Source organism: Papilio machaon, chromosome 3, assembly GCF_912999745.1.
Source record: "Papilio machaon chromosome 3, ilPapMach1.1, whole genome shotgun sequence".
Taxonomy (NCBI): Eukaryota; Metazoa; Arthropoda; class Insecta; order Lepidoptera; family Papilionidae; genus Papilio; species Papilio machaon.
The window spans coordinates 4,696,797-5,132,209 of NC_059988.1; the positions used below are offsets into that span (position 1 = coordinate 4,696,797).

The window sequence follows — 435,413 nt, forward strand, 5'->3', positions numbered from 1 at the left end:
CCTCGATATAGGAAAATCGCCGTCCTCGTCTGAAAACCAATAACACCAGTGACACGTTCTTAATAGGTTATTGTGATTTTTAGTTTATAACGAATCCTTTTTAGTCAATTTTAATATGTCTGTTCAATTATAGATATCGTGTGAGATTTTTAACTTATTAACTCTGACAAATTTTTGGTTCGTTTATTTGGATTGTAAAATCGGTTGTTTCCCCTTGGGCCGATCGGCCCACCGATCAATGGGAATGTTTGTTCCCATTGGATCGATGATTCCATGGATTCTTTCAGCGCAATGGAAGAAAATCTCATTGGGTCCATCGATTAGCCGATCGGCCCAAAAGGAAATACCCGTGAATCTTTCTGGCTGGTAACGTTAAAGAAACTACAAAACATTTAAAACTAAAAAAAAACTACAAAACATTGGCTGGCGAACCCTAAGGCTCCGCGCGAATCTCTTGCACCCCCGGGTTAATACAGCCTTGAGTGTATGTTCCACGGTCGAAACACCCTAGTGGCCCTTAAAAAATGAGAATTTGGTCTTTGTATGTGTTCCTTCAGATCAGATGATGATAACTAATTATTATATATTGACAAGACTAAATGTTGAATTTCACTTTCCGAAACTTAAATTAATAATAATAAAGTCATATTAATCCTAACTTAAAGTTAGAATTGTTATAACTTTACTTTTAATAAATAAAGTTAAAATAATTCTAACTGATTTTAAAGATTCAACAATTTATTATCATTTCTTACATTCATTGTTTTATTTCAGCTTGATATAAGAAAAAATATTAGTAAATTAACGATTATATTGGTTTTAGCTGCTGTGATGAATATAGTGGCATAACGGTAATAAAATGAAGACATTTTTGGAAAAAGTTTAAGGAATATGGAAAACATAAATGGTATCTTCAAGAACTCTAACCCGTTTCTTTACTTTGTTACGGGACTTCTTCTACTATTTTTTTACCTAAGAGGGATGAGCTGGAGCGGTATTATTAGTCCGGAAGAAGTTGATCTGGGATCAGTGAGAATTTTGAAAAGAACATGTCGCAACAAACGCAATGATACGAGTCATTAAAATTTAATTCAAACATTTTTTTTCTTGTATTTACTGTACATACATTACTTTACCTTAAAGTAGGTTCTATGTGGTGCAACATTTTTTGAAAAAAGAGTTAATAAATTTGACACACTTTCCCGTTTTGTAGAAAATTTTGATATTAATAAAAATCATAAATTTAAATTTAAGCTGTCATCCAACTCTTTCAGTTTTGTTTTAATTATACTGACGTTAGCGAAACAGACCACCTCATTGTTTGCACTGCGTTGTATACTGGTTGACGCTATACCATATAAACGTCCACCTTGCACCAATAGATCCCCAGCCCTCACCGGGCATCGGGAGAGGTACTTGACACATATCACGTTATTACGCCGAGAATTATCAATCAACTGTCCATTGTGCGTGTAGTTGTCGGGAACATCTAGAGAGACGAGCTGTCGGGAAAGGGATCTATCTCCCCGGAGCGGTCTGCCAATGACGAAAGCGTGCGAGTCCTTCTCCATATTGCCAGCAATACGTATAGGATTCCCACAAAGAGACATTTTCTTGTTTGTAGATAAAAGCACCAAGTTTTTCGATACGACGCCATCGTGTGGTATTAGTTCTGCAGCGTCTAACGAGAATCCTTTTTTGCAATATTGACTGTAATGGACAAATATAACAATGTAACGTAATATTTAAACACGGGAAAGAAAATAACTTAATATCAAGGAACGATACACTTAAACCAACAAAACCTTATTGAAAATCAAAAACAAATTAAACGTGATAAGGATGCAATAGATCAGAAATAACTTTTCAATCTTCAAATCACTCAAGCTTAAACTTTTAAACTTATTTCACATAACATCACACAATTTAGATCCTTGCTTTTTAAACCTCTGACATTGGTCGTACAAGAGTAGTCCTAGTGCCGGTATTTTACAATGCATGAATAATTACGAAGAGCGTCGGTGGCTCAGGGGTTAAGCACTTGACTTGCAATCTGCAGGTCCTGGGTTCGAATCCCGCCATGTACCAATGTGTTTTTCGATTTTCGATTTACATATGTACATTTATCCGACGTTCTTACGGTGAAGGAAAACATCGTGATGCAACCTGCACATATCTGAGAAGAGATTCAATGATATGTGTGAAGTCAACCAACCCGCACTTGGCCAGCGTGGTTGACTATGGCCTTGTCACTCCTAACTTGGGGTAGGCTCCGAGCCCCTCGGTGGGGACATATAGTGAGCTGATGATGATGATGATGATGAATAATTACTAATCGTGATTTATAAAATAACCGTACTCTGTTATACTTCCAACAAATAACCGCACAGTTCCAGATTTTAGACAAACTTCATTTGCTAGAACGGAGTTTTCGCTTATTACTGCGCCAACACATATCAACTGCTGCGACGTCAAAGACTGTATTCTAGCAGCATACGGGTACTCGTCCACCTTGACGAGGTTACAATTTATGTCGTCATTTTTATACGATTCGTTGTGCCTAAAGCTATTGTAATGCGCAACGAAGTTGTTGACGACCAAAGCCATTGTCGCAATAAATATAGACAGAAGTAGTAGAACAACTAATATTTTGCTTCTCTGTGTACGATCGTCCCATGGTATATCTATAAAATTATAACTAAACTCAGTTAAATCCGTATCTATGTTTTCTTCGATCAACTTATTGTTGTCGTCAACGATTTCTTCCATAGCAATTATATCTAAAACAAACGCTTTACAAAGATAAAACTTTTAATCAAATTAAAATTTGAAATCTACGCGGCTTCAACATTTTCTAAGCAACCATAAAACTGCGAATACAATAGAACGTTTTACTTAGATTACTGCATTGAACTAAGTTTTTTCATTTTTGTTTCGTGAAAACCTTCGTTTTTATTGCCAAGATTTGAAATTAATTTCGATTAAGTCTTCCAATTAAAACAAATTTTTTTAGCAAACACTACCCATGTAGCTTATCAATCCTCTTACTTAATTATCTAAATAGAATTGTTTGTACCAAGAACCTTTTATCATTGTGCCATCAGATCAAATATTAGTATGTATCTTGTATGAGAGCTATTATTAAAGTATAGCAACTTGTATATGATCTATATTCAAAGTTCATTTTGTTTACTAGCGTTTATGCCTAGAACAAGTTATTTGTACCGATAGCATGTCCAAAAAAACTTACGTATACGCCATACAGTATGCGATTGCATAAAGAGTGAATTTAAGTTAAAGAAAAACTTTCGATTACATTTTCTCTTTTTTTTAAATACTCGTTTCTAAACCCAACGACATAAGTCATTGCTTGTGTCATATTAAATTTGACATTTTGTTTTGAACTGACTTAAAAATAGGGAAAATACTTTTGTTTATTATTTTTGTTAAGTAGTAAAAGTGCTATGAAACTGTATTAAGTTAATTATGAAAAGAAAATTTTAAATATGCCTACAGCAATATTACTCGATGTATCATTATCCATGTCACGGCCGGTGCCTACATCGGACACAACAGAAAATATTACAAGACTTACAATAGCTTCAGCGGCAATAAATACATTTTTAGATTATTTAAGTATACACGCAAAATTAGAATATGTAGCTTTGATAACATTCTCTTCCACGTATGAAGGTAAACACGGTATTATAAACTTATACTTAACCTTTTAATTTAACGGGTATCTGTAGTTTCTTATTATCTGCCATATTTTATGTCGGGCTGATCTTTACAAGACTGTAGAGGATCAGTCTGTGGTATCTTTTCATGAATATTATATATTAATTTGAAATTAAAGTTGAACCTGGATAAGCGAGAGTCCAAGGGACCACAATATTTTTTTCGCTTATAGAAGTTTCTCTATTACCCAAGTTTCTCACTTCTGGTCACATGTCGGCAATAAACGATGTCTCTTTTACGAAGGTTTCTTGTTTATCCGGGTTCAACTATATTTTACACTAAAAATATTTTCTTAGACATACATGCAAGTCAAAGCATGTCACATGAATATATTTTTCAGTAACTGTCCCATTCACTCGTGACTATGATAGCATTAAGGCAAAATTGGGTCATCTGGAAGAAGGTGATAAAACATGCATAGAAACTGCATTGTCAGGTGTCAATCAACTTATACTTGGAGAATGGGGATACCAAACACTTGTGCAAACTATACTGGTATGTATTTTATTAAAAAAAAAAAGTTTTAAAAATGAAATATACTTCATTAAGTTTATTTGTTTCAAGATAACTGATGGAACTTGTGGTGTTGGTGCTATAGGAAGGAATCGTATAATACAAGCACTGCCTTTGCCGCCTTCGTTTCCTTCAAAAATACATATCCTACCAATTGTATCACCACATGACTCTTGTCTTCAACATGGTAATGAATAGTTTCAATTTATTTTCACTAATTTAAATATAAAATTCAAAATACAGCAAAATTTCAATTTTTTTTTTGTATCAAAAAAATTTTATAGTGAGTTTCAATCTTTATACCCTATGTTTAAAACATTATAAGCCTATACATTTTTCTGTGAATCAAATTGATTTTAGCTATGCCATTATACCAAAAAATTGTTGATTTGGCAAGCAGCACTGTGAACAACTCAACTGGCAACATTAATAGAGGTGCTATATATTGTCCTGATCAACTCTCTGCAGCTGCGGTAAGAAACAATTTTATAAACAAATATCAACATATTTAAATAACAGAGTAATTCATTTTGAACAAGGAATATTAGAAGCAGATAACAAATATTATTTGATCTTATACTTGTAATACAAAAATTTTTCTCCAAGGTTGTCACTGCAATGACAAAGTTATGCGAGCAACAATATCAAGAATTCTGGTGTACACTAAAGTGCGGTCAGTTGGAGACTAAAGTACAATTATTCCCGGCTCCGCAGCCCGCATCCCATGAGGGGCTTGCGGCTACATATACTATATCTAATCAAATACATATTGTTGGATTCTTACAACAACAAGATTTAGGTAAGAATATTTAATTATTGCTCTAGTAACTGCTGCAGTTATTTAAAGGTTTAAAACTAGCCTATTAGTGTAGTTTTTACATACGCTAACTGTATTACTCCAAAAATATGGTCAGGCACTGTTTAGTTGAATGCGCACTTTAACCCTTTGACTGATGTTGATTTATATTATGAATATGTATCACCAGAACTGCTTCCGGCATAAGTACTTTGATATTTATTTATTAAAATCGCATTTCGAAGGTATTATCACAATTCAATACTCATGATTTTATATTGTTTAATATCAGCTCAATATAAAAGGGTTGGGAAAAGGATATATGTTTAAGCTAAAATTGAATTGAAACACTTTAATGTTAGTCTTCTAGTTTTATTATTTTGTTGCATACTTCTTGATCAAAATTAAAATATCTGCCAAAATAAAATGTAGAAAAATATATTACTTTTTAGTTTTTGATTTTTTTTTTTGTTGATTTCTTGTAGGCACACCAATAGCTATCAGTAAACATCTTATAATACCACAACCTCAAACCAATAACAATAACAACAGAGAGAACTATGGCTCTAAAACACCTACAAAAGTAAGTAAAAGAGATTAATTAATTGTTTAACCAAGTATTCATGGTAAATCACATTTGCAATATAATTTTCAGGAAGGCTCAAGCAGTGAAACAACGACTACGGAAGAAGACAATACTGATCCAAGCAAAGTACCAAACTTTTGTGTACTACTTCACGGCGCACTTAAGGTAATTTTTTAAAAAGCCGAATGTTATATACAATCAAAAATAAATCTAATCTAAATGAATGAAAATATCAATAAATTTTCACAAAATAACTAGAACTGTTTTTTTATGTATGATGTGTGTGATAATCTTTCTTTATTTCAAAAAAAAAGTGAAATTACTCAGCAGCTGCCATGGAATTTAAGTTAATTGTTTGGTGGTAGGTGGAGGGCATGGCGGCCATAGTACAGCTAGGTCCGGAGTGGTGGGGCACGGTGTCGGCGTGGTGCGAGGCATCTCGCGCGCGCCGCTCCTGTCTGCTGCTGGCAGTACTGCGCCCCGGCGCCTCCGCCGCGCCCTGGCTCGGACCTCTCGACCAGTTGGGTCCTGCAGATGAATCTACCAACGCTGGTAACTGACACCTACCTTGTTAACGCCTACACTCAAGAAATAGCACGTTTTTCTCAAGATATGACTTTGTTTCTTTTTTTAATTTAATTTCAAAAAAATTATGTTATAATATCTCTAAATTAGCTTACAACAAATGTCCTTACTTAGAATTGTATACTTAAAAAATAATTCCGTAGATTGCATAAATCACAATTTTATTTAAAAACTAGCGGTCGCCCGCGACTTCGTCAGCGCGGAATTAAAAAAAATAAATAAAGTAGTCTATAATATGCCCGTATCAGCTACCTTCTCGTCAAAGTCCCTTCTAAATCTGTCCAGCCGTTCCGGAGATTACCCGGAATAAACGCGACCTCACGGACAGCATCCAAACATTTTTAAAATTGTTTTTTTGTTAGCAATGCAAACACATCAAGTCTACGAAATATTACTTTTTTTCTCAATCATTCACACACTCCAATTTTTATTAATATCTATGTATAGGTAAAGAGTACAAAGTAACGGCTAAGTATACACATTATAATGTCGTAACAGAGGCGTTCCCGGTGCGGTCATGGCGGTCGTACAGCGGCGGCGGGTCGGGCTGTGCGTGGGCGCGCCCGCACGCGCTACTCGCCGACGTACAGAAAGTGTTGCGACACGCTCGCAAGCTGCCCGACAAAACGCAGCATCTCTACAAGGTGAACTGTTCATGTTATTTACTTATTTATAGATTACAGAACTTTCAAATTACATCCTGATCCGTTTAATCGTTCTAAAGTTATGTGATATCAAACATCCGTCCATCAAAATTTTCTCGTTTGTAATATTCATAGGAAATAGGATAATATGGCTAAGGTTCTGGGTCCTAAAGTTTATATCCTCCGACACGGTTTAACAATAAAAGAATGATATCAGGAACTGAACCGACTCCGTCGCGCCGCCATTTCATTGGGTTTCTCCGAGCTGCTGACGAGCGTGGGCGGGGCTCTAGAGCGGGAGTGCGCGGCGCTGCCGAGCTCTGCACCGCCGGAGTGCGCGCTGCAGCTGGCGCACGCGGCGGCCGCGCTGCGCGACCCACGTACCGCGCTCGACATCAAGCACACCCTTCAGCCGCTCGCCACCAATTTCACTGTTACCTCAATGTCACACTGAAACACTCTATGAGTAATTCTCAATATTTAAATGTTTGATAATAAACAAGCTATTGTGGACTGAAATACTTTTATTCCTCAATTTTAGAATAGAGCATTATAATATAATAGACATATTATGTCTAATAATACTTTATTTTTATTCCTTCACATCTCCTGAAATATACATGTAAAGAAAATGTCCTGAGAAGACTTCCTTTTCCACAAGACTTGTTTTTTTACACAGCTTTGAATTTATGATTGTCCCCCTACATTTAAAAAAGAATTAATTTATTTTTTCAATACATATCCATTGTAAGGAATTTTCATATAGACCGACAAATAAAATAGAATTTTCCGATAAAAAAAATAGAATTTTCAGATGGGGAATACTTGGATATCTATTACCCCTTGGGGTTATAGATGGATTATATATTTCAGGGGGAATAGATGGAATAATCTGCAAAAATTATTAATCTGTGGTAAAAATTGATTTGTTTTGACTTTGCTTTGACATTGACAGTTTGTAGTTCGCTTTCGCCGGTCGCCGAGTTTGTTATTGTTTTGTCGTTAACTTAAGTGATATTTAATTTAAAATGTCCATTTAAACCAACGTTATGTTTCAAAAATATATTCTGGTTTTTTGGTTGTCTTTTGTTCCTTTTTATTTTAGTTTAAGAGGTGACTTTGTATTTGACGATTCCGAAGCAATAATCAATAACAAAGATGTAACTTCGAAAGTATGGTCAAATACATTTTACAACGACTTTTGGGGTACGAATATAAAGAATAATTTCAGTCATAAGTCCTACCGACCTCTAACGACATTATCCTTTAGGTAAACAAAAATATCTTAAATATTAACGGGCCTTAAAAGTTTATTAATGCTTAGAAAGATAATAGTTTTATGTTTTCTGTTACAGACTTAATTATATCATAAGTGGTGAAAATCTGGTTGCATCATATTTCAAAGCAACCAATTTAATATGTCATGGTTTGTGTTCTGTTGTACTATTATTTGTTTATCAAATAATAGTGGAAAGAGTTCAAAAATGTAATAGCAGAATGTACTTAGATATAAGTTTTTTAGCTGCAGTATTATTTGCTGTACATCCAATCCATGTAGAAGCAGTTGCAGGTATTGTGGGAAGAGCTGATATACTAGCAACTATGACTTTTCTTATATCATTTTTATTATATGATCAATCAATGAAGTACAATAAATGTACTTACATATATTTATTTACTTCAGTAATTCTAGCTGGTGTTGCTATGTTATTTAAGGAAAATGGCATTACAGTATTGGTAAGTATATAAGATTATTTGTTTATATTTAATAACAGTTTGTTTTTACAATTATCTTAGTAATGTTTTATGCAATAAGAATTGATAATTTCAAATGATACTAATAAATAAATTAAAAATATATATATATAATTAAAACAAGCGGTCACCCGCAACTTTGTCAGTGTAGAATTTAAAAATAATGTAGCCAATAAATTATATGCCCACATTCATTAGCCATTATGGACATTAACTGAAACAAACATGGCCTTGTGGATAGAGATACATACAAAAAAAACTTGATTTTCAATATCAGCAATGCATTGTGTGTATAAAATATGACTTTTTTTGTTTGAGATTACAGACATTACAATTTTATCAATATGTAAAGATAACTTGTTTGTTTTTAGGGTTTTTGTATAGTTTATAACATAGTTATAAACTGTGGTAATTCAAAAAGGAGTAAAACAAATAATTTTAAAGCAACTTTAATAAGGATAATTATAGTATTCTTGGCTGGAGTTTTACTTGTATATGCTAGATGGATAATAATGGGAGGAATGAAACCAGAATTTAAGCCAGGTGACAATCCAGCTGCTTTTGCAAATAATACATTCACTAAGGTTACTAAATCTTTATATATAGCTTATTTAATATGAAAACTAAAACTCTGAACATATTGGCTAAATTTTTTGTATGACTTTGAATGATTCACAAGTCTAGTATAGACAGACTACTAACATTATACTGCACATATACATTACATTAAACTGACTCACTAGCGCCTCCCTGTCCTTGATCCTTGTACTGTTACTGTCATGTTATTTTTTCTTTTTGTCACTTTCTATGTAATTTCTTTGTATTAAGTATTTTTTTATATATTTAATCGACAGAGTCGACATACAGAAAGAGGATATATCCCCTCAATGCGTCCTCTTCTCCATCAAATCCACTTCCCCTGCCCGTCATTTTATGGAATGTGATCTAAAATTAAGCCTCTGGTACACTCATCAAACGAAACGGGAAACTGCTTCCAATGCATCTTCATTTAAACTTTGTTTCAGGTGGCAACATTCCACTATATTTATTTTTTAAACTTTCTCATTCTACTATGGCCCCAATGGCTGTGCTATGATTGGTCGATGGGATGTTTAAAACTAATAGAAAGTAAAATGGACTTCAGAATTATGTTTCTCATTTTATTGTACTTGTATGGAATATTATTAATCAGAACATTTTTACGTCCCAGCAAAAGAAAATCTACTAAAAGGTGAATATAAGGCTAATGATATTTTTCTTTAATTTCTATATACTTAAGATTCAATATATTTATTGTTTTAGGCTCATATTTTTGGCAATATCATTGCTAACAATTCCATTTCTTCCGGCTGCAAACATATTATTTCCAGTTGGTTTTGTGATTGCGGAAAGAATCTTATATTTACCTTCTGCTGGATACTGTTTACTTATAGCAATTGGTTTTCATAAAATTATCAACTACAACAAAAAATTCAAGGTTTGTATTGTTGGCTTACATGTGGAATATAACACATTAGGTGATTAATACAATTTTGAATTTCTTTTTAAAAAACTTTTACAATAAAGGTTTTTTTTAATTTTATTTTTTTTAATTATGAAAGAAATTTGCGCTGACCATCACCTGCTTATAAGTTGTGATATGGTCAAATTGGTATTTAGATTATTAAGTGCCAATTCACTAATCTCAAAAGGTACATGATGGTTGGATGGACCACTGACCAACTTGTTCCACCCCTTTGCAGCATTTAGGTAATGCAACATTTTTGCTATTAATATTATTATACGCAATTAAAACGTGTGAGAGAGCATTTGATTGGCAAAATGAATATAATTTATTCATCAGTGGTTTAAAAGTTTGTCCGCTGAATGCCAAAGTTCGGTACAACGTGGCAAAAGTTGTTGACGCCCGTCAGAATGCTTCATGGGCACTTTCGGAATATCAAGAAGCTATTAGGTAAATATTACAAATAATAAATAGGTGATGGCATTTTTTTATTGGAAACTTTTATATTAATTTGAATTACTTTGAACTGTAATTCATAACAAACCATTTTTTATAAATTTAGCTTGACTAGTAACTAGCTACCTTAAGTAAAATTGACCACTAAAACTGATTTTGCAATTTTAAAAAGATATAAAGCATTAGCAGTTTGTTCTATTTTACTTCTCAGTTTATTTTGTGTATCTACCGCATAAATTAATTCTCTTTGGTTTTGTTTTTTTTTTCTCAGATTATATCCTGAATATTATCAAGCGATGAATAATTTAGCTAATCTACTCAAAAACGAAAAGAAGTTTACTGAAGCGGAATTTTACTTCAAAAAAGCTATTAGCCTTAAGTGAGTAAAGAACTTATATCATTGTAATATCCATTTATATAACAATTGTAATGGCATGCAATTATTTATTTTTAATCTGTTATTTACAGACATGACTTTCCCGCGGCCTGGATGAATCTCGGCATTGTTCTCGCTAACCAGAAGCGTTATAATGAATCTCTAAAAGCTTACAAAACAGCGCTTCATTATCGACAACACTATTCAGATTGCTTATATAACATGGGAAATTTGGTAAAAATTTAATTTTCGACAACACACGCATTTAACACTGTATGATAGGCACTAGGCAGACTTTACAGATTTCAATTTGGCGCGATCCCAGCCCACGTTTATGACCTCATCCACATTCATACATCCATGTATAGATGCTTATGAGGTTAACTTGCATCCGTCAATTGTTAAATAAAATTTGGGCGGTGCCAGTTGGACGATGAGTTTATTAATGCGTGTTAACCTTAAACTGAAATCTGTAAATTCCGAAAATATTTCCTGTAAAACACCTTTCTAACAAAAGTAACATTAGCTTTATTTACACATTTATATCACTTAACTTTATCTCATAATTTTCAGAAAAGTACTGAAAAAGTGAAACCTCGTAAAGGCTACAAAATATGACGTACCTCTGTTTACTTTACATTGGCGTTAAATTTATTTAGTTTGAAATTTTTTAATATAAATTTAACTTAACTTAAAATATTATGTTTGTAAAATTTCGTATTAATTAATTAAGAATGGCTTAACGTGTGATCGTGCGGTGACGGCACCGACTAGTTTCGGACCCGTCGAGGGTCCATCTTCAGGGCGAGAGTTGTCCTCAGAATAAACACTCGCCCTGAAGATGGGTCCGAAACTAGTCGGTGCCGTCACCGCACGATCACACGTGAGTTAAGCCGTTCTTAATTAATTAATTATTATGTCTCACGAAAGTTTAAACAATTTAAATTTCGTATTATTTTTACAGTACTTGGAATTAAAAGACACAGAGTCAGCGAGAGACAGCTGGACGGCTGCTATTAGTTACAATCCAAAACACACATTCGCATGGACTAATTTAATTGCTATGCTGGATAACACGGGTAATAGAGCTATTTGTCTAAGTTTTTGTATTGCCATAAAAAAATCACTGGAAAACTACTTAACATACCTCATATCACTATGCCATTTTTTCTATTTGTATGGAGATTATAAATTAATGGGTGGATGGAATTTTAAATCATTCTCTGACATTTTAAAATATGCATAAGAAGGTTATCTGAAATAGCCAATTTTCTATACCTAACATCCCTGTTATGGATAGGCAATTCATATTATGAATTCCCTAAAATTAGGGTCCGATCACAGAACCGCGGCAGGAGAGCAGAGCAAGTTTAATCCCAAATGAAATTGATCTTTATATGATTAAAAGAATGTTTAATTTTACTCTTCCTTTTGATAAGAAAAGACGTGCTAAGTAACATTAAAACTTGTTTAGATCATATAAATTTCAATTTATTTTGCCATCAAAAATCTGCTCTGCTCTCTCTCATTAGAAATTCGGTCCAGGACGGACCCCGGTCGGTCTGAATGGAATATAATGAAATAATGGACCCTTACAGTTTCCAGTTCTATTGAATTCTTCGTATATTGCAAAATATTGAGATTTACTGACCAAGCGACTTGTCTAGTTATGTGACATAGCCAATAGTAGATTTATTAATACTTCATTGATTTTAGGACAAACTGAAAGAGCTCTACAAATAATACCAGAAGCACTCTCTCAGTTACCAAAGACTCCTTCACTACTATTTGCCGTTGCTAATATGTATGGTAAAATAAATCGATTTACGGAGGCGGAAGAACTTTTTAAAAATGCAATAGACCTATTTGGTGAACAAATTAAAGCCGTTCACTATAGCAACCTTGGTAAGACGAACTCACAGTGATTATTTGATTACTAAAGAAGATTAAATCTGACGAATTAATGGCTTTTAATTATTTTGCTTTTTAGGTGTTTTATATCATCGTTGGAAAAAATACGACTTAGCCAAAGAAATGTATCAACGAGCACTTCAAATTGATCCTGCATTTAAGAGCGCTAAAAAAAATCTTGCACTACTGCACACTTAATCATAAATTATGAATCTCTCGAGATATTTTATTCACGTAACAGCAATAACAGCGATTTAGTAATACAATTATCGTTTTATTAATAAACCATTGTTTGATCTATACTTTAATATAAGGCGGAAGTACATTATTCATAAAAAATATTTAGCACATAAGACTACATATATGAATTTTAAAAGCAATCTGGAACGCAAAAGTCTCAATTGTTGATATAAAAAATTTTGTTTTTGAATTTTCCGTTACTATTCTATCTTACAGATCAATTTTTCCAGTCACTTCCTTTAATAAGCCTACTTCAACCCTCTCCAAGCTAAAGTCTTGTGACAGAGAGAAACAATCATCAGGAACACACTACTCGTCAGTCACCCTCACAGGAGCTCGGTACCTACCATAAGTTAGGGGTGACTAGGCCATAGTCACCCCTACTACGATGAGCCAATGTGGGTTGGTTGACTTCACATTTATCTTTGTTTTCACAATGTTTTCCAATTGAAAAACACATTGGTACTTGGCCGGTGTAATTAATTTAGGGCCTGCCTGGTTTACATTATGCCAGTACTGTCTACAATTAGTAAACACTAATTGGGACCAGTGAACCAAAGCAGACCAGCACTACCGTTTTACTGTTCTAGCATGATATAAAACAGGCATTATGCCTACCGATTAGGTAGAAACCTAAAATGGGACTTTCGAGTTCTAGTGTCAATGGTAGTTTGATTGTGGTTTAGGGTTAAAAAAATAGATTTTTTTTTAATTTACTGTTACTGACGCTGTTGTCGATTCGACGAATAGATTTTTCGAACTATTCTAAATGCAAATGACTTTTTATGCTGATACAAATATGTTTGGCTAAATAGTTTGGTAGTCATGCCATAAAATTAAAAAAGTGTTTGGTCTTTGTTTGACAGAAACCAAATTGTCGAAATGTCAATGGACTTCTATTGTAATTTCAAAATATCTCAAACCGGCGTAACGCAATATATCTGTTAAAAATAGTAAATGATAAAAAGAAATTGAAATGAATTTTACTCCGGAACTAACTGCTCTACAAGGAGTTATGATATCGGCGGATAATATTAACTCATTTTCTAAATTGACTGCGAAAGGAGGTAAGATGACAAAATTTTTAAGAACTATAAATAAATTCACTTAATTTTAATACTAACTTAGCCTATATCATGCCAAACTTAATATCAATTTTAATTTTTAAAATATTCAATTATTCCAGGATATGAGGATGAAATTGAAGAAGTTATAACAACTATAAAGCATTTTTTATGGAAAGAAAAATATGCAGATCAGCATTCATTAGTAGAAAGTACTATTAGTATCACACGTAAATTTGCATTTTATATAATACTCAATTCTGATTTACGAATATTGGAGAGCATGGTAGAAATGGATGGTATAGATTTCCTCATTTGGACTATACCTACTGTGCCCAAGTGTTTAATGTGTGAGATGATCTGGAAACTGTATATGGATAGATTTGTTGGTGAAATTATTGCATTCTGCTGCCCTAAACTAAGTATAGAAGTGGCAGAAGCATTTACAAATCACATGAAATATCTTAATCCAACAGAAAGTGCTGATAAAGTTAAACTTGTAACAGCAGCATGCTACAAACTTATATGCAGGCTTAACTTTTTTAATATTGATGAAAGGTTATTAAATTCTCTTCTAATCATTTTCCAAAAGTGTGTGAAGTATTTTTCGAATCCTCCCAATGTAGGAAAACTAGAAGGACTAAGGCGAAATCAATTTTATAAATACTTGGGGGAAAGCCTCTATAAACTATTAATTCTGCTCCATGAGTGCTTGGAAGAATTTAATGGTGTCCAAAAATATAAATTAAGTGAAGAAGTTGATATTTACATGCTTACCTATAATGATGAAATAGTTGTAAATAAGCATGATGTTAGAACTGTTGAGAGTAATAACATGATATTAGAGTGCCTCCATAAGTGTCATGAGGCACTGATGGAGAGTCTGCAAGAGCTTGTAATGGGTGTCAGTGTTGATGTGTTTTGTACATGGAGTGAATTTGAAGAGAAAGGCAAAACAATGCAACAGATAATAGGAGAGCTTTCTTACAAATTGCGCCCCAAGCTAGAGAGAGTAGTAGAACATCCAGTGGTTCAAATGTTGGAACAGATTTCTTGTAAACCTGTGGAAGTTGAAGATGTTATTAACACAACCAGCTCTGAAGATATCATTGAAAATATTAACACTCATGATAGAGCTTTGTGGCTCCAAGCATTATTGAAAAAGGACAATCTATGTAAAGATTTATCTTTAGTACAAACTCTTATTTCAAACCTGGATATACTCAAGAAAGATGATTTTGATAAGTTGTACGAAACATGCATTGAGCACATCAATAATTCTACTGAAAATATAGAAGCAGTAAAGCTGCTAGCTATCAAAACATTTCAATATTGTGATATTAGTTCTAAATACAATATAATAGACAAAACTTTTATAGACAATTGTTTCACCAATAAAATGGAAACCACAGAATTTAACGAAATGACAGTAAAAATATTTAACAAACTTATATCAACACCAGATACAGATGTCACTGATATTTTAACAGTGTTTATCCAAAATCCGAAAAAGATATTTCATAAGATATTCATTTTGGCTACAGAAAATGCACAACAAAGTGAAATTATGGGCAGGATTTTGAAACATTTGGAAAAATATTCCAACTTTTATTACAATCAAGACACAGATGAATGTGTTATAACAATCTTAAAAGATATTATCGTGGGAGAGTTGGACAGTGAAGCAAAACAAAACAATTTTTTTAATTTTGTTAGTTGTGTGAAGGAAAATAATATTATATCTGGAGCCAAGCTTCTCCTTTTGGTTGTTATGCCAAATTTGCATGATGCATTATTGACTAGAAGACATGCTCAAATTTATGTTGCAGTAAAAATGCTCTCTATGGTCTACACTTTAGAAGAATTGTTAGAATACAGAGCACCAATGCTAGCAATTATTGCACAAGTATTAGATGTTGAGCGCTGGAAAATGCATACCTTTGATAATATTTGTCCATCATGTGTAGAATTGGCAATCAAATTGCAAACATCTTTAATGGAAACCTATCAAAATATAATACCTGGTAAGAATATAATTGTAATTTCATCACTGTTGTGTTAAGTTTTTAATCCTAATTTTTTTGTGTGTGCAAAATATGTATGTTCAAATATTTTACTGTTTTCAGAAAAAGAAAGTTTGTGGTTAAAAAATAAACTGAAAGATAAAAACCCAATGAACATGTACTATTATAGAAAATTATGGGCTACCTCTGGTGAAAATTACTTAGAAATATTAACAGGCATAAAAGTGCATGAAGCAGTAGATGTAGAAAACTTGACATTTTCTTTGTCTCAAGTAAGTTTTCATAATAGTACTTTACCAAATATTTGAAATTTGACTCTACACACATGTAAGAACTTGCATGTGGATGCAGAACATTGAATTAATAAGAATTTCGAAAATAAAAAAACTTTTTTTTAAATAATTCTTACCATGTACTATATGTGCATATTTTTTTGCAGATTCTTTGTTTTACAGTTGCCGATGAATGGTATCAGTTATGGGAAAGTTTTTCAACACTGAGCAATACAATAAAATTAGATATTTTCCATAAATCATTGTCTATGATTGCAACAGCTGAGAAAGATCATCGTACTGTATCAACTTGGGCGTGTTTATTACATTGTTTCAGAAATTTTCTTCTATTGGTTAGGGTATGTTATATTTATTTTTTATTTGAAAGATTTAACACAAAACATGTATTTAATCTTTGAAAATGGATAAAGATAAGAAAATAGTGTTATATCAACAAAAAAACTTTTGTCAAACGCGCTAAATTTAAAATCTGAAAGATACATGTTATATGTTGTAAATCTCTAGAATGATAATATTTGAAACGAAAGACGTCATATTGAAAAGCTAAGCTACTGCTATATCAAGCAGCCAGCTGGTTAAATTATAGACAGTGGTGACCCCACTCACTTAACACTTACAAATAGTTTGGTAGTTCCATATTAAATTATACAAATAACTCATAATAATGCTTTATCTTAAACACTATAATTATTATTTCAGTACAAATATATCCATGAACCAGTGGACGAAAATCAAGTAGTTACTATCGTCAACAAACTTGCAAGTTTTGCGAATTTATTATTAGAATCGGAAACAGAAGAATTCAATTCAATATCATTACCACTGTTGGCTTACATTGCGGAAGTGACTAAGGATCGTATACTTGATGTACCAACTGGTGACATTAAAAATGAAACATTTGCTGGCCTTGTACAAAAACTATTCTCAAAAGAAAATGTTTAAAAAGTTAAATGGAACATAAATAAAAATCTTAATAAAATATTAGTATATTTATTTCCAATTCTATACAGGCATACTATGTATTTGAAATACATAAACTTTAAGATGGAAAGTTCTGTGAACTAAAAAGGCACAATAAGCAAGAAAAACGAGGTTACGTGATTATCTTTCTTATTTTATTTGACAAATATTTGTCAGTGGATAAAAGAAATTCTGGCATTTGAAGTCAAAATGGCTTTAACATTGATTTGTAATTTATGTGGTTGTGACGAAGCAAAAGAAACATTTGGTGAAGATGAATTTCCTAGTTCCGAACAAATCTGGGGCATGTTGGGGGTCTTGTTAGCAACTGTTGGGTATTGGTTTGTGTTCGCTATGAGGTAAATAATACTATAAATAGGTAAAATACCAAACTGATCTAATCCAATTTAAACTAAATCAACTATACATATAGTTCAGTGGTTTGAAAATCATTTTAATTTGTTCTACCAGTTAATTTGGGGATTTAAATACTTTTTTTTTGCTGATATGTCATAGAAGTGCTACAAGAGTTTTTTTCCCACGGCGGAATTTTAATGCTAGCTGAATAAAACGCAGTTCTATAAAATAATTTCTTTAATTAAAATATATTTTTCTAATATGGCAATTTGTATAAAAATTAATAATTAAATTGATCCCATCCATGCACCCTCAAGTAAATATAAACGATTAATAAAATCAAGTAATTGATTTAACATTAAAAAATAAGTTTTAAAAATCAGTACAAAACTTAAAATGTATTATTTAAGAAACAAACTTTTTCTTCAGGTAAAAATTTTGCGGTATCCTGAAGCATGTACTTTTGTTGGTCCTCAACACGACCTTTCTTCAGTAGATAGACCAAAATAAATTGATATGGAAAAACAGGTACATTATGGTGGAAGAAAAAGCGAAGTTTTACTCTTTCTATTATTTTCATATCGACAAAACAGAAATCGGCGGAACAACAGCTGCCCGGGGTCCTGGAAAAAATATCTTTCATTTAGCAAAAATAATCAAAAAATCCAATAGTTAATTTTGTTTGTGTAAACTTAGTATTAAATTTAATTTTTTTTTAAGCCCAAGCAGTTCATTTCTAAGTATGAATGAATCTCGGAGAAAAAAGCTTTTTTTTATAGTGAAAGATTAATGTTAATAAAAATAAAATAATTTATTCAATTATTTCTTTTAAATAGATAATAAAATGTAATAACTAAGTTGTAGTTATTTAATTTTCCGAAACATGGCCAGAGCGTATTTTACATTTGGGTAAGGTTAATTCTATCCGTCAGTTCTCCAAAGAGCCCCTTAAACTTTTAAATGTCATTATGGGCCTTCAAGAGTAGGGTGAATAGGAATTTACAGAGGCCCTTACCAACATTAGACCATATCATCACTTCAAGCGGGATTGTGGTCAAGCGTTAGTTCATTCAATATAAAAAACTAGATGAAAGTAGTCTTAATTATTTAGGAAAATAAGTAAGTTGTTACCTTGGATCATACGTCAAGGTTTTCGCTTTTAGAGACTTGAAGATCATCTGGTAATATTGTCTATATTTTTTTCTCATTATTAAAACAATTTGTTTCCCTTCAAAAGGATACTTGGCGCCCAAAGCTTGTAACTCTAGATGCCAGTAAACCGCCGCCTTCGCAACTTCCACGTTTGTGGCGTCCAACTCAACTATTTTAGGATGTTTTAACCATTCATACATATCTTCCTGAAATTAAATATAATTTTCTCAATATATATAAGAAAAGGATCATACATTTGTTATTAATAAAATAATATATTTGTTCCGATTTTCGATAGGTAGCTTAGAATAGACCAGAATCCTTACTCTGCCTGTGTGTCTCGCTTTTATGTCAAAACTACTGCACCGATTAAAATGAAATTTGATACAGTCTAGACTAGAGCCATAGGCTACTTTTTACTTTTTTTTTACGAGAAGGTTGTAAGGGATTGAAAGTGAGGGTGGAAATTTCTATTATAGTATCGTCATTTTTCCAGATAGAAGCTTGAAATTTATTTTTTAGGCTGTTAATTTTATATAAATAAATATGTCATTCAAAGTTCGTAAAAGTTTTACAGACCAAAATGAATAAATCACATTTTGACATTTTTAATGATGCCAATTGGTTGTGAACGCACATAACATGTTTACATATTCTAAAAGAGGATAACAAAAGTTTGGTTACGATTCGTTCATTTCTATCATTTATATGTCTCAGAATATGGCAGAAAATAAATTGTATATAGGCATTTTTGGTTTCTGTTTTCTAAACGGCCGAAAATACCACGCAAGTGAAGAATAAGATATGCACTATTAATGGTGTTATCATTTTGACCAAAATAAATGTGCTCAAGTGGATTCACTTTCAGATTTCCACCGTTATGAATAATTACAAAAATTCCCATATTGGGAATAATTTAAACCCTTTGATCAAGATAAAAAATTATTTAGACAATTTTTTTACCGAAACATAAGACGTTTTTGTATAGAATGGTAATAATATAATTTAAAAAATGTATGCCAAAATTTAAGATAATAGCGTTTCAATTATCAACCTTATTATACAAATATTCATAAATTCTAATCAGATTTACTAATCTAAAGTATGTTTCTATTCTTCTTGGTAGAAGGTAGCTACTAATATAACAAGGTGAAAATATACACTTACACGTAAGAATTTCTTGCACCGGAAACTGTCGTATATGAAACTAACGTGAAGCAACCATTTGCCCGTGGCAAGGGAACACACCATCATACCCGTAAATGTATCATTGGGCAACATTGAAATAAAATGTGTTGCCATCATCTCCATTTTTGTATTCTCTGCTACTACTCCGCCTAATTCGTTGATCATCGCAACAATCCGGTCACGATCCTGTAAGCAAAAGTTTAACTTTATTATTTTGTTTCTTAAAGTTTAAAATAAAGTTTGTCAATTCATCTGTAAAGGTTAAGACTAACGACAGTAACAAGATACAATTGTTATAGAATCTTACTAGCTGTCGCCCGCGACTCCGTCCGCGCGTTAAAAAAAAAACTAAATGGGGGGGGGGGTTATTAAAAATAGATGTTGGCCGATTCTCAGACCTATTGAATATGCTCACAAAATTTCATGAGAATCGGTCAAGCCGTTTCGGAGGAGTTCAAGTTCGAAACCCGTGACACGAGAATTATATATATAAGATTACATTAATAAAAATACTTACATGAATAAGCTCAGATAACATAAACACTTTTTTGTCACAAGCACAAATCAAATTCTGTTTCATTTTCCATGAATCTTCAGAAGTACCACTTGGAGAATTATAGTCACTATCTGAAATTTTAAACAAATTTAATTTATCTTTACTGATGTAAGTGTTACCATTTCATGTCTAGCTTATTTATCCAGTTTACAAAGACTAGTTAAGAGATTTGCTACTACATAAAAATCAAACAACCTACATAGGTTGTAGAACAGTGGGTTTTCATTACACTACATTTATACAACACATTTTATGCTAATTTTTTTGAAAAGTCCTAGGGAATATTAATTAATGTAGTTATTTATTACTAGCAGTCGCCCGCGACTCCGTCCGCGCGCAGTTAAAAAAACTTAATAGGAGTATGAGAAATAGATGTTGGCTGATTCTCAAACCTACTCAATATGCTCACAAAATTTCATGAGAATCGGTCAAACAGTTTCAGAGGAGTACGGGAACGAACATTGTGACACGAGAATTTTATTTAATCTTATTTAATCTCAATTAAATATTTGTAGTTACTTTAAAATTGATGATATAAATATGAAAAAGAATTTACCAGAAGTTGCTTCAGGAAATGTGGCCCTTATTGTGCTTGTGACTGATTTAGAGTTTATAGGAGCATAGTTATTTGATTTCTTTTTAAGCCTATAATTCTCTATGTATTTACGAAATGGAAAATAGTTTGATGTTTTTGCTTTGCTTGTTTCAATCCAATTACGGAATGTGACCTTTTTTGGAGTGCTATGCTTGCTTGATGTTCTGAAACAAAAATGTCTGTGTTTCTGTACACTTCACTGACAAAGTTTGATCCTGTATTTTAAAGTTATTAGTAAATGCAGAAAGTAAATAGTCCCAGCGTAATAACAAAGATAGTTCAAATAAATACAACTAATGAAGCAATAATTAAGTACCTATAGCATTATTTTACATTTTGATATTTGTCTTGTTAGTATAAGCACCCCAAGAAGTGATAATGCAATCTTGACTCCGGTCATGCCAAAATTGTATTGAAACTCACTCGCTCCCTATTTTTGAAAGAAAAGATTTAAATGGACTGGATTTCGGTGTTTCTTTATCATCTACTCTTTTGCATTCAATCTCTTGATAGATATCTTCGATTGACCAACCGATTTGGCGACGCACGACTTTAGGCTTTCTTGTTTTTTCTAATATTGGAACAGAATCTACACAGTCCTCTCCACTGTCATACATTGATCTTACAACTTTAAAATGAGCATCTTTCAAATGTTCCAAATAAACCAACTTTTCTGTGTGAATTTCATGGCACAATGGGCATACGTAATGCTGTAATTTTACATTCGTTGTACATCTGTTAATATGAATAACATAATCATCGTAATTATCGTATTTCTCTTCACAGAGCACACATTGTACGTTAACACGTGTTGGCTGATTGTTGGAATTTGTACTTTTGATAGGTGTAAACGGTGGACTGCTATCAGTGGCAACAAGTGTCTCATCACTGCCTGATCCAATCTCGGAACCAGTGCCCGATTGCTGCAATTCATTTCGTTCAATTGTACAAGTCACATTGCAAGTGTGCGCTCCAAAATGGTTGTATGATTGGTTACAATACACACACTTAACTGAATCCACATCACTGTCAGTTTCATCACTGATTTCATCAATTGTCTTCAAGTGGGCATCAAAGTTATAATCTCCAACATTATTTTGATTGTTTCCTCCTTCAACTAATCCATTATCAGAATGGATGTGAAATTCTTGATTGTAAAACTCACCAAAGTTTGTAGAGATACGTTTTTCCATTTGTTCTTCTAAAACAAAAGCAAAGATAATTAAATTCTTCCCCTGAATATTTTTGTTCCTGAATATGAAGCAACTGCTGCCCATAGACACCCATAATTTCAGATGCAATGCCTACTTCTAATCAACAGAGGAGAGGATGCACATAGAGAACATTTCCCTTTCCTGTGCATTTACTTCTCTTGTTAAATCCACTTCCTCTTCTCATCCTTCCTTTACTAGAAAAGGATGGGAAAGAGGAATAAAGTTAGGCATAAGATAATAAAATTTCAAAATTAATTGAAGCATTTAAAATGTTTAAAAATATTTACCAGGACATTTATGAAGTAAAGTATTTGTTCTTTCACATTGTAGCTTAAACAAATAAGCAGTGCTTAAATTTTCCACACAACTTGTGCACACTCTGTCTGATAAACCATCACCTTCATGTATCTGAAACAAAATCTATTTTATATCCCTACAAAATCATATAGGACAAGTTTTAACAGCATGCTATTATAATATTTGTATAACTACATGTTATCTATAATGATGAATGTTAAAGGAATGGTAATGTATTTTAATTGAAGTATTTAAGGTAGAGGAAACTCACAGGCAAACAATGTACCTACTCATAATAGTGTCAATTGTCAAGTACAAAATTCAAAATTTCGATTGTTGACAAAATAAATTAGCGTACCTGTGTAACCACATACTGGACATTTACATTGACTCGTGAATTACGCGAGTCACAGCTATATTAGAGAAATAGAATAGATGACCTAGTTCTATGACTTAATCACATTTTATAATTGTGATGATTTATATTGGTTTTATGCCAATTCGTTTTTACATCAAATAACAAGGACAACGAACATACCTGAACATCAGCAAAAGCCATAACCATGTTTGACAATTTCATGGTACCATCATCATCAAAAATTGAGCAAAACTCCCCAAGTTTTAAGCACAGCCTACATTTCTGGAATGTTTTAGTCATTTTATCTTATCTAAGCAATAGTTGCAGCCTTACTTAATTATTTTCTTCGGTCCTATTTCTAATCATAAATATAATGAGAAATAACTTCTACATTTTTAAACCAACAACGATTATTTAATTGACATTGACGCTTAAAACTAAAATGACGCTCGACGCTATTGGCTAGATACCTATATTTTTGACAAAGGAAATGAGAGTCTATGGCTCTATGGTTTGAAACAGAAAAAAAAAACAATTTTTACACTTTGTTGCTCTCGGGGAAAGAACATATAGAGCTGTGCGTAGCATTAAAAAGTAAACAAGACACTTGTCCTGTACATTTGTAGTAAATTAATTTCCTTGCTCAGGTATAAAGTGGTCTAATTCTTAAATTACTTGTTTGTCTTGATTCTCTCAAGAATTTTTACTTTGAAATTGGTACTTTTGGATCTTCAAGTTCAGCTTGTACACTTTGAGTTGAGTAGAGTTACTTCATTTATTCCATTTGAAATACTTGATAATCTATAACCAGGAAGTTTATTCGCCTTGTGGAAAATGTAACATCTATGCAATATTAACATCGTCATCGGTATTAATATTATAAATACGAATATTTAAATGAATGGATGGATGGTTGTTTCTTAGGTTTCTTCGAAACGACTCAGCGGATCTTGATGAAATTTGAAACTGATGTAGAACATAGGATGGAAGAATACATAGGCTAATTATTACATTTTTTATTCAGCGAAGCTGTATATGTATATATATTATTATATGTATATATATTATTATTATTACTATTATTATTCATTTATTCTCTTATTATTTATATAATACATTTTATAGTAATTATCATTATTATTATTTATTTAATTATAATATTTAATATTTTATGCATATTACTTGCACACACACGATGTTTCACATCTGCCAGGCGTCCTATGACGGCTGACAAGTTTTTTTTTTATAATTTAAAACTTTTATTTAAATGGCAAAAGACTAGTCAAATTTTTTGTATGGTAACTGTTTTTTTTTATATTAACTAGATTCGAACCAAAAATATTTTTAAATTGCCTTTTTTTTTTAAATCCTCTTACAAGTTACGACCTCAAATTTTAGCAGAAATTTATTATTATTAACAAAAACCAAAAGTAGATTTTAGCAGAATTTAGACGAATAAATGGCAAAATGTTCGACGATTTCAATCTGGTCACACTTTGACAGACACGGCTAAAAGGCACCGATATCCAATGCCTTAATAAATTAAAAAAAAAAACTTTGACAGACATCATCAGACATCACAATATTTTTCTTGCACTATTAATTAAAATGTTTTTAATTTAATAAATTCAATGAAATGACCTGATATTATTGCTATTAAGCAGTGGATGATATACTTGGTGAATACAATTATCATAAATGAATAAATATATTATTAATAGTAATATAAAATGATTATTATATGATAAATAAACATATGAATTTGACGAATCTTTGAAAAGTACATTCATAGAGATGAGAACGATACCAGCTAAGTGAAGAGAAGGATAAGTATAATTTTGTTAAAAGATTAAATAAATATACAGAATACTTTTGTACATTAAAAAGTAGTACATACAGTACCACCGTAAGAAAAAGGTCAGGGAGATTACAATCTTTGACACTTGTTCAATGCAACATCCTCGTAATGTAATACGATCTTTACGATCATTAATAAAACTGTTACTATATTCTTATGTCAACAATGCAACCTGAACTTCAAACAAATTCAACATTGTATAAAAAATCTTTTCCATCATTTAAAGAACCCAAAATTATAGGATATGTTGGTTACGAAAATGTTTTGTTTGCTAAAACTGTAGAAAACAAAGAAGTCAAATTAGATTTGGATTTTTTAAGGAACAAAGCTGTGCTTAAGCCTCATTGTTTAGATGTTAAATTAAATGAGCTTTTAAAGTTTTTACTACAAAATGAAATACGGTTAAATCTATGCCTAAATGATGTGATAAATAAAGCGCAATTTTTATGCTATAGAGGTTTAATGACTTGTATTGCAAGTACTCCATATGAAAGAAAAGAGGGGTGGAGACTGTTTGCAATTCTTTTTAAAGGCAACATTTATTTATGTGCAAGAGAAACGGAAGAAAAGCAAAAAAAGAAACAGAATTTTACAGAACAGGAACAAAAGTTTACATCATGGGGATATAAATTTGAGCAATATATTTTATCAGGTAATGACAGTCATAAAGTGGAAGTAATTCCGTCTTATGGTATGCATGCTGGGGATCTAATTTTAGTCCTCTTCCCCTTCCCACCATTTTCTTATAAGGCAGGGATGGGATGGGTTTGGGGAAGTAGTTGACTCATAGGAGGTGGGAAATATCCTATTTCATGGTGTTTTACCACCTTTTACTTAAATAGAAAGACTTTATTACTTGAAGGATAAGAAATAGAATAAAATTGTCCTAAAACCCACCTTTATTTCAGAAAGTCCTCATGCTGAGCCCAACCCTAATTTACCTCTTGATGAAAATAAAGAATTTTCCTTGATTTTTAAAACACATTTAAATAAACATGATATAATATATGGTGCAGAAATGGATGGAATTCGATGTGATAAAACTAGTGTAGAATCACCTCCGGACATAGATGATGGAAAAGATGTTATTATAAACTATTTGTCAAAACAGAAGTTTATAGAATTGAAAACTAACAGACATATTGAATTTCCCCATCAGGAAAGAAACTTTAGGTAACCTTTTTTATATTATATACTAGCTTTTACCCGCGACTTCGTCCGCGCGGAATAAAAAAAAAGAAAACGGGGTAAAAATTATCCTATGTCCTATTCCTGGTTCTAAGCTACCTGCTCACCAATTTTCAGTCAAATCGATCCAGCCGTTCTTGAGTTATAAATGGTGTAACTAACACAACTTTCTTTTATATATATAGATATTTGTCTTTGTTTAAAAGAGTAAAAAGTTTTTACTTGTTTCGAATTTATACAGATTTTAATTGATTATTACAGATACATAATTTGATTGCTTTTGAAATCAATCTTAAATATTATTTTAATAAACATAATTAATTACATATTAAAGGACGCCTAGACAGATACGGCCCTCTTTACAGATTGTAACACAAAATTTCTAATTAATTATCTTTGCGGAACATACATTGAAATTAGTGACAGTATATTTATTTTTAAACCTAAAAGTATTATCTAACTAGCTGTAGCCTACGACTTTGTACGCGCGTAATTTAAAAAAACGTAATAAGTAGTCTATGTGTTCTTTCAGACTATGTTCTACATCTGTGCCAAATTTCATCAAGATCAGTTGAGCCTTTCCGGAGATACCTTAAACAAACATCCATGTATCCATCCATCCATCTATCTAAACTTTCGTATTTATAATATTAGTTAAAAAAAATAAGAAATAATAAATATGCAATTATTATAATTAAACATACGCCTTATTTTTACAACTATCTTATTTTATAGGTTTTTCAAAACAAAAAGATGGTGGTTGCAGTCATTTCTTGCTGGTGTCAATACAATTTTATGTGGATTTAGAAATGATGAGGGTATTGTTGAAGAATTAAAAGTATTTGAAGTAAATGATCTACCAAAAATGTCACAGGTGAGAAAAAAGGACTCGGTCACCGTTTTGAAATGCTATTTGAGATTGCATGATTGATGAAAAATTCAAGAAGAGCGATATTCAGAGCACCCGAAACAAACATGCATAAACGCTCATATACGCATACATGCAAGTGCATGTATATGTGTGTGTATGTATGCGTATATATACGAATTTAAAAGAAGCGAGGGAGGTTTGTCAGGACCGCTTCAAATGGATGTTCGTGGTTTCTGCCTACCCTTCTGGGCTATGGGTGGTTTTGTTGTTGATGCTGTCTTGAGACGGCACACATGTTCATACTTGCTCGAGCAAGTTCATATAGCATGTATGTGCGTGTGTTCCCTCCATTATTGTAAATAATTATATTGTCCTAATTTCTGAGATACTGGATATGAAACATTTAAAATGTGTTTTTTTTTTATTTTTGCAGAGATTCTGGAATCCAAATGTCTGTTTCAATTTCTTAGAAAACTTTTTGACATATGTTAAAGAATGTTTAACACGAGAAATACGACATAAATATGGAGAAAGGGCTTTACATAAAATACATGCACTTCCCTTGATAAGCTTGCATTTTGAATGGAACCCAGGTTCACCAGTTCGTGTGACAGACAATTACGTATATGAAGATGATCCGATATTGCCGAGTTGGTTTACCGAAAATTTTATGACCTTTAGATACGACGAATGATGAGCATTCGGTGAGCTTTGTTGTAAGAAATAATATAATTTAATAATTCAGTAAATGTTTTCATCTTTTTTATGTACGATTCATTTATGACAGAGTTGTTAAATTGATTAATATTGATAATTTTTTCGGAAAACAAATAAATTGTTGCAGCAATTAATGTGTAAAATTATTTATCAACACTTGAATATTTAAAATTTATCTCCTGTAAAGTTGTGGTTTAAAAATATCAAGTTGTTCTTGTAAAGAGGCGATATATTCTGAGAGACCCAACCGCGATAGCAGTGAATTTCTCAACGGTTCAGATATCCTTGTTTGACTATACACTGGTTTGACGTCTAACTCGGAGTTAATTTCCGAAATGTTTCCTCATAAAAGGCCTTTGGAACTCTTTTCACTTCACATTTGTTCTCCGGATTATTTATGTTTCAATTACTTTGAATATGTCAATTATTCTATAGTTGATGTAAATTATTTTACCATTTTATATTATTATTATTATTTTTACCAATTTATATCCATTGCTTAAATATTAGAATTTTTTTAATTTAGCATATAAGTGGTAATTATAACTTTTTTTTTATTTTCAAAGAAGTATTTTGATAACAGTGTTATGGTATTTTAGAATATAAATATACATCAAATATTTCAATAGTTGTGGTTTTATTCAGTTACCAGTTCTTTTGTAAAGTGCGTTTTAGTAACATGCGTTCTAAAAACCTAAGAAGATACACAATAAAACGGCAAAATTTCCGCCATTTTTGCAATTGACGAGCCGTAGTTAGTGGTGTTGTGATTCAGAATTATATAAATATCTAAATATACCTGTCATATCTTAATCTTATAAAAATAAATTGATAATTGTTATAAGATTAGTGTTATACCACCTGATAATTCAATTATACTAACCAGTTAGTCTAGACTAGGTATAATGAGGGCTGATTGCGATATTAATTTAATTCACTCCTGGGTCTCCATTTTAAATTATAGTTACCTAGCGCTCAAAAATCCGCTACTGTATTACGTGAAAATTGTTTTCAACGACATTTTTTTCTTTGATATTATGTTTTTTTTTTGGTATTCCGACTGGCTAAATTATTCTCGCACTATGGTTGCTCATTGGTGGAAAATCGACGATAGTTATTAATCAAAGATTTATTTATTTTTAATCAAAAATAGTTTATCCACATTTATTTTAACTGTTTCTTCACGTTCATCGGTTCGCACAATTTTCTCAACAAGTGTACAAAGATTTTGCTTCACGGATTAACCCTTTAATGCATGAATACTGAAGGAGGTGTGATGAAAATTATTTTTTTTCAAATATGTGTTTGTGTAGGTCTATTTCTTGAAGTTTTGATGTAAAAAAATCTTCAAAAAACAAACAGCGTTAAACAATTTTAAAACTGATGATTTTTAATGAACCGAATAAATAATGTATATTTAAAAACAAATGCTTATGATGTTTCATAATCTCACTAATTTTACTAATATTATAAATGCGAATGTTTGGATGGATGTTTTTTTGAAGGTATCTCCAGAACGGTACAACGGATCTCGATGAAATTTGGCACAGATGTAGACTATATTCTGGAAAAACACATTGGCATACATAAACCTATGTTTTTTTTTAATTCCGCACGGATGGAGTCGCGAGCGAAAACTATTAATTTAATAAAAACAAAGTAAGGAAACCATAAATGACTTCGTATTCAGTAAGAGATTAATATAATATGTATTAGATATAAATTGCGGCAGGGAAATCTAGGACAGAGAGATCGTTGGTTTAAATAATAAAATGATAAGACAATTACTATCGTACCATTTATTATCACTGCATAGCAAATGGTGTAAATCAACATCCATAAGACTAATCAACAACATGGATATTTTTACCTAAAATATAATCATTAACTCTATTTTTATTGTAATACATTTAAAAAAGAAAAAAAAAACAATAATATTAACGGAACAACATAATTGTTTTAAAAATGTACAATGTCATGAAATAATATATCTATCAAATTAAAAAATAATATTTACATAACAATTTATGTTTTTTTATAAATCTCCATCATATGACTGATTATTTGTATTTAATATGTATCGGTATCGGTTATAAAATCAAAACATTATCTGTGTATTGCATAAAAAATTATCTTTATTATTGATAGTAGTCAATGTCGGGACAAATCTGTACAAAATCAAACAAAACTGAAAAGTCTGCTTTTTTAAGTTAATGATTTCCTATCTAGTCCAGTTTAAAAACATTTATATACTTAATCTATTGATACCAGGCATCGTAACAATAAAATTCACTTACAAATAATAATTAATACAACAAAGACAATAACAAAGTACTGGTTTATTATTATTGATACGTAATATGGCTATTTCACAAAAACCGTTGTCTTTGAGACATATTAAAGTAAATATATATATGTATATATAATAAAAATGTTTCCACTGTTTAGTTTGACCAGTGAATAGAAACAAATTCAATAATGCACAATAATGAAAGCGTCGCTTTGCAAATTCAATAACCATATAAAATAATTATATATAAAAAAATAACGCGGAATATGTTTGATGAAGGGTCCCTACGCATTTAACAGATAAAAAGTTATAATGAAACTGTGTCAAAGCGTGATTCTGAAGTGGAAACCCACGGTTAACCTTTAGGTCTATTTTTCTTTTAAATGTACTCTAATTAGAAATAAATTGAAATAAGCTACAAGCTTAAATAACAACAATTCTTCCTCTGATCTAAATAATTCTCACATCTAATATGAACCTATATAGATACATCTATAATTTTCTCACCTTAATTACAAAACATTCACACAAAGAACATTTAAAGACGAAAGCATGCATTACTAAAATTGTATTTTAAGTGATTCCAAATTCAAAGACGATGCATTGTAACGTATAAATATTTATTACGTTGCGAAACACACATAAAAATGTGTTGATATAATTGTTTATTACAAAAATGAGTTTTGTGATAAAGAATATAAAAAAAGTAATGAAAAATCTATTTATTACTAGCGATCTAAATGTTTTATGTTGTTGATGGGAAATGGTGTGTAGGCCTAGTATTATTTTATTTGTGTGTGATATTTTTCGAATTAATTGATGGAATATTTTGTTATAATTGTACAAAATTAGACGTATGATGGATGTTACGATCATGATAATTTTATTATTTATTATGATATAATATGGAATACAAAAAAATATATAATATATTTACAATAAAAACTATAACAATGTACATTTACAATAATTAGGTACAAATGTTTTGGTTGGTTGCACCAAATAGCAAAAGATGTACCACTTTACGGATCGACTGCGTACCAACGTGACCGATATCTTTTTTTAAATTATATTAACATCGCGGTGAAAATATCTACAAACTTTAAAACAGTCTTCTGTTTCACTTATATAAATGTATGCAATATCCCTGTCAAGTCAATGTGTTTTGTACTAGTGCTTACAAAATTTATAACCGTTTAGGTATTACCGTATCTGAATATTTAGGCACATGAAATGATTACATAAAACATTCAACATTTAACAAAACGAAATAATATATCTAAGAAGCATTAGTAAAATAATACAATATTGTCATATATAGTAATTAAATTTAAAAAGAAGGCTATTTGGGACCATAAAATATAAGTATAGTAATATAAGAAAATAAAATTGGAATAATACAACAGAATTTATATATTATTTTGATGAAGTTAGATTATTCAATTAAAAAGTAGGGATTAAAATATAAATTCATTTTTAAAACATTTTTATACGCCGTTCGCAGTTATTTTGATATAAAAGGGAGGATCATACATAGAAGAGACTTCGAAAAAAAAAACATCGGACGCCGGATGCTTTCCAATCACCCATAATCGTGTTCCCTTGAGGGACGGCTATATTGGAATTATGTACTTTATTTTTAAAGAGGCAAAAGTGATTTCAAGTAAAAAAAAATGTTGCAGAAAATATAAAAACTAACAGACTTTGTTTCTAGCCTTTATTAAAAAACAGGGAGGGCAAATGAAAGATAGGAGGTAAACGAGATTATAAAGATTTGTCCTAATTGGCTGAAAATATCTGGCAGGCTAGTGAAATTGAAATATAGGCTTTGTTGTATTATAAAATATTGGTCATAATATCATTAAAAAAAATACAGTCGAATTGATAACCTCCTTTTTGAAGTCGGCTAATAAAATATATACTGAACTTAATTGAAATTCTAAATCTATAGACAATGTTATATGTATTTTGATACCTTCTTTTGGTCTGCACTGTACCGATTGCCTGAATACTTTCCTGTTCATTTTCAGAATTATTGAAATTTATTCCGAAGTGTAAATAAGTATAAATATTGTGTGGATTTATTCATTTTAAGAGCATTGACTGCATATTTTCGTTACAAGCAATTTTTTTAGTTCTATGAGAATTCAATTTAACAAAATGAACTTGAAAACTTTACGAAATATTAAATAATCAAACATAAATTGCACATCGAATCTTGAAAGAGACAATGCGCTATTTTCGGTTTCGTAGAGCGTTGTCTCTATCGCACAAAGCATGAACTGTTGCTTTGGTAGTATATGTGACAGAGATGACACTATGATACAAAGATGAAATTATCGGATTTCTTCCTAAACGTCGAAGTGGAAGATTATATTTTCATCGAGTACCGAAGTTGATTATTTAAAATTTAAAATATTGTAATCTCTTATTATTTTATCACCGTAACAAATTAATCACAAATGTGCGGTCGACAATATGTGTAATTTTAATATAGAAATTGTAATATTGAAATAAGTTGCAATATTCACTTGACATTTTGGGGAAATCATTATTATTGTTTTTCGCTTCTTTGGATTTCATTATAATGGCTTGAGTTTTTGATATAAAACATCATATCGTCTTAGGTCGGCCTGGCATTGGAATCTAAGATTTAATTCAAATGAATTAAATGGATAATTTAAATGGATTCCATCGTCAATTGATAAGCTCCCTGAAACCATTATAACGGCACATTTTAAAAATTCATACCACATTAAATGTAGTGATTGTAAATTTAGTATATAAGAGTAAAACTCCTATGCGATAATAAAATATATTAAATCTTTGTGCTAACTTACAATAAATTCATTTATAATAAACTATATACTATGTATACCTTAAAATCAATTACGATTACTGAGCGCGCTTGGCACGCCGGGTTGGTCTGTTACATACGAGTACAATATAGCTTCAGCTATATCAACTTGATGGAATTCGTTACTTATGTATTATTAGACAATTAAAATTGATTGCATCACCCTATATATAAAGTACATATCAAAATTTCGATGTCATTACATTTTTTGAATAGCTAATATTGTCATGAAGTACATATCGGCATTAGATAATTTTCACACAAATTCTATCATTCTCTAACATTTAAAAATACATAAAATTGACGAAGAAATTGAGTTAAACTAGACACAAGTCACAATATGTAAAATATATATGGCAACATCGTGAAATAAAATATTCCTCTAGAATGTTGAATGAAGACATCGACAATTTAATAGGTTTCATAGTAATCAGTTATCACAATAATATGGAGCTCGTATTGACTCGGATATTAGGGAGTGTGCGATCCATATTTTACTATTAAGCTATTATACACAAATTTACAAATAAATGTTCACCTTCACTGAAGGCATAAAAATAATATTGTACTTTGGAAAGATATCCAATACTTTATCAGTGATTTCTGTACAAATAGAAACATAATGTTAATAAATCTGTCCGCTATAGGTCAACGTATGGAGTTCCGTCCATTTTATCGAGGTCCGCTAACAAATCTGATGAAGTTAGTGGCGCTAATATATCTTCACGTAGCATATCCAAAGGCGATGAAAGACCTTGATCATTGTCTACCATATTTTGAATTTGAGTCGAGCCGCATACTTCGACGGAATTGCCATTGATAAGAAAATCTCTGTTGCTGTAACTAAATACACTTCTATCTTCTGCGAGCTGCGGAGTCGAAGGTACGGACTTTGATGATATGCCGTTCGATGCATTGGAATAATTGTCCGTTGCGAACAATTCCCTAGAGCGTCGCGAATCGATCTGCAGGTTGGGCGCAGTGCGTTTGTACGGCAATGGCGTACTCGGAACGGACCGTGACGTGTAGTACTTGCTCTTATCCGGTACGAGGTCTGATAGATCTAATTCTATACTATTGGTCCTTTTCAAAAACTCTTCGACATTATCCGTCCCAGCATCTTCGTTACCAAAAGAATGATTGAATTGGCCATTCCTGTCTAGTAATTCATTACCGGTAGGAATAAATGGATTTAATTGTTCATCGGTTAGAATTTGTTGTTCGGGCATTGTATCGCAACCATTGGTCAGAGCATCATTGGCATTCAAAAGATTCGGTGCGGCACCAGTATTAAGTACATCGTTACTACTATCTATTGCGTCATAAATCTTGTCTAGTGTTTCTGGATTAAGACCGGCCTTCGATATGTCGCACGTATCGGCAAGCGACCCGAAATCGCTAAATTCGTTTGGTACCGGTGTGGGGGGAACGGAACCCACCGGAGTGTTATTGTAGCTCAAAAGGCCGATGTTGTTCATACCGGGCTTTAGGGGTACTGATTGAGATCTATACGAAGTGTCCAGACCCAATCCATAGCTCACCGGCTCCTGAAAGAATTGACTCACTTCTCGTGATAACGGATCGGCAGACAACGGTTGAGCCAAATCTCCGTTAACATTTTCCCGAAATAGTGAGTTGGGAACAAAGTTTAAGCACACGTGGTTTGTACCGTTTTGCATAAAGGGCGTATTTTGAAGCATTTGATTTTTATACTGAGTAATTATATTTGGCGATGGCGGAGCTGACATAGGTTGGCAATATTTGATAGAATTGCAAATTGTTGATTTAGAGATAAACTTTTGTTCATTGGGCACCGCAAACTGTTTAGAACCCGCATCGTTCATGCCGAGAGATAATGGATTTCGCCTTTTTCTTCCGTTTAATTTAGGTGTTGGTCGAGAACAAAGTCGTGATCTAGGCACCGGCGTATTCCTAGGACTTACGAAAGGACTAGCGGCAGTACTGTGTGAAATAGGAGAGGTTTGAAGAGACCCGCCCATTATAACAGATTTGTTAATCTTTGTAGGACTGTGACTCCTGTCGTTAAATCCTAGTGGGGATTTACAATGAAAATTACCAGGAGAATGACATGCGTCCGATATAGGGACAAACTCATACTGTTGCGTCCTAGTCGTAGGACTCTGCGGTTCATGGCAGCTGCCGTTATACAGGTGAGTTCCACTAGCCATGTTTGTTACCAACTGATTTGGCGCGTCACCTCCTAAAGGAGTACAAGAACTATTTCCATTAGGGTTTGAATTACTATGTTTGTTATTACTACTTATTTCTCCCGGGTCTGATAAAGTTGTGCCGTTCATCAGATCCACTACGTTTGCACCTAAGACAGGTTTAAAAGCTCCTTCGGCTACAGATGCATTAGACTTATCCGCCATTTCCTGAGACGTTTCTAACGGCAAATGAACATCTTGATTTATTGCAACGCTTTGTGACCCATTTTGACTTTTTAAATTCTTAGCTAACAACTCACGTAACTGTGATAATTTTTCATTTTTTCCTTGGCTGTGTTCGTCTTGTGGGTCTTGGCTTGTTCCTAAAAAAGGCGGTGCATTAAGATTAGTGTTCCCTTGCGCCGGCGCTTCTTGGTCTGTCTCGCGGTGGTTGAAATACTGTAATAATTCCTCTTCGTGTTCTTGGCTGTTGCCTTCGTTAAGATAGTCATCTAGATCATGTTTATCTATATTACATATGCTAATTACTCGTTCTCTATTCAATATTTCCGAATGTTTCTCTTCGCATATCATGCCAGTTTTGATATTGATCTCGACTAAGCCGCAACAAGAGTCGGGCGTGGCGGTTCGCTCGGGTAAGTCTATTTTATCGGGGGAAGATGTCTTCGTTCGACAATATGGTTTGCGTAGTTTGGGGCGTTCGCACTTAGGCGTCAGAGCTTTCAGCGACCGTGTCGGACTCGCCGCCTCCTGTTCCTCCCGAGCCAGCGCCGCGGCGGTGCTTTTGGACCGGCTCGTTAAGTTTTTTGGATCCTCTAAAAAACCAACCTCGGAACGAGCAGATGTTTCAGTGATGACCGACGATGTAGACGTCTCGGCGGAAGACAAGGCCTGCCTGGCGGCGGCCAACTTGCCGCCCATTATTTCTGCGGCTCTCATCTTTTTCGGTAAGTATTCTGTTCTCGGAAACTCCTCGGTGACGTGATGCGCGGATCGCGTGTCTATTTGTGAGGAGCGGGGAGAGCCGGCCTGTGTCTCACTTTGATATGTTTCGAGGATGAGTTTTTTGCCGGGTAGCGGAAGGCGCGCCGGCGGAGGTTCCGGAGGTCGCCGTCGTTGCAATTCAGTACGTTCGGTAGATAGATCTAGAGAGGCGTCGCTGCTTAGGTTTATAGGTAAATTATGCGCCGTGTCAGCGGGTAAGGTTAAGTCGCGTGGAGCGTAGGGCGGCTCGAAGACATAAGGGTCTGGTCGATATTCGTGAACGGACATCGGATGGGGTGAGGGCGTCATGTGTGGGGGGTGGGCGCGCGGGGGGGCGCCGTAGGGGGGGAAGGGCGGCCGCACATCGTACACAGGCATGTAAGGTGGTTGGTATGCGTAGCCCGCTTCCGAAATAATTTCGCTTTCGTGTTTTACTGGAGCATGTTGACTTACATATGAAGTAGACGGCGGAGACTCTCCGCTAATCTCTTGACTTTTGTTCTTTTTTGGTCGACCTGGAGTGCCTTGCGTCTGTAATAAATTACTATAATATAGAATTTGTCAAAAATAAAACAACGTATTTTGTTCAAAATGTTACACTTACCTGTAATTTTCGCTTCAACTGTTTTATCAATTGTCGACCAGAGGGTTCTTCTGTAGGCACTATGACAGAAAAAATATTTTTTTTGAAATTGGTTTGAATAGTATAATGGATAAATATGTAATATTGCATTTCAAATATGTATATCATTAAAGCAAAAACATGGAATTAAAAAAATAACACATCTTTATGAATTAAATTTTTTTTTGCGAATTTTTACATATTGTGGTCTTTGAAGTTCACGTTATTTTTTCGGTGTAACGCGAAACGATGAAATGCCGTAAATGCCGTCTATGTAATTAATGAAATTGGAGTTTCTGTATGTAATATAAAAATCATGTTTCGTTATATTGTTGTATTTGCAATTCTTATATCTATAACTATTTTTTTTACTGTTTGTCCGCAAGTCCCAGTTTGTTTCAGGTAATCTCCGAAATTTTACTGTAAAGTAGCTGATGTATGCGGGATTATCATACACTACATATTCTTTTTTCGTTTTTTTTTTTAAAGTTAGTTTTAAAATAAATGTAATCATACCATGTCCTAATGGCGGAGGCGATGCACTCGCGGGCCCGGGCGGAGCTCTTTGACTCGTACCAACTGTCACCAAGTGACGCGACAGTTCTCCTATGCTTCCGAATTTTACACCTTAAGACAATGTAAAACAGTTCATATTTGCATCACAAAGACCGATACATTTGACCGGTATTTGATAGTTGTAGAAAATACGAAAAGAATTGTAATAATAATGTGTAACTTACCAAGCTTGCTTTCAGCCCAGTCACAAACGATTCTTTCAGTTTCTCTAGGAGCAACTGTTGATTCCTGTAAACCAAACGTTTTATATAAATTGATAGTTTACTATCTAGTTAATTGTGATTTTAAATGAGCCATGTGTATATTAAATAAAATTCGTTTTAATTTTTAATACATCTTTGTATTTTTATACGCTCAAGTTCAAACATACTCTTCAAACTTGTAGTCAATGACTGTTTTTTCTTACCATAGATGCATTATGAAAGGAGCGTCGGTGGCTCAAGGTATAAACACTTGACACACAATCTGCAGGTCCTGGGTTCGAATACTTCCATGGACCAATGTGTGGAACATGACCATTTTCGATTTACATCTGAGAAGAAATTCAAAGATATGTGTGAAGTCAACAAACCCGCACGGGGCCAATGGGGTTGACTATGGACCTAATTTATTGTAGGCTTCCAGCCCCGATGAAAAGGCAGTATAACACATCGAAGATACTAGCGTCGTTTACGTACAATTAATAAACACTATATTCTGCAACTACTCTCTCTAGTATTATATATTACTTTGAATTAAGCACAGTAAAAAAAAAACAAATATTATACATACTTTTGATGATTCCCCTAATACAGGTAACTGCGGCACCTCTAACTTGATCTTCTTACGAAGACCAGCATAGCAGTACCTATAATATATACACTTATTAAAAAAAAAATACAACATTAAACAAAAATTAATAAGAGACGCAAAAAATCCTTAAATCATACCTTGAGTTACCACGTGTTCCCAACCGACGAGGACGTACACTTGGATAAACTTGCTTCATAACCTTACCAAAATCAGCCGTTGATAATGGCTTCATATTGCTACTCATGCAATGAGCTCTGAACAAAGATATAAATAAATTAACAAGTGAATATATTGGCTATCATCTGTTGATCTAGTAAGATCAAAACTAGTAAGAGCTACTAAGGTCTTGTGCTCAAAGTAAGATCCCATCTTAGACAAAATAAAATATTTTTTTTTAATTTGAAAAATAACATGTACTAAAGTACCTACTTCTAAACCACATATTTAGACTATATAAAGGCTTATGTTATATTTTACATTAAATGGAATCTTTATAATCCACTACAATTTAAAAATATAATAATGAATTATTTTATAAGCTTTTTGTCAATAGCTAGTAGGTTCAGACTATTAATATTGTGTGAGAAACAATAATCAATAATATTAATATCATCAATGTATTTACAATGTTCAATCAAAAATCAAAAATCATAGTTTTAAAAATTACCATACACATTAATAAAAAAAAATACTCACATATATTCATCATAAACATCTTGCTTTGGTAATGATACATCTGGATCTACTTCCAAATGTGTCTGTATCCATGTTACAGTTTGTTGTAATTCCGCACTAAAATCATAAAAACATAATAATAAATGTATAGTTCAAACATAGTATATTACTTGAATAATATTGATTTACATACCGCGAACCTAATGGATTGATTGGTTGTTTCAAAGGATCGTGAGGTGGAACACCTGTTGGCAGACGTAGATAGAGTAAAAGTCTCTCAGCACCACTTAAAGCTTCTACCGCTTCTAACAATTGAGTTACTCTTTGCCGACCTTCTTGGCTGCAAGAAATGTAGTACACTCAAATTGATACAAGCAATCATAAAAAATATAGAAAACAGATTTTGACCAAGCTTCTGTCCGCACAGGATTAAAAAAAAATTATAAGTAACCTATGTGTCCTTACAGACTAGATCTTTGCCAAATTTAATCAAAATCCCTTGAGTTGTTCCAGAGATACCTTCAAACAAACATCCATCCATCCATCTAAACTTTTGCATTTAAAATATTAGTAAGAAGTAAGATTGCAAATACTGACAAATTACAGAAAAATAATAATGATTTTCTGTAATTTTGGACGGTAAAAATCTATCTATCAAATTTTTTCTCGATGGTACAATAATCTGTGTTTTTATTTTATTAAGATATGTTATTGTTGTATTCTATTTGGTTTAAAAACTTTCGAACCTCTTCTTATTTTAATTAAACATTTGAGCATTTAAAAAATACAAGAATATATATAACAAGTTTATACTTGTACAAGTATTTGTACAATACAGAAACAAGTAACATATTATTTAAATAGTTTACAAAAAGGATAAAAACTTCATTAGGTAGATAAAGATCTGAGTATTTAGTAAATCAAGTCATAGTTTCATTTGAACATAAAATAATTGTACAGATACTTTGGCAAGAACATTATGATCGTAGGTCAAAGGAGAAGGGTATCTGGTACAAAACCATCTAGAGTCGACCACCTCAAATCCCTTGGTTTGACAGGTGTCGTTTAGGCAGGTCATTGGTTGTTTTAACTCTTCGCCTTCGTTCTGGACATATACCGTGAGCCAAGTTTGCTTTTCTAATGAAAATAATTCAATCACCTAACTGGGAATCATGCGGCGTGATCCAAGATGTGCAACACGTACTTGCTGAGTGTTTCGTGAACGAGGAGGAGAGAAAAGAATTATTTAGAAAACACAATTTGTCGAGACTCAATGTTGGCGAACTTCTGTGTGCCTTGGCCCAACCATTGTCGGACCTAGCAGACGGAGTCCGCAGCATGGTGTTGAAGGCCTTATAAAATTGTAAATACTTTTTCTTGTTATCATTATTTGCTTTTATTTGTTGTTGTTATTTTCTTGTAAATGTATGTGTAGTGATATTGTAAGTTGTTTCCTATGGGACTGACATGTTCATATGAACCAAAGTCCCTATAAAAATAAAGAGAAAAAAAAAATTGTACAGATAAGTATTGTCTAGAGTATACCTTTTAATTTTTAAGAATATATTTAATTTTAAAATGATTTCATTTTTACATCATAATTGGTTGCAAAAGCAATTGGTAAGCTATACAGGCTAAACGTAAAATTGTGAAAACATTGTTAGTTGGTAAATCAGCGATACCTGAGAGTATTCTCGACGATTTGTTGCATAGAAGATATTTTGCTCGAGTCCATCATGGACTCTTTACTGGCACCCGGGGCACTATCAGTGCCTGGAATCGTTGATGGGCCAGGGATACTGATTGGAGCAACGACACTTTCTTTATCGTAAGACGCAGTTTGCCTATGTTTTGGATGATTGACATTTTCCCGATGAAGTTTCGCGTCATCCACTAATTCTCTATCGGCGTTATCATTTTTTGGATTATCATCACTGGCCCAAGGTTGAAATGGAGTCGAATGGTCCATTCTAACCCATGCAGGTCACAAAAGTTTTATTGTTAGACTTCATATTGGAACTTTTTATCATAATTTACTATGCGTAACAAAACTCCATTTTCTTGACAATTGACATTTGATCAGCTGTGAGGTGAGGCAGAGTGAAGGGGGGAAGGTAAACTTTCTATGGATACCAGTCTTTTGGCCAACATCGTCTCCCACCTTATAGCAATCATGTAGGGTCGGCGTACAAGATTTTAAAAATGTTTTTTGGCCAACAAAAAATCTATCAAATTGATACAAAAAAAGTAAGTAGCAAGAAACAAAGTACTTATTATAATAATAGTAGTACTCACATGACAAAATAACACATTAACACTGAGTGGAAATAAAGAAAGATATTAAAACAAGTTTGAATGTTGATTACTACTGATTTCTACAAATTACGAAGTGGATGTGAAGTTGTGAAGTTACATTACTAACTCTTTGTCTATTTACATTTGTCAATTTTTTCTTTGCACTCATTATCTTTTGAGAATTACCATATACCAATGCTTATTATAAATTTATTCAACGTTATTTAATAATTTCTATTTTTGTACATCGAATTTATATTACATTTATCTGATTTTAAAAACTTTTTGGAGTATTTATGACATGGTTATTTGCTACCAAAACTATCTGAAGTTGGCTTTCATGTTATGTCTTGGTCTTGTAATCTTTATAGCTTTTAACGTAATGTTTATTTCAATTAAAAGTGTTGTTTAAAAGTGTTTCATAAAATAGTTGAAATTAGATTATGTTGAAGTTTGATTATAAACGTGATACAAGTCTATATATATATATATATAAAAGAAAGTCGTGTTAGTTACACTATAACTCAAGATCGGTCGAACTGATTTAGCTGAAAATTAATGGGGAGGTAGCTTAGAACTAAGAGACGGACATAGGAACTTTTTTATCTTGTGTGCATTTTTTTTATTCCGCGCGGACGGAGTCGCGGGTAAAAGCTAGTTAATTATAAAAACCAACTATAGATTAAAAAAAAATTATAAGTAACCTATGTGTCCTTACAGACTAGATCTTTGCCAAATTTAATCAAAATCCCTTGAGTTGTTCCAGAGATACCTTCAAACAAACATCCATCCATCCATCTAAACTTTTGCATTTAAAATATTAGTAAGAAGTAAGATTGCAAATACTGACAAATTACAGAAAAGTAATAATGATTTTCTGTAATTTTGGACGGTAAAAATCTATCTATCAAATTTTTTCTCGATGGTACAATAATCTGTGTTTTTATTTTATTAAGATATGTTATTGTTGTATTCTATTTGGTTTAAAAACTTTCGAACCTCTTCTTATTTTAATTAAACATTTGAGCATTTAAAAAATACAAGAATATATATAACAAGTTTATACTTGTACAAGTATTTGTACAATACAGAAACAAGTAACATATTATTTAAATAGTTTACAAAAAGGATAAAAACTTCATTAGGTAGATAAAGATCTGAGTATTTAGTAAATCAAGTCATTGCTTCGTCAAGTCAGTCACAAGCTTGTTTTAGCTGAGATATTTGTTCTAAGGCACTCTTTGGTTTCGAAAAGGATAAATTTAATCTGTTTCCTTTTGGTTTTCAGGCAAAAATGGATGATGAAATTGACATTGAAGAACACGATGTACTGGACAATCCTGTAATAAAAAGTATATTTCCTGACTTGACGAAACTAAAACAAGAAGTTTTGGGTGACTACGATGAAAGTTAGTATATACAGTATGAATTGTTTTATAACTGAATAGTTAAAAATTTACCTTTTACACAACCATATGTATAACAAAGCTTATATGTTTAGGACTTTTTAAGAAAGTAATACACTTACACAAGTGAGCAGTACTTTACAGTATATGACACCATCTGTTTGTTTATATTATTCTTGATAACATATAGGGTGTAATGTTTTTTTAACCATTCAAGAGAAAGTCAAAAGTTTGTGAATCTGTTTTCTCTAATTAATGCTTATGTATATTTAACATAACCAACTTCAAAATGGAGGAGGTTCTCAATCCAATTGGCTGTGTTTTTATCATGATCTGACCTTATATTTATTATTTAATCAAAGAACTTATTTTAATCCATTACTTCATTGTGAATTTTAAGGAGATAACATGTTTCCTGTAATTCATGATTCATGTTTTGAACTATGTATATTCAATTAATATTTTCAGCGTCAATTGAAGAACAAAATGCTTCAAAAGATTATATTGATCCCAAATTGGAAGATTTAAGCGATAATACTTCTATGCCATTGGAAGAAAATATTGATGAAGACTTTAATGTATGTAATAGACCTGCAGCATTTATAGGAAACAAAATAATATTGGGATCAAAACCAAATAAAGACAGATCTAATTTATCTAAAAGAAATGTATCAAACAATACTGTAAGTTTACAAAATACAACAGTGCTATTGAAAAATATAAAACCTTTCTTGAACAACTGTAGAAGGTACTGTGAATTATGTTTAATTCTCTTTCCTACAGAAGAAGCTTATAAAATTCATGAAAATTCCTATCATTTGCATCCAATCACAAACACATCGGAAATTTATTCAGAAATTATAAAAACACAACCTAACAATGTTTCAGTTAATACATGTTACATATGTAATAACACATTTACAAGCATTTCCAACTTAAATGAACATGTAAGAAATAATCATTCCTCAAAAAGAATCCAAAATGTAAATGGTAAAATTTCGCCAAAGCCGGCTGGGTCTTGCTTTCATTGCAATGTAATATTTCCAAACGCACAATCTCTTATTGAGCATTTATATGATACACTCGGAACCAAGAAAACTAATGAAATTAGAAATAAAAATGCCTTAAATAACCGAAGTATATTCAAAGATGTTGAACATTCAATCTCAGAAAAAAAAGAAATGTTGCAAAAACAAAATAGTAAAAATTTTGGAAAAGTAATCAATGAAAATGATGTTATAAATTCAAAAGAATCAGAAACATTTGTTTACAGGTGCAGAGTATGTTCTTACTGTTTTGTAAATGTCAAGATATTTGCTAGGCATATGCTTACAAAACATAACATTAAAGACCCAGCTACACCTAAAAAAATATTATATGATAAAAAGTGCAAGTTTTGCTCATCTGTATTTCCAAAGGTTGTAAGGTGTAATGAACATATTCGAAAAATTCATAAAAATATGTTAGTGTCCAAGACCTCGGTAAAAATAATTAAACCACCAAGCCTTCCAAAACATAGTAAAAAGTCAGAGAAAGATGTATCTGTTAATACAAACCTAATTAACAAAGTAAATTATGAAGGTACCCCTGTCATTTTATACACTAAAGACAACCAAGAAATAGAAGACAATAAAAATGTTGATAAAATGATCAGTGAAAGTGATGCTTTATGTTCCAAAGAATCAGCATCTTTTGTATACAGGTGCAATATGTGTTCTTACTGGTTTAAAAATGTAATTTTTTTTAAAAGGCATATGCTTAAAAAACATAAAATTAAAGACCCCGCTTCACCTAAAAAAATGTCATATGACCCCAAGTGCAGGTTTTGCTCATCTGAATATTCAAATGTGTTAAGGTATAATGAACATATTCGAAAAATTCATAAAAAAATGTTATTGTGCAAAATTCCTAAAAATATAAAACCATCTAGCCTTCCAAAGATTGATAAAAATTCTGACATTGAAGCATCTGTTGAAATAAACTCATTTAACAAAATAAATGATAAAGACACCTTACCCATTTTAGAAACCAAAGAGAACCATGTTGAATATATTTTGAAGTCTGCCTTGTTCAGGTGTAATAAATGTGATATACATTTTTTAAATTCTCAAGTTGCCATAGATCATGTCAGTCACATGGAAATGTTGATTAATTGGAAATGCTCCATATGTAAACGTATTTTCAAGAAAAGTCATGAAAACGATCACATGGCGCAACATTCAGTTACAAATGATTTTACAGTTTATGGTATTTCTGAATCTACACCATCTTTAATCTTATACAATTGTCCAAAATGTAGTGTACACTTTGATGAAAATAAATATTTGCAACACTTTCCAGTGTGTGAGACGGTTTCTTTTTTTCATGTAAAATGTAAGTTTTGTGGTATTCTGATAGACAGTAGTCTCGAATGTTTACATAACAGTCACCATGGAAGGGGAAATATTCTATCATCTGGTTTCATTACTGTGAAAACGGATCTCATACAGAAAAATACCTTGAACCAGGATTCATTTGTAGATACATTGAAATCTAATGAAATTAGAAATAAAGATGCCCTATGCCAAAGTGTATTTAAAGATGTTGAACAATTTGTCTTGGAAAAAAATGAAAATTTGCAAAAAAAAGACATACAGGATTCGAATAAAATTAACAATATAGATATAATAGTAAACAAGAAAGAATTAAGAATTAGAAATGTAAGTGATGACACATCAATAGAGGAAAATAAATTTTTTAAAGTATACTATTGTAAAACTTGTAAATGTTTTGTTAATGAACACACTATTATAAAACATAAAAGCTCAAAATGTAGAGATAACGATGAGCCAATAGTATGTATATTGTGTGGCTTGATATATCCTCGAAAAAATACATCTTCGCACGCAAGACTACATACCAAGAAAATAGATTTAACACTCCAAGATTTCGAATTTTATGATTTGCAAAGTAAACGGTTAATAAATCCCCCATTACCTGAATTTCCACAATGCAGTGGTTGTGAAATATATTTTCCTCGAAGGAATTGTGTAATACGACATTGTTGTGGTGCTGAAGAATTCACTACATGTTCTACATGTAAATTGAAGTTTTCTGAATTAGGATATAAATTACATATGAATTACCATGATTTAACCTCCAGCCATTGCAAATCAGTGACCAATACAACTGAGATATCGAATAAATTAATAACAAATTCCGAACCAAACGATAATTTAATGATATATTCATGTAAACAGTGCCATATGTCTTTAAGCAATTATGATTTAGTCATAGAACATTGTCAAGAGCACCTAAATTCCGATAAAATAAAGGCACCAGAATACATGTGTAAAATCTGTAATCTAGTTTTGGATGCAAAATCATACAAGAATCATGAAGAAATTCATTTAAAAAACTTCGATAAGAACAAATTAAAAATTATCTCCTTTGATACACATGGTTTTAGGTCGGATTACAAAGCATGGATTAAAAAAACGTTCAATTCCTTTCCTGAAGCGCAAATGCAAAATATTGTAGAAAAGTCGATGTACAAAGATGAGAATAAAATTAAAATGCAAATTATTCAAGAAGGATCTTGTGATGTAACATTATATAAATGCGACATTTGTAATTGCTTTATTGATCCACAGACTCTGATCAAACATATTGGAACTGATTGTCGTACAATTCGGAACCACACTTGTAAAATATGTTCCATACCTTTTGTTTCACGAGCATTTAAGTCAAAGCACGAAGAAATTCATAAACGACCGTTTAAAGGGTTAAAATTATATAGGATCATACTGTTTAATAAAAAAGAGGACGAAAATTTAAGCAGTGCCCTTTATACAGAAAATTGTTTTACTTTATACAAATGTGCAAAATGTAATGGTATTGTTAACAAACATGAACAAGACGATCATTTATGTGATAAGAAAGATTTAAAAGTATGTATCCAATGCGGACTTTTAATATATTCTAAAGATTTTAATTCACATTTAGGTAAACATAAACAGATGGATACATTTGTTGCCAAAAATATGAAAGTTATAGTTTTTGGCCAAGGTAATGAAAATGATGATAGCAAACCACTCTCCAACAAAGATTGTCCGTCTAAAAGAAAAAAATATGATTATGAAATTTATAAATGTAAAAAGTGCCAAATATGCATAAGAGATGAACAAAGTTCTCGTAAACATGTTTGTTCCTCGGGTATTTCAAAGTCGAAATGTTCCATCTGCGGACTTTATTGGGAAAAAAATAAATTAAAAAACCATTACGCACTTCACAATTCCGATAGCAACTTCGTAATTGATAATATTACTTTGATAGACATCGACAATACAAAGACCGTAAATACAGTCTGTAATGTTGCTACAACCTCTATGAAAAACAATGTAATAGAAACCAATAAAACTACTACAAAGGTTCTACAAAATACAAATACAGTGCAGAAAAAAATAGTAACTACGAAACTATATAGATGTGTTTGTGGGATCCATTTTCTGGATCTTAGTTCTACTTCGACGCATCAAAGTACGTGGTGCGGTTTAAAACATAAAATTAATGTTCGGCAAGAGTGTTCGAAATGCGGCCTTTTATTCAATCCAAATGTATTATTTAAACATTTAGTGAAACATCATGGTAACCAAGACATTACTTATAAATTTGATATAATTGATGTAATAAAAAAGAATCGAAAATAATCTTGAACCTAATGAGTACCGATTGCACAATAATGCAAGGTTTGATATCTTAATAGGCTCGCTATCTGTCTCATTTGTGACCTAGCAAGCTCAGGTCAAAGCAAGGATTGTCTTCATTGTTATCATTAGTAAATAATTAACAGGCTATTGTTATCTTCGTGTTACAACTAAAATTCGGCAAGTTTTTATGAGTTTTGGAAGTGCATTGATTTATGTAGGTTTTTATTTAGATTTAGTTAACCAAATATCTATTTTATTCCAACTGTAATACAGTTAATAGGAATTAATACAAGGCATTACTATTTATTTACTAGTTTATCTCTTTTTTCTAAAAATGCTTTTAATTGTATGTTTGCCTTGAATTTCTCGTATAACTATACAGTTAAATATGTCTTTAGTTAATAAGATTCTTTGTTATTGATTTACCACCACAAATAATGTTAATATGTACTTATAGTAATTATTCACTTTATTTTTAAAGCAAAATGTTTGTTAAGAAATAAAAAAAATATTGCTTTTCTATCAAATACTTTTATTGTTGTACCCATTTATAAACAATACGAAAGTAGTTAGTAGTAGGAGTTATGGTTTACCACAACTCCACTACAAATACGATAGTAACGACCGTGTTTAATAGTTACTTAAGGAAACCCTTAGATTCATCTTCCTTAGGAACCATTCTTCGTTTTGATGTGCCTCTTCGACTAGCGAAGGTTGGCGATCAGTTCTCCATATTTTATTTTGTCTCTTGCGAGGCGAAACAGTTGGGTGGCACTCGTAACCCCTGTCCACTCTCGGATGTTGCGCAACACACACCTTTCTTTCTGTTCGTTTCTGCGACCAACACTCTTTTTACCGGGGACTTTTCCCATCAAGATGAGTTGGAGGAGTTCGTATCTGTCGTGCCTGAACACGTGGCCGAGGTAAGATACTTTTCTCATCTTGATGGTCTGCAAAAGTTCCCGTTTTTGATTAACCCGTCGCAGAACCTCTTCGTTTGATACTTTGTGAGTCCAGCTTATGGCCAACATCCGTCTATAGGCCCATATCTCGAACGCTTCAATACCTTTCCTGAGGTTTTCTTTTATAGTCCAAGCCTCGCATCCGTAGAGAAGGATGGACCAGATGTAACACTTTAGGAGTCGAATGCGCAAAGATATTTTAAGGCTGCGAGAGCAGAAAATTTTACGCAATTTTTCAAATGCATTGCGTGCTATTTCGATACGGGTCTTGACTTCTTGATCGCTGTCCCAAGTTTCGTTTAACCACGTACCCAAATATTTATATTTCCGCACCCTCTCCAGCTTTTGGCCCGCTATATATATGCAGTCGTCAATCACTTCTTTTCTCGATACAACCATGAGCTTCGTTTTCGCGACGTCCATTTAAAGACCCGTTTTTTCACTGCACACATTTACCCGGTCAACTATTTTCTGCAGATCTTGAAGGGAGGATGCTATAAGTACTGTGTCGTCGGCGTATCTCAGATTGTTAATGTTGCGTCCATTAATTTTTATTCCACAGTCCAAATTATGCAGTGCCTCTGACATTATTGCCTCCGAGTCCAAATTAAACAGCATTGGTGACAAAATGCAACCCTGTCGAACCAGCATTACCAGCACTTAAGGAACCATTAAGCAACCCTAAATGTGGCACTAGCCGTCAATTTCTGAGTCCTAAATCTCCGTTTAAAACATATTGCTATCTCTTTGTTGTCAAAGATAATGACGGGGATGACGATATGTTTTATACAGAGATTTAGGACTCAGAAACCCATGGTAAGTGATTGCGGTACTTGTACTTATTTTATTCGTTTTGTCAACTGTTGTTAACCAACATGTATTCAGAGTTGTTAATAGGTAATTAAGAGACTCCCGTAATTTTACTATGCAAAATCTACTACTCGCGTTCTACATCTACTCTATAACTTTGTTTTGGCTTTAACTAGCACCTCCGTGAAGTTGGCCCCCTCACTTTAATTTTACGCAAATCGTTTGAGAGGGTTTGAGAGAAAAGAAATATCGTTTGAGAGTTCCTACTTTCTCCGTAAAAACAATTTCAAATTCTAGTGTGAAGTTGGCCCCCTCACTTTACTTTTTTTTATTTTTTTCAATGCGAATCGTTAGAGAGTCGTTTGAGAGACATTAAGAGAAAAGAAATATCGTTTGAGAGTTTTTACTTTTTCTGTAATAAATATTTTAATTCTGGGCATCGAAAGTAACAAATCGATTTTCCTTTTTTTCCGAATTAAATATGGCAATCATGCACTTGGACGTTTCAAATTTATTGTGTAGGTAGAGAATGCTTAGAGAGTGATTGAGAGAAAAGAGAAATCGTTTGAGAGTTAATACTTTTTCTGAAATATATATTTCAATGTCGGAATCGTAAGTAACAAATCGATTTTTCTTTTTTCCGAATTAAATATAGCAATCATGTACTTAAACGATTCAAATTTATGGTGTAGGTAGAGAATGGTAATAGAAAGATTGAGAGAAAAGAGAAATCGTTTGAGAGTTAATACTTTTTCTTAAATATATATTTCAATTTTTGAGATTTGTAAGTTTTTGAAAATCGATTTGTTACTTACGATTCCGAAATTGAAATATTTATTTCAGGAAAAGTACCTACTCTCAAACGATTTCTCTTTTCTCTCAATCACTGCCTAATCATTATCTACTTATACAAAAAATTTGAAACGTCTAAGTGCATGATTGCCATAATTATTTCGGAAAAAAAGGAAAATCGATTAGTAATTTTCGATTCCGACATTGAAATATATATTTCAGAAAAAGTATTAACTCTCAAAGCTCTCAAACGATTTCTGTTTTCTCTCAATCAATCTATTACCATTCTCTGTCTACACCATAAATTTAAATCGTCTAAGTGCATGATTGCCATATTTAATTCGGAAAAAAGGAAAATCGATTTGTTACTTTCGATTCAGAAATTGAAATATTTATTTCAGGAAAAGAATTAACTCTCAAACGATTTCTCTTTTCTCTCAATCACTCTCTAAGCATTCTCTACCTACACAATAAATTTGAAACGTCTTAGTGCATGATTGCCATATTTAATTCGTAATAAAAGAAAAATCAATTTGTAACTTACGATTCCGAAATTGAAATATTTATTTCAGGAAAAGTATCTACTCTCAAACGATTTCTCTTTTCTCTCAATCACTGCCTAATCATTCTCTACCTATACAAAAAATTTGAAACGTCTAAGTGCATGATTGCCATAATTATTTCGGAAAAAAAGGAAAATCGATTAGTAATTTTCGATTCCGACATTGAAATATATATTTCAGAAAAAGTATTAACTCTCAAACGATTTATCTTTTCTCTCAATCACTCTCTAAGCATTCTCTACCTACACAATAAATTTGAAACGTCTTAGTGCATGATTGCCATATTTAATTCGTAATAAAAGGAAAATCGATTTGTAACTTTCGATTCCGACATTGAAATATTTATTTCAAAAAAAGTATTAACTTTCAAACGATTTCTGTTTTCTCTCAATCACTCTATTACCATTCTCTACCTACACAATAAATTTGAATCGTCTAAGTGCATGATTGCCATATTTTATTCGGAAAAAAGGAAAATCGATTTGTTACTTTCGATTCAGAAATTTAAATATTTATTTCAGGAAAAGTATTAACTCTCAAACGATTTCTCTTTTCTCTCAATCACTCTCTTACCATTCTCTTCCTACACAATAAATTTGAAACGTCCAAGTGCATGATTGCCATATTTAATTCGGAAAAAAAGGAAAATCGATTTGTAACTTTCGATGCCCAGAATTAAAATATTTATTACAGAAAAAGTAAAAACTCTCAAACGATATTTCTTTTCTCTTAATGTCTCTCAAACGACTCTCTAACGATTCGCATTGAAAAAAAGAAAAAAAAGTAAAGTGTGGGGGCCAACTTCACACTAGAATTTGAAATTGTTTTTACGGAGAAAGTAGGAACTCTCAAACGATATTTCTTTTCTCTCAAACCCTCTCAAACGATTCTCAAACGATTTGCGTAAAAAAAAAGTTAAAAAAATTAAAGTGAGGGGGCCAACTTCACGGAGGTTTAACTAGCTTGTATTATTTTTTATGCTCTTTGCTAGCTTGACGTAAATTTGACATTTGGATGACATTATGTCAAAGTAAAATGAATAAAATAAACATAAAAATTATATTTCGTTGCCGCTTCATAATTGAATAAAAGTAGTCCACTGTGAAAATGAGTTAATTTTGTTATTTGAAATATTAGATTTGATCAAGAAAAAAATAAAATGCTTCTTTACGAGCGTGCCTGCCTTTGGCTGGGTCATATAAAACTGTCTCGTGTTATTGTAATGGTTTCTGTTATTCTTTTCGTCGTGCCGCTTTTTACACATTATTATTTATCTAAGGTAATATTTCGTTATTTAATCATTAACCAAATTATTTTAAAAATTGTATTTTCCTTATAAACCACGAGGTAACATTGATCTCCATTCATGGATTAATGGATTATTTTCCACTGGGCTAGAAACAAGACTTGAGATTGTATTAATATGTATGTTTTGCTATAGTGAAGTCACAATTAATTTATATTCTGTATTAAAGTGTCATGGAGGTAGTATTATTCATGTTTGATTTTTTAAATACAAAAAAATTGATGTTAAAATTATAGTATAATCACGTGATATGTGCTGATTCTCTGTGATAGTTTTAAGAGCTGAAAAAAATTCAGTAGCTTATCTAGCTTCCATATAAGGATGATTAATATTGTTCAATATTTGAGCGTTGGTAGCTTAGAGGTTCAGCACTTGACTTGTAACCTGCAGGTCCTGTTATGTCCATGTATCAATGTATTTTTTGATTTTCTACTTACATATGTACCTTTATCTGATATTGTTACGGTGAATGAAAACATTGTGATGCAACCTACACATATCTGAGAAGAAATTCAAAGATATGGTGTGAAGTCAACCAACCCACACTGGGCCCGCGTGGTTGACTATTGTTATTAGTAAAATGATAAACACACTATTTTTAATATTTTTACATTTTTAAGTATTAATACAACATACAAATTCAAAATTTAATTATTTTCAGTATGAAACTGCATCTGTTGCTTTAGGAAGCAATTCAATGCGGCATACTTTAGAAGCTCTAGGAGATATATCAACAATGAATGTAGCTGATCTTAAATTAAGAATAGAAGAAATGCTTAGAATTAAGGTAAGTAGACATTATAATAATATGGACTTAGTATGATATCCAGACATTTGTCTGAATAGACAAATAATACATATTTTATATGAACTCATTAAATGTAAGAAATAATATTCAGAAACTTTAAAAATTCAATATAAACTTGTCTTTTTCTGAAATTTAAATATGAAATTAGTACTACATGACATTTCATATCCCACACATAACATATCCAATACCAAATGTACAAAACTTAATAAGATTACTTACTCTAGGCTTCAGTGTCTACCGAACTCCGAGAATTAGAAGAAAAGCGTGGGAGACTTCAACGTGAATCTGCAGCTGCAAGTACAAAAGCTGATAATGTCAAAGCTGAATATGCAAGGGCTACAGCAGAGTTGCAGCGATTACGGGTTTCCGCAGATCAAGCGCGACTCGCTCAGCTCGAGGCGATCCGGCGCGACACACCTGAGCTTGCACCTCCCGCTCTCATACTACCCTCACAACCTCCACCCATACTTCCACCAATAAGTCACTCTTCGGAGATAAACTGTCGAATGCATTCCTGCTTTGATCATTCCCGATGTTCGCTAACTTCAGGTTTTCCTGTCTATTTCTACGATCCCGATATCTTTTCACCGCTAGCAGGTGCCGAAGTAGATGGATTCCTTAAAACTACACTGCGGCAGACTCTCGGATATAACGCTCATCTTACACAGAATCCCAATGAGGCTTGTGTATATCTAGTTCTAGTCGGAGAATCGTTCCCATTCGAAAAAGCAGTTTCGTAAGTTTATGAAGCTTTTTATCTCGGTACTTAATATATTGTACTTGTTGTTCTTAAACTATTCATGGTGTTTCAGGTCGACACTAGAGCCATATAAATTATTAAATGAAACCGCAATCAAAAATTTACCTTATTGGGGGGGCGATGGTCGTAATCATGTCTTACTGAATTTAGCGAGACGGGAACTATCTGTAGGCTCGGGCGACGCTTTCTCCGGAGCATCCACAGGCAGGGCCATGATCGCTCAATCGACGTTCACGTTGAATCAGTTTCGAGCAGGATTCGACCTGGTGACCCCGCCGGCGCTCGGCCCACCTGGCGGCGATGTATGGTCCGACTGTGCGCCCATGGCCCCGGCAAGGAGAAAGTATCTTCTCAGGTATGTCTCCTATCACTTTCATAAGTCGTATTAGAGTATTTGTTTACATTGATAAGCGACATTTAGTTTTCAGGGTTCACAATCGCCCACTAATTCGATTCAAAAGGACAATGATACTTATTTAATAGAACACCTAAAGAAGATGGCAAGCATGGCTCCCGAATCTGATTTATTTTACTTGCAATTCGATTGCGATCCGCCTGTCGAGAAGCGCTCGTTGAAATCTATCGGCGATTGGGCGTTGTGTGGAACAGATAGATCGAGACGATCCGTTTTGCGGGATTCGACTTTCGTGTTGATATTAGCTCCAGGTGATAGTAGTTATACTACGACTGCGTTATTACAAGCAAGACTTTACGAAGCGCTACGTTCGGGCGCTATCCCGGCCATTCTAGGCGGAGATCGGACAAAGTTACCGTACGATGAGGTGCTCGATTGGCGTCGAGCTGTTTTATCATTGCCCAAAGCGCGTGTAACGGAACTGCATTTTCTTCTGCGAGCGTTGTCGGATTCTGATCTACTAGCATTCAGGAGGCAAGGCAGGGTTTTATGGGAACGTTATCTGAGTTCGGTACAAGCGAGTATGGATTCCTTACTGGCGACGATACGTACTCGACTAAACATACCGGCGCGGCCAGCAGCACCGATTATGGGTGCGCCCGCATTCAATGATTCCTTCTCTCCACCGAAGCTGGAACCACCAGCGGTAGACGCCGAACCCGAGGAAACATTAGGTCCTCTGGAAGCCCCTTATCCGAGTCCAGCGTACAGACGAAACTATTCTTTGGCCCTGCTGCACGGGTACGAGATGTGGAATGAATGGGGAGAGCCCTTCGCACTCTATCCACAATTACCTTGGGACCCTCCGGTGACGTCAGAGGCCAGGTACATGGGTTCAGCGGCGGGTTTCCGACCTATAGGCGCGGGGGCCGGTGGGTCCGGTAAAGAGTTCAGCGAGGCTCTGGGAGGAGACCGGCCGCGGGAGCAGTTTACGATCGTCATATTGACCTACGAGCGAGAAACGGTGCTAGCTGCGGCACTCGCACGTCTTCGTGGGTTACCCTATTTAAATAAGGTTAGTTATTTTTATTTGAACTTGTGTTTTATATCAGGTAATAATTTTTTTAATAAATACCTACTCACATTTGTCATGTTTACATGTGCAACATTAGTAAATTTTGTTACTGCAGATTTACCTAATTCTATAATGTGTTGTGTATTAAAAAAAATTAGAACAGTATGGTTACGTTTATTTGTAACTTTGTTACTTATACGTATCACGTTTAATGTTGGAATGTTTCATTCAAACGCTAAACTATTCTCTTGATTTCTCTTCATGTAAAATACAACGGAGTGAAAATGTCGATAGAAAGAATGTTGATAATTTGTGTCATCCTCGAGTAATTGTAACATTTACAACTTCACATGCAATTATTTGCTTTTAAAAGTTTTGAAACAGTAGTAGACTAATGTATAGGTTTGTAAAGTTATAAGTTGTAAGTGAAGAATTCTTAAAAAATGGTCATCTGTATTTTACATTAATAAATTAGAGATTAAAACAAAATGGAATAAACTAATAAAGGAATAACAGTCGCGGTGCAGGCCGTGCTGTTGATGTGATTGCATTCTACTGTATAAGTTTAGACTCTATTTCCACTATATTTCCGATAACCTATTAGGTTCAAAGACTCTGAGAAGGAATGAAAGTTGCCGGCGTTAGTGTTTCCGACCAATTATTAACTTGACTGGTTAAGCGCTTGTTTATTTATTACAAGAAACCGTTGTGGTAGGTGGTAGTGGTATGGAATGGTGTGACACCGCCGAGTGCCGCGGCGTGGCCGGACTGCGGTGCGCCCGTGGCTGTGGTGCGCGCGGCTCGAAACTCCCTCAACAACCGCTTCCTGCCCTACCACGTCATTGACACTGAGGCCGTGCTCTGCGTTGACGATGATGCACATCTCAGACATGATGAGATCATTTTTGCATTCAGGTAACCCGTTTCTAAAGTAAATATTTCTTAAGGAATAGTAATAAAGTATGGAGTATTTAAAAATAAATAACTGAACATTTTCTACAGAGTGTGGCGTGAACATCGCGACAGAATCGTCGGGTTTCCAGGCCGATATCACGCCTGGGATCTTAATTTCAATAATGGATTCCTTTACAATTCGAATTATAGGTAAAATTTGTATTACTTTCACGATTTAAAACGTCCTGACCTATATATAACGACTAGCATTTCCTCGCGACTTCGTCCGCGTGGAATTAAAATAATCTAGTAATTAATATAACCTATGTCACCTGCGGATAGTGGAGGTTCATGAGTTTCACAGTCCATTCAATGCAAACAAACAAACAAATCATTCCTCTGCGTAATATTAGTATAGATTTATCATCTAAATTTATATTATAAATGAAACTGAACATAGTTCAATTGTTTAAATGTAAATAAAAAAATATTTTTATCAGTTATTTTTGTGGACTGATTATGTCCGATTACAAGTGGTTACTGATATATAAATATAAGTGAGATTTGTGTAAGTTAATGGTATTGTTGCAGCTGCGAGCTGAGCATGGTGCTGACGGGAGCGGCGTTCGTACACCGCTACTACTTGTGGGCGTACTGGCGCGCGCTGCCCGCCGCAGTACGAGACTACGTGGACCATTACATGAACTGTGAGGACATCGCCATGAACTTCCTCGTCGCTCACATCACCAGGAAACCACCCGTTAAAGTAAGTTAAATCAGACTAGTGTTTGCCCACAACTTCCACATTTCAGGATTAAAAATACTACAACTACTTTCCTGTCAAAGTATCGTCAAAATCAGTCCAGTCGTTCCAGAGTTTTTCCCAAACAAACGCGGCCATGTGTACAGACATACAGACGGACAAAAATGTTAAAAATTGATTTTTCGTTTTCAGCAACGCAAATACATCACGTGTACGAAATATGTTTATTTTCTCAGTATTACATAAATTTTATTACTAGTACAAAAAATGGGTACATAACTGGAAATTGGTCCTTTTAGAAAGTATATTATACAAATATAATTGTACACCCTCTAATTGTTTGAATTTACGGTCTCATGTCAGCGATCCAGTGAACTTTACGTGTGTAGTAATTTTAATTTGATATAGGTGACATCACGTTGGACTTTCCGATGTCCTGGTTGTCCCGTCACCTTGTCAGCCGATGAGACGCACTTCCACGAGAGACACAAGTGCATACAGTTCTTCTCTCAGGTACAAACAACACTCTTTTATATCAGCTTGTAATAAATTTATAAATATTTCGTGCAAAAAGGAGAACTAACATTTACATTTTCAGAAAAATTTATTCAACTTTCAACTTTATTTCCATACTGCTAAGGGTCAACGTCGATGAAATCCTTATTGAAATGCTTTTATATTATTAAAATAAATTAAATTTTTACAGGTAATGGGCTACACGCCGTTGCTTTCGACGCAGTTTCGCGCTGACTCGGTTCTGTTTAAGACGCGGATACCTCACGACAAACAGAAGTGTTTCAAGTTCATATAAAACAGGTATCTGCTAAGCGATACATGGCGTAAGTTTAAAGATAATCGAAATTGTAAAGTACACCAGAAATTTTACTTGGCACGTCGGGTACAAGAGTACTTTACTGCAAGACGTGCCAACTCTCTGTTTATCAACAATCTTACAAATAAATATTGTAAATTGTCTTTTGAAAGTTTTTAATTGTAGTAGCAAATGATCCTAAAATATTATGATCTAGTGAAATGTTTTGATTGACCATAAATTGTTTCCGTGGTCGAGTATAAATTCATCTTGTCATCTCACTTTTTTTATTTGAAAAATGTAAGACAACAATATACATGTGTAAAGATAATGGAATTTCACGATATGACAGTTATATACGTTTGAACACAGATTAAAATAACTAAAAATGAAAATGGTGCAAAAATCTAAGCTTGTATATTGTTTCACATCTGTATATATTATAGCACAATACAAGAAACATTTGCATGATTATACCACGAGGTCTATTAATATAATAATATATTATGTGGTTTTGAATTATTTGATTTGTTAAATTATGTGATTAGTAGAAAATTTACCAAAGGAAATGATAAGATTGATATAGTTGAAGATATTATAAACCGATGAACAATTGCGATGCTGAAATAAAATCTGCGATGTAATGCATGATGTATAAAATATAAATGTTTGTTGTTTGCTTTTGTTACTCATCTAATTCTATGTATGTGGATAAAAACGTTTAAGGAATTGAATAGATATCGAAATATGTATATAGTTAATGCCATTTTTATGTGAAAATACACCGGTGTATTTATAGGTTTAAATCTGGAATCACTTTTTACCTGAGTGATCCAACTACACTAAGATCCTTTTTTCTCTATGTGCGACTGGCTATTTTTATGGCAGTAGCGGCCGCTCTATTGAAATAAGAGTTTAGTAGACGTGGCGTTAGTGGAAAAAGGGTTTAATGTTTTTCTCATTTTGACCTGTAGCCTAAACGATTCGAGTCTACTCATTGTAGATGTCAGCATGATCACAGTAGCATTAAATATAAATACTAGCTTAAATTTAAACACAGAGTACTATGGACTGTAGTCATAGTAACGACTTACCACAAATTTCACAAAAAAATAATAATTGAAAATAAGTATTTTTTTAAAGATATATCCTATTGTAAAATTGTTTTTTTTTAATTTAACACAGTCAATAAGGAATAGATATTTAATTTTTAATTATAAATGCGAGAATGATTTAAAAACTTTGACAGATGTCATATGACAGCGCACTCTTGACGGTGGTGTCACTGAGAGGTTTCAGTTTTCAGCTTTTCAGCTTGTGAAGCGCGAGTTTACATATTTTTGACTTGAATTTTATTTTTAATAACATATTTTTTGAGATTATTTTTCTTTAACATTAAACATATCTGCTTATAGGTATGTAAGGATACAGTCTGATCAGTTTGCTAATAGTTATTATGGAAACACAATATATTACTTCGTCTTTATAAGCTTTATTTAATTATTTAATTTTATTTTTATAATAATTTTGTAAATTATATTATGTATAAAATAACTTAAATAAATGAATATAAATAGTAATATTAACATTTCATAATACACACAAGTACATTATGGGCTTTGTAATATACTGACTTTTTTAGTTTTATCCGTTCATAAATTAATTAAGAACGGTAACTCATGTATGATCCGGTGACGGCACCGACTAGGACACGACGGGTCCGAAATTAGTCGGCGCCGTCACGGAGTTAAGCCGTTGTTAATTAATTTATTATTATATCACACGAAAGTTTAAACAATTTATCCGCTGAGATTATTTAATTAATCATATGTTTTTTTTTAACCAAATTATAAAAGACTGAGGGTGCGAGCACGAAATTATATAAATTAGCAAAAGTACTACTGCGTTTCCGCTAGTTTCGTGCGCGTCGCTGTATTGTGCTATATTTTTGATTACGTTGCTTATTTCGTCTAATTTTGTGCCCGTGGCTTCAAAATGTAAGTGTCGAATAAAATATCTAAAAAAAAACTACCGTCTTATTACTTTTACATGACCTGTTGGAAAATATGTAGATAATAAAAAAATGCGTTCTTAAATATGTTTATTAAAATTTATTCATACATGACAAATTTGAATAATATACTTTATTCACAGATAAAACATGCGTTTTTTACTTATTTTATTATACATTCTGATGTTATTTTAGTATAATTGGTACCTTATCTTAATATTGTGCTAACATAACATATAAAAGAAATCATATCTTAATACTAGAAAATAAACTTCACTCTGAGATTGCGAGAAAAACTGTAAGCTAATAATACATTCATAGAATAGTCCATAATTTATTTAATAAATAAGATTTTTTTTATTTATTAAGAAATTAAATAATTTTGTTCGAGAAATGAAATAAAGCTATTAATTTATATAGCGATTATTTGAATTGTAAAATTTGTATACAGATAAAAAATCTATATTACAATAAAAAATTTCTAGACTAAAATTGTTAAAGATAAGTTCGATAAATAGTACAAAATATATTTTTTTTGTTTATTAAGAAATTATTTACGTCGTAAATGTAGAATTTATACGCTTACATAAACTTTTTTTTATATATATTTTAAAGATTAATTCTTAACGGAAACAAATATTCTTTTTCTTTTGGACAGTATAATTATTAAATAAGTTAGTATTTGGATGGTTTCATTGGCAGTTTTTGATAATCACTGAACACAAATATTAACCATAACATTGTATAATATCGAGGTGGATAGATAATTCTACATATTTTTTTTTCGTTTTCTTGAATTATCATTTATCTTTATAAATGTAAATTTAAATTGTTCTGGTATACTGAAAATCAGAGATAGAATTGGTGAGACACAGAGTATAGTGCGTAATCAAAATTCATTTAGAAACATCGACCCGAGCTACGAAAACGATTACATGTTAAAAGTGTATTTATTTTGTTACATTTTTACAATATTACTTATTAGATTTGCTTAATTTCATTACAAATTTTTAAAGTAATAGACATAATCGATTAAAAAAATAAGGAAAAAAATTAAATCTAACAAATATGCAGATACAAAAATATATGATCTAAATGCAGATGTAATTGTTTTCGTCGCTTGGACCGTGCAGATTATAAATGTTTTAATATAGTCTGTTGCGAGTTGTCAGTGGAGGCACGCGCGGGCGCACGTCGCTGGGCACGGAGATCCCGCCGGGCGCGGGCGGCGCTAGTGTCGCTAGTCTCGCTCGCTCTCAGGCCATGTCCTCGCCTTTACCGTCCAACCTCTTCAGCTGAAATTTATTGGAACTCAATATGTATTACACTAACAATTTTAAATAGGTAATTATTTATGAATTAGTATAAAATATCGAAAAGTCAATATTTTATATTAAAATTTAATAATCCATAGATTCTAACAATACCATCGACTATTATGTTAGGTTAAAACTGTTTAATTCATATTTTGAGATGATTAACTTTTTGCAAATTTGAGAATAAAACTTGATATACTAAATATGTGAGCAGATGTAAAATAGGCTTACGCTTTGTTCAACTGTCCAGGCAGTAGGCGCTAGACGTCCAGTACGCTTGTAAAGTGAGATTTATATAACAATAACAAAACATTTATGTCATTTTAAGTAACTGCTATTTCTTAAAAACAACGTGGCGAAAGTAACAGATGCACAGGCCTATTGAAAAGATGAAGGAATAAATAAATAATAAATAAAACTAGTCTACTTAGAAAATGGCTTATCGTAGTTAGAAATTCAGTTTTTGGTAGAATTAGATATCGTTTTATTTGATTGATCACGCATCCGGTAAATTGCCTTATTTGATAATATTGTACAAATTATTATCATTTATAACTACGTATTAAAAAAGAAAAGTGATTTGAAACTAAAATCTGAAAATATAATCTTGCTTTGCTGAGATTTAGAGAGCAGATAAGGATGGTCAAGGAAAGCGCATTAAATGCAAAAGTAGTTTACTGTGCTGTACTGTAATTTAATAATGTTAACTATAAGTGAATCTTGTAGGGTGTAGTCGTGTACAATAGTTACCTCTTTTTCGTCTCCGGCGACGGGTCTGTAGCGGGGTGGGGTGATGTTGTCGGGGGGTGGGGCGGAGAAGCCGTGCACGTAGAGTAGTGCCGCTGCCACACCGCCGGCCACCGGGCCCGCCCAGTACACCTGGATACGTAACATTAGTAGACCTTGCTAGGTACAGCATACAATGGAAGAATTTGAAGGCAGTTTGATATTAAACGGTCAAATAAATTTATATTGTAACGACTTTCAAACGTCCGGAACAGCGAGATAAGAGTTTAGTTTGTATTTATGCAGTTTAAGGTGACGAGTTACATGGTGGTCATTTTTTATCTATTTCGACAATTTTAGCAGTTTATTATTACAACGCAAGGTAAGATTGATATTTTTAATGGGATATGAAGTCTAGACGTTACGTATTCGTATCCAGAAATAATTTACAGAAATACATCGCGTACGTAATTTACAGATCTACGACAATTTCGCTTTCGGCATATACTAACATACGTTTTTGGCACATTTCATTATATCAAAGAACAAAAGATAACAAATATAGAGGAAAAATAATAAAGATAGTGTTTGAATAACTTTATACGTTTTATTAATTATTAATAGTGCTTTCATTCCAATTAATTGGATTACTCAGAAAGACAGGATAGGAACATTAATAACGGGCCCTTGGGTATCTACGTAACTATTATGTAGTTATCAGATATTTGCATGTAGGTGGCGCTTTTACTGTTTGCGTCCTTGTGGTAATGCTATTTTAATGGTATTGTCCAACCGCACATTGATTAAATATTTGCAATGACACTGTGGTATCTACAATTTAAATTACCATTTACTATATGAAAAAAATGTATAAACTTCTACAATATAATATTGAATCACTAGAACCATAGTTTTCTTATTTAAAATATTTTATAGCTAAATTTTACGTAAGTAAATATATATAAAAGCGTTAATAGAAGTTACGGGTTTATACATCGGATTTGAGCCTTTGAAAATTGTTTCATGTTTCGCTGTCGTTGAATGACTTGTTAATTGTATGTTATAATTCAGTCTTTATATCCTATGTTACGTGTATTTATCTTTCTTTACTGGCAAAGAAATTCTACCTTTTTATCCATTAAAAGTAAAAAGTGAAAATTAGAATAATAATAAATATTTGTAACTATATTTGTGTATCAAGTCATCGCTGGGTAACGAAGTGAAGGGTATAACTATAAATGGTCGGTGTTACGCCATGTGTTACTAGAAAAAGCTATGATCCAATCCTAGCTGTAATGGATGACAGGTCGTTTAGGACCGGACCCGGCCGAGCGCGCGACCTACACGAGACCACATTAAGACTATAAATTGTCAAGATAATGCCATTGTCATGAGGAATATTTAACGGAGATTCCAATGATCAGTGGACCTAGCACGAATATTTGTGACAATTGTCTCATATCGTCAACGTCAATTACGGGGCATTCCACGCGAAGCGGACAGTCAAATAGGTCGATGTTTCTGATTGAAGAAATATTTGAGTATGTTCTACCTATACATGTCCTTTATACGTATATCAAATATTTTTTTAAATATAGTGCCTGGTTAAAGAATTATGGGACTTTGAAATTTTCACCAACTGGTGGCATGCAGTATGTCATTGAAAATTATCATGTTATTAAATTATAGATTTAAATAATTAATGGACTGTATTTATTATTTCATTTCATGAGGTTTTTAATTGCGTTTTGAATACCAAAAAAATGTATATTTTTCATGTATTTTTAATTTTAATTTTTTTAACGAAAATCCCTTATATTGTATTAAAACATCCTTGCTAAGTTTTATAATGGGCGTGGATCTGGATTACGAGCTAGTCTGCAAATACTGCGCAAGCGCGGCGTCCTGCGCCGCATCGCGCCTAACGCCCGTCATTTGTGTGAGCTTGCAGACTTGTTGACTTACCCAGTGGTCATTCCAAACATTGGCGACGATAGCGGATCCGAAGGAGCGGGCGGGGTTCATAGCGGAGCCTGTGTAGTCCACAGCCAGCAGATGTCCAAGGGTGACTGTTAGCCCTATCGCCAGAGGCGCAGTCGCTTTGCTGTCCGGTTTGTTGGGATCACATACCTAGAAATAGTACCTATGATTAATTCTAGTCTATGTTGTAGACTCCATACTAACTTCTTATCTTCATATATTTTACACTATATTATATCACCCTGTAAGTTAATGTAAGAAGACTTGGTTTTTTAGTCGCCAATGATCATCATTGTATCATTTTAAAAGCTTATAGAGATAAAGATTAAAAATCTTGATTGAAGTTCTAAGAACAGGAACTGTAACGGACCTAACGGTGAAATAATTTTGAATTTAAATTATTTTAAATATTCACTAGTGACGATCACCAAATACAATCTTGAACTTGAATTAGGTGCATTGATCTTTATTGCCATAGATGTTGTTGACCCTGACATTTCATATTTATCTTGATAAGATCATATCGGAAAATTTATAAAGATGCCGTCTGTGATTTTATCTAGTTCTAAAACTAATGCTCTTGATTACAATCTGAAGTTATTGATCTAGCCGCTTGTCAGCTCCTTTAGGTAGACAATCGATCCAGGATACTCATTCCTGTCTTATTCGTACAGAGTAGATGAACGACATATTTTGTTAGTTTTGTGGTCAGTTTGTTAACTTACCACAAGGTCTAGTCTCACTGTCAGAGTACCTGTGGACCTTGTGTTATGTGATATATTCGATAATATTCGTCATATTTATGACAATCGATTTCGTTTCATCAATTATCAAAATTAATCTGGGTATTTTGGTGTAATTTACGACCGATACGTTTTAAAAATTTTTTTTCGATGACGATATAACAGCGATTGTCACAAATATTCATGCTAGGCCCACTGACCTTGGTATTTTTAATATATACGTAGATATACAAAATATGAAAGATCGAATGTAAACACAATTATCCTGTGCTGTCGCCATGGCGTTTTATCTCTGACACTATATTAATAAATTGTCAGATAAAAGCTAATTACGATCTGCCGACTTTGTTGAAAAAAAAAACACCATAAAAATGTTATTATACATCTCAACATGCGGCAATTAAGTTGATATTTAAAAACCAACAGCTTTTAGTTTTGCAATAATTTTCTATTATTCAAGTACAGAATTATTTCAATTTGTGAATTTGCTTTAAAGTGCAATATTAAAATTATCATATTTACTTCACGGTACTATCGCAGTTGCCATTATTTAAATGGACTGTTAAGCTTGGCTTAGTGAATAATCCTTAACTACCTCAGGTCACGAAAACTGACGTTCTCTTCTATTAAATTTCGCATTATTTCTACTGGATTCATTGTAAAGTTTAGTATTCAAGAAAGACACAGAATTTCATCTTTTAGATTTAGATTTTGTAAGTTGGTTACATTTAGGACAGTCGCCTATTTTTTATTCTATGAGAAACAAGAGAAGAATTTACAATGAAACACATTTTAATGGGATGTTTTTCAGTAAAGCTTCAGTTCATGTAAGTTCAGATGAATTTGTTCCTTTCTGCTTCTTATAGACCGCTGGTGATAGCTTTTTAAAACTAACCTTGAAAGTATTAGGTTTTTGGCGTTCTATAAATATTTTATTAATTCTCTACTTACGCCACACACGACGAAGACGAGCACGAATCCGAGGAAGAATTCAATCCCGAATCCTTGTAACGCCGTAACCTCAGTGCCCAGTCCTGTGACGCCGAGTGAGCCCGCCGCCCGGTCCGGCGTGAAAGCCTTCAGCAGGCCGGAGCCGGCTGCCGCGCCCGCGCACTGCGCGATCACGTACAGTACCGCGCGCACGGGCTTTACACGACCGGCAGACGCGAGTCCCGCTGTCACAGCTGGGTTAACATGACCCCCTGATACGTGGCCGATTGCCTATAGATAAAAAAAATCACAGATGAAAACAAATATCGAATCTCGAAGATGATATAAAATTATATCAAAAAACACTTGCAAACTAGTCCACTATTTAGGTACCGATTTTTCCGCTTTTTGTGTAATTGTAGTTTTATCGTGAGCAATTAACCGTATAAAGTAACAATTGTACAATCTTCGTTATCGTCCACTAAAATCATTTTTATAGCTCAAAATAAATATCCAACAAAAGTGCAATACGTTAACTTTGTAAAACAATCGTCAAAAATAACGAGTTGTTAATGAAAAAATACTATTATTAGACGAAGAATATATTAATAGATTGTTAAACCTGTTATGTAATTAACATATAAAACTTAACTTTAATTGATGATGTTAAATGTATCAAACAGTTTATTAATTAAAATTTCAGACTAAGTTACAAGCTTTTATTACATTAAACAAGCTGCGACATGTGTTGCCACAACCTCTCAACATTAATAGCTATTTAAACAAATGAGTACTTACAGAAACAATAGCAAACACAGATAATCCAAACGCGAGTGCAATGAGCACAATATCAGGCGCTGCGCCTGAACCTTGCGCTATGTTCACGCACGCACCGCAACCGAACAAGTTGAGTAGCAAGTTACCTGAAAACATTAACTCAATTTAGTATTTTATATTCGTCCGCTACGTCCCCACTGAGGGGCTTCAGTACATTTAGGGTCTACTAGTCATCAGACAAACATGCTGGCTCATTGACGATTGGTTGACTACGCAACATCTTTGAATTTCTTCGCAGAGTATTTTTATTACAGTAAAAAAATATTTGCAGACATTTTAATAGGACCAATATATTTCATCAAATTGAATTGGTACACTTTTTATATGAGGTAAAATAATGAATATATGAATACCAATAAACTCGGCTAAAATTGCTTTGATGATGCCCGAGGTTCCTCCAGACAGCTCGTCCAGTCCAAGTTTCCTTCCAAGTTCACCCATTGTTCTGTGGAATAATTTTTAATTAGTTTTATCGTAGTATATCGTAGTCGTTATATATGGGAAGAAGAAGATGGATATACTTAAGAAAGTGATTACTTCTTATTAACAACAGGCTTCATACACTAGCAAGAAGTCTTCAACGAATTATATTTGTAAGTGATATTTTCTATTCATAGTTCAAATATTCTTTTGAAAATATTGAAAGTATAAACAGTACTATTTCGTTTACTTTGAAGTGGTATATTAGTAGTAGTTATATTGGTAGCTTACTTTCTTATTATATCTAACCGTTGGTTTCCACTTCCGAAACATTCAAACAAAATCAGTATTCTGTACTCAAATTTTTCAGCAAACTCTCCGAAAACGACAGTATGATTTTGTTCGAATATCTCGCCACTATCTGACAATAAAATACTATCTATTGGTTTTAGCCCCCTTTTTTTTAAACATCTTATAATGTGGACATACCTTACTCTTTTGTTATGAGATTCTATTCGCTTTGACAACTTTCGTAAGACTACCGCTTTATCAACAGTTACAACTATATATACGGTAAAATAACGGATGAAATCGAGTTCCTATCTGCTTTAATTCACCCGAACTGCATATCGAAACCGGTTTATCATTTCCGAGTAAATAATTCGTGATACCACAGCCTTGTTTGGCATCAAGTGACATGGAATTGGGAATACCGCTGTGACGTAGATATGACGTTAGAGGAAAAAATACTTATTTAAAAAAAGTCTTAAAATTGAAAAAAAAAAAAAACATATGCTACTTACTTTCACATAAGCAAACGTTTCCCTGAATATATTTTACTGTTAATTAAATTATACATATGTGACATATTTCTTGATTTAATTTGATCTGATGTTTCTATGTAATATGCTACTGGCTCTTTATATAACTTCTTTAACAAAATTTATTGTTTACAATACACATTTATTATACCATATTAAGTCCACGAAGTGTATTTAACCGCGAAATTTACCTTGAGTACAAATAAAGCACCTTCATCTTTCATTTCTCATATTTTTCCATACACGAAAGTAAAGTAATCGTGTAATTTTAAATTTGCCAAGATTTTATTTGTACCTTGACTTTATTTGCGATGAACTTTTGACCGTATGTTGTACAATGGTGTGCATTTTACATATTTTACGAGTACCCACATTAATTGTGTTGCGGGAATTTTTTATAGTGTACCGGACGTAGAATTAGGTAGATTAGACTAATTATACAGAAAGTATTCGGTTTGTTTGTTGTCCACGTTTTGGATGAGACAATTCATTGACAGGAAATTAGGGACTACTATTTCCGCTTATAACGAGTTTGTTAAGTTACTTTATAATTATAGTGAACTGCATTTGATGTGTGAATTAGTGCGGATAGTAAATTGCTTTCATTGTTTAGTATAGCTCTTTTTTCACAGAAATTCTCTAGCACATCAAAGTACAGGAATAAGGATTCAAACCTCATGATTTACGTATTTCTATCGATAATTCTATTGAATTTCAAGTACATTTTCATGTTCATCTATAGAATCTGAATCTATTATTATTGGTATTAGTAAACATTTTTATTTTTTTTAAATAATTTAGGTATCTTGCGAAAATCTTTTGTTTTACCGCTTACATTGGTGTACGACTATGTTTATTTTCCTGATTTAATAATAACCATAAATTGAACAGTTTATACAAATGTTAAAAGAGGTCGCTACAATACAAATAATATATTACCATGAGTTGATTACTGGCAGTTGCATAAACATTAACTGGCATTATTCCATGCACCTTATAGGAACAAGGCTTATGCGGTTCGCCGTGACCGGTACCAAAAAGAAAAATATGCATCACGATTTACTACGCCTTGAGTTGCTTATTCATATCCATTTACGCCATGAATTGATTGAAGCTGTTTCTTAAATATTCCAAGAATAACAAAAAAAAAAAAACAAAGCTTATGAAAATATCAACATGATCGGAAAGTTTTGATTACATATGATGAAACTGTGACTCAGAACACAAAAATGTAAAGTTCAGAATAATTTTAATATTAATACAGTAGTTAACATGTTGTGTGTACACTTAACTTTTTGAGTGTAGTCAAAAAACTGTAATGTTTATTTATTAAATTAAAGTAAGCTAAAGGTTCTAAATAGACTTTTGTCACTGGATAAATTTTTCTACGCCACTTTTCGCTTAGATTGTCCGTCATGTAACTTAAATTTTTTATTAGTTTGTAATCAATTCTCACTATTATGTGAATTAATCATGTGATACATATTCGTAAAGCTTAATATGATTATGTTGTATGTTGGTAAGTAGTAGCTTATGTAATATATTGTGTAAAGTTTGTCATAGTTGACATTCTTGTATATTTAACGCATATGCTAATAGATAGGGGCGACATAGGAAGGTATACGTATGACTCGGTCTATTTTGAATTCTAACACAGACTGACAGTACCTATATTTGACAATAATGTTAATACATAATAACTAAAAATATTCCGGAACGATCAGGAATAAACACATAAGGTAACATAAGGTACAACTGACTAGATAAAACTTCAATCATATATATAGGTATAATAAAAGAAAAGTGAAGTGAAGTTGTATTAATTGCCTATTGTAGAATGACTTATTGAAATAAAAAGCTTTCAATAGCGTAAGTAATGTGGTAAGATATTAAAAACTAGCTGTCTCCTGCGACTCCATCCTCGCAGAATTAAAAAAAAACTTACTAAATAACCTATGCATTCTTCCAGACTATGCTCTACCTCTATGCCAAATTCGTCGAGATACATGCAACCGATCTGGAAATACGTTCAAACAAACATCCATCCATCCATCCATTTAAACATTTGCATTTATAATATTATATACTAAGATACTAAGATGTGTGGACACGTTATTCATTTGTTTTTACAGGATCATCACAAGATGTTCGGAACTGGCGATGAAGCAAATATTAGTGCTACATGATCCAGTACTAAAATGTAAAATAATATTTTTTATCATTATTAAGTATTTAATTGATTATCTCCAATTACATAGAATAATATTCCAAATATTTAGATTCACATCAATTATTCAATTTAATTAAATATCGTGCGTATTTATTTAACTTTCATAGAAATAACAATTAAATAACACCGTACACATAGGGGAATTTCAAGTAAGTGTGTCAGTAATTTTAATAACGCGGCATTCTTTTCTAAGGTCAAGTTCACATATGAAAATAACGATTTTACTTCTTAAATCAATACGCACCCAATAATAATTACACTTTTATATTAATATTTATATTGTACTTAATTTGAAACAGAAAAGTATAACAAAATAAGAATAAATTGCTGTAATACACATTAACTGTGGCTCTATCTATCAATTTGATTATTGGAATGTTCTTGAAAGTGGTAATGAAGGATTTTTTCAACCAAATTTGTGGTGGGACTATTACTTGCACGTGACTAAAAGGGTCATTATGACAACTCTATGATTATAATGACATTTTGTCATGTTAATGTCGATATTTACTTGTGATTGATTCACGGAAAATGGATTTTTTTTTGAGAGTTCAAGGACATGGTCGTTAATAAGCCTTTTTGACAATGAAATATTTTTAAACAATTGGATAGCTTAAGAGCCATGCCACATTTTTTTAGTTTATTTTATTAACCACTAATTATGCAATTAATTAATGAGTCCCTTGGCATTAAGTTTACAAATACTAAAATTTAAATTTTCACTCTCTTACAATCGAGCGGTAAAAATATTTATGTTTCAGAAATATCTGATCAAAATTTGTTTTTAAGGATGTTTCTTATTCCTATTACTTAGGTTGTGTTCATTTCATGTTCAATTTATCTGTCGCCCGCGACTCCGTCCGTGCGGAATAAAAAAAAACCTAATAGGAAGCCTTTGTGTTCTTCCAGACTATGTTCTACATCTGTGCCAAATTTCATCAAAATCCGTTGAGCCGTTATGGAGATACCTTCATACAAATATCCATCCATCTAAACTTTGGCATTTATAATATTAAGTAAGATAGATACATTTAGAATTAGAATATGTGCGTGTGTATATAATGTGATAAAAAGAGCAATGAAAATGAAGAAAAAGAATTGAAAATCGTACTGACATTTCCTCCCGTGTATTCATATTTCGCGACTCAATTTACGCCTCATTTTGTCTACCTACCTCGCTCTAAGTATATAGTATTGTATAAGTATATAGTATAGATGGTAGATTACCTAGCAATTATAATGTATGAGTACTGTTTAATATTTTAATCAAGCAGGCATTAGCACACACGGACAATAATAGCTATTTCCCCTGAGTAAACTCCCGCGTGGTCAGAATATAATTTGCTTATAAGAATAACAATGTATTCTTTGACAATGCGCAACAGTTCGGATGTATTTGGAGTTCGTCCTTTAAGCCAGGGCTAAACTTTTTCCTTTGGGACTTTGCAACTCTTTTGTTTGATACGTTTACTAGGTGAGATATCGTTTTAAATTCACAAAGAAGTATTTACATTGACTATTTTAAATTTCGAAGGCACAAAAGATAAGCGTTTAGGTACCTACTTGAGTGATACATTACATCGATTGTCTGTGCTACGTGCTGGAATGAGTAAACATGACTTGATATACAATAATATGGGTAGGAACATACATAAGCAGTAAAATATTGGAAGTTAACCTTAGGAATTCATAGCAAGGAAGCTGTTTGAGGTTTTCAGATTATAGAGTATTGCTAAACTATTGTAATTTTGTATTGTTAACAATAACTGAAGGGATGGTTACAGCTTACAATATTAGAAATACCCTTTAAGTTTGTTCTTTTGGACAACTTTTAAAAGAAGCTCAACCGCTTAGCTTTTTTTAGGTGAATAGCTCATCGCCCTTGAGGTAACTTCTTAAATATAATATGTAATAACTCATAAGTAATTTCTTAATGAAGTGATAATAAAATCAAGGTGTAGAAAATAAACATTTCTAGCACAGTGAGAACATGTAACCTATTCAACTAGTGGAATACTTGGTACAGTTTCAAAGTATCAAATATAAAGAGAGCTTTTAGATGGTGTTTAGATTAAATTCTTCGCTAAAACAGTTACAAAACTGGCGTTAATAAGGTTACATTTTTTATCCTCAAAGGGGACAAAGACCTTCTTTTAGCAGTGGAAGTCATGATGCGTGATTCGCGTTACAATAAAATGGCGTCGAGTATAACTTAGAGTAAAATGTTTGTTGTGAACTGTCTTATGAAAAAAATATTATGATAAAAAATGTATCTCTGTTGCCTTCACAATAGTTTTTTTATACCTTTATGCTCTGAGGGAGCTTCAATCAGATTCTTTATTACTTTCTGCAATATGACCAGAGTTTTTATGACAGGCTATAATGCAGATACAAAATCAAACAATTATAGAATGTACATACATTTAGTCAAGACAGGTTAATCATGATATTTGTATTAATCAAGCTGGATTATTCCATTCATTTTACGATGAATACTTTTTCTAGTAAATCATGATACAGTTAGTGACTAATATCGATTTCCTGCGCAACAGGAAACTTTTTTTATACATAACGGTTTACAATATTAAAAGATTAACATTGGCCGAATATTTCAACTGGTCTAAAGAAAAAAATTGTATGTAACGAAATTACGAAATTAATTATTTATCCTTTATTACCTTATTTTGTTACAAGAAATGTAGCAAGAAACTGCGCAGAAACTATAAATACCACAGTTGTTCACTTTAGTACTTATTGTTGTTGCATTTTGACATACTTATTGTTATTGCGGTGGGTTATACATAACTGGAAATTTCAAACGTCACACGATGTTATTTTGTCGTTATCATTAGTGCTATATTGTTAAGATTATCTAATCCTTTAGATTATCTTTATCGATAATTGTCATTATTGATAATTGGAAAAAGAAATATGCCATAGACATGCATGAAAAAGAAGGGGGTACACTAGTCAGTGAGATCAGTAGGGAGCTACATTTGGCATAGTGATTTTCGAAGTACTCGAAGTTTCGAAGTCCAATGGTCCAGAAGGCCCGACCGGGGTTGAAATTGGTAATTCAAGAAAAATGTAGCAACAGGGAAGGGAGCATTCACACAGGCTACAGTGGGATCTCTATAACTCGACATTGTTAAGTCGAAAAAAAGTACCGTTCCCTTCTGCTAATCCCTTAAATCCTCGGTTTCTCGAATTATTAAGATTTCGTATCTGGAATAAAAATGTTTTTTTTTCTGCGTAGTCATTTTAGTACATATTTATACTCGATAACAAGTTAGTACGATACTTCATCCTGAATTCCTTGTTAAGTCGAATACTCAATAAGTCGATTTTTTTCCATATCCTTTGACAATCAAGATATCGAGAATCTACTGTGTTAAAATTTCGAAAAGGGGTCTACTAGAAAAAATATGAATCTCTGATTTAGTATGATAATGGTATATTCACATGCTACGTTAAAACTGTTTGTTCAAATGTTATCGATATGACAGTGCAATAAGAAAATGCATGTAAACTCTACATCGTTGCCGTCTGCTTCCTTTGTCTATATAAAAAGTTTACCCAGAAATGACGCAACGCCATTCATTATATAAATTACAGCACAATAATAAAAAAAACTATTTTTTTTGTTTTCTTAAATGGCTTACGACGTAATCAAAGACAAAAAACAAAAGGAATAATCCAATGTGGCGATGAGAGCCTTCTTAGGCACGCAATTACTAATTGAATGGAAAATACTTATATCTACATATGTCTACAGGCGTTTTGCCTAGATTTTATGCAAATAGCAAGATTAATTATGCCATTAATAGGTATTGCAGAAGTGAGTAATAAATACTCCGCTATAATTCTGCGAGATCCCTTAAGAGTTTTAACTAAGGAATAAATAATCCTTTATTATTGACATTTTTCCTTTAAAAATATTCAATCAATTTGATCAAGGGTTATTTTCTTTGTGCTGCTGTAACAAAAAAGTGTAAAGAAATAGCCAAAGCAATTTTACCGAGAGTTTCCCTCCGCCTAAATACACGTACAAAAATATTGTCATCTTTGTCATTCTGTTTGAAAGTAACCGAGATAGTTTTAAGTTTACTTCCTACGCACGAAAACATAAATGTTCAAAACATGTTTAGTGAATCAAAGATAATTGGATTAAGGCGAGTACATATCCTTTGAGTTCAGTATTCTAAAATAGAGCAATAACAATATGAATTACTACAACCAAACGAAATAGACCATCTTGATGGACATAGATTGTTGTAATTTTCAAGTTTAGTTGTCGTCCAGAAATAGATAACTGGCAATGAGGTAATGGACCGCTTCCCCAGAGGCCGCCCTCACTGGGGGCAAGTCATGTTCGCCTGGTACATTCCAACTTAGTAATCAAAATAATTTTTATTATCTATCTGTATTTAATAGTTAAGTTATTTTAAATAATTGAATTTTAATATTATTTCTGTTAACAATTAACATGCTTACTACTAATTAAATTTACAATTAAAAAGACCTACTTAATTAATAATGTTGTGTTTAGCTAAAATAATTATTACAATTACTATAAATTGAAATACCGAGGGTTCACAATTTTTTTTACATCATTTCAAAGTATATACCTACTCCAATGTCAATTATTTGTATTATTATTAAAATCATTTAAAGTTCGGCGGGCAACTGCGTCGAATTGGAATTAACCTTGTTGCTCGAAAAGGAAGGGAACCTGTTTCTACTGCGGTGTGGAGCAAAAAATTTGAGACAAGTCATTACACAGTCATGATTCACACTATCTGTCTACTAATAAAACAACCAACTAAAACATTTATATTATCTGTGGTTAGGTATTGTAAATATTAATTAAAGAATCTTAAAAGTATAGTTGACAATATATTTAGAACGGTTATAGATTTCTTGAAATTACATAGGATCTATAAATAAATTGTTAGTTATGTCAACTAGTGAACCATACAAAGTTTAGTTAGAATTATGGTGGAAGTACTACATCCAGATATAGATTGGACAAAGGACCTTTATACGTTCTGCACATTGACCATAGATAAAACTCCATTTTTTTTAAGAATGACGCAATGAAAGCTACGTTCATACTTGTAACAATGTAGTGTTTATGATACAATATATTATAAGTCTTTGACATAAAAAATAACCATAAGCGGCAAAATTTCCAAGCCATCGACCACGGGCCACGGACCTAGCCGCGCGTAACTAATTTGACAAGTTCGCTCAATAATAATAATAAAATTACTGTTTGTCTATTACCAACTTTATCATATCTCTTTTGTCACTAAATCTTTATTTCGTTAATTTCAGAAGCCTACGACGTTTTTCAAAACAAATTGCAATCTTTACTTAATTAATACTTTACCGGTCCGAATTTTGTGATATACAGTTTCTGAAAAGTCTATGAAACAAATTACAAAAACCAGAAGAGTTAGGGAAATCCGGGAGACTTTCAAAACTACTTACGTAAACTTTTTAGACAGCGTATGTTTTTACACTGGCCTATCATAGGTTTACAGAAAAAATTGTATAAGGTTCTCTTTTGTCGGTGTTGAAATAAGATGCTCACGTCGTTGCCGCGATCTGAGCAAACATTTGTGTCACGATAAAGCGCCGCCGTGATAATGAAAGTAATTATTTACACACTAAATGAATTTGCCATCGCATACCATGGACCTTCAAAATGCCACATGCTTTTATGATAATGTTTGAAAATGACATAAGATTAATCCCGTGAAAGAAAAGCAGATTTACTGTGTGTGTTTAGTTTTATTACTGTGTACGATAGCTTCACTTCTCGCATTAAAAAAATGAAGCGTATCGTAAGCGTAAACCTTTTTGCCCGAATGAAAGGGGCTAATAACGATTAATGACGGATTTTATTATTAAAATAAAATCGCGGTAACGGATATCAGTAGGACGGATTGTTATAACTCCATAAAAGCTGCAATTACCTGGCAATATTTAAGGAAACACTAGTAGTCAAACAATTATATTTACTAGTATGAAACACACAGATTGAAAAGTAATCAATAAAAATAAACTGTTAAAATTGGTCTCATAATTTTCGAAGATAGACTGATGGAAATAATAATATGTAGGTACTTATCTATGACGTACAAATTCGAATTTAAAGCAATTCAGTTAGTTGCAGATTTCAAAAGAATTAAATGCTTTAACCTGTAACCCTGGTTTTTCCATAAAAAGGTGTTTATTTAAAAGGTACCTATTTTCTAAAACTCGTTCAATTATCTATTTAGATGATTGTATCAAATATTTAATACTTATTCTTATGAGGTCATTGTTCGACTAAGATGAGTCGGCGGAGTAGGGCCTATCCATCACGCCTACGAAGTACCAGCTCAAAAACACTTTGTAAGACGTAATTTGTATTAAATAACCTGTCTCGTTGATTCAAGCGTCATTAGAAAGAGATGCAGAGTCATTTTTTATTTACATCTGACAAAATAATGAAGTCACGGGGCTCTGCGGAGCGTAACCCTATCTTTTTCCGGCACAATTCTCAGTATACAATCATGGTCGATTACCAGAGTGCGTGATGTAAGAACACCTTTGTAACTGGTGAACAGGACCCAAAAAACTACATGATTGCTCTACATTCGGAGAAGTGTTCGGATTGTTAAATTAAATTTGTCTAATTTGTAGCTAATCGTCTACATTATTGTTGCCGTATAAAATTGTCTATGGTTAGTGGGTAATCATAATTACATTTGACTTGTGATAGTAATAGATCTCAAAGGTTATACAGTCGTGTTAGTTATACTATTTATAACTCAAGAACGGCTGAATCGATTTGACTGAAAATTGGTGGGCAGGTAGCTTAGAACCAGGAAAAGGACATAGGATAATTTTTACCCCGTTTTCTATTTTTTATTCCGCGCAGACGGAGTCGCGGGTAAAAGCTAGAATGTAATAAAAGAGTTCCTTTTAAGTATTTTTAGAAGTACTTTTAAATGATTCCCAAGTAGAGTTGGCGACAGGCAGACGACCAGCCTTAAAAAAATTAAGCCAAAACTTTAAGGTTTATAAACCGTTGTGTGCCGACTGCATGTGAATGGGACAAGGCCAGGGACATGGATGGAATAAAATATTTTTTTTAGTAAATCTAAGTTGGAATACACATAATTTACCATGTAAAAACCTACAAGCATTTATTATACTATAGTCATTATAATCTCATTGCTATCTGAGTAATATAATATTAGTTCAATGCCGATGATATAGGCATTCAAGAAAACCACAAACATTAATAACATTTAAATATAATATCTTTATTGGTCTTGATTAATTCTATAATTCATATTTTTCCGATTTGCTTCATTTTGACTAATGATTTACCTAAATTCCATATTTCATTGGAATATGATGAAAAAATTGTAGTAAAGCGAGAAATAATATTTTCAACTTATTTTAATGTAAGCAAAATTGTCTTTGCAATTTACTGTCACCTTTTTTAACCATTTACAACTATGCTTTTGCTTATAAATAGTTGAATGGTGGAATAAAACTCTCTTTAATTCGCAGAGATAGGCTAATGGTATATCTTATGTAGATGAATAACTCAACATTAGAACATTTTATAATCTGTATTATGTAATACGAGAATATTCTCTGTGGTTATTTTTTTTTTAAAACAGTTAAAAGACTGTCTGTTACAAGGTTATTAGTGAAGCGTGAATTAATTTATTTTGTCGTCGCTCGTGGCCCGTATTTGTGTAGCCAGCCACCGTCATACAAACTGTTTTAAATGTATCAAACGTATTTATGTACCGTTAAGTAGCTTTAATTACAACGCCATAAAATTGACACGGACCTTAAAAAACTATTTGAATACAATGATATTTATATGTAATATAATATGTCTGTCGTCTCGTGGAATGCGGAAATTTTAAAATTTCAATTTGTTTTTTTTAAATTACTTTTTTTTTTTATTTATAAAAACTAATTTGATATTTTGGTACAAATCAATTTCGGTAACGGAAATACGGAATGGAATATACTTAAACTTTTTTACTTTTGACAATTATATGTTTTAAGTCTTTTTCAAAAGTAAATAATTACTTAATTAAACATTTCATCTCTAAATTACGACTTAAATACCATCAATGAATGTACATATTATAAAGCTTTATGATTTTTTTCCAAAACACTTGTAAACTTTTACACGTAACGAAAGTTGAAGAAGAGCCAAGAATATAAACTGTAACTATCACACACTGGTCTCAAATATTTTGTCAGCATAAAATCGTGAGCCACGTTTCTTAAGTTAAATTAATTCAAAAATTCCTGGTAACATACCAACACTTGGGTATAAATAAAGTACAAAGAAAACTTCCGAAGCTCAAACATGTGAAAAGTAATTATGCTCTGCAAAATAATTTACCTGACGGTATACTTTAAAAAAATGAACCTGACAGTCAAAAACTGTTAAATATCAAAAAAAGAAAAATAATCAATTTAATATGTTTTTTCTCTTAAACTTTACAATATCTCTCGTATAAAATATTCCTTAATTTTTGAGGTGCCAAACATAATATAGATGCAGTTATTTTTAACAGCATTAAGACTGGAAATTATTAAAGCCAATATTATTGTTACTCTGAATGTAATAAGTAATAACAGTTTAGGGAAGTGAGATGTGCGTGCTGCAGGGACAGGCAGGGCTCCGTGCCGTCCGTGCCAAGCCGTGCCAGAGACATCGCTCGGTGAATTCCACGCAACTAACCTACATCCTACAATGATGCCTATTAAATCTTTTCGCAAAAAAAATATTCGCGTTTTTTAGCTTATGTTATCTTTCGAGAGATCTAACCTTTTTGCTTAAAACCCGATTTAAAAACCAGTTTATTAGGCTAAAATTGCTTTTTTTTAATTCAGTTAGTTTTGAGAAAACACTAAGTTCGGGATTGGTTTCGTAATCGATTTCATAAAATTGAGGGTGAATTATGCAAACGATTTCTGACAGAATTTCTATTAGGAATTTATTTATTACATTAATTAATTATTAAGATAAATATCATAATAATAATAATAATAAAAATAATCGAACAATTTATTGCTATTTTTAGCATGGTGGATGTTACGTGGATATGAAACGATCATTATCATCACTTTGTATATCCTTTACTATATACCCAATACCCACTCAACGTCAGTACGTTTGTTGCAACTAGAAGCTAGTAGATAATTGTTGACAATCATTTCCACAGATTATCGGACAGCTGCAGTAATTGCACAGATTATAATCCACAAACGCATGATCATATAATTTTTTAATTACCTATTCAATACTGTTCGTTCAATTTGACTGCCGTGTCAAATTATTATTAGATTAATTGCAAATAGGAGATTAGCAACAAATATCTTCTACTAGCTATTACCCGCGACTCCATCCGCCTAAAAAAATTATCCTATGTCCGTTTCCTGGTTCTAAGCTACCTGCCTACCAATTTTCAGTCAAATCGATTCAGTCGTTCTTGATTTATAAATAGTGTAACTAACACGACTTTCTTTTATATATAGATAGATAGATGTTCATCAACGACCAGTGATCAATCGCAATTCAAAATTATTGATCTTTCCGAAACCGGTGATGTAATAACATTGTGGTAATACTTTTCGACACGTTTTGAGCTTAATAAGCTCGGTGACATGAAGATAACTTATCACCTCCTGTCGCCATTGCGATAAACATATGTATTAGGGTAAATTCATAAAATAAAAGTACAGGCTTATTTCTGGAAATGAGCAATATTTTATTTTAAAAAAAGGCCACGACCACGACTGACTACTCTAAACTGACTTTAAAACACTCCGACTAAGAATACAAATCAAAAGACCTATTATTTAAAATCGGTCGGTTTGAAAGATTAAGCAATTCTATTTACCATAATAGATTCTATTCTCGAAAAACTTTCCATTCTCCGCTACTATACTCCAGAAATAAATTTAACATTTACGGACAATTTTCTACATCTTTTGTATTAAAAAATTATAGAAATGAAGAACTATAGCATAATCATTATAATTATAGTGGCAGATGTATTAATGCGAAATCCCTTATTTGAATTTCAAATTTTTTTCAAAGCAGGCAGTTAGTGCCAAGGCCGCGTTTCGATGGAAAAGCTTACGGTACGGTGCCGGAAGTCCGGTCCGCGTTTTCATACATCTTTTTACGGCAGGCGGCCAGCGGGTGCGCCCTACCTAGCTATTTATTAACGCTAATTAATGCCTGACAGTATAATCAATACGCTGCGCTTTTATATTAATGCTAATTATATTCTATTTGTTATTTTAGTTCATCGGATTTAGTTTCACATTCTGAATATGTAACAGTAGTAGATTCGGTAACAACATTATTATTGGGTTCACGAATGGGTCGGATAGACCGGTAAAATACCACGACCGGCGAGAGTGCGTGCCGGAGGCCTTATATTAATCCACGTTCCTTTTCCACTTTGTTATTACGAAGAATATGATGAGAAAGGGAAGAGGATTACGCATAGGAAGGGGAAATATCCTCTTTCTTTTGTCCCTCTCCTCAGCTGAATACTGATAGTCAACACATCTGCAATTGCGGATGACTATGAGCAGTGATCGCTTCGCTATTTCGGCGAATTCAGGTGGCCGCTTGTTCGTTTGCCATCTTATAATATAAAAAAATAGTACTCTACATCCTCTTCAGAATGATATTAAATATAAATATGCCTAACATAATTAAAACAAATTATTTTGCATACATCAAAATGGTTATTTCGAGCAGAGATTAATTTAGTTTAATAAATAAATACAATACCGTACGAAAAAAGATAATAAGAAAATAAATAATGAGATTGAATGTGTATGGCTATAAAGGTAGAGGAAGACCAAAGAAAGTATGGATGGATTGTGTGAAAGAGGATATTTGTAAGAAGGGGGTAAATAGAGATAGGGGAAGGATGATGATGAACCCCGTATGACACAAAAAAGTTAAAACAAGGTCGTAATCTGTCCCATTTTTCTATTTACCGAGGCTGGTTGTACAACGGTAGCAATAATCGTTGCAAACTTATCTGCGATGATAACACGTTAAATATTTGCTCGTTCGTGCAAACGTTTTTGTTATATTTGCGAGAAGCAATACCAACATACTGGATAGTTTTTAAATTTTCTACGTAGATTATATAAGTCTTTAAATACTGGTATCAAAAAGAAAAAATTATAAGCGACGTCCGAAACCAATCTAGTATTTGATTGGTATTAATTGACAGAAGAGAGAAAATTTTGCCAGAATCATTCCAATAGGCGTGATATGTAAGTTTTAACTCAGCTCTATTACTTACATATCTAGTTGGAGTATGTAAAATGGTTGTCTTCGTGAACAGAGTAGATTCGCTACGGCTGTACGCGGACGACGGACGAATGCGTTATTCAATTGCTATCATTGTTCAGTCGTTGAGATTTCACGCTACGACAACAGGGCTGTCCATATCAAGAAAAACTGGGCCATTATTTAATTGAAATATTTGCTACAAGGACTTTCATATTTATTTATTGTTATGAAAAGATTGCACTTAAAATACAGAAGTTAACGAGTTTTATCAAACGCCTAGAGGTTACAATTTCAAAGCGTATTGAGATGGTCTAAAATCTAGTTGATCTTGAGCGTATTTTTAGTAGCACATTTAGAGCTATGCACATAAATATACCTTTGTGTAAAATAGAGAACAAATTTAAACACACGAATCAAATGAAGTAAAAAAGTAGTTCTGTTTAAGTTTAAAAAAATCTTCTAATAAAACTTTTTTTTTGTTTGTTTTGTTATGTATTGTGTAATATGGTCATATGGTTTCAGTGCACCTTCAAATATCAATGTATGATATGCATTGTTTGCGTTCAGATCATCAAACCAGTTAACTACAGGTGTTTGTAATATTCCCGAGCGATAAACATACAAATTGTTGCGACAGTAATTCATGTTCATTGATGATAGCCGATCAACACTAAACCACCGATTTATGATAGATTTAATAGCTTCAATATCTTTGACGTGAATAATCTAAATCAAATGCCGAAACGACATTATGAAAAAAAATTACTTGAATACTTGTGCTTTCTTACTTTAACGATTACTGAAAATCATGGACATTAAGCAATAAATCTTTAATCTGAGTTAACCATTTGAAAGTTATACTTTTCTTCATAGCCAACTCGAGTACCAATTTGTATTTCTACTACTTGAAATATATTGAATTCTCCGACCGCGACTCCGTCCGCGCGCAGTTATAAAAAACTTAATAGGGGTATGAAAAATAGATAGTAGCCGGTTTTCAGACCTATTGAATATGAATATAAAATTTCATAAAAATCGGTAAAGCCGTTTCGGAGGAGTACGGTAACTAACATTGTGACATGGAAATTTTATATATAAGATTTAAAGCACTTATTTTATCAAATACCAAATTCATAATAAAAATCATGCACATACTTTTTGACCTTTAATTTAAAAAATTTATAAGCGAATAAAAAATTTAAATTCTTAAAAGTGTCCACCCTAAAATAGATTGCCTTATCCGAAATTTCCGTCAATTTGTCACTTAGCATATTGTGAGACAAGTTTTTATCACGAGTGTGTGAAAATTATGTGACACTAAAAAAGAAGCAATAATTTGTTTATTTTATACGAGTATACGTGTAATAAATGACTGAGTAATTTTCAGGTTTCAATGCCATGAACGATTTGTGAATTTTTTATTATTATATTGTTCGTCGCATCCTAAATATTTGCGGTAAAACTGGTTGAAATTCATGAATTACCAAAGTTTTAATAATGTTTTTAATTAATAATTGAATAGTTTATTTAGTCATAGTTTATTTAAAATTGTCTTGCGTAGCTTAGATTTTCTTTTACGAGAAAAATAAGATTGTTTTCTATTTAATAGATTCTGTTATGATTTTTATATGCAGCTGTTTAACACTTACTTAATTTATTTAATAGTAAACAAGGACCAATAAACGAAAATGTTCTTATCTAATCTGATTTATCAAATAGAAAACAAAACATCTCCATGACCCCATTGTAATGCAACAGCAATTAAACAATAGAAAAATACGTCTGATATCTCAAATACTGATTTTTTGGGAGGTAAAATTTATTTGACTGGATCTGTTACATGTTAAAAGAAATTATTGAAATTCTGCGACGTTGCTAAAAGTAATTTTAAATTATAATAAATTATAATTAATTAATAAAGAATTGGTTGGTTGTTGAATACTTACAAAACTTCAAAATCACTCCAAACTTCAGTTCGACTTAAATTAAATCGTTATGTAAAATATCTGCACAATATTTACACTACTACTGTATTAATATAGTAGCAAAATATTTAAAAAAATATTAGTTGGTTCTCGTAATTATAATAAACCCGCGAGTGCGGCCACTACGGCTGATGTCGCGCGTTTTTGTCAGTGATATTGTTTGAATTCTTGATTTTGAACTGTCCGCCCCTATGGTAAGATTGATTTCCTGTTTCGGGTGTTGCAGCGACATCTATTGAAACTTGATGTAAGTCCTTATTTTATTGCCGTGCCATCTATCGTCGAATAGTGAGCAAATTTAATTTATACTAAGCATAATTATAACCTACATGTTCAAAACCATAGCAAAATCGAAAATTTCGTTAAACTTGATTCAAATCAGTTTTCGAAAAGAAAAGAACATTTTAATTGTAATAAGGGTGTAGTGCAATTTCACATTGAACTTTTCTGGAGAATTTAGATAATTCTTTGCCTTCTTACAAATTATGTGTTATCTGGGTCGGTAAGAATTGCGACCTAAAAATACTGTTTGACGCAAATTACCATAAGCTGCGGGTTAATAAAGAAATCTATTAAAATGAAGGTGTTGTTAACCTTTACTAGTTAGATACGGCTGGATATTTAGAGAGATTACCCCCTTCTAATTCCAAATTTTTTATCCTACTAATAGGGGAGGGGAATGGCGGGAGAAATTTGAAAACTTATTCAGGGTTTAATTAAATCACGAGTCTTCTATGTACTGTTTTATTTAATTTTGAACAACATGATTGTCTCACAAAATTTCATATTTTGTAAATATTTTACAGTTAGGTATATCGTAAATAATGTACTATTCACTTTTTCGTCTTATTTTATAAAATTAAATCATTATAACTAGATTTCATTCTATACCTAGAAGAAGAAAAAATCATATGAAATTATTAACTAACAGTTATTTTTTACTTAAAAAAGAAGTTTACGACTATCTCATAGATATATCAATAATTACATGCAATATTTTCTCTATGAGGATATATATTTGTATATAATGTAATACATAAATGTATTGTTTTAAGCTTCGTCGCTCAGATCGCATCTGCTCGGCGTCGACTTTTCTTTTTTCGCAGGAGATTCTTTTATGGCATCTGAAATGTAGGAGTATTAATAATATCTAAACGTCGGTTTCCACAAACCAAACATCTGTACAAAACAACATTTTTTGAACAGATGCAGTCGAAATTTTCGGTAAAAGACTAAAGCTAAAGCAAATTTAAGCTTCCATTTGTTATTATTGTTTAGCGCAAGCGTTAGAATACCTCTCTCACCAACTAGTGTAGATTTGATGACAGCAGGGTCGGAGGCTGTAGGCAGTTTTATGCCTTGCTTCAGAACCATTGTGCCGTCCTAAAAAAATAATTAAAAAAATAACTTAACATTTTAACATTATTATGATATTTAGAGAGTTTTATAATGCAATTATTTCTTGATATGAATTAAAATTAGGTAATTGGGTATATGTTTCATACCTTCATTTCCACGAGTCCTTTCTTCGCCATCGCCTCCACTTCAGCTTTGGTCATCACAATTTTCTGTACTTTCACCATTTTTTTGCCAATTTGCATTTCGCATAGTTCCCTTGCCGCCAATGCTAAAATTATAAAACCAATAGACTATTACAAAAATATACCATCACAAAAATAAACTAATTTCAATTGGTATATTATAATGACAGAATAAATCCATTAAAACATTGAAAGCATTGTTAATACCGTCACAATAACTGATAATTGTATTATTTATAAGGCTCGCTATTAATTTAGAGAGTTTTGTATTGTTTTGTCAATAAATAAATATATTATAAATATATTAATATATATATATATATATATATATATATAATATATATATATATTATATATATATTAATATATTTATTTATAGGTATATATAAATATTTAATAATATATAAATAAATATTTACGTCTAGCGTTTGCGGGTAGCGGGATTGGCTTTACACCCGGCGGCAAGGATTTCACCGGCACCTGGAAAATAATACTAAAGTCACTTCATGTTCAAACGACGGAGATTTATCATTGTAATATATTAAATAGCCAACATTTTTGGTATTTCTTGGGAAACTAGGAATTGAACACAGGTTACCTTTTTCAATGTCTGTCCCATTGGGTATACTAATAAATTAGCAGGAATTTGAGGTTGCTCGGTTGTCGTTTGTGGCTTTGTTTCATTCTGTAAGAAAATAAATCATCAGAAAAATGTTACAGACATGGACATCGTAAATGTGGATGGCTATAAAGGTAGAGGAAGACCAAAGAAAGTATGGATGGATTGTATGAAAGAGGATATGCGTAAGAGGGGGGTAATAAATTCAGATATGACGGCAGATAGAGATATATGGAGGAGTAGTACATACTGTGCCGACCCTCCATAGGGATATGGGCAGGTTGATGATGATGTTGATGGACATCGACAATGCACAAATTTTTTTTTTCCTTTACAATATAAAGTTAGATAAAAAGTTCACGATTTCAATGTATACTCACATTGGTATTTTCCTTTACATTATTGCTTTTAGTTTCTGTGCTGGCTTTTTCGTCTGCAGCTGTTGTATCTTTCGCGGCAGGTTCATCTGGTACCGCTTTCGCTGTGTTGTTTTCCTCAGTCGTATCCTTTTTCACTTTTGCTGGTCTATAATTTTGTACATGTATAAATATCAGTTGTGAAAGGTAAAAAAGCAAACAAAAAAATATAGTAAAATTAGGAAAATACATAAAAGTTACAAAGTCTATATCATTCAAAACCCTAAACCACCTTCAATTTGCGTTAAAACATATTTTTTCACATAACTATATAACATTAGCTTATTACCTTTACCTTATTTTACAATAGCTTTTGCCTGCGATTTCGTCTGCGTAAAATTAAAAAAAAAAGGTGAAAAGTATCTAATTTCTCTAGTCTATATTGTATATTTATGCCAAATTTAAATAAGACTTCACTTTATCACAAAATAACCACTTCCAGGTCTTATAATTTTTGTGCATACTTACATTTCCTTTTGTGCGTCCTTGCGTGGTCGTCCGCGTTTCCTGGGCATGGTCGCGACCACGGTGGGGGTCGCAGCGGAGCCGGCCTGTACGGTCGTCTGCACCACTTTGCCTTGCGGGGTCGTCGTTAAGGTCGTTTGTATCATTTTGGCCGGACCTTTCACAACAGTTTTGCGTTTTGGCGTCCTCTGAAAATTTAACAATTAAATAACGCTATTTTTTATTATCAAACCAGAAAAACCCAACTGACTGTACTCCTATAACTTTTAAGGGAAGTATACGAAACAAATCGAATGGAAAAAAAAATCTTTCAGTCATTTAATCTAAATGGTAATTACATACAAACTCACATACGCGAGTAAAACATGACTCTTGTCAGTAGGATAGAAATAGAGTAGAAAGCCGATAGTATCGTATGAAATATCTGGCAAGTAAAAATGTTATAATATGGTCGACAATAGATGGCGTATGAGTAAAACTCACCTCAGGAGTCTTCTCTCTGTACTCCTCTTCAATATCAGAGTCCTCAGTATCATCTTCATCGTCATCAAGTGACCTGTAATATTAACATACATACAAATTATAATATGATAATATATTTTTTAGTACTTTCTTATTTATAAAACTATACCTGTCACGTATCATTTTAGCATAGTCCTTGATTTTAGACGGTCTGGTTGATCGTCGTACCACTCCATCTTCCGTCTGGGCTTTTTCATTGTTTCCATTTTTGATAACACTCTGTAATTAATGTTCAATAATAAATCAGAATTTATGTATAAAGTTCTGAATAAAATTCATATTTTTTTTTTGCTTAACTCAAACTTATTAGAATAGTTAAATTATCACTAAAGGAACTGGAACTTCCTTTGTATATATTTCAGTGTATATACCATTTTACTACAATACATAGAAATGATGATAATATTACTAGATTCAAACTTTATATCGGCTCGTATCATGCGAAACTGTGAGCCAACATAAAGTTTGGATTTTTTTGTACCTTTGGCGTAGCTATAGTGTCTGTCTCTTCTTTAACGCTGGTATTAACGACCTTGACTTCTTTAACTTCCTTCGCCTCCTTCTCTTTGGGTTCCTTGTTCTCTTTGGTGATGAGTCTACGTTCCGGTACTTTCTTCTCTGTTGAAGGCATTTTTATAATCGCCGATACTCGTCTATCTTCTGACGGCCTGAAATATAGTAATGTACGATTTACTAGCTTTTACCCGTGATTTTGTCGGCATGGAATTTAAAAGTTTTTTTGTAGTTATTGAATAATGTAGAAAGCAAAAACAAATCTACACCAAAGGCACCATGCATTTTGCTTACATAAAATATGCCTATGCATATTGTAGATGTTTAATCCAAATCTATACAGAACAGTGTTAGTAATAATGATGCATCCATCCATACATTCACATTTCAATAATAATTATAATAACTAAGCATAATAAGGATTTACAAACACAGCTATGTATATACATAGCTGTGTTTGTACCAGACATTTGATTAGAACAGTGTTAATATCAACCAAGATACTATGAAAGTTTACCTGAATTTAGGTGTTGATGTGTGAATTACGGGGCGTTTGCCGCGAGTTGAGTCTAATAGTTTCATTGCTGGTTTGGTTTCATTTCTTGTATTATTTGTCTGTGAAATACAATTTATTAATATAATATTAAATTTTGTCTTTGTTATTTATTGGATAATATAAAAATGAAATATTACCCGTTTCAATTCTTGCAATTCCTTTTCCAATAACTGCAAGGATTTGTTAGTTGCACTCACTTTGACATTGTCAACTTTCGGTGGCTTGTCTTTTTTTTCTGAAAGTATAAATAATGGAATTAATTTTAGATATTTTTTAACCACCACAAGTGATAATTGTTTTATAAAATTAATAATCAATTTGATAATATTATGCAACAATATATTTTTAAAATATGTTTTAACAAGCATATTGTTATAAACATAGTCCATTTCTAACCTGTATCTGCAACTTGTGGTTGAACTTCTTTTCCTTTTTCTGAATTTTTTCTTACAACAGATGCAACCTATAACATTTTTATACAAAACAAATGTCATTATTTCTATCAAATATAATTCAAATTTGTAGACTAATTATATTTTTTAATTGTTTATTTATTATTTTTAAATACAGTACATCTAATTTTTTTAAGAATTACTAACTAGAGTGGCGCATCAAACCAAACCAAGTCTTGGCTTCCAACAAAAAAAAAAAAGGAAAAAAAAGTTTAAAATTCATGATTTATCAACAATCCAGTCACCAAAGCACAATGTCATCATATATAAAAGTATTACTTGTGTATTGTGCGTGTGTTCAGAGCGCGAGGCGGGCTCGCTACTAGATTCCCTCGTGATGGTGACACTAGCAGGTTGCTTCTCGCACACTTTAGGCATCAAATCCTTCTTTATAATAGCTAAAGTATCCACTGTTGACAACTCTGTATATGTTACCTCGGATTCGCTTTCTGGAACAAAAATTGTATATATATTAATCATTGCTAGAGATATTAATTGATTTGTAAAGTACTACATCTTCAATGAAGAATGTGTATTACTTTAAATTTGAAAAATCTTGTTATTTTTTTATTTTCGACATCAAACACACAAGCGGTACAGATGTGACCGCTGAACTTACCCTCTGAAATACTGTTTTCCCCCTTCTCCTCGGAATCAGCAGTAGTGTTGTGCAGCTAAAACATTACAATACAAATCAATTAACTCTGTATCTTAGAAAATTTTGTTATCTCCTATAATATAAAATCCATACCATGTATTCACTGGGTTTCTTAATTTCTATAAGCATATGGTCCCCTTCATCTTTAACTGGAAAATAATTTAATCGAATTAATAACAGAAATATCTTTATATTGTTTATAAAAACACTAAGTTACATAAGTTATTACCATTGATACTGTTATCATCATCCTCTTCTTCTGGGTCCATTTCCATTGAAGACTCGTCCTGTCCTAACTCCTAAAACCACAAACACTAAAATTGAAACAGGTGAAAACGATATATAACTTAAAACGACCATAACCAAAGGTACCTAGACTGTATATTAAAAAAAGAAAAGTTAAACTATATAAAAATCTTTTGAAACTTATTCTAGTTTGACAAGTACTCAAGTACTTACGTTATTGAATTCATCCTCATGTGCCGTCACCAGGTGACACTCCAACTTTTCTTTTGTAGTAAATACCAACTCGCAGAAGTCGCACATAAATTCAACACCTGAAATATAATTATTTAAACTTTAAAATTTGCATTCTGCTAGTAAGTGACGAGCCAGTGTTTTAATTTTAGTCCTCTATCCCTTCCCGTCTATTAAAATAAGGAAAATATGTATAACAAAATGACCCCTTATATGTTTTCCTTTGTCAAATAAACTCATTCAATACTTATCAGCTTGTTGCAGACACTTGAGTAGCTGTTAGTTAAAGTTAGTAGTTATTATAAGGTATATCACTTGCTTATCGTACTTTTACAAGTTTGAATCTATGTAATGGGTCGGCTCGTCCGATGCAATACCACAACCACACAGATGTTAGGATTCAAGTAGAATAAATTCCGCATTTTTTTTTAAATTTTAATCTCCTTTCACTTTTCACCCTTTTCTTATAAGCAAATGATTGGAAGAAAAAGTGGATTTGGCGGAGGGGAGGCATAGGAAGTGGATATATCAGGTCTCCGCACCGTCTTTGATTAAAGGTAATCTTGCCACCTTATGATATAATAAAAATATACAATATACATATAACGTACCATTGACGTGCGACTTGATATGTGCGGTAACTGCGTCTACGTTGTGGAACTTCTCCTGGCAGAGGGGGCAGATGAGGTTCTGCGTGGCGTGTATCGCCGAGTGGTAGATGAGGTCGTCCTGCGAGCTGAATGTGTCCTCGCACTGCTCACATCTGAACTGCTCCGTGGCGCCGAATGGCCCTCGTGACGAACGGATGTTCTCGCGGTGCTTTACACGAAGATGTCTGAAAGAGGATACATTGACTACATACTTCTTTTTTATATACCTTACCTACTCAGGATTGACAGAAGAGTAAATCCATAAATAAAATATAGTTATCCTAACTATTCTCATATCTGTACATTATTTCAAAAAATATCAAATGATCTTACATGTTAATGCGACGAGTTTTAAAACTGAAATGACAATGTTGACAAGTCACCAGAATTTTTAAACCCTCACCTCCTCGGTATTGGACAAAACAACAATGACAAAAACAATGATTATGGACAGATAACGGTCACATACTATATGCAGTTTCAACTTTGATTTGCATCCCTTATGCAAATCTGGTTCGGATCAGCAACGTGAATTCTGAATCTGATTTGGTTTGCATTGCAATTCTTATTCCCGTACCACATCCACGTAAGTGGAAAATTTTACGTTTTGTTTTTTTTTATTTTTATTCTCAAAATCAATCAAATAAGCTTCGTCATTGCCAATAAATACAATCTATATTAACATAAATAAGCAAATGTTAATAAAACCATTCATTATATTGTGATAAAACTCAATCATATTGTAAAGAACATGGTTTCTATAAAATTTTAAAATGGGTCTTTTGGCTAAGATCAAAGTGTGTCTGTTAAAGTTTAAAGATCACTGTACTTTGAGAAATCATTTGTTTAGATCTTCAAAATTTGAATTTATTTTATATGTCATTGTCATCAGCTCACTATACATCCCACCGAGTTATTCGGAGCCTACCCTAAGTTATGAGTGACATAGGCAATCACGCTGGCCTCTGGCAGTGCAGGTTGGTCGACTTCACTCATATACTCAAATTTCTTCATATTTGAATACAGATATGTGTAAGTTGCATTACAATGTTTTCCTTCACGGTAAGAACATTGGATAAAAGTACATATTAAAACCAAAAAATACATTTGTACATGGCCGGATCCGAACCCAGGACCTGCAGATTTCAAGTCAAGTGCTTAACCCCTGAGCTACGGACGCCGTACATTTTGCATGTTCACAGTTATAAATAAATTAAAGTCAGCACAGCTTATTGCAGGTATTACCTCCTGATCTTCAGAAGTGATCTTGGCATGTAGATATCTGACTCTATATGGGACAGCCAGACATGCAGACACTAAAGGATGGTGTTTACATACCTTGTGTAATGTTGGGACTTTGTAAAACTCTTGGAGCAATGTTTGCATGAATACAGTTTATTTTCTTCCTCCAAGGGTCTTGTAAATCCTGTTGAAAATTTAACATTTTAACTATGGCAGGGAAAATTTGCAAAGAAAATAAATGTTTTTATTACAGCAAAGTTTGGTAACCAATAACAAAAAGACACTTAAGGACTGATTTGAAAACTATTTATTACAAAATAAACATTTTGAGTTTAATTTAGATGAAACAAGATCATTATGAAATATATATAAAGATAAAACAGTTATTTGAGATAACTAGACATATTACGTTGTTATGTTCTTACAGTGTTTTTAACAGAATTATTAAATTATGACATCATACAATCTGACCAAAATAAAACTAATATTCCTAATTTACCACCATTAACCAAATAGGTCAGATTTAATATCAAAAGAGTATGTATAATCTGAGTTTACCAATCAACAACCACAGCAGCTATAAAAACAAATTTTTTATAGCAAGTTTTAATTTTAAAGGACACAAATGACATTTCTGTCTACCCTTAATGTATTTTTGAGTAACATTACACAACATTGTAGTAGTAATAACTCACCTTTAGTATTTCGTTTCATGACATTTTTTGGGCTATCTTCATTATTTTTATCGGTGATAAGTTTTATGCAGGCTGTATCTTCTTTAGATTCATCATCAGAACCATCACCACCAACCTGTTATAAAATAACTGCATATTAATGTAACTTTTAAATTAATATTAAACCCAAATTATTACATGTTTATATATTGAAAAGCCAAAAGTATTAGTAATGACACATTATCTGCTATTTACAATAAGTATATTTTTGTTGAATGGTTGACATTAAGGCATATAGAAATTTATATCACAAATATATTAATGTTATACCATTACATTAAAAACATTTTCATCCTCCTCTTCTTCATCACTCTCAGATATATTGTGTGTGCTGATTTGAACTGTAGCACCACCTTCCAACACAGTTTTTATTTCTTGCTCAGTGGAACTTTGGTAGGCCTAAAACATTAATTTTATAATTTAATAAAGCTATTTTCACAGACAATGCTATTTACTGTATCATTATCAATAAACATTACTTTGATAAGTGATGTTGGCCAAGGAACAGACTCCAATGGCATTCCATTCTGTGTGTACTTCAGAATTCTCTCATCAGCTTGGCGCACCATTTGTTTGTAAGTGTAAAAAAGGTTCATGAATACTTTGCACTGGTTACAAATATATCTTGGCATTCTATCTGAAGGGAAAACCTGTAATATATGAGCATATTTATTTTCACCTGTCTTAATATTAATATTATTTATTACACATACAAAAATATAAAAATTTCACATTGTACTGGTATTAAAGTCTTGGCTACTAGGTGGCGCTTTGTGTGAACACAGCAAATTTTATAAATTAAATTATAAAATGTAGAACAGGAGCCTATTTTTATTGAATGATATAACTTATTTTATTGTTTGTTACATGTACTGAAAATAAATAAATCCATGGAACAGCTATCACTGTCGGTTTACGTCTTTGTTTTATCAATAACATTCGGCGCCATTATGCCAAGTAGACAGAAATAGTCCTATTTATTTTGTGGCGTCAATACATACAATAAGTAATAAAGAAAATATTATAAACTATATACTTTTTTAATTTCTTTAGATATTAGAATTACCTCGATAGAGACGCATGATAGGATTTTTAAAGGAAGATCAACAGTTTTCTTAGATGGTGGATGCCTGCGATATAGACTCCCAAGCGAAGAATTTTTAGCTAAACAAAATCTGCACACTTTCATGGCACTTAGATGTTCTTTTCTTTTTTCCATTTTATATTAAATCACTCAAACTATGCTTTCACATAAAACATAACCTCGTCACGACAACAGAAATGTTTCACTTGCTATTAGCGGCAGCTACTAGCAGCGCCACTACATTTTGCGGACGCGGTATGAAAACTTTTTAACAGCGCTCCAAGTGGATGAAAGCAAAAACATTGTATTATTTTGCTAATAGGAATACAGTACAATAATATTTAAACGATATACGTGTATGTTACGTAGAATTGCAATGAATCGCTAATGAACTCTGCTTAGAAATTCCATATTCCAGATTACATTTTAATTTTACTAATATTTACAAGATAAGACATATTATACCATTTATTTTTTAAAGTGGACAACTTGTAGATTAATCAATTAGTTGCTAAATGGCTTAGGTGTACAAATAACCGCTGTATTTTAAAATCAAAGTCCTTTGACAAAATATCACTGACGTTATGGGTTACATTTTTAACATTTAAAAGTAAATAATTGTATGTTGGAAGAGACAGTATACTGTTAATTTAATTTTTGGATCTTTACCCGCCAAAAACATCCTCCATATTTTTATTTTACTTAATATACTTTTTGGACTCTCGCATGTTCTTAGTTCCTTATTAATGTTTTAACACAATAAAACAACACAAATAGATATCGGACAAACATGAATATATATATATATATATACATGTAATTCATTAATTCATTATTTCATTCATTTACTTATTTCATTTGGATGTTATTTTAAACGCCATCTAACAAAAATATGATATATCTGTGAGTTACAAATACGATCCGCAGAAGATGGCGCAAATTAATTATTTACATATCTCGCGTTCAAAGAGCATATAAAAATAAAAGCTCACGTGTAACAACTCGGAGAGGTAAGCTGGGGTAACGATTATCATATGGCGCGATCCTGTCACACATCTATCTCTTCTTACATCCTTACAACAACGCACACATGCTCATCGGTCGCCTAATCCCTGGAAGTTTTCCACCGTCTTTACAAGAACACAATACCGTAATGCCTTTCATTATTTTTTGAAAACAACAGAGATAACAACTAGTTTTTCCACAGATGTTTCGGCTGTGGAAACCCATGGTAACACACACTTTTGTAATTATAAGTTTTTAGTACATAACTACTCACAGTGGGAGTGAAAGAAGTTTGACTCATTATAATAATAAATATTAAATACGGTTTTTAGCAAAGGTATTAACGGTAGGTTTAGTAAAGGCAAGGTAAACAATATTCTTTTAATTGATCGTCAATGCAACATTATGTATATTTATCATGTGTTTAAAGATTAGATATATATGACGTAGATTACAAAGATTATAAAGAATTAAGTGGTGAAAACAACTTCTTTAAAACATTCGTAGCAAATGTGAAAAAAAGAGATAGTGGTGTAAAATGAGTGGTTTCTATGACTTTGTGCCCAATTTGCGGGATTCAATTGACAGAAATGACGACGGTATACCTCGTTCCCGAAATATACCAAAATCATTTAAAATGTAAGTTCATATAAGAACAGTGGTGTATTTAATTACGTTCTTTATGGTTATATGCGTTTGGAAACAGAATGTGCGTGTTAATAATAATCTTGATGTGTTAAAAATCTCCAAAAAAGTACGGATTTCAAAGAAGTATATATTTTTGTTTGGATAGATTTTTTTAACTCCGAAATTCAGATTGACAATTTGCTTGAAACAACATCTCAAGCATATTTAGACATGGTTAGGTATTTTAAATTAATACCCATTTTTTTTTTTGACTCACGTTTGATTTCGAATATGGTAGAATAAAATAGAATAATAATGTACAGATCATGGAACGAGACTTTTATGTTTTAAAAATCACTGCTATGTTTGTCGCAGGTGGCGATCGACCTCTATGAGTAATCTTGTCAGCAATTCAAATAAAATCAGAAGCCATGTGTATGAATCGGCTCCATCTGACAACAGTAAATACGCTAGCGCTGAGAGTTTGACTACATTGTCTAGTTATAAGGTAACATCATTGTACTTTCTGTCAGCGACAGCGACTGCGTCAGCGCGGAATAACTTTTAGTTGAAAAGTACCGTAAAGTGTCTGAGTACCTACAGCACTTGATGTGTGAAGAATTGTTTTAGTTGTTTGTTATTTAATTTTTCAGAGTAAGAAGTCACATTGGTTACTCAAAGATCTGGAAAATTTTTGGGACAGCTGGGATACGATCGTGACGATAATACTGATTGCTGCAAAGGATCTTCCAAAACCACCTAACGATGGTACTACCCATGAATTGTATGGTAAATTTAGGTAAATTCTTTTTTGTTCATAGAATTTATTTCGACTTTTTCTCGAAATTCTTTCATAAGGCAATAACGAATAAAGCAATGAACATACAAATAAATGATTAAAAATTATCTTCATGAATTAAGCAATTCGTTAAAAAAAAGTTAGCTATAAATATTGTTCCTTACATTTGACAAGCAATAGTGAAGCAACTAAATTTAAACGAGATTATACATTTCCTGTCTTTATGTAACGTAGGTTGGGGTCAGAGACATTTAGATCAAAGTCCGTCATCCATACCCGCCGGCCGGAGTGGCGCGAACGATTTAAACTGCATTTGCACAAGGACCATTCACTTAAACTTACATTATGGGATAGAGGACGACAGAAGATTTTTATGGGAAGGTATTACTTTTAATTATATTTGAATTTTGAATACAAGACAATTAGGGGTGCAGCAAGAAATCGGATACAATTGAGAAAATTATAATGAAAAATCTATTAAAACTAAGGGTTTTAATGTAAAGTGTGTTTAGCACTTCTTAATTATATCTTTAGCTACCTTTACCTTAAATTTTTTCGCAGTTGTGTATTAGATTTGTCTAAATTAGAAAAGGAACGAACTCATGATGTTTGGCAAGAATTGGACGATGGCTACGGTTCCGTACATTTGTCAGTGACAATGTGCGTTGTACGCTATTTGCACACCGCACCGAAAACTATCAAGACTGACTTCCAACATGAGCAAGTATGTTAAACACATTTTATTTTTCAACACATTTGTTTTATCCACATCGATTTGGTTAAAGCGATTTCTTCTTATCTTCTTTGTTGAGTAAAACAAATCGGTGTATCAATATAAAACGTTTTTGAAGAATGTTCCTGTTTTCATCCCCTGCTTTATAGGATTAGAGTAAATATTTCTACAGATAATAAACCACTGTATAGTGAGATGAACGATATGTTTTTATATATGTGTTCCACTAGATGTAATTTGATACTCTCGCTTGCATCATTAGGTATATACACATTACACAATATGCCAGTACCTACCTCCATATGCAAGAACGTTGAGGGCCAACGATCTAGACCTCGACTTGGCTAGTTTCATTTTTTTTTATTCAAAGGAAAATGCGTTCCAACATGTGTCAAGTTAGTTATAATGAAAAACAGACAAATAGTTTTTAATTTATCTACGTGGATTTGTAGGGGTTGTAAACATTTTCGGCGTTACCTATGTCTGTATATGTTATATAGTCTCTCACAGATTGGAATAACGACTGGAGACTGGTGGGATGTCTGAAGGTGAAAGTTATCAGAGCTAAAGGTCTCAGCGGGAAGCCCAGCGCGTACTGCACGCTAGAGCTCGACAATGAACGGCTGCAGACGCACAGCGCCAGCTCAGGACCAGATCCAGTCTGGGATAAGAGCTGCGTATTGTAAGGCGTAATGCAATATATTTTATTGACTAAGCAAAATAGTACCTGATAATTAGAACTGATTTGTATAAATTTGGCATGAGACTACAACACTTTTTCACTATTTCGGCCAGAATTCATGTGGCCGTTTGCTTGTTTGCCACCGTATAAAATAAAAAAAATTAAATAAAACTGTCACATGAGATCCACCCACTTTGGCCTAAGCATATTTGACTTCATCATCAACTCATATTATTAGGTCAACACCAAGGGGCTCGAATTCTATCCAAATTAAGGGTGTATTTGACTAGTAGGGTAATATTACTTGGATTTGTGCATATCCTTATTTGAAACGCACTTTAACTTCATTTTCTTTGTAACATTTTTAGATTGTAACATATTTTCAGTAATGTGTATGACGTGACTTCAGCCCTATCATTAAAAGTATACAGTAGTTCGTTGACGAATGCCTTCCTGACTGAACTCCTGGGCCAGGTATCGATTCCATTGCTCAATATCACGAATGGAGAGACTCGGTGGTACGCTTTGAAAAATCGAAACAATCGTAACGTAGCTAAAGGAAACTGTCCAAGAATTTTATTAACAATGACTGTTACATGGAATCCGGTAAGATTATTGTTAATAAAAACAATGAAAAAATATATACATATATATCTTATCCAATAATTCCAAAATATTTTCAGATCAAAGCAACACTACGACTATTCCAGCCAAAGGAAGTAAAGTATATAGAAGAAGCTCCGAAGTGGGATATTTCACTTCTGATGAGAAATCTGCCCATTTTTGTGGATCATTTTAATAATATTTTGTACTTTAACGAAATATTTAAGTAAGTTTAAACAATAGTAGCAAGAATATGTACAAAAAATATTGCTATGACTTCGTTTTTTTTCTTATTTTAGGAGGTTATTTGAATGGAATAACAGAGAGATGTCGGCGATTGCATTATTTTTTTGGTTAATGTTGTGTTACCATCTGACACCATCAACGATTCCGCTTATGTTATTGTTAGTTTTCATCTTCTTAAGAATTTATACATGGATACAAGGTAATATGTGTTAAATTAATTTAATTTAAAACAAAAGTATTATAAATATTTAAACTGATACATTTATAGGTAACAATTATTTTATCGATTCTGGAGCGGCGAACGATTCAAATAACAATCAAAAGGTAAGGTTTATTCATGTTAGAAGATGGGAAATTGCTCGCTGTCTATAAACAACTATATAAAAAAGGGGGAAGTCAACTATAAAATTTTAGGAAGTTTAGATATTTTTTATTTAATAATTGCTTTTTATTTCAAATTATTTTAATTTTTAGGAGAATAAAGGACTTACTTATAGAATAAATGATATGCCAGAAATTATTTTAACTGTATCAAATGTACTAGAACTAATTGTATCATTTTTGGAAAGATTAAAAAAGTAAGTTCGTAATAACCAGTTATATTTTTAATTATTGTAATTTGCTTTTTTTTTGGGAAAATAATAAATTTTCTTAATTATCTTTTCAGTTTATTTACATTTCAAGTACCATTCTTAAGTTACGTTGTGATGTCAATACTGGCTTTACTATCTCTGGTGTTGTATTTTGTACCTTTCAATTATTTACTTATGTTATTTGGTAAGTTATTTCTTTTTATTGACATATTTTTAATTTATAGTTTACGTTTTGTGTTTTATAAAACAATTAAGCCAGTGAATACTCCTAAATGTATATTATATAAGGGTAGTAAAACACAAAAATTCTTGTTTTAGGTATTTATAAATTCATGAGGAAGTACTTGAACCCAGATAGAATATTAAACAACGATTTCATTGATTTTATATCAAGGATACCCGATGACAGAATATTGGTAATGTACACAAATATTTTTATTATCACATGATTTCCGCTACAAGTATGCAGCTCTTACATATAATTAATTCTAATCTATTCCCATTACTTTATCACAATTTGTCGAGGACATGTCATATGGCCAATGACCTCTGGTCCATAGACAATACTATTTATAGATTATACCATTGCAGCAAATAGACAAGTCATGTTCCATTTTCAAAATAAAAATAGAACAGATTGAGATTTATTTTGATTTACTACTGAGGTAGTTTCTGTAGATAGATTTTTAGCCGCTAGATAGATTTAGAATGCTAGAATATTCTATAACCATCGACAATAGCAACTAAATAGTAGTACTATGCTGCCATTTGAGTTAAGCTTACAACTAACTAACCATCGTACCTACTAAATTTTTTTTTTGTTTTACAGAAAGACTGGAAGGAATTGAACGTCCCCGAACCAGTGATGTGAGAGGAAGATGGCAAGATCCGGCGATGCTAACACTTGGCTAGTTTTTAATAATTTATTTCTGTTTTTTTATTATTTAGGATCATAGCCAAGAGAGCTATTGTATATGAATATTTGCTTTCATGTTAATAGAAAATTGTTTTCTTAATTTATTAATATCCTTTCTTAGTTAATTCGTTTTAAAAATTTGTAACAATCTTAATTTTTTTTTCTTTGCTATAACCCGAATATTTATATAAAACTGTTGATATATTTAGTCAATAGTTGAATTGTCTTTCAGTTACTAATACTAATTGCATAATTATTCTATTCTACGTCTAAAAATGCATTGTGCGTTCCTGTCAGGTACACTTCTTTACCATGATGTGTTTCATAAACGGCAAACACTTAGCCTAAGTTTCTAACTACTCAGACATTTGAAGTTAATAATAATCAAAGAAAACGAGAAGGAAAGAGAGTTGTGTCCAACTGTTTTGCCAGTGAAAACTCACGTTAACACGGCATAAATAAAAAAGTGTTTCATTGACAGCTATGTAACTTGATTAAGTTTTTCATTATGTACATAAAATGTAGCGCAAAGAAGTATAACTGATTTCAATTGACAGGTTTTATGATTACATATTCTTATATTTAATACAACTGTACATGGAACATTAATAAATAATTATGTACTAGAACCATCACAATCTTCATTTACCCTACGCGGTATACGTAGGGTAGTAAGAAATTCTACTCGAAATATGGCACTACAGTCTAAAGAGATTCCTAGATATCATTGCACTACCGTCTCTTCATCGAGTCAGACCTGCTGATACTCGATTCTGTCACTTTTAGCTCCCGCCATTGTTTCTGTAATACAAATAACAATATTATTAAGTTTTATAAAATGGATGGATGGATGTTTGAAGGTAAGTATCTCCGGAACGACTCAACGGATCTTGATGAAATTTGGCACAGATGTAAAATATAGTCTGGAAGAACACATAGGCTACTAATTAAGATTTTTTCCCGCGGACGAAGTCGCGGACGACAGCTAGTTTTATGATTTTTTTTTTCATTCTAAGTCCCTTTTGCGAACTTTAGAAAATTATGAGAAAAGTCGCTTACCAAGATCTCATTGTCTGGGACACGCGATATGAAGTCTAGTATGTCATTGTTAGGAACTCTGTTAGGATTCATAGCCTTCCTTGTAAACTTGTATATACCTGAAATAAAACACATTTTACTCTTAACAATATTAGGTAATACTTTTCTTATCTAATCGTTAATTTACACAATAACATACAAATGTTTATAAATTTGTAGCCGGAATAAGATTATTAAGAATTCAAAGATCACTCAGGTCAAAGTTAATTGTGTAATTATATCAATAAATTATACTGTTGTGAAGAGATCACTGATATGCTGGATTGTTCGCAACTTGGTAATGACAGCTTTTGTTTCGTTGCGACTTAAAAGTGCCAATTAAAGTTAGTGTTAGCTAATTCCATCTCTATTAGAGTTTTCAACAACGGTACCAATCGCTACAGTTAGCACAAAAATTTCGAAAATCAAATAGGCCCAAGTACCAAGGCTTATTGTCTGACCAGTGAAATATAGTCAGTAGAAGAGAGGTAGTGAGTTATTTATAGTTATGAATACTCCTTAGCGGTATTCCAGTAAACGAAAAATTGTCTTGCACATTGCGACAAATGTAACTATCAAACACATTTCAAAGTAGATTCCTGTTTGTTTATTTCCTTTTTCGTTTGAAGATATAAAACAATTGTCGCTTAAAAGTAGAATACCGCCATCAAAGGCCAGTGCACTTTAAAATAAAGACCTTGAGTAATGACTTTTAGGAAGTAATTTGTCAGAATGGCACAGCCTTAACGTGTACAACAAAATGGTGACCCAAAGTCAACGAACAACTTGCTTTGTTGGTACGAAGTTCGAAATTAGCATTTAGAGATAAGCAGTGTATTAATGTTTTTGTTTATGTTGTTTGAAAAACTGTCAGACACGATAACCATCAATTTTAAATAAATTATTGTTTGTATTATATATTTATATGTATTTTCATTGTTATTATACCTGAAGACATTAATTAAAGACAAAAGGGTCACGAGTCATGACTTTGAAAATAAGTTAGTTAATAAATTACTTACCTAATGCCATGAATAGATAGTTAACAGGGATCAGATAAAACGCAATTGATGCAACTATTAAACCAATAATGGCTAAATAACTCAAATACGGCACGCTGAAGTTAATCAAACTGAAACAAAAGATAATTTAAATATACACAATACAAATATACTAATATAAAATGTCAAGTGACATTGTGCAAACAAAAAGCAGAAAATCACTTCAGTGGTTTTTGAGTTTACCCATTCAGGGTAAGCAATTAATATTTTCTCATTATAATTAGTGATGCAACGGAAGTGTCTTAGCGGAACCAGAAACGGAAACAGATGTCAAAAGTAATTTTTAGCAGAAACGAAAACGGAAACGGATGCAGAAACAGAAGTGTAAATAATATGAAAAAAAAATACTAATGTATTTTTTATTAAGTATCAAATACACCAAATGTAGATTAGAAATAGATATAATTATTAGGCGTTGGTGGCTCAGGCGTTAGGCACTTGACTTACAATCTGCAGGTCCTGGGTTCGAATCTAAAATATTACGCGCTTAAATTTACGAAAAAGTACATAAAGCCGTCGTAAACTTCCGTTTTTATCTCCGTTATAAAAGTAGCGGAAACAGAAGCAGAAACGGATGTCGAAAAGCAAGCGGAACTTCCGCACTTGCGGAAATAGAAACAGACATCCGTTGCATCACTAATTATAATACTAGTGTACAATAAAAAAAACAATAATACAATACGTAATATTCATAGAACATTTTAAAATATGAATGTTATAACGTTAAATAATAACAAAATTACAAATATTACAAGGAACTATAAAAACTTTAAGGTAAATGTTTTAATTTTATTTCAAGTTTTTGAAGAAGTTTCGAGAAAGGATTCATAAACATGTAACACGAATTTTAGTTGTTGATTTTAGTAATACATAATTTAAGCGACTTACTTTTTTAATCTTTCTATTATCGATACTATGTAGTCGATACCATTTTTAATAGTAAACGTTAAATCCTGTAGTTCGTACAAACGTGTCGATATAGTTTTGTCATCCTGCACAAAAAATGTTAAAAATCATATAAATACCAAAATAATAGTAATGAATTGTCTGCAAATACATTATGTTGTTAATATAGACCTGAGATTATTAAAGCTTATCACAATGCTCTTGACCTCGTTACAATGACAGAATCAGAAAAAGATATAATAAAAATGAAAAACCCAAAATGATATCACTCGGTAACATGTACCGCAACAATGTATTCAAGAGCGTGCGCAAACGCAAAAGAAAGATCCTTACTCATTTAAATATTTACATATTTATTCGCGATGTTAGTCATAACCGTACATTTTAAATTTCAAAAAAATTCCACTACCTTTTGTATTTCACTATCCTCTTCTGAAGTGTCTTCGTCAGTTAGAATCGGAAGAAGTTGACTGCAATTGTTTCCTGCTTTATAAAGATTACATATGTTAAAAAATAGCAAAAAATATTGCCATTAAGGAAAGGTAAGTAGTCATGAAATTCACCTCGATACATCGCCCAATATGGAAGGAATGGTACAATCAAAAGGAGTGGCATCATCCACATCCGAAAGAAATACCAGAATAAAAGCCATGCTCCCAAAGCCAACGCCGATTTTTCTCTGTTTTCCCATTCAAATGTATTTCTGTAAAGGAAACGATTAAGTAATCATACATCATGAAGCTCATGAATTTTTGTAACGCAAATATGACAAAAAATAATTAATAATATGTTTTATAAACACTGTTGTTTGTAACTATGTTTTGTTAGATTTTCAAGAACCGTATTGTACTATGTACATAACAATGAAATTACTTTAGTAAAAAAAACGTTATTTCCTGCGTTCTATTGGATGGCTCCTAATTGCGACGGTAATCAGTCGACTAGTTTTTTACATCATTAACCGGCGAGACGAAGAGACATTCCATCCATCAACGTATACAAATTGAACACTGCGTTACGCTCGGTAATTTTGTTGACCGAAGTATTATAATTTCAAGTGACATGGTAAATTCTTCATAATAGACAGATAGTGATTAAAGAGCAAACTGCCAAATGATGTCGCTAAATAGCGAAGTAACCGCTGCCTATAGACACTGTTTTGAATTCTACTATTGTTAGTAACAAAATTTGCGATAGTGTTAATGGAAGGTCGATTCAAATATTTAAATACTAATGATAAAGCAAGTAATGCGTAACAGTTGATTTCCGAGACTAAAATCTCTGTATAAAAAAATTCGTCATCCCTGTCATTATCTTTGACAAAACAGTGATAATATGTTTTAAACGGAAATTTTGGAGTCAGAAGCCCACGGTTAGCCTCGTTCATTACAAAATTCAACCTATTGTGCCAACCGCACATAGGGGAACAGGACACAGATAACAATTTTTATGCTTATTCTGTAGATTAACAGAATGTTTTTTTTATTTAGTTATAACGACAGATCATTAGACACTTTCGATACTTCGTAGTACGTCATTAATAACGATAAGTTAATAATCAAGTAGATATAAAATGAACTCGTTTTGAATATGTCATTAGGTGTCATCTATCAAGTGTGTGGTAAGGTCATGGTATTAAAAATCATAAATATTTATTAGAAAACTTGTGCATAATGGACAAATGTGTTTTTGAACAAGCTATCACAACCTGTTAAACTACGATCAAGGAATTTTTTATACCAAGCCGCGTTAAATCCGGTGATAATGCGTGGAACCAAAAAAAGCTCATTAGCCAAAACTGGCAAAAAAGATGAACACACATTTACGCCTCTGTACAATAAACTATCTTTTTATTAAAAAAATTGGTATAATGGTGCAAAACAGCAATTCATTACATATTACATACATTTATAATTGTGTGAAGCCGGGCCTGATTTCTTAAATATATGTGTCATATGCCAATGAGCTGAGTTATAAATCTTTTTTAAACTAGTAGAGATTTGGATCCTTAAGGTGTTGTGGTATTTTTTGTACCATTTCAATACAATAATGTTTGCACAGTGTCAATAATCTGGCGTTGTGACAAAAGATAAAAATGTTTGTCAGGAAACGTGTGGGCAAACAAACTTTTATGACATTTACGAATACATAAAATTGGATATTTTAATGGAAAAGTTATTTACTTTAAGTTATGCATTACTTAGTGGAATCGTGATACCTGTTCCGACAGCAGCACGAATTTTAGTTATTTTATTATAAATTGGTCTTTATTATAAATTTTAATCATATATTTTTAGAAATTATACCATTATAACACTAGCTGGCGCTCGCGGCTGCGGTTCCGCGGAATTAAAAAAAAGTTAATTTGTAACCTGTGGTCTTCAATACTACGTTTTACATCTATGTCAAATTTCAGCGAGAAACGTTTAGCTGTTCTGGAGATACCTAATAAAAACACCCGTCCATCCATCCATCTCAACTTTCGCATTTATAATATTAATATGATTTAATAAGAACTTATTTATATCAAAAGTAAAGGAAGCCCTTTCTTGTCGAAGTAAATTATGACGACGTGCTGTCATTGTTGACATTAAGCTAATTTAATATTATTTAATCGTTGCAATTTACTAAATATGATCACTCACTTGAAATAGACATTTCCCAAGTATATGTAGTCGAATACAACTTTGATAAATTTCAAATTATTGTATATCAGAGGGATGCTGAATTTCGGCGGTTTCTCGACGTATTTAGTTGGCTTCGGACTTAGTACTCTGAACGATGCCTTTATCTAGAAGAAAAACAAATAGATAGCTTAGTTAAACAGGCATGGGTTATTTACAAATCAATGAAGACGACCGACAACAACACTAACAATTCCATGTCACGACAAGGAAGAATATGAATTGAATAACAACTGAAACTTAAAAATTGGTCAAGCCGATTAGGCTCCAAAAGCTTAAAATGGAACGGACGTAGGAAAAACATAAACTCCTATCATCGTCCACCCAAAAACGATACTATTTAGTAAATGAAAAATTATTTCCTCAATATAAACAGGTTTCTTGCTTACGAACTTTTAGTTAATTGTTGTTTTGTTGCGGAATCTTTTATATATCTCATTAAAATATAAAAATTACCGGATTCCATTCCAAAGACATTTCCAACAGAATTCTGGGACAATTTCCTTTAGCGCTGTGCTTTTTCGATCGATCCTTCAATGCGTACCATTTCTTCTCGTTGTTATTTATCCTCAACAAAGGTATCGATATTTTTCCGAGTGTTTCCCCTTTCATTGACTGAATTATTGATTCGTCATAAATTGTAATGTCCAACGTCGACGTCACGTCATTGATATTGCTGCAAAACGAAATTTTACAAAATAACAAATCTTTTTCTAATTCTTCAGTTTATAAATTGCCTCATAAGATTTATAAAGAAAGTTTAGACTCTATTCCCATATCACAAATTCTGATGAAATTATAGTATGTTGTGAGGAGGCCAGAGAATGTGCCCTAAAATCTTCAAACAACATGAAGATTTTTGTTTTCAATGTAAGTCTGAGCTTGCAGTACCTAGGTACATCCAGAATAGACTTAATATTTCGGATAATACTTACAATATGAAGTTCTTGTTCCAGGTAGGATCGCTGGAGTTGCGGACGGCGTGGGTCTGAACCCTAGCGTTGTCCACCTCCAGCACGCAGTAGGCGTCGATGTTACCGTTGAGCCCGAGCGAGCTCAGGCCCCTGGCGCCGTGAACAGTCACCGACAGCTGGCCCACCTCGTTCCAGTTGTTTTCCAAACGATACCATGTCTGTATACAAAGACGAAGTAAAATGTTAGTTTTGATAGGAGAATTACAACCCCTAGAATCTACAGAAGACCCGGCGGATTGTATGTTGGTGGGAAATAAAGACGTGTGTGCATTAGTTAAAAAAATAAATAAAACACAAAAGTAATTGTATGTAAGTATGTGAAAAACATAGAACCTCTGCTAAAGCAGAGACGTTTAAATTAGACGTTCACAAAAATCGTTCACATCATACATTATAACATGGTATATGAAATGTGTGATAACACTTATCATTAACATTTATTAAAAAATATATATACATATATAACGATGAGAATACGAATATTTTTTGTACCTAAATACTCAGAGTATGTTCAAGTGCAAAAACTTACAATAGTGTGTTTATATTGTCATGGTAACTAATTGGTTGATTCATTTACCATGGGTTTCTGAGACCAAAATATCCGTTTAAAACATTGTTATCTCTGTTTTGTCAAAGATAATGATTGTCAAAAATAACACGAAAATGATTTGTTTTGAACAAAGATTTTGGTCTCGAAAACTCTCGATTAAAGTGCACTATAACAATCTTGTATTAATTACGCAATCATGTGTATGTCTTGAACAAAAAATGCGAATCAATAGTCTGTGCAAAAAGGTTGATATATCTTGACAGTATTGACGTCATACAAGCAAGAAGTGCGGTGCGGGCAAACACGACGACCTCAAAATACGTCAGAGATGTAGGAGGCTTGCGCATTTCATATTCATGATTTCATCTTATAAAGAACATATAACTCCTAATACAACGTTATACGATAAATAGGTTTTAATTAAAAATTTATTATGCACCTAGGAATACGTTATAAACAGATACAAAAAACTCTGACGTAATCTCCACTCAATCCATAAAAACAACTATACATTTGGCATCCGTTTTGTCTGATTTTTTTGACATGTAGATTAAAAATTACATTTGTAGCGTTACAACTGTACGTACATGTACAGGTTTTATTCAATTTTATTTTCGTGACTAACGCACTTGTTTTGATTTCTGAATAAACTATATTTTTTTAATATTATCTTAGAATTCAATTCATTCATCATTGACCCTTAGCTTCTAATCACATAGAAAAACACATATCCTTTCTTTAATATTTATAAGTACAAGTGTGGCAAATAAATAGAAAAAATCCGGATGACTATAATATTCTGGGAAGAATATAAATTTAATGACATATCCTACATCCGAAAGTAATTATTATTAGCATGTATTACCTGACTGAGAGGAGGGTAAAAAGGTAAGTAAAATGGAACAATACTTACGTATTTCTCCTCTGTTATTGTCGGCTGATGTGTAACACCGTTGGCTAAAGTCAGATTGTCTGTAGAGACGCATCGCTCTGAGCCGCCCAGTGTGACCAGCATGTGGATACTCCCGTAGCCATACTCGAGTTCTTGCCACAGCTCGTGAGTCCGCTCTCTTTCCAGCTGCGATAGATCGATGACGCATCTATGGTTGAACAATTAAACTATGATAGAAATAGCATTAGTAGAAAAAATAGACATTAAAAACAGATACTACGATATGTATTACAATCCGATGCAAAACAAAGGAGAACTGAAAGGCTTCGTTAAAGTGTTAAAATATATTCCCGATACCCACAGATGTCTAGGCGGGTAGCCATTTTATCATAGGCCGATACTTTGAGCTCTTCAAAAATTCTATCATATTTTATTGAGTCGCTCAAGCAAGCATTATAATTACAAAATAAAACGGTTAAGTCAGTAAGTATTAATGTCGTTTCGTATCGATAAAGTTAAACGCATACGTTAATTAGGTAACTACTATTTACTGTTGATGAGCTAATTTAATTAATTAAAATAATGTTATTATGACACAGTTTGATTACATTTTGAGGGAATATTTATTTTGTTATGATTGGAATTTTTATAACATAGGGTTATTATTATTAAAATTTCACTATACCGTTGTGTTTCGGCAGTGGAACCTCACTGTAAAATGCACACACGAAGACGACGGTAAATTAAATAATATGTAGAGGTTTTTGAATAGGCAGTTAGAATAATTATCACAAACGACATTATGAGTATATAAATATTAATTTTTTATGTTATTTGAATGCACGAAGCAAAAGATATTTTTCTTTATCATTTCAAAAGGTATTTTACATAACATCACAATAGCTTACCTGCCTACAAATGTCTTTTGTTTTCCTTTGTGCCACACTTTGACTTCCAAATTACTGTCCTCATACATGTAAATATTGAATCTTTCCCGCCATTCTGGTTTTGATTTCGTGACTTGTTTTGACTTGTGTGATTCATTACCTAACCTAGGAAAAAAACACTAAATTAAAAACACATCGATCCAAACAAAGATTTATTTTATTTTATATCTATTGTATTGTCTTCAGAACTATGTGTTCCAAATCAATTTATCAATATAAATTGGTGGGCTTATTAGATTAAATCCAAATAAACAGGGTAAGTTAAAGAAAACAGTTTATTTACTTCAGTTTCAGAAGATCTATCATCTACAATGAATTCGAAAAGTAGATTTTTGCAACAGAATCAAAGATTATTACGACAAAGAGATTTAACTCTTTAAAGTCTAATTATAAAACTGAATTTGTATCTATGTACATTGTACATATTTGTTACTGACTAGTAAATAGATATTTAATCATACTTAATTGAAACAATAAAAACAGTCAGTAACCGTGGGTTTCTGAGACCAAAAACTCTGTATAAAACATATCGTTATCCCTGTCATTAACTTTGTCAAATCAGAGATAACAATATCATAAACGAATATTTCGGTCTTAAAAACCCACGGAAATATTACTGCGGCGACACGACAATTTGCATTAACCTACGTTGAGTTCAGTCAAGTTCAAGTAAATTATGAAAACTTAATTTTATGAATATTATTCATGGAAGTGAAAATTTTTGTATTGTCTTGGTTTATAACTATACATCTTCTTAACTAATATTTATTTACATATTCTTTCTTTATATTCCTACGGATATACTAACAAGTAATACAAAAATAAATTAAAGTTAAGTTTGTGTCACATTATGTTCGTGAAATATTGAAAATATTTTGTGATAATAAGACAACGTTGTTTTTATATGGTTATTAGATGATATCAAGTTTATTGAAAGTTGAATACTTTGTGATGTGTACTGCAGTCCTTTTTTACACTAAAGCCAGTTGTTATGTATGAATGTCTGAGTAACTTAAAATGTATAAATAATGACTCACCTAAATTTGCAGTAAAGGCCATTTGTATTGGATGAAATTTCATCTGGCAAGTCCCTGGCATCCACGAGAACAATATTCACTTGCGTTTTTAATGATTTCTTGGTAACTTCAAGTTTTTTGCTCTTCCATAAATACTGAAGAAAAAACTTTACGTTTATAAAATACGGACGGTTATAAAAGGCTAAGTGGTGATGAACCTTGGTTTAATTTTATACAAAACTATTTAAGATTTTACACCATAAAGACATTCGAACAATTGGGCGTAAAAATAAAATACCTTTTGTACTTTTTTCCCGTGGTCTCTCAAGAGGGTCAATCCACTACCGATTCGGTCCATGAAGTCAGAGGAAACCGCGAGCGCAGTGGGCGCTAGGGGATCCATCGCTAAACTGTCCGGAATTGGAATTGACCTGCCGCAAACAGAACAAATGAACAATATTTTACACAGGTAATTAAAAAAAAAAGAAACCGGTACGCGAACTGTGCGCCCAGTTTTACACTCCGAGGAAGAATACGAATTGAATGCCTCCCATCCTTTAAAGTCGGACGGACATAACTACAAACACGAAAAACGATGTTAGTAAAGGTTCTTGAACCATCAACGGCCTTTAAACGGACCAAAAAAGGTCTATTTGGATAATATGAGTATATGATAAAATATGAATTCAGGAAAAAACACATGATTTTATTAAAGTTAAAGTTAAGTAATTATGAGTATTATCTAATAGAAACAAAATTATCACTTCAAATTATGTATCGTATATCTTACTAACACAGACTTTAATCTAAGTTTTTGCTCCATTATAGAACATACAACTTCAAACAATGATTTACATATTAAACAAGAGTACTTATGCTTGTATTATTTGCTATGCTCTTTGGTATTTTTTTTTTACCTTTTATACGTGGTCAATATTATAATCGTCATATAGTTAAGTTTACTTTAACAAATGTGCCGGTATTTTAATATTAAATATGTAGGCATGTTCATATAAAATTCTGTTTTTGTCTTGGAATGTAAACGCAAAGTAACGTGAAGAAGTTTCTTTCAAAAGCAATATTTAATTACTGGAAAAACCCAGCTACGCTTCGCCGTGTAGATGAATACATCTACTCAAAACTTAATTTTGTGTATAATGTATATGGAATATACGTATAAAGCAGTTGGATTTCAAGGTTAAATTGAAACTTTTTTGTTCATATTGTACGTTGTTGTAACTGTTTAAATTAATCTGACGAAATTATCTTAAGTTAAATCTTTCCCTACAAAGAATTGTAGTAAGTGTTTGATTGGTCTATAAATATTTCTATTAGTAAATTAGATAGCTGTAAATCTTCCTTGTCTACATAAATAAATTTAAAAAAAAGTTTTAACATATTATTTATAGTTTTTAAATAAAGCTGTAATTCCTTTTTTTTTTATTATTATTTATTTATATTAAACAGGGTACAAAATACAAAGTTATATTAAAAGTGTCTATAAACCCATCGTGGGTTTGTCCAGACACTTTAAATTAAAATGTTGTCAATAAAAAAATATGAAAATGATAAAATCAGTAAAACGATAAAAAAAAATTGAAAATACACCTACAAGAAAAAGTCTTACTTATTTTCAACACGTGTATGACTTAGTGTGATATTATCTTTCTTAATAATTTCAACGTTCGTCCATAGTAACTAATCTGTTTATTTATAGCAAGTTGAAGTAAGGATACAATATTTTACGTATGCAATGCCTACAACTATTTCTATATACGTCAAGTTTCACAGATACCATATTGTATTAATTTTTTTAATTCTCAATTTTTGTGAGATAGTTATAATTTATCTACATTCTACAATAACATGATACAGGGTTATATTGCAGGGTTATTTTCTGAACTACGAATTCTTTTATTAATTATTTTAAATTGTTCATTTTAAAACAACCATGACATTTAAAACACACTTACATGTGCTGTTGATCGTAAAGTTTAAACTTCCTATTAATAATTAAAAAATAATAAAATACGCAATAATATGTATTATTGTAGTTCGGCAGAATTACATTCTTATAAAACACGTTTAACTTCTCAAGTATACTTTCAAACTTGAAGAACCTTGGATAATGTTAATTTATTTGGTTTATTAATTTAAAGGTCTTCAATCCATTTTTTATAATTCCACATTTGATATACGCGATTGGGAACACTGCACAAAATAAAAAAAATATGGCTTTTTAACTTTTTTTTAGTATTCGTGCAAATTATTAACTTCAATTTATCATCTTCACTGTTTAAATTTTATAAAATATAAGCATGACGTGCACAGATTTTAGCCTTGACCATGACTACATTGATAAAACGAAAAACTTTACATCTCCAAACACTGCAAAACCCGCCTCCAAACAGGTCATTGAACTTTTACAACATTTAAGGTGGAATGACTGAGCGTTTTATTATTAAACAAGAACACTTAATAAGAGTAACTGTTCACAAAGAAATAAAATCATATGGGGTCCTAATACGTCCAATATATTTTTTATATCATAAGTTGGCAAATGAGCAAGCGATTGACCGAAGCGACTGCTGCCCATAGATATCAGTAATTGCAGATGCGATGCGTCCTACCTTTAATCGATAAAAAGAGAATGTTCCCCATATGCTACCCCTCTTCTGACAAATCCTCATCCCATTCTCTTCTTTATAAGAAAATGGTGGGAAGGGGAAGACGACTAAAATTGACCCTCCGACACTACGCTAATCAGACGAAACGCGGATTTGCTGCCAGTTCACGCCTGTCTTTTATGTGGTCGTGGTAATGCACCGAGCGAGCCGACCCATTTGTGCAACAGATGTCGTTGCTGGCGTCTGCAACTGTTAAAAGTGGTATTGACCCTAACAAGATTTCGCTTTAAAAAAGTCATTTGAAAGAAACCTTGTTGTTCAAATTCTAACACGGATACACAACTCACCATAACTGTGAATGGAAAAAAACACTCGAGATAATCATTTGCGCACTTTTTGTATTGTATCGTTTTTTGTAGGAAATAGTATATTTTTCAATGTTTGTTAGCTAAAAGCAATACAAGTGTGATACGTTCTGAATAGACAAATAATAATTAAAGAAATGAATTTGATAAATTACCTTCAGATTTATTAACTTCGGTAACCTTTAATCAAACTGGCCATATTTAAAACAATTCGTCATAATTGTGAAATTATCTTTTTTATTTTTATAATTGCGGCTACGTTGCATAATGAGAATATTTGCCCTTCCTATGCGTTCCCTGATCCATCAAATCAATTTTCACTTTTCTAGCTTTTTATTGTGTATTTCTAGATTTTATTGTGTATCTCCAGAACTGCTAAACGGATGTCTCTTAAATTTGGCGTAGATGTAGAACATAGCCATCATTTCAAATCATCAACACTTTTCAAGTTAGAGCAAACGGAGTCACGAGTCATAGCTAGTTATTTTATAGAGGTGAGCAAATCTTCGTTTCCAATTGTACAATCACAATAATTATGAATATGATAAAGTTTTTCGTTATTTGGTTCAATTACTTAACGTTTATTTATAACAAACAATAAATTTCACTGATAACATTGTCTTGGTTGCTTATTGGTTTATGAATTTGGTTTATTAATATTCTTATTTTTTCATTGTTTGGTAAGCGTGCGAATTTGTAATGTTGATAATAAAACATATTTTATGAGTTACTACAACATTATTTATTGTTTGATAGATATTATACATGGAAACTAGATATTTCTGTTTTTTCCTACCAGAATTTACATTTTATTTAACCTTTTTATGATTCTATAAAAAGTATGTCAAATCACCTGCAAATCGTAGTAACTTCTTAATGTTAGATGAACCTTATCTTCGTTCTACGATAAAAGTATTAATAAAGTATATTTCCACTGTATGTAGTAGTTGAAAAAACTGTAAATTATTACAAGAAAATCATTGTCTGATTCATAACTCTTTATGAAAAACACGACCATAATGTATAAAAAGTATTATAAAAACACTTCGAAATTCATAAACAAAGCACCTCAGGTATTGCAAAATGTTATATCATTTTTAACATCAGATCACGGAAGTTATAATAAAAATAAATATTTACTATAGGTTTCCACTGCCAAACACCTGTACAAAAACATGATACTATCTCCTTTTTTTCAAAGAAAACGAAAGGGACAACATAAAGTTTTTGTTCAGTTGTTTCGTGTGTGGAAATTTACAAGTGGACTAACATTGACTACTTTGTGTAACCTTACGGATTAATTTATTGTTGTAGTTTTTATCATGTTTCTTTATTATGAAACTATAGCATGCTATCAATTGATTCAAATGTCGCATTGCGTTTAAAACATTGCATATATTATTACATTAACGTAACTTGGGACATCATGTATTCTATATTTTTTGCGATGTTACAGGTTTTGTCTAATAATGTCGTATATTAGACAAAACCTGTAACATTGCAAAAACTATACAATACATGAATATTTAAATTACAAAAAAATGAGGAAGTTTCTTTATTATTGCAGCGGTATATTTATAGATAATGGTATATCTCGTATAATATGTTAATCGTCACCTCAAATTGCATCTCCACTGGTATATTTCGTAGAAAATGAATTTTATCATTTTAAACACACTGTAGAGTAGAAGTATTGTATTGTATAATCGGTGATAGAAATTAAAGTTATCATGAACGTAAGAATTCCCAATGTATTTTAAAAATATTTAAGTTAACGATATTGTTAAAGGACTATGATAATTATTATTAAGAGAAATTTGTCGATGAGTTGATAAAATACTCGTAACACGAGATAATAGTATAGAGTATAAGAGCACAATTTAAGCAATTAAAAGAACCTATAAATGGTTTTATGTTTGTTCTTCATTCTAATTCAAACCCGAATAATTTTCAGCCTAACAGTACATTTTTCGCTAAATGAACCTTCGTATCTCCATAACGGGTCTACGGATCTCGATAAAATTTGGCATAAATATAGAACATAGTCTGGAAGAACATATAAGCTACTTTTTAATTTTTTTTTTTTCATTTCGCGCGAATGGAGTTGCAGGCGACAGCTAGTTCCAAAATAATTCTGACGAACAACCTTTTTCTAACAACTACATAACATTATCTACCCTTACTTTACAATATCACTTCACTATATCTCACAATTTAAATTTGAAAAAGTGAAATATTGTAATGGCCGCAATGTGTGGAATTTGATATTCCTTTGTTTACTTAACTTTGGTTTTGGATAATAACGATTATATTCAGATTATTGACACTCACATGTGCTGTTTTTCAAGCTGAGATTGTGATAGTTTAACAGGTTGTATCTATGTAATTTTTGTCGAATAATAAAATATGTAGTTAAAAATGTTTTTACTGAGATAAATTAATAATTGCGTATCGTTTTCTTAGGCACATAATTATACAGATAAAGCACGTTTATTTTGATTTGAAATAAACTATTATCTTTCCAAGGCTTGAGTAATACATAGTTATGAAAATTTTTGACTGAGATAAGAATATAAGATTATGTGAAATAATAAGACTATTTATATAAAATTTACTAATTGTATGAAACTCCGGGAGAAAAATACGATGCAAATGACAACTTACTTTTTTAAAATTGATCATGTTGTTTAGTTTTTAGTAGGTCATGATATAACGGACCAATGTGTGTGCTACATACATAATAATACAAACAAAATATTAGCACTGCTGATCCTCGTTCAAAAATATATCTGATATTAACATTATATCATAAAGTTAAGAATTCAGTTACAATCAATGATTTTTTGCGCTTATATTAATTAATATATAACAAATTAACTCTTATATGTATTATTTTCAAAGTAAACAATTTAAAAAATATGTATTTCTAACTATTTCGATTAGCATATAGGTAGAAGCCCCGAAAACTTAATGACCGTTACAAGTTTTCGCAAATTAGTAATGTATGGGAATACTTAAAATATAGCATAGTAACATTACTAACTAATACTGATCATTATGATTAAAATTATCTTTCCTTACTTATCAATTTAAATGTGGGATAATCATAAATAATACGATATATTGTAATAAAAACACAACAAATTGTCTATTACATTTTCGAATCTAGTCGAAGTTAATTTTGTCAGTTATCGAGTTTTGTCAAATACATTGTCAGTCGGCATAAAAAAAAGTTATGTAATCTATAGATTTTTATCGACATATTACTAACAAATGGTGTGATCTTTAAATAAACATGAAACAAAACGTAAAATATTTGTTTATGTTCCAAATATGGTAAAAGATATGATTCAGAATACTTACGGTCGTTCTTCCAAATTAGTTTGTGGTTGGCCTTTGAAAACAGACGCGTCTACGTTGGGATTTACCTCAATATCACAGACTTTATTCATTAATTCATTATCTCTATCGAAAGAAGTAGTTTTAAAATTGATACTATCATTTAGAATAACATCTTCGCTAACTTTATTATACAGGACATCCGCCTGCATAGATTTACCTGAAGAAGGCACACTCTTTTGTTTACAAACATTGCCATTTGTCAATGAAAACTCACTTTGTGTCTCGGTCTCGTGATATTCTAATACAGATTTTGTCCTAAAAAATCTATTCCTTCTAAACGACATCACGAATAGTAACGCACTTTAATACACCGTCAAGTTTATAATTCTTGGTATTTGTTTATTTACCTTCATCATTTAAACGGTAAAAAAGATTGGCGATAAAATTCAATTAAAATTATCGTATACAGACGTGTCAATCGAACAACAGCTCACTGTTTAACTGATAATATACTATATTAAGACACACAACAAGATTATTAAATTAATATCGAACAATTAAACATTATCACTGACAAGTCAAGCTTATCACTGAAAATATAAAAAGTGACCTCAAAATTAAGGTCTAATCGGTTTCGACATTGGAATTTAACGATAGTTTAATTAACAATAATATTCCATTTGTCGTTAAAATACGATTAAAAGCGAATAATTTTGTGTAACACATACCTCTCTGTCAGTCGGACGCGTACGACTCGAAGGTGCACAATTGACTGAGCCAACGACGCTGAGAATCATTCGCCGATGAGCCGAGGAAATTACACTTAGCGGTCTCCTTACATCGTCATACCACCACGGAAATAAATATTTATGAATGGCTTACACCCGCGTCGCGATTGATGCTTTTAAACGAGATGAAAAATTATTTAAATTAAAATAAAAAATAGCGGAAACGTCCCCTTCGGTCGACGGTAACGTGGCGTTTACTAACATGGCCATTGAAATTGTATCGAACTGTAACCGTATAAATTACCATTAATGCGTCACGAATGTTGTTTCCTTATTTAAAAAATAATATAATGGCACTTTTATACGTAACTTATTAATTGCATATTACGCCGACTCGTGGTCGAGATTTATTTAAAAATACTTACATTTATTAACCCGAAGTGTACGAAACGGATTTTTTTATTTTATGTGCTTCGGCAGTGGAATCCTACGGTTATATTTATAACATGAAGTCCTCTGTGACAAAAGTAACCAATAATAAGCCAGCGTGCATCAGCTACCTTTCAGTCAAAATCGGTCCAGCCGTTCCGGAGAATACCCGAAACAAACGCGGCTTTGCGGATAAACACACGGACAGACGAAACATTTTTTTTTCGTTATCATTAAGGCATATACATGACGTGTACGAAATATGATTTTTTTCTCGGACAGTCACTCCAACTTTAATAATATATAGATTTAAAGTTATTTAACAATAAAAAATTATGATACGGTAAAAGGATTTGATAATTGAAAAATATAATATTATACATGTATTGCTGTCACATAAGACAACATATTTTTCTAACTGTAAAAAAAGTATTTTTAGACTGACATACTTTTGGATGTAAATAAAAGGAAGTAGGTAGTTATTTGTTTAACAAAGATTTAAGCAAGTATTGTCTGAAGACAATTGTTTGGCATGCAGGCAGGAGGGCAAAGTGCATTCTGTACAACGCACCTTCTATTCAGGTCACATTGTTGTTCGGGACTCATTAATCGCTAAAATGTTAATTACTGTTGGTCAGATACGTGTTAGTAGTGTTATGGTGTGTCCCTCTCATTTTCCTTGAAAAATAACAAAGATAGCAATATATTTGAATAGGTCTTTCCGTAGTGGTATTTCACTGTAAGCTTAGTGGTATAACTTGTTTTAGAACGGCGTATGATGATTCCAAAACATACAAGATTTCATTTTAATTTTAAAATATTTCCACAAAGATAAGTAAACGTTAAAAATCAAGTATTAATCAGATGATTTGTATTATTATTAAATCTGTTTTATTTCGTACTGTCATGGTGATATCATCTTTAAGTTTATCAACATAAGTTTAGCTTTAAACTTTGAAAACTTTGATTATGAATCATGGGCGAATTATGATCAATGGGTGACCAGTAGTAAAAATTATTACGTCGTTTTGCATTTATATTACTTTACTTAACTTCCATCATATTTTTGGGAATTAAAAACCGATTTCCTTTTTCTTTACTATTCAATAAATATTATACAAGCCATAAAGTGAAATCAATCTTATCTATTTTTTCGGACAATTGATACAACCTTTGTTTGATTTTCGCGTATCTGAATATGATATCCGTCTCCTATTTCCTTATTAAGACCATGAGATTTCTTTTGACCTCTATCAAGATAGTACAATCATTTTTCCGTTCTACTGGGAAATTAGAATGAGGCCGGACACGTACGGTCACACCGTGTGCGCCCTGGACAGAACAATAAAACCGTCTTGCTTATTTAACATAATATGATGGCCTTTTACAAATTTAAGGCCAAAATACACGTGTTCAGTACGTTACTCTATACTTACTACATTTTTACCATACTTTTTGCATTCCTTATTTTTTGAGGTGATAATTATGCAGATATTTTTCGCCGCGCAGTGCAGCAGACATCGTAAACTGGAGCTGTGAACGACCACTTATGGTAGAAGAGACGTCAATTGCTATAAACTATATTTTGGCTTAATATATACCTATCACATAATGTTACCGTTGATTTTTACTTCGAAATCACTCATTATCTTCTAAACATTTAAAAAGATACGTGGAGGTTTTATTTTTCAATTTTTGTTTGGTCAGTCAGTCATTGTTATACGAGTTACATATTTTGGTAAATGTTAACTTGTTTTGTGAACTTGACTTATGATTAATGGTGTTAATAATGCTATAACACGATTGCGTCACTCTCAAGTGTGCAGATTTACATATAGATTCAAACTAAAGTAGTAAATCATTCGTATGGGTGACTCGTCGTCTTATTTTCTAATCTCTTTGCAAATTATTAACAACTTAAATCAATATTGTATTCGGTGTGATACTCCCATCAGTGAAGTCGCCATTTTAAAACAATAACAATTTTAAACGATCTTTTCCTACCAAATGTTTAAAGAAATGAACGTAAGAAGTATGTAATACAATGTAAGGCAATAAATCAATGCTTCTTTGAAGAATTATACGTAGCGTATGAATAATGTTCAATGTACTTTGGTCGCAGCAGGACAATAGCAAATATTTACAGGTTAAACTTGTTTAAACTGCACTAGTAATTATTACAGGCTGAGAAATACTTATGCTATATTTTAAATCAGTGTTAACTGCTGATAAAACTCTTTTTTCCATTACATTAAATCGGTTGATTTCAAGATATAATCGATATTGATCATGAAGGTTTTCATCGAAAGGATCTCGCGAGCAATGACACATATTAATATGCACAGACCTTGATATTTGTAGCTATCTTTGTGGCGACTTGTTGACATATATAACAGCAAGTAATTGGAAACCCCGGGGGACCGGTTGCAAATAGATTCCTCGAATATTTAACACAAGAACATTAGTGCAAACAGACCGTTTTTTTATTCGGTTATTTTCCATAATCATATTTATTAACAAAATATATTAACGTTACGAAAATACTTTCATGTAAACTTATTGGACATTTATAAGTAAACACTTAAGTAAGATTAAGTTATAAACCGTAAATGACAAAAAATTCGCCAAACTTACACGCGTTCCAGAATAACTTAATAATTGTGATAACTTACTCTGCGCACTTATACGGATAGATGGATAACTACAAAAATATAATTATAAACCAAACTTGTATCTAGACTTCCGGTACTTCATTTCAATATAAATTCTAGTCAGATTCAGTCAAAAAGTTGCAGTCTAGCTTCTAGACACACGGTATAAAAGGTAGGTACCCGAATATACTTCAAACTAATTACTTTCGTGTTGATTGAATCTTGTCTGTTACAATCGGTTTCAAAGTTCTTTATCGCGTTTTTATTAACAACCTTTTATTATTACAAAATCTCAACATTATTTATATGTCATATTGATTCCTAATGCGAGTAACGAAAAAATAAAGTTGCATTTAAAAACCAACCAAATAAACTTCGAATACACACTCTCTTAACAAAACTTTAAGCATCGAATATCACCGACCAGGAAGTATAGAGTAAAATATGGCCAGGTCATTGGCATGCCTTCATAATGTGAATTGGGGACACCGAACCACCTCGAGCGCAACCTTCGCCTTAGCCATGGTCAACAGATCGTGGAAAGTTCTTACGACTCATCGCTGACCGTAGAATTTCTTAATGAAATATAACCTTCAAATAAAGTTTAAATTATGTTTTTAACACCCAATGCAACATTCATTTCCTCTGTTTTTAAACTTTTTCATCATAGGCATAGGGATAATAGGCATTTTAAAGTTAAATCAAATATTTCTGTTACAATTTGGTTTTAAATTAAAAAATATACTTGAATTCATTTGAGAGCTACGAATTCAGGTTTTAATTTTTATTTAAGGTCGCAGTGTGGGCAGGTTCTTTTTGGTATTCGATAGACTTTTAAACTATTAGCGTTTTCCTTTTAGACAAGGTTACGTTCCATTTATTAAGTAGAAGTTAAACAAAGAAGCGACTTTAAAAAATCTTTTTACATACTTATATTGCGCAAGTGTTTTTCATTTTTATAGAAAAAACAGCTTTATCTTACTAAAATCCAACGAAATAGTTATCGAATAAATACAACCATATTAAATGTTTAACTGACCTTTTCGTGCAGTTCCCAGGTAAGACAACCTCGTATTATAATTTTAAGCTTTTGATTAAATCCTTATTTATATTTTAGTGTTTTCCGTAAATAAATGTGTCACCGTAACTTATGGAAACGAAAAAACACTGATGGAATGTCTTTACGTGGTTTATTTGAAGCGTAATGTATTCTTTTTTTCAAAATTAACAGTTTTTTATCCGGTTTTGTAGTTCCTGTCATGTTCAGGTCCGGCGCCGTTAAAACTGTATGTTCATTGGCTAGCACCCACAATGGCCGGCCGCCTGGGCACGAGGGATGGGCGTTGATTCAACAAACTAGTTGAATTCCACGTTAAATTAACATAGCAATCACTGGTTGTCATTCCAGTTTTCGGGTTGTTTATTTAATGTATTATTAATTATTTGGCAAAATCAACTAGTTTTTCGACTAGTTGAAAAAAGCTAATTTACAGTTCCGTTTCGTTGACGCCAAAACCGTCAACTACACATCCCTAGTGGGCAGACCGCAACTGTTACACCCCCAGGTTAAAAAAAGTCGCACAAGTAGCACTTTAAACGAGAAGAAAGAAAATTAATAATTGTTTGCATATTGTTCCCTCAGCTTATAACTACAAAGAGACCGCTATCGCTACTGAAATGGTGGTGTATCAGATAAATGAATTCGGAATTTAGTTATATAGAACGTAAATAAAATAAAACCTCCGTCCAGATCGTCTCTGAAAAAAGTGACTTTCAAAGAGACGAAACAAACAAGTAAAAAAAGTGACTATCCAATAAATTTAGGTGTTTTTATGTATGTATGTAGGTAATTTTACTTTGTTTTACGTTTCCGCATTATATAGTAATCAATGTATCTCTTTCCTCAATTAAAATATGTTTGTAGCATATGAACATTATTGTAAATGTAAAAATAATAATGATTTAAAAATATCAGGGTACGAACGTTAAAATTTGTTTTTTATAATAGTCAATGTATAGTTGTATAGTGTATATATTCCGTGAGTTATACGTCAAGGTAAATCATTTTAAAAATAAAATATGTATAAACAAATATTTAAGTTAAATAAGTAAGCTAGTTTATATAAGTTAGGTATACTCGATCGACTCGAAGTCTAGACTTGAATAAAATTTTCAGAGTCTAGAACATCTACATCCCAAATTATTGTCATCTTCACATCATAACCTAGAGTGAAAAGGTGTAGACGTTTTAATGGTACCTATAGACGTAATAAAGAAACCTTTACGTGCATTATAAATTCATAGTTGTGGGTACTTTAAAGTGATTCATTTTCTTGTATTAAAATAATTGATGTAGACAATAAAATGAGTGCACTTAAATAATTGATTGGGAAACACCATTGTTTCTTACTTCGTAACAAAGGAAAATGATGTTATACATCAATTTATTGCAATAATAATAGTACGTACATCTATACTTCGATGCGTCGTTACTTATCACTGAGGATTTGATAGCAATGAATTTAAATTATCTTCATTTGATTTATACTTACATGGAATAATGTTAATCATTGAATATACAGAAATATGATTTTGTAGAAATGTTACAGAAGTGGTAATTCACGGTAAGTATCATGGTCTCAGCTTCACAAAAAACGTACGCTGATCAAAAGCTTGGTTTTTGATACTACCGCCATCTAGTAACAAATTGGAAAAAATAAGAAAAATCGTTACAAATTGCCACTAGATGGCGATTCAACAATTTTAATAATAAAAACCGTCGACACTAGATGGCGGTGAACAATTAGTTTTAGTGATCGTTACAAATGCGAAATTTTTAGGGACTGTTAGTTCTTTTAAAATATCTCGACGTCATTGACGTGTTGCGAAGTGCACTAACTCCCGCATCTTCCTACACCTAAAATTCTGTTCTGCGCACTGCGCAAGGTTAAGAGTTAGTAATATATCTGAAAAGTACTGTTTTCCAATTAATATTACTATGACGAAAAAGTAGATTCAGCAGATATTAAAGGTTGACACAAAAAAAATGTTATAAAATAATCAAAATTTATTGTATATAATAAATCTTATTCTATAATAATTCAGTTCAAAAAGCTAAGCATAATTTTTCTAAAATCTGCATGTTTCAAGCACTTCAATTATAATTAACTGGGGTTGAGTTTTGATGGTGGCAGATTTTTTAAAAAACTATCTTATTGTCATTACATTGTCTACAAATAACACTATAGAACCATACTCCTTTCTGCTTTGAACTTTAACACCATTATGATATGGCTTAATTGACTTAACATCTAATAGATGAACCATCCATTTCTTTTTTAATGCTTTAAACCCTTTTTCTTGTTTTAGTTTAATATTTTCAATTACTATGTGCTATTACTGTGAAAACTGTTAATGCTATAAAATGTAGTAATACATTGGTGTACATATACTAATATGTCAAATCCTTAACATTAAAAACATTATTTCAAAAAGAATTAAAAAAGGTTAATGTTAGATTGTGTATCATTCTTAAATCTTTAAAACATGCTCTATACTAGAACCATTGTACTTTACATTGAATAAAATATTTACGATTTAGTCTACATCAATTAATTCTATCTTATTACTAAATATAATAAAAAATCTTACTCTACTGGTAAGGATATTAAATTTAAATAACATAATAAATATAATAATCATATTTCGAATACAAAAAAAAATGTGGATAAAATCACAAAATAATATGTTCATACACTTTGTGTTTGAAACATTGAATTGAATTGTACACTTTCAAAGTTGTTGATTTATCAAACAACATTAATATCCAAATAGAAATAGTTACTAAATTACTAGCAGCTGTGAAAGGTTACAATAATGAGTTGGTCATAGAAAGATATTCTGGTTATCAAATATCTGAGAGTTGACAGTGAATTGGAAGTTCCGCTCAAATGTTTTGCCTTATAAGATATAGAATATCTTTGCTAGTCGGTACCTCAAGAAGAATGCTTAAATATATATTAAAGGTTCTTTTAAATGTGTGCTAATAGTGAAAAACAAATATTGTAACAGTAATAATACAGGTGTTGAGACATGTTTCATAACCTATGACCTAAATTATTTCACAATTAATGTAAATGTACTACTATGTTACTTGTAACCATTTTTACTTGAAAAGAACAATTGATTGAGGTCTATAGAACATTGGTCTATTGTTGTGTCGCTGTAACATTTTGTTGATTTCCTTTAAAATAAATTAGGGGCAGCTTCTAATGTTCAGTTTGTTAGCAATATTTATTATTGGATATTATGTGTTTTAACATATGTTTTAAATTTGTTTCAATTAAACCTTAACTACAAGGATATAAAAAATATGTAAAATGTAACAATTCCTTGAGCTTATGTATCAAAATAGATATAAAAGATAAAAAGAACCACTTAATTAGGTTGAAATAATTCTTATGTACTATTAAATTATATACTGGAATGTCAAAAAGCTTATCAATATTAAATACATCTAAATACAATAATTAATAAAAAATGGGACAAACAAATAACAATTTTTCATAAAATTCAGATATGTAAAAAAATGTTGTTGATTTGTGGACTAACACTTGATCATTTCTAGCTCAGTCTTTTTTTTTTTATTTTCAGTGAACACAAAAAGTTGTCTAATTACATTTAGTTTATTAAAACTGTCACATTTTAGTGGAAGCTTCAAGGGAGCGCAGCAGCGGTGCGCGGGCCATATACTAGAAACGATCCTTTGAGGCATGCAGGTCCGGGTTTGTTAGATACTGCAGTTCTTGCAATTCCTGGAATTTCTCATGGTCCCTGATATGTGCGTAATTAGCCGACAAGCACATCAGATAATGAACCAAACTTAAAATAACAAGAATGCATGAAACCATGGCGAGAATAAACATAAACTCTGCTTTCTCAACATAATCTTTGCAAAATAACTTCATTTTGTATGCTTCACATATCTTCATGTGATCTTGTTTAACAGAAGATGGGAACATAAAGTCAAATTGAGTGAAGTCAATGCAGGTTGTTAGCGCAATATTTTCGGGTTTGGAACACAATTTCCAAAATATAGTGAACAAGAATGTTGTGATTACTAGAAAACCTAGCAATACAATCCATATGAAAGTTAAAATGTAGGTGATTATCATAAAGACTGCACAGGATATTCTGCCTCCGACGCGGGCTCTCCAAGCGCGGTAAACCTTTTGTCTGGTAGCACCGGTTGTAAGGCATCCCAGGCATAGAAGCATTAACCCGAGTGCAGCCATGCAAGCACTGCCAACTATGAAAATCATTTGCAACGCTTCTATCCAAATGAGACGAAAATGAAATACTTCATCGAACATAAGAATCGAAAGAGCGGATCCACGGTACATAGTCCCGCAAAACACCCCCACGCCCAGACAACACATAATAGTTGCGATGAGTGTTGCATGGGGAATTCTTGTTAGACAAGCTTGACAAGCGTCACCCATTATGATAAACTTTCACGTTCACTTCACTAATCAAATGTAATAGTTTATTTTAACGTTCGTAACTTGATATTCAAAACATTTATTTTAATATGACTCAGTCAACAAAATTACTGAATAAAATAATAAACCAATAAGAGAACCGATAACTGAAGACAACAGACAACCATCAACCACCTCAGATGAAGAATTATATAGATATGGCATGCGCGTTCACCCGTAAGGGACAGATAGAGAGTACTATAGACTATACCTATATATAAGTGAGAGGATTGGGGTTACCAGTTATTTGTTTTGTCCCGAAAATGAATAATTACGATATAATTTAATATATACCAATTTATACATTCCCAATTATATTTTAATTAATAAATGTAATAAATATAAAAACAATGCGTAATTTTTGTTTATGTGACTAAGATTAGGTAAACAGATTTTTTAGTAATACTTAGTCAGGTCATAAATTCTGTCACATGTTTAATATAAAATAATTGAAACAAGTTTATTCATTATGTGACCATTTATATACCAAAATGAACTTAACAAAACATAGATTCTTATGACACTAAAGTTTATTCAAAATGACCTCCGTGATTTTGAACACAGGCCTTCAATCTGCGCAGCCAGTTGTCTATCGCAGCACGAACGAGGTCCATGTCAATATCGGCGGCTGCCTTAATCTAGGATGTCTTGAGTGACTCCAAAAAAAGAATTTCCCGATATTTTTTTCCCGCGTACCGCTTCAACAAAGCGCGGCATCTCTTCAGTCTTAGGTCCATTAGACCAGCATTCAAACGATGTCCTGTTTTTCTTCGATATGCACGAAGCCCTAAGTCTTCTTAAAAAGCTACAAAAAACATACCAATATTAAAGTCATATAATTTTAAATTATTCTGTATATCATTACAGTGAACACTATATGTAAAACTACTTAATATTTAACTATTTTGATTGTACTTTCTAAGAAATTAAGTAACCGATTTCGATAAAATTTACATGGGACAAATTAAAAAATACTCTTTAAAATCAACGGGATAAGAAAGTATCAATAAAAAACACAGCATATACCAGAATTAAAAACTACTCATTTTGAAATCTGTTGAAAATAGTATAAAAAATGTGAATTGTTTCATTTATATACATTACAAATACTATACTTTATTTCCCCTAAATTCAGGGTAATTTTTACAACAAGATGGTGGTATTATTTTTACGGGTAATAACCAACCAATTTGAAAAGAAGTTTAATATGGCCGCTTGTTTCCCACATCCACAGTATATTATTTGACACAAATGACATCTGCGTTTGGGCGCATAATGTTCGAAAAATACTATTTTATTTTAGCTGATTTTACCCGTATTTTAACATATTAGTTATTACAAAGACTGTAAAGAACAACTAGTTTGTATTTTCTTCCTTATTTTGTATGAATACATGTGAATAGGTGCGTAGTTTCAGTACTTACGAGTGAAAGGTTATGTTTTTCTCTTTTCGCTCACTACGGCTTTTACAACCGACAATACAGCAGTATACCATGTTTTATAAACTTTACCTTACTAAAACTGTAATATCAAAATATTTTTGCACAATTACAGCCACTAAGTACTCACAATTTTCGAAAAATAGCACGAATGTCAAACTTTGTCAGGGACAACCTAGGTTGTTTGTAGGGGACAACCTTTGTTCCAAACAAACCCCAAACCCTGGTACGCAGAAAGGGACAGAAGATAGTTATCCCTGTCTTTGTCACGTCACAGGAATTGGGTATAACTGTATCTCTCTCACTCACGGTATTATTATTACCGTGTCATAGACTTGTCAACCACCTCATGTATAGAGTATATAAAGTTTTTCTCTATACGTTGCTCCATATCTCTATGGTAAAGAATAAAAAAATATCGACTGAGTATTTACCAGATTTCCCTTGGTCGTGTAAAATATCATTACCCCATAAAAACAATCTTTTAATGTAGCTATATATTTACCAAAACTGCTGAAAAAAGCGGAAAAATGGCATACATTGCTAGCTTGCCACCTGCCACGTCAAATTGACGTTTCATAATAGATGTCAACGTCAGTAAATAAGGCCGACTGGTTATAAGTTATAAGGAATCTTTTAAGATTAAAAGTAAAACTTCGTGTTGATATAATTATACCAGTAACTTTAAGTTAAAGAAATTAACTAAAAAACGTAATTAAATTCGTCTATTTCGATTTGCACATATATTATGCTGCTTTTACAGTTATAACAATGGAACAACTTTACCTTCAAACAACTCAATTAATACAAGAAACTACAGATTTGTTTTATAAACTAGAGAGGGATCCTTCTGAAAATATAGAAAATGCTATTCAATCAAAAATTAATGCCATTAATGCGTAAGTATATTAAAATTTTGTTTAACTCGCTTAACTTTGACAACTATTTGTTTGGATAAAACTGTGTTGACTTAGTAACAAATAAATACTATCTTTAAATGATCATAACTCTATAAAGTAATTTGTTACTTTTACTTTAAAAGGAATTTGTTTTTATGAATTGATATACTGAAGTATAAAGGAGTTTTAATATATTTAATTGCAGAAATTGTGAAAAGCTGGACATACTGGTGTTCAAAACACCAATCAATCAAAGGCCTACAGCAAAAATGAGAGTTGACCAACTAAAATATGACAATAAGCATATACAGGTAATAATCACACAATATAACAGTGGAGACAGATCTTTAATTGACTAGAACGGAATGCATGGGAAGAGGTTATTTCTACTTCATATGCATCCCAACCTTTGTCATATCCATATAACCCTCTCATCTTTTCCTAAGAAAAGTGTGGGAAGGGGAAGAGAACTTACATTTTGTCTTCATAATGAATATTATATGATCTGGAGAATTGAGGCAACTTAAGTAGTAATTTCATTTAACGGTTAAGGACTGTAACTCTTTAAATTGCATAGAGATTTTGTCATTACACCAACAATTTGGCTCCATCTTGTCATATCTCATAAACTTCTACATTTAAACTTCCATGCTTGTTCCATGCTTTGCACTATTTTATTCATACTTGTATCATGTTTCTTAATAGAACAACACTTTGTTCATATCAATCCATCCAGCTCAGATAGAGGTCCGATTTGATATGTAACTTTTCGTTGGATGGGGCAACACTGATTATGCTCGTATTTTCATTTCAATATTGCAGTCTGCATTAATTAATTCCAGAGAGAAGCTGAGCATTATTAAAGCCCCCATATTTCTAACACAGCCATAAGGTGACTTCTAAAATTAGTAAATCATGTGTGACTGAATTTTTTGAATCAAAATTAATTTTACTGAAATGAAATATATTTACTTCAACAGGCATCTTTACTAAATGCTCAAAACAAAAGGCGTAGACGACAGCAAGAACAAGAAGACAGAGAGCAGTTGCTGAGCAGGAGGTTTGGTCATGACCACACTGCTATTAATGTCGATTTCTTAGGACAAGAACGAAACTCTTTGCAGAGTTCACATCAACATGTGGACGAAATGCTTCATACTGGTGTGTATAATTATTTATCATTTACATTACAATCAAAATGATAAAAAAATAATTCCAGTTTATTTATTTTTCTCCATATTATATTGTATTTTCATCAGAATTAAAGTTCCAAAGAAATCTATTAAAAGGAAGTGGATAATTAAATTTTAAACAAATAAACAGAGCAAGATTATTTGGTATTTTTATACCCCAATAAACTAGGCTGAATCATTGTTGTGTATGTATTTAAAGTAGTGTTTCTCAAAGCGGGCGATGATGCCCCCTTGGGGGCGTTTGAAACCTAGATGGGGGCGTTAAGGGTTCCAGAAAAAATGGGGGCATTGATGTGGGTTAGGGGGCGATGTATAATTTGTAATTTCATGTACTTTATATAGTATTTTAAATTTCACTAAAATTAAAACTCACCTACTACACAGTAACAAATAATTAGTTATATTTCTACCCTGTATGATATTATAAAAACTTAAAATACTTAACAAAGATTTCGTAGGATAGCCCGTATACCATACACAATCAAGTTGTAACAATTTTCTGTGGATAAAGGAACATGATCGATGATAGTTAAAAAATTAGAGCAATTTTACCACCAGAAATTATTATAACTGACTGGTAAAAAATTCTAGTTTAGAATGTAAGTTTAAACATCACAACCGACTAATATAACTAGATTAATAAAAGTAATGAAATTGTAGTTTTTAACTTTTAGGGGTAAAAAAAATGGGGGGCGCTGAAAAATAATTGATTTTCAAAGCAGGCGGTGAAAGAAATAAGTTTAATAATCACTGATTTAAAGTGATGATAATAATCATTATAAAAATAAGGTGATCTTACTAATAATATGAATGCCAATGTTTAGATGGATGGATGAATGGACGTTTGTTTGTTATCTCTGGAATGGCTCAACAGATCTTGATGAAATTTGTCACAGATGTAGAACATAGTCTGGAAGAACACATAGTCTACTTATTACCATATTTTTTAAATTCCGAGCGGACGGAGTCGCAAGCAACAGCTAGTAATAAATAATTTTAACTATGAATTTATTTTTTGCTTTATAGTCATGTAATTAGTTTTGGTATGTGATCTTATAAAAACAAAGATCTTGTTTAACAAGTAGACAGAAAAAATTTTAGTAGTTAACAAAAGAAGTAATAAATTTTCTCACATTAAAAAGAACATTTGCTATCTAATTCCATGTATTATATATATAATCTGACATTAGCTAGTTTCCTCAACTTTACTTGTGAACAATAATTAATTTAAGTAGCAATGACTCTTCCAAGGTTCCCCGTATCTTTGGATTCTCCTTCCCCTGAGCTCACCACATTACCATCTCCATATCTTTTGTATAACCTAGTCTCAACACAATACATTGATGTTAACATATTCCTATGTTCATTCAAATTTTTATTCCGAATTATTCCACTGATACTGCACATCGATCGAATGTATATTCCTAGGAATGTATAATCCTATATAGGAGGTAGTAAAATATTTTTTTTTTATTCCAAAGGAAATCTGATTAGTAGTTTGAGTTTCTATGTGGTGCTATAACGATTGTATGTATAATTATTATTATTATTATTTGTTTACACACTGGCAGCTAAGCTAAGCTGATGCGTGTGTCGAATAGTTTGGAGATATCTTGTTTATCAAGTCTGTTTTTGAAAGAGTTTATTGATGGGGCCATTACTACATTCTCTGGGAGTTTGTTCCAAGCCACAACTACTCTGTTGGGCAAGAAATGCTTCATTGGGTTTGTTTTGGCTGAAGTTTACCAAAGTTTCAAGGGATGACCACGTAAGCGTTCGTTGTCGTTTGGGATATAAATGTCTTTGAGGCTGGACACATCGTAATAGTCAGTAAGGATTTTATAGGTTTCAATTAACATGCCCAAATGCCATGCTATGTAAGTAGTTCATGTCTATTTTATATTTCTTCGGTTCCCTTAGCAGTTGCCCCTTCTTGCGACACCCCTTGGACACCCCTTGGCGACGTCCATGTTCGTAGGTATAACACAAAACTGACCACTTATCTTACTAATTGTATGGATGTTAGTTGCAACATAACTTGAGAACGGCGGAACGGATCTGAATTTGGGATATGAATCTAATTTTGGAATACAGGTAGGTTTTTTTAGTTCCACATGGAATAAGTCGTGGACGACAGTTAGTTTTTAATACTTTATTATTTAAAAAAACTTTAATAACAATAAAGTGTTTATGTTTTTTATCAATGATTAGGTAGTTCAATTCTTCTTGATAGATATAATTGTTCGTAACACTGTCGCATAATGGCTAATTACAGTACAATATTACCATCGTTCAAAGCATAATGTTTTCACGATTATAACGATCCGGTTTCTTCTATTAATCTATTACACTAAGGGACAAGACACACGGTACAAAAATATTTTTTATACGTTCTAAACAATCTTATTTGAACTATTTTTAAACTTGTAATAATTTTACAAGGATAAAACCAATTCATGTTCTACAGTAACGCATATAAATAACCGATCGCATATTTAAATATCTAATCCCATTTATTGATTCCCGAATCCGAATCTTCCCGGTTTCTGAGACCAAAATCCCCGTAAACATTTTGTTATCCTTGTTTTGTCAAATTTAATGAAAGGGATTACGATATAAGTTATACAGGGATTTTGGTCTCAGAAACCAACGATAAATATCATCCATACCAATACCATTTTACTCCTTGCCTAAGTTAGAAACATTGAGCTGCGGTATTTTGACGGAGCGGCGTCATTTTGCCGCGCTGTGTGACTTTATTTGTAACGTAAAAGCATATTGCAACACCGCACCGTGTGGCTTAGCTGTAATTGCTTACCCGGTTGTCTTGTTATGGATTCTATATTACTATAATTATTTGCATGCAATAACATTTAAGTAGTCAAAGAATTATTTCCTGAATCGGTCGATCGGATTTTACGGTTTTCATGTTCGAATAACATTCCAGTAAATTGTCATTAAAAGTATTGTTTAGCACGAATGTATGTAGGTATGATAAAATTTTGACCTTATTGTATGTATATTGAGCATCAAGTGACATTTCATAGAAATGTGTAGGAAATAAATGAAATATTGGGAGCTAAAACAGCGTATCGTGGTCATATAATCATGTTACTTGCGAACAGTATATTAGGAAATAAACAAACTTTACATGTACCTAAATTTAAAAAAGTAAACTTTATTTCAACACAGAAATATAATTAAATATAAAAAACATATCAATTACGAGAAAAAAATTACATTATTAAATATAATATTCCATAATTAAGTATAACATACGTTTAAGTAATCTAAACATTAAATCCATTGGTTATTAAAGCTAGAGAGAGACGAGAACTGATGTGCTATCTTTTTCAGTTATTTTAATACTAGCTGTCACCCACGACACCATCCGCGCGCAATTAAAAAAAAGTTAATAAGTAGCCTATGAGTTCTTCCAGAGTATGCTCTACATCTGTGCCAAATTTCATCAAGATCTGTTGAGCCGTTTCCGAGATACCTTCCAACAGACATCCATCCATCTATCTAAACTTTCACATTTATAATATTAGTAAGATATTATTTGTCGTATACCGCAGCAATACGCCAAAAACGTGAAATATATAAAAATAACTAGCTGATTCCCGCGACACTGTGCGTGCGGAATTAAACAAAACCTTAATAAGTAGCCTATGTGTTCTTCCAGATTATGTTCTACATTTGTGCTAAATTTCATCAAGATCCGTTGACCCGTTCCGGAGATATCCTCAAACAAACATCAATCCATCTGAACTTTCGCGTTTACAATATCCTTACTAATATTATAAATGCGAAAGTAACTCTGTCTGTCTGTCTGTCTGTCTGTCTGTCTGTCTCGCTTTCACGCAAAAACTACTGGACCGATTTAAATGAAATTTTGTACACAGATAGTCTAGAGCCTGAGGATGGACATAGGCTACATTTTAACGCGAAAAAAGGGTTGTAAGGGGTTGAAAGTGGGGGTGAAAGTTTGTATGGAATTATCGTCATTTTTACAGGTAGAAGGTTGAAACTTATTTTCAAGGCTAATTTGATAAAGATAAATATGAAATTAAATTTTTGGAAAAATTTACCCCCAAGGGTGCTAAATAACAATAGGGGATGAAATTTTGTTTGGCAATATATTCGGTTTTGGTGAATGTTTTGTTTAATATGCTTTGCTGTAACCCTTACCAATATTTAGTCTAGAGCCTGAGGAAAGACGTAGGCTACATTTTAACGCGAAAAAAGGGTTTGAAGGGGTTGAAAGTGGGGGTGAAAGTTTGTATGAAATTATCGTCATTTTTACAGGTAGAAGGTTGAAACTTATTTTCAAGGCTGCTAATTTGATAAAGATAAATATGAAATTAAATTTTTGTAAATTTTTACCCCTAAGGGTGCTAAATAACAATAGGGGATGAAATTTTGTTTGGCAATATGTGAGGTTTTGTTGAATGTTTTCTTTAATATGTTTTGCTATTACCCTTACCAATATTTAGTCTAGAGCCTGAGGAAGGACATAGGGCACATTTTAACGCGAAAAAGGGTTTGCAAGGGGTTGAACGTGGGGGTGTAAGTTTGTATGGAATTATCGACATTTTTACAGTTGGAAGCTTGAAACTTATTTTTGAGGTTGCTAATTCTATATAAATAAATATGAAATTAAATTTTGTAAAAAATTTACGCCCAAGGGTGCTAAATAACAATAGGGGATGAAATTTTGTTTGGCAATATGTGAGGTTTTGTTGAATGTTTTCTTTAATATGTTTTGCTATTACCCTTACCAATATTTAGTCTAGAGCCTGAGGAAGGACATAGGGCACATTTTAACGCGAAAAAGGGTTTGCAAGGGGTTGAACGTGGGGGTGTAAGTTTGTATGGAATTATCGTCATTTTTACAGTTGGAAGCTTGAAACTTATTTTTGAGGTTGCTAATTCTATATAAATAATATGAAATTAAATTTTTGTAAAAAATTTACCCCCAAGGCTGCTAAATAACAATAGGGGATGAAATTTTGATTGGCAATATGCTCGGTTTTGGTGTATGTTTTATTTAATATGTTTTGCTGTTATCCTTGCCAATATTTAGTCTAGAGCCTGAGGAAAGACGTAGGCTACATTTTAATGCGAAAAGGGGGTTGTAAGGGGTTGAGAGAGGGGGTGGAAAATTGTATGGAAGTATCGTCTTTTTTTACAGTTAGAAGCTTGAAACTTATTTTTGAGGCTGCTAATTTGATATAAAGAAATTAATATTCAATATTTGAAAAAAGTTTACTCTTAAGGGTGCTAAATAACAATTAGGGATGAAATTTTGTTTGGGAATATTTTAGATTTTGTTGAATGTTTTGTTCGATATGTTTTGCTGTTACCGTTACAAATATTTAGTTTAAAGCCCGAGAAAGGATAAAGACTACTTTACAACGCGAAAAAGGGTTTGTAAGGGGTTGAAAGTTAGGGTGGAAATTTGTATGAAAGTATCGTCATTTTTACAGTTAGAAGCTTGAAACTTATTTTTGAGGTTACTAATTCTATATAAATAAATAGGAAATTAAATTTTTGTAAAAATTTTGCCCCCAAGAGTGCTAAATAACAATAGGGGATGAAATTTCGTTAGGCAACATGTAAGGTTTTGGTGAATGTTTTGTTTAATATGTTTTGATGTTACCCTTACCAATATTTAGTCTAGAGCCTGAGGAAGTACAAAGCCTACTTTTTAACGCGAAAAAAGGGTTATAAGAGGCTGAAAGTGAGGGTGGAAATTTGTATGGAAGTATCGTCATTTTTACAGTTAGAAGCTTTAAACTTATTTTTTAGGCTGCTGATTTGATATAAATAAATATGACATTTTAAATTTGTAAAACTTTTACCCTCAAGGTTACAATGTAACAAAACGGAATAGTGGATGAATGTTTGTATGGGAAGATGTTTATGTGAATATTTTGTAAGTTTCATATTTTTTGGCATTTTTTATAAGTTTAAGTAAAAACCACAACAACAACATAATTCACGACCCGTAACCCAGAGGGGTAGGCAGAGACCCAGGACCTACATTTGGCGCGGTCCGGCCACACCTCTTTCTATGTTCTTCTACATACATCAAAGCATAGCACGTTGGTTAAATAAAATAATTAGCCCAAAAAAAATGCTACCCAAAATAGTATTTCACGCGGACGAAGTCGCGGGCACAGCTAGTTTGTAATATATGTTACATGCATCAAAACTGCAAGTTCAATATAAAATGCAGTTTTCCGTAGATTTTTTAAAAGAATTATATTGATGCTATAATGTTATTTCAAATTTAGTAATAATAAAAATAACTCACCACATATTTGCTATTTAGTTGTCGAAGAAAACACGTAAGTTCCAAAATTCACAGGAAGTCACTGCATTTAAAACAAACAAAATTAACCAGAGCCCGCCATTGTCTAAATCGTATTCAAATTGTATGCAGTATATAAAAAAATTAAAATATAAAATTTAGTACTACAGATAAAATATAAAACTTATATTATTCAGTGATCTTGACACAAACAGGTTTTAGATTAAGACACAAACACACAATGATGTTTTCTTAGCACCACCAGTTCTGAACGAGGACTGTGGCATAAATGCGTAATTATAAACCATGCTTCACCTTCAAATTATCGTAAGCCGAGTTGTAATTCATTATTTTTATGTTTTTTTTTTGTTGTAAGAAACAAAATTTAGAAAACGTGAGTTGATTGGAAGACTTAAATTTGTTTTGTTTAGAATACTGAGAAGCTTAGACCTCTTAAAATTTATTTAATAGGTTTCAGTCATGGTGTTCAGGGTTAATAGAGGCAACAAAGAAATATGACATATATTAGATATTAGCGAATAGAACTAAACCTTGTTCCTTATAGCTATGGAGAAATTTTTTATGTTAGCACTTATTTATATTTTTCAGGAAAATTTTGAGAATGGCACTAGTTATTTAGATATTTTATCTGTAGATATATTACGCAATTATGCCCCTAACCCTATTGAAAATGTAAGTAGAATGTAATGACATTTAATGACAATGTGGATGCGAAGTGGAATCGCTTGTACTATTTCCACTGGCGCTTCCGCGATCACTCATAACATGAGCGTCTCCAGACGATGATCGCGGCTCGGTCTACTATCGATATGGTCTTATTCGAAGTAGTTTTTATATCTATTTAAAATGACACCTATGCATGCGTCGTGCGGCTTACTTCTAAGTGGAAACAGGCACTTATGCAACAGATGGTGCTTAAGAATACACTGGCATATTTGATTTTTGTTTCCAGGTTCCAACATTTTGCAGACTCTAAGGTACAACAGGGACACGTTGAAAGGTGCGCATAGAAGACTAATAGACCTGGCCAACACTCTCGGCCTCTCCAACGCAACGATATCCTTGATAGAAAGAAGAGTGTCTCAGGACAAATACATTTTGTTTGGAGGCATGTTTGTTACCCTGACTGTGATCGTACTAGTTGTATTCTTCTTGGTATAGGGTGTACAGGATGTTATAAAATTAAGCGTGTAATTTCATATTTTCCATGAGTTAAGAATGAATATTTTTTAAATGATGTAAAGTATTATTGCTTTGATGTTTTTATTTTGTATATTATTCATGTATATTTTGTAGAAAAATCTTTATTGCGCTTTTAAAAAAACCTACAACCTAATAACACAAAATAACCCCTAGATTTTTTTTTATATTAAAATGAAAAAATGTATCACAAAATGTTGGTTAAGAAATAGAATGATGTAGGTATGTCTTACATTGAGCCTAGCACGAATATTTGTAAAAATCGCCTTCGTATCGTCATCGTCAATTATGTCAAAATTAGTAGATTTTGTCGTTGACGATACGATGGCAATTGTACGCTTTTCAGTAACAGTTAGCTAGTTATATATTTTTTTAAATACGCAATTGGTATGTATATTTACGCTACTGCAGTGAATAAAATATTTTTGCTGGTAATCTTTTGATAATTGTTTTGAATAGAATATTAAAGGCCATTAGAAATATTATATTGCTCTGTGGACCATTGTTAGCTAAATAAATAAATTGTATTGTTTAAATAAATATGTTTTTTATGGACCTTGCACGAAACGAAGAAGAGAAAATTTATCACAAAGTAGGTATTTATTCTGAGGTAATTTTCTTAAAAAAAGACGATTTTTGCAGAAGTAAATATTACTGGTCCTTTCTCCGCGATCTGAAAACCAAAAAAGAAAAACAAGATACTGTGTAAGAAGGATACGAACATCTTCTTTACAATCGGTTATGTTGTTTAGCTGAAGGAGGTATTAAACATGCAACGGATAGGTACGTGTATATAAAGATATTACTTCTTTTAACAACAACAACTTCTAACAAAACAGATTAAATCTCATTACGGATTTTTGTCTCAGTACTTTTTTATTTTAGAATAAATTAGCAACGACGATTGGACAAAGACCTATAAATGTATAAATGTGCAAACATGTGCAATACGCTTGGAATTTCAAATACCCTGTAGCCTTGTGTGCGACTTGCAGTGTAGAAATATATTATTATGTCTAGATCTTATCTATATTAATAAATCGTTTGTATGTCCCATATTATGCGTTTTTAAACCACGACACATTATTAATTTTATTTTTCACTTTGGCATTGCACCGTATGCCAGGGTAAAGAATATCTAATATTATAAATGCAAAAGTTTAGATGGACGGATGGATGGATGTTTGTTAGAAGGTAAATCCGTGACGGATCTTGATTAAATTTGGCACAGATGTAGAACATAGTCTGGAGAAACACATAGGCTACATATTAAGTTTTTTTTTTTAATTCCGCGAGGATGGAGTCGCGGTCGGCAGCTAGTATTTAATATAAAAACAAGTTATCAAGGTCGGTTTAGTCGATTTATAGATTAACTTTATATCTTTGTGAATATAAAAATAAACATCTATTTCAAAGTATATTATGCATTTTTAAAAACTAAGTATTCACAAACAAAATAAAAAACGGCTACTATATGCTGACACCGAATTACGTATACGAGTGTACCTACATGAGTGTAGGCTTTTTTTTGTTTAAAATGTCTTACTAAAGTGTAAACAATTGAACAAAGTACATACATATGTTTTGTATAAGAGCGTCGGTGGCTCAGGGGTTAAGCACTTGACTTGCAATCTGCAGGTTCTGGGTTCGAATCCCGCCGTGTACCAATGTGTTTTTCGAATTACATATGTACATTTATCCGACGTTCTTACGGTGAAGGAAAACATCGTGATGCAACCTGCACATATCTGAGAAGAAATTCAATGATATGTGTAAAGTCAACCAACCCGCACTTGGCCAGCGTGGTTGGCTATGGCCTAATCACCCCTAACTTGGCGTAGGCTCCGAGCCCCTCGGTGGGGACGTATAGTGAGCTGATGATGACATCCATATGTTACGTTTAAATCATAGAATGTTATAACAAAATATTACATAAGATGTTTTAAAGAATGCACACTCTCATCTATGAAAATAATGTAAAAGTATACAATAAATATATAATTTAAATTGCGAGAGCGAACTACATATTGCAATGTATATAGCGACCTAATATCAAACAGTGTTGTGGCTTTTTATTGGCTTTGAAATGGAGCTTGTTTCGCTCTAATTTGCGACTCAATAAATATTCATTGGTTTTGATTTTCAACAGTTCGCTGTTTCGAGTTGGTTTAAAAGTTAATAACGATATTAAAAACTCGTAAAATTTTTAACAACATTAAACTAACGAAGCATACATTTTATTTATAGGATACCCTACCTATTTCTTAACAATATACTCTTCATTTTAGCCCACTAACTAACGTGTTAAATGTATAAAAGTTAATTGTCCATTTACAAATTGGAAGTAGTTAAATCTTTGCGAAGCGAAGACAATAACGCAGTGTCTGTGACAGGATCTAGACAGTTTTGTTTACGATACAGTAAATGTGAATAAATATTTAGTTTTTCTGGTCTTGGTCAATACCTAGTCGTATAAAATACTCGTGTGTTATAATATTGCAGAGATATGTGCGGAAGACTTTAACAATGTCCCTATTATAAATACTTTTGTTTATATTTCAGTAAACAAAGGCCTTCTGTTATACGAAGCGTGAAATAACAGCGTCGAGTATCTTCCCGAAAATTTCCTATCGAGCAAAGATTATAACGAAGTTAGACTGTCAACGTGTACACGCTTCGCTAATTTATACGGTAATATTCAATTACCTGATAATATAATAGATTCTTGACAACTGTACGAAATATTCTTTATTAAAGAAATTGTAATACTAATGAGAGTATGCTGTTTTGTGGAGACCTCTTTTTCTTGTGGACCAAGAATCAATTAATTAATATTTTAGAAGGTTCTATGACTACCTACATTCACTTGGTCTTCGAATAACTTATCATAAGTCTCCTCCGATGAGAATGACCATCTCGAGTACAACGTGGATTTCGAGAGAACATGTAACTGACCTTGTATTTGAATCCTACATCGAATAAAAAAATAAAATTTTATTGTTAAAATATTACGTTAAGCGTTTCGTAATATTTTTGCATATTTCATTAAAGTATTTCTTCATTCACATATTTCGTACATTCTTTTGTAAGGTTATATTGTGTACGTCATGACACGAGAGGCAAAATAAAGATTGCCTCGCAAACCCTCTTTCCTCATACAACACGAAATACGTTACTGCATTATGCAACGCAGAGCTATTTTCGTTATTACGTTCCCTAATTTGACGTGTAACTTGACTTCTTCATACTTTGGGGACTGACAGTTCATTCGTGTTAACTTAATAAAAGCAATTTAACTGTTTCATTTGAATATAACTGGAGTTGTACAGTCAGCTTCATAAATATAGTGGCAGTCAAGATATCCAAATATATAGGAACACCTAAAGTGATCAATTATATAAGTACAACCAAAGTTATCAAATTAATTGAAGCATCCACTCTGCTCAAAAAGATCGAAGCGTTCACATCGTCATATATATGAGTACATTCAAAGTGCCCATAATTATAGTAACAGACATAGCGTCAATAGTAACGAAGCATCGAAAGTATGCAAAAATATCGGAACATTTGACAAAATTGAACTCTATCTCTATTTACTTAAGATACACTTTGATATATACTACATCTGTTAAATTTATTTGACGCTTTGTATTAAGATAACAGGTTGTCCAGTAAGTTCGTTCCGATTTTCAATAGGTATTTTAGAATAGACTCGAATATTATATTACAATTATTGAAAACGTATGACATGTTTACATAACACATACATACTAAAAGAGGATAACTTCAGCCATATTTTGACAAATGGTAGGACACGATTCGTTCTTTTCTATTAGTTTTATAAAAACTGATTGACTTAATTTTTGTCGAAATAAATAAGACGTTTTGCTATAAAATCGAACAAATATAATTTAAAAGACGTATGCCAAAACTTAAGGGCCTTTAAAATTTCCCTTAAAAATGGGCACGAACTTATCGGACAACCCAACATTTTTCTTCTTATTATTATAATAACGCTTAAAATTTATAAATTTACGATACATGACAGATACCTAATCTATACATATAAAAGAAAGTCGTGTTAGTTACACTGTTTATAACTCAAGTTCGGTCGAACTGATTTAGCTGAAAATTGATGGGGGGGTGGTAGCTTAGAACTAGGAGACGGACATAGGAACTTTTTATCTTGTGAGCATTTTTTTTATTCCGCGCGGACGAAGTCGCGGGTAAAAGCTAGTAAGTAATATCAAATTTTACTCTGTCACAGTATGTGCTAGTTTCAGTGTTTTACTATTTTCGCCGCAGTACGTAAGTTTAATGGTTCGAATCCCAGGCTTACAAGGTTTTTATTTTTCAATATTATCGATCACATATAGAGCTTGATTTTTTTAATGAAAAGGAAAAATCTGGTAATGTACTTAGAATATGTTTTTTTTTCTTAACAAAAACAATTTTAAATTTTTATTTTTGGGGTATTAAATATTTAAATAAAATTAATAACGGTTAGGTTCGGCCATCTCGAGATAAAGCGAGTGGGCGGAGAGTGTTTTCACTTGTCATTGCGGTCATTGAAATTGAATTCTACTCGTATATCCATATCCTTGAAATACACTTTGAAAGTATACAACTTCTGTTAAATTAATTGATAATTTGTATCAAAATATTTTTCTCTTCCTGTTAGGTATCTTCAGTCCGGTTGCAGTAGAATTTTCCAAGCATAGATTTATTACACGTATTAGATGTCGCCTGTGACTTAGTCCGCGCGGAATTTAATGACGAAACTTACAATAATAAACGTGAACAATAAAAAAACATGCTAATGACGTCTCGGTTAAAAAAAGGGACAAGGAATATTGTGGTTCCTTAATTTTTAAAGATATCGAATAGTAATCAATAATTGTTGCGATAAAGTTCAATTTTATATAACGCTTTGATAATAAAATTAAAAACCTTAAAAAAAAAGGAAAAAATTAACAAAGTTTGGGATTCGAATCGCCATAACTGCGTATTACAGCGAACAGTTAAGCCGTAAGGACAAACTGGCATATATGGTGACAAATTAAAATTTGATATTGCTTATCTATCTAGTATCTGTCATGCGGGACGTAAACTTGTAGTAAATAGCAAAAAAATGTTTTGATATAAAATGTCAAATTAATTTAACAGATGTAGTAAATTTCAAAGTGTATCTTAAGTAAATAGAGATAGAGTTCAATTTTGTCAAATGTTCCGATATTTTTGCATACTTTCGATGCTTCGTTACTATTGACGCTATGTCTGTTACTATAATTATGGGCACTTTGAATGTACTCATATATATGACGATGTGAACGCTTCGATCTTTTTGAGCAGAGTGGATGCTTCAATTAATTTGATAACTTTGGTTGTACTTATATAATTGATCACTTTAGGTGTTCCTATATATTTGGATATCTTGACTGCCACTATATTTATGAAGCTGACTGTATAATAATGTGGTTGAATAATGGTAATCGTTTAAACATAATTATGACGACAAATCTTGACAGTGGTAGAGCAACAGCTGTTTCATGATTGAAAAGTGGTCATGAAAGGATGAAATCTGTTTATTTACGTTCTGTAAGGCTTAAAGAAGTAGTGAAAATTTTTCGCCTTGTTACGAAAGGCAAGCACTTTTGTCTACATTCTATGACCTCGCCGAAATCATCGATTATTATTCTTATTCCTGAGACCTGTTTTACCAGATCATATAATTAACATCTTTGTCGTAGAATAGCGCGTTAGGGTTTCTATTTTTACTTATTATCACTATGTAATGTACAACTTTAACATAACATAAAAAGTTACTACCGTAACACATAGCTTTATTTTGATCCAACACGCAACATGCACAATAAATATAATATAGTATGAGGTTAGCCTAATAAATGATGAATGAAAGAATTTACTGTAAATTTTAGGGCACATAACAATTGGTTTAATACAACATATATCATTTTTTTAGAAACATTTTATAGCATTTATTTAGCATTATATCTTTACATTATGCTGATGTGAAAAGATAAAAAAAAACTTTTTAACTTAACGTCTTATCGCTTGGACATACTGCGTTTGTCTCCATGTACTATTTTTGGTAACGGAGTTGAAAACATCGAGAGAAATACAACTTTTATGGAAAAGAGAGATTTTTTGCAAACCTCGTTTAATGCGAGAAAAACGACTGTTTTATTTATCTGAAAAAATTACCTTCCCTCTGATACAGTTACGCCTGTCCAAGGGAGAGTGGCACGTTATGCACCCTTTTTTAGGTCACTGAGGTGGCAACGGTCAAGGCGATGCCTAGCCGAGCCTAACAATACTTTTTTTCGTAATCCACTTAGTGTATCAATGTCCTTACGCACGCAATTTCAGTGAAAAAGCAACGTTGTTTGGACTGACACACAGAAGTAAAAATGCGTGTTTTATTTTATATTATATTTATACTGTCGAAACCTTAGTTTTAGCTCTCTATAATTTTTAGCAACCACAATTCACCATTATGATTCTGTCATAATAGTCTTTTTGGGAGACATTTTGATTAAGAAACTAAAATCTTCTTGACGTGTGTCACAAAAAACTTTTTGTTAGTGAAAAACATTTTATGTCTTTATGGAACTTGAACACTGGTGCGTTACCTAGAAACAATTTTGTTTCCTGTCATTCTCTGTTTTCATGGCAACAAGATAAAAATAAATTTTATATTTGGTGCACGAACAACTGTAGTTATTTCTATTGATTTTATTTTAATTTTACTTTATTTACGTAAGTATGACTTAATTGATATCTATAAAGTTTTTAGTAAACATGTAGTGTTAAATGTAGATTTTCTTGCAAACAAAAGTCCATATTAATCACGAAAACCGAAAATGCCGTGTATTTGAGTACTGTAGACAAAATTAGTAAAGTAATATGTTTTGAAATATTTTCAATAATATACATTGCCATACAGACTATATCGACCATGGCGTGGGGTCTACCGAAACTTCCCGGATTGACGTTTTCGGATCCGACGAAGACCAAACATCACATGCGCAGCTCTCTACGGTTCTATCAGGGATACAGGTTTCCTGACACGATCATAGTAGGGCCTGGGGGCAGTGCCACGGATGTCGACAGTAACGCGTTTGCCTTGCCAGAAGACTCCGTTAAGTATGGATGCAATATTATTATCCTGTTATTAATAATTTGTCAAACACTAGACTGTGACAGAGACATAGATAGAGATCTTCATCTCTAAGAAGAGAGAAAGAAAAGAGGAAGAAGAGAGAGGGAAAAATAGACCGAGTATGTGTAAAGAATGACCAATTTGTAAACTAGAATCTAATTGATTTGTTGAAATTAAGTTAAGAACACTATAAGTTGTTCGGATAGAGTTAAGTTACTCTATAAGTTAGTTTACAAATAATACAGTTTAGGCTTCTTTTCATAAACTTTTAAAGATAAAATATTGCTTGAAAATAAGTTGATATCGAGTGAAGCTAGCTAAGTAAAGTACAGTCACACTACAAATTTTGGTATCCTCGGTTAACCGAGCGGGCTGGTATTTGTTTTGTACATTCGAACTAACATTGAAGAAAGACAAGTTAAATTAAATGCATATTTGTTTCACGTATTTATTTTTCAGCTACGATCCATCACTGACGTACGGCCGCGTGAAGCAGCCCGCTCTGCCGGCCGTCATCCCGCACTGGGCGCACTACGACAAGCGCTGCCTCAACTTCACTGCCTTCTTTAAGCAGCCCGTCTTTGAAAGCACCGATGAGAACTACAGAGTTCGAATTGTCAACATCATCTATTTCCTAGAGGACGACACACTGACTGTCATTGAACCAAAAACGAGGGTACGTTCAAATTACTTTTTTCTCTGATTGTCCCTTAATTTGTTCCTAACTATAAATTATTTTAATCACTACAAATATATAAGAGCACATTTCCGTTGATGAGTAGAGCTGTAACACAGCTATAAACCTAATTTAATTTTAATTTTCATTCCATTTGCCTTGATGCACTTTTGGGAAATGCTTAAAGTGGTCATACGAAAAATTTATGTTATAATTGCGTTGAAGGTTTGTATATTATTGGTAATTCAATGTAAGTACATTTGAGTAGTTAATTCGCAAGCTTAATTGGGGTTAAATGGCAATGCTTACAACAGCCTGTTATCCTCAGAAAATAAAAAGGCTTTTTGTACCTCTTATGACATTATGTTAGAGACACTACGGTAAAATAAATTCATCACAATCATCATTATAATTATAATTTTAGTATTACACGCAGATGAAAATATTAACATCAGTATATTAAACGGTCTGTTCGCAAAACTAAAAATGCTCAATGTCCATGAATTATTACAGAATTCCGGTTTGTGGCAGGGCAAGCTGGTAAAGCGTGGTAAAATACCGAAAAACGACATCGGTGAATTTTGGCACTGGAAGGATTTAGACAATGGCAAAGATATTTGTATCTTTGGTAAAGTTTATCATACGGTGTCGTGTGATCTTTTTACAAAGGTATGTGGTTTTTAATTCTATAAAGCAATTTATAACCAACTAAAGAAAGGTTCAAGCTCCTTGGTGAGGACGTAAGTATAAATTCTAAATGTTCCCAGAAGATATTGCCACAAGCTGTCGAACTGTGTTCATAAATTGATGCTCTTTGAGGCATCAGTGATCCAGTCAACATTACCATGTTCTTATATTGCACCACGTTTACTTATATTAAATATATAAATGTTACTGTAATAAGATGTCAAACGCGAAAACCTAAAGGACTTTTTAACTTTTTTATACAAAACATATGATGTTGATGTATCAAGTTAATGCAGTCTTTTTGCTAATTAAATAGATGGTCATAAGTAAATCGTTCCCTAGTCTAACCAAGAAACCAATTAGCCTAACCTCTTTAGTATCTAAGCTCGATATCTCCCTTGGGAACCTCAACTCAAGTGGTTACTTTGTTAGTGTTACAGGATTACTACTTTGTTGAAGCTATTGTGGTCACAAATCGCTATTATCCTTTTCCTCCTAGCCGTTTAACTCTGACAGTTCAGAACTGCGCATAGTTTATGAGCAATGTATGTATTGTAACATTTTACCTTTGTGCAAATTTTTACAAGGAGCGAGTTAAAATAATTGCTATTGCACAAGAAATTGGTTTAAACACATTGATTATTATTATCTATTTATTTTCGGTAACGAGGTCGTCAGGTTTTATCAGAAATAAAAAATATATTTGTAATTTCAATATTCCGTTAGGCCTTCGATTGCTTAGATGTTTAAAATACTGCATATTTAAGAAGGTTTGTCGGTTACTACTAATTAGTTTAATACCACTATCGGTACTACCTCTAGTTTATTTGTTATTTTCTTTTTTATTTTATACAAACAAAAAAGGGAACATTTTTGTAATGGATACATTTCAAAGATCATAAAAACCTTTCCGTGGTTATGAATAGCCGTTGTTATCTAGTGGCCCTGTCCCGTTCTATTGTTTATATGAACTTTGGAATTCATGTGAAGCCGGAACCTTTTCAAATTTCGACATCAGAACAAAGATTATGCTATGTTCTTAGGTTCCCACACGTACTAAGTCAAGCGAGTACAATAAAAAAATATACAGGGCTTGCTCATTTCTCTTCATTAATGTTTGAAGAGAACTTGTAGTTGAAATCGCCAGAGATTCAATCATAACTTTTTCATCATATTGGTATCTGACTGTTAACGGATTTTTGTTTTATATCAATATTTAATTCTTTAATGATCTTGATACATACGAAGGCCACTTACGTGATGATCTTTCACGTGTATCATAAACCGGTAATCCGGATTGTGATGTCTCGGGTGTAAATCCCGAGGAGTAGGATGATTTGTATCCAAATTATTCGACTGTCTGATGTCGAAGAACGTCTCCTCTCGATTTCAATAGTTTCATAGCTGTGCTGACAATAACATCTTCAGTACAGTTTATTATTATCATCCCAATTCACAGTTGGAAGACATTACCTAGTTTAATTGTGAAAAAAATGATAGTATCTTCAGGTCCTGGGTTCGAATCCCACCATGTACCAATGAGTTTTTCGATTTTTGATTTACATATGTACATTAATCCGACGTTCTTACGGTGAAGGAGAACATCTTGATGCAACCTGCACATATCTGAGAAGAAATTCAATGGTATGGGTGAAGTAAACCAACCCGCACTGGGCCAGTGTGGTTGAATATGGCCTAATCACCCCTAAATACGAATAAAACGAAACGACGAATAGTGAGCTGATGTTTTTTGAACATTCATACACAGTGATACACAGTGATTATTCTACACAGACTTTGGAACAATAGAAGTTTCCGAGGCCGTAGCATATGGTATAGGATAAACTTTCTAATGATTTGTTGAATTACCTAGTCGCAGTGTTTGACGTCTTTTTGTTCAAATCAATCAATCAGTAGTCAGCGCCAGATGCCACCGTATGACGAATTAGAGTTCCGATTCCGTTCCATTCGTGCATAAGAAAAGTGTTTCACTGTTTGGAAAAGTTAAATAGCCGTTTTTGATCAAATTGCGTTTAATGTTCACAATACGTCATGATAGAACACCATAATGAGTTTTATTGTTCGTATTTCTGTATTCCTGTAAGTATATTCGTACATGGGACTGTGGCTTCTACTATTAAACCTCCGAATTGAAATGTAACATATCCGTGATTTAATACAACATTTTCAAAGATTTTATGATGTCACCTACAAGTATTCTATCTATCATGACGTTAACTTTATTCATTTGTAATTACTAATTGGCAGTCAGTCATCATGATACATATAGAACTGCATATTTTTATATCATATGAATATACATATCTTTGTCTTGTACAATAAATTAAACTAATTTAAAAAATAATTTATTAAAAATGACGTACATACATTACTCGTTACAAATTGTTACAAATTCATCCATAACAAAAATAATGCAAACGCCTAATAAAATTACAGAGCACTTATGTAATTTGACACGATTGCAATACCCATGTACCATTTTACAAACATGGGGATCAAGAAGGCAATGGCGCGCGCCGGTTGCGGCAATGGCTTCACGGCGTACACGATGGTGTGGATAATTCTGCTGACGGTGTACACCCTGAAGAGAAGCGCTGCCCAAGCGGCCTCCGGCGACGTAGTTAGGTACAATGCCCCCAAAATCCAGAACGCGGGAATGTTTTCAAGGTCATTCAGATGTGCCCGTCTCACTCTTTCGACGTCCGGATCGTCCAGTTTTACTTTTCCTTTTGTTGGTTTTGCGTCCTCTTCGTTTGCGAACACTTTCTTGGCAAAACGAACTCTACTGGTCAAAAATGCCATCACAAGCACTTTGAGTGCCAGGATAGCGGAGTACAAAATGTACGATTGTACGGCGGGATCACTTAGAGACACCATTGTTTATTTTTTTACAAAAATGGTGGGATAAAATTAACACAACCGACGTGCGCTTCTTTCGACTTTCAGTTTTCAAATGACCAAGTGTCGACCACACAGATAAGTACTGATTACTGTGAGAATGTGTGTTTGTGTTGCGTACAGTCAGATACTGTTGTATTTTGTATCAGCATACACACACACACACACACACGTGTAGTTTGTTGTTTATTCAAACACGTATATAAAATTTATTGCAAGTCATCCCGTTAGTCACTGAGTGACAACAGAAGTTGCCTAATCATTCAAACAAGACAATATTTTCTAGGAAGATATAATTTCAGTGTGTTCTAGAATTTTATCCATTGGAAAATAATTTTAAATAACAGCATATTACTCATTTTATCAATTTGTAAGACGATTTTGGTATGATACCTACGCATTAAAATAATCAATAAATTATCACGAGCGAGCAGCCACCTGAATTCGCCGAAATACTAATTATCACAGGTGGGCACAGTTAATTGAAAAGTTAACTTCGTTAATCGTTAATTCGTTAATTAAAAAATTAACTTCGTTAATAGTTAAAGCGTTAAATTCTCGAAAATTTAACGCAAGTTAAAGTTAAAGTTAACGTTAACAGTTAACCATACTAAAATTATACATTCTAATTTCACACTTATTGTGGCCTCACTTGTTTAAAATATTATTTTGACTATACATTCTATAACACATTAGTATTAGAGACAAGTATGAATGCATTATAGTATATTTCATTACGAGTGTGGTAAGCCTGTCATTGCAAAGAGTTCCGACAAATGTCTACCCGAGCCGAGGCGCAGCCAAAGGTGAGGGTTGACAGTAAGAACAATTTGTAATGACAATTCCGCACGTGTATTAAACAACTATTTTTAATACAGTTGCGAAAAAATGAAGTAACTTAATATAATAATAAAAACACAATAAACTCAACCAACTAAAATGTTTGGAAAATGGCGCCAACTGTAAAATAACACAAACAGTTTTTTTTTTGTTTTCTTCACCCATTCTGGGTTGGCCAAGGGAACTATGCCCAAACAGCCTTGATGCCCAGCCAGCCGAGTAGATTTTTATTGATATGAAATGAAAATGAAATTTAATGGGATGAAATAAACCTAACCTAATTCATTGAATCAAATCATTAAATCTGATATTGTAACAAACTAGGAGCTTCTTTTTAGAAATATTTGCATGAATCATAATAACTTCAATGATTTTTTTTTTGTAAAAACTACGTGGTTGATTTTTTTTTTTTAATAGACATTATTTTGACAGTTGGGAAAGAGAACGCACGACTTTGGAAAAGCTAAAGAAAAAGCATGAGTAAAAAAGTGTTTTTACTCATGCATTTTACAGTTGCTCAAAAAGTGGCGTATTGCAGGGGCGAAGAGCGTTCGGAATGTGGGCTATTACATACACGTGCTTTTATATACTCGTAATGAAATATACTATTTCGAACCTTCTTTTGATTTTGTCCTGTTGTTCACGTCTTTCCCGGACGCTCTGATGCATACACTTGCACGCGAACTTCACATTTCACAATTATTATCAACTCGTTCGTTCACCATTCGAGTCGCCGACAGTCGCCCAACATAGCTGAACTTACGAGCGTGGCGTGGCGCGTAATTTAAACAAAATGACAGCACGTCTCCAAGTTTCTAATTTAACGATTAACGGACTTAATTAACGGAAGTTGAGTTTAACGGAAGTTAACAAAAGCGTTAACACTCTTTGAAGTTAACTTAAAAGTTAATCCGTTAAGCAAAATGTTAACTTCGTTAATTAACGATTAACGGATTAACGAGTTAATGCCCAGCTCTGCTAATTATGTATGTTCATTTTTCAAATCGTAACTACATTTTAAATAGACTCGTGTCGTAAATAATAATATTCGTTTATTGATTGCTTCCTACCACCTGTCACCAATATGTCTACCAAAAGGTAATAATACTTTTTAAACTGTGGTTGAGACTGCGGCAGCATTAGCTGAATAGCATAGATTAGCGTGAATGGCCCACTCACACGACTACACAGAAGGCAGGCGTGAAGTCGGCGTTGGGAAAGGGCGTGACCGCCCAGGCCGCTGGACTGAACGGCGTGCCACAGGTCTGCGAATTACACAGTCTCACATAAACCTTTTAAACCACACACCGACATGGTAAAAAAGAAGGCGCTGTAGATATCTGGCCCAGGGCGCTAGTAGACTTATAATTGTTACTGCCCGCGTTCTCACTGATGTAGGTATAGCTACTGCTGAGAATTTTATTCTATTATATCCTTGTCGCATTCTTTCGATTATCGGATTGCCTAATTTCGTCACTGCTCTAAAGTTCTTTCCATCTTCTGGATTAGCGAATACGTATCGTCTAGCAAATCCTGTCCTTGAACCTACTCTTGGCAGTTTTGAACGTTAAAATAATGCCGAATGAGCTATGTAATTTTGTATTAAAGGATTTGTCATTGTCAAAGCCGTGACAACTTCTTCAAAAGGTTCTTCGATTTACTGCCTATTCAAAGTCCAATGGCCCTTTGAATACAATATTTATTCACATTTATCGTACGGAATGAAAGAATATTTTGTCAAGTCATGTTTAAATACCGATTTATAAAATGCTGATAACATGGAACATTCTACAAGTTATGCTATTATAAGTATCGTTTTAAAAACGATTGATAATTTTTATTAGCAGCAAGTTACCGTTTGCTTCCATTATCTAAGTAGGTACTCGTATTGATTTCTTGTTCAAACACAATAAGATTCTCATTATGACTGAAGACAATATGGTTTTGCAATGGAAATCTAGCGTAAGCCATGTTATAAATTTTTGTTACTGGCTATAATATGATGAATGTTATGTAAATACTTTTTTTGTTATAAAATTTTCTTTTGTGTGGTTACCAAAACTGAGCTAACAATTAAGAAATTTATTGCTAAAACGCAATTATAGCAATCCACCAACGCGATTACAAAAAAACATATACCTATATAAATATTAAGCAAGCAACGTTAAGTAAAATGAAAACTTTTTTGTAATACATATAGATATTTATTAACAAAAAACATACATACCATTAAAACATTTCTTTGTCAAAATTTTACAAGTTATTTATATAATATGAAACAACTTGAATACCCATATACCAATTGATAATATAAGGTATGCCATATGCGATCGCTCGGCTCGGTTGTGGCACTACTGGCAGAACGTAAATAACTGTGTGAATAATTCTACATGCTGTAAATATTCTGAATAGTAGCGTCGTCCAACCAAGACCAGGTCCTGTGGTTACATATAACGCGCCCAAGATCCAAAAAGCCGGTATATTTTCCAAATCATTCATATGTGCACGTCGGGTTCTTTCCACGACGGGGTCGTCTAATTTAACCACTCCTCTGAAATTCTTCACGTCTTCTGGATTTGCAAACACACGTCGTGTGAGCCTTGTGTATCCTGTCATTGAACTGACAGCGATTAATTTTAATGCCAATATAGCTGAATGAACTATATATACTTGTAATAAAGGGTTCATTACAGTTAACACAGCCATCTTTTAATGATTAATTTTAAATTTTCGAAATGAATAGTTTGATCGTGTGTTCTGTTCAACAGACCGCAAAGGAATTATTTTAAAAGCCAAGTAATCATGTTTATTAAGTAAAGTAAATGTAACTTTTTTGGGTAAGTGCAGATAAAATTAAATTAGCAAGTAAAATTACTTTACATATTTTAATCATATCGTCTTTTTTCGTTATAAAAACAGGAGCAAGTTATCAGTACATTATGTATTTGTAATTATAATTTTATTTTCAAAAGATAAAATGAAACAAATATAACAGTTTGAGTATTTTTAATCGAATCAAAAAAACACCTTAATACCTCTATATCTTAAAACGAATTAAAAGGTTACAGAGCACTTATATAATACAAGGCAACTTGGAAGCCCATGTACCATTTGATGAGGTAGGGTACTCCAAATGCGATACCGCGCGCCGGCTGCGGCAAGGGTATCAATGCATACACAATAGTATGGACAATTCTGCTTACTGCGTATACACGGAAAAGAAGTGTCGCCCAAGCAGCCACCGGTCCAGTTGTCAGATACAACGCACCTAATACCCAGAAGGCGGGAATGTTTTCCAAATCGTTCAAATGCGCGCGACGAATCCTCTCCACGACAGGGTCATCGTACTTAACTTTACCCTTCAATGTCTTCGCATCTTCGGGATTCGCAAAAACGCCTCGTGTCATACGAGCGATGGCCGTCATAGTACTCACAGATATCAATTTCAGTGCCAAAATTGCTGAATAAACGATGTACGATTGTACAACAGGACTTGACAAAGCTAATACAGCCATGATTTTAGTGTTTCACTCTACAAAGTACAAAACCACTCTCAACGAACGACTTCTACCGACTGAATGATGAAACAGATTAACTTTGTGTGCGTGTGGCCATGACCTGCATGAAATCACTGTGTTGTGTGTATTTTATTAATTTAACAAGTCCAAGTAGTAGGTACATTAATGGTATAACCATATTTATGAATAAATTTGGTTGTAACCTATTTACACGTTTTATTTGTTTTAATGTTTTTTTTTAAAGAGAAATGTATGTTGCCATGAATCTGTGGCGCATGTATGAGAACATAATTGCTATCTCTATTTTTTCTAAAATAGAAGATTAGTAATGACAATAATGTTGTAATACTCATTACTCACACATTTTAAAAAGAAATGCAAATTAGAGATAAAACCTTTCTGATCTATAAAAGAATCAGACAGTACAATAAAGAGAATACAAAAATTTTCGTGCGTCTGTATATCCAATATATAAAATTCTCGTGTCGCGGTGTTTGTGGGTAAACTCCTCCGAAACGGCTTGACCGATTCTCATGAAATTTTGTGAGCATATTGAGTAGGTCTGAGAATCGGCCAACATCTATTTTTCATACACCCCCATTTAGTTTTTTTTAAATGCGCGGGGACGGAGTCGCGGGCGACAGCTAGTAATATTATAAAACTATAGGTCGTTCAACAACAACTAACTTATTAATTTACACATCACATCTTTTTGATAATTTAGATGTAAATAAGTAAACAGATAGTATATATGAGCCGTTTATTTTATAGTTACTAACTACTAGAGATTAGAGAGTTTTCATGACATTATTTTGTTTCTTTTTAGTGAATTTTGTTTGAAATTGTTTTTTTATGTTACTTTTGATTTTCAAAGGATAAAATGAAACAAAAATAACAGTGAGTATTTTTAATCAAAATAAAAAAACACCATAATACCTCTATATCTTAAAAAGCATTAAAAGATTACAGAGCACTGATATAATACAAGGCAACTTGGAAGCCCATGTACCATTTGATGAGGCAGGGTACTAAAAATGCGATACTGCGCGCCGGCTGCGGCAAGGGTATCAGTGCATACACAATAGTATGGACAATTCTGCTTACTGCGTATACACGGAAAAGAAGCATCGCCCAAGCAGCCACCGGTCCAGTTGTCAGATACAACGCACCTAATACCCAGAAGGCGGGAATGTTTTCCAAATCGTTCAAATGCGCGCGACGAAATCTCTCCACGACAGGGTCATCGTACTTAACTTTACCCTTCAATGGCTTCGCGTCTTCGGGATTCGCAAAAACGCCTCGTGTCATACGAGCGATGGCCGTCATAGTACTCACAGATATCAATTTCAGTGCCAAAATTGCTGAATAAACGATGTACGATTGTACAACAGGATTTGACAAAGCTAATACAGCCATGATTTTAGTGTTTCACTCTACAAAGTACAAAACCACTCTCAACGAACGACTTCTACCGACTGAATCATGAAACAGATTATCTTTGTTGCGTGTGGCCATACCTGCAAATCACTGTGTTGTGTGTATTTTATAAATTTATCAAGTTCAAAGTCCAAGTAGTACGTGCATACGTTGTAACGTGCATAGGTTGTAACCTATTTACACGTTTTATTTGTTTTAATGTTTTTTTTTTAAAGAGAAATGTATGTTGCCATGAATCTGTGGCGCATGTATGAGAACATAATTGCTATCTCTATTTTTTCTAAAATAGAAGATTAGTAATGACAATATGCCATGAGACAAGCCGCGGACAGAGCGGTGTGGAAGCAGCTCGTTGACACATCAGTGAAGGCACTTCAAGATGAGCACGACCTTCAGTAATGGAGAGCACGAAGAAGAAGAATGACAATATTGTTGTAATACTCATTACTCACATATTTTAAAAAGAAATGAAAATTAGAGATAAAACCTTTCCGATCTATAAAATAATCAGACAGTACAATAAAGAGAATACATAAAAAGAAAACCTTTTTCGTTCGTCTGCAAACAATATTATAAAACTCCCGAAGTAATGATTCTCTCTTTAACAACTTTGATGTTTGATTTACCTTGCTTGAATAATAAATTCAATCCCTTTAATCTTTACTTCGACGGGTAGTGTATTTTTATGTTCTTTCTCGAATCTACTATTTCCTAAGGTTATTTATTAGCTTAAGAAGATATTTCAAATATATACCTAGTCAGGCCATAAATTCTGTCACATGTTTAATATATAATAATTGAAACAAGTTTATTCATTATGTGACCATTTATATACCAAAATGAACTTAACAAAACATAGATTCTTATGACACTAAAGTTTATTCAAAATGACCTCCGTGATTTTGAATACAGGCCTTCAATCTGCGCGGCCAGTCGTCTATCGCAACACGAACGAGGTCCATATCAATATCGGCGGCTGCCTTAATCAAGGATGTCTTGACTTGACTCCAAATTGGGATGAGGCTTTGAGCACGCCTTTTCCTCCAAGTGTTGCCATATCTTGTAATCTAACGGATTCACTCACTGGACTGGAGGAGGGCCAGTCTTCGTGCCGGATGAAGTCGATTTCACGCGCCGCCAGCCAGTCTTGTGTGCTCTTCGCTCTATGAGCTGGCGCCGAATCTTGTTGGAATACCCAGTGCCTGTTATTGAACATGGCATGAGAAACAGGCTTCACAAGATTCGTCAGGACTGTATTTTGATACACAACTGCATTCGTTTTTACACCTTTCTCACAAAAATGTACCTCTGTTAAGCCCCAATAAGAAACTCCCAACCATACCATGAGCAAGGATGGAAAATGACCGCGTTAGACACGCGGAATACGGTTGCTCGCTTCTTCACTACTGTGTGCGTACACCTTATCATTTTGTTTGTTGTAGCTCTCTTCTACGGTAAAATTTTTTTCATCCGAAAAAAGAATTTCCCGATATTTTTTTTCCGCGTACCGCTTCAACAAAGCGCGGCATCTCTTCAGTCTCAGGTCCATTAGACGAGCATTCAAACGATGTCCTGTTTTTCTTCGATATGCACGAAGCCCTAAGTCTTCATTTAATACCCTTTTCACCGTGGTTCTGCTTAACCCCATCTGAATGGCCAACAGTTTCTGCTTACGTTTGGGATTTCTTTGAATTCGCGCCTTCACAGCTTTTATCACTGCTGGAGTCCTAACAGACCGAGGGCGACCACTTCTTGACCTGTCATCTACACTAGAGTCTTCATTGTATCGTTTGATGGTACGATAAACGAATCTTTTGGTTATATTCAAATTTTTCAGTATGTCAAAAATTTGAATTGGCGCGTAACCGCAACGATGCAACGCAATAACGCAATAACTGCAACACGGTCTTGTTTAAGCGTCCACTCCATATTTAAAAATGAGTAAAATTCTAAAAAGTATACAGTTTTATTTTCATGAACAATTCAAAATTCGAATTCAATAAACTTTTTTGTGGCCAGCATTCTAAAAGAAAAGATTTTACCGTGTGACAATACTTATGACCTGACTGTGTATATAGACATCAAAGTCTAAGCAACACATACAAATTTCAATTGTACAAAGTGTTTTCGCATTAAATCTTTAGTATACTTTTATTATTTATTAATGCTTTTTCGACATTTAACAACAATTGTCTTTTTTTATTTACTTTTTAATTAACAATAATTACGAGTAAGGAATGTTTGTACGTAGTACAAAGTAAGGTGCCTAATCAACTAAATTTAAAGTAAAATTAAATGGTTGTACAAAAATTGCATAAATTAATACAAAGTGTGGCCTCCTCTGTTATGGAGAACTTGCTGGCACCGATTATTCATAGAATCGATGAGACCCCAATGAAATTTTGGTAAGTCCATCAGTTGTTGGGTTGTTGTCACTCTATCCAAGTCCTTTAAAACACGTCTCTGGAGCGTGTCCCGTGCATGCTCGATGGGGCTGAGGTCTGGCGAATGTGCAGGTCAAGGCAATACCAGGAAATTTTCCCTTGCCAAGTACTCCCGTGTGTGCAAAGCTGTATGCGAACGCGAATTGTCATGCATCAAGGTGAAATCGAAGCCAATCGCTTGTGCGAATGGACGGACATAAGGTCTTAGAACATCCCCAACGTAATTTATAGCGTTCATGTTATCATTTACAAAAACGAGCTCAGTTAGTCTGCTCTTCATAATACCCGCCCATACCATAACTGTTGAGTCGTTGTATGGATGCACTTCCTGAAGTCACCTCAGTCTTTCAGTATTTCCAGGACAACGGTACACTCTTACCCTTCTAGTATCAGGCTGGAACCCAAATCGAGACTAATCGGAAAATAATTTTTTATCTCATTGTTCCCGGGTACATGTAATGTGTTTCCCTACACCATTCACTTCGACGATCGTGATTTCCGTGACGTGACGGTGGGCACCTAATTGGCCGCCGTGTTCATAGGCCATACCCATGTAGTCGATTTCGACTTTCAAACGACGTCGCTCCATAACGTAAAAAATGTCTCGAAATCCAAATTTGTTCAAAACTTTTTCAAATTATTGTTTAAATCATAAAATTGATACCGAATACTAAATTTTAATAAGCTATGAAAACGATATAAAATTCGAACAAATGCATTCGCTTTTGAATTTGTGAAAAAAAAAAAATTATACTCGATTTTTTTTACAAGCAGCCAGTATGTCCTCTAGATCAAAAAAGTTTACGTAGGTATTATTACCTACTTGGTAAAAATGATATAATAATTGATTAATAACTGAAAATAGTACGTGTTGCTTAAACTTTTTTGATATGTGTATATTTATTTATTTATTATTATTACATAAAAAACCAAACCTTAACCTAGGATTACATGGTTCTAATTCTGTAATAACTTAAGGTAGGTATGTAATTTATATTAACTAATCATACATAAAATGAAACAATGATGTAGGCAAATTTGTTCTTTGTTGTTTGTTTGTATTTTTTTTCTATGTGTGTTACCGCGAAACTCCGCCCCTGGTGGTCCGATTTTGATAAAAATTATTTTAATCGAAAGGAGGTGCTTGCAGATGGGCCCCATTTTTTTGTTTTTTTTTAAATAAATAGAAGACAAGTAGATTTTGAATTTAGCTTCAAAATGTGTTGCGAAAGTTAGGGACATTTTTGATTTCAGCGCTTACGTAGGCTAAACTATAAGACCTACATAAAAATGAAAGAAGAATTGTAGCTCTTTAAATGTGTTAAATAAAAGTCCGAATATACGAGTATCTATATTTTATAGTTTTCGCACAATAACCATTTTTTTCTTTAGAAACATCAATTAAATTCATGCCCTATTTCCGACGCTATTATTCGAGTTCAGTATAAACCCTTATGTAAATATTATATGTTCATTATCAAGAGAATTTAATATAGATTATATTTGCCCTTCAAACTATATCATTCTGTCTAACAGTTTAGGAGATATCGTAAGAATAAAATTGAAATTTGCTACATCGCGTTACAGTGAAAAGCACAATTTTGCTTTCTGGGCTTACGTAGGTCATATAGTTTGTACATATAGTAAAATAATGTATGGAGTAATTATAGGTCCTTAAATATGCTAAATAAAAGACCTTGGTGGCATATATCTATCATTCATGGATATCTCATTATTGTGAACAAAAGTCGATTAAAATGCACACGAAAAACAGCGTCGTAAGCTTACGGCGCTATTATATTATATTCAATATGAATCCTTATCCAAATAAATATTTTTTAAGGCTAGAGTATTAAATGCAGATTACATTAGCGTTTCAAACTATGTAATTCTGATCAATAGTTTGGAAGATATCAAATGATAAAAAAATAAGAGGTTATCTGCTGCATTCCAAATTAGTCTTTGAATTGAAGTACACACATACTACATAGGAAAGTCCTTTTCTTTATTTATTTGTCTTATTTCCGTCCTCATACGTATTAAGGAAATTTATAATCAAAAAACATGTTACAAGAAAGAAGAGAACTTTCTTTAGAGTTTAAAGGGTTTTCATGACATTATTTTGATACTTTTTAGTGCATTTTGTTTGAGTTTGTTTTTTTATGAAGTCGGCTATTTTTTTTTCTTAAAATTTTTATTTTTTAGTAATTCGGTTTTGCTTGCACCACCCCAAAATATTATAGCATAAGAAGTAATAGATTGGCACAATGCAAAATATATTGTTCTGATAGTTTTAGGATTTTTTTATGTGTCTAAGATTTTTGAATACAGTTATAAGTTTTCCTATACGTGTAGAGATGTTTCTGATGTGCGGTTTCCAGTTCAGATTTTGGTCTATTAAAATACCTAAGTATCGAATTGTAGAGGTGGAGGATAAAGCGTAGCAATTGCAGTTAATTGTTAGTTTTACACGTATGGGCTTTTACATTGAAAGTGCATTCAGAAGGTCGGTCATTGTTTTTTATTGAAAAAGCTACGTATTTAGTTTTAGTTAAGTTAAGGGTTAGGAAATTTGTTTCAAGACATTTCATAATAGAACATAGGCCTTCTTCAGCAGTACTTTTAGTTTCATCCCAAGTTCAACCGCGAAAAATAACTGCAGTGTCGTCAGCGTAACTTTTAACTTCTGCTTGCTTCTGTTTTGGAATAAAAACATTATCAAACACTTTAGCCATATTATCTAAGAATACACCTAAAAATTTGTATTTTTTGTCTAAATATTCACTAACATGAGCCACTAGGTGTTCAGTGGCGTCGCTTGTTGATTTTTTTTTCTCTAAAGCCGTATTGACTGGGGGAAAGAAATCTTTTCCAGTGTAAATAATTAAGCAGGCGAGAATTAATTACTTTTTCTAAAATTTTCGATAAGCAAGGCAAAAGTGCTATGGGTCGGTAATTAGAGACATTTCCTCTGTCACCCTCTTTAAACACGTGTATTACAATAGTGTTTTTAATGCTTTTGGAAATACACCGTTTACAAGACATAAATTGCAAATATGAGCTATAGGATAATCTAGCTTATCGATGGCTTGTTTAAAAAAACTAGAGGGGATACCATCCCATCCTGTTGAGGCGGAGTTTTTTAAGGAAAGTACAATTTTACGTATTTCTTGAGGAGAAGTTGGTTTGAACATAAAATAATTCGGAGACATATTAATACTTTCATAATTGTTATCTGAAGAGAGAAGAGGCCTGTTGGAACTACAGTATGATACATTTGGTATAGTAGTATTTTTATCAATTATATGTTTACAAAGTCTTAAATGCAATTTATCTCTAAATTTGATACACCTCATAAGCCCCGGGGTGATCCATGGTTTGATATTGCGTTGTCGATTGGAAACTTTAATCGTATTGGTGTGTTTATCTATTTTAGCCATAATATTAGATAGGAATTCATTTGTACCTAAATTAGGATCGTTATTATTAGTTATTCTATTCCAGTCAATATCATTTAGTTCCAATATTGCTTTACCAAAATCAGTACGTTTTATGTATTTTGAACGTTGTTTACAAGTATCATTTGATTTGTAAGCTGTTATAATAAGAGAATTATAATATGTAACTGTTGTATGACATACGAGGCATGCCTTTTAAGTTTTGTCGTTTGAAGAAAAAAACACAACTAGAATCTTATAGTAAATTTCATTGTTTTTCAAAGTATTCTCCACGTAGCTTAATACACTTTTCCATTCGCTCAAACCAGTTATTATAACATTTATTCCACTCTAAAGTGGGGGTTTTCAAAATGGCTGACTTGAAAGCGTCGACTGCTTCTTCACCGGGCTGGAACCGTTGACCACGAAGACTTTTCTTAATTTTAGGAAATGTAAAGAAATCGTTAGGGCTTAGGTCAGGACTGTATGGAGGATGGTCAAGAATTTCTACTTTTTCCTGCTTCAAATACTCAATCGTTTGACGAGCGCTGTGTGAGCTTGCGTTGGCGTGGTGCAGGATAATGCGTCGCTTTGAGTTAGATTTTCGCATTTCGGCGATGACTTGTGGTAAACAAACTATGGTATACCACTCTGCATTCACCGTTCTACGATCTTCAAGTGCAGTAGTCGCAACATGGCCTTTTTTTCCAATGAAGGTGGCCACCATCTTCTTTAAAGTGCTTCGCGAACGAACAACTTTAGTCGGCTTTGGCTCGTCTTGAAAGACCCAGATTGTAGATTGTTGTTTGGAATCAGGATCGTAGGCATAGATCGTCCTCGGTCCAACCTTTGCAGAGTTTTCTTACACCATCTGACGCGGGCTGCCTTGTGATCGTCTGAAAGCAGATGCGGTATCCAACGGCAAACTAGCTTTCTCACACCAAGCGCTTCATGCAAGATCTTCTGAATGGTTGTCCCTGAGATGCCTAATAGAACCTCTATCTCTCGATACGTCACATGACGATCTTCGAGAATTAGTTGTCTCACAGCAATGATGTTATCTTCGGTGAAGGCGGATTTTGGACGTCCTTCGCGAGATTTGTCACTAACACTAGTATGTCCACGCTGGAATTCTAAATACCAGCGTTCGACAGTCCGCAGACATGGTGCTACATCACTGAACACAGATGTTAGCTCTTCAAAACACTGAAGCCATGTCAGGCCTCTTTTAAAGTTGTAGAAAATTATTGCACGAACATTTTCCTTAGAAAGATTCATTTTCGTACGTAACCTGGCAGATTCAAATCGACGCTGTGACTAAACAATAGCATTAATCTTAATACTTTCAACTGTTTTAAGATTCAAAATTTAAACACATTCGAATATAGAACAGTTCCAAATTCAAAATTGCCGGGAAATATTGAAACGACAGAACTTAAAAGGCATGCCTTGTATAATGCAATGAGTTTTTAAGTTTGATTTAGTGAAGAAATGATCCAGGCAATTATCTTCGCGGGTGGAAAAAGCATGGCCAGGTAACAGTCCATGCATAGCTAATAGATTAAGATAAGCATGAGATTTCGCATCGCTATTATTATTTTTAATATCCATATTGATATCCCCAGTTAAGCTAATGTGTTTAAACAATCGAAGAGTAAAAAGTAAATTATCGAGAGAAGTACTGAAATTGTCAATTGATGCTTAAGAGGGCGAACGATCACTAGACATCCTGGCCGACAAGGATCAGAGAGTTTACCATCGCATTAAGGTCCTTCGCCAAGAACACAGGGACATTCGAGATAAAGCACTCGAGATGGTTAAGAGGCAGGAACATCAAAGGGCCTTGTCAACCTGGCGTAGCCGACTGCTTGATGAACGATATGTTCATAAGCGCGTAATCGAAGCGACTCTGCCGGTTTTCGGGTCGTGGATGCAGCGCCGAGAAGGTAGCTTAACGTATCGCCTTACACAGATATTCACCGGGCATGGGTGTTTCGGAGATTATCTGTGTAGGATCGGACGAAAGCCATCGGCTTGCTGCTTCCACTGTGGTGGAAACGAGGACTCTGCGTCACACACCCTGGCGATATGTTCGGCTTGGCAGCCAGAACGGCGGGTTTTACAACAACATGTTGGTTCGGATCTGTCTCTGCCTGCTCTTATTACAGCAATGCTAAGCAGGACTGCAGCTTGGAGAGCAGTGGCCTCCTTTTGCGAAGCCGTTATGCAGAAAAAAGAGGCGTCTGAGAGAGCTCGAGAGAGGGCAAATCCCGTCCGGGGACGTCGCAGACGACCTCGAAATGGTCCGCGTTGATGGGATTGCTGATAGCATGATTGGCTCTTGGGGTCTCCGGTACATAGGGTAGGGGCACTATGCACCAACAGAGGGGCTCCGAGGAGGTAGAAGATTGTTAGGGAAGGGTTACTTTCGTAGCAAAGCGCTGGGGGGCCGCGGTTGCGTTCCTATTTGGAGATCCCGTGACTCCTCGTTAGTGCTGTGGGCGACCACCGTGGGGTTTTAGTCGGTGCAAGCCCGACATAACTTATCTTTACCCCTATAAAGATAAGTATGCGTAAGGCATTTCCCCACGTTAAAAAAAAAATGACGAACGATAGATACATATTAATGAATGTTCATCATTAATGTTTACAGCAAGACAATCCGATTCCATCATCTCTGGCTCTTATACAGCTACCTTTAAAGAATTCTTGATATAAATAACTATTCCTCCATTTTGGTAAGTATGATTGTGTGTTCGATAGGTAGTGTAATCAAACAAAATTGGGTGATTGGCAGCGTATTGTACCCAGGATTCACTTAAAATAATCAAATCAAATTATACTGTTAACCTATTTCAAAGTATTACAAAATCGTCAAAGTTTTTATTAATACTACGTATGTTCTGAACTATTATTTTAATGCCCATAGGAAATTTCGAAAGGGTGTTAGCACATTGAACGGGATTATCAACTAAGGAAGAGGTGCCGACGTTGATACTATTATCAACGTCAACGATAATATTTTTTAAATTATCATCCATTATCAACTTTAATATGGAGACCAAAATTAAGCTGTTTCCTTAGTTGATAGAGAATTTATAATAACATGGAATGCCAGTTCCTCAATTCGAATATAATCGATTTAGTTCATTTGCCCTTAATAAAAATTTCAATTGCTACTGGTGTTATAATGAACATTAATATTGATAGAATGTTATAATATAATCCTAATTTACTAAGTTTGTGGATTAAGTTTAAAAAATTAAAAGTAAAAATTAAAAGTCATCTTGGTTTAACTTTTGAAGGTTACTAATTTCAATTACATTAAAACTTTTGCTTCTTTTAAATTCCTCTAACTCGTTTTCCAATGTATTAATTCTGTTTAAGGCAGTTGTGTGGTTGATGATTAAAGTTTCTTGTTGAGATTTTAGTTCGGTTATTTCTTTATTTTTTCTTGCAAAATCTTTTTAATTTCTTCATTTTGTTTCTTTGATTCTAGAATAGTCTTAATAAATTCTTTGTGTTTAGCATCCTGCTGTTCAGACCATACCTTAAACATTTCCGTTAAATCATTTCGTAAATCTGCATAGTCGTCTGTCTGTTTACGTTTTCGTTTTGTGATGCTAACGCCGGACTCCGTGAGATTTGGTTGTGAGGAATATTGTTCTCCACTCGGTGACCGAAGCATTATGTTTACTCTTATAATTTTACTTATACTGTGCTTTATTATTGTAAAATATTAGACGAAGACCGAAGAAAATATGCAGGAATTTTGTGTGAAATAGAATATGTGTAAGAAGGGAGTAAATTCAGATATGACGGCTGTTAGAGATGTATTGAAAAGTAGCAAATGTAGTGTCGGTCCTCCGTAGGCAAAAGAACAAGCTGATGATGATTTTAATAATAAAAAAGATTTTGTATAAATACTAGGGTGTCAGTCAAGATATCCAAATATATAGAAACACCTAAAGTAATCAATTATATATAAGTATAACCAAAGTTGTCAAATTAATTGAAGCATCCACTCTGCGCAAAAACATCGGAGAGTACACATCGTCAAATATATGAGCACATTCAAAGTGCCCATAATTATAGTAACAGACATAGCGTCAATAGTAACTAAGCTTCCAAAGTATGCAAAAATATAGTAACATTAGACGAAATTGAACTCTATCCCTATTTCCTTGAGATACACTTTGAAATATACTACTTCTGTTAAATTCCTTTGACACTTTGTATCAAAACATTTTTCTGCTATTTACTACAAGTTTACGTCCCGCATGACAGATACTAGATAGATAAGCAATATCAAATTTTAGTTTGTCACCATATATGCCAGTTTGGCCTTACGGCTTAACTGCTCGCTGTAATACGCAGTTTTGGCGATTCGAATCCTAAACTTTATTTATTTTTACATTTTTTAAGGTTTATTATCGAAGCGTTATATAAAATTGAACTTTATCGCAACAAGAAACCGAAATATAAAACAATATTCCGTCTTTATTAAAATAAATATTAAGCAAGCAACGTTAAGTAAAAAAAAAATGAAAACAATTTTTTTATTACATATATATATACTTATATAGATCTTTTAACAAAAATATACATACCATTAATAAAATGAAAACATTTCTATGTCAAAATATTAAAAGTTATTTATATAATATGAAACAACTTGTATACCCATATACCAATTGATAATATAAGGTATGCCATATGCGATCGCACGTGACGGTTGTGGCACTACTGGCAGAACGTAAACAACTGTGTGAATAATTCTACATACTGTAAATATTCTGAATAGTAGCGTCGTCCAACCAAGACCAGGTCCTGTGGTTACGTATAACGCGCCCAAGATCCAAAAAGCGGGTATATTTTCCAAATCATTCATATGTGCACGTCGGGTTCTTTCCACGACGGGGTCGTCTAATTTAACCACTCCTCTGAAATTCTTCACGTCTTCTGGATTTGCAAACACACGTCGTGTGAGCCGTGTGTATCCTGTCATTGAACTGACAGCGATTAATTTTAACGCCAAAACAGCTGAATGAATTATATATACTTGTATTAAAGGGTTTGTTACAGTTAACACAGCCATCTTTTAATGAATTACTTAAAATTTTCGAAATTAATAGTTTGATCGTGTGTTCTGTTCAACAGTTCGAAAAGGAATTATTTTAAAAGCCAAGTAATCATGTTGAATATGTAAAGTAAATGTACCTTTTTTGGGTAAGTGCAGATAAAATTAAATTAGCAAGTAAAATTACTTTACATATTTTAATTATATCGTCTTTTTTTTTCGTTTTAAAAAAAGGAGCACATAAATTATAATTTTATTTTCAAAGGATAAAATGAAACAAAAAAACAGTTTGAGTATTTTTAATCAAAACAAAAAAAAACACCATAATACCTCTATATCTTAAAAAGCATTAAAAGATTACAGAGCAATGATATAATACAAGGCAACTTGGAAGCCCATGTACCATTTGATGAGGCAGGGTACTAAAAATGCGATACTGCGCGCCGGCTGCGGCAAGGGTATCAATGCATACACAATAGTATGGACAATTCTGCTTACTGCGTATACACGGAAAAGAAGTGTCGCCCAAGCAGCCACCGGTCCAGTTGTCAGATACAACGCACCTAATACCCAGAAGGCGGGAATGTTTTCCAAATCGTTCAAATGCGCGCGACGAATCCTCTCCACGACAGGGTCATCGTACTTAACTTTACCCTTCAATGGCTTCGCGTCTTCGGGATTCGCAAAAACGCCTCGTGTCATACGAGCGATGGCCGTCATAGTACTCACAGATATCAATTTCAGTGCCAAAATTGCTGAATAAACGATGTACGATTGTACAACAGGATTTGACAAAGCTAATACAGCCATGATTTTAGTGTTTCACTCTACAAAGTACAAAACCACTCTCAACGAACGACTTCTACCGACTGAATCATGAAACAGATTATCTTTGTTGCGTGTGGCCATACCTGCAAATCACTGTGTTGTGTGTATTTTATAAATTTATCAAGTTCAAAGTCCAAGTAGTACGTGCATTAATGGTACGAGTATAACCATATTTATGAATAAATTCGGTTGTAACCTATTTACACGTTTTATTTGTTTTAATGTTTTTTCTTAAAGAGAAATGTATGTTGCCATGAATCTGTGGCGCATGTATGAGAACATAATTGCTATCTCTATTTTTTCTAAAATAGAAGATTAGTAATGACAATATGCCATGAGACAAGCCGCGGACAGAGCGGTGTGGAAGCAGCTCGTCGACATATCAGTGAAGGCACTTCAAGATGAGCACGACCTTCAGTAATGAAGAGCACGAAGAAGAAGAATGACAATATTTTTGTAATACTCATTACTCACATATTTTAAAAAGAAATGCAAATTAGAGATAAAACATTTCCGATCTATAAAATAATCAGACAGTACAATAAAGAGAATACATAAAAAGAAAACCTTTTTCGTGCGTCTGCAAACAATATTATAAAACTCCCGAAGTAACGATTCTCTCTTTAACAACTTTAATGTTTGATTTACCTTGCTTGAATAATAAATTCAATCCCTTTAATCTTTACTTCGACGGGTAGTGTATTTTTATGTTCTTTCTCGAATGTACTATTACCTAAGGTTTTAGCTTAAGAAGATATTTGCTTGAGATGTATAGAAAAGTAGCAAATGTAGTGCCGGCCCTTAGTAGACAAAAGAACAAGCTGATGATGATTTTTAATAATAAAATAAAAAACTTGAGAGGTGTCAAGGGACACCCGGATGAAACGAAGTTACTTTCGATTAATTAGTGAAGGAACCAATGTTTATTCTATGAATTAAAAACTTAAGTCTTCACAAGAAGTACATTTTATTTCTATGAATTTTCGTTATATATTGTCACGTCGTTGCCATGGTGAAGTAGCGCTCATTCGTCTATAGCAAAAAGTGTCGTGACAACTTTTCCTTATCGCGCGTTGTGAAAGGGGGCTAGACGGAAAAAAATTCTTACGAAAAGTTGTCACGACACTTTTTGCTATAGTAAGTATGTTAAAGACGAATGAGCGCTACTTCACCATGGCAACGACGTGACAATATATAACGAAAATTCATAGAAATAAAATTTACTTCTTGTGAAGACTTAAGTTTTTTATCCCTTAACTAATTAATTGAAAGGAACTTCGTTCCATCCGGGTGTCCCTTGACACCTCTCAAGTTTTTTTATAAATTGTATTGTTTCTAAATTGGTTTTGTACTATAAATTAAAAAAAAATGTAAATACTAAGGGTCAATCGCGAATTCGTCAGGGCCGAAAAAAGGTAGTTCCCGTCAAAATCCGCACAAGTGTTTCTGAGATTACCCGGAATAAATGCAGTCTTGCAGACACATAAATAGGATTATCGTTATCAGTTACGAAAATTCATCATGTGTATGAAATACGATCTTTTTCCTTATTTTTAGAATTCTTACATCTCAATTTGAACATTCTTAAAAAATAAATACAATATATGACGGCTGTTAAAGAATGTATTGAACGTAAAATTTCTTTACAATCAGTAACAAAACAATTTATGTGAGTGCGAAGTCCTAAAGATTAGGTTATCAGTTTCATTAATTTTGCATCAGTCTTAAAACCATATTTGAAATTAATTAAGTTCTCAATAGAAACAAATAGAACGTTAAAAATAGATTTTCGCCTTACCAACCTTTTGCTTAAGAGCTGATAGCGCTAACCGATTCGGCTGCGGAGCCTAAGATTGGTTTATGTCAACCAACTATCAAAATATTGTAAGTAATTCAAAATCTTAGCAAGGTGTCTTTGTGATGGCGCTACATAAAATACATTGCAAATCTCTTGACCAATATAAAAATGAGTTTCGCCCTCAGCTGGGCTCGAACCACCAACCTTTCGGTTAACAGCCGAACGCGCTAGCCTATTGCGCCACGGAGGCTACGACTGGCTTACGGGATCCAAGGATTAAGATTTCCAAAGTAATTTAAAGTGCGTGAAATAAAAAGTGACTTTGTTATGGTTGTGTATAAGATACATTTTAAGTCTGTTGGCACATATAAAAATGAGTTTCGCCCCCGGGTGGGCTCGAACCACCAACCTTTCGGTTAACAGCCGAACGCGCTAGCCTATTGCGCCACGGAGGCTATGACTGGCTTACGGGATCCAAAGATTAAGATTTCCAAAGTAATTTAAAGTGTGTGAAATAAAAAGTGACTTTGTTATGGTTGTGTATAAATTACATTTTAAGTCTGTTGACACATATAAAAATGAGTTTCGCCCCCGGGTGGGCTCGAACCACCAACCTTTCGGTTAACAGCCGAACGCGCTAGCCTATTGCGCCACGGAGGCTACGACTGGCTTACGGGATCCAAAGATTAAGATTTCCAAAGTAATTTAAAGTGTGTGAAATAAAAAGTGACTTTGTTATGGTTGTGTATAAATTACATTTTAAGTCTGTTGACACATATAAAAATGAGTTTCGCCCCCGGGTGGGCTCGAACCACCAACCTTTCGGTTAACGGCCGAACGTGCTAGCCACAGAGGTCACGTTTAGCCAAATAAGGAATTAGGATATGTTTATTTAATTATATACGATATACCAGAGGAATTTCACCAATAAGTAGATATCTAAAATGATAAAATTTTCACATATGTAGCGTATCGCATCAACTTCCAAATACAGAGATGTCTTACAGAGTGGCATATTGATAAATCTTATTAAGCTAATCGCTGGGCTTGTAAATGTAATGTAATGTAAATCAGCGGGCTTGTATTTTTTGGGTTTTAGTTTCATACTATCGTTAAAGTATCGTGGATTTTCCTATTTCTCTCTTGACAACAATAAAAGTGTAAATAAAAATTGTTTTATATTTAAAAAAATTGCTGTATTTTCTAGGAGTGGCTAGAGTCGCAAGGTATAGAAATTTCGAAAGCAGAAGACGTACCAGTGGACCCTTATGTAGAAAAAGAACATTGGAAGAAAATACAACCACCAAGAAGACAGAAAGTGCGCGAAGATCCACTTCGACGGTTCCTGGAATACGATGGAAAAGTTCTGGCGTAAGTAAAACAACTAAGTACATGTTAAAATGTACCTAATAAAAGCTACTCTATGTAAATTTATTTTATGTCTACATCCGAAAAAATTAACTAGGGAAAAAATCGCTCGCTACATCAATTAACAACTAGGATGGCTAATTTGTAGCTCGCTATATGGGTCGCTGGCTGCGCACCGCTAACCGCACACCTGCCACCCTTCCACCCCTTTCAAACTCCCACCCCTGCATACCTCACAACCTCCATACGTTTATTGCGAATCAATCCTCTACTTACTACGAGTAGATCGCTATATCCAGTTAATCTGTATAGTCATTAAATATCTAGAGATTAACGATATTAAATTTTTATATTAGATGTTAGTAACTACTTACTAGCTTTTGTCCACGAATTTCGTATCAATTTATATGGTCAATATGTAGTAAGCGTGAAAAAACAAATAAATCCCATTGGGACCACACGTATTTCTGGGATAAGTAGATTATGCGCTATTCCAGTCTGTAACTTATTAGAAATTTAAATCAGAATAAGATTCCACAAGTTATGTATATCAAATGAAGATTCCAATTAAAATGAGAGGTATTTTATGATCTCAGCGTAACGCTTAAGTAGCTATCATTTATTTAACTGTCGTAGCCTCCTCTGCCATGATAATAAACAGGGCCGGAACTACCAGAGTTTGTTCATAAATCAAAGCAAAATGGCTCCTTAACCTTGCTCAAGGGAGTCGTTCTATTTATTTCTTTTCGATATCTTTTTTTTTACTTTATTTTATATTCTAGAGCTTATATATGTATATATAGTATACAGTTTACAAGGATATGGAATAAACATTAATGGTGTAATATTCTTCAAAATTCGTCTAAAGTATAGTATTTTTTCGCCACAGTGACATCGGTCTTTCGAAACTTTTGCAAACATTGACTAGGTACTTTGCAGTAGTAGAAAATGGTAGGACATATCACAAAGTTAAGTTACATACGACTATATTGGATAAGTTGTAAAAGGTAACATGTTATATATACCAAACAATGGAGTAGTTAATTGGAAGTACGATTATATGCATGTATATTTACTGTTTTTAGATTCAATGTGGTGTGGGATAATCGGGAGGCCGAGAATGGCGAACTTGGAGAATATAAACTTTTTTACTTCCTTCAAGATGACACCATCTCTGTTAAGGTAATAAAAAGTAAATTTCAAATAAAATAACAAGTTATGTTACAACATAAATAACACTAGTAGACGAGAGCAACAACAATGTTGCACGAATGGAACGGATCGCACAATGATGCGACCACACAGAAGACTTGTGTCAAGTGGAAGTAATTCCCGTTCTCTTCTTATAAGGAAATGATAGGAACGGGAAGTGGATTTGATGAATAAGGGGACGTATAAGAAGGAGAAATATTTTCTTCTCCGTCGATTAAAGGTAGACAAAGAGCGTGTAATTGTGGATGCCTATGTACAGTGGTCGCTTAGCCATTTCGGCGGATTCAGGTGCTTCATTACTTGTTTGCTATCTTAAGATATATATTTTTTTGTGTAGATATTAATAGTGGCATATTTAATTATTCCGTAGAGATATATAGCCTCCGTGGCGCAATTGGTTAGCGCGTTCGGCTGTTAACCGAAAGGTTGGTGGTTCGAGCCCACCCGGGGGCGGAATATTGTTTTTTTTTATTTAATAGTAAAATATCATTATCTAGTATACAAACATTAAATAATAATTTCTTTAGGAACTTCATGATGCTAGAGGAGGAAAAGATCCCTTTCCCATGTTATTGAAGAAAATTAAAATACCCAAGAAGTGGAAGGAAAAGCCTGGTGGGTAATAAATTAGCCCTCAGTATTATTTCACATTTCGTATCTGTACGGAACAGATTAGTAAATTTTTTTCGATTGTATCGTCACTTTATAATTAGGATAAATGGAGTGAAAATCAAGATTTTTTTTAATTTATTTTTTTGGTTCGCTCAAAATTTAACGTATTTCTTTTAATTTAACTTTCGATTAATAGTGTTAATTTTTTTGCTTTAAAATGTCTTATATATTGTATTTAAAATAATTTGTTAAAAAATCTTTGAGATTGCCAAAGTACTTTTATGCATACCTGATCGCTTCTCTGAAGGCGGGTATAAAGATTGCTAGCAATAACGTAGAAGCAATCACGCGATGTGGAAGGATTTATATTGCTCGTCTTGTTATTCTAGCCCTAGTAATAAGTTCTTCGACGATCTCGGGAGGAGGATTAATTCGTTTTCCAATACAGAGCTACAAAGTTAAACATGAACTCTGTGCAATTTTGCACCTCTAGCAGTTCAGTTTCTTCAATGTTATTCAAATTGCACAATAGACTAACTTTTGTGCAATATATTCGTGATTCAAATATAAGTTGGCCAATAATAAGGAATAATTAAATAAGAGAGAGAAGACAGTTACAAGACAATAGTCTAGAAAGACATAGATTGTTTTATACAGTTATACATAAATTGTGTCAACAGTGACATTCCCGTCAATTGTGATGGAGATGACAGAGGAGGAGGTGACGGAGTACTACGCGCCGCGTGATTTCATTGTGGGCGAAACGGTCTTCCTGCTCGGCCGTCGCTTCTTGATCTTTGACTGTGATGAATTCACAAGAAAATATTACAAGTAACTCAATCCAATTAAACTAAAACAACATCTAGAGATTATCATTTTTCCTTATGCATAGGTTATTTTTTGTGCTGTAATTATGAAAAAATTAATACATTATAACAAATGAATCAAAATTTTCACAGAATAATGTTGAACATCGATCAACCTCCAAAGGTAGAAATACCTCAAAAGAAGATGAAAGAGTTTCCGAAGGTGAGACCTTTTTAAATGAGTATAATATATACATATAAGCGCTATTTTACTAACCTTAATTACTTTTATAACAGTTTTTCGAAGGTAGAGTATTTTATTAAGTCTATTAACTGCAATTAAAATAACATACGTAGATTACGTTAAGTACATCAACTATCTGTTCTATGAGAATGTACGATTTGATTCGTCAGGTGTTCCCACCCCACATTGGCATCGGTACTCCAGAGGATTCGCTGGGCTCCTGCTTCGGCCTGATGCCCAAGCCTCCACATAAGGATGTCATCAAATACAACCTCAATGCTAATAAGGTAATTCAAGGAATTAATCTTCCTTCTCAAAATGGATACGACTTACTATTTCTAATTATAATCAGTGAATTTAAATAAATAATTCACATAAATTTACAAGAAATTCGAGCCAAGCCGAGGTGGTAACATATGATGGTAAAGTTTTGTAAACATAAATGTGGGAAAGGTTTGTTTCATTTGCGAGTATTAACTTAGTTATCGCGGCGTTGTTCAACTTAACAACTTCTTACACTAACTTAATCAAAGTTGCAACTCTTGACGAGCAGTTGTGTGTTGTATAATTGAAATCTTTTACATACTTTTATAAATTACACTATAAGAACTTTTCGTGCTTTTAGTAGAATTCTTTTGTACTAAAATTGCTTTGTTTACCCGTCTCCTACGTTATCCCGTTGGTTAATTTCATTTTTTGAGAGTTCAATATAATTAGAAGGTTGTCTAGAAATTAATTGTATAACTAAAGAAAACAAATTATTTGAGGAAAAACTACGTACTGTGTACAAAGTTTTCTCACGTCATTTTTTTTGGGACACCTTCTATAACAAAATTCATCAAAATTGCTACAGAATGTTACTTGTGAAAACTTATGTAAAACATGTGAGCTATTTTACATTTACAATATTAGTACAAGGTTATGATGACCTTCCGACGTACGTGATATGTTTGTTTATATAATGAGACGTATTGTTATAGAATCGCTAGGTATTTGGTGTAAGAAATGTCAAGATATTTGGTGCAATTTATCTTTTAAACAGAAACTTATAAATAATTTTATTTAACAATACCTATGTTATTTGATTTATTAATATTTCTGCTATATTATAAATACATAATACTATATTATAAATCTGTGATATATATTAATATATCACAGAAAGAATAAGTATTTTCATTTTTTTTAAATAAAACTTTACATCTGACCCTCTCTCCGTACACTTTAATTTATCTCTTACTGTTCTCATCTATGTTGAAGGTAGAAACGCATTGTTAGATCCTTTGAAGTTTAAAAGGGGCGGACGGAATTTTCATAGGGACAGTGTTAATTAGAAAAGACTGTCGCGCGGTGTCGTGCATTCGCTTTTTTATTCTACACATTGCGGGTATTGTTGTTTATGTTTTCTCAAAGACAATGTGAAAGATAATATGTGTCAATGCAGTCGAAACCCACATGTTGTCTTGTATACTTGCTTGTTACAAAGTCATATATCATTCTAGTGTTCTATTGCATAATACAACCCGCAGCAAGATTAAGCTATGCTGTAAGTTAAGTCCATTTTTCTTTTTCTATCCCGAGTTTGTTATGTTTTGAATCATACATCATTTCGAATGACACCTTCTCTGCATAGAATCGCCAAAAACGTCTTAATTCATAACTTATGACTTGCCCATGGCATATAGACACATGCACGGATAAACTTTCAAATGTTTTTCTTTTACTTTCTTTATCAAGCGGATGGGACTGTTGATTTGATTAGGCCGTATAGAGTTGAAGTGTTAATGATGCCGCTATTGCTAGCTGCTGCTGATAACTCTACTATCGTAATAATTAATAGTGTGCTTAGTATCTTCCTTCTTGCAGTATCTTCGGTATCTGTGCGAATTGGACTGGATTCATCCCGAGGACAAGGGCAGGAAATTCGTACTATCCTACAGCCTTGCGGATGGCACCATCAAGATAGACGAGATCCCGCAGCGCAACTCCGGGATAAGGGAGGGAAGATTTCTCAAGTCAATGCTCCTTCAGACACCTGATTCCGACCCGAATTTCCCAACTTATTTTACGCCAGATAAGTTTTACGTAGGTAAGGTTGCGTTCATCAGTATATTTTATTTAAATACTTCTTTTAGAGAAGCGGTCAGAAATAAAATTTTAGAAAATTTATTTATTACGAATGTTTGAAGCCAAGTTATTGTTGCCACAATAGCATTATTTATCGTTTTGATTTTTACATTCTTGTGATTGAAAGCCAGATAAATAAATAGGTAATTGTAGGTTGTATTGTGCCCGTGTTCAAACACCGTTTCAAGATAACCGGGTGCGACCTGTTCGTGTACCGCTACATGAGCGCCAACCCGGAGAAGTTCCCGCAGGAAGTGATCGACAACGTGCGCAACTATCACATGAGAGAAGGCAATCTTAAAGACGAACTTGACGTAAGAAATGAATATAATGTTATTAATATAATGTTTGTACGAAATTCAAGTCTTGGATACCAATGTCATAGTGATATGACGAAGAATATGGTACTGTAATTTTTCTTGATGAAGTGATGTTTCAATATTCTTTTATTCCTTCATTCTACGTTTATGTGTTGTTCATGCTCAAAACACTGTCGTAAGAATACAATACAAACGTTGCAATGATTTTGTTTGATCGCAGGAAGCAGTGCGGGACCTGCAGGCGCGGGAGACGCGCGCGCAGTTGGCTAAGATCGGACAGGCGGCAGTTGCGGAACCTGACGCGATGGAGCGCTGCCTCGGTCAGCTCGGCGTGGTGGAAGGCAGCGCCGCGCCCCCGCGTCCACCCACACCGCCCATGACTACAGACCATATATCCTATGATGATGCCCTACGCATCACGAGACAGAGGTATGGCTCACTTTACGACGATTTATTAATTAAATTCTAAAGATGTGCAGAATTTTATTGAATTAATTTGTAAATAATTCCAGCAAACCGACTTGCGAAAGCATAATGCCATTAAAAGGTATTCTAAAATCTGGTGAGGCGCGCGATGATCATCAGAAGGTGGTGTGCTTCAGTGCGCCAGCGACCGAAGAGCATCGTGACGCACGACCTGAACAGACGTATCCCACGGGTCATCCGCAGTTTGACGAAGATCCAGACTTTTGCAAAAAACAACAAGAACCTGTAAGAAACCGTAGCTCGTATGCCCCTAAAGAAAAGAAAAATTGCACTACTTCAATGCTAAAGATCACTTCAAAGGAAAGTTTGGCAACAAAAGTTACTAATACTTTTTTATTTATAATAGGACGCGGCAGAAAGAGCCGCACGTCGAGCGCGGGATGAATGTCCCTACGAAATGATTCCAAGCGCTCAGATGTTAGCCAGTACCAGAGAGGATGCCACTAAAACTGCTCCTCCGGGGTATCTTGGAAAGTTTGGTGTACAATGTAAAGAGGTATAACTTCAATTTAAAGCTAAAGAATAACACTGCAAAGTCACAGAACAAATATTTGTATATCGGGGATACTTTATTACGAAAATTAATAACTGTTTAATTTATTACTCTTTGAAAACGGTGTCTTGTAAAGTTTAAATTATAGCGGCAATTGAAATTTAATATTTTATTGAAAATTTATAATTAGTTGGTTAAATGTTGACCGTTTCTATATTGCTAAACGCTTGTCGAATTTTCTGCAACTAGTTTGTGGTTCACACCAGCGTCCAAACAATTTGTGGCTTTGTCACGCTACGCATTGTGTCACTCTGTTTATCATTTAACCGGGCGAATATGATGTCAATAGTGTCCAATTTTTTTTGTCACATAACATAGTCTGATTATGATGAAAATACGTACGAATACTATAATAGTAAACTAAATTCTATACTATTGTAGAGGGGCTTCTCAAAATTAAGAAGGAGACAAACTTGTTGAGACGAAGATATGTAACAAGAACGTGTGATTTTACACAGCAGTGTTAAAAATCCGCTGTCGCATTTGACGTCATAATATAGCATTGATATACATTTTTGGTATCGCGGTTACTGTGGTCAGGCCATGTTTCGAAATTTGTTGATGAAAGATGCACTTTAAAAAGCAGAATTGGCGGTGACATTAAAATGAATTATTCAAATAGGTTTGAAATTGTATTCGCAACATATTTAAACCAATGAAACATCGTTTTGATTGGGTTAAGAAATCTATAATAAAAGTTTTTTTTTATTTCAAAAATAAATTAACGTTATACCGACGATCGTACTAAAATTGAATGACAATCAAATAAATAAAATCTGGTTTATAATTCCCAGGTGCCGGACTACATGCGTTTACCTCATGACGCATACGAAAAAGTAAAGAAGCTTCGTCAAGACGTGCCCAAGATATCTCCGCAGGCTGAAAGGCTGGCGGCGTACCCTCGGGAGGAGTTCCCGCCAGTTGGCACGTGTAAGGAGGTGATAGCCGAGGAGGGGCCGTGCAGTAAACAGACGAAGGAGGACGTAGCGTTCAGCTGTCCCCGGGTGGAACCGGAACTACCGTGTTGTGATCCCGACAAAAGAGATGCAAATGATAATCACTGAATAAAAGGTTTTTAATTCTTGAAAATGTTTTGTTTAATGTCTACATCATAGTGAAATACGAAACTAAATTTAGAGTAAAGCTTGGATAACATAAGATTTTTATTACAAATTTAAAAATGTGTTAATAGTTTGTTCTAGTATAAAACAAACTTTTTAAAACAAATACAAGCTTAGAAGCAATATGTGTTTCAACTCGTAGAAAAATGACCGAGTACACTTTTGTAAGGTCGATGTTTTGTTGTTCTTTTGAGCGGATTAGAAATATGTTGGCAGTTAGCCTCCGTTAGTGTGGCTGACGTTAAGTTTGCGATTCCACTTGCGTTCAACAACACTCCCTTAATGTTCTTCTTTCTGTTAAGAAAGTTAAACAAAAAATAAGAAAATGTACTTAAATGTTTTATAACCACTAATTGCAAATCTTTAATACTTCTCTAACAAAATACATGCGCGATATTGTGTCCATATATGTATGGCCCTAATTTATACTGAGGAAGAGTTTACGATCAAAATTGTAATTAACCATCTTGTTATTTATATTAAAAAGAAAATACACTGTCATAAACATTGTCATAATAGATTGTAGGCTTCATTTAGAAGAGTACGATGCGTTCTAAATTAGAATTTACGGTGATGGGTAATTTTATGTCTTTAGAACATTAGAAATAACTCCATGTGTATATCTACGTTAGCAGCTCCTGTCTTTATGATTACCAAGACTAAGATGAGAAGCAGTCGTAAATTTAAGTAGCAATTTATATGGTAATTTATAGCTGTGCCTGCGAGATTTAGGTTATAACGTTATACCGCATTCTTTGCTTAATATTTCATATTTTATGCCCTATTTTAGGTTATTCAGTCTTGATGTATTTTATGTTGTAGTAAACTTAAGCTATAAATCGAATAATTAACGATAAGATGGACTGAGTAATAAAGTAAGAGGAAAGTCAACGAGAATGGGACTGATTGGTTACTTAACGTTCAAAGTAACGTCTGGCTGGCTCAGTTGTAGATGTTGATGGGTCGGTGGGCACTTTTCCTCAGGTTAGCGACTTCCTCGCTAGTCAAGTCATAACGTAAAAGAAATAAACAAACAATAAGTAAAATTTTACAAAAATTGAGACATAGATATGGTCTAACATTTGAAGCCTCCGTGGCGCAATTGGTTAGCGCGTTCGGCTGTTAACCGAAAGGTTGGTGGTTCGAGCCCACCCGGGGGCGAATTAGTTTTTTGTATCCGTCGATACCTCCAAATCCACTTGACGCATCCCACTGTTTATTTAATACATTGTAAGTTAGTTTAGTATTCTTGATACTAGGTTCACTTAAAACAATCGTAGCCTCCGTGGCGCAATTGGTTAGCGCGTTCGGCTGTTAACCGAAAGGTTGGTGGTTCGAGCCCACCCGGGGGCGATTTTTTTATATAGGCCGAAAAACTCCGTATCCACTTAATGCATCTCACTGTTCATTTAATACATTGTAAGTTAGTTTAGTATTCTTGATACTAGGTTCACTTAAAACAATCGTAGCCTCTGTGGCGCAATTGGCTAGCGCGTTCGGCTGTTAACCGAAAGGTTGGTGGTTCGAGCCCACCCGGGGGCGTATTCATTTTTTATATCGGTCGAAACCTCCAAATCCACTTAACGCATCCCACTTTATATTAATACAATGTAAGTTAGTTTAGTATTCTTGATACTAGGTTCACTTAAAACAATCGTAGCCTCCGTGGCGCAATTGGCTAGCGCGTTCGGCTGTTAACCGAAAGGTTGGTGGTTCGAGCCCACCCGGGGGCGAATTCATTTTTTATATCGGTCGAAACCTCCAAATCCACTTAACGCATCCCACTGTTTATTTAATACATTGTAAGTTAGTTTAGTATTCTTGATACTAGGTTCACTTAAAACAATCGTAGCCTCCGTGGCGCAATCGGCTAGCGCGTTCGGCTGTTAACCGAAAGGTTGGTGGTTCGAGCCCACCCGGGGGCGAATTAGTTTTTTGTATTCGTCGAGACCTCCAAATCCACTTAACGCATCCCACTGTTTATTTAATACTTTGTGCCACCAGTTTAGTGATCTTGATACTAGGTTCATTTAAATCAAAAAAATGTGGCGCAATTGGCTGTTCATAAGTTTCATAGTAAGTTACTTTACTAATCTTTATACTTGTTGAAAGGTTGGTGGTTCGAGTGCACTCGGGGGCCGAGATATATTTTTACTTATTACATATACAGATAAACGAGCTAGTTTTTCATATTTATTAAAAGACAAAATATCTCCAATGAAAGCCTCATCAGAAAAAAACCATTAAAGAAATTAAAAAAATCTTTAGTAAGTAGTTTGTTGATGCTTTAAAAATCTAATGAATTGAAAAAGCAAATTTTTGCGTTAGATTAAATAATTTTTTTATTAAAGAAAAGTAATTTATTCTGTTTTATTATAAAAATTATTTTCTTGTTACTGTGAAATATAACTGACCAATCGCCAGATATTATACCGAGTTTCTTTAGCTTCATGTAAATATGTTTAATTAATTTCCAAAACCCTCTTGTAATTTAATAAAACACGAATTATGGAAAAAACTACCAATAGCAAGTTTATATGTTACATAATTTAGTATGCGAATTGACTTTAATTAATTATTGATGTAATCCTGAACAATTTCATTAAAAGATGACAGTGGGCTATGGGAAATATGTAGAAAATAATATACAGATTGTAAATAGGTGAACGAATTTATCAAGAAAGCTATTTCAGGAACGATAGACGTTTAAACGCTTTCGCGTAGTCGTGACTGGAATATAAATTAAGCCGACAGCAAAGACGAAGTTTAACTTGATATTTAGAAAACTCGTTTAGAACATTACTTACTTATGATTTGTGCTGTTAACTTTACCTGTATTAACTCTTCGATCAAATTACTTGGATGAGTCTATCTACAAGTATGTGAGGTATAACTTCAATGTTCCCATAAAGATACGTATTCTTTCTTATTTTATATAATAATCAGTAATTTAACTGTTTCTTATCTATACAGAATTATACATAAAAGAGTAACAAACGAAGCAAAATTTTCAATGATAAAACTAGTTAGGGTTAACTATAGTCGAATTCAATAGCAATGATAAATTATACCAAACCCATCCAAACAATTTTACCTTTATAAGGCTACACACAGTTATTAAACATAGACATGTTGTGTCATCAATTTAAACACAGATTTTTTTAAATAAATCCATACACAATTAATGACATTGTCAGCCAATGACATGTGTAAATATAATTTCTTATTTCTATTGAATTCGAATATAAATAAAACATTGAAAGTCTTACTACTACTTCTGACGATGACTACAACTCTTCGCTGTTAAGTGTAAAGACTTACTAACCAATTGTGACTACGAATAATTAATTGCTACTGGGAGCAAAACTGGATTCAATTTCCACAGATCTTGTATAAGATGCAGTAGAGCTGTTGCCGACAAGACAAAAACTCTCGTTAACATTTCAAACTAGCATTCTTTCTTTGTAGACTCCAGTTAATGTTCTTTTTCAATTGAAATAAAACATGAAGCTTCATTAAATACTTTGATCTACTTACAGATTATTACTTTCTGTAACAGTTACTAGTTCAATTACAATTACAATTTTATTGGTAATATTTAATAAAAGTTATAAAATCTATCTTATTATAAAAAAACCTCGATATAAATTAAGAAATTATTTACACGAAATAATTTGATTAAATTTTTTTTTAGTCAAAAAATTTCTTCATAGCTATACAGAGCTTTCTGGATAAGCCATGATTTTAAACTATTTTTAAATGACTCGAGGCTGTTAGCCGCTGTGACGTAGCCATTCAATAGTGAAATAATATTCATCATCTATTGCTGATCGTATGCCTCTTCACCATTCCTTGAGGTTCTGCGCCGCTCTGACCCACTTTTTTCCTTGTCATTGTAAGTTTGGATAATGACAATATACTAATACGCGAGTGTAGCCGTTTTAATTTCATTATCTTCAGGTCATATACCACGTCCTCCTCAAGGGCAACGAGCCTATCCAAAGTTGGGGGTGACTTTTGTAATAAGTTTATGACAATGTCCCACGTAAGTTGGAACAATTTACTCTATAGATTTGCATTGTAACTATTACAGTTACAGGCCGTATCGATTATGTGCGGTGTGCAGCGGCCACGGCAAATGATGGAACGTGTCGAGAGCACGATGTCCCGGGTTAAATTCAAACTTAATTTATTAGCTCGGGACCCGACCCTCCGCCTCCGGTCACTTTCAAAATTGAATTATCGACTAAAGCAAAATAAGCAAAAATAAAAAATAATTTTACTTTTTTTTACATGGACTGTGATAGAGTAAAAATGTTTTCACAACAAAAATACAGAAAGAGGACAAAAAATATTTCCCTTTTATAACGATACTAGCTGTCGCCCGCAACTCCGTCCGCGCGGAATTAAAAAAACTTAATTAGTAGCCTATGTGTTCTTCTAGGTTATGTTTTACATCTGTGCCAAATTTCAGCGATATCCTTGCAGCTGTTCTGGAGATACCTTCTAACAAACATCCATCCATGCATCCACACATTCACATTTATAATATTAGTAAGATAAGATAAATAAGTATGGGTTAACCGTTAATGTATAGTTAACTTAAATAGACATATAATAAAACATTATATATACTGGCACTCAGGGAAGTGCTGGCAGTGATGTACATAAATTTATTATTAGTGACCCGTAAAACCAAGCGCTGGTTTTAATATCTACGATTAACGACAGTCCCCGAATCAAATCATTAAACGTCATTTTCTTGAACCTTCATAATTATTACACGTCTCTCGATTTCATTACTACATACAATGTAAATATAAACATTACCTTATTCCGTAACATTCATTCGCAGATTATCGGTTATCGGTTTAAACCGCTTTTAGTTTAGTCTAGTTTATATAGTCTATGTATGATAGTTATTGTCTAACCTTATATTTAAGTTACCGATATAAATAACATTGCTTTTAAAATTTAATTTATTTAAGTTAAATTGAAATAAGCAGTAACAATTTTGAACATTTAATTATAAAAAAAATATTAAAATTAATGTTAAGATATTTTAAAGATAAAATTAAATATTACGTTTGCTATTGCCGTCTTTTTATATTGAATACATTTTATCGATTACTTGTGTTTATTCATTTTCCAACGTTGCATTGAGTCTATTGGTCTGTTGGATTCATTTGTTAAAGAAAAGCATTGCATCGATTGGCAAGCATAGTTGTCGGCGGCTGGCATCGTGCCAGATATCTCTATAGCGCTAAAGTGTTGTCTAATGAATCTCTTCTCTAAACAATCAACATTTCTACGTCACTGTATTGATATTGTGCTCGTATCTTGTGTTTCATTTGCATTGTAAATTTTATTCAAGGGCGCTTTAAATAGTATTAACACCAAATCAATGTAACTGCTGGTGTCCACTGCTGGGATACCAGTACAAAGATTAGATTCTTCTCACTGAAAAAAATATCAGAGATGACAATGTCTTCTCGTGTAGTTGCATAGTTCGCGAAAACCCAATGGAAGTGTTGAACACGAAATATGGAGACTTTTATGTCATTCCACTAGTTTTGAAAAAAAAATCTATTTATATTTAAAATACAGAAATCTATATCAACAACAATAATATAGCGAATATTAACATGAATGAGTTTTAGTTCAGATATATTACTTAAAGTTCTTTAACTTTCAATTCCGGAAAGAATACGGTAATTAAGCGTGTACTCTTTTGCTTTGGTGTACAGGCAGCAGAGTGTAGCTGTCAGTGCTTGTTTTGAATCCGAACATATTCCGGGCTTTGAGAGAATTTCCGCTACATATCGTCTTTGTGTACAGTCCGTTGGAATTACGAAGCGTGCATTTTGGAATTTTTCAATGTATTGAAAATGTTATTTTTAATAAAAAATACATTGATTTCGCTACACTACTTATATGTTTCTAAAATTTAGTTTATAAATTAACTATAAACTAAATGAAGAACAATTGAACATCTGGAAACGGTATCCAAATAACTCCTTTGTTTGGAATAAAATTAATCAAAGGATGAACAATCTACATAGAAGATAGAGACGCTGAAAGTACAAACTTCAGTTACCTTTGATCTCTCGACTGTTATCTTTTAATTAAAACTAGTTCTCGCTGTATCATTAACGTCTAAATAGTTGGCAATTCTGTTTGATTTTTTCCCTACTAACTGTGATATTTTTTGGGGGTCAAGCAGAGTATCAAAAAAAAAAAAAAAGAAATACAGATACATGTTTTTTGATAATAGAAAATACGAGTCATATGACGCGTATCTCTATAAGGTATTAAGATTATAGAAGACAGTCTGAAAGAACACATAATCTACTTTTATACCCGGAAATTTGTACGGTTCCCGTGGTATACATTTGGTTCCAATACTTATACGATAACTCGGTAACGGTTCGACATACATCCTATTGAAATTTGGCACAAATATAAATACAATCTAGAATTACACATGAGATACTTCCACCTTTTTTAGTTTTGCGCATACGAAGCAGGCGCGGCTAAAGCTATTTCGCTTATAAAGTTTAATAAATGTTATTATAGGTTGCAAGCGTTAATTATTGGAGATGAAGGAAAAAACAGAAAACTTATGATACAGTTTGCTCAAGTTTGCAGTTTCTTTTCCCCAAGTCAATTACTGCAGCCCTCCTGGAGTGTCGACTGTGACCTAAGTTATATCTATCCTTGCTCCACTTAGTTCCTGTCAGCACTAGTAGTCCAGTCATTTAAGCTTAAATTAGGTAAGAATCTCGGAATTCGAGATACCCAGCTGTAAGTCTGTAAATACTTGTATGTTGACACCCTAAAAGTTGTCTCAAAACCTACATATGGTAGGGTGTAAGCAACTATTAAATTTCAAGGTCAAAGGTCACAAAAATCGGTTTTTCGCCCTTTTTTTGGAAATATCTCATTTTCTATGGGTTTTTCGCTATTTGTATTTCTTATCAATATTGTAGAATACAAAATTCTCTACAAATTTTGTTTAAAAATTTTTTTTATACGGTGAACCGTTTTCGAGATAGAAGGCGGAGAGCGCGCGGTCACAGCATCACTTCAGCCTCCGATCGAAAACGCGCCATGTAGTTGATGAACTATCAATAAATCAATTATTATAAATATTTGTCAAACTAATTAATTACTGACAAATTTGGATGAACTAGCTGCAGCATTTGAGGAAGAAAATTGTTCGGCCCAGAAATTATTAGAGAGTGGAACTCAAACCTTATTGGCAGTCTGTAATGCTCCGAAATCTGTGAAAAGTCTCGATCATCTTCGTTACATGCATTACGTCAAGTCTACAAAACTTAATAAACCTGTGCAGTTTTCAAATATTCCACCAACAAGTGCAGCTGCTCATCAACATTTCAACCGTGTATATTATCAAGTTCAAACTTGGTTAGGACATGATTTGGAACCCAGGTATGGGGTTGGGCAATGCGAAACGATTTTCTGGAGTCTATCATGACAATTTTACCACCTGCTCCAGAAGATTTGCTAAATACCATTTTCTACAACTTCAAGAGTGGCTGTGATTCGCGAATTCGCGATGCGGATGCAGGAAAGCGGGCATGCAATGCTCTTTAACTTGTGGCCAATGTAATGGGCAATCTTGTCTCAATGCTCTACCATATCAGAGCGACATTAACGAATATGGAACCTTTGACCCAGAAATCATGGAAGAACTTGAGACAAATGTCGTTGAAGACGATAATGAAGACCAGTTTGAAATTTACCAGCAGCCAGAAGAGGACGATGAAGAGGAAGAAGATGATTAAAATTATAAATTGTAGTTTTTGTACCCTTTATTCCATTTTTTTACTTTCAATAAAAATTAATGTATTCAATGATATTTTTTAATAAAAAGATTAATTCACAATTTGTTTGTTTTTTTTTCATCATGTAAGAAATTATTAATATTAATTAGGTTAAAATTCAAACATAATTCCTATATTTTCAATAACAATTCTGCAATTATATCCGCACGCTCTCCGCCCTCTATCTCGAAAACGGTTCACCGTATAAAAAAATTTTTTAAACAAAATTTGTAGAGAATGTTGTATTCTACAATATTGAGAAAAATACGAATAGCAAAAAACCCATAGGAAATGAGATATTTCCAAAAAAAGCGCAAAAAACCGATTTTTGTGACCTTTGACCTTGAAATTTAATAGTTGCTTACACCCTACCATATGTAGGTTTTGAGACAACTTTTAGGGTGTCAACATACAAGTATTTACAGACTTACAGCTGGGTATCTCGAATTCCGAGGTGAACTTACTAAAATGACTGGACTATAGAACAAACTTGCCACTCGCGGAATTGTATACCTATCATAATGTCTTTTAAGAAATACTCTTAGTTCTAATGTTTAAAGATAGTTTATTAATTTTTATTTCTATAATATTTATTTATTACTTTGGTCAAGGTATATACATAAGTATAATAATAAAGATAAGCTATGTATTATGTATGTATAAGGAATAGAAGTGTAGTTAAATTTAAATTTAAAACACTTTTAAGGGATGTTGCAACTCCCATGAATTGATTAAAAATCTCGGGGCCTCTCCAATAAACAGAGCAACGAATTGTCTGAGCGCAGTCGCATGACTATCTGACACCCAAGAGTTTATATTTTATTCCAGCTCTGTACACTATGGCCTGATTAAATTAAAAAAAATGAGGTGTATCAGAATTTAAAACACTATAACGATTGAGATAATATTTTATCAACCTACTTGCGAATAATTTGTCACTCACGTATCGAATTATTATTTTTAATTATAAATTTTAATAATTATTAATAAAACAGAAAGAACTGTATTATTGTACTCGTTGTATAAAAAACGATTCTTTATTTTCCACGTCATAGTTTTAAGTTCACCACATAAAATCTCATCGTGAAAATTAAATGATTGAATGAAAATACATAATATGTTGAATACAAAATCACTTAAAATGAAAATTTAAAGGTACTTAGTTATATTGATCAAACAAGTTTACATTAACAAAATCTTACGAGCCCTAGTAAAATAGGTGTTATTTTAAAATTGTAACAAGTTATAAATTAGCTGCTACAACCTTTATTAAGGGCGTCGAGACGAGGCTAAAGTTAAATAAATTTCAAGACGACTAATTTTACTTTCCTTAATAAACCTACACATATTACCGTTTAATTAAAGGTCCCTTAAGATTAATGTTTGAGTCAAAACGAAAGTAAGAGGCATGAAATTACACAGTGTACAGAACAACAGCAGTGAACAACTGGACGACTCGTAACTGCATCCAGATCTTGTGATCATCTGATTTCAACGTGTTACAGCCTAATTAACAAAATTTCTGTTTTCTCGTCTCTGTTGCGCAAGCTATTATGACGAAACGAAAGACATATAACAATTTATTAACATAACATAGAACAGACTATAATGAATCTACGCTTAGTGACACAGATTTTACGTAGATAGAAATAGCAAGTGTTCAGTTTAATTTTACAAGCAAGAGCCCTCGTAATACTGTACAATTAGTCGGTTAAAAGCCGCCCACACTTGACATTTCGAAACAATCAACAAGCAAACAACGACGTTTTGTAGCAACTTAGTCACGGAAAATTACAATGATCCAGCCTAATGGCCCTTGCTTGTGATAATGATCCATACTATTATTCAAAATTGACCAGAGAATTTAGGCAATAAAATTGAATGTTATCACGGTAATTGGTTTAAGAAAACTTATCAAATTATAGACTGACAATTAAACTAGAATACTATATTTACATTACTATTAATTGGATTAAGTAAATAATTTTGCGGTGTTTTTTTTTAAAGCCTCATTTTTAGAAATCTATAACAAGACATGATGAATCAGAATCATGATTTGAGATATTCTATTCTATAAAATACTTGGTTTTTGAAGTTATTATACTGAAAATGTTAGAAAATTTTCTTGAAAGAATTTTCTCTACATTTGTAGCATTAATAATCATTATTAAACTGTCAGCGCCTTCGGATAGAAATGAAATTTATGCATATAGCACGTCATAACATTTTTGAAACACCACATTTAGGTTAAACGTAAATTTAATGGAAACGAAATTGAGGGTTTTATTTATTTTGCCAAATATTCGTAATCAAGAATATATACACATATTTGCAAATGATATTGTCTTAGTCTGATGATAGGCAGAATAGTTAAATCAATGTCTCTTTTCTTTTATCCGAAAGAGAAAAGCATCTGCAACTTATTTGGTTTTAAATACTGCCGTCGACTCATGTCAGAAGTGCTATTTTTATAGTATATTTTGGTCTTATTTTTTTTTATAAAATGTATTACATAGAAAATATATAAATATATGAATACACGAAAAAATTAACATATTGCATTAATTAACGTGCAACGTAAAAATTACAACGCGTTCCAGGTTCAGTTACACTTAATAATGTGTAAGTCTTGGCTTACGTAAATGAAATGTTACTAGTTGACACGTCAGGGTGACCGGCTTAGCTCCACGTGTGTGCGAAATTGGAACACCTAGCCCACGACTTATTACTCCCCTAGTACCTACGGACTGACCTTTGTGTAACTTTATATGTAAAGTGTAGCAGCGTAATATGTAAAGATTACGTTGTCTCTTTTATAACGTTGATGACCAAAAGTTAACTGTCTTTTGAGAAGCCCTTTTTAGTTAAAAAATGCAACTAAGATGTGATAAAATAAAGTGTTCCGGTGCGTTCCTCGGAGATCCCGGAATCCTCTACTGTAGCACCGATATGGTGGGTCAAAGCTCTCATAACCCTGTCTTACCCCCAAAAGTCAGGGTATCACTCGCATATTAAACCCCACCCCCCCGCCCCGATACAAAAAAACAACAATTATTATAGACAACAGGCTCAGTTACCAATCAGTCGTAGTTCCTAGATTTTGTTATTAGTATTAATAATGATATGTGCAAAAGAATTAAAAATGGTAATAACTCGTTATAATTCTACATATTTTTTGCAATTGCTAATAAATTATGCAAATCTTGATGGAGTTGTTGTAAAATAAATTTTAAAACCTAATTTCGTTTCAAACGTCTTATTTAAAGCAATATGGCAGTTTTAGAATACATTATTATGAAATAATCAACCTCTCGATAAAAGTAGAGCAGCCGACAAAAGGATTTACCAAGATCTTTAATATTAAAGGCGAAACTACAGATTATTTAAAATTAAAATTATCAAAATAAGATTAATTGTATAACAAATCACTGTCGGAATTTTTAATATCAATTTGAAAAATAAACGTCGAAATTTTACTTTGAAAATTTTGTACAAATATGAAATTATAGTACAAAAGCCATATGTGCTGCATAGAAATCAATAGTAGGATAATATCTCTCTAAATTATCTTATTGTAGCTGATAACTATAGCATTGTCTGTAACCGCGAGGTGGGCATTGTGGTTGCTTGAGTTTGCGGATTCATGTATCCCTACAATAATGTCTTAGGTACAAGCTATAAGTGCCTTAAGACTTATTAACGAACCACTTAGACATCGTCTCGACAATCGAAAAATTATTATTCATCTGTCTTATGATATTACAAAAAAAAATCAAATTTAAATTATTGAAAGTATGAAAAATCAAATTTCCATTTACATTTTATACAGTTTACTGCTTCAATAAAATCACACCCAGCGTGCTCTTTTCTCTTTTTCATTTATTTACGAGTAATATTACCAAAGAAGTATTCCGCATATGTACCCCTGTTGAGAAAAGCAATTTCTTTCAAATATTCATCCGAAGATATTACGTTGCAGCAGATACAGTGCTTTTAAATGGAAAAGAAAGGAAATGTTTGATATTAAACGTGTTATTACATACGAAGTTTAGAAGTATAAAGAATTCTCTGATTCTGTAATTATATTTGAAAAAATTTCGTAAAAGCTCTTAAATTTAATGGAATAAGCGGGAACGTAAGTTTCTATGAAACATTGAACCATATATTAATTTGAGCACAGTTGTAGGAGTCAAGTATCAAGATAGTGAAATCTTGCATCTGCGCACAGTTTAGACACAGTAAGTTACAGAACAAACTTCCCGCAAACAATTACCACAGATGCTTATTTCTTCCACTATACCAAGTCATTAGTATAAGGTCTTAAATTAATATATTTTATAGGGCAACTTGGAAAAAAACAGCGGGTCGCCTAATGTTTTAACGAAAGAAGTGTATTTGTACTTTTTATAAATATTTCAATATCCTTTACCTACATATAGTTACTGCACTGAATTTTTTAAGAATATTATGATTCAATAATAAAAAAAAAAACATACTGATCTAACTTAAATTTTTTGCTTCAGTGAGCAGCTTGAAAATGAAAATGGAATCTAAACAGAGGGTGAAGGTGTTTGTAAAAGAAGTTTTTATCTCAATTGCTCATTTTTCTAATAAATACTGAAAATAGAGCTCCTATTGAACATCAATATGGTAGCTGATCGCGCAGTAAATTGCAATTTTAAGACCTAATTTAACACGTGCTCTTCAGCGAATTGAGGATCTTACCGTTAAATAATTTTATAAGAAATATATAGTCGAAAGAAAAAACCAAGGAAAAGTATAAGTTCAGTTTATATAGAAATTTGTTGATAACGATTTTATCAGTATGGTAATTATGCTGTAATTATGATGATCATATAGTGCACACAAATATTAAAAAGTATCCACCATAAAAACACACATCAGGTTAGATTTATGTACTAAAGGTACTCGTCTTCACGAACATAATCTTATCGTATTTTTACACGTGATTAACACAAGTTAAGGCGCGTCACTTCGAGAAATAAAAATAATATACAGAAATATTTTTTTTTTTATTGTTATTCAGAATTTTCAGTTTGTTAGTAGAATTTATTTAAAAATAAAGCCTAATCAAGTCAGTCCCTTTTTAATCATGTTTCTATATATTTATACATAGATAGTATGATTACAAAAAATATATATATTTTTCGTTTTCGCTTAATCTTTTTTCAGTTGGAAATGTGCAGCTTTACACGAGCGAGTTCAGTGAGCCACAAAAATATCTGAGTGATAGGATTTCATTCGTGTCATATGTGGTCTCTGTCCGTTTTGTTAACATTTTTTCTACGTATTCATTTTTTTTCGTTTTCGTTTTAAAAAATAAATATTCAGCCAGTGACCATATTTCTCACTCTAAAACAAATAAAAAGAAAACAGAGACATAACATGAAGACATTATATGCTCGTCTTTCATTACACATTTCCTGCATATACAAAACAAATTATAGATAATAAAATCGTTTATTATTGAAGAATACTGTATACTTCGAAAGTCATTTAGTCAGTTCAAATAGCGTTGACCCTCTTCACATCGTAATATAATGTGATATAGTTCTTATTTTGTAGAGAAAAAAACGTAACCAAATAAACACAACGGCATTATATTATAAGTGTTGCCACCCCGGTAAGGTAGAGCTGGGTTTAATGTCATGTCACTTTACATATATGAAAGTGAAACAAGCGTTTTGCATAATATTCATTATGAAATTTAGAGGGTTTTGCTGAACCATTAAATTGGCTTTGGTGGTTTATTCAAAAGTATTTTCAGGCAGCCGCTTTGGTATAGCATTATATATTTTATATTTCAATAATTATGTCTTTATGTGTATTTCTTTGTTCATTGTTTTAACATAATGGTTCCTAAAAAATCGTCGGTGTATTTTTCTGTTATTGAACGATTTAGACTTTAAACCACCCAAGCTAGGGTTGTTGACTTCACACACATTTTGAACGATATTAAGATGTTTCTTTACCGTTAGAACGTGGGATAAATGTACATGTGAAATTTAAAAATCGATAAGCTCATGGTGGGGATCGAACCTGAATGTGTAGATTTTGATCCGGTCCAGTCAAGCACTTAGCAACTACGCCGCTGACGCGTTTTATTGTTCTTATAAGTACTTAATTATTAAAATTGAGATCAACCCTTTTTTCTACTTAAACTTTAATATGAAAAAAATGTTTAAAAGTGTTAATACATTTTTTGTCTATAGAAATAATTCTATAGATTTACAAGTAAAAAATGTAGAACTCTTTTTAATATCGAACTAACAAAAAGCAAGTTTTTCTTTCACCTTTCAATTAAACTTTATTCCCTTTGAATTCAAAGTAAAATGGCGCTTGCGAATAAATTGAATTTTGTCTGAATGCAGACATTTTGGTCGTGTTAACGTAAATAAATTCTCACCTCCGAGTTTTTGCATTAATTGGATACTGCTTCAACTTTGAATTTTATTACACAATAACTTTAGCTTTAGTCGGTTTTAACGTTACAAAGTCAAATATCAAATCGGTCTGATTTTAAAAGTTTTGGAGGAAATTGCATTTGTAAATATTTTTACCTTTTTTGTATCGGGCTGCCTTCTAGAGGGAAAAACTGGTTTTAGATGAGATTTGATTCACGAAGGAAATACTGGGCTTCTGTACGATACAGAGAAAACAGGAGGTCCTCTCTTTCCTACGGAATCTCAAGACTACCATTACAGTCTTCCCAAAATCGTTTTTAGTTACTGACCTCTAATTAAATTTAATTATAAGCTTAAATTGATCGAGGAATATAGGGGTTGATGTTTACAGTTGCGGTATGAGCCCATTACGTTTTATGTCAATTGAATACGCTGCGTTCAATAAATAACACCGATTTGGTTTGAGCTCGCAGTTCGGCCTAATGAGAAATTCCATATTCTAGTCTCGGGATAAATTGAAATTTTGCTGTTCGAAATGTTGCGTCGTCGGAAAATTTCATTGATCACTTAATTTTATGACTAAACCTAGTCTATTGAACTTTTGTTTACCACGTTGGTGTTTTTAAAATTACAAAATTTATCTAAGCGTCTTAATTGTCTTAACCACACACCACACCAAATCATAGAATTTGGTACTAAAGTTGCGGCAGAGTAAACAAAACATTTTATACTTTGGTGTATGGGAAAGTGATCATAGACCATTAATGTATCCTTCTTAACTGAAATGTAGTTCGTAAGGTAAACAACAAGAGTCCTGATCTAATAAATCAAACTCCGTGTATAAGCCGGGTCACGAGGTTCTCCGCACGTTCACCGCAACCATTACTTAAACGGGTTCAATAAATCAAATGCATTTTAGGTGTTTATTCTGCAATAAATTACCGTCAGATATTGAAGCCTAAAGCCACTGTTAAATATGAGACGACATTCAATGCATAAGGAAGGTACTGAAATGTAGTAATACTTGAAGAAAACGTTTGTTAATTAAAATGCAGCAATCAACCGCATTTCCTTGCTTTAATTACCAAACGTTTCAATCGTAATAGGTTTTTCTTTCGATCACCTTCGCTTAAGATTATTATTCCTGATTTTATTCGCCATTATGAACAATTATTTGCATATAAACAATACATTTATGTCTCCCGTAAAGTAAGAAGTTGCGATCACAATCCTAAGCTATCTTCGTTCGCAGAAGTCGTTGGCGACATTCAGATGTAGAGCGAACTCATTTGCGGGTTCATCCCAGCTTGTATAGCTATCTTCCTTACGATTTACGCATACTATAATAAAGTTCATGTCGTCAACTGTTCGTGCAAACTTAGACGAAATATACTTTAGTAAAATGTAAAGTTCTATTTGCAGAATAGCTGAATGATTTTTCTTCTTCTGAGAGTTCTATCTCTTATATTTGACTATAAACAGTTGGTGATCAAATTTACACTCCTATTGTAAAAAAATGATAATAAAAATCTCGCAGCAAATAGTTACTATGTAAGAGATATTTAACTTTAGCAATATTTTGTTGCAGTTACTATAACATTAAAATTTTATAGAGAGAAACAGTGATCTAGCCACTAGCTAGCGTAAGGAAGAAAACAATGTTGCATTTTTGTCGATCCCGTTAACAACTATTGGCAACTTGCCAAATGTCTACCATTCTATTGCTCTTCGTGAATAACTATTCATTCACAAACATCCTATTAGCATAATTATAACGTGATTTATTCAAAAACTTTTAAGCCATCTTCGAGTTTTCTCACCGTTCTATTGAATGTTAAGGCTTTAAGACGCCTGTCGAATAAGATTATGTCAAAAGTGTAAATTAAATTACTACCCTAAAACCCCTTTAGAATTTCCGCTCTACCGAGGACATGCTGATGTAAACCAAAGCTAGATATAAAATAATTTTTGTTTTATTATTTACTTTATATGTGTATTTTTTGTGTATCTTTATTAGCTTAAAATTAATTTGTTGGGGATAGAGTTGGATATGTTTGAGAAAAATAGAATGATAAGGTAATAATGACTGGTGATATCTTACTTAATTTTAAATCGCTTCTTAGTATATTTTTTCTGGTTTAGGCAAGTCTCAGATACTTTTTGTATACAATTTTAGTATTGACCTGTGTATTCTGAAGTACCGAGAACATTTTGTATCAGTTAAAAAATAAAATCATTATTACTTTTACAGTTATTGTAATTGCATTTGTAGTACAAGACACGACGAAAATGTTATAGTTAAGTACACATACTGAGAACGATAATAATATATCGTTGAAATTTAGATTGGTCTCAGTACTATTCTACTTTCTAAGTAGAAACTCCTTACATCGATCAATGTCAGGAACTGAATAAACCGATTGTTTAAGATCAAAATCGTAGATTTAGGTTAGAATTTGTAATAGTCTGAAGTGAGCCATTTATTAAGTTGACTTATATCAAGCTTTGTGATTTATCATCGAATGTGGTTCAAAATAACAATACATTAAATAAACACAAAAGTAATAATAGTTTTATAGTTTGTTACTGATATCTATTCACTTCGCTATTTCAGCGAAATCGCCATCGTTTGCCACCTTCTATTAAAACAAAAGTTCGAACGATGTTAACGAACGACTCATGTATTAATAGTTTTAGTAATTTTAAAACATTGTTTTAATTCTGTTGTTTCATAATATATTTCATAGACATTTCTACGAAATATGAAGCGAGCTATCATTCAAAAGAACAGCGCGACAGGTGACCTTTAATGCATTGTTGTGTTGCTTGTAATTAATAACTCTTTTGTATAAACATTTTAATATTTAATAATACACCTGTGTATTGAAGTGCTACGAAGAAATAAATTTATTTAGTACTAACAGAACACGGCGTTGCAACCAAAGTCAAAATAACGTCGAACTGGAAGAATAGAAAGATTTCTTTATCTCTCAATCAATTATCGGAAAATAATTAAACCGATATAAAGCAATATTTAATTTCTTGTAAATTATAGTAATGTCATTCGAATTTATTCCTCAACAAAATCAGATCAAGTTTCTTATAACTTGATCTGATTTTGTTGAGGTATTTGCCGAAGCGAGAACTGCGAGTGTACTTCAAATACCGATAAATGTTTAAAATCAGAGTACAAAATTGTGTACTACATTTAACTGAAAATATCTCCATGTTTTTACTCAAAGCAAACTCGTTCATTCGTAACCGTGTATGAGCAAAAGAATCAAATATATTTTATTAAAATTACTTTATACGTCAATTAAAATTATTATTTTATTTATACACTCTTATTTACGTAGGTACTTACTTTGTTGAGATATAAAAATTCATAGTAAAAGAAGCAATAAAAAAGATATTTAATATCAATGCAAGCAGAAAACCTTTAAATACTGATTTAAAATATGAAAATGTGCTTAATTTGTTACTAATCATGAATGGATTTTATTTAAACTTTTAAGGAACATTTTTCGTGCTTTGTGCCCACGTCATCGATAATTTTCAAAAATGTCTGCCCCAGATTGTTTAGATACCTTATCGTGCTTGTATTTTTTTATTGCATTTACCAACGAACTAAAAAAGTTGATCTATTTTATTGCTAAGATTTTATCGGTACGTAAAATAGTTGTTTTAGGTGACAAAATGTTAGATTCCACGACTTTTTTGTTTTGATTATGTTTTCAGAAGTATGCAAAAACTATATTTACTTTTATAGATTGATGATAGTAGTAGGTACTAAGGCGGTAAGACGTTTTTATGGTTGTACACGTCTTACCGCCATCCAAAATAATAGTTTTCTATTTGAAACCCTTATTGCAATGAGAGTAAGGATGGTTTATCATTATAACTATGAGAATTTTCCGTGAGCTACCTACAATTAATTTCACGTTTAACAAAAAACTTTTAGGCGCGGCGCGGCGTAATGACGGCGGTAAATGCAGCCAGTATGAGCACAAAACTTTATACTTCCGTATGAGAGATGCATATTTAAGCGGGCTTGACATGGAAAAGTACTTACTAACTTCAACTGTGAACTCTTGAATGTATGACATAACACAGCCTCCTTTATAACAAGTTGCGATCCAGGTTTATAGAAAAGAAACAAGGAAGAATTCATATTTTCTATTGTATTATTATATTTCATATTTTTTCGTAAATATCAAAATCAATCCTACTAAACTCAGTAAAATTACGCTCCTTTGCGGACGAATAAACGCCGAATGACACCATAATCGCCAATATCTTCAAAAACATTTATTTATAATTTAAATTACAAATAAATACGATCGGAAAAAAGACCAAGTGGTAAGAAAAACATTTTAATCAGAGTTTCCACAAAAATACAACATCAGAAATTCAAACTATGAGCTTCGTTGATCTTGAGGAAAATTGCGCACTTCAGAATAAAGTGTACTTTAAAACAAAAAAGAGTGAAAGGAAAACCAAATATAAACGACAGAATATAAACAACAGTTACTTAAATGCACTCCGATGCATTATTTTAACTTCCTTTATTTAAAAAACAATTGAGGTATTCAACACGCATTTGCATTGTAAGCTTTACTGTTTTAAAACTGTTTTCGTCTACATTGCAATATTCACGTTTCGAAACGTTAAAAATGCTTTTAACGTAATGAGAAAAAACTGTCCCTCGAAAGGTCGGAATATATTGTATATTGCACACCCGCTACGCTTGAATAAGTATCGACAAACTAGATGAGTTTGGTGAAAAAATTATTTACAGTAAATATTTTTCACCAGAATCATGGTTTTTGTTGCATCAACGAAGTTCTACTTTTAATTTCTCAATATTTGAGGAACGTAAAGGATTATTGTTTCTATTTGAACAATCACCAATATGAGATTTTGAATTCATTTTATTCTTATTACTTCTAAAATGTGAAGGAAAATGAAAAGCTAAACGCACCTTTTCAGTTTCAAGAAAAATACTGATAAAAGACATAAATAAAAAATTACAATAATCCCTTAAACAATTTCACAATTTAGCTCAATTAAGCATTTGCGTACAACATAAAACATTTGAGGTTCCGAATAATTCCATGAACTTTAACTCGACTCACGAAATATTTGTGCGGTATCGTGAACTGTAAATCGGATATTTTGAATATTATGAAATTTCTCCCACCCCACGCTGGCGTAGGATGTCATTATAATTTCATACCTCATTCAACATCGTCCTCGACTTAAAATGCACTCAATTCAAAATTGCGCTAAATTCTATTTGTGCTCACAAGTAGGTAAATCACATAACGCACAATCGTAAAAGACTAAATAACAATTGCAATATAATTATTTTTAACTATGTAGTGATTTGAAGTGCTTAACTATTTATTTGCAGAAATATTTTCTTTATGTTGTTTCCTTATTTATTTATACCACCGAAAAGAAAAAATCAATTCCGAACTGAAGGTAAATACAATTACATGTATATTAGCTGTCGCCCGCGACTTCGTCCGCGCGGAATAAAAAAAACGTAATATTTGTTCTTTCAGTCTGGAATTTTTTTTCTACATCTGTGCCAAATTTCATCAAGATTCGTTGAGTCGTTCCGGAGATACCTTCAAACAAACATCCATCCGTCTAAACATTCGCATTTATAATAATAGTAAGATTTATAACACTTCGCAAGTATTTAATCGAGTGCGTACGTGCAAAATATCGTAACCAAATCTCTATTCAATCGTGAGTTTAACAGCAACGCAATAAATTTTTATTTTCCATACCATTTGTCAAGAGCGTCAGTAAAAATGCATCGTTTAGCCTCAAAAATACGAGACGAACAATAGTCCCATCGGGAATTTAATTCAACTATGCTCACGTCATTTAAATAAACCTCATTCGGAAGTGCTCTAGATACAATGGTTATGACGATAATTAAGTTTTTCATATTTTTTGAGTGTTAAAAAAGATTATTGTGATGGAAATGTCAAGTCAAAATTAATTCACAATAAAGAATTATAAAATATATTTATGCAAAACCTCCATACCTTGTTATAATTTTAAACTCAAATTTGATCCGGAAAGCCCATTTTGATATGTATGTAGTCAGGTGTTCGTGTGACCTGAAAATAATCTTTGTTTCGGAGATGGCTCATAACATCAAACCTGAAAAAAATTCTTAAATCTCTTTTATGTAATTGCGATTTACATTAGTTAGAGGAAAATCGGCAAAGACACGTCATGTCAATACACATGTTTGGGTAGGACTTTAAAAACTTAGGATTTCATCAATGGTATCTTTCTCTGAATAATCAATAAAAGAATTCACTTAATACACGGTTATTTGTTAATTTATAGAAAATTAAGGTACAGGTAATTTACTCGACAATAGTTAAGTTTAATTTTTAATCATTCGCCAGATATAGTTAATTAAAACGACAAATACCTTATAAACTGCCAAAAAGTGCAATTTAAACACCAAAATTTAATTTCTGTTTAGTAAGAAACAATAAAAAAATGCTACTTAGGTAAAATCGCTATCAAAATAACCGTGCATAGAGATTGTGCTTGAATTCTGCTTCTTCTTTACTGATATATATGTACTTAGTTTTAGCAAGATTAAGAGAATGTATTCTTCTGTAACATTGTGTTAATAAAACAGTCTAGTTTTAGTTTTCATTTGTACACTAAAGGACGCATAATTTAATATTTCTCTAACCTGAATTATGATTTAATTACACCATAGTTCTTCAAACGATTATAACTTTTAGTTAAGCCCAAGTAAACTTAATTACAAACACTTCTAATTGATAATTGTTTACACAACAGATTCATTCGAAGTCGCTCCTGTACGGGAGTTGGAGATTTCTGGCGCACAGCCAACAATTGCTAACTGTTCCAACAAATTGCTCCAACGATGTTTCTACAACAAAACGATAGATAGCTTAGTACAATTTATCTAGGTCCCAAAGTAAAATCAAAAGGAAAACGTCCAAGATCTAATATTGATATTTACCTAGCGAAATTTTGATTTCTGATTTTAATAAATTCAAAAATTGAAATGTTTATTAAATACAGCTACACAAAGTATCTCTTTTAAATGCAATGTTACAATTTTCTAGAAAAATCACCTTTACTCAATAGCTATACTATTTTGTTTTTCACTGTGTCGAAACTTCAATTTTTAAATACTCTGTCAAAAAAAATCACGACGTTGTAGTTTAAAATAATTAAAATTTACTTGAAATTTAATTTAATTTTTAAACCAAAAATTCTACATTAGTAAAGATTTGCTTTTGAAAGTTCATTAAATTAGAAAATCGCTTTAAAAATTTGACGAACATTTTTAAGGTTACTCTATGATGAAGAAAGGTATCGTCCTCGAAAAATTAGAAAATATTCAAAGGTTTAAATTACCTCGAAAATAATTGGATATTACAAAATATTTTAGCAAGAAGAATATTTCAAGAATATCCATATTTAATGAGGCTGAACTTAATTTATAAATTACGTTTTTAAAAAACATAAAATTTATTCGAGATTCCTAAAAAAAAATAATTTGTTAACTTCTTTCTTAATATCTATATTTCTTTGCACCATCCCTTTCTTCTATGAATCAAAGTGTGCTCAGGCGTAACGCAGCCTTGAAACTGAATTTTATTATTTCTTTCAAGTCTCGTCTGACTATTTATAGAACCGTCGCGCCGCCAAAGTAACTAAATTCAATATCAATTATTTTATTTATCTATATTTCTCTTATATGTAGTCTCATATATTTATATAGTTACCTATTAGAAAAACCCTTTTATATACAATGGTGTCGTCTAACTTATACCCTTTTATACCGTCTTCCAATCTGATAGTGGTTCTACCTACGCATAACCTCGCCTTCTGAACCCATGTCATATCATTTGTCATCTTTTCACAATTGACAACAATTGAAGACGAATGAATGAGTTTTAGCCAGAACTTACAGTGACTAGACGGAGTTATATTTTACATGATTCTAATCGATTCCTTTCTGATGATTACAACCACAATCATAACGACATGTAACGTTGTCAATTGCAAAGCTTGTACTTAAATATCTATATAATTCTTCTCTTACCTACATCCTACCTTCTTCTATTAAATTACAACTTAACCTGATAATTCCTCTTGTGGGATTTCTACCTTTTTTTTTCATGGTGAAAATTTTCATAAGACACCTTACCATCCTACACTACCTATTCAAATGATACAGAGAATTTCAAAGATTTAAAAAGCAAATTAACAAATGCTTTCGGCTTGTGGGAGGACATAATTATGTCGTATAAGGTTACAGGGTGCCCTCGGGAGCGATAAATCCGGAGCAATTTATTCGAATTCTGCACACGTGTGGGGTCAATGCGCTGCTCCCTCCGCCCTGGACCCACCTATATTTAGAACATGCGAATGAATACTTTGTTAAGCACACTAGGATATATTTTAATTATTTATATTTTAATTATGCCAAAGCATTAAGGTTGTATAACACCAAGTCAAAGAACCTATATGGAAACAATATACTAACAATTATTCAAAGTAAAGACATAGTATGATAAATAGATGTAGCTTCTCGCCTGCAAGACATTGTTAATCATATTTATTGAATCCAGGTGTTCCTCTTACTCGCTAACAACAAAATTATTCAGTTCATTCGACGCGGCTACGATATTTCATATTCATAGGACAAAGGCCACGGCGCCACTTCACTCGTTACACGGTGACAACTCTATACAAGACAAATTACTACCAATTGTTATGCGATTTTCCTTTTACGAATGTTATAATTGTAATACATTTTATATGATAAATTTAATGGTACTGTCTAACCAACATTGGCTGTAGGCTGCTGTCGTCTTAAACTAGTAATTGAATCCATCAAAGAATAAACTATAATTTTGTATATTAAGTAGATTATAATTCAACTTTAAAAGTATATGAAATACGTCATTGATAGCAAGGTAATAAATAGGCGTGCTAAAGAAAAATTAAAAGCAACACCCTTCAGTATGAAGTATTTTTATTATACAAGTAGATTATACGCTTGCATGCGTGCTAGTGAAGCGTGACCACTGTGCGACTAAACACTTCAATAATTCTAACTCTTCTACGTTTAGAAATTATGCTAACTAAATGCTAAAAGTCATGGAGCTAGTAAATACCAGCTTTAAATACCAGTTTTTATACTGCACACATATATCGTACAGATTTTTTTTAATCGTTATTTTATTTCTATCTTGTTAGATTCCATTTAAAAACAAGATTAGAATGTCATCGCCATTTTCTCAACACATATTACGACGGTATAATGATAAAATTAAGGAGAAAATAAAAAATACGAAGTTTACTAATTGTCACCACAAAACCAACTAAGTAAAATATAAAAAAGATACCTTGTATAGGATAAAAAATGAATGTAGACGAGGCTAGAAAATTCAAATAAATTATTCAACAAACGTATCCATAGAAGACCGTTCCGGGATTTTCGATAATGTTATCTCTCACAACTCGTTTTCAGGCGAGAGATTTTGATGTTTCGTCTCCTGAATAACATATAGTCTCTTTATACAGTACCGTTAAGTAAAAATATCATTCAGATTTTATTCACACGTAAACACTTCTCAGCCAGCCTTTTTTTTTCAGAGAGGAATGCTTTATGCATACTCAGCGCCCCGGGGAGGACGCGGTAGTAATGTGGGATACTCTTCCATACCCACTAAACCCCTTTGTTGCTTCAACGCATCGGGACGGGATCACGTGCAAGCTTTCGCTTTCGTCCGCGGTCCCGTCTGCGTCAGCTGCCGAGGCAGCTCATCCTCGGGGGGAGGGGGGAGGGGGAGGCCGCCCTCAGAGGCGAGCAATGCACTCCCTGCCTGCAAAAACGGATGGATTCGAAGTTCTTTATTTCCCCCATTTATCTTCTAATCATTATTCGTTCGTAACTCTTTCTGCAAGGCCAGCAACACCGGGTGCCTATGATCACTTCGTTGTTCTCGAAGGTCGTTTGCTTTCATTAAAAACATTAGGATTTTTTATTGATCTTAAATAGGTCACTACTAATACAAACGACTTTTATAATTGTATTTTACACCACTGTTTTGCAGCTAACAACAAAATACCGTGTAATAACCGTGGAATTTCTTTCAGTAATCGCGTGTTCGCATTTAATTAAGTTTTTCTTCAAATTCGTTTTGTATTAATTAACGTATCATAAAAGTATACTGACAGACTAATTAAACAATGTTTTCGCGTCATAGTTTGGGGAACACAGGTTGACTCCTAATTTTATAATGCCTTACCTTGGAAAGGAATGTAAAATATTATAGCGTAACTTACTCCTTGTCTCGCTGATTAAATTACTTAAATATACTAAGCGTAACTTCTAACGCCATGTATGTAAATTAAATGAATACAAAGGCCGACTAATCGAGGATCAATCACCAATGATGATTGACTAAACTAAATAATTCTTCTAAAGAAATATTGTAGTACATTTGTAATAACTCATGTACTTACTTATCTTTAGACAAGCTTGAAAATCATGTAAAAATATAGCATTTAGAAAGATGTAATGTCAATAAAACTAAATAACCCAATTTTTTACATTTAAAGTGACCCCATGACACATTTAAAAATTTTGTAAGCAATAAAATATTGCGATCGCGTGCAACATAAACTGGGTGTCATAAAAAAACGTAAAATCTTATTTTGCTCTTTATTATCTGTATCATTTTTTAATGTTAAATGTGAAATAGATCACGTATGAATCCGTCACATAAAATACAATTTAAAAATTTGTTAATAAACAAAATAATATTTACACTAGTACTATTAATACAAAACATTGTAACCAGGTTGGGTAAGATGAATCCCCAGAGGCTATAAACATTGATTGCAGGTATTAAAATCTAAACTGTGGCAGAAAACTTAACAACTGTGAGTGCGACTGTAAGTAACGTTACTGACTTTCATAATTCTGTTATTAAATGTTCTTAGCACCATTTATCTAATTAAAGTAATTGCTACTTACAATTTCAAAGGCGCAAATAATATTCAAATAACTACTCAGATATTTAACTTAACATTGAATAAATTAAAAATAAAGAATAACATAAATCTACGGGTTCTTAATAGTGACAGGAATGTATTTTTAATGCTATAACAAGTACTTACATATATAAACTTAACCTCACATTTGAATGTTAAGGTAATTAAAGTAACATATTTTTAATAAGTATAAAGATACTTTTTACGATAAACTATAATATTCTATAACTATATATTATATTAACTTACATCTAACTACAAGTAAATTTTTCATCAATTTATTTTACTCGCAACCCATACAAATTACAATTTAATTATTGTTAACATTTCAATGTCACTACCAATCGTTGCCAGAAGCGTGTGTCAATTTCGAACATCTGAGTGTGACAGTGGTTAATTGTTGCTTTTAAAACTAGACAAAGCTAAAATACCGTGAGTAATTAAAATAAATTTAACTTTTTAATTCTGCTGTACAACTATTATATTCTGCTTTCAAAAAATTTCACTTTCACTTTTAGAATCAGTTTTTTTGAGGTTAAGATGCAAGTATTCATAAAAGTACTAAACAATGTCCTTGAATGAACAGCATATTGGTATTTTCGTATTACATCTTAAATGTTTATTAAAACGTCGAGAACATATGGACAAACCATTTTAGAGTTAACATGATATGAATGCCGCAACCACAAGCGCATACAATCCAGTACAAGATTAAGAAGTAAACAGATGGCACAGATAATACACCACATGCGATTCCGATTCAATATCGAGAAATCGAATCGATTGGTAACAATTAAATAAAAAAAAACTATGAATGTGGTATTTTAAAATACTTGTGGTTTTTTTTACATACATTTGTTTTCAATATCAAAAGTAGTAAATTAAAAAAGTTGTGAGGTTTACCAGATCCACATACTGTTCGTCTTTAGAAGCATTAAAATTCATTTTACAATGAAAATCTAAATGAATACTGTTTTGGTAATATAATTAAATTCGAACTGGTCGGATCTATTTCATATTTGCGATTGTAATAAAGTGGTAACACTGCTACGGATACACTTTGTGATGTATGTCTATGGTGAAAATATGTGAACCGCGCCCGCTTAAATTAACTCTAACTCTGATGCCGTTATCATTATCAATAACCGATCACGTTTTTTACACAATCTGGACAGTAAATCTTTAGTAGACGCAAGCAGATGTACTATGGGTTGCTCGCAACAACATCTGTTGCAGAATGGGCCGTTAAAATACCACGACCACACAGAAGACAGGCATGAAGTAAAAGCAATTCCTCCTTTCCTACGGCGAGTGTGCGTGCTTGTTGCCTAATTTCAGTCCTCATTCCCTATTCTTATAAAGAAAGGATGGCAAAGGGAAGTGAATGTGATGAAGGAGGAGACGCTTAGGTAGGGGAAATGTTCTCTTTCTGTGCGTACACTCCTCCGACGATCAAAGATACGCAAGGCATCTGTAAATGTGGATGTCATTGGGCAGCGGTCGCTTGCGATTTCGGTGAATTCAAGTGGCCGCTTGCTCGTTTACTACTCAATAATATAAAAAAATATAATCGGCTTTCATGGAAAAGTCTCGTTATAGTAAGGATACATTTTAATTAATACTCCCTTCCAACTGAAGCTTTTACGTATACAAAGGCCTTTGAGAATAATTTCCGCCAAAACAAGAGAAAAAATGTTTAATTCTACGTAAAAGTTACTTTGAACTGACAATACAAGCAAACGAAAAATATTTTAGGAAACAAATTCTTTCGTACTTTATAATACAGGTGGATTTTTTTAATATAACTGACTTTATAAGTGTAAATATCGAGTTGATCACTATCTAACTTCATAATATATAATTGTACTATGTGAACGAGATACAAACTAGAAATATAACTATTACAACTATATTATTACTATTATTATGGGAGCCACTTCGAATTCTTTATTCTTTGCGTCGAGTTCAATGCCTGAATTCATCAAAACACCACAAACGAATTTTAAACTTCATGAATTTTAAAGTTGCTCTTGGCAATGTTTAAGCACAGCGTTAAATTTAAATTCAAATTAATGTAATACCCGAAATTAATTTAAATGTTGTGAAATTTATAATCTTTACGAGATCGTTCCAAACAGTATTAACATTTGAACTGAATTTTTAACTTTTTAATTCGAAATATTTTTTTATCAAACAACTTAGTTTTTTTAATAATTGCACGAATTTTGCATGATTCTTTGAAGAATGGTTTGCATGGGTTTTAATAAAGTAAAAATAGTTTTAAATTCTATAGTATTTTTAGTTTATCCAGCCTTTTAAGTCTTTGTCTTTCTCTATCCGTAATTCTTCACAAAAAAGAACAACGTTATGGAATATTTTTAATTATTCTTAGTGCTTTCATTTTAAAATGCAGGTAGACATGAAATATTTTTTTTTTATAATATAAAACACTTACGTTGAAAGCGTATATCGCGACATCGTTATGACTGTGCGAACTCCATGCGTTGCTTCCTACCCCGACCTCAACGTTTGCTTCTATAAATAAAAAATAAACCGCATTTTTACATAATGCAAAGAGCCGTTTAAAAGAGTTTATCTTTTTGCGTGCGGCTTTTAAACGGTTTTACTGTATATACGTGCTTTAAAATGAATAGTTTTTTTCAGTTTAACAGCGTTAAAAGACCAATTGCAAACTTCTAATTCTATTTTCGAGTATAAATTCGGTTTAACCAGAACACAACTGTATCGAGAAATTTTAAATAAATCGTAGTGGTATAAATAGGTATATTTTACGAGTAATTTTTCAAGATGTGTATTTTATTTCCAAAATTATATTTCATTTCACACAATATTATTAATTTTTGTTTAGGAAATGTCGTTTCTACTAGCGTCCACTCTAACAAAATGTCTCCATTCTATATTTCGACGAAGATATTCAAGTATAACAACTTTAAACCCACCGCTCGTATTCTCTGAAGAAGTCCTTCAAGCGAAGTCTGAAGGAAAGCCCATCGTAGCTCTGGAATCTACAATTATAACGCACGGAATGCCTTACCCGCAAAATTTACAAACAGCTCAAGAAGTGGAAAACATAATAAGGAGAGTTGTAAGTAGCAAATATTCTTAAAAGTTTAAGTTGCCTTCACATTCACTGTTGCCAGTTTTCAAAACTTTGTTATAATGTTAGGTGCATTGTAACAAACTTGAAGTTTTAACAAATTCAAACAGACAACGAAAATATAGCTAATATCCGATTACACTTTGATGATTCACAATTTTTTTTAATGTTAAATTGTTTGCTATGTTTAATCAGGGTGCAACGCCTGCTACTATAGCGATCCTCAAAGGACAACTAACAGTAGGTCTGACACAACAGCAGCTGCAGTACCTAGCACAAGCTAAGGGCGTAGTGAAAACTTCACGGAGAGATCTCGCGCCAGTGATGGCCGGCTGTCAGGATGGCGCTACTACCGTCGCAGGAACCATCATAGCTTCAGAGCTGGCAGATATCGACGTCTTTGTTACTGGCGGTATAGGTAAATGAATTTAGAAGGTCTACTTTAAAACGAGGTATACTTGAAAAAGATCCTTATTGAAGATGCCACACGTTTGTTATTGGACTTTTGTAAATTTAATACTAGATTTTCGTTAAAGGTATAATAACAAAAGTTATTACAAATTATAATTTAAACTGCACTCTTCACTTTCGAACCGCTACAAACGAATAAAATTTAAATGGCAATATTCTCGGCGTTTATTAAATGTTGTTCCCACGACACGACTCGGCCTTTGTTGGGCCGGGACAGATACGATCTACTCTATACAGCGACACTGGCCACTGATGAAAATTCATATTGCCTTTGCAGTAAATTAATTAACACTCTCACTGTAACCAACAAATACAGAACAGTTATAAATGAAACGGTTGAAATTGAATACTGGTCATATTCCCTTTTATTTTACATACGCATTTTGTAAGAATATTCAAAGTTATTTTTATTTGCATTATATATATTGATTCCTTATATTAATAAATAAACAAAAAGAGTTAAGAAGTCGTAAGTCGTGCTAAAAATTATTTAACATCTAAATATTCATCAAGTTAACAATTTAACACTTTGAGATAACAATTTTAATATTTTAATATAATTACAAAGTAAGATTAAACAAGTTGAGGATGTTGTTATAACGTAATTTGGGGTTAAATGATGAGGAGGGCAGTGTTTTGGTAAGAACCCTCATTTATCATGGATATAGTCAGGTGCGGGCCCGTGGCACGCCACCGATCAAATTATTCATTACCGCAGTAACAAGTGTCTGTTATACATTATATTTCTTGTACCTAATAATTCACATTCGTGGCTTAAAGGTCTCATCCTTAACCTAACCTTTACATATTCAATGAGCTGATATTACTCAAGTATACTATGTATTTTTTTCTCGGCAGAGAGAAGGGTAATAAATCCGTAGTCATGATTTTTTTCGGTAGTTACGTTACCTTTGCTAATAGTATAAATAGCTTGAACAATTTTGAAGTGCAAGGTGGTTATTTGACTTGTATTATACCTTAAAGTGTCATTTTGGTGTCAGATGAGTTATTTTTTTCCTTAATTAATAAAATATTACGGAATTTTCACGGAAAAATATATACATATGGTTTTCAGTCATAACTTTTCACTTTTATTCTTTTCTTTTTGTTTGATTTGTATTATTTTGTTTTTTATATAGAATAATAATAATATACCAACAGGCGGAGTACACCGGGAAGGTGAACTAACAATGGATGTCTCAGCAGACTTAACCGAATTGGGTCGCAGCCGCACTTTAGTTGTTTGCAGCGGAGTGAAGTCCATTTTAGACATCGGGAGGACACTAGAATACTTGGTAATTCAAAACCTCTTTAAATAGCCTTCATTATTTCGTATTATCATCGTTGTAGTAGAGTTAATGAGTCTTTTAAACCAAATCTACTTAGACATAGTAAGCAGCATATTAGATAGTGATAATTTTTTATAAACACAAGAAGGAAAATAAAAATCTTTAAAATGGAAATATCTGTATGCACTTTTATCTCTCGCAGTCATGGTATTGTTCACTTTAATAATTAATTTTTGCATTAAATACAATTATAAATTAAAAAGTAACACCAAACCATATTAAATACAACGCTTATTTTTTTTACTCAAAACCATTATTACAATTATGCGCAGCTCCGTAAGCTCTGTATCAGAATCCGCAGAGCCATTTGCTTTAAAATATTGCATCAGCTTTTATTCCAACTTATTTCAATATCATATTTAATGTTGAACTCCGCGTCCGAAAATTATATTCTATTCATTGTGGTCTTGTCTACGATAATATATTGCAAATGCGAAAACTGCTCTAAACAATCATTTTATTACATAAGAAATATGCTTCTAGTAATGTCGAAAACCACTTCTATGTTTTTTTTCCCTGTAACTGTGTCTTTTTTAAATAATCTAGCAAAGAAATTCTGACCTCTTTCTATATGTTCTTAATATTATAAACCTTATCAATCGGATTCTAACATGATAATTACTATCTCGTACTTTTTGTTGCATTATGCCTGGATTGTCTTAGGAAACTCATGGTGTGACAGTCTGTGCCTTTGGTGCCACTGACGACTTTCCGGCGTTCTATACAACACGGTCGGGCCACCGCGCGCCGCACCGCGCCGCAGATGCGCCGCACGCCGCCCGCATCCTACACGCTGCGAGACAATTGCGGCTACAATCAGGCATCGTTGTTGCTGTGCCCGTGCCCCAGGAACATGCTATGGAAGGTAAAAAATGGTTTCAGATTAACCTTTTTATAAGGCGGCTTTATGGCGCAGTAGAAATAAACAAGTTAGCGGATCTTTTATGAACTTTTTATCTATTATATTGCTCCCCATCTATTTTTTGTTAATTATAATCGACGTATCACTTAGTTATTTTAGTTTATTCAAACTAATTCAAAATTGATCAAATTTCTTTTCTCGTGTTCTCAGAAAATGTTATAGAGGACTCAATAGAACAGGCTTTGAAGAATGCTAAGAGAGCAGGAATCCAGGGGAAGGAAGTTACACCGTACATACTCGCCGCCGTTGCCAAAGCCACCGGAGGTGCTTCCCTCAGCACAAGTATCCTTTTTTATTGTCGACGATGAAACTTCAATGATAAAATATCAACGTTAAAAGTAATGTCAAATCTTGTGAATACAAACCTAAGTTGAATCTCCACCCTTGAAATTAAAAAGTTAAATTCAAAAATTCCTCAACTTTGACACAGACATTGCTCTAATAAAAAACAACGCAAAAGTGGGCGCCGATATAGCCGTCGAATTTCAGAAACTGAAAAATGTGAACAACGCACGAAATTCCTTTAATAGCGGATCCTCCGGGAATTTGGGGACGAGACAATTTCATACTGCATGCAATTTACGCGTTGAAAAGTCCGTTCGTGGCGAGAAAGTCGGCTCCTTTATCAAAAACGAGAATTCGACAAATCCAGTGCTGGTGATTGGTGGAGCAAACGTCGACAGAACTTACAGAGTTACTGAAGATCTTGTACAGGTAAGTAAGTAGTTTAAAAAAAGATAGAGCCGCAAGAATTTCAACGTAGTATATATTCATTTGCCATTCGTATTCATACCTAAATTATACTGCAAATGTTATTTTTATTTATTGACGCTTAAAGAAAACATTTCTTTTTTGTTTTTACAATAAAAAGTCATTATTCGTTCCTTTTTCCTTGAAAGGTCATTTATTTTTACCACATTTTACGATACAATTCTGTGATACAATGCCGTTAATTAGTTACACTATTATCAGATTTTGATACATATCTCGCAACGCCAATTAATATTTGTTTAGTTACGGCTTTGAGTAGGGCGTGCGTGTTTTGTTTTGTAATACGCCGAAAGGACCCATTTGTTATCCTCTTGTTGTGATTAAGTTATTATGAAAACAATCGAAGGAGAGTAGGATTATAAAAGGTCTTTAAAATATACATTGTAAACATATACCTAAGCAAATTATAGGTCAAAACTTTATGGTGATTTTCATCGTAACTTCGTAGATTCGATTCAATCATAAATAAATTCGACCTTACTATCAACAACTTCAATAAGTTATATATTTTTATAGTTAAATTTAAAATGTATAAATGGTAATGTCACTATGAAAAAGGAATTGTAGGTAAGTACTTACTGATAAATAAAGCATACAGGATGTTTCGTATAAGGTATCGTTATCAAATAAAAAAATAGAACATTTAACAAACTCTTTATTTGATGCATTTATGATATATATTAGCTCTCAGTCGCCTAGTGCGTACCTTCGGAAAGTTGTATCAACTCCTCTACAAATATTGAATACAATTATGAAACACTCATTACATATATAAACATTGAACACATATAATAAACTTTACAGCAAGAAATTATTGAAAGCTCCATCTATTTATTGACATATAATGTATTTCATTCTGTAAGATAATACTTTTAACACGATTTCAAAAACATTCTGATTTCTTTAACATTTCTAAACTTCATAACATACTCAGATGTTGAGTTTGACTTATCTAATATTAAATGATGATATGATTGAAAATGACTCACACTGACCTTGACAAACACAGTCACTTTGGGACTCCGGGGTTTTAATTGTGACATACCTAAAGGTCACATAGATCTAACTATTATTTTACTGTTTTTATACATTTTTTTTATCTTTGCTAGCAGTATAAGGGTGGCCTCTAATAAAGAATTAATAATTTACGGTAAAAGGTTTTAAAAAAAATTTCCATCGGCAGGGTCAATCATTAAACAACAAATAAAATTAAAATTATGTAACGGGAGACATTTCTCGAATATTTTTATTAAAAAGATTTTTTTATAATATTAAATTTTATGACATAACGTATGTATTTTTCGTAAGCCAAGGCACATATAATATATAAATCTTTTTTTTGAGAGATGCAGGAGTAGATTGGATCCTAACTACAAATTATCCAACTTTCCGAACATAGGTACAAAATTTTTATAAGATTGGTACTTTCATGTGACAACAATATTAAAAAACTAATCTTTTGCGTAATTCCACGTATTGTACCTACTCTAAGCGAACGTTGTAATTATTTCATACTCATTATTATATTATCTAGTAAAAAGTACATTATAAGTACAAATATGTAGATAGGTATAATTTTGGATTTTAATTTACTTAGAGAAATTAACGACACTCCGTGATACAACTATTGTTGACGTGGTCGTTGTTTTTGCCGATTATTAAAATTATTTATTTCTTTTAATAACTAAACAAAGTGTTCAGTTTGATAATTGCATGTACTTTTTCGATTGACACTGTTTTTATATTCATTCCCTTAAATCGTCCGTACGTTTTCCTGTTTTTACATATCCGAAATGACGTCAAAATCTTTTTTACAATCGTTACAATAATAAATATAGATTTATAAGTGACAAATCTCAAAGACATTAAAAAGGTTTCGAACCCTATTTGGACACAGCCATAAAAATTTAAACGTCCCGCTTACCATGACAAATGAAGTTATCACTTTTGGAGCGTAACTGTTATAATGTTGATAAATGTCGAATGAAAATCTTCACCCAGAAATGAGTAAAGAATTATCATTAAATGTAGTTAATCGCTTTATACTGTATTAAGCATATATTCGTAGGCACTACATCATTTAAGCTCATATCAGTACTATTTTGTCTGTCCATGCACATTTACTCGCCCACTACTCGTGTATGTACACAAACTATTTCTTTAATTTTATATTTACATACAAATATAACTGGAATCAGTGAAGATTAAAACCAATTTCGATAGTAAATGTTGTCATCTATACATTTATAAATATTCATATTGTTTAAATCCTATTCTACTAGATTAGAGTCAATCAAAAAAAAACTAACTATAAAAAAATCTTCACTGGTCCGTACACGAAGGTAATGAATGATAAATAATTCTAACAAAGGACATTTACATTTATTTTATTGAAACATTAATATATTATATCTAAATAGTTGCAGTTGTCAGTCGCTAGGAAAGCAGAGAGAAACTATTGAACTCTAGAAATTAATAACGTAATAATTTTAAGTAAAAAAAATGAGACCACTTCTGTAATACCATTTTATTCTAAATATAAAATTTTCGTACTCGTATAATTTGTATCAAGTAAAATTACAGTTATATTATTATATAAATGTTGATCGATTTCCTTGTATAGTATTGTTATTAATATTATTCTTTAGTCGAATATAAAAGTACTTTTTGATTCTATTCGTGTTATCTATATCGTATTTGGTACAAAGCCAACTGTACGAATGCTTCGTAAACTTTTCGTAGCAATACTGCGGCCCTCTTTTAATACTTTACGATCTTTTGCAATATAATTCGGTCATATTGGTCGAGGTGCAAACCAAAAACAATTTTAAAGTTTTTATTTGTACGAAAACTAAATATTACATGTTAAAATTATCGGAATCGATGTGGATCAATGCAATCCACTGTGCCTAGGAGAAATTTATATTTTATCGAAATTGATGCTACCCTTATAAATAAAAATGACTACTACAGAACCACTGGCAATATTATACTTCTTCCTAAACCATACTAAGACTGCATCTAAATAATAATAGTCCTTGTACAAAACAAACTAATTTCCCACAGCATAACTGTTAACGCCACATAAAACGCCTACTACATTTAATAAAAATCATCATAAATGTTATTGCGTTAAGATATAAATGTACTAAAATGTATACCTGCCAAGCATAGGAACTAAACACAAGCTTTGCTCGTGGGATCATGTTCACTTCAACTAAGTTACACCTTTACACTTGTTGGTTTTCACTTAGAATGTACTGCTATTGTATTATTATTATTGACTAAGTTAAGTACGGCACACATAGTTTATGTTACCACTAAACAACACGCACTACTAGTAGGGTTCAAACATTAATCATTGACTGTCCTAGAGTTCGAATTCGGAGCGCGTGTGTCGGCGGTGGTCGAGGCGCACACGGGCGCCGGCGCGCCGCGTGCACGCCGGCCCCAGCGGGGGCTCCGTCTCGAAGCCGGCGGCGGGGAACGAGCGCCACCGCCGTCCGAACAGGCGCTCCAAGTAACATCTTAGTCAGATCCGAGTCGCCGCGCTGTCCGCTGCCAGGGGACGGTAGTCTCCACGCGCCAGCTCCCTCATCTCGCAGTTGTTGTTGCCATTGATAGTCTTGAGGCCCAGCGGCTCGTCGTGAATACTTCGCCGAGCACACGGCTCTGACGTCCGTCCCAACAGAGCTTCCCTCTCTCCCGCTCTCTCCGGGCTGCCCCCGTGGGCGCGAACACCACCGTTTGCGTTAACGGCGTTCACGACGACCGTCTGAGACAAGGGTCCACCGTGCATGGGACTTCCGTCTAGAAGTTCCCCAGCACCAAGTTCGCTGCGTAATATTCTAATTTTCTGAATCATCTCCTTTATTTCGTATCGAAGTATACCGAGGAAACATAGTTTTAAAAATGCAATGACGCAGTATCCGAGAACAAATAGCGCATCCGCCGTTCGACGCAGCCAAGACAGCAATCTCTCCGCACAGGCCGCCGTGTGAGGTGCGCAATGGACCGGCGTGAAGGGCACCGCCGACGTGGCGGACATAGCGGCAAGCGAAGCTGGTGTGACGGCCGGGGTGTGCGCCGGGATGCGGCAGCAGCTGGGAGGCAGCGCGGAGCGGTTGAAAACGGCGAAGTCCGAGGGGCCGGTGACGCCGCAGCACCGTTGTTCCCGCTGAAGCCGATCCCAAGCCTCTGAGAAGTCCACGTCCGAATCGTAATCTTTAGCCAAGCGCAAACGCAGCTGGGGTCGCAATTCCCTGCAGACACGCTCGAAGCGGAACGCCCAATAGACACCTATGGCGGCGTCGCCGACGAGCAGCGCTAGCAGGGCGAGCCAGTAGGCGTTGAGCATGCGCTCGGAGAGGCGCAGTGCGGCGAAGCAGCCGAGCAACTGCAGCAGACCGGCCTGTGCGGGCAGCGCGGCGTACCCGTACAGAAACCCGGGCTGGGCGGCGCCGAGACCGGGTACGAGCGCGCGCCGGTAGTCGGCTAGCGCGCGGCCCGCCGCCGCGCAGAAGGCGAGCGCGGCCAGCAACAAGGCGCCGTTGCACGCGTAGATCCAGATGCGGTAGTAGCGCATGGCGCGGTGCGCGGCGGCGGCAGGCGGGCAGTGCGCGGGCGGCGGCAGCGTCATGGTGGCGGGCGCCGCGTCATGGCGCCGCCCGCGCACGCGCCGCCGCCACGCGCCGCGCCCTGCGCCTCTGCAACACCACATTACCTATTATTATTATTCAAATGTTAAAGTAAGCAAATAACATTTGCCATCGCACTCAGCGTCGTTTAACGAATAATAACTGATAAACAACCCCGTGCGTTACATCCTTTTGTATTAAAATAAGATAAAATGCAGACTTACAATCCGCCACCCGTTCCGCTAGTGCGAAACCTAGCTAGTCACAGGATCGGGCCCGCCAGTTGCAGCAGTGCTCCTACAACGCCGGTGCGGGGCCTGCCAACAATTACACACAACATACTAAATCGGTCTCATCTTGTCCAAAATCTATTACACTTACTTATATTTCTCTTAATTTCAAACCCCGTTCTCAGTCTTAACTTAACCTTAATGTGAAATCTCAAACTAGTTGCACTCTCAACTATTGTGCATGGTTTGTACTGTAAAAATAACAAAATATTTTATTCTATGAAGATATTGTGCCGTAAAGCCGACTTGACATTTAGGCTTAAAGATATAGTAAACTATAAGTCGTGGAACCATAGACGGAACTAAATCTTCTGCAAAATGTCAACCAATAACTTGATGCGAAAGTTGGAGGTTGGAATTTAAGAGATATTTTTTTACAATTTAGGTTAGCATTGGCCAGTACGTTATTTGGTCTACTAACCAGCAAAACAAAACATACTGATATTTGTAATGAGTTAATTAGACACTCTTCGTAGCTACAAAACTATTGTGGGTACTAATATCGATCATCCTTTTATTTTAGAGGAAACATAATATATTATATTTTTGAGAAAATAATCCAGTATTGATGTAAAATTACTTAGACTTAGAAATAAATACTTTCGGGAGGCATCTGACCCACAAAATGCTTATTACATTTAACTCTTGTATAGAATTAAATTCTTATCCTCGGATTTAGGTGAATTGCACGAGTTCTTACATTTTATTTATTTCTTATATTTCTTATCTTTACTTCTAGATAGTATGCTGGCTAAACAGAATTGCCAAATTGCGGAAATAAGTCTTGTCCTATTACTTCCTATTTCGCCATAGCGAAATTTTAAAAACTTGACCTTTTAAATCTTGCACAAACACATGTTTATTCATAAAGATTCTAAAATAGTGAACAAATTAAATATCGCATATTTATTACACAGACTAGATTAGATTTACATTGTAAAATTTATAATCATCATTATAAATGGTTACTTGACATCACGTATTGGATCTGTGTGCTTTTAAATGTCTTTGAAATTGTGTTATACTCAAGGATGGTGACATTTAGCACTCGAGTCAGTCTAAATAAATTATTCAAAAAGTAAGCCTTAGCACACATGTGTCGAAAAAGGTTGATATAAATTCTGCCATTCGGAATCGTCCCGTTTTCCTCGCCGAACCCAATTACGCAACGTAACGCAATCAAAGCTTACGTTTCGAGCACATTCAGATGGCAACATATGAAAAATGCTGTTATTATTCCGTACACGTGTGCGGCAACCCTTGACAATTTTAAGACTTACCAGCTTATTACGAAATTTAATTTATCAAGACGATAGCAAATTGAAGGCAATATTTTTTTAATTTAAATTTAGACACGCTGACAGTACATAATTTTTAAAATTAGATACCGTTATCTTAGGTAATTGAGAGGCAAAAACTATGTGAGTTTACAGACTAATTCCGAAGGCGCCAGTCAGACGTCCATTATTGGCAACACACACCTCAGCCTGCATTAAATAGAAGCCAGGATCGATTTTCGATTAAGGAGGATTTATAGTTCTGCTGATTTGTGGACAGTTGATTGTAGTGAATTAGTTTCGTACAGATAAGGTCAATTTTCGTTTAATACATTTGCAATAATAATTAAACAGCTTGCTGTGTTTCACTAATCTATGACTTTTAAGTAAGACACCTTAGTGGAACCCATTGTATTAACGAATTAAATTATGTTTCTTAGGGTTTAGGATAAAACAAAACGTAAAGAAATAAATCACAAGTACTGTGTTCACATTACTTTGTCGTGGGATAAAGAAATACTATCGAACATAGAATTTCGTCCTTTATTTTATAAGGAAACATAGTAGTAATCTTTTAGAGTAGGTCAATTGGCCACCCGCCAAAGGACCCGCGACCCTCGCCCCTCGTCCTTCACCCCGCAGCCCAAGACCCTGTCTCTAACATTCTTTATGCAATGCTTTTTCAAAGATTAGCGACTGTTTTAGTGATTATTAACTAATATATCTTCGCGAAATTTCGTCCTGCACATTATTAATAAATTCCATATAAAAATACAGAATCAAAAATTATCAAATACTTTATTTTTATTTCTATAGAAAATATCTAAAAAAAGACATTTGGTCCATACGTTTGTCAAGGGTAGATTGATTAGAGCTGATAATAAATTTCATCATAATTTTAATATTACATATTACTTTCCAGTGATACAATCTTCTCCTTTGCAATGTCGCTGATTTTTTAATCGGTTTTAAATTAATAAGATACGACACCAACGAATTTTGGAAATGAAAGATATGTTACGTTCCCTTTTAAATGCGCCTATTGAGGTTCCTGACAGTTAATTCTATCTCTAAGTTCAAATTTGCACCAACTTTACCAACCACCCCCCTCTTCGCCAAAATGGCAAAAAACAAAGAGGCACAAAATACCATAGTTTAAAGCCTGTCCATGTATTACAACGAATACGCTAGATCTTAAGAATCTTATGGTAAACTTTTTAATCATAATATGCTTTTAATTATATTATCAATTAAGTGACCATGTATTCATGTCTGTTTCTACCGTCAAAAAGAAAAATGTGACAAAATTCCACATTAAACTCACTGTCAATTATTTTTTATTTGTGTTTATGATATAATTGACGTAACACGACTACATATTTTTTTTTGTTTCATACTACTTCGCCACAACGTTCATTACGGGGCAGGCCCACGCTCAGTAGTGGGTGACTTAAAACTGTTGTTTTTTATATCAAAAACTGGCAAACGAGCAGCCCCTGGATTCGCCTAAATAGCGAGGCGACCGTTGCCCATAAACATCTACAAAAGCAGATGCGTTGCCTACCTTTAATCAACGCACAGAAAACATATTATATATAACTAGCTTTTACCCGCGACTCCGTCCGCGCGGAATAAAAAAAAAGAAAAAGAAAACGGGGTAAAAATTATCCTATGTCCGTTTCCTGGTTCTAAGCTACCTCCCCATCAATTATCAGCTAAATCAGTTCGACCGATCTTGAGTTATAAATAGTGTAACTAACACGACTTTCTTTTATATATATAGATATATAGGTATACAGAGGATATTTCTCCTTCCTATGCGTCCCCTCTTCCGCAAAATCCACTTCCTAATGAAAAAAGAGTGGGAAGGGAAAGAGGACTAAATTTAGGCCTCCGGCACAACACATATCAGACGAAATGCGGAATTGCTTCCACTTCACGCCTGTCTTGTGTGTGGTCGTGGTATTTCACCGGTCTACCCGGCCCATTCGTGCACCCAACAAATATTATTGTTGCGGTATCTACCGCTTTTAAAATATAAATGTAGTAGTATATTACTTCGCAGAAAATCACTTTAACGAATCTGCAAGATAAGCATTCCCGTGACTTAATAGCCTCTTATCGGCTATAACGCTACGAGCGCTGCAGGGAACTATCGAGTGTTGATCCACTTCAATACAGAGTTGTAAAGTGATCACGCTGGCATATCCTTAGGGCCTAACCATAAACAACCTAGTGTTTCCATTACATTTTAGCTTGTACATATGTCAACCCTTTTATCTCACGCTGATGTTAGACACTACCAAAATTTGTGAAATTTGATTATGCTATTGTTAGGTGTTAGGACTGTTGAGGGTAGTCTCACAAATGTTAGGTGTTAGGACTGTTGAGGGTAGTCTCACAAAAGGGTTTATAAGGAAGCGTGCGCTGCTGCTCGAGGCAGTCTCTTTCCATCCGTCATTGCGGAACGTCTGACATTTTTGTTTATTTACGTTCGGTCTAGTCTATCCTATTGCGAGGATTATTTAGAAGTAGAGTTAAATTCACTATTTCGCTGTTAATTTATTTCTTTTAAAATACTTTTGCATCAAATATCTAACACTATAATAAATAACAAAGTATTAACCAAAAGCAGTTTTATTGATACATTTTTAAGGGTAAAACATGGTCTTTTATAACCACGTTCACGTACATGATATCAAACCCTACTGATTAAAGAGTTAAAACACGTGTTTATCTAATCTAAATAGTGTCTAAGTATATTTTTTGGGGTAAGAAACTTCGTGTAGTTTGAAAAACCTACCAAAACTGACTATTTAAGTTAAGAATGCATCAAAATTACAAAATATAACCAAATTTACATAAATTTTATTTTACATTCCTTAAAATTAATGCAAAAGACAAAGTATACGTGTGAAAACTGTAAACACTTGATTGCTCTTTAAATCTAGAAATAGATTGAGATATAATTAATTAGAAGTCACGGCCACCTTCAGACTCTTGAACTGATAGCATTAATAGATAGTAGCACTTTAACGTGATACCATAGCCTTTTATTAACACCTAAGCTAATAATAATTAGAACTACAATAAACTTATAACTTTCAAATAGTCTTAAATAAATTTGATTTAAAACTACTTCGCTTTTATGTTTTTACATTTGACTAAGGCCTAAATGCAATCTAGCTAAATACCATTTATAATTTTTTGAAGTTAATCGTTTATTAGACAACAGCACTATTTAATTTTTTCTTCCAAGTTCAAATAAAAATGACCCGGATCGAATACGTGACGTTAAAACGTGATGTTAGAAACTAAAAATTCTATTCAGTTCTATGTATAGAGTGAGTGTATAGACATTGGATTGTAGTTGAAAACTAATTTCCTGCGGCACAAAGCAATCATCGGGATGTGTGCTATCTCCGATGGACACTGCGCCCCACCTACCATCGATTGATTCAACAAACTAACCTCGTAACGTTTTTGTCTCTCTAACATTGTTTGAAAAATAGATTCACTTTATGAAAAAGCACACTTAATTGAAAACTTCACTATGCAGCAAAATCGATAAGTTTCATTGTGATGAATGTTTCCTAACAAATTTCGCTAGCAACATACAGCTTTAAATTATTTTAAATAAGCACTGCATGTGTATTGTTCTGTATAGTTAGATTCAATATTGGTTTGAAAAACTTGGAAACCATATCTAAAATCATTTACGCCAAGCAAAAACAACAACTTACATCAAACAACTGTCATTTAGATTGAAAATTATTTCGTGCTTCTTCCAAATCGATTATCGCTACAAAATTGCAACAATCGCCACGAGTTCGCTTCTATTTGGCACGCAATGAAATAATTTAAAAGTTTTCCGTGCGGAGTTGATTTGTATATGCTAATGTGGAAATAATCGTGTTTATAAAATAGAGACGTATTTAATTATAAACAAGCTATATGTTTGTATATTTGCATGAACTTATATATTTATAAAACCGTAGGAAATAATGTTTAATTTCACTTATTAACAACTTCTTTGTGCACTCATACATAAGAATAATTAATCTACTAATTAGAGCGAAGATCGCTTACCCCAAGTATCAAGAATATGTTTGTGCATATAGCTAATCAAGTAAAGTTAATATCAAAGCTGCCCGTAACGTTATTTTTATTACCACACACTTTACTTAAGTGCTTTGGATTTTAACTCTATTGAATCGTAAAAGTGTTTTGCCATTAGTAAAGATATAAAAATCTTGAAAAATGTGTACACATCCCTTTATGTATCGATGTTTTCTGTTCTCTAGTTAAAACAATGTAGAATTATTTTTATCTACAGAAAACAATTGACAATATAACCTAATGTTGACTGATATTTTTATCTAGCTGATTACATGTAATTGGTTGGAAAAAAGTATTGTTAACTTTTAGTAGGTCACAGTATTTCACAAGTCCATAAAAATAAACAGGATTCTATGCCAATTTATTACTTCACTTACTTAGGTGGCATCCGGAAGATGATAAAGTGTCTCTCTGGTATATGCCTGAAAAAAAAAAAACAAAACACAAATAAACATATTTATCTGTATTCCATAGGTCAGTATTTGTAATTTGCGACGCTGATTTATTTGTATGTCTTACTAGCCGTCGTCCGCGACTCCGTCCGCAAAAATAAAAAAAAAACATAATGTGTTTATGTTTATGTTTAATGTGCCTGCGAATGTATTCTTCCAGAGAATGTTTTTTGTGCCAAATTTCATCAAAATCCGTTGAGATGTTGCGGAGATACCATCAAACAAACATCCATTGGATGGATCTATCTAAACTTTCGCATTTATAATATTAATAAGATTAGTAAGATATAGTTGCTATATAGGGTGACTAAGTTCAATATTAGCTTTCTTACATCGTATGTTTTACGATAGTGGTAATCCTACAACACGTTCATTGTAAATATAGTCTGGAAGACCTCGTAAAACGAAGCCTTGTAATTTTAACTAACCTATTTACTATGCTGTAAACTGGTAGTTAACGGGAAGGTAAACGCGACCTTTTAATATGTAGTTTGACTACATTGTATACTGTCAGATAAATTGTCTTTACATAAGTACCAGAACCTAAGATAAATTGATTAAAACCTGGTTTTTCGAACCCAGCATTAATGGTACCTTCACAATACCTAGTCTTCAAAAGTGTAGGGTTATGCGAAGCTACATAACTTCAAAGAACATGATATAAATATTAAATAGCTCTTGAATTGTTATAATGGTGCAAGAAAAGCGTCATAAATAAAGTATAAAAAAAATTAGGCATAACTGTTATAATAAAAAAATACACATATTTATCTAATTTCGCTTAACGATGCGTGCGTTTACTGTTTTCATCAACGCGATGTCAAACAAAACCAAATGTGACCACGAAATATACATATATGAAATTATTCATACAAGCAACATCAGTAGCAAATATTTACCAAAGACAAACTAATTATTTTCTTTGGGGCTGTGTTTGCTTTATACTCGTCTTGTACTTCTTTTAGCTTCCTCGAATTATCTCTAAATCACAAATCATGTAATAGTAAAACGTATTTTTTATTTGCTATTGACTAATTAGTCGTCTTGTTTTATCAATACATAGTATAAAACAAAGTCGCTTTCGCTGTATGTCCGTATGTATGCTTAGATCTTTAAAACTACGCAACGGATTTTGACGCGGTTTTTTTTAATAGATAGAGTGATTCTTAAGGAAGGTTTGTATGTATAATAAATGCATAATATAGTAGAGAAACACTGATAAATTTAAAGGTTTCTAATGTGAACGCTGTGAACGTTGTGTATAAGGACATTCTGTAGTAGGTATATTTTGCATTGCACCCGTGCGAAGCCGGGGCGGGTCGCTAGTTTTTAATAAAGAACCTACCAGCGTAGAAGATATGTATTGTGATAAAAGTGAGATGATTGTCATGTATGAGTATAGTAAAGCTACATGAATATCTGTGACTTGCTCATGCAAGACGTGTCACCCTTTGTGTTGGACACCCATTAAAAATACGTCTGTTTGCTTTTGTAATCACGCACTCGGCGACAAGGATGAAATAACAACTTACTTTAAAAAAAATATAGAATCATAATAAAAACAAAATAATGCTGAAATATATTTATGAAGTCATCTAAAACATAACGTACTTTTCTTTCCATTTTTATAAAGTTTAATTGGATATCGTGTTCCAAACTTTTTTGAAATGTCAAGTCACGTAAAAGATAAAAATTTTAATTTAACAAATTCAACGTGCTGTATAAAACCTTTTTTTTAATAATAATCTTTGTTTAAACTTATTTATATGGATTTATCGATTTTTTTTTTGTTCATTTTAAATATTTTACACTACTAAATGTTAGTTTAAACATACTTCGAAGGAAACGTCGGTTTGTAAAATGACTTAATAAATATTCACTTTGCTTGAACTGTTCGCTTTTTGAAGTAAGGTAAAACAAATCTAGTTTGAAATAAAAAAGTAAGTAGAACTACTTCCCGCTGTGTAATCAAATCCTGTTTGCGATTCATTCTCTTACCTACGTTTTCACTTTTCATTTTCATCAGCAGTTTTCATTGGAACGAAAAAATAAAACTTGAAACGAAGGAAATAAGATCATTTTCACTTAAAAATATAGAAACGTTTTAAACGAAAATGTTATGGTAACGAGGTTTATATTCAAATTTCTGACTGATATTGAATTTTACGAGATTCTTTTACATAAATTTAGTGTTATTCTCATTTATTGAACCTTACATAAAATAGTACATCAAGTAATATCATTAAAAAGCGAGAGACGAGTGTCAGGACCGCGCCATATTGAGGTCCATAGTCTCTACCTACCTCTCTGTTGCATGTATTATTGCATATATTTACTATTGCACGAATACATTCCATTTCATAACAAGAAAAATTATACCATTATATCAAGTCTTATACAAGATATCTCTATTTGTCACAAGAACGACAAAATAAGAGGGAGTAAGGAGTAAAGTTTGTAATCTTTAGTTTTGCTTTCAACGGATAAGAGCTGGCATAAATAAGGCGGAAGCGTGCATATCTGTGTTGTAATATACGACGACAATTTCGCGTGTGCTGCTGCTTAACGGCTCCAAGGAACTCGTAACTCGTCTATAAGCTTAGCTACAATAGATAAGCAATCTTGTGTCGTCTTGAGAGAACACTGAAGCTAACCAAGGTCGATGATAACCGTCGATTGTTTTCAATTTTTACAGCCGACTGTTCGTATCGTTAATTCCAAATAGTGTTTTTCTTCTGTTCTTTAATTCATTTATTTGCGAATCTTTTGAAACTTTTTCTTAAATAACTAAGCCTGACTTGGTAATCGTGAGTTTGTTAGGTTAAATATGAACGGTATAAAACATTAAAGTCTTTACCAAAAAGGTAAGCAACGCATTTGCAATCGCGGATATCTATAGGTAGTGGTCGCTTCGTTATTTCGGCGAATTTAGGTAGCCGCTTACTCGTTTACCACATTATAATATAAAAAATAGAACCCAATTATTGGTGCTATAACATATTACTCAATTTTTGAAACTAAGTTTCATAAAGTTAATAAGGATGAAAAGATTTACCAAAGAAGACGAGGTATGACAAAAGATTCGTCAACAAACTTGTTATAAAACTCTTCTGAAATAATGTCTGCTAGAGAAAGAATACACTCACTGAATATTATCTTACATATTCCATTCCTTAATTCTAACACAGCGTGTACAACAAGTTGAGAAGAAAAGGAAATTTAATATATTCTTCCAAGTTGTCGGGCGGATCTCGACTGCTGTACGACGTACATAAGTGCTTCCAATTATTTTAATAAATAAAAATACTATGAACATGTACATACTCTTAATAGTCTAGTGACGGAAAAAATACTCAATTATAGTTGAAAACACTTCTCGAAATAAACTATAAAATAATTTGTTTTAACGATCTTTGCCCACTATATAACTTATTTTAGTAATCGTAGGCTGTTATCTTTTCATCAGATCTTTAATAATGCAATCTTATCTTATCTTACTAATATTATAAATGCGAATGTTTGAATGTATGTATGGATGTTTTTTTAGAAGGTATCTCCAGAAAGCCTGCATGGATTTTGAAATTTGTTGTTTGAAATTTTTCATAGATAAAAAACGTAGACTCGAGAACCACATGAGATACTTCTTACCCTTTTTTAATTCTGCGAAGACGAAGTCGCGGGCAAAAGCTAGTACATTATAAGAATTAAGTTGTCCCATGAAGATAAAAATAGAAATCATCGTGAAAATGCCGAGGTGAGAAACCAACATATGCTTTTGTCAGTACTATCTATCTATGGGCCTATCACGAATATTTGTGATAATCGACTTCGTATCAGTATCGTCAGCTATGTCAAAATTTGTATTAGATTTTTGGTTTACTTTACCTCCTAGTATGCTGTACAAATATTAATAAAAATTCCATCGACAACGATACGATGGCGATTGTCACAAGTATTCGTGCTAGGCCCACTGCACTATGAACCTCTAATATCTGAAGATGTCTAAAATAATTTGTGATGAAGAAATTTTCAATAACATTTTAAAAAATCGTTCCTTTATTGGTTCAATTACTTAAAAGGCACGCGTAACCACTTTCAATGCTAAATTGTTACCGCGATACCCTTTTACTTAAAAGCATCCGAAATAACATAATCAAAGCAATTCCTTTATTGAAGATCGCTGTTAAGCCGCACTTTAGCCCTGATTAATATTTATTCTACCGAAAATGCGTGTACAAGTATTTAGGTTAAAAATAGATTAGGTCCGTTTGTCCGACCTCGCGACGCAACCTTCGGCGGCCGGGAAATTGAGGGGGTCGGGTCTCCCGTACGCTTACGCCCTCATAGACATAATTTATATCATCAGAGATAAGTCATTCGAAAGGAGCACGGTTTAATAAGGCCGCATGAATGAAGTGAAAGTGCTCACAGTAATTTACATGGGCCGTCTTAAGCACTCTTCGAATAAGCGTTTTTGAATAATGAATAATTTTATAAAGTAACAGAAACCTTCATAAATTTCAAGTGTAAATTATTCCAGACGTTGCTTGAAATAATGAGATGTAGCGTTAATTTCTACTTGTATTTTGAAACGAAGTGGTTATTGGATTCTAAATGTAATTATGCATTTTAATCAAATTTATATACTAAAGCTTTGTACTTTTTGTTACTTTTATATGACTACTTTGTTAAAAAATATTAACTATAGGCATTTAACATATAACTGGCCCGCAACAAAGTGTCGCATGCCGTGATCACTGAGTTGATTTACGCCGATGACCTGTGCTTCGTAGCAGAATCCCCAGGGGGCCTGCAACAGCTAATGACCGATTTCAACGATTCGTGCCAAAAATTTGGATTAAAAATCAGTGTCAAAAAGACGGAGGTGATGTCTTTGGACATTCATGGTCGCGCGTAACTGGATATTACCCTCGGATGGGATGAGATGAAGCAGGTGGACAAGTTTCGCTACCTGGGGAGCACAATACCATCTAAATGTGATTGATCATGAGGAAGAGATGTACAGTAGAATCGGCGCGGCTGCAACTGCCTTTGACAACTGGACTTAAAGGTCTTTAACTCGCACGACTTTAAGTTGGCAACGAAGATCCCTGCCTACATGGCAGTCGTGTTGCCCTACATCTTATAGTCTGCCGAAACGTGGACAGTGTATCGTCGTTACATCCGTATGCTAGACCGATTCCACCTCAAGTGCTTACGGAACTTGAGGAAGGCAAGCGGAATGGATGGATCTGGATGCCAGATGCGACGAGCTGAAAGCCCGACCATCTGCGGTTATCAGCTACAATTACGTGAACGGTGGCTACATAAGCCACATGCGAGCACATCAACGGCAAAACCGGAGTTGAAGACAGTCGCTGTGGCCGATATCGGCCGGGATTACATCAGACTCATACTCACATAACTACTAGAAATATTGGACCTCTTACCTAGATAAGTTATCTGTTAACTTTTGATAGAATTTGATTCACGACTATATAACATTGTCGGGGTACTAACCCACAACCGAAAGATAGGTACTACATTTTTACGCTTAAAAAGTTTCGCTGAACCCTTTGATCCAAATCATAAGATTAGCATATGAAAAATGGATCAACCTAAGAAACTAGATTAGTTTATATTTCTAAGGAAAATATAATCCGATTCGCATTTGATCCCTTCAAGTTCCAAAGTTTAATTGGTATATTACGAGGACGACAGAAGTTATCTCCTATCACGACCGCTACCACTTTAATAACTTCAGTTATAAATCCTGATCATGTAATCCCAAGTTATTACGCGATGTTACGTTTCAAAGCTCAATCTTTTAACTATATAGATAGACTTAAGTAAACTTTTCACATGACTTATTACTTTAAGATAATAAAACACCTAACATAGAGAACAGAAAAATTAATAAGTGGCAGTGGCAGTTATGATGATGCTAGGAAATACCTAACGCGATATTGACAACTAAATATAGGTACATATAAATAAACACAATAATCACGAAAAATACGCGCTAGTCGTGAAGAAGCAGAAACTAATTCTTCTCACTATCACTACAAACACTTGTCTCATTCTATCGAGATAAAATCCTTTATTATGTTTATATTCCACTGTTCCATCTTAAGAATTGTTAGTGTTGTCAAAATGTTACCGTTGAACTCAAGAGTTAAACTCCAGCTACAGGTTTGTAGGTGGAAATCTAAAAATAGTTTAAGCAATTACTGAACGCCTCCCAGTCTAGGAGCCTCGCCGCCTCGCTACCCCGACATGGCGGGAGTTTGCGAGCGCTCATTAAATATGCAATCGAAAACCCGCCCCACGCTCAGGTCACTACAAAGAGACCTCCACACAAATACATTATTTTTTTTACTGTTTAATAATTTATTTTATACGTTTATTTTATCGACCCGGAATATCTTATTTTTTAACTGTTTATACGGAGTATGAAAATAAAATTACTAGGTGTTGTGAAACTCATCTTATGAAGGAAGCTAATTCATGGTACTTGATTGATGGTTGACTCGTAACGTTATGTATTATTATACCAACATTACAACTTTTCCTTACCTCATCAGTTTTTGATAGTTAATTTTTAAATCTGTTTATATTCGTCTATTCCTTAACGATTCGAATGAATTAAAGGCAGAATGCTTATTATTATTTTTTATCCAACCATTTATATGTGTATAATTGATTACTTATCAACAAATAGGTAAAAAGAATCAACTAACTTTTTAACTATTTAAAAAAGCTTTTGTAATCTGTTTATTGATAATGAACTTAAAGAGTGAAGGAGAATGCAATATGTTTTTAATTAATGGCATAGAAGAAAGTAATACCAAGAACTAAATTATGACATAAAGAAAATAACAAATGAAATTAGTTTGAGAATTCACTTAAGAAATAATTGAATGCGGAGAATTAAATTAATGAATGTCGTATGACAGCCAGCAAGTAATAAAGTCAAAGAAGAAAATACAAGGCAAAGAACGTTATTAATGCCATAATATTCGTAGACCGTCTCAAATCTAATTGTTAGCAATTAAATTTAATACTAAATGCGTTTGATATTTTTTATTCAAATTTCATGGTACCCTGCGAAAGATAATATTTGGTGAAGCTCGTTCTTTATAAACAAAAGAAATACTTTATTCATTTTTATTACTTTATTTAACGTTTAATTAGCAGCTTAATTAATCTAATCTGTGTTCTGTATGGGTAATTTAATTTTTACTTCAATTCCTAGTTTCTTAAAAAATAAACATTGTCGACTATCTACTGGCTAGAACAGTGTTTCAGTGGGTAAATTTGAATTTAGAAGGGGGAAATTCGGATATTCAAAAACGTCATAGAGACAAAATTCCGTTCCATTTAAACTATTTATATGGGTTTTCGTGTCTAAAAATGTTATATGCAATTGATCTAGTCAGCCAAACGTAGTGTTTAATTATTTCTACCATTGCAAATGTAGGCCTCGCGAGAAATTTATTTCTAAACAAAAGTTATAAGGGGCAATAGCCATGTTCAAACTGAAAAATGGAACATGGATCCAAAAAGGTTGGGAAACACCGGGCTAGAATAACTTCTGCCATAGCGGACGGTATTTCCAAAGTCAGCCAATGCCGCCTTTAAAAACAATAGAATAAGTCACTAAAGAGAGTAAAGCTGGGACGCTGGGTCCTCAATTCCGCTACTATGGTGTAAAACCAAATCAAAAACTGTGAAATTATTTAATATGCAAGAATGTTTTACATTCTGCTTATTGAATTCGTCAAGTGTTTACGCTTTGGTAATGAAACAGCGTCGAAAGCCGTTGCGGCCTCAAAGCCGGCAACAGGTATTTTAATGAAGCCAGAGTGTCATCAGAGAGTATTACAGTTATTATCATTTAAGAGCCATGCACTGAAACGTAAAATGGCTACGTTGTACAAGTGTACATTTACTATTTTCTCTTGTGTTGTTTAATTATTCTATACATTTTTACTTTATGATGTTAAATAATTGAAGTTTATATTTGTGTTAATGGACAAATAATTCCCTTACTGCAAAAGTTAATTGTGAACGGTTTTGTTCAGTTATCACTTCAAAAATAATTGAATGTAATTATAAAGATTCTTGAGGATTTTATATTAATGTCACTGTCAAGTAACTAATTAAAAAAATCTCTTGCAAGTAAGTTTAAAACAGTTGGGGATAAAATTTTACAGAAGTACCTAATCTTCAGCAACATTATTTTATATTTAGTTGAGTAAAGTCTGTCTTTAAGTACATACTTCACTACTTTTAAGTGGTAGTTGACAATTTAAAGAAGGCTATTGTATAATTATAAATATGTTTATGCGAGTAAAATAATAATTCGACATAGATTTGAAAGAGGAGCAAGTGGCAGCAGTCCACCGAGTAAGCTTAGAGCTGCCTGAGCTGAGAGCCACTCTCACAGAAACAAATTAAATTTAGCCACCGAGTCTGCCTTGTTGACTTACATATTTTATTTTTATTCATTAAAATTTCTTTATTAGTGATACAGCGTCTGACTACTCAATACGGAAAAACAAGCACTGATTTTTAAATCAAAATTAAATTGATTTTTAAATACTAAATTTCATACATTGAAATTGCAGCCATTAATTTATATAGTTTAGTGATTGTATATTTTGATGTACCTTTCTTGTCTCAATTTTTTATTCTATACTAGCTTTTACCCGCGACTCCGTCCGCGCGGAATAAAAAAAATAGAAAACGGTGTAAAAATTATCCTATGTCCGTTTCCTGGTTCTAAGCTACCTGCCCACCAATTTTCAATCAAATCGATTCAGCTGTTCTTGTGTTATAAATGGTGTAACTAACACGACTTTCTTTTATATATATAGATAGTTATTAGCACAGGTGGGCACAGTTAATCGAAAAGTTAACTTCGTTAATCGTTAATTCGTTAATTAAAAAATTAACTTCGTTAATCGTTAAAGCGTTAAATTCTCGAAAATTTAACGCAAGTTAAAGTTAATCGTTAACAGTTAACCATAACAAAATCATACATACTAATTTCACAGTTATTGTGGCGACACTTGTTTAAAATAGTAATTTGACTATACATTCTATAACATATTAGTATTAGAAACAAGTATGAATGCATTTTAGTATATTTCATTATGAGTGCGGAAAGCCTGTCATTGCAGAGTTACGACAAATGTCTACCCGAGCCGAGGCGCAGCCGAAGGTGAGGGTTGACAGTTGGAACATGTTGTAATGACAGTTCCGCACGTGTATTTAAATTTAAATTATTACAACTATTTAAATACATTTGCGGAAAAATGAAGCAATTTAATAGAATAATAAAAACACAATAAACTCAACAAACTAAAATGTTTGAAAAATGGCGCCAACTGTAAAAGAATACAAACAGAGATTTTTTTTTGTTTTATTCACCCATTCTGTGTAGGCCAAGGGAACTATGACCAAACGGCCAAGTCTTCAGTAGATTATTTTTATTGATATGAAATGAAAATGAAATTTAATGAGATGAAATAAAATGAAACCTAACCTAATTCATTGAATCAAATCACTAAATCTGATATTGTAACAAATTAGGAACTTCTTTTTAGAAATAATTGCATGAATCATAAAAACTTCAATGATTTTTTTTTGTAAAAACTTCGTGGTTGGTTTTTTTCTTTTTAATACATTATTTTGACAGCTGGGAAAGAGAACGCACGAATTTGGAAAAGCTAAAGAAAAAGCACGTGGAGCATTGGAGGGTATTGCAGGGACGAAGAGCGTTCGGAATGTGGGCTAATACATACTCTTGTTTTATATACTCGTAATGAAATATACTATTTCGAACCTTCTTTTGATTTTGCCCTGTAGGTCGTGACCTAGAAAAGACGTCCGGGAAAGACACGTCTTTGCACGCTCTGATGCATCACACTTGCACGCGAACTTCACATATATCAATTATCAACTCGTTCGTTCACCATTCGAGTCGCCGACAGTTGCCCAACATAGTTGAACTTACGAGCGTGGCGTGGCACGTAATTTAAACAAAATGACAGCACGTCTCAAAGTTTCTAATTTAACGATTAACGGACTTTTTTTAACGGAAGTTGAATTTAACGGAAGTTAACAAAAGCGTTAACACTTTTTGAAGTTAACTTAAAAGTTAATCCGTTAAGCAAAATGTTAACTTCGTTAATTAACGATTAACGGATTAACGAGTTAATGCCCAGCTCTGGTTATTAGTAATGTTTTCATAAGAGTTGCTAACTATTTCTTTTTCAAAAATTCTTAACGGCGCTTTCGCTGTTGTTATTTTTATCATTACTGAAAAGGGACACTGATCGAACAAGATCACAAACTAAAAAACATATGTAACCTTTTTCATCAAGATATAATATCAATAATAAAAACCGTTCGATTTCAATTTAATTTACGTCGACATTTTAAGCGGGTATTTTTTCTTGATAGTAAATGCGACGGTATCAGCCTTGTTGTCTTTTTACTGAGCTCGCTAATGAATTGCGCGCAATAATGAGCTACTCGTATTACATCACATCAACTAAGTCAAGTAGCCCTCCGCTGCAGGCACATGCACAGCGTAAGTTATTTTAAATCATAATAAATTGTAAACAGCTTCACGTATTGTTAAAAGTATTAAAAGAATCGATTCGATGCACTCGATCTTAAAAAAAAATTGTTTTCAAATAAAAAGCTATTTATTCTATGCTCAGATTTAAGAGAAAGCTTTTTGTGCAGAGGCAAATATAAAAGTTCTTTATTATAATAACCTCATGTTGGTTTTGGTTGGTAAGGAATAGTGTTTTAATTATGAAAAATGAAAGATTTTTTATAATATCGATCAATAATATTCTAGGGAAAAGCTCTACGTAAGCCCGCCGCCATACTTCAGAGTAAGTAATCGTAAATTATAGTAACGAGGTTGTTTACCATCCGTTATACGAAACAGACACCGCTTTAATATTAAATGAGAATTTACTTCGTTGCCCTATTTCTTATAAATCCTGCGTAACATGTTCTAAGGATTGAACACACTGCCTTAATAATTTTTCATCATTTTGATTCATAGTTATCTTAACTCACTCATCCATGAGTCACCTTCATTCGTGTTTAAGGTATAGAAAAATACGCATCACAAAAAAATTAAACTCCGCTCATTCTTCCAAAATAATGAAAGATAGATACGATACGATAGAGATTAGATTTCAACAAGCACGCTTGTATACTATGTAATTTTAGTAGTAATACGACGTACGTGCACACGGCTGATGTAACCGAAAGAGCACACAAATTAAAAGATAATGATAAGCTCTAACTAACATTATATTTACGTTAATTTGTAATTTAATCCTTGGCATGTTTACACTCCGATTCGAGTAGTAATTATCTCATTAAATCCTCGTACATAGTTGTCGTAATTAATTTCTAGCTGATCATTGCGTTACGCTCGTTGGTTATATAGATTTACAACGATATTTTTTGTTATTTTCCCGCTTTACTAGTTATTTTGTATGTCTGATCAGTTTTGATTACGAACCAACTATCGCTAAATTTATAATGCAATTTATTATAACCAAAGTGTTCTGTGGGTTGGGTAGGTAATTAAAACAGTCACGTTACATCTAGGAATAGGTCACGTGTCCGATACTTAGTCTATTTATAACAATGAAACTAAATCGGATATAATACGATTATCTATTTACATGATGGCCGGTGAGAGCCAGCGGCCGTGTAATCCTCATATTCAGTGGGCGTAGACTTATTGAAACTATTACGTAAACAGCAAATGCATGAATAGAATAACATTTAAATTGAACATAATTTGTATTAAATTTATACGTTCTTGAATATCGCGAATTCTTCACTCATTTCATTAACAATCCAGGTTTTATTATTATTTTACTTCAATAAAAAAATAACGTTTTATAACCATAAAGCTTTCGAATTAGAATCATCACAATCATCAGTCCATGCCATTCTACTGCTCGCACTATGAGTTATTCTTCCTCAATTCCTTTATTTTTAATAATAGAATACAAATCATAACTAGTCCGTTACACAGCAATAAATACAGGTCGTAAATACTTTCGCATAGCAACGTTTATCATCTCTGCATATATGTACATACGTTAATCATGCACATATCAATAGTTAGCCGAGGGCAATCTATGATAAATATTACTTAGCTGGAGGAAAACAATTCCAATTTCATGTCGTTTCGGGAAGTAAAAGCTTTTTAAACAGCACCAACATTTTAATATAATGCAGCTTTTAGATCTGAACATAGCTTATGTAACATTGTAAAAGTTCCGAGGGCTTAAACGACATGAATATTTTGTGGTTTTGTGGAAATTTGCCACTTTAGACTGTAGTAACTACGTAATAAAATGAAAAAATTTGACTTTACTTACAATAAATCTTATTAAAAGCTTCAATAGTTTTAATATTCGCCCAAAACTTGAAAACGAAAAAACACCACATTAACCAAAATTAATTAATGCATTCATACTTTAATGGAATTTCTAAAACCAAAGCACAAGAATGCATGCATACCGCTGTATAAAATCATTAGTGAGGCTATTCACCCCGCTTAGCATATTTACGTTGGTTCATAGGCGAACTAACGTGCCGTGCAAATGCCGGAAGCACGATAGTGGAGTGACGTGCAAACTGAGTCGTGCCGGAAAAACTGGCGCTAGCGTCGCTGCAGTGCTTTGTGCAGTTCGCGTGCAGCTGATACTGACTATAGACACGCCACGAGTCCCGACACCACAATCGCCAACACTAGACATGCCACGAACCTAGCTACCGCAATCGCCAACCCTAACTTTCAACACGCGATTGAACATTTCGATTTAAACAACTTGTAAAACTAATATTGAACACTATTTCATGTAATGCTTTTCCAAATGTGTCTAAATTGCTTTCTGATTGGTTAACATTAATGCTGTTGACACAATGCCTGTGTTTGTCAAGTATGTGTTTGGACACGAATAACGTATTTGAACTAGTTAATCTGTTGTTTGAACAATTAAACCGTTAATTGTTTTCGAACAATGTAATTACGAAAGCTAAATTAGTAATATTTTGTCTAACTTATTTGTCATATTTATATTAAGTTGCAGCAATTTTTACTACAACATACGTATATATATATTTTGAAAGTAAACTAAACGAGAAATAATATATCGACATTAGTTTCCAAAACACTTTTTTTCTATTATTGAAATATATTGTACCAAACAACTCACGTGATTTAAAACGTTTTAGGTGGTTCAATCAGTTTGTTTTGCATTTTACCTACAACGAATAGATATTCGAAGTTTATGATAATAAACAAAAAGCAGCCACTTGAAGGCACTGGATTTGTGTTATGTATTTTTGTGCCGGTAAATTAAAAAAATAAAATCAGTAAGATAATGAGTAATTGTTATTAAACCCATTGAACGCTCGATGTTTAAAATTCGGATGCCATTTTGACTGTTTTCTTAATTTTAAATGATAAATTAATGTTAATACAAGACCCGTAAGATAACTCGTATTTCATATTTAATTTACTAACATTTCTGTAACGGTATTGCAATCGAAGTCGTTACGCTTAACAGCGTTTATAAATTTCGCGCCAATGCGCCATTACGTCGGCCATCTTGAAAAACAAATAATCAGTGACGTTAAGTTCCCTGCCGTCGTCGTAACGGAATTTTAGAGTTTATAAATTTAAAACATGGAAAGACTTCTCTTGAAAGTTCTGGTAGTAATGACCTGACAAAGTATGTTTACTGCAATAAATTAAAATATCGGAAGGAAATTCTCCCAATATGAATCAGCTATTCTAAGCCAAGCTAAGGGAAGTAAAAATAAGTAAAGAAATAATTAATGAACAAAGTATCAACCAACGCAAGCTACGGATTCTTTTTATAGATTTGCGGAAGGCCGTCATATGGTATGGAAATTGATTTTTTCGCTTGAATGTTCTACAAATGTTCATTTCTATGTTATTTGAAGAATGTTTTGATAAATACTATTTTATATTTTATTTTATGTTGGAATAATAACTTGCTAAACTCGATAAATACATAAAATATTCAAAAAGCTTTATTGAAATTTGGAAGTTGCCTACTAGTTCCGCGTCCGCATTAAAAATGAAAAATTGAATCGCGTCTGTTTGCTGTTGCCGCGCAAACCACTTCGCCGATTAACTTTTATTGCTGCTATCAACGTGAAATATTCCATTTATCGTATTTTAAGGGTGACGACCGAACAAGTGAAGCAGAAACCAACAACACGATATTCCTCACAGATTTATGTGCTTTTAGTTATAAAAAAAAATTAAATATAGTGACGAAATTCCTGATCATAATGATTTCTGTGACATATTTATCAGAATTACTACACAACTTTTTATGTTTTAGTTTATAATTTCTTTGATTAACGTGGGCAATAATGTTATTGTAATAATTATAATGCAAACTATATTATTTTGTAAGGAACGAAAACATCGATTTTTTTAAAGATAACATACGATAAACCGGGTAAAATAAAAGCTTTAATATAAATTTCTACAGAAAATAACGTGGAAGGAAACGGGAACATTGTTTCAATTGCATTAATAAATGGGACATCTTTGTCTGTAAATGCAAGGAATTATTAACAAGAACAGAAAAGATGGTAGATGTTGGCAGCTTTTCAGATTGTCTGGCTTAACGTTCTTTTTACGTTAGACCAGAAGATACTACAGTTTGTATTCACAATGTAGAATGTTCAAGGGAACTCTATATTATTCATTCATCATCAATTTAAACTGAAGGAAAAGGGTAGTGCTCTGCCAAGTTAGAACTCTTGTTCTCTTGCTCCTCTGTAAGGCTCTTGCCAAGAGTATGGAGACATGCCATGTAAATCGTTTTTTACAATTTTTTTCATTCAATTTGTCGGCTTTTAAGGCCTACGCAAAATAAAATTGATCGATAATAATGGGCAGGACTGAGCAGACTCCTACGCTTTGGCAAACTTCCAGAATCCTAACACTTTAACATATACCAATGTAAATACCAGCATGTAGTAGACTTATAATAGACTTTATTAAGGATTCTCGAAAAACTTTTAAACATTGATTCAAACATAATCATTGATCCAATAATATTGCGAGTTTTCACTGCCGATTAACCTGCGCAAGCAATTTTGTCATTCCTTTTCTTTTGGAAAAACAGCTGTAACAAAAAATTCCATATAATTTATTTATATCCACATCAAAGGTTGAACATCCGGGCTTAAACTGTCAGCAATTTTGAAAAATAAAATTTAAATGAAAGAAACGTTGAAGCTGAATTGAAACATTAATACTCGACTGGAAAGCACTTAATCCAATTTGCTTACGGCTTGGACATAACCGTAGTCGTCCATCAGCAGTTTATAGATGACGAGTGAAAGCCCTCGTTTCAACCGGACTAGCCTATTAAAAATACAAACGCTGCCAATTTGTTTGATCTGAATTCGCACAAGTTCATACAACACCATTAATTTGCTCGTTGGACAAATAATAAAATATCTACAACACGAATCAATAAACACAATGATGATAAGATATAACGTATTGAACCGATAAAATTTATTAATCTATTGCCTTTACCAAATTTTACACCTATCAAAATTCCTTTTATATCTTTGGTTCCATTCTTATTTAACAACCAAATAAATTTAAACAAAAAATATTTTAAATTTGGCTTTATGCCCGCACATTATAAAGAAGGAAAGAATTATTAGTCCTCTACAAAGAAAAAAGCGAAAGCCGTAATCACTATCTACGGAGAGATAGGCTTTGAAATAAATCCGTTTATTTTATTGTTATTGCAATAGAGATAATCACATTATACTGGTCATTTCTGCAAAAAAAATATATAATTCTGCTACCAAAACGTATTCCAAATTAATAAAAACTTTTAATATATATACTATCATATATTTTTATGCCTAAATAGCTTTGTGTTTATGAGCTGGGAAGCGTTGAAATATTTTTTAAACATTGTCGCCCATCTCAAACTCTCTGAATGAAACAAGATAAGAAAGTTTTAATGCAAGTGTTTGCGGCGGTGATATTTCTTGACAACATCGTCAGCTCTTTTATCTTATTATCACAAAAGACAAATATCAACACGACTACATATCATTAGAGTTTAGAGACGACGGATGAAGGTAAGTGCGCTCAGACGGCCGAGGCCGGGGTGAAAGCAATCTCCTGATAGCGGCAGCTCGTGCCTTATCGACATCGTAACCTGCGCTCAGCTACCACACCGCCACCTGCCGGGATAAACGGGCCTTTGTCATTCTAATAACAACGCCTTTACTACACCTTTAATGATTTTTTGTTGAAAAGGCTAAAAAAAATATACAAACATCTTGAACTGCTGCCAAGAGAAGAAGTATCGTTTGTATGAATATTGTTCGATATAAATTTCGATTGATAAAAACAACGTGTTTTTTTGGTATATCACACGTTTAACTCAGATTGTGTAGACAATTTCCGCATAAGCGTTCCGTACGTAGCAGATAATACGATTAGTAAAACGTAATACAAGGATCAATAACGATTGTAAGGACGAAGTGTGAAGGAAGAAGTGTTCTTGGGATTGTTTTTATACAAGGAATCGATTTTCCAACAGCAGATAAGTATTTCGTGCACTTTTCCATTATTATGCTTCGCAATAAAACAATATTTTGTTCGTAATTCTAGAGTGTATATGTGTGTAAATACCACATACAAAAATGATTTCTTTGTTGTTGCATAAAGATATTAATTTTCTATGCTGTATTATATAGAGAAGAATTTTTTTTAATACCGCGCGGACAAAGTCGTATGCAACTGCTAGTAATTAATAAAGTTGCTTTACCTATAGAAGTTTATACCCGTACATAAGATTTGTTTTTCCACACCTCAATAGCAACAGTCGTTAACCCAGAAACCCAAAGCACGGAAGCCGTATTAGGTACGAGGGCGCGAGTCGTAACGAATAAACTTATGACAGAATACGACGATTGTTATAAATCAGGGGATGCCAACATTTGGTACCTACTGAGTGTACTTACTTTTAATTCTGTACGTTTCTATGTTATGAAATCTTTGCTATATAAGATTTCAACGAGACGTGTTTGTCTACAAAAATTGATAAATATGTGACCGATAATAGTACAGTCTTATACTTTATTCAGGATAATCTAGATACAATTTTTTTTAATTAAATTATAACGCCAACTAAACTAAAATTATACAAAATAATGTCACTTTGTGCTTTGTAATGTAAATATGTTTCTTTCGGCTTTTTATCTAAAAACTAAAACACATATTTCAGTATACTAAATGCATGACCGTTAATTAACAACATAATTGCACAGTCGAGTTAATATTTAAGTAATCGATTTCTACTAATAAACTAATGAGATGATAATTTAATTACGAAACTTTATGTCACAGACTACCTGTAACTGTAATTACAAATACAGCACTGAATCGGTCACCCAGAAACTACTTATGTTACATAGTACTCGTATTTATTGTAACCAAATATGATCATCTTTTCAACAATATTCTATTCTTTATCTTATCACATAGTATCTAAGAAAGTACGCGTAAAGTGCTAAATAAGAAGTGGTTAAGATTAAGGATGAAATACTGTTTTACCTTATCCACAGAAATGAAGGAGATAATAAAACGGAATGCCATCTAACAATAAAAAATGCGAAAAAAGATAAGAAAAGGAACCGACCAAAAAAGTATCCCGATTTCTTTTTTTCTATACATTTCAATTAATAAACAGAGTGGTAAAGTGTAGATAAACATAACTACGTTTGAACTTAGTAAAAAGTACCTCGTAGTTGTGTGAGTGAGTTCTTTTGAAGTCTTAATATCTTCATTGTCGGCAAACGCAAGTTCGATGAGGACAGCTTTTATCTGAAAGGAAATTAAATAGTTATACAAAGAGGTTTTAAAAAAACCATTTTCGATGTGATATCAGAATTAATTGAGTTATTTATCACTCTGATTTTTATTGATATTTTATTTACTCTGAGAATGCCGAGGTAATAAAAATAAACACTAAGAATAATTATTAATTATGACATCTGTTAGAAACGTTCGATAAAATACCATTGTTTACGTAAAAGTTGACGATCGGATAATTACAAAATTAACTTATATTTACTAGGTTTACTGCCTACTTATCTACCACATATGTTAATGTTTCAAAATATAAATTTCTATTGAATAATTCAATCTTTCGTGAGCCCATCGGGGGCCTTCATCAGGGTGAGTGGGATTAGTATTATTTAGTAATCCTAGACTCGAAACTAGTCGGTGCCGATACCGGACAAATGTTCGTGAGTGTTTTAGCCGTTTTATATATTAGTTAAGGAGAAATTCTTTCTAAATAAATTCGTGTTACATTTTGCTACCTAAATTATCATAGCTAAATCGCTTGAGGAGTCCTTTGGGGGTTTTTAGCAAATATTTTATACCAATAAATGTAATATCACAGTTTATTCTGAACCGTTATAAAAACAAACATGAAAATCTGTAAGTACTTAACCTTAAAATATGTTTTATCCATTTCGTTTACATATTACAATTTTTCGGCAAACATTTGGGAGCATATTCCTAAAATAATATTGTCCTTGCGTAATTTACTTCAAGTCTAACAAAAATATATAAATTTCAGTCTAGTAAATATGTTTTTAAACAATATTAAACAATTTTCAACACAGCCAAATACCTAACCTAAATATCACTGTATAAAATGAAGCTTTCTAATGGAAAAATAAATTCGGAAATCTATCCAATAATTTTTAAATTTATTCGTTACAAACAAAAATACAAATCTTTAATTTGTATAATATCAGTGATTCAACTTATACTAGTTTATATTCTACGTATAATGTATTATTTTTGCTGACAAAATTTATCCATACTTAATTGATGGGAACCTACTAGTACTTGATTAGAAAAAAAAAACAAAATAAGTATGAAGTGTTATTTCCTATTTAAATAATTTTATGTTAAAATCAATTATTATAAAATGCTTACATCAAAGCGGACATTCATGAACACACAAACTGGTGAATGGGTCTTGATTATATTCGACCCAATTTTAGTATGAATAGCGGTATATATGTATCATAGAAATCAGTCATGGTAAACATACGAGTATGTACAAGTAGAATAATTATGAATGAAAACATGTTATAAATAATTCGGTTTTCTTTTCAGCTTATGGTTTTATCAACATGAAATGATAAGAACTAATGGAAGTTATTGTACATATTTTCGCATCACAAATTAATCCAACTAATTCATTATTATAATAACTTGAAATATTAACAGATAAAACAGATAAAAGATCAAAGAAACATTCACATCAACCCTTGACAAGTTTTGTGATAACACAAAATTAATAGAAAGAAAATCACAATGAGAATAATAAGAAATATGACATTACAAAGGCGATTGTATTAAACTGCAGGAAGTGGGGTACGCCTCTTCCGGAGCTCAATTCATAAAAAATAATAGAGTATTCGGACGTGAAATATGGACAACAATGGGTTACGTTTCCGTGAAAGAACGAATTGTTTCAACTTTATATTATGTTCTGACTCCAGACCGAGTACGGCTTTCAAACGAATCTCGTATATTTTATGTAAACATATCAGTCTGACATCATACGAGTTAGGACATGAAGTTTTCAAACTACCACAATCTCTACATAACTTGAACTAAAAAGAAAAATTTATTATGTTACCTTAAAATTGCGATCTACGAGATACATTTTATTTCAATGTAAGTATATTTATGGTCTGTTGTAAAATTCCTCACTCTAGTCTTTTGTTATACTTGTACGGAAAGAAATATATTTTTTGATATTAAGCATTTTATCTTACATGCTGGGTTTAGTTTCACCCGCAGCTTGCCGCAAGACAATACCCATTGAATATCGATACAAAAAATGTAGAAACATTCTTTATCCTTTTTGTCTGGTAGGCACATACATATTTTATATAGCCGAATCTACATCATTACATTTCAAGACGTGACATTTTCTCGTTATCTATGGGTACAAAAAACGATTTCGTGTCTTTTAATTTATATATCACACATAAATGATAGTTTTAAGTTGACTATAAAGCACTAAATTTATATATAAACAAACCGATGTTTATTTTGGGGTTTTAACTGGTAAAATTAAAAAAGCTTCAATTTCCAAGCACCATTCAACAATCTAGAGAACGTTTCACTTGAAACACTACCGACGAAAGCAAACTTCTGTTAGAGACAACTACACAATGGATTAAAAGTGGAAAACAAAATAACAACAGCCACTCCACAGTTTTGCGTAGCGTAACAAACTTTTTCCCACTATTTTTAAATTTCTCTCAGTTAAGATACAAAATTTATAAAACTCAACTAGATATTTATGGACTTTTAAATCTTATATTTTAATCGCAATTCTTACTAAAAAGAAATAACACATTCGTATTTACACAACAATACCCTTAGTTCGTGGTAGTTTTTGTCATTGTTACGTTATTTGAAGGAGTCAAAGTAACTCAAGCATAAAGTGGGGACAGCTGACTATTATTTAGACCGACAATGAGAAATACGGGGTTCACTTTCAGTAGATTGTCCACTTAATGAGCCTAATAAGTCCAAGAGAAAAATAATCTTGGTTTTCGTTACAACACGAAATACTTGTGGTTGCAGTCATTGAATAAAGTTAACTACATGAATTAATGAAAAGATTGTATATATTTGTACTTTTTACTTTTTATCGATATATAAGTCTTATTGATATGTGGTAAATATTATATGTTTCGGTAATTTTTTACCATCAATACATAATTTTCATATTACGTATCATAAAAATTGTGTTACCATTAAAATATATATAGCAAACAAAAGGAATATAGTATCTATAAAGAATACTAGCAACATTACATCGCGTCTATGTTGAACATTCTCAAGTATTGATTTAATTTCACCGTATTATCCAGAACGCAACTCGTCAGACAGGGTTTCATACTTAAACTTGAGCTGCAAATATCTTACTTAGATAAGTTAGTTAAACAACTTTAGCGATTCCGGCTATCGTCAACAAACGAGTAATATAACTTGCAAACTGGCATAAACATTCTCTCGCCCCTCACTACAAAATTTCACAGCAATATTACATGTAATAAAGCTTTCGTAAACTATGTATATAAAAAGACATGCCGCTTCTCTAAAAATATGATTTATGAATCTGTGTAACATCTGTTCTAATACCAGCTATAAGTATCTTAAGGAAGTTAAAAATTATTTAGCGATTTCCTTTACAAGGTCTGACTTTCATACAAGCTATTCATAGGTACGTGTGTTTGATATAGCGTTTCACAATATGTTTCCAACAATCGATATAATTTCGTTCAGTTTAACCGACATCGTCACTTTCTACTGCATTCTAAAATACCGAGGCAAATTATTGTTCATGTTAAAATACTTTAAACAACTAGTTATTGACCATGTTCTGTTTCGATCGATATTTCAGTTATTAATAACATAAATTACGTAACAGATATTATAAATTATTTACTTATTTTACATATTTCTCCCTTCTTTCTTCTAAGAATTTAAATATTTCTTGCTTGAAACGTTACTGCGCGAAATATGTTAAATGTCATATGAATTAAACATTTTGGTTTTTCGAGAATTTCATTCATATTCCATTGCGTTTCACAAAAAAAAAGCTTTGTGGTTTCGTGTAACACGTCTAGTAAACTGGAGCAACATTTTATGTTATGTTTGGGGAGTATTCTTATGTATTCTTTTCCCAAAACAATAAATCAGATCTTATGCTAAATCTTACTAGAAATTTCTTTAGACTTGTTACTTTGATGTCATGAAATTACTTTATACTATTTAATCATACTATAGGATGACTAATAAAAAAGTCAGTGTATCAATCAAAAGTTCGTAAGCAATGCAACATCAGAATTTACTTGTACGTTAAGAGTTATGACGTATATGATACAGACATGAAATTAATTAAAAGTCGGTCGACTCATTACTCGAGTAGTTAATTAGCGAGTAATTAATTGAATTGCGACGGCTTCCAATATTAACGAAAATATATTACATTGGAATTTATACTTACCAAAGTATAACAAATCAACAAAATTATAGTAACAGGAATGATGATGAGAATTCGTAACATTAAACATTTGTCCATTTTACGAATTTATTCATCCATTAACAGTTAGGCTTCAAAGTAACAAGTCATAACGAAACTTAACTCGAAGATATATCAAATTACGAGATTCGTGTCGAGTATACTGCCGCTAACAAAGTGGCTGCCATTTTTAAATGTCAGTGCCTGAATTTATTGATAAGAAGAAAAAAGTAAAGGAGCACCGGCGACCTGTAATTTATCATGTACTCCTAACTATGTCTTCGTAACTCGAAAGAACATCTAAGTGAGGGCACTTCGCCTTTACAAATTGCTGCTCCAAAAACTATTTGACATGATCAGTGTCATTGTAAGCTTATATAAGCTTATAGTCTTAAATATTATACTTAAAAAATGTGTGTTCGTTGTTGAAATGGTATGTCCCATAATAAGCCAAAGGTCTATGATTTGATTTACAAAAATCTAATACTTAATTCATATCTTTCGTAGTGATATTATGACGTCTCCATAAAGTCAACAAGCTCAAAGAAAATCCTGAGTAAACTATAATAGACTTTGGCTGGTGTATTTTCGGTCATAAGTCGATACAAAAAAAGGTTATATTTAGAACCTTTACGACGTTAGAAATAGCGTGCGGGAAACTATTTGTGGAAAAAAGATACGACTAAAAGCACTTACAATCACGTTTCTTTCAAAAGACATTTAAACACAAAATTTTATAGAAAAACTACTGTGTGTACATTAATTTAAAAAAAAACATCAAGATAGTAATCGTGATTAACGATTATTCATTTTGTTGTTCAGTCATGCAATCAGATAAATAATACGCTAGGTCTTTTATCTCCGGTCTATGTAAATTAAGGCCAATTATAAAACAGCCCCACCATAGTCATAAGTCTCAATGAGTCCTATTCCCCAAGTACTAAACGAGGCACCAGACTACCGTCAGTTCGTCAAGACTGGGGCTAAACCGCTCATTAGGCAGCGCTCGACCGGCCAATTTTCCTTTACGTGCCTTTGTTATATCTTTACTAACACTGATTTTTACACGACTGATTTATATACGAGATTTCGTCTAATATAAAACAAGGTAGAAACCATTTGCCTACTTGTTTGATCTAACGAAAAGGTTTTTGTCCATTAATTTGGTAATTTAAAAAAGAACGAAACGAAATACTAGAAAATAATAAATAAGCTTTAACGATGTTTAACCTAAATGAGATAGACATAGTAAATATAGCAAACAGCTTATTTTTATGTTAAGTGACAAGCGGTGCCAAATATGTAAAAACAATAAAAATAAACAAAGGAATTAATAGGTAAAGTAAATAGAAATAGTTATGATCTATTCAGTCATATTTTTTCCTAGTAACTTGATAATCAAATAAACTATTTAATCTAAAAAAAAAACATACATAATAAGTTAGGTAGGAGTAAGTAAGTAAGTTAACTAAATAGAACCTAAAAGTCACCTTCGAAAGACTGCAACTTAAGTGACATAAAATACTGAACTAAAATATATAAGTTAAAGTTTTAATAGACTCTTTAGATGGACACTTCTATTAAAGCTTTTTTCTTCTTCGAAGATAGTTTTGAGGCGTGCAGCATTGAGTTTCATAGTCAACAAAGTAATATGTAGAGTACAGATTGTCATTTACCGAAATATCGTTTGTAAAAAAAGTATTATTTCTAATTAATGCACTAGTTAAGAATTTACGAGTATTATTTTATCTAGCAATAATAGAGTTGAAATTAAATTGTATCTTCTACTTTCCTCTTCTTGCCTTACTAATCATTTAACACATTTAGTGCTACTTCGATTTTTATATACTAAACTGTACTCAAAACGCGTTTCGTTGCCACTGTACGTTGTAAGCAGAGCTGACAAGTCTCTAAATTACTTTTATTACATAACACACGTGCAATTATTATTTTAATAAATTTAACAATATTAAAAATCACTTTTTACTATGCAATTACTTAACACATTTTGTTTTATCCCCTAGTAACATAAAACCGTAAAAAGGTTGAAAAAAAATCTCAGTAAAATTTCACTCGCTCCAACATAAACATTTAGAGCTGGAATATCCTCATTCCAGATTTTGGGCGTTCTATTTTTATGCTTTCGCATAATCTGTGTTCTCGAGTTTTCATATTAAATCACACAGTTGTGTAAAACACTGTTTTAATGTGTAAATTTTAGTCGTCTCCAAATTGTGCTCTAAGCTATGTCGAAATCCGTTAATGCATCTGCGATTACGTATGTCTATGAGCGGCAGTCGCTTTGCTGTTGCTCGTTTGCCACCTTATGATAAAAAAAAAAACATGCAAAGTCAAGAAACTTTAATAGCATTCGAAACTGATAATTGTATGTATAATTAAGGTTAAGAATAAGACGTATATTTATTATGTGTAACAATTCAATGGCTTTTTTATCGACGTCTTAAAGCATTTCATTATGCGCATCATCACTATCAGAGGCACTGCAGCCGCGGGCGGGCCTCAGCCTAGTCCAGTAAATTGACGCCTATATATTTAAGATTTCCTTTTGCTTATGTACTAACTCATAATTTAAAATAGAATTAAACTTTCCAAATTAACAAATTAATAGAAGTTAAAAATTATTCATGGTTTATAAAGTTGTTCCAAAATTCAACAGAAACCTTCTCTATACGAATGTTTGCGTTATTATTAAACGCTATAAAGTTTCGCGCTCCTGCTGTTGAAGTACTTCATAGTTTCATCGTGTTTATTTTTAATTGTCGTATCAATGAATCAATTTTAAATTAACAAACTAAAAAACATTCGTTTTAATAATTGAAGAGCTTAATTATAAATTAATTACAATGTTATACTCAACATTTCAATTTACTTTCGTGGCAACGTCTGTCTGTCTCTCACACTGTCATATCACTTGAATGTACTTGTATTTATAGTTTACACAATAACATTGAGGTAAAAGGGCATTTCAACTATAGTTTTGTATACTACAGTTAACCTCTACCTTAACTAAAAACTGTAGTACACTGTAGTAAACTGTAGTAAATTCCAGCTGGTGTATAAAATATGAACAGTAGAATTCACGTCGCCAATATTGTTGCGCGAACGGTTTTCACAAAAATTTCAGCGAGAAACATGCGTACAACGAGTACCAGCGAATAAGTCGCTGGTTCTCGTTAAATTGATTTTTATATTACTGTTGCTATAAATTCCTGTATTTACAACAAGTAAATAGTTTAATATAACGTAGTCGTATAAGCAAAGCCATGTCAGTGCCCGTCTGTCGTCGCGTTTACATTCGACGCGCCCACACCCGCGTCACCAACGACCTGACGTCGATACTGTCGCGCCAAAATCTATACATACTCACATACACACATACTCACATACAACAAATGCAATTAAATGTACACATTGCATAAGTTTTCTATACTAGCATAAATGAGGATATGAGAATTTGGAACACACACTGTTGTACGAAATGTTCTACCAATAAAAATAAAGAATATGTTAAAGTAATTCTACGATTATTTTACCAGAAAATATTTACTGAATCACTTTGTAAAGTGTTCAGACGATATATTACTTCTACGATCTTTTGGACTATGAAGCAAAGAAAAAAACATCCTTATCAATCAATTGCGTAATCACTGTATACAGACATAATCGTTAGTACTGAGAATAAGAAACGCCTAAAATCTTACTTACTTAAGATTTACGATCAGCGTCATGTAATAACTCTATTGATTAGATATTTTTAATGTCTAGCCGAGATATATTACTGCGTCGTGGAACTATGTATCCACAAAACTTTGTGAAAAATTGTCAGTTATTTGTGTGGATTAGAGCAAAGTAAAACATGTAATTTCACTAATTTACGTCTAGTAGTAAGCTATTAAATTAATTATGTTAATCTTCACCAACAGAGAATAGAAACTCAAACAAATGTTTCGCAGAAAATTACTTTTCTCTAAATCTAAGTACACTTTTCTCCTGAGCTTACTGCAAATGACATAACTTTAACGTAAGTAGTTGTTGCATGTAACTTAAGCGAATCTTTGTTTTATTCATAAGTGAAACAAATATAAATTCCACTCTATTCCATGTTATTACCATTGAGTTCAAAAATTATACATTATATTCCTGACTAGCTTTTACCAGCGATTTGTCCGCACGGAATTTAAAAATTCTAATAATAAATATGGCCTTTGTTACTCCGTGTAAAAGTAGCTGTAGCGCCAGTGGCAAAAGAATTTTTGAAATTGGTTTAGTAGTTTTTAAGTCTATTCGTTCCATACAAAATTACAAAACTTTCCTATTCATAATATTTTAATCTCTCATTATGCCTGTCTCTTAAAAAAGGACAGCTGTTACACAATAAGGAGCCTAATTATTCACATAAAAATATGGTAAACTACTTGTTTGCACAAAAACAAAACAAGACGTTTTTGTGAATATTTTGTCAGTGCGAACTCATCATTGGAATTACTTATTATAACAAGATGAAGAACTCTTACTAAAGCTCCATTCTTTCATATTTAGAGAATATCTGTACGTATCCCACAATGACTAAAGCCCTATGCGTAAAGTTGACAAACATGTGACATTAAAACTAATTCGTATAAGCCACCAAAGATCAAAAACAACTATTAAGCTGTAAGGAATATTAACCTTGACCGACCTCACGTACCTAAGTACAAAAGAAGTAATACTTAAGCCTCGGTTACGGTGTCAAATGTAGGCATTAATTCGTAACATGAATAATAATTATAATTAAGACAATCCTTGAACCCCTGTCTTACAAGATAGTTAAGATAACAAATGATCTAGACAGATATGCGGTACCTTTGACTCTTTTACAGGAATATGTAAACGTAATTACTTTACAACGAACGCTTTGAATACACAATGATCTTTATTCGAGTGTGTACAATAAACTCCAGTACTTTAATGTATTAAGGCAATGAAACAATTACTGTCCCAGTTGTTTTAATCATTTAGAAATCTTATTCTACTCTCCTAAAGCGTAATCAAAGTATGCTATTTTTAGCAGACTTTTAATTCGATATTATAAATATTAGCTTTTGATAATGTCAAAGTGATCAAATAAACAAATCCTTGGCAGTCAATTTCAATTGGTAACAAGCAGGCGACATCGCCAAAAACGATATTGACTTCGATCACATTCTAGTATCAAAATGTTATGGAAATTTATTCTTACCGGAAAAAAACATTAATAATTCAAACAAAAACATTCGTGACTTAAATTCGAATATTTTGTATGATTTTTAAACTCAAATGTCATTAATTTGAATTCTCAATTGTAGTCACCTTTTTGTGTTCTAATTTAAAATAATATTGATTTTAAAGTTTTAATAAAAAAATTCAATTTGTACATCGCGTGCGGCAAGTCGTTAGTAACATACAAGTGTTAGTAAAAACAACAATGATTATAAATACGAGTACAACACACCTAATTTATGGGTCTTAATATATTCGTCACTTGTCACGATATCCTAGTCGGGTTCGGGTACGTAGTCTAATGTACTAAGGTAATACAGAAAGAGGTCGAAAACCTAACCCTTCTTGCTATATTTAATTGAATATGCTTTGTCTATGACAAGGTATTTCTACATTCAAATACAGTTCTGATTGAAAATCGTATCTCTGAGAAGATTAACAATTTACCGAGCATTGTTGCCACTTCAATAATAGTCTCGGAATCCAATTACCGATTGCTAAAGGTCTACGTACAAGAAAATTATGTAGACAACTAAACTTTAGCAATCACATCCACTGGGAACGTATAACTTTATACTGAAGTAACTGGTTCTGTTTGGAATAATGCTATCCATTGAAGTTCAGACTCGCAACAATGCAATATTGGCACAGAAGCTTCACGTATTTTACATAGATACTTGAGAATTTAAATCCTGTTTAAATTGAATACATTGTAGTTGTATAGCTGAACAATCTTGCAAAAGGATCGTTAACTTTTATATGTATTTTTTATTTTCCAATGGCACGTTCGAGAAATATTTGATGCGAAACTATTGATTAGATTAAAAATAAACGAAACTTAGCCAAGATGAATACAGCTAGCAAATACAAACACGCAAATGGTACTCAACAAAGCATAGTGTTTTGAAACCTTACCGTACATATTAAATGAAAATGTTCATTATGTTAATATTAAGAAAACAGTCGCAACTTAACTGTTGCATTGTTACTTTCGAACATCCAATGAACACGTAATTTCACAAAACGTGCGCCTATTTTAATTCACAATTACTTTAAATTGTTCGCCTCTGAAATATAGTCAAGTCTTTACTTACGAAGCAATTCGAGTAGCCATAAAAATACCATACCATCTTATTTATTCTAACAGCATATTAAATAAAGACAATGAATGCTTACCTCTACCTATGTTTTAAACTAACTTAGTTATTCTAGCAAAATTAGGTTGCCGCTTGCTTACTTATTGAATTCTACTATACAAATATCTTCATAACACAATTCCAAGAAATTACATATAACTTTCATATACGTAAGAAATAACATGTCACACTTCATATGAAATATTATTGTTAGAAATAGAACCATTCTACCCAGTGTAATATCTCATAAAATTGGTATTCGTCCTCAAACGTTCGTTATATATATATGTCGCAATCAGAAGAAGAAATCAACTTTAATAAATCGAAATTAGAACACGAGCTGTGTTCGAAGATACTTCTTGTACGATGCGCGTCTGACATTAGTCATTCTGGAAATATGGTTCGTAGCTAAAGCATTGTTCGTTGTACATGAGCCTGTGAATCAATTATAACGAGTTGAGAAGTGATAAGCAGTGCATTCCTTGAATCCGATATTACCCATAGCCGCCCACAAGTGATCTCAATCAATAATAATTCTGATAGCGAGCCACCCCGGCCGTTATCAGAAGTGGGATCAGTATCGGTTCAAGTCGTAATTGAGAAAATGGAGATGAGCGCAATTTTTTTCAGTTGGTATTTGTAGAATTCTCCGTGAAATATGACATTGAGAAAAGAAAAGAAATAACATGACGTTTCCGTCCGTCATTAAAGAAAATTATTCCGACTACGCAATTAATTTGGTAGAACGTAAATAAGAAACGTTGATGTGGAAGATTATGATAAATTTATTTGATTTTGTGTACGATCTAGAGGTTTCAGCAACTAAATACGCAAACGAACTATGCGTGAGTCGCTACGCAGCAGTACGAGGTATACGCATACCGATACAAGTGAGCCGCTAACATAATTTGGGAATCCTATTTCACACAATAATTTGAAGAAAACTATTTCGAAGATAAATTACGAGGAAAGAAAGAAAAATTCAACGCGCATGCGTGGATCCATGACATTATGCTTCTAGAAACCAAACGTCAAAAGAAAATAATTGAAAAAAATATGAAGTTGATATTGCAGAATGATTACGTAAAAATGTATTGCTACATTAATAATAACAAGCCACTTTAGGCATTGGTTCGGCATGGGCATTGAATCACTATTTGGAGCAGAGGTGAATAAAACCGGATAGCCGAAATCCACCTCAACCAATCTTAAGGACAAAATAATTCAATGCGGGTTAATACGGAAGTCCAAAATGATCATCAACAATTAAGAAACGATATTCTAGAACAGAATGAAACGAATTGAAATTGGAGAGAAAGAATGAAGGCTTTGAAAAGAGCAAGATAGACGCAAGGGGTCTAGAGGTCTCCCAAAAGCAATTGGGTCGTGCAACCTATTGAATGCTTTGAATGCATTCTGCGTGAATGTGTGTTCTTTCATATCAACAGTAGTTGGTTTCAACTTAATCATCCGGTGAGTTCGTTTCTGTACTATTTTGTGTGTTTTAGCTGTGATGCTATTGGTTTGAATGTCAACTGACAGTTTTAATGAAAATTATTTAAACAGAAATGAATTAAGTCGTGTAGCTGTTTCTTAAAAGCGAAAATGTGTTTAGACTTAACAGATAGTAATCTCTTCTCGGTCTTAAGTTCAATTAAATTCATTTTCTTGTTTATGGCTTTCCCGTAGCGGATTGGGCCTTCGGTCTTAAGTTGTAATAGTGCAAGTAAATAAATGGTTTGTTGACATTAACTAGTTGAAACGGTTTTGTGTCTAGGACTTAATGTGGGTGTCGCAAAGATGTTAGAATTAACGAGTACAATTCAGTAAAATCGATAAAAACGGGTTGGCATTGATATTAAATCTTTGGGATTTAACGTAATCATAAATACGCTTACGAGAATTTGAATCTGGTGCCTAGGAGCTATGCTTGCCAAGAAAAAAAAAAAGGACTTAGAGTTTGCTACTAACTGAATGAAAATATGGCATGTAATGACAGGATGTTTTCATTACCAATGTTATTGTTATTTCTTTACCGATTATTTTTCCTTTACTTAACGTCAAAAGTTTAAAATATGTAAATTGTGAATAAGGAAGTTTGACTTCTACTAAATTTATGAAGTAAATCTTTGAAATGATGTTGTCGACGTTATCGTACGAAATGACATTTGGTGCAGATGGTTTGATTGTTTGAGCCATGTTGCCATGAGTTAGTAACGGAGAGAATTTTGTATTGGAGATATTAATGTCCTTAAGGTAAACATTCTTACAGTTAATTGATATGATTGTTAACTATTCGTAAATCGTAATGATGCGTATGATGTCAGAATAAGACGAGCGGTGTGACACAGTAATCTCTGCGGTTTCGTTTTGTTTTTGCAGATGTACAATATGAAGGAAGTCTGTTATGAGGATAGCACGGGGACGTGCTAATGTCAGTATGGCCGAGACTGGCGGGTTTAAATCACTGCAGCAGCGTCTGCGTGGCAGCGGTTGGTGGATACCAGCGACGTTTGCAGGATTGCAAAGCTTGGTGCAAGATAAGTCGAGTTGATAATGAATTTGGTGATATTTAGTAAAGCTAATTTGTAACAGAAACTCGGGTAAAGATCTCTATCGGCCGTATTGTGTTCGACCGTACCAGTAGTTATTACGTCGTAACCGTAGCCCTGTGGAAATCGGTATCTCTTGGGGCAGCTCAAGTAGTCCGTGGGTGAGCGGTGCGCGTTCTACTCTGGCGGAGGTCGGGGTCAGGAGGACCGGTTTGTGGACTGTCATGTCACAGGGTGACAGGCAGGGGTCTCAAGGACCATGGTGTGGAGCTGTCACATCACAGGGTGACGGGCAGAGGTCTCGAGGACCGGATGTGGAACTGCCACGTCACAGGGTGACGGGCAGAGATCGAGGTCTGGAGGACCGCAGTGTGTGTGATGCACTGACCTCTATAAATGTACAGGCTGAAAGACGTGGTGTTTTGTGTATTTGATTTTTGATTTTCGCTATTTTGGCGTTGACTGTATTTTTCGTTGGTAGCGGTGGTGATGATTCAAACTAATAATAGAAATAATAAACGTGAACATGCACTTTTAGGGCAGAACTAAGCAAAAGCTATCATTTCCAAGCAAATAGCCTATCCATTTGTACAGATCGGTGGTGTGATATCACGGTAACACAGGTGTTTGGTCGGCCGGAGAGCCGTGGAGAGAGATTCGGCGGGAGAGCCGTGGTGAGAGATTCGGCTAGAGAGCCGTTGAGTGAAATTCGGTCGAGAGGCCGTGGCGTTAGAGATCTTACTCGGTGGGTTTCTGGGAGATTGGGAGTAACTAACGTTGTAGAGTATTTAAGTTGATTTTAACGGCGGTGTCCCGTTAGATAACAGAAGTTGGGCCAGGAGTGGCCGAGCGTAACAAAATATTTCCTTGAGTTAATGTTCACATGCTAAGAGCACACTGAGACCGGTGTTTGCAATCTAACATCACCCGAGGACGGGTGTTCGCAGGACGGCCGTGTCGCAATCAGAAGAAGAAATCAACTTTAATAAATCGAAATTAGAACACGAGCTGTGTTCGAAGATACTTCTTGTACGATGCGCGTCTGACATTAGTCATTCTGGAAATATGGTTCGTAGCTAAAGCATTGTTCGTTGTACATGAGCCTGTGAATCAATTATAACGAGTTGAGAAGTGATAAGCAGTGCATTCCTTGAATCCGATATTACCCATAGCCGCCCACAAGTGATCTCAATCAATAATAATTCTGATAGCGAGCCACCCCGGCCGTTATATATATATATATATATATATATATATTTAAATAGATTTCGGAGTAAATGAAACGAGGAAAGGCTAAGCTGAGCTTCCCCGGACGTCCGGCCACCCTAGTTACCAGATATCCTGTTCCAACTAACACCGTCCGATTGGTCATTAATATCGTTTTATGACTTCTTGTTCTTTTTTCTTTTCCTTATTTAAATGGATATGTATGAGTATATCTTACTCGAGGGCAGATTGCCAAATTTTTTCTCGTAGACCAAAATTTTACCAGTTTCAGTGTAACCATGTACCATTATTCTACATTTCTTCTACTTGTAAACCCACAATTTTATTTCCTGCCATCGTGTGGGTATTAATATAGCCTTAAGAGTTTTGTTCCAGAACGAATATATAAATATCATATGAAGTTAAATATATTCTTATACTGGTAAAATAATCATAAAACAAGAAATGGTAAGAGAGCACGAAGTTATATTGAACACATAAATATTATATTGAAAAATCGTCTCTATATAAGATTACATAAAGTAGCGGTTCCCACTCCTTTCGGTTTTGCGAATAAAGAAAAAAGTCAGGATTTACGGTAGTAATAATATTGCGCCTTTCGTCGTTACTTTTGTTGTCACGCTAATTTAAACACATTTTACATGCAAATATTGATAAATATATTAAGCGTATTCGCCTACAATGATATTTTTTATATTATATATTAACAACAATTATTACGAACATCCATACAGAATAATTTCTATGATGTAATTTTTGATAGAATCTAACCTGAATTCTCTGTTATGAATATTTTTTATTATGAAAAAGAATTAGTAAAATGTAGTTGATTTACAAAAAAACTAATTGAAGTTAAAAGTGACAAGGAAATGAAGACACATCGGTGAAAATATTATTCTCCGTCTAGGTTCATGAAAAATATCAAAATCTGTCGAAGCCTTCATTTTTCGTTCTTAACAATGGGCGAGCCAGGGAGAGATCGCTTCCGGTGACTTACAAGCTTGCGTTATCACTATTTTCATCGCACATAGTGGCTCTTTTATCTTTTATCTGTTTTTTGAAAGTAATAACTCTGTGATATTATAAAAAAATTGACGAAATTAGTGTTAAACAAATCTTTGTTTATGTTTTACTACATACAGACTAACGACGACTGAAGACAAATTGCATTGGAGGTGCGAAGACGGGGTTTGTCGCCATTTTGTAATTGTGTAAAATATCTTATAATTCTAATAATACTACAGTCAAAACCGTTTATGGCGACATCGTTTAGTACAACATACCGGTTAAATTGACCAAAATCAAAGGTCCTGGCTGAATGTTATATACATATCTTTCCTATTAATACCTATCACCGGTTGTTACAACTATCGGTTTTTACGACTCAATATGAGTAGTCCCTTCGATGTCGTTATAACAGATTTTGACTGTACTTGTATAGAATAATACTAAATGAAGGCTTTACCAAAAAGAAAACAAGAACAATAGAAGGGTGATGTGCAAAGGAATACCGCATTTGAAATTGCCGGAGGCGCGTCAAACGCTCTTGACTTAATTTCCCCCCTCATCTGACAGACAAAAGGAAACCGCTTCAGTCTATGCCAGTGTCATTTCAAACAAACATTCTGGAATCCCTTTAATATCACCACAAACATGAATGAACATAAAGGAATAAAATTAAGACATTTAAATTTATAAAAAAATAAGCCTTGCTTCACACACAAATTTTAAAAAAAATGCAAAGGCAAGCATGGTAGTATTATTCTAAAAAGAGTTTGATTTGTATTTTATTTAGCAGAATCTTTTATTATTTGTTGTAAAGAATATTAATTAGATACTTAATTAAAATAAACCCTTTTAGTTATATATGTATTTTCACATGACTTTAAATGTAGTATTAAATTTTAATTAATTAACTAAGTAATTAATAATTTTAATTTCATATATCGTTATATCGAATTAGAACTCTGATGTATTAGCTGACAGACTGTTAGGTCATTGTACTTTATTTTTACATTAATACCATACATGTATACATACATTTGTAGCTATTCGTAGCCCTAGGTAAGTAAAATTGTAGGTTGTAAATTTTAATGAAACAAAAAATGTAAGCAGAATATAAGCTACATTTATATTCATATACACACATTATTTGTCATTTTTTTAATCGATCTAATCATATTATAATATATTATATCATATATTAATATGATAAGACATATATTATATTATCTGACATCCGTTTCGCCACATATGTTAATAAATGCAATTTCGAATTGCCACTTTTATAACTCCCCAGGTTACACGTACTGCTTTATTTTACAAATGGAACATTCTCACACATTACCTTTAATAAAAATAAAAAACAAGGATGAATATTGTTAATGTGTACGTGAAAAATTTATTCACACTAGCTGTTTTATTAAAAAAAATCTGGAGAAGCATACAGAAAAATAAAGCTTTTAAGTGGAAATATTTATTAATTGATAAAATTTAAAAAAAAAAACACCTAAATTATCAAATTAGTATACAACTCTATGACTTCCCTGACTATCTTCGAAACATATTTTGGTTATCTACGTAAATAAAAATGTAACATAAAGTTAGTTGAGATTATTATAAAAGAACTTATTAACTTATTTTATTTAATATTTTTTCAAACTCATTTCAAAGTATGCAAACTCATACGGAGCTATACCTAACATCTATTTAGAACAGGAATTGTTTAGCGAGATTGCAAACATTGTTAGTTGATTCCGTAACCTACTTTCATCTAAACTCTGCGCTAATTAAATAATGATTATTAATAAAAAAGTGTACTTTCGCAAGCATCGCCTCCAACTTAGTATCTTAGATCTAAGTTTTGCTTTTACTAACTAACGGTTTAACTACAAACTTTGAGTAAATTTAATTTAAAATGAATACACGGATGTTACACTTACGATAACGAATACTACAGGTAGATGTGTATTTAGCTCGTCGTAGCACAATTCGTAGCATTACTACGACATTCGCTCGAACTCTGAACTCTGTCCTACAGAAAGATCAACTTTAAAAGGTCACATACGAGTCTTTTAATACACTCTTTGTTAATGAAATAACTTTTACTAAATTAATTAATTTTTATATTGTTTAAATAACTTTACAATAAATGTATGAAGATACTATACAAAGAGTATGTAACTACTTCGTTGATAAGATACTATATAATATCTAGACTATTTCGAGAACAGCGTTATTCACCCCTTTATAGAAATGGCAAGCCGTCAAATCTGACTTACGAAATATGTCATTGTAAAAATCTTCGCACCACTGTAGAATAATGTTTAATGGAAATTGAATAACGATGCCTTCATATATTAATTTATTTAAATAGTAAAATGGGTAATACTACAGTCTAACCCACTGTGTAGGTACTGTTTACGTTATATATTTCCGACACATATGTTATTGAAGAATTTTATTCGAAGTTTTTATAATGTTCTTTATATCGACAAAATTAATTATAAGTTTTATCATATTTCAGTACATCATAGAAATTCTTCGTAACTCAATATCTGTCATTAATATATTTAGCAATGAGTGCCGGAGAGCCACTCATTGGGATTGAAATGTTGGGTGAGCAGTGGAACAACTCAGATAAATCCATTCATCCAATAATCCATGATAAAATTGATCCAAAGCCAGACACAAATACATTAATAGAAGAAAAGTTTGATACTGCGTTAAAAACCCTTCTTAATGACAACAGGTAAATAAATTCTGACTTTTACATAATAATTTCAGTATTTTCAAGTGAATTTAAAGATAACATTTTATGTCTGAATATATTTGTATATGACAGATATCGAAAAAATATTGTAATGTTGCGTCAAATAATGTGCGAGCGGACGCAAAAGCCCCTTGACCGTGCTATATGGTGGATGGAGAGTGTTATACGTAATGGCGGAGCGCGCCATCTAGCGCCGTCCACCGCCAACATATTTGGCGCTCAATATCTACAATCACAACCTGTATTCGTATCACTTACTGTACTCTTCGCCCTCATTGTACTCTATGTAGTTTGTGCTGTAGTTAAATACCAAATGTGAGTGTTACAATAAATTTCTCAGTCTAACTTTTATAGTCTAATTGGTTAATGTCGTTTTCTTTGAATTAAGTTATGACTGTCATTGATTGTGTGCCAGCAATTATTTTTGTGTACTTTTTACAATTCACACAAATAATTTACTTGTTTATTGGCACTGGCTCAAAATGTAGCATGTTTATTAATTTCAAAAACTCAATTCAACTAGATTTTTGTAAGTATGCCTTCATTTTCTTCTCTTTTTTGTATTTACATTTTTTGTTTTCAACCGAAATATTGACCATCAAAAATAAAAAGGAGTTTAATTTTTCCTCCCCATAATAATGACATAATATGTCTGTCATTAAGTAGTCGTAGTCATAGCAGCAGTAGTCGCGGTATAATCAAGCTACATGTTTATTATATACTTCAATAACAAAACACTTATCACGTCCGATTATCTATTATAACCTTAATGGATTTCCGACCGCCCATCAACTACCGCTATTACCTACTTCGTATTTATATCTAAACGGTTTATTTATTCATTTAATCTATTTGAATTCAAGTTTATTAAAATAAAGTATATCGCGGTACAAAACCTTTATCATAAATTAACCATTGAAATAATCCAATCATAAAAAGTAACTTGTTTTCGCTTAACAAAACTATACATAGTCTATGGCTTATAATGCAAGCTTATATACTGGCAGTGTTGGCCGGTGGCCAGACCACGGTCATGTCGCGATGTGCCACTTTATTCGCCATAACTACACTGCACTACACCGTTATAATTGCTTCACGGAAATAGAAAAACAATTCTAACATACTTCGTTTTATTGTGTTATTAAATAAGTTGAAAAATTAATATTTTTATTACAAATGTAGTTACATCGAAGCAATTATAATTTAAAAAGGCAGTTTAGCTCCGTTTACTTCAAATCAAAACACACAAGGCGATAGTTCTGAACATTTTTTTTATATTCCAACATTTTATGTCACTTCATATTTTTAATTAAAATTATAAGATCTCGTTGAGTAAAAAACCTTTTATTCCTCGAAATGCATGAATAAATAAATATGCAATTTAAAAATGTCTGGATCCTCGGATTCTGGGATGCTGTATGGCGGGCAGCCAAAAACTTTGTCAAGACTTAATGCAGTGTGAAGTTTTACTGAGCTAAATGAACTAGAACGAACAACCGATGATTGAATCAATTGCCAAAAACTATTGAGCATACTTTACTTTATAAATTAATTATATAAATATAAGTATGTAAAAGAAGACCAGGAAGGAGAAGAACATCTTGGCTGAAAAATCTGCACCAATGGTACAACAAAAGTACGCGATCTATATTTCGAGCTGCCGTGCCGTGTCCAGAGTTCAAGTTACTATGATAATCGCCAACCTTCGTTAGGAGATGGCACCAAAAGAAGAAGAATATAATTACTATAATACTCTGACAACAAATTAATAACGAATGTGTTGATTGAAAAATTCAAGGCTTATCTTTAAACACGACCCTAGGCAATACATAAACTATAAACATCAACGTCTATACAAATAAAATTTAAAAAAAATACGTTAAGTTTATTTCTTTATTTCTCAATCTTACCCAATAGTCTTATCCAATACTTGAAAATATATAAGTAGCGATTTCTGATCAATAAAGCGGTGTGCGATTTTAATAAAAGAAAACAATAGCGTGCTGTTATACGAGTAGCAAGGAGGTTTGTTGCCATATTACCTCCGCGGTGCACACAATACCCGCATGAATAAAGGAACTGTCGCAAACGGCGCCTCCGCCATTCTATACACATATACAATTTACAGCGTTCATAAAATGATTCTCGAAGATCTTTTATATTTCTTTGCTTATTGTATATTTTACTACTGCAATAAGTCGAGAAGCAGAACTTACCATGAATTTTGATTGATACTGTTTAGTTTGTTGGACCCAGTAATAATTAAAAAAAAAGATACCAATTCGACCGCTGCTCATAGACATCAGCAATTGCAAATGCGTAGCTTTTAATCGACGGAAGAGAGGACGCACAGAATGAGAATATTTCCCCTTCCTATGAAACTCCTCCTTCGTAAATTGACTAACCCTTCCAATCCTTTCCTTATAAGAAAAGGGTGAGAAGGCGAAAAGAACTAAAATAAGACCTCCGATACGCACACTGATAGGATAAAACGTGGAATTGCTTCTACTTCACGACTGACTTCTGTGTAGTCGTGGTATTACACCGGTTGCGCCGACCCATTCTTGTAACAGATATTGTTGTTGCTGGCGTTTACCACTTTGAAAGTAAGTTCTATATAAGTTTGCAAGTTTGTAAAACCAGCGATGTATGTAAGGGCGCAAGGGTAATAAGATAAAATTGAATAAGTTTATATTCCAGTTGAAGTAATTAAAACATAGTAACATAATATATAAGAAAATATATATCAAAAGAAAATATATATGCAAAAACATCAATCTCAGATTCATAAAACTAAATTTATAAACGCCTTTAATAAAACTTTGTCTCCTACGTTATTTGCAAAGATTCAAATTCAAAGTGCATTCAAGCTTTGAAAGTGGATTGTGGTATGTTTAATCCCCTGTCGTCAGGTCAGACGTCAGACGACCGGTGGTACTGCAAGCGACGGACGTCTCGTATAGCCGCTCGCCACCCCGCAAAGCCATTTAAATTGACATAGCTGCAGCCATCACTTCAACCGCACATTCAATTCACGAGTCGAGATTAGAAAAGACACAAACTGATAGAAAAGCAACTTTATTACCTACAACCTTTAGTATCTAAAATGTTTTCGTTTAATCAACTTTTCATCTACGAGTGAAACTTTATTCTGTTACGAAGCTTTTTGAACAGTTTGATAGTTTGGAGTTATAAAAATAGTTTTATATATAAAAACTTTAAATCACGCAATAGTTTAAATTAGTAAAGTTTTCAAATTTTTAACAAATTGCCTGAATTAATATTGAAATTATTATATGAGAATAAATTGACGAGATGAATTATAGTTCATTTAGAAAAATAAGAACTCATTTGGAATATTCCCGTTATATTTATTAAAAATGAATCAAATTCAACTTCAAAAAGTTGCCAAGAGAAATGAATGTGATAATAAAACATTTAAAATGGTACGCTTAAGCCAAATGGCTACGAATGCAGCAAAATAACAAACTGCAAAGAAACAAAGAACTCTTGCAAGGTATTTTTATTCCCATAAAATCTTTTATACGACAGAAAAGATAAACTGCAAGTTCGGGACATCAGTTTCACTATCGTATGTTTTATATCTGCTAAATATATTGGAACTCGACAATGTTTACACAATGACGCAATGGACCACATCTTGCATCTATTTTTTTTAATAATAGTAGGTTATTTGCACAATTAGAAGTATGATTATTTATAACCAATACTTTAAAAGTTAAATTTAAATCACCTTTTAAAATAACATCTGCGCAATAGTTAATAAATCCACATAACTTCTTAGTTGGTTATACTCGTAAAACGGACACCTGTACAAAACATATTATGTTAAGTCATATGTGTGACGTAAGTTCCAAAGTCCATAAAGATTTGGTGCCTTCTATGTACAAAGATGCAGTGATCTGTTAAAGATGCAGCCAAGCTCATAATTCACACTACATAAACAACTGACTGCGGGATTCAGCTACACACTATGTACGTGACGCGACTCTAACAACTTATAGACGTATTTTTATACCTTCCCCGGTTTATTTTATAGTCTCATCAAAACAGGATGTTGCGTGAGTACGATAAAATATAAACATGTTTTATTATCATTCATTAAACCTCTCGTCACCATATATCACGAACCACCCAAAACAATTCGGTTTTCGGAATGCATTGATATATCACCTCGCGTCTATAGATAGAAGTCTTTGTCACTGTTTACGTTAAGTATGATATTGTAGTGTGTGATGTTCTTTCACAATTTCACATTAAGAGTCTCAAGGTCGCACAAAGCAATTGAGAAGATAATCTCGCCGTATGAAGCTCATGAATGTACCAGTTGGACGACGAACTTTGCTTATCACTACAGTATTTCCTCACAATTATTTTTTATTACAAAGTTACTAACTCAATAGGTAAAATATAAGTCTAACGATGTGTCATTTTATAACCAATAGCATTAGGTGCAGTACATCTTCCAATTCTGGCTTCCATTTTGCTGCCAAGCTTTGTTACGCATAGGAAAAACTTAAAATAGTATTTCGGTGAACAATATGTTTCCAAAAATAACTAACAAGCAGAAACTTCGCCGAATACTTGACTCCCACGCAAATATTCAAAACAAATTACGTAAAGTACTCGTATAATAGAAATTTACTCATCGAATTAAATCTATATTTGGAAAGGACAATGGACTCCTAAAGCATATACAATTACATATATGTAGTATAAATTAGACCTTATCTGAACACTGTCCAGAAAAAGAAAAGTTTGCAAACAATTCTTATATCGAATATTTTATCCGTACCAATAAGATTTAAATAATGAATCAGTGTAAACCAAAATGGCTAAAACGTCTATGACGTTGGGAATATTACCCGTACTAAGTATGTAGTAACGTTGTACAACTTCTCCAGTCAAGTCGACGCTATGACTCAATAACATTAAATTTGGCTTATTTATTAACTTGTGAATTGTGTATCGATTTGTTTAATTTAAATAAAGATATTTCTAAGGTGGTGATATCGCCTCATAGCTCTACATCTCCCTAGATTAATATTTTTTGCTCGCTGAGTGTATAAATACGGTCCAAAGTGAAGGAATAATTTTTATTAAACATTCTAAAAATGTTACTCATTTCCAAAAATAAAGGTGTGTACAATAAATTAAAAACTAATTTATAATAATATTCAACTAAAATTTCACGAAATAAACTACACGATTATGCAAAACTGTGCCATATCTAACCTGTAAAACTTATCTTTAAGCCCTACCTGCAGAAGTAAGAACATACAAGTAACATCTGCAGGCTCTCGACTTAAACGTAGCTGTCATTATCATGAGCTGACGAGCTGTCTCGAACGTTTGAAATCTCAGCTCTTTGACGTTTTAGCTGATTATGTAAATGGTTGTTACTGTACGCTGAAGCGACGTGATACGCCAAAATAGTGAAAATATTTATTACATGCTGTCAACCAACGCAACATCATTACTAATCCTTAGTAGTAATATAAATCTGAAAGTAAATCTATGTTTCATACCACAACTAGTTAACCGATTTAAATGAAATTTGGTAAACACATAGTTTAAAGACCTGAAACATAGGCTACTTTTTAATACGGAAAAATAACACACAGACGAATTAATAAACTCCTTCTTTTCGACGTTGGTAAAAAGGGTGTTAAGAGATTAAAGGGTGTGAATAGTTATAAGAAAATATCCTCAATTTAAGAGGTAGAAACTTAAAACTCATTGCTTGGGATATTGATTCAATATAAATATGACATTTAAAGTTTATAAAAGTTTTACCCTTAAGGATGTAAAATAACTATAGAGAAATGCTATCCAAAAACACTATTCCACGCGACCGAAGACACGGGCACAGCTAATAACGAGTAAATAAGATCGAAATATTTCGGTAGATTACCACTTCATTTTTCTAATTATCTTCAATTGAAATTGTTTATTGTCTTTGATATTGCTTTTCTATTTTAAACTATTTTATTTGCAAGTTTAGATAAATTTTATAATACTGTAAGAGAAACCAATGACGGCATTGCACTATAAAATACTTATGTGGATTCTAAAACTATAAAGCCTTTCAACAAAATGTCGGTTTGCTATGTATAACACCCTAGGGTTTATATAAATTATCTGAATACTTAGTAAGTATAATAGTATACATTTATAATATTTAAATACATTTAATTTTTACTAAAAACGTTTGCATGTCTTTCGCAACTACTGGGACACAAAGAGATAGGTTATATCTTTTTCTGAAGTGTTTGAATACCACATATACATAAGTTACCGAATATTTTGGAGTCATCAACAGTAATAAGTAATTTAAAGAAATACCGGTAAAATTTTATATTTATGTACGTATATTGAAATCATCATCATCTCCCGGGCCTTTTACCACTCACGTGGGGTCGGCACACAAGGTTTTATAAACCTTAAAATTTTAGCTTAAGTTTTTACGACCGGCCGCCTGCCTGTCACCAACCCTACTTGTAGGTTTATTGAAATATTAATTTTTAAATAATCCCGCGAAATTTTTCTTTCTTTAATCCACGCGGACGGGGTCGCGGGCGTCAGCTATATCTTAGTAAAGAGAATAACTGACGAGAGGAAATTAAAGCCATTGGATAAAAAAATACTTAGTTCACTTTATTACCTAACTGTCTTACATTAGTTAATAATATCTCTTTAATATGTAATTTACGACTGTATCCATTTGCTATTGCGAGGCCAGCATTGTGGCAAAGCACAATATAATTATGAACGCGACTGCTCAAAACTGAGAACAAAGAAAAGACTGCCTCGAGCACCTCTCTTAGCGAAACCAACCTTCAACACTAATTAAGTTATAACTATATATTAACAATATAAAAGATTTTATAACAGTGTTTTATAAACTGAGAAAAGATGGAATTTTTCGTTAACAATAGTCAATTTATTAAAAGGGAAGAAGAAATTACTTTGGGCTAATTATCTTATACATTATAATCTCGGCATCGTTTTAAAACTAAACGAATACTGTTTTTTTTATAATACAAATCATAAATTAACATACAAATCATTTATAAATAGCCTCTTATAATTTATTAACTTTAACGTTAATTTAATTCTGGTTATGTCCAGTGATTGCCGATTCGAGATCAATTCCAAAAATATTTTCGCGTCAAACGCCGCGCCGTGTTAAATACATGCTAATGGTTATATTACCATTTCTATCTTCTGAGTATCTGAATATCTATTCGATTTTATAACAATCAGTGCGTCGACCTTTTCACTTTTCCAAATTTTATATTAAAAAAAACTTATTACCCTTGGTTTCAACACCAAAATCTCCGTTTAAAACATATTGTTATCTCTGTTTTGTCAAAGATAATAAAAGGAATGACGATATGTTTTATACAGAGATTTTGGTGTCAGATACCAAAGTTAATAATTATAAAATCACTTATACTAACTATAATTCGCTTATCATATTCGTATTATATTCATAGTCTGTGACAGAACACAGATGACAATATATTTTAAACGGGGATTTTATTCTCAGAAACCCACAGATATCTTACCTTCTCATTTGTTTTTCTATATTCGAATTTTCAAATGTCATAGTTAACTTTTCTTAAAACAGGAATTCATTGTACAATTTTTCCGGGGAAAGTTAGTTCAACAAACACTAGTTTATTTGACGTGTTACAATATTGGCAAATAACTATATTGGGAAACAGTTTTCAGCGAACTAAACCAGTTTTTGCTCAAAAACAAAACATCGAACAAGAGTCTCGGAACAAGCAACAATACTGCTCTAAACACTGACTAATGCTTGCAAAAAGTGAAATCCAGTCTTAGACAAACATAATAAATGTGTATAACAATAACATTCAGTGCTATGAGGAAATTATTCGTATTAGTCAAATAAAGAAATCTGAACAAAAAACTAAGTTTTTTTGAACTTGCGAATGCATTGAATTGCATTCGAGTTTCTTAAGCTAACTAAATATATGCATATGAAATCCGGTAATTGCTATTATTGCAAAACATATCAACACGTAGGTATACATATACAATGCAGTTAACATAGATAATCCAACACAATCATATTGCTTGTATTCAATTCTCCGTGTTAATAAGATCAGTGGATTAAGCCCGGATTCAACAGTTACGTGACATTTGTATGTGTGCCAGGCACCAATTACAATTCCGACATAAAAGAAAATTATAAATAAACTTAAATATTACGTTTATGTCAAACTAGCTGTTGCCCGCGACCCCGTCCGCGCGTAATTTAAGTAGCGTATGTGTTCTTCCAGACTATGTTCTATATCGTTGCCAAATTTCATCAAGATCCGTTCAGCTATTTCGGAGATACCTTCTAAAAACATAATTAAATATTACGTTTATGTCAAATTGGCCTTTAGAAATATCTTACATCTTTACTATCATTTATTACATTCCAATCGTATCGCAAAAATGACATACTCGTACATAACCTCAAAATGTATTCTTACCAAATTCATTTTATTTGTTGATAAATTTGAAATTCATACTTTCGTCTATAGTTATAACAGTGTTTCTTACAAATACGTTCGTTTGCCAATAATATTTCTATTGCAGTCTAAGTCAGCTAAACACATAATTCTTAGCAGGCAACGTCGACTTGCCTAGACATACATACGGGACAATTGTCTCTTTGTTTGCGATCATAAAACTCTATTGTTGTCTCTGGTAATTTTTTTTTCCTCTTTCTATACCTACATATTATAAAAACAAAGTTGTCCTTGTACAAAACACACTAAATGACTTTTTACAAAAATAAAATTGAGGCGGATCATAAAGCACCCATAGAGCATAGCAGAATTATGTTACTACCATTCTTCAAAATAAGAGTAGTTCCCTCATCACAAATGTTATTTTATGAATATTAGTGAAATGTAAAATTAGCCAGACTAGCTCTTTCACCATACTATGTATTTATCGCAAAAATACGTTACATAGACTAATAAATAATTACAAACAGCTACTTGATAACCACAATTGTAGAGTCAACATGTTATTACTATCAAGGGTAGTCTTAATTGAGTTTTAATTAGTAAGCAAGTATATGCTGTGGAAAGATAAATAAAGTGGCTATTCATCTTTAAATTCAACTCTGGCAATCACATTGTATAAATAAAAATTGTAGTTTGTTGGGAATGAATTAAAAAATGTAAACGTGTTCGTGTTACATAATATTTGTAAGTTAACTCCCGGAAATAAAGTTATGCAGCGGCAGAGATTGGAACATGTTCTGTTGCTTGCGCGTGACAAGGGTGTTAACCGAAGGCTGAACATAATATGTATATTTATAGATTTATGGCCCTAAAAAGAATTTACTGTTGCTTATTTTGGTTATTTTCATATGTGTGCGTATTTTTATTCTTCTATAACGTTATGTCTATATATTTAGATGTTAAACTATGTATTAATAACTGAAAACTAATAATTGGTGGTAAATAGTTCTAAATGAGCTTAGAATTGTTATCAGAAAATATTTTACATACTTCACTGACAAAATACCTTGTCCTAAATTACCATTTTCCGTATGGTAATTAAAAAGTAAAGCTACTAAATATAACAGTGCTTTTATAATCAAATACAAAATCTTAATAATATTGTAAATGCGAAGGTTTGAATGTTTGATAGGAGGTATCTTTAGAGCGGCAGAACGGATCTCGCTGAAATTTGGCATAGATGTAGATAGGCTACTAATTTTTTTTTTTCAATTCTTTGCGGACGGAGTCGTCGGCAAAAGCTAGTCAGATATAAATTAATTATAATTCATTTAGAATCTAATATCATTTTCATTTGCAGTATGCTTTTATTAAGCACTGACATAGTCTAGGTATAATGATATAATTTGTCGTGTCATCAGGATCGTTGTAACATAATGATGAAGCTCGGAGGTACAACAATCGGCAACAATTCGTATTTCCCTGACGGTATATACCTTCGTACATTGATCGTAGTTCCGGACGAGCCCCGGGGGTAAAGTTAACTCCGCCGCTACAAAACAGACTTCGCAAGGTCGCTTGTTTCTTAATCTTACTACATTCCATGAATTATTCATTGTCTCGAAGATATAATCTATGTTACATTCACAAATATACATTGTATCTGTGTCTATAGAAACTACAATACTAGAGTTCTCTTTTTTAATGTCAGATGTTCTGAGGTTAAGATATTGATGCGATACTAGTCTTTTTCAGCGGAACTTTATTTTGGATTTTATATTTTAAAAAATTCTTAAAATAAACACTGATTTTCTCAATATTTCAAAGTAACTTTATGTGTTTCCATTTCAAAAATATCATAACAGATTCGAGAATCTTATTCAGAATTGGGAAAATGAACTTGACATTTTTCTTCAAAGAATTTTCACCGGGCGATTCCAGACATCAATTGCTTATATATATTTTAATTTATTATATATATTATATATATTTATTTATTATTATATATTTTAATGTACTTAACAGCAATATTGACTTCATAATAAAGTTGCTACAGCTTTTATTTGGAGGAACTAAAAAACTTAATTTCGTAGAATTCGATGTGTTTATTATTATTTTTGACTTTTTGAAAACTTCTTTAAAAAATAATAATTCTTTTGTTACTCAAAGTAAAATTGCAAGCAAAGGAGTTTAATATATAATGTCTGATACATAATCGACTAGAAACTTGCCATAATAATCTGCTGCATACGTATGCACAATAAAGTCTAAGAAACGTCTATTATCCCTTGATTGAAATGTCTGCTAAAAGAAAATAAAATATTTTTAAATATTTTAATAAATACATTAATCCGTTATCAACTCGTCGATTTGCCATCGGTATATTCTAAGAAGTCACATAGATTTGCGCCTCGTCTTATGATATAATGCAAAGAGAAAAATTTACATCTCATGTTTTATTGAATACATTACGAATAATATATGTACCACTGGTAGCTTCGAGTTTTATTGTAGTGCATATTTCATTATATTATTTCAAAATATTATTTTTACATTAAGATTCGGGTTTTTCCAAATCAAATTCGGACTTTTACATTTAAATTGAACTTTTTCAAACCAAATTCAGATATTTTCATGTCATTTTTAAAAGTAGAAGCCCGTAAATTACATAGTATGTGAAACAGCACAATTTTAGGAGTCTGAATTTGAAGTACAAATGTAAGTTAAATTAAAATTGATTTACAAAAGTCCGAATTTAAAATGAAAATCCAATAAATCGAAAATTAAATTAAAACATGTAATAAATCGTTATAAAAAGTTATGGCATTATGTAATTATGTTTAAATTAAGTCAAAACAATCAGTTATTACGATTTGAATACAATATACGCGAAAGTACTGATCTAAACGGCAAATTATACAACTATCATAATGTCAATTAGTAGCTAAACGGACGTGTAGCAATGAAAAAGGCTCTTAGATCGACTATTTGATTTAAAAATTCGAACATATATTTTGCTTCTGTCGGTAAATATATTACATTATTAACATGAATTCATTAAAGAAAATAATTAAAATCAATTCCGCTAAATATTTTAATTATCTCGTAGGCGCCGTAACAATACGATACCTCGTAGCATGATGTAGCCGCTGTGTCGCCGCCTACTCGTAGATTTATTCAATAAACACCACTCTACTGTCACTAATCATGTTAATTTTTAACGCACAAATAAATCTGTTTCTTGTGTTGCCAGTACCAAACTTTACAGGTCAACCTTTGTGTTTTGTGACCCTTTCACATGTATATGGATGGGTGTGATTCGAAATATGTATCGTACACTCAGATATATACCGGCATATGACGACTTTAGTACCGAAGAAGGGGTACGGGGTACGGAGTAAAGTTCGCGGTGCAGCGGGCGCGCGGTCTGTAGCGCTCGGCAGACTGGACTGTGTGGCTTCACGTCGCTGGGGCGGCGCGCCCACGCTCAATACCGCCGCCCCCTGGCCCTGGCGCCCTCCCACATTCCAATACCATTGAAAAAATTAACTGTTTACTCTCCAAATACTATTTGGCAATAATTAAGATAATTAAATCTCAAATCTAAATTTCTCCTCGACTACACTGGTTTTGTCATGCATAAAATGAATCAATATTGAATAATGTAATGGAGCGAATTTTCGGCAGACAGCGTTTGAAGATTTCGCGAACGTGTGCCGTTCTTGTTACGGCCCGAGCTTTCTTACTTGTGCTTTCAATACATCGTAAACGATTCCGATCACTGTAAAAGCGAGCTTTCACATGACTTGACTCTAGACAGGGACCATTTAAAATGCGCCGGTGTATTTTCAGACATATTTACATGTCTACATTGTGGATTTTGTATATTTAGAATTATTTGGACATTATTGACGATCGTGTTCATTCAGGGGTAAGCACATACGATATATTTCAACTATTTAGTCGTAGAACATTTAAATTATGAAATCCGTTATAAATACCTTTTTAAAAAGAAATGATTCTGATGATGATGATGATGAATTCTTTCTCGAACTGTTAAAAATAATTTAGCGTTATTAACTCCGTCTTATGATCGTGATTTTCAATCTTATGTAAACTTTAATACTAACATAATTAATTACACTTTATTAGCTCTCTTAGCTTACAGTTCCTTTTTAATAAGATGCTAAGTAAAAATGTATGAAAAATAACTGCAAAATAAAACAGGTTTTCATAGCACAGTTTGGTATTATTTGGGCGATTTTTTCAATAACAAAACTAGTTTGTTGTTTAGTATAAAACAAATGTAATCTGTAAGTTTTCGCGTTTCCAATATAAATGTGGTCTCAATCGGCCGAGGAAATTTCCCCAGTTACATTGTATTCATGTTAAATTGGATTGGGGAAAACTAATAAGTTGCTCTTTGTTTGCAGCAATGTTAAGAGCAAAAATACATTGATACACGTACATTTATATATTTTCGTTAAAGCAAAAAAAAATGTTATTATAGTATGCAAGAACTGAGGGTGTAGCACAAATACTCTTGATAACGTTTTCGTAACGATATCCACAAAATTTGTATTAAAATTTGTGCAGCGCCCCTACCGGATATAAAGTACACCAACACATCTCATACAAACTTTGAGATATTTTGGCGATGACGTTACGGTGGCGACTGTCACAAATATTCGTGCTAAGCTCACTGATCTATGCAGCAATTCTAACCTCGTTGTAAACAGTTCTACGTCACGAAGATTGCTACGAAGATAGGATTGCTACGAACCTAGTATAGCTACGAAGCAGATATGGAAATGTCACGCATGTAATATTTGAGCCGATAACTATGATGATATTTACAAAAGTAATTTTTTAAAATTTGTAAACGCTTTCTAAATATTGCATATTTCGTCTTTTTTCATTAAAGCTTTTCGATCAATAGGTTGTCAGGATTATGTGGATAAATTATTAAGTCGTCTATTCTTACTGCTAATCCAAGTTGATGCGGACAACAGACAACTTGCGTAGGAGTAACCTAAAACGTGACTCTCACTCAATAATCCTCCTAATTGTAACAAAGTACATAGTAAATAAATTATTCGTGCTGGTGCCCTAGTAATTAGCGAATGTATTGTAATCAAAAACAAATGTAAAATACATTTATCATTGTACAGATTGTGGCACAATTTAACTCGTATAATGGCATCGTTAAAATGTAACTTGATGCTTCAAAGTGTACACGACTACGTAAAGCATCAACAGCGCAAACTTCGTTCTAATTGCGTTAAACGTATTTTAATTATATATTGTTGTTAAAACTTGGTATAAATCAATATGGAACTATTTCTAATAGGATTTAACAAATTATTTATGCAATGACACTATTATTTTAATGTAATAATAAGTTTTTTTAAATCCTTTTAATCTTTGGATGTTCGGCAAAGATGCAGGATCTTGAATTTTTAACCACGCCCCGACATCGGACAAACTCATGACATTCACCTTGTTAACTGCGAATGTGATATCGATTGATACGTCACTACTTCGGTGAAATATTTCACTCCGTTAATGCTCAGAATCTGCAGTTCTCAGTATGCCCCTTCTCAGACCTTCCCACCCTTTTCTTATAAGGAAAGGATGGGAAGGGGAGGTGGATTTGATGGAGGAGGAGATGCATAGGAAGGTTAAATATTCTCTTTTTGTGCATCTTCTCCTTCGTCGATTGAGAGTAGGCAACGCATCTGCAATTGCAAATGTCTATGGGCAGTGGTCGCTTCACCATTTCGGGGAATTCATGTGGCCGCTTGCTCGTTTGCCACCTTGTAATATAAAAAAACATATATATTATTTTCAAATATTTCGAATTATTTAATCGTATTAACAATTCATAAAGTTGTAATTTATTTAAAATATACCCGAAAAAAAAAATACATTTAAAACGAGAATATTAAGTTTGCTAATAAAATTCCACAGTAAATGAATTACGTCAGAGTGAAGTCTACGGAAGCGGAAGCTTTTACCTATCAAAAAAATGTTTGGAGAGGGATTTTTAACAACAAGGTTATTAATAATTTCTAATATACTTACCTTAAACGCATCATAATTTTTATATTTCAGAAAAATGTTAAAAACTACCACTAAATACCATAAAGTCAATCGAAATAATCTGGTTTCGTGTCTACTTTTCTTCTTTAGTCTAACTCTATAGTGGTAGAAAAATCTACTTTATTTTATACGGAAGTACAAATTTGTTTGAATGTAACGACCTCATTTACAAAAGCAAACGTCTGCGTGTAGGCCATTTATTTCATTCAGTGGCACCAGCGATATATTCCGTCGTAGCCCACTTACATGAATTAAAGACTTCTGGCTTCAGCACAACATAAATTATATTTTTATTTACTATGGGTGCAAAAACGATACACAAGTTGCATAATTCAGTGTACGTTAGTTGTGGTTGCGTGCCGGACACCGATAGCATCGCATCGGCGAAGTCAATGGCTTGCAATGCTGTAATCCAACATGAAATATATCATATTAAATGTCTGACCCAGCTTCGCATGGGTGGACATTTATTTTAAAACATATTATAGAAAATATTTGGTTTTTGGTTACTTATTTTACTTAATAATAATTAAGCATGTAAAGATAAATATTTTTAGAATCGCTCTAGTAGTTTCTGAGTTGATTAACTAGCTTATGTTGTTGAACGGCATAAAATTTGATATTTTAATAATAACGAGCAAATACTGGAATAAAGGTATTTCGCATTAAATACGTACCAATCCAGAAGTTTGAAAAACATTGCGATTGGCGTACTTGACATCCTGAGACCTGTATAACTCATTGAAATTTATGGCATACATAAGGTTTTCCGATTTAATAACTTTACATTCGAATACGGCCTCTAATTGTATATTTCCATGACCTACTTGTACGAATATTTTACCTCTAACTAGATCCCAATTATTACTATTTTTTCATGATTAACAAACTTGAAATTTTTAAGTAGTAGAATATGTAGGTAACATTAAGATTTACTTACACATAAAATTGAGCTAGTACAAAAACCTTGTTTCACAATGTCTTATTTTGACATTAAACACATTTTATTGCGTGCGTGTTATAAGATATTAGTGTCAGTACTGCGCTTACGTGTGACCATCATTATAATTGGATGGTGATGTGGATTGGCACATATGCACATGCATCAAGTAACTTACCTATATATGTACAATGTACATTGTACATTAATGGAATTTAAATATGTTATGATGAAACGAGCAACCTTTATACTCGTACTTAGTTGTTACTGTCTCATTGACAAAAGTTACCAAATTGAAATTCGAAGTATTAATTACAATGGAATCCAAGTCTGTTGCCTTGTTTACTCAGATCCCTCATACTAGAAAATTAAACGGAATAAGTAGGGATAAGAAAGTCTTTTTGTGAAACAGCAACAACCTTATCTGGCCTGATAACAATTACGATCTAGGAGATGATAGACAACTCTAGAGAGTATTCTAGTGGGTGATAGACCACTGATAATTATGATATATGACTGGTAATGGCCAGCATTTTTGTCTTTTGTTCCAGTTGGACGGTAGTACACATCCGTGTGTGACGGAGCAGTGCGGGGGCGGCGTTGGGCGTAACATGGCGGAGGCGCTGTGGCGACTCCGCGGAGGCAATGCGCGCCTTCTCACTGCTATCGGCGATGACTCGGACGGACGATATTTGGCAGAGATAGCACCTGGACTATTGCTTGACGGTGATTTATTTCATTTCAAACTTCTCTACTTATAGAACATGATCCTTCTCAAGCCGGATAAATACGACAAAACGTCAAGTACAAAATTTCGGTGAAGTACCCGCAATACTAATTGCAGATTTAATGTATTTTTACGTGATGAATCTGACCTTAGGATTTCATCGTAATACAACGATCATATCTATTACAGGGTGTGTGGTGAAAAACGCACGGACCTCAATGTACTCAGTGCTCTTCGACTCGAAAGGCGAATGTCTTTTAGGTCTCGGCGACATGGATATTCATAATCAAATAACAACTCAAATGGTAAGAAACAAGTAGCGACGACTTTCTATAGCCTTTTTTTTTTTGAAGATATTCATTTACAAATAGCATTTTTGTTGGATCTTACAGTGGTTTAACTATTTCGTAAAATTTGTTTAGGTGGACAAACATATTGAAACATTGGAAAGGGCACCTTTAGTGGTATTGGACGGCAACGTGCCTCAAACTACAATGGACTATGTGCTGCAATTGTGCCATGAACTGAACAAACCAGGTGAGATTAGGAATCTAAATGTTATTATGGCTTCGTTCTATAATTTGAGGCAAACTCCATAATTTCCATGATCTATAGATATGGTAATTAATTTCCATTATAATCGCGTTCACTCTACACAGTAAATAGTAGAGACGGGGCAACGGTAGTAATAGATAAAGTGTGTTAATACTGTAGTAAAAATAAAATAATTTTTTTATGCATTTGACTGGTATTCTACTAATTTTGTCATTTAAAGTACGAAAATAAAAAACAAAGTTAAATATAATTTTATTTATTGATAATTTTTATGTGCTTACAAATGTCTAAGCCTAATATAAAATAGTCTAACGTCAAAGTACACTTCAGTTGGACGGATAGTGGCTAATTTCGTAACTTAGATCTAATACAAATATTTTTAATGTCAAACAATTAAGAGATTCAAATATTAAAATAAAAACTTATTATGTACTTTAATATCATCTTAAGTTTTATAAAACGTAATGAAGTTAAGTAGTTTTAATGCCAATTTATTTATTAACTTAAATATAAAAATTAAAAAGTCAAGACTTCCAATTGAGAAATCTACTCATAATTCATATACATATATTTAATTTCCAAAACATAGATTTTGTTAAAGATAAGAATTCTTTATCTCAAAGTCAGATATTTGTCGAAAGAGTTAACTACTACTACTAAATTGAATTAGAAACGCAATAATTTTTAGTCCATTTGCTGAAAGTTTTCAAATGGTCCCCATAAAAAATAGAAGTAATTTTCTCCTTACCTTATATTTTGTAATAATTCTGTAATTTGTATAAAGTGTGATTAATGTGTCATTTTTTGCTATATAAATGCTAAATTTAATACACACAGTCCATTAAAGTTTTTTTTTGTCTTCATAACTGCAAATTTCAAAAATACATTAAAAATTTACAATTAAAATTGAATAAGATTTCGGTGGTAAAAATTTGTTTAAAGGACCGATTAGAACAATTACAATATATTTCCCTCAAATACCAAATGTATATAATATTGATACTAAAAGTACCTAACTGTTAACCTGAATCTACTGTAAATAACAGATAAAGTTAAACATTAAAAGCTTAATTCAAACATATGCGTTAAGGTAAATTAAAAATAAAATGCAATAGCATACACACAATAGATATATATCCTTAATATTGTCAATATGATATACAAAAAAAAAGCAAATTAATTTAACTACACTTATCAGTGTACATGCATTCTAAAATAGTAAAAAAAAAAGTGAATCTACCAAAGAGATTGCGGACATTACAAGCACTTGAAATATGTCTGTCATAAGTGACAAACTACACAAGTGACACATCATTTCCAGCTTATGATTTCATTCGTAATGTCCCATCTATTGATATAAAATGTATACATGAAATGTCTTTGAAATGTAAGTAAGGAAAATAAAAAACCTTAATGTCTATAGTAAGTGAGTTGCTGTTGTTGCTGCAACTGGTCACGAAGCTGATGCAGTGCATGCTCAGGCTGGCTGTGCTGCATCTGAGCCACCAAGTTCTTTGCCTCCAAACGCAACTCATACAACTTCCGTGCCTCCAAGAATAGTAGAATAGCTGCAAGACCTACAAAAACAGTTCTTTCTTCACTAAAGTCCATCCTATTCTTTGAAAAAAGTTACTAAAGACTAAAGTTCATCAGACAGGTTGAATAACTACATATAATTCAGGTACCATTCACAACATAAAAACATTTAAGTCTAGTTCTTAAATGACAAACTATTGTTATGTTCAGGAAAAACAAGCAATAAGAAATTATCTAGTTGTCAAAGTCATCCATCTGATTGACACAAAACATTACTTTTTATTGCATTAAAAAAACAATAAACAACATGAAAGGTACACAAAAAATTCATCCTCATAGAAATAATGTTGCATTTCTTACCAAATAATATAAATGCAATAACAGCAAATGCATAAGACCAAGACAGGACATTGAATGATGGATACAGCAACCAGCTGCGGCGATAACAGTTTCCTCCAAATATAGCAACAGCCAGGAATAGAAATGCACCTAAAAGTTTCACAATTAAAAAAATACAGAAAAAATTTATGATAAAATTATCTAATTAACTGAAAATTTGTCTTATAATTATTAAAACATAACTTATGCACTAAAACTTACTTGAAATTGCAACCATTGCAAATGCAGAAGATACAAATATCCATTCATAGCAAAGAACTGTTCTCAATGGCCAACGAACAATCACACATGCCAGCAGAACTTGTGCTGTCAGTGACAATATGAGAGCCAACGTTACAAACGCCTGGACAGCCATCAACCATCCTGGCAGGAGCCACTCTCTAATCACATAGTATTCCTAGAAAATAAATAATATAATACACTTTTGGCTCTTTTCTTCAATTAAAAATTGTATACAATGGAAGAAACGTTACTAATAATAGAAAATAATAAATAGAAAAAATAGGCAAGACCTCAAGAATTATTTTAATTTTCATATCAAAATCCTGAAATAATCACAGAATTGAAAGGATTAATTTGTATGCAATTTAGACCAGAGATTACATACAGTAAGCGAATAAGCAAAATGATAAAAAGAAATCCTAAAATATAACAAATTAGTAGTAAAATTTAACATTACCTCACTAAAAATGTAGTGACAGCCATGGAACAACTTATCATATTGAAATGAGGGAAATCTGAAACGATCGAAACAATACTCCCATAGCCCCATATGTTTGAAAGGCGAAAACATTTCGGAATATGATTCTATCCAGTACGGGCCGGCAAATGATAGAAGTAGAAAAAGGCCACCAATATACGTTATACTCGCACCAATCAAAGTGGCATCTGAAAAATATAAAAACAAGATTTTTAGACGCGGTATAACTATTTCTCAGATTTTGATGCAATTTATCGATAACGATTAAACAATTCAAATATTTGTTAAATGTTTACAAATAAAGGGCGTGCCCAAAACGTATACTTACTTGACGCTTTTGGATATTCGTTATTAGCCGTCATTTTATTTTTGCCGGCCTTTACGAATAATTAAATATTTTGGACTTCTCACTTATTTTTTTATAAACAAATTGAGATTAAGTTATTGATCGAACAATAAATTCAATCCATTCACTTATTTACCAGTTTGATGGTTGCTTGACATTGACATATCAATTTCTTTCTTTTGCGTGGAGTAGACAATAAAATAAAGATAACATATTTTTGGGCCATATAGTAAAAAGAAAATTAATTTCATGTTTAAGCTCTAAACTGGTAATAGAAATCATTAAAATTGAAGACTAATAAATAGAAATAGTATATTGGATCTTTGACTGCATTGTACCAGTATCCTCGATCGGCAAAGAGACCCAAAAAGGAACGTTATTATATATATATGGCTAAGGCTATGTCTAAGGCTCCAACATTGTGGGTGTATCATAACCTTTTTAAAATGGGACACTCCATTTGACTGCAAATAGCGAAAGAAAATGTTTTTTGAAGCTCACAGTCACTCACACCAATAGCGAGAAATCTTTGTATACTTAATAAGTCTTAGCATTATTTCCATAAAAACAAAACAATAAAAAACTCAAATGTTAAAAATATTTTATTTCCTTAAAAAACAATTATACATTTTAACAAAAAATACGTAATGATGTATAAATTGTTAAAAATGTATAGCAAAATCTGAACCCACAGACATGCCCTTTATAAATTAAAAACATAAAAAGTAAAATAGAATTGATTTTTTGATTGTTATAAATATTTAGATTATTTCAATTTTTAAGTTGAGGAGTATAAATGATGTAGACTATTAACATGATATAGTTACAAGAATAATTAACTCATTGAGAGCGTCACCCTTAATTAACCTATTCGCCGATGATCCAGAAGGAGCACTGAATTACATTGTTTATTGACTTTTTATATGTAGGTTAAACATTTTTTTTTAATTTTATAAAAAACATTATTTATGATCATTTTATAAGTCATGGATAAAACATTTTTCAATCACTCTCCATTTACACTTGGATCCAAAACAATTACTCAGTTATCCATAATTTAAAAAAATACAGCGATACAGCATTGTCCCTTAATTTTAAATTAATTTATAAAATATTTCATACTTAATTGGACGGCATAAAGTCGTGATGAATTTGTTATTACATACTGTAAGATATAAAGACTTTAAATATTTCAATGGAAAAGTTTTCAATACCCCTTGGTATGGGAAACTTTACATGCTAAGAAAACAGGATACTTAACACATTGTTGACCGGCAATTTTACTGAAAATTTATTCTGTCATCGTTTTTTTAATGATTTTTTTTTTCAATAAAAGATTTGGCGGGTCTTATATGCGAGACAAACAGCTTGTGTTATACTGACTAACAATTGCACTTTATGCTCGCCAACAGAGAAAGCAACAGCAATGCGAAAAAAACGCTTCACGAATAACTCGTGACCGGTCAACAATGTGTTAATTGAAAATATTCTAACATTACTAATAGTAGACACAATTGGCGATTAAAGCAATCCTGGACGGAATAATGACGGGTGGAATGTTAATAAACTTAAACAAAAAAGTAGATAATTAAATATAAACTTACAAACTACGTATATATATAAACTATTTTTCATTTTTGTTTTCGTTTGGAGATTCAAATACAGGTCTATATTGTACATTTTTAAATACTATTTTTTAATTTGGTGTGCTGAGAAAAGAATTATTGTCCTTAAAATTTAAATATAGCTTTATGAAGCCTTATCATTTTAAAATATTAAAGCTTACTTAAGGCTGGCAGTTTATATCAATTGTTGGTGGATGTAAAAAAAATGGTTAACACTGTAAGCTCTTATTAGCCTACAAAAAGGCAGTTCTTTCTAAAACTGTATTAGGCTTTAGACTCGTGTTCCATCTCAAAACGTGCTTGCGACTCTTTAAATCGGTTTCGTTTCTTTGACTGAATGTTTGCTTCTGTTAAGAACAGAGCCGCTGTGATGATGCAGGCCACAGATCCAACTACGGCAAGACCAAATGACCAACCTACAATGAAATATATTGGGATTTATTAAAAACATAGTTTTACAAAGTAAGAATTTAAAAAAACTGTTTAATATAGTTTGTTTTAAAATTATTTATATGAGTACATTTCAATTACTCACCAAAATAGTTATTAGGGTGCCCTGGCATCCATCCTTCAGTGTTTCCAAAACAGGCAAACACTATAACAGCAATACAACCACTTATACCTGAAATTATAATAACTTTTGTTAACAAAACAATTGCCATCTGTATATATAAAAGAAAGTCGTGTTAGTTGCACTATTTATAACTCAAGAACGGCTGAAGCGATTTGACTGAAAATTGGTGGACAGGTAGCTTAGAACCAGGAAACGGACATAGGATAATTTTTACCCCGTTTTCTATTTTTTATTCCGCGCGAACGGAGCCGCGGGTAAAAGCTAGTTTTAATTAAAAGAAAGATTTTAATTAAATTCCATTACTTACCAGCTCCCAACATTATGTATCCTATACTCTGGATTATTAATATAAATCTATTTTGATCAGGTCCACAACATAGGAAGAATACAAGAACCAAAATAGTAGAAATGAGCACTCCCACTAGACACAAGGTGAAAAAGAATTGTGTTGCTATCATGAATCCTGAAAAACAATTGGGGCAAATTATTAAATAGTAATTACTTTATTAATTATTAATCCATAATTTAACTTAAAAATTGTAACACTAAAATATATCTATACACTCTTTAATCGACAAAAGTATTAAAAAGAAAAAATAATCAATGAAGAATAAAAAAATATCAATGAACAATATCTGAGAGAATAGAATTATTACCTGGAAGTAGATATCCTAATATACGGTCGTAACCTGTAGTGAATGGATCATAAACCCATCTACAGCCAACAAAGAACCGCCTCTGATATTGATCCAAAGGATCGGGGAGCGATCTGAAGCAGTGACTCCATAGACCCAGTCTATAGACAAGAGTTATTCTCATTTAAAAAAAACAACAGCAAACCAAAAACCCCTGTGGCATACAGGGGAAGAATAAAAATCTAAGGGTATTTCATTTTTCATATTCAGTGAATTGTTTTACAATAATATATATTTGAGATTATGTAAAACTTGCATAAATATGATGGACAACAAAATAGCCACAAGACACCAATATTGATAAAAATAAACAAATTTGTCACCTGTCTAATTGATTGCCTCTAATTCTTGAATCACTGACAATCCAACTAGGCGTGCCGAATGCCAATGCCACCGTCACAAGGGCAATTATGAATACAGCAATGCCACAGTTACCCGCTAAACTTCTGTTCTTCATTGTCTACAACAACCTTAATGCTTTATTTCCTAGTATCTGTTTCAAAAGAAAGAAAAAAACAATGTTAAGATAATCCAAAAAAAGGGGTAAATTTTTTTCTGTCAGAAAACAAGACCTGTGAATAAGAAACACGATTTTTGTATTATATGTCATAAATAATTCTTTGATTATTACATCTCAAATAATTAAAAAAAATATATTTTGAAACAGAGTAAAGAATAATGTAATATTTACTTAATTCATAATTAATTTAAAATCTAAATACTGACAATTCTTTTAATGTTTTCTCATTACATAAATGTTATGTTTTTTTAAGTAGCTAAGCTAAACAATGCAGTACCAATACAGAACAATTCTCAAATCAAGGCAAGGTTATGGGCCTGAGATGAATAACTGACAAGTTTCACAATACACACTAAGTGGGGAAGCACATTTGGTGTGCAACACAACCATTACATTCACCCAACACACAATGACAAAGAGTTCACACGCTTGTCCACAGTGGGAAACATAAGACAAACAAAAAACTTATTTCAACCAAACTTAAGGTCATTTTAGAAACATTTTATTACAGAAAATAGTTGCTTGACCTCTAGTCAAGCTCAGTTTTTTAAGATAACATTTTTTTAACTATGACTAGATATTTCTGAATTTTGCATATATGTAATATTGCTGTATATTCTTATTAGGATAAAAATAAAGCTTTTAATTGGATTTGTATAATTTAAGAAACACAGAAACAACTAACCATCTGAGTTTAGTACAGTTTCAATTAAATTATTTTATGTTTAATTAAAGGTTTGTCAAAAATATATATATTTTTTGCTTTCTTAAGTTTTCTAGTAAAATGACCATGATATATGAATAAAAGCAAATAGTTTACAATATTAGATACTACTGTTATATTTAGCAATATTATGATAGTTAAGATTGGTTTATAATTTTTACTTGCTATCAAAAACAGTGATACAACTAGTAGTAGAAACAAAACTAGAACTTAACGCACCAAAGTAAAAACCGTTTATTAAAATGATTCAATCACAATATTGTTTCCAGTAGTTATTTAGTACCAAGCTTAACAAAGATAATGTTACAAAATAGTTCCTATAACACGCAACTAACAATATTGCTTTTTATCGTATTGTACCTGTTTATCGTTATTTTGTTGACTATTGTTTGGGCGTAGTCTTTTAAAATAAATTAACCACTATAACCAAAGAGACACAAACTGACAACTGATCACCTAAACTGACTGAGTAACTGACTGATTGATGAATGACGCTTTCGTTCAGTTTAGTCTTAGTGAAGCACGTTGATTTAACGAACTAGTTGAATCAAAGTTGTAAAATTTTTAAGACTCTACTCTAATTAATAAATTTATTTTACGTCAAGAAAACTCAATACTGTGTTTGATTAATGTGTTTTGAGTATAATTTGTTTTAGAAAATTAAAATAATAAAATAACAATAATTGTCATTTTTACAAATGTTTCAGTTTATTTTACTTTAGTTTTTTCACTACACCACGAAGATCATTTGCGCAACGCACACTAAGGACATTTCGTATATCATCTTACACTCAAACGTAAACTTGTATGAAACGCTAAATCTAGAGGATATCTATTGATCAAGGGTTGATTATTGATTCAACTAGTTAAATTTAAACATCGTCCATCACTAGTTTTGAGATTGAGTTAAGCATAGTACATATTTTTAAGTTTTTTTTTTATTTGGGTTACAGACTGCTGCAGACTAAATAGTCTTATTGTAGATGTATTATCAACTTTAATGACTTACATTCGTTACTTTAAATTATTTAACCAGAACTGCATTACGAAGTAGTTCTGAACTACATTTAGAACACTAACTACATTAACAAGAGAATATTTACGCAATGCCTGCCCCATCACTTAATTGAGTATGTGTGATGTATATGTATAATATAAGACGAAATGTGTGAATGTAGGTGTAGGTAACCTAGTATTTCCATTATGTCAATACAGTAGGACAGCAATCCTCAAAATCAATGCTGGCATGCAATTGTCAGAATGTCAGGTACAGTCCATGCCAAGCCAGTATAACTGTCCTGCTGTACTGGCATAATATTTACCAGGCACAAAGTAAAATAAAATCTGTAAATAAGCTATATCTTACTAAATTATAAATACTATTATAAAAATAGATTATACTTTATAGTTTCTGAAGATTCCAACCTTAATTTTTATGTTGTATTCTAAATAATCGTGACCAGGAACATAGAAAGATTATTTGAAATTAAATTAGCCTTTAATGCTAGTTCATTTTTTGATCAGTAATAAAGTTAAATTAATTTTAAATTATGTAGTTCTAGATCAAATAATTACCTACACACATTGTATGATTCCATTGTTTCAGTTTTTTTTGAACCTACTGACAGAAGAAAAGCCGCGAAAATTCTACATTCAAAACATTACAAAATTTCATATTCGTCCCCAAATATAATGGAATTACGGACCATGGCAAAGTTTCTAGAACCAAATATTACAATTGATGAAGCATCTGATATTAATGAAATAATCAATCTCTCAAAGATTGTAACTCAATTTATTAAGGTACTGATTGTTACAATGGGCAAGAAAGGCATTATCACTGTTACCCAAGCTTCTGAACCTGATAATGCAAGGGAAGAAAAACTGAATGTATGCTATTATGCAGTTGAAGAACTAAATAATGTTGAAAATGTATCAGGAGCTGGAGACTGTTTTGCTAGCGGGTATATTCATGGTGTTTTATCATGCTTTCAAGAATCTCTCTGTGTATCCATAGGATTTGAAGCAGCTAAGTCGGCTCTAATGAGCAAAAGTACTGTACCCCATAGTTTTCAAATATCAGGAAATATTTCAGAATGTTTTTCTAATCAAACAAGATTTGCAAGTTAGAGCATTAAAAAGGAGTAAAATAAAAATAATTTCTTTATTGTAAAATTTTTATAAAAATCTACATTTAAGAATAAAATTATGTCATAACACTATTACTAAATACAACTAATTTGTATTTAAAGTAAAAAAAATTTTTTTTTTTTTAAGTAATGTTAATTATTAATCATCATAATGTTTTACTTATGTTAGTACAGTATAAGAGACTTACAATAAATTAGTAAATTAAAAATAAGCATTTGCTTATATATATTATAAGTATATTGCTATTTCAAAGTATTTTGGACGGAATTATTTCCATGTATCACTCTTAATAAAATGAGATTTCATTGGATAATAAAAAAAAATCAATGGTGTCTTCCAAATATACCATAAATCACTTAATATTTATATGTCAGTATGACCTGAGAACCCAATCTTTCTTTCATGCATGGTGTGAGAAGATGGTTCCCTGCTCTGCATGTTATGGAGCCTTTTGTACTTTTGAACACGAGCTTCAATAAGGAAGAGAATACCCGCTGGGAACAGGAAAAGGATTCCAATTACACCCATGGCAAATGCCCAGCCAAGGTCATTGTGTTCCCAGTTGGGCATCCAGTCACGTCCATCTCCTCTAGCACCAAATGTTACCACAGATATTAATCCTGCAAATCCTGTAACAAATATATAAATTAATTGCTCTGCTATACACATTGATTATATTGCCTATATGTCTAATATTAGATTGTGTGATATTGAAAGAAATCACTCGCTAAATTATTTGTAAATTTTAGCACAGATTCATCCAACCCTACTACATTTAGTATAGCGTTTTTGTGTGGTTAAATTCTCAATCAAGAGTAAGTATTAAAATAAGATTATGCTGCTGAGTAATAAATGAAATACTAACCTCCAATTACAAGAACTGTGCCCAGTGTGACTAAAAGTGTAACATAGTTGTCATCATCTTTGTCTTTCTTGATATACATGTATGTCATAAACATTGAAACAAGTACACAGCAAGTTGCGATTGTGAAGAAAAATTGTGTGGCTATGAAGAAGCCTGGCAAAAGTATATCATGTATAATATAATATTCTTCTTCAAATATCCACCAGCATCCTTTAAATACTGTATCATACCAATGGTGCACTTCTTCGAAACTGTTGAAACATACTTCCCACAAACCTGTATATATATGAAGTTTAAAATGTAAAAATTTATCGAATTGTAATGTTAACAGCATATAAAATCCTGCATAAAATTAAATGAATAAATTAAATAAGTATAATTTTTTGGGACTTTGTTCTAATCCGAAAGATAAGAACGTGTTTTTAAATAAATAATAATAAGGTATCTTTCGATATTAATTACTAACCAATTTTTACAAACTTCGGGTTTTTAAGTTTACCATCCGTTACAAGCCAAAATGGACTGGCGAATGCTATTATTATAAACAGTGCGGCGACTGTGTAAAACCCTAACGCAAATAACCCCGTTTTTGATTTAGATGCCATTATTATGAATGTAGTGTAAATTGCTGTGCTGTAAAGACAATTTTTTATTCAATCTAAGAGAAACAACACCCAATTTCAAATGAAATTCAATGACTTTGACAGTTTGACGCTGCTTTAATTTTTTTTCGGCCCATGACGCAGGCTATAGTCTTTCGACCACACTGCCTAGTCTTTCGTAGAAACACTGCTTTAAAATAAATTAATGTCTTTTTTTTTGGCAAAGTTTCCAATTTATAATGCAGAATATAAAATGGAAAAAGCCACAAGCACACATTTTTGCATTGAGATAGTTAATAAAGCTTGATAAAAATGCTTTCAACAGTGATGATGATGATTGAGATGTCTATTTTTGTCATAAAACCATAGGGTATGTTCCGATATACACTGCGAGCACTGCACAGTGCTATCACTGTAGAAATATTCGTTCCGTTATGGACTGCCAGTATACTGCCGCAGTACCCTAGGGAAATATATGACGTCATAAATCGCCGCCATATTCTACTGTGAGCACTGGCGTTTTCGAGGTAAGGTACTCGCAGTACTTTGATCACGTGATCAGTCAAAACCACCCGAGTGCCTGACATCTTATAAACAAAGCTACAGTTTAATCAGAAAATGTTAAAGTTCTGTAATTAGTTTGGATTAATAAATAAAACAATGGAAGAATTGCAAAAATTAACCTTATTAGACTGTGTTGATAATGAAAAACATATTCTTTTTTATGAAAAAGTACTTATTTTTATTACATTTTAAATTCAATTTATAATTAATATTAATTAAAATATTTTTAATTTGACAGTACTCCAAAATAGTTTTTTTTAGGTACTAGAAAACTTGAATACACTCATTTGAATGTTGCGTCAAAAAATGCGGCTGACAGTATACGAGATTGCGTTCCGTTTTAAATCGTAACCAGTATAACTGGCTATAAAGGAACGGCTTCACAGTATACTGAATTGACGTCACACTCTACAGTAGTCGCAGTGCATATCGGAACACACCCTTTATTGGTTGGATGTTGACTGACAGATATTTGGAAAACTTGCAGTCTTTGGACATAAATACAGATTTAGTCTGTGTGTGTTGTGTTAGATAACATTGAAGATGACCTAAAGGTCTTTGTAGCAGGTCATAAAATTTAAAAAAAAACATTGAAGGCTGACACCTGTCACCATGACACTGACAGCATATATAACTCTGGCTTAGACTGTAGTACTTTTACAATATAAATTATGCTCTTATTGTAGCTATATACAAAATGTGTTGAATAGTAAATGCGAATTTCAGAGTTACACACCCGTAAGAAAAGCTTTGCTGTGAAATATGGATAATATCACAAATTATTCATACAAAGTATGAAATATTTGTCATGCCATAATGTTTTTAAGACAAAGGTATATTTTGAATCGCTTTATGCTTAGTAAAATTCATAACTTTCGAATAAATATGTGTACAATTACAGAAAATAATACATATTTATTATGTAAACATTTGGATATAGATGAGTGTCAAGCAAAACTTTTACAATTAAAACAACCTGTTTTAAAACAAATTAGCGAAAAGGAGTTTAAAACATTGACTGAAACTGTCAAGGAGCTTGGTTTTTCTACTCAGACATTGATTTTAAACCCAGCATTATTTGGTGTATTACCAATAACACTAAAATATCGCTATAAGGTTTTAGAAGAATGTGGACTGCAGAATATAAAACCTGGAGACTTGTTAAGATATTTAAATATAGTGAAACAAAAAACTATAGGACAGTTGAGAAGTGATGGTCATATTCCCCACTACCTCAACATTGAGAACAGACTTGCAAGTTTTATGACACAGTGGCCTACATCTCTTACAACTTTGATATATGGTGATGTTAACAATTTTTCATTATATTCACTTCGTTTGAAAATAATTCAAAGATATCTTGAATTGGTTTTAGATTTAAGTAGTGATGAATTTTACAGGGGTTTAAAAACCTATCCCACTATTAAACACCGTCCACTTGAAATTATTAATGAAACTTTAAATATATTGCAAACACAAATAATGATACCAAATTTTAAAATTAAATCAAATCTATATTTAATTCACGCTGATCCAGAGAATTTAAAAAATCTAATTTACAATTTTAGATTTATAGGTGGTATTGATATCAAAGAAATTATAAGATCACATCCAAAAATAGCTATGAAAAATTTTTCTAATATGGTTGAAATAAGAAAAATTTTACAAGAATTTGATGTTTCCAATGAAGCACAGATAAGATGCTTTGAGATTTACACATTAAGTCCAGAAACTATTAGAGCAAGACTAGAAAATGCTAAGAAGACTCCAGAGTTTATAACATATTTCAATCATCCACGTTTTCTAAAAATGATACATCACAATAAAAAAACTACAAAAAGACTAATTAACTTATATAGTCAAAACAAAAAATGTGTCAGTTTAAATATACTATCAGGTAGTTTTTCTAACTATGAAACATTTGAGAAAATGCACGGGGATCGCTTGGGAAAGGCAAAAGACTTATTATTCTGCATTTGTGAAATTTTAGGAAATACATCTTCTGCCAGTGACATAAGAAAGATACTCAGAAGGCATCCATTTTGGCTTAATATGCCACTGGTGCAAATAAAATATGTTGCAGAACAGCTCTTAAAGAAGTTTTCACCAGAAGATGTATTTGAAAATTGTACAATATTACTTTATCCTTGGAATAAAATAAGAGATACAATGGTTATTTTACACCACAGAGAGTTGTTAAAACTGCACCCTTTTGATCACTTAGACATTTCTAGACTTAATGACTCGCAGAAGCTAAGTTTAGTACTTTATTTATTAGAAAAAAAACATTACTTTACTGGAAATGGAGTGTGGACAGAAGATAAAAATAAAAATACTGAACTAACAATTCAAACAAAAAACATCCCTAAATCCATTTTGAAAATAGCACAAAACTAAAAATTGAGATAAATTAGTTTAATATTTCCCTATATTTGTATATGATAATTTATATAAATTATATATTATGTTTGAAATTAAACAAAATTATTCTTATTCTTGAATATTATTTATTCTTGAAACCAGAAACTACTACAAAATATCAAAAAATTATTTTTATCTTATAAAATATATAGTTACTGTAGGTTTTGACTACAATGACACTTATTTACACATATTGTTGTCTCTATTTTTTTAAAGGAAATGTGACAGATCACAATATGTGTAAATGCAGTCAAAACCCAGTTGGTATAGTGTTTAACGTTAATTTAACCATTTTGAATTGTAGAAGTATTAATAACTATAATTCAAATCTACTTAGCAATTTACTTTGGATAACAGCTAGTGACTCTATACAGTTAATAACAATAGAGTATCGGTATGTAATATCAAATCAAAATAAAATTTGTTGATGTTATTGGCAACGACGTGAGACAAATTAAGAAGAAATTAGAATTATTACGGTTGCTATGACTACGTGTGTTGTTGATTGATTGATTTTTACATGTGTTATGAAGTTAAATAAAGTTTAGTTTTGTTCGTTTTAAAGTATTTCCTTAAATTCTCCATTTACCACTTACACATATAACTGATTCACTTTAAAAAAATTCTATATTTTTTGCATTTACAAAATCCGTGGTACTCGTTTATATTACGGATTCCGTGGTCTGATATCTGGTCCGATGAGGGACACACAATTTTGTTGCAAAATATTTCAAACCTACATGGACACAGAAAAATGGCATAAAAAACCATTATGATAGTTATGTTCGCCGAATAAGATATCCCTGTCGGTCTATTTCTTATAATCACTTATAGTCATTAAAAGGTATAAATGCACTGTGGTTTTATTCAATATGTAGTATTTATTATAGCAATACCAAGATATGTCAATCAATGTCTGACTCTGACCCTGATCTCTGATTCTGTTTCTGTCATTCTGACTGATTGAAAATTAAAATAGATTAGAAGGTTAGCCTCAATTTGCCTAGAAAAAGGCAACACTGCTGCTGCTCCCTGCTCCTTAGAACACCTAGGACTTATAGTTAGGCACGAAAAATGGCGACTCTACTCCCTCGTTCTCTTGGCCTTGTAGAAAATGTATTTTTAAAAAATGGACGTAAGGTAAATTAGTTACATCATTGACATTTCATTTTAGATTTTATCATTTGAACAAACGATATATTTTACGTTATAATTAATTACATATTCATGTCACTTCATGTATTAAACCAATTTGCTTTTTGTAGTAGTACTTTGGGTTATTTCTCATAATACGGTTACGTACGTAAATACCAATACAAAATGTAATGAAATATTAAAGTTATTGTTACCTTTTTCGAAAATTAGTTCAATTTGACCTTGTCCCAACCTTACGTCCAATGTACGTAACAATGTTTATTTTTTATTATTTTATCTGAGATGTTTAGATACAAATATTATATTAGTTTAATTCCTGTGATATCCATTTTTTTTATTCACTGTAGATAAGTATTACATATCAAATAAGAGGGGCTGAATCCCTACAATTATAAAAAAATTCTTATTATTAATATGTAATGTATAAAATTGTGACATTAAATTGTAAACTTTCATGAGACATAACAATAAATTAATTAAGAACAGCTTACTCACGTATTTTCGTTGTGAGCCATATACGTGAGCCACCGTAAGCCGTCCGTTAATTTTGACATTGTCTTAATTTAGATACTGGCCCCAACATCAGGCAGCAGACTAACAAATAAACAACAAATCAGAAATCTAAATGTCCATGAATACATCAGCTATACTTTACTGCGTGACCATGGTATACCTGTCCCAAAATTTAATGTTGCAAAGACCAAGGAAGATGCTGTTAAATTTGCTACAGAACTTAACACCAAAGATATTGTACTCAAGGCACAGGTAAGTAAAAAGATAAAATGGTGTTAGAATTGTTATTCATAAAATTAAAAAATATGTATATGTTATATTGGTGTTATCCTAAGGTCCTTGCTGGAGGCCGTGGACGGGGATCATTTAAAAATGGTCTTAAGGGAGGAGTTCGCATGGTTGACAAGTAAGAATTTATATTATTAGTAAAGGTTAAATAAATTTTAAAACTTAAATATTTTTAAAAACAAAGAAAGTTGAAAAAAGTTGTTTTCAATGGTATTAATTAGTGTTTATGATTTTAGTCCAGAAACTGCTGGTGATATAGCTGGTAAAATGCTGAATCAATATTTGGTGACCAAACAGACGGGGGCTGCAGGCCGCATTTGTAACATGGTCATGGTTACTGAGAGAAAATTCCCTCGCAGAGAATTCTATGTGGCAATCATGATGGAGCGTAGCTTTAATGTAAGATTTTTAAATAATAGTACAATGCTATTGACTAAATAGCATTAATAGAACTTATGATTTACATATCTTTTATTAGCAAAAGGTAGCAAATGAGCAAGTGGTCACTTGAATTTGTCTAAAGTGAATGTTGTCCTTAGATATTTGCAAATGCAGCATTGCCTAACTTTAATCAATAATGGAGGGAATGCACATAAAGTGGATAATTCCCCTTTCTATTTGTCCCCTTCTCTACCAAATTAACCTCCCCTCCCCTTCTTTATAAGATAAGGCTGGGAAGGGCAACATGACAAATTAGGCTTCCAGCATGCACATGCTCACTCATAGGAAACACTGTATTAATTCCACTTTATGTCTGTCTTCTGTGTAGTCATGATTTTGCACCAATATGCCAGTGCATTCATGCAAAAGATGCTACTGGGTGATGTAACATTGTATGCCAATTTGTATGTAAATTGATTTTTGAACTATGGAAAAATAACAATTACTTTGAACTTTTTTCTTTGGTCCATAAATTTTAAAATTCTGCTCAGTCAGATCTCTTTAGCCATGTGGAGGTTATGTAATAATAAACCATCAACAATTTTCTCAATTATGATATTAAGATATATTGATATTAAGTAAGATATGTTTTATCAGGGACCTGTTATAATTGCATCATCACAAGGTGGTGTGAATATAGAGGATGTCGCTGCAGAGAACCCGGATGCCATTACCTACGAGCCCATTGATATTATGAAGGGCATCACCGATGAACAAATATGCAGAGTTGTCGAGAAGGTAACAATTTAATTATAATATCAGTGATGATGTCTATAACTCATTTTGTTTAAATTTTCAAAATCTAAAAGAGTTTTGAGGTAATGTTTTAACTAGGACTGTTACTTTGTCTCTTAAATTGTTTCAAAACGAAATCATTAGAGTTAAGAATTACCCTCTTAAAAATGTCATACTGCTTTTTTAAGTCTGATTTTTTGGTTTAACTTTTTAACACATTCCATAATTGTGTTTTAATTATTACTTGTCACAGATTGGTCTCAGTGATCATGCAGAGGAAGCACACGGAATGATTAAAAAAATGTATGATCTATTTTTAAAAAAAGATGCTCTACTGATTGAAGTGAACCCTTATGCCGAGGATGCAATTACTGGCAAATGTAAGTTAAAATTCTTTGTAAATATTTTCTCTAGACCAGAATAATCATATGTTTCAATAAATTATTACATTTTCTGTCATATTACAGACTTCTGTTTAGATGCCAAATTCCGTTTTGATGACAATGCAGATTTCAGACAGAAGGAATTATTTGCTCTAAGGGATATCACTCAAGAGGATCCAAAGGAAATTGAGGCCGCTAAATTTAACCTCAATTATATTGCTCTCGATGGTAAGATCACGTTTCAAAATGTATAGTATTTTTCCTGCGCACTCTTCTTTCTTTAACTAAGAAAATAGAGTTTATTAATTAACTTTGGGATGCTAAATAAAAGTAAAAATATCAGGCAACATTGGGTGCATGGTGAATGGGGCGGGGCTGGCCATGGCCACCATGGACATCATCAAGCTGTACGGCGGCGACCCCGCCAACTTCCTTGACGTCGGCGGCGGCGCTACCGCACAAGCCGTCTCCGTAAGTTATAGATTAATAATTGCTTGTTGTAAACTTTTTTTTCCATAGCGAATTACATTTTCGTTTCATGTATTTCCTTATGTACAAAAAACTTTTGGGGTAACCATCTTGTCGGGGATTCAACAAGCTTTGTACCCATTTGTTATAAATGATATTTATTAATGTTACAGGAGGCATTTAAGATCATCCTGTCCGACCCGAAGGTGTCGGCCATCCTGGTAAACATTTTCGGTGGTATCATGCGCTGCGATGTGATCGCGGAGGGCATCATCACCGCCGCCAAGAACCTCAACATACAGATACCAGTCATCGTACGTCTGCAGGTACATCACACATCTACTTTACATGTACTATGTTATATTATATTTAATAAAAAAAATCACTTATAAGCTCGCTGCAGTGTTATGTCTTGGTTCAAAGCTGATAACCTTATAACCGATTTACTTTCCTTGTTTACTCTTATGAGTACTAAATATAATAATATTGATCGTGAAATTAATAGCCTGTGTTAATAATAGTAAAATAATACCACAACAAAGATACTAACTAATGGGTCAAAGTGCCAATAGCCAGATTATAGTTGAAAAAATGTATTTATATGATACGTAGGGTACTAAAGTGAACGAGGCCCGCAAACTGATAGCAGACTCTGGTCTGCGCATTGTGCCGCGCGATGACCTGGACGAGGCGGCACAGCTGGTGGTGCAGCTGTCGGAGATTGTCGCACTCGCAAAGAAGGCCGGTGTCGAGGTGCAGTTCGACATACCACGATACATGATCGAGAAGTAGATCACAGTATTACTTAGTCTCACGCTGACGTACCGAGGCAAATTACCACCTTCAATAGTATATTTATTAGTTGGATGATCTACTTATTTTAAAAAAATCATCAGATATCCCTTGCAAGAGTATTGTTTATTATTTATTTGCCTCGGACGGACAGTATTAGGTATTTTCATCGTATTTAATCTCATTAGATTGTTTCGAATACTAATCATGTAAATCATAATTGCTTACTTTGTATTAGCAAGTGAATTATTTATTGTATTATTGCAATTGTATAACTTTTAAGAATACATTGTGAGCTGTATTATTTATTTCCTATTGTATTAGAAATGTATAAACATAAATGCTGTTTTTGATAATTGGTTCATAGTATTTGTGAGACATTCGTAGTGTCGCCATATTTAAATTATTTCATTGTTTTAGGTAGATTTTGCTGTGTCAATTGAGAATTATTTCTGTTTTTATCCAAAAACATTAAAACCATTGTAATTCAGTAAAAAAACAATCCTATCCTATTTATTGAGTCAACGCTAGGAATAAGTAGATGTTATTTTTTTATTAGTTTGAAATAAAGTATGATATTATTACATGTTACTGTACTACATTCTACGCCATTTACGATCCGATCCACAGTTTGGGCAAATTTTTGTAACATTTTCTATATGTGTACAAATAAGTTGTCTGTAAAGTTGTAGAATGCTAGTGCCTCGAGTTGTATTTATTTTGCATAGTATTAAATGTTGAAGTTAAAAATACGTTAAACCTACCGGTTGTAATTTATTTCGATATAAAAATATATTTGCAATACTTTATATACCGATTATATATAAACGTATTTATGTACATTGTTTGTAGATACAATTTATTGGTTGTAGTATTGATGTAACTATATGTTCAGTTTGTTTATCGTGAATACAAAGTACAATATGTACCAAGATTTATTTAGTAAAGTAATCTTATTGTTGTTACAAGTAATAAATTCATAACATTACATCCAATATCTGTAGTTTTTATTCATTACCTTTTTAATTCATTGACCCTGAATTAACTATGTTTATTACCTAACAAGTAATTATATATGTACAAATATATTGATATGTAAAAAAAATAGTGAACAAGCATGAGATTAGAGCATTGGACTCTACAGTTACAGATTTGTATTTTATTAATATATGTGAAAAAACTTTGCAATATGAACTTTGAAGTGGTTACGTTATTATAATATATAACCCTTTTATCTCTAAGTCCAAAGTTTGTTGTCCAAAGAGTAAGGAATTATATATTCATATCATGGCATAGTGACTGCTGATAAAATATGACATACAATATAATTGATAATAGGTCCCAAGTCCACGAAGTCACTGCAAATTATATATGTTTACATTTATGATATAAGTATGAAAGTCGTGCTTATTGCATTAATTTAAAAAATGCGCAATCATTGCACGAATTATCAAAATAGAGTTCAATTTACGACAATTGTTTATCTGGAGATAGGAAAATGCCAAAGGTTGAGTTGTTTTAATATACAATAATAGTATTGTGTCTTTCATTTCTCAAAATATGCGTATGGTTTCCTATAGATTACTCGAGGAATGTAGAATTCTGAACAAAGCCTTAGTTATAGCCTATTAGTTATCGAGTATTATAAAGGTTAAATAAATTTGACATACACATATTGCGTGTTCCAGTACAATAATTAATTTCAAGGTAAGCCGAAAGCAAAGGGAATTAAAGTGTCGAACACATGTAGAAAAATTAACAACTTTAAAGTTATTTAACCACTATAGTTGAATTTTCGTTAATGAGAGATTAATTTCAGTAGTTAACACATTCATTCCCAGAGCTCACTTTATTTAATACAAATCATGGTAATATTGAATTTGTTAAGTTTATAGGAAATAACGATAATTTTTTTCCGAATTAAAATAAGATAACGGTTGTTTCAAGGTCCATCTTACTTACAAGAAAGGAGGGGAAAGGAGCAGCAGCAAAGGAGGTGGCCGTGGTTCAGGTCCTTGTCCACTTGATGAATTCCTATAATAAATTTTCAATACTGTCTACATAAACTTTGGTTTTGTTATTTTTATATTGGCTGTAACTTTACTATTTGCAATAAAATATACATGTAGTTAGAATATTTAATTTTTTTTTCTTTAACACTTGTTGAAAATGTATTTATTTTTAGGATTGTTTCGGTTACTATTTGTGAAAATATTTTTTAAGATAATGTTCCTATCAATATATAACTTTTCATTTCTGTTCATCGTGTTTTTTATTAATTTTTATTATTTTCAAGGAGTGATTTTTGAAACAAAATAGATGGGTTGAACGATATAAAAGAGTAAATGAAGGTTATTTATTACATAAATCTCATCTCAATCTTAATAAAACTGTACATGATTATACATAATATAATTTACTCTACAAATCATAGAGAAATATTTAAATATAACATTTAAATGGACACGTTTTCACTTAGAGAGAGGAATGAAAGCAATGTCTAATATGATACTAGTAACGAAACATAACTTGTTCAAATAAACGGTGAATTTCCACTGTCTTAACACTTGTATAACAACAATATTGACATTAGCGTTCTTATGCATGTGTTACGAGCGTTGAAATTCCCGTTGCCAGTTTTACACGAGGGCAGTCCAGTACTAATGTAGTTAGAACGCAGAGACTGAGTTGAAACACTAGGAGTACTGCATTGTTTACTGCTCTATGTCACTGTTCTGCCCTCGTGTATAACTAGCAGAATTGCACTGAGAGTGATTTGTGTGTAGGAGGAAATGTGTACTACACAGCCTCCTTGCTGGGTGTGGAGATGCCGACCGCCTCCTCATAGCCGCGCTTGCTCTCCTGTTTATCTGCAACATATACCACCATACGTCATGGTAATTAATTATTATCATATATAATGACTCAATAAAACTACGACATTAATGTTTGTAGTTTACAATTGTATAGATTTTCATTCAGCAGCTGATTATCGTTTTGTAATAAATTTTGCAATCAGATACAAGCGTGTTCATAGACATTCGATGTACCGTTATTATAGAAGCTTCTGGTTCGCAAACATGTTTCTAAACACAGTTTCAGTAGATTTTGATTGTCTAAAAAGTTATTACCTACCATTATTTTTCCGGGCTTTGCAATTATTTTCTATTTTATTTCCGACTCTAAGTTATTTTGGTTTTAATATTCGAAGTAGAGAAAGCTAAAAGTAAGAAGATGTTACCTTTTTTCGATGTTTTAGTTTTCTTAGATTTTCTATCCTTGTCAGTATCTTTCTTAGTTTTCTTATGTTTGTCAGTCTTATTCTTGAGTTGGTCGCGACATTCACTGTCGGTGTTGGCGAGTGTTGCTCTCTCGGCGTTCTCTTTGCCTTGCTCCAAATCCTCAATGAAAGTTGTTTCGGGAACATCTTTCTTATCAACTTCAGGTAACATTAAATCTAAGTCTTTATTACGTTTCGTTTTCTTTTCCTTCTTTTTATTTGAGGTTTTATCGGATGAGTTTTTAGAGTTTGTTTTATTTTTCTTAGAAGATTTCTTCTTTTCGAGCAGACCGCCGTCCGGCGACGGGTACTGTTGTATTCTTGTTGCTAGTAATTCTTCTTCGCGCAGTGGCCTGTTATAATAAAACATAATTTAACGTAAATCAATTTTTAATCCAAGCCTCTTTTATTCAAATCTTACTAATATTATAAATTCGATTTTTTGGATGGATGAATCTTTGAAGATATCTCAAGAACGGGTGCATGGATCTAGCTGTAATTTGGCATAGATGTAGAACATAGCCTAGAAAAAGACATAGGTTGCTAATTTTTTTTTCGTTCCGTGCCGACGTAGTCGCGGGCGACAGTTAGATAATACACATAAGACAGGCGTCAAGTTGAAGCATTCCGCATTTCATCTGATGAGTGTGCGTGCCGGAGACTTAATTTTATTTTATTTTTTTCCCCTTTCAAGTTCCCCTTAGAAGTGAATTTGACCTTCCCGAGCGTCCTCTCCAATGGGAAAAGGTCGCTTCACTACTTCAACGAGTTAAGGTGGCCGCTTGCTCATTTGCCACTTTATTATTAATACATGTACACACAACACTGTTACAACTTGTAATAAAATAAAATAAATGCTGTTTTAGCTAGTTCCATGTATGTGTGAGGTGTGAGGTGGGAGGTGGGAGATGAGAGATGGTAGGAGGAGGTGTAAGATGTGATGTGCTGCTCACAGGTCGAGGTCCAGGTCGAGGGCGCGGTGTGGGTCGTCGCGCGTGGGCTCGTCGTCGCTGGGCGCGGCGCCCTCGGGCAGCTCGCCGCCCTCCTCCACCGCGGGCCGCACCATGCGCTCCGCTTCTTCTGCAATCAACACGTTCAATTTGTATCACTTCAATAATAATAAATAAAACCTTCGGCTTATGTAACATTAGATAAAATTTAATAACATTGAAATATTGGTTTTTACATAGGTTTTATAACTGGCTCTTGCAATTTCCTTTGTTCACTATAGATGTAACCATGATCAAGAGTGTCAGTAGCACTAAATGTACCACAGATACAAAAAAAACACTTTAGATACAAAGTAAGTAAACACAGAGTACCTGCGGACTGTAGTACCGACTTCAGTGAAATTTCACTAAAATTATTCAAATATAAGTAATTTTTTAGTTCAGAAATGATTTGTAGCAAAAAATGAAAAAAATAATAGTTTTTTTTTAAATCGCTAAAATGACAAAAGCTTTGACATATGACGGATGACAGTCAACTCTTGACGCTTGCGTCACCTACAGAGCTTTCAGTTAAACGTTTTTGATAAAGCAATATGAGAATACATTAAAAATAAAATTACCATCGCTGTCGGAATCTGTGGAATGGTTCTCGGCTTGTTTAGTTTTCCTTTTCTTCGTCGGCCTCTTCTCTTTCTTTGCTTTTTTGGTGCTTTCCTTTAAGTACTTATCAGATCTCTTAGCTGGAAACAAAAAATCAAAAAATAAAATATAATGACCTTCACGGAATTGGACATCTGTATGTTTATGTGATTTAGATTTTATATATATATATATATATACTCACAGTGTATATGGAGGGGCACTTCGAGGGCGAGCTCAGCGACGGGCACTGCGGCGACATCGTCCTGCTGGTAGGAGCGCGGCGAGTCGTCCTTCAGGTAGTGCGGGTTGTTGGCCTGCTCCTGTCGCCTCGCCTCGCGCAACTGCACCACATACTCTTATTTATTACAACTGGAGATTAAGAGCTTCCATTTGGCGCGATAATGCTACAATACTCGTCGAAGATGCTGACCAAGATAAAGTACTAGGAAAACTTGATAACCAACAAAGTCTCACACAATTATATTTAATAACACAATAAGTATTCTTCGAGTCAAATAAAATATTACAAATATTACAAGCAGAATTATAAAAACAAAGTAAATACCATATGCAGTTCCTCTGGTGTGAGATGCGAGAGTGGGCGCGTCTCCTGCACGGGAGCAGTGAACACCGCGCCCCCCGCACCGCCCGCACCCGCACCCGCACCCGCCTCGCCCTCATCCTCCGAGCTGGAGCTCTCCGAGGACCATCGCTCGCGACACACCCACTTCTTCAGATCCAACCTGAAACGTTACATTAACATGAACACAGAGACATTGTCATATCAGAAAAAATCAATATACATAATGGAATATAGTTAGATTTGGCAATTCCGGTATAAGAGTCTTCTGATCTTGAATAAATCAAACATCGTGTATATAAAAAAAAATTTACCTATTCGACAAAAAAATGGAGTCTGCTAGAAGTTTATTAAAGTTATTTTTACTAAACGAACCTTAAAATGAAATAAAGACACAAATTGTATTATTAAATTATTTTAAGAAACTTACTCAGCGGGCATGGGCACTTTCTTCTGCGCCTTGGGTGCGACAGGTTTCAATTCGCCTTCGAAAAGGCTGGCAAGTTCCTCTATCAAGCCCCCGCTGAAGCCTTGCGATGTTTCTTCTCCATTTGTCAACTGTTCATTCAATTCTATACCATTACTGGAACATAAAAAGAAATTATAAGCACCTTCTGTACTTTAAATTGTACAGTATTACATATTAGTATTAAATATCATAAATTAGTGAAATGTAAAAAAAAATTGACTAACATCAAAACAAATTGTTAATCAATACATATTTTAGCAACTGTTTTGACATTTCTCTCAGCAATTAAAAAAAATCTTTGCGGTTTGGATAATTACAACTGTAAAAATGACCAGTTATCCATCATTATTGTTATTTCTATTTTTACAAAGATAATAATCCCAATTGTTTCAATAAAAGTATTTCGTCAATATAAACGGAGAGTTATATTTGACCTGTGTTCATGTTGCACTAGTGTGGCGATGTGTTCAGTGTCAGTGAGAGAGTCGGAGTCGGGCAGTGCGAGGATGTCGGGGTGGTGCGGGTCGAGGCGCGCCAGCAGCAGTGTCAGCATGGCGCTCGCGTTGTGAGCTCGCTCCTGCACCTCCATGTCCTCGCTGCACAGCAGCGGCTTCAGCCCCGACAGGGTCTCGCGGACCACCTGCATGTTAAGTGAATAGAAAAACAGTGTTAACATTACATTTTACAAAGACATACATAATTTGTGTTTGTTAAAGATGTTACAATGTTCTCAACAATGATGTAACATGAAAGTCTGTCCTCTCTTCTATAAGGTTCTGTTAAAATTACTGCTCGAAAAACAAAAACGGCCGATACGAATTGACCTAAAATGCTCCACCTAGATCGGTGGGACTACGAGTCACGTTGAAATATAAACAAGTTTGCTACAAAAAGTTTGTATGTAGTTGATAATAAAATAGTATAAATGATCGCTGACCGATTGTGCGGCGAGCAGATCGTTGCGCTGTTCGTAGACGAGCAGCAGACGCGCGCACAGTTTGAGCGCGGCATGCACGCAGACGGCGCGCGCGCGCATGTGCGCCCCGCCCACGCCCGCGCATCCCAGCAATGGAGATATGGAGTCGCGCATCACGCTCTGCTCACTGCACAATATACACGTCTTTATTAGGTGTCAAGTGGTCGAAAAACATATACTTCCTTGACTCTTTCATATTAGGTAGAAAAAGTATGTTCTAATTACTTCCACAAAAATGTAATTCTAACATTTATATTAGAATTTAAAAAATTAAAAAAAAAAAAATGAAACCGGAAAAAAAGTCTCCTAGTTCTAAACTACATCTACACCAATTTTTAGCCAAATCGGTTCAGCAGTTCTAAGTTATAGTGTAATCAACACAACTTTCTTTTATATATATAAATGTAAAGTTTGTCTAAGAATTATTTGATACATATATTTGGTAGTTATGATTTGTGTATGATACATACGTGCAATACTCGGCGAGGACGTATGCGGCGGCGTAGAGGACCTCGCGCGAGGCGGGGCCGGGCGGTGCGGCGGCGGCGCGCGCGCACAACGCCGCACACTCGCGCGCTGCGAACGCGCGCACGCCCGCCACGCGCGCTCCCACCTCTGTCAGCTGCTGTGCCAGGATACAACCTGCGCGCCACCACAACACACCCCACACATACTACTTTACTCGTGCTAAGAATTTTAAAAGATATCCCATGTTGAATAACCTCCATTATCGAAAACATTTCCATTATCAGTAAAGTTTCCGTAACCGGTTTGCTGGAAAAAGCTTATTAAACTAAATAAAACAATTAATATTGTCAAATCTTACCATGTTTAGCGGATGTTTCCATCTCGGTGAGCTCAGCGAGCACGGTGACGTACCACTCGAAGTCGACTACATGCTGGTAGTTGTTCTGAGAGCAGATCTCAATCATGCGGGTGAGCAGCTCGTCGCGGTACAGCGTGCCCTCCGCGCGCTCCATGTGCAACATCAGCTTTTTTACTATCTCCATTAAATTTTTTTTAGATACCTGCAAAAATGTACAAACATCCTTTATATTTAGCACTATAGAGATCAACGACGCAACATAATTTTTTTACATATAAGTTCATGATTTCACTCAGTAGATGTTGATTTAATAAATATTGTTAGATAGCTAGTTTTTTTTTGTAATGGCGTGTACTTAGATGTAGGGGTCTATTTTTGCACAATTTCAATAGCAAACTTACCATACCATAAAGAAGGCCCAAAGCTCTCAATCTAATTGACTCATCCTTATCATCTAAACACGTTAGCACGAGGTCCTTGTGAGTCTGCACTGACTTGGGGTGGGACTTGAGTATTCTAGACATTGCCAGCAATCCTAGATATTTCACTGAAACAATCATTAATAAAAGTATTTTATAGATAAATAGCTTTACTCCTGAATCAGTCCGCTTGCAATAAAAAAAAATCTTAATAAACTTAGCATATGTGTTCTTCTATAAAGGTAGAGGAAGACCAAAGAAAGTATGGATGGATTGTGTGAAAGAGGATATGCGTAAGAAGGGGGTAAATTCAGATATGACGGCTGATAGAGATGTATGGAGGAGTAGTACATACTGTGCCGACCCTCCATAGGGATAAGGGCAGGTTGATGATGATGATGATATGTGTTCTTCCAGACTGTGACAAATGTCATTAAGATCCATTGATCCGTTTCAAAGGTACCTTCAACAAAACATCCATCCATCTAAACATTCGCATTTTTATATTAGTAACTTACAATTCTGATCGCTGTCCTCGATGAGCACTCTCAACTTCTGTACGCAGAGTTGCACAGAGGCGGCGTGTCCCGGCATACCGCTGCTGATGCTGATCAACACCGCTATCACCGTGTTGATGCACTCGTATAGCAGTGACATCGCAGATGTACTGACACAAAAACACAATAACTATATAAAACATTCATATAAAGCTAGTCCGATGTCGGCACCGACTTAAGATATCCTGACAGATCTCTAACTGGTCGGTACCGACACCGGACTATTCTGTCAATAAGAAAAGTGGAGAACAATCATGTTAGTACATATTATTACATTGTACAAACCTTAAACTCCTGACTGTTAACTAGAATATATTGTTATGAATGTGAGAAAATAAAAAATGTCAAACTGTTTGATTTAATTTTGATAGTTGAAATAAGATCCTTTGTATAATAAATCAGTGTAATATTAGAAAATATAATAATGAAATGTGAGGAGCTATGGTGATTGTGATTTGCAGCTATCCATCTTGAATACAATTTCATCGGAAATAAATCTTGAAGAGGCAGAGAAAGCAACCTATACTTAAAAAATAGCGTAGAGTTAGCAAAACTAAAACATTAACAAACATATTATGATATCAGTTTTGTCAGTTTTCAAACATCAAATGTTATTTACATTTTAATGTTTATTGTAAGTTTAAAAATGTTTGCTGAATTGTTAAACAACATGTATTTATGTTAATGTTTCGGGAATGCAAACAGGGAAACTTGTTAAATATACCAAGTTGGCTAAAGGCACTATTATCCCTTTACCCCATAGAGACCACCAAACTATTTGCCAAACATCAAACTCACCTATGTATTAAATTAGTTAATGGTTCAATCAGTTTCTTGCCAAGTCGAGGCTCTAATGGGGTTAAGGCACCAAACTGGAACAAACACAATGATACTAAACTAGCTTATGTGATACAGCATGTCTTATATTGACGCATGGATATGACCAACTGGTACTCCATTATTCCATAACATTTTTGTTTGGTGTTATGCTAAAACTGTGTGATATTTCTTGTTTGTCCGCAGCAAAATATATAAAATGTGAATCATGCCAATTTTGTGTGTGTATTCTTGTATATATTCCTATATTGACTAATTCATTAAAAATTTGCAAATTTAAATATAACCTTGATGATATAAGGAAATATGTGACCAAAGTAACTTTTATGGCAAATGCAAATCTGTATAAAAAAAAAACAATTTATTCCTCTGATAATAAAAAAAGATTATTATTTAAACCAACATTTGAATTTTATAACTTTAAAATTAAAGTCCTTGATATGATTTAAATATTAAATCAATAATTATTTATTTATTAACACCATATCATCAAAAGCATTTGACTTGCAAATTTTAACTAAACCAGTTTGTGAGTGATATCTTTGTGTTATGAAACCTTCAGGTTCTTGTAATTGGTGATAAATGGTGATCATTTCTAGCAACTTGTCAACTTGTAAAGTTTAACAAGTGGTTTGTACCTGCAAATTAGATCAATGAGGCTTTGTGTTATTTTTCTTCCAATATCTGGTTCATATTGTGTCATTAAACCAAACTGTGGAGAATTCATAATTTTAATAAAAAAAAGAACATGGAAATAAACATCACCGTGGATTTCCACTGTCGATGCACAGATAAGAAATTTATTGTCACATTGCATTTTAAAAAGCAGAGATAATTTGCTTTTAAAATGTTGTTCTAGCAGTTAAAATCCACAGTAGCATATTGTGTTGTGTTCATCATTAGTTATATTAACTTTCAATGAACATAATTTTCTTTTAATTAAAACTATATTATTTTAAACTAGAAATAGGTAGAAAATTAATAAATACCAGTTTTATAATCTTGATCAGCATCCAATTATTTGTAGAAGTTGTCATTAGTTTAAAGAATACAGGCGCTAGTGATAAATAATTTTTAGGGTTCTTTCTTGCTAATTCACAAACAACATTTACTGCTGCAGACTGTACACCTGAAACAAGACAAATTATAAATTGTGAAGAGCTTCATTGACACAGTTGTTAAGTGCTTGACTGAACCAGAATGAAATATGCATGTCAAAATTTGATTCCCACTATGTACAAATATGTTTTTCAAAAGAAAAGTTAAGTCAAGTGAGATTTTAAGTTGTTTTTGTATAAGTTTAATTTTACTACTTATGACCACTGTATGTGTTATACCCTGTGTGTAATATATCTATATATAAAAAAAACAGTTCAGTCAAACATCAAAGTCAGTTTAGTTATTTAAGCTCTTGGCTAACACAATAAAACAAATTTACATACCTACTTAGTCAGTGAAAAAAAAAAGTGATGACAATATGTTTTGTACTTGTATTCAGACAGAGATAGCTCTTGGTTAAGCATGTGACTACTCACCAGGATCTGGATCCTCTAATTTTTCTTTTAATTTAGGAAATGCGGGCCTCAGAGCCTCTGGATACCTTAAAAATACTTTATACATCATGAGCACAGCTTTCATTCTCAAATATGGCTTTGTTGAACTCATCTAGAAAATTTATATTGCATTTTGTTTGATTTAGCTACATACATAAGTTTTAAACAAGAAAAAAGTTAAAAAAATATTTAACAAAAATTATTATTCATAAATTAAACAAAACAACACTCATATGAAAAGATAACATACAATTATGCGTGAATTACAAATGTCCTTTATTAAAGCATTATCAGTTTTATGTACACTTAAGGGATGTTCATCGGTCAAATATGTAACACATTAACAGTAATGATAACTTTTTTATTTACTTACCAATGTCATAATATCATTAGCCAAATCCCTTGCCAAGTCATGTGAAATAAAACAACTTAGACCACTTAGTGCAAGGCCTGCTTCATATTGGTTCTGAGCATTCAAATCTTTTCTTATCATATTTGTTGTGAGCATAAGTAATTCAGAGTCTGCGTGGAATGATTGGCTTGCTGCTAAATATCCTATGCGTTTGAAAGTAAATTTATTTGAACTCATGACTTCAATTATATTGAATATTGCCCATGAGATATCGTAGCCTAGCATTTGAAGCTGAAAATTATTTTAAATATAAATACTTTCTAATAAGATTTATGTTAAAAGTTTTAATAAGTTTTATGTATTGTGTCCATGATTCTTATTTATGTTTTTATAAAAAGAAACTTAATCAACAATCTGACAAAGTAGTTAAAATAAAGTGTCGTTTATAAAGTAATTTCTTACGTATGTCAGTTTCGCGACGGCATTAGCTTTCACACTGATATTATCTTGTCTTAGTTCTACTTTTATTTCTTCCATACACTGGGCTATATACTTTGCCTGTAATATGTAATGGGTTATTTTGAGAGATTTAATTAACACTTTCTTGAATTTATTCAAATATATAAATTTAATTAAGCACAAACACCAAGTAATACCTCATTATCTTTGTTATTTCTGATTCCTCGTACTAAATCAGTCAAATTTTTGTCAAACATTCTTTCAAAATTTCCTTTAACTTTCTTCAAAGCCATGATGAAGATTCTGTTTTCGCAATCATAACAATCTACGTTAAACTAAAAAAACTGTTTCTAATATCAAAATTATAAATTATAGATTTATGAACGATGTCAAAGAAATAATTGAATGACAATCTCCTACTACTACCCCCTTGCAATGTTGGCTTTAAATGTTGCAAGCTTTTAACGATTGTCTATGAATGACATCAGAGTATTTTTTAACTTTACCTACTGTAACAAAAATTGAAGAAGATTTCACACTTCTAAAGCACTCTATTTTATTAAGTTTGTTAAATTTTAGTATGCTAATTAGTAAATTAGCATTGTTAAGCTTATTTTCAGTTTTACCCATGAAAATTTTTAATGCAACAGTAGCGTTGCTTATCATAAGTTTTATGAATTTTACTTTTTTATACTTCATGACAGTTAGGAACCACTAAACTAGTCTTTGGCTGGGAATGGGAATTAGAGTGACAGTGACAGTCATAGTGACACAATGTGACAGTGTCAGACTGACAACTGACATTGATAGCAAAACTAATAAACAGAAAAGAATTCAGAATCAGCTTTTCTATCAAGATAAAGTATACAGATTTTATGTAAATCTTTTTTCTAATAATTTCATATCTATAATATGAAAGATGATTATTTTTCTTAGTGAGTTACAAAAAGAACATCTCGATGTATTGCATAAGCAGTCTTTGCAAGGTTAATTTTTACTAGATTTTTAGTTTATAATTAATTTATTATAATGTATGTATTATGTTTAAATTTGTGATGAAATTTTTCCTATGACATGTGATATTTCTTACAGTTCTTGTTGACTTCTGTAAACTTACTATAGATTATTTAAATAATGGAATTAATAGTGAGAAATATACAATTGCTGCCGGTAAGTATTTTTAAGTATATAACAGGGACCAAACTGAATGAAGTTCTTAGGTCTTGTAAGAAAAGTCTTAAAATTAATATGCTAATGAGAATTACCATCTCAAGAGTCAAATTGGTACAGTGCTTACTATTGTTCAGATACTTTATTTGCAGATAAATTGGGGATACCACTGGCTTTTATACAGAATTTAATTCAAGCTCTAGCCTATTTAATATTAGAAGGATGTAAGCATAATGTAAGTATTTATATGACATATTACTCCTAACTAATAAATACCTACTTATTTTGTAATCATTTTCCTTGTAAATTGTACTTCTTTGAATTTCTATTTTAAATCACTACACTCAGTGCAAAGGTTCTCTAAAAAGCCTTAACTAATACAGCAACAAACAAATATGTAGCAATGAGTAAATCAGCTCTGAACTAAAGTTTAGTTCACATAAACTTGAACCATTGAGCTGGGGTTCAAGAACTAAATTGGCAGCTCACAGCTCATCGTTACATATTATGGGTATGACTATATGAGTTGACAAGCTGTTAGCTACCTGGTGACTAGCAGTTTGCAGCTTGAAATGCAAAATCAAAACTTCTTCTGTAAAATTAATATGCTTCAAACATTTATATTATGTATTTGTATTGTTATTTTTAGTTATCACAAACAGATTTTAAGTCTTCACTAGCATTGGCAGGATTTTCAAATGAACACCAGCAAGTCTTGCTAAAGTTGTATATTACTAAGAAAGATGAATTGTCAAGTGCATTAAATGTACTTCAACAGAAAGAACCAAACTATCAGGACTTGACATGGCGATTTGAAGTTCAGGTAAAATTTTAATTAAATAATTTTTTTTTATACCAGAAAGTCAGTTATTAAAATTGTAAAGTGACAAATACCATAAACCCAAGTGGCTATAAACATTTGCTATGATTTAAAACAGATTTATTTATGAGGAATCAATTTTTAAAAAGCATTAAGTAATTATTTTTATACATTTCTTTGTTTCAGATGGCATCAAGAAGATGTAATAATATGATCAAACCAATGATTACCCTAAATTTAGTTGTCACAATACCCAAAAACTTTGGTCATAATGTAGATTATAAATACAAAGATGATGTTAAAAATCTAACTCCGGTACAAATTAATTCTTCTATACAAAATGCTAAAACAGCCAGTCAATGTCAAAGAATAATAAACCACTTCTTATTGCAATGTGATTTACCAAATCTAATACATCTCACAAATAAATTAGAACAAGCCTTAAAAGAATCAAAGAGCCAACATGTAAGGAAAGTGCAAAGAGCTTTATAGTTTTTTTAAAAGAAGGCACTCCATCTACAATTGCAGATCTCTATGGTCAAGGGTCGCTAGGGCGCGCTATTTCGACCAATTCAGATGGAAGCATGGCACTTTAAAAGAAAAATAACCAAACCTTTGACTTGTGTATATCATTAATTTAAAAGATGAATGTTTCTCATTCATACACATTCCTGTTCTTGTCATAATATTTTGTATTATTTTCTAAGCTGGCATTTTTTCGTTTATAAACAGCCTTAAATATATTCTAAATATTTATAGTCGCGTTTTATTAGAAGCTAGCGGTCGCCCGCCTTTCCTTCCAAGTCCCGTCAAAATCGGTCCAGTCATTCCAGAGATTACCCGGAACAATTGCGGTCTTGCGGACAGACATACAGACAAAATTAAAAGAAATGGTGTTTCGTTATCAGCTATGCAAATACATCATGTGTACGAATTATATTTATTCGAGATTACATATAATGTATAGATAAAAATAAAATGAAACCAGTAAGTACTGTAGATTAATTTAATATTTTACTCCCAGATGCTAAGCGATATGAAAACAACCATATGTAAAAATAATTCTTTTTGATAAACCACAAAGATCTTTAACCTGTCGCTTATATCCATTATAATTCTGCATTCCTTAACTCAGTTCATTTTATGGGACTCTTGACTCATTTCGGTTCGCCATTGGAAAATTTGGGCAGCGGTCGCTCCGCTATTTCGAATAATTAGGTGACTGTTTGCTCGCTTTCCACCTTATAATATATAAAAAAAAGACTCCGTCTTAAGACACGACGGTACATGTTGGTGTTGGAAAATAAGTATTAAAAGTTTCAAATCATCATGATTGAAATGATTGATGATATATACATAGTTTGTACATACCCTGAATTCATCAATCAAACTGATAGGTGGATTTTAATCTGCAAATCAGTGGTTTAGATATAGAACTACTAGCTGTTCTCGCGACTTCTGACTCGTGAAATACTGTCTTCGGGCAGAATTTTTAATGATTTAAATATTTTACTTAAAATTTTAAAATACTAAATGTCGCCCGTGAATCCGTCGGCGCGGAATTAAAAAAAGAAACATAGTAGTCTATGTCTTGTTCCAGACTATGTTCTTCATCTGTACCAAATTTCATCAAGATCCGTTGAGCCGATCCGTCTAAACAATCGCATTTATAAGGCTCAGGCTCAAGACTATCTGTACCAAATTTCATTTAAATTGGTTCAGTAGTTTTGGCGTAAAGCGAGACAGACAGACAGAGTTACATTCGCATTTATGATATTAGTGAGGATTTCCAAAGTGTCTGTCATTTCCTTGGGTAGTATTGATATAGATAGCTCAAACAACACGTGCTATCAGAAGTTTCGAGAACACATTTTTCAAAATGTGTTCTATTCCATACATTTATACATAAGCGGTTCTATCTCGCATGTAACGTTATTCAAGTTAGACCTGTTTAGAACTTTACATGCTCGTGTTGGTCAAAGTCGCGGCTCAAGTTTCAAATCATGTTTAAATACTGCAGTGGTCTCCATTAATTTCCACGATACAGTTTTAGTACGATATGTATCTCAAATATTACATGTTACTTCTACATTCATTGTTTATGTAATAATATTATTTTAGGTATTAAATTATTCCATTATAAACAAAATAAATTTGTTCATAATTTTCTACCCGAACTTCTCACACGAACATATTCTAGAACTCGTCACTCAATTAATTTATGTGTTAAGTAACGATAATTTAAAACATATAAATGAACTTTTTATCTTATGACTTTAGAATTAAATAAAAAACGCTTTTCATTACAAATAATTAATTAAGTACTCATTTCGGTATTTTACAGTCTTCAGCGACAGTTAGTGTACGTACATGTACGATTTCTTATTAGGTTTTTTTTTATTTCAGGTGGGGGAGTCTTCAAAAGACACCCTACATTGAAGTGAAGGACCACATAACAGGGTTATATAGGGTTTGACCAACGAAAATCCCCTCGAAGCCACACCACACTAGTACCAGTAAAACGATATCGCTACCTATTGTGGGCGTTTCTTATGACGAAGCACTACTCTTCAAAATATCTGAATGACGCCAAACTTGCAATGTTATCATCATAACGTCGATATGACATGATATCTAATGAAATATTAAGATAAATTATGATAAAAATATATTTCGGTTTATTATCTTCAAGTAATCATGGCTTTGCCAATTTCATGTTCAAACTATTTCACAACATTTCATAAGATACGAATAATCAGAAGCAAGTAAACTAGCGCAGTCATGGATCCGATCATTAGTATGTAAAGATACGACCAATGAAATGATTATATAACACGTGAGCATCGGATTTATTAGTCTACTAGTTGTTCCCGCGACTTTGCGTAGCAATTTGTAATTACTTCGTAAATGTTACAATAGAGTAGCTCTAATATTTTTTCTCTTGTCGCAAATTAAAAATACTAGCAGTTGCCAGCGACTTAGTCCACGCTGAATTCAAAAATCTAGTAATAAACATATGATAATAAAATGTTATTAATAATAAATAAATAATAATAGTATGCTTCCCAAGATTAAAAGAATTTTTAAAATCGGTTCAATAATTCGGCCTAATTAACGCAAATACACAAACAAACAAAATTTCTGTTTTATAAAATTAGTGTTGATTTACATAATATTTCGCACACTGTGTCTGTATTTCTTCGCATAAAAGAACAATGACAGAAAAATAGTTAAAAAAATAATTAGCGTCGAGAAATGTCATATAGATACAATTAATTTTATACAGTTGATAAACTATTTATGCAGTGTGTTTTAGTAAGTAAATAATTTTTATATTTTTTTTTGTGTGCCGCCAATTTTTGAAATCGTTAAAAATGTACCGCAACAAAAAAAAGGTTGAAAATCACTGCCCTATACAAACCAAAAATTGTATGAATAATGATATTTGCAGAAGTTGGGAATTAAAAAAATTGTTAAGTAATGTAAACAATAGTACAAAATACAAAATGCCACTTTATCACAATAACGAGAAATTAATATGTACATTACATTAAAAAAAAACGTGGTTCTTATAAATTGATAAATCTCATCCGCAATGTCTAATGCAAGTCGGCTACTTTTATCAAGAGACTAAGAAATGTTAGCAAATAATGATATTTATTTGCGGGGATAAAAATAAATGTTTCTAATGTATTGTACTTTATTAGTATTAGTAGTAAATTACTCATACGCTGAAAAATAAAGTACCCACAACAGTGTGTCAACTCATTTAAGTAATAAATCATTAGCACTGATAGGGTACAAGGCTTTTACAACACCACTGTATCAATAAAAAGTTACGCTTATCACGCCTTCAATGACAGAATATTTTACAGCTATTATTACTTTTTTTGTTCAGAAATTACGTCTCAATATTAATGTCCAATTAATTCTACCTCCGATATAGGATCGATTATTGGGATACGTATCGAGCTTAGATAGGGAGATATTGGTGACGAGACTCATTGGGGTATGAAGGTGGAAGGAGGATGGGCTGAAGAATAAATATGCATGACTGGGTTTTTTTATAAGAGAAGGGGGCAAACGAGCAGCGGGAACACCAAAGTGTTTATCGACGCCCATGAACATCTGTAATACCAGAGGAATGACAGATGCGATGCCAAAAACCCAGACCTGCCGGGTTTCCACTGCCCAAACGCTTTTCGAAATACGCAGTATACGTTGGTAGAATATTACGGTAATACTAAGTAATACTAGTTAAACTAAAAATAATTAGTATTGAATCTCAAATTTTTAGAAAGTATGTTAATAAGCATTTTATGAGATTTTTAATTGACGAAGGACTTTATTTTTAAAGTGATTTTATGTTTTGAAAGAGGAACGAGCATGCGAGCGCTAGATAGATGGCACCTGGCACCCCACCAGACCGGCAATCGACGACCGCTCCAACTACAAACCAATATAGTACAGTACGACACAGACGATCGGCGTGTGTGCACCGCGCACGAAAACGCGCGGCACTATAAATACTGCGTTAACAAATCAGTGACAAAATATTTGTGCCACTTTGATAATTGTTGATTTTAATACTTTAATTATTGAAGAATAGAATAAACACCGATGAATTCATAGCTAATTGTGCAATAGAATTGTGAAGTATTTTTCAATAAGAAAGTACTGAGTTGCCAGTCGTCTGTCATAATAATCAATCATTTTAAACAATAAAAACCAAAAAAGAAGATATTAGTGATTAATAGTTACCGATTAATAGGATATTTTTTCAGTTCTACATGTTTGTTTTCTATCTCGTTGTGATTTAGGTTATTTGCGTTAAATTAATTTTGTTTTTACTGTGTGACATTTAAGCTACTATTATGGATTCAAAAGTCGTTCTCAAAGAGAAGAATCCGCACGACAAAGCAAACATTTTATCGAAATTATTCCTCTTGTAAGTATTCCATTTATTTTTGAGAATTAGTAATAGGTTATAATTACACTTATAAGTTTAGTTTAATGAGATGGTGTTAAGAATTGACCGAAAATATTCGAACTCTATGTGTGTATTTCATATTTTGTTTTTTGACAATTCTTTTAGATTTGTCGAATAAACGCAAAATTTAAAATGTGAAAAAATATTATGATATATATATTAATTGGATCGCCAGGAAGAAAGAAGTGTTTTTTATTTAGTTACTTTATCAAACCTATCATTCAGTAATTATCATTCCATAGCCAATTTTCAAAAGACAATAAAAAAAAAATAAAAACAATAAAAACTTAGGCCAATTAAACGACTGAATATGAAATAACCAAATTCAAAGAAAAAGGAGTTAATAACATGCAAGCTTATTAGTGTCTCGGTTACTAAATAAATTTTTTTTTTTTCTTCATACTATCTATTTAAGCATTCCAAGCACTCCAAGTAAAATTGATCGCCTTTTCGGAACATCAAGTTTTAAAAACCTATCGAATGTAATGGTTGCCATTTTGATCTCATGTGCCTGTCTTGCAATCACGATTATTCTTTGGGGTCTGATATAATGTGGCAATAAGATAACCTACTGTCACTTTTGACCTAATGACCCCGGTACAATAGCAAATGTGTAATGCTACCGTAAATTATAAACACTATCTTGTTTTAATGATAATAGGGATAGACACACCTTGTTTCGCGATACGCGAGCTTGTACGCCGATTGAATCTCAGTTAAATTGACCAAATTTTGCATGATTTTATAATTTCGCAAGTCATGCCATTCAATACATCATACTAATCACAAATCACGTACTGATAATCAGTAATTTATTATAATATGTAGGTAACTATACTTCCTAATATGTATATATATTACCGTAAAAGCACGAATTTCAATTCAAAACAAATCCTAAGATTTCTTCTAGTCATTATGAAAGTCCGAAAAATTTTGTGATCTTATATATTTCGATCATTCACCACCCTTCACTTAATAAATTGAAAGATTTTTTCAAATAAAGCGATAAATATCGTTAAACAGCCGAATAACTTTGGTTTTATGACATTTTTTTTATTAAATTAATTTTAATAACACACTAATGTTAATAGCCTGTTTATCGCCATTTACTGTGCTTTAAACTAGGTACTTAAATCTTGAGATTTACTAAGTGAATAGTAATGCATGCACGAAATAAACCAACATCACAAAAATTTTCGGACATAATTGCTTGGTAAATCTTAGGTTTTACTAGTAAAACCTAGGATTCACCGTAGTTCGGGGCTTTACAGTAACAACCACTATGGCATTATACAAGGCTGGACAACTGTGGTTATTATAGCTGGTCGATGTTCCATAGAGGTTGTTGAACGGTAGTTGGCATGACTCATAGTAGGCGTAGATGAGCCGAAAAATGTATTTTTACTTTTTGTTTGCTTATCTAGTACTATGGTGTTACAATTATAAATAACGTCTGGTATGACATTCGAAACTTGGCATTCAGTTCACATGACTAAACCGCTACGTATATTTTTAATTTACTCACGATTTTAAGTTTCTACAATAATTAAATAAAATCTCATCATACAGATGAATATATTCGGATCTGACTTGAATTACCGTACATCTTACTAATTATAAATGCGAATGTTTAGATGGATGGATGTTTGTTTGAAGATATCCCCAGAAAGCTCAACGGATCTCGATGAAATTTGGCATACATGTAAAACATAGTCTGGAAGAACAAATAGGCTACTTAATAAGTTTTTTTTAATTCCGCGCTGTCGGAGTGGCGGGCGACAGCTAGTCTACGTATTTTATTTTATTTTTATTTTTGTATAATATGATTATCATGTAATAATTGTTTTCGACGAGTATGACAGTCATGACCATATTTTTATACAAGTCATTCGTTAGCGAATGCACCTGCCTATGTTAGGACCATATTTCCTTTTGAACACGAATAAACTTCGACAGGAAGTTATTTTCCTGTAACTTTTCTATTACCTTTAATTGAAAATATATACTTAAATGATTTTCATTTATTTATTTATTTATTTATAATACACGTTTTTAGCTTTTTCATACCCGAAAGATGTATCAAAATCGAATCCTTGTATCAGAAAAAGTTATTATCCGACGGACAAAGAGTATTTTTTTTACTTGTATATAAGTTTGTTTCTATGTATGTGGGTATGTATGTATGTAAATTTCATTATGACTGCCTAGAGCCTAAACGATTAAACCGAATTAGACGAGTGAGATCTCGGAAAACAAAGGTGCCGTACTTGCGTTCCTTTGGATATCCCGGGACCCGAGAGTAGGAACCTTACATTACCTTATCTTGCCACCAAAAGACAGGGTACCTTACGAAGATTTCCCCAAGATACCAAAAAAATCTATAACGAGTAAATTAAAAATTTATTGTAATAAAAAATATTTAGTGTAAATTCAATTTTTTAAAATTTTACAATCTTTGCTTTAAAAAGCAATTACAGCCGCAGGTTTTATTTTTTAAATAAAGGTTAGGTTATTTTATTTAAATTCTTTTGTGGTTTGTGGGTCTTGTCTTGTTATTGTTCTGAAGCAGACGTAAAATAAAAGTGCCTCAAGTTTTTTCTACTTTACCAGCGTTCAGTTGTAGCCAGTCGTCATTCATGTCGTGTGAATATTTCTCTCTGCAATTGTTTTGCAAGCATGTTAGCGGAAAATAACTTCTTAATAATAAAACATCAGCAAGATACCGGTAGGTTAATATTAAACTACGATTGCTACGTCTCTCGCGTAAGATATGAGCAAATTATGTCCGAACGGATAATCTTTTACAAAATTTGTATAACATCTTTAATAATAAATAAAAGTAAGTCGTCTTAGTTAAGTATTTATAACTCAAGAATAACTAAATCGATTTGGCTTAAATTTTGTGGCGAGGTAGCCTAAAACCAGGAGACGAACATTGGATCTTTTTATCCCGTTTCTGTGGTGTCATAAAAAGGTTTTTTTTTTAATTCTGCGCTGACGGAGTCGCGGGCAAATGCCAGTGTACCATAATTACATACTAGTTTCTTAAATATTTTTAAAGTATCTCTTTATTTATGAGATAGTATTTGAAAAAAAATGAATAACATCCATCTGGATTGAGCGCAAACAGTTAATTCCTTTCAATTGAAGTGTTGGTCCAAGCAATTGACAGTTGTAAACGATTTCAATTACTTTAATCTAAAGTTGGACACGAACACAGTCTTTGAATGTTTGTTAAAGTGTACATATTTTGAAACTGGGAAAATATCGTAATGATAACGTAATGATAAAAGTTTTTTTATTGTATTGTTTTTGTAAATAATAAATTATCATTTAAAACATAACCTCATCTACTAACGAACTCAAGATAAAACAAAAACCAAAAGAGTGTGTAATTTTAGTCCTCTTCCCCTTCCCGTCCTTCTCTTATAAAGGATGGGAATGGAATGGGGATTCGTCGGTGAAGAGAACGCATAGTAAGGGCAAAATAATCTCTTTCTGTTCCCCTTCTCCCTTGATTAAAGATGGGCAACGCGTCTGAAATTGCGGATGTCTATGACACAGCCGGTCGCTTCGCTATTTTAGCGAATTAGGTGGTCGCTTGCTCGTTTGCCACCTATGTATGTAAAAAAAAAGATCGTCTAAACTGCTGCCCAATTTACACATATTAAGTAAAACAAAGTTACATTAAATTAAATATCGGTTTTCCTTGTGTTGATTTGATCGCAGAATGCCTGTCGCAGTCAAATTGTATAATTCCGTCGTTTACAAACGGCGTCGTAAATTAACATACGCTCGCTCGGCTTTATGTAAAATGCCGAAGACAAAATGACAAATGTAATGTAGTGATTTGACGTTTAGTCCATGAGACTGTAACGAAGTTTTCTCACATTAATAATCTAACCTTATTTTATATGTTTACAATAGAAAATGGTCTTCATATTATATATTTTTTAACAAAATTCACAATACAGAACATTTCGTCTTTTTACTGATTTTTGTTTTTTACATAATGACGAGCGTATGTAAACGGCGGATTTATACAATTCGCCTGCGACATGTCCATAATGTTTGTCGGAATTTTCGTCACGTAGTAGAATAGCTAGTAAATGTATTATTTATTTGGTTGCTCTTTAAATGGTTAAGGTCACTACAGCCCAATGGTGTTTAAAGAAAACAGGTTGTTTCAAATAACATGTTACAGCTATGCAATTAATAATAATATGTCGTATATGTATGGAATTAAATGAATGGTCTGTATAACAGTTGCCGGTGATTTCGTCCTCGCGGAGTTAAAAAAAATCTAGTAACAAAAATAGCCTATACAACCCGGAGATAGTGTAGCTGCTCAACAGTGAAATAATTTTTCAAATAGGCTTAGTAGTTTCAGAGCCTATTCAATGCAAACACACATACAAACAATGAAATCTTTTCTCTATTTTTTATAATTAGATAAATTTTTATTAGACATAATTATAAGAAATGAACATGGATATAATTTAAATATAATACATAAAAACTAAAATATGTCATTAAAAGGTATCCCTTTAGGCAAGGTTCAAGGTTCAAGGTTATTATATATTAGTATAGATCAGTCATGTCAAAGATACGGCCCGCGATCACAGAAAGAAGAATCATGATTTTAAGAAAAGGCCCTTTAAGACTTCATTCGATTTTAATTTAATAAATAAAACGTTATAATAATTCAGTTCATTTTTTTATTTTAAATCTGGCCCACCTAGAAAGGCATAGACACTCGTCACGCTTCGCGCAGAAGAATAGGCGGAATAAACTAATTTCCATTTTCACACCTCTTTAATTTCTTCAAATTACAAACTACGCATATATTATACATAATCATTAATCATTTCAATGTTAAAACAAGTATGTAAATCCATAATATATATCAATGTGTTAAGTGAACAAAACATTTTTTTCGTGCACGATTACGTCATACAGAGGCTATTTATGGATAACTGAATACTTCTGGCGGAATATTTAGTAACTGTGAACGCGTTATACGTCTATACATATAACGTGTACGGTACAGCGTAAGGTACAGAGTCTGTTTAAATTACTATGTGAATGTATACTTATTGCGTAATCTTTAGTACATTACCTTTAGGACATATACATAACAAGAAGAAAGAAGATTTTGATTGAATGAAAATGTTATAAATATATTATATGTATTACAAATTATAGTCGCAGTAAAGAATAGTTTAAACAGATAAATGTTGGCAATAAAGGCGTCATGCGAATTGACGACATTTAACACAATTAAATTGTGGGACATTCTCAATTCTTATCTATGAGGCCGCTGCTACTATTTGATTAAAATTATAAGCGGACATTACATATTCTAAGTCATTTATTCGAAATCAGGTTATACTATTCGATACAACTGAGCAAATTTGTTAAATTTAATGACATTATAAAAAATAATGAAATAAATAAAGGGGTTTACATAAACATAACATAACATAACATAAACCGATGGCATTCATACAAAAACGGTGAATGTACTTTCCTAGAAATGAAAAACATGAGATGCATACCGTAGTGTACAGTTTAGCAATATTTTTTTAATTTGACAGATGGAGTTTCTCCCTGTTTCGCAAAGGATTCAAAAGTAGTCTTACAATAGAAGACTTGTTTCAAGCACGCACGGGCGACCACTCAGGCCGATTGGGCGATCGTTTGGAAGAAGCGTGGCAAAAGGAACTCAACAATGCGCGACACAATGGTACAAGACCTTCACTCTCAAGGGCTATTGTCAGATCTTTTTGGTTTGAATACATGATATGCGGATTTTTCGTCGGCATTTTATTTATTGTTTTATGGTAAGCCACATTAGCAAACTTGTATGTGTGTGTGTGTGTTTTTTATTCTAATAAATAATTTGTGTGTTGTATATTTTAGGCCGTTAATCCCTTACACGTTAGCGTTATTCATCGGATACTTCGCTGATGAGAAGACAATTGAAAATTACAGAAATGCTCACATTTACAATTTCCTATTGAACTTCTTCAGTATTACAACAGCTGTCATACTAAATCATGTTTATTTGATGCAAGGCTGCGTCGGTATGAGAGTGAGGATAGCGTGTTGTTCATTAATATTCAGAAAGGTTAGTTATTATTCAGTATTATGTTTTTTCTACCCGATTGACATTTAATGTTTTTCTCGGATATATTATGTTTTTATGTGTGTGGAGGTGTATGTATGTTTATTCCATTCTGAGTTCTTATAGCCTAAACCAGCTAAACTAATGTTTACTTTTTTTCTATTTACAACAACATTGTTTCCAGTGCAGCAAATAGGTATCTAATATTTTTTTTTCTTGTTATAGATTTTGAAGCTTAACCGAACAGGTCTTAATAAAACGGAAGCTGGACAAGTTATAAATTTAATGTCGAACGATGTGAATCGCTTCGACTTGGTGGCCACGTTCCTGAACTACATCTGGGTGATGCCGATAGTGGTGACGGTTGTTTCGTATCTCGTATGGCAGCACATAGGCTGGGCCACGCTCGCCGCGCTTGCTGTTATATTCCTACAGACAGTTCTTGTTCAAGGTCAGTATTATATGACTGGCATTTGGATCATCGTTATATTATTAGACATCTACAGGTGATTTTTTTTGGTGATTCAGGGAAAGTAATTGATAAACTGAAAATAAATTAACGTTTAACTTAAAGAAAAGATGCAAAACTGTATTTAAAGATTTTTGGAAATACGCACTTACCTAACCTGAGGATCGAACTAATTTTAAAACCTGATATTCGTAAAGTATTATTTAACTCAAAAACATTTTATTTGAGTATATAGTACAAAGCGGTATATTTTTATGACTTACTAGCTGTCCCACCCTTTTCTTATAAAAAAAGGATGAGAAGGGTAAGTGGATGGCGGAGGGGACGTATAGAAGGAGGAAAAGTATCTTTCTGTGCGTCACCTCCTCCGTCGATTAGGTAGGCAACGCATCTACGATTGCGGATATATATGGGCAGCAATCGCTTCGCTATTTCGGCGAATTCAGCTGGCCGCTTGCTCATTTGCAACGTAATGGTATTAAAAAGGACTCGTCAGATAAATAATTCGCACTTTACTCTTGTAGAAAGAACCTCTACTAAGAGGTAGAGTAAAAATAGGTATATAAGAGACCTTATTTTTTTTTGTTATGTTATTGAAATGTAAGTTATTTTCAGCGTATTTGAGTAACCTACAAGGAAAATTTAGAGGGAAGATTGCGAATCGAACCGACGAAAGAGTCAAGGTTATGAGCGAACTTGTTAACGGAGTGCAGGTCATTAAGATGTACGCCTGGGAGAAGCCATTCGAGAAACTGGTCGACAAATTGCGCAGGTTAGTGAAAATACCACGAAATATATGCGATCCAAGTATCTATCGATTTCGTATTTAAAATTTCGAACTTAACCAAGGCTCGTGTTTGTTTTGGAACCTGTGCAAGTGAATTCACTACGAGTGGAAGAAAACGCGGTCAGCTGTGTGGCCTGCCCCTGCATTCTGTTACGTACCCCCTATGCTCAAAATCTTCTAAAATTGTGTTCTGAGCAGCCAATTGAGTCGACTTAAAGTTTGGATGGCACAAATCTAATTTACGTGGTAAAATAAACTAAAGCTAATCCGTGTCCTACTCAATGTCATGCAATTAAGCTGAGTAAAATTTAATGCAATGTATTAAATGGAATTACAATTATCCACCTGTTTGCATTAAGCACAAAAAATATAATAAATACGTTGTAATAAAATTCCACTCCGAGATACAGAGCATGTAAATTATTTTTTTACACTCTTGCCACTTTTATTTATCAAATAAAACCTTATAAGTGCTTACACAACGAATTCTAATCGGTTTAGCATCTTCATCCAATGTGTATATTAAGTAAAATATTTGAAAACATTAAAATAAATTGAACATAACGGTACTGAGTCATGTAAACTTAAATTTTTGCCGTCACCGCACATATATATATATATATATGTTGTTTTAATTTATTTTTCAATGTGTCATTCCATAAATACTGACTCAGAGATCAGATATAATGTTTTTGATGTTTGTCTAAAAACGAATATTAACAGTTTATGTAAGGCTCAAAGTTATTTACAATGTATCATTAATGTTTTTTAATTGTTTAATGTGTTAAGAATGACACATGTGATACAGTTACATTGTTCATGTATGACGAAGATATTTGATGATGACATTAGGTCTATTATAAATCAAAATGGTTATGAGGTGCCATCATCCAGAAATCGGTTTACCGTTGGTTTCCGAGACTAAAATCTCCGTTTAAAACATGTTGTTATTTCTGTTTTGGCAAAGATAATGCCAGGTTTGATTATATAAACTACTCAAAACAAAATAGGGCCCACCGAAACTTTGTCTCTAATCGTGTTTATAAATAACTCATATACTAATCATTGACAAAATGAAGCACTACCACTTGTACACACATGTTTATTAGTTCATAATGATGTTTTAAAAGATAACTTTTTGTTGATTTCAAGTGGGGAGACAAAAAAGTAAAGTGCTTACCCATTATCCCATTTCTTAAATTTTCTATCGTTTGTGTTCTCATTCTTGCTTTATGCGCAATACTTTGATCACACTTTGTTTAGCTGTGTTTTTTCGTTTCGACATTATTCCCGATTACAATGCCAGGTTCTCGTCGTCATATGGATGTGGAAACTTCAATAAGGGCAGTTCTTTTGCTTCAAGAGGGAGAATCGCAAAGATCGGTTGCATCTCGCCTTGGTGTGTCACGGCGAGCTATTCGAAACGTATGGGAGCGGTTCCAGGAGACAGGTAGTGTGGCTAGAAGACCTGGATCAGGAAGGATTCAAGCCACAACTGCTCATGAAGACCGGTACATTCGATTGACTGCGCGCCGGGACCGCACGACAACCGCCTGGACCTTGCAATCCCGGCTAAGGCAATCTACTGGCACACGCGTTAGTGGTCAAACCATTCGGAATCGACTCCACGAGGACGGGCAACATTCTAGGATGCGTGTTATTCGTTTAAAATTAACAAGGGCTCACCGGGCAGCACGTTTGAGGTTTGCGAGTGAGCATTTGCACTGGACCATGGACAATTGGAGGACAGTACTCTTTTCAGACGAGTGTAAAGTCAAGTTTTTTAGCGATGACAGACGTGTACGTGTGTGGATAAGAGAAGGAGAACGTTTTACTGAACCATGCATGCACGGTACTGATCGTTTTGGGGGCCCGAGTGTTATGATATGGGGCGGTATAAGCTTGTTAGGCAAAACAGAGCTGGTGATCTTGAACGAAGGCACGGTCACTGCAGCCAGTTACGTCGAGCAAGTAATCCGACCTCATGTCATCCCATATTCACAAAGAGTAGGTGATAATTTTGTGTTTATGCAAGACAACGCTCGTGCGCATACAGCTAGGGTCACTCAGAGGGCACTTTCTGATGCCAATATCTCGGTTTTACCTTGGCCAGCAATGAGTCCCGATCTTAACCCGATTGAGCATTTATGGGATGAATTGAAAAGAAGTCTTAAAGAGACCCATAGCCACGTTAACAGCCAACAGGACCTCATAAACGCGCTGAAACTCTGTTGGGAACGAATACCCGACCAAAACATCACTCATCTGATTGAGAGTGTTCCAGAGAGGCTCAAGAGTGCATACAGAGCAAAGGAGGTCCTACTCGATACTAAAGAAAAGCTTCCGGCAAGTTTATTAAAAGCAAACAGAGTCTATAAAAGTTTTTATTGACAGACTACTTAGTGCTCATTTTCTCTAAAAATGAGTATTTGAGTGTATTGCGATAAAATTAAACAATTCAAACGTTATTTTGTGTTTACTTAATGTGTAAAACCCTAATTCTACATCGACTAATTGTAAAAATTTAATAATCATGTATGCACATAAATTAAGGGGCAAAAAGATGGTGGGCCCTATTTTGTTTTGAGTAGTATATTTTATAAAAAGATTTTAGTGTCAGAAACCCACGGTTAATCCAGTCAAATACAAATTCATATATGACATGAAAAGAGGCAGGTCCCAGAAGAACTTATATCGAACAGACTATGGACAAAGAAGAGGAGTGAAAAGAGCACGGAAATCTATATAATATGGTGGTTATTTGGGTGATGTGTTTGAATCTCGTAACCAGATTGTACGTTTTTGCTATAAAAATTTAATGATTATTGTAAAGATTAAAGTTTATGAGCTTTTTTTTGAAGTTCTTTTATAAGTTATAGTTATTTATTTAGGAAAGGTCCGTGAGTCCAAAACGGTATATAGCTGTATACCAATATTGTTATATTCCATTCTATAGGACGTCGTAATCCTCTGAATACTATGAGAATTTACTTGTGAAATTACGCGCATTTGTGTTGATTATTTATGGCTCTTCATTAAGAAGGATAATTTGAATTATTCGTAATATATTGTACATATAAGTTGTAATCGTAATAAACAAGTAATTCTGAATAACGTAATGATTTTGGCGACAGGTACTTTTCGACTATTTGTTTTTATCGTCCATTACCACATTATAATTTTATGTGGGTGTAACTTTTGCCTTAACTAACTTGTAACTTTATTATTAATAAATAATCTCTGACTCTCTCATAATCTGACTCTGACTATTCAATTACAGCTTCTTTTATGATGGCTTATTTTAAATGATGTTAGCTCAAAAATAATAAGATTCTAAATTCTAAATGAAAGGAATATAAAAATCGAAGCTAATTTTACTACAACTTATTATTTCATGACTTATTATTATCAGCGTTCTTTATTATCATATTATGTAACACTATTATTATTCCACTACACTACACTTATTATTATTCCAAGGTTATGTAACTTATTCTCCTGAGTTTAAAATAAAATTGATTGTTTTTTTAACAGAATAGAAGTAGGCTTCATACTGAAGACTTCGTTCATCAAAGGATTCTCAACCGCCCTGAGTGTGTTCACGGAACGGTTTATATTATTTGCGGCGGTGGTTGCTTTCGTGGTAATGGGTGGTTATATACGCGCAGAGATCACCTTCTCACTAGTACAGTACTTCAATCTGCTTCAGCTCGCATGCAATATACTCTTTCCAATGGCGTTGTCATTCCTGGCTGAAGCTATGGTTTCCATCAGGAGATTAGAGGTAAGAGATCAATTCTAAAAGACATTGCATGTAATTCTATTATATTATCTATGGGACGTCTATAGTGACTGAGTGCTGCTGTTAGATCTTTAATGCACAATGAATAAAATGTAATTAATATTTCTAGAGTAAAGGCCCATTTATACGAGTGCAAGTTTCTTGCCTGTTGCATACAATTAAATGAGAGCAATAAATGTCTTGTATAGTCTAAACAACAATTGCTTACAATTATTAAAGGTAAATTATGCACACAATTTTGCATTTAAATATTGCTCTGGTACGCACAAAAAAGTGGTATCATCTAAATGGGCTTTAATAATACAATACTGTTCGAGATTGTAAGTACTTGTTTTCGTGATTTTGTATTTTTAATTTGAAAGCATTTTTTAGGATTTCCTATCATTAGATGAATTGGAATCAGCAAAGGCTAAGGAAGTTTATTCCTTCGCTCTCAACGGTCAAGGCCTTATCAGTAATGGTGCGGATAAAGAGAAACATATAGAAAAAGATAAGAGCCAGCCAACAGGACTAACGCTGGCTAACGTCAGTGCGAGCTGGCAAGAGAATCCTATCGTGGAAACGTTGAGAAACATTACATTGACTGTCAAACACGGAGAGTTCTTAGGTGTGGCTGGACTTGTTGGATCTGGAAAGGTAAATGTGTTTAAGATATATTTGTAACTATTACATATATTTAAATAATATAATTTGCACAATATGTTAAAGATGAAAGCAACAAAGTTTAGTTGTTTATAATACAGCTAAACATCTGCCTTATAATAAACATTAAAAGAAAAAACCGTGACTAGAAACTAATTGCGAAATATTTCTTCCAGTCGTCACTTTTACAACTGATCTTGGGTGAGTTGGAGCCATCACATGGCACCGTGTCTTTGGGTGGCGGTAAAATATCATACGCCAGTCAGGAGCCTTGGCTGTTCGTCGCCTCAGTCCGACAGAATATTTTATTCGGCCTGCCCTACGACCGCGTTCGTTATAAAAAGGTAATTTAGTTGGTGACGTCATCTACGCTATCGATCTGTGTGTCCACTGTTTCACCTTATCACGTGACCTTCAACGTGTTCATGATCATGTTACTTTCATAATATTACGAAAAAAAAAAGCTTTTATTAGTTTAATAATTTTTAAAGTGTTAATAAGTACAGTTTTGAAAGGCGTAAAAGGCACGTTTTTTCAAAATATTTATGTCTGATATATTGAAATAAAAAGAATTAGTAAAATATTGACATACTTTTTTATTGATTCCGTGTGACGGATTCATACATCCGTCATAACGGATGATTAAAAAATTATGGCGTAAAAATTGAACATGACGTATAAAGATACGCAAAAAGAGTCGTGATAATACAATTTCGTCTATTGCCTTGAAAGATTAAATTAATTGGAATATTTTTTACATAAATGATAACATAATGTATTGGATGATAATACAAAATGAACTATATTCGTAAATTTGAGCAAAATCAGTTTCGCGAAAAAATTACATTCTGAAATTTAGAATTGAGAGCCTTATATCTCATTTTGCGTTTTGTTTGCTTAGTAAGATTATTTATTCATCGTTCCTTAACTATAGTCATTCTCACTTGTTGTACTTAGTTATATTCAGAAACAGACAACTGTAATTGTTTTGATATTAAATGTTTATTTATTAAATTTTAACTGGCTGTCGCTATTTGTACTAAAGTTAATTACATGACGTAAATTATATAGAAACTTTTTTGAAAAGTAAAAATACAAGGTTCAAGTAATCTTTGAAAACAATGGACTACTTATCTGTAATGAACTTAATTATGGTATAAATGATACAAATACATTTTTTATCAGGCGTTGAACTTCTTAGCAATTTGACTTTCATTTCTTTAAAAAAATCAGTGATGAAGACATATGTTAACACGAGTGTCACGGCAGTAGAATTTTACGTATATGTCTTAATCGTTTTACTAATATAAATGCAAAAGTTTATGCGTTGTTATTACGTATCTCCAGAATGGAGTAACAGATATCGCTTTGGCATAGAGTAGAACATAGTCTGGAAGAATACATACAAGTTTGTTTTCCAATTTTGCGCAGGCGGAGTCGCGGGCGACAGCTAAAAATCTAGTGTAAGAAATTATAAATTAATATTTTTTTTTAATTTGACAGATGATGTAAAAGTTTTTGTCATTGTCATGTAATCTTTTAGCTGTTTCACCATTACCGTTTTCTTCTTAAATTGATAATGTTTGACCTATAATAAAGGGGACATGTCGCGGATGTATTGTAATGATATCAAACAACGTAAATACGAGTGCATGATAAGAGCAACTCGATCACAGAAGATACTCTGCATGCGAACAGGCGAGCGGTCAGATTCGCAGAATAGATAATGGCGTCACATATGTATCTCCAATCAATACGATCCCTACTTTGTACCGCAACTCGTTAAAGAGTTGAACGTTATATTCGTGATGAATATTCATTCTTGCACTTTTGAATATGTTTTTAAAAATGAAATATCTGTCTTTCTCTGTTTTCGTAATCTCACATCTTTAATGTTAAAGTGATTAGAACTGAATACATTTCCATTCTGTTAGTTATATTAAAAAAAAAACTATTATTCGTATAGGTGGTGTCGGCGTGCGCTCTGGTGCGAGACTTTGAGCTGCTGCCGGCGGGCGACGCGACGCTGGTCGGCGAGCGCGGCATCAGCCTCAGTGGCGGACAGCGCGCGCGCATCGGTCTCGCACGTGCCTGCTACAGACAGGTACAATTCTTATCAAATATCTTTGCAGGCCAAGGTCATCAGCACGCAGCGCTGCTCAGTGCCCTCCTCCCACATCCCGCTGCTCTTAAAATCGTTTTTTGTTTTGCTATGTTAAGAGTCGCCTAGAAATCTGAAAACAGTTACGTATGTACAATGTTACTGAAGCGATACCTGCTTCGATCAACGGGTCTTTAACAAGTGACAGACACAAGGCGAGCTGTGAGTTCTAAGGACCCGGGTCCTTTTGCAACTCGCGACCCGGTCGATCAATCAAAATGATCTGATCGATCGTGATCGATAATGTCTAACTTAAACTTTTCGCGAATATCAAACTAGGGGGTGCACAGAACACTGTTGTGGGTATCTGTGTAACGTCAATAGGCACACTATGTCCGCAATTTCCTCCATCTGCAGGTGTTTTTCGATTTTCGATTTACATAAGTATATTAATACGATGTTCTTACGGTGAAGGAAAAACATCGAGATGCAACCTGCACATATCTGAGAAGAAACTCAAAAGATATGTGTCAAGTCAACCAACCCTCATTTGGCCAATGTGGTTGAAAATGGTCTAGTAACCCGTAGTAGGCTCCTAGCCCCTGATTGGGAATGTAAAGTGAGCTGATGTCGGCATCAGCTCACTTACGTTCACACTCACAGTATCGGTACTGACATATCTTGTAACACAAAGATGAAGTTCATACAGACAAAGCCTGGCTGATGATAGTTTTAATTTGCTATAGAACATAAACATTTGAATGTGACAATGACCTTTGTAATGTGACATTATTTGATATCAACTGTATTATTATTTACGTCGCTCAATAAGTAATAATCATGATGATTCTGAAGTGTATCGACTAAAACAAGGTCAAACATAACTTAAACAGCTTAAATAAATTGTTCAAAGTTGAAATTACAATTGATATTTATTATCATCATCATCGACTATGTCCTCACTGAGTGACTCGGAGCTTACCCTAGCTAGTTAGGGGTCAATCCTAACTATTCCATAGTCAACCGCGCTGGCTCAGTGCGGGTTGGTTCATTTCACACATATCATTGAATTTCTTTCACAAATATGTGCAGGCTGCATCAAAATATTTTAGTTCACCGTAAGAGCGTCGGATAAATGTACATATCTAAATCGAAAAACATATTGCTACATGGCGGGATTCGAACCTGACCTGACCTTCATCGGCAGGAATGGAAATAGAGAAGTTAAATCGCCTTTAGCCTATTGGTTAGGAGCACGGACATCCCATAATGTGGTCGAGTGTTCAATTATTGTCGTGTTACAAAAAATATTACATTTCAAAGAATATGGCAAAATTTTAAAATTCATTTGTGACAACAGGCGGATATATATTTGCTGGACGATCCCCTGTCGGCCGTAGACACACACGTCGGCAAGCACCTGATGGCGGAGTGCGTCCTGGGCCTGCTGAAGGGCTCCACGAGGATCCTCGTCACACACCAACTGCACCACCTCAGAGCGGCTGATAACCTCATCATTTTGCGAAATGTAAGTACAAAAATGTAACATTAGCGTTTGAAATGACAATGTGCACCTGCGTTATTGTACTATTTGTTCGTCCTGCAACTCCCCCTGGCGTGTTTTGAGCCAGAGACTTTGGAAGTCTTTATTATAATCAGAATTTCTTAAACTATTTTATAAAATTAAAAAAATATTGTTGAAAATAAAGAGTGATTAATGTTATACTAATATTGTAATAATGTTGACTAGGAATTGAGTAATTTTTATTAATTGTGTTTAATTATTTTTTCCAATTGTTTTTGTCATCACTTAAAGGAATTATTACAATAAATATAATAGACATTAAGTTTATAATTAACTCATAAAGTGAGATAAGTTTTTCCTCACATAAACATAACACACCACAATTTTTTGGTATAGGAGTCACCCGTAACATGACCCCTATAAATGGATTTATCTTAATCCATTGATAACTTTGTTCTTCTAGGTTTTAAATACTTCTTTAATTACACATGTCGTGCAAATAAAACTAATATAGTGCTCATTAAGGATCAGATGAAGCTCTCTAGCATTGTATTTGTAGACAAAAGTAATGGTATACTATAAAGATAAAGCTATTGGAACTATACAATTTTATGTCAATGTTTACACGCTTTAAAAAATGATAAGGATCGTTATTGCTTAACGCCTTAGTAACATAGCCAGTTGAACTAACCTTAGTTTTAATCGCAGGAAACCTTGCATTCCATTCCGGATGATAGAATCAAGGGAATGCGTGGCAGAAAGTCTGTCCCGTGTGCTGATAATAACGAAAACAAATTCATTTTCTTTGCGTTAGTGAAGATTTTAATATCCTTCCTTCCATCCTTCCAATCCTTTAATGCTGAGTCTACGTCTGCGAATTATAGATTCAAGAACATTCGTCGTCTCCAATTATATTAAATGATTTTAATATAAATTTAATTATTGATTACTTTAATTATGTTAATACCTGATAAAAAAAAACTTGCTGTTTTGTATCCGTAAATCAATCGAATTTGTACCATTCTCGACAACGATTTAAAACTAAATATACTTTTTTGAAAATATTAAACACGTTACATAGTCAGTCATTGAGCTAAATGAAATAAATAAATGGACCCATAAAATTATATGTCGTCCTTACAAGGTGTCGCGGTATATTGTTACTGAAACAAACTAACATTGAAATGGCGCTGCTGTTAACTATAAATAGTGTAATACCAAGAAGCAATGCCACAAGAAATAATCACACGCAAATAATTTTCATTGTTATATTTGTATAAAATTATTATAACTACTCGGTCACACTCCGTTATCATCGCTTGCAGCTTGTTACAATTGTATGAAACACAACACGGTTAATCGGACTTTGCCGTTGCGCGGAACATGTTATTGTGTACATTAGCAACGTATAAGGAAATATACTACAAAGCACAATCAAAAGATGTATTAACACCTCACATCGTTGTAACCTAGTTGAGATCCGCTCGGATTGAAAATTTGCAATTCTATCCTACTTTACCCAAGACAAGAGCCGGCCCTAAACTTGTCCTTTACTGGTCAAATATAATAAGGCGTTGGAAACCTTTAAGCCGATATATAGATAAATAATCTGCCCCTGTCAAAATATTACACAGCCGGCACCGATGAAATCTTATCTGAAAAGTGCAATAAACTCACCAATACGAAACGTTCGTTTCGTCAGATAAAGTCAGGTTATTATACTGTTCCGTCCGATGGTCATTGACTAGTCAAATACGTAATAATAAAGTTTATCCATCTTTCTTGCAAACTTACCTACGTTTGAATACTGCAATAAATCAAAATTAAAACCTCATACTCTTTTCAGGGTGAAATCGAGACTCAAGGTAGCTTCGAAGAAGTGTCGCGATCTCCTCTATTTGAGGAGCTGTTGGAGGAAGATGAGCAGCCGCAAGAGGACAGCGCGGCCAAGGCACGCTCCGAGCAAATGCGACAACGCACTATGTCTATTAAGGTGAGATGAGATAGAAGTAATTTCGTTAATCGTTGATTCGTTAATTAAAAAGTTAACTTCGTTAAACGTTAAATTGTCGAAAATTTAACGCAAGTTGAAGTTAATCCTTATAAGTTATCGCACCAAAATTATACTGCTTTTGGGGTTGAGAGAAATAGGTAAAACAAGTAAAAAGATCTTTCGATGACTATTGATAATATGCACGAATTGCACACACTTTTATAAATTGAATATACACACACACACAACACTTATTTTGATGACACTTGTTTCACTACATTAATTTCACTATACATTCTTTGATTGCAATTGAATCTGGACTCTGTTTGTGTCTCAAGTATTAGACAATGTGTAAAAGTATGAATGTAAAGTGTTTTCGAACCTTCTTTTGACTTTGTCCTGTTGTTCACTTGCACGCGAACTTCACATATATCCATTATCAACTCGTTCGATCACCATTCGACTCGCTGACAGTCCCGAACCTAACTGAACTTACGAGCGTGGCGTGGCGTTATTTAAAAATGTCAGCACGTGTCCAAGTTTCTAATGTAACTATTAACAGAATAAATTAACGGAAGTTGAATTTAACGGAAGTTAACAAAAACGTTAACACTTTTTGAATTAAGTTAATCCGTTAAGTAAAATGTTAACTTCATTAATTAAGGGATTAACGAGTTAATGCCCACCTTTGGGTATGCATATTATGATAACATTTTCCTAGAAAAAAAATCTGAAACTCTGACAGTCCCTACCGTGTCACATTGTGAATTTAAACAATTTGCTATATAGTTATCGAGTGACCAGTTTGAAATCAATGTGTGGCAATTAATAGATAATGATTAATAAATACAGTTTATAACATATATCTCTCTTATTTCGTTTAGTTATAAGCCACTTAACAACAAATGAATCTCCGTTCAGAAGCAAAAATCATTGTATTTGAAAACAGCGTCGTATTGTTTGTTGCACGATCAGGCATGCGTATCATATCAACTACAATCAGGTTAACGCCCTTCTCGTCCGCGGCTTAACGACATTCAGAAAGCCTTTAATTCATTTTTAATTAACTTACAAACCCAATCTCCGATTTCCGTATTTAATAATCGGAACTAAATTTATTTATGTTCAATAATGCGATAACAATTTTTGTTTGGCTATAATTTGCTTTGTTTTAATAAAAGAATTGTTTTAAATATATTTTTAACATTTAACATGAGTAGCTTATGATATGTAACGTTTCATAGTCACACATAAGTACGAGCACGCTGGCGGAGGGCGAAGGCAATCAGGACGAACCTGGCGAAACCGATGAGCTCATGGAAAAAGGTACGCCACCGCAAAACTAACCGCAAAATAGCCTTGGACATTCAGTTTATGTGACCACCTAGAACTCACAACAAAATATTTCATTTACATTCTTGTTAACAATTTTCGTAAGTCTTAAAAAAATGCAAACACATTCGTACTCCTGTCGGATGTGTTTATTTGTTCCATAGTAACGATCTTGAAAAAGTGGTATTTAATTCTTATTTGCCCCGAAGTATAATATGTTCTCTTACATAATCCTTTAACATACTAGTCATAGCAGGAGAAAGCAAGCGTAATACCTGTTAGCATAAAAGAAGAAGTACTTATGTTTATAATTGGCAACATGATGCAGGTCGTGTATCGGGCTCTGTATACTTGAAGTACTTCCGCGCGGGCGGAGGCTGGCCGCTGCTCATCTTCACAATGATCTCGATCGTAGCCGCGCAAGTCGTCACCTCATTCGGTGATCTCTGGCTTACAAGTTGGTAAGAATTCATTTCTTTACTGCGATTGCTCATTGAATATGCTTTTTAGCGGATAAAATTTCTACTAAAATTCGTGAATGATATATAACTTTTATATATATTCTCAACTAAAATACATACATAATATATGTCTACTCACAGAAAAATCGCATAGTTTTCGGGTTTCTATTATTATAGCCTTATTAGATATTATTGACGTAATGCAACTACTGGTTAAATATAATAAAGTTCTAAACTATTGAAGTGCGTCTATGAAAAAAAATAATGATTTTAAATGAATGTACAAAGTTTATAGTACGTAATGCACATTTAAAATTTTCCACATACTTTTAAAGTTAATTAACTGAGAAGTACTTCGTACTGTAGCGGTTTTGAAAACATGAAAAAAAAAGTATGTGTGTGTTTGGAAATAAAATTTATTTCTGTATCCTACATTGATGTGTATTTATTTAAAACTAGCTTTTACCCGCGACTCCGTCCGCGCGGAATAAAAAATAGAAAACGGGGTAATAATTATCCTATGTCCTTTTCCTGGTTCTAAGCTACCTGCCCACCAATTTTCAGTCAAATCGATTCAGCCGTTCTTGAGTTATAAATAGTGTAACTAACACGACTTTCTTTTATATATATACTAGCTTTTACCCGCGACTCCGTCCGCGCGGAATAAAAAAAAAAAAACGGGGTAAAAATTATCCTATGTCCTATTCCTGGTTCTAAGCTACCTGCCCACCATTTTTCAGTCAAATCGATTCAGCCGTTCTTGAGTTATAAATAGTGTAACTAACACAACTTTCTTTTATATATATAGATTTATTTAAAATGATTACCTACTATGTATTTAAAATGATATCTAATTTGTAAACGTGTTAAACCTTTTTTACATTGAATAATAAGTATGTACTCAAAATAATCATTAATTTGGATGTCCACTGCCGAAAAAAAGGTTACAAAAACATTGTTGTCATTATCTATGAAAAAACGGATACAACAATATGTTTTTTGTACATGTCTTAAGGCGTCTCTGTGGCAGTAAACACACGGAAAATTACAATATTTCGGTTACAAAGTACATAAAAAGACGTTTTGCTGACAGCTGTACTAACATTTTATAACAAAGTTCCGCCGCATGCGTTTGCGTGCATTAAGCGTGAAATTGTTATTCTCGACTTAAGCCCGCTACCCACCTTCAATTCTCAGTTCTGTTTTGTTTTGCCTTCAGTCTGAGTTTTACCTGTATAGTTAAACTGTGCAATAAACATCGTATGTGTGTAGCTGGCTTTATAAGATCGGCAAAACTGTTTATAGCTATGTTATGTTTAACGCTTCAAGATTTTATTTTGAAGATTAATTTTAATTTTATTAGAGCATGAAACATAAACAAAACAAAAGATTGACAAGAAAATTAACATAAATGTCTTCATCAAACATAATAAAAAACTTAAATTGTATTACGAAAAATAGTTAAGGTGTGGGTCTATCTACAGGTCTACAGTATTTGTTAGCAAACTAAATAATACAAACAACAAACAAATAAAAGAAAGGAAAAAGTCATTTTATTTTAAACGAATGACTTATAGACTTAATTAATTTACTTTTTTTCTAGGATGAACAAAGTAGAAGCGAGGCATGCGAGATTACACACCGAAGTCAATGATACAATGTTAACTAATCCCTTGAATTACACCGACTCGTTTACCAATATTACGGAACTACCGAGCTTTATGGATGACGTAACGGACGATACGATCTCAACGACAAATCCGAACCATACCATTATCGGTACAATGCTAAAGACGGCTGTTACTATGCAGAATATAACCCTGACCGATCTGGAGCCATTCGATAATAACTTTTATATCTACATTTGGGCAGCTGCTATATTTGGATGTATTATTTTAACTACAGAAAGGTATGCAGTTTTTAAATCTAGGCACATATATTTTATATCGAACAAAATATAGTCATTCATTGCCAATATCACTTGTACCTTTTTTTGTTCTACTAGTATTAGACTACTAGAAGCTTAGCGTTCGAGCGATACTGTTCTAACAGTTCTAGAAGTAATAAATTCAACAGTAGTTTTCTAACAAACATAAGATATGATTCTCCTATTTTTTATTCACAATTTTCATCTTAAGTACCTAGTATTAGTACACTAGTAGCAAAAACACTGTTTTTGTAAACTCAATTTTGTAACGGTATATTAGCTGATTCTATTGTACTCTATAACATTTTCAGATCGTTATTATTCCTGTGGGTGTGCATGCGTAGCTCTATAAAGCTACATAACTTGATGTTCAGTAACATTTTATCGGCTACGATGCGTTTCTTCGACACCAACCCCTCCGGTCGTATCTTGAACAGATTCTCTAAAGATATGGGCGTCGTCGACGAGATATTACCCAGGATGATATTAGACAGCATGCAGGTCTGTCCTTATTTTGACATAAACACGTTTTGAAGTTTTTTTTTTTTTGCCTAAACAACCAATAGGTAAGTCCTTGTTGGTCACAAAACATTATCAACTCTCGAAATTCTGTTATAAAATATACTAAAATAGTGTAAGATTACGAATTAGGGCAAAAGAATGATGGATGATTTATTGTTGCAGATGTTCATGGTGATGTTCGGTATTCTAATAATGGTGGCGATCGTGAACCCTTACATGTTGGTGACGACGGCTGTTTGCGGTATCTTCATGTACCTCTGGACGGTCGTCTACCTCAGCACCGCGCAGGCTATTAAGAGGTACAACTTTACCTTACCTAAATCTGACTTTATAACTAATCTTATTAAATATAATCTGGCGTTTTTACCCGAGATTTTAAAAAAAAAATAGTTTCTCTAATGGCGATATAGTTAAGTATTGTAACAGGTCTGTTTATTATAATAATTGTGTATATTCAGGGTGGAGGGCGTGTCTCGCAGTCCGGTGTTCTCGCATGTGTCGGCCACAATGTCGGGGTTGCCGACAGTGCGCGCCTGCAGCGCAGAGGAGATGCTGCGCGTACAGTTCGACGAGAAACAAGACGTGCACACTGCCGCCTGGTCAGTCCACACATACATTATACATACCAGAATACTTTCCTTTGAAACAGGAATCCTCAAACTATTTTGGACAAGTGATGACCCCATTTTCCAAAATAACCCGTTACCACAGACCCCCATGGCTAAATTACTTATTTTTAAAACCAATTATTGTTATTATTATTTTTCATTCTGACTTAGGTCAATAGAAGAAGACAGAGTGAGAATTAGCAATGCTTTAAGTTCGATATGGACCCCAAGGGGACATCGACCACTTTGGAAGTCCTTGATTTAAAATAGTTCCTTGATTTAAAACACTAGTACACCACTGTTCAAAAAAAAATCCTAGATTAAAAAAAGCATAAAGTTTCGGTTCTATTTCGGAAAATAATTCTAGAAAGGCTAGAAAGACTTCTAAAATTACAAATATCGCGTAGTATGCATGTAAAGGCCTAATGCCCCCCAATATAATACGTGTCGATTAAAGTTACAAATATTTTTTTTTCAGGTATCTAACATTGGTAACGAATACAGCGTTCTCGCTTTGGCTAAGTCTCATATCGGCGTCATATGTAGTCATCGTCGCTTACACTTTCTTACTGTTGGACGATGGTAAGTATTTTTTTTTATTATATTGAATTTTCAATAATTTATGTTAAGTTAGTTAGTGAATAGTTATTTAATAAAACTGCTACTCATCTATTGATATCCACTACATATTGTCCTTGATATAAATCACATGATTGTTATTGCATGTCATGATCATGACATGTCACAAGTGTATCATTCACTATCTATAACTTGGTACGCAGATACAAGTGACATGATGACTATGTAAAAGAACTAACTTATGATATTGGTTTTTATCGCAGTTCAAGTTCTTTTGTTATCAATTTTAACTTTTGTTAACTAAAATAATTTTATGAATTTTCAAGTGCTGTAGTTGTACATATATAGTCATTTCGTCGTTTAATTAGTTTGTGATATTGAGTGTTGACTCAATATCACAAACTAATTAAATACTTTACATACCATGAATAAAAGTTATCACCGATGGACATAAATTATCAAACTCAACCTCACATATCTTACTAATTTAGATGGATGGATGGATGTTTGTTTGAAGGTATATCCGTAACGGTTCAACGGATCTTGATGAATCTTTACACAGATGTAGAACATTGCCTGGAAGACATAGACTAAAATACGAGTATAAAGGTTTTTTAATTCTGAGCGGACGGAGTCGCGAGCGACAGCTTGTAATTCATGAAGTCATGTGATGTTTAATCGAGTTTTACTGCCGTACTCATTGTTACAAGTGGTCGCCCTCGGTGTAGATTTCTCATACTAAACCACTAAGTGGCCAATCGAAATGAACAATTACATAAAAAGTAATAATTTGTAGGTACGACAAAGTCGGGTGACGTCGGTCTGGCGCTATCGCAGGGCCTGATCCTGGTGAACATGGTGCAGCACGGCATCAAGCAGGCGACGGAGGTGATCTCGCAGATGACGAGCGTGGAGCGCGTGGTGCAGTTCACGTCGCTGCCGCAGGAGGAGAGCGCGGGCCCGCCGCCGCCCCCCGCCTGGCCGCAGCGAGCACGACTCGTCTTCAAGGATCTATATCTCAGATACGACCGAGAAGCGGAACCCGTGCTCAAGAATCTCAATATCGTTATCGAAAGTGGTTGGAAGGTAAGAAAATAGTTTTAAGAAACTTCAAGTTTTAATCGTTAGCTGCAGTTTGACGACTATTTTGAAAAGAATTGATTGTATTTTAAGTAGCCATTAATTCTTAGGAACGTGTGGTTTACGACCGTCGAGATGTATTCAAGAGAAGTAGAGACCAGATTTTGATTAGTGAGTCATTAAAGCGTCTCCGTATGCTTATATCGACAAATTGTTGAAATATAATGAACGATTGTCAGGTGGGAGTGGTGGGTCGCACGGGCGCCGGCAAGTCCTCGCTCATCTCTGCGCTGTTCCGTCTCGCGCCAATCGACGGACATGTCTACATCGATGACGTCGAAACTGGCTCCATCGCGCTTAAGGTATCGTGACGTCACACAGAATTACAACTTCTATGCCGTCTTTAGTGAAAACGCTACAAACAGTTTATCCTCATAGAACTTAAATTGAAATTTTTATGTTTTGTTTGTAGGACCTTAGGTCGAAGATCGCTATCATCCCGCAGGAGCCGGTGCTGTTCTCGGCCAGCTTGCGGTACAACATGGATCCCTTCGACAAGTACACCGACGCCGAGATTTGGAAAGCATTAGAGCAGGTACTTGTCCGGGGATAAGTCTGTGCATTATAACATTGGAGTAGGAAAAAGTCAGGGACTCATAAACCTCTGTTTCCCGTCAGCTTTGTATGAAGGTGGAGGTTTTGATGCCGGTTCTTTGTATGTATGTATGTCGGTGTGGTGCAGGTGGAACTAAAGCAGAGCGTGACGTCGCTGTCCGCGGAGGTGACTGCGGGCGGCGGCAACTTCAGCGCGGGCCAGCGCCAGCTCGTGTGTCTGGCGCGCGCCGCGCTCGCCCGCAACCGTCTGCTCGTGCTCGACGAGGCCACCGCCAACGTAGACCCCAAGTAAATGACGCACACGCACACATTGCAGTAAAAAGTTGCGACACAACGAGGAAATTTCGTGTAATTCTTACGTCATGACCTACGTTGCCGCTATAATCGAATCGTCGAATTACGCAACCGTATAAGTACTAATACGCAAAAACGCATACACGTGACACAGTTTTTACATATCAATTACTCCTTTGTATCATATCTCATCAAAGTGTTATTTAAAGAAAAAGGAAAAACGAGTGAATATATAACGAATACATGAATTTATATTTTCAGTACGGATGCACTGATCCAGAAGTCGATCCGCAAGCACTTCTCGGAGTGCACGGTGATCACGGTAGCGCATCGCCTGCACACCGTCGCCGACTCAGATCGCGTCATCGTAAGTCACCGCACACCGCCCAACACTTAACCCGTTCCTACACAAGGCAATGTTAATCTTTGAAACTAGTATTGTATACGTGCGTCGTGAGTATAACGTTGCACGCGCTTCGTACACATTACGTTAGGTCGACTAAGCGAGTCATAGCGACTACATGTCTACAGTATAGATTTGCTCCGCCATCTTGAAAATCATGGCAATTTTTTGGCAACGATGTTGACAAACAGTTTGCAAGCGACTGGCTTTGGCGACAAAAGAACAAAATGTCATTGACGCGACCTGTGTACGAAGCTAATGACATGTATTGCGTAAGTCACTTAACGACGAAAATCGCCGGATTGCGAAAATTTATACGTTGCCTTGTGTATGCAAAGTTTCCAACGTCAGACACATATTGAACACCTTTATAAATTTATCTCAATACATCTACAATAAGAGCTCATTACTACAAGATACATGCAAGAATGACCCTGAGTATAGGACGTAGACGACGAGTGTAGGACCCTTTACTGGAATATTTAATGAAAAATACCACGGGTGATATTAACTAATTACAGTATTGATTTAACGTATGTCAACTTTTACTAGATAAACCCCTTAAATTTAAATTCCCCTCTAGTCGTCGTTTTTTAACAGATCTTACAGAAATAACGTATTAAATTTATTTCAATATTCGTCTAAGATCAACCTTGATCAAACATAAACCCTGATACTACGTTTCGCATTTACTTTACATGTCGTACTGATAAATATTTAGACAGATAAAAATACAGAACATAAATATAAATAAGATAAAATGGATAAGGCGCTTGGCAGACTGTTATAAATGATTTGATACGTCAATCAATCAAATTCAGCAACGGTAATGTAATTTCGATACGATGTTACAACAGATTTGCCGATTTTATCACTATACTTTTACGTAATAAACTTCAGGATTCAGATAAAAATTTTAGAATTGAAGCTGACTTAAGATTTTTCTTTGTTGTAGACTGATATTTGTTTAAAGATAGACAATGTTTCAGACAGGTATCTCTGTGTAAGAATATGTAAACTTAAGTACACACTAATTTTAGGCTTTCTCACACGGAGTGGTTAATTGGTAAAGGAAACCTCTACCAATCCTTAGTGAAAAGTAGGCATGAGAAATTTTCACTAAGGGATAACTATTTAACGGTTCTGAGTGAGGCAGTAAATGACTCGATGTTTGTATTCATCAGGTAATGGAAGCTGGTCAAATAGTTGAATCAGGTCATCCTCACGAGCTGCTGCAGAAGAGCGACGGCCACTTTGTACGCATGGTGAAGCAGCTCGGCCCCGCCTCCGAGCAGAGTTTGCGGAACGTTGCTCGTAGCGCGTACGCAGAACACATAAAATACGTAGACGCCGACGAACAACTGCAATAGAACTATATTGTTCTTCGAAATGACAGACCCCCTGAAAAATATCCGCTAGATAAACCACCACCTGGAAATTCACCTTTTGCTTCGTTCCGTCTTAGAAGCGCCGGATGAAGTCAGTGTCGGCTAATTATATATCTCTATTATAAGTTCGAATTAATCAAACCGACACAAAATACCTCGGTTTATATCCTGTCCAGGTCAGTAAATAGACCACATAAGAATGTATAAAATAATGTAGCTAAGTGATGTTAAATTAAGAGAACTCGAATAAAATTCATAACATTGTTCTCTATAAATAAACAACTTGAGACATCTGGCATGATATACTTAAATTAAACTATAATTGTCGTTTCTATCCGCTATGGGCTAATTTAATAGGCAACATTTGACATCTATCAATTTAAGTCTCCTAGTGAGATGAGCTGCTTAAAAACATCGATGGAAGTGACTTCAAACATATGTAAATTGATTTCAGTTGTGAAATATCCATGTTATATGTTTTTTTTTATATATATATAATAACAATCTAAGTGTTTAAAACGAAAAAGAGTTCACTGAAGCAACATTGTAACGACGTTTGATTGGCATTATTACAATATAATGTTTAAATCCAAATTATTACTAAAAAAAATTAAACCCGCCATTACAAGCATACATTGTTGAATCTTAATCAAGTATCAAATGTTACCTATTAAAATGGCCCACTTATAATTTAAAAAAGTATAACCTATAATCTTAGTTTTGATTATATATAGTTTTGAGCAATAAAAACTCCATTGAGACCGATAAACAAGCATTTAAAACTATTACCACGGATTTTCACAGAGAGAAACATACAGTCTTGTCAACTTGTTTGACATGTAGGGTGTTTCGATAGTAGAAACCGATGGTTGTAATAAATTGCCATTGATTAGTTCTAAAAATAATGCCGTCTCAAATGATATATATATATATATATATATTAGTGAAAATTTAGTTATTACCATCATACTTAAATTGTTTATATTTTTGTTACTTAAAATAAGAAAACAAAACATCCACTTTTGTACTCTAATGGTGCTAAGAACATAGATAAAGTTACCTTTTGGTACTTAATTTATTTAATACAATATTATTGTTCTACAAACATAGCCATTTAACTATTTTACTATTGCATTCTTGATAACAATATACTTGAAATAAATTATATTAGGTATATGATAATGTAATATGTGCAGAAATAACATTGTACTTGTGATTTAGATTGAGTTTAAGTAAATATTTGCTGTTGCACACATAGCATTTAAGTAAGAAAAAACATATAAATATTTTAGAATTTATTTATTTATACTGAGTAATATAAGCTATTATAAATACTCTATAAAATATGTATGATAATTATAACAGAGACAATAACAATGTGGCTTATTAACCTGTGTTACTAATATATATATATATATACAATAAGAATAAGCGCACCTTAGAGTTGGTTTTATAGAATGTGACTGTTGACTGCCTTGACACTTGTATTGTTACAAATATTACTCGTGCGCAGAAGCTTTGCCGATAGCCTGACGTCACGCGTCGATGGTCGGTAAGGTTGTCAAAAAAGGTTATATAAATATAGTGATTTCTATGGATATGTAAAATTTTTGTTGTGCAACAATTGCTGTGACATCATTAGCTATATCACATAATTGTCCACAACTAGTACTTAAGTGGCTTAATAATATAGATAGTACTTAATGTATGTACTTGAAATAATTTTTGAAATATTGTTGTTTTCTTAAAGAAAAAGATTCTTAATGTTTACTACAATGAAAGATATATTCTCATATATTTTAAGGTTATTCTTAAGAAGATTGAGCCCATACAGCTCACATTTATTTATTGTTTTATTTGAATAGAGCTGTAATTCAAAAACTGAAACAATGTATGTCATAAAAACATTTTGTTAGTGTAAATAAACCAGTGTGTACTATCATTGTTTACTTAAATTGTATTTTAAAAAAAATTTGCTATATGAAACAAATATTATACCAATATTTATTTTGTGTATAACACAAATTGAAGTATGTTAAAAATTAAAATGTTTAAAATTTTTATGTTTTGTTTCATTTTATCTTGCTAAATTGCCAATTTATTCTGTACATTACAATGACACTGACCAGATCAGAGATAGCAGATCACCTTCACCGTCACCTTCGATTTGCGTAATCCATATGTTGCGTACTTTTTGATTAGGGCTATTTCTCATCCACTTTTACTACTAGAAAAGGATTTGACAGAGAAGATGAATAGAAATGGGGGAAACACCTTATTACCAGATAATGTGAACTGTTTTCTAATCTTAACACCTGTATATAAATCATATATGTACTTCTATATATAAAACATATAATAAAAATAAAAAAATCATTAAAAAATGTATTTTAAATAACAACAGTTTATTAAAACTTCTAAAAATTATGAAAGTTTCTGATTACATTAACCTTTACATAAGTTGTACTTTTCCACTTTTTAATAAATCCGCTATTGGTTTGTACTGAAGTATATGTTGTGAATTTTCTGAAAAAAATAAATAATTTACAAGTATATACAAATAGATAAATAATTCTCAACTTTTAATAACAATCATTTATGTATAGGATTGGGACTTGAGTAACTTGACACCAATTCAGTGGGGTGTTTGGACATCATAGCTTGCATGGTAAACTATTATTTATGTAGGAAACAGAAATTATTATCCTACTTTTAGTAGGCTTGATGGTCTCTAATATGACAAATGGGGAGCCTATCACATAAAACCAGAAAAATTTAGAAACTAAAAACCAGTGTTGTTGTAAATTGATTAACTCTGTTTGATGAAAAATTAAAGTGAATTAATAAAATATTTACCTTCTAAATCTATTTCTTCATCTTGATCACCGCCCAAGTCTTCCAAAATAATTCCTGTAACTGTCTCATTTGCTTTAAGAAACACATGCGCTTGTAAATAAGGATATATTACTAATTTGTTAAGGTCAAAACTTTGCATATTGCCTGGCACATGATCTAAAGCTACTTCCTTTAAATGACTTTCCATGTTTATCAAATATTCCTGAGCATATTTGTATTCGGAGGGAGTCAGATAATTTGTACCAGATTCCAGTCTTTGTTTTTCATCATTCAATATAGAGATGCAATATTTTTCAATTTTATCCAATCTTGTTTTCAAATAATTGCAAATAATAAACTTAATTCTATTCAGTTCCATTTTATGTATAGAAGCACGAAGATCAGTTTTAGGCAGTTTGTTTATATTTCTTTCCATATGCTGTATTTGTCCTAACATACACTCTACCATTTCATTTTGATGCGGAAGTATTTCTGGTGCCAAACGTTCATTTTGCCACGCATTTTGAAGTATTTTCAGTACTGTTTGAGCCGTAATTTCTTCTTCTTCGTCGCTTATTTCGATGTTATCAAATTCCATGTTTTATTTGCTTTAAAACATTCTATTAACTGATTTACTTGTTACCTCTAATAAGAGCAAATTTAAGACATAAAGTTACTTCGATTTACTATAGAACAAAGAAAATAAATAAAGTAAACAAAATAAACATATAATAAAACAACCTATAAGTTTGAATTTGAAAGGTTTGCTTGAAAGGTATCGGGTATTGTCATTTTATGTCATCTGTCACTTTCAAACTCAAAAACAATTCGTGCCAAAGTGCCAAATCCCCAGTGTTACCGCATTTAAATTGAAAATTCTAGTAAACGACCTATTGATGAAAAAATGGTGAATAGTAATCTTGAATTTTATTATATTTCCTATCATTACAGGATTTTATCAAAACTAGTTTGTGAATCGATACGCTAACTAAATGGTTTTTCTAAAGACTGGATTAAACAATGATTTCGTGCTTGTATTGTACTAATAGCGAAAGAAACACCTAACCATGAGATTCCACTGCGAAACACTGCTACAAAAACATACTAGTGTCATCCATCATTTTCGTTGAAAAAGCTGAGATATCTTAATAATATTATAAATGCCAATGTTTAGATGAATGAACGGGTCAACGGATCATAATGAAATTTGGCACAGTTGTAGAACATAGTCTGGAAAAACTCATAGGCTCCCTATTAAGTTTTTTTTAATTCCGCGCGGAGGGCGTGGCGGACGACAGCTAGTTATCAATATGCTTGATCTTTAACGGTTGTTAGCCGTGGAAACTCACGGCAAGACATTTTCTAGTCAAGCGTGGATCCAATGTTGTAGGCACGCCAACTATGAACTATAAAGCGCTGCTTATGATCGAAAAAAATATGTTTTAATTGTTTACCCTAATGACTTTGGAGAGTAAAGCATCGAACTTCTTTCCTTTACAGTGCGATGGAGCTACAAAAACGTTTTGTTCATGATATTGGCGAAACTTAAAAAGGGCTAATAGCGTTGAACCCCCCTTAGAATGAAATAATGAATTGATATTGATTTCTAAATAAACTTCCAGGCGAATTACGTTTTTTTTTTAATTTAAATTTGATTTACATAGCATTTAAATTCGTGAGATTATTAGTTCTAGACACAATCCTAAGAAGGTTCAACGGCTACCAAATTGCTTTCACGCCCTAATTTCGTCTCCTTTTTCTTTCCACTGTTTTCTTTTAAGGAAAGGATGGGAAGGTGATGTGGATTTAACAGAGGAGAGGACCATTGGAAAGGGACATTTCTTTCTATGCGTTCCCTGCTTCATCGATAGAAGGTAGGCATCACATCTGTATTTGCGAATGTCCATGGGCAGAGGTCGCTTCGCTATTTTGGCGAATTTAGGTAGCCGCAAGATCGTTTGCCACCTTATGATGTAAAAAAATCCTAAATCTGGACCTGGTAGATGATGTGATAAAGAATGATTGAAGTGGATGTTATTCAATAAAATAGATGAGTTATCCCTTCCATGCAATGTAATTATTCAGGTGGATGCAAAGGAGCCAACTAAAAACCAGCGCAGAGACTGTTTAGGCCGTCTCTGCGCTGAGTTGGCCCCTTTTACCACATTTCTCGAAATTATTTTCATAAATATGTGCTGTGAATTTTTTTTCTCTTGTATTTGTGTGGTAATAAAGGAGTTTTTTTCTTTCTTTCTTTCTTTTTTTCTTTACAAACGTAACGTAGCAGTAAAATGCGCCGCGCTAGTACACTTACATTTATAACGGAAAACAACTCTCATCGATGACTACTATTAGGACCTCTAACCTAACCTCCCCATACCATTTGAGGATACAGACGTCACAGTTACATTATACCTTTCATAATTAATCAAGTATAATGTTTTTTTTTTTTTAAATAGAAGCAATCAGTATACCTACTTACTTCTATATGATAGATGCGGACAATATTAAGATGTGTGACACAATTTTACTAACAAAGTATATTGTTATGAAAAAGTGAATAAGATACGCTCACCAAACAAAACAAAGCTGAATTTATTTAAATATACCTCTATTTATTTACTTCTATTAAGCTATTTTTATATTTAAATCACCGACACTTAAAATAAAACTTGTGAATTAACGTATGTTTAAAATGTCTGTAGTTTATGTGGTTCATTTGTAAGAAATATTTCTTACGTTATAAGTTAATTGTCTTGGAATTCGAACTTGTAAGGAATTACGCTTAGAAATTTAAAGAAGTACATGTTAAGCTAATTTACATCCACATACCATTGGATTGTCTCACGTTTTATTCTTCAACTGATCCAGAGAATGAAGAGACTTTCTTCAGGCAAGAGGTTTTAAAACTGGATAGCGGATAGGAGCAGGAATAATTATAAAAGCAGTTTGTGGCCATGGTGTTCAAATTATTCTATTGTAAGTTTTAATTTTTTTTTAAATAATAATTGAGGTTACCAACGTTTTTAAATATGATAGAAGTAGGTTTATAATGTATACATCTAAGTAGACACCTATTGTGTTAGTTTGGATCCGACGAACAAAGGAAAAACTGTTTTACTTTTATAAACTTTAAGACTGCAGTTTTATTTTTGTTACTTAATGATTGTTGGGATGATTTCAATTTTATGCAGTTCTCGAACAACTCAATGCCTCTGATTCCACCTTCTAAGTCCAAACGATCGAAACATTCCTATATTCCGAAATCCCAGGTCAATAATTTGTGAATCATCGTAACCAATAAAGTCGCAAACTATTATCACAAGACCACCTTAATTCGCTAGAGTAGCGAAGTGAAGGCTGCCCGTAGGCATATTATACCTACCTTAAATAGGCAGAGGAGAGGAAAGTACAGAAAGAGGATAGTTATGAAAAGCTATTATATGTTTAGCTACGTTACTTTAAAATATGTAATTTCATTTATTGAATAAAATAATCTTGTTTTATTAGTTGCTTAATTCCTTCGTGTTTGAAAAAAGCATATCCAATCGGCTACACGCATGCCGTATGCCGTGTGTGCACAAATCAGTAATATGAAATTGGAAGCCACATATATGTGGTATGCATTCAGCTCGGCTTTGAACCATTCATCATACAAGATTTACATATACACAAAAGGTGCCCCATCGCGTGCCATTTAATAAATAACTTATTTAAATATCTCGGAATGTAAATATGTCTATTAACAATGCTTGCTCTGCCATTTCATAATACTTTACGTATGCACTCGTACACGAAACCTGTGACATGTTTCTATAAAATTACTAGCTGTCGCCCGCGACTCCGTCCGCGCGCAGTTAAAAAATGGGGGGGGGGAGTTATGAAAAATAGATGTTGGCCGATTCTCAGACCTACTGAATATGCTCACAAAATTTCATGAGAATCGGTCAAGCCGTTTCGGAGGAGTATGGGAACGAAAACTGTGACACGAGAATTTTATATATAAGATTCTTCTGAATTTACATATTCAAGTGTTTGTAACACCATTGTTCGAAATTCGTAATGAATTATTTATATATTTACTTTTCATAAAAAATAACTTTATGCTCTTCTTCTCCATAATTTGATTAAAAAGGGATACAAAGATTTCTCTTTACGTGTTAAATAATTTCGTAGTAATTATTAATAATATAAGTAGTTGGCATTCCGCAGCCGATAACCGTAACCGACACCGTAAAAAATACAATATTTTGTTATTATTTTTCATAAAATGTATATTTTACTGTAAAAGCTCAAACTACGGTAAATCTTAAGATTTAAGAGTAAGCCCTAAGATTTACCGACATGATTTGGTAAATGTAAGTATTTCTGAAAATGTGACAATTTTTTCGGGCTTACATCATTTGAATTGATTATATGCTAGGTTTTACTGCTGACAGCTGGTAAATGTTGGTTTCTTCGTTGTCCTACGGTCAACTCGAGGATAATCTAAATTTTAATCGGCTAAACTAAACTAAAATCATCACAATATAGGCTTAGCCAAGTGTGAGGGTTATAGGAAATAGCACTTTTAGAAATAAGTAACCTTTGTTAAGCTATATCACCAAATCGTACAAAACTGTACATCATAAAATATGTAAAAAATTAATATAGAAGTAAGTAATGATAATGCAGTTTTATTATAAATCTTACTTCAGTAGACATAAAAGTGGAGAAGTTATATTGGTACGTCTAAAGTCGGTTTGTGTAGATTTAATAACAAATGTTCATTTGTTATTAAATCTTGTTGCCTTAATGATCGCCAACCTTCGAAAGAAGATGGCACTGTAAGAAGAAGAAGTTCATTTGTTATAAGAGCATCGCCAGCCTATGTTCAAGGGAGTCATTGTCATAGTATTATTATGTATTTTTCAATAAGAAACTGCAAAGCCGTAGGATTTTTGGCACCTTTGTATTTCGTATATCTAAATATTATTCCGAAATGTACAATTCGTTACTATCAATACTTAGAATATATACTCAATAACTGCATTACCTAGAATACCTACATAACGCTAAAGTACAAAATAATCCACTTAGGGTTGATATTTTTGTTCTCAATACCGACTTAGTGAGCACATAAGACAACGACATTAGCCTTCTACTTACTAGAATACAGGGAGGTATTTTTTTAATAGAAAACTTTTTAGACGCTCTTTTACATCAATAAATCTTTTACAAAATAAATTTGTTAAATGATCCCCTCCACCACTTGCTACCCGTTCGGCAAGAAGATAGCATAAAGTTCTCTTAATGTTAACATTATTCAAGATCTGATATCAGAAATGATAACCAAAAAGTCAACATAAAGTTAACATAAAGTTAACATAATGCTCTCTTATGAGCCATCTAGTGCCATCTTTTAGAGATCATTAAAAATATATCAGAAAGATAACATTTTCTAGATATCATAAAGTTAACGTTTTTATGTTAAAATTAAGAGGCTAGTGTAAAATTAAAATCGACATGGTAAATAGGTTTAATTATTGTTTATTTGATAACACAATGAATAATAACGATATGACATACCAATATAAATAATCTTATTATTAAAATTATAAATACTTTTACGGCTCAAGTAATGATATAGGAGTCTTAAATGTTGGTGGTGGTTGCTGATCCTTTTGGCTCACGTACGTGGCAGGTGGCATTGGTATATTATTTATTCCGCTATCTGAAAATAAACTGTTTTATTAATAAGGAACAAAATAATTATATATAATTGAACAACTTTATTTGTTACATACCCTCATTATCAGAAGAACTTGACGATATTATCCTCTTTCTACTTTTAGTTTCTTACTTTTACATCTTGTGTTGAATCCTAAAAAAATATCAAATTAGAAATTGAAAATATTCATTAAATTTTAGCGCATTCTAAATTTTATCAGACACTTTTACAAAGACGATGCTGATAAGTTTTTTTTTTTTTATTATGTATGAATTAAATTAACAAAATTGTATACAAATGTTTAAAATTAGAAATATTTTAAAAAGTAAAATATTTAAACTGCATTTAATTAAATTCAATTTTAAATAATTTAATTAGTTATAAAATATAAAAAAATGTGTTTATAACCTATATTCATACTTACAAGTTTATTTGTTCGGCAATTAAATTCTTGATAACTAACTGAATAATAAGAATCACAAATACTATTAATTATAGTTTCAACCAGTATGTTAAGTCAAAAATAATACGTTTATGTTGTAATAATTGAATAAAACCACTTAGCAATGCCGAACGAATTACGATGCAATTCACGCTTGTCAACAATCACTCTTTAATGGTGAGTGAGAGTGAGAGGTCCGTATAGAACAAAATGGCCGCTGTTGTCGCGAAAAGTACTAACAATTCAATTTTTCGTATATTTCAATTTCGAATTATTTTTGAATTGAACACCAAATTTATTTTTGAAAAAGTAACTAGAATTGTTTTTTAAAAATGATTATTAAGGAAATTCAATAAATCTGAAAATTTTTTAAAGTTTTATTAACAAAAAAATATGTTCTCGAAAAGTCATCATTTAGTTATCATTGAGATTGCTTTAAAATGACATCGGCAAAAAGTTATCGAAAAGACAACATTTTGCTGAGCTCTAAAAGTCAACATGTTTCAGACAACATTATGTCATCTTTCTGACTTTTATGCCGAACGGGTAGCCTTTAAAGAACTCGATAGTAATTGTTTTCTGTCTATTTACCAACAACACACGACCATCGACTAACAAGAATTTGTTTTTTAATGATCAGAATTAGTTTTAGTGAGAGTTTAATTGTGAATTTAAAAGAGATAAGGCCAATTATAATCCCATGAACATAAATATATTCAGAGATGTACATAAAATTGGCGTACTCCGGATCCAATCACGCTCCATTTTCAAGCAATAAACCGCAACGACAACTCAACAAGCAACGACAACATCAATTATATTCAAAGACAAAAAGAAAATAATAGACAGGTTAGGTAGCAAGTAAGTTTTACTTACATATTAACTATGTCGCACATAGTCGTTACTAATTTTTGGCGGAAACACTTGTTACTTTAACCCGTAATGTATTAACTGAGTCTTTGTAGAACATAAGTTTTATGAACTAAAATAGAAGATGAAATACAGCCGGCCCTGTATGAAAGTTAAGTATTAATTTCTAAGACGTTACCAACGTTATCTTGTTATGAATATCGATTTTTCGTGACCATATCATCCACTTCTTCGCAAGGAGTATAAAAGGGGTATGCGAAAGATCCAAAGACGAGTAGCCTCCGCAACACAGCCACGGCGTCCAGCCGGAGATAGGTTTAAAGCACACTAAAGACTGGAGTAGTTCGTATAACGATTTTCTTCAGTATTTTTGTTCTTAACTATCTCAGGCTAACATTCCCTTTCCTTTTTTTGTAAGTCTACTACTGTATAGTTTAGAGAATTCTGTAATCTTTTCTTTGAAATTATCTTGTTTTTATCGATCGACAAATACCATTTTGTTTTGTTATTTTATACATCATTTGTTTCCTTTACTAATATTTTGTTTTACGCAACAGACTTTAACGCCTTCGTAAAACAATGGCAATTGCAAGCCTCGAGGCAGGGATGGGAGCGTCAGAAGCCTGGGGCGGCCAGGCGGCGGCCTACGGCTCCAACCTGACCGTCGTCGACAAGGTCACTCCTGACATGATGCACCTCATCGACCCACACTGGTAAGTTGCATTACAAATAAAAAATACGCTAAATGTCAGGCTAAGATTTAGTAACAACAGTACCCGTTCGGCAAGAAGATAGCATAAAGTTCTCTTAATGTTAACATTATTCAAGATCTGATATCAGAAATGATAACCAAAAAGTCAACATAAAGTTAACATAAAGTTAACATAATGCTCTCTTATGAGCCATCTAGTGCCATCTTTTAGAGATCATTAAAAATATATCAGAAAGATAACATTTTCTAGATATCATAAAGTTAACGTTTTTATGTTAAAATTAAGAGGCTAGTGTAAAATTAAAATCGACATGGTAAATAGGTTTAATTATTGTTTATTTGATAACACAATGAATAATAACGATATGACATACCAATATAAATAATCTTATTATTAAAATTATAAATACTTTTACGGCTCAAGTAATGATATAGGAGTCTTAAATGTTGGTGGTGGTTGCTGATCCTTTTGGCTCACGTACGTGGCAGGTGGCATTGGTATATTATTTATTCCGCTATCTGAAAATAAACTGTTTTATTAATAAGGAACAAAATAATTATATATAATTGAACAACTTTATTTGTTACATACCCTCATTATCAGAAGAACTTGACGATATTATCCTCTTTCTACTTTTAGTTTCTTACTTTTACATCTTGTGTTGAATCCTAAAAAAATATCAAATTAGAAATTGAAAATATTCATTAAATTTTAGCGCATTCTAAATTTTATCAGACACTTTTACAAAGACGATGCTGATAAGTTTTTTTTTTTTTATTATGTATGAATTAAATTAACAAAATTGTATACAAATGTTTAAAATTAGAAATATTTTAAAAAGTAAAATATTTAAACTGCATTTAATTAAATTCAATTTTAAATAATTTAATTAGTTATAAAATATAAAAAAATGTGTTTATAACCTATATTCATACTTACAAGTTTATTTGTTCGGCAATTAAATTCTTGATAACTAACTGAATAATAAGAATCACAAATACTATTAATTATAGTTTCAACCAGTATGTTAAGTCAAAAATAATACGTTTATGTTGTAATAATTGAATAAAACCACTTAGCAATGCCGAACGAATTACGATGCAATTCACGCTTGTCAACAATCACTCTTTAATGGTGAGTGAGAGTGAGAGGTCCGTATAGAACAAAATGGCCGCTGTTGTCGCGAAAAGTACTAACAATTCAATTTTTCGTATATTTCAATTTCGAATTATTTTTGAATTGAACACCAAATTTATTTTTGAAAAAGTAACTAGAATTGTTTTTTAAAAATGATTATTAAGGAAATTCAATAAATCTGAAAATTTTTTAAAGTTTTATTAACAAAAAAATATGTTCTCGAAAAGTCATCATTTAGTTATCATTGAGATTGCTTTAAAATGACATCGGCAAAAAGTTATCGAAAAGACAACATTTTGCTGAGCTCTAAAAGTCAACATGTTTCAGACAACATTATGTCATCTTTCTGACTTTTATGCCGAACGGGTAGCTATTATTATAACGCAGTATACAGTAAAATAATGCTGTTCATTCGTCTATATAACCTTTTAAAATATCCAAGAACAAATTGAAACGATACTGTTCTACAAATTGTACCGAAACCATTTCTATGTCGTATAACTGCTCAGTTCTATAAATTCTTCAATCAAATGACTAGTAAATGAAACGAAGACTTTAAATGTTATTAAAAGCAATTTAGAGATAATCTTTCTCATTCCAGGTACCAATTCCCACCCATGAACCCCATGTGGCATGGTTTACTGGGATTCACAATCGGCGTCTTAGGCTTCATATCGATCACCGGTAACGGAATGGTTGTTTACATATTCACATCCACAAAGGTGATTTTATTTAATATTAATACCAATTGAATGAATCGGGACAATATACATTGGTTCTTATAACACGCATGCTTTTACAGAGTCTCAAAACTCCTTCAAACTTGCTCGTGGTAAATCTGGCTTTCTCCGACTTTTTAATGATGGTGTGCATGGCTCCGCCTATGCTCGTTAGTTGTTATTACGAAACATGGGTGTTTGGTCAGTATAGAACTTGTAATTGTGTCTAATAATAAACGTTTATCAACTTTATACTAACACAAATTTATTAAATCACAGGTCCTTTAGCTTGCGAACTTTACGCTTGCGCCGGGTCTCTATTCGGTTCGATATCGATTTGGACCATGACCATGATTGCCTTCGACCGATACAACGTTATTGTAAAGGGTATCGCCGCAAAACCACTGACCATCAATGGAGCACTGCTACGAATCCTTGGTATTTGGCTGTTCTCTCTCGCCTGGACTATTGCTCCCATGTTAGGTTGGAATAGGTAATAAAGACTTTTCAGTGCCACTTAGCTTGTTATATAAATAAGTAGTTAGAACTATAACGTTGGTTTGGTGTGCAGGTACGTACCCGAGGGTAACATGACGGCCTGCGGCACCGATTATCTCAGCAAGAGCTGGCTCAGCCGCAGCTATATCCTTGTTTACTCCATCTTCGTTTACTACACGCCTCTGTTGCTCATCATCTACTCGTATTTCTTCATTGTTCAGGTAGGTACACAGTAGAATAACAATAAAACAATTTCGTTAGAAAAATCCAAAACCATTACTAATATGATGATATTGTTTAGGCTGTGGCAGCTCACGAGAAGGCAATGAGGGAGCAAGCTAAGAAAATGAACGTGGCTTCTCTGCGATCCTCCGAAGCCGCCAACACAAGTGCAGAATGTAAATTGGCTAAGGTAACTGTTCTGGTAATTTTTTATAAATTTTATACTTATGTAAATATCTTCTGCACTATACGTACTGTTTTTGTTCAGGTGGCACTTATGACCATTTCACTATGGTTCATGGCGTGGACCCCATATCTGGTAATCAACTACACTGGAGTGTTCGAAACTGCACCGATCAGCCCACTGGCCACCATTTGGGGATCGGTGTTCGCGAAGGCCAACGCTGTCTACAATCCTATTGTATATGGCATCAGGTAAGAGAACGAAAAATATGAAAAAAACAATAAACTACTGATTACCAGCTTCAATAAATTCAATCATATTTCTTTTAAAATTTCAGCCATCCTAAATATCGCGCTGCACTCTACCAGAAGTTCCCATCGCTAGCGTGCCAACCATCAGCGGAGGAAACTGGATCTGTGGCCTCTGGAGCTACGACCGCCTGCGAGGAGAAACCCTCCGCGTGAGCATCGCCCCACACATGGACAGACAACACGACGACGACCGACCCGCTGCTACCCTTCGGATCTGATACTGCTGCAGAAAATACTTTTTTTTTATACAATGAGATTTACAACTGTACAAAGTGGATAACTTAAACATGCCGCGAGCTGATCTAAAAATGTACAGGATGTTTCAGTAACATTTACTTAAAACGATCAGTTTAAAACCTGCATTATTTTGAATTCATGCTCAATGCGGCTAGTTGAATGTTGCACACATTTGGTATATTTTTGTTTGTATGCATCGACTGGCGACAAAAATTACAAAAAAAAATATTAACCAAAATAACATCTCGTCAGCTACTCCGGTAACCTAAGAGACTGCTCCTTTTAGTTGATAAGCACGACGATATCTATGATGAAACAAGCTGTGTACCTCGGACAAAATGAAAATAATAAACAGCACGATGGTGACAAAACATCAATATTGTCTTTGATTCTTCCTTATCATAATATCTTAATCCGTCATTAAAAACACACACACACACATTAAAAATACACTTAGTATTTCGACTTAAAAACATAGATGGATTTAACATACATAACAACAATTAAATATGTTTATGTATTTCCATTTTTATAAGGGGAACTAGTAGCAACAACTCATCCTTGCTTAGCGCTTAGTGCCCTTGCTAAGGATAATAATTTACAAATAAAACTTAATTTTAACTTAAACTTAATTAGACTTAATTTGAAAACTTATCTTTTTACGGATTTGCCAAATAGCTATTCAAAACAACCCACAACTTATTCCTGTCATATCCCTTAACCTTAACATTTGAAGCAGAAAACTTATCAAATTCTTATAGCAACAGTCATGTATGGACTCACATCTTAGCTTTGCTCAACAAGTCGCCGAAAAAGGTGAAAATAATTTTGAAAAATTACTTTTATAAGTTAACGTTTGTACAATCAAACTACATAGACTGACACGTAAGAACAATTAAACATAATAAGATATAGTATTAGTTAAAAATATTTCGACTCTAGAATATGATACATATACTCGTAGTTAGAAGGTAGAAGCTAGAAGTACTTATACAAAAAAAAATGGGACCCATCTGCAAGCACTTCCTTTCGATTAAAATAATTTTTATCAAAATCGGATCACCAGGGGCGGAGATTCGCAGTAACACACATAAAAAAAATACAGTCGAATTGATAACCTCCTTCTTTTTGAAGTCGGCTAAAAAATGATCAAAGTTAATAATCCCAAGATTATACAGTCGTTTTTTAACTTCACATTTATAATTAAAAACTTATAAATATCGTTTAACTAGATGTCGCCTGCGACTCCGTCCGCGCGCAGTTAAAAAAAAAACTAAATGGGGGGGGGGGGTATGAAAAATAGATGTTCAGACCTACTCTCATGAGAATCGGTCAAGCTGTTTCGGAGGAGTTTAACTACAAACACCGCGACACGAGAATTTTATATATTAGGTTTAACTGTACAATTCTCAGTTTTGCCTACACGCGTAAACTATTACTTCAAATGTATATAAGAAATAAAACCCTATTTATGATGTTTTATTATTTTTCTTCTTATATTTTGTTCTGTTCCTCGTTAAGTGCTTTATAAATTATATACAAGTTCAATACGTTACATTGTTGGAGACTTAAAACATTCGCAGCGGCAAGTAAAATAAACCTTCATCCAGTGCGGCGATGAGTCGAAATGCGCCCGAAACTATATAGTATATGCTGTTTTTTGTACTGTTAGCATGTCTTTGAACTCAACTTCCTTTTTTTATAAGATAAGGGTCAAACGAGCAGCGTGAACACCAAGGTCTTCAACGACGCCCAAGGACATCTGCAATACCAGAGGAACCGCAAATGTGTTGGGGGCCTTTGCGAAAATGATGAGAATCCTTTGGTTCGATTCGCCCTGGGATCTGCCAAACAGGAAATGAGAAATAAACCAACGAAAGCGGCAGACCGACATCGACCTGAAGAAACTCATTAAAATGTATTTTTAGGGACAGACAAAAATGAAGGGACATCGAAACTAAAACAGAATTATCATAAAAAAATAATAATGGAAAAGGTTTTCATTTACTTATGCCTGTCTTCATGTTATGCAAAGGATTTGGGTACATCTCCTACAACGTGTTTTTTTTTTTTCTTAATGGTACTCGTAAATATTGGTACATTACTAAAAACTCTGTCGCTATCAATGAATGCTTGGTTATCGTTGTAAATGAATGTATTTTTCTTTTATTACTTGGTGTTTTGCAATACATCGAATTAATTATACATCAGAATTAATTATACGTCAGATCAGCTAGACAGGAAACACTTAATGGCGGGAGGCGCGCTATGTGCAGTATTGGATCACTGGCGGCCTATTGGTACGGCGGGCAGCAGTAGACCTATTGCCGCACTGAGCGGATGTTACGCCTTCAGTGCGTGGTAGGCCAAAAGTGTCTGCCTTAATACTTTGAAGGGGAACCTACAATTTGGACCTCATGCAAAAATATATATTTCTTTTTGTCCAAACTTACAAGCATCGAGATAATCGTTTCGCATAGGTGAGAGGGACATAGTCTCCTTCGCCCGCACTAGCTGAAAGTACCGCCCTATGCCGAAAGGGGCCTGTTACGCAATGAACGTGTCAAAACGCCGATAACGTCAGATCCGTAACGGAAAATTTCTGAAAAATACTTATTTTTCTTGTTCCGTTTTAGAGTGAGTGTTCAGCAATTTTCTTAAGGAACATCTATAGGTTAGGTTAGTAATAGTAGGTTAGAAGTTGAATGTTAGTAGTAGGAGGGTAGTAGTAGCAGTAGGAGTAGTTAGTAGTATAGTTACATTTTTATGTAAGCGCTTTTTTTTGTTGATGCGGGGAATGTATTTACGCACTTCGCCGTCCGTGCTGCGAGGGCAACAGGGATGGATTCGTGTGGGACTCCCGGCCTTAAAAGGCCGGACTACCTATTAAACCCCGCGGTGTTCTCCTTCGCCTGACCGGGCCGTGGCATCTACGTTAGTTTATCCACGGCCCGGCTAGGGGAGCCCCTTGGTAGAGGCTCGACTCGTGTAGGGAGGGGCCGGATATTAGGAAGATGTTAACTACGAAGTAGTTTACATACTCTTTGAGTCTAACAATGAAACAATCTTTTTGGATCTCCAAGAAGATCCTATTCACAACAAATAGGATGAAAATTTAAAAAATTACATGTAAAATAAAAATTAAAACAGAAAGAAAATATAAGGAAATAAAAAAAATATCTAACTATCGAGAATTACGGTGGGTTTATTTTTCATCGCTACCGTTTAGGTTACTTGGCAACCAAAACATAAACAAAACATGCTGCTTTTGTGCTTAGGTATAGTTTTGCTTGATGCGATTAGATAAAGTAGTCCGTCCGATAAAATGGTTAGATTTTATTAAACAAAATTAAAATGGCTTGTAAAACATCATACGAGCTTCATCACAATTTTCCCAAGCTTGCTGAAGAGTCTGGCTTCACATTTAGCACACATAAACCTCGTGTTCATATCGAATGGAACAAAATTCGTAAGTACCAAGCTTTTTGAATTACAAATATTTTTAATGTCATTTATTTCATTACCTTGCTTGTTTTCGTTTCAGGATTAATCGATATAGAAAGTTTGATGCGAGATAGAAAGTTTGTACAAATTGAACAACATATCAATGATGTAAGAATGTTTAAATTAAAACAAAACAAACAAAACATTTTAATTTAAAACTTCATTTTTATTTGAAACAACAGAACAGTTTCAAAATTTTCTTTCAACCTAACAAAAATTTGTCTTTGTAATAATTTTCATTTTTGTTTAGATTTTGGACTGTGTTCTTGAATCAGAGTTTGACGTGCGTATTCTGGATGAAGGAGTGCTAAAGATATTCCGGCTAGCACAGTTAGCTGTAGAATATCAACAATTTTGTCGCCATTATCTAGACAGGAGTGTCTACGTTTTGCGCGAAGAAATCACTGGCTTAGCCCAGGTATAATTTTTCGATAATTTAAATCTTTAAATGAATTCTTTTCCGTAAAAAAAAGTAAAATTTAAGTACGTTTGATAAAGCTCAAGTTAAAAATCTATTTCAGGAACTTGACTATGCGAAAAAAACGATACGTGAAAAAGAGGATGAAATAAGAAAGCTTAAACGTAAAACTAAATATAACATTCGAGCTCCACTTCCTTATGGTAATGATAATATTGCTAATATGATCTTACAGACACTAGCTAATAAAAGTGATATATATCCGTCATCAAATCAAATCGACAATGTGCATTATAATAAGTGCAATTATTGTGAAAAAGTGTTTATGAATCAGTTATATTTAAAAAGTCATATTGCTCGGCGGCATAGCAATGTAGTACTAGAGATACCTCAAAAAGATTTACCTCGTAATGAAAACATTCAAGTCGTAAACGAACAATCGAAACTACAAAACGAAATTATTGAACTGAAATCAAAGTTGCAAGAAATGGAAGTTCTTTTAATCACCAATGATCATGGCAAACGCGAATCAAATGCTGTAACGAATAAAAATACCACAGATATAACTGAAAACTGTTCGAATGATCACGCGGTAAAAATTAATGTGAGTAATAATATTAAAAGTCCAGAGAAACAGATGAAAGATGCTGAAGTATCAACAAATAGTGAGGTTTTCATTTTAGAAAAAATAGATGAATGGAAAAGGGAAGAATTTGAAAAATACAATAAAGAAATAAGTCTACTTCGGACACAAATTTCTAACATCATAGATTATAATAAAGATTTAGCTAAAACAAATTTAGTGCCAAATGATAGTAAAATAATGGAACAGTTCCAAGAAACGATAAAACAGCAAAGCGCAGAAATAGCGTCTTTGAAAGAAGAGTTGACAAATTCGGTGAGTACTTTTGATGATTTAATCCTTCCTAAATTTTAATTAAAAGTTACAGAAGATTGTTGATTAATTTTCCAGAGATATAACTTGTATTCTTAAAAGTAATAGATTTCTCAAAAGCAAACATAGAGTTAAAATGTACTTATTGTATCTTACCGAATTTTAGCAATTAAAATTGAAAAATGACGAAATAGAGAGAAAAAAAGAAATTGACTCACAAATCGCGCTTTGGGCTGAAAAGACTGAAGCTCAATCTAAAGAATATAAGATATTGCTTCATAAATTAGAGATAGTAGCTAAAGAAGCCAAGGAATCGCGTGAGCTAGCCGAATCTGAAAAACAGCGAGCTTTTAAATTACAGCATCTATTAGAGCAAAACTGTAGGAACGTAGAAAATTGTGTGGAGATGGCTGTAATTCACAAAGAAAAAGACATAAAAACTGAGGTGAGTTTACAATGAGATCTGGTTCAAAATAATTATAATTTAAACACATAATAATGTTATCTACCTGTTTTTATATAAAACGTTTCAACAAAACATTTCAGAATAGGCAGCATAGAAATGACGTCAATGAAAATTTAGTTAAAGATGCTGCAAATTTTAAATCTCCAAAGTTGACTCCAATGCCTGACCGTAAAACACTGGAGAAATTACATCGTAAAGCGCAAGAACTACTTAATCAGTCGATAGCGTCTTCTGATGCGTCTAGCACAAGTGATAGTAACAGTCATATGCCCATTGAAAAGTTAAAAGTAAGAAAAACAGTAACGAATAACAAAAAGAGAACAAACGAATTAGCCATTGAAAATGATAAACACCAAATTCATAAAAAAGACAGAACCAATACGAAAAAGGAAAATAGATTTGAAAGAATCAAAAACGAAAAGAGTCCTGAAATGAAAAAAAATAAATCGCCGACAAAAAAGGATAACGAACCTGTGAACAAAAGAGGAAGGTAAGCGTATGCATATTTGTAAATTCTAAAGTATAAATTAATTGTAATTTAAAATAATGTAAAAACAAAAAAAAAACACGAGTCTACGTCTAAGTATCAAGTTTTTGTTTAGTTGTTGATGATTAACATGATAGCATACTAACTTTCATGAACCTTTGATTTTTAGTCCATTAAAAGTTGTGAGAGCAAAATTAACAGAAGAAGTAAATCATCGCCTTGTGTCACTCGGTGTTGATCCATTAAAGAAAAGGCTACCTCGAGATATCTTTAACAAACAACGACTACAACTACAAGAAAACAATGAAATAAAATCGAAGGTAGGAAAATTTGTCTTAGTAAAATTATTCTGAATTGTTTTTGTTGAATTTTGTTCAAAATCTTATGGTTCCAGTTAATTGTATATAGTCCATTTACCTATCTTATAAAAACGGTTTTTCTATTAAAAATACAGTAAAATATAATTATTCTTTTAGAAAAATCCGGCACGTGAAAAAATTAATCACTATATTATGTCTTATTTGGATAAGAAAGCTACAATCACGAAAAAAAAGACTTTACAGGAAGATGAATATTTTTCTCCAAATAAATCTTCAAAACCATTTCGCTTAGCTTCTGTAATATCAAATGTAAAATCGAAAGCATTGTCGTTAGTAAAAACAAATGATGGATTAAGGAAGGAAGAAAAGACGCCTTACGATAGTGTTACAAGAAAAGCTCTATCTTTACTTAAAACACCACCAGGATCTACAGCGACAAGCCCAAAAATTAACAAACAAAATTTGGAAAATCAAATACAAGGCATAAAAACATCTAGAAAGATTATCGAAGAGAAAGAGAAACCTAATAAACTTAAAAATAGTTATGCTGACAAAAACTTCGAGAGTAGCGAAGAATCTGACTCTAACATAACAGACATATCACATGAAAAAGCGAACCAAAACAACTTTAACTCACCAAATCGCCCTGTTACTAGTAGTGTTGTCTATGACTATAATACGCAAGAGAAAAGCATCGAGACAAGGGAAATGGACAATGCTAAACATATAACAAATGCATTTGAAAATACAGATTCAAATAAACAAAAGCGTTATTTTAAAATTCACAGTAGCGACAACAGCAGCGATGATAACATAGCTTCAATAACAGAACACAGATTAAGAAATGCTATTTCTGATGATAATGTAAATGACCAAAAGCAAACCAAAGGTGTACTGAAAAGTGCTTCCTCAATGTCTTCCTTATATAAGAAGAAAGTAATATTTGATATGGATGCTATACAAATGAAATCTGTTAGTGCATCACCTTCCCAAAGTATTGCTGAAAAAAGTGACACAAACGAAAAAGCTGAATTGGGAATTATAAATTTAGATACTGAAGAATGGGATTTATCGAGGTATGTGCAAATTTCAGAATATTGATTTATTCAAGCATGTAGAAGATACTATTTTTATGATTTGATTTTTTACAGCATAGAAAATGAGCCGCTAAAAGACGACAGAACAATAAAACTCAGCACGCGTACGAGTCCTAAAATAGCAGAGTTAAAGCAAAGTATCGAATCGCAACTAACGCGACGTAATCCAACTCTTTCAACAGCTTTAGTGGGAGGAGTGGATGTTCTACAGGGCCCGACGATGGCAAAAGCAGCTAGCCTTGGCGGCAGCAATACTAGCCTGGGAAGCTCCATTCTTGACGACTCTGAATTTGTTGTACATCAAAATCATACAGCATTCCTCAAGCCAAAAAAGTTAACAGATAAAGATGATAGTGAAATTGACATTTCAGAAGTTGTAGACGATATTATTGAAAATAAGCATAAAACTTTTAAATCAATTAAGCCATAAATTAAATTTAAACAATAAAATGTAATTTTATTATTTAGAACTCCAAACACTCGCGAACGTAATTTTCTTAGGCAAATTGTACAGTAAATAAGATAACGCGGAACTTCAATTTACTACCGATTGGCACTCAAATCGTGTCGTTAGATTGTTTTAACATTTAGGTAGGTAAATCACGATGTTAAGTATATAATATGGTACCAATTACTAACTATAGAACGTGATCATTACTTATTTTGCCTATTTGGACAAAGGATATATGAGCCATCTTACTAATATAAATGCGAATGTTTAGTTGGATGGATGTTTCTTTGAAGGTATCTCTCAAACTGCTCAACGGATCTTGATGAGGTTTGATACATATGTAGAACATACTTTGGAAGAACACATAGGCTACCTAAGTTTTTTAATTCCGCGCGGACGGAGTCGCGGGCGACAGCTTGTAATTATCATAAAGACAAAATATTTAGGGATTGGCGACATAAGATCTACATAGGGAGGAGAGAGGGAATAGTAGTAGTATTGAAAGATGCAATGGTTTTAAATTTTTTATTTAGTGTACAGTTAAGACATTCTATGTCTCCTTCTTTGTGTCGGTCTTTCCACCACGGATTCTTCCGGTCCTGCGCGCAGCGATCAGACCAACCTTGCGACCAGCTGATGTTCCTCTCTTCACTGTGGAAGCCTTACCTGCAAACAAAAGGTAATATTAAAGAGTGCCTCTTATAAATACAAGTTTCATCATTTTTTTTATTTAGTGTATGCATGTTATAATAATGCAGAAACATCCATAATTTACTTTATTTAGGACTTGTTTTTTTACATTACTTAGTCTAATTTTTATTCTAAGTCCGCGACTTAGTCCACCGGTAATAAAAAAAACAATTAGTAGCCTATATGTTTTTGCACACTATGTTCTACATCTATGCCAAATTTCAGGAAGATCAGTTTAGCCATTCTGGAGGCCATTCATTCCAAACAAACACCGATCCTATCAAGCAATTCAATTTCAATTAGTAAGATTAATTTTATGATTAATTAACTTACCAATATGTTGGTGGTTACCACCACCGTGAGGATGCTCCACAGGGTTCATGCTCACACCTCGTACATATGGCCAGCAGTTACGCTTAACCTTATATTTGTGGTATGCACGACCTGCCTTCAGGATAGGTTTGTCAATACGTCCACCTCCAGCAACAATACCTGACAATGATATATTAGTATGTAAAATTTGTTTTAAATGATAGTTATGTTATGTACAAATATTTGCATCAGAAAGAGCCTCTGTGTAATCATAATCTTTCAGAGTAGGTAAGTGAAAGTCATCATGTGAAATTGCTTGATTATGGCAACTCAATATAATTGATTTTTTTAAAGTTATAATGACTTACCAACCATGCCCCTATTGCTTGAGGGTAGGACTTTCTTTGCACCAGATGGAAGCTTAACTCTGGTACGTTTGGCATCAGGGTTGTGGCCAATAACGGTGGCAAAGTTTCCTGAAGCACGAGCGAGCCGACCTCGGTCACCCATCTTCTCTTCCAGGTTGCAAACAATTGTACCCTCAGGCATGGATCCAACGGGCATTACATTTCCTGGAAAATGACAAATTTTGATGTGTTAAAATTGCAGTTTTTGAGGCAAGGAGTATAAAGAGAAGGTCTAGAGGAGACCCATTGATAATGGAACGTTTTGTTGGTGGTAATAAATGTTTTAAAAATAATTTTATAGTTCACCAAATACACCTTTAAATCTCCTTTCTTATTAGCCAGTCATTGCCTCAGAACAACATTCATGTTAAGTACAATTAACACACACAAGAAGCAAACTATATTATTTTGTCAATTGTGTATTGTGGTGTGATTTATTTTATAATTATTTACTTTGAATGAAATAATCTGATGCATATTTTGTGTTATACAGACATTCCAAACACTAAGCTGAAATTAGTTTTAGGTAAAACTTAACAATAGACAATCATAATGATTATTTATATATGATACTAAATCTAAAAATGAGATAATTCCCTATTCCTTATTGTTTAAGATCAATTTTATGAAAATTTGGCTTGATTCGCTGTTGTAAAGTATTATCCAATTTTGGAATGTCATGTATTCCACATAAATTGAATAAATAACATGATGTATGTTTTTATCGACGATCTAAAACTTTTCTTAGTACATATTTACGCACCAACTTCCAGGGTTGCTTTTTTTCCGCAGTACAGAAATTGGCCGGTATAGAGACCTTCTGGCGCGATAAAAAGTTCTTTACGAGTCTTGAACTTGTAAGGGTCTCTAAAATGAACGACAGCCAGAGGTGCACCTCTTCCGGGATCATGGATGATATCCTAAGCATAAATAACAATATTTCAACAAATAGATAAGTATACAAATGTAAATAAGTATAACCTTAGCTTGAATATTTACCTTAACGACACCTTTGATATAACCATGACGTTCGGCATAATCTAGGGAGCGGAGTTTGGGAGCTCCTTTCCTTTTCTTCGTATGTGATACGAAGACAGAACCGGCACCTTTACGTTGAGCACGAATCACACGACCCATTTTTAGGCACTATCAGCCCTCACTAAAACAATAAAAATCTTCAAATAAAGATCAACGTAAGATTTTTATACTTAATGATGGATTTCTTAAGGTTTGTATCAGGAAATTAATTAAAGGCAAATAGGATTAAGATGGATTAAAAAATATGCTGCAATATTTACGTACGTTTACTTTGAGGGACACTTTTGAAAGAATTGTCCAAAGAAGATCCACAGACAACATACGTTATGCAGATTATAACATAACTTAGAACAGATTCACATATTTTTTACAGTAAATAAACTACCGATCAACCACATTCCCACATCTGATCAAATAAAAAATAGTGTTCAATAAGCTGAAATCAATATAAATCATTTATTTGTCCAATCAATTCACAATATTTTCTTGAAAGCCTAAACATAAATATAAAAACCTTGTTTGGAGGGCGACACAATCTCCATTGATATTGCAACATTTTACATCTACGTCAATGTATCAAAAGAACCATCGTTATTTGAAAACCAAATCTAATATTTTAGACTTAATGTATATTATTTGACCTACTCGTTTTTCGCAGCTATTCATATTTTAACAAATTAACATATCAAATTTCACGAACTCAAAAATTACATTTTGGCAACTTAATGAAAATTAACCAAATAAGACTTTGACAAACATTATATTTGAAAATCTATCTATATATATAAAAGAAAGTCGTGTTAGTTACACTATTTATAAGTCAAGAACGGCTGAATCGATTTGACTGAAAATTGGTGAGCAGGCAGCTTAGAACCAGGAAACGGACATAGGATAATTTTTACCCCGTTTTCTATTTTTTATTCCGCGCGGACGGAGACGCGGGTAAAAGCTAGTTAAATATAATGAAATTTAAATTTAAATTAAATAAAAACGATTTGTTAAATTGTAACTCCGTACGTAGGCTTTGCCTTTGCAGTTTACCTTTGCATTGTTAGTATATAAAACTATTACACATAAAACTTAGTTTTGTTGCATTTTTATAAGAGAAAATAAAATACGGAAAAGTTTTCGATAATTTCAGCAATAGAGAGCATAATAAATTAAGTCTTTTCCACACTTTCGATTAACATTTTCTAGAAATATAAAATGGTAATGAGTATCACGAGAAAATATGTAACCGGATACTTCTGAATTTGTTCTAAACTTGCCATTTATTCATATTTCTGTATCAATTATTGACTAACGTAAAACGTAAATGCATTGTTTATACGACTAAAAACAATCAATCAATGTAGTATAAAGCTATAAAAATAAAATGTATGAATGTAGTTGTTAAAGAGTATGTAACTACTTGGTAGTAAGAGTCCACATTAATCCAGTTGTATGTCAGCGCTGATTTCAAGCGCGACTGGCCTACCGAGCTGGCCTAGTGTGAACGGGGTATAAGACGTAACTGCGCCTGCGTTCGAAAACAGCACATGCCTAGCCACCTGTAGTGTATTTACTACTACATATATTTATGTAAAATTACGAACGGTCACGTTGCAAGCAGCGTGGAGTGTACGACTTGATAAAATAGTACATTTGTAATCTGTACTGTTTGCTAGCAATGTGTGTTTTCTGTTAATTAAGCCAGCATTATATGTACTGAATTTGTACAAGTTGTAGAAACTGCAGTAATATAAGTGTAAGAAATTAAGTGAAAGTTATCAAACGTACATAAATCTATATATTCTCTCACACAAGTCTAGCTAGATTTTTTGTGTCCAAAATCTTGAAGTGATTTTTGAAATAGTATGTGTTTTGTGAAAGATATGTAAGGTTGTTACGCGTAATAACAATAAATTAAGAACATTCTGGAAGTATGACTAAAGGTAAGACTATATTTATACAATCATCTAATGTTAGTAAATGAACACTTTGCCCTTGAATTTCTTATACAATGAAACATTTTGTTGTTTGTTCAAACATAGTTTTTTATTTAAAGTCTTAAAAAGTTAAACATTTATGGATGTATCTTAATTTATTCTTTTTTATATAATAAATACAACCATCAGTCCGTATTTGCCCACTGCTGGACATAGGTGTTTCCAATATCTTCCATAAAAATGCAGTCCTCCACTTTCCTTGTTAAGAATGTCTATGTGTATGTTGTCTGTATAACCACTATAAATAACACTCTGTGATATATGTATGTATTAATGTAAATATACACGATACTGTATTTGTATTACTTATGTAATACACATTATTATTTATTCTGATATACTGGATTACTAAGACGCTTCTATATTCAATGGTATCTTGCTATTATATCAATATTTGTCTAAATTTGTCTAAGTGTCTATGGCTACCAATAAAAATCCATAAAATTCAGATAAGTTGGAAAGGAGAAAAAGAAATAATAGATGAAAAATGGACTGCACCTTAAGTGTAAATCCTTGTGTGACACAAGTTAGGTATACTTTACTGAATGTATCAACTACTGATATTAGCTACCTGTTCTGTTCTAGAGGTAGATACAATAGGGGTAATAGAAGTAGATATATACCGGGCGGGTATTGGCTATAATATCTACTTCAACTGGTTTTGGCTTACAGATAACTATAATATAAAATAGTATTTCTTTGTATCCAAATAGCTAGGTATTACAATTAATCTATTGTATGTCTCTATTATGCTGCATATAACATAGAAACTTTTTTCATAACTTCCAGATTATTATTGCAGAAAAATTTAATAAAAAATTATTTCAAGTTCTACTTATAAACACAATTATCAAATGACATTTGCTTCAAGTAAAAAATCTGAAATGAATCAAACTAGTACAATTTTGTGGATAAATGGAACACATATAACTTCAGTTGTGTGCAAGTAAAAGGTTACATTTGTGTAAAAGAGAATGGGTTGTGGGTAAATTAGCGATGTCAGCAGCGGGTGAGACTCTACTAGCGGCGAGCACGCGAGCGCATGGGCAGGCCGCGCCTGCAACACGCGCGCCGCTGCCGCCGCGCACTGCCAGCAAACACACTGTGCACTGGTTTCGCAAAGGCCTGCGCCTGCACGACAACCCCGCTCTGCGGGAGGGACTCGTCGATGCTATCACATTCAGATGCGTCTTTATCATAGACCCATGGTTCGCCAGCTGTTCTAATGTCGGAATCAATAAATGGAGGTTAGTCTAAAATTCACAATTTTCATATTCACAAAATATCCAGATACGAGGCGAGGCATGCCTTTTAAGTTTTGTCGTTTGAAGAAAAAAATACAACTAGAACCTTATAGTAAATTTCATTGTTTTTTCAAAGTATTCACCACGTAGCTTAATACACTTTTCCATTCGCTCAAACTAGTTATTATAACATTTATTCCACTCTAAAGTGGGGGTTTTCAAAATGGCTGACTTGAAAGCGTCGACTGCTTCTTCATCGGACTGGAAACTTTGACCAAGAAAACTTTTCTTAATTTTAGGAAATGTAAAGAAATCGATAGGGCTTAGGTCAGGACTGTATGGTGGATAGTCAAGAATTTCTACTTTTCCCTGCTTCAAATACTCAATCGTTTGACGAGCGCTGTGTAAACTTGGGTTGTCGCAGTGCAGGATGATCCGTCGCTTTGAGTTAGTTTTTCGAAGTTTGGCGATGACTTGTGGTAAACAAACTGTGATATACCACTCTGCGTGTACCGTTCTACGATCTTCAAGTGCGATAGTCAACATGGCCGGTTTTTCCAACGAACGTGACCACCATCTTCTTTGAAGTGCTTCGAGAACGAACAACTTTAGTTGGCTTTGGCTCGTCTTGAAAGACCCAGATTGTAGATTGTTGTTTGGGTTCAGGATCGTAGGCATAGATCCAAGATTCGTCACCATTGATGATGTCGTAGACGTGATTTGACTCTCCACGGTTGAACCATTGCAGAGTTTTCTTACACTCTCTGACGCGGGCCGCCTTGTCATCGTCGGAAAGCAGATGAGGTATCCAACGGCAAACTAGCTTTCTCACACCAAGCACTTTATGCAAGATCTTCTGAATGGTTGTCCCTGAGATGCCTAATAGAGCCTCTATCTCTCGATACGTCACATGACGGACGATCTTCAAGAATTAGTTTCTCACAGCAATGTTTTTTTTTTATCTTCAGTGAAGGCGGATTTTGGGCGTCCTTCGAGATTTGTCACTAACACTAGTACACACGCTGGAATTCTAAATACTAGCGTTCGACAGTCCTCAGACATGGGGCTTCATCACTCAACACAGATGTGGGCTCTTCAAAATACTGAAGCCGTGTCAGGCCTCTTCTAAAGTTGTGGAAAATTATTGCACGAACATTTTCCTTAGAGAGATTCTTTTTCGTACGTAACCTGACAGATTCCAATCGACGTTGTGACTAAACAATAGCATTAATCCCAATACTTTCAACTGTTTTGAGATTCAAAATTTAAACACACTCTAAGATAAAACAGTTGCCGGGAAATATGGAAACGATAGAACTTAAAAGGCATGCCTCGTATATAGGAACTTCTAAAGTGATCAATTATATAAGTACAGCCCAGTCGTCAAATTAATTGAAACCCCCACTCTGCGCAAATACATCGGAGCGTACTCATCGTCAAATATATGAGTTCATTCAAGGTGCCCATAATTATAGTAACATGCATAGCGTCAGTAGTATCTAGATCTAGATCAATTTAGGAGTTCCTACATATCTGGATATCTGATATATCTGCCACTTTATTTATGCAGCTGACTGTATGTACAATGTCACTAGAACGTCGAACTATTCTACTTAAGTATACTTTGTGTATTAGCAGGTTGCATGACAGGTTCAGTAGTGGTGGAGCCGCGGTGAAGAGAGGGAACACTATTCATAATTTTGTTTTCTGGAGCCATTTAGAACGCAGTATATTTATGTATATGCCAAAATGTATAGGAATATGTATTTTATTAAATACCGTCGCTTTCAAAATGCCTATGAGTTCTCTCGGAATGCTGAAGTAATCTAAGTCAATCTAATCCAAAGCAGGTTTCAATTAAACTTTTACTACAATAGTATCCATCAGGAAAAATGGTCACTGTCAATTACTTACTTGTACTTAATTTGGCAGATTTCTTCTTGAATGTCTGGAGGACTTAGACAATAGTTTGCGGAAGTTAAATTCCCGCTTATTCGTGGTTCGCGGCCAACCTGCCGATGCTTTGCCAAAATTGTTTCGCGAGTGGGGCACGACGGAGCTCACTTTCGAAGAGGACCCCGAACCTTACGGCAGAGTACGAGACCACAATATCATGATGAAATGCCGAGATGTCGGAATCAACGTGGTTTCGAGAGTATCTCACACCCTCTATAAGTTGGACAAGTAAGTGTCGTACTTTGCTAATATTTCTTCAACTAAAGCCGCTTTAGTGACAGTTGTATGACATTGTGGCTCAATCTGTTCTTATTGGGTTGTTACGAATTAATTAATCTTAAAGTAAGCGTAACAGTTTTTTTCTTAGTTAAGTTTGATTTAATGGTTAATTTCTAAATTTGCGAGCTTCGATGTAGCCCATAAGTGATATTTTGTTATTGTAACCCCTGCCAACCCTATTAAAGATTTATATTATAACAGCCTTTCCAATTAATTAATTAATCACAACATTTAAGCCGTCAGAACCGCCGTAACTGTTTTGTAAAGTAAAATCAATGTTTTCTGATTTCAAAATGTACGAAAGAGCTTAATGAAAGTATTGGAAATTTCCGAGAACAAGATAAAAATACCGTTGCGGGCTTAAAAGCTATTGCGCACTTTTGCCTTGGGAAAACTTTTTGTTCAAACTCATGTAACCAGTAATTTTCACTGATGAAATACCTCTATTTTTAAACAAATAGTTTACGTACAACCTTTAAATATACGATTAAACAAAAATAGTTTAAGTAAATAAATAAACATAAATACTATCAATTTAATAAAACTTATCTCTTCCAAATTGATCTAAAGCTATTACGTTAAATACAAATAAATTCAGCGGGGAATATAAGGCACGACTCGTATATGTATATGTAGGTTATGACCTAAGTACACATTGTTATAATTTTTTGGTTTTCATAATGTTTCATAATCGACTCTCACGTGTGACTAACCGTTGGTCTCTGAGACCAAAATCCTTGTAAAAACATATCGTTGACAAAACCGAAATAAAAATAATATGTTTTATACGTGCTGTCAGAATTTGTTTCTAGATAAATGAGTATAATTAAATAATTTTATAACGAAAAAATAATTAAAAACTCCCAATCATTCCAGGTTGCCTAATCTTTGTACCTATTAAAACATTGTACTTAATGATGGCCGCATGTCGTGGCAAACCACGCGACTGTAGAATTTTTATTAAGAAAATATTTTCTTAGGACACTTTTGCACGACTGACTTTTTCTGAGTTGATCAAACGCCATATTTAATTTCATTTTGCCTGAATATCTTTTAGTTTATTTTTTTAGTAGTTTAATGCTCCGGGCATTCAAGCTAAAAAAAATATTCTATCGTCACAATCTTGAGAAATTGGTTTATGTTACATACTGTGAGTTTGCACTTACGAAGCATTCACATAAACATGTTGTTTACGAAATAACGTAATAATCGGAAAACAAACTTAAAATAGCACGCTTTTATGTTTTTCTTGTTTTAAAAAAAAATACTTATTATTTTGATAATACTTATACGTCTGCTTGACACCGGTATTCTGCGAGATCGTGATGTTAAACGCTATTCTATTTATATTTTAATTTTTTAAGTTTTATCTGTTTGTATACAAAAAAATTGTTGATTCTGGTATTATTTATTTAAGGATCGCCAAAGTGGTTTACAATAATGAATTCTGGATTTTTAATACACAAGGTGTAATTTACAATAGTTACGCTAATAAGATTCACCATCATTAACTATATAAAACATCAGTCAGAATACATAATACAAAAGATCAGAAAGTGCTTATTTTGAAATTTCGATGGTGATAGACATTTTTTTTTATGATAAGGGAAGAGATTAATTGAATAAGTAAATGCGGATATTTGTGTTGCTGGAATTAATTGAATAGAATCAATAACTCGAGATTTAGGTGAGTGTTTTGTTAAATCAATTTTGTTAAACATTGTATAAACAATGCTTTATCTAGTTGTCATGCGGAAAAAAATAACCGAGTTATGGGCAGAATCAAACTTGCTCTCTTTAAATAACTTGTCTTTCGTCTGGGTTTACATTTAATTTATACATTCTTCTTCAAATTGTAAGGTTTGTTTTTATGGTTTTGGATAAATTTACTATATTTTTACTCATGTATTAAGGGTTATAAGGTGATTATGGTATATTATATATCCTGACCCATCTATTATTTAGTTAACCATCCACACATATATTTTATAACCACCGATAACTTGACTTATTTGGATAGATAACCCGTAATTCGTTGCCTTCTGCTATATTTAGTTTATAATTTTATACAATAATTCAATAATAATAAGTAAACACATAAGTTGTTACGTTTGCGATTTTAATTGATTATTTGTATTAACTCAATTTGGCGAATGCGCCATGTATGTTTGCTTTTCATTTTCTCGTGAGACAAACATCTTAACATTATCTCACGAACGCATAGTCTATTGTAACTCATTTGAGAGTTCCGGTAGAGGAGAGGCGCAAAGAAGCTTTACTTCACACCGGTTAAGCTTCTCAAATGGCATTCCTGGATCCTGCGTTTCTGTGATGCATAACGCAATGTACCAATTGGAGGATGTGTCTATATATTTTTAATTATATTGAGGTTTGTCACTTTTATAGGATAATAGAGCTCAATGGTGGCAAAGCGCCGCTGACGTATCACCAGTTCCAAGCTTTAATCGCGAGCATGCCGCCGCCGCCGGCCGCTGAGGCCACGATCAGCCCGCACACACTCAATGGCGCCACCACGCCCATCACTGAAGATCACGACGAACGCTTCGGGGTACCAACACTTGAAGAATTAGGTTTGTTTCATAATGCAATGTTATATATCATGTCCAGTAACAGATACGGTTTACGAAAACGCAGTGACAGTCCGTCCACATTCGAATGTTGTCCTAATCTTGAACACTGAGGTGTCGTTTGTACATGTATTTTTTCATGAAATATTTATAGAGTCCTGTGGACGGATTTATTATAATATCATTTACTAAGATATTTAGAGAATAAACAAAAATGTTTAAACATGTTTTGATCTTTCCTGTGTTTAGGATTTGAAACAGAAAACCTAAAACCGCCTGTGTGGATTGGGGGCGAAAGTGAAGCTTTAACACGACTAGAAAGACATTTGGAGCGGAAAGCCTGGGTGGCAACTTTCGGAAGACCCAAAATGACGCCACAATCCCTATTGGCGAGTCCTACGGGATTGTCCCCGTATTTAAGGTAAGCTAGTCCAGCATCACTTGCATTTCTAGTGTTATATGTGTAAAATGAGCCACACTACTGTTCATAATAGTAGTACAACTACTTATGTACTACTATCTTATGTAAGTATAGAATAAAATATACTGGATTCAGAAATTGACATATTCATTCATTTTTGTTAGTGAATTGTTGCACAAAACTAATTTTCACATCGACAGGAAACGAAAACTAAAAAAGTTTTTAATTACATAAGGCCCTTCGTACGCAAGGCAACGTAAAGAATCGAAATTAATATTGTATAGTTGTGTCGAGAGAATTGCGTTGCGCGAACTCTGTACGTCAGTGGCTCAGGGGTTAAGCACTTGATTTGCAATCTGCAGATCCTGGGTTCGAATCCCGCCATGTACCAATGTGTTTTTCGATTTCCGACTTACATATGTACATTTATCCGACCTTCTTACGGTGTAGGAAAACATCGTGATGTAACCTGCACATACATATCTGAGAAGAAATTCAAAGATATGTGTGAAATCAACCAACCCGCACTGGGCCGGCGTGGTTGACTATGGCCTAATCACCCCTAACTTAGGGTAGGCTCCAAGCCCCTCAGTGGGGACGTATAGTGAGCTGATTATGATGAACTCTGTACACACAACGTTGAATCGTCGACGCGCGTCGTCCTTTCGGTCAGTACAGGCAAAGCGCCTACTTGTCGACTGTGTAGATTTGCTTCGAAATCTTGAAAATCGCAGCAACTTTTCTCATGATGATTTTGCAAACAGGTTGTGAGCGACTGGCTTTGGCGATGACGCGCGCTGTGTATGAACCTGTATAAAATTGTATTGCGTAAGTCGTTTAGCGACTGAACTCGCCAGGTTACGAAGATTTTTATTATTTAGATTAGAATAAAAAAAAACTTAATTATTGCCGTTTTGGAGATACCTTCTAACAAACATCTTTATAGTATAAGTAAGAAGTAAGATAATATTTTTATTTCAGGTTTGGTTGCTTATCGACTAGACTGTTCTACTACCAACTGACAGATCTGTACAAACGCGTGAAGCGCGTGCGTCCGCCACTGTCGCTGCACGGACAGATACTGTGGCGGGAGTTCTTCTACTGCGCCGCCACTCGCAACCCCAACTTCGACCGCATGGAGGGCAACCCCATCTGTGTGCAGATCCCCTGGGAAAAGAATCAGGACGCCCTCGCCAAATGGGCCAGTGTAAGTTGCACTTCTATACTACGACACATACTGTGACGTCATACAGCGTTGTATAGTGTGCAAAAAAAATTAATGAGATTAATATATTATATGTAGATTTTCCCACGTCTTTTTCTGTTGACTCGCATGAGTTAAGTGGCTTGGTGGTTCTGCAGCAATTAGGTCTAATAAGAATCATTCAGGAATTTGGACTATATATTTGACAGGGTCAGACAGGATTTCCCTGGATCGACTCTATTATGATCCAGCTGCGCGAGGAGGGATGGATCCACCACCTGGCGCGGCACGCCGTCGCCTGCTTCCTGACTCGCGGCGATCTCTGGATATCCTGGGAGGAAGGCATGAAGGCAAGATTCAGTACAATAAGCAACTGCTACCGTACACCTAATTTGTAATGTATTATTTTTTTTGCAATCTTTTTTTCGATTTTTTCTTGAGTTTCAACATTCTTTTTAACTTGACGCTTGTGTTATTTTGTCAATCGAATATAAGGAATACATACTTTTTATTTTATTTAAAATTACTAATTTTATATAATTTTTTACGTTTACATTAGTCGAATACTAGGTATATAGAAAAATCGAAATACTAAAAAGAAATTAATGTTTAATCGACATTAAAAATACCTCTGTCATAACGAAGGATACATACAAAAAATGGTGGTAAAAAATTGAGTTTTACTCGGTTTGCAAATAATTTGTTTTTATTGTTCAGGTGTTCGACGAGTTGCTGCTAGACGCGGACTGGTCGGTGAACGCGGGCATGTGGATGTGGCTCTCGTGCTCCTCCTTTTTTCAACAATTCTTCCACTGCTATTGTCCAGTAAGATTCGGTCGAAAGACGGATCCTAATGGTGACTTTATTAGGTACTACATTTTTTTTCTTCATATTGTAACTTAGTATAAAATTAACTTTTAAAATGGTAGTTTTGGTAGAAATAAGTAAATGTTTTAATAGGTCCACGTGCTTATAGGAAATACATTCCGGCGCTAAAAAATATGCCGACGCGGTACATCCACGAGCCGTGGGAGGCGCCCGAGGCGGTGCAGAGGTCGGCGCGCTGCGTGGTGGGGCGCGACTACCCCCTGCCCATGGTCGACCACGCCAAGGTCTCCCAGCTCAACATCGAGCGCATCAAGCAGGTCTACGCGCTGCTCGCCAAATACAAGCCGCAGAGTCAGTTACCATTTCTACAGAACATATCTAGAACGCTGCTTAAAAAACTTGATATTTATAAAGTACGACCGTTATTTAATTGTTTTTTTTTCTTTCAGATTTATTAAATCCTCAAGTCGTGGTGCGGCCTAATGTGATGCAATCGTCACCGAGTCCCACATCAATAATCACAAGCATAAATCAATCAAACTACCTCTGCAGTCAGACTCCAGAGTCGCAATCGACTTCACCCGCGCATACGCAGCAGGCCAACGATGTATTCCTCCGACCCAACAACACGCTGCGTGAGGCTAAACAACCTATGAAACAAGTTGTCATCGTACAACAAGCACAAAACTCAAATGTTTCTCCCGAAACGACGGATCGTTCTCGAATACAGGACAAATTTATAAACGGCCAGTTAGAAATATCATGCGATATGGACCAAAGCAAACAAAAAAATTATGGCCTCAAGAACTTGGTGATCCACAATAACGATCCTCAATGCAACCAAGATGTTTATATTCAACAACCACATAACAATATTGATGGTTTATCGCAAGCCGGACAATTGAACAGTTTCACTGATAAGACTAAATATTATCTACCTTCTTACAATAAAAGTGAAATTCTAGTACAAAATACGCACCATAGGAACATGAATTCCTCCGATCAGTACATATCTAATGCACTTGATAATGAATCTAAAAATAATGTTAACAATGAAAACTCGTTGATGTCCACAGATACTGTAATATATCCTGATCCAAAAAATCCACCGGAAAAATAAAAACCATGCTTAACTTTAAGAAAATTTGTTAATAAAGTCAGTCAATATTCATTAATTTTTATAATTGTAAAAATTTTATGTTAGTGTGTAAAGTAATACAAAATATCAGTTTTCATTTATCAGTGGTGTTTTATTCAATGTCTATGAAGTGATGCCACTGTCTGCATATGTTGGTTATATGCCTTCTTAGCTTTCCTTGACTTATCCATTGCTCTCCCGGTGGGTTTATTCCTAACTTCTTTTGCTACCTCATTCTTAATATTATTTATTATTGATACCTGAAGAAATAATTATTCATTAAAAAAATTGGGATAGAAAATTAAAAAATATATGATTACATTCAATTATATCAGTAATTGATTATCTGAACAGCATCTTATAGACACTTGTAGGAGCAGGGGCAGACTTATAGTTTGAGATAATTGTATGCAGTTACTTACATGTTCCGGTATGTGCACATATCTAATGTTGCGACATTGAACAAAAATATTCTCAAAGAAAAATTCATTTCCTTGTGGATCACAATATACAGCGGTTGAAAATGACAAGTTCATAAATCTGTAATTTTTTAATAAATCAAAAAAATATATAACACATTTCTTGTATTTTAAATGTTCATGTATAAAAAGACATTCCTACAAGGAAAACAGTATATGAAATTTTTTTAAAAAGTATATTTTAGATTATATTGTTTTAAAAAAACCACTTAATAGTACCTAACAGCAGAAGAAATCTTTGACTAAAGAATTAAATAAAACTTTTAAACTTACTTACCCATCCACTGTAAGAAGAAGTCCACATACATAAGAGTCATTGCGAAGATCAACAGTTACACATTGGCCTTGCAAAGATTTTACTAAGCATAATAAAGTGTTGAAAAATGAGAACTTTTCTCTTGGTGTTCCAATAAATCTGGGATTCATTCCTTGTATATTCATTGTGCACACTGAAATATTTATTAAATCACAAACCTTATAAGGAATAAGTTCACATAAAATAATTAATACACAAAAAGGAGCACATTCTAAAAGTTGCATATGAGTGAGGTATAATCTAGGAAAATTAATAGTTGTACTATATTAAAGAAAACACAGTTTTTTAAATTTTTATTTTATTTATCATCATCTAATTCTATAAATTAACTAAAACTATTTATTACATTTATTTCTCATGACTCTTTTAATATTACTAGTCGTTCATCTGGTTTTGACTTTAATTCTAATTCTGCTTTTGCTAGAACCCAATTTTTGCCTTCTTTTACAATCCTAAAATAGTAATCGCCTTTGCCTTTAGGTCCACGAATTGGTATACAATATTCGGCTGATACTGGCTCATTATTAGTGTATTTTATATCGGCTACTTTAGATATTCCATCTTTAATCGGCTCTCCGAGGTAATGTACAGCGCCGCGATGATTTCTTATTTCCCTTATAGCCTCCTTGTAATAGTCATAGTTTCTAAACCTATCTACAAGTTTACCGTCGAGATAAAACCCCGTTACACTAAGCACTAGGCCACCCCAACCAGCGATTTTCACTAATGTCCTCGTAGAAACTGGCATATTAAGAAAAACAGTACTCACTAAGTTATGAGATCTTGTAATCAAAGAAAATATGCGGCAACTGCAGTACGCCCTCTTCTGTATGTGCATATAAGTCAACAGCTTTTTTGGAAAACCTCAATTTAAATAATTCTTCATTTTTACAAAGTACATATATCAATTTTGTAATGAATAATTTCAAAAGACCATTTTTAACAAAAACTGACAACAACTATACAAAACCATAACTTTTGGAATTTGACATTGATTTTGTTTTTGAATCAAGTCGCTCGTAGCAAGCGTAGCAATGGGTTGTTTACGTTCCGCCATTGTTTTTTTTTTTAAGACATCAATGTTAAATATTAATTTAAATATATTTTAAAACTTGTTCTAAACGAAGTTACATTTATTCAAAAAAATCTATATTAAATAACACATTCAAAGTAATTCTATCTTTTTCGTGTTTTTAATCTGTCATCGCACAGTGAACTGATTTTAAGGCAGTGGTATAGTCATCTTTTTTTTTACTATATTGACAACTGAGCTGTAATTATTTATTGCAATTTTGTGATACAAAGTATGTAATGAGAATCAAGAATATTCAATAGTTTGTTAAAATGATTTCGTTATAAGAGGTCTACAAAATGTTTAAAAAGTTAAAGGATAAGTTAGCAGAAGAGGTGAAATCTTCACCTCAGAGAATTCAACAATTTGCTCAGGCAGCGCAGGTCGGAAATTTAAATGTATTAATCTTTACAGAACATAACATTACACCTTACTATTGGATATACTATCTTTAGACAGTAATAAAGCTTTTAATTAAAGTTACATAAATTACATATTTCAACTTAGTGACGACGTGTTACATTGATTAACAGCAATAGCCTTGTTTATCAGAATTAGAGTCATACGACTCTACGATTAAAAAACAACATTTTAATTAGTTTGTTTTGTTTCTAGGCTGCTGTAACATCAGCATCCAGCAGCATTTCGGATATTACAAATAATGATTTATTTTCTATTGGAGATAATGGTATGTCATTTAACATTGTCAAAGTCGAATATGCAATAATAATAAATATGCACTACGTACACTAATTTTCAGATGAAAATAATTCTATAAGCAGTATATAAGTTGTTTATTAGTTTCATAAAATTTGTTGATAAATAATAGTGTGACTTTGGGAATTAAAGTGAGACTAGTATAAACACATATGGTTGTCTCTGTAACGTTAGGGATGACAACAAGTATGAAGAATATGTGTGTCAATGCAGTGGATTTCTGGAGTTAAATTGTTAAAAATATATTTCAGATGTTAGTCATAAAAGTCCTACATCAGCTGCACAACAACAAAGATTCCATGAAATATCTCTGGCCCAGCAGAAAATTTCGCAAACAGGTTTAGAGACACCAGATATATCATTCCATGATGAGGTAAGTTTCTAGTAAATATTTGTATTATGGTAATTTTTAGATGAACATCAATAGAAAGTATTTTATTGTTCACTTTTTAAAAAAAGTGGTTTGATTTGTTAACATAGATGCATTTATAGGCTAAAAAATGTTGAGGAGTTGTCCATATTATTTTTTTTAATATGCACAACTCATCACAAACACAAGTATCCCAAAGTGATGTAATAATTATATATAATGGGGTGTCAATTCATTCTCTGTCTAAATATTTTTTCTCTAATAGGTATTCGAACTCATGTCATACCATAAAGTAGTTAGCACTTAATAGATTCCATCTCTTTAACAATATAATGCTTAAATTAAACTATACATTTTTTTAAAGGAAAACTCAAGACAGAGGCGTTTGTCTAACAGTTCATTTGCAAGTGATATATCCTTCAGACTACCAACATATGAGAGTCCATCTATGTATCATATTCAGGTATGTCTATGTTCTATCATCCTATATTCTTCATACATTGAATATACATGCTTTAAGCATTTTTTATCTAGATAAAGCTAATAAAAGATGGAAATTGTAATGATTTTACTATATATACAAATTATTGTGTTTGATCAATTTTACGCTTAAATTAATTACATAAAAAAATTAAACACAACTTGATTTAATGTAATTATATTCATTAAAACCTTTTTTAGTCTGATATGGATGTGTCTGCCAGTGAAGCAGAAGAGAAAGGTTTCAGCGGAGGTATGGTGAACCTGGACAGAGTAACAAAGGAGCAATTGTACTCTGCATACAGAAGAACACGAGATAGATTCACCAAGTATAAAACACAGTACGCAGATCTAGCGAGACATTACAAACTACTGGAAAGAGAAAATGCAAAAGCGAGGGTATGGAATTCAAATAAATCAACTTACTAATTGCAGTTTTCAAATTTAGAAACAGGTTTAGAAAAATATTTATTTAAATTATAATTTACAGAATGTGCTAGTTGAAACTCAAGACAAGGCTTTAAGAAGAATTTCAGAACTAAGAGAGCAGTGTACTTTAGAACAAAGTGCAAAGGTAAAAGAAAAATATTTACTTTTTTCATTACTATAATGGATGCCTTATCATATATAAGTTTTTTCCATTAAATGTCATAATGTATGTGTGCAAAGAAGATAGAAGTGCAACAGAAACATATTTTTTACCCACTCTTCTAAGTTACTATCATGAATGAATATAAATGTTTGTTACAGGCACATCTTGAAAAAGCTCTTCGTGAGGACATTGAAGAGAAAAATATGAAAATAGATTCATTAAATATGAAACTAAAGATTTTGCAAGGAAACAATGAAAGTGATAATTTTAATATTACACAGGAAGATTCAAATGATAATGAAAGTAGCGCACAGTTAATTGATTTAGGCCTTAATCAAGAACACGGAATAACAAATCCAGAGCCTTTACAATCTGAAATAACAGCTTTGAATAACAAAGTTGAAAAAATGGAAAAGTTGTTGAACAAATATAAAGAATCTCTCAAAATAAGTAAAGAAAAGAATGCGCAGATGACTGCAGAACTACTAATTTTGTCAACTGATTTAGAAAATAAAAATGAGGAAAATGAAGTTTTGAAATCAAGTAATTTAGAATTAACAGAAGCAAAAAATAAAATAGAAGAATTAAAAAATAGTATCGAAGAGATCCAAAATAATAATACAGCCTTTGAATTCTCAAAAAATAAAGAAATTTCAGTACTCAAATTAGACCTTGAACAAGCCCATGATGAAATAACGAAATTAAAAGGTAACATTGAAGGCTTAAAGAAGAGAGAAGAAGAATATGCAATTTCATTAGCAGAAAACAAATTGCGTATTCACAAAGAGCTTGAGTCAAAAGAAGCAGAAATAAAATCTTTAAAAGATAGTTTATCCTTATCTCAAAATGAAGTCCAATCACTTAACATTGTTCTTAGTGACTACAAAAAGAATCTATCTTTGTTAGAAGAAGAGCGTTCAAAATTAAATAATAATTTGAATGAACTCAATACAGCTAGATTAAAAATAAAGGAACTAGAACAACAACTAGATGAAGTTAACAAAAATTGTCAGGTTATCGAACACTCAAAAGTAAAATTAGATGAAGAATATAAATGCTTGGAATTACAATTGAAACAAGAAACAGCTGAGAAGTTAGCAATGATAGATCGTAATGTCTATTTGGAAAATAGGAACACACAAATATCAGAAGAGTGTTCGAAAAAGAGCCAACAAATTCATAAATTGGAAGTTGAGCTTAAGACATTCACAAACAATAAAGATTCTCAATTGGATTGTTCATTAGAAAACACAAAATTACTTGAAGAAGTGGATAAATGGAAGTCAAAGTATAATCTGTTAGAATCTGAGATCCAAGAAGAAAGAGAAGAATTAGTCAAACTACAGACAGAAATCGAGAAGCTTTTATGTAATCATGAATCTGTACAAACTGACAATATTAGATTACACGCTGAATTATCAGAATTGAAATCTAAAAATAAATTTTTGATAGAACAAAATACACAAATTAAATTATTATCAACATTATTATTTAATAAGGTGACAAATTTGAAGCAAGATATTTTTATTTTTAAGGAGGAAATGAAGTTAACTTCAGAAGAATTGATTCGCGATATTAAAGAATCTGTAAAAGAAAAACTACATACACTTTTGAGCAATGTATTAAAAGAAGCTGAAGGAAATATTGCTCTTAAATCAAATATTTCCAAATTGCAAAAAGAATTACAAATGGTAACAAATTTATGCGAAAGTACCAAATCTGAGTTACAATTAAAAATTAAACTGTGCGATGAACTCGAAACAAAACTACATAAAACAAAGACAGAATATGATAATTTGAAAGAAACTATATGTAACAAAGTCGAGGAACAAACGACTTCAAAAGAAGAAATGATGATTTTAAAGAAGGAAAACCAAAGCCTACAAAGGGAAATTGAATTAAAGACAGATATAGAAGAAAAAGTTGAAAGACTGAAAGAGGAAAATTTAATATTAGAAGATAAAGTTCGAATTCTCGAAGAACAAATTGTTTTAAATAAGAAAGAAAAAGAAGAATACATGTCCAAACTGAAACATTCCGAAGAACAACAAACCACTACACAACTTGCAGATCAGAGGTCAAAGGAATTGATTGAAGAATATGAAAATGAAAAAATAGATTTGGAAAAGAAGAATAAAAATTTACTTGAAATAAAGGAACAATTGGAGGATTCACAAGATAAACTCAAATTGGATATAGAAAGTTTATCACAGAAAGTCAGTGAAAGTGAATTTCATGTCACAAAATTAAAATCAGAAATAGAAAAATTGCACAAAGAAATAAATCGTTTAGAAAATTATAATACCGAACAAGAATCGAAATTTCAAACTTTACTTGAAAAATTGAAAGAAAAAGATGCAGAGAATAGTAAAATAGGAGGTGAACAAGATGTTTTACATGAAAAAATAACAAGCATTCAAAATGCCAAAGTTACAGTTGAAACTGAGAACAGAGTATTACAAGATGAAATACATAAACTAAAATTAGACAATTCTTCTTTGATAAACGACAATAACGAATTAAATTCTAAGTTAAAAGAGATCATAGCACAAAATACTGCTTTAGATTCGGAAAATAAGAGTAATCTTAAAGAATTAAATGTTATTAAAGATAGTAATACATATCTACAAGAAAAAGTGAATATTATAAAGAAACAACATGAAGATGACATACAATCGCTAGAAATTTTGAGGAATGAAAATTCCGATTTAAAGAGAAAACTTGATGAAAATAATGCAAATTTCCATGAGTTACAGAAAAACTTTAAAAACTTGGAATCCGAAAACATGGTTCTTAAAAATCAGTGTGCGACCATTTCTAATAATGTAAAAGAATTAGAAATTGAAATGCTCCAAGTACGAAATTCACATATAGAAATTGAAAAGGAAAAGGATCATTTAAATACCGTAATTAAAAATTTAGAAACGCACGAAAAATCACTGGATGTTTTAAATGATGTACATACACAAACTAGTCAAGCTCACGATTTCAAAGATAAAAGTGTTCAGACGAACGTCGAAACTATAAGCAATACTTTTGATACAACTAATTTGACGAGTAGTTCTATTCAAAGTGATTATGCTGTACTGAAGGAAGAAAACAGACGTTTGCGTTCTGATATTGAAGGCCTACAAACTTATCTAACGAAAATTTCAAAAGAAAATAGTGATCTGAACGATAAGCTAAGAGAAGTGATTACATCTAATGACAATTTTACGGAACGAAGTGAAATATCGCAGTACGATATAGAGGCCCTTAAAAATGAAATTCAATCTGGAAGACACAAAATCGACAATTTAACAAGAGAAAATACACTACTTGCAGAAGAAAATTTGGAACTTAAAGATCAAATACATTTTCAAAGTTTGAATAATTCAGATCCTATTAACGATCAAATAAATGACGACAAAAATTTGCATGATATAACTAAAAAATATAATAATTTATTAGAAAGAAAAAATGCTTTGGAACAAAGAGTCAAGGATTTAGAGAATGTAAACTTTTCTGCTAATGCTAATCTGCAGGAAGTACAAGAAAACAATGATAAATTGAGGCTCTCAAATGATAAATTAGGAAGGCGGTTGGATGAAGCCCTTGTTAGTCTGAGACATTTGCATTCATTGCAAGAGAACACTGAATTAGAGTATTTAAGAAACATTTTATATGAATATATGACAGGATCAGGAACACATTCTTTAACTCTAGCAAAGGTACTATCAGCAGTGGTTAAATTTAGCGACTCCCAAACTGAACTTGTTATGCAAAAGGAAAGGGAGAGGCAAGGAATTGTAAGTAAAGTTACCTATTAGATTTAAAAGTTACAAGTTGTTAAATGTTTTTATGCTACTATTAATTTGCTTTTATTTTTCAGTTGCGGCAACTTGGCATTGTATGATAACTAATGTGGCAAAAAAAGTTTAAGTATTCCAGTATTGAAGGACATTTTATAAAGTTTTTCATATAAACTGTAATTTTTAAAAGACTTCAATTAAGGATACGGACATAAGCAATTTTCATATAACATATTAAAATACATTTTAATAGTATTAAAAGCGGAGCTTCTAGGAAAAAATCAGATTTATGCAATAGTTTATTTATGCTTTTATTGTTTAAGTAATTGATTTAAGTATTGTTGTATGTATAATGTTTATCTGAATATAAAATAGAAATAGAAATGGTGCTAACTTTACGTCATTCCAATAACACGTCACCTACATTAAATGAAGATATAAGATGAAGTACGACGCTGTTATGTTCCAGTTGTCCATTTTTTTAATGCACTAAATTTTTCTCTTGTCCTATTCTTCCTCCTCTGTTGTCATTATATTCGTCTGTCACATCGGCTTTTATAGCAAACCATATTTATTCTAAGTCTTATTCTTTATTAAACATTGAAACTTTAAAATTTTAGTGCATGATATATACTTTTTCATGCAAGTATGAGTAGAATGATATTAGTTTATTGTCATGCTTTTAACCACTGTTATGTTGCTTTTGCTATTGTTCATTGATAGGCTGATCACTCTAATAAAGTAGTTCTGTTCAGTCCTTACTTTAATAGTGTTTTTTATTATAATTTATTATTTAACATACTTAATCTAGTCATTTATGACTGGGTATTTAGGTTAGGTTTTTTCTGCAATAAACCGTCAATTGATATAACAAAAAAAACCTTTTATAACAACCTGAACTGTTTTCATTGTAATTTCAAGTGTGTCTATTTAAGGATGATTAGTTTGGCTTATGAAGTATTGAATTAATTTTCTATGATTTATTAATGTTGTACTTAATGGACAGAAAACATTAAATACATTTATTTTTTGTTTGCCAACATCTCAATTTTTGGTTTAATGTCCAAACATTCCCATTTATAATATTAGTAAGATTCAAAAACAATCATCGAAAATCTTCATAACCGATTTTACTCAACCCATTTCTAGTGATTTGTCTAACTGATCCTTAAATGGACTCACTATATAATAAAAGTACTAATTTTAGACTATTTTTTTTAATAATTATTTTGTGACTATTAGTAATTAACTTGTAAATCTTAAATATTAATTTAATTTATATATGGTAATGGATTTATTAAATTGAAACTAATTATCCACATGTATATTTAATTTATTACGTAATTTTCTTTCTAATGTAAGCATAAAAATAAATTGTTATAAAAATGTGAAAGAAACCCCCGGGAAACTTCCGCCCAATTAAAATCAATTATAAACGAGACAACTATTAATATGTTGTTTTATTTACCACCTGAATATGCACTATTTGTTTTAAATTGTCTTTTAACATCACTAGATGTTTATCTTTTCATTGATTTTAGAACAATGTTTATTATTATTGTTAAATAATTATAATTAAAAATATGGTGTATAAAACATTATACTTAATGTAGGTACTTCTGTAAAACAAAGATAATGTTCTAAAATAAACCACAGCCTTTTAACTTAATGCTTATGTCCATGTGCAACAACCACTTCATTTCTAGCGATTCAGTGAAGTGGCCACACTCGCTTGTTGGCCACCTTGTGCTATAAGAAAATATTGAAATGCAACTACATCACTATTCACTACTGGCACATTGAATATGTGATGTTATGTTTATTTAATGTTTGGATAACCTATTGTCTTAATTTTCATAGTTATGTTTGTCCATTAGTTATTATTATAACAGAAGTTCAAATTAAACATAAGCAGAAATGAAAATGTTTTTTTATTCATTTATCTCATCCCCAGAAAGGCTCTCTTCCAAACTGGATAGGCTACCACCCCAGTCATCATCTGTGCTGTTATCTAATTTCGATAATATATCTTCAATTTGTAACATTTTATCATCACTAGTATTTTCATCTTGTTTTTTCCAAATCCTGAAAAAGTTTGAAAATTATATACCTAGTAAAGTTATTCTTAGTACAGATATTAGCACTGAAAAAGTAAAAAAAAGTGATTGTAAAGTAAGCTGTCATTATAATCATATCTTAAAACATTGGTGGTTCAGGACTTGACTTGGGTTCATACCCCACCATTTTGTGTATTTTTAATTTTCGATTTACATATGTACATTTATTGATGGTTCTTACTGTAAATGAAAAAATTGTGATGCAAACTGCTCATCTACATAGAAGTTCAAAGATACGTGTGAAGTCATCCAACCCACACTGGGCCAGCATGGTTGACTATAGCCTAGTCGCCACTAACTTAGGGTAGGCTACAAGCCCCTCAGTGAGGATATATAGTGCGCTGATGATTATGAATCATACCTTAACAATGTTCTTCGCTTTCTTTCTGGCAAACTTTTTAACAAAGACTTTAGTTTACTTTCGTTATCATTTTGTTTCGATTCTTCTTCTTGAATACTCTGCAATGATTAAAATAATATAAAACTTGAAGAAACCAAAACAAATTTATGAATTTACAACAGAAATAACTTACATTGATATCTTTATTACATTTTGCGCAAACTTTTTTATCGGAGGCACAACTGGTGCAAAGCACATGGTAAGCGTATTTCACTGTTTTTTGTTCACATCCAACACATTTTCTAGGTGCAGCTAGTGGTTTGTACTTTTTGAATTTAATTTTCCATTCAATGATTTCCTTACATCGTGTACATACCCCAGTTACTTCTAATGAATTTAAGATTTTAGTTTTCTTACTGGTGTCATGTAAATTATTTTTGAATGCAGTTTTGTTTTGGTGTTTTTGAGCCCTTGTCCGGTTTGTGTTTCCTTTGGAGTAGCTCATTTTTATACACGAATTAATTAATTAACATGTACAAATAGTACCAATATTTTGATATTACTACTGAAGGACAGAAATTATTTTACTTTTTTAATTATTATCTAAAATCCTTGTTCTAACCCAAGTTTTCATAAATACAAAACGTGTTTTACGAACTGTGAACTGACAGTGACAGCGGATGAAATGATGACAAACGACGACATTGCCAATGTGCGTAATTTACATTATGCCAGCACAGTAAGCCAGCTCGAAAGCAGGGCTGGCATAATGGACACACATATTTGCACCAGTCCAATGACTTGGTGTTCTACTTTTAAGAGAGCCGGAATGCATCTATAGCTGGAAAAAATCTATGTTGAAATAATAGTTATGTTAGAATTTGATCAGTGCAGCCAATAACACACTTTAAACTAGTTAAATAATGTTTATTATAAAACTAATACATATTAATGTTACAGCAGCGTACAAAATAGTTCAATAAAATTCTGTTGTGAACATATTTTGTCTCTTCTTATTTTTCATATTTGAATATAAGACTGAATACAAAAATATGTCATATTAAAAAATATCTTGCTTACACAGCCACACTTACAATTTATCAATCTTTTTGGAAAATGTTTTTTTATCGTATTAGACATTTACCGTGTTTTAATGATTACAGATTGAGAGCATCACAATCGCAATTTAAATTTTTACCGAAATCCTGAACCTTGCAATGATCCCAAATATTAGTATTCTTCTGCCTTTAGCTGTTTCAGAGGCATTGCCGACCCTCCGCTTTTCATCTCTTTCCCTGATCCAATTCCTTACCCAAGGTATTATTTTTCAACTTAATGTTACCTTCGTCGGTAACTTTTCCTAGTATAAAATTTAAAGTATTATTATAGTGTATATGTTTCCACTGTTTTCTAGAAGACATTGTCCCAGTTAACACTGCACGAGCATAATTTAATTAACAACGTCAAAACAATCCTTACCAAGTCAGCGCTGCTGTCCTACTGTGCTGGTATAGTGTAAACGAGGCGAAAATAAATAGATAAACTAGAATACTTTGCTTTCTTTATGGTTCAGGTTTTGCTTTTGATAGATTGACTTTTTTCTTTTTGGTTTTGGTGTCTTTTTGATTTGTGGCTTTACTTGAATTACCGCACCGGAGTAAGGTAAATATTAAATGTTGATAAAAAATATATACTTGGATTTATAACAATTATAAGACAATTAGATTTATGATACAACTCACCTAAAAACGATAGTATCCTTGATTAAAACTCAATATCATGCTTATTATAAGTTTCAACTGCTTGTTTACTAGAAAGAGTATATTGTTATTCATCATCAACCTGCCCTTATCCCTATGGAGGGTCGGCACAGTATGTACTACTCCTCCATACATCTCTATCAGCCGTCATATCTGAATTTACCCCCTTCTTACGCATATCCTCTTTCACACACAATCCATCCATACTTTCTTTGGTCTTCCTCTACCTTTATAGCTCCACATTCAATCTCATTACTTTTTTGTTTATATGATTATGAAAGAATATATTTTTATTAATTTCAAAACAACTTACTATAGTTTAAGATCGATTAGTTAGATAAGCTGTGAATCCTCAAGCAGCATCAGTTTGTGTCTAATTTTCTTTTATTTTTAGATTAAATTGTACCAATGAAATCTGCAAGAGAATATAACTCCGGCTACAGTGATGATGGATATGAAGCTACGGACTGGGATGATTATGGCGCCGACTCAAATGCCAGTAACACAAGGTAAACTTTGTTGGTTTTGTTTCAACTTTAAAAGGGTAAATGAATAAATATTTCTATTATACATAACATTTGTTGTAGGAATGACCGTTACAGTAATGCATATGGTGAATACCGAGGAGGTTATGGACCCATGAATAGTGCAAGTATTGGAGATGGATTTGGACCAATGAACAATTTTGGATATGGACCAACAAATCTTGTTAGTTATCCACCACCTAACTTGATGGGCCTAAGTCCCTTTGGGCCTGGTCCTAGGCCCTGGTTCAAACAAGAAGATAATTATATGATGGGCAGAGGTTACGGTCCTCAAGGTCCCGTCAGACAAAGAAGAAATAATGATAAAACAATCAAATTTCTGTTAAGTAAGTAAAATCTTATCATTGATATAATATGAAATTAGTACAGTTTAAGTACTGATAAGTTAGCTTACAATTTACAAACTTGTGACAAATTTAATACATACCAAGGATACATGATGCAAATCTGCATACATTTTTGGGTCCTTTAATTGTTTAAAAGTGAAACCATCTAATTTAAAAGCAATGTGTTTAGATTGTTTCACATTCTATTCATCTTCTATACTAAGTATTAGTTTTCTCTCACAATATTAGAATATTTTCATGTCAGTTCAGATTCATTAAGCATTGGTTTAAAACTTATTGTTTAGTTGTCATACCGGTCATTATCTTTAACAAAGATAAAAATATATTTTAAACAGGTATTTTAATTGGAATTTACTTAATTAGTTTAAACGAGATGTATGGAAAAGATGTGTACAATGGAAGTCAATTTTAAATAGTAACCATGTTGATAATGCTAGCTGTTTGAATAACAATAATTAATTTGAACTTTCATTATGTTATTTAATATTTTCTTAATAGGATGTGGGGTACCGAAGGAAAATTTAAGAAATCTGCCGAAATCATTGCTAGAATTGATGACCGAAGAAAGTTGCGGATTGTGTGGTCAGACTTTCAACGCATATGCTATGGGTGAATTTCCTTGCCAACTCAAACATTTAACAAATTTAGTAGAAATTAATTTTTATTTCATTTAAATTCAAAAAATTTCTTGCAGCTCGCATCCATTATATTTCTAAAAACCATCACAAGAATCATAAAAAATGGTTAACTCAACATTCGGAAGGTGGATTACAAGCCAATGCTGAGGTAATTGGATGATTTGTCAATGTAATGTTTCTCTAGGATGTTTTGTTGACTATTAGATTCACATAAATGTGTTAGATAGCCCTAAAATAGGTCACTTAATGAATGGAAACACATCACTTGTGTTTGCTGTCCACTTTATCGATGCAACTGTTGACAGTAAAATATCAAGTGAAGCTTATGTGAACACTGTCAACGAAACTGAAACTTGCATTGTAACAAATTGTCTGGCCACGCGTTACTTTAAACGCGTGGTTCTTAACATAGTGTATTTAAAAAAAAAAAAATTACATCATGGATATAGCCGATGGCTTTATATTTTTATTTAACTTTTGAGACCCTATATCACTAAACTCTGTATTTGGACAACTTATTTTTAAACTTCTTCACATACTTGTACTTAGCAATATATTTGATTTGAAATTAGTATTGTAATTATGAAAAATATTTACAGGTTCCTTTTAAAGCGCGTGAACTGTATTGTGAAATATGTGATGTTCATATCACATCTAAAGCTCATGCCGAATCTCATTATGCCGGGAAACCGCATCGGGCGTAAGTAAATCATTTAATTCTTTAACATTAAGATAAAATACTAGTTCTTATATATCAGAAAAAAGTTATTTCAGTTTTTTTCGAGTTGTACAAAATGACTAATTAAGTTGCGCTGTCAGGATTTTGCAAGGCTTTATTGTATTGCACACTTCTATAGTAGAGATTTCTGGGTTAAATTAGTCACATTGGAAATTAATAAAAAAATATTTAATTACAGTATCGTGGAGGGTCGAAAGATGCCTCGGAATCCAATTTTACTCCAAGAACACATGGCGTCGCGCTTGTAAGTAGAAAATATAATAAAAATAAAAGGTTACCAATCATATATTCTAATTTTAAGCGAAACGATTATCACGTAAAATTTTTATTGTACATAATTTTTTAGGGAGCAGCTTATTCGGCGCGAGAAGAAAAATTTAAAAGCAGTCGAAAGTGATAATGTCAAAGATAAGGAAACAGCGAAAAACAGCAAGTTAACACAGCCTGAGTTGTACTGCCAGATATGCAAGGTGCATTTATTTGAAAATTATATTTTTACCTATAAGACAATGGAGAGATGCAAACTAAAATAATTAAAATACTTTGTTAGCTGTATTGATAATGTTGTTTCAAAAACTTGCAGACCTCCGTAACATGCTCTGAGCAAATGACCATGCATTTAAATGGTAAACGTCATTTGGCAAAAGAAAAGCAACATATCCTGCAAATGATGAAAGGTGATTCTAAAGACGATGGTATGTTGTATATCATATTTATTTGATGTTATTTTTACACAATATTCTATCACTAAATATTGAAAACATTTTAGGCAAAGAGAAGAGCAATGAAAGTGGTGCAGAAGGTATGTACTGTTAAAGAATTAAATTCGCTTCCCATTTTAAATACAGAACCAATTACATGTAAAATTTTAGGAAATATGTATGTTACTAAAATAAGATTTCAATATAATTGTAAACAACCTTGACTATAAAATAAATTAAAACATAGTAATTTTGTAGCATGTTGTGACATGTAAAATGTTATTTACTTTAAAGGTGATAAAGAAGGTGATGATGAAAATTGCAATGCTGATGATGATGTTGAAGAAGAAAATAGTGTTGGTGATGAGGAGCAAGGAGATGGCCAGAAAGGTGAAGATGGCGATTGGGGAAATGGTAGTGGTGATTGGGATGAACCCGAAACCCAGTGGTAATTGAAGCAATATATTAATTGTACTAAAGTTAAATGTAATCCAGACAAAAGTGCACATTGAAGAACTTTGTAACTTGAGAATAAGGATGGATTTTTTTTTACACAACTATACTGAGTGGAAACCCACAGTAAGAGCAAAGGATTTGACAATTGTCAAATATCATAATATAAGAATTTATTTGGTAAAATTTTCGTGTTTATAATAGAAATATATGGTCATGTTGGAACTTTTATTGAATTACTATTTTTTTGTTATAAATGCTTGATGCAGACTTGAGTTGTGTACTCATTGTTGTATGGAAAATTCTGCCAGCATGACTTTTTTGTCTTACACCCATATTTTTGTCTTTCTTTAAAAACAAATCTATATTGTCCTGTTCTTATCCTGTACATAAATGTATTTTATTTCGACCATTGATGATGTAATAACTAATAACACTATTACTAATAACTTTTATATACTAATTTGTAATAGGAATTAGTCATGTTTGCATGCTATTTCTTAAAACTAGTATAAAGCAGAACTTCACTTTTGTTAAAATTTGTATATTTACAATATTTGTAGATCAATGTTTGGGTTACATTATCTGAAAATAAATATCTATGGTGGAAATTGATTTATTTTACTTTGATAAATGACTAAGGTGATGACTAAATTTATATTATCATTGGTCATTGTCAAATTATTATCATTTACAAATAACATCAAAAAATTGCCAACTCTAAATAAAAGAGGATCTTGATGATTGTAATCATTACATAAAAAATATTCCTCGCAGTTTCAAGTGAGATTTGATCAAGAGAATCCAACAATGGACAAGACCACAATTGGGGTATATTTATTTTGGATATGAGTGTAATATGATTATTACTTTTAGCAATAGCTCCTTCTTCGACGCCGTGACAAGCAGCCGTTTGTAAAACCAAACCATAGGGCTATAGAGAGCACTACCAAAAGTCCAATTAATAACACTCCTTGAACTTTTGGATCAGAAAAACTTAAGCTGTCTTTCATTCCCGATTTTCCTCCCTTTGGTGTTGACGACACACTTCTCCTGAGAGAAGTAGCACTCTTGCCCATTTTAGACATTAAGGTCATTACTCTTAATTTCTCCAGGTTAAATTAATTGTCTCCTATTTATTTTAAAATTCTCAGTAATTCCATTTTTCTTCTTTATTAGTTTCTTATACGGGCATTTTGTTTATTTAAAGCTACGAGAGCTTTGTAGATATAAAATTTATCTAAAACTGTGACAAGTTTGTGTTTGTGTCATTTTCTTCTTTTTCTGTAGGGCGTGGTGACAGATATTTGTTAATAAATAAAGTGTCATAGTAGCATTCTAGTCAGATTCATCATAGATTATTCATCAAAAACCAATTACTGATATGTCATGACTACCCCCAGAAATAAAGTTTTGCTTTCAACTTTCAATACAAAGAAATTGTCAAAAATTGTGCGGCTAGCATTGCAGCTTGATTGTATAATTCTTTAGAAAATGCGACCCACATGATATATTAATAACCTCCATAGGGTAAGGGCACCCAAACGATGAAAAACAACACGCTTTACGTCAAGTCGCCTCGCTAAGGCGAATTTATCACTCGCTCAGAATGTCTGATTATTCTAGTCAATGACCAGTGGAATAAGCCAGGCTACTGCATCTCGTAAACGTCATACTCTTCGGTTTCCATCTCTTTTTTCACGTCCGTAACCTAGAGCTCACGGACCTCCATTTAGTACACCTCTCTCACTTCTCCATCTACATCTTGGGTATTTCATTAATCGGGATGGTATAAGCCGGTCTGGAATGGCACCGACCGTCACTATCGCTCACTTTCGCGCCGTAAATTTCCTTTGTTAATTTACTCATCCTTTTAACGCGTCCAAACCATCTAAGCATACCTTTTTCAAGTCTCTTCTTTTATACCACATTCTCTCCTTATATAATAAGGGAAATACTTCTCAAAGACTGCGTTTTCAACAAAAGTGAGTAGGAAACAGCATTTTATAACAATATAAAGCTAATTTTTAAAATAAAATAACTAGTACCTCTTCAATTACCTTTATTAACATACCATTCTGGTAAAAAATCGCATTTTGGATTTTCAATCACATTAATAGTTTTATCGGCATTTAATTGAAAAGTTATTGATACAGGGTAAGAGTAATTTTTTGCAGTGTAACAACTTTTAATATATGATAAAAAATAATTTAGATAATCAATTGCAATTTGTGGGCTCCATTCATTCTGTAAACACAAAGATGAAAATATTTTACAAGCTAGGCATTAAAGTATGTTCCGTAAATAAACAAAATCAATAAACAATAAAATGTAGTGTAGTTGGTAGGTTTTATTGCATTTTTTTACGCAGGTGCAATTTTTTTTATTATTATGCTCATGTGATCATGATGTTTAGTACATAATTTTAATATAGGTAGTAAAATAATTTATGTCACTGTAGTACAAAAATATTCTACCTTCAAAGTTCCTGGGGGTATGGTAACCTCAGATTCATCAACATTACATATCTTTATAATGTTTTCTCAAAAGAAGGCTATTTGAAAAGTCTTGTTAATATTTGTGTAATTTCACTTACTTGACAGTATTCAACAATATCTTGAGTATCGAACCATTGTAATCTTTGAACAACACCGTTTTGATTACGAAATCCAACAAGTAGACCTTTCAAATTTGCTAAGTAGCATTGACACCAACATCTTAGCAATTTAAATTTTCTACAATAAAGCAAGTTAAATAAAAAACTAATTACCCATAATTTATCTGTATAATATTATAGTAGTTTTAAGCTTACCTAAAATTACGATCTTGTCTATAATTTTCTATATGTCTGTTAGTTTTTAATTCAACATACTCATTATTTCTTAAATAGTCCAAATTACTTTCAACATTTGACTCCTTTGGTGGGTTTGACACTTCACAGTTTGTGGTTATCACACCATCTATTTGTGCGCCATAAAGTAAATTATGTGAACCCAAACTGGCATTATAAAACAAAGAAAATTCTTCATTTTCTATTACTGGCCTTTCAATTACAGGTTTACTATTGGGTTGATCTAGAATTAAAACTGCATTCAAATTAAAGTTTACAAAGGACACAATAATGTGACTGGTGAAGCCCCAGCTTTGCACAAGGAGTAAATCCTGTATATAGTACCAATGTTATTAGGAATTTACATCATAATTTTTTTCAAACCAATAAATATAGTGATAGAGTAATAACTAGTTGTATGAACTATGCTAATTATCACACAGTTAAATATCTTTACCTGATAACAAATACTGTTCAAATTTATATCCCCAAGCACAGAACTTTTCTTCTTCTTTTGTGCGAGATTTTTTTTTCATTGTTTCTTGAAGAGTGTCGAGAGTGCATAAATAAATAGAGCCATTATAATAGCAAGTTGATATTATCAATGGTTCAACATGATCAAAGGCATTACACATTATACTTATTAAGACTCTTCTATAACAAATAAAATCAATATTTTTGTTCTGCAGATCTAAGTAGGTTTTCCGATCCAGAAGAAATTGTAATAAAAGAGATATCATTTCATTATTAGTATCTGTTGTACGTTTTACAGCAGCATTAATGTTATGATTTAAGTCGTAATGTAGTGGTCCCCTAGGGATTTCCGTCAGGTATTTCAATTGGGATAAATTCGAAAAGTACTGTCTGTCAATATCAACACTCATGTAACCGATAATGTAAGGCTTACTTAGTGATATTTGACCCCAATAATCATTTTTGTTTTGTTTATGTTTGCTTTTGTTTTTCGAGTCAATCAATTTTTCTTTAGTACGTGTTTCCATACTTTTAAACCTTATTTACAGCAGCAATTTTGAAATATTTAGGTCAAATTAAAGTAAAAGTAATTAAGTTAAAACGGTATGGTTATATTTCTATTATTTGTGTTTTTCTGGAACATAAATATTTAATTCTTAAGATTTTTTTTAATTTTTGTGACAGCTGACATTGACAGAGTTCCATGTCAGATCAGATAGACAAAGACTTTATTGAGATATTTCGTTATTAATCGTGAAGTATAATATATTTTTAAATGAATCTAATACCACAACTAATTTAAAAACACAAAATAATTATACGGAATGATGAATTATTCCCGATGTTATTCGTTACTGTTCGATCATTTTATTTTTGGATGATGGCAAACAACGTTAATAACGTTGATTAAGAATTGTAAAAAATGACGACGTTGTTTGTTAATTTACAATTCACTGTACTATTTGTTTATGATATAATTCTGACTCTCACTCATTTGGAGAATAATGTCAAAGTTAAAATCATACAAAAATATAATTTGTTTGTTAAAATTAAGTATCTATGTATGGCTGATATATCTGCACTGGCAACTCAAACTGTTGTTCGATTTGACAACGATCTAGATTTGTAAATTAACTAATTTGGAACGTGACTGCACATTTATCGTGAAAGTACTGTTAATTATTAGTTAATTAATTTGCCGGTGTTACAAACACTTCCGCGCCAATTAATATAAAATCTGTTTGAGTATTTTCTAATAGTACTAGTAAAATGACGTCGGAAATTGTAACGCCTCCATCAGTATCATGGGCGCAGAGTAATGCCCGTGTGTATTTGACTTTTAACGTTGAATGTGATAAACCAGACATAAAAATAGAAAAAAATGCAGTGTCTTTTAAGGGAATATGCGCTCCTGAACAAAAATTGAACCAAGTTGACATACCTTTGTTTGCTGAAGTCGATCCCGAAAAAAGTACACAGGTTAACAAAGGAAGACTCATTGAACTTGTTTTAGTAAAGCACAAGACTGATGAACCATTTTGGCCTTCATTAACAAGTGATAAAAAGAAACACCATTGGCTCAAAGTTGATTTCAACCGGTGGCAGGATGAAGATGAAAGTGAAGATGATCTGGACCCCATGAACGATATGTTCTCAAACAAAATAGGAGATTTCGGAGATGAAGATATTGAGAAAAATGACTCGAGCTCCGGAGAAGAGGAAGATCTCCCTGATATTGAATAAACAATGACATACATTTCCGTTAGATAAATAGACCATCTGAATAATAAATTTATTGTACTGTGCTTTTTTATCATGTAAAAGTAGCTTGTATTAAGAATAGACAGTTGTTTGCACCTTTGTGGAAACAGCTATATACCCACAGCATGAATTTGAGGTATATAAAGGAAGATTAAGGAATTTGCCATAAGAGTTTTATTTTTTATTTTTTTATGATAAATTGGAAATATTAATAATCAAATTAGATAGCCGTAAACAAAGATGAGTTACTAAAGAGTTTGTAATAAGTAGTTTACATATTTAATTTTCTTATTTATATGGTTTACTTCTTTAGTGTAAAGATGGTTCTAAGTAAATGTCAACATTATTTGTTGTGGTTTTATTAGGCTACTTGTGTGAACCCTAAACTTATTCCAAAGTAGGTTTGACTGCATACCTGGTGTAATCGCAATCATTGAACCTATTGCATTGTTTTTTTTAAATAAAGTACAGATAAATATATTGTGCCTTTATTTCTTGGAATTAAACCTGGTTGGCTACTTGTTTTTTGAAAATTTTGAGTAATATATTTTTAGATGATGGATCTAAATAAGAAAAGTCATGTAAAATCACCTTTATTTAAATCAACTTAAAAACCTAGGTGATGAGAGTATCTACTTATTTATATATGTTAACCCCATTTGGTACATATGTATGTATTTGTCTGTTTTCTTAAACACTGTCTGGAAATTACTTACATTAATTTGTACATACACACAAAATAATTTACGAAGTTCAAGACTTCGTCACATGCTGCAAACTACGTTTGGGCCTGCGTGCTAACTATAGGCAGCCATACAAGGTCTGCAGTCTGCAGTTGCCGGCATCGTTTAAAATCGAACGATCGAGCCTCCAAGATTATTGCGGTTCGTGTATCGTCGCTTAACTATATTTTTTGCCGACTTCAAAAAGAAGTAGGTTTTCAATTCAACTGTATTTTTTTGTGTTACCGCGAAGCTCCGCCCCTGGTGCTCCGATTTTGATAAAAAATATTTTAATCGATGGGTTCTATTAAGAAGAAGACTAGTAGATTTTGAGTTTAGCTTCAAAATGCGTTGCGAAAACTAGGTACTTTTTTGCTTTCATCGCTTAACGTAAGCTAAACTATAGGATCTACATAAAAATGATGTATTGAAGAATTGTAGTTCGTTAAATGTGCTAAATAAAAGTCTGCGATGGCATATATCTGTCTTTATAGTTTTCTCACATTAATAATTTTATCCCGAGTCGGTTTCGGCCTAAGTAGGGACATAAACGTAACTATGTCGAAGACATCTCAAATATAAAATGTCACCTATTTACTTCAGCCGACACCGACTGCGAAATAACAATAATTATACAATATAGACAAGAAGAAGACTGCTACTACGAGAAAGAAGAGAACTTTCTTACTTTCGAGGGTTTTCATAAGATTATTTTGTTACTTTTTATTGCATTTTGTTTCAGATTGTTTTTATGTTTTTTTAGAGCATTTTTTTCATTTACTTTTCATACTTTTTAATTCTTGTCAGGTGATTAATATTACTATAATAGAATATCGGGTACTTAGCTTAGGGATGATTATATTTTTTATTGAAAATTAAACGATAGTAATTTTTATTGCTTTTTTTTATTTTGTTCGAGGTTAACTCTATGGCAATCACAACTATCATTTTCAGTACTTATTAAAATCGTAATTAATGGTAATAGTCTAATAGTAATAAATTAAATAACATAATTTCTTATATTACTGCACCTAATTAATTGTTTGTTGCTATTTCCGTTATTTATTCCATTCACGACCAAATATAATAAAAAAACAAAGTTCTATTTACAACAAGTGAATAATTATTGTATAAATATTACAAGGCATATACGAAAATACTATTTCTAAGTGAATATTAAGACAAAATTATAATAGTTTAATATTGTTCGTAAATAATGAACTACATATTGAAATATCGACTGAAATATCAGGATTTGATCATAACTTTAGTTTGGCTCCCGACGGTATCTGCTGGCAGGATAAATGCTAAATTAAATTCTCTCTTGTGATACTTTCTTCAAAAGATTACGATAGACATTTCATATTTATGATATAACTAATTTAACGAAATTCATTTAATCATTTAATTTCTATAAAATTAAATAACTTTCGTGGGCTCTTTTATTACGTTTTTCACAAAGGAAAATATCGTGCTAGACTACCCGTTTTTATCCGTTAATATTCCTCCAATTTCACCAAACCTTTAAAGTTTTTGCACATAATGTACGTAATACGTAAATATTTTTTGGAACATAACTATTAACTGCATTATAGCTCACTGAATAACTTATTCTTAAAATACTCATCTACGTTATAAATATAGATATTTTATTCTATCACTCCGCCGCTGTCGAGGAAAGTGTTTTTCGCGATTTGATGAAGTTGCGCAGACATCGTTTCGTTTGTTTCTTGCACCATTTTTGTAAAGTAACCATTTGGATTGTTCAGTAAATGGTAAGGATGATCGAATTCCACCAGTCTTCCGGAATCCATGACCATAACCCTGTCGGAGTCCATTATGGTGTTCAGGCGATGTGCAACGGTCAGCACTGTGCACTCGGCGAATTTTTTCCTTATCGTTCTCTGTATAAATTCATCAGTTCTGGAGAAAACAAAATGTGAATTAGAATAGGCATTCTTCTTCTTAGTAGAACTACGACAGAAAGATTGTTTGTTGTATTGTAAGTTGATTTCTATATATATTGTTAAAAACGATGATTTCTGGCTTTACTGCGACACCAAGATACTTGTAACCATGAAATTCCACTGTTCTACATGTACAAAAACATATTGCAATCCGTCTCGCTGTTTTCGAAAAATGAACCGGAACTATATTATATTTTTTATATACATGTATTAAGCAGTGGAATTGAACAACTTGGTCTCTGTGCAAATAATAATCTTACGTAACGATGCCTATTTCACTAGCGTTGTATTAATCCAGCGTACATTCTCTAAGGACCTCCGTACATACAGTTAATGCAAGCAAATGACTTACTTTGGATCGACGTTCGCGGTGGCTTCGTCCAATACGAGGATACGGTTTCCGCGCAGGATGGCGCGTGCGAGGCATACTAACTGCCGCTGACCCAGTGAGAAGTTCGATCCGCCTTCAGACACTTTGAAATCTAACGCTGGGATTGCTGCTTTCAAGTCAACCTAAAACAAAATCAAGTCAAATTAGTCTTATTGCCGCAATTGGTTGCAAAAGGAGTTCTTAAGTGTTCAGGATGTATGTTCAAGATTCATATGGGAAATCTATACTGAGCGGTAGCGCTACAAAACTTAGTTTGTCAGTTAAAAAAAGTAGTGTTGTATGTAGATAAAGAATTTTATTCTTTCAAAAAAATTCTTTTCATATACATACATATAAGTGATGATTATTAAATATTTGAGGATTTTTGTTAATTTATTAATATTTCTTCTAACATTTAACTAAGCTCTAGGTTCTGCGAGAAGCTTGTGCTGGGATATAGTTTAAGAAAGAAAAGAGGCTTTTTAATTTTTTGTTACTGAGTTGAATTTTATATTAAATACTAAAATTAACTTACGGCTTCCAAAGCTTTCCACAACTGGTCATCTTCATAATTATTGAAGGGATCCAGATTATAGCGGACTGTTGCTGAGAAAAGTACCGGTTCTTGTGGAATGATGGATATTTTTGATCTTAATTCCTGTGAAAAAAAGAATTTAATTAAAATCCTAATATCACGAAACGGTAACTGAGCATACTAAATTAAAAATCTTCATAACGTTGATATATTAAAATTAGTGAATTTTTGAATTAATTATTTACCTGTAGTGAAAGATGACCTGTGTCTATGTCATCTATAAGGACTTCTCCTTCGACTATTGCCAGCCGGAACAGAGACGATATGAGAGAGGACTTGCCAGCGCCTGTGCGGCCCACTATACCCACCTAGGAATTAGCAAAAAAGATTACATTAACATTTGTAATGGTAATAATGTATTAATTGAATGTGATTAAAGCTGACAGCAGAAGCTAGTAAAAATGGGAAAATATTTGTTTTCGCTTACCTTCCAACCTTTTTCAATAACTACGTTTAGATTTTTAAGAACAGGTAAATCTTCCGGTGTGTACTTCATGTAACAGTTCCGGAATTCAATACGACCTTGCCACGGCCATCCTTTCGGTGTTTCTTTTGCTGTTAATAAATATATTTGTTGTAAGTTAAATTCAAACATATTCAAAGCCACGTATCAGTTTATTGCTCTATTCATCTTGTAACTGAACTGACAACTGACTTTAATTGCATGTTCATCAATCGCTTTTGGTAGTTGGCGAATTTAATTATTCTTTATTACTATTTTATAGTAATAGTAGACGGCGAAACATTTTAGACAAATATGGATACAGATAAAGCTTTACAGTGAGGTATCATGTTAAAGACGATAAGTAATTGGTTTCAATAAGTTACCTCCTTTGTCCCACTGTGATTCCCGTTCGATATGAGTGTATTGTAGTATGCGCTCCACGCTGGTCATCTGTGATATCACCTCTGCGGTCTGACGCACGCCGAATTGAAGCATGCCGGTCAGGATAAGAGTTTGGGAAATCGCCAAGCCAACGTTACCAGAGAAAATGGTTTCTGGAATAAAAAAATACTGTTATTACGGCTTCCAAATTGAGGAATACTACATACATTTCAATATGAATTATATTGAAATTAACGTGGTTAAATTAGAGATAAGGTATTAATAGTAATGTATTTAAAATAGAACGAACTTTTAGAAGTTAAAAGCAAGTTAACAGGCGCTACCATGTGGTAAAAAGTTTGAGTTTTTATAATATACACATCTTAAAGGAATGTAATCGATGCTGATACCATACTAGTTTACTAGTTTATTTTTAAGGCATATTATAAACATTTAATTAGTGAATGTGCACATTTGTGTACTAACTGCTGTCGATGACGAGGAAGGCGACGATAACAATGGTGAGGTAAAGGACGCAGATGAAGTCGAGCCAGAAGCCGAGCGTGACGCCGCTTGCCAGGTAGCTACTCCACGTTGATGTGTGGATATCCTGGAAGAATCACATGTTTTAATACAAGTGTTACCTAATAACGTAGACACGCTTTTTTCAAGTTACTGTAACACAGTTAGTTACAGTCCAACTGTGGGATTTTAAGGAAATGAGATAACAAAATGATATAATACAAGTGTTTCGGTTGTGGAGTTTCATTATATATTTCAAAATGAAAAACTAAGATGCAACTTTATGTTAGGCGAATACCATTTATCAGGTGGCGGTTGTATTTGTTTCGTCATCTTACTACCATACTTGATGTCTGTTCACTTCTAAATAAAAAAAGGTAAAGTAATCGCAAAGAATGTCGGTGGCTCAGAGGTTAAGCACTTGACTTGCAATCTGCAAGTCCTGGGTTATAATCCTGCCATGTTCCAATATGTTTTTGATTTACATATTATATATATATATCCGACGTTCTTACACTCAAGAAAAACATCGTGATGCAACCTGCACATATCTGAGAAGAAATTCAAAGATATGTGTGAAGTCAGTCAACCTGTACTTGGCCAGAGTTGTTGACTATGGCCAAGTCACCAACTTACGGTAGGCTCCGAGCTCTTCGGTGGGGACGTACAGTGAGCTGATGATGATGAAGCAATTGTATGTTTACTTGCTTTGCAAGACTTTCGAGGAATATTTTTTCAAGATACAGATATTTGTGAAAGTATGTTACCTGGAAACGATCAAACTCTTGAATTAATCTCTGTTGTGCTCCAGACGATCGAATTGTGCTGATACCGTTGAGTGTCGCAGACATGTGAGAGAATACAGGGCTCCGAGCTAAAAGCAAAATGTAAAATTAATATAACTGCTTAACACGAAATCAATAAATAACTTAAAGCGCCAAATTATAAAGGTTAACGGCATTGCATGCTTGGTTAAGGCTGTTTTATATACATACTTGTTCCCTCCAATCGCTTTATAGACTGCGCGGATTTCAAGTATATTTGTAGTATAGTGTAGAACAAGAGTAGGATGATGGTGGTAGGGAGTAATGTCCAAACAAGCGCTGCCGCGTTCAGCGCCAAAATGCTGAACATCACCAAATAGATCTGAATACATTCCAGCAGAAACCGCGGCAGGAGTTCGTCTAGGGCACCAATGTCTTTCGAGAAACGATTTAAAATACGACCTGAAATTATAAATTAGTTATTCAAGTATCCATTATGTTTGTAGTGTAAATCAATATGAATTGCTTTTGCAATAGAATTAGGCGCTTATGATCATATAGGTTAGATTTGAAAAAAATGGAATAGTGACGAGATAAAAATTTCTTGTAATTTTAAACAATTTTAAATAATTGATTTCTGATACATGAATGAGATGATTGCAATACGTGAAATGTAATTACCTGAAGAGTTGGTGTCAAAGAAACGCATGACACCTCGGAGCATAGAATGGAACATGTCATTGTGGAGATTCCTGGAAGATGTCATACAAACTTTGAAGAACATGAACGCGCGCGCCGTAATGAAGAAGATGCAGCACACGATGAGCGCGGTGTATACGTATAGGTATTGAGCAGTGTCCAAAGGTCCGATGTATGCGTGAATGTTCAAATCTGAAAACAAAATTTGTTGCAATGATTTTGTTTCAGTAGAATCCAATTGCAGAGAGTTTGAATTGTTATTGAGTCTTGTTATTGTGTGAAATACTTGTAACCAGCAAAGTGTTTTGTTCTTTAGCAGTTCAAAACGAGACATACTTGGTAGCTTTTCTTTCGATAAAAGGAACAAACGATCGGAGAATTTTTACTTTACAAATACTTAGAGATTTTCAACAATATTTTAGGAACAACATCTAAAACAAATTCTCGGATTGGATTGAAAGTTGAGATTTAATAATTGCTTAGAATTACAATAAAGTTTAAGTTAAATATTTTGTGTTTAAAATACCTGGTTGTACTTCGATGCCGGAAAAATAGTCCATAATGCTAAACGTACTGTTTGCAGTAGCTTGTGGGCGGTCGTAATCATTCATCGTACTGTTAGATTCCCTTTCTTTTTGTCTCGTTACTTCATTTGTCCTATAACAAAGATGTAAATCAGATGGTACAAACAAAGAAGTATTTGTTGTGTTGTTGTGTAGCTAAGTGACAGCGCTTACCAGAAAGTGACCCAGTAATCACACAACGTAGCAGATAATTGTCCAATGATCAGCAGAAAGACCATGAATATTAATCTTGGACTCTTTCCTCCAGCCCTCAAGTACGCTCCGTAGACATGCCAGCCCATAGATCCTGACTCACGCTGTTCTTCTTCCATTTCTTGCGCCGGTATTTCGCATCCAGTGGTTGACTCGGTTAAAGACGGCCTTCTAGTTGTAGATAACTATAAAATATAAAATAAATTGAATTATGATGCATTAAAAATATCTGTTCATCTGTAATGTAGAAAGAGATCGTGGCAATAGATCAGTTTATGCCTATGACAAGTCTTTTGTATCTAAATATCATCAATAAGGAAATAAGACTAAACCTTAAGATCTTTGTTTTTTTAATTTTTTTTAATATTTTTGAACTTACCCTGGCAGAAGTGCGCCGAGACATTGGCAGAGGCTTTTCATTCTCGGTCGTGTCATTTTCATTTTGCAGGGAAGAGAGTAGTACCGCAAAGTCCTTGCCTGATGTAATCAGTTCATCGTAGGAGCCCTTAGCTTCTATCGAACCCTGTTTAAATAAAACTATCAAGTTTCACAAGGCTTATATTTCGGTAAAATAGTATTCCATTTCTTTGTTAGTATTATTTAATTAGGTACCTTTTACGTAATATTTTCAATCTAAATCTGTTGTAGTAAAATTTCAATCATGTCTTTAAAAATATATTTATGTTAAAATAGAATTGAAAAGGGCTAGCTATATCTATCATAGGGTTTGATTTGTTTATGATAAAGAAGTATGTAACATAGGCTCAACGAACTTGATTAAATTGTATGGCGTAATATTGTACTAAAGGCGTAATACAGTTGACGTAATCATCGGCAGCATCGAGTACATACTCGTAATACTTTAAAATATTCCAAGACGAATCGAGAATCTTAATGATGCAAGTTTACATTACAGATATTGTCATTAATTATTAAATGACTAGCTGTCGCCCGTTACTCCGTCCGCGTGGAATAAAAAAAAACATAACTAGCAGCATAGTTATGTGTTCTTCTATGTCAAAGTTTCATCCAGATCCGTTGAACTGTTCTGGAGATACCTTCAAACAAACATCCATCCATCCATCCATCCATCTAAACATTCGCATTTATAAGTAAAATGTACAATAAAGATTTATTATTTTTATTATATTAGTAAAATTACTGATGTATTTATTCCATTTTCAATCGCAATTAATTACTAGCAGAAGAGTTATACATATATTTTCTTTAATGCCAATATCATAATTATATCTGAGGAATAAGTGTTCAATATTTAGTTAATATACCTAGATTTTCAACACTTTTTTCTATTTTTTTTTATAAGAAGAAGGTTGCGCTGTAAAAAAGCATCATACCGTTTTCCGTCACAGTTAACATCAGACTTATGAGATCGTATTAACATACATTGTGCATGATGACGATGTAATCGGCCGCCTTGAGATAGTGCAGCTGGTGCGTGACGAGCACGCGCGTGGTGTGTCGTAGGTAGCCGGTGATGCACTCGTTGAACAGCTGCTTGCCCACATGCGCGTCCACTGCCGACAGCGGGTCGTCCAGCAAGTAGATGTCCGCCTAGTAATTCGGACGAAATTATACCTCCACTTTATGTAACTATAGAGTGAAAGGAACTTGAAAGTTTTTCTAAGAGATTTCCTCTCGGAACGCCATAATCCAAGAGCGACAAGCAAATAGCTGAGCGTTCTAGGATTTGAGCGGGAGGTTGCCTTTCTGTTATTTAAAGAAAAGTAACAGCTTTATGAAGCCATTGAATTAGGACTTGTAACCGCAATTGATATTGGATATCGATATACTACTTGATATTGATTCTGCCCTAACCCTGAATACTGCCACCGCTAACTAGTTCGATATGTAATCTACCTGTCTATAGACCGCTCGGGCGAGGTTGATCCTCGCACGTTGTCCGCCAGACAAGGAGGCGCCTCTCTCGCCTACCAGTGTTTGATCCCCGTGTGGGAATTGTTGGAAGTCCTTTTGTAGGGCACAAACTTTGACAACCTGAAATTAGAGTAATTTTAAAGCGTGAAATCGAGATACATATTTTTTAATATTTAACAGGCTGTAATAAATGATTTTGATGTCTTACCTCTTTGTATTTTTTAGGATTGTACGGTAAGCCAAACAGAATATTTTGTCGTACGGTTGCTACAAACAGCCATGGTTCTTGGCAGGAATAGGATAACGGGCCGCAGAGGTGCACGCGGCCTTGAGTGGATCGCAGCTCGCTTAGAAGCAGTTGAAGAATAGAACTCTAAAATCATAAATCTTTCATATAATCTCGATAGTAAATTAGTACTACAATGCATTCGAAAGTACCTACCTTTCCTGAGCCAACGGATCCTATAATAGCGCAAAGCTTTCCTTTTGGTACTGTCAGGTTGATATTACGGAGCGTCACTGGACCCTTATCCGACCAACTGGCACAAACATCTTGTATCTGTATTCCCAACTCAGGACTCAACGGTAGAGTAGCCAGCGCTTGATTCATTAATCCTTTCTCGCTGCATTCAAATCCTGGTGTCGAAAGTGAAAAGCGATGTACAATGTGCAAATTCAATTGGACTGCATTGCATTAAGAAAGACTGAATAATTCGTAAGAGATAGTGTTACATTTAACGGATATATAAAATCAGCGAATGTCTTCATTAGTTTTGCATATAACATTATTCGCTTTGTATTCCCATTGAGTTACAGAAACTGTAACAATGTGAAATTGTTTAAAGAAACCTCGTCCTATGACTTATAAGTCGAGTATTGGAACGATCGGTGATCTATTAGAGATATGCTTTAAATTGTTACACCTTAATGGTATTTTGTTGTATGGAACTTTGAATTTTGTTTAAAGTTGAGGTCGTTGCACCCGTGACTTAAATGCTTGGTGTGAAAACGAAAGATCCGAACGCTTTCCACGTCTAGCGAAGCATGTTTAAATTTTTACACGTGATGAAAATTTGTAATTGGAGTGAGAGTGATATATTTTGAACTCGGTTACGTTAACGCGGTTGATGTATGCGTAAGCATATGCTATGCAACGCACCTGAACTTCTTATATTTAAATGGTTTTTTTTTTTTATTAAAACAGGCGTAAGTTATTATCTTATATAGATATTTTTATTAATGAATAAATTTGCGTTGTCGCCGAGACAAGGTAATAAGACGTGACGAATATATAAACTAATGGAATTGTACACGGAATTTAAAACATATCGTATTTGTCAGATCTACACTTTACTTGAATTTTTAGTAGGAACCATACTTTATATTTCACCATTGTATGGCAAACGAAATTCGTCATTAATCATGAGTGAGAATCATAAATAAGTAAGTTTAGGCGACAAACATACCTGGATTAAAGATTCCGTCCTCATCAATTTTCTTGAATGTGTCCGAGCAAAGATCTATTTCACCTAAATTATTATTTTTCTTCTGTTCAACTCTCTGCACGAGCTTAGCAATGTCAACATCGGGAACGCTTCGAAGATCTTCGCGTTCATCTGCATATCATTATAATAAATAATTAATTTAAATTGTGTCAACAAATGTTTCCACACCAAACCACTACTAATTTTAAATTAGTATTAATAATATTATTCTTTATAACACCAAGTAACAGAATAAAATGTCAATTAATCATTAAAATAAAATGGCAATACTTGTACAGGTAGCATTGGATGCATTGTTAACATTCCCACGCTGAAGGTGTTAGTGTTTAATAATGTTGACAGTACGTTAGCATTGTTAATACATAGCAAACATGAATAAAATTTTTTAAACATCGAACAACAACCGACGACACTTGAGGACTTTTCACACGACAATCATTTTGATAACCGTCTCGATGCAATCGTACCCAATAATAAAAGAGCCTGTATACGAAGTACGGAAGTGTAGGCCTCCATCGATTGTGAAAGTGTCATCGGCAAGATGATGGCTACAGTCGCTTGAAGTATGTTGAACATTTGAGCCATGGGGAACGCCTGTGAAAATCAATGGATTTCAATAACATTCACGATCAACATTCAGATTTGGCTAAGGTAGATTTACATTTAACATGCTTCTTAACATTCATACTTCCACCATGCACTTTCATACAACAAAACTTTTTATTATTCAATAAAGAACATTTATAACAGGCAGCATTACATTTCCGAAGTCATCTTTGATTCTCCCAGCTGTAGCTATACGAATTATGTTAGATCATTACAGGTTATGGGTAGCGGTATTAATAATCCTTAAATCAATTGTTATCAGTTATTATTTCTATTATACACTACAATTAATTACATTATTCGAGTCAGAGCTATAGTTTGGACTCGTGATACATGGGAAGGGTTAAAATATTGCATTCATGCATAGATGCTCTGCGCAGTCCAGATCGGGCTCTCACCAAATAACATGAATGCTTCGAGCCGCTGCACAGAGATTAACGCTTCTGCCAAAAATGACACAGCGTTTGACATTATAATCGAAAGGGTCCCTTGGAGAGTGTTGTAAAATTGCGCTAAAGGAAATACCTGTAATTTAGAATATTATTTATACCAAATTTTTAAGGTGCGATTACACTTATGGCAGCTGACATAATACAACACACCAGTTTACATCAGAAGAAAAAATTACAACAAGTACAATTTTTCTTTCATTTGTATGGGTATATTTATGATCAGGTTTCAGATTTCTGATTTCAATCTTCAAGATTCAATCTTCAATCAATTAAGACTTCAATCTTGGAGATTGAAGTCAAAATCTTGGTATTGGCAGCTGACAAATTTGGAATGTTATTTTATGTAAAATTAAATGTATATTTTTAGTGTTAATACTTACGATGTCAGCGGTAACTTGATAGCCTAATAAGGAGTAAGATAGTAGGGTGGTATAAAGCGTCAGCCGTTCCGTAAACACCATGAAGCTGAGGTACACGCCGCGAAGGTATGACGCAGAAGTCACGGATTTGATTTCGTTCTTTCGTGCTAAAGCCACGACTTTTTCGAATGGTTTTTCCCAAGCGTACATTTTAATGACCTGAAATAGTAATCAAATCGCTTTAAGCCAAAATGCTGGGAATATACAATATCAACGAAATTTGTATTTGGAACAAAATTTGGTTTGGAAATCAACTTTCGAGTGTTGATTTATCGTCGCGTTGTAATCTATGGGGACCTGTGTTTAATATCTTTATGATAGAAGTACATTGAAAGTTTTTGAACGTTTAAATTTTCGATGATGGCGGTTGTTAGTAGTTCTATTTGTTAGTTACTTTATAACTAGCCGTTTTACAGGGAACATAACAATGTTTTAGAAGATGGTAATTTGTTACTTATTAATTATGATTCAAATCATTTGTCCAGTAAATAACAAATTACAATCAATGGCAATGAATGTTAACGATAAAGTATTGCGTGATAAGCGAAAACAACTAGGTAATAGCGGGGTAACAAAAACGTTATCTCCTAAAACGCTTGATTTTCATAAAAACAGGGTCAGCTTTATTGATACTGGGCATAAACATACAAATTGTGCCGTAATTCTTGGCATTTGCCGATATTGATGGGTGTTAGGGAACCCCCAGTTCGTTTCCTTCTTTCTACGATTGCGTGTAGGAATACCTGTAATAAGGACCTGTAAGGGTCATTACCTGCATGCCGTTAATGATTTCATCCATAATGCGCACTCGCTCGTCCGTCTTGCAAGCGGTCTTCATACGCAAGCGAGCAGCCAACTTGCTCATATATGCTGGAATAAAACGTCAATGTTGTACTTCATCCATCATACATATTCAACTTAAATTTTAATTAACTAAAAATACTTATAATTAATGCAGGTTAATAAGAAATGAAGATATGTTCTTTTTTTTCCTTAAGTATCAAATGACTATGTGCATCAGAGCACAAATATTTAAATTTTTTAAGTGTTTTAATTTTTCGCATCTCGATTACAGTAAAAGTAAATTGGTGTAAGTAGTTATCTTAATAATTTTATGAGTACATAGGTAAGTTTCATATATAATACTGTGTAGAAGCAAAAAAGTAAATAGTCTAAGATCTTTGAAGATAGTTATCAATATGCGTTATTTACATTGTACGGGTATGGTTTGTAGAACGATCCCAATGACGCCAACGATGGCTGCGATGCCAATCTTGGAGTAGATGAGGTAGCAGACGAGGATGACCTGCAGTGGCAGCAGCCAGATGAAGTGCGTATAGATGAAGGCGTAGTCGAAGCGGTTCACATCGTTAGACAGGAGGTTGACGACCTGTCCTGCAGTTGTCTGTGCCAGCGCTCCGGAGCTCATACGCATCACCTAACAACAAAGTAAGAGTTATATTTCCAAAATAATTCGTCCTCCAAGACTCCGGGATTTGCCAGTATGTTCGATGCAATGAGTTAGCTACTGCTATTAGTTACTACCAATCCTATTCTACGGATTTATCAGTACAATGCTTAATCGCGCCACGTTACTCGTATTACATGATTTTCTTAGTACCTGGCAGTATCTAGGTTCAGATATGTTTATAGGTTTTCAAACTTTTTGGCGGCTCAGAACTTTATACGAGTCGCCCCGCAGAACACAATTTTAGGTGTGCCTGGGCGTACTTCATGCGCAGCTAGAAGCTGACTTTAAGCCGCAAAAAGATTGTAACTGGCTTGTAACATCTAGTGATCTTGATCATATAAATGTGTGTTTATTATAGTGAGAATAAGTACTTCATTTTAACCGACTACAAAAGGAGGCGGTTCTCAAATTGTGTTTTATGTTTTTCTCTAGATAAAGTAGACTTATACTGTATCGTAAAATTCTTTGACTTGGAGAAATGAAACTTTTTATTGTAAAAGATAATAATAAGACAGGTAGACAAAACAACTAAGCAGCCAGTATTACACCATCATTATGTGTTATCTTGTCTAAATAAATAATTTACCGTGTTGACGGAGCTTATCTAGTTAACTCTGTCTTCGTGAAAAAAACGTGAAACTTCGCATACTGTTATGTAAAGTATTCCGTAAGATTGTTGTAAATTATTACTCATTAAAAACAAGACGTTGTAAAATACTTTCAGAGTGTACATGTATTTGTACGTGTGTGTAGTATATATTTCCTGGACATCAAGAGTAGTAGTTGAAAAGTAAACCTTTCAAATACTGGTTAAATTGACAGTTACAATGACAACATAAAGAGATGTTTTAAATCCGCTTTAAAATCATTTTCAAAGACAGTTATCGTATCAATAAAAACATTTATGACATTATTTATAGATTGCGAAAAGTGGCTTCAAGTTCCTGTATTTGGTATTATGCGACGTCCTTATCTAAATAAATGTAAACATTTGTTATGTTACTTACCTTTCTATATATGAGTGAGCAGGCAGCGATGCGGACCTTCATGCCAAATTGCTGCGTGGAATAGGTGCCGTGGTGGTTAAAGAACGCGATCAGTAGGGACATGATGATGACAGCCGAGGCGCAGTACACTGCCTGGTCGTACGTCATAGTCGAGCCCGGTTCCCAGTAAGCCAAGAGCATGCTCAACGCAACCGGTTGGAAGGGTCTGGTAATTAAATTGATTTATTATTAAACTGTACGGCTTATAATATTTTCTTTACAATTTTACATCTACCCTTAGTTCTTGATATGCGTAGATAAACCTAAAACTCCAATTAAGACGCAAGTCACTCTGGCGTTCAAGGGTAGATAGAAAAAAAAATGCTCTATGAATTAAATTACCTCAGCTACTAACTATTCCTGCTTTGCTGTTCTTCTCAAAATTACTCATATTCTTCTGATAGAGAAAAATGGATAGTAAGATGTGTACTTGATAGTAGTGACATTGTCGTGGTTGAAATTAAAGAACAACTAACTTTTCTGTGACATAGATGAGGTTTAAGATTTTTTTTTGGTTTGTTTACATCCGTTAACGGTGTAAACAACTAAGAATCGTTATTTCCGCGTTTCATGTTGAAGCCATATTATATCATCGTAGAAATAGACACAGATATAAGTGACGAAGATCTTTTGTAATTTCATTCTACTTCTTAATTCTTCTTCTAAACATACGTTATTAATTCTAACCCCTCAAGATTGTGATTGCATACATTTTTGTGCTTACAAATGCGTTAAGTAAGTCTTTATCCTGTGTATCTACCACAGATGTCAATATTTAAACTACGTAAAGATGCGTAAATCTCAATCTGAAGTGATCACTTCTTGATCAGTCACAACCTTGTCATGTTAGATGAATATTGTTACCTGACATTTGTATCGGCAGTCGTTCAATATTTGCACAACTAGTTATTAGTATTATTGTTGCTTTGCTATTCAAAGCTTTTTTAATAAACTGCAATGTCGTAAAATATGAAATGTACAATATCTATATAATTGTGTTTGTCGCCTACTGTGTTTCGTGGGTATAAAATATGTGGGTTTTTTTGAACGTGTACGGTATTTTTTAGTAAGTCACAGATCTTTTTTATTAAGGTCATTTTATACGATTTAGCTACCAAGTTTTTTAACACTGTTTCAATAAAGTTAAATATGATATAATCAAGATAATTATAGAGCACGCGAGTTTTTTATAATCTCTTTTTGAATTGGATAAGAAATCTTAGTAAGGTTTTTCAGATATTTTTTTTGCTAAGTACAATTTCAAAAAACCAAGGTTCATCCATAAAATGTTACTAAGATATCTTCCGTGATTGATAATAGGCTTTATTGCATTCCATATCACTACTACGTTTACACTACACTACTACACTACACTACGTTTCTAATTATGTAATAGACAACAAAATCTTATTTGCACATTCACAACATACACGTTCTTAAAAATATATAAATATTTATTAAAAATTAGCAAATTATAAATAAATGCAAAATAGATGCTTTATTTATTCGAAGTTATCATTTAAGTGGTCGTGTTTGTCCCCAGTTAAGAAACAACACGAGGAAACGCTTTTAGCTGCAGTGTGAAGCCGTCATAGCTATTATAAAGACTAAAATTCAAAAACTAATGGGATTTAGAATATTCTTAATTGTATTTAAAAGTATAATTTTTACGGAAGATTGTAGGTTATTAAACATAATGCCATGAGCTCTAACAGATCTTTAATCAGCAATTCATGAAAAAAAAAACAAGGGGGCAGAGTGACTGATTATATATATGTAGGACTCCTTGAAAATCGATTCTACCGTTTAGGCGAAATCGCGCTCACAATCGACGACACTCAAACCCACATTCATACATACGAGTGTTATGAGAGGCATTTAGAAAACCCTGTCAGGCAAAATAGCAATTCGCGTAAAAAGGTAAACGCAGCAACTGTTGTACATAATATGTACTAATACAAGGTAATGTGCGATGTCAATAAATAGCATGGGTATATTGTTATGTACTTAGTAAATAATTAATAGATTATTACTTGAGGATGAGGGCTTGAATGAGAAACATGATGCCGGAAGGAGCGTAGCTCAACCAGAATGCCTTGGTCATCGCGCGGAGAAGCGACGGTTTCCGGCCCTGTTTGCTCGCCAAAGCGATTTCTTCCATCCATTTCCTGTAAACAAATATGTCGTGTAAGTTATTTTGTATCTTTATTGATATTACGCATAAAAATAAGATGTAGTAGTTGTACTTGTAATATTTCAACATTTTAGTACGTTTTTGCATGCTACGTCCGACTGAGATTCTAATGAGTGAGGTGAATGTGTGTAGTCTAAGCCTGTGTTTTTTTTAAACACGAATTCTAGAATAATACCTGTATAATAATAATAGTTTATAATCACAAATGTCAATGCAAATAATAAAAGAACATCTGTTGCTTAGCAGCCAAGAGGAATGTATTATTTTTTTTAACATATAGCCTCTTTATTGCTCTTTACTTTATTATAAATTCCTTCGACATTTAATATGCAAATAGTTGTAGATGTATTTGATAATGATATCTTTTTTTTACGTTTGACTTTTGTGTATCATGTATCTGGCAAGTGATCATCACGTTGTGATCACTTTGCTGGAATAACAACCGTTGTTTTGAATTATAATGTAAAATACAAGATGTATATTTTTGTATCCTAGAACTAGTTATACGAGTAGATTGACAAGTTGGAGATAAACATGCTAAATGAAATAGCACATGCGTGTGGTAACATTGCTATGTGGCATTGTCACAGCTTTTGTGGTACTGTGGTGTCGGTTAAAATCAATATTATTTACGACATTATTAATTCGTACCGTTGTAACATCCGGATTAATTGGAAAATATTTCATCATGTTGGATTACATTCATTATATTACAGAAAAATGCTTTAGTGCTTATTTTTTGTATATGAGTTTAAAGATACCACAGTGTAAATCTTTATAAAGTTTGAAATAAGCGAAAAATAAAAGCCTAATGTATGATAATTAAAAAAAATTAATTTTACATCTCACCTTTAAATGTCTAAAGCCTGTTATAAACTTATAAATAATTTATACACGCACACATATTCAAACTGTATCTCATTGAGTTCCGTTGACTGAGTTTGTTACAAACTAACAGGTTCTTTATGTAAAATATTTTGATGCTTTTATATTTTCCTTCAAATTTAAAAAAAATCCAGGAAAATTGTACGAGTAAATCACATTATGAACATTTGTGACATCGAGAAAGTGAAATGTTTCCCACATCATACATTGCTATTAATTACCATTCAACATTACCACACGTGACATCGGATGGGGGAAGCAATAACATAAATATTGATATAGTGGTAGTCGATTACTGATCCAAGGTAATATTGGTGTACTTATGTTGGTAGCACATGGTATCGTTATTACGTCAATGTTAAGTACATGACGTCATTAACAACTCTATATTATATTTAAGTTATGCTTTAACTGTGAAAATATCAAATGACACGTTACTATTTGTGTTAACATTGTAAATGCTTTAAAAACATAATTGGAGTAAATGTAGCACAAATTATTATATGATTATTAACACAATTTAATTTATCAATCAATGGCTTGAAAACAAAGTTAGTAACGATGTATTCATAGAAAAAAAATTGAAATAAAAAAAAGTCAATAAACTCGACTGACTGTAGCCTGATAACCTAGCTGTAGTAGCTACGAATCTAATGGCACCTCATTCGTCCAAATCGGTTCAGTCGTTTAGGGGGTCACAATACAGACCCGTATACAAAAAATATACATACTCGCGAAAAATATTACGTTATAGGAACTTTCTAGGTACTTACTGTATTATTCCGAAAAACACAGTTAGGCACGGTTTAAAATACGCGGCAAAGTATTTTAACCCTTTGACTACCCGTAATTGATACTATGGATGTCAACGTGGTTATAAAAAAGTTTGTTTTACCCTTAAATATGTATGACCAAAATTGCTTCCGGTACAATTACTTTGTTATTTATTTGTCAAAATCACATTTCGGAAGCCTAACTAGCCTAATTAAAACACTGTTTAAGTTTTTAATGGTTAGGCCCTAAGTGTCAAAACCTTATATTTCTTTTAATTGCTTTGCGATTTTAGTAAGAAAAAACAAACGCCAATTTGTCTAATACCTAAGTACCTCTGAAGAGATCTTTTGAAGTGTTGCAGCGAGGACGAAACGTTCGTAAAAAATGAAACCGTGCTAAAGCTCATAAGCAGGTTTTGATGTCATGGTACTCGTAAGTCTTTTTTGCTAGCCTTTAAAACTGAGTCATATCATTCAGTTATTGAAATTATTAATTGTGCCAAGTTGTATTGATCTTGTTTCTTTTACGATTCTTATTCGCTATTGGGAACTTTTAATTATTGGAATTAGTTGTAGACAATGGCTCATTAACTGGCAGTTGGAGAAGAATCAAGACTTTACAGGAGTATTATAATTCAGTTTGTAATTAACTTGTGTTCAATTTCATTTACTTAAAGTGTACAAGAAAGTTCATTCACTTAATAATAGGCAATTATTGCCTGAAATAATAAAATTAATATAGAAAACAATTCCTGCTTAATTTTTTTATGACAAAAGGTTATATTGTTTGGTGTTCCGTTAAGTCGATGTGTGTTTTATTTTAACTTATACATTGTGGGAAGACGGATATATGAAATAATAAATGAAAGTGATTAAAAAAATATTAGGTCAAATATACAGTAAGCAAAAGATTCGTTCATGTTTCAAGTGTTCTTATACAAATATTGGCCGCGTTTTTATTTACTCTGTACACCTCTAGCCTAGAACCACTAACCGGTATTAGTGTTATCAGTTCATTGATCGGTACTTACATGACACGCTTGTGACATTATTTTACGTGGCAATGCAATTCCTTAGTAATAAAAGGATGGACTTATGTATCATTGACCAATTGAAGTATAGCTTTTTTTATACTACAAATAATATGTTTAAAAATATTTAAGTATAATATGTGATAATAAGTTATTTTTTCTAGTAAACGTTCTTTTTTTTAAATTAAAACCATTTATTTATTTACTTATTTTTTTCAAACAAGCTGCGATGTTATTTACCTATGTGCATACTAAATTATTATTATTTCATTATTAATAATACATAACTTAAAGGTGATTTGCACATAAGGTAGTGTTGTAAATAACGTAGCGATAACTTGTTCTCACGTGCGTCAACTTCCCGGCAAAGTAAAAGTTGTAGAACATGAATAAATATTTTTATGCCATTGCCCTTATCTTTATTAGTGATGATAGTCGTTGGCCCTTGCATTGCATTTTCTATTAAGTGAAGGAAAATAGACACTTTCTTTTCACGAGATTATATATATTGTTGTTGAAATTTAATGCTTTAAAAGTATTATAATTTAAAAACGGTCGTCGAATAAACGACACAAGTTTGTGTAAACGATTTCAAATTGGAGATTTAAATCCTGGCTGGCCTATATTTCTAAAAAATGATCATACGTCGATATAAAAAATAAAATATATAATATATGTTCAGCTGAATGGAACATTATTGTATATTTTTTTAGACTTAATAAATGTAATCTGTAATTGGTGTCTAACATAACTTAGATAATTAATTAAAGCTTCTTTAATCAAATTAAAATTCAATAAGTATTACCGTAAACTACTGTGAAACAGCTATGAGAAATGTAAAAATAAAAATTAAATTTTTTTAGCACGCTCATGTATCAAAAGTTATGTAAAAAATCTTGTCGATAGTAACAATAATTTTAATCATTGTATTAATATTCGGTAAAAAAAAATCGGTATGTTATATCAAAATTCTCTAAGTAAGGTAACGTACCGAAACTACGCGATCCATTCAGGGCCAAGGGGTTTAAAACATTTAAGTATTACGGATACCTTGATTTATTCGTACCTATTGTGAAACTATATACAAAGTATTATAAACTTATCATATTAAAAATATTATAGTTTTATTCATTGAATTACGTAGTATAAATATTTTGTGTTCTTAATCCGTCTATGTACTCTTTAATACGGAACCACAGTTCAAAAGAATTGAATAACTTACAGCATAACAATAAATAAATAATGTACAATTAACTCGAACGAATAAATAATTTTTTAATTCATCTTAAAAGTCGTAATAAGAGTAGTAGTAGTAGAATCACATGAGCAAAAAATGTTGAGTACTTCAGTTTTACAAACATAAAAACATATTTCAATAGGTACGAGTAATTCATTTTAATTCCTTTTGTTATGTTAAGTTTTTAATCAAACAATGTTTTGCACGAAATTATATTTTTTGTATCTTTAACATGAGGAAGTTAAAGTAGGAAGTGCAAAATATACTTTAAACTTCCCAACTTCCCGTTTATGTATGGTTTTATGTAATTGCCGTTTTAGATTTATCATACATCAATTGTTAATATCAATGTACCTATACATGGTACGAATATCACAAGGCAACTTTTATAAGTCCGTTCTATGCATGTTTTACTTTCTATACAATTTTAAATATGCATTTTTATCAACTTGATTTGCGTTTGTTTTATCTGTAATGGTGCTGTCTATCGATGTTTCGCCTTGTCCTTATTTTGGCTTGACGCGTTGCATTTTCACAATCCAACTAATTGTAAGTAATTACAAGACGCAGTGTCGTGTCTAAACTTCTGGTATCTACCAACGTAGTTCATTTTATAGATTTTAAATTTGTGTTTACATTTAGATGAATGCATAATCAAATGGCAACATTAAAGATGTGAGTAAGATTCAACGTGATTTATATAAAAAAACGAATGATGTTGCTTTTTGGAAGAAAATCTATCCTAATTGAAATATAAACAATTATTATTAACTAGCTCTGCCCGCGTGAAATATTCTGTGTTACAGATGTGATTTTTTTGTCATTGTTGTTGTTGTATTTTACAAAATATTCATCAAAATCTTACATATTCCCATACAACATTTCATCCGCTATTCATTATTGTTATTTAGCACACTAGAGGGTAACATTTTTACAATTTTTTTTTTCATATTTATTTATATCAAACCTTAAAAATAAGTTTCAAGCTTCTAACTGTAAAAATGAAAATACTTCCATACAAATATACACGCCCCCTTTCAACCCCTTCCAACACTTTTTCGCGTTAAAAAGCCTTTGTTGGTTTTGAGGCTCTAGACTATCTGTGTATCAAATTTCATTTGAATCGGTCCAGTAGTTTTAGCTTGAAAGCGCGTCAGACAGACAGATAGAGTTACTTTAAGGATGTAAGGATTAATACTGATCTTTCAGAATTTGTATTACGATTATGGTTCTGATAGAAAAAGTGAAAAGAAAACGACAAAATATTTACTAAATAATAACACTGTTCCAATGCTTTAATTTACATCAGTTTAACATCATAGTTAGCATGTGGTACCACGCGGTGCTATGTGGCTCAAGGGCGCAGCGCCGGAGTAGTAAAATTACAGAAGAAACCGAACTTACTATCATGTCAAGCACAACTATGATTATGTATATGTCACCAGCAAATCTTGAAAGCTGCCCGTTTGTAATTTACCTAGGCAAATTACAAAACGAATGATATATTCATGTTTACAAAGTGTCAAAATACGTCACTTTGACAAGTCCTTTTTTAATCAATTCATTCGTTATGCCTTACAATTTATCTAGATATATTACAAACGGGCGGCATTCACTATTCGCCAGTGATGTATGTATGTGTGAAGCAGGACATCACTACTTTGACACTTATCCTCAAGTTATTGCCTGCTATTATTTTGCTTTGAAAAATCTTTAAACTGAAGATACTAACTAAATACAATAGTTAATATCTCGTATTTTTTACTTTGTGCATTCTGTTAAATAAGATAAAATATTTTATTCTATAGATATATTTGCATAATTTTGTAAAAGCACCAGTGAATTCTAATATCCTGCTCTATATAGACATAAATAACAAAAATCGAATTCGAAAACTCGATTCCAGAGGTGACTTATTCCTGTGTACGCTTTAATGTCAAAGATGTATACAAATTATTATTTGAAATGTTTATTTTAGATAATAATAGATCAGGTTTCGTTACCTTTGCTATTTTCTAAAAACAAAGGTAACAATTTTTTTTATAATGAAATATTTTCTCAGTTTTAATTTTTTTGGGTGAGTTTTTTTTAGCTATCTTATTAGCATTTGTGTTTTTATTAATTCGTTTCGTTCCAGTACAGTTCATTTTTTTTTAAATTACTTTGTAGAGTTAACATTTTTTACGTTGAACTTTTTTAAAATACGAAGGCGTGTTACATCCGTGTTACATACATGTATGGGTCCGTAGCTAAAGTTTATAGTAAAGTACTAAGATTTAAATAAACGAACAAAATAATTTATATTACTTTATATATGTATTCAAAAACCACGAAATATTCATATAATATTAGTAGCACATGAAATATTTTTAATAGTGCCCCATATTGTACAACTATTTAACAGGAAGTGTGTAACTGTGTACACTTTTATTGCTTAGACACTGTAATTTCTAAGAATTAAGGTAATTTAGAAGCCTTTTGCAAGTACAGGAAATATTAATCGGTATTTGTTTCAAGTGTAATTAATTTATATTACAGTAAGCGACGTGTTCAAACAATGCTTGACTTGAAATCTGTTGAACGATTGTTAATATGGAATATATTGTGTGTGCAAGTCAAAGCAATCTGTGAATGACATTGTATTCGTATGAACAGTTTACATAATTAGCATATTGGTGTGCGGAGAACGTGACTCATGCCGATGACAGGCGAAGGAATAAAGAGTAGATGCAGAGTTAAGTGACCGACAGGATACTTAAATAAAACGTCTCATTGATAATATCCGCGGATGTCGTGTGTACATTGCTATGAAGATTCGCCTGGGAAGGGCGCCAAAATGTTTATTGACTATAGGCTAACACTATTATTAATAATTAACTATTATATTTAACTAGCTTTTTCCCGCGACTCCGTCCGCGCAGAATAAAAAAAAAAGAAAAAGAAAACGGGGTAAAAATTATCCTATGTCCTATTCCTGGTTCTAAGCTACCTGCCCACCAATTTTCAGTCAAATCGATTCAGCCGTTCTTGAGTTATAAATGGTGTAACTAACACAACTTTCTTTTATATATATAGATAAGTAACTTTTGCCTACGACTCGATCAGCGTGAAATAAAAAAAAAACTTAAGTATTTGTCCTGATTATCTTCTATATCTATGCCAAATTTCATCAAGATTCGTTGAGCGGTTCTGAAGATACCTTCATTTAAACTTTCGCATTTATAATATTAGTTAGATTAAGAATTAAAATTTTAGGTAGTTTCGTTTACTGTGGATTCTGACTGCAGAGATACTTGTATTAATACATACTGTAGTCTCAGTTTTGTCAAAGAGAATAAGAGATGGCAATATGTATTAACTAGCTATCACCCGCGACTCCTTCCGCGCGTAATTAAAAAAAAAACTTAATAAGTAGCCTTTGTGTTCTTTCAGTCTATGCTCTACCTTTGTGCTAAATTTTATTGATATCCATGCATCCGTTCTGGAGATCCTTCAAACAAACATTCATCCATCTAAACATTCGCATTTATAATATTAGTAGGATAATAATAATAATAAGATACACCTTTCGATAACAGCTATAAAGAAATTCATATGACACATGAGTGTCCTTCAATTGTTAAAGCATGAATTATAGCTTACCTGGGCAGGTAAGAGGGACTTCTATCTGTTCTGGCAGAAAATATGTAAAACCTACTTAGGCATAGAAGTAAGATAAGGATCTTGTGCTACTTTTTGACATTGAGAGAGGGCGCTAGTGTGCTAAAATAATTTAGTTTAATTTACTCGTATGCCTACTGGGTCAGATAACTTTGTCGGTCTATGATAACAATGTTTTCCCTTGATATTAAACTAATCTGGTAGCCGATTAGTTGGTTTACCGTTATGTCTCATGATTATTTAGATTAAATAAAAATTAATAAAACATTTGCTAATCTTACAATAATTGGATCGTTTATAAATAAAATGTTTTTCCCGTCTCACCTGTGAGTAACGTATGCGGTTTTACGCAATGCCACGTTTAATGCAAATGAGTCCAAGATTACTGATAGTTATAAACACGTGTATCTAATTCAGATTGTGCGGTCTAAATCGGTTAATAATCGATCATTACGAATGTTTTTATCTGTTTAATACTACGTACATTAAATGTTGAAGAAAAGTCGGTTTATATAACGAGTACTATAAACTTAATAAAATAAATAAAAATTGAATGACACTTACTATGCCGTGATGATATTTATATGCACGCAACAAACTTGAATCACGAGATGTGAATAATGAATAATTATTAGTTACATCCCTAGAGGGATGCTCGGATTTATGTATGAGAAGAATTACTAAATTTATACTAAGGACTTCCTTTAGTAACTACTTAACGACTGTGAGTGCGATTGTAAGACTTTTAAAAGTAAAGCACTAACGTTGTTTGTTCGACATACATGGGTGATCTACTCGCCTAAAAATCTTCTATTAGAAATAAATGCAATTTTCATCCCTTTTGTTTGCTAACTTTTTGCACCATTGAGCGAATTTCATCTAATGGGTCCTAACATGTTTTAAGGTCATGGGGATCACCAAAAATCTTATTTGACCGAACATCAAAAAGTAAAAGCCTTAGCCTTAATATTTACGTACGAGTATGTGCAAACGTGACCTCTATGCATCGTACAATTTGATATCCGCAACCAATGTAAAGCGAATGTCTAAATATTTGCCAAGGTTTCAAAACAAACTATTATAATTTTTTCATAACTAAAGAATGATAAGCATACGCTGATACATAATATTACGCTGTCATGGAATAGACTTCTATCTATTAAGTTTTAGAAGTCTTGTGTTGGGTAATGCTTGTTAGATCATACATGAAAGCTACTGGACCTCGGTCTGCGACATCGTAGTAGTTGTAGATTGTTATGTTAATACTATTTTATGAAAGACAATTTTAACATGTATGGTATAGTATTAATTTTATTTAATAAGGATATTTTGAAACCAATGGCGACAATATTGAACCGTAGTTTGCGTGGCGACGCGTCACGCGACATTGCAGCATTGCTGCTAGCATTGTTTGCAACTACTTAAATCAAATGATGAAACTCCTCACATAAATTGCCTTGGACCAGGATAAAGAACTCGCTGAATTAGTCGATTGAAATAATAAATGGTTTAATTCACGGCTTTTTATTTTAGAATTTTCTTAAACAGATTCGCAATCATATTAGAAATTTTTCGAAGAGGCAACGGAAACAATATTTCATCATAAAAATGTAGTTGAATATTTTTTATATTTAACGACACAGTTGTTACAACTGTATGTATTTTATATAAGTTACGCTCTTGATCAAACACATCGTACTTGGCCTTTGGTATTTAATATAATTATTGGCAACCACGCGTCGTATACGTTCCATACTGCACGTGGTGACTAAGCTTCGAATAGCATTATATTGTGTACATAAGATATACGTTTATAAGTCGTGAGTCTCCTTGATTAATACATCCCATTCTCACAGATTCTAGGCCTTTGTGTATTGTTCGCCTCCCGCGAACTGTCCGATGTCACTTCGACCCGACGACGGTCGGCCGTCGCGTTCGCTCTGGCGGCCGCCTTCTCGTCTGACATAACGGCAACTGCACTGTACGAACACTCACCAAACAACTACTTAAGCAAACATTTGACCATTCCACATACTTACCGATTAGGGCTGTGTGAGACTATCATTCCAATATGCTTTAGGTAGCTTGTAGATAAAAGTGATGATATAAAATATAGTTTTTATTGGTGTTTTATAAAATGACAACTCCTTGTTTTTATTTCCGGCATTGTTGATAGGTAATGGCCGTTATTAACCTTTAACGTTTTCTCAACCTTTTGAAATTACTATCCCTACTTTTTTAAAAAAACAATCTGTATTGTTTGAGTGCATTTTACAATAAATTTCTCGAGTCAGACACAATCGTAATTGTCACGGTTTCAGTTCGGTCTTTTAGTTAAATCTATAATTAGTTTTTATCGCATATTTAATCGAATAGGAAATATGCAATTAATATTAAAATTAAATGCAAGTCATTTCATAATGTAATTCTTATAACAAAAGTAGCCACAATCATAAAAAAATACATATTTAATCATAACAAATTCTTTTTATTCAAATAAAAAACTAATTATTTCGTAGTTACTATTAAGGAGCTTGTAAAAGTTGATTGCAATTAATATTAGACCAATAGTAACCGATATTAGAGCGTATTTAAAGAACGTATAAGACAAAGGTGTTAATTGTTTTTATTTTTATGGGAAATCCCTTCAATTAGAACTTACGTCAAGAAACAACTAGCGTTAGTGATATTGCTAATTCGTTTTTTATCGAACCTAACTTTTATTTTGCATATTTGCATTTTTAAAATTAAATAATCATAGTTGTCATGAAAGGAAATTTTCAAATATGTTTATTTCAGCTATATTTCAATGCGGAAAATTGGGCATAAGAACATGTTACTGCAATTTCACGTAAGCCGAGCCGAGTAGGCGGGAACAGTGCGTCAACAAAATAACACTTTGTTAATACTTCACCTTGTTACGCTCACGGAAATTTTACAGTGTTATATTTTGTTTACACTTTTATGTTTGAAAGAGGCAAGTGCTCAAATGTTTCACTAACAAATAGATTTCCATACAGCATCTACAGTATTTTAAGGGAAACGTGACTCAAGCAGACAAAGAAAATCAGAATTAAAAGATGAAATGAACTGTTGTGTTATTCCAAACGATTCTTCAGTAAATTATGAGTAAAATTCTAGAATTCCCACTTTGCACGTTACCACTTGTCGCCGAAAATAGATAGCCGATTAATGGAAGTTGAGAGTTGACTTAGAAAATATTGAAGAACCTGTTTATTTTTACATATTTGAGATGCGTTTAGTCGAACGGGTCCAAAGTACCATCTGGAATTGGTTAATGACGGTCCGGTTCCTGTCGTATGAGATAGTAATCGAACAGTCTCTGACATAAGAGCAGCGACGGCGGCGCGCGGCCCAATCGGCAACCTTGCACACAATTACCCCAAATGCGCTAAATTGAACAGGAAATCAGCTTAATTAACTTCTAACAAACAAATTACGATCTTGCTTAATAAATAGACAACTCTATATACTCTTCATGCTCTTAATACATAATAATGTGTTATAAAAAAATTCTATAATTTGCAATTAACCTGGCTCTGATGGTTTGTCATAATGTCATAAAGCTTGGTTTATTAAAAACCCTATAACCTCGGACTTACTCCTGGACTATTCTAGAGTATTCCGGAGCGATGATAAATTACTGTCTGCCGCAATTATTATTAATTTGATACTTTGATTATTACAATTTAAGTAATATAAAACTTCATACATATAACGCCCAGAGTACAAAAGTGGGGCGAAAAATAGGCCTCTAGAGGTCTTTCACTGGGGAAAATTTCCTCAGTTTTGACACTTATATTACAAAATGACATTACGAAAATCGACTCTCGATTGGACGCCTAACTTGTATGAAACCTCCATCAAATATTACATCTACAAAATTATCAAAATATATATAATTATTCCATTATTTTAACTAATAGGTATAACAGATAAACATTTTAAAAACTAAATATTACAAACGTGGTATTTATCTTAAAGTTATAAACGATTTATTGTTTCCGAGAATTACAAATACACTCTACCTTTTTACTGTGACGCATGAATATACGTTATTGAAACTAATTTGAACGTTCCTAAAAGGATGTACTCTGTACTTCCCAGAAACATGTTGAAAGGACAAACGGTGGTGTCATTTATTTTACTTTATCATTATTATTATAACAAAGTGCGAAATAACAAATTAAACTTCTAAACGCAAGTTAAGTATTTTCGACGTAACGTTATCTTCGAGATGTAATGTAATGTGTTTGAAAGCAAAGCTTTCATATTTTTGCAAAGTAATTTAGCCATTATTTAAAAATAACATTTTCAAAGTAATGCAAAGTTTTTAGTTGCAAAAACAAAAATGCATTTTTATCTGGTTAGACTTAGGTATTGAATACAATGGCAAAAAAAGCGTAGTTGTTGCTAAAATTAATCCAACCATATAGAGCCTAAGGGAAAAAGCGATCTCGGACCTGTTCCCGGCTAATGAGCGAGCTATATATAGTTTGCACCTAACATTATAATGTTTTATGCTATAAAAACGTGAATCCTTAAGGTAAACGTACCCCGCCACGGGTAATGCAATCGTTGCCAGTTTATAAATAGACTGAGGAGAAAGGAATTCGTTGTCCTTTTTTCTTTATCCTTTCGCGGTTACTGGTATTAGCAAGAGAAAACGTAGATATTTAAAAATAATCTTTAAACTAGCGTTGTGTTCTATAATATTACCCATCAAAACGTCATAATATGAGAGAAATGCAAATGTATTTATTTATTTACATTTTATTTTATCTTAGTCTTGTCTTGGTCTTTTTAAAAATGAACCCAAAGCAATACAAATGTAACGTATAAAAAAAATCGTTTTAGAAAATCATTCCCATTGTTGTTCCTAATTGTTTAATTCTTTTATTATATATGTACATAATAAAAAGTAATAATATGGTCTTTTCTTACGAGTGAATCAATATTTTTACAACTTTAACCTCGCTATACGCACTAAGTTTAGTTAAAACTTAATTTTTATAGCGGCCGTTATATCTTACGTTAGAAAATTTGCAGCCGTCTCACACGGCTAAATAATAATTTACTATGCCAGACATCATTACCTAGGCCAATTTGACTGCAACTCTGGCGAATTGTCCTAACTATTATTGTAGTAGTTTAATTTTATTGTTGAAATAAAGATGTCGTGCATGTATGTCGTGAATGTAGTAGAGGCGATTAAGGACAAGACTGTGCCAAATTAGCCATAGTCCCCTGTGAAAAATATATAATAAAATCTACTAGTCTTCTAGTTATTTAAAAATAAAACAAAAAAATGGGACCCATCTGCAAGCACTTCCTTTCGATTAAAATAATTTTTATCAAAATCGGACCACCAGGGGCGGAGATTCGCAGTAACACACATAAAAAAAAAATTCAGTCGAATTGATAACCTCCTTCTTTTTGAAGTTGGCTAATAAAATATATCCATAAGTTTATTAAATATGTCAAAAATTATTTAAACTCTTTATTAATTAAATAAGATTGTTTAGTTTGTAATAAAGTCAATTTTCTATTGACGTGTACATTGAATGTCATGACTGCAGGCAGGATTCAATGATAACAACTAATTATTCAATGGCGCGACTTTGGATTCTTTATAGCAATATCGGTATGCCTTTACCTGTTGTTTATTGATCTAGATTTAATAGTCACAATTCTCAGTAATTTGTAATAAAAATACAAAATTAATTTAATGGACATTGTATACATATACATGTGTAATTCACGTCATTTGGCATACCATTTAGTTACCCATATACTTTTACATATGAAAACTTTTTTAATATGACTATGTCTTGGGCTTTACGACTCACCAAAATAAAAATGGCGCGTGGTCAATGTAATGTGTCTAAAATATTATAAAACAGACATGACAAAAAATACTTTTTGTGAACTTTATTATTTAAAGTTTATCTTTAAATTGTTTAATAATTTTTCCACACTCTTCTTTTTTCTATTTGCATCACTTATTTTGGTGTTCATTTTCTTTTATACTACATTTACTTAAATTTAATTAACCACCGTGATTTAAAAAAAAAGCTAAGAAAATAAAATTCAGTTCAATTTACAACACAAAAACAAATCAATCTTGTAGAAGAAAAATTAATGTTACTTAGTACGGGTAGGTGTCTAGTTAAAGCGGATTTAGGAGTCAAACAATCGATTGTCCGCTATCTGCTTATCATAACATCATGTCTTATACACCCTGCGTTACTACTGATGCTGATTTACCTATTTTATAATTTTTATATTTGTACTTTTTCTTTCAATGCAGGGTATTGGAACTTACGCTGCGTGGCTCATAAAATGGTCTAGGTCTAGTGAAAGGCGATTTTTGGCTAGGTATTCATGTTCTAAAATTTTTACACATTACCGTGGATTTCCACGGCCGAAGCAATAGTACAAAAGCATTTGTTACCTCTGTTTTCTCAAAACGAATGCGTGTGGTGATAAAATATATTCTACATATATGATCACCGTAATATATTCTACATATTATATTTTTAAGCAATAGAAATACACGGTTATCCATTCTCTTTGAGGGTATCGGAAATACTGGCCAATAGTCTTTAAGATTTCAGGATTCAGTACATAATATACTATATATGTAATATATGTTTACTAGCTTTGTAATATTTGACCATGGTACATTTTATAAAGGTTATGCCATACAATAGATCTCATTAAGCGTAATTATAGAAATCAATTAACATGTTACAGTCGTTTTAGTAAAAAGTTAAATTTCTTTCGATACAATTATGACGATTGTTAGATAATTTGTAAGACGCTAAAAAATGAAACGTATTTCATGAGATAATAAAAATTTTATTGGCACCTGAACGAGACTTTTCATAGTTAGTCCATTACATAAGACGTTAAAGACCACTTAAAGATTGTTTCAAATAAGTATAGATAGATTTTTTTTATATTGAAATGATAGATGTAAAAAATTGTCAAGTACGCTGAAACAATTATTTTCTCATCCTTTTTTATATATATCAAAAGATGGCAAAAGAGCTAGTCTGGATACACTTAAAAAGCGAAGCGACGATCTTAGGTAAGATTGATGAATTAGATTTTAAATTGGGAAAAGTTATGTAAATTATTTTTTTTGCCTTTAATGTTGAGGCCGTATAAATCCGCACGATTTTATCGTTTTAAACTTAATCTTTTTCTTAATTACCACAAGATAACAAAGGAATTACGAGCTTCCTGTTTTTATAAAAAGGTAATGAAACAAATGTGTTTAGTAATTTGTAACAACATGAAATCGTGTCTTCTTCAGACATAATTGAATAACGGCCATTTCTTTGTTTTATTTCTGCAAAGTTTCGTATTTTCTTTTTTTTATTGGTAAAATTTAACGTAACTAAGCAAATAATATGTAGAGGTTGAGAATTCCATTGGTTATTTCATTCTTTGTCAAGAAGGACGCAAGCTGGTTGAATATACCATACGTATATAACGACATGTTAATTCGTTTGTTTGTTGTAAACGTTATGTTTAAATAACTTCTCAAAACAACTAAAAGAACCTGTCACTATCCATGTACAAGTTTATTTTTATCGTATCTCAGTATTGGAAATATCTTCAAAACGGCATATAAATATTGATTGTTAATGAAAAATAGTATCGACAAACGGACGTGGCGCCCATACAAAATTATTATTAGGTCTTCAATAAAGTGACTTTTTTAATTATGTATAATTACGAGGTTTAATATAAATTTGTAATTGTCATAGTACTTATCGATTTTCCAAGGAAATTTTATAACAAAAAAATAAATATAAGGAAAATAAGTGCAAAAGAAGTAACACTTACTTTTCTAAGCGATCGCCAAGTTTGTTGGAGAGATGATTTTCTTTGGGTTTGGTGAGGTCGGAGTCATAAAGGTCTCGCTTGTAGCCGCGCCAGAAGGTCGGCATCATCCACATGAACCATGCTCGCGATACTGGATTCGCCCGCTTGTAGTTGTTGGTTTTCTTTTCACGATTTTTCGGCGGTATTTTCTTGGGGTCGCTGGGGTCCTTGTTGCCACTGACCATTTTGTTTATTTTTTCAATGCTTTGTTATGAGCGAACAAAGAAAACGAAAATAATTTGTGAGGGGTACTCGAGTCCGAGAGTCAATAGCTCCAAACACGAAAACTTAGTGCAGTGCGGGATGCATCATCTTTTCGGCAGAATTTATAATGATAGGTCGCGTCGCTGGCACCGGGGCGGGATGCGCATGCGCACAACACAGCGCCTTGCAGTGACGACGCGGACGGAACGCTCACCTTTTGCCACTGACCGGCGCGCGCGTCGCCAGCGCGTTTATATGAAGGCGGGTGGAGCGGAGCGGCGCCGGCGTCTTCCATGCGGTGACGTCTCCAGCTCATCTCAGCCTCATTAACACTATTAACTCCACTCCGAGAGCTTTCGAAGCTACTTTTTCCGCTTCACCGGCTGAATACCAGAGTACCATTATACGTGGTTGTTTTTTAATTTTGTCTAGACACAAACATTCTTGGTGCAGACGGCACAGGGCAAATTATTATTTTATTTTAGTTTTTATCTTCGATTTTCAGTCCCAGTATATTCAACTTTATTCTAATACCTGCGTGACCTTAAAATGATTATACCTGACTATGCAAATAATGACAAACTAAACCTTCTGCTAATGTTCTGCCATCGATTTATGTAACTATAAATATGAAAACTAGTATACTAAAAAAAGAATAAGCAAAAAACGCAGTGAAAATTGTTACCATGACTCCGTTATAATTCTTGGAAGTATACAATTATTCACATTCACATATATTATGTACAATTAAATTTAAATATTTTTATAATTTTGATAATTAATTGTTTGTATGACGTCTGCGTTTTTGCAAGAATTTAGCAAACAACTAAGCTTTTTGTGCAATAGAATCAGATAACTTCAGTATAGTTAAAGCGTGACCGGGGATTTTTAATATTATTTACGTTATTATATGTCCTTTGTACACAAAGTGTGTGTGTTTTGTGTCCTATATAATCCTTTGTACACAAGAAAGGTAAAGTAGGATAAAATTTAGTTTTTCCTATCGTGTTAGATAAAAAAGAACTATATAAAAGTTACGCAATGACATACCAAGGTCGTGGCGGATAACTACGTAATCTCATAAAAATCCATGTTAAATTTTGATAAATTTTATTATTTAAATTTTTTTATATTCCATAATATTAAGGCGAAATTCAAAACATTAAAATTTAAATTAGTAGTAAATTAAAATAATTTTAAAATGTTTATTAAAATTGTTAGCAATCTAGTTTTCATGCAATTTGCTTAGGTGTTAACTGCGCAGGGTACCCCTGACAGCCAGGTTCGTTAATTTCCTAAAGTAAATTATTTCATGAGATATTTGGTAACTATTGGAGATAATGCCGCACAGATCATGTTATTTCTTAATAGTGTGTAGGTAAATCAACTAACATGTATTGATGAAAGAATGTAAGAATAATAAGAAAAGCGAAGAAATATATGACAGCATTCAACAAATGGAAATTCGTTGTTTCTAACTATAACTGTAAATTAAAAAAAGGTTGACAATTTTATTGGTAACTAAAACATTGGCTTATTTTATAACATACAAAGTTACTCTAGAGGAGACAAAGATCTAAATATTTGAGTAGATTGAAAAGAAGATTCGATTGCACGTCAGTGGGCCGGTTCTGGGGGCATGTGATCACCGTGTGTATTGAATTGTTATTGTAATATGCAATAGGGCCGTCAGACGAAGCGATGACAATGTGAGCTACACAATACTAGGTGCTTTATTGAAATCCTGCATCACGTTCCGGTTTATCTCAAGTACGAATGGAATAAACTTTTACTACCTTATTTGAAAATTGAAAATGGCAAACAAGTGATCGGTACCTACTTATTGAATAACAGAAAAAGTTGCCAAAGTTACGATTTTTTTATCCAATTCTTTTCTTTCTATCTTTTTCCGTACTCCTTATCGTACGTAAATTTTAAGATAGTATCAAACGGGTAGAAATTGTGTCATTTCACCTCTCGGGTTGCCGCATCCTTAAAAACGTATAGACCGAATAGGCTATCTGAACCGGCATAAGCCAAAATAAATTATGACAGCGCACAAGCGCCATCTGTGAGCGTCAAAAAATGTCACAAGATCCTCTTTGCACTGTAGCTGTCATGTTATTTTTTTCTTTCATATTCTGAGAGAACTAACCGAGATAGCAGCGCATTTCTGACTGTTTCACATATTCTTGTTTGACCATAGTATATATTTTAATATTAAAATTGTAAATTGTTTTCATAAAAATATTTTAATTTTAATTTATTAAACAATACTTAAAGAATGATTAAAATAAAATGTAATTAATTTTAGTTCAGGTTCAAGTTAAATGAAGACATTGAAAGGTGCTTAAGATTTTTGTATTTGAAAGTATCTTGGTAATTGATCACGCGCACTGGCATTACTAAATGCAAACTGGAAAAATACCGAGACCCGGCAATGGTATTGGTTCTCAAGTAACGGATCTCCACTTGATTAATTTCGTACTCGATCTTCAAGTTCATCTGATTTGTTGAAGCAGTTGACAGTTTTGGATTTCACATAACACGTGTGATTTTAACTGTAGTAAAACAATGATAATTTATTAATACAAGTGTTTCGGCACTATGATCAGTATGTTTGAAAACTGGCAGGAATTAAAATTATGTCGTTGTTACTTAAATTTTCATTCCTATTCGGATTCTAAATGAGGTAGCCGATGGTTAATTTCTTTAATAATACAAAATTGTCAAACAATTACAAAAATAATTGTGCTCTATGGTTGTTCCGATATAAATTTTTCGAAACAAACACTATAGGTAAATTTTACGCGCTAATTGAATTAACCTTATGTAGCTGTCAATTCGCAACCAAACAAAATATTGTGTTTTGTACAAAATGTTTATTGAAATTGTATCAACTTGTACGTTTTGTGTCAAAATAATTCGTACGAATCCATGACTAGTTATGGTGTGTGAAAAAGGGTAACTTTGTCTTTGTCATTTAGTATCTTTTCTAGGTGATGAAAAAATATGAGTTCCAAGTAAACATAGCACACATATTGTGACGCAGTTATTGCGCAATCTAGATTTCCTTTGTTTTATGTATTAATGAATATTTATTTTAAATTGCTAGAAATACTAAGCTTATTTATTTGTATAGCGATATTGTACAAATATATACTGACATGCCACTTGCAATGACGCTGTATGATCTTAATACCAACGAAGGCTTTCATTACATTCGGTTAGTGTTTTTATGAAAGAAGGAGACATCGTGGAGATAGCGTGGGTTTCTGAGACCTAACAATTATCTTTGACAAAACAGCGATAACAATATGTTTTAAACGAAGAATTTAGTCTCAGAAACCCACGCTAAGTTGACAGCAGGAGTTACTCTATTATTACGAAAACTTATTTAAATCTTTACCCTTATATACAGATACAATACTAACAGTTTTTATTGTGGCACAAAAATTTGAGCTTAGTAATATGTAAAATTTTCATACATCTTTACTTCATAGAATTTAGAATTTAATATAAATTCGTTAATCAAGTACAACTGTAAAATATGAACATGTTGTGTTCGATGTTATTTTGTAATTTATACTAAAAAGTCTTTCAATATCAACTACAAAAACTAGTACAATTGTTTTTAATTATCTTTAATCACGATCTTACAACTTAATGTTAGTAAGAACCACGAAAGTATAAAATTGTCTATGGATAGTTAAATATGTAACTAAATACATTTCTAAAAGGTTTTCATTCTATTCATGAAACACAAATACGATGTATAGTATAAACATCAATTTCAAACGTAGTCAGGATGATTCCCAATGGTTAATAAATTAGAGTTGATCCAGTTGAGACCAGAACGGTCGGATGATAATGTCACGTAGAGTACGGAGCGTAGCTAACCTTGTGTTTGAACTTCGCAGGGCGCCAAGACGTTCAACAATTAATGTTTGCAATATATTAGAAAGAAAAACTTAACAAAATCAGAAAAAATAAATAAATAAAGGATGTTGTTATTCCTTAAAAGTAGGTTTTTTATCATTTAAATTTTTTGAAAATAAGTTCAGCTAATACACATTAGCGACATTTAAAAAGTTAAACGACATTCATAGTTAAATACACTCTTAAAATTCTTATTTCTCCAAAAACTTTGGCTATAATATAAAATGAGCTATGAGAGATGATTTTAAATTAGTAACGATTTTTATTTAAAAAAAATACATTTTTTATTCAATGTAGGACATACATGCCTCTAAAGCCTTCCATCGTAGAAACAAATAATGCAGAGAAAGATAACGTTTGAAAAACTCAAAAACAAGCTAATTACTTCATTAAAGCTTACAAAGATTTTTTAATAAAATAATATTAATATGGAGTGACTTGCATTTTTTTATCATGAACATGTACAAGATAAAATCTTCTGAATGTTATCATTTTCTAAAATTTATTTTTAAGTCTGACTTTGTTTCGCTTTATAATTTGACGTTATAACGTTATCTTATGTTTGGAAATTATAATTTTATTTTATTTCATATTGTTATGCAATCAAATTTTTAATAAAGAGTACCAAATATTCGTAGAAATGTTTCCATATTCTCGAACAATATATACTTGTATATTGTGAGTTGGATTTTAATCTCGAATATGTATTAAATGTAATCATAAAAACGTGAAAATTCATATCTTTTGCATGTTTTCAAGTAATGCATCGATGATTTTATCTAAGGTTGTATGGTTGTACCATAAGGTAAGATATGGTTACATTAATTACCATTACTGCAGTAAAAACTTGTAAAACGTAAATCGAAATTTATAAATACGCCACAGAACACTGACATCCATCTCTTGCATTGTATTATTATAACCCGACTAAATTCTCTGGCCCGACGAAAGTGGTGTAGCTATCAATGTTAGTAAGTCTATATTTACCTTTTGCGTTGATACACTGAAGACTACCTAAAAGTATAGGAAACTATTACAGTCCTATTATTATACAGATATTGTTTAACTGAATTACAATCATCAGCATTTTTTTTGTTTAGATAACTTTTCCTAGAGAGATTTTTCTGATGCCAAAATTTTTATATTATCTTACTTATTTTTGAAATGGTTACGTAAAAAGTTGCCATACATAATTGCATTGATGTGTAAGAAAATGTAAGCGCAAGATAATGAATGTAAATCAAGAAACCTGTTTAAGATGCTTAAAACTAAAAATAAGCATATATCGTAATTAATAATAGCATAGCATATTTCATACACGGCATGAGCATACATCAAATGTATGCACCACGTCTACAATGTGGGTATTTGAAAAAGCAGCCCAGCGCCCTGACCGGTTTGATACTCGTGAGCTCGTGACTAGTGAGTGGAAACCAAAAACAAGACACTGCAAACATTTTAGTCGTTTTTTTATGTATAGGTAGTCAACAGCTGATATAGAAGTACAACATCGATGCACTATTTTAAAATATAACATAGAGCTGCGAATGTGCAGAAATTGAAGAGTAGTAAATACATGTATAGAAAAAATTAGATTAAATGACTTCGATTATAGCAAAGTCTGGCAATGCTAGTCAATTATATCAACACTTTAAACTTAATTCATTCACAATTGTAAATGACAACTTAATCGAGCAAAACCTATGCAAAATAACGGCGTGAAAATGTATTTGGTATTCTTTTGAAATGTGGATGTCAGGTCAATGGAATTGTGAGTTTTATTGTTTTTTAACCAGAAATAATAAAAAAATGAGAATTACACTAGAACGTGAGTAGCCTGGTATTTTAAAAAAAAAACGGTCGTGGTGACAAAAATCTATACCCATTATAATTAAATTAAAAGAAAATACTTTCATTGATTAAGATAATTTACTTAACGTATAATCGTAGTCAAACAGGAAAACAATAACCTGTATTAAACGTAAACTTGTAAGTTGCGTAATATTTACTTCGCAGATTAACATATCATCTACGTGTGTACAAAAAGATTGTTTTAAATTATAAAATGAACATTCGACCTTGTCAGTAGGACTGCGGCTGTTATGTTCAGTTTTATAACTTAGGTATGGATTTCCATTGACTGAACATCCCTGGATAACATATTATTGTTACATATTAGATTTTAATTTTTGTCCAGATAGAACGCGATAGGTGACAGCTATTAAATTATTCAAACTTTCTTGAGACATTATCATTTACTAATATAGAAAACGGCTAAAACGCTCACGTACTTTTGTCCGGTTTCGGCACCGACTAGTTTTCGAGGCCATCAGGGGCCCTTTATCAGGGTGTGTGGGACTGGTATTATTTCGCGGATGCGGCCCGTCGCTCACTGCGCCCCCTGATAGACTCATTTAAACCGTTTTCTATATTAGTTAGGTGACATCTAGTAAGAATGTTAAGTAAAACATCGCCTCCTCCCTAAATAATTATTATGATTAACTTTGTATATTTTGTGACAGCAGTTTCCATTCAATAACAAGTTAGTAGCAACATAACAATGCAGCTGACCATGTTTTTTTTTTGCACAACCGTGTTATATGTTTGCAGAACATTTTTATTTTCTTTTATGATTCGAGAGTCGACTGGATTATATTTTTACACAAAAAATACCGAATCTATTATAAATTATGTTATAGTTGTAAGACAAAGGCTTCTTATTACGTTTTTTTTTTAAATTTTATATGGACGGAGTCGCGGGCGACAGCTAGTATAATATAAATTTGTAAATAAAGTTATGAAAAAGTTTAAAATAATAAAATAAGTTTCAAAAACTGCGACGCATATCTTTTACATAAATCGCATAATATTAGACAAACAGTTTTTATTACTTCTTATTTATCTAGAACTGCGGTTCTCAAACTTTTTGACTTCAAAACTCTTTTCGGAGTATGTATTTGACGGAATCCTAGTTTTTAGGTTTGATTTTTCTAGGCTGTAAAATAATACAACGGTTTGTATGTTATTCTTTTCTCGCGTCGCTCCTTCAGTTCGTGTCCTAACTTTTTGTAAATACAATACATATATTTGTAATACAAGCTTTTGCTCGTAACTACGTCCCCACGGAATAAAAAAAAGAATGATTAGGAGTACCATGAGACTTAAGAAGACTTAAGACTATGATCGATACCTCCACCAAATTTCAATAACATATGTGGAATCGATGTAGAGCAATCGAATAAATGTGTTAATCAAACCGATCCTTAGAAAACTGTTTGCATTTCAAGGATCATAGGTAGCCAATGTGTTCTTCCACACTGTTCTATGTGTATACTGAATTTCATCGAGATCCGTTTCGCCGATTTGAGTACAGCTGAGATCTTTCACATTTTGAGTAAAGCTGGTCTAGAGGAATTAGGAAATGTAATAAACTGAGAATTACATTTTATTTAAATTTATAATTAAAGTAATAATTTTATATCGCATTCATAAGTCGGGAGATGACTCTCAACTTCCATACTGTAAAGATAATTTCTTATCACTGTATAGGATTTATAGCATGTCTGATTTAATTAATAAATAAACAGGAGTTTTGTGTTTGTTAACTAATATTTAATATATTTATGTATTATTCCATTGCAATCCAAAAACTAAACATTTTATTATAACAAGTTGTAACATGTTAAACCGTATGATACATGAAATTGTGAAACTGTAAGATTAACATTACGTTTTATAAATTTGGTTTAATTTGTTATATCACATATAGTAGTTATGATAAGATAAAAATAATAGGACTATCCATAAAATCATAGAAACAACTATAGCTATTTTAATTTAATTCATCATCATCATCATCATCGTCAGCCTTTATCTGCCCACTGCTGGGCATAGGCCTTTCCCAATGCCTTCCTCAGTACGCGGTCCTCCGCCTTTCGCATCCAACAACTTCCCGCCGTGCGGATTATGTCGTCGGTCTACCTGGAAGGAGGACGCCCCACACTCATAGTCCCCTGCCGTGGCCACCATTCTAAGACCTTTCTTCCCCATCTGTTTTAATTCGATAATCTATATATATAAAAGAAAGTCGTGTTAGTTACACTATTTATAACTCAAGAACGGCTGAACCGATTTGGCTGAAAATTCATGGGTATGTAGTTGAGAACTGGACAACGTGGACTGCACACAGGACAAACGACTCGATCCTAGAAGAGCTTAAAGTCACTAAAAGCCTCTCCACGGTATGCCTCAGCCGCATGCTGGAATATTTCGGTCACGTCGCTAGAAGATCCCCCGAAAACCTAGAAAAAACATCATTACGGGAAAAATCGAGGAAAAGAGACCCAGAGGGCGCCGCCCTATGCGCTGGACTGACCAAGTACACACCGCACTCGACTCCAGCATACATAATGCCATCCACAGCGCCGAAAACCGCACAGAATGGAGAACCACCCTTCGCGAGATGGTCAAGAGGAGAGGTCGCGACCCTCAGGAGTGAGGAAACGATGCGCAGAGAGAGAGAGTTGAGAACCAAGATACGGACATAGGATACTTTTTATCCCGTTTCCTTTTTTTTTAATTCCGCGGGAATGGAGTCGCGGGCGGAGCTTGTGTGAAATAATAAAGATTCAAAACTAAAAAAAAATATTACCGCACATATTATGAAGATGTAACTCAACAAAAACAATTAATAATTTTCTTTTATTATTTTAAACACTTCAATATAAAACAAAAACTTATTAAAGCACGGGATAGTATGTACTCTATACACATTTTACAAATGAAAAGAGGCGCATGCGTTTTGTATGCAGTGAATCAAATGGAGAGTTTTCTTATAGATGCAGTGCGGTGTAGAATAAAGCAAAAGTCGTCTATTTTACTTCTTTACAGTTGTATTAAAATTAAAACTATAAAGTGAGTTAAAGTAATTGCTGGTTTTGACTGGAGTTACACTTGTATTCTCTATTTTGCCTAATGATGTTGCAGTGAAGATCTGGCGTTATTTTTATTCAGGACATACAAATATACTTTACACTTTTTCTTATAAATTAAAATCAATATTAAGAAAACCGTGATCGTAAAAAACTAATAAATCTATGCATGAATTTTATTATCGATTATGCTAGTGATCCTACGAACTATACTACGGTATGTTTCATTGGTACTACAAAGATAATTTCAGAAGAGGCTCTAAACAGCAAAACTCGAAACATTTGTGATATAGAAAAAGTTGTTTACTGAGACGTGCGTTCGATTTTCATTGTATTCCTTATTAAGTCGATGAAGAAGAAATGGCTTGACATCATAATTACATAAATATAGGTAAATATATTTAAAAATAAAGTAAGTTGTTGAACACGTCCTTGTTTGAATTATACAGCAAAAACTTTGAGAGCTTGTAAGGTTTTATAAGCATATCAATTGAAATAGACATTGTAGGTGAGCGAGACGTGAGGAACGCAGGCTGGCGGTTGATATGGGAGCCGTGCTATAAATAGCTGGTGAGGGGCTAATGCTGGCTATACTTGGAAGGCTCGGACCGTTAGCAGTGGGAACCGGCCGTCGGCGCCGCCGGAGTATCGACCCTTCTCTTTTTTATATTTTTTCAATGGGTGCACTGAACACTGATGTCTTACGCTACATGATGAATCACCGTCTCGTTACTTCATTCCATCGAGAAACCCTTCAGTCACTCAAAATCATTTTTAATTTTATCTCACGGAATATTTATCAGAATGTCGTAGCATAGTAATTATTTTAATTTAAATAACTATTACATGCATGTTTTCATGCCGGTATCCGTCATCTATGTGATGTCGCGCGTATATTTTCACTTTCGTAGGGACTAATTAATAAAGTTTTTTTTTAAATCTGCTAAAAAATCAAGTTGATCAAACTTAATTAGTTGAATGTAGGTAATTGTATAACGAGATTCCTATGTGGAATGGAGTTAATTATGCAAAAAGAAGATTGTCCATACTGTACCATCGAATACGGGAACTTCGTCAACAGTCAAAGTCGTTTATCGGCAACAAATCGTATTCCGATCATCAGAATGCCAGTGGATTGATATTACCGCATTCACATGTTTCTAATAACACAAATATGAAGTTCTGTTGTTTTATGACGACTTAAGGTCTGAGAAAAAAAAACATATGTATAGGCATCTGCGTTCACAGCTGCTATGATAATAATGTTGACCTTTATTTAAACTATTCGTTATTGGTATATTGACATTTTATATGTTATTTTACGAGGTTATTTTTCTAAGTGCATTTTTAACTTTTACCCACACATGTGTTCTTTGTCTGATGGAAAATTCGAGTTGGCAAATAATTACTAATTTGTAACGTTCTTCTCTGTCGTTTCAGTCGGGATAGATTGATCGTGGCCTTCAAATAGGTTCTACTGATTTTAAATGTTATTGCGACGTCAGAAAGAAACTATAGCGAGTTACTAACTTAATACAAAGTTCCCTAAGACTTGAAATAAAAATCTGCAAAAATAATTAATTTAGAATGTAAAATGAAGAACGTTATACCATTATCAGACCCGTATTTTCCGAGGTGGCGGTTCTTCCCCATTAGAATTGGCTTAGTAACAGTTGTATTTATTATTTCGATGTTATTATTGTTATTATACAATTGCTTTAAGGAAACATTGAATTCATTTCACTTTAAATTTATCAGTCAGATAGATACAGAAGAACTTACCTTCGGTTTCTGAGACCCAAATCTCTGTATCATCTTTGTCAAAACAGAGATAATATGTTTTAAACGGAGATTTTAGTTTCAGAAACCTACGTTTAAAACTTAGAATTATAAATGTAACCTAAAAAGTAAAATAACCTATTCCAAAACGTCGTTATTTCCAAATAAATAACTTTAGCATCGCAACCAATATTGCAACAAAAGCTGCTATGGATAATATAAAGAGAAAGAATTTACAACGGGTAATTCACGGGTATATTCAATTTATAATATACCTATACATGATTATATAGACAATAGACAAATTGAACTCTATCGGAAACAAGTTTTTATTATCGTCGGATTCAATTTTTTTTTTAATTTCACGACATCCAAACAAAATATAATTATGTACAAAATGCATAAGTACTCTTTAAATCTAACACGAATGAAATCACATACATTAGTGTATAGCACTGTAAAAAATTATGACGCAGTTAGGAGCGGTATGAATATTAAATTTAACGTTAATACACCAAACAAAATTAAGGCTTCCATTTAATCCGAAGTTCATTTTTATTGCGCGGTAATTAATGTTTTTTTGGGTACGTGGAGCGGTGAATGTTCCGCCCCGGTGTCGGTGCTCCTGCAAAAAGTTGAGATGTGACCCCAATACCCTGTTATAACGGGTAAAACATTTCGTTTGAGTGTTGTCGGTCCACTTTCCATTTCACGGGGAATGCGATATCTGGCATTGCGTCTTGAGGGCGCCAGAGAGCTCCACAGACCTAATTTTCTGGAAAGCTAATCTTATTAGTACATAATTTAAATACAGTAAGATTTCACTGTTCGCTGGGATTACGTTTCGAAAATTTGCCGTGATCGAGGAATCCGCATATATGAGATAGCAATTTGTATGAAACTGGGGTGACGTTTAAAATTTGGAAAAAAGTGAATTTGAGATAGTACACAGTAAGTTACTTTTACTAGTGAATATTTGGCAGGCAGTTGCAGTTTTGTTTGATGTGCCAAATAAAAAGCGATAAACAAAAGGTGGCTTTCATTAAAGGACACAGCTGCAATATTCACAAATTAGCAATAAGACATATTTTATTTCTTTATGCCGATCGCTTGCATTCTTGTGAAATTAGCCTCAACACGTGCAAGAAGATACTTCTATTATAAATGTGCCGAAGCGATAATAAAGGACAAAAATTT

At 32.9% G+C, this 435,413-nt stretch overlaps 45 protein-coding genes, 3 long non-coding RNA genes and 9 other non-coding genes across 73 annotated transcripts; 26 read left to right on the top strand and 31 right to left on the bottom strand.

The window, feature by feature from the left end:
• Nucleotides 1–1,235: 1,235 nt before the first annotated feature.
• On the bottom strand, nt 1,236–2,769 carry LOC106712237. Its single transcript, XM_014504730.2, has 2 exons — nt 2,360–2,769; nt 1,236–1,710 (listed from the first exon to the last, which is right to left on the bottom strand). Exons 1-2 carry the CDS (start codon nt 2,767–2,769, stop codon nt 1,236–1,238), a joined length of 885 nt encoding a protein of 294 aa, XP_014360216.2.
• Nucleotides 2,770–3,398: 629 nt separating this feature from the next.
• LOC106712468 (integrator complex subunit 14) lies at nt 3,399–7,361 on the top strand. Its single transcript, XM_014505053.2, has 10 exons — nt 3,399–3,693; nt 4,079–4,233; nt 4,303–4,438; nt 4,612–4,724; nt 4,858–5,050; nt 5,533–5,630; nt 5,703–5,798; nt 5,999–6,185; nt 6,717–6,862; nt 7,080–7,361. The coding sequence occupies exons 1-10, from the start codon at nt 3,507–3,509 to the stop codon at nt 7,314–7,316; spliced, it is 1,548 nt and encodes a 515-aa protein (XP_014360539.2). The 5' UTR covers nt 3,399–3,506; the 3' UTR covers nt 7,317–7,361.
• A 549-nt stretch (nt 7,362–7,910) lies between these two features.
• Nucleotides 7,911–13,149, top strand: LOC106707673 (protein O-mannosyl-transferase TMTC4). Its single transcript, XM_014505054.2, has 11 exons — nt 7,911–8,132; nt 8,218–8,599; nt 8,989–9,201; nt 9,643–9,848; nt 9,920–10,094; nt 10,360–10,571; nt 10,849–10,956; nt 11,046–11,187; nt 11,918–12,032; nt 12,670–12,858; nt 12,944–13,149. The coding sequence occupies exons 1-11, from the start codon at nt 7,912–7,914 to the stop codon at nt 13,060–13,062; spliced, it is 2,082 nt and encodes a 693-aa protein (XP_014360540.2). The 5' UTR covers nt 7,911; the 3' UTR covers nt 13,063–13,149.
• Nucleotides 13,150–13,486: 337 nt separating this feature from the next.
• Nucleotides 13,487–17,436, top strand: LOC106712314. 2 transcript variants are annotated; one of them, XM_045686350.1, is made up of 6 exons: nt 13,487–13,502; nt 13,971–14,171; nt 14,291–16,192; nt 16,295–16,464; nt 16,632–16,823; nt 17,185–17,436. In XM_045686350.1, exons 2-6 carry the CDS (start codon nt 14,081–14,083, stop codon nt 17,425–17,427), a joined length of 2,598 nt encoding a protein of 865 aa, XP_045542306.1. In that variant the 5' UTR covers nt 13,487–13,502; nt 13,971–14,080; the 3' UTR covers nt 17,428–17,436. The 2 variants fall into 2 exon arrangements, with proteins under 2 accessions (XP_045542306.1, XP_014360312.2); XM_014504826.2 differs by having other exon boundaries at nt 13,491–13,506.
• Nucleotides 17,437–18,104: 668 nt separating this feature from the next.
• Nucleotides 18,105–23,561, bottom strand: LOC106712315. 2 transcript variants are annotated; one of them, XM_045686345.1, is made up of 8 exons: nt 23,343–23,561; nt 22,795–22,915; nt 21,717–22,491; nt 21,255–21,457; nt 20,660–20,769; nt 20,122–20,328; nt 18,934–19,160; nt 18,105–18,425 (listed from the first exon to the last, which is right to left on the bottom strand). In XM_045686345.1, the coding sequence occupies exons 1-8, from the start codon at nt 23,460–23,462 to the stop codon at nt 18,194–18,196; spliced, it is 1,995 nt and encodes a 664-aa protein (XP_045542301.1). In that variant the 5' UTR covers nt 23,463–23,561; the 3' UTR covers nt 18,105–18,193. The 2 variants fall into 2 exon arrangements, with proteins under 2 accessions (XP_045542301.1, XP_045542300.1); XM_045686344.1 differs by having other exon boundaries at nt 21,717–22,494.
• Nucleotides 23,562–24,788: 1,227 nt separating this feature from the next.
• LOC106712338 (decapping and exoribonuclease protein) lies at nt 24,789–27,861 on the top strand. The gene is made up of 4 exons (XM_014504853.2): nt 24,789–25,672; nt 25,929–26,193; nt 26,944–27,082; nt 27,513–27,861. Exons 1-4 carry the CDS (start codon nt 25,177–25,179, stop codon nt 27,771–27,773), a joined length of 1,161 nt encoding a protein of 386 aa, XP_014360339.2. The 5' UTR covers nt 24,789–25,176; the 3' UTR covers nt 27,774–27,861.
• A 4,376-nt stretch (nt 27,862–32,237) lies between these two features.
• On the bottom strand, nt 32,238–40,852 carry LOC106712438. The gene is made up of 9 exons (XM_014505009.2): nt 40,464–40,852; nt 38,975–39,121; nt 38,803–38,898; nt 38,244–38,360; nt 38,086–38,161; nt 37,479–37,542; nt 37,255–37,365; nt 36,721–36,779; nt 32,238–36,647 (listed from the first exon to the last, which is right to left on the bottom strand). Exons 1-9 carry the CDS (start codon nt 40,748–40,750, stop codon nt 33,585–33,587), a joined length of 4,020 nt encoding a protein of 1,339 aa, XP_014360495.2. The 5' UTR covers nt 40,751–40,852; the 3' UTR covers nt 32,238–33,584.
• Nucleotides 40,853–42,317: 1,465 nt separating this feature from the next.
• Nucleotides 42,318–47,592, top strand: LOC106712442 (zinc finger protein 521). Its single transcript, XM_045685838.1, has 2 exons — nt 42,318–42,485; nt 42,951–47,592. Exons 1-2 carry the CDS (start codon nt 42,371–42,373, stop codon nt 47,168–47,170), a joined length of 4,335 nt encoding a protein of 1,444 aa, XP_045541794.1. The 5' UTR covers nt 42,318–42,370; the 3' UTR covers nt 47,171–47,592.
• A 97-nt stretch (nt 47,593–47,689) lies between these two features.
• LOC123723524 lies at nt 47,690–49,096 on the bottom strand. Its single transcript, XM_045686488.1, has 2 exons — nt 49,008–49,096; nt 47,690–48,768 (listed from the first exon to the last, which is right to left on the bottom strand). Exon 2 carries the CDS (start codon nt 48,553–48,555, stop codon nt 47,875–47,877), a length of 681 nt encoding a protein of 226 aa, XP_045542444.1. The 5' UTR covers nt 48,556–48,768; nt 49,008–49,096; the 3' UTR covers nt 47,690–47,874.
• Nucleotides 49,097–51,430: 2,334 nt separating this feature from the next.
• On the top strand, nt 51,431–57,428 carry LOC106712471 (exostosin-3). Its single transcript, XM_045686260.1, has 10 exons — nt 51,431–51,576; nt 52,265–52,390; nt 52,639–53,150; nt 53,227–53,529; nt 53,596–54,604; nt 55,320–55,519; nt 55,607–55,708; nt 56,090–56,264; nt 56,670–56,774; nt 56,968–57,428. The coding sequence occupies exons 1-10, from the start codon at nt 51,457–51,459 to the stop codon at nt 57,070–57,072; spliced, it is 2,757 nt and encodes a 918-aa protein (XP_045542216.1). The 5' UTR covers nt 51,431–51,456; the 3' UTR covers nt 57,073–57,428.
• A 2,733-nt stretch (nt 57,429–60,161) lies between these two features.
• On the bottom strand, nt 60,162–82,592 carry LOC106712460 (aquaporin AQPAe.a). 3 transcript variants are annotated; one of them, XM_014505042.2, is made up of 7 exons: nt 82,392–82,592; nt 65,969–66,060; nt 65,577–65,701; nt 64,800–65,069; nt 63,091–63,255; nt 61,150–61,278; nt 60,162–60,378 (listed from the first exon to the last, which is right to left on the bottom strand). In XM_014505042.2, exons 2-7 carry the CDS (start codon nt 66,054–66,056, stop codon nt 60,340–60,342), a joined length of 816 nt encoding a protein of 271 aa, XP_014360528.2. In that variant the 5' UTR covers nt 66,057–66,060; nt 82,392–82,592; the 3' UTR covers nt 60,162–60,339. The 3 variants fall into 3 exon arrangements, with proteins under 3 accessions (XP_014360528.2, XP_014360526.2, XP_014360527.2); XM_014505040.2 differs by lacking the exon at nt 60,162–60,378 and adding an exon at nt 60,583–60,675; XM_014505041.2 differs by lacking the exons at nt 60,162–60,378; nt 82,392–82,592 and adding exons at nt 60,583–60,675; nt 80,456–80,531.
• A 793-nt stretch (nt 82,593–83,385) lies between these two features.
• On the bottom strand, nt 83,386–92,600 carry LOC106712287 (RE1-silencing transcription factor). 4 transcript variants are annotated; one of them, XM_045686115.1, is made up of 24 exons: nt 92,342–92,600; nt 91,755–91,925; nt 91,552–91,674; nt 91,237–91,351; nt 90,638–90,725; nt 89,261–89,484; nt 88,632–88,729; nt 88,402–88,471; nt 88,266–88,321; nt 88,134–88,188; nt 87,794–87,963; nt 87,459–87,525; nt 87,200–87,297; nt 87,024–87,121; nt 86,475–86,661; nt 86,103–86,212; nt 85,955–86,027; nt 85,475–85,659; nt 84,971–85,115; nt 84,570–84,656; nt 84,391–84,451; nt 83,936–84,057; nt 83,726–83,813; nt 83,386–83,554 (listed from the first exon to the last, which is right to left on the bottom strand). In XM_045686115.1, exons 1-24 carry the CDS (start codon nt 92,492–92,494, stop codon nt 83,481–83,483), a joined length of 2,718 nt encoding a protein of 905 aa, XP_045542071.1. In that variant the 5' UTR covers nt 92,495–92,600; the 3' UTR covers nt 83,386–83,480. The 4 variants fall into 4 exon arrangements, with proteins under 4 accessions (XP_045542071.1, XP_045542084.1, XP_045542066.1 ...); XM_045686128.1 differs by having other exon boundaries at nt 87,950–87,963; nt 91,546–91,674; XM_045686110.1 differs by having other exon boundaries at nt 91,546–91,674.
• Nucleotides 92,601–93,847: 1,247 nt separating this feature from the next.
• LOC106712401 (multiple C2 and transmembrane domain-containing protein 1) lies at nt 93,848–99,364 on the top strand. Its single transcript, XM_014504954.2, has 14 exons — nt 93,848–94,003; nt 94,367–94,499; nt 94,645–94,790; nt 95,025–95,171; nt 95,352–95,514; nt 96,024–96,205; nt 96,592–96,811; nt 96,889–97,034; nt 97,108–97,253; nt 97,323–97,378; nt 97,529–97,632; nt 97,722–97,831; nt 97,966–98,063; nt 98,477–99,364. Exons 1-14 carry the CDS (start codon nt 93,903–93,905, stop codon nt 98,516–98,518), a joined length of 1,794 nt encoding a protein of 597 aa, XP_014360440.2. The 5' UTR covers nt 93,848–93,902; the 3' UTR covers nt 98,519–99,364.
• Nucleotides 99,285–134,274, bottom strand: LOC106712399 (multiple C2 and transmembrane domain-containing protein). Of its 5 annotated transcripts, none has more exons than XM_014504951.2 (14): nt 134,203–134,274; nt 108,969–109,101; nt 108,692–108,825; nt 107,616–107,759; nt 106,729–106,915; nt 105,227–105,423; nt 104,748–104,967; nt 104,253–104,398; nt 102,171–102,310; nt 102,017–102,093; nt 101,590–101,693; nt 100,663–100,772; nt 99,623–99,720; nt 99,285–99,364 (listed from the first exon to the last, which is right to left on the bottom strand). In XM_014504951.2, the coding sequence occupies exons 1-14, from the start codon at nt 134,205–134,207 to the stop codon at nt 99,296–99,298; spliced, it is 1,764 nt and encodes a 587-aa protein (XP_014360437.2). In that variant the 5' UTR covers nt 134,208–134,274; the 3' UTR covers nt 99,285–99,295. The 5 variants fall into 5 exon arrangements, with proteins under 5 accessions (XP_014360437.2, XP_014360439.2, XP_014360438.2 ...); XM_014504953.2 differs by lacking the exon at nt 134,203–134,274 and adding an exon at nt 119,852–119,960; XM_014504952.2 differs by lacking the exon at nt 134,203–134,274 and adding an exon at nt 115,733–115,944.
• On the bottom strand, nt 123,346–124,487 carry LOC106712402 (neuronal membrane glycoprotein M6-b). Its single transcript, XM_014504955.2, has one exon. It carries the CDS (start codon nt 124,311–124,313, stop codon nt 123,564–123,566), a length of 750 nt encoding a protein of 249 aa, XP_014360441.1. The 5' UTR covers nt 124,314–124,487; the 3' UTR covers nt 123,346–123,563.
• On the top strand, nt 126,486–135,448 carry LOC106712403 (probable Golgi SNAP receptor complex member 2). The gene is made up of 4 exons (XM_014504956.2): nt 126,486–126,690; nt 126,896–127,001; nt 127,671–127,851; nt 135,173–135,448. Exons 1-4 carry the CDS (start codon nt 126,563–126,565, stop codon nt 135,379–135,381), a joined length of 624 nt encoding a protein of 207 aa, XP_014360442.2. The 5' UTR covers nt 126,486–126,562; the 3' UTR covers nt 135,382–135,448.
• A 6,729-nt stretch (nt 135,449–142,177) lies between these two features.
• On the top strand, nt 142,178–175,059 carry LOC106712234 (EF-hand domain-containing protein 1). The gene is made up of 16 exons (XM_045686600.1): nt 142,178–142,200; nt 142,388–142,587; nt 143,063–143,279; nt 143,793–143,948; nt 167,475–167,638; nt 168,721–168,817; nt 169,375–169,462; nt 170,140–170,290; nt 170,419–170,488; nt 170,680–170,796; nt 172,376–172,598; nt 172,790–172,950; nt 173,177–173,385; nt 173,469–173,667; nt 173,789–173,938; nt 174,790–175,059. The coding sequence occupies exons 2-16, from the start codon at nt 142,400–142,402 to the stop codon at nt 175,057–175,059; spliced, it is 2,460 nt and encodes an 819-aa protein (XP_045542556.1). The 5' UTR covers nt 142,178–142,200; nt 142,388–142,399.
• Nucleotides 146,383–146,952, bottom strand: LOC106712444 (microsomal glutathione S-transferase 1-like). Its single transcript, XM_045686616.1, has one exon. It carries the CDS (start codon nt 146,862–146,864, stop codon nt 146,418–146,420), a length of 447 nt encoding a protein of 148 aa, XP_045542572.1. The 5' UTR covers nt 146,865–146,952; the 3' UTR covers nt 146,383–146,417.
• LOC106712443 (microsomal glutathione S-transferase 1) lies at nt 150,759–151,240 on the bottom strand. Its single transcript, XM_014505018.2, has one exon. The coding sequence runs from the start codon at nt 151,238–151,240 to the stop codon at nt 150,788–150,790; it is 453 nt and encodes a 150-aa protein (XP_014360504.2). The 3' UTR covers nt 150,759–150,787.
• Nucleotides 152,207–152,715, bottom strand: LOC123723552 (microsomal glutathione S-transferase 1-like). Its single transcript, XM_045686615.1, has one exon. The coding sequence runs from the start codon at nt 152,657–152,659 to the stop codon at nt 152,207–152,209; it is 453 nt and encodes a 150-aa protein (XP_045542571.1). The 5' UTR covers nt 152,660–152,715.
• On the bottom strand, nt 163,207–163,713 carry LOC106712446 (microsomal glutathione S-transferase 1-like). Its single transcript, XM_045686319.1, has one exon. The coding sequence runs from the start codon at nt 163,657–163,659 to the stop codon at nt 163,207–163,209; it is 453 nt and encodes a 150-aa protein (XP_045542275.1). The 5' UTR covers nt 163,660–163,713.
• On the bottom strand, nt 163,999–164,507 carry LOC123723551 (microsomal glutathione S-transferase 1-like). Its single transcript, XM_045686613.1, has one exon. It carries the CDS (start codon nt 164,449–164,451, stop codon nt 163,999–164,001), a length of 453 nt encoding a protein of 150 aa, XP_045542569.1. The 5' UTR covers nt 164,452–164,507.
• Trnan-guu lies at nt 166,444–166,517 on the bottom strand. Its single transcript has one exon. It is a non-coding gene; the product is annotated as a tRNA-Asn (tRNA).
• On the bottom strand, nt 166,649–166,722 carry Trnan-guu. The gene has a single exon. It is a non-coding gene; the product is annotated as a tRNA-Asn (tRNA).
• Trnan-guu lies at nt 166,854–166,927 on the bottom strand. Its single transcript has one exon. It is a non-coding gene; the product is annotated as a tRNA-Asn (tRNA).
• On the top strand, nt 169,227–169,300 carry Trnan-guu. The gene has a single exon. It is a non-coding gene; the product is annotated as a tRNA-Asn (tRNA).
• Nucleotides 175,060–176,203: 1,144 nt separating the features above from the next.
• Nucleotides 176,204–176,277, top strand: Trnan-guu. Its single transcript has one exon. It is a non-coding gene; the product is annotated as a tRNA-Asn (tRNA).
• Nucleotides 176,278–176,395: 118 nt separating this feature from the next.
• Trnan-guu lies at nt 176,396–176,469 on the top strand. The gene has a single exon. It is a non-coding gene; the product is annotated as a tRNA-Asn (tRNA).
• Nucleotides 176,470–176,584: 115 nt separating this feature from the next.
• Trnan-guu lies at nt 176,585–176,658 on the top strand. Its single transcript has one exon. It is a non-coding gene; the product is annotated as a tRNA-Asn (tRNA).
• Nucleotides 176,659–176,775: 117 nt separating this feature from the next.
• Trnan-guu lies at nt 176,776–176,849 on the top strand. The gene has a single exon. It is a non-coding gene; the product is annotated as a tRNA-Asn (tRNA).
• Nucleotides 176,850–176,967: 118 nt separating this feature from the next.
• Nucleotides 176,968–177,041, top strand: Trnan-guu. The gene has a single exon. It is a non-coding gene; the product is annotated as a tRNA-Asn (tRNA).
• Nucleotides 177,042–200,819: 23,778 nt separating this feature from the next.
• LOC106712233 (pseudouridine-metabolizing bifunctional protein C1861.05) lies at nt 200,820–280,125 on the top strand. The gene is made up of 11 exons (XM_045686674.1): nt 200,820–200,905; nt 203,343–203,579; nt 203,787–204,009; nt 205,224–205,357; nt 206,075–206,276; nt 206,484–206,615; nt 206,764–207,047; nt 270,137–270,311; nt 270,502–270,617; nt 270,735–270,849; nt 279,593–280,125. Exons 2-11 carry the CDS (start codon nt 203,346–203,348, stop codon nt 280,114–280,116), a joined length of 2,139 nt encoding a protein of 712 aa, XP_045542630.1. The 5' UTR covers nt 200,820–200,905; nt 203,343–203,345; the 3' UTR covers nt 280,117–280,125.
• On the bottom strand, nt 210,473–211,743 carry LOC123723565 (CD82 antigen-like). Its single transcript, XM_045686675.1, has one exon. It carries the CDS (start codon nt 211,741–211,743, stop codon nt 210,637–210,639), a length of 1,107 nt encoding a protein of 368 aa, XP_045542631.1. The 3' UTR covers nt 210,473–210,636.
• Nucleotides 211,934–265,978, bottom strand: LOC106712421. Its single transcript, XR_001357074.2, has 4 exons — nt 265,673–265,978; nt 235,759–235,841; nt 217,805–217,849; nt 211,934–212,058 (listed from the first exon to the last, which is right to left on the bottom strand). It is a non-coding gene; the product is annotated as an uncharacterized LOC106712421 (long non-coding RNA).
• LOC106712419 lies at nt 272,079–274,011 on the bottom strand. Its single transcript, XM_014504983.2, has 5 exons — nt 273,831–274,011; nt 273,482–273,690; nt 273,004–273,199; nt 272,764–272,892; nt 272,079–272,444 (listed from the first exon to the last, which is right to left on the bottom strand). The coding sequence occupies exons 1-5, from the start codon at nt 273,862–273,864 to the stop codon at nt 272,278–272,280; spliced, it is 735 nt and encodes a 244-aa protein (XP_014360469.1). The 5' UTR covers nt 273,865–274,011; the 3' UTR covers nt 272,079–272,277.
• On the bottom strand, nt 275,532–278,456 carry LOC106712420. 4 transcript variants are annotated; one of them, XM_014504987.2, is made up of 6 exons: nt 278,347–278,456; nt 277,066–277,202; nt 276,704–276,843; nt 276,355–276,510; nt 276,009–276,095; nt 275,532–275,889 (listed from the first exon to the last, which is right to left on the bottom strand). In XM_014504987.2, the coding sequence occupies exons 2-6, from the start codon at nt 277,197–277,199 to the stop codon at nt 275,738–275,740; spliced, it is 669 nt and encodes a 222-aa protein (XP_014360473.1). In that variant the 5' UTR covers nt 277,200–277,202; nt 278,347–278,456; the 3' UTR covers nt 275,532–275,737. The 4 variants fall into 4 exon arrangements, with proteins under 4 accessions (XP_014360473.1, XP_014360470.1, XP_014360471.1 ...); XM_014504984.2 differs by having other exon boundaries at nt 277,066–277,235; XM_014504985.2 differs by lacking the exon at nt 278,347–278,456 and adding an exon at nt 278,206–278,327 and having other exon boundaries at nt 277,066–277,235.
• Nucleotides 280,126–280,371: 246 nt separating the features above from the next.
• LOC106712352 lies at nt 280,372–281,787 on the bottom strand. The gene is made up of 3 exons (XM_014504867.2): nt 281,469–281,787; nt 281,003–281,278; nt 280,372–280,766 (listed from the first exon to the last, which is right to left on the bottom strand). Exons 1-3 carry the CDS (start codon nt 281,605–281,607, stop codon nt 280,501–280,503), a joined length of 681 nt encoding a protein of 226 aa, XP_014360353.2. The 5' UTR covers nt 281,608–281,787; the 3' UTR covers nt 280,372–280,500.
• Nucleotides 281,788–282,816: 1,029 nt separating this feature from the next.
• On the top strand, nt 282,817–284,565 carry LOC106712231 (transcription termination factor 5, mitochondrial). Its single transcript, XM_014504724.2, has 2 exons — nt 282,817–283,471; nt 283,745–284,565. The coding sequence occupies exons 1-2, from the start codon at nt 282,985–282,987 to the stop codon at nt 284,563–284,565; spliced, it is 1,308 nt and encodes a 435-aa protein (XP_014360210.2). The 5' UTR covers nt 282,817–282,984.
• Nucleotides 284,566–285,511: 946 nt separating this feature from the next.
• LOC106712455 (succinate--CoA ligase [ADP-forming] subunit beta, mitochondrial) lies at nt 285,512–289,421 on the top strand. Its single transcript, XM_014505032.2, has 10 exons — nt 285,512–285,729; nt 286,312–286,509; nt 286,593–286,663; nt 286,782–286,944; nt 287,584–287,724; nt 287,975–288,101; nt 288,189–288,332; nt 288,448–288,575; nt 288,746–288,898; nt 289,185–289,421. Exons 1-10 carry the CDS (start codon nt 285,664–285,666, stop codon nt 289,362–289,364), a joined length of 1,371 nt encoding a protein of 456 aa, XP_014360518.1. The 5' UTR covers nt 285,512–285,663; the 3' UTR covers nt 289,365–289,421.
• A 2,413-nt stretch (nt 289,422–291,834) lies between these two features.
• Nucleotides 291,835–301,683, bottom strand: LOC106712456 (AP-3 complex subunit delta). Its single transcript, XM_014505033.2, has 19 exons — nt 301,462–301,683; nt 301,268–301,363; nt 300,827–301,096; nt 300,436–300,565; nt 299,890–300,029; nt 298,862–298,935; nt 298,025–298,173; nt 297,489–297,634; nt 297,088–297,289; nt 296,732–296,903; nt 296,223–296,388; nt 295,720–295,925; nt 295,247–295,399; nt 294,802–294,979; nt 294,439–294,577; nt 294,215–294,334; nt 293,598–293,724; nt 292,606–292,997; nt 291,835–292,234 (listed from the first exon to the last, which is right to left on the bottom strand). Exons 1-19 carry the CDS (start codon nt 301,555–301,557, stop codon nt 292,164–292,166), a joined length of 3,027 nt encoding a protein of 1,008 aa, XP_014360519.2. The 5' UTR covers nt 301,558–301,683; the 3' UTR covers nt 291,835–292,163.
• Nucleotides 301,684–302,106: 423 nt separating this feature from the next.
• LOC106712361 (COMM domain-containing protein 2) lies at nt 302,107–303,988 on the top strand. The gene is made up of 5 exons (XM_014504880.2): nt 302,107–302,250; nt 302,357–302,434; nt 302,587–302,669; nt 303,084–303,257; nt 303,441–303,988. The coding sequence occupies exons 1-5, from the start codon at nt 302,184–302,186 to the stop codon at nt 303,744–303,746; spliced, it is 708 nt and encodes a 235-aa protein (XP_014360366.2). The 5' UTR covers nt 302,107–302,183; the 3' UTR covers nt 303,747–303,988.
• Nucleotides 303,989–308,052: 4,064 nt separating this feature from the next.
• LOC106712409 (ATP-binding cassette sub-family C member 4) lies at nt 308,053–334,929 on the top strand. The gene is made up of 24 exons (XM_014504966.2): nt 308,053–308,202; nt 313,842–314,087; nt 314,167–314,374; nt 314,597–314,822; nt 315,456–315,612; nt 319,162–319,411; nt 319,802–320,065; nt 320,248–320,415; nt 322,038–322,175; nt 323,533–323,700; nt 325,544–325,690; nt 326,935–327,016; nt 327,351–327,483; nt 329,087–329,392; nt 329,722–329,911; nt 330,095–330,231; nt 330,391–330,531; nt 331,019–331,122; nt 331,916–332,205; nt 332,439–332,561; nt 332,672–332,794; nt 332,942–333,102; nt 333,370–333,475; nt 334,696–334,929. The coding sequence occupies exons 1-24, from the start codon at nt 308,129–308,131 to the stop codon at nt 334,879–334,881; spliced, it is 4,128 nt and encodes a 1,375-aa protein (XP_014360452.2). The 5' UTR covers nt 308,053–308,128; the 3' UTR covers nt 334,882–334,929.
• A 2,373-nt stretch (nt 334,930–337,302) lies between these two features.
• LOC106712370 (DNA replication complex GINS protein SLD5) lies at nt 337,303–338,490 on the bottom strand. Its single transcript, XM_014504892.2, has 2 exons — nt 337,756–338,490; nt 337,303–337,425 (listed from the first exon to the last, which is right to left on the bottom strand). Exons 1-2 carry the CDS (start codon nt 338,330–338,332, stop codon nt 337,352–337,354), a joined length of 651 nt encoding a protein of 216 aa, XP_014360378.2. The 5' UTR covers nt 338,333–338,490; the 3' UTR covers nt 337,303–337,351.
• Nucleotides 338,491–343,293: 4,803 nt separating this feature from the next.
• Nucleotides 343,294–343,904, bottom strand: LOC123723561. The gene is made up of 3 exons (XR_006756784.1): nt 343,869–343,904; nt 343,521–343,597; nt 343,294–343,447 (listed from the first exon to the last, which is right to left on the bottom strand). It is a non-coding gene; the product is annotated as an uncharacterized LOC123723561 (long non-coding RNA).
• Nucleotides 343,905–345,005: 1,101 nt separating this feature from the next.
• On the top strand, nt 345,006–349,150 carry LOC106712392 (opsin-1-like). 2 transcript variants are annotated; one of them, XM_014504935.2, is made up of 9 exons: nt 345,006–345,098; nt 345,314–345,469; nt 347,208–347,328; nt 347,409–347,526; nt 347,605–347,818; nt 347,897–348,044; nt 348,125–348,235; nt 348,314–348,480; nt 348,567–349,015. In XM_014504935.2, the coding sequence occupies exons 2-9, from the start codon at nt 345,336–345,338 to the stop codon at nt 348,691–348,693; spliced, it is 1,140 nt and encodes a 379-aa protein (XP_014360421.2). In that variant the 5' UTR covers nt 345,006–345,098; nt 345,314–345,335; the 3' UTR covers nt 348,694–349,015.
• Nucleotides 345,834–346,444, bottom strand: LOC123723568. Its single transcript, XR_006756789.1, has 3 exons — nt 346,409–346,444; nt 346,061–346,137; nt 345,834–345,987 (listed from the first exon to the last, which is right to left on the bottom strand). It is a non-coding gene; the product is annotated as an uncharacterized LOC123723568 (long non-coding RNA).
• Nucleotides 349,151–352,017: 2,867 nt separating the features above from the next.
• On the top strand, nt 352,018–356,959 carry LOC106712230 (zinc finger protein DZIP1). Its single transcript, XM_045686601.1, has 10 exons — nt 352,018–352,246; nt 352,322–352,389; nt 352,532–352,699; nt 352,803–353,597; nt 353,761–354,039; nt 354,141–354,550; nt 354,717–354,867; nt 355,024–355,943; nt 356,019–356,383; nt 356,949–356,959. The coding sequence occupies exons 1-10, from the start codon at nt 352,132–352,134 to the stop codon at nt 356,957–356,959; spliced, it is 3,282 nt and encodes a 1,093-aa protein (XP_045542557.1). The 5' UTR covers nt 352,018–352,131.
• On the bottom strand, nt 356,927–359,201 carry LOC106712304 (60S ribosomal protein L8). Its single transcript, XM_045686313.1, has 6 exons — nt 359,127–359,201; nt 358,824–358,983; nt 358,588–358,744; nt 357,786–357,989; nt 357,439–357,597; nt 356,927–357,081 (listed from the first exon to the last, which is right to left on the bottom strand). The coding sequence occupies exons 2-6, from the start codon at nt 358,959–358,961 to the stop codon at nt 356,966–356,968; spliced, it is 774 nt and encodes a 257-aa protein (XP_045542269.1). The 5' UTR covers nt 358,962–358,983; nt 359,127–359,201; the 3' UTR covers nt 356,927–356,965.
• A 1,541-nt stretch (nt 359,202–360,742) lies between these two features.
• Nucleotides 360,743–370,490, top strand: LOC106712393 (cryptochrome-1). Its single transcript, XM_045686602.1, has 10 exons — nt 360,743–360,796; nt 361,845–362,097; nt 364,027–364,278; nt 366,736–366,920; nt 367,167–367,338; nt 368,320–368,545; nt 368,752–368,892; nt 369,260–369,411; nt 369,519–369,721; nt 369,820–370,490. The coding sequence occupies exons 1-10, from the start codon at nt 360,787–360,789 to the stop codon at nt 370,488–370,490; spliced, it is 2,265 nt and encodes a 754-aa protein (XP_045542558.1). The 5' UTR covers nt 360,743–360,786.
• Nucleotides 370,491–370,574: 84 nt separating this feature from the next.
• On the bottom strand, nt 370,575–371,436 carry LOC106712394 (U7 snRNA-associated Sm-like protein LSm10). Its single transcript, XM_045686463.1, has 3 exons — nt 371,265–371,436; nt 370,931–371,048; nt 370,575–370,768 (listed from the first exon to the last, which is right to left on the bottom strand). The coding sequence occupies exons 1-3, from the start codon at nt 371,426–371,428 to the stop codon at nt 370,625–370,627; spliced, it is 426 nt and encodes a 141-aa protein (XP_045542419.1). The 5' UTR covers nt 371,429–371,436; the 3' UTR covers nt 370,575–370,624.
• Nucleotides 371,437–371,658: 222 nt separating this feature from the next.
• On the bottom strand, nt 371,659–372,233 carry LOC123723548. Its single transcript, XM_045686604.1, has one exon. The coding sequence runs from the start codon at nt 372,139–372,141 to the stop codon at nt 371,659–371,661; it is 483 nt and encodes a 160-aa protein (XP_045542560.1). The 5' UTR covers nt 372,142–372,233.
• A 364-nt stretch (nt 372,234–372,597) lies between these two features.
• On the top strand, nt 372,598–378,597 carry LOC106712229 (golgin subfamily A member 4). The gene is made up of 8 exons (XM_045686665.1): nt 372,598–372,758; nt 372,991–373,063; nt 373,344–373,465; nt 373,827–373,925; nt 374,144–374,341; nt 374,433–374,516; nt 374,693–378,322; nt 378,406–378,597. The coding sequence occupies exons 1-8, from the start codon at nt 372,675–372,677 to the stop codon at nt 378,427–378,429; spliced, it is 4,314 nt and encodes a 1,437-aa protein (XP_045542621.1). The 5' UTR covers nt 372,598–372,674; the 3' UTR covers nt 378,430–378,597.
• Nucleotides 378,598–380,062: 1,465 nt separating this feature from the next.
• LOC106712369 (uncharacterized protein C9orf85 homolog) lies at nt 380,063–381,447 on the bottom strand. The gene is made up of 3 exons (XM_014504891.2): nt 380,976–381,447; nt 380,804–380,901; nt 380,063–380,410 (listed from the first exon to the last, which is right to left on the bottom strand). Exons 1-3 carry the CDS (start codon nt 381,285–381,287, stop codon nt 380,257–380,259), a joined length of 564 nt encoding a protein of 187 aa, XP_014360377.2. The 5' UTR covers nt 381,288–381,447; the 3' UTR covers nt 380,063–380,256.
• Nucleotides 381,448–382,361: 914 nt separating this feature from the next.
• Nucleotides 382,362–386,034, top strand: LOC106712228. The gene is made up of 11 exons (XM_045686376.1): nt 382,362–382,444; nt 382,937–383,051; nt 383,130–383,413; nt 383,933–384,043; nt 384,129–384,220; nt 384,672–384,772; nt 384,990–385,055; nt 385,158–385,281; nt 385,395–385,506; nt 385,581–385,613; nt 385,807–386,034. Exons 2-11 carry the CDS (start codon nt 382,951–382,953, stop codon nt 385,962–385,964), a joined length of 1,182 nt encoding a protein of 393 aa, XP_045542332.1. The 5' UTR covers nt 382,362–382,444; nt 382,937–382,950; the 3' UTR covers nt 385,965–386,034.
• A 1,983-nt stretch (nt 386,035–388,017) lies between these two features.
• On the bottom strand, nt 388,018–389,844 carry LOC106712356 (decapping nuclease DXO homolog). The gene is made up of 4 exons (XM_045686605.1): nt 389,253–389,844; nt 388,778–389,039; nt 388,562–388,700; nt 388,018–388,212 (listed from the first exon to the last, which is right to left on the bottom strand). Exons 1-4 carry the CDS (start codon nt 389,794–389,796, stop codon nt 388,018–388,020), a joined length of 1,140 nt encoding a protein of 379 aa, XP_045542561.1. The 5' UTR covers nt 389,797–389,844.
• Nucleotides 389,845–390,358: 514 nt separating this feature from the next.
• On the top strand, nt 390,359–391,497 carry LOC106712345 (uncharacterized protein CG16817). Its single transcript, XM_014504859.2, has one exon. The coding sequence runs from the start codon at nt 390,539–390,541 to the stop codon at nt 391,010–391,012; it is 474 nt and encodes a 157-aa protein (XP_014360345.2). The 5' UTR covers nt 390,359–390,538; the 3' UTR covers nt 391,013–391,497.
• Nucleotides 391,498–393,161: 1,664 nt separating this feature from the next.
• Nucleotides 393,162–423,814, bottom strand: LOC106712398 (ATP-binding cassette sub-family C member 4). Of its 2 annotated transcripts, none has more exons than XM_014504948.2 (25): nt 423,325–423,814; nt 407,700–407,834; nt 405,628–405,832; nt 404,362–404,587; nt 403,922–404,019; nt 403,111–403,308; nt 402,140–402,266; nt 401,634–401,783; nt 400,610–400,803; nt 400,376–400,540; nt 400,150–400,287; nt 399,676–399,843; nt 398,651–398,794; nt 398,233–398,456; nt 398,022–398,152; nt 397,478–397,687; nt 397,028–397,258; nt 396,800–396,906; nt 395,997–396,120; nt 395,513–395,683; nt 395,112–395,239; nt 394,870–394,992; nt 394,625–394,747; nt 394,072–394,232; nt 393,162–393,675 (listed from the first exon to the last, which is right to left on the bottom strand). In XM_014504948.2, exons 1-25 carry the CDS (start codon nt 423,546–423,548, stop codon nt 393,402–393,404), a joined length of 4,179 nt encoding a protein of 1,392 aa, XP_014360434.2. In that variant the 5' UTR covers nt 423,549–423,814; the 3' UTR covers nt 393,162–393,401. The 2 variants fall into 2 exon arrangements, with proteins under 2 accessions (XP_014360434.2, XP_014360433.2); XM_014504947.2 differs by lacking the exon at nt 402,140–402,266 and adding an exon at nt 402,677–402,803 and having other exon boundaries at nt 393,163–393,675.
• Nucleotides 423,815–435,413: the final 11,599 nt, after the last annotated feature.

Excerpts from the sequence above, each read along its gene's own strand:
- LOC106712409 (XM_014504966.2), top strand. The coding sequence starts at position 308,129 with ATGGATTCAAAAGTCGTTCTCAAAGAGAAGAATCCGCACGACAAAGCA. Across the intron at positions 314,088-314,166 it reads ATTTTATTTATTGTTTTATG|GCCGTTAATCCCTTACACGT; the intron begins GTAAGCCACATT and ends TGTATATTTTAG. Across the intron at positions 320,066-320,247 it reads GACTTGTTGGATCTGGAAAG|TCGTCACTTTTACAACTGAT; the intron begins GTAAATGTGTTT and ends TATTTCTTCCAG.
- LOC106712392 (XM_014504935.2), top strand. The coding sequence starts at position 345,336 with ATGGCAATTGCAAGCCTCGAGGCAGGGATGGGAGCGTCAGAAGCCTGG. Across the intron at positions 347,329-347,408 it reads ACATATTCACATCCACAAAG|AGTCTCAAAACTCCTTCAAA; the intron begins GTGATTTTATTT and ends ATGCTTTTACAG. Across the intron at positions 348,481-348,566 it reads CCTATTGTATATGGCATCAG|CCATCCTAAATATCGCGCTG; the intron begins GTAAGAGAACGA and ends TTAAAATTTCAG.
- LOC123723565 (XM_045686675.1), bottom strand. The coding sequence starts at position 211,743 with ATGACGCTGCCGCCGCCCGCGCACTGCCCGCCTGCCGCCGCCGCGCAC.
- LOC106712230 (XM_045686601.1), top strand. The coding sequence starts at position 352,132 with ATGGCTTGTAAAACATCATACGAGCTTCATCACAATTTTCCCAAGCTT. Across the intron at positions 352,247-352,321 it reads TATCGAATGGAACAAAATTC|GATTAATCGATATAGAAAGT; the intron begins GTAAGTACCAAG and ends TTTTCGTTTCAG. Across the intron at positions 353,598-353,760 it reads AAGAAGAGTTGACAAATTCG|CAATTAAAATTGAAAAATGA; the intron begins GTGAGTACTTTT and ends ACCGAATTTTAG.
- LOC106712369 (XM_014504891.2), bottom strand. The coding sequence starts at position 381,287 with ATGAGCTACTCCAAAGGAAACACAAACCGGACAAGGGCTCAAAAACAC. Across the intron at positions 380,902-380,975 it reads AATGTAATAAAGATATCAAT|AGTATTCAAGAAGAAGAATC; the intron begins GTAAGTTATTTC and ends TAATCATTGCAG. Across the intron at positions 380,411-380,803 it reads AAGCGAAGAACATTGTTAAG|GATTTGGAAAAAACAAGATG; the intron begins GTATGATTCATA and ends AAACTTTTTCAG.
- LOC106712229 (XM_045686665.1), top strand. The coding sequence starts at position 372,675 with ATGTTTAAAAAGTTAAAGGATAAGTTAGCAGAAGAGGTGAAATCTTCA. Across the intron at positions 373,064-373,343 it reads ATTTTCTATTGGAGATAATG|ATGTTAGTCATAAAAGTCCT; the intron begins GTATGTCATTTA and ends AATATATTTCAG. Across the intron at positions 373,466-373,826 it reads ATATATCATTCCATGATGAG|GAAAACTCAAGACAGAGGCG; the intron begins GTAAGTTTCTAG and ends ATTTTTTTAAAG.
- LOC106712456 (XM_014505033.2), bottom strand. The coding sequence starts at position 301,557 with ATGGCTTTGAAGAAAGTTAAAGGAAATTTTGAAAGAATGTTTGACAAA. Across the intron at positions 298,936-299,889 it reads TGATCAAGATTATAAAACTG|TTTGGTGCCTTAACCCCATT; the intron begins GTATTTATTAAT and ends TGTTTGTTCCAG. Across the intron at positions 296,389-296,731 it reads GTCCTCGCCGAGTATTGCAC|TGAGCAGAGCGTGATGCGCG; the intron begins GTATGTATCATA and ends TATATTGTGCAG.
- LOC106712399 (XM_014504949.2), bottom strand. The coding sequence starts at position 115,348 with ATGTCGTTTAGAAGGAATAGATTTTTTAGGACAAAATCTGTATTAGAA. Across the intron at positions 109,102-115,025 it reads ACTAATTTGGAAGAACGACC|GTCAATTCCAATTCCGGACA; the intron begins GTAAGTATTCTG and ends TGTTTGCGGCAG. Across the intron at positions 104,399-104,747 it reads TGTCTTTGGAATGGAATCCG|ATAAAGGCATCGTTCAGAGT; the intron begins GTAATTTTTATA and ends TTTTTCTTCTAG.
- LOC106712401 (XM_014504954.2), top strand. The coding sequence starts at position 93,903 with ATGAGTGGTTTCTATGACTTTGTGCCCAATTTGCGGGATTCAATTGAC. Across the intron at positions 94,791-95,024 it reads GAATTGTATGGTAAATTTAG|GTTGGGGTCAGAGACATTTA; the intron begins GTAAATTCTTTT and ends TATGTAACGTAG. Across the intron at positions 97,035-97,107 it reads TACTTTAACGAAATATTTAA|GAGGTTATTTGAATGGAATA; the intron begins GTAAGTTTAAAC and ends TTCTTATTTTAG.
- LOC106712237 (XM_014504730.2), bottom strand. The coding sequence starts at position 2,769 with ATGGAAGAAATCGTTGACGACAACAATAAGTTGATCGAAGAAAACATA. Across the intron at positions 1,711-2,359 it reads TTTGTTGGAAGTATAACAGA|TCAATATTGCAAAAAAGGAT; the intron begins GTACGGTTATTT and ends TGTCCATTACAG.
- LOC106712468 (XM_014505053.2), top strand. The coding sequence starts at position 3,507 with ATGCCTACAGCAATATTACTCGATGTATCATTATCCATGTCACGGCCG. Across the intron at positions 4,725-4,857 it reads ATCAACTCTCTGCAGCTGCG|GTTGTCACTGCAATGACAAA; the intron begins GTAAGAAACAAT and ends TTTTTCTCCAAG. Across the intron at positions 6,186-6,716 it reads AGATGAATCTACCAACGCTG|AGGCGTTCCCGGTGCGGTCA; the intron begins GTAACTGACACC and ends ATGTCGTAACAG.
- LOC106712420 (XM_014504987.2), bottom strand. The coding sequence starts at position 277,199 with ATGAAGAACAGAAGTTTAGCGGGTAACTGTGGCATTGCTGTATTCATA. Across the intron at positions 276,511-276,703 it reads ATTAGGATATCTACTTCCAG|GATTCATGATAGCAACACAA; the intron begins GTAATAATTCTA and ends ATTGTTTTTCAG. Across the intron at positions 275,890-276,008 it reads GCACCCTAATAACTATTTTG|GTTGGTCATTTGGTCTTGCC; the intron begins GTGAGTAATTGA and ends ATTTCATTGTAG.
- LOC106707673 (XM_014505054.2), top strand. The coding sequence starts at position 7,912 with ATGTTTCAAAAATATATTCTGGTTTTTTGGTTGTCTTTTGTTCCTTTT. Across the intron at positions 10,957-11,045 it reads AAAAAAGCTATTAGCCTTAA|ACATGACTTTCCCGCGGCCT; the intron begins GTGAGTAAAGAA and ends TGTTATTTACAG. Across the intron at positions 11,188-11,917 it reads TATATAACATGGGAAATTTG|TACTTGGAATTAAAAGACAC; the intron begins GTAAAAATTTAA and ends TTATTTTTACAG.
- LOC106712455 (XM_014505032.2), top strand. The coding sequence starts at position 285,664 with ATGGCGACTCTACTCCCTCGTTCTCTTGGCCTTGTAGAAAATGTATTT. Across the intron at positions 286,664-286,781 it reads GGAGTTCGCATGGTTGACAA|TCCAGAAACTGCTGGTGATA; the intron begins GTAAGAATTTAT and ends TTATGATTTTAG. Across the intron at positions 286,945-287,583 it reads TGATGGAGCGTAGCTTTAAT|GGACCTGTTATAATTGCATC; the intron begins GTAAGATTTTTA and ends ATGTTTTATCAG.
- LOC106712352 (XM_014504867.2), bottom strand. The coding sequence starts at position 281,607 with ATGGCATCTAAATCAAAAACGGGGTTATTTGCGTTAGGGTTTTACACA. Across the intron at positions 281,279-281,468 it reads CCCGAAGTTTGTAAAAATTG|GTTTGTGGGAAGTATGTTTC; the intron begins GTTAGTAATTAA and ends ATATATATACAG. Across the intron at positions 280,767-281,002 it reads CACAGTTCTTGTAATTGGAG|GATTTGCAGGATTAATATCT; the intron begins GTTAGTATTTCA and ends TATTTGTTACAG.
- LOC106712361 (XM_014504880.2), top strand. The coding sequence starts at position 302,184 with ATGATTATTTTTCTTAGTGAGTTACAAAAAGAACATCTCGATGTATTG. Across the intron at positions 302,435-302,586 it reads GAAATATACAATTGCTGCCG|ATAAATTGGGGATACCACTG; the intron begins GTAAGTATTTTT and ends CTTTATTTGCAG. Across the intron at positions 302,670-303,083 it reads TAGAAGGATGTAAGCATAAT|TTATCACAAACAGATTTTAA; the intron begins GTAAGTATTTAT and ends TGTTATTTTTAG.
- LOC106712460 (XM_014505040.2), bottom strand. The coding sequence starts at position 66,056 with ATGGGTGAACTTGGAAGGAAACTTGGACTGGACGAGCTGTCTGGAGGA. Across the intron at positions 65,702-65,968 it reads AATTTTAGCCGAGTTTATTG|GTAACTTGCTACTCAACTTG; the intron begins GTATTCATATAT and ends TAATGTTTTCAG. Across the intron at positions 61,279-63,090 it reads ATGTTTGGAATGACCACTGG|GTGTACTGGGCGGGCCCGGT; the intron begins GTAAGTCAACAA and ends TTACGTATCCAG.
- LOC106712338 (XM_014504853.2), top strand. The coding sequence starts at position 25,177 with ATGTCAACAATGCAACCTGAACTTCAAACAAATTCAACATTGTATAAA. Across the intron at positions 25,673-25,928 it reads TGAGCAATATATTTTATCAG|AAAGTCCTCATGCTGAGCCC; the intron begins GTAATGACAGTC and ends CCTTTATTTCAG. Across the intron at positions 26,194-26,943 it reads CATCAGGAAAGAAACTTTAG|GTTTTTCAAAACAAAAAGAT; the intron begins GTAACCTTTTTT and ends CTTATTTTATAG.
- LOC106712228 (XM_045686376.1), top strand. The coding sequence starts at position 382,951 with ATGAAATCTGCAAGAGAATATAACTCCGGCTACAGTGATGATGGATAT. Across the intron at positions 383,052-383,129 it reads TCAAATGCCAGTAACACAAG|GAATGACCGTTACAGTAATG; the intron begins GTAAACTTTGTT and ends CATTTGTTGTAG. Across the intron at positions 385,614-385,806 it reads CAATGAAAGTGGTGCAGAAG|GTGATAAAGAAGGTGATGAT; the intron begins GTATGTACTGTT and ends TTTACTTTAAAG.
- LOC106712444 (XM_045686616.1), bottom strand. The coding sequence starts at position 146,864 with ATGGTGTCTCTAAGTGATCCCGCCGTACAATCGTACATTTTGTACTCC.
- LOC123723524 (XM_045686488.1), bottom strand. The coding sequence starts at position 48,555 with ATGGACGTCGCGAAAACGAAGCTCATGGTTGTATCGAGAAAAGAAGTG.
- LOC106712345 (XM_014504859.2), top strand. The coding sequence starts at position 390,539 with ATGACGTCGGAAATTGTAACGCCTCCATCAGTATCATGGGCGCAGAGT.
- LOC106712231 (XM_014504724.2), top strand. The coding sequence starts at position 282,985 with ATGTTTTTAAGACAAAGGTATATTTTGAATCGCTTTATGCTTAGTAAA. Across the intron at positions 283,472-283,744 it reads TCTTACAACTTTGATATATG|GTGGTATTGATATCAAAGAA; the intron begins GTGATGTTAACA and ends TTAGATTTATAG.
- LOC123723551 (XM_045686613.1), bottom strand. The coding sequence starts at position 164,451 with ATGGCTGTATTAGCTTTGTCAAATCCTGTTGTACAATCGTACATCGTT.
- LOC123723548 (XM_045686604.1), bottom strand. The coding sequence starts at position 372,141 with ATGCACATACAGAAGAGGGCGTACTGCAGTTGCCGCATATTTTCTTTG.
- LOC106712442 (XM_045685838.1), top strand. The coding sequence starts at position 42,371 with ATGGATGATGAAATTGACATTGAAGAACACGATGTACTGGACAATCCT. Across the intron at positions 42,486-42,950 it reads TTTGGGTGACTACGATGAAA|CGTCAATTGAAGAACAAAAT; the intron begins GTTAGTATATAC and ends TAATATTTTCAG.
- LOC106712402 (XM_014504955.2), bottom strand. The coding sequence starts at position 124,313 with ATGGGTGACGCTTGTCAAGCTTGTCTAACAAGAATTCCCCATGCAACA.
- LOC106712438 (XM_014505009.2), bottom strand. The coding sequence starts at position 40,750 with ATGGACCATTCGACTCCATTTCAACCTTGGGCCAGTGATGATAATCCA. Across the intron at positions 36,780-37,254 it reads GCCTCCGCCATTAGGACATG|TGCCTACAGAAGAACCCTCT; the intron begins GTATGATTACAT and ends TTTCTGTCATAG. Across the intron at positions 36,648-36,720 it reads AGTTGAAGCGAAAATTACAG|ACGCAAGGCACTCCAGGTCG; the intron begins GTAAGTGTAACA and ends AATTTATTACAG.
- LOC123723552 (XM_045686615.1), bottom strand. The coding sequence starts at position 152,659 with ATGGCTGTATTAGCTTTGTCAAATCCTGTTGTACAATCGTACATCGTT.
- LOC106712233 (XM_045686674.1), top strand. The coding sequence starts at position 203,346 with ATGTCGTTTCTACTAGCGTCCACTCTAACAAAATGTCTCCATTCTATA. Across the intron at positions 203,580-203,786 it reads AAAACATAATAAGGAGAGTT|GGTGCAACGCCTGCTACTAT; the intron begins GTAAGTAGCAAA and ends ATGTTTAATCAG. Across the intron at positions 207,048-270,136 it reads TTACTGAAGATCTTGTACAG|TTGGACGGTAGTACACATCC; the intron begins GTAAGTAAGTAG and ends CTTTTGTTCCAG.
- LOC106712403 (XM_014504956.2), top strand. The coding sequence starts at position 126,563 with ATGGAACAACTTTACCTTCAAACAACTCAATTAATACAAGAAACTACA. Across the intron at positions 127,002-127,670 it reads ATGACAATAAGCATATACAG|GCATCTTTACTAAATGCTCA; the intron begins GTAATAATCACA and ends TTACTTCAACAG. Across the intron at positions 127,852-135,172 it reads GGACGAAATGCTTCATACTG|GTTCCAACATTTTGCAGACT; the intron begins GTGTGTATAATT and ends TTTTGTTTCCAG.
- LOC106712370 (XM_014504892.2), bottom strand. The coding sequence starts at position 338,332 with ATGGAATTTGATAACATCGAAATAAGCGACGAAGAAGAAGAAATTACG. Across the intron at positions 337,426-337,755 it reads TGAAGAAATAGATTTAGAAG|AAAATTCACAACATATACTT; the intron begins GTAAATATTTTA and ends TATTTTTTTCAG.
- LOC106712394 (XM_045686463.1), bottom strand. The coding sequence starts at position 371,428 with ATGAATATACAAGGAATGAATCCCAGATTTATTGGAACACCAAGAGAA. Across the intron at positions 371,049-371,264 it reads CTTCTTCTTACAGTGGATGG|ATTTATGAACTTGTCATTTT; the intron begins GTAAGTAAGTTT and ends AAAAAATTACAG. Across the intron at positions 370,769-370,930 it reads ATGTGCACATACCGGAACAT|GTATCAATAATAAATAATAT; the intron begins GTAAGTAACTGC and ends TTATTTCTTCAG.
- LOC106712315 (XM_045686344.1), bottom strand. The coding sequence starts at position 23,462 with ATGACTAAAACATTCCAGAAATGTAGGCTGTGCTTAAAACTTGGGGAG. Across the intron at positions 22,495-22,794 it reads TTTACTTCATAAATGTCCTG|AAGAACAAATGGAAAAACGT; the intron begins GTAAATATTTTT and ends CTTTTGTTTTAG. Across the intron at positions 20,770-21,254 it reads ATTTCCTGAAGCAACTTCTG|ATAGTGACTATAATTCTCCA; the intron begins GTAAATTCTTTT and ends TTAAAATTTCAG.
- LOC106712471 (XM_045686260.1), top strand. The coding sequence starts at position 51,457 with ATGCTTCTTTACGAGCGTGCCTGCCTTTGGCTGGGTCATATAAAACTG. Across the intron at positions 51,577-52,264 it reads CACATTATTATTTATCTAAG|TATGAAACTGCATCTGTTGC; the intron begins GTAATATTTCGT and ends AATTATTTTCAG. Across the intron at positions 55,709-56,089 it reads CTTTACAATTCGAATTATAG|CTGCGAGCTGAGCATGGTGC; the intron begins GTAAAATTTGTA and ends GTATTGTTGCAG.
- LOC106712287 (XM_045686110.1), bottom strand. The coding sequence starts at position 92,494 with ATGGAAAAAAGAAAAGAACATCTAAGTGCCATGAAAGTGTGCAGATTT. Across the intron at positions 88,322-88,401 it reads TGATGATAACAGTATCAATG|TTAAAGATGAAGGGGACCAT; the intron begins GTAATAACTTAT and ends ATTATTTTCCAG. Across the intron at positions 83,814-83,935 it reads AAGGACTCGTGGAAATGAAG|GACGGCACAATGGTTCTGAA; the intron begins GTATGAAACATA and ends TTATTTTTTTAG.
- LOC106712304 (XM_045686313.1), bottom strand. The coding sequence starts at position 358,961 with ATGGGTCGTGTGATTCGTGCTCAACGTAAAGGTGCCGGTTCTGTCTTC. Across the intron at positions 358,745-358,823 it reads ATATCAAAGGTGTCGTTAAG|GATATCATCCATGATCCCGG; the intron begins GTAAATATTCAA and ends ATTTATGCTTAG. Across the intron at positions 357,990-358,587 it reads AAAAGCAACCCTGGAAGTTG|GAAATGTAATGCCCGTTGGA; the intron begins GTGCGTAAATAT and ends GTCATTTTCCAG.
- LOC106712356 (XM_045686605.1), bottom strand. The coding sequence starts at position 389,796 with ATGGAAACACGTACTAAAGAAAAATTGATTGACTCGAAAAACAAAAGC. Across the intron at positions 389,040-389,252 it reads TGAACAGTATTTGTTATCAG|ATCAACCCAATAGTAAACCT; the intron begins GTAAAGATATTT and ends TTTTAATTCTAG. Across the intron at positions 388,701-388,777 it reads AGACAAGATCGTAATTTTAG|AAAATTTAAATTGCTAAGAT; the intron begins GTAAGCTTAAAA and ends GCTTTATTGTAG.
- LOC106712398 (XM_014504948.2), bottom strand. The coding sequence starts at position 423,548 with ATGGTCAGTGGCAACAAGGACCCCAGCGACCCCAAGAAAATACCGCCG. Across the intron at positions 403,309-403,921 it reads AAATCATTAACGGCATGCAG|GTCATTAAAATGTACGCTTG; the intron begins GTAATGACCCTT and ends TTACTATTTCAG. Across the intron at positions 399,844-400,149 it reads CCCGAGCGGTCTATAGACAG|GCGGACATCTACTTGCTGGA; the intron begins GTAGATTACATA and ends CCGAATTACTAG.
- LOC106712419 (XM_014504983.2), bottom strand. The coding sequence starts at position 273,864 with ATGACGGCTAATAACGAATATCCAAAAGCGTCAA. Across the intron at positions 273,200-273,481 it reads GTCACTACATTTTTAGTGAG|GAATACTATGTGATTAGAGA; the intron begins GTAATGTTAAAT and ends TTTATTTTCTAG. Across the intron at positions 272,893-273,003 it reads TGCAATGGTTGCAATTTCAA|GTGCATTTCTATTCCTGGCT; the intron begins GTAAGTTTTAGT and ends TGAAACTTTTAG.
- LOC106712393 (XM_045686602.1), top strand. Across the intron at positions 366,921-367,166 it reads ACCAACACTTGAAGAATTAG|GATTTGAAACAGAAAACCTA; the intron begins GTTTGTTTCATA and ends TCCTGTGTTTAG. Across the intron at positions 368,546-368,751 it reads CCCTCGCCAAATGGGCCAGT|GGTCAGACAGGATTTCCCTG; the intron begins GTAAGTTGCACT and ends TATATTTGACAG.
- LOC106712446 (XM_045686319.1), bottom strand. The coding sequence starts at position 163,659 with ATGGCTGTGTTAACTGTAACAAACCCTTTAATACAAGTATATATAATT.
- LOC106712314 (XM_045686350.1), top strand. The coding sequence starts at position 14,081 with ATGAATTTTACTCCGGAACTAACTGCTCTACAAGGAGTTATGATATCG. Across the intron at positions 14,172-14,290 it reads TAAATTGACTGCGAAAGGAG|GATATGAGGATGAAATTGAA; the intron begins GTAAGATGACAA and ends CAATTATTCCAG. Across the intron at positions 16,465-16,631 it reads TGACATTTTCTTTGTCTCAA|ATTCTTTGTTTTACAGTTGC; the intron begins GTAAGTTTTCAT and ends ATTTTTTTGCAG.
- LOC106712443 (XM_014505018.2), bottom strand. The coding sequence starts at position 151,240 with ATGGCTGTATTAGCTTTGTCAAGTCCTGTTGTACAATCGTACATCGTT.
- LOC106712234 (XM_045686600.1), top strand. The coding sequence starts at position 142,400 with ATGGCGTGGGGTCTACCGAAACTTCCCGGATTGACGTTTTCGGATCCG. Across the intron at positions 143,280-143,792 it reads TCATTGAACCAAAAACGAGG|AATTCCGGTTTGTGGCAGGG; the intron begins GTACGTTCAAAT and ends GAATTATTACAG. Across the intron at positions 170,797-172,375 it reads ACAACCTCAATGCTAATAAG|TATCTTCGGTATCTGTGCGA; the intron begins GTAATTCAAGGA and ends TCCTTCTTGCAG.